This window comes from Mirounga angustirostris, unplaced genomic scaffold, assembly GCF_029215605.1.
Source record: "Mirounga angustirostris isolate CCGP_5_RB_7025 unplaced genomic scaffold, mMirAng1.0.hap1 SCAF_15, whole genome shotgun sequence".
NCBI lineage: Eukaryota > Metazoa > Chordata > Mammalia > Carnivora > Phocidae > Mirounga > Mirounga angustirostris.
The window spans coordinates 40,120,236-40,696,951 of record NW_026991723.1 but is presented as its reverse complement, the minus strand read 5'-3'; the positions used below and the strand labels follow the sequence as shown (position 1 = coordinate 40,696,951).

Below are 576,716 nucleotides of genomic sequence, written 5' to 3'. Positions count from 1 at the left end.
ACATACAATGGCTCCAAGTTTTCACAACTTTTTCTAAGTTCTCACAAGAAGATGAATGTTATTAGCCTCAAACTTACAACACAGTTACTCTTAAAGTTACCTTTCTCCTCCCTTTAAAAAGAAAAAATGGTGGGGGAGGTCATATACTTTGCCCAGCATTCTAGAACATCTACTACTCTCCATGACTTCCCAAAAAGACAGAGAAAAGAAAAAAAGGCTGATGGTGATTCTGAATTTCATATTCTCCACCTCTTTCAGTGCCCTTGAAATATTTGTTAGGGCTGGGATAATTCTTTGGGCTTTGCCTTCTTCATAATGTTTGTCCTACCTTCTTTGGGAATTGGTATTTGCATCTAGAAAAGAAAAAGAGGGTTAGATGAGATTATCACTAATTTACCTTGCAGGTCTAAACTATTACATTAGGAGCAACGATGCATTACACACAAATGTGAAAAGGTCTATCAGATGTAAATAGAGTATAAAATAATTGAAGTTGGAATGATATATACATATACATTTAACTAGGAGTGGTATAATACAGTGGTTATTTTTGTTGTGTATAACCAACATGACTTTGATTTGCTTTTATTTTTTTAAAGATTTTATTTATTTATTTGAGAGAGAGCGAGAGCAGAGGGTAGAGGGGTGGAGGGGTAGAGGGGTAGAGGGAGAGGGAGAAGCAGACTCTGCTGGGCAGGGAGCCTGATGTGGGACTTGATTCCAGGACTGACTGAGCCACCAGGCGCCCATGACTTTGATTTCTGAAACAATGAACAGTTGAAAATATGTTTTAAAAAGTAAGAAATAGCGAGTGTTAATTTTATCTGCATAATTTATTTCCAGTGTTCCTGTGTTCCACTAAGGGACTATGTATTAGCCAGTCACAAAAGAACAGATTAAACTTAAACACTTAAACACCCACACTTAAACACAAGGTACCGGGAATCCTTGCCTCATTGACAGAAAGTAGAAGGGGGAGGGGCAAGGGGAATGGGGAGTTACTGTTTAATGGGTACAGAGTTTTAGTTTTGCAACATGAAAGACTATTGTGGATGGATGGTGGCGATGGTTGCATAAAAACGAGAATATACTTAATGTCACTGAACTGTACACTTAAAAATGATTAAGACAGTGAATTTTGTGTTATGTGTTTTTTACCACAAATAAGAAACAATGTACGTATTATTCAAATGCAGAGAAGTCTGTTTCACTCTATATATTGATATCATTCTTAAAAATAAAATGCCTAGAAAGAAAATTAATAAGAACTTATGGAATCTAAGTGAAGGAAAGCTTAAAACTTTACACAAAATATAAACTTGAATAATTAGAGAGATGTGTGTAGTTCTAAGTAGGAAGATACAAGTGTAAAACTGCTGACTGTACCAAAAATCTATAAATCTGGGGCGCCTGGGTGGCTCAGTCGGTTAAGCGTCTGCCTTGGGCTCAAGTCATGATCTCAGGGTCCTGGGATCGAGTCCCGCATCAGGTTCCCTGCTCAGCGGGGAGTCTGCTTCTCCCTCTCCCTCTGATATTCCCCCTGCTTGTGTGCTCTCTCTCTCTCTCAAACAAGTTAGTAAGAATAAAGTACTGAAAGAAAATTTGGGAAATAATTTTTTGTAAGAGTGGAATGAAAGGACTTTAGAATAAGAATGGTAACTTCTGTACTGTGCTGATTTACTCATCTTTTTGTTGATTTAGTTATTTAGTTTTATTTGCCGCTTCATTCATTCCATTATTTAATTAACATTTGCTGTGCAACATGATACTGTGATACCAGGCGTTGAGCTCTTATCACTTCAAGTCTAGTTGATTAGAGACACCGCAATTGTGGCAGTAGGGATCTACAGCTTAAAATGTGCCCTTACTGAACGAGTTCCCTTCTACAAACTGATCCCACATCAGTAATCAGGTACATGTGCAGAGAAGTAGTTAAAAGGATATTTAGTGTAGCCCTTTTGGAGGATGGCAAAATGACAAAGATTCCTCCGTCCTTATACGTGCATCACCTGTAATGTGACCACTGTGGATTCTCCCACCAAGCCAGGGGGTTATTTCTACATCCCTTGAATCTGGGTTGGATGTGTGACTTGGACTAGCCAGCAAGATTTTAGTGAATGTGTTGAAAGCAGAGGCTTGAAAAGCACTTGCACTTCGGGGCTTGCCACCTGAGACCCTGAGGCCGCCACCGTGTGGAGAAGTCGAGGCTAGCCCATTGGAGGATGAGAGACTGTGGAGAGAGGCCCTGCCATTTCAGCTGTACCAGCTTTCCCAGTTTCCTCAAAGAATTGTGAGCTTAAGAAAAAGGGTTGTTGGGGCACCTGGGTGGCTCAGTTGGTTAATCATCTGACTCAGATCTCAGGGCTTATGAAATCGAGCCCCACATCGGGCTCCACACTGGGCACGGAGCCTGCTTAAGATTCTCTCTCTCCCTCTGCCTCCTCCAAACTGCAATCTCTCTCTCTCTGCCCCCGCCACACCCCCTCTTAGAAAAAAAAAAACAAAACCAAAAAGAAAAAGGGTTATTGTTTTAAGCTATTAAGTTTTGGGGTGGCTTGTTATACAGTGGAAACCAATTGATAAGGCATTCTTTGTAATCGCTAAAAAACAATCCACTTATACGTCCAACAGGAGACTGGTTAAATGAAATCTCATTCATTCATACAATGAAATATGAGACTGCCATTAAGAATGATGTGGTTGTATATTCACTGACATGGGAAGTTATTCTTGATGCGTTGTTAAGTGAAAAAAGAAAATTATAAAACAGCACATGGAATATGATCATTTTTTGTGTAAAAAAAAAAAAGCCTAAACAAACTATGAATGTGTCTGGCGGATTATCCTCTAATGTTAACAGTGGTTATTTCTGATTTTTAAAATTAATTCTTTGCATATGTGTATTGTTTCATTTGTCTACCTAGATGAAAAGAAATACTAATGAGGGTTTGGGGGGACAGTTATAGAAGAGATACTGAATGCAGTCTGATTTCTATAGGTAATGGTTGAATTAGCTAACTTTTCAAAAAGCCATTGTCTGTGGAAATGCCTTGGTTCCCACTCTGGGCTCTCACCTTTCTCCCCTCACCTCAGCTTCGAGAACCGCCCCGTGGGTCCCCACGCCTGGGCTCCCCTTCCTGTCTTACCCCTTTTCTGCTTTCCTGCCAGTGACCTCCATGAAACATTCATTATAATTTTATTCTTTGCTTCTGTTACAGTGCCTTTCTCTCTCTACTCGGGTTCCCATGCAGGATCTGTGTTTGTGGATGAAACCCGAGAGCACTTGGCTACAGACACACTTTTGTCTTCTCAGTAAGCCAAGTAACGTGAGAACCCGGGGGATGGAATGAACACTACCAAGTGCACAAGGAGGACGCTGATACGGAAGGTGGGAGATGCAGCGTCAGTGATGGGGGGATGGCTTTCAGGTTCAGTGTCAAAAAAGAATGCAGTGAGAACCCACTGCCCTGCCCACTCTTCCAGATACCTGCTTGGTATTTATATTAGGGCTTTTACTGTGGAGCTGAGTGTTCTTTCCAGAGTGCTTTTGAAATTCCGACTAATCTTGAGGTAGGTGACAACCTCTTCTCACTGATGGAAATATGGAGTACCCAAACGACTAGGTGATCTCTCTTAAGGCAGAGGAAAATCTAGTGTTAAACCCCGTCATCTGATTACGACCAGTGGTCCACGGACTTTAAGCCTCCACAAATAGAGGAAAGGAATAGTGTGGCAACACGGCTGACATTTCTACAAGTAAAATGATAATTTGCAATTAAACATTTACAACCCCAGATAATAAAAAAGTAACAATTAATGGACTTGGACCCGGGAAAATAACGATAGTATTTGTTTACATTTCTACCTACGTGCCTCTTTCTTCATCCATCCTTCCCTGGGTCTACACATCATGGAAACGCATTTTTAAAATTTTTAAAATATTTTTATTTTTTAAAAATATTTATTTACTTATTTGAGAGAGAGAGTGGGTGCAAGAGGGGGAGAGAATCTTTTTTTTTTTTTAAAGATTTTATTTATTTGAGAGAGAGAGAATGAGAGAGAGAGAACACATGAGAGGAGGGAGGGTCAGAGGACAAAGCAGACTCCCCACCGAGCAGGGAGCCCGATGCGGGACTCGATCCTGGGACTCCAGGATCATGACCCGAGCTGAAGGCAGTCGCTTAACCGACTGAGCCACCCAGGCGCCCCGAGGGGGAGAGAATCTTAAGCAGACTCCCCACCGGGCACGGAGCCCGACATGGGGCTCAATCCCAAGACCCTGAGATCATGACCTGAGGGGAAATCAAGAGTCGCATGCTTAATAGACTGAGCCACCCAGGCGCCCTGAAACGCATTTTTTTTTTTTTAAGTGAGTTTACATAAGTAAAGGCACCGTGTCTGTAAGGCCTTTTGGGGCAGTTTCTGAGCGTTTGTATCAGGTTTTCCAAAAACTCAATCAAAATGCTAAGTGATGCAGTGTAATTACGTGGTTTTGTGAGCTTCAAGATAGTTTTTATTTTTTTAATTGGTTCAGTCTCATGTTTTCCCTAATGATTACAAATGATTTGAGGCTTGGTGCTATGAAATCTGCTTAGTGGAAGGTAATCCTGCCCTGGTAGGCATTCACTGTGCCTGGGGCGGGGAGAAAGAGTGTTTTCGTACATTATCAGTGTGAGTGGTTGCACTGAAAATAAACTGCGGCAACTGTGAACGGTGGGCGTGTGCTAATCCATGATTACAGTCGAACCACTTTTTGGAGTAACCAAAGATTTATCTACTTTGGGTTCTTTAATACCATGCAGTAAGTAGGTAAGTATGGAAATAAATTCCTCAAGCTATATAAAATCAGACTAAAGCACATTTCTTTTAAACATGACCTCCAAAATCTGTGCACAACTCATTTATTAGAAATTCCTATCTTACTTTCTCTTTTTAACCACAGAGAAATTGTCTTGAAGCTCTGGTGAACTCCACTTATTATTGCTCACTCCCAGCACTCCCTCCACAGGAGAGAAGGTTGGAGGCGGAACTACCACTACGAGGGGATGGCGGCTGGTAGTACTTAAACTCAGAGAGAGAATGGTATGCCAGTTTACTAAATCAAATTCATGCTCTCATGTATGATATGCAGAAACTACTTGCTTATCCAACAGATCCTTATTACCTATTATGTACCAAGACCTGTTCTAGGGGCTCCTGGGTGACTCAGCAGGTTAAGCATCCAACTCTTGGTTTCTACTCAGGTCATGAGCGAGATCGAGCCCCGCATCAGGCTCTGTGTTCAGTGCAGAGTCTGCTTCGGATTCTCTCTCCCTCTCCCTCCAGCTCATGAATGCGTGCTCTCTCTTTCAAATAAATAAAGTCTTTTTTTTTTTTTTAAAGATTTTATTTATTTATTTGACAGAGAGAGACCCAGCAAGAGAGGGAACATAAGCAGGAGGAGTGGGAGGGGGAGAAGCAGGCTCCCCGCCGAGCAGGGAGCCCGATGCGGGGCTCGATCCCAGGACCCTGGGACCATGACCTGAGCTGAAGGCAGACGCTTAACGACCGAGCCACCCAGGCGCCCCTAAATAAAGTCTTAAAAAAAAAAAAAACAACTGTTCTAGGTTCTCTGGATGCATCTTCCCGAAACATGGGTCAACAAACATACCTGCATTGCAGAGTGACAATTATTTGGTCAACTTTGGCCGAAGAAGATGAAAGAAGTCTTCAGAGAAGAAATAACGATTGTAGACACAGAGGTTTCCAACACAGGCATTGGAGCAGACAGACCCGGATGTAAATGGCGCTTCTGCAGAGAAACTCACTCCCTGACCCTGGGCAGGTTTACTGTCGGCACGCAGCTTTAGTTTCCTTGGCAGGAGAAATATGATAAATGATATTAGTGAGGAAAACATGTAAGAAGCTTAGCGCGATCCCTGGTACATAGCACGTTCTCATTAAATGACAGTTCTCAGCATCATCATTATTACTCACCACCCTCACTGTGCAGATGAGCCTGTGGAGGAGTCAATTATCCCAGTTCACACAGCCATTAGGAGAAGTCATAGGAGCAGAAGCACGGTCTTCAGACTGTCAGTCCTTGTTCCTTCCATTACACAATGGTACCTGGGAGGCTGACACCACCGAGAAGCCAGCCTTCTTCTGGCATCTTTAAGGCTTTGTTCGGACTGTGCCCCTCTGTGTGACAACAAACCAACGGCCACGTTCCCTTCGTACTTGTAAAGATGACATTTCCCTGGTGGGGCAGGAGGTTGCTATTCTTTCTCTGTGAATTTGATCTGAGATGGACCCAGTAGAAGAATTAGAGGAGGAGGAAGAAGGATGACATGCAGAAAGGCAGCAGTACCAGAGAGAAAGCTCTTTATCTCGAGCCATGGACAAGAAAACCCAATGCAAATTTGGCCTATTGTCTCTGAAGCACCTCAAACAAAGCAGTATTGGGTCATCTTTCTCCTCCACCACCCTACTTTGGGATGAGAATGGGCAGAGCAAATGGGTCGCCTCTAAAACACAGACCTTAACAGTTCATGAAGGAGGGGTTCTGTCTAGGGTCCAGGGGCCCAGATGGGCCTTAAGGATGGATTTGGCCTTGGGGGGCGAGCAGCAAAGAAAGGGAGGGAAGGGGAATTTCCCCCCCCGAGTGCTTCTTCCTTTGCAGAAATTACAGTAAAATGCATAAATCAAAGACAAAATGGACCTCTCTTGGCCCATTTGTGTGGAGTTCTTTGATAAGAGTGTGGAGTTCTTTGGTAAGAGGCCCTTGCTCCTGTCCAGAGCTCCAGAGTCCCCTGGGAGGAAGCAGAAAGGAGTGTGGTTGGGTTGAGTTTCTTGGTGATGTAAGAGAGGGAGAAAGGAGGACTCTTGTCCCTCCTAAATCACACTGGAATACTGAGAGCTGAACCTCAGCTGGTAACATCCTGGCCTCCTGGCAGAGACAGGCCACACATCTGAACCTCATTCAGATGCCCTTCTCCCAGGAAGTTAATATTTGTGCAACACTCTGCAGCTTCCTTATCTGGACCTCCCAATACTCCATGCAACTAGCAGGCATGGAGTAGCATCACTCTCCTACAGATGAGGGCCTTGCCGTTCAGAAAGGTTGAATGATATACATGGTTGACAAAGCTGAGCCAGGGTTTGACTTGAGGTTCTATGCCCAGTTCCTTTTCCCATACGGTCTGCCCTGCTCTAATGTATGTTTCTGTACACGTGGGTTGATTCATGTTCAGTTGGTCAAAGGGAAAAGATATTGGGTAAGGAGAAGGCTGTTTGCTTCATATATATTTTATCCTGAGCAAAGAGACCTGGAACGATGAGAGTAGAAATTAGAATCTTTAGCGAGAGAGAGAAAAACACTTAGCTTATGCTGCACTGGCAGCAGGAGCCCCCGTCCGATGTATTTTTATATATTCAAAATAGAAACTGGCCTCTGGGGTCCACCCTTCGCCTGCATGGCCTGTAGCTCACATAGGTTGCACTCCTTCCGCGCCCACTTTCATGGCGGCCCTGCTGGCTCACAACTCCACTTCTGGTTGCACTGTTTTGTCATTTGTCAGCTTTGCTCCAATCTCCAGCATTTCCACTGTTACTTTTGGGCTTTTTTTTTTTTTTTTTCAATACGTAGGGTGACAGCCTCCAGCCACGCTGAGCTACACACTGGGCCGTCCAAATGACCTCCCCAGCTACTGATGATCACTGCCTTGGTACATGCTCTGCCCCAACCTTATGTTTCTCATTAGCCTTGTTACTTGATCTCTCAGCTTCGGATAAGGAATATGTATTCACTGTGCTAAACCCTTTATGCACGTTATCACATGAGTTCATCCCAAGAATAGCTAATGGGAGATGAGTTCTATTATTGAGTTCCATTATTATTCCCATTTTATGGAAGAGAAAACCAACACTCTGAGAGGCTAAGTAACATCTCCAAGTGGTGGAATTGGAGTGAAAGCCAAGGTCTGCCTGACTCCAGTCAGATGTGTGGTTATGGCTACCATATCAGCACAGCTCCAGACCATTCTGTTCTGCTCCCTTGTGTCAGTTCTCTGAGTTAATGGCATTATGGACTTATAATTTGTGAAATTTTAAAATAATGCCAATGACCTGCCTATTGGAAATGCAGAATGGATATTCAGAATCACAGAATGGTTGTTTTATAAGGGACCTCTTGTATTGTTCACATTTTTATGAAGTATGGTGTTAGGATTTAAAAGGATTTGAAAGGTGTTAGCACTCTACTTTCCCCATTTTTTTCTCTCAGGGCCATACAGATGTGGTTAGCCTGAAAACGAGAGAACTGGGAGATATTACAATAGCAAAGTACAAATATCTGAATAGCAGTTGTATGAGGAAAGACTACATTTCTATATGAGCAAAGGGGAAGAACAGGGAAGAGTGGAGGTGACCACGGGGACAACAATGGATAAAGCACCGTCAGCTCTATGGGAAGAGAGAGGAGGCTGGCTTGGAAGGCATTGGAGTTGTTCATGCAGAGTCTAGATAGCCACTTGGTGGGTTGTAAAGCCAGCCTATGCACTGGGACATAATTGGCCTACAGTCTTGCATCCCCAAGAGTTGGTAAATTTGAAATGACAAAGTGTGTTTTTAGTATATGTGCTGCCGAAGCGAGCACGACAAAGTGTGTTTTTAAACTTTGCACAATCACCTTCTAAATGTAAATTCAGATTTGGTGCATATAGATTTTAGCACTGAAGTGAAGATGTCTGTCTAGTCTAGATGTCCAACATTCAGGCAAGAAGCTCCCTGGTGTGATGCCTATCATTGAGTAGAACATGGATTTCCACAGAAGAAGATAACACGCTTTCTTGGTTTATTTTGGAAACAGCCACCAAGGATTCTTTAGCCTTTGAATCGATGTCGATGTTGTGATGTCAAGACCACAATACCAAAATGAAATCTGTGTTTCAGAAGATGTGTCCTTGGTCTGTTATCAATCCTTGGAAGAAAACTACGTGGCAATCTGAGGATTACTTCTTCTGGAAACAGCAACATGAGAAAGTGATAAAACACCCAAAGACGGGAGGGTCCTGTTATTTTAATGTTAAGTACAAATCAGACCACAGTAGTCATTTGATAGTCTCAGGATGACTTGCTATACATTTGGATAGATGAGGTCAGCATTCCTCAAATGTTAACATGTGTATGAATTGTTATGGACTAAATTTTGTCCCTCCCCTATTCATCCGTTGAAGTCCTAATCCCTAGTACTTCAGAGTGTGACTGTATTTGGAGATTGAGCCTTTAAAGAGGCAATCAAGTTAAAATGAGGCCCTTAGGGCAGGCCCTAATCCAATCTGACTAGCGTCCTTATAAGAAGAGGAGATTAGGATAAATGAGACACACGAGGGATGTTCGCACATAGGGAGCAGGCCTGTGAGGACCACTGAGAAGGCAAGCCTTGTACAAGCCAAGAACAGAAGCCTCAGGAGACATTAGTCATGGCCAATGTCTTGATCTTGGACTTCCAGCCTTCGGACTATGAGAAAATAGATTTCTGTGGCTTAAGCCACCTACTCTGTGCTATTTTATTATAGAAGCCCTAGCAAATGAATATATGAATTCCCCAGGGATCTTAAAATGCACATTCTGATCCAGTAGGTCTGGAGTAGAGCCTGAATCTGTATTTCTACAGCTTCCAGCTGCTGCTGCTGGTCCAGGGATGATGCTTTGAGTGGCAAGGAGCTAGGCTGTGTTGTGGCAATGATTTTACCCAGAAGTCACAATGACTTAACAAAATAAAGTTTACTTCTTGCTATATATTTAATGTGGGTGGGCTTGGGTGAGGGCACCCATATAGACATCCAGGAACTTTAAACTTAGACCACATGGACAATGGTTCTACTACCCAGAATGTCATTTGTTGCCAAGTGAGGGACTTCTGCTTAAATCTCATTGACCAGAACTATCACCTGGCCTTGCCTAACTTCAGGAAGGCTGGGAACTGTCATATTCCTTATGCCCAGAAATGAGAGGATACCTGGATATCAGTGAGAGCTAGTAATTTCTACGACCCTTTCATTCTGATTTTACCCTTTCAGACATTTCACTGCCATCCTACTCCCACCCCGAGTGGGAACAGGAACTTACTTGAGTTTCCATTTGAGAAACAGAAAATGGTAGTATTTTTCCCCCTTACAATCCACTAAACTATATTTTAAACAGATATTTAGGGAGGTGAACACAACCTATACTCTCAAGTTATTATTACAAGGCTCTCTTCCCCTTGTGATGATCTCTTTCAGAGACCATTCAAAATGTAAATCACTGAAAATGTTGAAGAGTTTATTATTATTCTTAGTCCACATATTCTTCCATGACATTTTAGAAACATAAACTTACCTCCAGATTCCCATTTCCTTAGAGGTTTGGAAAACATTCCTAGAAGCTGTCTTTTAGAGAGTCAGGCTCCTTGCATGTCTTTAAGGAACTCTAAAGTCTGGTTCACATAAAAGAAAAAGAAGTTTGTAAGCAAGACAAGGGTTTGAGTCTGGGCTCTGACAGGGGTCTCAGCAAGATGAGAAGCTTAGAAACCAGAGTAGGGAAGGGGTGGGCCATGAAAGGATGGACAAGAGGTTCAGAGTACCACTTTATTATTATTTTTTTAGGTAGGCTTCACGCCCAGCATGGAGCCCAATATAGGGCTTGAACTCATGACCCTGAGATTAAGACCTGAGCTGAGACCAAGAGTCAGATGCTTAACTGACTGAGCCACCCAGGCGCCCCCAGACTACCACTTTTTAAAGACTCCTCCCTAAAAGCAAGGAATGACAGTATCCTAGTCTAGGCCACAAAACAAGTCTCAATAAACTTAAAGGAACGAAATTATATACAGAGTGTTCTCTGACCACACTGTACTAAATTAAAAATCAACAAAAGTAAGCTATCTAGAAAATACCCAAGTATTTGTAAAGCTAAAAATAGACTAGTACATGGTGTATGAACTTAAAAATATTATAAGAGATTAGAAAATATTTTGAAATAAGTGATAATAAGAGACAATATAGGGGCACCTGGGTGGCTCAGTTGTTAGGTGTCTGCCTTCGGCTCAGGTCATGATCCCAGGGTCCTGGGATCGAGCCCTGCATCGGGCTTCCTGCTCAGCAGGGAGTCTGCTTCTCCCTCTGTCCCTTCCCACCCCTCATTCTCTCCCTCTCTCAAATAAATAAAATGTTTTTTTTTTTTTAAAAAAAGACAATATAACAAATTTTGCTGGATGCAGCTACAGCAGTGCTTTGAGGGAAATTTGTGGGTTTGAGTAACTCCATGAGAAATAATAAATATATAAAATAAATGGCCTGTGGTTAACCTTAAATGATGAAGAAAAGAAGAGAAAATTAAACCCAAAGTTAATTTTTAAAAAGGAAATTCTAAAATAAGAGTGGAAGTAAATGAAATAGAAAACATATAAAGTCAGAGTTCGTTCTTTGAAAAGATTAATAAAATTGATTAAAAAAAAAAAACCTTGGTTACACCAATCAAGGTAAAGAGAGAAAAGTAGTTGCTATTTTCAGAAATGAAAGAAGAGTTATCCTGACAGATCCTACTGACATTAAAACAATAATAAGAGGATAATATAAATAATTTATGCCAATTTGACAATTTAGATAAGATGGATACTTTATTTTTTTTTTTTTAAGATTTTATTTATTTGACAGAGAGAGACACAGTGAGAGAGGGAACACAAGTAGGGGGAGTGGGAGAGGGAGGAGCAGGCTTCCCGCTGAGCAGGGAGCCTGATGCGGGGCTGGATCCCAGGGCCCTGGGATCACTGACCTGAGCCAAAAGGCAGACGCTTAACGACTGAGCCACTCAGGGGCCCCAAGATGGATACTTTTCTTTAGAACATATTTTATCAAAACTGACGCAGTAAGGTAAAAAATCTGAATAGCCTGTAGCTACTAAAGATACTGACTTCATTATTTAAAACTTTTCCAGAAACAGAGCTCCAGGGTCAGAAGACTTCACTGGTGAATTCTACCAAACATTTAAGGAAGAAATAACACCATCATCACACAATGTCTTTCAAAAGATAGGGAGGAAGAGAACACATCTCAGCTCATTTAATGAGTCTAGCATTACATGGATATCCAAAACAGACAAGGTGATTCCAAGAAAAGAAAACTACAGAAAATATCCCTTAAGAATAGAGACACAAAAATCCTTAACAAAATATTAGCAAATCAAATCTAGCAATCTTGTGATCCAGGTTGATCACAAGAATGTAATTCTGGTTTAACATTCCCAAATTAATTATTAATTCACAACATTAGGAAATTAAAGGAGAAGAATTCTATGATCACCTCAATAGACACAGAAAAAGTTTGACAAAATACATCTCTCATGATTAAAAAAAACCTCTCAGTAAACTAAGAATAGAAAGGAATTTATTCGTTCTAGGTCACTATGAAAAACCTAGAACTAACATCCTGCTTAATAATGAAATATGAAGGGGCGCCTGGGTGGCTCAGTCGTTAAGCGTCTGCCTTCGGCTCAGGTCATGATCCCAGGGTCCTGGGATCGAGCCCCATATCAGGCTCCCTGCTCAGCCAGGAGCCTGCTTCTCCCTCTTCCACTCCCCCTGCTTGTGTTCCCTCTCTAGCTGTCTCTCTCTCTGTGTCAAATAAATAAATCTTAAAAAAAAAAAATAATGAAATATGGAGGCATTTCCATCTTAGAATGGGAACAAAGCAAGAACGTATTTTCTCACCACTATCATTGAACATTGAACATGGAGTCCACTGAAATAACAAAAGAAAAAGAAAATAATTTGGAAAGGAAGAGGTAGAACTCTTTCTTCACAGATGTCATGATTGTGTACAAAGAAAATACTAATAAATAGGGCGCCTGGGTGGCTCAGTTGGTTAAGCGACTGCCTTCGGCTCAGATCATGATCCTGGAGTCCCTGGATTGAGTCCCACATCGGGCTCCCTGCTCGGCGGGGAGTCTGCTTCTCCCTCTGACCCTCCCCTCTCTCATGTGCTCTCTCTCTCATTCTCTCTCTCAAATAAATAAATAAAATCTTTAAAAAAAAATACTAATAAATAAAGTAACCATCCCCCAGACCCCACAAACAAAAATCTCACCAACTATAAGAATGTTTGAGCAAATTTAGCAAGGTTGCTGGAAATTGGAAGTTAATAACAAAAATCAATAGTATTTCTACAGTCTGGCAATGAACTACTGGAAAATAAAATGCAAAATTTCATCTGCAACAGCACCCAAATATATAAGATACCTTGAGAAAAATTTAAAGAAAGATATGCAAAAGCCTCTACATGGAAAACTACAAAACATTGCTGAGAAAAATTAAAGAAAATCTAAATGAATGGAAATGTGTTACATATTAAGGAATAGGAAGACTAAAGTCAATTCTGCCCAAAGTAACCTGTAGAATGAATTGCAGTTTGGTTTCATTGCAATCCTAATGAAAATCTAAACAGAAACTGACAAGCCAATTATAAAGTTCATATGGAAATACAAAGGACCTACAATGGCTAAAATGTTCTTGAAAAAGAAAAACAAAATTGATAGACTTGTACTTCTTAAATTAAGTGAAAATAATCAGAACAATGTGGCATTTTGTAAAAGGAGAGACAAATCTAGCAATGGAACAGACCAAATAGACAAATAGAGGGTCCAGAGATTGGTCCACATGAATTAGGCCAAATGATTTTTGCCAAAGGTACAAAAGCAATGCAATGGAGAATGGAAAGTCATTTCAACAAATGGTTCTGGAACAATAGGCTATCAATATGAAAAACAAAACAAAAACACTGATCTTTACCTCACACCATACACAAAAATTAATTTGAGATGGATCATACATCTAAACATAAAAACTCACATTATAATGCTTCTAGAAGAAAGCAGAAGAACACCTAGGTGGCCCTTGGGTCAACAAAGTTTTCTTAGATAGGAAACAGAAAGTAATATCTGTGAGAAGAAAGACTGATATTTTTGACTTTATCAAAATTAAAAACATTATTATCAAAAAGAGTAAGGAAGCTACAGACTGAGAGAAATATTCACAGTACAGGTATCCAGCAAAGAGCTTGTATTCAGAATTTATGAAGGACTTCTACCTCTCAATAATGAAGAGAAATCAACTTAAAAATTGACATTAGACTTAGACACTTCACAAAGGAGGACATTCAAATGGCCACATGAAAAAGGACTCAAAATCATTAGTCATTAGTCATGCACATTATATACCAAATGAGATACCATTGCACATTTACCCAAAAGGCTAAAGTTAAAAAATCTGAGAACACCAAGGGTTGGCGAGAATATGGAACAACTGGAACTTTTGTATATTACTTGTAGGCGTGTAAAATGGTAAGACCACTCTGGAAAACTCTATGGAAGTTTATTATTAAGTTAATTATACATCTACCCATGACCAAACAATTCCATTGCTTATTTACCCAAGAGAAATAAAAACATGCCTACAGGAATATTTGTCCATGAATGCTCATAGCTTTTCTCATAACAGTCAATACCTGGGAGCACCCCAAATATCCACCAACAAGAGAATGGTTAAACAAATTGACGTGTATTCATACAATAGAATGTGATTCAACAATCAAAGGCAACAGTAACATGGATAAATCACAAAAACATTATGTTGAGTGAAAGAGCCAGGCACAAACGAGTAGATACATGTGATTCCACGCATATGAATTTCTAGAAAGGTAACATGTAAATGGTGATAGAAATCAGAACAGTGGTTGTGTGTGGCTTGGGGGAAAGGAGGTGTACCTTGGAGAGAGCAATGGGGAGGTTTTCAGGGCATTGAAAATATTCTATATCTTAATAGGAATGGGGATTATACTGGTGGATGCAGTTATAAAAACTCATTTGGATTTGGATTTGGATTTGTACCATATGTAGATTATACCTCAATGAGATTTCTATTAAGATAAATAAATGGTAGCAGGAGCCCTATCTTTACAGGTTATAGTCCTCTCGAGTGCATTGTAAAAGGAGGAGTTTGGGAGGGCCCCTCAGCAGAACTTTTTTGTCCTCATCTTCCTTTTCTTAAGCTAGAACTGTTTTGGGAAAATGAAGAGCATAGTAGATTGAGGGTCCTTTCATCCTTCCTTCTTCCAGTCCCAGAAAGGGATCACCTGTCAGCTGGTTCTAAAGGAGACCAGAACCTGAGACATAATACCAGCTTCTGAGACAAAAGCAGGGTGACCTACAGGAACTGTTATTGGTTTTAGAGTATGACGGACCTGATTTTGACTCCAGGCACCAACACTTACTCTGGGACAAATTTGTTCTGGTCCCTGACTTGCAATTTTGTAAAATGAAGAGAATTATCCTTGCCTTGAATGTTATGGTGAGAAATAGTGCCCAGCTCTCTTTGCTCACTTCTATAAAGCCATTCCCAATTTCCCTGACTCTTTTTTTTTTTTAAAGATTTTATTTATTTATTTGAGAGAGAGAGAATGAGAGACAGAGAGCATGAGAGGGAGGAGGGTCAGAGGAAGAAGCAGGCTCCCCGCCGAGCAGGGAGCCCGATGCGGGACTCGATCCCGGGATTCCAGGATCATGACCTGAGCCGAAGGCAGTTGCTTAACCAACTGAGCCACCCAGGCGCCCCCCAATTTCCCTGACTCTTGCAAACCAACTGCCTTCCCAGTTGCACATGGTCATAGGAATTCTCCTTTATTTTTTTTTAAAGATTTTATTTATTTATTTGTCAGAGAGAGAGAGAGCACAAGCAGAGGAAGCGGCAGGCCAAGGGAGAAGCAGGCTCCCCGCTGAGCATGGAGCTCGATTCGGGACTCGATCCCAGGACTCTGGGATCATGACCTGACAGACGCTTAACTGACTAAGCCACCCAGGCATCCCAGTAATTCTCCTTTAAAGCACCCATCATGGATGTAATTTTGTATTTACCTGTGTGAACATGATTAATGTTATCCTCCATTCCTACTACAAGCAACTCCGGCATAAGGAAAAGTGTGTATTTTTGCTCACCAGCACCTAGTACGGGGCCTGGCACATGACAGGTAAGCAATAAATATTTGCTGGACAAATGAGGCCTGGCAAAAGCAAGGGAAATCATGAAACTCTGGCCACCCTCCTACTCTTCCCTCTCTCCCTTAATCCAAATACACACCACTCACCCAGACTGCCTTTGGGGGCCTCCTTTTCCCCTTTGTCATCTCCCTGAGTTTGTTAGTATCACTTTTATTCATCTTCTTAAAAAGATTTTATTTTACTTATTTGAGACAGAGAGAGAGAGAACATGAGTGGGTGGGGGGAGGGGCAGAGGGAAAGGGAGAAGGAGAAGCAGGCTCCCCGCTGAGCAGGTAACCCAACTTGGGGCTTGATCCCAGGACCCTGGGATTATGACCTGAGCTGAAGGCAGACACTTAACCGACTGAGCCACCCAGGCGCCCCTCACTTCTATTCGTCTTAACAATGTATGTGCAGCAAAAAATAGGGCAGGGGAGCGGAAGGGGAAGGTGTTAGGGTTCAGGGAGATCTGTCTCTTAATGGCTGCCTCAGAGAGATAACCCTCTCCTGAAGGAGCCCCGAAGTAGGAGACTTTGACACAGCGCTTAAGAAACTTGCACGCAACTTTATTTCTTTCCAAGAACTTTTACACCGGAAGGCACTCCAGGCCGCCTATCACCGCTTCCCATCAAGGTTTGGGAGTTTCATGTTTATCTGTGTTATTCATGTGTTGAACTTGCACCAGCCTGAGCATTCTTAGGAGCCTTAGTTGTGAAACTGGCGTATCTTTTGGCAAGGCTTGCCTTGTTAGAAAGGGGCAACATGGCAATATATTGTTACTTGGCCTTCACTGCCACTTTTTTTTTTTTTAATCTTATTCTCTGCCTTTTCTGAAAGCACAAAGAGAGCGTATTATATGATCCCATGGACTAGGAATGCTTCTAGCATCAGAGAGTCCTCCCTAGAGGATCCATCTCTGGCATCAGTGTTCAAAAGCTCGAACATTTAGATGGGAATGTAATTACTTACTTTTTTTTTTTTTCTAATTTCTCATTTTGAAATAATTGTATATTCACAGGAAGTTGCAAAAAAAATAAATAAAAGGTTCAGGGAGGACCCATGCAAACTTCACCTTACTTTTTGCTTTTAAATGCAATGTCGGGGCATTATAAAATTTCTAAGAGTACGAAAGCATCAGAAGTACAAGTTCCTCCCCAATGATAATCAAGTCAATATCCTTCTAACATATTTTCTATGCATAAATGAATATACAGACACAGTTGAGTTGCTGATCAGAAATGGGATCATGCTATCCAGCAACCCCCTTTTCTTTACCCAGAATCTAAGTCAAAAATCTTCCCATTTCTGTGGCAGGAGCTGCACTCATTCTTGTAAACAGCTACATAAGAGAGAAAATATTTCAAACACTTAGGTTCAGAAAATGTGGCATTCTTTAGAAACTTGCTGGAGAAAAGTTAAAAAAAGTCATGTTGTAAGGGAAGCTCAGCCTCTGTTCCTGGTTTCAATCAAATGACTCTTCTCTGGAAACAAACACCTGTCTTTGGGAAAAGCTGCAGGTGGATCATTACTGGTATGACTCCAACTTTAATAACTGGTTGTTACCGTTCTTTAAAGCGCTCGGTCTCCTTGTTTGGAGGTCTGCTACTTGTCTCAAAACGGCCTTTTGTTGAGCATACTGAACAGAGCTGGGGCATTCCTTTGGGAGCCATTCAGGATGGGTGAGATCAGTTGAGGTCAGGGCATAAGGGCTGCGGTGGAAGGCGACCAGAAGCCATTGCTGCAGGGGGTGGGGAGCTGGGTCTTTCCAAGTGGGCGCACACCCCACCCCCTATGGCATGGGCTTCCTTCCAAAGGATATACCAAGTGGCCCCCGACCCCCTTCAGACAGCATCACCGAAGGGAGACAGTGAAGGTGGGGCACTGCGGAGGGTAGCTGGCTGTTGGATGGTCTCGGATACCGGAGAGGTGGCCCGAGGGTCAGGAAACCCTCATGGTGCACAAGCTGGATCTGTCTCTTCTCTGCTGAGCTCAGATCAGGGGGCTCTGACGTGTGGGGATTGCGGTGCATGCTGCCAGCAGCTGGGGCTGAGTGCACGCAGCTCCTAAAATGGCCATAGGTCTCTCCCTGAATAACTCAGAGACGGTGAAAACCTGGGACTGCTTCACTCAGAGGAGAATCAGATTGATTTAATACTTCTTTGCCCCATCCCACCTCGCATGCTGCACATTCTCCTCCCTGTTGCCCTCTTGCTTGCTGGGGGGCCCAGTGACTGGCTCCCTGAACTTCCCTGACCTGAACCTGGCCTTTTTCTGCCAGGTCTGGGTAAATTATCAGATAATGTTCCTGGCTATCCCAAACAGGTTCTTAAGGCTAATATTCCCTTCGGAATATTAGCTGGACTTGCCATTCTCCCATTCGCTTTCCATTTGGATCCACCAGGCGTCCCCGTGGGGCCCTCTGTCCATCAGCCTGCACCCCAAGGCCTGCTCTTCTGTTTCCCTGTCAACTCTCAGCCCCAGCACCATTGAGTTCAGTCGTCCTTTTGACAAAGATCTGTGTGTTTGTGTGCCAGTCTCTGGGCATGGGGGATGAGCAAACTCAGACCATGTCACCCCTGCCCTCCTAGAGGGCATGGTTTAGGAAACTAAAGTCTTCCTCAGTTTCTTCAAGGCCTTCTCCCTGGAGCCCAGTTCATACCCCAGGGAGTCACCAGAACATTAGCAAAACCAAACAAGACAACAAACAAAACCCCAACCCTAATGTAAATCCTCTCTCTCTTGCTGGTGGTAGGAAGGGAAGAAGCGCTAGATGAAGAGGGGAGAGAGCAAAGGTTGAATTCTAGTGCTTCCATTGAGCATCTGTGTGTGAGGGGAGTCTCAGTTTCCTAACGATGAAGATGGAGGGGGGGCAGGGAACACAAACCCTGAAATTTACACTGATTTAATTAATTAATTAATTGATTAGACAGAGAACGCGAGTGCACAAGCAGGGGGAGCAGCAGAGGGAGAGGGAGAAGCAGGATCCCAGCTGAGCAAGGAGCCCGACGTGGGGCTCGATCCCAGGACCCTGAGTTGAAGGCAGATGCTTAACCAACCAAGCCACCCAGGCTCCTTTACACTGATTTTAATAATAACTACAGCTTGGGATGGAGATTTATGCAGTCTTATTTCATCCTTGTGTCGAGGGAGGCTGTTTTCAATCCCCTTTTCGGGTAAAAAATCCTGAGGTTCACAAAGTTTAGTAATTAGTTCCAGACTGGACAGCTAACCAGTGGCAGACAAGGACCAGGGACTTACTCCCCACAGGGGGGCTCTTCTCTCCACCAAAATCTATTATGCATTCTTTTTTTTAATTTTAAAGATTTTATTTATTTATTTGACAGACAGCGAGAGAGGGAACACAAGCAGGGGGAGTGGGAGAGGGGGAAGCAGGCCTCCCGCTGAGCAAAGAGCCCGCTGCGGGGCTCGATCCCAGGACCCTAGGATCATGACCCGAGCCGAAGGCAGATGCTCAACTGACTGAGCCACCCAGGTGCTCCCTATTATGCGTTCTTGAGCACAGGGCTCAGGCACTCAGCACAGCATTCAGTAGAATTGAACATCAAGGCCAAAAAGTTAACATTGAATATATCGCAATAAAATAGTTTCACAAAGAGATCCTCCAAATCGCATCTAAACTTGTAGGCTTCCATGAGGAGGGATCATTCCCATCCATGGATCCCAATGGGAGGTGGGCCAACCCCACAGCCAGTGGGTGGGGGGATGGACGAGAAGCCCGGGAGAGCTCCTGTGAGGGTCACTGTGGGCAGAGTGGGCTTGGGGACCCTGCCAAGGGCTCTGGAGACCAGAAGCGCTTCATGTTTGCTTTCCCATTCTGTCCTTTCCTCTCTTTTCCCCTCTCCTTGTCTCTGTACCTATTTTTCACTGTTTTCTCTGGTTATCTTTATAGCTCTCTTTTTTATGTTTTTCTTTCTCTCTCTCTCTTTATTTCTTCCTTCCCTGCTCTCATTCCCCCTTAATTATTAGCTATATGATTTGGGTCAAATTATGGGCCTCAGTTTCCTTGTCTGTAAATAAAGCATAATGGCAATAACTACATTATGTAGCTCTTATCCATCAGGTACTGTGTTAAGCACTTACAGTAACTGCTGGAATCCTCGTGTCAGTTATAAGGTACTTTATTAGTGCTAATTCCATTTTCCAGGTGAGAACACTGAGGCGCAGAGGTTAACCCACCTGCCTCTGGCCACACGACCAGTAGGTAACAACTGGTCGTGTGGCCACAGGCTTCTGAGTCACAGCCGTTGAGCGCATCCATGCTGCTTGCCAAGGAGAGCAGGACTGTGAATCCTTGAAAGCAGTCTGGGGCGCACGGCAGCCTGTCTGCAAATAATCCGCGTCCTCTCGCTCAGCTCTAGGCTGATCCCTAGTTTATTTGCCAAAGAGGGAGAAATCAAAGCGCTTGGAGAACGTAACTGAGCAACGATTGGTGGTTACTTTGGGCTAAAGAACTGGCTTGTGACAAGTTCTGTTCCGCTGGGTGAGCTGTGGAACTTGGGGGGAGGGGCAGCGAGGGGGCTGAAGACACAGGAGGGGCGACGGGGAGTCCGGGAGAGAACACGGGGCAAGGGCAGGTGCTATGGAGAGAGGAATATGGGTGGCGGTGGGGGGGGGGGTAACCCCTGCGATTAGAGGTACATTAGGGCTGTAAGTCAGGCGGGATGTTAGCACCTACCGAACTCCCCCCAAAGCTTCCTCGTGAGTCATTGGTGCTTTTGGAGTTTAATTCATATTTTTTAACGTCGAGTTACCCTTAGCCCTGCATCAGGTGAGATGAGTTCCGCTAACGAATCCGGTCACACCGGCTCCCTCCCATTTACAGACTAGCTCTGCCCGCCCAGAAGACCCCCGGTGGGGCGCGGTCAGCCCCTGGGCCTGCGTCCTGAATCCTTCCGCAGGTCGGAAGGCGTTTCCTTTCCGGGCCGCCGGGGATTGCCGGTCCCCCGTCCCCCGGGTCCCTCAGCCAGCAAGGGGAGTGCACAGGTGTGTGGCTTCTAGCGCCGTCGCTCGGTCCCCGCGGCTCCCACGTTTGTGTGCAAAAGCTGCAGCCCCTCTCCCAGGGGCTTCTCGGTTTCTTTCATCAGTTCCCGCTCATCAGAGGCGGTGTCCCCGCAGTGACAATGACCACGGACACTCTGAGCAGAGACACCTGTGTCTCAGTCGCGCAACGGGCCAAGAGTTTTAGAGGGATTCCGAGGGGCAGGCGGCAAAGTGCTGGCGGGCTGAGCAGCGTTCTCAGACCAGCGCCAAGTCGGACTCCGCCCGGAAAGAGCCCCTGGGAGGCAGCGCAGCCGGGGAAGGTAGTTGGGGGGCCTCCTTCCGCCTAGAGCCACTGAGAGAGGTGGGCCCTGGCAGGTACTGATTGCACGGGAGCGGGACGAAACCTCCAGGCCCACACAATTCCCCAAAAGAGGGTTCTGGCAATGCAGACTCCACTGGCTGCGGGGCCCATCCCTTCCCCTCACCCCTGCCACGGAAGCTGGGCTTCCTTTTGCCTGTCACAGCTTTGGGTGAAGGCATTTGGCACGGGATCCAGACGAACGATCTCCTTGATCTCTGCAGCCCCGATGTCTGCAGTGGGCTGCCCCGCCTAAGTAGGCACAGTAGGCACTAAGCTGTGCGGCCGTTAACCTGAGCAAATCCACACAGGAAATCATCATTACCATGAATGGGCTTATCCGATCATTGCTCAAAAGAAACAAACAAAAAATACAAATAAGGATTGAAGAATGGGGTGGAGAAAAGGAGAGGGGAAGCATTGGGGTCATGGGGGTGCTTCGAAGGAAGAGGCCAGGGTGCGGCATCCAGTCCCCTCGAGCCCCCCACTCGCCTGAGAATAAACCAAACAAACATGAGGGGAACCCAGAGTCTCAGGCCATGAGAGGGTTCAGCCGCTTCTGTGAAGGGCAGGTTATTTTGCTGCCGGCCCAGAGTCAGGCCACCTAACCTCCCGTCCTGAGAGGGTGGCTCACATGCCTCCCCGGTGAATATAAAAATACCTGCAGCCGGAGCTCGTCCCAGCAGTGGCTTTTCATCTTTGGAGTTCACAGGCCGAAACGAGTTGCCTTGCCTTACTGCACGCAGAGAAAAGAAATTGCCCGTAATACAGCAGTTTTGTCCCCTTCACTTTGGCTGAACCAAATAGGAGTTTGTCCTTTTAAATTGTCTGCAGCAAATGTAAATTCTAAGCCTAAAAGTCATTCGGAGAGTACTAGCCGTGCGCACCGACGAAAAAGGACAAAGTGCCCTGAGAGGAGTGGCTGGGTGTTGAGGGGGGTGCTCTAGGGGTCTGCCATGGGCAGAGCCTGCCCTGGCCTTTTTGTATGTCAGCAAAAGAAAGGGCAAGAATCCGTCTGCTCGTCTTAGCCTGGATTTCTAACTGTAGTGGACTGACTCTAGGCTTTCCTTGCAGGACTCAGATCTTTACTCTCTAGAAAAGAAGAAAGGCCTGTCAGAGCACGTGTTGGACGAGTAAACGCAGTTCCTGCGTTTCTGCGTGTGCTGGTAGCAAGAACTAGTTGTGAGTTGAGGATGAAGCAAAAATGATCGGGGCTGAGGAGAACACGAATTCCCTTCCGAGTGCAGGGCGGAGAGGGGTGGGAGGAATTCAGTCCAGAGTCGGGACTGTGGGCCAACCCTGCCCTTCCCTCCTCGTTGTTATCAGGTCTTGCCTCGATGATTCAGGCCACCACACGGCTAGGCCATCTTCAGCGGGGAGCGAGCAGCAGGCCTGCCGTCTCCTGATGGAGAAGCTGTTCTCCAGGCTGATTTATCCTTGCAGACGGCAGACCTCTTCTTGAACAGTGATTTCAAAGAGTTAAACTGCTTCCATATGTCCAGCATGGGAGTGGAGTTTGTAGCCTTTGGCAACCTCGGCTGAATCCAGCTGCAGCTGCTACCTGTGTGTTCCACTGTGTGTGTGTGGGGGGGGGGGTGCGCACGCGCACACACATACACACGCGCACACACACACACACACCCGCACGCCCGTGTGCAGTGACATCTGAACCGTGTTCCGACCGTGTCAATGAAACTGTTATGTCTTTGTTGGGGGAGATACTAATTCTGAGCAATTACAGCTCCCTCTTTCCTCACTCCCTCCCACCCCTCTCCCCTCCCTTCATCTGCTCAGCAAGGAGGACCATGGACCATGTCAAACAATATACAACAGAGAAGAATGCAAATAAACTTTAGTCTGCATAGCCCAGCAAAGCAGTTAGCCGCCCACTTGCAAGATACTTAACTCTTGTACACATGATACACAAAGAACGCTAGCTACTTTCACCAATCCCTTTAGACCAAAAAAAAAAAAAAAAAAAAGGCAAAAGAACTGATCCTTGTCTTTCTATCTGTGAGGTTGCAGTTCCTCCTGCTAATAAAGAAGCTTTTCCCATGATGCAGTGTGATAAGGATTGGCCTACATGTAGTCCAGAAAGCCACCGCCGATGTGTCCTTGATTAGGTGTCTTATCTTCCATTGAGCTTCATCTGATGAAGACTGCTGACAGCATAATGGCTGGGAAAGCTTCGGACAGCTCCATAAAATGGCAGCTATGTTATGACATGTCAGCCAGGACCTGGTGGATGGTAAGTTTGGCGTGTTCACTTTTTTTTCCTCTCACCCTCCAAACCTCCCCCCTCCTTTCTCTTGAGCTCCTCCTTTATTGTTCCATGCACGTGTTATAAAGTTCCCTGCCTGCGGAAAGTTCAAGCTCAAGTTGTGGGAGCCTGGGGTCCCTTCGCACACCAGTGTGCTAGATAGGATTTCCCCGCTATTGTGGCCAGGGACGTGGGCCTTTCTTTTTTTTTTCTTTTTTAAAAAGGTAGTGTGAGTTTTTGTTCACTTTTTTTTTAAAGAAAAATGGAAGTGGTACAGTCGGCCCCAGGCTGGCTGGTATGAAATATATGGAGGTGGGGCAGTCAGTGGGGGACTGGAGCCTTCTTGGCTAATTGTTCTTGCATTAGTCTTAAAACAGAGTAATGTACTTCTTTCTTTGGCTTCTCTGAATAATGATTTAGATAGTGTATTGTATCATGTTGTGTGCAGTTCCCTCATCAGTATGCGACTGTCCCCCACGCTTTGCCTTAATTTGGAATCCACCTCCCTTTCAATGAATACTGTAACTGGAGCAACCACTGATTACTATGCCACTCAGCGTAATTAAATTTAGTTAATGAGGATATGCATATTCAGTTCATTATTTTTCTTTGCTTCGGCAAATGTGTGTGGGTTTGTTGTTGCTGGGGTTTTTTTAGCCCCATATTTGTCCAGCTGCAAATTTGGGGAAGAGGAAAAAAAGGCATAAAAATTCGGGATATTGATGAGTTCTATGATTCAACTTGAAAAATAATATCGAGAGGAGAGACGTGGTGACTTTCTTTCATCAGAATGCTGGGATTAGAGGCCATAGTTTTGGGAGAGAAAACCTTTCCCATCAAAAAAGTGCTATGTGAAAATTTTCAATCTACTGATTTCTGTTGTGGGGACAATGGTCTCTTGTAGGCAATAGTCGTGACATGAATGGGCAAACCTTTTGCAGGCAAGCCTTCCAGTATGAATATTAAATTCATCCTTGGGTTAATTCAGCTGAGCATTTATTTATTTTTCTTTCTTTGCTTTGCTTTGCTTTTCTTTCTTTCTGCCCTTTTCATTTAAGTCTTGACTGCTTTTGCTTGTTCGCTTTGATAATTATTATGCTTACGACAAGGGCAGTTTTCTCACAATTAGTACAGTGTGAGACAATGGGTACTTTATTCTAGGTGGGGAGGGGTATAGCCAGCCCCGATGGCCAGCCCATCCCCAGTGCCCAGACAGAAGGGAGCGCCTTCCCATTAGTCCTGGCTTCTGGCTCTGCTAGGCAAGAGGGTTTCTGATTAATGTGTGAATTTCCTAAAAGGTAGAAGTTATGCTGTTGCTTCTAGGCTCTTCCTGAGCGCCCGGTGTGCAGAGAGGCTTCACTGTCCCCTGCAGTTCTTCTCGTGCGCGTTCTCATTAATGTGAGGTGTGTGAGCCTGCAGGAAAACTTTTCTGCCACTACTTGTTGCTGCTTTGAGTGCTCTGTTTCAGGGAAAAAAAAAAAAAAAGGCCAGTTCCTCAAGGAGAGACAGAAAAGCCTGCCTCCCTTCCTTTCTCTCTGGCTCTCAACCACTTTCTTCCAGTTGGAGTATATTTTATAAGTGATAAAAACTCTACAGTGGCAGATTTTTGTTTATGATTACATCTCTTGTTAGACTTCAGCACTGTGTGGGTACATGGGTGCAATGAAGTCTTAAAATACTGGCAGGTACTTGGAGAAAGATATGGCAGAATGTTTATATAAAAGATTCACTTGATGCGACTGTACCAAGACTTGAAAGTGTGTTTTAATAGTTACTCTGACTCTTAATGATCATTTTGTGATGTTCCCAGAAGTAAGTTTTAAAATCAATATTTAGAATGAAACATGCTTTGTTGGGAAAAAGCAAAATATTTTACTCTGAATTTTTTTACTTAAAAACTGGGATCGAATGGGTATAAGGAGATAATCCCTGTAAATATTTCACCATTAAATTTCATCAGTCCTGTACAGAAATACCATAGCTTCCCAAGAGAAACATGTTGTAAATACAATTGTTAAAGGTTTGTGTAGGCTGATTATTCATTTTGAAAGATGATCTTCTTTTATTGCCCGAGAAGATGCAGAATTTATATACAAACACAGGGTCAGAGGTAAAATATTAAGTAAAAAAACTTTGCATAATTTATTTTCATATTTAATCTTCATTAGGCTTACATGAGTGGTATGTATGTTTCTTATTAAGGAAACCTCAATTTTAATACACTTTGTTAATTTGGGAAAAACGTCTAAGAGATTAATATTTAATGTGTCCTTGAAAACTTGGAATGACAGATGCTTTGTGGAAAGTTTAATCAAAGTAATTCTTGCATCTCATCAGTAATATACTGAAAGAGAGAAGAAAAGTGTGTTGTGGCCACTTTACCATGATTCCGTTGTTTTGGATTTCAGGAATATTTTTGAAAGGTGTTTTAAGGTTCTTACAAACTGGGTTGTGTGTGTGTGTGTGTGATTCTGCTCTCACTAGGACACTGCTCCTTTTATTTTTACAATTATTCTGGGGTTTCTGTGTCAGAAAGGATATTGCATCCTTATTTGGCTTAATCAAATGAAGTTTTAAGTAACCAAATCCTGAATGTGAAAGCTGCAGTGTTAAAGTCTCCGGCAATTGCTTCCTGACTTATTGTCTGTTTCACTTAGATTCTCTTATTGTGTGACCATGATCATAAATTCTACTTGACAGGGAAAAAACCCAAATAAGACGTAGTTGTCCTATTCTACATCTGTTTTCCTTCCTAGATAGGCATGTTTTAGTAAAACAGAGGGAAGGAAAAACATTTTATTGAGACAGCTAAAAATAAACAAGCCCAAAAAGAGTAAACTCATTTTGTGTGTATGTGTGTGTGTTAAATATCATCTACATACATGCAGTTTTTTAAATGGTGCATCTTAGAGGTTTTACTTCTTTAGATTATTTTGCATGTTACTCCTTCAAGGAGAAAAATCATGTGAGCCATTTAAGTCACAGTTGGTTGGCTATATTTAGAGTTTTGTTGATGACCTTTCACGATATTTAAAAATACCACTTGGAATGTATGAAAGCTGCATCTGGTAAATAGCACTATTTCATTAATGGCTATTGATGAGGCTATCTGTTTCCTTTGGAACCATTGAAAAATAAAACCAACAAAAGCAATTTTTGGACTTTCCATTCTATTTTGCACTATTTATTTGTAGCTCTCTGTAGGACTTACTAGAACTTCTTTGTTAGCTATTTGGAACTTCAGGGTAACGGGTATTTACCAGACATTATTTTTTCCCCCTAAATTTCCTAAGTCTAATCATTTGATCCCATCAGAACCAGGCCAGAACATTTGTAAATTTACCCTAATCGTGAAGGGCAATTATTTAAATATTAATCCACAAAATTTATCTGAAAAATGAATTGCCGGTCTCTGAGACTTGAGATCCTGAGTCTTACAAATATTAATCAAAATTAACAGGCAGATAAATGTAGAAATTCAACTAGATCTCATAGTGTCAAGGACACAAAGCTGCCTCTTGGTTGAACACTAGTCAATCTACTCAATTGTAACGTACTTTTTATTTTTCTTGAAAGGAAATTTATTTTTTGAGAAGTTGGTGTGTTAAAATATGGCACTTTTACAGATGTTATCGTTTGTTTTTAGACAATATTAATGTGACAAATGTAGCACTTGTTTGTTTTAAAAATAAAATTCTGTTCTCAATACAAAGTTGAATTAAATAAATTAACAAATGTCAGTACAGGTGTGACAAAATCGAAGGGACTGTTTTTACGGCAAATGTTTCTTTAAACGTCTTTGAGAAGTTGAGGTGGACTTAGGTTTACAAGGAACTATTTTTAACTGAAAATCTGAAAATTACTCTATCTTCTTACAAATGCTGGCACTAGTATATCTTATAGGTCTGTATTTTATTTTACTTTACTATAAACAAAAGAGTTCCTAAACAGCCTAATTAGTATGCTAAAAATATATTTGCGAAAACTCCTGTGTAGCCTAATGACCACATTTAGACTCCTGTGGTAATCTGAAAATCAAAATTCAATTCTTATTTAATTTCAAATTTTGTTTTATTTCCTTTCGAGGTATAATTGAATGTGGAAATGTAATTGAAACTAATAGACACCATATAGATAATAACCGCATCGACTAGTTGCCCGAAGATATTATGTCTATCCATTAAATATATTTCCAGAATTAGAAGCTATAAAATTTATGCCTCACTCAACAAATTTTTGTTAAGAACTTACCGTAGCCAGGCAGTGTTCTTGGTACAGGGATGACCAATGCTATCTTTGTTCTGGAATCAAACCCATGTCCCAGTGTTATAGGTGGGGGATATTCATTACATTAATGAAGGATTCTGAATGATTTCTGTTTTCTCTATAATGTTGGTGAATGCATAGCTATTACATTTGCAGATTTGTTGCTGAGTGTCAAAGGTAGTCAATACCTCTTTTCATTCATGGCTCGTTCTCAGAGGTGGTTAACACTCTTTCTTAATCTTGTGAGTGAATTTTAACATTGCCATTACCAAAGCCAGTTTCTGTACAATTAATGACATTGGTAAAAACTAATGATTTATTACATATCAGTTCCTGAGTGAAAAAACAATAACAACGATGATGATGATGATGATGATGATGATGATGTCTAAGTGAAAAAAAAAATGATTTCAACATCCCTGTAAGTGATGTTACCACTTTTTTAATATTTCAAGTTTTGTCATAGACAGATTACACTTTTTTCATTATGCGTCTTCCATACCTATATTCTTTCGTGATGCATTTTATTCGTAATATCATTCTAGCATATTTAAATAAAATGAACCATATGGCTGATGTGGTTCGATATATTAATATTCTTCCAAGATACTTTCTTATCTGGGAGTGCTTTTTATTTTATATTTCCATGATTTATTTTCACTTGTGTGCTTGCCTAACAAATGCAACATATAAACTTTGGGTAAGGAAAATATCCTTTGGATCCCATCTTAATACATAATTTTATCAGAGAGTAAGGAAACACAAGTGCCTGTCCATCCTCTTTTCCCAGTTCTTTTTTGGAAGCAAAGGGTCATGTTCTCAAGGAGTGTTATCTCTTCTATCTGTGGGAAAAGCTGGTGTTGATTTTCCAGTGTAGAGACTGGTCAACAAAGAGAGCTATCAGATGCTCAGTCATTGAAACTACAGCGTATTTCTGGAACAGAGCGGGATGATGTCAATCACTACCTTTGAACATTTTAGAATTCCCCAAGATTGTTACTTTGTGACATTTTCTATACTATCATTTGTAATATGTATAATATATATTCTGAGGGGCTGAAAAAGTGAACTTGGATATAGGAAAAGGTACTAGTGAAAATGTACCACCAGGCCAGCAAAAAAGAATTACATTCCTCTGTTGTATTGCAACATGCAAAATAGGGTAATGCGCCTTTAATGGAGAAATTGTTTTCACCAGAAGTTCTGGTAAGGGATTTATGTCGCTATACTCTGTATTTCACTAGCTTTAAGCATTTTAAATCTCACTGCATTTTAAGCGCTTAAGCAAAGAATCAGGAGAATAGAAAGTTATCAATCAGTGTTATGATAATTATTTTTTCAACTTACACTTAGCATGCTTTGTAACGGGGTAGACTTAGCATATCATGTCATGGGCAGCTTTAATAACAGTTTTCATTTCTCACTGTTCTAAAATAAATTTATCCCAGTACTTCTCTGAAAAATGACTTTATTCAGAAAGCAATTATTTTTTAACTTCCCACCACTATGTTCATTTTCTGAGGTTATAACATAATGGATATGTTTATGAGCACAGGGCTGAATCCTGGGAAATGTAGATTTGGTGACCTCTGGCAAATGAATCTGTTCCTCTCACAGCTGGTAGAACCAGCTGTAAAGTGCCGATAATCATACTCATTACTAGTCATTCCAACCTGTCGTGAGGATGAATGAGATGGAGTCAGAGAGGCACCTGGTGAGTGCAGTGTAAATACGACACATACCCGGGGGGGCCAGTATAAGCTGTGACTATTCTACAGTCTCAGGTCTGAGCACTTAGTACGTGCTCAAAAAACACAGAGGGCAGATTAAGTGAATGTAATTGTAGCATTTTCTATGGGGCTTTCATAATCATGTTGCATTTTTGAATTCACGTAAACTTTATTTGTGGAAACTGCATACATTAAATGAATCCTAAAAATTCAGTATTTTCTGATTCAAATTGTAGCAGATTCCTTGGGCACGTGGGTGGCTCAGTTGCTTAAGCATCTGCCTTTGGCTCGGGTCATGATCTCAGGGTCCTGGGATTGAGTCCTTCGTCCAGCTCCCTGCTCAGTAGGGAGAAGCTCTGAAGCTCTGCTTCTGCCCCTGCTCGGGGGTGTTCTCTCTCTCACAAATAAATAAAATCTTTTAAAAAAAACAAGTTGTAGCCGATTTCTTTCTTTTTTAAAAGATTTTATTTATTTATTTGGCAGAGAGAGAGTAGCAGAGGGAGAGGGAGAAGCAGAGTCCCCGCTGAATAGGGAGCCCAATGCACAACTTGATCCCAGGACCCCAGGATCATGACCTGAGCTGAAGGCAGATGCTTAACCAACTGAACCACCCAGACACCTTGTAGCAGATTTCTTAAAAGGAGAGCCTCCTCAGACTTAGTGAGAGTCAATAGCTAACATTAGCTTAATTTTAAACATTAAGTGCTATGATTTTAAGGGTTAAAAAAAAATCAAAGATTATGGAGGCCCTCCTATTCACCAGGTGTTTGCCAGGTTCTTTGGGAGGTAAGCTACATCCATCATTCTTTAGCACAGGACGATGCAATTGACATTATGGCCTCACGATATAGAGGGGGCCACTGGACTCTGAGGATAAGCCATGTGCTGAAGTGTGTTCTCTAATAAGAGGGGAAGGGGCAGAAGAACACGAAAAGCCACCACATCTGAGGTGTGCCTGCTTTTCCCCCAGAACCCAGCCATCAGCTGTGCCATCCAATGACCTGGGCTATGACTCATGGTTTGCGGCCACGGTCAAGTGTTTTGCCCCTGCCTACTCTGCACCTGCCTGCCCTCCCGCCCCCCAGCTTCAAGCCTGACCTCTTTCTGAGACTCCGCTCTGTGTTCAGTGAGCTGCTTTGCTCACTCCCAAGCTGTGTCCGAGATTGTACAGCTCTAGGATTGGAGGTGGCTGAATTCTTTGGAAATGTGATTCCATTCATCTTTCCTCGAGACAATTAGATTCGCTATAGGCACAAGCCATCTGGGGGAAATTTTTTGGAAAGAAATTGGCAAGCAAAGCATTTCCATTTTCAGGTTTTGATAATATCTGTTTACCTCATGGGGCTGTTGTGAGGCTCCAATGAGATAAAACATGATAAACGACTTGAAATCTATAAAATGCAAAGCCAATCGAAGGTACATGTATTCTGATCTAGTGGTGTTAAACATGGGTAGGTGAAGAAAAGCTTTCCAGAATTTTGCCAGTGTTCTGGAGCATGAGATAATGCGAAATTTCCACCAGGCAATACGGAAAATGTTGGCTGTCTAAGACTTTGTAGGATGCTCTTTGCAAATTCTACGGCTAACCTCAGAGGGATTAATCCTTCACATTAACAATGCACTGCTAGTTTTCCAACCTCCCAGATAATAGCAGTGCTAACAGTGACCACATTTTGTACATTTAATGGGAAGGCATGAAATAAGCAACATTTCCCAATGCCATCTGTACCATCTTGTAGTTCAATCCTTAATTTATTAATTTTTTTTATTTTTTTCAAGATTTTATTTATTTTTTTATTTGAGAGAGAAAGAGAGTGAGCAAGAGGGAGAGAGAGAGAGAGCACAAGCCAGGGGAGGGGCAGAGAAGCAGACTCCCCACTAAGCGGGGAGCCCCATGCAGGACTCGATCCCAGGATCCTGGGATCATGACCTGACCCAAAGGCAGACACTTCAACTGACTGAGCCACCCAGGCACCCCCCACTTCATTTTTTTTCTGATGTAAGTTTGCTTTTTCACTTGTACCACGAAAGACTTCTCTTGTAACAATTCTTTAATGAGGTTATTATTTTAACCCACACTTAGTATGTATTATAATAGGTAAGATTTAGTTTATCATATAATATAATGGGCAGCATATTATGCTATTAATGGGATTTTTTTTCTCTCTTATTTTCAGGATTGTTAGAGGTAATATCACCAGTAACTTTGAATTGCAACACCCTAGCACCTTTGAAACATTTTTATACTGTATATAGGCTGTATGAATGTTCTGATACAAATGAACCTACTTTATTATATGACATTCGCAATTATGAATATAAGATTTGTGTTATGTTATTTAGTTGTTCAGCCAAAATTATAAGCCCCAAGAAGATGGGTACTGGGTCTTATTTACCAGCGCTAGACAGTATTTTGCACATAAAAGGCCCTTAATAAATAATTGTCAAATTGCATCAAGACTATGGCTTTCCCATTTTACTGATGGAGACAGTGATCTCAGTGGGTACCCAGGCTGTGCATTGATCAATGATGATGGGCTCCCAATCTGTGGTCCACAGTATGAATCAACACCTGCCCTTCCCAAGATAAGACTTAAATGTGCTAGAAGCATCGAGGAATTATGATGAAATTAGCAGCAAAGTTTTAAGGCTGAGGGCTAGAGGGGGAAGAGAGCCCCATAGCAAAAGCAGCAAATTCAAATTTCCCTTCAAGCAGACAGGCTCATGGTCATTACCAAGTGCTAAGCAGCAGATGAATAACCCATCTTTGCCAGCAAGGATCATCTCCTGCTTTCTCAACTCTACCTTTATCACAGTGACTAAGACCTTTCAGGCACCTAGTAAGTTACAGAATTTGGAAAACACTAATGTGTTTGGGGGACAAGGGACCAAAGCAAGGTGACTTTGAAATAAGTGAGTTTTTTGTCCATTTTCTTATTTTTGATGAAATCAGTTTCATTTCAGGAGGATTGATTATTTTTCCACTCGAAGGTTTCAGTGATTTTTCCATGTGTCTTACCTAGATTGCAATGTTGGGAAAGGCCATGTGGTGGTTGGCATTTCAACAGTCAGGGTTTAGGTGAGGGGTCCAGAACACGCCAAGAATAACAGAAACCTAAAATGGAATGTGTACAATATGGAGGGACACACGTCCTTGGGAAAGAGAGAAAGAAGGTCCCCCAACAATGTTAGAAGTAACTGCTTCTAAATGATCTCTTTGGAGAGAGCGAGAAAGTGAAAAATGCCATCTATTTGGACCAGGCCTTGTTCCAACCATATGAATCGATGTCTGAATGAAAAGTAAGACCCTGCTTCCCAATGTCAGCGCTGAGTGTTCTGCAGCCCAATCTTCAGAGTCTGGAAGGTCACCCGTCCTTACTCTCATGACCCTTTTTCCTTGGTGCTGTTATAAAAGTGAATTTGGAAGAGTAAGAGGCCCTTGACAGATACTGAAGCCCTCTCAGCTAGATGCTGCCCTTCCATAAAACTGTACTCCCACATCTGGTAGACACTAGTGAGACAGCAACCGGCTTAGCTTATTTCACCCCTTCCATGCTTCTTTTCAGAGATTTTAATGTGAGATGATGATAGAGCGATGTGGGGGGAAAATTGATTGTGGACCGCGACTTTTGCTCCTGACCCCCATTCCCTGCTACAACCAGCATCCGCCGTCCTTTCTTGCTTCGGGAGCAGAGCCTCTGGTTGAAGAGCAGGGAAAGATCTGTGGCTACTCGATGAGCAGTCTTCCCTTTGTCTTCCAGGCATCTTCAGCTGCTCTTACAGAGTTTCGAGGTTAATGCTGCTGCTGACAGCTAATCTGGGGGACATTATGCAGGGGCGGGGGGATGAATTTACATTCTTCGAATTTGAACTTTGGCGAATATAGGTGGGAGATTAGGAGACTGAAAATAACATACATGTCATAGCATGCAATGCAGAGGACAATAATATGGTGATTTTCTAGAATCACAGATAGTTTGCTATTATTGAAAGGTATGAACAACCTCACACAAAATTCTTTCACCTTCTCTGCAAAGTTCCTCGGGCTTGCTCTAAGGCGGAATTGTAAGATACTATGCAATGCAATAATGCTCAAGACTTCAGAAGAAACAGCAATGCTTTTTTATCCATAAATCAAAGCAATAGCACGAACTTGCCATTTTATTTGTCCAATAAGATATTAATTATCTTATGTGAGGCTTTTCATTTTTTTGGCACCAAAGATGTTTATAAATGGTACCCCACATAACACAAACCGCATGTTTATGTAGCACGAATGTTCAATCAATTAGTTTACACACACACAAACGCTGGAATATTGATGACACGTGTTAGCTTTTAGTGGGAAAAAAGCCAACAGAGCTAATTTGATGCATTGATCCTTGGGACATGCACACAGATGTGAACCTTTAACTTCATCACAAGTGATTTGGCTGACAAACAGTAGCTTGTAATTATTGTTGCACCATCGTAAATTAATTAACAAATCAATCAGTTCAGAACCAGCAGTCCAACCACATTTGTCAGTTTCGGATGTTTCCCTTCATTTTACCTCCTTCACTTGTGCTGTTCTTATCAGATGCTTTGAGAACGTTTGCTTGTGCCAGATTAACTTTTTCTTAAGCCTGAAAAGAGAATTCTAAACAATAGCATGGGGGAAGGAAATGTTGCCAGTGTATTAATTAATATTCTCAAAACTCTTGGCCATAGGACTATTAATGGGTTGAACAAATAATTACTGAGCCTTCGAATGCTTTTGGCCATCTCCCCAGGTAAGGAATAAGAAAATAGCATCCCGGGGCACCTGGGTGGCTCAGTCATTAAGTGTCTGCCTTCGGCTCAGGTCATGATCCCAGGGTCCTGGGATCGAGCCCCGCATCGGGCTCCCTGCTCTGCAGGAGGCCTGCTTCTCCCTCTCCCACTCCCCCTGCTTGTATTCCCTCTCTCACTGTGTCTCTCTCTGTCAAATAAATAAACAAAATCTTTAGAAAAAAAATAGCATCCCAATCTCTCAGCAAATAGGCAGTATTTAGAGGCTAAGTGATTGCTAAGGTAGCAGTTCCCAACATTGGCCAAAAAAGTACTTCTTTGATTATGTTTCCATCTCTACCCTATACTTCGAAAAATTCCATTAACCAAACTATGAGATACTGCATTTTTCAGCCACAACTGTCTATGACGCACCCCGGTTTGCCAGGTGCTCTGCTAAGTGCTTCATATATATTATCTTACCTAATTCTTGCAACAACCCTGAAACGTAGATGTAACTCTCATTTTACAGCAGAAGAAATGGAGGCTCGAGGGTTTAAATAGTCTGTGCATATTTACAACAGGCAGAGCCACGATGAAAAGTCTGGTCATTGGCACTTTGCACTTCACCACAATTAACCAAAGACATCCAAGCACTTCTCAACAATATGTGAAGTTAATGCAATTCTAGCCCAAAGCAAAAAAACTTGACATTTCAGTTAGAGAACTTATTCTGGATAAACCTACCATTTCTGAGAGGCACTGCGAAATATTAAAAAAATAGTTCTTGGGTACTATTTGTTTATTATTTTCCAGTTGTACTGGGGTATATTTGGCACCCTTATGTAAGTTTCGGGAGTACAACATGATGATATGACATATGTGAAATGATTACAGTAGGTTAGTCAACACCCTCATCACCTCACATAGTTGCCTGTGTGTGTGTGTGTGTGTGTGTGTGGTGAGGACATTAAGATCCATTGTCTTAGCAAATTTCAACTGAGTAGCCACCATGCTGTACGTTAGATCCCTAGAAGTTATTTATCTTATAACTGGAAGTTCTTGGATGCCTTTCTGGAATCTACTTTCAAGAGTTTCAAAAAGCGGAGGGAGGGAGACCTCTGAACCCTTCTTTGTCCTGTTCACCATGGCCTTTGTTCCTGCTAACTTCAGCAGCAGCAGCCACTGCTGTGTTAACAGGCTGTTATTGCTTTCTTTTGTTTTGCTTCATTTTATTGTCCTGAATCAATGGGGACCGTGGAATGACAGTTACACTGAGAATCGAAAAAGCTAGACGGATGTCCCTAAGCTGGTCTGTAAGTATAAGCAAGCCATTTGACCTCTGAGCCCTGCCTACTTCTTTGAGCTATTGTTAGAAGCAGATGAATGCAGTGGTTTCCGACTTTTGGGGGCCTTCCATCACACATATATAAATACATAGAATGAAAATTAAATATTCATAAAACAGTCTTCACCCTTTGTGCCTGAAATGTACTATTAGAAGTTTTTATTTTATTCTATTTTGCCTTTTTAAATAAAAGTGTTGTCTAGCTAAATTGGGACCTTAACCCACTAGTGCATCATGATATGTGGTTTGAAAAATACTGAAATGTGTTAAGTTTTCGGTGAGCTCAAATTCAATATCTACACAGAAGTGCTTCAGATTCTTGTGTTTAAAGGTCTTTTATTATTTGAGCCCCACATTTGTAAAATTATTATTTTTTAAATTTAAATTCAATTAGTCCACTTACAGTACATCATTCGTTTCAGAGGTAGTGTTCAATAATTTATCAGTTGCGTGTAACACCCAGTGCTCATCACATCACATGCCCTCCTTATTGCCCATCACCCAGTTACCCCATCCCCTCCCACCACCCCTCCAGCAACCCTCAGTTTGTTTCCTAGAGTTAAGAATCTCTTATGGTTTGTCTCACTATCTGATGACTTCCCATTCAGTTTCCCTCCCTTCCCTTATGGTCCTCTGCCCCGTTTCTTATATTCCACATATGAGTGAAATCATTTGGTAATTGTCTTTCTCTTATTGACTTATTTCACTCAGCATAATACCCTCTGGTTCCATCCACATTGATATAAATGGTAAGTATTCATCCTTTTTGATGGCTGAGTAATATTCCATTGTGTATATATACCACATCTTCTTTATCCATTCATCTGTCGATGGACATCTGGGCTCTTTCCATAGCTTGGTTATTGTGGACATTGCTGCTATGAACATTGGGGTGCAGGTGCCTCTTTGGATCGCTACATTTGTATCCTTGGGGTAAATACCTAGTAGTGCAATTGCTGGGTTATAGGGTGGTTCTATTTTCAACTTTTTGAGGAGCCTCCATATTGTTTTTCAGAGTGGCTGCACCAGTTTGCATTCCCACCAGCGGTGTAAGAGGGTTCTGCTTTCTCCACATCCTCACCAACATCTGTCATTTCCTGACTTGTTAATTTTAGCCATTCTGACTGGCGTGAGGTGGTATCTCATTGTGGTTTTGATTTGTATTTCCCTGATGCTGAGCGATGTGGAGCGTTTTTTCGTGTGTCTGTTGGCCATTTGGATGTCTTCTTTGGAGAAATGTCTGTTCATGTCTTCTGCCCATTTCTTGACTGGATTCTTTGTTCTTTGGAGTCCCACCTTTTAAAGGACTTTCATACTCTTGGAAGAATGTGATAATTTGGGGGACTGTGGTCTTGGTCTGTGGCCTCATTATAGAACCTTCCACTGGGGTATTTCTCCTCGGAGCTACTCTAAGGAGGACAAAGTCAGTCTAGTCAGCAACATTACCTGTTCTAGTCAGAACAGGTAGCAAAGTAGGGATCGGCTACTGGGCTGGGTCTGTGTTCATAACATGTGCTGAATTCTGATCTTCATCAGAAAAATAGCAATTATTAGGAGAACTCTTTAATTTGCAAGTAAGGCAATGAAATGCAATTGAAGAGTTTGAGGGGAGAAATGTCGTGTACAGACTTTACTATTCAGCTGCCACTGAAAACATAAAGAAATGGGCTTTTGGTAAACATCAAAACATATGGGTAGAATAAGTGCTTTCCTAAAGAGGCCTTCCAGCCCTGAACTTTTTAGTAGAAAGAAATCTTAGGACTATGGTCATCTACTGCACTTTACATAAGTATCATGTGAATGGAAGGCAGTGATATAGTTTCCTTAGAATATGGAAACCTCACATTCTTATCAATGTGCATTTTATAATGTTGATAAGGTAGAGAACTGAGGTAGGTTAACTTAAAATGGAAGGGAATGTAGAATATAAAAATAGCTTTTGAAGGGTGTTTCAGATGATGTTGGGAGTCAGAATAGCATCGTGGTTGTGTCGGGCTTCTAAGACCAGACTACCCTGGTTCAAATCCCAAATATGCTATTGACCAGCTAGATAAACTTAGACAAAGGACTTAATCTTTCTGTGCCTCACTTTCATCACCTGTTATATATGGGGATGGTAGCAGTATCTGCTTTATAATGTTGTTGCAATGATTAAATGAGGTAGTGTGCCCAAAGCACTTTGCCGGATGTATAGTGGGACCCCATGTTAACATTGACTGTTAACTGCAACTAAAATGTAATCACAATGGTTTACAATAAAACATTTTACAATAAGTAAGATCTATAAATAGGAAAAACAGAAGATAAGGTTAAATAACACCCCCCTCAAACAAACAAAAACAGACATTGCCTGTTGGGGAAATGATTCTTAGCAGTCAAGTCAATGACTTTAGGATTAACTGAGCAATTAGCTCGATAGAGTTCCAAAAAGACTTCACTTATCATTTGTTCTAACAAAGTGATATTTCCTGGATTCTGAGGTCCTGTTCATTTTATTCTATGTACTACTAATGCCACTTATTCTATTTTTTTGCTGAACTCAATGGTGTTTTTCTGGGGAACAGATCAAATCTTACTTAGCCTTATATTTCCTCTCCCAGCTTCTTCTCCCAACTTCCAATACCCTTGGACAGGAAGGGGATCATTCTAGAAGACCAGTTGAATGAGACTGAGCTTGCCTTAAGTTCCAGTTTCTTAGCCCATCAGTGCTTTGGGCACACAGTTTATAAATTATAATAAAACAATTATATAAAATTATAGTAATATATTAAATAAGAATAAATATGTAAATTTATAAATTTATAAATAAAATCAGTCCTGCTTTTCATACAGGTACCCCCGACACACACACACACACACACACACAGCTTACAAATGAGTTGTGCTCTAAAAGCTCACTATAAGTTGGTCATTAGAAATTTTGTGACATGTGCAGTAGATCCTCAAAGGACCCATTCTAAGAGTGTACCAGATGCAGTAATGTCTCCAAGAGCCAGGAGCATAGCTCTTTCCAGTCCTGGGGAAGGACCCTTCCTCCTTCCAACAGCCCCTTTCTCAGAAGGAAAAAAGGAATTCCCCATCTCCAAGTGACTGAACATAGACTCCCATGCTCTAATCCAGAAAGAGGAATTGAGAACTGACAATATGGCCTAAGGCCCCTGGAGAGTGCAAAGAAGGTGCTGGAGGGGCTGTAGGTAAGCATTACTACCCCATCTTCCCTTTCTCTGTCATTTGCCTATTATTGGCCAGAAAGAGAGGGGGTGGTTCTGCAGCTTTCTTTCTTCTATGACTTGGTTTCTCCTTTCTTCGTCCTCCTCTCTTGGGTTTCTTCCCGTGGCTCTCTTCAGCCCCATAACTGTAGGATAGAAGTAGTAAGAGTCAAGGGTTAAGACTGAAGGTGGACCTAACTGACATCATCTTCCTATTCCCCTTTCTCATTTCTACTCCATTCCTCTGTCCCACCAGTCCATCCCCAATCCCACCACTGGACACTAGATCACAGTGAGAGTTGGGGAATCTAGACTCTCCAGCTGACTAATGGGTTGTGTTGATCAGTGAGAGTCTTGCCAGCGATGGGCCTCTCAGTTGGTGGGGAATGATTATGGAGGTGGGTACAGGAGGTAGAAATAGAAGTTCCGTTCTCAAGGCAGCTATGCTCAGCAGCTAGAGCAAGTCGGGAGCTGCCTGTGTCCATGAACATAAACACCCGTCCCTCGGTTCCTTATCTTTTCCCAAACATAGGGCCATGGGTAGGTGGGTCCTTAGCCTCTATGTAAAACATAAAGGTCATTGTGATAACCTTGTTAATAATGTCTTATCATTTAGAACATCCATCTTTACAATGGTATAGAGACCCAAACTTTTTCTTACCTATTAACACTGTATGTTCAACTGTATAAATTCCTTATTCTGTCAACAAACTTTCATAGAACACTTACAAAAAGTGGTGTATGAACAAGGCAGACTTAGTTCCCTTCCTCATAGAACTTACATGGAGTGAAGAATGTGGCGTGGCAAGTCCTGTGTTGGTCAGGTATTGACTGTCATGGAACTATCTAAGAGAGGAGGCTAACTCATCTTGGAGGTGCCAGAGTTTCTCCCAGTGATGCAAATAACAGATGTGAAAAGATTAATTTCTGCAGAGGGATCAACATGTGTCAAGGCCCAGGGGCAGACAGAGCATGGCTCTTGACCTGAAAACAGCACAGAGAAGAAGATGTCATGCTGTAAGTGAGGACACTTTTACTGAGCAGAAAACTCCACACCAACAGCCCTGGTATCTGCTGATTGATGTAAAGGGGGAAATGTCCAGGAACGGGGCCATGGGCTATTGAAACAACCCGACCTACACCACTGCTAGCATCCCCAAGCCACACACCCCATATCCACTGAAAGACAAGGATTTCATTATAGTGAAACTTCACAGACGTAGATCAAGTAACACAGGACAAGGGTCTAAGCTCAGATAGCTGCTGTTTCTGCAAGTTTCTGGTTTAGCCAGCCTATTAGAGTGTAGCTAGATGTACTGTGTTACCTACATAATCCTTATCAGCAGCATTCCATCTGTGTCACCCAAGTAGCAGGAATTAGGCAGGCACCCTTTTGGAAAGTGGCCCAAAGGGTACAGAAAGCAGGTACGCCTCAGAGGCATGTAACCCACATCCTTCTAAGCTGGGAGAGAAGAAAAACACATCGAGTTTCTGCCCCAGATACTCACTTGAATTGCTCCCACATTCCAGAGAGAGGTTGGTGGGGGGAAATTTGGAGGTTAGCTGTGGGCCTCAGGGTGATGATTACTCTGTAATGGAACAAATTAAATTATGTGAAATTTTAGATGCTTTCCCCCCTGCCCCGGCGGCTTCCAATCTCTTTAGGGGTAGTCAGGAAAAGGGGACCTTCACAACAGCTGCTTAGCTGCTTGAGCTCAGAGAGGAAAACCATAATTTGTCTGTAATCCCTAATGCCAACAGTTGTTCATTAAGAAACAAAACTAATGTAATCTTGATTATTTGCTCAGATTTCTACTCTATCATGTTTTGTACATCTGGCAGGCTAATGTAATTTTCCTCAGAAACCCAAAGCAATCTGGTGCTCAGACAACACCATGCAGATTTAGGTAAATTCCAGGCTCAGATTAGCATAATACTAACTAATCACGAATATCATTTGCATTCATTAGTGTGTTGGGGAAAAAATTGTTTCTAAATGGCAGAAAATTGAAAGAAAGATTAAGGGCAAGAGCTTCAGAATCCTGTTTGGCTTGATGCGACTATATTACAGAAGATTTTTTTTCTTACAAGGCCTAATATTTAATATGGAAGTATTAATTAGAGTATTGGAAAACGATTGCATCTAACTGGAAGAAAACTACGAGAGATTAAGGACCAGGCGTGTGGACTTGCTTTTGCTTGATTCAAGTGTGGAACAGATAATTTCCCGTGCAATGCCAAGGAGCTTAAATGTGTAAAATATGGGGTGATTAATTTTTCAGAAAGAACCATGGCTTTTTTTGAGATAACAGAAAGACACAAGTTCTTTCTCTCATGGAGTAACAACGTACGGGTCAATGCCTTTGTTTTTACGATCACGGAACGAAGATAACAGAATAAACTCCGAAGTCTGAAATACCCCAAATCAAGGTGAAATCCCATAAAGCCTACACACTGGTAAAACCTAAAAAGTCATGGTAATAGATCCCAAAAGCTGTACTGATTTTAAAAAATCATAATAAAATGATTCTCCACCACCGCCCCCCAACCCCGTCACCTCCTGGTGGTTAGCTATTTTCCTTGCAGTTTCCCAGGTCCAGCCATTTGGCATAAGTGGACTTGGTTGCAGGCCATGTGCTGGGGCCTATGCTGGACTGTGGCTGCAGGCAATTGTCTGTAAATCCTGTCTTTCCGCAGCTCGGCTGCTGTGGGGCTCTGCTGCTGTGGGGCTAAATTCAGTGCTGGCTTCCTGAGGGCTCAGAGCAGGTGCTCACCAATGACTTTGGCTTCTCCCTCTGGCAGATGAGCAAGTTAAACCTGCTCCCCTGGTGAGAAGCCAGCTGATCAGCCATTAGCAGACACGCCTTTGGATGTCCAGGCTAGCCTAGCTGCTTGCAGAATCCTGACTGTTTGGGATTCGGTCTTTGGCCTCAGGAGGGATGAGCTTCAGGGCAGGGTGGTACAGGAACTTGTTGCTCAGAGTGTGAGCTGGGGACGAGCAGCTCTGGCTATATGGGGAGGCTTATTGGGAATGCTGAATCTCAGTTCCTAGCGTAGATCCACCGAGTCAGAATCACTGAGCCCCAGGGGACTCATAGACTCATGAGAGTTTGAGAAGAGCTGGTGTATAAGATTTTAGGCCTGGAACGTTTAGGGGCATAACTCTCACCCCCAGAACTTGTTACAACTCACATTTCTGGGCCCAAGATTCGGTTTCAGAAGGTCATGGAAGGTAGGGTCCCTGGTGCCACACTAAAGAAACACCTGAAGAATGAGCATGGATTCAAATCCACCTTTGCCTACTAGGTTAGTGGGAAAGTTGGTTATTGACTTTAAGTCCAATTTCCTCATTTTTCACGTGGGAAAACTGATCCTGTTTTAGAGGGTTGTGAGAACTGCGTGAGCTCAGGTCTTTATCACAGCATTCTGTGCATTGTAGGCTCTCTATCTCCTCCTCTGGGCTTGGCAACCAGCTTCCTCCTTCTGACCCCTCTCTGTTTCCCTGCCCCAGATCCTTCCCCATGCCCCTGAAAGTTCCTGCCCTAGAGGCGACTGCCCTGTGTCTCCTACACCTTCACCTGTTCAGTGCTGTCCTTCTGGCTTTTTCTAAACCCACCTGAAATGTATCTGCCCATTGCCTATACTCAGTCTCTCTGTTGTCTGCTAAACTGGAAAATGACGCAAAGCTAATTGCAATGTCTTAATTATTCCATTTTATTGGGGACTTAGGAGATACTGTCTTAGCTTGGTGACTCTCAGTCCTGGCTACACACTGAAATCATCTGAAGATCGTTTAAAAAAAAAGTCCAAGCCCCCTCCTCCCCTGAGATTCTGATCCACGATTCATTTGGCTGTGGTGAGACCCAGCATCTGTATATTTTTTAGAGTTCCCCAGGTGGTTAAAAAGGAGCAGCCAAGCATAAAAACTAGTGCCTTAAAAGAGGAATCAAGGAGGCCAATAAAAAAGATGTTTTTATCTCAGAAAGATATTTTGCTCGCATCAGATTAGACCACTTTGACCACCTCGCAGATGAAATGGGTGCTGAATATGGCCCCAGGTCTCATTCAGTAATCCTCTGTACCATTTTTAGTTTTCTCATGAGAAATGTGTCCTGGAATCAGCTTTAGAGTCCAGGTCCCCTTTGTTAAATCACTTAAAACACCCTGTGGGAAAGCCATTTCCTCTTTTATAAATGAATCTAGGAACATTAGGAATATCTGTTTAGTACCTAAGTAATTGCAAAACGTCTTCCTCCTGTTTTCAGTAAACTACTTTTGGAAGAGAGCCAAGCAGGTGTGCACAGCCAGGAAGATAGTGGGTGGGTGTGTATGTGTGCGTGCGCACGCGTGCGCACTCCAAAGATAAAATACACACTAAGAAACTGAACTATAACATCTCAGTGGGGGAATTGCAAGGTTAGAGAACAGACCAACGTGTGGCAGACTCCTGCATTCCCACGTTAGAGCTCTGGAAACAAACACGTCAACACAACATCTAGTGATGTTCAGTTAATGTAATTCCCTTCCTCATCCATCCAACTACTATAAAAGCCACATTGCCATAAATTTTATAAGCCAGATTCCCTAGCTGAAGTGTAATAAAACTAGCAATTAATAAAAATCATTAAAGCTCTAATAACTGAGGTAAGTAAGGTTCGAAGTAAAAATACAGATTGTTTAGACAATAAAAAAGTAACATAATACGCATTTATTCAGTACTTACTCTATGTCAATTGCTATTGTAGTTACTTTGCACATAGTATCTCATTTAATCCTCTCAAATGTCTTGACATGGGCATTATAATTTGTGTTACACTTAAATGAACTGAAGCACAGAGAGGTCAAGTAAATTTTTCAAGGCCACACAGAGAATAAGTAATGGTACTGGATTTGCAGGAAAAAATCTGCGGAGTTTGCATTTTTGGATGCTATACTTAGTATCAAAACTTATGAGATTCGGTCAAAATCATGAAGAACTATTGCTTTTTGTTCTTTTTTATGTCTATTTTTATTTAAGATGAAAATAAGTGAATACAAAGTAGAAATAATTCTAGTACTTCATAAGCTAGTGTGAACTGATGAAATAACATTTATTTAAAAAAACAAATTGGTACATAAACACTGAATAAGTACTTGCTATTATTGTTATTATTATTATATGATTATTATGTGGCAAATGAGACTTTTAGATCAATGGAGAAAAATGACATAATAGAAGAAGATGGGGCAACTGGTAAAATGTTTGGAAAAACATCATTAGTTGCCTCCAAATATTTATACCATACACTAAAATCAAACATTAATGGTTAAAGATTAAAAACTGAGAATTAAAGAAAAAAAGAAGAAAACAAAGTATGAAACAACCAGGGAAAAAGTGAATCTCAGTGTACCATCAAGGCAGAATCCATAATGGAAAGAGCCAATAAACTGGATTATATAAAAATATTATAAAAATATTATAGATAATATTTACCTGGATCATAAATATATTACAAATAGATACATAAACTGTTGTAAATGGTGCATTTATATTATAAATAAATATATATTAATAATACAAATATATAATTTATAAATTACAAAGTAAATGCGAAATTTGTGTAATAAAGATTATCAAGACTACTACAAGATCATTAATTTTAAAATACTCAAAAATTATGAAAAAATATGAAGAAGCAATACCATGCACAAAAAAATGCAAAGGGACTTGAATATATAGGAAAATCTTTAATAGTATTCAAGGAAATTCAAATTGAACCAGTGAGCAACTTTTTTTCTACTATATAATTGGTAAAAAATGGATGATTCCCAGTACTGGAAGGAGAAAGAGGAGTCACTTTCAAACACTGCTGCTGGGATTTTAAATATGTAGGCTTCACACCACTCTTTGGAGGACAGATAGGCAATATTTATTAAAAAAAAAAAATCTTTAAAATTGGCACATCTTTTAACTTAGCAATTCATTGAGGAAACTATCCCAGATGTGGGATACAAATTTAGTTACAAGGAACTGAAGCAGCATTGTTAAAGCTAGAAGCATCTGAAATATTAATGCCGTAAGGGAGATCTTCACTATATCCTACCAATAAGGGAAAAGAAGAGGTTACAATTCAGTATTGCCAGATGATCACTAAGAAGGGAAAACACATGGAAATAAAGGCTGAAAAGATGCACACCAAATATCTAATAGTAGTTCTTTCCCAACAAAGCGATAAGGATCACTGGTTTCTTAAAATGTGATTTTTATTTTTTAGTGCTTTTCTGAGTTCTGCAATTTTATAGTAGGAAAACAATGAAAATGTATTTGTCTTTCAAGTGGTAAAAGCCTTACTTTGAAAAGGAGAGATTAATTGAATGTCCTCGAGGGGATGAAATCTATACACAGTGTCCTCGGCAGTTATGATACGTCTTATATGCAAAAAAGCTAAGAATACTACACATGGTGGTTCTGATATTAATATCTGATTTCTCCCCTAAGACTCTGGTTTAAAATAAACACGACTTTGGTTACAAACCCAAGCACATACTTTAGTCAGCGCCGTCAAAGAAAATTGTGTCTGTTCTAGAGGGGGTGGATCTGGTCTCTCACCCGACACCTTCTTCCTGCCCCTTTCCCTTGTTCCTCTGTGGTTTTTGTCTGTCGGCGCCAAGGTATTGCTTCTATCAGGGCTTTTATTGCTATTTGCAGATAATTCAAAGTCTTAAACTCTAACCAGTCACGTCTCAGATTTAAAACAAGTCCTAATACACTCCATGGTGAAGAAAAGCCGCTTCCACGAAACCGCTCAGAGAACCATCTGCACCTGCTAGTTTTTAACCTGGAAGAGCCATCTTCAGTGTGGGCTGGGTCCGGCGGCTTTCCGTCTTCTGACTCTGCCATCCCTCTCCATTTTGTCCCGGTGCTTCAGGGTGGCCAGGGGGTGGGGGGTTGTTCATCATCCCCTGGCCTTTTGACAAACAGAATGACTTCCAGATTGAACCCAAGGAAATAAACGGTGAAAGAAGCGAGGCAGGGCTGGGGATGGGGGGTACTGTTCATGCGTTTACTTCGTGCATCATGCAGGTTCTATTTGGAATTTGCCAAGCAGATTTTACTAGCATGACAGTGGTGTCGGTGACACTGATAAAAACACTTCAGGATGTACCAGAAAGAAAAGGGGGGGGGGACATTCGTTTTCTACCATTAAATTTTTGACGAAATGGAGCCCACTCTAGTAGAGGCAAAAAATGGTACGACACCGTGTTCTTCATTGATAGAACGTAAGGAACTAATTTTTGCCGTATCATCTTGAGTGGGAAACGTGGGTGGAGAAGGATCTTCATCATTCACCTTCTGCAGAACATGTGTGGTTGGCCACTGAGAAAGGTGCCAATGCTCCCAGAGTAATCAACACACAGCTAGCTGTCATTCTAAAGTATCCAGAAAGTTTCTGATTTACTTCTGTAGAAGAAAGAGCTAGGATACAAGGAGATGGGTGGGTTTGGGGTGGTTTTGCTGATCGGTAATCTCCCCAGCACGAGGAACAGGGCACAGCATAGCGTAAGCCCTTCAGAAACGCTTGCTGAATCAATCAATTCATTTCAAGAACACAACTCCTTTCAAACATGCATTGGAAGCAGTATGTTCTCTTTCCTGGCATCCTGTACGTCTGTGTGTCTTACACCTTCATTCTCACCGCTCCGAATAACTGATGTGCTAAGTATTGACCCCAAGGGAATATTAAATCAGCAAAGAGTCATCATATGTCAGCACCTTGCATTTTTTAAGGCAAGAAACCAAACTAAATTTTAATTTGTGAGCAGGGTTAAAGTAAAGAAGTTTCAATTCTCGACTAAATCACACATTTTAAGTGAGCTGTTGCTTAGGTGGGATCCTTTTGGTTCTAAGTGATCCATGGCAGCTTGAACTAGCACAGGCAGAAGGGTGGACTGACTGGTTCCTGAAATCCATGGAGATGTGGAAGAATTACAGTGGAGAACAGAGAGGCATAGGTCTTGGCCACGGTGGAACCAGAGGTCAACTACACCAGGCCCTTGCTCGGACTCACATCCCAGCTACTGGGTATTTGCTTCATTCCCCCTGGCTGCAGAGAGACTTTGTTTCTGAGACAGAACACAGGTCCCCGCATGTCCTGGACTCATCATGCAGCTCCCACCATCCAAGAGAAACCGCTCATTTCCCTTCTAGATTTTATTGAAGACATTGGGAAGGTTTCTGATTGGATTGGCTTGGATTAGATCCTCACCCTTAGCCCAGTCAATAATTGACAAAAGGATGAGGTTACATAAGACAACGGAGTTTCCCAAAGGAGATTTGTGGATGAGGGATGGGTAGTTTCTGGAGGAAGCAGGAGAGGGGGTTCTGGGCAGACAATCCCATTCATGTCCACTGTGCTCGCCCATTGCCCCCTACCATGTTATAGGTCACCACTTGACGACACAAACATCAGACATATAAGCCAAGCTGTCTGGATTCCTTGTCTAAGGAATCCTGTGTCACAAAGGAAAGAAAATTTTATCACCTGTCCATTTCTTTTTTTTTTTTAAGATTTTATTTATTTATTTGAGAGAGAGAGAAACCACAGGCAGGGGGAAGGGCAAGGGAGAAGCAGAGCAGAGAGCCCAACTCAGGACTCGATCCCAGGACCCTGAGATCATGACCTGAGCTGAAGGCAGACGCTTAACCAATTGAGCCACCCAGGTGCCCCTCACCTGTCCATTTCTTATGCAAGCATAAGAACTCACCTTCCCAGAAGACACTTCCACCTTTCCAGAAGTTATTTCTCTTCCCTTTCAGCCAGGCACCCTCACCTAATTTCCCAAGTTGCAGCAAAATTCAGTGAAAAATTTATTTCTCTTTGAAACCTTTATCATTTTAGGGGTAGAGTGAGGATGGGAATTGAGGAAAAGGTAAGGATGAGGCCACTTAGAGTAAACCTAATGTATACACTCAACATTTCATAAACATGTCCTTCCAGCGTCTCTTCATATATATTCTGCCCTCGTGATCCAGTAGTTGTTTATCTCTCTTTTTCTCAGCTTCTTTATTTTCCATCATTTCATCTTCTATATTACTGATTCTCTCTTCTGCCTCATTTATTCTAGCAGTTAGCGCCCCCATTTTTGATTGCACCTCATTAATAGCCTTTTTGATTTCTACTTGGTTGGATTTTAGTTCTTTTACTTCTCCAGAAAGGGTTTCTCTAATAACTTCCATATTTTTTCCAACCCAAGCCAGTGATGATTCTGAACTCTAGATCTGACATCGTAGTGTCTGTATTGAGTAGGTCCCTGGCAGTCGGTACTACCTCTTGTTCTTTTTGTTGAGGTGATTTTTTCCGTCTTGTCATTTTCTTCCAGAAAGTGGTCGCTTTTCTGTTCAGAGAGTTGTTGCTATTCCTTTCTTCGATCTCCTGTTGGGTTTGTAGGTGTTCAGAATGGTTTGATCCCTATCCAGCTGAATTCCTGAGAGGAGACGAAATCCAGGTCTCCTACTCCTCCGCCATCTTGCTCCGCCCCTGGTGCCTTCAGTTTGTAGGATCTGAAGCTTACACGGTTTGGAGACCCTTTGTAAAAAAAAAAATAATAGTGTTAATAGAATAAAATTTTACAAGTACAAAATTAGGTATGAACACGAATAGTTATTTTATATAAGAAAAGAAAGCATACCAAATTACAAACTTTTTGTTGACGTATATAATAAACCTTACAAAATCCAGGAAAGGAACATAATGTTTTGGTTTGGCCCCGCATGTTTCAATAATACCTTTTTCTCCATATCTGGTTGCATATTTTGTATTACGTCTCTGTATGATAGCAGTGCTGTAATACAATTTTTCTATGGAGATAATGGAAAGATAATTCGGACTTCTAGCAGAGTTGCTGAAAAAATGATTTCTATTTTATAGAGACACAGTTTTCAGTAATGATATGCCTACAGCTTCCTCTGCAGTTTCTTGATCAGGTAGCATTCCCGGTGGGCCCTTGAAAAAATCAAGCCCTTTGATCCCCCGGTGGGGCCCCCTTGGTGGCTGCTGGAGCTGGTCCATCTCCTCTTCATCCATCCTTGCAGCGCCCAGTGCTCCCTCTCCAACCCCACCAAGTCCTAGAGGTGATAGTTCTGTTTTTAATTTTTGAAGAACCTCCATACTGTTTTCCACAGTGGCTGCACCAATTTATATTCCCACCAGTGGTGCAAGAGGGTTCCCTTTCCAACAGTTGCTAGCTCATGTTGTTGTTGTTGTTGTTTGTGTGTGTGTGTGTGTGTGTGTTTCAATGATGATGGCCATTCTACATTATCTTTTTTTTTTTAAAGATTTTATTTATTTATTTGACAGAGAGAGACACAGTGAGAGAGGGAACACAAGCAGCGGGAGAGGGAGAGGGAGAAGCAGGCTTCCCACCGAGCAGGGAGCCCAATGCTGGGCTCCATCCCGGGACCCCGGGATCATGACCTGAGCCGAAGGCAGATGCTTAATGACTGAGCCACCCAGGCGCCCCTACATTATCTTATTTCTAATGCTCATAATTAACCTTTGAAGTGAGTAAGCCAATTTTTACTCTGGTGAGTAAGGTGATTTCAAAAGAAAGAAAACTAAAATGCTAAGATTAAGGGAGCAAAGAACACAGGAAATGAGGCTCTTAAGAAAATCTCTGTATCAAGAAAGCCAAAAAGGTGAGTTTGGAGGAACTCGTGCCTCTTCATTTTATGAGCAGCCAGAAATAAAACAGCTTCTTTGAAAGGCAAGGTAAATATTTGTCTCTAACAAGTACAATCATAGGAGCAGAAAGAGAGTGCAGTTTCTAAAGAACCACATCTAAACAAGAGGGGAAAAAGGCATGATGAGTAGAAACGACACCACTATGTTGTCTGGAACTTTCTGTTCCCACTCACCACTCATCAAAACCCAGAAAAAAATCTGTAATCTTTAAAAGTCAAAAGTGGGTTTGAGATCCACTGGGATGAGTTTAGAAGCTCCTATTGTGCTCAGAGTGGGTCTAAATTTGGAAATAAACTCAATCCCACAGATTCATTATACAATTGGCACGATGAGGAGAGGAACTGAAAACTTTCCTTGTCTGAATTTCTCGCTGCTTTTGAGAAGGAGACTTAAAGGGACAGGCTGACATTTCAGAGACATAGCTTAGCTGAGTTTAGAAGCTGGGGAGTGGGCGGTTTTCAGAAGGCACCTGTAAACACCATGTAGATTAGCTGTGGGAAACGCGTGAGAGTCCCAAGATGGCATGAAGAGAAACAAAGAAGAATATTCTCCTCCCACTGAGAGGAGAAAAATGTGGGACTCTAGGGCGGCAAGGAATGTTTCATTCACTCATCCATTCATTCAAGAAATGCTTATTAAGTTGGAGTTTTTGTTCATTTTGTTTGTTTGTTTGTTTTTGCCGGGGCTGGGCACTGAGATACAGACAAAAAAGAAACATGAAACAAACAAATCACAAATGGGTATATACTAACAAATGGAGTAAGTGCTCTAAAGGATAGTAGGACTTTTTATAAGAAGGTGTAAGAAGGGGAACTGGTCCAGATGGCAGGAACTCCCTAAGTTTCCCCGAGGAACTAGTTCTTGACATGAACTCTGATGAATAATAATGATGGCTACCGTTAACTAAGCCAGCCAAGTTCTAATTACTCTGTATATATATAAATTCGTGCAAGGCTCACTTGCACAACACTGTGAGGTAAACACATCTTCTTGCCTCTCACTGGAATGTTCTCTCCTATTTGCCCACTTAATTCCTTGGACAAGTCAGTGGGGGTGGAACATAGGTTATGAAGCCTGAATCCTCACTGTCCCCGCTGACTTGCTGCGTGACCTTAGGCAAGTTCCTGGCCTCTCTTTCATCATCCGTTATACCGCGATCATGGTAGGACCTACGTGTGCTGGAGGAATGTAAAGCAGACCAGCATGACTGCTGGTGGAGGGGTGTGGGATCTGGCAGAAAAGGCAGGCAGGCTGCAGAACGGAGTCCGAACTGAGTGTGCCCAGCTTTGTGGCTGGCTGGGCGCTGGAGTTTCACATCTTCTCCTCTGGTGAGTCACTGCTCCTCACAGAAATGCTCATTAACCAAATTATTGAGTGAGTCGAAAGCAATCGTGACTTCAGGCTAGGTTTCTTCTTCAAAAAGGAACTGTACCACCTGAATAATTCTCTGATTGTTAATTAGCCTCTTTTCTCAACCAGTGCCTGGAGCAGAGCCTCCCGGGTGGCTGCAGAAGTAACGGGTACAGTTAGTTGGAAGAGATGAGCTTTGCCCCAAAAAGATGGGGGCGCAGGTCCAACCCCAGCCATGTTTATAGCTGCGTGATACTAGGCAAGTCAATTCTCTTCCACAAACCTCATTTTTCCATATCTGAAAATTACACGAATCAGAGCTGCCTCTCTAAGTTGCTATGAAGATCAGGTGAGTTAATGTACATGAAAAACACTCCTAGACTCCATGAAGCAGCATCTAATGTTACTGACCAGTTGGTTACCCATTAAGAGCTGACTTCTTCCTGGCCTCTGGGATCCAGGCACTGTACTGGGCCCAAGGCAAACGCCACATTCAAGTCAGGGAATCAGGAGGGGAAGGGGCATGACTGTCTTTGACAATCTTCTCAGCTTCCATTTCAGAAGCTCTTTTTCTCCTTGGGCTGGGTCCTCCTCCTTCCACCCCTACCATCCTGGTCCACACCCCCAGGGCCTTCTGCCAGCCATCAGAATTTCTAACCCACCCAGGTGTGGTTAAATAAGGCTTTATTCCTTCTAGGAATATTTGTCATGGACTCTACTTTGTCTCTACTCATGGTTCTGAAATCCTCAGTATCAACATCCCAGATCCCTCTGTGTCTCTCTTTGCCTCTCCCTCTTTCTTACACGGACACACAGACACACACATATACACACTCACACAATTGCCGATGACTGACGTACATGGCTTGCAACTATTACAACCCTGAAGTCAGGAACTCCATCTTAATTGCAGAATTCCCAGTGATCCGCACAAAGCCCGATATATACAGTCGGTGCCTAATAAATGTTTGCTGTGGAAGTGAATGAATGAATCAGTGATTGAAGTGTTTCTTCAATCAGTGATTGAAGATGACTATGAGTATTTCCAGTACTGTCCAAGGTTGCAGACAAAATTCTTAGACTTGCTACTGTAGCTAGGAGTCCCCCCCCATCCCCCACCACTGGTAACTCTCCTCCCACCAAGAACCCCATCACACTTTCTCTGATTTGGAACAACCAGATTCCCTGATTTCCTCTGAAATCCATCTCCTACTCTTCTCTACATCCTTGATCTGCATCTTGGGATGGCCTGAGCTATTTCTCATCATTTGGGTTTGTCCTTGGGTGTATCCTTAAGGTATTTGGCCCATCTCATTCTTTTTTTTTTTTTTTAAGATTTTATTTATTTATTCAACAGAGAGAGAGAGACAGCGAGAGAGGGAACACAAGCAGGGGGAGTGGGAGAGGGAGAAGCAGGCTTCCCACCGAGCAGGGAGCCCGATGCCGGGCTCGATCCCAGGACCCTGGGATCACGACCAGAGCCGAAGGCAGACGCTTAACGACTGAGCCACCCAGGTGCCCCGGCCCATCTCATTCTAAAGAGAGCTTATCCACTTGTCTTCCAGCTGGAATTTAGTGTTCTGCTCGTCCTTATCCTCCCTGCTCACCCAAGCTATCGAGTGGGAAGTTGGAGTCACTCAGCACAGACAGGTTGCCTCCATTCCAGAGACTTTTGCTAGTAAGCTCTTCTGATCAGGATAATATTGGCTCAAACCTAATGTGAAACCCACAGTGGACCTTTTGTGTGTTTTGCAGTCATAATTCAACTCTTAGAGAATTCAGACATCTGGAAAGAGTTCCACAGCTTCTCCTGACCTTCTAGGGAGGCATCAGGATAGAAAGAGCACACACTTTGGAGACAAAAAGATCTGGATTTAATCTCAGCCCTGCCACTTTGGGGGCAAGAAAATTTTCTTCTCTGAGCCTTGGTTTGTTTGCTCATAAAATGAATATAATAGCTCTTTTATTTGTCTAGGACTCTTTCAGTTACAAATGACATAAACAAACTGGATCCAGGGGAAAAACAGTGGGAAATCTGTCTCACCACCTCTGGGTCCAAGGGCTTAAGGCTTGGTACTTGACAGCTTTCCAGGGCTAAAGGCACATGTGAGGGATAGTCGCTCCATGGGAAGGATGTGGAAGATGAATATAAGTTCATTACAGAAGTCCTCCATTGGGTTTCTTATGAGGCGCATGTAAGGGGCCTCAGGGGTTATGAGATGGCATTTTAAAGTCTCTAAAATTTTAAATTTTAAATTCAGACACACAGTGGAGTTCAATAGGCTTTTGTTCTTTCCCTCCTTTTCTCCAACCCCTTTTTAAGATCAGAGCATCTCAGTTATAGATCCTGGACTCTATGCCGTGAGTGAGTGAGTCTCTGGGACACAGCCTCCCAGAAGCTGATGCCCTGCTCGTGGGCAGAGCCACGAGGACTGCCTTGACCTAAACGACTTGAACCTATGACCCTGCTTGTAAGGACCTTTATTTACGCACATGTGCCCCTTGGCACTTGTCCCACGTTCAGCCCCTGAGGGGTTCTCAAAATTCAGTTGGGTGACACTGACAGAATATAGTATGAAATAATCGCGGACAAAGTAACATCTGGCAAGGTTGCTTCCCACTAACGAGACAAAGAACAGGAACCTTGGTACCTGGAGTGTAACTTAAGGCTCCGCTTCCCAAAGTAATTTTCTATAAAATTTGGCATTCCGTGCTAGCGATGCAGATGGGGCAAAGTCAACCCACGTGCAGATTCCCATGACTGTGGGCACCTTGTGACTTACAGACTTATTATATAGTACCTCTGAGTGTGTGAGCATCGTGTCGCTGGGTCGTGAAAGCCACAACAAACCCAGCTGTGTTGACTTGATGAGCGCCTCAATTCACAGAGAAGGAAAGATGCAGGGCGCATCATATAGGTGTGTTACAAGCTAAGTGGGGAGTGTGTGCCATTTTATGTTCGCAGGAAACAAAGTGAAATGCCATGGTTGATGTTTTCCTGCCCAATAAACTCCCTGCCAGTGATCATTGGCTGAGATAAGAGGAAAACCCTTGGGAAGGAATCCAGCTCGGGGAGGGGAAGTCTTAAGTGTTTCTAACTAGACTTTTTTTTTTTCCTGGGGAGCGGTGAATGCCAGAGGGATTGTGTGTGTACCTCACTTATTAGGAAATATGGAAATGGCTCGGATGGGTCATGAAAAGCAAGGTGCCAAGGTTCCTCAATGCAACTACAAGAAGAAACTGAGATGATATGAAGGAAAGAGGAAAGCTCACGGATTCTGAAGATGAGGAAGTTCACATGGGTTCACTTCTGCTGAAGTTAACAAAAATCATCCACATTACATAATAGCAGCCAGAGGGGATGCTCAGTATATGCTTTCTGCTTCCTAAGCCCAGAGCCGAGCACTTTAGATGCACTGTCTTTTGAAAAATCTCACAGCCGTTCTACCAGACACTTTTTATTATTCCAATCTTACAGGTGAAGAAACTGGAGGTTGAGAAAGTTTAAGTAACTTGCCCAATATTCCCCAATTAGTAAGTAGAAGATGTGAAGCATAAACTCTAGGTGGTATTAGAGCCTTAACCACTACACCGTAATAATTTCTGAATTAGAGTTGGAGAGATTTAAGATACTCTGTGAGAAAAGTTAAATACAGGGGGATAGACCCATAATGGGATTTTCTAAGCTCTTAGTCTGTCTTTAAACACTAGTTCTGGTCTAAGAACAGGCTTTTCTTGTACACTAGCTTATATTGCTTCCCCATCTGTGTTTTTAATAAAGATAATTAGGGTCACCTTGATTCAACCTGACCTTCTCGTTTATAATTGTACTGCACCTGGAAACCTGAAAGAAGGTACAGATTCATCTTTGCTCCCAGCCGATGCTTGGAATGGTTTGCTTTGCCCTCAAAAGACAAGCAATCTTTCTTGAAGAATTTAGGAAATTAGGCATTGGACTCGTCCAAAGGGTCCAGTGATTACAATTGGTGTCTTGCTCTCTCTCAGACACACAAGGTCCGATTCTCTTCTTCTCAATCTACTGCCGCTGTGATATTGGCAGAAACATCGCGTTGCTCTGCTGATCACGAAATCCCTTTGCCTTGACCTCAGTATGCCTCTCCTGGAATCTCCCAGAACTCATGAGCCTGACATCATTTGCCCTGTGACTCGTTTCCCACAAGCCGTGGGTACAGCCCACCTGCAAGAGCAGCCTTCCTTGGACCACAGCTGTCTCCCTAGGATTTTCTTTCATGGGGAGATGGAAGATGGTCGTCAACAGGACTCCTGTGGATAGAGAAAAGCCCACGGAGCAGGTCATTTTGTCTGTGTCACAAACCACACCAAATGGTACTACATCCATGCAATCTGAAGGATTTTAGCATTTTCCCCCATTGAAGGTTTAAGAAGAATGTGTTCCCAGTCTGTAGGGTAAATGGCTTTTCAAAAATGTAAGAGGCACGGTCAAGGTTTGAAAAAAGAAAAGGAATCACACAGTTCTGCTGTGGTCATACTTTAATGAGGATTCTGAGTGACCGAGTGCAGTGGGTGGGGAAGGCCCCCGGGGGATGGCTTCTCGGGACAGTAGAGCCTGGGCCCCTGGGGAGTGGCCAGTCTGAAGGGCCTCGGGCACAAACACTCGGGAGAGGCAAGCCAATAACCTGTCCTTCTACAGGTAGGATTTATGCCTAGAGGAAAGGACTCGGCTAGTCTCGGGGGCCCGCTTAGCTTTTGCTAAGGTACAATCCCTGGGTGAGAAAGAGTGGATGCAGAAATAAAGAAAGAAAGAAAAATGAGAAATAATACTTCAGAAAAAGAAGTGGCAGCAGAGATCTTGATAGCCACAACGGAAGGAGCCAGAAGCGTGGACCTATAATCTAGGAACCGTTGCTTTGCCAGGTTTGTAACATTCTATTTTTGTAACGTTCTTCATGTGAAAAGAGCCTGCTCCCTTGCCCTGCCTAGAAGCAAAGAGTCCCGAGGAAGCGAGTCCAGGCTCAGAAGGACATCTGCACACGGCAACCACACAAAGACCCTTTTGGGTTCCATGATGTTGGTGGAAAAGAAAACATGTGCTATTTGTCTTCGACGTGTCCTATGATAAAAGAGCCAAAAGTGACACTGAGAAATCTGACGATTAGCCCAGAACATACGTTTCCTAATATGAGCTTCGAACGTGTTGGGTCAAATATGAGAATGCTATTTATTATCCTGAACATAAACTCCTTCTGTGAGCAATGGGATTGCTGTTGTTCTTACTGTTTTTGTTTTTCACTGAATTTAAATGTGGAAAAATATCATTTGTCCCATGGGCAGAAGGCTGAAGGTGTAAATTCTGCTCCAACATCCCACCAGGAACTCTTAAAATAAAAGACACAACCAGAAAACCCCTTCCCTTAAGAAAAATCTCTCATGTATTAGCCAAAGCCTTCAAGGGTTTGAAAGAAGAGGTGTATTTCCGTAGGTACGCTCAGGGATGGGGCCTTTAATTGATGTGAAATCTGATCTAACTTAAAAGAACTGATCTACTTCAAAGGAAAAGCTAGTCCTCTCTGATTCTGCCACTTTAATTAATGAGAAATAAATAATAATCCTCTTGCCTCAAAAGACCTTCCCCATATTGTGAAACAACCTTTACCTACAAGGGGAAGAGTAAGGAGGGAAGAAGGAAAATAGCCTCACATGGAGATTAAAGAAAGTCTTTCATATTTTTTAATTTGTGCCAGACACGCTAAAGCACATCCTCATCCTGTGGAAGGCTCATTCAGCCGTATTTTCATTCCCGATTCAATATTCATCCAAGATTCCTTGGATGATTCCTTCACAGATACCTACTTTGAGCTGAGTAGGAGCACAGACAGTTCTGTTCTTGGTGTTGAACAGAGAAAGGGGTTATGACATCTTTGCCCCCAGGGTGTTTAGTTAATAATCTATTAGAGCCTTAAAATAAATGGTTTAAGCATTAAGGTTATGCCATTGTGGGAGAATTTAATACTGGAATACGTTCAGGGATTTTCCTCTTTTAAAAGAGCTAATGATAGAGTTATATAAAAGCATGGCTTTTCCTTTCTAAAAATCTGAAATCATATTTAGCAAGCAAAACTGCTTCTGCCTCAATCACCAGTACTTACTCCTGGTAATCCAGAAACTAAAACAAAATCTATAATTCTAGTCACTCGCGTGATGTGGGGTGATAATTTAGAGTGAAATAATGACAGTGTCTCCTGAAACAGGGCAGCAAACTTCGAGCCCTATCGGTAGGAGTCAGGCCAAATCTCTTAGAGGTGTAACAAGTGAAGGCCTCCCAAGCTGAGCCCAGGCCCTCGATCAGTAAGAATACTCATTGTTTTGATAACAGCTGTAATGAGCTGTTCCATCCCAGTGCCCGAGATTCTGAGACACGACTGCATGGGATGAACACTTCCTAGCACATGAATTCAGAAACCAGGTCATCATTAATTTATCCCTTCACCGTCACGATTTGGAAGCTTAGGGTCTCCTTCATGAAAAAAAAAAAATGGATGCAGGTTTTATAGTGAGAACAGAAGTCATAGCTCATTATTACCTTTGGGTTAAAAAAAAAAAAATGGACCGACAAATTAATAATTCAACTTCTGGCTGGTGTCTGGAGGACAGAAAAAAAAAAAAAAACCCTCGAGGTAAGGAGCCATTTCCACAAGATAAGGAGAAACTTCTAGATGATCCCACCAGCATTTTGTCCCTTTCAAATTCAGAAAGCTGTGAGTGTCTGGAGGATGGCACGATGCGAGGGGCCGGCTATAGATTCTTGGGAGGCCTCCTGCCCATCACTGGGACTTCATGCCAGGTCCCTCAGCATTCTCTCAGCAGCATCTTCTTTCATTCCTCGTCTTGCCCGCATTCCCTGCTTAATGGTCATCATTGACCTGGCACATCACGCCCTTCCGTGTTGCCTGATGCTTTACATTTTGGTCCCTCTTCTTGGTTGAGACACACTTTTATTCCCCTGTTGAGAACCTCTCCCTCCAGCTCTGTTCCCTAACACCTGGGTCTGCTCTCCGACCTGCGTCAGTTAGCTTGGAGAGATGGGTGACGACAGATAGCAGTTGCCTGGCTCAGGGATATTTTTCTCTTCTTAAAATATTTGATTTCTTCAAGGCACAGAAGGGTATGTGTTCATTAGGAATACTTTTGCAATTATAGAAAACTCCACAGAGGAAAGAATCTCCCAATAATTCCTCTACTCAGTACTGCTAACCTTTGGGTCTTGATCAGTCTGGTCATATTTCTTGGCATAGTTTCCCCCGCGCTCTTTTGTATGTAACAAGAATGAAGGGAAAGGTATTAAATTTGAAGTGTTTGCACTCTTTTCCACTCCTTCCCCCCTTCCTCCACAACCTGCTAAGGGAATTCCATCTTTTGGTGCTGGGTCTCTTTCTTTCCTTGTCCCTCCGTTCCCTCTTCTTCCCTAACCTCTAAGGAGATTCGGAGTTCTTTCCCTCGTTTCTTAACCTTGTGTTGCTTACGGGGTTCAGGAGAGATGGAGTTACATTTCGGTAGGCAGTTGAAATTCAGCTGTGGAAAGAGAGGTTTCACAGGTGCTAAATGCTAGAGATAGTGAGAGTAACAAGAAGTGGGAAAGGAATTTCTTTTAAGTATTGTTTGAGGTTATACTTTGATTCCTTTCATATCTCCCCGCTTAGACTGCTGTGCCGGAGGGTCATCTAATCCCCAAATCTCAGCGGCTGTAGCAACATTGACTTTCACTCACATTACGTGTCAGTTGTGGGCCACCTCTGACTCAGTTCTAGGGACTCTTGATTGCTGAACCCAGGCTGAAGGACAAGTCCTGTATGCTCCTATCATGACACATGGAAGGAAAATAAAGATGGTAGAACCACCTGATGGCTCTTAAAGCTTATGCTCAGAAGTGGCATTGGTCCCTTCAGCTCACATATCCGTGCTAAAGTGAGTCCCATGGTCCAGCCTGACGTCAACAGGTATGGAGATGCAGGACTCCGACGGAGAGGGAAAGCCACATATTTGCAAATAATAGTCATCTGTCATGCTGTATAGTAAGTTGAATCCTCCTTCTTTGACAGAGATTTGCTTACAGGAATTTTACTGGGGGTGCTATGAGAACAGCATTGGCGAGCGAGTGTGGGAAACAGGATCAGGCGGAGAAAAAAGATGAACTATGATAAAGTCTGAGCTAAGGGCTCTGGTGATCCCAAGGGGATCTCGGGGACTCACATGGCCCTTCATGGTTGTCCCGAATCGAGGCAAGGATCTTGGATGTGTGTTGGCAGCACGGGCCAGCCCTTGGAAGAGCGTCTCTCCCGGAATGGGCATTGGCCCACGGCTGGGTAGCTCCCTCTGGTCAAGGGCAATGTTTCTGCGAACTGGAGGACCTTCTCAGGAGTCTAGGTGGTATACACAGCATCTGAGCACATGCTCTCTAGGATTCTTTATGAAACACCTGTAAAACTGCAATTGTTTCTTGTTATTTTTGGCTTCTGCCTATCCTTCCACTGATACGGCCCCAGTCAGATGCTCCTGTGGGGCATCCACGAGTTTATATAAATGTTGTGATCACAAGGACATACATAAATATGTGATCTGCTTTTCTTTGCATTGCTTTAGAAATCTTCATAAGAATCCTTTATCCTGTGGTTGAAGGACATAGAAAATAAGCAAATCAAAAAGTTGCATGTATTTCTTAATCCAGTCTAAGAGTTCTTGCTTAGTAAAAGGTTTGCAGAAAGTATTGATTAGCTTGGAAAGCCATGGTACTGGCTGCTGAGTTAGCTGTGGGAGGTGTGGGCTGTGTAGGAGGAAGGAAGGAAGAAGTCTGTTTCCTTTTTAGTCACATGTCTGATGGGTTCCAGCAAGGGACTTACGTTCTTTGATTTTTCTGTTTCCCAGTTGGAATCACCCAGTTGTCACCCCCCTGAGAGTTTGCTAAGGAGCTGGGGGACCGGGAGAGAAAGGGTGGGGGCGGGGCATCAGGCATTGAGGCGACTTAATTCAATGGGGTCCTAACTGCCTGGCTTCTGCAATGTGAGTCAATTGCCAGTTTATTTCCCAAAAGATCTTAAATTTTGACAGGATATCTCTTTCCATTAGATCTGAAAAGTGCTTTTCTCTGCCAGGTATTTACTTTCTTTGAATATTCTAATTGAAAAGGGATAACTATAATGCAAACTGATCATTTTGAGTTTTCTGCCCTTTTTCCAATTTTGGCTGAAACTTAGCAAGACAAATGTTACCTAACGATTTCTTTTTAAAAATTCCTGCTCTGCATAAAGGGAAGAAAGGCAGTTTTTGTATGTGCTCAAAGCTCGTCTGAATGCAGGGCAAATTTTCAATATAATAATTATCCCAAATTGGAAGATGCCTTTCAGCCTCATAAAACCGATTTGTCTTATTCAGACAAAAAAAACCTTCCCTGGTATCTAAGCATGCGAAACATTACTGGTTAAGGAGGGGGGAAAAAAGAAAGACAGAAAAATGCATTTGGATAAATTGATATGAACATAAAGATGCACTTATGTTTTAGTTCATAGAGGATGTAACCCAGTTTTGCAGCTTTGATACCTGCCATAAATCTCCTGTGTGAACCAATTTTGAAATTAATTTCATTGCTTTTATGATTATAAAAATAATAGATGTTCAATGTAGAGAGCATATAAAATATAGAAAAGGATAAAGAAGTAAACAAAAATTGCAGATTACCCCACCACTCATGTATGCCCTCTCCACACAGAGAAAGTCATTGTTAATATTTTTTGGCCTACCCTACGCACACTCAAGTGTGTGTGTGTGTGTGTGTGTGTGTGTGTGTCTGTGCTTATATGCATACATGTAACATTCGTGCTACAGTTTTGATCAGAGGTCTCGCCTGGGGAAGGCCCGATAGCTAATCAGTTCCCCTTCTAACAGCCAACAAGGTCAATGTGAACAGGAATAATGCCATCTCTTCCCACCACTTCTTTAGACCTACACTCCTCATGTTCTCAGTCACTTTCATTTCCTTTTTCTTAATCCCTGGGCACTTTTCCCTTCTTACTCTCAGCTTTTTACCCAGGCGCCCCCCCTTCCCCTTTTGGAACCGTCTCTTGCCTTGACGTCCATGACAATGAACCTCTGGGCCGCTCATGGCTGATGGCACTGACTCTTCTCCCCTATTTGTTAAAAGTTGCTGCTCCTGAGCGCTTTGTCCTAGATCTACCCCTCCCCACTCTCCATCCCTGTTGTGATACTGCTGGTTTTCCTTAAGAAGCTCTGTCTGCCCTTGCCAGCCTCCACGTTTCCTTGCCATTAGTTCTTCCCTGCTCCTGGAAGGCATCGCCCTCTTTCCCCATGCTCATATACACACTGTATGTACCTGGATGATTCTTACTTGGCTTTAAGATTTCAGTTTAGAAATTCCTGCATCTGGAAAGTCCTGGCTGACACCCCAAGACAATGTGCTTCTTATGCGTGCCCATAATGCTCTGTCCTCTTCCAGCTCCAGCACTGCTCCGTCATGACCTATTTATGTGTCTGTCTGTCCTCTAAAGCTGTAAGCCTAGAGCCCATGTTCATGAGTCCTCACATCCCCAGCTCCTGGCATTGTCTGGAATTCAGTAGTCTCACGATATTTATTAAATAATGCGATGCCCACACAACCATTAACACCATTCTCTGTGGTGTACCATGTAGTTTAATCAGTGAAGACTGGTACCAGCTTCGATCAGCTGAATTCCTTCATCGGATGTGACCTAGCCTGTATGGGCTGCTGTAACAAAACCCTGCAGACTAGGTGGCTCAAACAACAGAAGTTTATTTCTCACAGTTCCCAGAACCTGGAAGTCTGATTTCAGAGCCATCGGCATGGTCTGTTCCTGGTGAGGGCCCTCTTCAAGGTAATGTCCTCGCCTGGCCTAAATGGGTTAATGAACCGAGAGAGAGAGTCAACAGATCAATCTTGCATCTCTTCCTCTTCTTATAAGGGCATTAATTCCCTCAGGAAGGACCTCACCATCATCACCTTCTATCCCGCATTACTTGCCAAAGGCCCCACCGCCATATACCATCCCATTAAGGATTCCAACATATGAATTTAGGAGGGGAAACACAAACACTCAGTCCATAGCAATATGATAGATGTGTGATTTAAAAAAAAATCGAATCTCTTCTGGGAACAAAATAAGGAAAATTGCCCTTTACTTGCAACCTGAGGGTTTATATCAAAGACACGTACTAAATAGCAAGACACTTACAACCCAGGAAGCAGCCAGGGAATATCCCTTCCCTGGAGGTGTCTGAATATTGGGCAGGTGTTTGTAAGGCCTCCATATAGACACAGGTTCCCAGAGAGCATTGGCGTGATCTGTCTTGTTAACTATTAAGCCCTCCACTTTGAATGGAGTCTGGCATATTGCCGATGGTCAATGATTACCTGTTAAATTAATGAACGACGTTCAGTGCATTCCTGCCCTGAGGCTGGAGGTGAGAAGTGATGGGAAGTAAAACTAGATGGCCATTGAAGATGTAGGTACATTTAATTTACAGTTATTTGAATCTACGCAGATCTGTGTTTGCGTTGTTATGTTTGTTTATTCATTTTTTGATGAACGTACAAATTCTTAACTTTGTTTCTCACAAAGGGTATTGAGGTTGCTTATGGAAACATGAATTTTGCAGCAGAATAATAAATGGATGAGAAATTAGAGGAAAGTTAACACTCAAGGTTGCATGCTATAAGGACCTCTGTCATTCGGCTTTGAACTTGCTAGAAGCCAAGACAAAGAATTGAACCAAGTCACTTATAAGATTTGCAGTATCCATAAGATAAAAATAAACCAGTTGCCAGGAGTTAGTAGGTAAACTCTGTTACGTAGGGCAGGGATTTTTGTCTTTTTTGTTCACCATTGTATTTTTAGTGCCCAACAAAAACTGAGTGAGCAAGATACAATTTTTGATTAAATTAATAAGTATTTTCCTAGTCTGAGGCACAAAAGCATCTTCAAAAAAGAAGAAATCCTGTAACAAAGTACGTAGCCCTCCAGACATCCCAATGATAATTAAATGTTTAATTCCCCAGAGCTGTTTACTTTTCACACTTCAATATAAACTAATGGCATAAAATGTAATTCACAAAAATGAATTCGGTAATACCAGTTCTTATAAGTCCTATCAGGTATAGCTTTTTGATGCTCTGTCTTGACCTAAGGATATAATGCAGACTACTTCCAGGCAATGTTCTGTGAAGGTTGTTCCTCATAACACTTGATAAGAAAGGAGCTGCACAGAGTCTGAAATCATCTTCAGCAAGAAACCGAAGAACAGGTGCTCATTGTTGCTGATGAAGGACGCCGTATGCTTTGCTAGACAGCTGCCTGTAAGGAAAGGCAGGGTGACCCTTGGACATTCTTATTGCTAACATCAGTTGGGTCACCTCCCTGTACCAGGTGCTGGGCTAGCAGTTTCCTTTAATCCTCCCCCAAATCTTGAGGCAGGTACTATCATCACCCCCCTGTTTTACAGGTAACAAACCAAGGCTTAGAGAGAGAGGCTAAGGAGAGAAACCACAGAACTAGTAGTGGTGTTGGAGGCAAGATTTGAGCCAAGCTCTCTGACATTTCGACCACTATCGATGCCCATATGAAGATGAAGGGAGCTTCCAAGATGTGCCAGGATGGACACCCCTCTATTCCTCCCCCACAACACAGACACACTTGACTAGTTCTCTATAAGCAGAGATAATATTTTCCTCGGAAGCCTGTTTAGGACCTTATTGTATTCTAGATACCCTGTAAGCAATGAAACAAGTGAAATGATAACAATCTAAAATAAAATAATTAATAATAATAATATCTTAATCTTCCAAATATATTTTGTTGTTGGACTTTTATGTATTTTTACAGTTACATGCAAAAAGAAACTGAATCGAATTTTAGAGACGTGTAATTCTGTTTATTTTCAAACATCCTAAGCAGGAGTTTATGATTCAGTCCGTAGCTCGGTTCCAAAAGGGCCATGTTCCTGTGTCTTTTCCTTGAGCAAATAGTACACAAGATGATCATTGTCTGAGTGCAGTATCGTAATGGGTTTTCTTTTTTATTCGAATTTTCATTTATTGATTTTGTTTCTCTTGCACATGAATAATGCATCCTTTCAGAAGGCATCCAAAGTCACATTATTTGGCACACTAAATAAAAAGTCCTTTCTTCTGAGCAATACCAAATACAAATTATGCAGTCAATGTGTTTTTAAATTGTTTAAATATGTATTTACATGCTAAACTGAGGCATTATTGAAATTGTTTGTATAGCAAGTGGAATTTTAAATTGTCCAAATATCTGTTCAGCATAATAAAATAACTTTAAATGAAGCTGTTGTGGTTCATTTGGGGAAAATAGCATGTTTAAATATTGACATAAACAGCATTCCCTATAATAACTAAGACGGGGCCCTCGCAGTTTGGGTAAACAAGGCAGCCCTTTAAAGGCCTTGCCCAGATTGCCATGCTTGAGTAATGCATTGTGTCGCTCTTCCCAACATTCTTCGCTTTGTGTTCTTATATAATCAAAGGAGAACCTAACTAACATCCAAATGGTCCACTCCCAATCCATCTTCCTAAGGATGGCGAATTCCCTGTAAGAGAGTTCCTGCAAAGGTGAGTTAGTAAATGAGCTTACAGTATCCCAGAGAGAGGACATGGGGTGGGTGTGAGCATTATGCCCCCTCCTGCCCCCATGCCATCAGAATGTGGTTGGGGCAGAAACATGGTGATTTCATGGCTACCTATGACCTTGGCTATGGCACTGTATTTGGCAGGGATTTGTTTGAAAGGAGAGAAACAGAGGAGCTGTTTCTGGTACAAGCAAAGAAATTTAACAGAAGTGAGATACATGAATTAAGAAGAATTTCTTCAGCTCCGTGATGAGAAAGAGTCTTGTTTGTGGGAGAAAGGAGTGATTTCCTAGAACATGGCATTTCAGGAACAGTCCAGTGGTCATTTCCTTTTGGGGTTGTCTCTGTATTCCAACTCTTAGTTAGAAGATGGGGGTAGGTCATGGGGGAATAGAAAACTGTGAAGGGGCTTGGGAGTAATCTAGTGGGACTGGTACTTGGAAGAGAACCAAAGGTGAAAATGTTTAACTTTTCAACTAAAGAGAGACCTAGTGGATACTACCATCTACCTGTAAGAGTAGCCACGGAGGAAGGGACCATTTCCATTACAGATGGCTGGGGAAAACCTTGGGACTTTAGGATATTAATTGAGGGAGGAAAGTTTCTAAAGTGGTGAAAGAAATCCAAAGTAACTGAACATATTAATAAAAAAAGAATAAAATAAAATAGCTTATGCACACACACACAAAAAAAAAGAAAGAAAGAAATCCAAAGTCAACAGGGGAAATAAAGACAAGGGTTGAAAGCTTATTTTCTTAATGACCATTCCATTTTTCATCCAGAGCATGTGAGTTACCCTTGTCTGGTTTGGGTTTTTTCTGAAGGAGACTCTGAGACAAAGATCCTAATGCAAGTAGACTTTGGGGAGATAATCCCAGGAACAAGCAAGAGGGGAATGGGGAAGGGAGAAAGAGAAGAACAGGATGCCAATAAAAGGTGCCTTAATCATGCCAATTGCCTAGAGCTTGAGAACTCAAGAACAATGTCGCACATGCCTCTGAGTTATCCCAGCCATGGCATCATGAGGCTGAGCTATTTATTGATATATATCCACCCACTCTTTGGCTATTTGTCCATCAAATAAGTTATCCATCAACTCACCCACTGGGTGAGAGCAACTTCTAGATAAGAGCAGTCATTGGATTAGCTCTCTAGCACTTTCTACTTACCTTGCACCCAGGCCTAACATACTCCCTAGTCTGACAACATCCGCAGGGATTTTGCTGACACAGGACTTGCAGTGAGCTTCCAAGGGGTCAGGGGTAAGGCACCAACAGTGTCCACTACTATGCTTTATTTTTAAATATTAATTTAAAAACCTGGATCTGAGATTTCTGAACTCTTCTTGTTACAAAATGATCTTCAGCAGGAGTGATGTGAAAGGCAGAAAGGCTTTGTACTTGAGGAAGAGAGTGTGGTTAAAGGCACCAAGACATCTATGGAACAGATGTACTTCCATCTCAGCAGGAGGCAGCCATATTTCTCTAAGTGTTGATTAAACTGTTTCCCCATGGTGGGTCCCTTGTTTGTCTCATTCATGTTGTTCTCATTTACCTCCTTTTGCTTTGGGAATTTGCCAGCATGGAACTTGTTTCAACGTCTACACTGATTAGGTACAAGCTTATGTTAAGCTGGAAGCCAATAAACGTTTGGCTGGGGAACTCGAGGGGCTCATTAACCCAAAACAGTGTTTTGGACTGAAAATGCAAATAGACCCAGGAAGGTCGTGATGAATGTGCAAACACTAGACACATAATGGACTGTCCTTCTCAGGCAGGGACACTTCATTGAACTTTTGAGGGTTGATATCTGGGAGAACTCTCAAGTTCCTTCACGTAGGGTCTCTTGAGGGGAGACTGAATGCATGGGTCTGGGGGGCACTGATGATTCTTGTACTTGCTTTGAACTTCAGAGTAGGTCTAGAAGCAGCCTGGTCTAGAAGCAGCAAGGGCTTAGGTTTAAGAGTCAAGGAGAGCTAAGTTCAAATCTGGGCAAGGTAATTAATTGCCTTGTGACTTTGGGCAGGGCATTCAAACTGTCATTTTCCTAAAAAAAAAATCTGGGTAATAATTTCTATATCTCAGGTTAGGAGGAAGACAAAATTAAGATACCATTTCTAAAGAACTGAAGAGGGCCTGATGTGTAAAATGTATTCAACGAAGTGATTTTCCTTTATCTTTTGTTGTCTCTCCAGCTTAGAAAGACGTCTCTCTTTTTCTTTTCTCTCTTCCTTTTTTATTCTTTAGAGTCAGTGGTTTCCAGTATATTCACAAGATTGTGCAACCACCACCATCTAACTCTAGATTTTCTTTTGACTTGTTGACAATGGGCTTTGTGTGTTTGTGTTATTGGTGTTCACAAAGAGCTGTAGGAGAACCTCCTTTACTAACAAAATCTTACATTTGAGAAGCAATTTGTGCTACAGACTGCATTCATAGTATGATCTCCTGTGGTCTTTGCCTGGAAGGTCTGGGAGGCATTACAGAGCCCTTTCCCAGATGAACAAAGTTGAGACACTAAAAGGTGACCTAAGGACAAAACGTCAGTGAGTGGCCGTGTCTGAGCTAGATACCAGATCTCCTGTTTCCCTTCCCAAAATAGTACTGAGTGGTAACTTTCTACCCCAGAAACTTTGCCAACATGTGCAAAGCACTGTCCCGCGGATGAAGCAGGTTGTAAATCCCAGGGTTAAGTCTCAGCAGTATGGACAGGTTGTCAGAAGGAATGTGGCCAAAGGCCCAGCCTACTCACGCCTGCACATTTACGGGTGGCCCCCTGTTACTCCCACAGCTCTTTCTCAGTAGGGGCTTCAGGTCTGAAATCTGCTAGTACAGGTTTCGGTCCCATGAGGGCATTGCCCACATAAAAGAAGAGAAGAGAGCCAGTCCACCGACACTTGCTGGAGCCCGACCCACAGTCTTGGGTCTCCTATAATCTTGGCACAGGTTGTTGGTTTTCACCTTTCCTCCAAGATTCAAGGTCAATGTCTCTAAAATTAGCCACCTACTCAAACTCTAACCAGACCTAGATCCTCTTTTCATTCATTAGTCCAAAGATTTTGGATCCCTATCCAGTTTTATTTCCTATCATTTTTTTCCTGTTAAGTAGGACTGCAGGGGGTTTCAGGTGGTCATATTTAGAAATCACTTTTTGGTCTAATCCTAACCATTTAGCATTTGCAAGGATGATGTAATATGCCAGTGGCTGTTTAAAATTGTTATAAGAGGCTTTAAAAATATCCCCTGTGAATGTGTACCCTGCTAATGGGAATGAATACACACTCTCTTTTATGAACAGTTTAAAAGAGTCTGTCAGAATTTTAAGTGTGCCTATCTCTTAACCTGGAATTCTTTTTAAATTTATTTTTATTTTTTTAAAAAGATTTTATTTATTTATTTATTTGAGAGAGAGAGAGAGCATGCACGCACAAGCTGGGGGGAGGGGCAGAGGGAGAGGGAGAAGCAGACTCTCCGCGAAGCAGGGAGCCTGATGTGGGGCTTGATCCCAGGACCCTGAGATCATGACCTGAGCCAAAGGTAGATGCTTAACTGACTGAGGGCGCCCCACTTAAACTGTAATTCTACTTCTAGGGTTTTTCCTATAGCAATTCACTCATACATATGTAAAAATATCATTATAATCGTGAAAAATTGGAGGGAAAAGCTAAATATATATTGATAAGAGGGGATTCCCAAATATAATGCATTATGGAATACCACCCATGAAGTTGCTGTAAATGACAGGGAATATTATCCATAGTGTTTTTGTGATGAGAGATAAAAAAGCAAATTGCCAAACAGTATGTATCATATGATCCCATCTTGCAAAACATAACAATACCAAAATGACCCATATATATTTGTGACTTTTTTCCCTTTTTATATTTATAAGGTCTTTTTGGATAGACCCTGTTAGATGATTCTACTCAGTGCTTTATTGGGTTTGGAGATGCAGATTTTTTTTTATTATGTTAAGTTAGACACCATACAGTAGTACATCGTTAGTTTTTATGCAGTGTTCAATGATTCTTTAGTTGCGTATAACACCCAGTGCTCATTACTACACGGGCCCTTCTCAAGACCCATTACCCAGCTACCCCAACCCCCTCCTCCCCTCCCCTCTGAAACCCTCAGTTTGTTTCCCAGAGTCCAGAGTCTTTCATGGTTTGTCTCCCTCTCTGATTCCCTCCCCCCTTCCGTTTCCCCTCCCTTCCCCTATGGTCCTCTGAGCTATTCCTTATATTCCACATATGAGTGAAACCATATGATAATTGTCTTTCTCTGCTTGACTTCTTTCTTTCTTTCTTTCTTTCTTTCTTTTTTTTTTAAGATTTTATTCATGCATTTGACAGAGAGAGAGAGACAGAGGGATAGGGAACACAAGCAGGGGGAGTGGGAGAGGGAGAAACAGGCTTCCTGCTGAGCAGAGAGCCGGATGCGGGGCTTGATCCCAGGACTCTGGGGTCATGACCTGAGCTGAAGGCAGACGCTTAACAACTGAGCCACCCAGGTGCCCCTCTGCTTGACTTATTTCACTTGGCATAATCCCCTCCAGTTCCATCCATGTCAAAGCAAATAGTGGGTATTCATCCTTTCTGATACAATATTCCTTTCTGAGTAATACTCCATTGTATATATGAACCACATCTTCTTTATCCATTCAACTGTTGAAAGGACATCTTGGCTCCTTCCACAGTTTGGCTATTGTGGACACTGCTGCTATGAACATTGGGGTGCAGGTGCCCCTTGGGATCACTACATCTGTATCTTTGGGGTAAATACCTAGTAGTGCAATTGCTGAGTCATAGGGTAGCTCTATTTTTAACTTTTTGAGGAATCTCCATACAGTTTTCCAGAGTGGCTGCACCAGCTTGCATTCCCACCAACAGTGTAAGAGGCTTCCCCTTTCTCCTCATCCTCGCTGCCAAAATACTCAACAAGATCCTAGCCAGTTGGAGATGCAGATTTTACACAAAGAGTAGGGATGTCTAACTCATTCTGTGTATTTGAAGAAGTGGGCAGTGGGGGGGTGGGGAGCAGAAAAGATTAGGAGAGGGGAGAAAAAGGAGAGAAGTGGTGGGAGGCTAGCAGCGCCTGAAGCAAAAGGGAGTGAGCAGCTACCTGGGCAAGATGGTGGAAAGTACTTTTAAGAACAGAAAGAGTGAGTAAAACAAAAACAAAAACAAACCAATCAAACAAAAAAGAAATAGTGAGTGATTCTAGATTGTTGCTGTGTACCTCATGGTAGGAGCTCTGCCTCATAACACTCAAATTATTAATATGGTCACTAGTTCTTTGTGTGGACATGTGTGTGCCTGAGTAGGAGTATGATGGTGTGTGTTGAGTGTGTAAGGAGGTGTGCACATGGGGGTATAAATCCAAGAAGGGGTCGAGTTGCCCATCTGCATCAGAGATGCAGAACCAAGACTGAGACAGCAAGTACTGAAGCAGCGGTCCCACTTGGCTTTGGTCACAACCCACACCCCACCCCATCATGAAAACCTGCAGAAATCTTGAAGAAGGCATTAGACTTCTTCACAGCATGAAATCAGGGGTTACAAGCCTTTGATCTGGACATCATGGGGCAGGAAGACATTGGACAACATCGGGGTTACAAATATAATAATGATTTCTTTTTTGCCAGAATATCTGCAATATGACCCAATTAAATAATCTAGATCTACTAATCTAAGTATAAAATAACACAATGTGTCTTCTTAGTTTCCCTTTCTATCATATGGATTATGGATTAAGAGTGGGTTTTGGAATATATTTGTACAATTCCAAGTCCATGTCTTAAATGTTATTATTGCTACAACAGATAGATAACCCTAAAGCAGCCCAACTCATGAATCACCAAATGACTACCAACCTCTCTGCACAATATTCAACCCAATGAATCTCCATGGCAACCAACCAATGCATCCCCCATTTATACCACACCACACACACACACACACACATCACTCTCTGTTTAGCACTTGACATGATAGTTTAAATAATAATTTCAAAAAATTCTTTTAGATCAATTCCATGATGTGGGTGGTGCTGATGTTTAGAAGTCTGAATAGGTAACATTCTGTTATTTAGGTATATATTCACATATATACATGCCTAGAAAAATATTTGAAATAATATCTACCACCACTTGAGAGGGGGATTTTTAACCTTACCTTACATACTACTATATTAGCATATATTATTTTATAATTAAAATAATTAAAGAAAAAGTACCTTTTGCTCTCCAGCTCAGCTAACATATACCATATTTGGTAGGTAGTCACTCCTCCTGACGTCACGTCCATATGGAATACTGTCCTGTCCACACAACCTCAAGAAGAATGGAATGTCATGTGGACAATCAGCTGCAGCTAGATGCTAGTTGGTTATTTGTGGGTTTTTTTTAAGATTTTATTTATTTATTTGAGAGAGAGAGTGAGAGAGCACCAGAGCAGGGAGGGTCAGAGGGAGAAGCAGACTCCCTGCTGAGCAGGGAGCCCTTTGCTGGACTTGATCCTGGAGCTCTGGGATCATGACCTGAGCCAAAGGCAGTCGCTTAACCAACTGAGCTACCCAGGCCCCCCCCCCCCCCTTTTTTTTAAGATCTTAGATGCTAGTTGTTTTAAGAAATTTTTAACAACCTCTAACTTTTCAGTGGACTGTTAGGATGAGCATTCCTCCTAACAATGGTGAATATTCCTAAAAGCAAAGAAAGAGAAATGTGCATATTCTCATGCTTTAAATAAAAGCACTGAGAATTCCAATTCCTGATGTAATCTTTATTACCTTAAACATTATGAGCCAGAATTTACAAAATGGATTGTTTTTATCATGATAATTTTTCCTATCATTTTGCACCTGCAACATTTTCATTTATTCCCAGAATTTTAACTTGAGAAATGGCTGCAGTATTTAACAACTGAAAAGATCATGGGCGCTATGTCACCTGCCATGTTCCGTTCTCGGGGACTGTTGGGTTTTTCTGTTGTCTTTTGGTTGGTTGTTGGGTTTTTATTCAAAAGCTTAAGTTTCCAATGTTTGTACTGGTACCTAAATCCATTTGTGATGTTAACATTAAGAAAATAATCTAGAGGGGCACCTGGGTGATTCAGCCAGTTAAGTGTCTGTCTTTGGCTCAGGTCATGACCCCATGAGTCCCAGGAATGAGCCCTGCAGTGGGGAGTCTGTTTCTCCCTCTGCCCTTTACCCAGCTCTCTCTCTCTCTCAAATAAATAAATAAAATCTTAAAAAAAAAAGAGAGAAAATAATCTAGAATTTTACATGATGCATTTAAAAGGACAAAGAATCCTGAAGCAAGGAAAAGCTTCCAGAAATTAGCCAGAAGACTATACATAATAGCATATGGGAATTTTGAATCCTGTCACATAACCCAGTAATCAGCTTATTCATGGAAATCATGAGAGGCCAGCAAGCTAGTATCTGACCATGAAAATGGGTCTGGCTTGCAGCTCTATGCACATTTGAGGGGGTGAGTCAGGATGCCTTGGGTGGGTGCCATCAATATTCCCTGTTAGTTCATGGATGCAAATAAATAAAATATTAAACTGTTAGTATTTTTTTCTTTTTTCCCACTTTCTATTATTTTTTTCATTTTTCTTTTTTCCTTTTTTCCAGATTTACTGAGATATAATTGGCATATAACATTGTGTAAGTGTAAGGCGTACAACATGATGATTTTATATACATATATACTGTGAAATAATTACAATAAGGTTAATTAACATATCCATCACTTCACATACTTCACACTTTTTTTGTGTGTGGTGAGAACTTTTAAGACCTATTCTTAGCAACTTCTAAGTACCCTGCTATACCTTAGGTCCCCAGAACTTCCTCATCTTATATACCTAGAAGTTTGTACCCTTTGATCACCTTCACACACTTTCTTTTTTTCTTTTCTTTTTCTATAATTTATTTAAACTAAAAGACTAAACTAAAAACATGGAACCAACCAGTTCACCCGTTTCTCCCACTCCCCACACCCCGCCTCTCACAACCACCAATCTGTTGTCTGTATCTGTTTTGGTTATTTTTTTTAGATTTCACATATGAGTGAGATTATATGGTATTTGTCTTTCTCTGTCTGAACATTTCACTTAGCATAATGCCCTCAAGGTCCATCCATCTTGTTGCAACTGACAAGATTTCATTCTTTTATATATATACACCACAGTTTCTTTATCCATTCATCCATCAATAGCCACTAAGATTACTTAGGTTGTTCCATACCTCCTTGGCTGTTGCAAATAATGCTGAAATGAACAAGGTGATGTATGTATCTTTTCGAGTTAGTGTTTTCGTTTTCTTTGGATAAAATCTAGAAGTGGAATTGCTGGATCATATGGTAGTTCTATTTTTGATTTTTTGAAGAACTTCTATACTTTTTTCCATAGTAGGTGCACCAATTTACATTCCCACCAACAGTGCACAGGCTTCCTTTTTCTCCCTATCCTCGCCGACACTTGTTATTTCTTGTCCTTTTGATAACAGCCATTCTAACAGGTGTGAGGTGATGGCTCACTGAGGTTTTGATTTGCATTTTCCTGATGATTAATGATACAGAGCATCTTTTCATGTGCTTGGTGGCCATCTGTATATCTTCTTTGGAAAAATGTCTATTCAGATCTTCTGCCCATTTTTAATCAAATTATTTGTTTTTGGTTGTTTTGTTTTGCTATTGAGTTATATGAGTTCTTTATGTATTTTGGATATTGGATGCTTATCAGATATCTGATTTGCAAATATATTCTCCCACTCAGGTTGTGTTTTTATTTTGTTGATGGTTTTCCTTGCTGTGCAGAAGTTTTTTTATTTGATGTAGTCTCACTTGTTGATTTTTGCTTTTGTTGCCTTTGCTTTTGGTGTCAGATTAAGAAAAATCATCACCAAGACTTATGTCTAGAGTTTACTGCCCATGTTGTCTTCTAGGAGTTTTGTGCTTTGAGGTCTTACATTCAAGTCTTCAATGAACATTTTGAGTTAATTTTTGTGTGTGGTGTAAAACGGTGATCCAGTTTCATTTTTCTGCATGTGGCTAATTTTCTAAACACCATTTATTGAAGAGACGGTCCTCTCCCCATTGTATATATTTGGCTTCTTTGTTGTAAATTAATTGACCATATATGTGTGGGTTTATTTCTGTGCTCTTTATTCTGTTCCATTGATCTAAGTGTCTGTTTTCTCCCCAATACTATACTGTTTTAATTACTATAGCTTTGTAACATAGTTTGAAATCAGGGAGTATGATATCTCCAGCTTTGTTCTTCTTTTTCAGGATTGCTTTGTCTATTTGTGGTCTTTTGTAATTCCATACAATTTTTAGTATAATTTATTCTATTTCTGTGAAAAATGCCATTGGAACTTTGATAGGAATTTCATTGAATCTGTATACTGCTTTGGGTAGTATGGACATTTTAACAACATTAATTCTTCTAATCCATGAACATGGAATATCTTTCCATTTATTTGTATCTTCTTCAGTTTCTTTCATTAATGTCTTGTAGTTTTCAAAATATGGGTCTTTTACCTTCTTGGTTCAACTTATTTATTATTTTTCTTTACAAACTAACATTAAGGGTTTTTTTCCCAATTGATCTTCCTTGGTGAAAAAGGAAAAACACTTAGAAAAACTCCAGGAAATTGACCGTACTCTTGTCATTTGCAATTTAACCAGAAAAAATACTATGACCTTCGTTTTGAATTCTTTATATTCTGTTTAGGGATGAAGGTCAGAATTGATTTTATTTTGTTTCAAATTTGCTTTCTATTGACACTTAGCTCTGACTCCTAATTATGCTGACAAGTCAAGAATGTGTTTTCTGAGTTTGGATTCACTAAGTCATTTTTCATTATTGATAATCCCAATAGCATTCCTGATTGATGACCCAGATCTTTTGGAACTCAAGGAGTTAATTTGAGTAATGTGGGACAAATCTACTGATTTGAATTCCTTTCTCCAGTGGCATTGTAGTTGAAGAAAAGAGGCATGCTAATTACATTATCTAGGCATGAAGATGGTGGGAACTGAGAATCAGGTAAAAATCACAAAATTTTATGAGAAATTTGATCATTTTGCCAAAACAGCATAAGAAGGGGTCTTTGGAAGTCTCAGATTCACACTCTTCTGTGGCAGTTTGGTAGGTGGGTTGGTAGACACTGAAACATATGCCCCTGTGAGGCGTTGGATGGGTCAGGGAGATGGGATGTGCCATTGAGTGGAAGGATGGAGAAAAGTGGAAAATTATGTGGAGTGGGGAATTGGGGCTTCCAGTAAGCAGCCTCAGAGCACTGAGGTGGAGAGCAATCAAGGAAAGGAAAAAGCGGGCAGTCAAGACTTGTTGGCCTTTTTTTCTGTTTTCTCATCTGCCTTTGGCACTTGACTGCTACAGGTTTTTAGTTTCTGGACTGAACCACTCAGGACAGAAGGTTTTTCTCTTCACTTCTTGATGCTAAGAATACAGGCTCCACAGCCTCTGTTTTGTCACCTTAATGGTCAAAAAGCTGTTGTCTCTGTTTTTAATTTGTGTCCTCTGGGAAACCTGAGAGGCTAGGCCCTGGAGCCAGATTGAGTTCAAGTCACTGCTCTACAATTTCCTGTTGGGTGACCTTGGGTAAATCACTCAACCATTCTATGCTTTGTTTCCTCACCTACAAAATCTGGATAATAATAATATTACCTCCTTCATGAGCTTTAATGAAGATTAAATTAGTTATTGAGCACATATTAAGTGCCCAGTAAATGTTAGCGGAAAAAATTCTCCCTGAAAGCAGAACACATGTACTTAGTGTCCATCTTATAATCCTGTAGTGTGGTTTACATCAGGGTTGTGTAGCCTCATTCCCTCTTCACGATGGGTCCAGCAGCCTCCTGAAGACTGCTCAGGGACCCCTGTGTAGAGTGGGGCCAGTACCAGGACCAGCGCTTATAAGGGGAGAGTCACTAAAGAAAAAGCTACGCGTTGCATGTTGGAACTCTTTCCTTTTCCTAACTAGAAACCACATCTACTATTTGTTCAGTAAAAATGGTGATGTGAAGAAAATCAGTATGGGCCTAGATGAAATGAAAAGCTGTGGATTCTTTTTTAAGGAATATTCTCTGAGAGCGGGTGTGGCAAGTGGCATGTGGTACATATGGCACCTGGTGCCTGATTCAGGGATTGGAGGGTGGGCTGCATGGCACGAGGGAAATGGGAGCCAGATATGGGGCCAGGATTGCAGGACTGTGATGCTGGGAGAGAAAGCTATGAAAACCCAGTATGGAAATGAGGCTTGAAAGGTCTATTCATGAGGCACCTGGGTGGCTCAGTCCTTAAGGGTCCAGCTCTTGATTTTGGCTCAGGTCACGATCACGGGGTCATGAGATTGGGCCCTACATCAGGCTCTGCACTGGGCCGTGTAGCCTGCTTAAAATTCTCTCTCTCTCTGCCTATCTCCCCCAACATGCTTGCACCCTCTCTCTCTGTTAAAAAAAAAAGAAAGAGAAAAAAGGAAAGGTCCATTCATGATAAACTCACTCCTTTTGGCCTGGTTAGCTTGTTAATGAACAGTACCAAGATTTGCAAATAACCCATTTTTAATATGATTGGATGACTTCTCTACTAAACTAGAAACCTCTTCAAAGCTTGCTTCTCTAAAAATTATGGAATGGCAGAATGCAAAAGATGACCTTTAATTCTAGTCTTAGGATCTGGGACATGTCAGATGGCCATTGATTTTCTACTACCACTAGGTCAAAAATTAAATCCCTTGGTGACAGATTATATGTATAATGCTTATTTTACAGCTGGACTTTCCCAGGGATCCTTACCTGCCCTTCAGTGTTTCCCCAGCAGTATTAAGGGGGATTCTGAAATACCCCAGGCCTCTGGGATCTAAGAGGTATTCATTCCATTACCTACAGAACTATGAAAATCCCCTATTCTTGGGTGGTGTGTAGGGTGCGGGGAAAATCTACACCATGAGGTGCTGAACACTGAGTTCTCTCTTTAAAGCCTGGATGTTAAGATATCTCACTTGATGTGATTCATAAAAGTTGGGGGAAACAAGCTGAAATAATTTTAGAGCAATGCTTCTCAAACTATCTGTGGAGAAGAACGAGTTTGGGTTTGGTTTGTTGTTCTCAATCTGTTGCAGAACACTTTTATAAATTGTGATCAAAATGAACAACTAGACAAATGAAGTCTTCAAAGTTATACAAATGCAAGCTCCAAATTTTAATTAATGGAGTCAGTGGACATAAAAGTTACTCTGTAAAATTGCCATAACATTTCTAACCCATACTTTCCCTTTCTGTATTTTAGACCTGGAACCGGTTTTGCAGTTGGGCACTAGTCCCTGGGTCACCCCTTTGAGTTGCACCGGGCTAGAGAATATTGAGAACAAGAGATTTGCATCTCTAACTTGGACCTAGTCTGGCATCATTTCAGAACACACAGCAACATGTGCATTGATAGTGCTCACCTAAATGAGCATCAGAAAGTACTGTGTTGGGGCACCTGGGTGGCTCAGTTGGTTCAGTGTCTGCCTTTGGCTCAGGTCATGATCCCAGGGTCCTGGGATCGAGTCCCACATCAGGCTCCTTGCTCGGCGGGGAGCCTGCTTCTTCCTCTGCCTGCTACTCCCCCTACTTGTGCGCTCTCTCTCTCTCTGACAAATAAATAAATAAAATCTCAAAAAAGGAAGAAAGAAAAAGAAAGAGAGAAAGAGAAAGAAAGAAAGAAAGAAAGAAAGAAAGAAAGAAAGAAAGAAAGAAAGAAAGAAAGAAAGAAAGAAAGAGAAAAGAAAGAAAGAAAGAGAAAAGAAAGAAAAGAAAGAAATGTTTGGAAAGTATTCTGTGAGGGATACAGAATCCACCTCAAAATTTCAGTTAACCCAATGATCCATAAGGAATCTACCCATCAAGGCAAATTGTTGTTCATGACCCTCCATCATTACTATTTTTAACATGTGAAAATGCCTATTACAGGAGCCGTGAGGGTAGTCTCAAGAGCAGGGGAACTCACTGAAGGCAAAAACATAACCTATGGGCCTGGGATGAAGCAGAGAATGAGGTTTGCCCAGTAGCTCAAGGCAGTAAGACCTGAGGACTCTAGGTCTGAGCAACGTGGGTGGACCAATCACTTCAGGGGCCTTGGGCAGTAAGTCTACTTTCCCGGCTGGGAGGCAGCTCAGACTGGCCATAACCATGGTGTCTGTCTGGCTACTCTGACATTGAACATCACTAATGGGTTTGGTTAAGTGGCAGGCTAAATTTCCTGGATAAGTTCCAGGGCCCACTGGCAGACAAAACAGGGAAAAGAGTAGGCATTTGCTACCTTTAAAGCAGCAAAAGTGAAACCAGACAAACTTTAAATTCTACTCCCAACTGGGAAAAAGAACTGTATGGATAAAGTCTGGCGAAGGTATCCAGTGTCCAAAGATGGGCAAATTTAGTGTCCTTCCTAAAGAGTGGCTATAATTTAGTAGCTTTGCAGTCTTCTTGGTTATTGGGGGGGAAAAGGTCTCCTTTTCCCCATGACACTTACTGCACATTTCTGTTCCTATAAAATCAATATGTGGCCCAAGCCTTGGCAACACTTCTGGGTTGCATTCCACATGTGGCTTACATTTTACTATCCGACTTATTTATAAATAAGCCGAGCCACAGGACAACATTGATTAAAGACTAGCTGACACCTGACCTCGGGGAGGAGGCAAATCTACTTAGAAGCATTCAACTTTCATCTAGACTTCTCATCCTGAATGTGCGATGTCAGTGCTGTGAGGAAGGAAGCTGGAGCTTTAGTCATCAAACCTGTTTAAGTGAAATACTGGATCAGTGATTTTGAATTTGTTGCTTCCTCTGATTATAGAAGTTTATATTTCATTTCCACAGTATTTTTTTAATAGCAACCTTATGCTAATTCAGCATATGCTTACTGTATAGATAATTGTCTCCAAGAATATCAATACATATGGAATTTTTTAGGTCATTAATGCTTTAAACTATGCATCAAGCTCAATTATCTAACCATTTCTGGTCCAAGGTCAGATTTTAGACACCAGGCCCCTCCATTTCCATTCTTTTTTCATCTTGGAGGTGAAAAGAAATTTAGAGTTCACCCTCTCCATTCTATTCTCTTCACAGAGGAAGAAGCTGAAGCCCATGGGGGGATGAAATGAGTTACCAAAGGTCTTACGACCAATTATGGGTAGAATCTAAGTTCCATTCCCCTGGCCCCTTGTCCACTCTTCTTTTAGGCATTACCTCCTGGTTTTCTCAGGAATCAGAGTTCATGAAAGAAACTCTGAATATAATTGCTGTGGACATATGGTCTTGAATTTATACTACAAGATGCTAATTATTCCCTGTCTGCCTGCCCATACTGTCTCTAAAGGAAATCACCCGACCCCAAACCCCCACTGCCCAAGCAGCCAGATTTTGAACCATGCAATTCCTCTAATCCTGCTATTGTTAATTAGTCTGGAGATGATCATCTGGCCCTAGGAAGTTCATCCATAGAAGGGGTAAAAAGGCAAGCTAGGACAATCAGATTCTCTCTTCCGGGAGGGTAAACCAAGGAAGAGAGAAAGTTACCTTCGGGAAGTGGGATCATGAAGTGGAAATAGGAGTAAGTTGAAAGATCACAACTATGGCAAACAAAACCATATGCAATTCAGAGTTTTGAGAGAGCGGGAACCAAGAGCAAGCAGGGAAAGCCAGTGAGGAAAGAGAGAAGAAAATGGGACAGGCATAGAGTTGCACATAAACTGTACCATGTGGCCTGCCTCAGTGGCAGAAGCAGCCACTGCTAACTGTGCGTGGCACTCTTCTCAACATCTTGCCTGCATGAACTCATTTTAACCTTCCCAGCAACCCGTGAGCTGGCTGTTGATATTATGTTTATTTTCAGGTAAACTGAGGCACGGAGAGGTAATGAACTTGCTGAAGGTCATACTGCTCATGCTCACTTCACGGCTATAGTGCCTGCTGCTTTGTCTGTATCCCATGTGGTAATCCCCAACATAGCTCCTTTTTTTTTTTTAACAATCAAAAATGTAGATATTTATTTGGCCACAACAAAAATGGAATGTTTGGGAAAATTTTGATTTGAAATATTCAAGCATACGATACAAACTCACCCAGAAAAAGCATCATCATTTATATATTTCAGTCCTAATAGTCTTTATCTCTCAATCCTTTATTTGAGTTAGAGTTTGAAATCTCCCCAGGCAGAACCAAGATGGCAACCAAGCTATGGGAAAGACCTTCCTAAGGAGTGTAGGCTGCAAATGAGGTTCTTGCAACCTGATGTCTGAAAGGGAATATAAGATAGGGGTAGAAACATGGGGTTAGGTAGAAACATAGCTCATTAAACACAAAAGAGCCCACATCTCAGCTTCTAACCAACAAGTCTCAGGCACCTACTGAATGATTTAGGAGCTAAGGCAAACCAGTGAAATGCACAAGACTAAGTCATACCCAACTTGGAATCAAAGAGTCATTTTAGGATGACTGTGGGCAAAGGCAAACTCACCAACTCAGTGCCTGAATCATACCAATGAGAGGAATATAGGAATCTCAAAAGGGCCAAAACCAAAGCAGTGATCCTGAGGAAGGAGTCCTTTAAAGAGTCATAAAATATAGCAAACTGAGGGAGTGACAGAATTTTAAATAACTGAGATTTGGACAGTTGGTGAAGAGGTCAACAGGAGAGAGAACAACAACCGCAATGTATTAATATTCATCAGTCACTGAAAACAATGTTTCCCACACCTGCATTATGCTAAATATTAGAATACACTTTGGAGCTTAATAAATAATAATAAATAAATATATAAAATAATAAATAAGTAGGGGTGCCTGGGTGGCTCAGTTGGTTGAGTGTCCGACTCCTGGTTTCAGCTCGGGTCATGATCTCAGGGTCCTGGGATCGAGCCTCATGGAGGGCTTGACACTCAGCACAGTCTGCTTGAGGATTCTCTCCCTCTCCCCCCACTCATGCTCTCTCTCTCTCTCTCAAATAAATAAATCTTGAAATATATTAATTAATTAATTAACAAAACTAAACCATAGGCCCCAACCTAATCCCACTGAATCCACACTTGCAGGGAAGAGCCCTGGAAATGTGTACATCAATAAGCATCTGGGTGATTCTCATCATTAAGGAAGTTTGCGAAGCACCAGACTGTTGATCAGTATCTCCTGTCATCCTCCAACCAACTCTTTCAGGTTGATATATGTTCTATCCCCTTGCCAAATGATGAAACTGGTTCCTAGAGATTAACCTCAAGCTACACAGGTTGGGAGGTGATAGAGTTCAGATGACGCTCCAGGCCTTGGTTTTAACTGACCCTCCACACCTCCCCCCGCAAACTCTGTGACCGAGACTGGGTTTTGCCAAACCTGTGTGTTGCCTGCTGAGTCGGAAGAGTCAAGTTGGGGCCCTCCAAGAGGAGGGCTCTGTTGTCAACCCAGTGCTACAGGAATTCTGGGCCCTACCAGGTTCATTTTACTCCTCCACATACTTACCAACTTTGAAAAATATGGACATCAAGAAAATAGTCCCATGGAAGGGGAAAGAGGCAGCCCAAGTAATGTAGACACAGGCCAGCAGACATTCAACCCTAAGTGTGCAGAACTAAGAACTGGGCATAACCATTTATGCCTACATGTCTGTCTGTCTGTCCCTGTCGCACTTACGCTACTGGGTGGCTGAGTGCAGAACAGGTAGGCATGGGGTGTGGTCAGGGTTATAGTGAGGGACGAAGGAGGGCAGAGGCCAGGGGGGCAAGAAGCTACCAGTGTCTCCGGAATTACTTTCATTCCAAATGGCCGCTCTTCCCTCACCTCTTGTTTCAGAGAGAGATTTTAGATGAGGCTGGACTTTGCAACTCTTCACACTTGTTGTAAGTGTTACTCCCTGACTATGCCATCACTGTGATTAGCAATACAATCCTTAAAATGAAAAGAGCCTATGATTTCTTTGGGGAAACAATAAAGTTGGAGGGTTTGGTTCGGTATCTTCGCAGCTGTGAGATCTTGGGCAATTTGCTTGTTAGAGTCTTGATTCTCTTGTCTGTCAACGAGTGTGATCATATCTACCTCTTGAAGTTGTCTTGAGATTTAATGAAATGTGTGTATAAAACACCTAGCATACAAAAGGCCCTTACAAATGTTAGCTCCTTCTTCATATATACCCTTTCCATCTCTACCTCATCTCCCAACTAGACCCTGCCACCTCTGACTAAGGTGGATTGTATCTCATGTTCCAAGTCCTTCCTGAGAGAAGTACAAAGAGAAGGAACAAGATTAAGAGTCACTATGGACAGGGGCGCCTGGGTGGCTCAGTTGGTTAAAGCGACTGCCTTCGGCTCAGGTCACGATCCTGGAGTCCCTGGATCGAGTCCCGCATCGGGCTCCCTGCTCGGCAGGGAGTCCGCTTCTCCCTCTGACCCTCCCCCCTCTCATGTGCTTGCTCTCTCTCATTCTCTCTCTCTCAAATAAATAAAATCTTTAAAAAAAAAAAAAGAGTCACTATGGACAGTGATTTTCACACACTTAGAAACAGTGCCACACATTTAAAGCTCCCCAAACCAAATGGAATACCCACTTCCACCCCTCTACTCCATCGGGGTCCTTTTTAACAAAGAATCTCTTTCATGTATAAGTATGTATTTCTTGTGTCTATATTATGTTACATGTTGAAAGCAGTTGTCCAGCCCCTGAAGCCCTAGACCCGTATCTTCCTATCTTATGTTACTGGCAAAGGGCTTTCTTTTAATTAACTTTTTTTTTCTCCCTTCCACAAGGAAGTCTAAGTACAAGCATTTTATCTGCATTGGTTACCTTTATTTTAAATTTGGCAAGTCCTTCTCAAGAGCTCCTTATTCATTCATAAAGTCTTGCTAAATACTGTGTCATGAAACTAAGATCTGATAATATCATGCTTCACAGTGAACATACATCCTTGGGCACTCAATTTGAGTGGGGTGGCTGAACTGGTTAGTTTTCTGCATTTGGCACTTTGTGTGTAAGTTGGTTTGTTCCTCTCCGAGAGTAAATCCCTACGTAGTTTCCTCGGGTAAGGTGACATCTCTACAGGATGACCATCATGTTGAAAAGAACACAGGCTAGGAGTCACACAAACCTCAGCTTGATTATTCTTTCTACCATTTATTATCTACGTTGTTACTTGATCTTACTAAACTTCAGTTTCTCCATTTGTAAAATGGGGATAAGAATGCATCCCATATATGTTTATTGTGAGGATTGACTCAAATGTGAGGTGTCTGATGAACCCCAATGTTTATAGCAGCAATGTCCACAGTAGCCAAACTATGGAAAGAGCCCACATGTCCAGCAACAGATGAATGAGTAAAGAAGATGTGGTATATATATATATAATGGAATATTACACAGCCATCAAAAGGAATGAAATCTTGCCATTTGCAACAACATGGATGGAACTAGAGGGTATTATGCTGAGCGAAATAAGTCAAGCAGAGAAATACATGTATCATATGATTTCACTCATATATGGAATTTAAGAAACAAAACAGAGGAGCATAGGGAAGAGAGGGAAAAATAAAACAAGACAAAAGCAGAGAGGGAGACAAACCATAAGAGACTCTTAATCATAGGAAGCAAACTGAGGGTTGCTGGAGGGGGGAGGTGGGGGGATGGAGAAATTGGGTGATGGGCATTAAGGAGGGCACGTGATGTGATGAGCACTGGGTGTTATGTAAAACTGATGAATCACTGAATTCTACCTCTGAAACTAATAATACAGTATATGTTATTTAATCGAATTTAAATTTACAAAGTGAGGTGCCTGGCACTGTGCAAAATCTCCACAGACATGGGTCTCCGTTTTTTTCACTGATAGATCCCCAGAGCCCAAAACAGTGACTGGCCCATAGTAGGTGCTCAGTAAGTATTTACTGAACGGATGTTGAATCAGTAAATACGTATTGAACGAACAAATAAATATTCTTGAATGAATAAATAAATATTATTGAATAAGTTTGTATTGATGAATGGTTATTGAATGAATAAATAAATGATAAAAATTGAACGAATAAACAGTTTATAAAACTCTACCACACCCCTGGACGCTCAGTTAAGTGCTGTTAATGGGAACCAGTTGTCGTTCGCTCAAAATTGGACAGCCCTAAGGCTATTTCCAGCCTCTCTCTGGCTTCTCTTATGTGGTGTTTCTCCCACTCAGGCATCACCGAATTTTATAGACTTCTTAATACCTTGACGATGTGCTTGGATCCCTCTGTGAACAGATCCGCTAGTGGGTGCTGGCTGTGCAGGAATGAGGACACCGTCCCAGGGGCCCAGGTGGGGTGCAAGGTCACAGAGAAGAGCGACGCTGCTCCCTTGGGTACAGAAACAGCCCTTGGCTCCCATCAGGACAGCCTGCGGGGTCCTTGCTGACCCGTGGGAACTTGTCAAGTGATGAACTCTGGATTCTAAACAACCCTGGTTGGGAAAACAGCCACTACTCCCCCATAACTCCGTGAGGGGGCTCCCTGAAGACCTAGGACGGACGTTTGCAGTTTCTCCTGCCCGTTGGGCCCAGCACCCCTGGGATCCCACATTCCCTTCCGGCGCCTCAGAGCAACAAGTCCTCAGTTCTGGCTCCTGGGGTGGGGCGTGGGTGGGACTCCTTGTGACTGCAGTTTAACTTCTTAACTTCACGGGAATTCACGGCACTGCAGGGCCTTCGCTCTTTTTCAGGCGAGGTGGAGTGAAGCCTTGCGGGTCTTCTTTCTGTGGGGCTGAGAGCAAGGCCATCCTCCCTCCCCCACGTGTTTTCGTGATCTGGGGCAAATTACACTGTGTCTCCTGTCACTTCAGCTGCAGCTCCCCAGCCGGAACCCACATAAAACCAGATAAAAATATCTGGTTAAAATGAACATCAAAGGCAGCCATCAAGGGGCATAAAGAGGGAGGATCTATCACAAAAGGGGCCTTGAGGGGCAGGGGAGGGGGGTGGGGAGAAGAGAAAGGGAAGGGAGGGCCCCTCACTGGTCTGACTGTGTCCACCCCTGCGGGGCGGCAGAGGGAAGGCTCTGACACTGGAGAGTCTCAGCACTGATGGTGCCTCGGATTTTGTTTTCATTCTGGAAGCCCCTGCCTCCGAGGCTTTTCCTCTGGCCTTATGATCTCCGCGTGAAGGGAGGGTGTCAAACGCAGGGCCCCAGAGATTGGTGCCCTTGAGACCTTGCTCCTCGACCTTCCATCTGCGTGCTCCCGTGTGGGTGCCCGGGGTCCTGTGTGTGTTTTCAAAGCAGCCCAGTCTCTCCATGTCTGATATTCACTGGAAAATAAGAGAAGACATGTCCCCTGCTTTAGCATTGGCCGCATGCTACCACTTGGCAGCCCTTCAGGATTTTATGACAAATAGTAATGAATAATTAACAAATCATTTGAGCGCCTACCAAAAGCCTGAGGAGAACAGCAGGGCCTCAGCTCCCGCCACCCTAGACAGGCCTTGACAGTGTTTTCTCTCTTAGCAAAGGCTGACCAAGACACCCGGTCTCTGATAACGAACCTTTGAGGCTGGTCGGGGACGCGATCACTCTTTCCCGCACCCCGCTTCTCACTGGTCTGCTCGCAGAACAGGGACACAGCTAGGGTGGGCAGCTCAACTCTCTCAGTTCGGAGACCAAAGTTTTGGGGACCCATGAGCTCCGTGATCTCCATTAGAGCAGTGTTTCAACTGGGGGTGGGAAGACAACCCCCCCCCACCACCGCAGCCCTCACCCCAAGGGACATTTGGTGTCGCCTGGAGCTATTTTCATTGTCCCAACTGGGAGTGGGGTGGTTGTTGCTCCTGGCATCCAGTGAGCGAGCGCAAGCCAGGAATGCTGCCATACATCCTGCAAGGTGCAGGACAGCCCCCCGCCCCCCACCAGAGCATCATCTCATCCAAAATGTCCACCCTGCAGTAGAGTCACAGAGCCTTGTGCCCCTCCTCGACTTGCAGTGGGTCCCGGTGCCCAGAGTGAGCCCAGCACTTGGGCTCCCTCGAGTGGTGACTTACACTATGACAGCCAAGAAAGGCCCAAAGCTGCAGGTTTGGGGAGCAGGAGTGTGTGTGTGTGTGTGTTAAACAAGACATTTTACCCATCACGAAACATGCCTCAGTTGATGGTGACAGCCATTTTCATGCATCATTAATGAGCCATCTTCTCTCCATGTTGTTAATATCTATGCAGAGGCCTTTGCATTGAGAGCAGATTTCCTTCCTTTTTTTTTTTTAAGACTTTATTTATTTATTTATTTATTTATTTATTTATTTATTTATTTAAGAGACAGAGAGAGACAGGGGAGGGGCAGAGGGAGAGGGAGAGAGAGAATCTCCAGCAGACTCCACGCTGAACGTGGAGCCCAATGAGGGGCTTGATCCCACCACCCTGAGATCAGGACCTGAGCTGAAATCAAGAGTTAGATGCTTACCCAACTGAGCTACCCAGGCGCCCCTAGAACAGATTTCCTTCTGATTAGTCAGACAAGGTGTTTATGTTTTGAAGTGTTCTCGTCATTTAGGGGAGCACTTGAGTGTGCATTCGTGTGCTTTCTTATGTTTCCTTCCTAAACGGAACCTCCAAAAGAGAGCAGCAGTGCCTCCAAAAACTCCAAACGTTTTCGCATGTTTCCTAGTCTTGCCTTTGGAAAGAGAATGTTAGAAGCACTCAGAATGGACAACTTGTAGATAATACTTCCACATGTATTTTGGAAGGGGTGAGGATAGAGGGTGGAAGGTAATTTTAAGATTCCAATTTTGATCATATGAACCCGAAGTAGCGCAAATCTTGCACCAGCCACTCAAATGCATTGATAGTGAAGAATCTGCAAAACATGTCTTGTGTATGACAGATTGATTTCCCAACCAAACAGTACTTTTTAATGGATTATTGAAGGTCTAACTGATCTTTGTCTTTTATCTAGCAGCCTGGCATCATGTTACTTTCATGTTCTTTATCATGATCATTATCATATTTATTGAGTAAATTCCACATGACATGTACTGTGTCCCATTCATTAATGCATCCAATCCTCAAAACAATCATACGACATACTATTACTGCATGTTACAGATGAAGAACTGGAGACAAATGAGGATAAGTAATTTCCCAAGATCACTGAGCCAGCACGTAAGCGACTGGGGCAAGAATCAGATCCCAATGCGTGCTGACCACCCCACTGAAATTTTCAGGGCTCTGTCCAATCAGGACAGCTCTCTAAGCCACCCTCGGGGTCTCCAACAGGCATTTGACCTCTTCTACCCAGGCTTCCTTCTTGCGATGCTTTCTTCACAAGCCTTCCACTTCTAAGACCATTTCCTGCGGGGCCCTCAACTCCAGACCCTGAGGGTCTTTCTCAACTCCAGGTCTGTACGTTCCTTGTCCTCGTCAGGAAGGTCCTTCCTTGTCTTCCCAACACTTCAAACCGGTTTTGCTTCAAAGCCCTGTTCCCACCACCACCACAAAGCTTTCCCTTTTCTTTTCCATTTTGAGAACGCTAACTATCTAGGTTTGGATGCAAGCCTGCCTGAAGTTCTGGCTCTTTCCACAGACCACATTGCTGAAGAGAGAAAATAACCCATCTCTGCCCTTCACTGGGTTTCCTTTTTTTTTTTTTTTTTTAAGATTTTATTTATTTGACAGAAAGAGAGAGTACAAGCAGGGGTAGCAGCAGGCGGAGGGAGAGGGAGAAGCAGGCTCCTCACTGAGCAGGGAGCCCAATGTGGGACTCGATCCCAGGACCCTGAGATCATGACCTGAGCCGAAGGCAGACGCTTAACTGACTGAGCCACCCAGGCACCCCTTTCACTGGGTCTCCAATGCAAGGTTTCTGTGCCTCCTTCCTTATCTATACACTAAACTGAATAGACTGAATTAAAATGCCCAACCCACTTCCCAGGATTGTTGCAATAAATAAATGAGATTGTGAAAGTGAAAACTCTTTGTAAATATAACACACTGTTAGATTATCAGCCTGGTCTTCCTTTGTCAATTTTTGTTACTTTTCTTTTTCTCTTTGCTTGTCCACATATTTCCACCAATTTGGTTCAATCATACAGGAAATAGGTCACTAGTGATGAGTTGGAGGGAAAGTGGGCTTTTTTCCTGCTTTCCAGGATTTTCAGCTATAGAAATGCAGCATGTGGACAGCAACTGAGACCCCACGGCAGGTTGTATTTTTAGAAAAGAAGGGAGAAAACCGAATGACGTCAGTCATGTAAACTATCTGAATGGCCTCTTATGTCCCCAAAACACGATTTTAATCAATGTAAATTAAATTAAATAAGAGGAAAGTACACTTAATTATACTACTTTCCATGTGGAGAGGAATAGCACCATCATCCTGACATTAATAGGTAAGGAAAGTGACTGCTTTTTCCAGGATATGTATTAAATACATAAGGAAAAATTCCTGTTGGGATTTCCTTTGGAATTGCATGGATTAATTCAGAAGAATTAATATCTGTACATATCGAATCTCTCCATCCAAGAACATGGGGTAGGTCTCTATTCAAGTCTTCTTTTATATCCTTCAGTGCTTATGTCCATGAAGACTCTTTTATATTTTGTTGGATTTATTCCTGGGTGGGGTGCCTGGGTGGCTCAGTTGTTAAGCGTCTGCCTTCGGCTCGGGTCATGATCCCAGGGTTCTGGGATCGAGTCCCACATTGGGCTCCCTGCTCAGTGGGAAGCCTGCTTCTCCCTCTCCTTCTACCCCTGCTTGTGTTCCCTCTCTTGCTGTCTCTCTTTCTCTCTGTCAAATTAATAAATAAATAAATCTTTAAAAAAAAAAGATTTATTCCTGGGTAGTAGCAGTTTTTCGTAGGCTGTATTTTATTTACAGTATCATCAGAGGTTTCATATTCTTGTGTCTGGTAAAAACTGTACCATTGTATGAATTTTATTATTCTAACATTTGTTGAACACATATACCCAGCACAGGAACTGCTGTGGTCAGCCTTGGCAACAAATGAATGCAACGTGCTCTCCGCCTTTGGGCAGACTTTTAATGATTAAAGCTAAATGAAAAATTAATACAATAAGCTGATGGGCTGTGACTCTATGCTTAAGTTGCCAGAACATTCTAATATCTGGAAACATTGTTCTATTATAAGAGCCTAATGGCCCCACAGTCCTTTTAGTCAGGAATGTCTCACTTTCAGGAAGGAAAAATTCTCCCAATTGAGAATCACTTTAAGAAATCTAAAGGCCAGGGGCCACCTGGGTGGCTCAGTCAGTTAAGTGTCTGATTCTTGGTTTTGGCTCAGGTTGTGATCTCAGGGTTGTGAGATCAAGCCGCATGTCAGGCTCCATGCTGAGTGTGGAACCTGCTTAAGATATTCTCTCTCCCTCTGCCCCTGCCCCCTCAAAAAAAAAAAAAAAAAAAAAAGATCTCTAAAAGCTAGGGATAAGAATCCAATAAGCATGTGCTTTGCTTTTCTTATTGGTAACCCCCACTCTGGAAAAATTCAGTGATGTGCCACTCAGAATACTGGGCTGGTAAGCAGAAACTGAAGGATATGTTTTGTGTATCATCCTAAAACTCTAAATGCACATAAAGTTTTTGGAGTAATTTAACTTGCCACTAAGTTAAAGCCTATTTATATTAAGATAACCAGAGATAAATTATGAGCTGTAATGCAAAATGTGCAGGTACACAGGCATGCACAATATTGTGGGTTTGGTTCCAGACCACCACGATAAAGTGAATATTGCAATAACACAAGTCAAATGAAGTTTTTGGTTTCCCGCTGTGTATCAAAGTTATGTTCACACTACATTGTGGTCTATTAAGTGTGCAATAGCATTATGTCTAAAAAACAATGCATATACCTTAATTAAAAATACTCGGTGGCTAGAAATGCTAACCATCCTCTGAGCTTTTGGCAAGTTGTAATCCTTTTGCTGGTGGAGGGTCTTGCCTCGATGTTGACGGCTGCCAACTAAGGCTGGGTTTACTGTGGCAATTTCTTCAAATAAGACAGTGGTGAAGTTGGTCACATCGATTGATTTTTCCTTTCATGAACTATTTCTCTGTAGCATGTGATGCTGTTTGATAGCATTTTACCCACAGTAGAACTTCTTTCAAAGTGGAGTCAGTCCTCTCAAACCCTGTTGCTGCTTTATGAACTAAGTTTATGCAATATCCTAAATCCTTTGCTGTCGTTTCAGCAATCTTCACAGCATCTCCACCAGGAGTAGATTCCAACTCAAGAAGCAGCTTTCTTTGCTCGTACCTAAGAAGCAACTCCTCAGCCATTAACATTTTATCCTGAGACAGCAGCCATTCAATCCCATCTTCAGGCTCCACTTCTAATTCTAGTTCTCTTGCTATTTCCGCCTCATCCACAGTGACTTCCTCCACTGAAGACTTGAGCCCCTCAAAGTCATCCATGAGGGCTAGAATCACCTTCTTCCAAGCTCCTGGTAATGTTGGTACTTTGACCCCTTTCTCTGAATCATGACATCTTCACGGCATCTAGAATGGTGACTCCTTTCCAGAAGCTTTTCAATTTACTTTGCCCAGATACATCTGAGGAGTCACTATGGCACCTATAGCTTTCCAAAATGTATTTCTTAAGTAAAATAAGACTTGAAAGTCAAAATGACTTCTTGACCCATGGGCTGTAAATGGATGTTGTGTTAGCAGGTATGAAAACAACATTAATTTTGTTGTCCATCTCCATCAGAGCTCTTAGGTGACCAGGTGCATTGTCAATAAGTAGTCATATTTGGAGAGGAATTTTTTTTTCCTGGGCAGTAGGTCTTAACAACGGGCTTAAAATATTCAGTAAATCATGTTGTAAACAGATGTGCTTTATCGTTCCATTTATAGAGCACAGATAGAGCAGATTTAGCATAATTCTTAAGGGATTTTCAGAATGGTGAGCATTGGCTTTAACTCAAAGTCATCAGCTGCATTAACTCTAATAAGAGAGTCAGTCTGTCCTTTGAAACTTTGAAGCTAGGCACTGAGTTCTCCTTGCCAGCTATGAAGTCCTACATGGCATCTTCTTCCAACAGAAGGCTGTTTCATCTACACTGAAAACCTACTTCATGAATGATCTTAGCCAGACCTTCTAGAGAACTTGCTGTAGCTTCTACACCAGCCCTTGCTGCTTCACTTTGCACTTTTATGTCATGGAGACAGCTTCTCTCCTTCAACCTCATGAACCAACCTCTCCTAGCTTCAAGCTTTTCTCCTGCAGCTTCCTCAGCTCTCTCTGCCTTCACAGAACTGAAGGGAGTGAGGGCCTTTCTCTAAATTGAGCGTTGGCATGAGGGAATGTTGTGATTCTCTCCATCTCAGCAATAAGGATGTTTCATTTTCTCATCATTTGTGTATTCACTGAAATAGTACTTTTAATTTCCTTCAAGAACGTTTCCTTTGCGTACACAATTTGGCCAGGTGTTTGGCACAAGAGACCTAGGTCTCATTCTGTCTCAGCTTTTAACATGCCTTCCTTGCTAAGCTTAATCATTTTGGCTTTTTTTTTTAAATTAAAGATTGTATTTATTTATTTGATGGAGAGAGAGAGCGCGCGCAAGAGCAGGAACACAAGCAGGAGGAGTGGGAGAGAGAGAAGCAGGGAGCCCGATGCGGGGCTCGATCCCAGGACCCTGGGATCATGACCTGAGCCGAAGGCAGACGCTTAATGGCTGAGCCACCCAGGCACCCCTCGGCTTTTGATTTAAAGTAAGAGACATGCGGTGCCTGGGTGGTGTAGTCGGTTAAGCGTCTGACTCTTGTTTTCAGCTCAGGTCATGATTTCAGGGTCGTGAGATTGAGCCCCACGTCAGGCTCTGCACTGCACATGGAACCTTCTTAAGATTCTCTCTCCCTCTTCCTTTGCCCCTCCCATTTGTGCTCTCTCTTTCTCTCTCTCTCTCTGAAATAAATAAACAAATACTTAAAAAAATAAAGTGAGAGACATGTGCCTCTTCCTTTTAGTTGAACACTTAAAGGCCATTGTAGGCTTATTAAATGGCCTAATTTTAATATTGTTGTGTTTCAAGTAGTAGGGAGGCCTGAGGAGAGGGAGAGAGACGGGGGACAGCTGGTCAGTAGAGTACTTAGAAGACACAGAATATTTATCAAGGTCTGTCTTATATGGGCATGGTTTGTGGTGCCCCAAAACAATTGTAATAGTAACATCAAAGATCATAGAGCACCATAACAAAGCTTGAAATACTGCAAGAAATACCAAAATGTGACACAGACACAAAGTGAGCAAATGCTTTTGGGAGAAAAATGGCACCAATGGACTTACTAGACACAGGGTTGCTACACACTTTCTAGAAAATGCAGTATCTGCAAAGCACCAATAAAGTGAAGCACAATAAAATGAGGTATGCCTGTATATATTTTTTTTTAAAGATTTTTATTTATTTATTCATGAGAGACAGAGAGAGAGAGGCAGAGGGAGAAGCAGGCTCCCAAGGAGCAGAGAGCCCGATGCGGGACTCTATCCCAGGACCCTGAGATCATGACCTGAGCCGAAGGCAAACGCTTAACCATCTGAGCCACCCAGGCGCCCTGTATATTTTTTTTTAAAGTACCAGGCACAGTGCCCAGGTTTCTCAGAGGTTCCCATTCAGTCCTCTCTGCCTTTGGCATTCTTCGGGGAAAGGACTGACATGCCCCTGGAGTTAAGTGTCAGGAAGGATGCATACATATGACACCTGAACCCAGTCTTCTCCTCGCTTTTGCTATGTGCTGGTTGTTCATTGTACTCTGGTTGGATGCTGTTAGTACACTTTTGTACCATTTGGTCCTGTGACCCTAGAGCACCCACTTAAGACTTGAAGAGCACCTGCCACAGTCCAGTTCCATGACTGATGGGGACTGAAGTGCAGAGGGTGGATTACAGAGCGTGGTGACTGGCCCTTCCGTGTGATGCATTAGTACCATATACAGACCAAGGCGAACTGGCTGATGAAAGGCGGAGGGGAAGAAACACATTTTTTGCAAGTACTTCTATGGTGGAAGAGAGACAGTTGAGCCAGAAAATCTCCTGCTGCTGCTGATCTGTAAGATTAGGCCTGGCAGAGAATACCAACTCTGGCAAATTTTAGACACTCGATCAGTTGGCCATGGCATATCCACCCCCAATCCTATTTGCTTCTCTTTCAATTATTTCTCCCTATCACCTGTGTCACTCCATCCCCATCGCCACCTCATAGTTGGATTTCTTCAACAGATGGTACGTCGTATTCTCACTCAATAAGCATTTACTGTGAGTCAACTCTGTGCCAACCGTTGGGCCATGCACGGGGCTCCCTCAAGGAACTCACAATCTACTGAAGGAGACAAATGTACTGATTACCAAATAGTGAGGGAAGGACAAGCAGAGAGAACAAGGCAGGGTGCGATGGTACCCTGGAAACGTTTGGGCTTCTCCAGTTTGGGGGGGTCAATGTCTAATTACTGAAAAACAAGGGGATGGGGGGAAGAAGAGAAGAAAGAGGTGGGGATATCCTAAGGCAAAAAAAAAAAAAAGGAAACGTGGCAGGTGAGCAGATGTATGTAAAGTCTACTGTGGAGCTTGGTTCCTAAAGACAAGAGCAAGTTCAAGGTTAATGGAACAGAGTAGGGATAGGAGTGAGAAGTGAAGCTGGAATAATGATATAGAGGCCAGATCAATAGAAAACCTGTATGTCATATTAAGGAATTTGGATTTTATTATCCCTATTTTTTTTTAAAGATTTTATTTATTTATTTGAGACAGAGAGCACATGAGAGGGGGAAGGGTCAGAGGGAGAAGCAGACTCCCCGCCGAGCAGGGAGCCCGATGCGGGACTCGATCCCGGGACCCCAGGATCATGACCTGAGCCGAAGGCAGTCACTTAACTGACTGAGCCACCCAGGCGCCCTATTATCCCTATTTTTTTAAGATTTTATTTATTTGGGGGTGCCTGGGTGGCTCAGTCGTTAAGCATCTGCCTTCGGCTCGGGTCGTGATCCCGGGGTCCCGGGATCGAGCCCCGCATCGGGCTCCCTGCTCGGCGGGAAGCCTGCTTCTCCCTCTCCTGCTCCCCCTGCTTGTGTTCCCTCTCTCGCTGTGTCTCTCTCTGTCAAATAAATAAATAAAATCTTAAAAAAAAAAATTTTATTTATTTGAGGGATAGAGAGAACGAGCAGGGTGGAGGGGCAGAGGGAGACAGAGAGAGAAGCAGACTCCCTGCTGAGCAGGGAGCCCAACATGGGGCTTGAACCCAGGATCCTGAGATCATGACCTGAGCCGAAGGCAGACACTTAACCCACTGAGCCACCCAGGCGCCCCCGGATTTTATTATCTTTAAATCAATGGGGAACCATAAGAGGACTTCAAGCACAGGAGTGATATTATCAAACTTATGTTTTAAAAAGTTCACTCTAACTGCAGTGTAGGAAATGGATTTTCTGTGTAATCATTTACTTAAAATTTAATTATTATAATCACATATAGGTCCACACATAGGATATTATGATCATTTTTATGTGGGGTTTGGGTTTTTCTTTTCTTTTCTTTTTTTTTTAAAGATTTTATTTATTTATTTGAGAGAGAGAGAATGAGAGAGAGAGCACATGAGAGGGGGGAGGGTCAGAGGGAGAAGCAGATTCCCTGCCAAGCAGGGAGCCCGATGCGGGACTCGATCCCAGGACCCCAGGATCATGACCTGAGCCGAAGGCAGTCACTTAACCAACTGAGCCACCCAGGCGCCCTGGGTTTTGCTTTAAATAAATCAGATATAACTTTATCTGCTGCAGAAGTAACTCTCTTTCAAAGGCTGTCGATGCCAATTAGTTTTAACTGAAATAGCATTTTTTATTTAATTTTGTGATTAGGTCATCTATGAAAATGGTTCAAAATTCAAAAAGCGCAAAGGATGTGGAAAGTATAACTTCATCCCATTCTGTAACTATCCAGTTCCTCTTCCTACAGCAACCAATGTTATTAGCCTCTCTTATATTCTTCCATAGAAACTTTATACTTATAAAAACTATATATGTTTATATATTCTTTATAAGATATATTTGCTTGTACATTCTCCACTTACCTTTTAAGACCAATGGTAGTGTAAACATACATTAGCCATTGTCTTCCTTTCTCACACAATCTGATTTGGACATCTTATGTCGGTATATAGTTTCTCAGTCATTGTTTTAGCTGCATAGTGGTGGCTGTGGACCTGTCCTGTAGTTTAGTTAGCCATCTTCCAGTAATGAACATTAATATTGTTTCCAGTCTTCTGATTTTGCAAGTAATGCTGCAATTAGTAACATTGTTATTTTCATTTCACACATGAAAGTGAAAGTGCATCTGTGGTATAAATTCCAAAAATGGGATGGCTGGACCCAAGTATGTACTTCAGTAATTTTGACTGATAGGACCAAATTTTCTTCCATTGAAGTAGTACCAATTTAGATTCCCACCAGACAGGCTTGAGTTTGCCAATAGAGTATGCTGTCAAATTCCTAGATCTCTGGAATCTGATAGGTGAAAAAAATACTACCTAACTTAAATTTTTTTTAAGTATGCTCCATGCCCAGCATGGAGCCCAATGTGGGGCTTGAACTCATGACTCTGAGATCAATGGACCCTGACACTTAACCAACTGAGCCACCCAGATGCCCCTACCTTACTTTAATTTTAATTTGCATTTGCATATAGTGAGTGAGACCGAGACTCCTTTCATATGAATAAGAGTCAATTGATTTTCTTGTCCTTTGAACTCTGTCCATATCCCAGTCTCATTTTCCTAGTGGGTTGTTGGTCTTTTGCATATGAATTTATAGAAGTTCTTTATAAACATAAAGAGACATTAGTCCTCTATCTATGATATGAGTTGGAAATGTTTTTCCATGTTTGTCATTTGTCTTTGACTGTGTTTATGGTGATTCTTGCCATGCAGAAAAAGTTTATTGTTAAGTAGTTGAATTTAGCCATCTATTATTTTATAGGCCTTTGAATTCTGTATAACAGCTTAAAAGTATTTCCCATCTCAAGGTTACAAAAAAATTGTGGTTTCTTTGAATACTTCCAATATTTCAGTTTTTATTAAGGGAACCATATGAAATTACCAATACTTAACAATTTTGACCTGCAGAAATGGTCATGTGGTTCAATCTAGTATATGTAATTCTCTGATCCACTTGGAATTTATTGTGGTGGAAGACATGAGGTCAAGTCCAACTTAATGTTTTTGCTGATACCACCTCAACTAATGCGATCTTTCTCTACTCACTTCTTTAAAGTTTTTATTTAAATTCCAGTTAGTTAACATACAGTGTGATATTGTTTCAGGTGTACAATTTAGTCATTCAACACTTTCATACAACACCCAGTGCTCATCATGACAAGTGCGCTCCTTAATCCCCATCACCTATTTCACCCATCCCTCCACCCACCTCTCTTCTGGTAACCATCGGTTTCTTCTCTATAGTTAAGAGTCTGTTCCTTGGTTTGCCTCTCGCTCTCTTTTTCCTCCTATGCTCATTTGTTTTGTTTCTTAAATTCCACATATGAGTGAGATCACATGGTATTTTTCTTTGACTGATTTCGCTTAGCATAATACTCTCTAGCTCTATCCAGTTTGTTGCAAATGGCAAGATTTCATTCTTTTGTATGGCTGAATAATATTCCTGTGTGTGTGTGTGTGTGTGTGTGTAATATATCTTCTTTATCCATTTATCAGTTGATGGATGCTTAAGCTGTTTCCACAGTTTGGCTTTTGTTGATAATGCTGCCGTATACATTGGGGTGCATGTATCCCTTCGAATCTGTGTTTTTGTGTTCTTTGGGTAAATACATAGCAGTGTAATTGCTGGGTTGTAGGGTAGTTCTATTTTTAACTTTTTGAGGAACCTCCATACTGTTTTCCAGAGTGGCCACACCAGTTTGCATTCCCACCAACAGTGTAGGAGGGTTCCCCTTTCTCCTTTCCCACTCATTTTTAATGCCAACTCTCATATACCAATTTGGCAAACGAGGTTGTATTTGTTTCTAATTTTCTAAACTTTCCCATTGATCTGCCTGCCCATTCAAATGACTGTTTTAATTATTTAGATTTTATATGTTTTAATATTTCCTTATTAATTTTGTCAGAATTTTCCTCTTATGTATTTCTCCATGTGAATTTAGAATTTTCTAGTCTGGTTCCTAAAAAAAAAAAAAAAGAAAAAACTAGCAATAATCTTGTTTGTGTTTTTATTAAGATCACTTTGAGTTTATACATTAGCTGAGAGTGAATCGCCATTTTTATGACATTACATTTTCTGAAGTAGCTTCTTAAATGTGTCCCCTTTCTCCCTTCTCTGAGCCATTGCCACCTGACTAATCTGCCTCAAGCACCAGCTTCCTTAAATCACGTCCCCGGTTTTCCCTAATCCACACCGTTTCTTGTTTTCATGCATTTTTCCTTAAGAAATCTGCCATATCCTTCTCCCACCCCTCCACTAACTAAAAGCCGTGATAAATGCCCTCATCCTTCCAGTTCACACCTTCAAGGGAAATCTTGCTTGGCTAGGGTGACCCTCCACTGTTCCCTCCCTCCCACGAAGTCTCTGCTCTGTGTTACCAGTTGACACTGAATTAGGCATGACGTATTTTGAGTGGCTTAGGTTTCAAAAGCATAATTAGACATTTAATTACATTTGTATTAAACCCAAATCACTATGGTTGCAAGAATGATGCATACGCAGATTTTTATGACTTTGGATCTGCATATGCCTGAACTTCTTGTGTGTATGGATCATATGTCTCCATCCATTCCTTCGGTCTGTCAACAAATGTGTATTGCATGCCTACCACAGGCCCCACACTTTGATAGTCATTGGATATTTGTATCAATCAAGTTAAGCAATAACAAATACCTAACCACCGTGGTTTACAGCCATAAAGGTTTATTTTTCACTCATTACATGTCCATCCCCATTCAGCTTTGACTCCACTCCAAATCTTCATTCCAAGACTCTGGTTGAAGGCACTGCCCTATCTGGGATATGCTGGTCTCGTGGCGAAGGGAAAGAGCAATGGTGAAACCATGTGGAAATTCTTAAGGCTTCTGCTTAGAAGTGGCACATGACAACTCCACTCATATTTTATTGGCCAAAGCAAGCCACATGTCTAAGTTTGAGATCAGTGGAACTGGAAACATAATGTTCTGGTAGGGAGGGGCCCTTTAGTGAAAGGTATTGAATACTGGGAAATTTTTATTTTTTAGTTTTTTAAGACATTGAATCTTTTTTAACAAATAGCACAATTTAGCACAGCAATGCGGTGGTGAAAAAGGCAGACTCACTGAGCTTACAAGCTAGTGGGAAATATGGATACTCACCAAGTAATAACACAATTGTGACAAATGCTCCAAAAGAGGAGGGGATGTTAAGGAAACATAAAATGGGTAAGCCAGCATGGTCTGGGTGGTTTAAAAGCTCCTCTTCCTATCACCACCGAGAGATATTTTAAAGTTAATAGAAATTAACTAAGCAGGAAAGAGAGATGCCTCTTGGTCAAATGCTTCAGATAACAAAGTCATTCAAAACTGTTGAACATACTAATTTGACCAAGATGAGCTAGATTAGCATCCTTCTAATTTGCAGATTTTCTACATCTGAGTTCAATGAAAATAATCTTTGCAAGGGCTCAGTATTCCATGATTCCTTACTAATATGTTTTTCCCATATAATAAGTCAGAGATGACTTTATAATTGCATTATTGTGTTGACATTTTCATTGGTTTTAGGGGATCCTAAATGACAACTTGTAATTAGGCTGAGATGTACTTTTCTAGAAACGACAATATGAGGTCTTGATATTTACACTACCTACATATTTGCACAAAGTATGTAATATATGTTGTATCTTCCTTGGTCTAAAAATGCAAAGCCATTCACAAAAACAGTTGGTAGTAATTACAGAGCAAAAGAATGGTTTAATCATTTCAAAGGGGAATGTACCCTATCCCTAACATGTAATTATTAGACCATTTCCACTTTCATAAGATGATGTTATGCTCAATTATTTACTGAGAAATAAATGAGTAAACTAATAATGATGCTGGGGTCTTAGTCTTGCTTTCCTAATGGATGCTTCAGAAGAGAGCCTTTGTAATTCTTTCTCCATACCATATGTCTCTGTTGACATTAAAGTGCTTAGTTCCAAATGAGTTGGCTTCACTCAAGCATCTTAATTCAAGAGTGGATGATTAGATCTTAAGCTAAAAACCTATTAGGATGTAAGCACTTGTGTTTTTGAAAGGTATTAAAGGAACATCATAGTGTGGTTGTAGATAAATCCTCCCTATCTAGTAGTGGGCTGGCAAAAATCTCATTTGATCTGCAAACATTACTGTCTAGCTTCATGTCAAAGTTAAGCACAGAATGAGAAATCTGCCAAGTGTTTGTTATATAATACACAGACTGGATGGTGTCTGTTTTTATTCTTTGCTCGTAGTAGTTTCAGAGATCCTGTCTCGGGCAGGGATAATCAGAGAGGACTAAGTATTTTTTCCATGCAAAAAAACACCCTGTACAAGATTCTGAGACCCAAGCAAGGAACACACCTTCATATAGGACCTCTAACGTGAATGCCACACTGTAGTGGGATTATGCGCCCCTGAGGTTTCTTAAACAGGCATCGTACTACAAAGCAAGCAGTGTGGGCAGAAGAGGACAAATCACATTGCAAATATTTTCAATCCCTTTGAGAAAGGGATGCACGGATCTAAATAAAACCCAATGCTGTGATTGTTCCTGCATTTATTTAACCACATGTGTGGTCCAAACTAATAGGATTCTCCCCCGCTTGCCATTAATTTGCTTTAGTCCCTCTGTAATCCTATCAACAGCAGGGCACAGTGATCTTCCTATAGGGAATGGGAAAATCAGTTGATAACCATCTGCCTAATGTTTTGGCAGAAATTTAGCTTACAGAGCTATTACCAAGTTGGGACCCCTCTTCAGGAATAGATATTTCTACTACAGGGCAGACTATAACATCCCAGGATTGAGATTGCCTAATTATGTTCTGAAAGGTGACCTGTAGGGCTCCTGACTAGACCACTCCTGCAGAAAGAAAGACCATATTCATTTATCACCATCTAACTTCAAAGGCATGGGCTAGTTTCTCCCTCCTTCCCTCCCTCCTTCCTCTCTACCTCCTTCCCTCCTGCCTTACCTCTTTCTTTCTTCTTTTACTTTCTTTTTTAATGGGAAAACTGCCTTGGATACAATGTACCAGTAAAGGTGCACTTTGATTAAAACTGCATGGGGAACTTTATAGCTCATACCTCTCTAACTATGTAATCCCCTGGTGTTTCCCTCTTGGTTCGAATCAGCTGTTGACAGCTTCTTCGTTGCTCATGAGAAACACAGATAACCATGAAGGAATAAGAAAGAAATGCTTTATAAGAACAGGAATGTAAATGGCTGCAAGAAAAATGTCAGACTTATTTGTCCAAGTACTTATTGACTTAAGCATGAAAAAATAAGAGCAGACTTCCCAGATTTTTTTTTAAGATTTTTTATTTATTTATTTGAGAGAGAGAGAATGAGAGAGCACATGAGAGGGGGGAGGGTCAGAGGGAGAAGCAGACTCCCTGCCAAGCAGGGAGCCCAATGCGGGACTCGATCCAGGACTCTAGGATCATGACCTGAGCCGAAGGCAGTCGCTTAACCAACTGAGCCACCCAGGCATCCAGACCACCCAGATTAAGTTGTGTTGATAATACCTCTTAACTGCATCCTCTCCTACCCCCCCCCCCAAGGAGCTTTGAGTATCATCAAGATGTTATCTGGTCCAGACATGCAAATTAAAATGGGACCATGGGTTCAGAATTTGAAAGAAAGAAGGCCGTGCTTAAAAAACTTAGGCTTCATGAAAATAAAAATTTTTGTGAAAATCCAAATTAAAAAATTGAGAACCGAGACCATGGTCAGCGTGGGAGTGGAAAATAGGAAGTCCTTTACAGAGAAATATCCCCACTAGGATGAGTTTTTACATTCTAACTTAACTGGAAGAAATGTTGAGTCACTGAAAGTTAAACAAATTTTACAAACTCTAACATATTATGATACTTATGTGGCAATTGGATGTTTGGACGTTGGCTCTCTCTATTTTTTTTTTTTTTATTATTCTTATGTTAACCCCCATACAGTACATCATTAGTTTTAGATGAAGTGTTCCATGATTCATTGTTTGTGCATAACACCCAGTGCTCCATGCAGAATGTGCCCTCTTTAATACCCATCACCAGTCTAACCCATCCTCCCACCCCCCCTCCCCTCTGGAACCCTCAGTTTGTTTTTCAGAGTCCATCGTCTCTCATGGTTCATCTACCCCTCTGATTTCCCCTGCTTCATTCTTCCCCTCCCGCTACCTTCTTCTTCTTCTTTTTTTTTTCTTAACATATATTGCATTATTTGTTTCAGAGGTACAGATCTGAGATTCAACAGTCTTGCACAATTCACAGCGCTTACCAGAGCACATACCCTCCCCAGTGTCTATCACCCAGTCACCCCATCCCTCCCACCCCACCCCCCACTCCAGCAACCCTCAGTTTGTTTCCTGCAATTAAGAATTCCTCATATCAGTGAGATCATATGATACATGTCTTTCTCTGTTTGACTTATTTCGCTCAACATAATACCCTCCAGTTCCATCCACGTCGTTGCAAATGGCAAGATCTCATTCCTTTTGATGGCTGCATAATATTCCATTGTATATATATACCACATCTTCTTTATCCATTCATCTGTCGATGGACATCTTGGCTCTTTCCACAGTTTGGCTATTGTGGACATTGCTGCTATAAACATCGGGGTGCACGTACCCTTTCGGATCCCTACTTTTGTATCTTTGTGGTAAATAACCAGTAGTGCAATTGCTGGATCATATGGTAGCTCTATTTTCAACTTTTTGAGGAACCTCCATACAGTTTTCCAGAGTGGCTGCACCAGCTTGCATTCCCACCAACAGTGTAGGAGGGTTCCCCTTTCTCCGCATCCCCGCCAACATCTGTCGTTTCCTGACTTGTTAATTTTAGCCATTCTGACTAGTGTGAGGTGGTATCTCATTGAGGTTTTGATTTGGATTTCCCTGATGCCGAGCGATATTGAGCACTTTTTCATGTGTCTGTTGGCCATTTGGATGTCTTCTTTGGAAAAATGTCTGTTCATGTCTTCTACCCATTTCTTGATTGGATTCTTTGTTCTTTGGGTGTTGAGTTTGATGAGTTCTTTATAGATTTTGGATACTAGCCCTTTATCCGATATGTCATTTGCAAATATCTTCTCCCATTCTGTCGGTTGTCTTTTGGTTTTGTTGACTGTTTCCTTTGCTTTGCAAAAGCTTTTAATCTTGATGAAGTCCCAATAGTTCATTTTTGCCCTTGCTTCCCTTGCCTTTGGCAATGTTTCTAGGAAGAAGTTGCTTTGGCTGCGGTCAAAGAGGTTGCTGCCTGTGTTCTCCTTTAGGATTTTGATGGACTCCTGTCTCACATTGAGGTCTTTCAACCATTTGGAGTCTATTTTTGTGTGTGGTGTAAGGAAATGGTCCAGTTTCATTCTTCTGCATGCGGCTATCCAATTTTCCCAACACCATTTGTTGAAGAGACTGTCTTTGTTCCATTGGACATTCTTTCCTGCTTTGTCAAAGATGAGTTGACCATAGAGTTGAGGGTCCATTTCTGGGCTCTCTATTCTGTTCCATTGATCTATGTGTCTGTTTTTGTGCCAGTACCATGCTGTCTTGATGATGACAGCTTTGTAATAGAGCTGGAAGTCCGGAATTGTGATGCCGCCGGCTTTGCTTTTCTTTTCAACGTTCCTCTGGCTATGCGGGGTCTTTTCTGGTTCCATACAAATTTTAGGATTATTTGTTCCATTTCTTTGAAAAAAGTGTATAGTATTTTGATGGGGATTGCATTGAATGTTAGATTGCTCTAGGTAGCATTGACATCTTCACAATATTTGTTCTTCCAATCCATGAGCATGGAACGTTTTTCCATTTCTTCGTGTCTTCCTCAATTTCTTTCATGAGTATTTTATAGTTTTCTGAGTACAGATCCTTTGTCTCTTTGGTTAGATTTATTCCTAGGTATCTTATGGTTTTGGGTGCAATTGTAAATGGGATCGACTCCTTAATTTCTCTTTCTTCTGTCTTGTTGTTGGTGTATAGGAATGTCACTGACTTCTGTGCATTGATTTTATATCCTGCCACTTTACTGAATTCCTGTATGAGTTCTAGCAGTTTTGGGGTGGAGTCTTTTGGGTTTTCCACATAAAGTATCATATCATCTGCAAAGAGTGAGAGTTTGACTTCTTTTTTGCCAATTTGGATGCCTTTTATTTCTTTTTGTTGTCTGATTGCTCTGGCTAGGACTTCCAATACTATGTTGAATAGCAGTGGTGATAGTGGACATCCCTGCCACGTTCCTGACCTTAGGGGGAAAGCTCTCAGTTTTTCCCCATTGAGAATGATATTCGCTGTAGGTTTTTCATAGATGGCTTTTATGATATTGAGTTAGGTACCCTCTATCCCTATACTCTGAAGAGTTTTGATCAAGAAAGGATGCTGTGCTTTGTCAAAAGCTTTTTCTGCATCTATTGAGAGGATCATATGATTCTTGTTCTTTCTTTTGTTAATGTATTGTATCACATTGATAGATTTGCGGATGTTAAACCAACCTTGCAGCCCAGGGATAAATCCCACTTGGTCGTGGTGAATAATCCTTTTAATGTACTTTTGGATCCTATTGGCTAGTATTTTGGTGAGAATTTTTGCATCCATGTTCATCAGGGATATTGGTCTGTAATTCTCCTTTTTGATGGGGTCTTTGTCTGGTTTTGGGATCAAGGTAATGCTGGCCTCATAAAATGAGTTTGGAAGTTTTCCTTCCATTTCTATTTTTTGGAACAGTTTCAGAAGAATAGGTATTAATTCTTCTTGAAATGTTTGGTAGAATTCCCCTGGGAAGCCATCTGGCCCTGGGCTTTTGTTTTTTGGGAGATTTTTGATGACTGCTTCAATTTCCTTAGTGGTTATAGGTCTGTTCAGGTTTTCTATTTCTTCCTGGTTCAGTTTTGGTAGTTTATACATCTCTAGGAATGTATCCATTTCTTCCAGGTTATCTAATTTGCTGGCATAGAGTTGCTCATAATATGTTCTTATAATTGTTTGTATTTCTTTGGTGTTGGTTGTGATCTCTTCTCTTTCACTCATGATTTTGTTGATTTGGGTCATTTCTCTTCTCTTTTTGATAAGTCTGGCCAGGGGTTTATCAATCTTGTTAATTCTTTCAAAGAACCAGCTCCTAGTTTCGTTGATCTGTTCTACTGTTCTTTTAGTTTCTATTTCATTGATTTCTGCTCTGATCTTTATTATTTCTCTTCTCCTGCTGGGTTTAGGCTTTATTTGCTGTTCTTTCTCCAGCTCCTTTAGGTGTAGGGTTAGGTTGTGTACTTGAGACCTTTCTTGTTTCTTGAGAAAGGCTTGTATTGCTATATACTTTCCTCTTAGGACTGCCTTTGCTGCATCCCAAAGATTTTGAATAGTTGTGTTTTCATTTTCATTGGTTTCCATGAATTTTTTAGATTCTTCTTTAATTTCCTGGTTGACCCATTCATTCTTCAGTAGGATGCTCTTTAGCCTCCATGTATTTGAGTTCTTTCCGACTTTCCTCTTGTGATTGAGTTCTAGTTTCAAAGCATTGTGGTCTGAAAATAGGCAGGGAATGATCCCAGTCTTTTGGTACTGGTCGAGACCTGATTTATGACCTAGGATGTGATCTATTCTGGAGAATGTTCCATGGGCACTAGAGAAGAATGTGTATTCCGTTGTTTTGGGGTGGAATATTCTGAATATGTCTGTGAAGTCCATTTGGTCCAGTGTGTCATTTAAAGTCTTTATTTCCTTGTTGATCTTTTGCTTAGACGATATGTCCATTTCAGTGAGGGGGGTGTTAAAGTCCCCCACTACTAATGTATTGTTGTCGATGTGTTTCTTTGCTTTTGTTATTAATTGCCTTATATAATTGGCTGCTCCCATGTAAGGGGCATAGATATTTACAATTGTTAGATCTTCTTGTTGGATAGACCCTTTAAGTAGGATATAATGTCCTTCCTCATCTCTTATTACAGTCTTTGGTTTAAAATCTAATTTGTCTGATATAAGGATTGCCACCCCAGCTTTCTTTTGGTGTCCATTAGCATGGTAAATGGTTTTCCACCCCCTCACTTTCAATCTGGGGGTGTCTTTGGTTCTAAAATGAGTCTCTTGCAGACAGCATATCGATGGGTCTTGATTTTTAATCCAGTCTGATAGCCTGTGTCTTTTGATTGGGGCATTTAGCCCATTTACATTCAGGGTAACTATTGAAAGATAGGAATTTAGTGCCATTGTATTGCCTGTAAGGTGACTGTTACTGTATATTGTCTGTGTTCCTTTCTGGTCTATGTTGCTTTTAGGCTCTCTCTTTGCTTAGAGGACCCCTTTCAAGATTTCTCTTAGGGCTGGTTTTGTGTTTGCAAATTCTTTTAGTTTTTGTTTGTCCTGGAAGCTTTTTATCTCTCCTTCAATTTTCAATGACAGCCTAGCTGGATATAGTATTCTTGGCTGCATATTTTTCTCATTTAGTGCTCTGAATATATCCTGCCAGTCCTTTCTGGCCTGCCAGGTCTCTGTGGATAGGTCTGTTGCCAATCTAATGTTTCTACCCTTGTAGGTTACATATCTCTTCTCCCGAGCTGCTTTCAGGATTTTCTCTTTGTCTATGAGACTCGTAAGTTTTACTATTAGATGTCGGGGTGTTGACCTATTTTTATTGATTTTGAGAGGGGTTCTCTGTGCTTCCTGGATTTTCAGGCCTGTTTCCTTCCCCAAATTAGGGAAGTTCTCTGCTATAATTTGCTCCAGTATACCTTCTGCCCCTCTCTCTCTTTCTTGTTCTTCTGGGATCCCAATTATTCTAATGTTGTTTCGTCTTATGGTATCGCTTATATCTCAAATTCTGCCCTCGTGATTCAGTAGTTGTTTATCTCTCTTTTTCTTAGCTTCTTTATTTTCCATCATTTCGTCTTCTATATTACTGATTCTCTCTTCTGCCTCATTTATTCTAGCAGTTAGCGCCCCCATTTTTTATTGCACCTCATTAATAGCCTCTTTGATTTCTACTTGGTTGGATTTTAGTTCTTTTACTTCTCCAGAAAGGGTTTCTCTAGTAACTTCCATATTTTTTTCAAGCCCAGCTAGTATCTTTAAAGTGATGATTCTGAACTCTAGATCTGACATCATACTAATGTCCGTATTGAGTCGGTCCCTGGCAGTCGGTACTATCTCTTGTTCTTTTTGTTGAGGTGATTTTTTCTGTCTTGTCATTTTGTGCAGAGGAGAATAGATTAATGAGAGAACAAAATGCTAGCAGAGTAACAACGTCCCCAGAAAATATACTCTAAACAAATCAGAAAAGACCTGAAGCAGTGGAAAAAGAAATGGAAAGAGAGGAAAAAAGAAAAAGAAAAAGATAAAGATAAAAACAAAAACAAACAAAACAAAACAACAACAACAAAACCAGAATGTGATCAAATATGATCAGGCTGGTATATAGATCAGTGCCACACACTGGATTTGGGGTGTATTTTGGTCTGTTAGAAGAAAGTGCCTCCCAAAATTTTAAAGAAAGAAAAACATATATGTACAAAAATAAGGGTTGATATAATGAAGGGATGGAATATGACTGTAAAGATGGAAAGTATAAAAAATTTTATAAAAGGAATTGATAAGAAGTTGTTTGAAAAAAGAAAGAAGAGGATTTTAAAAAAGAAAAAAGAAAAAAAAAGGGAGAGAATGTGATCAGGCAGGGGAATAGAAAACACCATATACTAGAGATTTAGGGTATATTTTAATCTGTTAGAAGAAACTATCTCAAAATTTTAAAGAGAGAACAACTTATATATATAAGCCAAAAATACGGGTAACTACTATGAAGGGATAGAATATGACTCTAAAAATGAAAAATAAAAATGTTTTTTAAAAAAGGGATTGAGGGCGCCTGGGTGGCTCAGTTGGTTAAGCGACTGCCTTCAGCTCAGGTCATGATCCTGGAGTCCCTGGATCGAGTCCCGCATCGGGCTCCCTGCTCGGCGGGGAGCCTGCTTCTGCCTCTGACCCTCCCCCCTCTCATGTGCTCTCTCTCTCTCATTCTCTCTGTCTCAAATAAATAAATAAAATCTTTAAAAAAAAAAAAGGGATTGATAAGATGTTGGTTGAAAAAGGGAAAAAGAAAAATTCAAAAAAAAGAAAAAAAGACAGTTAAAAAAATTAACTTTGAAAGACTAAAGAATCATGGTAAAAAAGGCATGAATTCTATGTGCAGTATTCCCCTAGCGCTGGAGTTCTGCCGTTCTCATTGATCGGTAACCTTGGTCTTGGCTGGCTGTTCTCGCTGATCTTCTGGGGAGGGGCCTGTTGCCGTGGTTTCCAAATGTCTCTGCCGGAGGCGGAATTGCTCCGCCCTTGCCCCTCCCGGCTAAGTAATCTGCTCAGGTTTGCTCTCCGGGGCTTTTGTTCCCTGCGAGCTTTCCGTACAGCTTTGGAGGTGGAGAGTGAAAATGGCGGCCTCCGAATCTCTGCCCCGGAGGAGCCGAGAACTCGGGGCCCCGCTCTTCAGTGAGCCCCCAGAGAAAGGCCGTCAGTCACTCCCGTCTCCCCGGTCTCCGGCCGCACTCCGTGCTCACCTGGCCTGTGACCGCGCGTTTCTATCTCTGGCACCCGACCCCGGGTGGAGTCTCCAAACCCAGCAGATCCCTGTGGTGCACTCCCCGCCGCTCCTCCCGGGGGAGGAAGGTGAGTCTCCCCGGATCTGCCGCTTGTTGGGTCCCTGCTGGAGGAGCAGGGGCCCGACTGGGCCGCGGATCACGGTTTATGGCCACCCCGAGCTGAGAGCCCGCGCCTGGGCTCCGCCTCTGCAGCCGGCTTCCCTGCTCCGTTACCTGGGAGCTCTGCCGCACTCAGGCACCCCCGGTCTTTCTGTGACCCCGAGGGTCCTGAGACCACACTGTCCCGGAGGGTTCCACCCCCCGCTTAGCCACCAGAGTGACGTCCCTCAGCGGAGCAGACTTTTAAAAGTTCCGATTTTGTGCTCCGCGGCTCTATCACTTGTCAGAAGGGGCTGATGGAGGCCCCTCCCCCGCCGCCTATCCTCCCGAATATCGCCTCGGATTCACTTCTCCGCATGTCCTACCTTCCAGAAAGTGGTCGCTTTTCTGATGAGAGAGTTGTTGCTCTTCTTTTCTTCGATCTCCTGTTGAGTTTGTAGGTGTTCGGAATGGTTTGATCCCTATCCAGCTGAATTCCTGAGAGGAGACGAAATCCAGGTCTCCTACTCCTCTGCCATCTTGCTCCGCCCCACCTGGCTCTATATTTAATGATATTTGCAAACTACTGTCAACTTACAAAACGATATTGTGGGTTGTTTCTGTTTTTGTTAAAGGTACTTCTCTTTTAGAGATATATACTGAAGAAGTCCTAATATTTTAGAGATACAGACCAAAATATTTATGAAAACAATTATATGTTATCTTCGATCTGCTTCACAGTAATATTGGAAGGAGGAATGCACAGGGATATAGATGAAACAAGATTGACCAGTAGTTGATCAGTGTTGAATCTGGGTGAGGGGCACATTAAAGGTTCAGTATATTATTCTGATTATTTTGTGTATGTAAAAAAATGCTTCATAATACAATTTTAAAAGAAAAAAATTATTACAAAATAGATCAGATACACAAAGATGTCATAAAGAGCAATCTGGTGGACGCTTACCTACCCACTCTCCACCTGAAGAATTAAAACACAGAAAGGTGGTTGAAAAAATTAGACAGCAATTCTTCACTTCAGTTATCTGGCTACATGTGTGGGGTGCCATTGGGAAGGGAGTGGCTAGCATTGACTCATTAAAACTGGTAACACCCCAAATGTTGCAGGTAATTTGCAGCTAGAGGAGATCTGGATTCGGGCTCCAGTGAGGCAACGTGGTGCCTGTTGGGGGTCTAACTGTTGAGCTAACTCAGCCTTGAGAGTCACACACACCTGGATCAAAATCCCTGCTCTATAGCTGTGTGACCTCCAGGAAAGTTCCAGACTTCTCTGAGTCCCATGGCCTCATATATAAAATGTATGTTTAGTAATTCCAACCTGGAAGGATTACAGATCATGTCTATAAATCACCTAGTTGGCACTGGGCAAATAGTAGCTATTTTATTTGATATATTAAAAAAAGACATTTGGACGTTTCCTAACTGAAATGTGTTACCATCTCTGAACAACTAGTGTATGGTTAGTTGATAAAGCAAAGCCCAGTCAGCTGCTTATCAGAGGAGAACGTATCATCGTAAGCGTGTTAGCAGCGTCCAGGAGTGGGGAAGACCAAGTTAGGGTATTTATGAGTTTGAGGGGGTCTGATTTAAGGTGAGTCTTTCAATGGAAGTATAAGGGGGCACTTAATTAAAACTGGGGGGAATTTATTATATTATAGTTCAAGATTGGTAGACAGAGTTGGGAGGATTTCAAAAGCAGTCTTGAAGAATGAATCATCTTTTGAAGTGATCTATTGTCCCGAGAAAGGGATGATGAATGGAGAAGGGATAAACGGATTTGGAGGAATTTCTAGAAACAAACAGTAAATCATCTGCAACTCCAGCTTTCTGAGCAAGAGTTTTCCGGAAAAGTAAAGTTAGATGAATACAGTCGAATACTAAAGTTATACTCATGTAAACAGTAAGCTGAATGGGGATAGATTATTTTTGTTCTCATTTATATAGGGGATTTAAGAAATATTTTTGTCTTCTGGACTTTTATTTTTAGGTCCCAACATGCACAGGGATTATATGACATAAAAATACATTTCCTCAAAATTAGCTTCCTTTATGATTACACTTACAACTCACACATTCTCTATTGCTTTTTGTGAACTCATTTGAATGTTACAGCCTGTCCTTAGAATATTACTGTAGCTTCAGACCCGTGGCCCTCAACCTTGCCTGGACATTAGAATGCTGTGCGGAGGTTTCAAAAGTCACAAAGCCCAGCTCCCACCTCAGGTCAATTAAATGAGAAGATCTGGAGTGGGCCCCGGACATCAGTAAGTTCAACCCTCCCGATGTGCATCTAAGGTGGAGAACAACGGCTTGATGCCTAGCTGGGGAAATAAACACTTGACTGGGGAATTGTAAGATCCTGGTTAGACCCTGACACTAACTGCTAGCCGCTAGAAATCGGAGCAGCTTTCAAGTGCCCTTAAACTTCAGTAGAAATACTAATCATGACACAGGTTTTATGTGCAAACCTTCAAATTCCTCTGAGACTTAAAGTTTCAGGGCAACCTTCATCTTTGATTACCCATTCCACTAACTTCCTTTTCTTCACTGTCTTCTAAGAGTGTTGTCCCTATGTTCTACTCTGGCCTTGACTCCTTTCCTTTGATTGGCACATGTACTCCATCATCCCAGCACCTCTCCTCTCCCCCACCCCACCAATGCTCATATAAGCAGGTGTAGCCGATTTTGCTGGAGGTTGGCAAGACAGATGAGGATTCATGTTGCAGAAGCACAAAAAACTTAATGTCAAATATTAGATGTCAGGTATCCATGACAGGGCAAGTCCTTTGGCCACTTTGTGGGCTGTACACTTACCACCCCTCACCCATCTTCCTTCTCCTGCTCTCTTTCTTCTTCGCCTCTCTTTCAAGAGAAAATAAAAATTCCTGCCATTGTTTCATGCAGCACATGCCACTTGTTTCTAGCCTCATCCTCTTACTCAGCTTCGGAATTCTCTTTGCATATCCAAAACTCAATCACGTTCTCTGATAAACAGTGAAACATCTCTTCCAAGTAGTACCTTCTCCATCCCTACTGGATCCTTTAAGGAAAAGAGAGCACTAGAGAAATGTTACTACTACTCTTATGAGAATTATGACAATCCTTTCCCAATCTCTGGAATAGATAAACAGTTAAATTCATTTAGATTTTAAATAAAAACTTTTTTGGGGGGGCTACAACAGTTTAGTTTCTTAACTCAGCAACTGAGCATGCCTATTATGGTAGGTGCTAAGAAATGTGCAAACTACACGGATGACAAATCTTCGAAGAAGAATCAGTTTTGTTGAGGGTTAAGAGAGACTCTTAATCAGAGAAAGACATGTATCATATGACCTCACTGATATGAGGAATTCTTAATCTCAGGAAACAAACTGAGGGTTGCTGGAGTGGTGGGGGGTGGGAGGGATGGGGTCGCTGGGTGATAGACATTGGGAGGGTATGTGCTATGGTGAGTGCTGTGAATTGTGCAAGACTGTTTAATCACAGATCTGTATCTCTGAAACAAATAATACATTATATGTTAAAAAAAAGAAGATAGCAGGAGGGGAAGAATGAAGGGGGGAAATTGGAGGGAGAGATGAACCATGAGAGACGATGGACTCTGAAAAACAAACTGAGGGTTCTAGAGGAGAGGGGGGTGGGGGATAGGTTAGCCTGGTGATGGGTATTAAAGAGGGCACATTCTGCATGGAGCACTGGATGTTAAATGCAAACAATGAATCATGGAACACTACATCAAAAACTAATGATGTATGGTGATTAACATAACATAATAATAATTTTTAAAAAAGAGAGAGAGACTCTTAAGACCTAGTTAAGATATAATACAAGAGACTTATTTGTATATTTAATGAACTAGGCTTCCAAGAATTTATTTCAGTTCATTGACCTTCACCTTTCTGAGATCCATATTCTCAAATATTAGATGTTTGCAAAGGACCAGCCTTTTTCACAATCCCATCTCTAGTAATACATATGGCCAAACCATGATTTGTATGCTTTTTTGACTTTTGGTCAAATTTTCTGACTTCAGTGGTCAGAAGGCCAGATCGGTATGGCTTAATGAATGAATGGAGAACTTTAATTTCCAGGTTAGGTACCTGAATCAATCCTGCTTCTAGAGACAATTAAAATTCTTATCATATATATATTAAATTCTTATCATTCTTATCAATATCATATATATTAAATTCTTATTATATATATTAAATTCTTATATCACAATTAAAATTCTTATATATATACATATATATGTATATATGATATATATTAAGGTATCTATCTATATCTAAATCTATCTATATCTAAATCTATCTATCTATCTATCTATCTATCTATCTATCTATCATCTATTTATCTATATCTCAACTTAAATCCATCAATGAACTCTCAAGAAAGGAAGGAACTTTCAGCCAGGAACTGAGACCATTTGTTGAACCAGATGAATTTGAATTCCTCTTTTCACAACTTCCAAGGTCCAGGGAATAACATATAATGTATTATTTGTTTCAGAGGTACAGGACCGGGCTTACCAAAATGGAGACTCCACAAACCTGTATTCCACAGATCTATACCCTCTGAGTAAAAATGAACTAGAAACAACACTACTACTTCTCCTTACCCTCATCCTCAGTCAAGAAAATATACTGTTTATAATCTCAACACTGACCAAAGGTGAAAAAAGAAAAAGAAATTCCTATTGAGAACTTGGAGCTACAGCTCATATTAGGTTTATAGTCTGAAATCACACTCCCTGAGTGGTCTGCAAAACCTCAAGTCAAGAATTTAATTGAGAGTGACCCCAGACTAGTCATGTCACAAAGTGCATGGTAGAAACAAATGTAGATCCCCTCTAAAGAACACATCTTCTTTCTAAGCCCCAAAGAATTCTCAAACACAATTCCAAGAATAATGAGCAGACCACCATAAAAATTAACTAAATGCACAAGGAAATAAAGCACCATGAGCAAGAATTAAAACAAACAACAAACAAACCCACATACACAAAACAGATACTGACTCATAAGGATTTCAGATCATGGGAGTTTCAGACACAAACAATAAAAACTGTTTAATATCTTTAAAGAAAAAAATGACAAACTCAGAGATATGTGCAAGAAACAAACTATAAAATACGATGAAGCAGATTTTTAAAGAACCAAACTGAACTTCTAGAAAGGAAATATAAAACTCTTAAAAAACTCAATGAAATAGGGAATTACTGTTGGTTTTCTTAGGTGTAGTAGTAGTGTAGTAGTTCTCCACCAAAAAAAATAATTATTCTTGTCAATTAGAGATCAGTGCCAAGATATTTTCAGATCAAATGTCATCTCAGATGAAATTACATGATGTCTGGGATTTGCTTTAAAATGCCCTAAGACAAATTTGTTTCAAGACTGTATGTGGAGAAATATTAAATAAGATTGTTAAAATGTTAATAATTATTGAAGCTGAGTACTAGGCATGAGGAGGGTTTTTTAATCCCATTCCCTCTACTCTTGTGTATGTCTGAAAAATTATATAATAATAAATTTGTTTATTTAAGAGACAGGGAGTGTATTTGCTTTGCTTTTGTGGGCCCAGATATTTTTGTTGTGTTCTCTAAATTAGTTCTTTCAAGTATGATTTTTTAAATGTGTGATTATCTTAAGTAATTTCAAGTCATGTTACTATAGGTATGATACATGTATACATTTCCACAGGCTGCTACAGACTATAAATGGATGCTATATTAGGAGAAAAAGTGAAATGGGGAGGTTTAACAGTAGAGTAACAAAAGCTGGGAGGAAAGTTTGCAAACTGTAGAAACTGAAATAGAGATCTGTAGATATTATCCAGAAAGTAGCACAAATAACAAAACCGTAGAATACAAGTGGAGACAAAGACACTTGGGGGGATGAAATGAGAAGGTGTGCCGTAGATCTCTCGGGAGTCCTGGAAGGACAGCAGGATGAGAATGAGGCAGCCACAGTATTGGAAGAGAGAATGGCTAAGGAATTTCCAGAACTGATGAAGCGTACCAACCCCCAGATTCAGAAGCCCAACTAATCCTAAGCAGTATAATGAAAAAGAAATTTATACCTAGACTCATGACAGTGAAACCAAAACAGAAAGAAAACACAACAAACAAACGCAGCCAGAACCAAAATGAAGAAAGACCTAAGAAGGAGCCAGGTAGCAAAGGCGTGTTCCTTAGAGAAGCGGGTTTGGGAGCGCCCTTCCCAGCAAGGGAAGCCGGGAAAGGAAGGGAATAGTATCCCCAATGTGCTGGCAGAAAAGAGCGACCTGGCATTCTCTGCCTAGTGAAACACGCTCCAGAAATGAAGATTAAATCAAGACATTTCAGACCCAGACTCTGAGGCAGTTTGTTGCCAGCAGGCTTTCTAACGGCAATGCTGGAGGACACTCTTCGGCCCTCAGGAAAATGTTCCCAAATCATACATGAATCTGAGATGCCAGAAGGAAAGAAGAGCACAGAATGTGGTAAATATGTAAGCAAATAGAACGAAGTATTGGCTAGGTAAAAAGAAATAAGTAATGTCAGGCCAATCACACTCAAGAACATAGCATAGATCCCAAGGAAAATCGTAGAAAACCATACCAGCCGTGCCCCAAAAGGAAACTAGATTCTGGATTTTTTTTTTTTTTTCAGGAATGCAAGGCTGTTTAATATTTGAAAATTAGTGTACACACTGACAGATTAAAAGGAAAGTTGTACAATCGCTTCAGTAGATACCAAAAAAAATATTTGCTAAAATTGAATATTCATTTTATGATCTAAATTCTACCAAAGATAAAAAATTTCTTATGCAAATGGGCAATAGAGGATTACTCCCTTGGCCTGATAAGAGGTATGTATAAAAACTTAAAGTAAATATTATATTTAATAATAGATTAAGATGTTAAAAGCATTTACTTTAAGATTAGAAAAAGACAAAATATCTGTTACCACCCTTTTATTCAAACTTGCACTGTAGATCCTGGCCAGCACAATAAAACTGGGAAATAGAAAAGGAGAGACATTACCAAAACTGTCATTATTTGCACATGATAGTATGAATATGAATATAGAAAATCCAAAAAAATATACAGGTTCATCATTCGAATTGATGAGAGCATTTGACAAGCTGCCAGATAAAAACCAATATAGAAAAATCAACTACAGGGGCACTTGGGTGGCTCAGGCTGTTGAATGTCTGACCCTTGATTTTGGCTCAGGTCATGCATGATCTCAGGGTCATGAGATGAAGCCCAGCATCAGGTTCCATGATGGGTGTGGAGTCTGCTTAAGAATCTCTCTCTCCCTCTCCCTCTGCCCCTTCCCCCACTCCTCTAAAAAATAATAAAAATAAATAGGAAAAACCAACTAATTCCTAAATACCAGCATCAAATAGTTAAGACAAAAGGGCACCACAAATGAACAATCTACAGCTACACACAGTGACATGGATGAAACTCACAAACATAAAGAGGAGTAGAAGAAGCAACTCACCAAGGAATGTTTACTGTAGTGTTCCACTTATATAGAGTTCAAAGACAAACACAATCAATTTATGGTTGCAGAATGCACACAGTGGTAGTAAAGCAATAACAAAGAACACGGGAATGATTATCGCAAAAATGAGGATGTTGGTGTCTCTGGGAGAAGACAGAGAGTGTACCATAAGGGCTTATACAATTCCAGCAATGTACTCTTTTGGACTTTGTTGAACTTATTTTCAGCTTTTAATCCTTAATAATGTACCTAAATGTTTTTATACTCTGCTGACATATTTCACAATTTTTTAAAAGTCAAAGAGTGAATGACAGTAAGAATGAAATTGAGTAAATGTCAAATGCCTGCATAAGGAAATCATAGCTCTAGCATCTACATTTTTTTTCTGAGTTTTCCAACATCTGATCACGATGAGGCATGAGGTTGATAATACCTTCAGGGATAATTCACACTTATTTGGTCAGAACTTCAATAATTACTAATGTGCTTATGACTTCCAAAAGGCAATTTCTATTGCTTCTGTTGCCCATATGTCAGTTTCTTCTAGACACTGCCTTCTAGATATTGCTACCTGAATGACCTACTGTCACCTGAAACTACGGGTCTGGTTTGACAATCTATGCTGGGTTTGTGAATGCTCTTTTTTTTTTTTTTTTAATTTATTTATTTGAGAGAGAGAGAGAGAACAAGTGGGGGAGGGTAAAGGGAGAGAGACAAGCAGACTCCCTGCTGAGCGGGGAGCCCAATGTGGGGCTCGATCCCAGGAGCCCAAGATCACAACCCAAGCCGAAGTCAGACTCTTAACCCACTGAGCCACCCAAGCGCTCCTGTGAATACTCTTCTTAATGTACACTCTCTCACTAGGTGAGTTCAGCCATTGCCTTGGTTTTAATACCATCTGTATGCCGCATCTCCCAAACATCTTATTCCAAACTTAAGCCTCTCTTGTGAGTTCCAGGTTCATATATCCAAGTGCCTACTTGATGTCTTGATTTGACTGTTTTATTGACATCTCAAACCCACACACTGAATACACAATATTGCCTGATTAGGGTCATGAAATTCATAAGCATGCTTAGAAAATGACAAATAGTTTTATCTTGCTGGTCTTAGTGTGGGGGACTGGACAGAGATGTAGAGAATGTAACTAGAAAAATCGTTTAGAGACATACTGAAGAACCTCTGATGTTTTGCCTAAGAGTTTGGACTTTGTGGACAATGGGGCGGTCACAAAGGAATTTTTATTTTCTGTCCATTTGTTCACACAATAAGTATTTTTTAAAGATTTTATTTATTTGAGCGAGAGAGAGCGAGCATGAGTGTGTGGGGGGGGATAAGTATGAAGTGCTGACTATGTGCTGGGCACTGTGCTCTGCCCATTTGTGTTTAAGCCAGAGTCAGGCGAAGAGGGATTCCTGAATGTTCAGAGGCAGAATGCACTGGAATTGGTGTCAGGTTAGAAGAAACAGGGTGGAGAAATGCAGCCAGAGAAAGGGACTGAGGATGGCACCAAAATTGGGGGGCGACTGGGGGGATGGCAATGCCTTTACCTGAAGCAGGTGATAGAGAAGGAGGGGCAAGGGGGATGTGGGAGGTACCTGATTTGCAGTAGCTAATTGGGGGCACAGATTGTGTTTTAAGAGAGAAGCTGAAGACAGAAGCATTGGTTTGGGACTTCATCTATAGGAAATGATAGTTGAACATGGTGGCTGGGAAGCGAGAAAGTGATAAATCATATTACATGCAAGAAAAAAAAAAGGTATCGGCAAACCAATTAGTCCCAGGATTGCCATAACTAGCTCTATAGCCTTCACCTCCCTTTGCCAAATTTCCGTGAGTGTGCCTCCTACCGTCCCGTTACTTATTCTGGGAAGGAGAAAGTCACCCCCACATGTCAGCAGGAGAGTTGCGGGATGGTAGGTTTTAAAACTGTCGGAAAAGTTTGGGGCACCTGGGTGGCTCAGTCTGTTAAGCGTCTGCCTTCGGCTCAGGTCATAATCCCAGGGTCCTGGGATCGAGCCCCAGGTCGGGCTCCCTGCTCAGCGGGGAGCCTGCTTCTCCCTCTCCTTCTGCCCCTCCCCCCTGCTCATGCTTGCTCTCTCCCTCTCTCTTTCTCTGTGTCAAATAAATAAATAAAATCTTAAAAAAAAAAAAAAAAAAAAGAAAGGGAAATTTGGACATAGAGACAGACAAGTAGTCAGGAGAATAACAGTGAAGATGAAGGTAGGAGTCTGGGTGAGGCATCTACCAGCTGAGAAATGTCGAAGATTGCCAGCGATCCAGACAGAGGTAGCTAGAAGAGAGGCACAGAGCAGGTGCTCCCTCCCAGCCCTCAGAAGGAACCAGCCCTCCTGACATCTTCTAGCTTCCAGAACTGGGAGACAATCCATTCCTGTCGCTGTTGCCACCTCGTGTGCAGGACTTTGTTATAGAAGCCCCCTGCAAACTAGCACATGGTTGTATATTGCGCGATATTTTACCAAATGGATTTTTTTTTTTTTTTTGCTCATTCTCAGTTAATCCTCACAACCTCCCATGGAAGGCATTATCAGTGACCCTTTTTTCAGAGTCGGAAATGAAAACTATCAGATATCCAGGTTTCTATGTGATAAAACAGGAATTTTAATGGGGAGAGAGGCAGGACATTTCATCTGTGGGGCACGGCAGCGCATGGATGGGATAGTGGCAGAGTCTGCTGGTTCAGCAGGGCGGTGGTTCTGGAGTCAGTCTCCTCGGTTCAAATCCCAGATCTGGTGGCTCCAGCTGTGCGGTCCTGAGCAAGTTCCTTAACCAACTCTGCGCCTTGGTACAATGGAGAAGATTAGTAGTCCCGAAGGTTTCTCCTGAGGATGAAGTGAGCTAACTCCTGTGAAATGTTTAGCATAGTGCGTGCTGCATTACTATGTGCTCAACAGATAGCTATTTAAAAAAATTATTCATGGAAAATTGCAAGGGAGTGGAGAAGCCCTTTGGTAATTATGAGGGTAATACAATCATCGTTGCCTATAGTTGCGTGGTAAAAGTACCGTGCAAAAGGTTAATGCCAAGTGCATCATGTATATTTAAAGGTCTCTAGCTGTCTAGGGGTGAGGGACGCCTGGCAGCTGCAGCTTATCCACAGGCAGACATTGCTACTTGGTGCTTCTGTTCCAGGGCCCATCCAGTCATCACTGGGGAAGGTCTTCTCCCTAGGTCAAGTCCATCTTAACCCCCTAAGAAGCTCTTTGTGGTAGTAGTAAGGATGCAGTCCATCTCTTTGGATGTCCTGCAAACAAAAAGAGAAAGAGTTGGGGGTTCTATGCAACTGGGAATGAATCAGTTAAAAGGTCAGAAAGTAAAGCATGTGTTTGCATATAGATGGGAGTCCACAGGCTTTGAACTTTAAAATCACTGCATAAGGTTTCACTATAAGCAAGTTCACCATAAAGGGATTTCACTACACAAGTAACAAGTAAAGGAATGCAATCACCATCCTGAATTTTAAAAATGCAATTAAAACTGGTGCAGACCCACTGAGCCTTGCCAAACCCTGCTTTAAATAACAGTTTGGAGAATCACAAACTTCAATTACTTTTGGCAACGTCTTGGTTTTCCATGAGGCACGATAGGTTATTAAATGTCGTAACTATTTAGCTGCTAATGAATAGTTTATCCTACACTCAATTAGGCTGGTTTTTCCTTCTCTCTCTCTCCCCCTCTCTCTGTGTCTCTCTCCTTCCCTCTCTCTCTCTCTACCTCCCTCTTTCCCTCTCTTTTTCAGCCTACTCGAAGAATTGATGATAATTAAGGGAAAGCTTTTCATCCAAGATATCTTTATGGTTCTAGGGTTACCTGGGGTAGAATCTGGCTCCATCCTGTAAACTTAATATCTATCTTCCACATCAATGGTGGCTATCATAATGAGGATAACAGTAAGAATATTTGTGGTCGTATATTCCATGCAACACCTTTCAAAAACCATTCTGAATATTTCACGATTTCCCTTAAGACTGGTATGTAGTAGATAAGGAGTAGATTTATTACTCTTTTTATTATTTATTTATTTATTTATTTATTTTTAAAGATTTTATTTATTTATTTGAGAGAGCGAGAATGAGAGAGAGAGAGAGCATGAGATGGGGGAGGGTCAGAGGGAGAAGCAGACTCCCCGCTGAGCAGGGAGCCCGATGCGGGACTCGATCCCGGGACTCCAGGATCATGACCTGAGCTGAAGGCAGTTGCTTAACCAACTGAGCCACCCAGGCGCCCAAATCTTTTTTTTTTTTTTAAGATTTTATTTATTTATTTGAGAGAGAGAATGAGATAGAGAGAGCATGAGAGGGGGGAGGGTCAGAGGGAGAAGCAGACTCCCTGCCGAGCAGGGAGCCCGATGCGGGATTCGATCCCGGGACTCCAGGATCATGACCTGAGCTGAAGGCAGTCGCTTAACCAACTGAGCCACCCAGGCGCCCTTTATTACTCTTTTTAAAGTCAATGAGGCAAATTGAAAAAATCCCAAAAAATAGTTGAACATCTATAGATTATAAACTTCCTCGTGGATAAAGCAGAGCAAAACATGAACAGGTAATGTAGTGTTCATCCCCTCAGGCTACCCAGTTCCCTGGTTTATCTCTCTCTCTCTCTCTCTCTCTCTCCAGTGACGGAAGAATTGATTTCAGGGGATGCTAATAGTATGTTCCCATATTTCTTATTTCCATATTGTGGCGGTCTGATCAGTTGGGTAGCCGTCCTTTCCTGATCTGTGATGCGCTTATTTATTTCACGGCCCCTCTTAAATCAGGAGAGATGGAGGCTCCAACGATTATCGATGTTCCCAGAGAAGGTCGGGACCAGACATCGACCCTGCGTAATTCAACAAAAGTGTACTTGTAGAATGTATCTCGGGAAAGGCAAAATTAAGCTCATCCACTAAAAAAACACCCAAGGACCAGAAGGAGAGCTCCTAAATATTTCCCAACTCATTCTGCAGCTCTAAAGTGAGGCTGGACTTTGGAGGTGAGATCCATATGTGGGCCAAATTAATTTTTTTATCTAGTTGGCCTGTGCTCTGTACTAGGCACGAAGGTTAAGTGTGTGGGAGATACAAAGAGGAATAAGCTAGAGTCCACTCCTTTGCAGAGATCTGTGGTCATGGATTTCCCCCAACCCCACCCCAACTCAGGCCAGACACCTCGTACGTGTAAGCGCTCAGTCCCTTTAAGAGCACATTTGTCATCGCCACCGCAAGAAAAATACCTAGACAGAGAGTCGGCCCAACTGGCGACCAAGTGCCTGGATCATTCTATACAGAAGGACGTGGAGGGGTGACTCCTGGCTCCCATCTGTCTCAACCACATCTTCTTCCCCCAACCCCCATCCCAAAGCCCTTCCCCGCCCCTGCCCACACTTGCCTCCTGACTAAATTGGTTCCAGTATTGGCTCCTTTAGGGCCGAAGGGACCACATGACCGCCTGAAACTGAGGCCAACAGTCTCCACTTGGGGGCCTTCTTGATTCTTATGCTGTGTTTCTGCCTCGCTACTTTCTCTTACCATGTGTCCCAGCCATGTCCCTATCTCTGGCCTTGGACCCACCTGTCCAGACTCTGAGCTGTTCCTCCCTCTGGCATCCCGTTAGCCTGCTTGGCCCCGATGCCACTTATTGTCATAAACAGAGCCCCATCAGTAAACCTCAGGCTGCCTCTGGGTCCTGGCATAAGCTTGTTCTTCTGCTACCTCTCTATCCTGGCCTGAAGCTCAGAGCAGCTTTCTCCTAGATCTGGTTTGATTAACTACTGCTAGTACTTATTAAGCATTTACTTTGTACTGCGCACTCTTTTAAAAGTGCTCACTCTTTAAATTCTCAGAATAATTCTATAAAGTAGAAATCATGATGATCATCATCCCCTTTCATGAAGAATACTTAAGCCCGGGGAGATTAAGTCATGTGTCCAAGGCTATCAGTCCCAGAACTTCTAGTAGCTCCACAGTGATTGGTTAGAATGCTCTCGGCCATAAATCCAGGAGGCTAAGCGGTCCCCGACCTGCCAACACTTCCTTTTTCTGAAAACCTCAGATCCCTGATGTCATGGGAAGAGAAAATGTGGTCATGGGGCGTTAGGTGATCCTGCTCCCCACCCCCCTCCCTTGGGGTGGGGGTGGGGGGTCCTGTTGCCACCACTTTTCCTATATGCGGCGCGCTAATGCTCTGCTGCCCCAGGCCTTCAGCTGTTCTGGGGCTCCAAGTGATTGCACATTATCATTAACGGATCACCCCCCTCGTCAGGTTTCCAAATAGAGGTCTGGCCCGCCAGATCGTAAAGGTTAGGCCTCCGTATTCCGGAGGGCTGTGTCAGAGGAGGAATTCTATTAGAAAGCTTTGCATCTGGAGTTTTCTAATGGTGCCTTCGGGCAAAAAAAATTAAAATGAAACCAACAACCCACAGCCCTTCCCCTCCCCCCCCACCCCGCCACCATTTCAGCTTCTCCCACAGCAAGAGTTCTGACTTGGTTAAATAGAATTCATTAATAAGCAAGGGGAAGAAAGCACTCCAGGCAGTTTACTCTTGAAAATGTAAACTGTTAAAACATTTTGTGGTTACAAGCATTCTGAAAATAATGTATTTTCTCTACTGTTTTGAGATTTCTTAGAGTCGAGGCTTTTCTGATACCCGCAGGAAACACCAAAGAGGTGAAGATGGAGAGCGTGTAGCTTTCAGCATTCTCTAGGGTAAAGGTCAAGTGCTTGAGAGTTTGAAATCTGAAATCTGGAGCTACCATTTACTTGGATTTCCTCTGCTTTCAACTATCTTACCTTTTCCCCTAAAAATATTCCCAAGGGCATGTATGAGCAGTCTTTGGTTCCCTTACATGTACCAAATTCCCTTAAATGTACTAGATTGGCCCAGCTTTTCCCTCCTTCCCTATTTCCTCTCCCTCCTCCCTGCCTCTCCTTCAATTTCTCTCTGTCACATTCACACACACACACACACACACACACACACACACACAGCTTACTGGGATAGGGATGAGGTTCTAGTAGGATCCCAAGAAAGAAATGGTTTTAAGGTCCCGATAAGGTCATAGCTGGCTGGGCCCCAACTGGAAACAGGACTCTGGGAGGAGGGGACAGAGGAGCCGTCTTGCAGGGGGGTTCCCAACCTGTCTTTGTCTGAAAACTGGGCACCGGGCCAGCCCCAACCCAGCGGATTGCCGCTCTTGGCCTCCAGCCCAGTGATGGATCTGACTGTCATTTTCCTACCCCCAGTGAGGCAGGAGGAGAGCCGAGAAGAGGGATGAGGAGAACACAGAGCTTGGTCTGGGAAAAGAGGTAGGAGTGGCGACACTGGGAGCAGGACTCCGCTGGGGCGGTAGGGGCCTCACCCACTCTCGGGGCCCTCTTGTCAGCCTCTGCCCCCCCGTTAGAATCCACCATGAAAAATCAAGGCAAGCAATGACTCCATGAGAAGGCCAGTCTTGCAGTCAGGCAGCCCGAGGAGAGACAGGAAGGCCGTTGGTCCTTCACGTCTAACAACGAGATGCTGGAAAGGAGCAATCTTATTTTTTTTTTTTTTTAAGATTTTATTTATTTATTTGACAGAGAGAAACACAGCGAGAGAGGGAACACAAGCAGGGGGAGTGGGAGAGGGCGAAGCAGGCTTCCCACAGAGCAGGGAGCCCGATGCGGGGCTCGATCCCAGGACCCTGGGATCATGACCTGAGCCGAAGGCAGATGCTTAACGACTGAGCCACCCAGGTGCCCCAGAGCAATCTTATTTTTAAAGACTTCCCGAAAAGAGAAGTCCAGTCTTCTTTGAAAATAAATTCTGTAGCTAAATGCCCCCTCACAAGCAAGAAATTCTTCTTTACACCCAACTTAAATCAAGAGACCAACCCCGACGTATTCAAAATATGTTGCCATCGGCAGGGAAATAAAACTTGTCACTTACAAGGTGACAGCTTCTGTGAACTAAAGAAGAAACACCAAGGACAGCTATAATAGCCATGGGACTCACTTGTGATTGGGTTTTTCTTCCTTGAAAATGTTCACACTTGGCTCTTGTTTGTGAATTTATTTCTCTAAATTGAATGTATGGTACATCAGCGATGTGAGGAATCTGAGAGCTTATCTAGTCCAGTTTCCCATATCTTAATGATGAGAAAATGGAGACCCAGAGAGGTCTAGTGACCAGCCCAAGGTCACACAGGTAGAAGGGCTGGAGAAAGAACTTGAATCCAGACCAAGCAGACTGCTTTTCTCTCTCTCTCTCTCATTCTCTCTCCCTGGCTTACCTCCCCACCCCCACACACATGCCTTCCCTGCCTTCTCGTACTTCAACCTAATTTGAATTCTTTAAGCAATATATGTATATATGTATTCCTTTCCATGATACCAACTCATATATCCTGTTTATTGATCTGTTATTCATCTGTCTCGCTCTCTCATTAGACTATAAATTACATGAAATCACGATACATGTCTCTCTTCTTCTGCGTTGAATCCTAAAGATCCAGAACAATGTCCTATCGGAGATCTCCAACAAGTATTTGTGAATGATATATTAGTGGGAGAGTGATAACATTGGTGTTGACATAGTAAAGTCAGAAGAAAAATAATAATCAGGTGGTAGATTTCAAAGAAGTTATAAATGCCATCAGAAACCATGTTTTGATTTCACCAGTTTTCCCCTTTGAAGTGGGTTGTAGGTATTGGTGGAAGAAATATATCCCCAAGAAGACAGTGAATGGGCAGGACAAAAGCCTGGTGGTTGCTCAAAAGCCCATTCCACGTTAATGGGCACAAATAGGGGCGCCTATTTTTTAAGCGGCTGCCTGCAGCTCAGGTCATGATCGAAGGGTCCTGGGTTCTAGCCTTCCTTCGGGCTCCCTGCTCCACATGGAGTCCGCTTCTCTCCCTGTCTCCCTCTGCCCCTCCTCCCTGCTCATTCTCTCTCTCAAATAAATAAATAAATAAATAAATAAATAAATAAATAAATAAATAAATAAATAAAATCTTTAAAAAAAAATAAGAGGCACAAATATTTCAGAGTCTATCCACAAGATGACTGACATCGTCAACTAAAGGAGAAGGCAATGCACTTTCTGGCTCTTTGCGAGCGTGGGGGTGGGGGGGTGGAGCCATGTGACCAGTTCTAGCCAATGAGCTGTGAGAAGAGCTTTTAGTTACTGGTGACAGTCCAGATCTTTTTCCATTTGCAAAGCAATAAGCAATGTTCATGGTAGGAGCTGTTGCCTTCGCCTGGGTTCCTGGCTGCGGAGACCCAGAGCAGGGCCCTTCAGTGAACAGAGTGCAAGTAAGCTTAATCGCAGGAAACAAACTGAGGGTTGCTGGAGTGGGGGGTGGGGTGGGAGGGATGGGGGGACTGGGCGATAGACACTGGGGAGGGTATGTGCTCTGGTAAGCGCTGTGAATTGTGCAAGACTGTTGCATCTCAGATCTGTACCTCTGAAACAAATAATGCAATATATGTTAAGAAAAAAAAAAAGAAGAAGAAGAAGAAGGTAGCGGGAGGGGAAGAATGAAGCGGGGGAAATAGGAGGGGTGGACGAACCATGAGAGACGATGGACTCTGAAAAACAAACAGGGTTCTAGAGGGGAGGGGGGTGGGAGGACGGGTTAGCCTGGTGGTGGGTATTGAGGAGGGCACGTTCTGCATGGAGCACTGGGTGTTGTGCACAAACAATGAATCATGGAACACTTCATTTAAAACTAATGTTGTAATGTATGGGGATTAACATAAGAATAAAAAAAAAAAAAAAAAGAGTGCAAGTAAGGGCAAACCCTTTCTAACTGAAGCCACTAAGACGTGGGCGTTGTCCCACAGCCTAACCCAGCCTGATGGGTACAGTGTGGGAGGTAATTTCGGGGGTAATGACTAGAACATTTCATAGCCTTGAATACTACGAAGAGAGAGTTATTCCCTTTTCCAGTCATTCACATGAGAAGTCTCATCTGTATCTTCACAGCTGTGCTCTGTGACTCCCTTTCCTTTTTAACACACAGCAGAACTTGGGCTCAGAGCTCAGAGTATCCGGCTAGAATTTCATTCGAATTGTTTCACTTCTACATTTTATTTTTCGGTGACTTCGATTTATGGAATGTGATACCGTGTGTTGTAAATATATGGAAGGTTAAATTTTTTCCTTTGAAAATGTACTTATTTAATTAATTATGTAACTAATATTTCTAGAGTGCATACAGCCTTATTTTAAGGTTTTTGGCATGTGATAACCGATTTAATCGTCATAATAATCCTCTGAATTAGGTACTATTATTCTCACCCCCTTTATAGATGAGACAATCAAGGCAGGGAGGTGAAATAAGCAGCCTAAGGTCCTCCAGTTAGCAAATGACGGAGCCTCAGTTAGAATCTAAACAGTCTGCTTTCGCAGTTTGTCCTCTGTGAGTTGATTTCTCGAAAAATATTTCCCTTATTGTTCACTTGATACTTGCCCAGAACACAAATTGTGACCGTGGTAGACACATGATGGTACTTTGGGAAACTGCTCTTTGCCAACCAGCAGATTTGCTCAGCCCCCCTTGCCATGAGCGACCACTTACCAGTTCACCCACCTGTGCTCCTGTCCCGGCCACACAATGTATAGGCCTCAAGAACTTGGGGCAATACTCTTCTATGTGACCGCAGAAAGAAAATGGGTTTGGGAGAATTTGAAGGAAGACAGAAGGGGCTATAGATGATCAGCGGGGAGAGCCTTTTGTGTCTCAGGCTTTCATCTTCAGAAATACCTTCCTTCCAGAAACACAGGAACTATAGTACCCCCTCAACAGATGGATTAGGTTCTGGTCACCCCATACACAGTGCCAGCTAGCCCCGGCTGCACCCGGGTCCTCTCCGTTTAGGGGTCTTCAAGGAGACACTGATAACAGTCCATCAATTGGAAATAGGTTTTTCTGGGGGTGCCTAAGTAGCTTAGGCAGTTGGGCGACGAACTCTTGATTTCAGCTCAGGTCATGATCTCAGGGTCGTGAGATTGAGCCCCCGGTCAGGGGCTCCATGCTCAACCAGGAATCTGCTGAAGATTCTCTTTCTCCCTCTCCCTCTCCCTCTGCCCCTCCCTGCACCCCCCCCCCCGTCTAAAATAAATAAATAAGTATTTTTTAAAAAAAGAAATAGGTTTTTCTGTGTGCTTTCTTTTAAGGTTTTCAGCCCCTGAAATATCTTGTGCAGACCCCTTTTTAATTTTTATAACAAGAAAATTTATTAAAAATTTCCCCCTTGAGAAACTTCTTCAGCATGAAACACTCCAGTTTCTTTGCGTGGTGGGCTGCTAATGTGATTGGGAGGACTTTTTCCCCTTCAGATTATTGTGGCTTTAAAACCTATATATTCGGGGGGGGGATATCAGCTTTGGGGGATCAACGAGTTTGACATTGATCAGTCTGGGTACAGTCATCCTGGCTTCATCTACTAGGAAAAACAAGTCTTTCTGACTGTCCCCCGTCCTCAGACCATTTTGTTGTTGCCCTATTTTCTTATGACCGTGATGCCCCGGGCACACAGCAATCCGACTGGTGGTAGAGCAACCACAAAAGAGGCTCAGATTCGTATGCCATCCAGTGTAACTTAAGTGGTGGTGGCGGTTGGGGGTGAGAAATTGATATTCATTGCTGGTTAAAAGTAGGAAGCATGAGTCAACAGACGAGCTTCCTCTTAGTCCTGTTATTTTGAGCAGGACAGTGCATCTTACGTCCTACAATTTGCCCTATGTCGGTTTCACGTCCTGGCACTTTGTTATTGTTCCTGTAACTTATTAGAGATTACTGAGACGCCGCTCGTCTTTCCCAGCGTTAAGAAAATGTACGTATTTAGGCAATAGAGGGCACTGTTTCCACAAATTCTAATATCACAATAGCTCCTAAAGGAAGCTGAGCGCTCAGCTCTCTGGTCTGAGCCCTGATCCTATAGTGGTTGGTACTCGGCTTTGTGGCCACAAAGCTGCAGCAACCTGGGCTCGAATCCGAGTCCCGGCAAGAGGGGAGAAGGCTTTTGAGAGAGAGCTGCACTGGCCCCAAGTCGCCCTGTAGCCAACCAACATTTTGCAACCAGAGGTAGAGCGGTGAAAATCAATAAAACAGAAACCACTACAAATATTTTAAACTTTAGAGGGATGACATAGGCAGAGTGGCTTTATTAATGCACTAATCCTGTTGCAAGCATGTTGTGTGTGGGTTTTTTTATTTGCATTGACGGATAATATGATACAACTGGAGTGTAGTGGGCATGTAATTATTATTAATTACAACTACTTAAGCCCTGCTTTGAGCAGACTCGTCAAGTCGGCTTGCTTTTGAGCCTCGCCAGGCTGTACAGTAATAACAAGCCTGAATTATTTGGAAAGATGTCAGCAGTAGATGTGGAAATCCTGTTTAACCAGGCATGAATTGTTGTTAGGAGGGTTTTTTTCAGGATGACAGAGAGAAAATGAACTGTCCCTTATCTGTAATTGCAGGAAACATTTTGTTTCTATGATATGAACTGGCTGTAATTTAACTTCCCCGCATCATTGGATAATGTAAGAAGCCAGTTGTTGCTCAAAACGAAATTCTCCGAAGTGGGCATTTGGGTCTGATAAAGGGCATATTGTAAGTAGACAATGGGGCTCGAGCAATAAATAATGTCCATATATGGTGAAACTTTTTAAATGACATTTTCCAAAAGACTGGGGTTTGTGTTATAAATGGCTAAATGTTGAATTAATGTAACACGGCTTTAATGGGCCTTTCTCCAGGACTTAAAAACATGAACAATACAGCCTGAAAATGTCAAATATAAGTATGTTATAATGAGGTTTACTGCTCTAAAATTATAGCCCACCATGTTTTAAATAAGGGATTACTCGAAGGTGCTTTTTAATGCCTACAGCCCTTGTTTCACGGATGGCCTAGCAAAAACTCACATTTCTTTATTTCTGTAATACTAAAAAAGAAAAAAATTCAAATAAAAATATGTGCTGAGGGGAGGCACAGAATATATTAAGCTCTTTCAGAGTCAGCACATCCTTACAAATGATGTTGTAAAAAGTTGCAGTAAATATCACCCCCCTCTTCCAATGAGCAACAATTTCGGTCTGATTGCATGTTCAAAAGATCAGCCTCAGAATATCATGTAGTGAAAAAGATGTGCTTTTTGTTTCCTCCAAGACTCATGTTCTACTCTGAGGGTTCTTCTTCCTATAACTTATTCCCTAATCTCCCATCCCCCTGCCCAGATTCCTCACAAATTAGGCCTCCCCTTCTCCAACCGGCCTCGTGTGGGCTCTGCCTCAAGCCTGCAAGACCTTCTCGGCTGGGTAGCACTAATACTGCTTCTAAGAAGACAGCCAAATGGCAATTGTTCTTTAGTTGAAAATAGAATAAGCCCATCCAAGGTTCTTTGTATTTTACTAGGAGACCGAGAATGCCATCCTTTGAGGAAGGAGATTGTGTCCATCAGAACTCCATGGTTGCAAGTGACAGAAACACAACATGCACTGATTTAAAGAGAGAGATGTACCCAGGGTACAAGGGGGCTTCCGATGTAGTTGGAACCGTGTTTTTAAAGATGACCAGGATACACTCCATCTCTTCCCACACTTCTTTCTGAATGTTGCCTATATTTTCCCGAACTCTTACCTGGCTGGAAATGTGGCAGCCAGCAGCAATTCCTTCTCTTTATGTTTTACAGCATTGTTGCCTACCAGACACCCTCTTAGTTACTGGTCAAAAAGTCTTAGAGAAGGATTTGATTGGCTTGGTTTGGGTCAGATGCCTAACCCTGGACCAATCAGCTCCGTCCATGAGGATGGAGTCATACCGCACAGGGAGCCCTTCCCTTGTCTTGAGGTCAGTCCCAAAGCAAGAGAATTGGAGGCCCTGAAGTGACTTCACTTATCTCCCTGAGAAGTTTTATCCATTGCATTACTGGAGTACACCATTTGGTGGCTGTCTACTTCCATAAACCCATGTATTTAGTTCCCAAACTAACTTGGCCAAGTGCAAGAGTGCAAAGTCATCTGACTCTGCCAACAGAAATCCACCTGAATTGGGCAAATTATCTAACCTCTCAGAATAAAAAAAAAAAAAAAAATCAGGGGGTGTTAATGCAAGAATTAAAAGAACAATGTACAAAAAAATAAACAAAAACCAGTACGGAGGCTCATAATAGAAAGGCAACATTAGCGTCTAGGAAGGATGCACCAAATAGTATTTATTCTTACTATTCCAAGGCTGCATGGTGCCCTCATCCTCCATCCAGCCTCCCCTGGTAGAAACTCTAAAATGAGACTTCCATTAGGGAAAGGGCTCCTCACCGTGGGTTTCAGAAGTGACAGAGCAGACTAAACCAGAAGTAGTACACATCAGGTCCATTGAGTGACCACATCCTATCCAAGTTTGCCATCCTGGTTCACTCCCTCTCCACATGGTTACCATGACCATGAGTCATAGACATCAATGGTTGTGTTCATCAACAAACGGTTTGTTGACGTTGGGTTTCCCATCTGTTTTTCTTGCTGATATTAAAATATTTGGGGCTTTTGGGGCACCTGGGTGGCTCAGTCGGTCAAGTGGCTGCCTTTGGCTCAGGTCATGATCCTGGGGTCCTGGGATCGAGCCCCGCATCGGGCTCCCTGCTCAGTGGAGAGCCTGCTTCTCCCTCCCCCTCTGCCTGCCGCTCTGCCTACCTGTGCTCTCTCTCCATCTCTCTGTCAAATAAATAAATAAAACCTTTAAAAAAAAATATTTGGGGCTTTTGTTCTATATCAAGTTGGTTTTCAGAAATGTGGAAGCCTGAGTTGTCAGAGGAAATTAATTCTAATGTTTAATTACATTAACTCTGAGACAGTATCTGCTTTTAACTTTTTAAAAAGCATCTTACAAATATCTCAACAGGGGCACCTGGGTGGCTCAGTTGGTTAAGCGACTGCCTTCGGCTCAGGTCATGATCCTGGAGTCCCTGGATCAAGTCCCGCATCGGGCTCCCTGCTCGGCAGGGAGCCTGCTTCTCCCTCTGACCCTCCCCCCTCTCATGCTCTCTCTATCTCATTGTCTCTCTCAAATAAATAAATAAATTCTTTAAAAAAAAAACAAAACAAATATCTCAACAGATTCCACTATTGTTTCCATGCTTACATTGTCTACATTTGATACCAAAGCCAGTAGTTGCTGATGAAAATCAGGTGTCTCTGATAGAATCTTTCAAAAGTTGTCTCTCTACCATGTCAGCTATAAAACATTTCAGGGCAAAGATAAGCCACTCACAACTGGTTTCCTTACCCATTTTTTTTTTTTTAACATTAATGATGAGACATTAGAATACTAACAGAATTCTTCTTTTGATCATGTGGCTTCGACCAATCAATGACATTGTTACCCCCTAGATTCGTGTCTACAAACTGTAAGATCATTTAACTCATTGAAAAGTCTGGAAACCTTTTTCTTCTCATCTTGGAAGTCAACTAAATAGCAAGAGGTAGAGAGGCCTGGGTGGCCCAGTCGGTTAAGCGTCTGCCTTTGGCTCAGGTCATGGTCCCAGGGTCCTGGGATCGAGTCCCACATCGGGCTCCCTGCTCAGCTGGGAGGCTGCTTCTCTCTTGCCCTTCCCCCTGCTTGTGCTTTCTCTCTCTCTCTCAGATAAACAAATAAAATCTTTAAAAAAATAAAATAGCTGTAGCTATAGCTGTAATTGAGTAACTAAATTAAAAATTCAGAACTAGATATGCTTGCTTTATCACCAGAAGCTTATGCCTTTAGCTAAAGGCCTCTTCTTTCCTCTCTACAGTATAGTAAGGAAGAGCCAGCTTTCTCATCTCCACCGTTAACCTACTGAATTGAAGAGACTTTATATTCCAATATTTTCTGTGTCTGTATTTCAGTGAGCTTTCATAAATAGGAAAAATTAACATTTATTTTCCTGATCAAGTCTTGAATAGCCTAAGGTGAATTAGTAATAAAATGAATATTATTTAAAAATCAACATCTGTCTCTTCCCTAATTATAAAGAACGCAGTTTGTTTTTGTGCAATAAAAGTACACTCATGCATAGGACATGATTTATTAGAACCAAATCCGAAAGGATGGAACTCCCTTGCAGGGAGCAGCGCCGGGCAGGAAGGATGGTAAGAGTTGTCACCTGCACCATTGTGGGAATGGGTGGGAGGTCTTGAGGCCCAGCCCATCGGATCAGTCGTGTCCCCAAGCGTGGCTGCTGGGTGGTGACTTAGCCGAAAGAGCCCTTATCCACCAGCAGCTGCAACTTCACCCAAGGATCTGAGTATCGAGAGATGATGTGTGGACTTTCTCTTCTCTTCCAGCTCAGCTCATAGGAAGCATGAGAGCTGATGGTCCTTCCAGTGGCCCTCTCTGCTGTCACATATTATCTCAGTCACGTCACCCTAAAAGGCTGAGGACTGTGGTAGGGCCTGGAAATGTGGGCCTTCCAGGAAGTAACTGGCCGAGGAAAATACCCACAAAAGCTGAATCAGAGAGAAGGCTTTTCTAAACAGACCTGGATTCAAGTTCCACCCCTCTGCTGCTTCTGACAGCTTGACTTTGGACTTGAACTCTTTGTGCCTTGGTTCATTAGCAAAACAGGGAGAATGTGAGGGTTAGATAAGGTCATGTGTCTGGAGTGTGAATCCCAATGACAATGACAGTATTCCTCTTCCTTTCTGTCCCTTCCTGGAAATACAATCTGTTCTCTGTTGTTTGTGTAGACTTCCTGGAATTCAAAAGTCAACAACAACAACAAAAACACCCCAAAAAACAGAAACAAAACAAAACACGCCATGGATTCAGCCTCGGATCGGCAGCAGCTCTGACACACTTGTGTCTTCACCCAAGCTCTGCCATTTGGTTTCAGGTCCTGTCGCCACCAGGAAGGTAAACACGTGTTTCCCAGCTTATCTGGTAATGAGCAAAGAGCTAAAGCAGGGTCACGGTCAAGCTCACTCCAAGATAAACATGAATCGCCACTAGATGGCACTGCTTGTTGTTGTTCATCAAAGAAAAGGGGCTCTTTTCTTTCTTTCATTCCTTTTTTTTTTTTTCCTCCCCGGGTTCCTGGCCCAGGGTGTCTGCAACTGGGATTCTAATCATACCAGAACTCTTCTGTTCTCTGAAGAGGGGTCCTATTTTCAGCATATTATCATCAAGATCTGAGGACCAAACAGACTCCACCTACAATCTGGGGGAATTACCTCAACAGTATTGTCTTTATCCAGAGGTGATTTTAAAAGAATATATTGTATTTGGATGTCAACGTTCAAAGGCTCCAAGGCAGAAAATTCCATTTCAAAAGCAAGTGTGATGAATGAAGCCGCATAAATCCCGTAGATTTATGTAGAGGCTGGAGCAATTTCAGAAGTCACACCATACAAATCAAAGGAGCGGGCTTTTCTACATCCTCTCTCACTTTCTCTTACTCTTATTTCCTCACCATCTCATCCTTTCCTTTCTTCTTTCTCTTTTGCAGTCTTTTTAATTTACCCCAAGCCCCAAAACAGGAGGGAACTTGATCAGAAATCCTGGGTACAGCTTGTGTCAAGCTCCAGCCACAGCCACGTCTCCTCATTTTTCCCGCTAAAGATCCAAAGCCAGGGTTAAGGTTGAGCTTGCACCACACCTCACCAACTACTTGTAAACCCTAAATCACTTCTGGAGCTCCGAGTCGCCCAGTCTTCATAAGGTGTCTCACAGGATGCCACATTTAAAAACCATGTAGATCTTAGTGACGGTTTTCTAGAACAGCTGGTGTAGGACTCTAGGGACTGCTTCACAAGGAAATGTATCCGAAAGTTTCCATTAGACATATTTCTGTCAAATTTCCCACTTATCCCAGCTTCGATGTGTGCCCCCTACTCCCCTCCCAGTTCTCCAAACATCAGCTCTTGATTGCTCTTCTCTACTCCTACATCCTGCTCACATTCCCTGTCCCATCTCTGAACTTGGGGTCCCTCCTCCATGTCATGCTAGGAGTCCTCTCAGCACCCCCTACCACCTCCCCAGAAGTTCTCCTCAACCCAGTCTGACCCTATCTGCTTCCAAGAATGAGCCCATTATCCAGAGGAGCAATGTTGAGAATGGTACCATGTTGTCTACGCAGAGTTGTGGAGTGTAGTCTAATGGTTAAGCACATGAGATTCCTGTATTTAAATTCTAGCTTCACCAATTACTTGTTAGGTGACCTTGGGCAAGTTACTGAACCTCTTTGCGCCTCAGTTTATTCATATATAAAATGTAGGTGATAGAGTACCTACCTCAGCGGGTTGTTGTGAGTACTAAATGAGCTAATATCGTAAAGCACTTAGAAGTGTCTGGTTCAGGGGCGCCTGGCTGGCTCAGTCAGTGGAGCATGCGACTCTTGATCTCAAGGTTGTGGGTTTGAGCCCCATGTTGGGTGTAGAGATTCCTTAAAAATAAAATCTTAAAAAAAAACAGGCGCGTGTCTGGCTCAGAGAAGGTACTGTATAAGTGTTCACTATGACTATTGTTATTGTGACAATTGGCATAATTATTACTATTTCATATACCAGGTACAGTGGTGGCTAAAGAGAGTACAAGAGTTTACAAAATAGACAATATCTGGGGCGCCTGGGTGGCTTAGTCGTTAAGTGCCTGCCTTCGGCTCGGGTCATGATCCCAGGGTCCTGGGATCGAGCCCCACATCGGGCTCTCTGCTCGGCGGGAAGCCTGCTTCTCCCTCTCCCACTCCTTCTGCTTGTGTTCCCTCTCTCGCTGTCTCTCTCTGTCAAATAAATAAATAAAATCTTTAAAAAAAACCCAAAAACAAAATAGATAATATCTTTGTCCTCATGGAGCTTTCAAGTCAGTGGAAGAAACAGATAAGTCAACCAGCACTTGCAATTCAGCCTGATGAGCTTATGAGCAAGATAGTCACAGGTATAATAAGAGCACACACAGACATAGAGCTCCTAGCTGGAAGTCTAGAGAATATTCCCCTTTGGCACTGAGACCTGAAAGGGCGCGAGGAGTAATCTTTGCAGGGTTAGCAGTCAACACACTCATCTCTTATGGCTTTTGCGGGAAAGGCAGAAAGAGGAAGGTGGGAGCCTTGTTCCCATTTCTGCTGGGTCTCAGCCTGGCTTCAGTGCAGGGAAGTCTGTAGAAAACCCAGCAATCTAAGGGTTTCCTACCTTCAGGAGGCTTACAGGCTCCCAAGACAGGGCATATATCAAAGTGGTCAGAGCAAAAGGATAAAAATGGATTTATTTCTGATTGTCCTCCTGGGCACTCCTTGAAATACCCAGGCATCCCTTTAGCTAGAAGGATGGTGAGGGGGAGGGCAGAAGTTCTATGACATCTGGTAGGCTTGATGAACCAGCTGGGACAGGAAAATAGACCTATAAACATTGGGAAAGTAAGTTTCTCTTTTTTCTGCTTTTAAGGAATCATAAAATATCCAGTTTAATCAGTTAGCAAACATATATTAAATGCCCACACCGTAGACTATGGAGATACAGTAAGAAAAACAAAACTCTTGATGGATTTGCAATCTAAAGGAGAAGACGTGCATAAATTCACTTATAATCCCACAAAACAGGCCATCATAAACCCTCATGAGAACACAGAGAAGGGTATAGAAACCATAAAGCCATACCAATCTATACCTGGTCTATAGAGATTACGATGGGGAAGGGGATAGGGTGCAGGATGAAGGCAGGGACATGAAAGTTATTTAGAGATTAGCTAGCTTCTCAAACTATGCATAGAAGGCTGTATTGTTTAAGCCCCAAACTGTCATAGACATGTAAAACTCTGAGTCATAGTTCAAGAGGATTTGGGAACACCTTGGGGGTGTCATCCATGCCATACAGAAACCTGGGGCAGAGCAGTAAAAGTCATTCCAGCTACCTATCCACACCACAGGCTGAACCCCAGGTCTCTTAGGTAAGAATCAGGGGCCCAAGCACGCCATGTTTACCCAACTCTTCTCTCTTCTCCAACAGAGCTGATCAGCTCACGCTCCATTATCCCCCTCACGCTGCTGGCACTGGGAGGAATGGGCTTCCCTTCGCCACTGCCTCTTCCTACCCACATGTCCCCTATGTAAATCCTACCCAGTCCCCCAAGCTTAAGTCCACCCCAGAGATGTCAACTTGGAGCTACAGGAATAAAATTCTTTCCCTCTTCAAAACCTATTATCTCACTCAGGATGTCAAGAACCCATTCTTGAAGCTCTGCCTCTGAGCCAATAAACTTCACGGCTCAGGTCTTTGAGAGATTCAGTGAAGCAATGATATAAGAAGGAAATGAAATGCATGTCTTCAATATCTACAAAGAGCATATCAGTTTTAAGATAATAGAATTGTATTTCTTTGTCTTCTAATTGGATAGTCCGAGGAATGTTGTTCTGCAGGTCGCCTCTGGGTAAACTGTGGCAAGTGTTTCAAGCTCAAATAAGTTCACGGAATGCTAAATTAAACAAAGTTAAATAGGCTTATTTATTGTGAAAACATCAGGGCCTTTACTACCCTAATGTGTTCCGTGAATTCTGATGGGCTGTTTCCCCAACTTATTTGACCATGGAACACTTTTTTTCCCATCTTGGAAATACTGTTCTGTAGGCTACAGAAATGGAAGATACTGAGAAATCCTTTGTCCCCAGAATCCGTGAATACCTCCACCCCTCCATCCCATTTTCATTACGAGAGCAGAGCAGAGTGTTAGGGCAAAAGTGTTCTATATTTGATTTGCTTCCTAACTGAGCCTTTTCTTCATGTCCTGGAGCTCTGTGCTTATTTTTAACTAAAGCCACTGTGACATCAGGGTCACGAGCATGAAGTACCTGGGGGTTAGATGGTTGGAGACGGTAAAAATTAAAAGTGTTTATCCCAAAGTTAAAAAACAAAACAAAAGGAAACAAGTACAAAACGCTCTGTGTCAAAGGGAGAGATGGGGGAAGCAAATTCCTGGGCTTCTCTGGGAAATCTCTAGTGGAGATGCATGCGTGCCCCAGTTGCCCTTGTGAAGGATGAGAATGGATGATGGCTCATGGTTAAGGAATGCAAAATAAAGATCTTATGACTTTCAATATAAAAATACATATGGTGTAAGATTACTGCACAGTTCCCCACAATCAGAAAGAATGCAAATATTCCCTGCACGGCCTGAACAATGAAAACAGAATCTGAGGAGACAGAAAATTGGGATCAACAGGAAAGTTCTGGCAAAACTGCTTTGCAGAGAACATAGCGATCTTAAAATAGGTTCCCTAAAAGGGGCATTACCTAGGAAAAATAATCGAATCTCAAGGGATACAGATGAGTTTCGAGGGAGGACAATGATGGATGAGAGGAAATGGCAGGAGAAAACCATAGATGGCCAGGATAATGGGCCCAGTGACCCTTTTACCTTCCTCAAACTTGTCTTCTGGCCTTGTGTAAACAGAGAAGAGGCCCAACTTGACATGCAAAGTGAAAAAGGGGAAAAAATTGATATTTCACGTGCAGCCCCATGTGGGCCGAAAGTATAGCTCATAAAGAAGAAAACACACCCCATCGTACACATCTTGACATCAGAAGGATTGATTTAAAGGAGCAGCTTTCACATGAGACTCGCAGAGCAAAACAGTGGGGCGTTCCAGAGTCCCAGAAGAATCAGATATTCCTGGTCCCCCGGTGCTTTCCCATAGAGGAGCAATAAAGCGTCCTTAAAAATAAAGTAGGGGAATTTTTTTGCCTCTAACCTTGTTGCCACTCCTGCCCACTCAGATTTCCTCAAAACAAAAACACGTTGTATGCATTATTTTCTAAGTCCATCAGTCAAAACTGGTTATATTGGTAGCACTCAGAATGAAATTGATTGGCCTGTGGGCACACTTGTTCCTCAGCAAAGAGTCAGTAGTGATAGGAATGGTAATTTGAGCGGTTGTGAATTCATTTGGCTCTTAAGCAAACAAAATACAATAAAAGCTGCCCATACCGAGACTCCTGTGGTTGAGAATCCAGAACTGCTGAGAAGAGCAGAGTCTGTGAGCATCATTGTTTTCTGTGCTCAACGGGCTCCCCACCCTTCTTCCTGCTTCCTAATACCCTGGGGCTGAGAAGCAGTGCTCTACAACCCCTCAGTCCCAGAGGTGGGAGGTGGACTCAGGTTGGGCCATTTGGGGATCCTATCGTTGGAGCCAAAGTGATCTGTCCAAGGTGCAGACGCACGACTATGCTGAGTCAATCCGAGTCTTTCCTTGGTGACTGAATATTGCCTTGAGGCCTGGTTTCCAAGGTTGGGTTTTATGAACCTATTGGCCTATAAGCCTTATTACATTTTTAAAACAGTTCAAGCTGAATGTTTATCACGTGCAATTGAAAAAGACCTCCAGCTAACACAGGGACTTTGGCAGAATGAGGAGGGAGCATTAGTTTCTTTTCTCTTACTCCCTAAGAATGTTCGTAAGAGGCATACTACGGGCCAGACTGGAAATGTGGGGATGAGAAAATACAGGCTCTGTTGACATTCAGGGAGATTAGGGCCTATTGGAAAGAACAGGCATTCAGGGATTACTAATAATCAATTTCTAGTTTCTCTAAGAAAAAGCAGTCAATCACCAGAGGCCTCATGTGTGGGGAAGGAGTAGCAAAGTTTCCCCAAGGACAGCTGACCTGAAGAGGTCTGGGGGCGAGCATCATCTTCACGGGCCAAGGTCTCTTCTGCCATTTTCATCCCTGGTAACTACCTAAGTTTTAAGTCACGGTGATTTCCTACATTTTATTTTATTTTATTTTATTTTATTTTATTTTAAAGATTTTATTTATTTTTTAGAGAGCGAGTGAGAGAGAAACAGCATGAGAGGGGCGAGGGTCAGAGGGAGAAGCAGGCTTCCCGCGGAGCTGGGAGCCCGATGTGGGACTCGATCCCAGGAACCTGGGATCATGACCTGAGCCGAAGGCAGACGCTTAACCATCTGAGCCAGCCAGGCGCCCGATTTCCTACATTTTAAAATGTCCTTTTTGGGGGCGCCTGAGTGGCTCAGTCATTAAGCGCCTGTCTTCCGCTCAGGTCATGATCCCAGAGTCCTGGGGTCGAGTCCCGCATCGGGCTCCCTGCTCCGCGGGAAGCCTGCTTCTCCCTCCCCCACTCCCCCTGCTTGTGTTCCCTCTCTCGCTATGTCTCTCTCTGTCAGATAAATAAATAAAATCTTAAAAAATAAAAATAAAAAAATAAAATATCCTTTTTGTTTTTCTGACTGAGCTGACACCCGCTTGTTTCATCTGATAATATTTGTGGGAATATGAATTTTTCTGTACTTTCTAGATTTTTTCTCACACTATTAAGTAGCAAATGCATGAGAGAAACTTTTGCTGTAAGTAAAATGAGGTAGTAGGTGGAAAAGTGGGACGAATGACCTTGGCGGGAAAAAAAATAATAATTCTAGTTCGTATGTGATGAATTATCTTTGGAGTCTTAAATATCTATAAAAATTCTGACATATCTCGATGTTTACTCAAGCAAAGATGGAAATGTAGAAAAACTGGGTGTGTTTTGGTGCAAAGAATATGTGCTTTTGTTGAGAGTGAACTCTAAAAGTATATCAAAATGAATTTGTGCTGCTGTGCAAATTAGCCCCTGGCCAATCCTAACGCAGCATCCTTTGCTTTGTTGGAATGTTTCTGAGTGTGATGGATCCATTGTCCACTGACTCCTAGCAGGTAATTTACATTTGTCAACTCTGATTTTTATGCAGATATGATAACTCATATTGAAAGCCCATTTTCTTATCTTCCTCAGTGGGAGAGCTAATCTGGTTTACCATTTTTATAAGGTAGGGTGTGTATTTCTCTTCAGTGTCTTAAATTTCGGGTGGTTTTCGAATGACTTGGTATGTTCATGGGTTTACATTTTGTCTCCTACACTTGATCTTAGCCAAAAGGCCAAGAAGTGATTACATTTTATCTCCTGAATGGATGTCTACACTCTTTGAAATCAGGGACCAGGGCTTTGATGCCTTTTTTGTGTCACGCCTAAAGCATCTCATCCGATAACTGATATTGATAATTATTTAACATATATTTATTGAGCTCTTGACGTGTAGCAGACACAGTTCTAGTTCTGAGAATTTGGAAAATAAATGTTCTTTCAATTGATGTGATTGTTATTTACCTCATTTAACATTTGATAAGAACTGTCATCTAGAAAGAGGAAGGCAGGCAGGCAGAAGGAAAGAAGGAAGGAAAGGAGAAACTTGCTTCTCTATATTTATGAATGCTACAATTATTTCACATGGCACTAAATGCCTTTTTCTTTGCATAAGACCCTGAGTTTTTAAAATTACGTGATAGCATTCTGCAACAAAACAGTTGAGAGCATGCTATGAAAAAGAAATCAGTGCAATGTACTTATAATTAATTTAAGATTAACTTAAAAATGAAAAAAAATTGGCCTACTCTCAGGGTACTGCTGTTGAACTGTCATCTAGAAGCTTATATAATTAGTGGGAGCATGTTAATTGAATTACGGCAATTAAGTCAGCCTTGAGACAAGAGGGTCCCTTCTGACCGAAGGAATCGTGGTAGTTCTATAACCATCCTCCCCTGTTAGAAAGTTTCAGGACTGTGTCTCATCCTGCCCCTTCGTGCTTTAGCTTCCATGATGTAGCCAAATCTTGATTTCTCTGGTGTGAATTATCCACATTGTGGGTTTTCTGAGGCCCTGGATCCTTTTGGCCCCTTCCCGCGGGTTCCCAGGTCATCAGCATGGATGGGGAGGCTGGAGCCATGAGGAGGCCATGGGACTTCCATCTGTTATTTTTACTACCAAATATCTTCATCAGTAAAAGAAAAGGTGTGTGTGGGAGGAAATGAAAATATTGGGGGGGGGGTGCTGGTGTGGAGAAAGTGATTATCTTTTCAGCCCTTTCTTTAATAATGTCATTTTCCAGTGAAGGGTTGAGAAAATACTGAAGGAGCTGGCACGTTTGAGTTTGGGAACCGGTGGGGGACTGCAGTTGTCCACATTAACCCCTTTTTATAGATGCTGTAGAGGGAGCTAACCATGGCCCTAACCTGGTATTAATAAACAAAGTAGCCTCGGGAAATTTCCTTCCTCTCTCCAGGACTACATTTAGTCTATAAAATGAGATCACCACAGTTCCTTTTCACTCCAAAATTCTACAGTTTTTTGGTCTATTCATAAAGTCAGCTCCATGTTTTCTAAGAATTTGAAGATGGATTGTTAGCCTCCTACATCCTGAGTGATAAAGCTGAATGTCAGTCAAACAAATTGATGGGAAGGATAGCTTATGCTACTTAGAATTGTTAAAATTGAGGGTCAGAGTTGGAGATTCCTCCAGAAAAACAACAACAACAAAAATAACAACAACAACAAAACAAAACAAAAGAGAAGGCAACAGAAAAGAAGGTATGGGAAACCATACTGAAACGTCTGGAAACAACAGTCTGGGGACGTTCCGTGGGCCCGGCCGGCCACATGTGCAAGACTCGGTGCAAAATGAAAATGTGGGGTCCCTCCTTCAAAAATTAAGAATTTCAAAATGGCAACAGTGCAGCTTTAAACTAAATGCAAAGCCTTCTACGTGTTGGCCCTGTCTGTGGGCCTGGCTGGGAGGGATTAATCCTGTTTTCCAGGGTTTGAAATCACAGTAACCTCCCCTCCCTGGGTCCCCCGAATCTGCAGGGCTCACTTCAAGTCAAGTCTGCTTTTCATTCAGTGCTATGTTTCTTTCTTTCTTGCTTTTTTTTTTTTTTTTTAACAGTGCTGCTGGCTGTATAAATATTTTACAGTTCCCCTATGAAAAGTTTCCAAGGGGCCCATGCTAAGGAAAAAAATCTTTGAAAGGATTTTTTCCATAGCAATTAAAACCTTTCAAAGCACCGAGAGCTCCCCAGTCTCACGTTAGTGCAACAAACCTCTATTTTTTTTTGCCCAGTTTGGATGGCTCTGGGTCTGAAAATAAGCCAGCTTCTTTGTTTGGTGACTTTGTGGGTTGCCGATAGACATTTGGAATTTAAATTCATTAGATCCATGGCAGCGCGGTGGATGGAACTGACGGAGGGGTTAGGAATGCTGTGATCAGAAACACTAAGCCCCATTTCCTGTATCTCATTTACAGGGGTAAAATGACTATAAATCAACCGAAAGCTCATTTTGGCTCCCCAGATGAAGTCAAATGTACACTCTGACTTATGCATATACCATTTTTAGTTAACGCACCAATAAAAATAATTGTGCAAGCCTAAATTTGGAAGTGTTCCCAGCGTTTATGACAAAACTTAATAAAGCCAGGCGCATTGACTGTAATATGGGAATTTTATTGAAATGAAATTAGTCCATCATGTAAGCTCCACGTTTTCCTCAGATTTCTTGGACTTCATAGGAGCGGTCTCCTGGGGACCCTAATAGGGTCCTGCAAAAATTCAAGTACAGTATGCAGAGGCATGGAATTCTGACTACAGCTCGGCAGTGGGCAGGATGGTGCACCGTGAGCTTCGGGGCAGCAAACCACACACACTTTCCCAAGCACGCCCCTCCGCCCTTCACCCCAGGGTCTAAGTGACAGACATATTGTTGTGGTTTTATTCAGAACATGGGACTCCCGGAGGGAGGGGGGCGGGGGTTCATTTGTAAATCTAGCAACCCTGGTATGTGCCAGAGACCTATTATGTAATTTCCCAGGGGACCCCACAGGGCAACAGCCCACTGCTTGCGTCCATACCACTTGGTCGCTTGAGCATCTTTAGGGGGGAAAGCACAGGGCTTGTGGGATACTTTGCGGCCGCTTGGAGGGGGAGGCAATAGTTGTGCCTTTGAAATTTAGGGTTGGGGGGTGGTGGGGGGGTGAGGAGATGGGAAGGAGAGAATTCAAGTTCCGATACGAATTATATTTCATTTACAGCGGTCCGCAAACTTTCCCGGGGTACTTGTTAAAAAAACGAACACGTAAGCCCCCGCCTCAAGAGATCTTAATTCATTACAATCCAGAGATGCGCCTAGGAATCTGCATTTTAAGTAATACCTCTGATGAAGTTGGCACAGGTGGTCCGAGGATCTCGGTTTGAAAGCTACTGCTCTCAGGGTGGTCGTCAATAACAACGAGCAGACTTGAATATGTTTACTTGTTACAGACGGAATGTTCATGGTCCTGCACCCCCAAATTCATGTGTGGAAACCTGACCCCCCAATGTGATGGTTTTAGGCAGCGGGCGTGAGGGTGGAGTTCCCGGAGAGCCCCCGGAGGGCCCCTGTAGCCCTTCCGCCCTGTGGGGACACAGTAAGAAGGTGGCCTTCGATGAGCTCAAGGTCAGGCTCCCAGCAGACCCTGAATCTGCCAGTGCCTTGCTCTTGGACTTCCCAGCCTCCAAAGCTATGAGAAATAAATGTGTTCTTTCGAAGCCACCTGCCTCGAGTTTCTAGCATCCCAAGCTGACTGAGACGTTACTAAGTGTTTATTTGTGAGGTGTTACTCTGTGCCTAGGGAAAGGTCTGGACCATCTCCTCCACGGCGTTTGGCCTGCCATCTAGTTAGGTGTCTAGCCGAGTTTTTTAAAAACTCAGGGGACAGATACTTCATAACTTCTTTTTATAGCCTGGTCAGTGCTTAATCATCATTACTATTAAGACTTCTTTTTCTTAGGTCTATAGACATGTCTGCTTGCTGAAATTCAAGCCCATTCCCTCCTGTTCCTTCCTCAGAAGGGATGGAGAATAATTGGACGGTTTCTTAACAGTAATCTTTTATGTTTTTAAAGGAGCTTAGAGTTATCTTCCCATTGATCCACAAGGCATGGAATTCTGACTACAGCTCGGCAGTGGGCAGGATGGTGCACCCTGAGCTTCGGGGCAGCAAACCACAGACAGATATGCTCATGGTCAGGGGCCAGTTTCCCTCCTTAAAACTCCAACCAGTAGGTCCAAAGATGGCTGAATTAGGCCTAGACCTCAAACACGTCCAGCGCCTTCTCAGATTGCCTTCATCTTGGAGGACTCTGGGGCTTTAAGGAACTGGTTGCAGACATTGACGTCACCACTTTCACAGTTCACATGGAGAAAGTGAGCCCTCTTCTTTGAGCTTCTCTTAAACTCAGTTCTTTCTACCTTCCCTCACATTCCCGAAGTTTCATCCCTCTAACGAACAGACTAAAATTTTGTCTGACTAGTGTGGCCAGTTTTTGCAGAAAATGAATTGGGAAACTGAAATGGAAATTGGGCAATGTCTTTTCCTCTCTGTGGCAGGGGTGGAAAGCTCCGAGGTGGCCTCTGGGGGTTCATTTGTTTTGTAATCACCCCCCTTTGAGCGTGGGCAAGGCCTGTAATGTGCGTCTAATCAGTAGACTATAGTGAAGGTGATAGGATGGCATTCATGTGGCTGTGTAATGTTATATAAGACTCTGCCTGGCAAGAAAACATGCCCCAGAGACTCTCCTTGATGGCTTTATGAAGTAAGCGGCCATGTTGGGAAAGCCCATGGGCAAGAAACCATGGGTGGCCTCTAGGAGCTGAGGGTAGTCTCCAGCCAACAGTCGGCAGGAAACTAGGGCCCTCAGTCCTACGGTTGCAAGAAAATGAATTCTGTCAACAACCTAAATGAGCTTGGAAGCAGATTCTTCCTGGTCCAGGCTCCCTATGGGAATGCAGCGTGGCCGATGACTTCACCGCGGCCTTGTGGGACCCTGAGCAGAGCTGCACAGTAAGCTGTGGTCAGACCCCTGGCCCACATAAACTGTGAGATAATAAGTATGCATTGTTTTAAGCTGTTAGACTTGTGGTAATTTATTACTCAGCAATAGCGAATGAATAGAATGACCCTTTGATTTGACTTACCTCGCTGTGTGTAGAGGGAAGTATACAACACTCATTTGAAAAGGCCTCCAAAGAAACATTTAACCTGGGTCCCAGGCCCAAAGGGGACGTCATATTTATATACTCGTAAATATTTCAAGTTTTGGTGGATCAGAACCGTGCTTGAAATCTCTTATGACTTTTACATAAAAGCTATTTTCCCTTAAAAAATAGTAATAATTATTATAACAACTAGCATTTATTTAGCTTGTACTATATGCTAGTCTCACTTTGAAGTGCTTTGTATATTCGAATTCATTGAATTCTCTTAACTGTCCTGGCAGATAGGCAGTATTTTTCATCCCATTTTACAGATGAGGAAGCTGAGGCACCAAGAAGGAAGACCAGCAGCTCATTATTAAGTGAATTTGCAAAAAAAAAAAAAAAAAAGGAAAGAAAGAAAGAAAGAAAGAAAGAAAAAGGAAAGGAAAGGAAAGATGAGGGGCAAAAGGCAAAACAGGCTTTTGGCCTTTTGATGTCTAATTATGTTTCCATGTATCTTCATTTTTAGAATTATGTCTAGCTGTTATGAAAATTGGACATGGCGTGTGCCTCAGTAGACTTCTGAGAGGGTCTGTGTGAATTCATCACAGGGATATTTTACCTCATGATAACGAAGTCCCGAGTAAAAGCAGTAAACACTCGAGTGAAACGTGAAAATGGTAGCAGCTCAAGCTCCTGGACCAAATGAGTCTCGCAGGTCTACTAAAGTTGGCAAGTCATTTGTAATGTTGTCTCTCTATTCGTGGCTTTTTCCAACCTATTCTCAGTTTTACTGATATTCTGTTGAAAATGTAGAAACAAAAGCCTGAGCTTGACGTGGTCAGTGGAAGTGCAGTTCTGTGGTGTTCTGGGTCGTGCTGATTTTATATATCCCGGAATGATATTAAATTACCTTTGGAAAAAGCAGCACAACATCCCTAGCTGGTAGGCCTCCTATGATTTACTTTTTTCTGCAGGCCTTAAATTTAATCAGGCATTCCCAAATTCTACTTGCAGCTTTTTTTATTTCTTTTGGCCTGCAGAACCCTATTCAGCTTCAGCGAACATGTTTTTAGTGAGTGCTAGGGGGTAATTACTAGTGTCTTCACTTTACAGATTAAAAAAACTGAGACTCAGAAAAGCCGAGCCGCCTGTGGTTAACAGTGAGAAATAACAACAGATGACTCTCTTGCTCCGTGCATGGGACTCTGTTCACGGTACCAAGCTGAGTGCTGGGTATCTCCCCTCCCCCCCAAAAAAATCCTCAATGGGAAATGATAATGTGATGGACCACACTTCCCCTCGTCCCCACGTTCTTGAGCCGGCAGGAAAATTAAGTAAAAGTTATTTAAATTTGACTGATCCTGTGCCCCCAAATGGTGGTTTCTCAGCACACCAGAATGCTCCACCTGCCCCGAAGTGTGATCTCCACTATCATGCACTCCGCCGGAGACTTAGTCCTTTGGATCCAAAGACCTTTTGGTCCTTAAAAGTTTCATGAAGACTTTATCAACAGATTATGAGAGCTAGAGCCTGATGGGAGCCGGGAGTTCAGAGCCATCCAGTGGTTCTTTGAAACCCTCCCACATAAACTCTTCCCAGGGCCAGATGGAAAGGCATGATTTGGGGTGGGGGTTGGGAGGGGGGGCTTGTAATGTGGCTTTCCTAGATGGGCAGGGCTGAGCCCTGCAGTGGAAGTGCCCGGCCTAGAACATTTGTAACCAGACACACCAGTTGGAGTAGTCACTGAACTTCTAGCCTCCTTTAACAAACATTTTTTTTTTTGTAATTGAGGTTTTTTAAATTTTTTTTTTACTTTATTATGTTATGTTAATCACCATACATTACATCACTAGTTTTTTTTTTTTAATATTTTATTTATTTATTCATGAGAGACAGAGAGAGAGGCAGAGGGAGAAGCAGGCTCCCAAGGAGCAGGGAGCCCGATGCGGGACTTGATCCCAGGACCCTGGGATCATGACCTGAGCCAAAGGCAGACGCTTAACCATCTGAGCCACCCAGGTGCCCCACATCATTAGTTTTTGATGTAGTGTTCCATGATTCCTTGTTGGCGTTTAACACCCAGTACTCCATTCAGTGCGTGTCCTCTTTAATACAGTGCATTCCTAAATACAGCGCACCTGGGTGGCTCAGTCAGTTCAGCATCTGCCTGCGGCTCAGGTCATGATCTTGGAGTCCTGGGATCGAGCCCTGTGTTGGGCTCCCCGCTCAGTGGGGAGCCTGCTTCTCCCTCTGTCTCTGCCTCTCCCCACCGCCTTTCCCTGCTCGTGCTCTCTCTCCCTCTCTCTCTCTCTCAAATAAATAAATAGAAAATCTTTAAAAAAATTAAAAGTTCCTAATTGCAGAAATGTAAAGGCCCTTATACCCACCCCTACTTTTGCTTTGCCTTTGGTCTAGTTTCATTATATATCCCATGCCCTGAGCAGTCCCCTGGCAGGAGAGTCCACACAAATTGAGTCTTCTGTGTCTGGGCTTTGAAGTGAAGAAACGTCTTTCCTAGACGGAACTGGGAGATCCCAGATGACCTCTCCAAGAGCCCCGTGGCTGGTGAGAGAAGAGTGGAAATGGGCTTGTAAGGTATTTGGGAGGATAGCAGGGAGGCCAGTAACAACAGAAGAAGAGAGGAAACGAATATTCACTATGAATTTCTCACACTTGGAGAGAATAAATAACCCAGCTTGACCTGTGCTGACTCATCCCTCAGCTCGCAGTTCTCATCATGCTGTCTGAAACCATGTTCACTCTCTCCTCTCACTTTATTCGTTTGTTCAACAACATTTACCATTGAGGCCCTCCTGTGTGCCAAGCATGATTCCAGGTGTGGGGATTCAACAGTCAACTGAATTCCTTTCCTCAGAGCAGAAATGACTCAATGGAGGAGTCGGACACATGAGTAAGTGATTGTAATCTAGAATAATAAATTATGTGGGACCATGTAGAAAGACAACCTAAGTGCATGCATTAGGTATTTATTGCCGCGTAAAAACTAACCCTGAATTTGGCTGCTTAAAACAAGCGTTTGCTATATTGTACAGATTCTGAGAGTCATGAGTCAGGGAGTAGCTTCACTGGGTAGGTCTAGCTCAAAGTCAATCATGAGGTTGCTGCAGCCATCTTCCTCAGAGCCAGAGATCTGAGAGAGAAACAGAAGCTGCAATGTCTTTATAACCTAGCCTCCAAAGTGACTCACAGTCTTCTGCTGTGTTGGTTTTTTTAAAGATTTTATTTTTATTTATTTGAGACAGAGAGAGAGAGAGAGAGAACACAGGCAGGGGGAATGGCAAAGGGAGAGAGAGAGAGAAGCAGGCTTCCCACGGAGCAGGGAGCCTGATGCAGGGCTCGATCCCAGGGCCCTGGGATCATGACCTGAGCCGAAGGCAGACGCTTAATGACTGAGCCATCCAGGTGCCTCTCTTCTGCTGTGTTCTATTGGTCACAGAACCACCCCTGACACAGGGTAGAAGGGAACTATGTGAGGGCATAAATACTAGCCGGGGGCGGGGGGGTGCCTGGGTGGCTCAGTCGTTAAGCGTCTGCCTTCGGCTCAGGCCATGAGGGATCGAGCCCCGCATCAGGCTCCCTGCACCGTGGGAAGCCTGCTTCTCCCTCTCCCACTCCCCCTGCTTGTGTTCCCTCTCTCACGGTCTCTGTCAAATAAATAAAATCTTTAAAATCAATCAATCAGGGGCGCCTGGGTGGCTCAGTCGTTAAGCGTCTGCCTTCGGCTCAGGCCATGAGGGATCGAGCCCCGCATCAGGCTCCCTGCACCGTGGGAAGCCTGCTTCTCCCTCTCCCGCTCCCCCTGCTTGTGTCCCCTCCCTCGCTATGTCTCTCTCTGTCAAATGAATTAAAAAAAATTTAAAAATCTTAAAAAAAAAATAAATACTAGCAGGGGGGTTGCTTGGAGCCATTGTGGGGGCTGCTACCACACCCAGTCTAGGACCATTGGGGAAGGCCCCCAACAGAAACCAAGACCACAGGAAGAATAGAATTGGAACCCCAGACTCCTTCCATAGTTCAAAGATTTATTACTGTAAGTCTTTCCAATTCGCTAACAAGGGATAGTTTCTCTCCTGCCATCACCTTTTCCTTCTCTGAATGCTTAAGAAGGCCACATGCCCCCATATTGGACTCATCCAATCTCACGACCCATCACTTTCTGAGTCAAAAAGAAAGTGTGACACAGAATACGCTAAACTCTGGCCACTCTGAACCCCATCCCCCAGCATCAGGAGCTTTATCTGAACTCTGCTAAGACCTTTGCAATAGATTAATTGATAAATTGTATGGGTCATAAATATGGGCGTATGTCATTATTACTGATGCAATGTTGAGACCAAGATGATGTCATTCTAACGATCAGTATCCAGAACTACCAACCAAAATTGCTAATATCCAGTAATGTGTGTTCACTAAGACTTATTTTTTTCTTCCTTTAATACCAACTTTATGAGAAGTAACTGATGGTCAGGGATGTTTAGTAGATTTCCCAGTGAATAGCATCTTAACATTTATGCTCATTGTTACAACATTGTCAGAATGGAAACAGACATCTACAACAATCACAGTTCATTACTTCTTACTTGTCACTAATCGAGCTTCAATTATAGGTCTGGTAAAATTTGCTGACATCTGCAAGGTGTCAAAGATAACAAGTGTAACAAAAGACTAATCCCAGAGACTGGTTATTTTTGAAATTGATATTCCCTATATCAATAGAAATGAGAAAAAAAAACTAATGAGTCTGAATTTTAAATTCATCTTCTTTTGTGTGCATCTGTGATCTGAGTCTGAATCAGTGTGAGCCTAGCACTGTAGTCCCCAGAACACAGGAATGATGTCACATTTATTTATTTATTTATTTATTTATTTATTTATTTATTTATTTATTTATAGAGAGGGAGAGACAGTGGAGTGGGGAGGGGCAGAGGGAATGGAAGAGAGAGAATCCCAAGCAGGCTCCATGCCCAGTGCAGAGCTTGCGGTGGGCTCGATCTCACCACCCCAAGATCATGACCTGAGCTAAAATCAAGAGTCGGGCATTTAACTGACTGAGCCACCCAGGCGCCCTGGAATGATGTCACACTTAAGAGAGTGGAAGCTGTTCTGTGTCAGATGGCATGTAGTGTGCAAGGAGTGTGGATGCTTCTAGGACAGTAAGGGCAGCATCTACCTGAGGACTCAGGAATACCCACCCTCTCTGCTCATAACCTTCAACTTCTTTGTTCTCCCTGACTCTTGACTTTCTGTCATCGCAATATCCAGTGCCACACTGTGCTGAAGGTGACTTGCGCCTGCTCACAAGAGCCGGTTGTTAAATTTTCAGGGAATTTTCAAGCCAATTATTAAGCATAGCCAGGATTAAAAATTAAATCATATATGCTTACAATTAAATAAGTTACATTATGCTAAGCTAAATAAGTCAATCAGAGAAAGACAGTTATTTGATCTCACTGGTATGAGGAATTCTTAATCTCAGGAAACAAACTGAGGGTTGCTGGAGTGGGGTGGGGGGGTGGAAGGGATGGGGTGGCTGGGTGATAGACATTGGGGAGGGTATGTGCTATGGTGAACGCTGTGAATTGTGCAAGACTGTTGAATCACAGACCTGTACCTCTGAAACAAATAATGCAATATATGTTAAGAAAAAAAAAAGAAGAAGGTAGCAGGAGGGGAAGAATGAAGGGGGGGAAATCGGAGGGGTAGACGAACCATGAGAGACGATGGACTCTGAAAAACAAACTGCGGGTTCTAGAGGGGAGGGGGTGGGGGGATGGGTTAGCCTGGTGGTGGGTATTGAGGAGGGCACATTCTGCATGGAGCACTGGGTGTTGTATGCAAACAATGAATCATGGAACACTACATCAAAAACTAATGATGTAATGTATGGTGATTAACATAACAATAAAATTAAATTAAAAATAAAAGAAAACGTAATACTCAAAACTCATCACTTCCTAATGACTTGGCTAAATTTTACTGTTATTGACGTTCTGGAGGCGATTTATCCACAGTGAGAGCATTTGCACTCCGGATATTGGCAAACACTACAGATGAGGGACTCCCCCTGCCGAGAGAACCAGTTGTTAACCATTTGCCAGCATCCTAGGAACATCTTCCTATTACTCCCAGGTTTTGTGGTAGTAGTTGAGCCAGACCGGTTGGGTTTACACCCGAGTTTTGCCATTTAACCGGCTATGTGATTTGGGCATGTTAATTTCTTTGGGCCTTAGTTTCATCGCCTGTAAAATGGAGATAATATGGCGTCTACTTCAGAGGGTTACGTGAGGACCAAAAGAGTTGATGTTTGTAAAGCATTTTGGAACATTGACTGAAACCTAATAAGTGCTATGTGTTCGTTAAATAAAATAAACACTATTTGAAGGGCTGCTATTCCCTTCTTTGATTCTATCTCGCTTGTTTCTCATCTCTCAAAATCTATTCCATCTTCTTCCACAATAATAAAACATTCGATTTTTGTTGTACACATGACCATGCAAAAATAAAGATTAGATTTCTCAGCCTCTCATGCATAAATTCTGATCAAGACACTATAAACAGACATATTAGTGGTAGTTTCCAGGAGTTTATCTTCAGTGACAGTTGGTACCTTCTTTTCACTGCTTTTCTCTTTTATTCCTTCTTCCATTCTGGTGGCTGAACTTGGAGGTGATGGCTGGAGGGCAAGCCACTATATTGGACCATGAGGAAGGAAGTCACACCCTAGGGATGACAGAAATTTGAACAAAGAAATATGAAATAAGTCAGAGTTGATGGCAAGAAAAATATAAAAAAATAGATGAATTATGTTCATGGTTTAAAATAAGAATGAAGATATACAGATTCAGGTTTCAGAGGTCTTTAGAGCTCAACTTTGACTGAATGATCTTCTAGTTCCAGATCCGTGAAACCCAGCTAACACGGCTCATGTTCTTGGATTTCTGGACAACTGCGTCACCTTTATTGCCCTGTGCTTCTTTATAATAAACCTTCAATACTTGTAATTGGCATTTCTATTCCTTGCAAGCAAGAGTGAAACTAACTAAACCTTATGGTTCGTAATACAACCATAAGGGTATAATTTTACCTACCTGCAGATATATTTTGCTCATTAACATTTTCCTGCACAGACAAACTTACACCACAGGAACAGAGGACTTCTCCTTGGGAAACGTTCTACATCCTCACGTGGTCCCTGGGCATAAGTTGCATCCTCAAGTATCACCTCTCCCTTTCCCATCTTGAGCTTTTATCCCACACTATCTGGATTGTTATATATTATTCATAATTGATGTTACCCTTGGGAAAAATTAAGTAGACAGAATTTGCTTCTCTCCTACCTCCTTTTATTGTTCATTCCCACCTGAGCTCAGCTCCTGAGTTGAGCAGGGGCAAGCACCTGGGTACCTGCTCCTCAGAGCTACTCCCCACTCAGTAATATCACAGACTTCCCCTCCCTGTCTCATCACAATTTACTGAAAACATACAATATTTTCCTCACAGCTTTGCTCAATAGCTGGTCCGTTAATCAGAGACAACAATTTGACTTGCATTGCGATACTATCTGACTCTATGATGAATCCTGTCAGTGACTCATAGAGATGTTTTAAACTCGTCCCTCCAGTTAAAACAAAGGGACATTTAATATTTGTAGAATAGTTCGGTGTCAAGCATTGTGCTGAGGACACTCTTTAACTTTTTACAACTAATATAGCAATCAAACTTTTTCGTTGCCAACAGGAAAAACCAATTCTGGGAGACAAACAGAAAAGAAATAAATTGAAAGGATATTTCAGAAGCTCACAGGATTGCCAAGAGGGGCACAGAACCAGGCTTGGAAAATGGGCAGGAACAACGATAAGACAGTACCAGTATATTCGTAGTAAAAGTGTGTTATATATGTCCGTGATATACTATTTGTGTTAACAGATAAACCATGAAATCTCAGTGGCTTAAAACGATATATGTTTCTCACTCAAAGTTCAAGCGGCGTTTGAAGAGAAGGGGGAGAGGCTTTGTTCCAGTCACTAGGGAAGTCAGGCTGACGAGAGTGTTAACATTTTCAGCACGTGAATCCCAAGAACACCCTGAGCATCAACATTCTGTCAGCAGATGGGAGAAGAGGGGGAAAGGGGAGACCCATGTGTGAAGCAACATACATCACTTCTATATTCATTCTATTGGTCAGAACTCAGTCACATGACCACACTTAACTGCTGGAGAGATTAAAGTTATAGTCCAGCTGAGGCTCAGTCAGAAAGAGGAATAGCTAACCAGTCTCTGTCCCAGCCCATCCCTTGTCAACAAATATCCATGCCATGCTTCCTCCCACACTGAGGACACCGTCACCCCCCCACACATGCACACACCCAGGAAGGATAAACCAAATTACCGTCCAATCACTGAGTTTGGCTCTAAGCCCAGATTCCTAGGGATGCTCAGTATTCTCCAGCAGGTCCGGATCCATGGCTCATCATGGTCCAGCGACCTAAAACTAGAAAGACAAGGTCCCTACTGCCTTCTCCCCAACACATCTGATATACAGTGGTGGAACAAGGACAAAATCATCACGGTAACTCCCCTGCTGTGGAAAAGAGAAGAGTTACAGCAGTCATTGGTCCCTAAAGCTTTTAAATCCTCACGGGCAGGCTTTGTGAAGACCTTGCCCTAAGAGTGAGAAAAGTTTATAGTAGAGATCCTAGATCTGCTTTCTGGGAGAATTCTCTTCTTCATTGTTCTTCATGGCTCCTGACTCTACCATCTGGAAGTTTCTTCTTTGTCCTTTTCCTCCTTGACCACTCTGCTAGGGATAGAGGAAAGTATGTCCTCCTTGGAGGCTGCAAAACTTTCAAAATCCATATATTTCTGATAAATTTGGGAGCCTAGAACTTATTTTGATCCTCAAAGGCTTCTTTTAGTCCAGACTTACGGTTTCTTTGGCAGTATGATTTCCTCAAAAACCTAGTAGACTTCTTACCCTCTTTGCTTCCTACCAGCCTCCCATGCTAGTAACCGTACCCAAAGTCCTTTCCTCGTCAGGATGCTCAAGCCTGATTTCTGTTTTGGCTTCCTGGTCCCCATGACGCCCTCTCTATCTACAGCCTGAGGCCATAGAGCCTAGATAGGAAGACCTCACCCTTGATTTGATCTGAGCAGCAGGGCTAAATCTTATACAATCTGATTTCTTACTGCTTGAGTTTTGGAAGCCATCAATTTTTCCAACTTTTCAACACCTCTAGTTTCTGACATTCCAGTCGCATTTTTGTCTGAAAACCAGCCAATTCTTTCTTGAGTTCATCTACCTTTTTGTAAATTGCCCACTAACATTTTGTTTTCCGACCTTTTCCTCTAGAGCTAGAGAGTCCACATACACTTGACCTGTCTTCTGAGTTCTAGCAGGGGGCAGTTTTGTCAAAGATTTTGACAGTGCATCACCTAGACCTTCATCCGTCCAGCTTCCAAGCCAGTTTCCTTGCCACCCACGTGTATTTTAGGCTTTTGTTATGGCAACGTTCCACTTCTGGTACAAATGAGTACATTAGGGAAATTTAGCTGCTATAAAGATTGAACCTTGAAATCTCAGTAGCATAATCCAATGAGAGTTTATTTCTCATTCACTAAAATCTAGTCGGTGCGGAAGCTCTGCTCCTTACAGCCCTTCAGGGACCCAGGCTGATGAAGGCTGTGCCATATTCAACGTGCGGCTCCAGGTTGTTGTGAGCATCACTAGCCAGCTAATAGATGGAAGTGGAGAGATTGTGGAGGATGTGGTAGGAGGTCTTTATGGGTTTAACTCGCAAGTGTCAAATGCATTTTTGACTGCAACTTATTAGCCAGAACTTAGAAATAAGGTCACACCTGATTTAAAAGGGAGACTATATGGACATGAAAGATACAGTCCAGCTGTATGCCCAAGAGTAAGGGGATAATGGGTGAAGGACTATAGAGTCTCTTCCATAAACTAAAACCACGGCCCAAATCATGGTAAACAACAGATGAGTGAGCTACTGCTGCATAAAGGCTGGACGTCGAAGCTCGGGCTACCGGTGTCCCCCGCATCGAAACACAGTGCTGTCATAACACTCCTCCCCCTGCGAGGACAGTCTTGCTGCCCCTGTCGCCCTGTCCGCAGCCCGAGTGGGTTCTCCGTGGCTCTAGCTTCTCTAAGCCACTAGCTCCACATCAAAGCCCAGAGCAAAAGTATCAGATTAGGGGCGCCCGGGTGGCTCAGTCGTTGGGCGTCTGCCTTCGGCTCGGGTCGTGGTCCCAGGGTCCTGGGATCGAGCCCCGCGTCGGGCTCCCTGCTCCGCGGGGAGCCTGCTTCTCCCTCTGCCTCTGTCTCTCTCTCTGTCTCTCATGAATAAATAAATAAAATCTTTAAAAAAAAAGAAAAGAATTCTTAAGTCTCGGGGCGCCTGCGTGGTTCAGTTGGTTAAGCGTCTGCCTTTGGCTCAGGTTGTAATCCCAGGGTCCTGGGATCGAGCCCTGCATCGGGCTACCTGCTCCGCGGGAAGCCTGCTTCTCCCTCTCCCGCTCCCCCTGCTTGTGTTCCTGCTCTCGCTATCGCTCTTTCTGTCAAATAAATAAATAAAATATTTTTTAAAAAGTATCAGATGAGTTGAGCTCAGATCACGTGGCTACTACCTCCATGTTGCAAATAAGACTGGGAGGACCGATTCTGCATTTTTAGCTCATAGAGTGAGCAACAGACTCTGTCCCCATTATAACTCCCAAGATGAGAAATTCTCCAAATAAAGATGGGGAATCAAACTAAATCAAAGGAATTGATTTCATGATGGAAATTTTGGCCAACATGGCAAGCTGGTAGCAGAGAGTATTTTGAGCAAGTGGGAAGTGACCTACTTTATTCTGTATATGTCTATGCATGTGGTCTTGGTTCCTATCCACCCAGAATTTTGAGGTTTTGCCCTCATCTCGACCTGTCTTGTTCACCACAGCAACTCCAGGGCCTAGAAGAGTGCCTGGCACTTAGTAGTCACTCAATCAATATTTATCAAATGAAAGAATCCTTGACCCAGTAAGTGTGTTTATTGATGCTTCTGTTCTTGGCTCCTCTGATGACTAGTAGGGGCTGGTAAAACCTAAAGCAACAAGAGGAGTAGAACTACTGTTCAGTATTAGCTAGACCAAGCACAGACCTGTCCCTTGCCGGAGAGCTGGCTGTGGAAGCCCTTGCTTAGTTATGTGATAGGGTCACATGACAGAAAAGAAAGTAAAAACCAGAGGTGGGAGGAAAGACCAGTAAACACTGCCAGATTATTTTTAAGAGTTTTTTTTAAATTTCACTTTTCATAAAGGACATACCGATATTTCAATCTGAAAACTCAAAAAAAAAAAATTTGAATGCAAAGAGGTTTATGGCCTTGGTCTATATATTCCAAAGGTTCTCTTTGAGGTGTTTCTTTTTTCTTAGGAGGCTAGTGGACTGGAGTATGTGTCATGGGAATCTGTGTTTGTCTCTTTCGAGCATAGAATTCCTTTCTGGGAATGTGAATTATGACATCCCTTTGGCAGAAAAAGATTCGCATTTATAGACATTTTAGGTGGCACTGAAATTATATGACAACACTTTAAAAGACAGCCGGCTAATACGGGGCAAAGACATTTAATTTTTCTCTCTGACAAGACATCTCCTTTCATCCCGTATTATTTTAGTCTGAAAAACTATGACATGCATTACTCTCTTGCACTTTTGTTAGCCCCGATGCAGACAAGGTTAAAAAGTTCTGTTCTGAATGAGATCTTTAGGAAGAAAGAAGGGAAAGATCCAATATAACTTATATGCAGAATTAAGATCCTAAAAACTATAAGAATGTCAGCCTCCATAAAAACAGGAAAAGTTTCAAGGAAAGGGGTACCCCACCTCTTCAATGACCCCCTTAAAACAGGGATATGGAGCATGGCCACCGGACCTGAGTGGCTTGCATTGCTGCTGAGTCTGCACGCACAAAGCTACCATCTCTTAAAGAGACAAGACTGTATTTTGAACAGGGTTCACCATGGCCTGGATCCCTTCTGCAATGTTTCATGGCTATGGATCCTTAGATTCTAGATGTTCATGTTTGAACAGGGGCTGGGACAAGATGCAAGAGCAAGACAAAAGAAATATTTTGCTCAAGCCATTCAGAAGTGGAGAGTCTGTCTGTGTTGGTCTAAAACAGGTTCCATATTTCAAATACTTCCTGGTATTTGCGAATGGCCTTTGAGTAGGTTCTGAAAGTTTCGTTGTTGTTGTTGTTGTTGTTGTTGTTTTACAAGTTCACTACTTTTTGTTGCAGGATGAAAGAAGAAAAAAATGCTGGAAAAAAGAATCCAAAAAAATTATTTTAATTTCTGAGCACGTTGGAGTTAATAGTTTTGGCATCTCGTGTTTTATTTCAAGGCTAATATGCCACGCCATCTGCCAAGTGATGGTGTCTTTATTAGGTTACCATGGTATATAAAAAGCAAAATGCTCTGCAAAGTTTTTGAACAAGATGATTTTTATTTCCCCCTTCAATTTTTTTCAAAATGTAAATTAACATGTTTTCAACAAAACTGTTGAAATTAGAGTTATAAATATTGAGATGATATTAACCAATAATTTAAGTCCTTTATTTCCTCTTAAGATTTCATTTTTTAAATCTGAGAATGATCCTGAGGTTTAGAGGATTTAAAAATTACCTCTAAAGGTATGTATAGAAATTATGAAATCCATAGCATTCCTAATCATGGAACACATACTCAGAATTATTTCCTCGGAGTTTTTTTGCTAAAAAAAAGGACCTTTGCTCCAACTATATTTAAGAAAAGTGAAACTATCTTGTTCTTCTTTTGCGTAAGGTAGGAACAAAGTATAGAAGCTGGAAGAAGGTTGAAAGGAGAGAATAGGGTTTGTATACTTTTTGACATAAGCCAACAATTTTCACCTTAAAGCTAATGATTTATATGCACTGTTTTGCCTCCACCTCTGAAAATGCAGTTTGAGGTGGCAATCTGATTCAGCTCTGTCCTGAGCTGGATAGTTTTTGTTAGAGTCTTCAAAGATAGTGTATGATCAGTGCGCCTCTTAAACGCTCAGCAGTCAAAGTTTCGGGCTTTCTCTTCCTTCTGTCTCTGGGGAAAGTTTTCCAGGCTTCATTTCTTCCATATGCTTTACAAAAAAAAAAATTAAGTAAGAAGTTGTTTATGTCCAGAAGACACTCACACATACACCAGAAGGCACACACACGTGTGCGAGAGCAGTCATGTACTCTTCTGACACACTTTGGAATTCACATAAGCAAAGAGTTGGGGGGTGGAGATTTCTAGCCCCTCAGTCTCATTTTATCATCGAGATGAAGCATGTGAAAGATTGTTCTGGAGAAGAATTTCTATAAGCCGTGGCCTAATTTGTGATTACACACACTAGGACTGTGCCTCCCTTAAGAGATGAGATTAAAATGATAGGGAAGTGGGCACGGGTGGGAGATACAAAGTACTCCGCATCACTGCTCATTCCCAATGAAAACTTGTGTTTCTAGTGAAACACTAGATTACTGAGCTCTGTTCCGATCCTTGCATTCCTAAAAGCAACCTGGGGAAAATATAGAATATTCCACTTTCCAAGTAAGCCAACAAATATTTGTTGAGTGACTATTATGTAGTAGGCAGTGCGCTAGGTGCCAGGAAGATGACTAAATAGCTAGAACCTGTCCCAGACATCTTGTAGCTTCAAGCCAGTGAGAGCTTGCCTTCCCCAATGACGGATAAACTGTGCTCAGAAAACCAAGACTCTAGAGATTAGAAGCAAGACCTCACGAGGACAGAATCTCACAAGCCTGCTGTCCGTATGGTGAGACAGATTCCATCTGAGAAATGGCGGGAGCGGAAGAGGGAACGACAGAAGTCAGATTTGGGTGGTTGACTTGATGAACACTCAAGCAGCGGCTACCCCCAGGTACTGCTGAAAGCTACTGAGGTTGTCAGGGGGTGGACACATAGTTTGCCTTTTAAAGTAATTGATTCCCCAATGAGCCGTTTGATAAAGATTTGACATGGTCTTGTCATATCTACTAGGCATCTAGTTGACCACCGCTCCTTGGAACTTGCACGATCCTAACCAGAAACCCGCTTATATAATACTCTGTCCCCTCTCGGAGTGATTAGAAAAACATTGCTGGTTATGAGGATGAAAGATCAAAGAGGTGAAAAACTGAGGCTACTGGGCAGGATGCGTGGTGGCTGATTGGCCACTTCGCAGGTGGCTCACCAGCAAGGCTTTTGCCAAACCATTGCCTCCTCCCTAGGCCATGATGCAATATCACCCCATCAGAATGTTTTGTTCTCCAAGACCCTTGTTTCAGTGGTTACATCCCATTAACAAGGCCAGCAGATGTCAGTCCTGATCCACTTTTTCTCAGTAATGAACCAGGGAGGAAGAGCAGCTCTGATTTCCCAATCACTGCCTTCTCTTTGCTGGCTTTTCTTCTTCCTGAGATGGAGGTCCCCTGCTTGGTTTGCTTTGTTAATATTTGCATTATTCAATAGTTATTATGTGATAAGCATGTTGTTTGCTTTAGGTTTTGGTTGGTTTGTTTTCTGGTGCTTTTATTCTTAGCTGGTGGCTTAACTTGAGTTACAGCTGTGGTCTGGATGTTACTCAGGGTGGGTAGCATGTATATTTTACGGCTTCTTACCTGACGCTTCAATAATCCAAAGTTGGGCCACAAAATAAATAAAAAACTGAAACAACAACAACAGAAAATCCAAGGGGAAAATCATATAGCTTTTATTCTGCAAAACCATCCGCCTGGTGTCGGCCTTTAGACTGATCTCTTTTAGAATGAAAACAACTCTGGTTGGCAAATAATACGGCAAACATTTCTGAATGCACATATTTTAAAGCTTTCCGATTAAGAAATAACAGTATCCCTGCACATTTATCAAGCAAGAATCTTGTCCTCGAGTGAAAATATTTTATGTCTAAAGATAAGTATTTATCACGAGTGCAAAATGGAATCATTTTAAGCAAACAGATTCTAAAGCTACTCTTTATAATGCATTCTGCTATTTGTATTATACTATTTATTGTGAAAGCAGGCTTTAAATTTGCTATGGAAGTTTAAAACTTCGGGACTTGCTAGTGAAGGAAAAATGTGTGTTTTTGCCTTTGATCTAGTACTTGTTTTTTATTGCTGATTAGCTGTTACTCGCATCAAGGTGAAATTGTCATATAAGATGATTTCGACATTCTGTGAAAGAATATGAACATTGTGAGTTGGCCCGGCACAGAGTACATTTGGACAATACTCTGTTGCTTAAATTAAATGTTAAGTATTTATTTACTGAGTTGCTTAATTCAAAAAAAAAATGAGACCTTTCTTGATTCATTAAAAAAACAATAAAACCTAAAATATATATGCAACTTTTAAATAATTCCCACTGAATAATAATGTAGTATTTTATTTCTTTTCAAAGTAATGACTATAACAACCAGAGCCGTAACATTGCCTTTTTTCACTTGAACATAACTTCTGAATTTAAGGAATTTAAAAATCTAATCCAAGTAAACTTATTTTAATAATCATCTGGGTCAGGGAGATCTACAAAATCATTATTTCTAATTCTTGGAATACGAAAAGTGAAAAACCAAAGACTAAGTACCTTGCAATTTTGTATTTCAAGCTATTTTAATTGTTTAAAAGATCTTTTCCTATTTTTTAATTAAAAACAAGACTTGATGTTAATAAAAAATACATACATAGAAAACAAAAGTATGCACGTCAAATATTTTCTCAGCCTGTACGTAGGGTTTTTGTATTAGTGTTAACCACAAGTCTAAGAACAAAGCAGAAGTAATTTCTAAAAATTTGTCACCTTAGCCTGTAAAATCACATGCTATTTCTCTGTTCAGCTGTCTAGATCAGCGATGTTCAACAGAAATATGTAATGTGAGCCGTAAACACAAGCCACCTATGTAATTTTAAATTTTCTAATAGCCACATTTTAAAAAGGAACAAGAAACAGGTGAAATTGATTTTCAAAATATTTTTTCAACATATAATCAGTATTGATATTGAAGTTGCATCTATTTAAATCAAACACGAGATATTTTACTATTTTTTTGTTTGTGTTCTAAATCTTCCAAATCCTGCACGTATTTTCAACTACAGCACATCTCAATCTGCACCAGCCACGTACAAGGGCTCGGGGGCCACATGTGGCGAGAGGCTATTGTTTTGGACAATACGGGTCCCGATGATCAAATCCCTACACTCCAACGCATGGGCTGAATGACTTTATAGAATATTACTATTGCTCTGACACCAATCTAAAAGATATCTAGGTCAGAGCTAGATTGTCAGTGGAACAGGGTCCTGGTATGTACGGGAACTCTTTGTTCTTGTTCTGTTTTGCTTTTAACAGCTTGCTTTGCTCCATAAAGACACCCCAGTCACCCTCAAGCTGTGGGAGCCTCTGCTTGCTCATACCTATGAAGTTGAGTTGCTGAGATAGTCACTCTGGAGAAAGTTACCCGAAGCAGACATTCTAAAGTGACCCCAACTGGGAGAGGCAGAGCTTATGGGAATCTTGTCAGAAATGCTCTCATGATGTGGAAAGAATCCTCGTGTCTGCCCACTTTGGGGTCGTCTGGTGCGCAATACTGAAACGTAACCCTGTGATTCCTAAAAGGATGCCAACTCTGTGCCTTGGATAGTCTGGGAGAGTCTGAGTTTCACATCGTTTGGGCAGTTTTTCTTTCAAATGCCCTTCTTAGGCCACGTGTCTCGATTGGAGGTTCAGGAAATGTGGCCACTTGGGCGAAATTCCCTCAGGTGGCCGGGCTGACTTTCCAGGCTTTCCGAGCTGGCCGAGGAGGATTTGGAAATGGTAAGGGAAAGAATAGAAGAGGCCTGGGGAAAAATTGCAGCTATTTCAGGGAGAAGAAATAGCACAGATATTCTGAGGTTTATCCCCTTCCTGCAGGCTGTGAGTTCAGTCAAGAAGCAATTAAGCTGAAAAATGGAAAAGAACCGACAAAATGCAGAGAAATACCTTTCTTTGTCCTTTTCGTCTTCTACTATTATACCCCACTCCAAAGTCCTTATCAAAAATAAATAAAAAGCCATTGATCTTTGCCAGTTCCAAGAATGTAACCCGTCATGGTGTGGGAAATATTTCTATCCGGTAAGCATATTGCGTGGAACCTGGAACACAGTGGACACTAAATAAATGGAGGTCATTACTATAAATACATTGGTGATGAACCATCCAGGCAACATGAGAAAACCAGAAGAAAGACAGAATGGCGCCATCTCTTTAATATCTGTCATTTTTCCGTTTTATCTGTGCGCTCTGAAAGGCAGTGCATGCCCATTATATCTTCTTTGTACCCTTCTGAATGGAATCTTATTTTCTTCCTTATTAACATACCTTAATTAATAGAGGTGCATTTGTATAGCTACTAGAAGCAGAACACCTCAGTAGGATAAAGGTTTCGCATCGTACTGCTGGCTGATTTGTTATTCCCCTATTAAGTTTAAAGAAAATATTTGTACCATAGTATAATCATGACTCCATATGGTCTTGAATGGGAATTTAATGGTTTTCTTAAATTGGTTCTGAGTCCCTTCTTAGTCTTGGGTCAGATGAAGACTTGAGAAAGGATTTCTTAAATCTTGGGGAAAAAAAATTTTTTTTATCCCCTACCCATTTTTCAATTCATAAAGAGATGTATCACATTGGATATTTTTAAATTTCTTGGAATTGGGAACTATGGGTTTTCTCCAAAATTAGCACTTACTTATTATCTTTACTCCTACCCAAATTTCCATAGCCATCACGGAGCAGTTGCAAGCAGTTTAAGGGGAATTTATCTAATGGCAGGAATACACAGTTATCTTCGTGTATTTACCAAAGCCGCTGCTGTTTGCCCTGATTTTTGTTTTTCTCAGGGATCGCATGAGAATTAACTGAATATAATCCTGCAGAAATGGCATAGAGTCGGACATAGTAACAGCAATCTTATTAAAGTTTAGTGTTGGTAGGAGTTGGATTTTTTGTTTGGTTTCTTTGTTTTTGCATTCCCACCCGTTGCCCACTTAATATCCATGGGTCTTTTATTTAAAGAGGAAGAAAGAGAGAGAGACAGAGAGAGAACTGGCCGTACAAAGTTTATTATGAAGAAATGGTGTCCACCCATCTTCCCAGAAACAAGAGGAAGAGCTTCGTTAGGATCCCCGGTTATACCTAGTTTTTGGAAACAAAATCATGTTTACTCCTTGTTAAAGTTATAGCATGCAGGCTGGAACAATGGCCTCCCCAAATCCATCTGCATCCCCACACTCTTGGGGACACTGCTCTTCTTTTTCAATGCCATTAACAGCTCACCAGCCCACAGGAACCTCACATTCAGCTACGGAGAATGATACTTGGTCACAGTCAGGCTCCCTTGACAATGACATTTTCTCTGAGAGTTCTGCACAGCTGTGTCACTGTTAACTTTTAATGAACATCCTTCCTTCCTTTGAAAAGTTTCAGTGAAATGAAACGGATGTGCAATTTCTGCTTTCGTCCCCACTTTGTGTGGGAGAACGTACAGTAATTCTGCAGGCTGAAGTCGTCTGTGACATGCCTAATACAGGGTGTTTCGAAGCTAATACAATAATTCTGCCCATAGGGACACACAGATGCAAAGCAAGATTTTTTTTTTCCCCCTGAAAGCCCAGGCCCTAAAATATCTCATCACCTATAATATTGCCGAAAAGTAAAGAGACTCACTCCCAGGCTGAATTTGGGCCCCGCGGTTCATTTCAGGGGATTGCTGACTCAATGCAGCGCTCTCGCAGGAGGCGTGCCAATGGCCCCTAGGAAAATCGGTGCACAGAGGCCCCGCAGTGTTATTTCGGAGCATTATTCTGCCTTGGCTTCCACAATGGCCGGGATCTGATAATTTAGCATTCAGCCTCTTTTCAACTATATGGAACTGTAATAAGGTGATTTAGCCAATGTGCCTGTCCATTGTCCCAAAGATTCTGTGATCTATTATGCGGTAATGCGTAAAAAAAAAAAGAAGAAGAAGAAGAAGAAGAAGAAGAGGAAAGAAAAAGAAAGAAAGAGAGAAGAAAGAAAGGAAGAAAGAAAGAAAGAGAAAGAAAGAAGAAAGAAAGAAAGAAAGAAAGAAAGAAAGAAAGAAAGAAAGAAAGAAAGAAAGAAAGAAAGAAAGAAAGAAAGAGAAAGAAAGAAGAAAGAAAGAAAGAAGAAAGAAAGAAAGGAAAAGAAAGTACATTGGGGGAAAACATAAACCAACTCATTATCAAAAAAAAAAAGATGAAAAGCGGCCGGGAGAGAGCTCTATTTACTGGCATTTTTTATGAATCAAGACAGGTATAGGAATCGACTGCAAAGCCTCTGGGTAGGTCCACATAATGGAAGCCCAATTAATACCCCAAAGCACAGCGCACCGCCGGCGACGGGGACTCCAAGGACAACCGCGAGCCTCCGCGGCCAACACTGACAGCTGTAGTCCCCGCTAGAAAACAGCTTCAAAGGCCCGATCCCCACCCCACCCCCACCCCAGCCTCGACTCCGCACTGCCTTCCTATCGCCCTCACTGAGGCAAGGCCTGCGGGAACAGATGGGAGAGCAGAAGCAACCCGTGGCTATCTGTGATGTCACCGAGTGAGGCATTTTGGGATGCTGTTTGGGTGGCAAAAATGTCAAAAGAATACGAGACGGGGTGGGGGAGGGAGGGGGCGAGTTTTCAGCGAAATGAGCGCGGGCCGAGGAAGCTCCCCGCTCCCCAGCCCCGGAGGTTGGAGAAGGGGGCCGTGGGGTGGTGGAAAGAGGTCCCCCTGGGTCCAGATCTGGGCCGGCTGACATTTCAGGTCTATTTTTGTGTGCGTTAAGGGAGCTTTACGTGCGTGGGGCTCACAAGGGAAGCATGTGGCTCCAGGTCCTGGAGGCCTGTTTGCTTTGGATTTATCCAGAACGCCAAGCCCGTGCCAGCCTGTCAGAGATGGTTTCGGACCCTTGCGACTGCTTCTGCCGCCGGCCCCCACCCATCCGCCCACCCCACCCCCGCACCCCACTTCTCAATCACTGCTCTCTTTTTTCAAACGGGATCCAAGTTTTCTTCCTTAAGATGCGTCATCTCTTGATTTTGTATTCGTTTTTGTTCCTTTGCTGCCACGAAATAGGAATCCGTGTCCGACTAGACGGAAGGAAACGCTGGGTTCTAAAATCGGACCATCCCCAACTGCTGTCCAGGAATCCCGTGCTGAGTAGCCCTGGGGGTAGCGCCTACGTTGGTGATGCCCAACTCAGGCTGTCAGGCTCGCGCTCACAGCACGCCTTGGTATCAGGGGCGCCCAGGGGCTGAGAAAGCCACCCAGCGCCTGTCTAGTAAAAACAGAAAAGTAAATAGATCATCTAAGAGAAAGAACAGATCCTCATAAAATTCTCAATTCTTGCAGAGGTTGAGTGGGGCAGAAGAGGTTATAAGGGGAAAACATTCTCCTTTGCTTTGTAATAAATAAGGTAATAATAATTCACTTCTACTCTCGCGGCCCTTTAGTGCGTGCAAAGATTGTCCATTTGATCTTCCCAGGAAATCCAAGATCCTTTTAGGCAATAATTGCAGGAATACTATTGTACAGAGGAGGAAGCTGAGACTCAGGGTGGTCAGTGATTGCTGATGGTCAGTGTCTGGAAATGTCCTAGGACAGGGGTCTTTCTGAGCCTTCTAGATCCTCTGCAAGACATGGAAGCTGTTTGAAGGAAACGATCAGTGATTTTATTGATTTGTTTTGGGGGCCCAAGCATCATTTCCTCTATGAATATGTCCCTCCAACTAGAGTGTCCTCATTACTCTTATGATGACACTTGTCATGTTGCATTTGTACTCATTTATTTGTCTGTCCCCGCCTGCTGCATTGGGAGATCTTTGAGGGCAAGGACTTCCTTATGCGCCCTTGAATCTCCAGTACCTGGTATAACCCCTGTGTGTCATCTCCATCAGTAAATACTATTGAAAGAGGTTGGATGGATGGACAAATGGATGATAAAAGTCTTATTTTAGCTATTTGCATAATTCAGCAATTCGCAGTTCGACCTCAAAAGTCCCTCCCATGCATGGCCTTGAAGAAATGGAACTTGTTGGGTTTACCCATTCCAGTATTTGCTGATTTGCCAAAAACACTGTCACTCACATTAACAAGAAACAAAAAGAAAAGATGACTGATTCTGAAAAACGAGGGGGGAGAATTATAATGATATTATGCACGACAAAACTGATAGGAGAAAGAAGGCAGTCATTGGAGGCTTTTATTTTAATTTTATTTTATTATAGGTTCTTGGGAATCATCCCTGCAGACAACTCAGTAGAGATCTCTGGAGCTCTCTGCTAAGGTAGATGAATCCTCATATTTGAGTGCTCCAGTTACCTTTTGGATGGCGTCCAAATTAGCATCACTTCAATAAATGTTGATTGGAGCAGTGGATGTGCCTGACTTGGTGCTAAATGTGGAGAAGGTTACCAGGTTGAGCTGGAGTTGGCCTCAGCCCAGAGGGAGCTGACAAACCAGGAGGGATTATGAGAATCCCTACAGACACCTTCCATACAGGACTGTGCCCCACAGCAAATCCAAATCAAGCCCTCCAAGGAGGTGGCTGTGACTTCCAATATGAGTTGGGAGCAGGGTCAAAGAGGCTTCATGGACAAAGTAGAAGGAATGGAAGTGTAAGTAGGAGCCAGAGATATTGGGGAAGCAAATACCAGATGGTGAAATGGACTCTTTAGACTGCGGCCAGTGCTGTACACTATAGAGATGCTCCAACATGCTGGAGGTGTATGCAGCACGTTTCTCATAAAATGACTAAAGTTGAATTTGTTGGATAAGGAGACAGGGTTGGAGGAAAGTTATTAAGGGAGCATTGCCCAGCGCTCTCCCTGTGCAGAGAAAGTTTTCATAATCCAGAAGCGTTGTCCAATTCATTACTCAGAGTTCTATCCTGACACGCAGAATAATGCTGGAAAAGTAAAAGTGGTGGGATAGACTTACCCAGCAAGGACAGCAATAATAGAATCCTCAAGATCATTGATCTTTACAAACACAAACAGTGAAGATGGTAGGAGTTAGGAGACCCCTCTCTAATGCTCCTCAAGTAATGTGCATATTCTGCTTCTGGACTAGATTGGTAAGCAGTTCATGAATTAACTGCAATATTGCTTGCCAATAATAATTACCAAGGATTAGTTTGTGTGTGTGCCAGGCACTGTGCTAAATGCTTTAAATATGTTATTTCATTTAACCCTCACCACCACCCTATGAGGTAATTATTTCTCTTAATGACTGTTTTATTTTAGAATAGTTTCAGACTTACAGAATAGTTGCAAAGACAGTATAGAGATTTCCAGTATACACCTCCACCCAGTTTCTCCTGTTATTAACATCATACATCAGTCTGGTACATTTTGCCCAAGTAATGAACCATACTGATACATTATCATTAACTATGGTCCATACTTTGTTCAGATCTCCTTCATCTTTATCTAATGTCCTTTTTCTTTTCCTGTCCCGGGACACCACATGTCTCCTTAGGCTTCTCTTGGCCATGGCAGTTTCTCGGATTTTTCTTGTTTTTGATGACCTAAACGTCTTTGTTGTTGTTGTTGTTGTTGTTGTTGTTTTTACCTGGACAGTTCCGAGGAGTACTGATCAGGTATTTTGTAAAATGTCTCTCAATTTGGATTTTTCCAATGATTATACTAGATAATGAGTCCTTGGGAGGAAGACCACAGAGGTCAAGTGCTGTTCTCATCACATCATGTCAAGAGTGTCCACTACTGGGGCCCCTCGGTGGCTCAGTCGGTTAAGCGTCCCACTCTTGATTTCGGCTCAGGTCATGATCTCAGGGTTGTGGAATCGAGTCCCCCCCCCCCCCCCCACATCAAGCTCTGTGCTCAGCGTGGAGTCTGCTTGTCCCTCTCCCTCTGCTCGCCGCCCTGCTCTCTCTCTCTGTCTAATAAATAAATAAATAAAACCTTGAAAAAAAAAAAGAGTGCCCACTACCAACATGATTTATCACTGATAACGTTAAGCTGCCTGAGTACATGACGTAGTGTGTGTTCAGGTTTCTGAACTACGCTGATGCAGTGTTTGTCAGGTTTCTCCACAGCAAAGTTACTCCCAACCAACCTCCTTTCCATACTGTCCTCTGGAAAAAATGCACAGCCCATGCTTAAGGGAAAGGGAGTTATGCTCCACCTCTTTGAGGGGGGCACTATCTCCGTGAATTATTGGGAATTTTTCTATATGAGCGATTTGTCCATTTTTCCCCACTCATGGATTCAATCATTTATTTGTACCAGTATGGACTCAAGGATACTTATTTTATACTATTGGTTATAATCGCATACCACTTTTATTTTGTCGATTAAATTGTCTCTGATTTAGCCATTGGGAGCACTCTGAGTTGGCTCTTATGTCCCTTTGACATACCCTCCTTGTTCTGTTTTTTGGAGTTAATCGCCTTACTTTCTGGCACTGCAAGATGCTCCAGGCTCATCTTAGAAATTCCTTGCCCCAGACGTGGAACTAGCCATTTCTCCAAAGAGTCCTGGTTCCCCTCTCAGGGACTGGTATTAAAAGCCACGATCTGGGTGTTGGGTATAGAAGTCGCTATTTTTATTTTCTGGATTTTATACTTGAGGAGACTGAAGTTTAGAAATACTAAGTAATCTGCTGAAGGCCATGCCTTAGAAAGCTATAGTACCTAGATTAAAACTCAGGTCTGTCCGATCTTATAACTGTGGCATGATTTCCTGCCTTTCTTTCCCCTCTTGGGATATCAGTCTGCCTTCCAATGAACCTTAGGTAGTGTTGGAAGCTTTCCTAGGCTCTTGACATATGTTGTGTTTCAGTATTCCCTTTCTTACTGTCTCTGAGATCAGATTTTGGTAGGGTTTTCGCAAGGCAATGGTACTTAGGTTAGTGGTTCTAATCTAAAATAAGTATCCCCAGAGGTAGTGCTGAGGGTCTGAAAGTGATTTTTCCATATTTTGGGAAATCTAATGGAAATCATACATTTATCCATGACACAACTGCCCAGGCTAAGGCAAATGTCACATTTCTTTGATTCTGTATCAACTCAGTGTGGCTGGCTACATGTGTTATTTCAAAGCATTTGAAGCTCGGATTGGTTGATGATGACTTCATAGGAATTTCTGAAGTTGGAGAGGATAATAAAGAGTCTTTAGGGGTAGAAATGCTGGAAAAGGCCACATTCGTTACTGTTCTACTTGTGATCCAACTCTGAAGTGGAGCCATTATGAGGGCTGTCTACGTGTATGTGGCAGGGAAAGAGTAACTTTTTTGGATATAAAGTAGACATCTATATATTTGGTTTATGTTTTACCAATTTGCTGTAATGTTTTAATGTTCAAAATTCTGGTCCAAGTTACTTTTAATTTCTGTTTCATTTTAGATGCCTGCTTAAAATTTTTAAAGTGTACACATTGGAATGATTTTTTTTTTTTGGTATTCTATTTTCTGAAGGAAAAACCTATATCTTACTATAGATAAGCATATGGATCTATTTAATATGTTCAAAAGCAATGCATATGAATGACTCAGAGCCTGTTTGTGGTGCTTGGATGAATCGCCTGTTCGGATGGACTCAGAAAGGTGGGAGGAGAAAGGGGGAGAGATGAACTTGAACGGGGGAGGAGTAACATGTGGTTCTAGAAAACAAAAGAAGCATGAGCACCAGAAGATAACTCGTTTTGATAGAAGGAAAGTTCTTAGCGAGTATGAACAGGGCCTGGCTTTGCACATGGTTTTGTTCACATGAAACTGTATGAGGAAACAGTACAATTAAGATGTTTAGAAACAGAGGATACCACTGGAAAGAAACTTTTGAGCTCATCTGATTCAGTGCTTCTCAACTCTGGCGACATGTTAGAATCACTGGAAAAGCTTTTCAACAATACTGATGTCCAGGCCCTCCCTCTTAAGTTTCTGAAATAATTGGTCTGTTCTGCAGGCCTGGCATGGAAAAATTTTTAAACACCTCAGTAATTTTAATGTGCATCTAAGCTTGAAACCATCGATCTAGATTTTTTTTGAATTGCCAAATATTTCAAATGCACAAAAAGTATAGTGAAAAAATGTATTAGGGACCAATGTATTTACTACATAGATTTAGCACATAACTTATAGCCACATTTGTTTCATTTACTTTTGCTTTTCAAGAAATAGGGACTCAGTTGAGTCCCTCGCCCATGATCAAATCGCGTTGCCTTCCCTCTATTTCCGAGGCAATTTGCTACCCTGAGGGTGGTGATGTTCTGCCCATCCATATTTTCATATCTTTACCTAATAGGTATGTAGGTACATATGGTTTTGTTTGTTTTAAAACTTTCCCTGCATATATTATGCAATAGTACACGTATTCTTTTGCACTTCGCTTTTCTTGCTCAACATTATCGTTTCGCAACTCATTCCTTTATCCAAGTTCATTAATTCTGATGCTCTATGGTGTTCCCTTGCAGAAGTGTATCAGAATTTATTTATTTATTTATTCCCCTACTGAGGGGCATGGAAGTTGTTGTTTCCATTTTGCTTTGTTTCTTTGTATCCTAAAAATTCTACATCGGGGCCCCTGGGTGGCTCAGTCGGTTAAGTGGCTGCCTTCGGCCCAGGTCATGATTCCAGGGTCCTGAGATCGAGTCCCACATCGGGCTCCCTGCTGAGCGGGGAGCCTGCTTCTCCCTCTCCCTCTACCTGCCGCTCCCCCTGCTTGTACTCTCTCTCTCTAATAAAAAATAAAAAATCTTAAAAAAAAAGATTCTATAGCGGGCATTTCTATACATATCTCCTTGCGCACACAGAGCATGCTTCTCCAGGGTGAAGCTTTCCTACCAGCAGTGTCTCACAGTTGGGTAGAGGATGTGGAGCCTCTCAGCCCTCAGGGAAGGTAGATGGGAACTGGGGTGAATACTGGCCGAAGCCTCCTCGGGCTCTGCCAATGAGTTGTGTGAATTATTATCATTCTCTATGTGTGTCATGATGGGAAAGAGATTGGGAAACACTGCCCCAAGAAACGTACCTACCAGTGGATGCCCTGTGTTGTGAAATAGGTACACGTTTCACTCTACAATTATTGCTACATTATTCTCCAAAATAATTGTACCAATCTACGTGCCCACCTTGCCGGACTTAACATTTTCTGCCAGTCTGAGAGATGTGAAATGCTACTTCCTTTTCACTTGCATTTTCCTGATAAATCAGGGAGTCTTTTAATATATTTATTGGCATATGTTTATGGCTTGTGAATTGCCTGTTTCTATCCTTTGCTCGTTTTTCCATGGAGTTGTTTGTCTCTCCTTCTTACTGATTTGCAATGATTACTCCTGTTCTGGATATTAATATTTTGTTGGCTCTACGCATTTGCAAATGTTTTGCTCCAATCTATGGCTTACCTTTTATTTTTAGTATCATTTTTCATAAAAATGTTTGCTCCCACGCGGTGAATTATGTAAGACTGATGAATCACAGACCTGTACCCCTGAAACAAATAATACATTATATGTTAATAAAAAAAAGTTTGCTCCCTAATTTATTGTTTCAAATGAAGAAACTGGAGGTTCCTGGTTGCACACCGTGTCTGCCATTCAAGCAGTGCCGCGGGGTCGAAAAGAGCATGGGTCCAAAACCAAGTTTACAGAGGTCATCTGCTTCTACTAGTTACTGGCAAAACCAGTCTAAAAAAATAATCTTTTCATACTAAGTAAATGATTATCTGATTAAACTGAGACACACAGTGATGAAAAATGAGTCACCTAATCTCAAGGCATATACATGGTTAGTGCCAAAGCTGCCAAAATCTCACCATTTCCCAAAGTGTGCTATATGGAACTCTATTCCTTAAGAAGTATTCTGCGGTCAATTTTCTTTTTCTTTTTTTTTTTTTCCTGCTCCTAAAAATTTCTAAACTTATTAGTCTGTGCGATCCCCCTTTTCTGTGCAATGTCTAACAACATCTCAAGAAACTTATATCCTATGGAAGAGATGTTGAGACTCTCTTCACTTGAAAACCTTCGTCTTAGTTCTTGAAGACTGCCTTCCCCTGTGTTGGTAGTTTGTCTAAACAACCTAGCAAATGTATGAAACTATGTTATGAAACTATGTTAGTATGTAACCAACATCCATGTTATTGAACTTCAGGCACTGGTATGTTATAAAGAGAAATAATAAGGCTAATTTCGTTTCCCTAATGGAATCTTGTGTGTTACTCCATAAGGATGCATAATAAAACTACCCTCTCCCCTTCCTTTATGTGTGCATGCCTAATAATGTGGGAATTGTTATGGCATATGGGATTGTGATTGCTTGTTGAGTCCTATAGAATAAGGTATGGCTCTTTGGAAGAGTCTCTGACTTAGTTGAAGATCTAGAATTTTAGGGCAGAAGGCAGAAACTCAGAAGTTGGATGTTTGCTAGGAGAAAATTTTCTCTCTGGACTCTATTCTCTTGGGTCCAGAATTTTGGTAACTGGCTTATGCTTATCCAGGCATATGCTTCCAAGAAGAAGGGCAGTTGGGAGCTTGGGCCTTCAAACTCTGGACAGCAAGGTATCTTTATGAGTCAAGACTAAGAGTACTTACTTTGTGAGTGAGAGATTTTTACTTTGTATTTTTCTCTATATTTGAAATTTTGAACAAGTGTATATATTGTCTATTCAATCATTTAATCAATGAGATTAATAATGATTGACTATATTTCATCTTATGATTCAGCATGTTTATCAAGATCACCCTGGGTTTCTGGCCCCATGTTAGGGATGCAAATTTATATATACAGAAGATTACAAATATATGAATTATGCATGGAAAAAATAGCAAGAAGTATCAAAACTTTAACTGTGGTAGTCTTTGAATTGCTAGGAATCCTGGTGGGGGTTTCTCCTTCCTTCTAATTAAGAACTTTCTATATTGGCATATGCTACTTTTTCAATGGTTTCAAAAGTTGATTTTATTTTTTAGATGTACAAGAAAAAAATGTATATGAGTATACCAGATGCTGATATAATTTTAGTGTTAATATATGTTTTGCAAAGACCTCCCAGCCCACTTTGGTATAATAACTGTACCATGTACAATGACAGGCCACTAACTGTAAGCATAATTACTAGAGGAAGGCAGTTAGAAAAAACTAATGATATCCTCAAGCTTTGGAAATAGAGAGACTGAGGGCTTAGATCCCGAGTTTGCCACTTATTCCTGGCTGAGCTTGGGTAAGTTGCCTAAACCTCTCTGAACCCCGTTTCTTCATTTGCTGAGTGGGTAAAATAATGACACCTCCCCCATAAGTTTGCTATGAACGTTAGTCAGAGAATCCATCAAAGCCCTTAGCGCTTAGTGTAGTGAACACATAGTGTAAATCCTGAGGATTGTTAATTCCCACCGGGGGTTTGAGCCCAAGACTTTCAGCTAAATTGAAAACAATGTCTCGTTCGTGACAGACACATTCGCAGGTCTATGTGTTTACCGAAGCTGTTTACCTGGAAACTAGGGTGGAGAACTGGCTCCAGGCAGAGAAATACCATGAAACACTTCTCAAGAGAAGGGCTAATATATTTTTTTTCTACAGTAAGATGTAGGAAAAGGAGAAGGTGACACAGTGAAAAATCAACCAAACGATCTTGGACGCCAGGTATGGTGTTACCTGTGGGAAGGTGATAAAAGCAAGGACTGCAAAGCTGCCGATCAGAGAAGACCAAAAAAGGTGTTAGAGAGAGGGTCTGATACCAAGCCCTGAATAGAATTTCAGGAAAATGAATGATGGTCTGGGATTACCAAGTTATAAATCAATGAGGTGACTCAGATGATATCAGAGACCAGACGAACAAAATTCAAATAGATATTAATAACACCTGACCTTGGATATTAACCTTCAGCAGAGTCATTTATAATGTAAAATTCCTGGTTGGACCATCCAGCCTATAACCATATGGTTCTTTTTTTTTTTTTTTTTTTTTTGAGAGGAGGAGGTGGTAAGGATTGGCTTTGGAAAGAAAAAAAAAATTCAATTTAAAACAAGACATTTGGGCTTTGAAGGCAAGAGGGTTTGGAAAGGTTCGGAACTGCTGAGGCTGAGCTATCAAGTGTCATAGTGGTGTCAGGTTTGTTTTCTGCGAAATATTTGAACTAATTTTACCAGCGGCGTTTCTCTCGGGCTATTCACCACCTGAATATTTGTCGAGGCCTTTAGAGGAGGCAGCCAAACATGTACATCTGAAATTCTTTCTATTTGGAGCGCAACTTGGGTGGGGAAGGCTCTCTGGTGACAGGGGTGGGGAGCTGACAGGAGATGTTGCTGTGAGAAAGACGGGATTTCAAGAGCTGTCATCAAGATTGCGAGGTCTGGTTGCAGCCGATATTTTTCCAAATGCCAACCACACGAGGATTTAAAAGAATGTGCAAAGAAGCATGTGGTGTGCTCCTCATGAAGCAAAAGTGGGCTAAGTGGCTCGCTTAGCATCACGGCCCCCCCAGCCAATCACGAGCTCGGGCACCCCGGCCTCTTCCCTGCAAGGCCTTGGCCACATGCCCTCCTATACAATTGTGAGGAGATTGGATGAACCACAATGGTATTTAAAGCACTCTTCCATGGCGCTCTTGCAGTTGTAAGATTTCCCAAGAGGCAGTTGCCAAGATTATGTTCTTTCCCACTGGCTTTTAATTTGTAAATTTTAATGGGCTTTAGATATGGCATTATAGGTGGCACTCTGCAAGGTGGCCAGAGATGAGATGGCGTGGTGTAAATCTTCAGGGTACACCCTCTGCCATCATGGAAGGTGCTTAAAAAAAAAAAAAAACGGCAGAAAGATCAAATTCTCTTATTGTCAGCACGCTGCTTGCAGAAACTCTGGTTTTTAAAAAAATCTCTAATCAGCTATGTTCTTATAGTAACTTGAACATCGCACAGTTTTGTTTAAAAGTAAACCACCCTTAAAAATGAAAAGGAAACAGACCAACCACTGGATCATATTTCTCTTTATGTTTTCATCCACCCTTATCATGCAAACCATGCTGGCAGCCTTCCCAGATTCTTAACACTGCTTCTGACACTTTTCTCTCCTCTCCTGGTGTAACAGCCCTATTTGAATTATTAATTCTGGAACACCTCCTTCCTCTCAACCTAGAAGGCAAACAGATCCACCCTATCTGGGCACCGAAAGAATAATCAATGGTATATTAGGATCTGCTTGTATTTCAGTATTGAGCCCTTTGTGAAAGGAGCTTTATTTGAGATTAAGTCAATATCCACCTGATGAATAAACTTGTAAACAGTTTTCCTAAGCCGTTAAACTTCCCGTATGTGATCAATTACAGGTATTTCTCAATGAATTTGCTACCAAGCGCTCTTTGTTGAACTGGGAGTAAGTGTTCCAAGGTTGCAGTGAGCCTGTTACCTTTTGTTTTCCGGTTTTGTCATCTTCCTCTTGCCAAATAATCCCCTTCTTAAGAGCTCCACATTGTCTTATTGAGCCTCAGGCTAAGCTAGTATCTCCTAGTTACTTATTTCCAAGTTGGGGCTCACGCTGTCGGGAAGCTTCCATGTACCCAGCCTGAGAAAGGCGATATTCAAAACATGGTAGTGGGTCCCTGGTTGGCTCAGTCGGTCAAGCGTCTGCCTTCAGCTCAGGTCATGATCTCAGGGTCCTGGGATCGAGCCCCGCATCGGGCTCCCCGCTCTGCGGGAAGCCTGCTTCTCCCTCTCCCTCTGCCTGCAGCTCCCCCTGCTTGTTCTCCCTCTCCCTCTGCCTGCCGCTCCGCCTGCTTGTTCTCCCTCTGTGTCAAATAAATTAATAAAATCTTAAAAAAAAGAAAAGAAAGAAAAAGAAGAAAGAAAAAGACATGGCAGTATCTCCAGGGCTGAGCTGTCTGCCAAACCTTCTCTGATCTCTTAGTTTTCTTGCTCGCTTTTCTTTTTCTGGACTCTCATTCTCTTTTTGATGCTTTTCTGCAGTGTTGCAGCTGCCGTGCATTTATTGTGATCATTTTTGTTGCTGGGCAATATTCCACTGGATGAATATGTCACGATTTTCCATTATCCCATTGAGAGACACTCAGGTGAGTTCCATTTGGGGGCTCCAACCAGCAGCTCTGCTATGAACTTTCTTGCACACATAACCTGATACACTTCTGATGCAAGAGCATCTTGAAGATTTATACCTCCAAGTAGAATTACTGTGCCATGGGCCCTGCCTGTCTTTTGTTTTTGTTTTTGTTTTTTTTTAAGATTTTATTTATTTGACAGAGAGAGACACAGCGAGAGAGGGAACACAAGCAGGGGGAGTGGGAGAGGGAGAAGCAGGCTTCCCGCGGAGCAGGGAGCCCGATGCGGGGCTCGATCCCAGGACCCCGGGACCATGACCTGAGCCGAAGGCAGACGCTTAACGACCGAGCCACCCAGGCCCCCCTACATGTGGCTCTTTAAATTCAAATTCAAGTTCAACCAAATTTAAAATTCGGTTTCTCAGTCACATTAGCCACATTTCCAGTGGTGACTGCATGAGACAGTGCAGATCATGTCACGCCATCGTCGTGGAATGTTCTGGTGTACAGGGCTAGTTTCAGCAATCTCCATACCCCTGGCAGCACTGGAGTGACAACCACCTGCTCATAAGGGGATTTTAGTCATGAAGACAGGTTGGAATTGAGGGGTATGGGCTAATGCCTTTGGGTTAAAAAAAAAAAAAAAACAGGGAGGAGAAGCTGCAGGAAAGAATAAAATAGATGGGGAAGGGGGGAAAGAGCAAAGACATGGCCTTGAAAAAAGGAACAGAAACGGGGGCACCTGGGTGGCTCAGATGGTTAAGCGTCTGCCTTCGGCTCAGGTCATGATCCCAGGGTCCTGGGATCGAGTCCCACATCAGGCTCCCTGATCCTTGGGAGCCTGCTTCTCCCTCTGCCTCTCTGTCTCTCATGAATAAATAAATAAAATCTTTAAAAAAAAAAAAAAAGGAACAGAAACAAAGTTTGTGGGCTTGTTGGAAGTGGCCAGGAAGGCAGTAACACCCTTTCCGTTCGGGGGCGTTAAACCAGCCAAAGTTGTCGAGACCCAGAGCTTCATTTGGCAGGTACTTTGATAATCTGCAGCAAGAGAAATCAGATGTCACAGTGAAGAAGACTGGGGTTAGGGGAACAGGAACCCCAGTGTGGCAGAGACCTGGGTGATGTGGGATGAGACAAGGTGGGCCAGTGGAAGAGCCCTGCTTCCCCGACCTGGGTTCAATTCCCCGCTCCTCCGCCCCCGGGTGTGTGGCTTTGTGCAAATGACTCAGATTCCTCTTCTGGGAAGCAGGGATAGAAGGGCCTCCTCTGGGTATGATTGTGTGGATTAGAGGTACCAAATGGGGCATACAGCACCCGCCCCCTCCAGAGAGTGTACCACGACGTGTATTGTAATGACTCCGCGTTCTAGCGCAAGGTTCAAGGCACAAGTGGTCCGGCCGAGATGCCTTTCTCAGGAAGAACTCAGTCCCCCATTTCCCGCGTATGGCACAGTGGTCTTGACTCTAGCAGGATTACGCGGCTTTCTTGTTTACCCTGCAGCTAACTTCAGAATTGGCTCAAAGTGAATGATGACATTGCCGCTTGGTTCTGACCCGCCTTGACTCATTTTTCTATTTACATCACCAACTTACAGGGGCAAAATCCGGTGTATTGGGCAACAACTCGTCCCTGATTTGTTTTTTTTGTACCTTGCTTTAGTCCTCAAGCTCTCAATTCACCTTCTATAACCCCCTGTGCCATCCTAATAAGGATGATTAAACTAACTGTCCCTTGCTTCTTCTGGGCCTTCCCAAGGCTACAGACCCAGAAGCATTCTAGAGCTAGGTGAAAGGGAGCTTTCTAGGGTGCTGTGTGCCATTCAAAATTTTCCATTGGCCTATAGCTCAGAGGTAAGTCTAGTTATTGGACTGAGTCCATTATTTCCAATTTACTTAGAAAATTGTACATTATTTGGGTAAGAAGTAATGGCAGAAGCCAGAAGTATTCCGATGTTCCGTTCTCAAAAGGTCAAATGATGCTTTTAAAATTTTAACTACCTATGAAGAATAAGAAGGGAATTTTGTAAGGTGACAATAAATCAAGCTCTCAGGCAACCGTCTCGCCCAGAGTCAAAGTGATGATATACCACAGTGAGAGGCGGACTTTAGGATCCCTCGTTAAATGGGTCAGGTTATTTACAAACATTATTCTTATTATCATGAAAATAGCCAGTAAGTAGGGCATTTTCTCTTGCATTCAGAACTTAGAGCACACCACAAATGGCCTTTTATATCTCAGCTGGTGAAACCATAAAGAGGTTGTTATTCCACAAAACAGCTTTTCACAGAAACCTAATTCAATTTTAAGAAAATGAATATGAAGGGGAAATACCTGCTTTTGCTCTTTCAATCGCTCTTTCCCCCCCCTCCCCTCCTACCCCGAGGCCAGGTTCCTTTATCCTTCCCTAAAAGACCTCGGGAGTCCCCAGGTGTGAGAACAAACAGTTGTCTTTCATTGTTTGAGATGCGGCTTCTGCCAGAGGGAGATCCATTAAGGTGCACTCTTGGGGGAAATAATAAATGTATGGGAAGTTACACACGATGGTAAGATACACTGAGATGTGATTGGTTCTAAGTTTTCCTGAACTCTCTCTTTGAAGTAGTTCTATTACCAGTAGATTAGTAAGCTCTGCTTATGCAGTGAAAATGGTTACAAGAGTGTCTCTCCAGGGGGCGCCTGGCTGGCTCAGTCGGGTGAGCCTCAGACTCTTGATTTCCACTCAGGAAATCGGTGGTGAGATCAGTGGTGAGGTCAGGTTCCACACTGGTTGTGAAGCCTGCTCAAGATGCTCTCTCTCCCTCTCCCTCTGCCCCTCCCCCCACCCCCACCTCCCTTCTTCTCTAAAAAAAAAAAGAATGTCTCTCCAGCATATCAAATGTGTTTCACCTTTGCTAGACGAGACACACTTGCATTCTTCTCTAATGTTATTGAGATTTTTAAAATGTTAATATCCAAGCCAGAATTGAATCAAATCAGGAGTGCAAAGTGCTGCTGTATTTTCAAACTACACTCTGATCCTCTCTTCTGTAAGGGCTGAGGGTGGATCCCTCCAGTTGACAATCACTATCCTATACTCTCCTAATTTTTCTTCTTAAATGGCTATACCGTGATCCATTTTTAGAATATGATGACTGTTGACCTAAATGAATCTCAATCAGTGGAATTTTATGCAGTATAAGGATGAAGTTGTGGCGGGGGAGGGGGGAGCTGCATGGTGAAAATAATAGGTAATATAAATAACTATGCGCCTGGAGTCCTACAAATGAACCAGCCATGGTGATGAGCTTCTCACTTACATTACTTAATCAAATGTTTATAATACCACGTGGAGGCAGCTATTCTTCCCTTTAGACAGCTGACGAAACTGAGACAAATAGTAGCTAAATAATTTACCCAGATCATATGGTTCATAAGTAACTGAACCAGGGTCCCAACCAGACAAACCCTCACTGTCTAGGGGTTTAGACTGCCTTTTTCATCTTTGCAGCTGATCCTAACTTGTTAATTTGTCAATTAGTTGTTACTGAGGTGATTACATGATTTGTCATCCAAACTGGGACCATTTCAAGAATAAAAGAGGGAGCTCTTAAAAACTCTGCCAGGACAACAGGCATAAGTGGGGGGCCGTTCCTACAGAAATCTGGATGCGTAGTCAACTTAGTTGTTAGGGCCTTGGAACATTATCTTCTGTAGGTCATATGCAATATCATGCATGGTCATTATCTTCTGTAGGTCATATGCAATATCATGCATGGTCATTAGAGCCCTGGGTCAACCCTCCTCCCTTTTCTTAAGGTTTTCCTTCACAGACCCCAGGCCACTGTTGCCCTTACAAGAAAATATTGAAGCGAAATATCTCTACTGCAAAAAATATAGAATTCCCCTCCCCCACTAAAAGTCCTGTTTAACAAGGAATCTTACTTTTTCTAATGTACCAGGTGTATGTGCTTATTTTTAAAATTCTTCAATGATACTTTCACTTTTTTTTAAAGGCACCAAATAATGCAGACGATATATGACTATTTGCGTAAAACAAAATGATTTTTATACATTGACACTATGTGTATGTGTGTGTTAATACCTACATATATCTCTGGATAACACCCGCAAGAAATGTCTCCTCACTGTTGCATCAGGAAGGGAAAGGATCTTGAAATCGGGGGTGAGGGAGTGGGAGGAGTGGGGAATGGAGACTTATTTACACAGTACCTCTTTTTGCTCGCATTGAATTGTTTGCCATGAGTATGTTTATTTCTCAAATGAAGTGAGGAGAAAAACTAGATACATACCTACTGTTCAGTGCAATTGAATCATAGTCAGTAGGAAAGCAATCTGATTAAAGTTATTGCGCTGATTTCTGCTCAACTAATAACTTTATGTCTTAAAAAAAAATTGACCTTTTTAGAAGGGGATGCCTGAGAACAGAAGTGAATCTTTAATTGGTGGAATTTTAAGCAGCAGAAAAAAGGAAAGTGAAGAAATTCAAGTGAAGTCAAGGTGGTAACTCCGGCAGGAGGGAGGGTCCCCTAAGTTGGCGCAACTCTATGCACTCTACATACTTAATACTCTGTGTAAGTTTCTTTCTTTTCTCTAATTATGAACCCACAGGTTTTCTAAAATGTCCACATTTTTTTTTTTAAAAAAACGGAGGAAGTTTAAGCTCCAACCGCAATGTGGAAAAGAAAAAGATTGCAGAATATATAACCATTTATAAATATAACTTCTAGACAAGAAACGGCGCTTGCCTAATTTGGAGTCTCAAGAGTATGTGGAATTTTCTGCTCGTTAGTTATGAACACAAACACTTCCAAGATTAAACTATGCAAATAGTGGAGGAAAGGATCAATGATGTGCAAAAGTATTTATTTTGGACATATGCTTGGAGACAATGCAATGCAAAACTGTGTCCTTAAACTAGCGTCTTAAATACTGCATGATTCAAACAGAAGCAATCCATCAGGTTCGGATAATGTATTGGCATTACAGACGTTTTGTATGAGTATGACAGAGACTTCTAATTTCCCACTCAATCCTTGACCTTCCCTTATTACTACTAGTCTTAGAACCCCGATTTCATCTGGAGTGGTGATTTTTTTTCTCCTAAGAGACCACATCTTCCAGGCTCCCTTGCAGCTGGGTGTGGCCCTGTGACAAAGGTCAGGCTAATGAATTATAAGTGAAATTATTTTGAGGCATTTCAGGGGAAGCTCCTTCATGGGAGTTAACTACGCTAGGAGGGGCGTCCCTTTTGTCCTCCCCTTTCCTCTTGGGGAGAACATTTAATGACTAGAGGGACATCATGGCCTAAGGATGGGAAAACAGAGATCTAGAAAGAGCCTGGGTCCCTGATGACTTTGAGAAGTTACCATATGAGCCCCAGATAGCCAGAGGTAGGATTTCTTTTCTGTTAAAAATAACCCATTGAAGTTAAGTGTCTGTCATTGACAGCTAAATGCAATTCCTAACCGATCCAACCAATTACTTCTCTTCTTTGGGAGAAAGGCTATCGTGGGATGAAATGAATTTGACATTCATTCATCATCATTCCTAATCGTGGCACTTCACCGTGCCTGCTTTTTGTTTTGTTTTGTTTTTAATTAATTCAATTTATAAAAGACATTTTACCTTTTAGAACAACCCAGGGGCTCCGTCTTCAGTTCCTTGCACGCTAGCAAAATTCCTACCCTTTGTGAATAACCGTCTTTCGTCTTTCGACTCACAGAAACCTCAATTAAAAATCATTTTGCTCACAAGATGACTCCCGGGGACACTTACTCAGACACTGTGACTGTCACCATAGTTGTTGGAACTGAAGTTATATACACAGATGAACTTTTCTCACTTGTTTATTTTCCATGTGGGGTGTCTCATTTAAAACAAACCCATTGTAAGTCCCCAGGCCCTAGATATAGGCTGTGTTATGTATATCCTTTGAAACTTCTTTCTTCTTTCCTCCAGGAAGGAGGGGAGGTAAAAGCTTGAGTAAAAGAAAAAAAAATTTAAAGAAAGAAAGAAAAAAAGAAACAAAATAAAAACCATATTTTTAACAAAAGGATTTTTGAAAGCCTTGGAAAATGTTGTGTTCATTCACATAAGGCCCCACTGTTTTAAACATATTTTACTATAATTTTTCCTTCAAAATTCTGACATGCAAAGTTGAACAGGGCTCTTTCAGTGTACAACCTCAGGACATGGAGAAATAAAAAGAACAGTATTCCAACTAATGCATACTCAGTGGGAATCATAATATCGCATAATTGCTTGAAATTCACAGGCCGATCCGATGTCATCTTCAGAAATATGCAAGTTTCCCTTTGTTTTCTGACTTAGAGATATTTCCTTGCTTTAGGGCTTAACCCTTCAGTTGCTACCCCTAATTATTGAAACATGATTGGAAATGAATGTAGAGCCGCGCTTCCTAAACCCGCACCAAATGTTAGGTAAGATCCCCCAAATCTGCCAACTTTTGTTCTAACAGAAACACAAAATATGTGTTTAACTTTATCAGTGAACCTCAAGTGTTCCTTTTTACCCGTTTCCTTTTCTACCTGTTTCTAAACACACACACACACACACACACACACACACACACACGGCCCTTTAAATTCCCACAAAAATCTTTGCAGGAACAAAGAGTTGCTATTTCGGAGCATGTAATGGCATGTTTAAAAGTTCATCAACTTCCCCCTGTAAAAAAAACCTGGCAATGAGTCTACAATAATAATTCACAAAGATTTAGAGAAAAAAATATCCTTAAGACTTCTTCCTTTGTAACATTATGTAAATCATAAATATACCACTGGTCTGGAAGTGATTACAACAAGCTACAAGACAAAAGATATTCCTAAGCAGACACTGCTGACAATGGGCTCTCTTTTCCCATTAGCATAAGAGGATTTGGGAAGGTAAGTTCTCATAATAGTTAATAAGAGATTCACGCCATTATGAAGAATTCCCAAGCATATGTGTTCCAAGAATAAACTCTAAGTCCTGGGCCATAACTGATTGCATGAACTCATTACAGCAATGAATGTGGCCTCGTATTCAAGGTGAGTGAGTCTTTCGGTGTTCCAAGCATTCCTCCACTCTTCTCCAGTTTTCTCTTTGCTTCTCAATTGTCATTGTCCCTGACCTTCCAAACAGGACCCCTGGAGTGAAGAGGAGCCCATACTATATAAACAGCTCATTCTAGAAGTGTGAGTCATCCCGGAATCAGCTCCCCCGTCCCCTATATAGGTGACACCCAGGCATATCTAAGCTTCTCTGTTACTTGTAGGAAGCGTGTCTTTGTTTTGTCTTTCCCCACACGTTTCCAGAGGGCAAAGGTTTAACTTTTTCACTCTCCTCCAGGCCTTTCAACACTGGTGTTGGATATTCAGTTAACAGAACATGGAGAATTTAATTGTGCTTGATAGCATAGCATTGGATGCTAAGGGCAGCCGACCCAAAGGGACACTGCAATGCCATTTTATAATTAAGCAGAGCACCCGCTGGACTGCATGTTATAACAGATGTTTCCTGGCCCCAGGTACTAAGCCAGCACATAGTAAAACTGCCCAGAGCCTCTCCCTGAGCCAAGATGGGTCAGTGTCTGGAACAACTCCTGTCTAGTGTCTCTTACTGTAATTAGAGAATGAGGCTAGCTTTCGGTCATTAATTCCATTTGAAAAATAGCCATGGCTAAATTAAAAAAGGAAGAAAAAAAAAGAACATCAGAGTGCTTTTAAAATTGAAAAGCCCAGTAATAAGATGGAGATAATTTATTGGTGATTTATTATTTCTAACAGTGTTTTAGACCTTATATAAATTCTGTACAATGATTTGCAAAATTCTCCAAGATGATTTGCAAAATTTTCACTCCATTTATGAAATGGATAAAATTAGAGGCTCCTTATGCTTAGGCTGGAAAAGAGTTTATAGATTGGTTAGTACCAGGAAATCAAACTCAGATGCCATAGCTTCTAGTAAGTCAATGAACAAAGCAACCGAGGGCAGGAACAATCGTTCTGCCTTTTCGCTCTAGTTTTCTTTCATTTTCTTGTTTGCAGTAAGAGACATGGGGACAGGAAAAGATCTCTCTACTGTGAGAAAACTATAGTCCCAGCAGGGCTCACGTTTAGGTGGTGTGCATCTGAGGCTAGCACCGTCCTTACCAGTTGAGGTCTACAGGCTGCTCTCAGCCCAGGGTGATGCCCATCAGTGGGCATCTGTCCTTTCCCCGGGAACTCTCGGATCTCCCCATGATCCAACAGCTGGGGAGAGCAAGGCACCCCCAGGATGTTGTTCTAGCACAAAGGTGTCCATTCTGATAGGTCAGTCCCCAGGCCTTAGTAGTGAAATATTTTCAATATCATCCTTGAGTACAAGCACAATGACAAATAGCAACTGGTATTTTACCTCTGTGTAGGGCAGACGAAAGGGCAATGGAACCTGATAAGATCATTGGGACCCTGGAGAGCCCACGCTCTGTTAAAGGGGGCAGCTACTACAAATTGAGTAGAAATAGGGGACCCACGTAGTCAGATCTTCTGATTTCTTAAGAGAAAATAAAACCCTGTGTCCTTATATAAAATCTCCCAATTAAATTGCCACCTCATTCAAATACTGTAAGAGGTAAACAACGTGCTTTTGTGGTCCAGATCTGGCCTGGGTGCCCCAAATTTGCAATCTTTCCCATTCCTGACACAGAGAAGAGAGGACTAGTGTTGGAGTGACTTACCACAGGTCACACAAGCGATCCAGTGGCAGGGTCAGAACTAGAACCTAGAGCCCCTGACTCCCTTCAGTGAGAGTTGACTTTCTTTAAAACAGGTGCTATACACCATAGAACACCCTTCAAGAGAGATCTGTAAACTGCATAACCTATTAAGTAGGAGCTTAGATGAGTTTAGTATTACAGTCGTTTGGGTTAGTGTTTGCTCCGGCAACAGCAAAGTGAAAGCTCATCTCCAAAGCTGACACATAAAGATGGAAACAAGGGCAGAAGTTCCAGAGATAACAGATTTGCACAACTGCGAGAAAAGGTTGGTCCTTTGGCGGCTTGGAAATTGCTTTTTAAACAAAGACATTGACAGAACTCCAAGCAGGGTTTTAAAACGCCTCCGTGGTGAGGGTGACCCCTGGCAGGGTAAGAAAGCATCTAAGTCTGAAGAAATTCCACTGTTGGGGTCATCTAAGTTTAATGGATCTCTAGTTTCATATGATCCTGAGACCAATCTGTTCTTTCATAGCTATGCCTTACCTTTGTTATTAAACAAGGTTGTGCCCAGGGTGAAGTCAAGTATTTGTAAAATACAGTTGTTCATACACTTATCACAATGAGCACTGAGTGATGTATAGAAGTGTTGAGTCACTATCTTGTGCCCCTGAAACTAATATAACACTCCATGTTAAACGATACTGGAGTTAAAACTTAATAAAAAGAATAGAGAACCTGAAAAAAATAAATTTGTTCATAGATTAACTCACATTTATTCAGGACCTGCTACAGGCTAGACCCAAATTCCCAAACATCTGATATTGTTGCACTTTCTACATGATTTACCTCTCTTCTACCGCTTTATACTGTTATTCACTTATTTTTCAAAAAAGCCATGTGTTCTTTTTCCTTAAATAGAAGAAAACTGGGGGCACCTGGGTGGCTCAGTTGGCTAAGCATCGGACTCTTGGTTTCTGCTCAGGTTATGATCTCAACGGTGGTGAGATCGAGCCCCATGACGGGCTCCACACTGAGCAGGGAGTCTGCTTAAAGATTCTCTGCCTCTGCCCCTCACCCCACACACACGCGCACTCTCTTTCTCTCAAATAAATACATTTTTTAAAGATTTTATTTATTTATTAGAGAAAGCACGCATGCACAAGAGTGAGAGAGAAAGAGAGAAATAGCAGGAGCAGGGGCAGGAGGAGAGGGAGAAGCAGACTTCCTGCCGAGCAGAGAGCTTGAAGCGGGGCTCGATCCCAGGACCATGGGATCATGACCTGAGCCGAAAGCAGACGCTTAACTGACTGAGCCTCCCAGGTGTCCCCAAATAAATAAATCTTAAAAAAAAAAAATAAAGAAAGGAAAGAAAATACGGAATTATCTTTGTGTTGGGATTGCCGTTATATCAATGAATAAGTAGCCTTTGACCTTGAGACTCCATGGACCATTAATACTAAAGAACTAAATAAACTTTTAAAATAAAAGTGATGGGAGTGCTATGATGAAAGCAGAGGGGGAGTCATTAATTTTCCTTGAGTCACACGGAGCAGTGGAGAAGGCCTCACTGGGATGTGACGTTGGGTTGAGCCTTGTGGAATAAGCAGGAATTTCCAAGAGCAAAAAGGAGGAGAAGGTCATTACAGGCAGAAGAAGCAGCTGGAAAAGAGGCACAAAGTCCTGAAGTGTGTTGGGTGTTTGGGGAATAAGGAGTGGTGCAGTCCAGCTAAAGCCAAGGACACATGAGGAGAGTGGCGGGAAAATCTGACTGGGCTTGGTTTTAAATATAGGATTACATAGTAGGGAGCAGAGGCTCTGATACTGAAGGTGAAGGAGCACGGCCAAGGTTCTTAGAGCAGGAGAACGTCTGATCTGCTCTGTGTTATAGGAAGATAATTTTGCCTTCGAAACGCTGGTGAGGGAAGGGACTGAAGGTAAGAAGGTCAAAATAGGAAGCTCGCCAAACTCCTCAGGCCAACCATGGTGAAGTACTGATTGAGAGTAGCAGCTGAGAGAAAAAGGAAAAGCCAGATTTGAAAACATTTTTTATTTGAGGTAGAAACAATAAAGCTTGGTGACCAGTTCCATAAGGAAAATGGAAAGAGTTAAGACTGAATCCAACATCTTTAACGTGTCTGGGTGGATAAAAATGCCATCTATCAGGATCTAGGGGGAAACAGGGCTTTCAGAGGGTGAGGTGGGAGAAGGGAGAGGTGAGGGGCTGGTTGATGAGGTGGAGCTTGGAGATATTAATGCTAAAGTGCCTTCAGAAGACTCGGATCTCATATGAGATTTTCAACACTGAATAAAGTTTTATGTGTTTTTAAAAAAATGAAGACTCTGGTAGGTGAACCTCACCAAGAAAGCATTAAAAACTGGAACTGGGGCTCAAGAAGGAAGATGATTAGCCAAGAGCTTGACCCATATAGAAATACTTGGAAAATGACCTTTAAATGATATGGACAGAAACTACTTATACTGAGAACCCCAACTTATGATACTTAAATAATTTAATAGCTAGTAGTAAAAGAAAACACAAAACAGCACTTCAGCTGGCTTCCACATCATTTGCTTTTGGGGAAAAAAGAAAAAACAATCATTAAAGGTGCACTGGGCTTGGAATCATGCAGGCACAGATCTGAATCCTGATCATGTTCTTTACTAGATGTTCGACTTTGGACGAGTAATTGTTGAATCCCTCTTAGCAAGACACTTCATGTGCTTTGAGGCAGACCCTATTCTGGGGACTGGGAATATAATGATGAATAAACCCTGCCCTCAAAAAAAAAAAAAGAGCTTAAACGATCTTTTTTGTAAAACTTGAAGATTGCCACGAGACACTATCATCTAACCATTAGCCCAGTGCATGGCAGAGAACACTATGAACCTGGCACTTTCTAAGTGCCAAGCACTTTCTAGTCATTAGCTCATTTAATTCTTTTTTTTTTAAAGATTTTATTTATTTATTTGAGACAGAGAGAATGAGAGAGAGAGCACATGAGAGGGAGGAGGGTCAGAGGGAGAAGCAGACTCCGTGCCGAGCAGGGAGCCCGATGCGGGACTCGATCCAGGGACTCCAGGATCATGACCTGAGCCGAAGGCAGTCGCTCAACCAACTGAGCCACCCAGGCGCCCTAGCTCATTTAATTCTTACACCAAAACTCTGAGGTAGATATTGATGTTGTTCCCTTATGCAATTGGAGAAACTAAGCTTAGGCACCTTGCCCAAGTTCATGGGGAACAAACCAAGAGTTATCTGACTCCCCAAATGCTGCACTTCATTTTTCCTTTGTCAGATGAGTGATGTAGGCAAGAGCGTCTTCTCTCTTAATGCCCAAAAATATGAGTAAATGAACTAGAAGTTATCACCCAAGGAAGTGCTAGTTAAGATATATGGCGTATTAACATGAGGATAATCCAAACTGAAACTAGTCAAGATAGCACTGGTATAAATTTCTTTTTTTTTTTTTTTAAGATTTATTTATTTATTTGAGAGAGCGAGAAAGTACATGAGAGGGGGGAGGGTTAGAGGGAGAAGCAGGCTCCTCGCCGAGCAGGGAGCCCGATGTGGGACTCGATCCAGGGACTCCAGGATCATGACCTGAGCCGAAGGCAGTCGCTCAACCAACTGAGCCACCCAGGCGCCCGGTATAAACTTCTTTTAATGGTATTCAGAATGACTGAGCCAGCAATAATGTCCTAAAATGCTCTTCAGTAGCTCATCGATTGGCCAAAGGCCCCACAGTCATATAGGATGGACCTGGCTCTAGGTACAAAATTGGTTCCTACCTCAAGTCATTTCTGGAAATAGGTAGGAGAAAAAAGAATTAGTGAGTCAGTAACTTACAATTAAAAGCATTTTGGAGGTAATTTGCACTCTTAAATAATGGAATACAACCGCTTAGAAGTCATTCTGGAGTGAGAGTCTTTACCACTCTACTTCCTTTTCATGTCTTCTTTGCTCTCGCTCTGAATCGCCCTCTTCATTTCGACCACACTGGCCCAGTTTAGGTTGTCTTCATGCCTCCCCAGGATAGCTCTCGGCCACTTGTCCCCCACCTCCTTGCTCATGCTACCACAATCGCTCCAAGCCTTTAACCCATCCAGTAGCTCCCCATCACCAAAAAATATACCCACATTCATGTAAGAACACAGGTTGCTTACAATCTTTTGGCCTTCATTCAATGCATACAACTTCTTAGGCCCCAAATATGCCCTGCTATTCCACACCTCTGATTCTCTGTGCTTGCTGGTCCCTCTGCTCGGGCTGCCTTTCCCCAAGTTCATCTGATAACCTCCTACTCATCTTTAAACACAGAGTCCAAGAGTCATCCTCTCTGAGAAAACTTTCAGTCCCTTCCCATGTTCTAGTTGTTGTATCCCACAACGTTGTTTATTACGGAATCAGTCACACTCAGACTTTTACTCATTAACGTGTTGATTTCACCCTTGAAAGAAGGCACAACATCCTCTATATCTTTGCATCTTCATACCCAGGAAAGACCCTTGCTATGTAGTAGGAGCTCAATAAATACTATTGTAGTAAATAGAACTGAATCCAGTCATCTTCTTCATGGTCATCACCCCCTGGTTAGTGGGCTATCACAGGAATATAATTTGTTGGTAGGTGCTACATTTCATGCTTAGCATGGTGGCAGGAGAGACGACCAGACTCTGCTACTTCTGGCCTGAAGAAAAGAGGGCCTCTCGAAAATGGGAAGTAAACAAGAAAAGCTAGAGGAGCCTGAAATGTGCTCATTTTATCACTCTTGGAGGCCAGAAATTGGAATTTTAGTGCAGGCCAAGCCACTTATCTTACAGGGTTCTGACCAGTTTTCTGAGAAAAATAAAAGAAACAGAGTAAAATGAAAATCTGTGGTCAGAAGGTTACAGAAAGGAAAGGCACACATTTCTGCTAGGGAATAGGAAGTGGTCTTGTCTTCCGCAGCAGGGCTGTCTAATAAATCTGGAGAGTTTTATTGACTTCATAGGCGCAAGAATAACCACCCGGAGAAGACATCGGGTTTCACTTATTTTTTTGGAAAGTAATTTTTCACAGACGCGAGGTTAAAAGAAAGTGGTTGCACGGGCCTCGGCTGTGGTGGTGTGTCTTCTGGTATGCGTAATGCAACTGGATCTCAATTCTGGGACAATGCCCAGTCTCAGAGGTCTAAAGCCTCTGTTGAAAGCAATGAGGACAGAGTGTTGCCAAAATTTTATGTATGCAACTGTAGATCAATTGTCTTAGTGCAAGGATAGACTTTGATCAAGAGCGTCTGGAGGGAGGGGTTTCATTAAACGCTGTTTTCAACTCTTAATTCTACAGCTTTTCTGTCTACTTGTTGCTCAGTCTACCACAGACCCTGAATGGCCCTGACACAGAGAAGCCCCTCCCCAAGCCCACGTCTGGCTCTCAGACAGCAGCAGCGACTGGCATGGAAGCAGTTCTTGGGTAGAAAAGATGCACAGTGTAGAAGGTTTTGCTTCTCACTCCCTGATTTTTGGTGTCACGTTAGACATACTCAAAAAGGAAGATGCTTGAAGCTCTCCCCATCCTGCCTCACGTCTGTGATTCACTAGGAAAACTTGAAAACTTCCCCTACACGAAGACAAACTTTCCTAAGAAAAGGATTGATAAGGGTGTATGTTTGTTGGATGAGTTCTTCCTTTTACAAGTGTCTGGCCAAGAACAGAAAATTCAGCCAGTTTTAGAAGGCTTAAGGGTCCATTTCGGAACTCCTTTCAGTTGTCCTCATAATCATGGAAGAGATGGCAACTAGCTAAGGTTTCTAACAGTTCGCAACTTTCATGTTCGATTCTCGGGGTGAACCTGAGGGCAACTTCGGCCACAGTGCAAGGAAAACTTTTCTTCACAAGGTCATATTTCTTTCATAAATCAAGAGCAAGGCAGATACAGGAGCCATGATCTTGGCCAGCTGGGTGGAAAGGGCCACCACCTGGTGTGGGGGAGACCAGTTATCCTCCGAGCCCCCAGCATCTCCAGCAACATGTCCTGGGATCTGAGAGTAAGATCACTGGACTGGGTAGCAGGAAATCAAGCAAATCTAAAACTCCACCTAAAATAATCACCTTATTGTACAGATGCAGAAGTAAACGGGTGGTTTTGAGATGTAAGCAATAGAATGCCTTTTCAAAGGAAAATCTTAAATAATAGATTAGTAAACCTTTCCTGGGTCCTTGACATGTGTGGGGCCCTGGGCTAAGCGCTGTACGTGTATAGTATTACTTAATTTAATCTTCACTACTCCTAAATAGGCACTGTTATCGTGTCTGTTTTACAGAAGAGGAAAATAAGAGATCAACTTGCTCCAGATGACATAATATATAACCCACCATATGAAGGAGATCAAAGCAGGACTCTTGTGGTGCAATTAGGATTGGGATACCACGAACCTTTAACCGCCGCCTGCCTTCTCTGCCACCAACCTCTTCTGTCTCCCTGAAGCAACCCCAGGGCTTTGTGGAGCAGAGTTTTGAAATCTTTTGCCTGGATAACCCCTAAAGTTTTTTCCCGTCTAAAGCCCAGCGATCCTAATTCCGGGGATGTAAACCATGGTAATCCTCAAAACAATTCCTGAAACCTGGGTATTGGCAAACCTTGTTCTTCTTTAATAGGGCCGACTCAAAGCCACTTTTCACATATCTTTAAAGAATAGCTTTTTCAAATTGCTTTGCACCAATAAACGTAAAGATGAAATCAAGGAGTTTTGCAGATGTAAACATACTGATGCTCTAAGATTAAATATGTTGTTTACATTAAAACAGCAGTGCTGACGTCAGGACCGATTTCTATTTCTTGAACAATTAAGTTATTAAGTATTCTATAACTAACACATTTGCTTATACACTCAACAACAAATTATCTCTGAAAAAACCAGCTAGATACAAGCATTAGGTGTTAGCATTTTTACCTCTCACATTAGCTAGATGTCTGTCTGGGTATCGGCCCACTCAGAGCAGGGGGTTCATCAAGGAAAGGGGGAGACTTTTGATGTCTTTGTTAGCTTTTCACAAAGGCAAAAAACTCCACAGGCTGAACCTCTTAACTCCTAACTCACATCAGACATCCCTAAATTGCATGGTTTTAGTGTTGCTAAGGGGGGGGTGGTGGTGGGGAAACAGGCTCCTTCTTACAGTGTGGTTGAAGGTGTAAATCGGTATAAAATTATTGGAGGGCAATTTGGCAATAGCTATTAAAAATGAAATGTTCATACCCTTTGACCCAATAATAATTCACCTCCGGGGAATTCATCATAGAGAAATATTCCTACAACGGCTCAAAGATGTAAGCGTAAAATGATGTTTGCAAGAATATTTGGTACAGGGAAAACTGGAAAGAACCCAAATGTGCATTAACAGGCAATTGGTTAAAGATAGTATGGTTTGGTCCTACAGGACAATACCGTGAAGCCATTAAAAAGAAGATTAAAAAGAAGCTCACTTTTTTCAGACTGGCATAGAAAGATGTCTAAGACATATTACTAGGTGGAGAATAGCATGCTTCAAAGTTGAACTATAATCCCATTTTTTTGTAAAATAATAAATGAAATTTTAATAAGTGCCTTGAAAAAAATGTTACCTGGTTTTCTCAGCTGTGTGGGATTATGGAAGATTTTCACTTTCAATGCTACATATTACTATAGTGTTTCAAGTTATTTATATATGTGTATATATATATTTATATAGATATGCCATTACTTTTGTAATCAGAAAAAATAAATATTGCTGTAGGTTGGTCCCTTGAGAGCCCTGTTACAAAAGTGTAGAAGGCTAGTCCAAACCCATTAACTTTACTGGAAAACAAAACTTAGCTGAAATTGGAAGAGGGATGCAGCTTAACCAAAGGGAGGCCACTCGTGGAAATTCTTCTGGCCTTTAGAGTCTACAAGCCATTGTAATAATTAGCCCACAACGAAATGTTCTTTTAAAGAGGAGCTAAGGAGAATAAATTTAAAATGCAATCAGTTTTTGAACCACTGCTGTGGTTGAGAGGACTTCTGAGAACCAGAGACTCTAAGAGGTCTCTTCTTTAACTGTGACTTGCCAGAGGTGGGGTGTGGGGGGGTGTCATAAAAGATGAAGAAGAGTTTGTATTTAATTTTTACACTTTCCTACCAAACTAAGATGTGGTGCAATTTACCCAGCTCAGGGGCAGATTCTTACTGTGGCGGCGGGGGGTGGGGGTGGGGGACGCTATAGCTTATACAATTAAGGGGACTCTTCGTTACAGAAAATGCAAAATTACAAATACAAAATTAGGTACAGTATTCCGAAGAGGCCCCTGAAAAGGACAGGGCCTCAAGCTAAGCTTAATTAGCTTCCCAGAGATCTGCCCTGGTCTGACTCAGAGTTCTTGAACCAAGATAACAGGGGAGAGTAACGGACACACTTACTTTCCTTTAAGAGTTACCCTGCCAAAGAGGAGTTTCGGGGTCACACGTGAAAGCTAGAGGCAGCACCCCAGAGCCCCGGGAGACTGTGCGATCTCCGTTCTTTTGGGCGATACTTGAGTTTCTGTGGATGTTCGAGCTCCGAAGAAGCTGTACTTGTTGACCATGGCAGACGCCCAGTTCTTGATGCTCATAAAACCATGGCAGTCAGAGTTGGAAAAGATGTATTAGGTCATCAATCTAGGTTCAGGTCCAAGGCAGGATGGTTCACTATTGTAGTCATTCCAAGCCTTTGTCCAGGCAGCTTGGAAATGTCTTGAGGGCCTCACTCTTAGAAGGCTTAAGAATTTTCCTCTCTTCTGGTTACCGGGCAAATGTTGAGGTGTTTGATGGAAAAAAAAAAAAAAAAAGGGCAGTTTAAAGCTGGAGCCACACAAGTACTTAATTATATCCATTCACCTAGATTTCAATCAGTGTTTTCCACATGAAGAAAACGATTTAGTGTAAAGAAACTCTTGTGTCTCCGGCATAAAGTTACCATCAGGGAACAAATCACTGATTTTTTCCGGTTCCTTGTATTTCAACTTTGGTGGCGAGTTTCTTTTTAGCCTTAGGAAAAAAGCTAACTTGGTTGGGTTCTCCTTAGCCAGCATTACCAAGAAAGAGTAATGTGAAAAGCTGCTTTTGCTAATAGAAAATGACTTCCTAAACACTTATTTTGGGTCTGTTTACCTGTCTTTGGTGAACTTAATGTGTTCCCAATTTTTTTTTTTAAAGATTTTATTTATTTATTTGAGAGAGAGAAAATGAGAGACAGAGAGCATGAGAAGGGGGAGGGTCAGAGGGAGAAGCAGACTCCCCGCCGAGCAGGGAGCCCGATGCGGGACTCGATCCCGGGACTCCAGGATCATGACCTGAGCCGAAGGCAGTCGCTTAACCAACTGAGCCACCCAGGCGCCCCCCAATTTTTATTTTAGACTTTTATGGGGCTATAAAAATGGGTAATCTGAAAGCTCAGTTTTTATTTTTTTCATGTTTTCCTTGCAGTCCATGTTGGTGATGATGCTAATCTCCCAAAAGATTTTGACGGCTACTTTTTTGTAGCAACGAGAGGATTGTTCTAGACTCAAAGTTGAGAGTAGACTTGAATTGTTATCGATTGACTAATGTCTGCTGTATGTCCTGGTGAAATTTCTGATCCCTGTGCCTTACGTGTGTGTGGTTTGCCTGCTTGTTCTTTATGTGTTCGGTGACTTATGGGTTTGCTTCTTGTTGTTGTTGTTTGCCTTGCAAATACTCAGAACAATTCTTTCTCTGATAAGTAATGCCATTAGCAAATATAAAGTGTTAAACATAATATAATATTTGACATTTGCACTTGAAAGTTCATTTCTGTTTTAAGTCAAGACAGTCGACACTAGTTTATTGATGTTAGTGACATTATTATTAGTAATGGGCTCTTTCAGCAGCAAGCAATCCTCAGGAACCTTTTTTTTTTTTTTTTAATTCCCAAAGATGAGCTTTCAGTTTATCAACTATTAAGAAAATAACCGCAAGGCTCCATGCTGGGCTGGGCATGGAGCCTGCTTGAGATTCTCTCTCTCCCTCTGCCTCTGCCCCTCCCTCCCCCAAATAAATAAATAGATAATAAATAAATATAAAATAATTTTTTTAAAGAAAGAAACTAACCACAAATACTATCTAATACTAATTAAACTTAGGTGAGTTTAATTAGATTTAAAAAGCTGACTGAGAATTCATCCAAAATGAAAATGTGTTCATCAAAAACAAAAAACAAAAAACAACTACTTGAAAAGGTATAGGAAAGAAATAGAATTATGGGGCAATATTAATTTTAAATCTCCTGAACTGAAAAAATAAAGGTAGAAAGGATATATGTTAAAAGATAGTCCTTTTATTTTAAAAATATTCAATACAGTATATCTATCTCTGGGACTTCCTGTGACACCATCCTTTCAGAAATGTGCCTATCCGTGCTAACAAATTACTAAGATAATGGAAAATAAAAATTCCTGAGAAGTACAAAATTACCAAAGGCACAGTGTCACTGGAAATCACTAGAAGAGGGACACCTGGATGGTTCAGTGGTTAAGCATCTGCCTTCAACTCAGATAATGATCACAGGGTCCTGGATTGAGCCCCAAGTCAGGCTCCCTGCTCAGTGGGGAGTCTGCTTCTCCCTCTGCTTCTCTCCCTGGCTTGTGCTGTCTCTCTCTCTTTCTCTCTCTGTCAAGTAAATAAATAAAATCTTAAAAAAAAAAGAAAGAAAGAAAATCACTAGAATATTCTCCCAACCCAAAACCATTCGATTTGCCAAAAGCTTTTTTATAATTTGTGAATGTACTTAAATGTAATCTCATAAAGAAGTTAAAATATTTTAATTCTGCATTAGACGAATTCTCTTCAGGAAAAATAATGAAATTATATTAAGTTAGTACTGTCCAGAAAAATATGGGCTATGTAATGAAAAGTTAATGCTGCTGGTGACCTTAGTAATGTGAGCTATCCTAAACTCCTTACTGGCAAATAAGTTGTAAGCTCTAAAATGTATGGATCTCTGTAGAACGCTTTAAACGTGGTTGGGTACAGTAAGGATTTCTGGAACAAATGAACATGATTGAATTCAGGTAGATCTCAGATTGATCACTGTTTGATATATGTTTCCCTGATTGTCTTTGTTATTAGGCCTGATTTCAATAGTAACTGATCAAATTATTGTATGTATTTACAACCCTGTCTGTGCAAATGAACCCTTTCCAATGTTCTCTGAAAGTCCACATATTGGTTAGGAACTTGGTTTAAAAAGAAAATAAATTAATTTGTGTAATAGAGAATTCCAGTAGTAGACTAGATCCAGGTTCTCAAACAACATTGTCTGGAATGTCTCTCTCTTTCTCTCTTTAGATCCCAACTTGATGACTTTCTGTGCTGTGTTCATTCTTTTTAGACAAATATGATGGCAAAGAGCACCATTCGGCAACCCCTCAGTAGAAAGAGATTGTTTCTTTGACAATAGAAGCTGACCTCCCATTGTCCTAACTGGGGTGACATGCCCATCCCCGACCCGACAATAGTAGCCCGGTGGTGTGTGCGTATCTTAAAGTTTTCCGTGGCTGCCATCACAAGTTACCACAGGCGGGATGGCTTACCAACAGAAAAGTATTCTTTCGTATTTCTGGAAGCCAGCGATCCCAAGTCAAGGTGTCAGCAGGGCTGTGCTCCCTCTAGAGCCTCCAGGGGGAGATTCTGTTTCTTGCCTCTTCAGGCATTCCTTGGCTTCTGGCTGTATCACTTCAGTCCATCTCTGTGGCCTCACTGCCTTCTTGTCCTATCTGTGCATCTCCTCCCTGTGTCTGTGTCGAACTCCCTCTGCCTCATCTTATAAGGACACACGTGATTGTATTTAGGGCTCAACGGGATAACCCAGGATGATCTTATCTCAAGAGCCTTAATTTAAATGCAGCTGCAGGGCGCCTGGGTGACTCAGTTGGTTAAGCGACTGCCTTCGGCTCAGGTCATGATCCTGGAGTCCCGGGATCGAGTCCCGCATCGGGCTCCCTGCTCGGCGGGGAGTCTGCTTCTCCCTCTGACCCTCCTCCCTCTCATGCTCTCTGTCTCTCATTCTCTCTCTCTCAAATAAATAAATAAAATCTTTAAAAAATAAATAAATAAATAAATGCAGCTGCAAAGATCCTTTTCCCAAACAAAGTCATATCGACAAATACCAGAGATTTGGACACAAACTTTTTTTTGGGGGGGGGGCACCATTTAACCCACTTCAGCTGGTAAATGATTAACAGTCTCCTTGACAAAAAAGGAGAAGCCCTGATACACAGCATTTACATGGTTGTGTGGTATTAATACTGCTAATGATCAATTTCAAGCTGCCAACAGGAAGTCATTGAACCATGGAGCTGGGAAGAGATGCCCAGTTGTGCACTTAAATCATGCAGATCCCATAGATGTAAGTAACCTCAAGAGCATGGATAATCATAAAATGTATTCAAATAATTAGGAAGTGAGGAGTTTTGAGTGCCTAATAACTCTGTTTTAAATATAATTTATTTAATTATAAATGTACATACTTTAAATTTTAATGGTGATCATATTTAACAACTGGCTCACAAAATTCCTAAAAATTTTTCAGTTGGTTCAAAAACGCTGGCATGAGGCAGCTCCCACACGCCACTGGATAAAATGTGCTGATCGATCAGGACTGACTCACAGAGTCTGAGGCGTAGGGTCAGCAATATTCAAACCACATGAACTGAAAATAAGGTGGATGGTTCTTTAAGAGAAAGTTGGGGTGCTATTACGTAAAGAAGGGGAAAGGAATATTAGGAAGACAAAAACAACAAAGTCACTTCAGCACTGTTTAAATATATTTTATTTTGTTTTTGTTTTGTTTTGTTTTGTTTTGTTTTTTATTCTTATAAATATATTTTAATGATTTCAGGGCAAGGAAAAATTTTTCAGCAAAGTTCAAAGTAGTTACAGGTATAAGTATTGTGGCTCTATTTGGATCTGCAAGTCAGCTCTCTACCTAAGGGAAAATCACTATTTTTCACATTGTCATTTTACTTAGCTCATAAAATCTGGTGGGTTTTTTTTCTTTTTGTTTTAACCACAATACATGTGTCCCGAGGTGATCAGCTTCAGAAAGAGACATAAACGAATGGTCTTTTTAAAAGTTATCATTTCTTGGGGTGCCTGGGTGGTTGAGTCGGTTAAGTGTCCAACTCTTGGCTTCGGCTCAGGTCCTGATCTCGTGGGGTGATGGGATCAAGCCCCCTTGGGGGGCTCCCACTGAGCTTGGCGTCTGCTTCAGATTCTCTCTCCCTCTCCCCCCCATGCTCGTCCCCCGACGCACTCTCTGTCTTTGTCTCTCTCTCTCTCTCTCTCTAAAATAAATGAATAAAATCTTTTTAAAAAAGGATTTCTTTAAAATAATTTAACAGCTTTATTGAGATATAATTTGCACACCATGCAACTCACCATTTAAAGTGCAAAATTCAGTGTTTTTTGATACATCCTCAGAGTTGTTCATTCTCCACCACAATTAATTTTAGGAGATTTTTGTCACCTTAAAAAGAAACTCTGTACCATGGTGCTGTCATCTTCCAATGCCTGGACTCTGACCTCCAGCCCTCAGCAACCACTTGTCTATTTTCTCTCTGTAGGATTGTTTATTCTAGGAATTTCATACAAATGAAATCATATGATACATGTTCCATTGTGACTGGCATAATGTTTTAAGGTTCATCAATGTAGCATGTAGCCATATTTTATACCATATTTTTATTGCCAAATAGTATTCCATTGTGTGGTTATACCACATTTTTGTTTATCCATTCATTAGCTGATGGACATTTGGATTGTTTCCCCTTTTGGGCTATAATTGATAATGTTCCTGTGAACATTTGTGGACAAGTTTTTATGTGGACATAGATTTCATTTCTTTGAAACTAATGGTCTTTTAAGTTAAAATGTTTAGCAAGGTTTCTTATTTTCCACATGTTTAAAGGAGCTATCATTTATGAATTAGATCAGAAATGCCACATATAGAATTTCAATCCTCTTACATATTGGGTCAGTATCCCCAAACCCTTAAGAATCTGGGGACTGGCCCAGCCCAAAGGAGGAGTGTTGCTCATACACTTCAGGAAAGAGGAGGGCAGTGTTTGTCAGGAGGAGGAGCTAGCTCAGGTCACACTGTGCAGGTGTGGCTGAAATCCCCCTGCTGTACTAAGTCCTGGCCTGCCCACGATAGGCCACAATAATTAGTCCATCACAGTGCTCCTTGAGGGACTCTCAATATGCAAAGCATAAAGAATAATAAAAATACAACCTTACTCTTTGATCTGGAAATCAGACTCACGAGGTTGGGGAAACTTGCAGGAAAGTGGGGGAATTTTAATTTCCCTGACAGAGGCCAGGAGAGAGTTTCATTTTCTCTCTTGCACGATGGGAGAGTTCTTCGGCAGGTCCTGCAAACCTGTCATGGGGCGGGGAGAAAAAAAGCTCTATACTAATTTATATAGCAACTTTCTTCCAAGAAATTCAGTGTCTCAAACAGTCTTTCACTCATTTCCCTCAGGGAGTGTGCATGAATGTGCATTAGAAATTAGTTCCTTTAAAATGTATACTCCCCAGTCAGCCAATACTGGGCAGAAAGAGAACCAGAAAAGCAGAACTCTTGACCAAACATTCTACTATAATATTTTCAGTGAGCTTCTATAAATCAACACATCTCCTTAAAAACAGGACCTCCCTGTAATATCCCCGTGACTCTACTCCCTGTTGGCTACATTCCTTTCATCGGGGGCAAAACTTCCCCTTCCAAGTCAGAATCAACTGGAATGGCATGCCCCACGAAATGGAATAGTATTACTGACTTACAAGGAAGTGCTCAGGTCTGCCTTACAACAGGCAGGGTTCCCCTCAAGCAGCTCAATGCTCTAAAACCAGCTCAACTGAGAACCGCTCAAGAATCCTGGGACCGACTCGCTCCAAAGCAAGAGTCCCGCTCATGAACCACAGGCAGAAAACGGGGGTCTAGCCAGTCCTCTCTCACTGTGGTTATTAGGTGTCTCTCCATGTTGCCTTGACATGAGGCTGCACGGCGCCGCAGGGTCCTACTGCTCAGACTGGGGAACAAGCATCCTCCCTTCCAATGTCCAAAGCCCGACTCCAGTGCCTGGATGGGTGATGACTCTGGGGAAGCCTCCAGCATCAGCCACATGCAGGGCCCAGCCCAGCCCTCCACCCCGAACCAACCCCTTAGTCCCTCGTGTTGGGCCTTTCCTCCACATATTCTTATTGTGAAGTTCTCACTGCTCAGGCCTGAGGGGGGAAAAACAAAAGAATATTGGTCAGGGCCCCCTAGCTCATGCAGAATCTCAGGGAATCACACCCGCAGAATATCTGTGCCTCTTTCCTCCCACCCCCAGAAAATCTCGGGGCGCCATCATTTCATTCTCGGGGATTCTCAGAGAATGGTAGGTCCTAATCCAGTTGGTGACAAAAAGTCCATGCTAGCGCCCCACGCGACATCCAGCCTCAAACATATTTTGTTTCGGCCCCCATACTCGGAAGCAGCACCTTATTTTAAATTTGTGTTAGTCGTCAATAAGGACTGACTACATAGTTTGTAGGGCCCAGTGCGACATGAAAACGCCGGCCCCTCGTTCACAATTTAAGAATTTCCAGATGGCCACAGCAGAACATTAAGTATGGAGGCCCTTCTTGGGCCAAGGATGGGGTGCTGTGTGCATGTCCATGAAGCTAGCCCTGCTCCCAACATTTAAAAAGCGAAAGATTCTGAACCTCTCTTAAAAACTAAAAAAATTGGTGGGCGCCTGGGTGGCTCAGTCGGTTAAGCGACTGCCTTCGGCTCAGGTCATGATCCTGGAGTCCCGGGATCGAGTCCCGCATCGGGCTCCCTGCTCGGCGGGGAGTCTGCTTCTCCCTCTAACCCTTCCCCCTCTTGCGCTCTCTCTCTCACTCTCTCTCTCTCTCTCTCTAATAAATAAATTAAAAAAAAAAAAACCTAAAAAAATTGGTGACTCTAGGTCCACATCCCTCAACGGGATCCCCAAAATTGGCTGGCGCCAGGTTGCGACCCTTTGCCAGGGTCACCATAACAAAGTGCCATAGATCGAGTGGCAGAAATTTATTTTCTCACAATAGCGGAGGCTAGAAGTCTGAGAACAAGGTGTCAGCAGGAGTGCTTTTCCCTAAGGCTTCGCTCCTCTGCCCGCCTGCTCACTGATGGCCGCCTTCTTGGTGTGTGGTCTTCCTGCTGTACCCGTCTGTGTCCTCACCTCCTCTTCTACAAGGACTTCTCCAGTCACACTCGAATAGCGCTACCCTAAAGACCTCCTTTTAACTTAGTAACACCTTTAAAGGCCCATCTCTAAATAGAGCCACATTCTGAAGTACTGGGGGTTAGGCCTCCACCATATGAGTTTTGGAGGTCAATTCAGCCCACGACACAGCTGTTCACTTCAGAGGGGCACAGAGCTCCAACTCTCTGCACTGGCCTGGGCCCCAACGGTTGCCATGGGTGCTCTGGTGGGTGCTGCTCTCCTTCCCCCGGTTCACCTCTCCCCTACCTGCCCCCCTCCTGCCGCATCTGGAAGAGTGACACCGTCTATTACATGACCACGCCTGCGCCCACCCTCCACGTCTGCAAGACGACTCAAGGGAGCCTTGGCAGGGCTCTAACCAGTTTCTTACCAACAAAACCCAAAATGTAGCCATTACGCAGAGATCGGAGTTCAAGTGCAGCGTTGAAAGAAGAAATCGCCGTGAGGTACGGCTGACTACTCATCCCAGTGATTAGACTGCAGGTCTTAGGAGAGGGATCGCTCAGCCACTACTGGGGCCAAGCCGACTAAAATCATGTGACCGGATAAGGGCTGGCCCTAAATTTCAGCGGAATCCCAACCATACAGCCCCGGAGAGAGAGCATACTCTCAAATTGGTCTTTGTACCCTATTTGTAGAAATGTTAGCCAGATTATAACTGAAAACTCTGCTAATTCTGGGGACGTTTTTTGGTCTTGTGCCTGGAACTGTTGAAGCATAGATTCACACCTACCGCATGTAACACTCAGTAGCATAATTTCCAGCACGACACTTTCCTACTTTATTTTTAAAAGAAACAGAGCAGAGACTGAAGACCTGCTCATTCTGTTGCTTTTTGCGGGAGGCTCCATAAAAGGTGGAAGGGACGGCTTCTGTGCTGAAAAGAGGCATATTTTGCCTTTTTATAAGGAAAGGGGACGCAAAAACCTTTGCTCAGCATCACGGAGCTCAGGCTGAAACATAGGACATGTGTACCTGCCTGCTAATAAAAATAAAAATAATGTCCAATTTGCAAGGCTCTTGGAGAATAGTGTAGTAATTCATAAATCCCAATATTGGAGCTGGGGAAAGCGGCTAAAAGCATGGTACTCTACCCCCTTTGATTCTAAGACAAGGAAAGGGAGGTTCTAAAATGTTGAATGGTTCGCCCCAGACCGACACTCCACCTCAAATGCAGGTTTTTTCTCTCAGGTACGTGGACTTCCCACCCCTCCAGGCTACTTCTAATCAGGCGTTGGCCTCTTGGCGTAAATTGCACGTAAAACAGCAACAAACTCCCCCTCTCTCTCCAGCAGAGTGTCTATTTAGACTCCAGAGTCGAGAAAGCAAAGGCTATTTCAACTTCAACTCCCTTAGCAAACAGAAGAAAAGGCAGCCGCCTGACCCGCGGACTTTTCCAGCTGGACCCCGGGGCTCGCTGTAGTCAGCGAGCGGGGCTGACTGCTAGGATGCTGACACCAGGGGGCGCAGCATCCTTTGTCCTGACACACGCATTGAAGGCAGGCTCTGAAGTCTGGCTGGGCCTCAAAAAAAATCTGACTTTCCCTCCTTCCACGGTTCTCTCTGGAACCGGCCCACTCCTCAACCCCCCTCATTCATCTTAAAACTGTTTTTGTTTTTTTGTTTTTTTTCCCCTTCCTCCTGGACGCTCAGACTCTCCCTCTGTACTAACTCAGATTTGTGCATGTTTCTAGAAGGGCTTTTCAGAGACACCAGCCCCTCCCCAGCGGCTCCTCTTCTGCAAAGCCTTGGAGCCCATAGCCACTGCCCCATCATTTGCTCTCACCTGGAGGCCCCCCTCCCCACCAATTCAGGATTTGCTAACAATTCTTCCAGAATGAAGAACTCTCAAGGACGGGACTAGCTTCTCCGGAAAGAATGATTGCATGCATCCTCCAAAACCCTTCTCCTTTCCACTCACAGAAATAGTAACAAACAAATGAAATTATTGGTTCTGGGCTCCTGCGGCCCAGCATTCACCCTCACTGCCCTCTGTCTGCTTCTGAACGTCTAACATCAGCCTTTCAGCCACACTTCTTACCGACCCACTGTGCACCCCGAGCAGGACCAGTGCCTCCTTCTGCCCTCACCAGCTTAGCTCTAAGTGTTCTCCAGCAGAAAGAAATCCACTTCCCATTCACCGCCGTCTCTGGTTCCAAAGGCTCAGTGTTCCCCTCTCTCACGGATAAATGTACATCCCTTACCACTTTAAGACACACTTCTATACCTGCTTCTATAGACACAGCACAGCCAAAATGCGAACCCCCATATCCGACAGACAAACACACCCTTTTGCAAAGAACCCTAAATATTCACTATTTTGAACTGAAGGGCCACAGGGGCCTAAAGCAGGCCTTTGAAAGAGCTGCTCTAGTTACATAATGAAATTTCAAGTTTATAGTCCTCTCCCTGGCTCTCATTTGAGCCTCCCAACAACCCAGGGGGACAGGCAGGGAAATCAGAAGCCTAAGGAGCTTGCCCCAGTCCCAGCGCAGGCTGGGGGGCAGGCTGGAGGCAGCACTGGGGTGACTGCAGGTAGGTGACAGGGGCCCAAGGAAAGCTGTCTGTCCAGTTGCACCGAGGCCTGGAAGGAACGCAGCCCTCACAAATGATCATCAGGTTACCTGCACCAAGCGAGTTTATGGTCTCAGCTCCTGAAAAACTGTAGCATTAGCGGGTGCGGGTAGAGAGGAAAGGAAGGGGTGATGCGCACTCTGACCTGATCCTTCTTTTAAATGTGGCCTCACTACTCACTTCTTGTTTCTCCCACTCGCCTTTGCTACCGTAGCGAGTGATGGCAGTGCTGGGTCGGAGACAGGTAGCCATGGCTGGTGATCTTGATTGGAAGCCTCCCTCTCCCCATTCAGAAAGTAATGGTAACATCTATTAGATATGGACAGAGCCACTAAAGGGATGAAAAATACCAACATCATTCTGGAAAAGGGGGCAGAGTAAGACACTTACTTTCAGTTTAGGCCCTTTCGCGTTATTTGAAGTATTTTGATTTATGTATTTATTACTCTTATAATTAAAAAAAAATTATTGGGGCTAATAATGCTCTTTAGAGTTACCGTAATGATAACCTATGTAAAGTGTCTGGCACGGCAAATGGCCTGGCACACAAGGGATGCTTCCTGAAAAGTAGTGTATTGTCAGCTACACCAGCCTCAAAACTGAGCAAACGGACTTCGAACCAAGAATCCTGGGGTCCGGTGCAGACTCTGCTCTCGGCTCACTGAATGCCCTTGGGTAAGTCAAGTCCATTCTTTGTGCCTCAGTTCCCTCCTCTATAAAATTACAAGACATGGTCCAACTGAATTGGAAAATAATGGGAAGGCCAGAGCCAAGCTCACCACCAGAAGTGCCTGAGGCACCCTCTAAAATGCAGCCCGTCTCTGCAGAGGAGGCCTCGCAAGCTGGAGCTCATCAGGCACAAATCCTTCCCTTCCTAGGAGAAGCTGGCCTCTAGGGTGGGCAGAGAGGGCTGGAGACAGCTGAGCAAGTTCTGGAGATAATACAGAAATTAAGTGAGAAAACAAAAATGGGTGAACACCATGCAAAGCCATCAACTTAGGTAGGAGCTGGGGAGGGAAGGTTTAGAAGGTTTAGGCTATTCCCTGGGAGCAGTGGGCACCATGATCATTTCCAGAGAGATGCCCTTTGTTGTCAGAGGCGGTGTAATTCAGGAGCGGGTCCCCTGGCCCAGCCAGAGCCAGCCCCAGGCGGTGGGTCGGATGAGAGTTCTGTGTGGGGCACAGGGGCTAGTTTTGGTGAGACCAGACCCTCCCTTTAGCACCACCAGAAGCAGAGCCGGCTGTTTGGATAAAGTCAAAAGGAGCATGCTGCCCAGGAGAACTGGACTAAAGCACCTCTGAAGTTTTATCCAGCGTTACCTTTATCTGCACAGCAACAATGGAAAAGTGGAGGGACAGGGCCATAGGAAGTGCACATGCTAAGGCACTAAAACAGGGGAGACCTGTTCTGGGACACCCCAGCCCCTGAGAATCAAATAGAGATTTGTTCCTGGAACACACAGCTGATTCATTTCCCATCCTGCTTCCAGATCGGAGGTTTTCCTTATAAGTCTCCTTTGCCAGCGCTTGGCCTTTGGGGACCGGAGGCAGGTAGTCTGGTGGGTAGGAAGGTTGTGACTTTCTTTTCGCCCCGCGGTCTCCTTCCTATTTAAAGCAGCACCGCCTGCCGTAGCAGCCTCCTGCCAATATTTGCAGGCAGGAAGATTTTCTGACATGGGGTGGGGGGGGGGGGTGGCGATCAGAGCAGATGGGAGGCCCTTTCCCAAGGCCATCAGGCAGGGCAGAAATCGGTTTCACCCGCACCTCAGGAGGAATCACCAGCCCCCACTCTCACTGTCAACTTCTGCGTTTATATTTAAAAAAAGAAGAAGAAGAAGAAAGGAAGAATTTTTTTTCCGTATCTCTGAATTATTTGACCACGCCCGTTACAATGACATCTCCCGCGCCCCCCCCCCCCAAGCCCGCGTTGTCACTGCCTAAAGGGGAGGTAGTGTTTTCAACTCTTGAGGGATCTGGAATAACGGTAGCAAAGTATGCAGACACCTGGAAGACCCCTCCCTTTTTGTGTGTGAGGCCTAGCGATCTAAGAGGGGGGTAAGGGAGGAGGAGGCGGCTTGTAGAAAGGCTTGGGCAGGTAGCAACAACTCCGCCTGCTCTCCAGAGGCAAGACCAAATAAATAAAAATAGTTCCAACCGTCGTACTTTGAGAAACCTATATTTCGCGGATTTCTGTAATTTTTAGGAGCTACCTTCCACTGTACATTACGAGTCACTTTCAAAGACAGCTCTGAATGTCTGGCCACTTGCTCAACTGTCTCTGGGCTTGCTTTTCCGCGTGGTTCTTTTCTGCGCCCGTTTGTATTCTAATAAGCAGCATTGTTTATTATCCTTGGGTCCGTGCCCCTGGGACGGAACTGAAATAAAACAGGAGCGCCGAGGCTGAGCGCTGGAAAATACGCCGGGTCTGCGCGGCCCGGGAGGGTCCCGGGGCAGCGGCGCGGCTGCGCGGGGAGAGCCCACCCGCGCGTACGCGCTGGGTGAAGGGCAAGTCTGCAAGAGTTTCTCCGGACGCCGAAAGGTCCTGGGCAGCGCGAAGCCCGGGTGAGTGGGCACAGGAAAGAGGCACACTGGGAAGGGAAAAGCCACTTAAGACTGGGAATAGGGGTGTGACTTCGGGGCCCGAACAGGCGAATACTGCCAGGACCATAAAAGACTGCGGCGCGGGAGGCGTCCTGCGCGGTCCTTTAGCTCGAAGTCTCAACTCTCGTCCCTGGGCAATAAATTCTCACTAGTAAATTCTCGTTCTTCCGCGTAGCCCGGCAGTCTTCGCTGTCAAAGCGAGTATCCTAAACAAGATGAGGCTCACCCCCCTCCTTCCCTGCAGTGGCCTAATATTTGTCCCCATTTCGTTTAAAGCCGAGTGCTTTGTGACCGTGGAGAATGTGAGCGCGCGCCCTGAGAAAGAAAGCCCCGCTGTGACCCCCGATCACAGAGAAAGGCTTCCTCGTACCCTCGGACCCCAAACGGGCCCGTTGGTAGGGCCTCTCCCAAGTTCCACCGCTCCCAAAACTGAGCGGGGTTCGCTATCAGTAAGCAGAAACCCGCATCGGAGACACAACGCGGAATGCGTTCCGCGTCTAGCGGGAAATTTCCCGGCTTAGCCCCGCCTGTGCCTCCACATCCCCCCGATGTCCTGTCGGCGCCGGCTCCGCTGGAGAGTTTGGCGGAAAGAATGTAATTAAACGCGCGCGCCAGAGCCGGGCTGCGCGCTTCCCAAATGAGACTTCCAGCCCCAGGGCCCGGCCCGAACTGTCCTTCCCACAGGTTCCAGTGAGAGAGCAGCCCCCTGTCCCCCAGCCTCCAAAAATTCCCCAACGGGCTACCCAGACCGCTCAAATTGTTACTGCTAGCTCTGCTTCCTCGTCCAGTGAGGAGATGCAGAGATTCTGTCTGCTCGCAAGAGCAGAGTGATTTCCCTCAAGCAACTCGTGCAGGAGCTTCAAGCTGCTTCGGGGTTGCCGCGCGTCCAAGCGGCGGCGGACTTTTCCGAATTTTAAGAAGTAGTAAAGTGATTTTCTGTGCAGGGGAAAGTGCTGGGGGTTGGAGTGCGGGGTGGGGGTGGGCGTCGAAAAAGCTGCCAGGAGGCTTCTTGGTTTTTGTTTTGTTTGCTTTTTTTTTTTTTTAAGTTACACTTGCACCAAGCCGCAAACACTAACGGCACCGCTTCGTGGTTTCCGAATTTCGAGAATCGTGCAGCGTTTGGGCGCATCCCTGCGGCCAGGGGCCCCGTACAGCGTACCGGGGTCGGCTTCCAGTTCCCAAAGAGCCACAGCCGTTCTCTGGGTAGTACCAGGCGCTGTTGACTTTGTCCGCCGCTCCCGGCTCCTCTGTCCTCTCCCCTTTCGTGCCAAACCCAGAACCATCCCGTCGCTGCCGGGATTGCGCGGGAGAAAAAAGGGCCGAAGGTCTAGACTGCGCATTCTCCCAACAGGTAGTTTCCCCCCGGGAGCTAGCCGGGTTTCAATATTCAAGGCTGGGTCGCCCGGGCCCGCGCTAAGCTGGAACCCAGACGCAGACACCTAGGGAGTGTTGGAAGGAAAAGTCGCGTTCTGGGAGTCACTTTAAATAACCTAGTATTCTCTCCATTCTCCAACTTCTCCCGAAATAGCGTGAGCTGCGCGGTTTGGAATGGAGCTCAGGGAGCCCAAAAATACGCCGCTTCAGACTGTAAACTCACATCTGATTTGGGTTTTTCTTTTTTCTTTCTTTCTTTCTTTTTTTGTCTTATTTCGCCCCAATGATTACTACAGAACCCAGCTGGGCTTTAGAGAGAGAGAGAGAGATTTATTTGAGAATTGGGAGATTCCCCTTCGAAATGCACTAGGCTGCAGAGCAAAAGAGGAAAAAGCTGCGTGGCACTTGAATGATATAATTGAATTATGCCTTTCCCTGGTGCGCAGTGAGGAAAAGCAGAATGCCAGGCCGGGTGTGGAACGGGCGGCGGCGGCCTCGCGCTCCAGCGGGCGCACCACGCTGCCTTCCCAGGGCGCAGGGAGAAGTTGGGTTGGGCCATTTTGTCCTGCCCACGCCCCCCCCCCCCCCCCCCAGCAAGGGTGCGCGGGCTGGGACGTCGCCGAAGCCTGGTCCCGGCCGCGTGGCCCCCTCCCCTGCGGGGCACTCGCCCAAACGTCCCCGCCTGAGGCCGTGGGCGCACGTGGTGCGCAGAGACCCGAAGCGCGACTCGAAACCGCGCGCGTCGCCCCAAAGATCCCTGGCGCGCGCGGCCCTCGCTGGGCGGGGGAGGATGGGGGCCCGGGCCCCCGGGCGGGCGGATCTACTCCCGCCTTGGCAGACGAGCCTTTGCCGCTGCTGCTCCGAGCCGTCTCCGGGTAGTGCTTTCGGGCACTGGCACAAACCGCCGAACTACCGGCTCTGTCTTGTCTGTCTCTTCAAGAAACGTCCCGCAGGCAGCCCCTCGAAGCCTCTGGGGCCGTGGGCGGACCTGACCCAGGATCCTCGGATCTTTAACCACCTCGGGACCTGGCTTCCTGATGGCATCCAGCCCGCGCCCCCACACCCACCCCAGCGCTCTGGTTTGCCCTGCGCCTCCACCACTAACCGCGCTACCTAAACTTTCCAAAGTTTTCTCGAGCTCTGCCACCGCAGTCAAGCTCGCCTCGGCTGACGCTGGCAGGAGGAGAGAGAGAACCACGACTTCCTCCACCACCACCCCCCTTCCCTCCACCTAGCCGCCTCTCCTCTCCTCTCCCTCCCGCCCTCCCCCTCCCCCGCGAGTCCAAACCTTGCGGGTGGGAGCGCGCGGCGGTGGAGTCCCCAAAGGCACCGACTCTGCAGGGGATGGAGTTCGTTTCGCATCCCCCACTCTCCGCGCCTCGGCCGTTCCCGCCCCCTCCTCCCCCACCTCGCTTGCGGCGGAGACCTTCGGGCTTGTAGTTTAGTTTTGTTCAAATTTATTTTTTTTCCTCTTCTCAGATTTTTCTCTTTACGGTTCCACCCTGCTGGAGCCTCGAGCGTCCCCCTGCCTTCCAGTTCCCCGGCGTGGGGATCGGGAGACGCACTCTTCGTGCTGGGCGGGTTGGCTCCCGAGTGGGGGCCAGGGGCTCCCAGGCCGCGATTTCTCCGCCTCGGTTTCGTCTCCCTGGGAGACCCTACGTCTTGGTGTGAGGCAAATTCGTGCCAAAGCTCGGGCTCTAGGCAAGCTTCCTGTGCCCCTTGCCCCCCATCTCCCCGGAGCTGTGGATGCGGGCCGGTTTGGGGTGTTGTTTTTATACTTCTTTAGAAGACACGAGTAAGCAATGGAGAGGAGACCCGGCTCTAACACCATCCTGAGGTCTTCCCACACACTGGGAATTAGAGATGGAAAGGTTCACTCCCTCCAGGTCCCGCAGCTCCATGTGCCCAGCCAGGGGACCACCACAGAATTTGTCCCAAGTTGGTTGGTTTGTGGCCTATTTTGTTTTTATTTTGTCTAGGATTAGCGGGGTTTGAAATTTTTGTGGCCAGCCTTACTACCCCGGGGCTTCGACTTTCAAACCAACCAGTCAACGGGAACGTTCCGGCGAAACTGGATCCCCGGGTGCGCTGCTGGGACGCGTGCGGGGACTAGAAACGAAATCCTCCTCGGATGGCGCCGGGCGGGCTCCTGGGCCTGGGGTTGCAGGGCGGTTTCTGAACCCCGCTGGACTGGGCTTGGAATCGGACTTGACCTCGCCAGGGTCAAGGCCAGCACTTTGCTTTGATCTTTCCACGTGCCGGTGGTGATCCTCTGATCATTGGCCACAGACGATGCCTGCCCCTAAGCGGTGTCCGCAGAAGCTAACGGGTTCAGCGGGGCTGCGCCTACGTGCCCAAATCAGAATCAAGTTTACGCTCAAGGTTAGGAGGACGTCGGTTACCTCGTGTGACCCGGGACGTGAGACGTCTGCCCAAATCAAAGCTGGCCACAAATGCCCCCTCCCCCAAGAGTCTCGGGAGACCCGCGCCCCACAACAGTCTCTCTTTCCAAACTCTGGGCAAACACGTGTCCCACGTGCTGCCTGGGTCCTTTGGGCCGCCCCTCCCAGAGGCCTCACTCGGACAGGGCCCACCAGGAACCAAGGTCGCATCGCCTTGCCCCCCAGAACCCCTCACTACGGGCTGGTCCCTGCAAGCCTTGGCCCACGTTGTCACCGAGATTGTTTCGGAGAGGGGGCCAGCCTGGAAAGGCGGGGGTTCCCTGGATCCTTCTATTGACACTTTCTGCTTCTAGCAGAAGCAAAACTTCGTGGGGATGATGGCAGGACACCTATGGCAGCTTTGAAGTGGGGAGGGGGGCGCGGAAGCCAAAAGGAGAAAAATACGGTAGGGGTAGATAAGTTGTGTGTGTAAGCAGCTTGCTTCTTAACTCGTCACCCCACCACCCCCAAACGCGAGCGCTGAGGGAATTGTCTATCTTTAATTAAGTATCAAACTCCCAGAGGCTGGGGCGGAGCTGAGGGTATGCTGTGCCCCCAGAGCCAGCCTCTATCCTACAACTGTGACAGCCGCACTTCTGAGGGCAGAGGCGTCCGTTTTGTGTTTGCTTGGAATATAAAGGATCCTGTACACAAAGGGGCCCCCACTTCCCTCTCCCACCTCCACCCCCCCAACCCTTCCTAGAACCCAAAGCGCTTGGATTGTATGCATTGATTTTTAATCTGCCCTCACCCTAGATTTCACTGAGAGATTTTAAGATGGGGAGGAGAGGATAAAGTTAGGGTTAAGAAAAAGGACTGGGCATTCTTTTTGGGGGAGGGCTAGAAGAGAAATTCAAAATTGAATGTGGATGAATTTGGAAGAGTTTTGAAGTTTCATTTCCTTCAGAAGCCCTCTGCTTTAGGCCAAAACTTATTTAAATTATTATGAAGGACAGGAAGCTGGGGGTCTCTGTGGAAGGAAAAAGTCAAAGGCTTGTGGGATACCCCTTTCCCGGACCTCTCCTCAAATAAAGAAAAAGCAGCTCTCTGCTCAGCTTAGTGACTCAGGACCCTCCAACACTGGCCCTGGGCCCCCTGAGTGTGTTAACAGTCCGTTCCTTCAGGAAGGCCAAGCACCAGGGGGTGACCCAAGCCGGGCTGGGCTCTCCAAGCCCCCAGCGCCGTGTCTGTCCTCTGGGATGGAGCCTGGGAAGGGCCTGCAGGAAACTGGCCCGGGGGTAAAGCCTGGGGCCAGCAGCGTCTTGCCAGTGTCAGAGGAGGGATGTCCTAGCCACCCCTGGTCCTTCCGAGCCCATCTACTGGAGCTTATTTAAGGCCTCAAGTTTATATTTCTCAACTTGATGTTAAAAAAAGGGGGGTGGTAAGAACATGTACCAAGGTTTGGAGTTATTTATGTATGGTCTCCATTTACTTTTGTTTGTAGGGTTTTCTTCTTTTTGTCTTTCCTTCCTTCTTCCCCCTCCCCAACCCCCCGCCCCCCCCCCCCCCCCGCAGTGTTGGCAACCTGGGAGGAGGAGGCTTGGTGGGGGGAGGGTGAACTTGACCCGTTTATTCTTGTTAACTAGTCACAAAAATAGCATAAATACTAACCCTCCACACTTACTATGATCTTTTAAAATATGGATCTATATCTACAGCTGTATGTCTAGATCTCTATCTCTATCTGGCCAGTTAGGTGGAAACTGGGTAGGACTAAGACATCTCTAAAACTGTACTGGTAAACTAGCTAATCCTGTCCCTTTAAGAAAAATCCATAAAGAGCTTCCATCAGCCCATGTCTGGGAAAGGAGCAAACTAACTGCTTGGAACAAAAGAGACAAAGAGGCCAAACAACAAAACAAACAAACAAGTCCCTCTCCCCCCTTATCCAGACAACAATGGACTAGACTCAGCAAGTGCAGTTTCTGCCCGGCCGCTGCTGTCCACCTGCCAAGTCTCCCGCATTTGGCTGGAGACTTTCCCTCTCTCCCCACTCCCACCCCCAGCCACCCCCCTCTCCCAGGCCTTTCTGTCTTTCTCTCTGTGCCACTCTCTGCGTCCCTCTCTTGGGGTCTGGCTGTGTGTGTGTGTGTGTGTGTGTGTGTTTTGTCCCTGTCTGTCTCTTCTGCCGCTGCTTTCTCTTGATGTCGCTCGGTGTCTCGAGACCTCCTTTCTCTCCCTCTCTTTAAAGGCCCGCAGCATATTAGCAGACTCTGACATTTATTTATTTATTTGCCAGGCCATGTCGGTGGCATCTCCAAACCGCCTGCCTCCTCAGGACTTGGGTCTCTCTGAGTTGTCACGGTGGCCTGTTTCGTATTTTGTTCACCGCATTCTTCACCAGGAGGATCCCAAAGTCCATTTTGCACTTCAGCTTTTCACCATTCCTCCTGTTCAGATCTTTGCTCTTTTTCTATAAGGCTTTTGGCACACACACCGCCCCCCCCCCCCCGCCCCGTTGCCACCAGCCCTTTCTCTGCTTCTTGGCCGCGGTTTGAGACTCTCATGCATGCCTGCCTCCCCTTTCTCTCCCTCTCTCTTCGGCAGCCATTATCACCCCCCCACCTCATGCCCCCCCCCCCAAGTCCAGCCTTTTTCCTTCCTCTTCCCTCCTCTCCACCAAACTTTAATAAAAATACTGCAAACACTTTTGCCTGGGGATTGATTGCTTTTTCTTTTTGGAGTGAATATAAACCCTTGGAAAGTCTGGAGTGGAGAAAGGAGAGAATCAATATATGGAGACTGCAGGCAGCAGAGGCTGAGCCCAGAGCAAGCGTCCCTGCCAACACCCCATCCCCTTCCACATGGTTCCCCCCCTCCCAATAAACCCTTTTGCGATAGCATCTCCTCCTGAAGCATCTGGGTCTGCTCTAGGGAGATGCAGGGAAAACCCGGCCAGGCTCCCCTCCACTGGGCAGCGGGTGACCAATGGGGAGGCAGGCTGCAGCCTCATCACGCACATTCCCACCTCCAGCTCCTCTCTCCACTTCCTCTCAGGAAAAAAACCCAAAAAGGTAGAGGCCCCTGGCAACTGGGGGGGGAGGGGGGAGGCGTGAGATCTGCAATTCCTCTTTCAGAGAAGTAGAGAGAAGCTTCTCCAAGGATGGTTGCCTCTCTCAGTAAGGGAGGAGATTTCAACACAACTTCTTGAGGGTAACACAGGGCTGAACTCTTTATCTAAAGCAGACCAGGGAATTCCCACAGGGGCGTGGTAGGGGGTTGGCAAAATGGTGGCATTCCCCCACCCCACCCCACCCTGCCCCCCCAATAGTCTTTGCCCAGTAAGCAACAGAACGGGGACCAGTGATCTCCCTCAGCCCCACCCTTCCTCTTTTCCTCCTTTCTTCAATAAGCCAGATGAAAACAACATTAGGGGCAACTCTGAAGAGAGGAAAACCATTTATAGTCTGAGAAGAGGACAAAAAAAACCCCAGAAATAGGAAATTGACCCTCATTGTTTGGTTGCTTGGTGATAGGGCAGTTTTCAGAAACGCTTAAGTAGCACAACACACCTATGCACATGCATATACTCAGGTGTTCATGTTTGTATGTTTAGTTGGTGGAGACTAGTTGTTAGGAGGAAAAGGGAAGAATTTTGAAATCAGATAAACCTGGATGGACTATAACCTGGCCACTTCCTAGCTAAGCAACTATACCTACCTCACAGTAGTGTTCTAGAGACTAAGTGGAATTCGTATATGAAAAAGCCAAAAGCAATGTCCGGCAAGCTGTGTGTGCTCAATAAATGAGCCCTCCCCCACCCCACCCCCATTTTCCTCCCTCCCTCCCTCCCTCCCTCCTTCCCTCCCTTCTCTGCCGGCTTCCTCCCTGGCTACCTTTCCAAGGTGCAAGCAAAGCGGAAATCATCCAAATTGCCCCAATCTCCAGATCCCAAGGGAAACCCTACTGCCCTCTGAGTCCCAATACTGGAGGAGTGAAGACCACACCACAGCCCAAATACCACCTGGGATCATTTGTCCTTGGATGGGATTATTTAGCTTCATTAGTCCACTCTCTCCTCTAGAGTCTGTCTTTTTATCAGTTACGGGGGAAAGAACCCTTACCCAAAAATCCAATCACTTCCATGTTTTCAGTTGAGACTATGTGCCCAGAGAGTCTCTGTTTGGGGGACTATATTAAAAAATCACGTCATAGCCAGAATGTCTAAGGGAGAAGCAGAAAAGAATATTTTCTAATGGAGTGTGGTCCTGACCTGTAACTTCTCAATAGGGAATGCTGTTTTCTTGGTATTTTGACCTTGTCAAAATGACTGATATTTTTTTCCTCCAGAGGAGTCACTCTCTACCTAAGCTGCGAGAAGTGTTTTGGGACAATTCAGTGCATCTGGAAGCATTCACTGGTGGAGGCGCCTGTCCTGGCCCTCTACCAGTGACTTGCTGCTGGGGTTCCTTCTCGTTCTTTCTCTCTCCCAGAAGCTGAACCAGGTTGTAACAGCAGCCGGCAAGCCTGTGAGCCATGGCTGGGGCTCCAACTTCAGTTGGTAAGAGAGTGAGTAGGTAAAAAATGTTCTCACCTTACACTTCCTTTTTCCTTGGGTCTTACTGTCTGTTCTACAGATATTCCATGTCCACATTTCACTGGCTTCCTGGACATTTTCCTGTGTAAGCCCAGCCTTAACAACCGTCCAGAGGCACTGATCCTGGAGCATATTTGGGGAGGGAGGGCAAGCCCCATGACCCCTCCCTAACGCTTCCAGTCATCTCTTTGCTCTTCTCTCTTTTCCCGTTTTCATCATGAGGCCTCTGCTACTTAAGACAAGGATGTGGAAGACTGTTGGGTCTTTATCCCTCTTCGGGTACCCTAATTTCCACGTAGCATCTTTCTGTGAACTGCAGAGAGAGTCATCTATCCTTCCTGGAAACACAGATTCCTGCTGCAGATTGCAGCCCCCATGTACCAGGCCCCCCCACCCGGGGGGGGCAGGGAATAACCCATTTAGAGATGCCCCCTAAAATGCAGGAGACCACAAAGTGTGACACCAGAAGACAAGCAGCTTCTGAAACCTTCCAAAGTCTTGTCTTTTCTTCTCCTTGGGCTCTTGTCCAGGCAGAAGCCTGAGATTATGTTTCCTTAGTTTGACCTACATTCTTCATCTACCTAGGGTTCATTGTCATGCCAGTGGCAGGAAGGCATTTGCTGCGGCAGTGGGGACAGTGGGGACTAATGTGGAAATAGCAAACCCCTCAAACCCTGGTAGGTCCTCTGTCCTTTGCTTGCATTTGCTTCCAGAGGGCCAGCTTTCCTCCCCAGCCAGTAACTCGCGTTAGGGCTGCCTGAGAGCGTTGAAGAGGGCCCTACTGCTGCCGGAGTTCAGGTCTGGAAAACCTGCCAGGTGTAAATACCCACCACCGGATGAATAGATCCCAAGTGACATCATTCTGAGGTGGCGATGTAATTTGCATTCCTCACGAGGGAACCATCTGAAGGGCAGTCAGTTGCCTGTTTAAGAGAGAGGTTTGCTCCCCGTTTGCTAAGTCACAGCAGCTCTGTACTGACCCGATTCTATAGAACAAGAAACCGCCCAATTTAGGAGCCTTTGGAAAAACACTTTATCCTCTGAGGTGGCTCTCAGCTCTGGCTGCACATTAGAATCACCTGGGGAGCTTTAAAAAATTACCAGGGCCTGAGCTTCTCCTCAATCCAATTAAATCTGACTTTCTAGGGGGTGTGGTGTGGGCATTGGTATTTTTTAAAAGTTCCCCTGGGTGATTCTAGTGTTTAGCCAGGGTTGAGAACCGCTAATACATAGGTTGAGAGAACAGGGCATCATGGTGAATAATGCTCTTTCCTTTAACGAGTATGTAAAGAAGCCCCGCTATAGACGGTTTGCTGAAGACAGAGGAAGTTGATGGGCACTGCGCCCCACGGGCTTAGGATTTGGCGGACAGATGCTGTCGTGCAGGAGTCTGAGCAGAACCTCTGTGAAGTAGGATCGACTTTGCTTCTACCCAGAGCGTGGCACAGGAGGTTCGAGCCCCAAGTTCCAATTCAGGTTCTATCACTAATGAGGGAGGTGACCTTGGACAAGTCTTTGGGCCTTAGTCTGCTCATCTGTAAATGGAAGTGGCTGGAAAGAAAACTCCCTAATCTCTGTTGGTGTACTCTAGCCTTACAGTGTATTGCCAAATTCCCAGAAACCCATAAGCTTAGCCAGGCAATTACCAAGTTCTTTTGGAGGCTGGCTCACTCCACTCATGCATACTATGGACAACCATCCTTCTGAGGTTCCACCAAATCCCTTTCCAAAAACCCTAAGTATCAGAGTGTTAATTTTTAAATAATACTGGGCTCCCTTAATTCTCTCCCCTGGTCTCCTACAAATTAGCAGATGAAGGGACTGGAGTAGTGGTAATGTCTATGAGCAGTGGGTAATGACTAACAGAAGTTTATCCAGTTGGATAAATGTCTAGTGGATTGCTGCTGGGGTCAGTGTTAGTTCTGGTCTTAATTAACATCTTCATTAATAGTGTGGGAGAGAGAGAGTAAACAATAGCTAATGATATTTGCAGATGGTGGTAAATTCAGAGGTGTTGCTACTACCAGTGAGAGCTGCGAGAGCCATGGGGATATCGGAGATGTGAACAAGAAGTGATTATAATGATGTTTGTTCTGGAAAAGGCAGAATGAAACGTTTCGGGGGGTGAAATGACAAGGGAGACTGAGAAATGCTGAGAGAAACAAAAAGCACTATCATTTGTAACTTGGGTGTGCGTTTGGCAAACGAGGCAGCCGATGGCCTCGCAACTTCTGTGGGGCACACTGAAATGTCCCGAGCAACAGTAATAATAATGACACCAACAATCCCAGTAATAATACCCAACATTGACTCCGTGCAGACAATATGCCAGACAGGGTTCTGAGTGATTTATATGGAGGCGATTTTTATTCCTGATATTTTAATCACCATAAAGTTCTCCTAGGCTCTCTAAAGATTCTCACAGCGGCCTTACCGGGGTTCTTGGATTTCTAGGGGTGTAAAGATCTGTGAGTTCATGGGAAAATGAGGAGTATGAAGAAGGACGGGCAAGTAAAGTAGAGGACGTGATGTGGGCTCTTTCCCCAGGCTCTTGAGCAGAATCTTTCTTTCCACCTTTGATTCTTCCTGTCCCCAACCCGCCTACCATCCTTTTCTCTCATTAAGCCATTGCTGGATTAACATGGTTGGTGAGGGTAGATGGAAAAATCTTGTAAAATGGAGAAAGGAGGGAAGGAAGGAAGGAAGGAAGGAAGGAAGGAAGGAAGGAAGGAAGGAAGGAAGGAGGAAAGAGGGAGGGAGGGAGGGAGGGAGGGACAGAGGAAAGAGGGAAGGGAAGGAGAAAGAAAACTAACATTTATTGCAGCCCTATCCCAAGTCATGAAATAGCTGTAGCATGAGGTGTTAAACATCGTACACTGCACAGATTTTCTTGTTTAACCTTTACATGTCTAATTCTCGCAATGACTCTCTCTCATAGTTGTTGGCCCTCACTTCTATTAATGAAAGAAAAGACTCAGAGAGGTTAGGTCACTGGCCATGAACACACAGCCTATCGACTGAGTGGAGGTTCAAACTGCAGTTGGTTTACTCCTGAACTCATGTCCTCTCCAACCATGAATACATATTTTCTCTTCTTTCATTTCAGCCTTGCCTGGTTAATGACAACATGCAGCCACGCAGAGAGAGCCAGAAGATAGAAATATTAAGAAGAGAATAAATACTGAGGAGCAGAGGCATAAAGGGAAAGTAGCCAGTATACACATCCACTGCCCAATTCAATGTGATTGAATTATTTATAATTATATTTTGAAATTAGGAAAAATGGAATTTGCAAACAAGAAAGGCTTCAAGACAATGGAACCCATAATAATGTGGATTTGACCTTGAGGGAATTTGGCAGAGAGCATTAGTATCTGAGACAAAAGTAAACTGAGAAGAAAAACATTTGAATGCTATAAAAGCCAAGACTCTTCTTGGCAAATGTGAAGCCCAGGGCCAGATGGATGCCAAAGGTCCTAAAAATTATATCAAAGGAGCTTTAGGAGGTTGGAAACATGTGGCCTGGGCATGCGGCTCCCCACTTCCCCAGCCTCACTACGAAATTGGGCTCTAAATGCCAACTCAGGGTTAGAATTAGGAACTGAGATTTTTAAACTGATGAGATATGCATTTCAGAGTAGATACATAAAAGGTACAGTTCAAAGAATAAATATAAAGCAAACACCATTGTAAACATGACCCAGGTCAAGAAATGCAACATTCCCTGGACCTCAGGAGTCCCCTCCCTGATTTTTCTTGTGATCATTTCTTTGCCTTTTTTTGGTTTTTGTTTTTGTTTTTTAGTTTTAGCACTCAGGCAGGTCTGTTTTTGAACTTTATATAAATAAAATCATACTGTATGTATTCTTTCAAGACTTGCTTCTTTCTTTCAACCATTTGTTATATATAAATAAACTACAATACATTTAACCGCTCTACCTTTGCAGGGACTTTTGGTTGTTTCTAGTTTGGAGCATTCAAGAACACTTTTTTTTTTTTTTTTTAAGATTTTATTTATTTATTTGGCAGAGACAGAGACAGCAAGAGCAGGAACACAAGCAGGGGGAGTGGGAGAGGGAGAAGCAGGCTTCCCGCCGAGCAGGGAGCCCAATGTGGGACTCGATCCCAGGACTCTGGGATCATGACCTGAGCTGAAGGCACACGCTTAACGACTGAGCCACCCAGGCGCCCTCAAGAACAATTTTGATGTGAACTTCCTACACACGTGTCCTGATGCGTGTGTGCGGGAGTTTCCCTAGGGAGGGGCGAGGAAGCTACCACCCCCAGGCCAAACAGAACCCATTGTTTTTTGTATGACTTGCCACCTAAGAACAATTTCAATGTTTTTAAATGACAGAGACCAAAAAAAAAAAAAGAGGAAAAATATCTTATGATGTGTAAAAATAATAAATCCAAATTTCAATGTCCATAAATAAAGGTTTACTGAAGCACAGCCAGGCTCACTGTTTAAATATCATCGATGGCTGTTTTTGTGTGACACGGAAAGAGTTGAGTAGAGGCATCCGAGACTAACTGTATGGCCCGCAAAGCCTAAAATCTGAATGATTTTCTGGGCTGTGTGAATGCACAGGTTAACGCCCATCAAGTTGGTCCCATCTAAAACATTTGGCCCTTTAAAGAAAAGGACCCTGCTCTAGAGCATAGTCCTAGTAGGGAAATTATAAGGATCTTAAATAAAAGAAGATGCTAAACGCAAAACAGTCAGCACAATGCCGGGTAACTTGTAGGAGACTCCCTTCCCTCTCACCTTCCACCTGGGCTTCCCCACCTCCAAGAGGTCAGTCGGAAGAATCTCTTTCCAAAAAAGTCAGGCTGGCTGTCATTTACCATGATAGCTGATGACTATTTGGCTTAATATCGCCACAACTCCACTCTCTTTGGGGTTCGTGCATTATAATAAAAGATCTTTGAATAAAAATGACTTTTAAGCCTAAAGGAACGATGGCATTAAAATCCACAGGTGTTATTTCCAGCTCCAAGTTGGAAGAGTGTCTGTCTGAGTAGATTCAAGATTTCTTAGAGAAAATTTGTTAAAAAACAAACCAAGCACCAGAAGAGTTTATCCAAAGAACAATACAACAGAAGAGTTCATCAGAAGACAATATTTAAAAGAACAAATTTTGGGACGCCTGGGTGGCTCAGTGGATTAAGCATCTGCCTTCGGCTCAGGTCGTGATCCCAGTCCTGGGATCAAGTCCTACATCCGGCTCCCTGCTCAGTGGGAAGCCTGCTTCTCCCTCTGCTTGCTGCTCCCCCTGCCTGTGTGCTCTCGCTCTCTCCCTCTCTCTCTCTCTCTGACAGATAAATAAAATCTTTAAAAAAAAAAAAAGAACAAATTTAGAGAACTAATTACTACTTGATTTCAAGTGTTCTTACGTTATAGTAACTAAGACAGTGTGTTATTGGCATCAATCAAAGAATTAGAAGAGACCCACACATATATGGACAACCGACTTTCAACAAAGGTATAAAGACAATTCAGTGGAGAAAAACAGTCTTTTCAATAAAGGGTATCAAAACAATTGATATCCATACAAAAAATGAATTTCAATCCATGCCTTGCACTATATATAAAAGGTATCTCAAAATGGATTATAGACCTCTATGTAAAACATAAAATGATAAAAAATTCCGAAAGAAATAGGGAGAAAAATCTTTGTGCTGTTGGATCAGGCAAAATGTCTTAGATATAAAACCAAAAACACAATCCATAACTTTGACTTCATCAAAATTTAAAAATTCTATTCTTCAAAAGATATGGTTAAGAGACTGAAAAGAAAAGACACAGTTTGGGAGAAAATATTGCAAATCAAATATCTGATAAAGGACTTATGTCCACAATATGTGAAAAATAAAACTACAATAATTCAACAATAAAAAAGCAAACACTTCAATTTTTAAAATGAACAAAATATTTGAACGGATGCTTTACCTAAGAAGATCTAAGAATGTTAAATACACATGTAAAAAGATGGCTTAACACCATTAGTCATGAGGGAAACAAATATTAGGGAAACAAATATTAAAATGATAGTGGAACACACTACATAGCTATTAGAATGGCTAAAAATTGAAGACTTGATCATACTAAGGTGGTGAGGATACGAAGGAACTAGAATTGTCCTGCTGATGGAATTGTGAAATGGTACGGCCACTTTGGGTAACAGTTTGACAGCTCCTTAAAAAGTTAAACCCTTAAAGAGATACCTACCATGTGCCCAGTAATTTCATTCCCAGGTATTTACCTGAGAGAATTGAAAGCTTATGTCCATGTAAAGTCCTAGACATGAAATGTTCATAGCAGCTTTATTTGTCAGAGCCCCAAACTGTAAACGATCTAATTGCCCATCAACAGGTGATGGCTAAATTGTGCAATACCATACAATGAAATACTACTCAGTAGTAAGAATAAATGTACTATTGATATACATAGCGACATGAATAAATGTCAAAATATCCTGAATGAAAGAAGCCAGACAAAAAAAGAGTACCTGTTGGGTGATTCCATTTACATAAAATTCTAAAACATGCAAACCAAGTTATAATGACAGACAGCAGATCAGTTGGGAGTGATTATCAAGAGGCACAGAAAACCTCTCAAGGGTGATTGAAACATTTCCTATCTTGATTGTGGTGATGGTTTCACTGGCGTATACATACATTCAAACTTATCAAATCATACACCTTAAATATGTACAGTTTAATTATATGGCACTAATAATTAATTAATAAATGTGCTTTTTAAAACTCACAAAACTGTTACCACATTAAATGAGTGAAGTTGCAAGCTACAGAGTAGGAGAGAAATCTGCACGAGATGGAACGGACAAAGGTCTCATGTCCTGAATGTATAAAGAACACCTACAAGTGAATAAGAAAAACACAGAAAAGCCCAACTAAAAATGGGCAAAATATTTGAACAGACATTTCACGAAAGAGGCTGTCCAAATGGCCAATAAGCAGATGAAAAGCAGCTAACCTCATCAGTCATCTGGAAATGCAAATTAAAACCACACTGAGATATTATACTCCAGAAAGAGAAAAAAAAGACCTATTAAACAGTGTTGACGAAGATGTAAAACAACTAGAACTCTCATGCACTGTTGGTGGGAGTGTAAATTAGTACAATCACTTTAGAAGGCTATCTGGCATCGTCTGCTAAAATCTGTCATGGGCTACTTCGTAACCTGGATATTCTACTCCTAGTTTTATGAGCAAGAGAATGCATACATATGAACTCTGGAACACAGGTAGAAGAGTGCTCATCCCTCTGTCATTGTAGTGGCTCTAAACTGGAAATAACCTAGTGATTGTCAAGTATAGAGTAGGTAAACTGTGTTGTTTTCATACATGAGAATCCATACTGCAAAGTGGTGGTGGGGGGACATTGTTACCTGCAATAGTACAATAGCAAGAAGGAAGATCACATGAGATGTTGGACAAAGTAGTTCAGACATAAAAAAGTGACTATCATATGCTTCCCTCGATATAAAGTTCCCAAACCAGACAATATAACTTTGTATGGTTAGAAATCAGGACAGTGGGTATCTTTGGGAGGGATGGTGGGGTAGTAATCAGCAGAGCAGAATGTGGTTTCGGGATTGCCAGTAATTTTCCATTTCTTCACGTGGGTGGTGGTGACATGGATCAGTCATCTGGCTATACATTTAGGATGTGCCCTTTTCGACATGCACGCTATAGAGAAGTTTGTTCTTTTTGTTGCTATATAATGATCCACTGAATGATTGGGCCACAATTAATTTATTTCTTTAAAGAGCAAGAAGAGAGACAGGGCAGTCACTGCATCTCACCCTGGAGGGATTCCAAGAATTAGGCCAAGGCTTCTGAGTACTTCCTTTCTCCTTAGTGATTAAGTCTTGGCCAGATTTCAGTGTCATGCTAAATAGTTGTGCAAAGGCTGCCCACACTTACGGCTCCCTGTTAGGGAGATGCGGGGTCTAGAATGAGCCCTACAAGAAGGAGGAGAGATCTCAAGTTTGGGCAAAGCCACTCCATTGAGGGTGGGGCATGTAGGGAAGAAGAAAAAGTCTGTATGAAGTTGGTTAAGAGCCAAGGGTCTGGAACCACACTACCTAGGTTCAAATCCTGCCTCTGACACTTGGGAGCTATTGGCCTTAGGTAAGTTATTTACTGCCCTGTACCCTAGTTTTCTCATCTGTAAAATGGAGATAATATTGTACCTCTACTATAGGGTGCTGCAAAGGATACACCAGGGTGGTTCTAGATCAGTTGCCAAAGAGCTACAGAGCCCCTCAGAGGCTGCTTTCATCCCCTATTTTCAATAGATAGATACCCCTGATTTATTGTATGTTGCAAAATGCTTCGACACTCCTCTTTTCCATCTTTTGATAAACACCGCTCTGCAAATTTTCTAGAATTCTCCAGTCACCCTTCTGACCACACAAAGAAGCCTGACAGGCTTATGAATTCAGAGCAACACTACACAAGGCTTCTACTTCTGTTAATTATTCTAGTACTTTCTTCTCCCTCTCCCATTTCCAGGTCTCTTTCCTCTATGCTAGAATATTGTTTGCGTTGTTCGCTCTGAATCTCCTGGACACAGCAGGCGCTTATTTGTTGCCTAAAGAGTTATGACCTCTTCGTCAATAGATGAATAATGACACTGTTTGTGTCAATGGGTTCTGAGGTGTTCTCAGTTCTTATCATATGGGTAGCATCATTCCCTGCCTGTCACTAAACCAGCCCTTTGGACACTGTTCTTGATGACAGGAGCAGTGTCCCATGTCCCACCCACCTTGAGCCACAACCTGCACAGGGCAGGCTACTCCATAAATGTGTAGGAAGGGGCCCACGCTCAAGCTATATTTCCTACTGTTTTAGAGAGTCTAGGAATAACGTTGAGGTAGAAACTACCTACCACAAACCACAGCCTCCTTTAAATCCATCTCCCTGAGCATCAGGGAACTCGGGACCTCCATCTTGGTTTTTAAACTGTAATTGCAAATAAATGCTATATGCCAAGCCCAGCGGCACTCGGAGGAGCCCTGAGGCCTGGTCATTGTCACAGACCATGTTAACTCTTGTTGACCATCTCTCACCGCATTCAAAGGACAAGGACAGAGATAAATAATAATCTGATAATCAGATTCAGGAAATACTTCTTGAGAAAAGACTACATCTCAGACACCTCCAGATGTATTCTGACATACGAGATTTTTTTTGATCTCCAAACCACACTGAGGCAGGTACTTTAGATTCTTTTGCTCTTTTTGAAGGTCAGGCAAGCTTGGCTATGAATTATTACATGCCTTTCCCGGAATTACATAGCTTTCGGGTGACTAAGTCAGGATTTGAACCCCAAACCATGGTGCCTCTAAGTCCAAGTCTATTCCCTTCTGTTCCTCTATGCCATTCAGAAATGCTGGAGAATGAAGATAATCTTGTTACATTCTGTCATGCCTTGTTTGCGCCCTAAACTGGTTTACCCAGCTTGAGAGGTTCTTTAATCACCACAGGGTATTGAATGAATCATAGCTATAACCAAAACTCAAATCCACATTCAAAGGAGGAAGATCTATCCCATTGATAATATTTAAAAGAATGTGCCTGAAGTTCTAAAGGCAATTTCAAAAGAAGAGTGATAAAAATGCTTTAAGGAATACTTGCAAAGCCTTCCAAACTCCTGTGAAGGGGCCACACTTGCCTGGGTGGTTACAGTCTTGCACCACGTCCTCGCTGCATGTACCAGTCGGCTTTGGCCATAGGCTTTGGAATTAGAAAGACCTGGTTTAGGAGCCCCATAACCTTTCACAGTTACTCAACCTCTCTGAGCCTCAGGCTCCTCATCTTTAAAAGAGCTGAGATAATAAATGTGACATACTGAGCACAGAGCAGAGCCATGGTTAGATCCGAGTACGCGGTAATTATTATCACTTGTTATGACACTCATTTTAACCTAAGGTTGGGGAAAACCATTGCCCTGGGGGAGACCTTGCTTAATTAAGGTGCTGCCGTTGGTCACAGCAAAGGAGAAGATCCAACTTGTAGGTTGTCATCAAAAATGCAGTGGAAGGAGCCTGCATCTCTGGGCCGCAGGGAAACCTGGTACACAGGGTCTGGTCTCTTGCATGCACAGTGGTGAACCCACGCTGCTCAACTAAGATGGCTCTTTGGCCAGAATAAGGGCCACTGAGATCACTTCTGTGAATGAGCCTAGAGCCTGATTGAATATGGACCTCTTCTGTGCCCACCAAGGGAGTAACGATAGACGCCCCGTGTACATAATGTCTGAACTTCTCAATTATTTACTGTTTTGACTCTGTGACGTCATATGCAGGAGATGGTCATTTGGGAGAAGAACCCAGAGAGTGGATGTCCGAAGCACTACAAGCAAACTGCACAGGACACAAACAACAATGACAACGTGGCGGTCACTGTAATCAAATCCCACTGTCTGGGCAAATTTCTAAGAATTGCCCACATGGATGTAGAGATCAGGCACTCCTAGATGGTACACATGTTTAATATTTTTCATAGAGCCCATTTATTAAACCATAGCTAACAATGATTCATTTTTACAAACTCGTGTAAAACTTTCCAAAATCTTAAATTCATTTCCAAAAAAGTTCTTAGTTGTACCATGTGTCCTGATTTAACATTCAGAAAATACAGTCGCTGCACAGATAGGGGAGTTTTAGATTTTCTAGAATAGTGGTTGTCTAGTAGGGTTGGGGCAGAACATCACACCTTTGTGAGATATGTCTGATAGGAATATTATAAAGTATTTTACTTTATCAATGAGAGCAGATTTGACGTTATCTCCATAAAGTGATCAGCTTCCCTCCCTTGCTTTCTGATATTTTCTTTTTAAAGAGAGAATGAACACTGTGAGTACAGTCAGGATTTATGGAGGTTCAGGTGTCTGGCTTGTGGACATCAAATGTTAATTACGACCTGGAGCATAAAAGGTGGTGAGGGGCTAACCTGGGACATTTCAGTCTATAAAGGAGCTTGCGGTCACGGTAGCTCTGGTGAGGTTGTCATGCTGACGCACAGAACCCCGCTTCTCCACATGCTCTGAAATAAACATTAATAAAAAGAGCACTTGTTTCGAGTCAGTGGCCTCTTCTCTAACGCCAGCATGGCTGCTAATTAGCTTCATAGCCTTAACCAAGTCACTTTATCTCTCTGAACCTTGTTCTGATTTCTCATCTATAAGAAGAGCAGTTGGTTTGGATCAAGGGTTGTAAACTCGTGGGTGTGAGAGGCAGTGGGTAGACCCACACGAGGGAAGCGGGCCAGTGGAATGCAACAGGGGGCCCAGGAGATCGAGCCCCATCTAAAGGGGCAGCGACTCTGCCCCAACCTTATAAATGGATTCCAATATTCGAAAGATGACAGGGCAAAACACAGGATGCTGCCAGTTTTGTTTCTTCATCTCTTGTCTAGAAGTCCCCAAAGTCTCTTCTAGTTTTAGCATCTTACAGTTTCGCACCCTTTCGTTAATATCAAGGATACGAATAGAAGGTTAAGTGGAAGAGTTCCGGAACAAAATTCTATCGACCTTAAAATCTTATAACTCTGCCAAATAATACATAAGCACAGAAGCAAATACTGGATTGGAATATATGCAAATGAAACAGGTTTTTTAGTTGATGGGACTGTGGGTGGATGTCATTTACTTTGCTAATTGTTCACTGAAATTGTCTCTACTCTTAAAAAAAAAGATAAAGGGTCTCACTCTTGTTTGCTTGTATAACAACAAGAAAATTAAAAAGATATTGGTAAAAGAAATACTGAGGGCAGCTCAGAATGGTGCCAGACATGAAGAGAAAAAGCGAAGGGCAGTGATATTAGGTATGTTCTTGAAACTTGTATTTCTACCCTGTTCTGTGTATTTGCTTGACAACCATCCTTAAACGATAAGCTGTTAGGACAGTGTTAATTGCACATAGGTAAACTCTGTGCGCCTGAATTTTTCCACCTAACGTTGCTCCTCTTTTTTTCCCCCCTGTTGTTTACAAAAATACTTCCCACATCATGAAGAATAGTGGTATCAAAAAGTTCCTGACGTTGTTAGTTTGGCTTTTGAATGCATTATTCGAGGGTTTGGTTTTGTTTTTAGTGGGTGGGTGGGGGTGGGAAGGGCGCCTGACTTATCGTCCCTAATTACATTTTTCTTTGGTTTCTATCCCACATCAACTACCCGTAAATTGAGCAAAAAAACCCAAAGGTTGTTATTTAATGTGTTTATTTGAAGGCTTTTAAGATATCCCACAGGAAGTTTACTCTTTTCTCAACAAATGTAGAAGAGAATATTAGCACAAAGCAGTGGAAGGCCTTTGTACCATAAATGCAGAAATCTTCAAAAATGTATTCATCCTTGTACGGGAGTGCCCAGCCCCAGGTCGAGACCCATAGTAAGCATGTGATACATGTTTGTAGAAGAATTGCATTCTTCCTCTATGCCCCAGGCTGTATCGAGGCTTTCTTAGTTATGGAATGAAGACACAAAATGGGGTTATTGATCTTCTTTAGTAGTGGGCAATTTGGAATGATGTCGCCATGTTCTAGATATGCCAAGAAGCATCTTTGACCCTGAGGATAAGTAGCCACAGGATGTGGATGCAGGGGGCTTGACTTTCGTTTTCTTGTTGAAAATGGCCCACTGAGCAAAAGGCAGGATGGTCCTTTGCCAGGACTATATTGAAGGATCAGTAGACTGTCTAGCGCTTTCTTGCATCCTGTTGCCTCACTGATTTCTGGATTACCAGATGCTTCTGTTTTTTGAAAATGGTTAAAAAAATACCTTAGTGATTCTGTTGTTTCAGAAACCTTACATATGGCACAAAATATCCCGAACATTTTTTGAGAAAACACTTGTGTTTCCTTTGCTCAATTTAATCATCATTACAGCCTAAATTCATTCAAGTTTATTGTTTTCTTTTTATGGGCATTTTGATGGTTGAAACTAAAGTTATACAGAGGTGTGAGTAAGCAAGATATGAAGATTTAATTGTTCATAGCTTTTCTTTCCTAAAGTAAGTCTTCAAAACATAAGTAGGCTAGGGAAGGTGGATACTTCAAATTGAGAATTTGTAACAATTGAGATAAAAATGGTTTTTTCAAAGCTGGGAGACATCCTTGATTGATCACCATTGAATCAGAGAGCAAATTTTTCACACACTGAGTCATAACTAGAGGCTCTTTTTTTTCCCTTTTGGTAAACCACCTCAACCTGCTCTTGAAAACCCCTGGTTCCTGTACAGAATGAGTCTAAGTCTGTCTCTGTTTTGCCTGTGAAATTTAACAACCATAGCCTGGGATTGGGGAGGCTGTGAGCCATACCACCATCTCAGGTTTTTGATGACACCACAAACCACTTGAGATTTATTATGTTAGCAGATGTCATCAGATATATGTGTGCACAGGTGCAGCGTGCAGTTAGTGAAAGAAGGAACACTGCGTGTATTTATTTTTGTACCTATATCTCAATGGTCAGAAAAGGACCTGGTGTGCCTGTCTTGGGCAGTGTGGGGTTTTGACTCCATTGCAAGGGCTTATCTGGTAATATTTTGAAGTCTTTTCCCCAGATATAATTCTATAGGATGAGCAACTATGTCTTGTGGGAAAGACGTTTTGTTTATTTTTTACAATCAGTGTCTGAAGAAGAGGCACAATGGATTATAGCTGAAGACTGCTAGAACCAATGGAAAATAAAAATAATTACCAGAGGTTGTTGTTTATACTTGGGTATTCTTCTTCTACAACAATATACAAGATATGCATTCTCCTTTCCTCAGTAAAAGTTGTACGAAGACTGCTTTCATCTACAGAACTAAAACAAAGTGCCAGAACTTGGCACTTTATACATGTCCTACTTTAAGACTCTCTAAATATTTATAAAATAATTAAGAAATTTTTGAAACTATTTCCTGGAGGCGATATGCAATATGAATGCTTACACAGGCTTATACCTTATGCAGTTTTTAAATTCCTAAAAAAATTATCCAATTGTTTTAAAAGATGGTGTGTTTTATTTAGTATCATGTCTTAAGTATTCCACTATCTTTTTATATAAATTAAGTTTGCCCACATGCTAGCATAATAATGACTAAATATAATAATCTAATAAATTAGTGTGTGCCCTTTAATAAAAAAATAGAAATAAAAACACACTTCCTATATTTTTGAGAAATAGCGAAGTCAGATAAAATAAACACCTTTGGGGTAATGACTGAAAATTACTGGTTTAGATGGGGTAGAAGAATTACTTCAATTATGACATAAAGCATTGTAATAATGCATGCTTTTAGAAATAATTATATAGTGATTATTCTCAAAGATAAACACATGCAGATGTTGTAGTACATTAAAAAAAATTTCTTAATTTGAAGAAAACATACAGAAACTGCATTACCAGTTAATTGGCTTTAAGAAAAAACAGAAAATCTAAAGTGTCAGTGTACTCGCGAATCCTCTAGTTAGTTCTAAGGAATCAATTGTGCCTGCAACTGAAGGCAGAAAAAAATTAGCTTTTCTACTGGAATCACTTCAGTTAGATGTGTCAGAGGGCCAAAATGCCTAAGTAACATTGGACAGTCCTTATTTTTAAAAAATGACTAGTTATAATTTCTAGAAAGACTAATATAAAAAGATATTTGACCTTAATTATATTCTAGGAAAGGTTTTTAACCAAAATAATTTTAATTTTAAAAAAGCACCCCCTAATTTCTATATATTGATTTATAATGCAAAATATGAAAACTGGAAAACCAACCAACAGTGTAGATTAGAAGACCATTATCAGTAGCCAAATAAGAGACTTAGGAGGAACGACCCATTGAGGGGACTACAAATTAGTGAGTCTGATTTCTCTAAGACATGACTGGAAATCAGTTTCCTTATTTTATGAGCACTGAATATCATTTACTTATGATATGTGTACATACTTGACAGACAGAAGAGTAATCGGTAGAAGAATAAGTATTATAAGCGTCACATGTCAAAAGAAACAAATTACATGCAAATAAAAAAGATAATCTATGAAAGACTGCACATGACATACAATGGTACATTCTATTACTAAATAATATGCTTAGGCAGAAATCTTCTGACAGGTGACACTAACCCCAGATTCATTCAAGTCATCACTAGAAAAGCACAGGAAATCCTTCCCTTTCCCCTTTCCTATTCCTTTCCCCATTTCATGCCTTTGGATATGTCTTAAACAAAACTGGATTCTTCCCGTAATGTAATTTCTCTTTCGCATGAAATTGATGTTGGGAAGGATTGGTATAAACTCCACTGTGGACTTCAAATAATTGCAAGAGAAAAGACTTTCTGAGGCATACTTCTGTACAAAAGTTTTAGAATTTGGTAACACTGCCCATTTAAACACTTCCTTTGCATCCTCAACAATTTTTTAAAGTGTAGCTGCATTGAATTTTCATATTTTATATTTGGTTCCTTAGTGCTAAACGTGATTTACTTCACCATGAAACTACTATTAGGAAAGGCTAGAATGGAAACAGATCTGTTTGTTACCCACTTGAATTGATTGCCTGAGTAGAATGAATTATAGCTACCCTAGCTGAGTGGTTAAAATTACCGAACTTGGATCAAGATAGACGTTAAAAATTAATTTTCCTTGGGAAGTTATAGCTGAGTGTGGAGATACATACATATATATGTATGTATATATGTACATGTGTGTAATCCCATCCTCAGCTCCCTTCCCAAAGCTATATAGATAATACTGTGCTAGTTTTTCCTAGAGGGGAAATTGGGAACTGTTAAACCTTCAGTTTAATAACCCATTTTTAAATTTGGCATTTTCTGAAGTCCAATTATGTCAATACAATTACTACTTTTCCGCTTATTATCATTGATATTACTCACATACAGCCAACGATCTATAGTGTGTGTATTAGAAAAAACCTTTTATTTTTTGGGTGATGAGGCCAAAATACCTTCCTTGTTTTATAAGGTGTATTGTAAAAACCAAGAACCTGAACAATGTTGTTTAAGTTCTCTTGGACTTTGAGGGTAAACATAACTGGGATTAAAATACTGCCATGCTCACATTTAGTGGAGAGATAAGAACAATTCATCGGGAGCTATTCCGGTCCCACTGGTAATCACATAATTGAACAGGGATTTTAGAGGATATTTGAAGCCATTGTCTGTTGTGCAGTTACATAATTAGTCAAAATCTCTGTAATAAAATCTTTTCTAAGCACACGTGGGTTAGTACCATGTAAATTCAGGGCTAATGTTATATTTTCACTTCTAATACTTGGATTCGAAAATTAGAATTATAGAACAACTTAACCGTTAAGCATTTCGCCACACCACAGACGCTTAAAATGAAAATAACTGGATTACTTAAAAACTAGACAAAACCCCTACATCCACTTAACTTTAAAAAAGTACTAATCAAACCCAGTTTGTTTATGAACACTAATTGTCTACCAAGCCTCACCTAGAGTGTTTACTTCTGGGGCCCCAAAGGCTGTATATTTCTTTGGTGCTAATTTTTTCTTGCACCTACCCCTAGATTATTGACATTCACATGGATGCATATAAATAGAAGTCAAGAGTGCTCTCTTTCTGGTGGCTTTGCTGTAATGATAAAGCTTGGCTGGGAGGCCCATTTCCGAAGTCCTTTTACACGGAAACAAACGCGACCTTGCGAGGTTGACCGAGCAACGTGGCGGGAAGCAGGGGAGTACCACCAATTCCGTCAGCATCGCTATTATCTGGTGAAGAGTCTCGCGCCGCAGCTCTGCCCGGCTCTCCGCTCCCGCAAGCCGGCAGGGAGGCCCCGTGACCCGGGGAGCACAAAGGCGCGCGGAGCGGAGCCGCGCGGCCCCGCAGACAGGCGGCGCCGCCCGCCTCGCCCGCCCTCGCCGCGCTCCTGCCCCTCCCGCGCCGCACAAAGAGCAGAGCCGCCACTCGCGAGGGGCGCCCGCGCCGCGCAGGCCGCCACACCCACTCGGGCCCGCTCCCGCCTCCGCCGCCTCGGGCGCCCTGATGAATATGCATCGCCGCGCGCCCGCCCCCCCGCCTCCCCCTCCTCCTTTCGGCTTCCTTCCCGCCGCCAGGCGGAAGCGAAGAGCCGCGCTTCCCGCGCACCGGGGCGGCCGGGGCGGGGCGGGGCGGCCGGCGAGCCCGAGAAAGAGAAAGGCTGGAAGGCGACGGCGGGACGAGGGCGGCCCGGGCGCGGAAAGGGTGCGTGGGCGGGTGGCGGTTCCGGGGCAGCCCCGCCGCCGGCCAGGCCAATCCGAGGGCGGGGAGGGGGCGAGCGCGCGCCCCCGCGGCCGCGCCCGCTGCCGCTGCGGGGCGCGCCCGGAGCCCGGGAGGGGAGGCAGCCCCCTCCCCTAGAGCAGCCGTGGTAAAACAACAATAAAGAGCCCACCGAACACACACGCATACACGCCACACACACACCACACGCCACACACACACACAGACACACACACACACTTATCACTCTGGACGGCGTTCAGGTCAACCACGAGAGACAGTCTTCTGCAAGTGAGAGGAAGGAACACTGGATAGCTAGACTGAGGGGGCTGCTTGCTTTTACACTTGACTTTTTCTTCTCGGGCAAAGAATTGGGGCTTTGCAGACATAATAATTTAAAAAATAAAAGACTACTCCCGGATTCCTTTTTTTTTTAAACTAAGCACAAAAAGCGACACCCAAACAACCCTTGAGAAAATCCACAAATCTGTACCTGAGACACGTGAAGTCCGCGGCCCAGGGTTCTGTTGCAGACTCAAGATCGCTTTTATTTAATGCAATACAGTGCAATGGTATGTGACTTTGAAATGATGGGTTTTATTTGCTCGTCTTGTTCTTCCCTTGCACCCCTTCACCCCAAACACAGTTTTTTTCCCCTGTTTGTGCATTGTGAAGTGACTGTTTTACCTAAATGTCATCTGCTTTACAGGTTGAGCTATAATGCTGGATTTCCAGGCCAATGCAAATACCTTTTTTTTTTTTTTTTTTACCTTTAGCAACTTTAGTATATGTGTCACACTTTTATGGCGGGAATCCGTGGATAACATTGTGAACCCAAACTGTGAAATGTAGCATTTTCCCTGCTTAATTCCCTATTTTCTCCTCCTCCCAATGCTGGAAAAAAATTACTGTACAAATGATATTTTAGTTGTACCCTGTAGTCCATTCTCTCTTTTTATAGCATTCTTCCCTCTACTTTAAGGTGAATATGCACAGCTTTGTTACATATTCTCATTTAAAAGTGCATTTTTTAAAATAAGTGAGGGTAGTTAGTTTACTTAGCTCTGGTTCGTGTGTTAAGAGTTTTTAAAAATTAGTATTTGTTCCCAAGTTTAGTTCCCCTCCACCTTGTCCCTGAAGTTGCAGGATCCAATTGTTAGTCCTCCCACACCTCCCTCCCCGTTTAAAAAAAGATTATGATGGATTTCTTCCGCTCCTACTACTTTTTTTAAGTCCCGTTGGTTTTGCTCTAGGATTTTTACCCCTTTAAGTGTGTGTGTGTGTGTGTGTGTGTGTGTGTGTGAGCGCGCGCGCCTCTCTTTTCCCTTGTGCTCTCTTCGCCAGTATGTCTGGGACACATTTTAATGCACAATATCCCATCCATTAAGTTGTGGTTGAATGCGGAGTGTGTGAGGACTTGGCAGCTTTCAGGTTGAAGGGGGCGGGGAAGCCAGTTTCGACTTTGACACAAGATGCCGAAATGGCGTGATTGGAATTACTATTAGGGCTGTGAACATGGCCATCTTCTCCTCCGGTTAGAAGAACTGCCATTGAACTTGAGACGGGACAGACAAGATCTCCAAGTCCCGCCCCCCCCCCCCCCCCAGTACAGTAGCTGGCAGGGAAAAGGCGCCAAAATACACAAGATTAACTCTAACGTTCTTTGAATGAATCTTATAGCACCATCCTTTGTAATTTTAATTTTCCAACAGGCGGGAAAAAGTTAACTTTTGAACCCATACTGAACAGACATTTAAATCAGCTCTAAAATGGAATAAATCCAGAAAGCCATACAGGCATGCTTATGTGGTTAGAAGAAGAATGCACGTGTAAATAAGCAGGGTGCATGTGTGTATCTGATTGGGTAGTTCAAGATTTAATCAAAATCAGAATTAGTGTGACTTTTGAGTACCTTTACTGTATGGGGGGGCGGTGGGGAGAATCGTGAGGCTAAGAAGCTGATCTTTAAGCAGCCAAGTAGAAACTGCAAAGAGTTGTGAAACACAAAACGTTGTGGTTTCCAGTTTTACATTTGAGGTTTGATGTTTTCATTTAATGGTATGAGAGATGGAGAAAGCTCCAGCGCTGAAAAGTCCCTATTAAATCATATGTGGGCAAAGGTCAAGCACTCCAACTCACTGATACAATATACTGCAGATTCTTGCCTAACTGATGGGGAGTACAGGAAAAAGTGCTTGGGCAATAAAAGTATTAGAAGGGTAATTATCGTCGTGGTTGGGACTGCATTCTTGTGCACTGGGAAAAGGTTTTTACTGGCCCCGATGAATTTTAAAGCTGAGTATTGTTGAAAGCTGTTTTAATAGGAAATTGATTAGCTGAGTGTTTCATACAATAAATGGTGACAGTTTCATTGTTTGATGTCCAAAATAAATTCCTTTTATTCTTTAGCAGACATAGACATCTATTTAATTTTAATATGATCAGACTGAGCAGCAGCATAATTATGAGTGAATATGATGTCACGAACATTTGTAACCTTGCTTTTAGAGCTTTTGACATCACACAATTTGACAATGTTATTGCTTTGAAATTTATTAACTTTCTGTGTTGTTAAAACATTTCAGAGATAAAGTTTACTGAACATATATTTTGTGTAGGCCCAATTGTTTGTCTTTTCTCTTTGTAATTACACATTGTTTGTTAAATTTTAATTTGACAGTTAAAACGCACAATTCTGTTGTTATGCGTTATTTTGATTTTGAAACAGAATGGCAGTTTTCAAAGGAAGAATTGGAGAAAGGGGTGCAGAAAGTTTGAGTTTCTTTGCAGTACACCTTCTGCACTTCTTAATATAGAATGTAAAGACTACTTGGCTATTTTGGATAAAGCTTTTTAAACGTCTCCTTAAAACCGATCTGTTTTCATGTCACAAAGGTGTATGCAGATGAGTAACAAAAAATCGATTTATACGTAGAAATAAGATGATAGTATAGTTTTACTTTAAAGGTCAGCTATTTTGAAAAAGCTATTTTGAAAAAATAACTACAACACTCTCAGTCTCAGCAGAGAAGAGACTGGGTATTGAGAGTGTATGTAACTTTTGAACTATTGTGAGTAAAGCAAGGCAATTATTACCATGATTTTCAAGGCTTAAAATAAATCATGCAAAAGTTTCAGGCAACTGCTGACTTTGTAATCCAGGAGCAAATGTCTTCAGAAGTTGGGAATCTCTGCTGATGAACTGGCTTCATCTCTGGAGAGAAGTGGAAACCGGCTAACCTTAATAGAGGAATCTGGCCCAATCGCTGTTCACATTCAGTCGTGGCTTGTAAATGTGCCCGAAATGTAAGCACACTTAGTGGGATAGTATTTTTTTTTTTTTTAACAGTCGAGTACAGGCATTTCAGCAGCGACATTATTAACAGCGTCATTTTTCTCATTTAGTTTTGTCCTCAGGGGACACCAAACAGCTCCCAGAGGAGGGAAGAAAAGTCCACGGTTATTTATTCGTTTCAGTGAAAGGGAAAGCACTGGCAGTGGGGGGTGGGAGGGTGGGGTGGGGAAGCTAACCAGTTGTGAACTTCCTAGGAGGGAAAAATTGCTACCCTAATTTGACAGTAGTAGTTTAAGGGCTGAGAGAGCTGGGCATGATTTTGCAATTCCCATCAAGTGCAGGCAATTTCAGTACTTGTTGGTTGTTTATGTATGTGCTTTTGAGTGGATTTTTGGTGTTCCTGCTTGTGGATATGAAATTGTGTTTTCCCGGCTACACATGTATGATTTTTGTGGTTCATCTGGAAGAAGGAAAGGTCCCTGGGCATGGTGTGGTGGATACTTGCAGTTTTGCAGGCCTGTTTCCTGGGGTCAGGAGGTCATCTGTCTCTTTTGTATTTAGTTTTAAAATATTGATATTGGCGATAGGGCCAGGGTGTGTGGTTGTTGAGCCTCCCCTCAAGTCACATTCAAGAGCTAAAAAAAAAAAAAAAAGTCATCGGGTGTATTGAAAATGACAGCTTTGTTAAGCTCCAAGAAACCTTTCCCTAAACTGCCCAGGATTTGCAACCTGTCACTGAGTTTCTTTAGAAGGGAGAAGGTTAAAAGAAAATCAATATTGATAGATACTTCAGATGTCAAGTCCTCTCTGGAGGTCGGTGAAAGGCTCCAACTGGGTAACTTGCTTAATTTTTCAAATATACAATTGAGTTTTGAAAAATCCAGTCTCCCGAAGCACTGGCATTCCTTCTTGAAGTCAACAAACTGTCAGCAAAGAAACTTTTTTCCTCTCTAAGGTGGCAGGGAGTAAGTGATATAGGGAGGAGATTTTAGCAATTCTGAAATATCAAATATTCCTGTTGCTGCAGGAGGCTTTCACTTCTTTCTAGTTCCTCAAACCAGATTTTGGGGTGAATGCAATTGGCTTGTCATTACCTTTTGGTGTGGGGGAGAGAGAAGAAAGAGAGTTTAGGGAGAGGTAAGTATCCAAAGCTAAGAAGTGTTTGGCCCATTTTAATAGTATCAGAAACTTCTCAGAGATATTTTAACAGCACTCTTAATACCATGGCACAGACATTCTGGAAAAAAGGGAAAGTGAATAAAATGCATGTACTTTCTCAATTCCTCTCTCTACTCTTCTACCTGGGTTTTAAAAGATTGGTACTTCTCAAATCAAAGGTAATGGATGAATGTTCTGAGAGAAGCCAGATGTCCCATACACCCAAATCTACCAGTCTCTCTTTACAAAAGTCTCCCTTAAAGTTCATCCTGGGAAGGCCTGCAGTGACCTTGAAATTGGCTGGACAAGAAGCAGTGTTTTTTGGGGGGGTGTGGGAGGGAATGTCAGCCATCCTGCCCATGGCTCCCAGGCCTGAATGGCCAGTCAAAGCCATATAAACTGAGCACCCAGGAAGCCCTTCCAGGATGTCTCTGTTGCTCATTCTTTCTTCCCTTTTCGTTCACCCCATCTCACCATTACTCCTTTCTCAATTTCCCTTTTCTTGGAAACACATCAAAACTCAAAACTACCAAGCATCCTCCATGCTCATCAGACTGTCCCCAACCACAAGCGCTCTACAAACACGGAGCACCTGAGAGAGATTTGAACCCCTCAGAGATAGGCCTGGGAGGCCCCAGACATCTTCACTTCTCTGGGATCTTACCTGGGTCTGTCGCTGCTTCTTCACCCCTGGTGCTGCTGCAGATTTGTGGGTTCTTCTGTGTAACAGTTGTCAATTTTTCGCTTTTCTTTTTTAAGCTTGTGAGAAACTTTTGGATGCAACCTAGTTTTGGTGGCAGAGGGAAATGGTTTCTGTTGGTAAGGGAAGCTAATAGGGGAGGAGGGGTACGACCTCTGCAGACACTTGCCCAGGGCTCAGCCCTGGGCCTCTTTTGCCAGGGGACAGCGGCTGGTTCTGGGATCTCTGGCTGAAAGGAGCGCTCTCTGGGTGCCAGGATTTCACTGGGGGTGGTGTGGTGTGGAGGGAGGGAAGAAGGGAGGGAGGGAGGGAGAGAAAGAGAGAGATGGGCTCCGGATTTTTAAAGAGACCCCGGAATAATGGCTTCTGTAAGAGCCCAGGCATTCAAAGAGGTGTGTTCAAGGACATGAGTGCATTCGTGCCAAGGGGAATGTCTTTTATGGTAAATTAACTCTGGTTAAATTGAATATTTGTTCAAAGGGAAACTCCAGTAGTTAAAGCTGGTATTATCAGTAACGCTTCCCCGCCCCCTCCCCTCAGACTTCGCTACGAGAGAAGAGAGAGGCAGCATAATGTGCGATACAAAGTGATGCTTTGGGGTTTTTATATTTAATCTGAGATCGCCTAAAATTTTCTGAGAGAGAAACGAGTATTTATTTGCATTAATCCCGACTGTCACCTCATCCTTTCATCTATAAAGACTGTCAACTTTATCCTGGCTTTTCAAAAAGAAGAAATGACCCACACAAAGGAAATTAACGTTGTCAGAACGCTGACTAGAGGATTTGCCTCCGGGGGGAGCAGGGAGGCTGCTCCCAGTGGTGTGTGCCCTGAAGGGTTAACTCGGGGCAGTTCTCGAAATTTCCCCGACTTTACCTGTCTTCCCTGATCCACCGCTCCCCCTCTCCGGCCTCCTCAGCTCCCCACCCCCCAGCGCCTTTCTTCTTTGGGCTCTGGGTTTACGGGGGCTGCAGCTGGTAGACTTGGCAAGCTCGCCTCATTAAGAGCGCTCTTTGAAAACGGACTGTGTTTGAGCATTTCCCTAATGAGGACAGGACGGGGTTAAAAAGTGACCATTTCATGGTTGACTTGAACCTGCCTACTTTTCTTGATGTGTCGTTGTGAAATGCTTGATGTGGATAACTCCCACTTGGTGAAGGAAAAAGTCACTGGTTCCCTCAGGTCCGCTGGGGGGACCGGGGGGGGGGGCGGTGGGCAGAAGCGGGAAAGAGCGAGAGAAAGGAGAAAGTTGAGGAAGAAAACCGAAAGAGAGGAAGAGGAGAAGAGGGAAGGAGAATCAGAGAGCCCCGCCAGACCCCAACAGCACAGTTGGGAGCAGGGGCAGTCGAGTCCTCTTCGTGGCCCCAACCGCCCCTGGCGGCCCCCAGCTAGGTAGACGCGGAGCCCCTGGCACTCACTTTTCCTCTCTCCATTGTCTGGACAGCCTTTGCTTCCACCTCTTCCCCACCCACCCCTTGCCGAAAACCGGAATTTGGGGGGCGGGGAGTGGTGTGTGTGTGTGTGTGTGTGTGTGAGTGTGTGTGTGTGTGTGTACGCGCGCGCGCCCGCGGGCGCGTACAGAAAGGGTGCAAGGCAAATCGCCTCCCTCCAAATACCCGAAATCAAGTTCATTCACTCGGGACCCCGCGGCTCGTCGCCGGGGTGGGGGCGGGGCCCTCCGCGCGGGAGCGAGGCCGGCGCGGCCGCCTCTGCAGGGCTGTAGCGGCACACGCACCCCGCTCGCGCGCGCGCCCGCCCTCCCCGCAGCTTCGGGCGCGCCGCCGCCCCGCCCTGCCTGCACCCCGGCGGGGAGGGAGCCGCTTTCCGCCGGCGCCCCGGGCCCCAGGGGGTGGGGATTGGGAGCGAGCCAGCGGGGCTGCAGGAGGAGGAGAGCGGAGCGGGCCGCGGGAGGAGGAGGAGGAGAAGGAGGAGGGAGCAGGAGGCGGCGGCGGCAGCTCGGCCCGATCCTCCCGCTCCGAGCGAGGCCACGTGCACGGGGCACCCCCGGGAGCGCGGCAAACGGCGGCGAAGCGCGGCGCGCCGCTTCTGCCGAGCTGCCCCGGGGCGCGGGCTCGCGCTGGGGAGACCCCGGAGGACCCCGCCCCCGCCCCCCGTCCGCGCCGGCGCTCCCCAACTACTTGAGCCGAAGTTCGCTCAGGCCCCCGCCTCCTCGGCCTGCCCCTCCTCCCTTCAGCCGGCGGGCTTGGCGGACCGCGCCCGCCCCGGGTGCGAGAGTCGGCGCCCCAGCCTGGGCCCCGGGGCGGCCTGGGTGTGAGGGAATTTTCCATTCGTTCCTTTCTCGGGCCCAGACCGGCTCAGTGCTTCTCCCACTCGGATGTTCCCGCGGCTTAAAGAGTCCGCAGCGAGCACAGAAATACCTCTTCCAGGGCGGGCTTTCGGGGGTGTGTATGTGTGTGTGGTGGTGTGGGGAGAGTGCGGGACTTGCCCAAAGGGCGGAAAGATCTAGTTTGGAAAGAAAAAAAAGTCATGGTTCTGTTGCACCGATATTAGACCTTTAACAAATGAGAGGGAGAGAGAGAGAGAGAAGAGAAAGAGAGAAGCAAGAGGAGGAGGAGGAAGGTGGGGGGCGGGGGGTGTGGAGAGGCTGGTGCAAAAGGAATGCGCGTTTGCAGGAGGAGGAGTAAAGCGATGATTGTGTAATTAAATAATAAAACAATCCTTAAGTCTGATTTGGAGAGAGCTCGAGCGGGGTCCAGAGGGTGGAACCGGTGAAAATTTCAACTTCCAAGTTTTGCAACGAAAGAAAGCGAGAGAGGGAGGGGAAAAAAGAGCCCAGAGCAGAAAAGAGACGAGTTTGGAGCCGAGCGGGAGAGCGGGATTTATCGTTTGGGATTTTTCAGGAGCTCGTTCCGATCCCCCTGGGCTCTGGGCAGCGGCGGCGGCAGCAGCAGCCTCCTCGCTCGGCCCGGTCAGACGCGGTGCGAGGCGGGCGGCCGGGCGGGCGGCCGGGCGCGGAAGAGCCGGCGCGGGCGGCGGCGGCGGCTGCAGCCGGGGGCCGCGCCGCGAGCCTCTTCCGCCCGGGAGACCTGCGCCCGAGCCCCCTCCCTCACCCCAGCCTCTCCCTTCTCCCCCACCCACCCCGCCCCCACCCGGCCCTCTCCCGCGCGCGCCCCGCCACCCGCGCGCACTCGCTCACGCTCCCCCTCGCGCACACACATGGTCGGCTCGCGGCAAAGTTTCGCTGGCGATCGCCACTCCGGAATCCTGCCGCAGTGCTCGGGGCTGTAACCTTGAACTTTCCCAGCGCGGTGACACATTCTCCTCGCTCTCCCTCCCGCGCTCTCTCCCGCGCCCCCCCTCCCCGCCTTTTTTAAAAAAGCATTTCACCACCAACTACCACCCCAATCCAACCCACGCCGAACCTTCGCGCACCCCCTAGCCCCCAACAACAACAACAACTGCAAAACAGAAAATAAATCCCAAACCCAGGCGAAAAGCAGCCAACACCGGCGGCGGCGGCGGCGGCCTCGGCGAGCAGGGCCAGCGCGCTCGGACTGCAAGAGGGTTAAAAGTGTAGATTGGATTTCACCCCGGGAAATCTAGCACGCCGAGTGAACTTGAATCTTTGGCTATTTAAGGAGGACTGGGTTTGTTGTGAAGTTGCGGTGATCCAGCGCAGAGCCCCGTCCTGATTGAACGCATCGCGGGGCTCAGATGACTGTAAAATGAATAGATGAAATTCTTGCTTCTCGAAGATTTTCTTGCGCATCTCCGGGAAAGTGCGTTTTAAGGCGAAGTCATGATGTATTCTCCCATCTGTCTCACTCAGGTACATGTCTCGGTCGCTCTCTCGAGCTTTCTCTCTAGTCCGAAATGCCTTTGTTTTGTTTTGTTGCTCTCGTCTGCGGACAGTTAACGGCTTTAGTTAACCTCCGTACATCCCTGTCCCTCGCAGAAGTGGCCCGGAGTTGCGGCGGGCTTTGCGGGGCGGCGTGGGAGCCGGCGCGCGGCCGCTCGCCCGAGGCCACTCCGCGCGCCCGACCCCGCGCCCTGGGCTCGGGGAGCGGGCGCCCGCGCGCTGCCAGGGCGGCTGGGCCGGGCGCGGCCGCCGGGGGTGGGCAGGGCCCCGGCCCGGGAGCGCCAGCCCCTGCGCGGCCCCCCGAGTGCCTGCTGCTGTGCGGCGCCCCTGCCCAGGGTGACCGCCGCCCCTGTCGGTCGCTGGAGCGCTGAGACCGACTCGGGCTTTAGAGGAGCTTTACGGAGGGACCGAGCCCTTATAAACAACCGGTGAACTTGGGCGAGGGGACTGTAGCACGAGTCCTTGTGGGCGCCTGTGGACTCCGCTGCAGGCAGTGGGCGGGCGACGAAGCGAGTCGGAGGCTGTGGTCCGGAGACCCATTCCTTTGCTTAATTTGGGGATCTGAAACTCTGGTCCATCGTGATCCGCACTTTGAGGTTTCCAGTGACCACACCACAAAGGCAGTCTTTACGTTGACACGAGTTAGTTGGTCTTGGGGAAAGTTAAGGACTTTAGAACATGTTCATTTTGTGGAGACCTGTTCATTTGATGATATTTGGGCGTAGCTCGGAAGGCAGAAAGTAATGCTGGAAAAGTAAGGTCATTTTAAAAAAAATTCACTTTGAAAATTGTCCTAAGACTTTAGGAACAACGTTATGAAATAAAGCACTGGCTTGATGCATTTTTAAGAACACAATTTATATAATTTTAAGCCAGACGGTCAAATGGAAAAGTGGTGAGACCGAACGGACTTACCTGGGGGCGGTTTTCATCGCTGCCCAGCTAACTAACCAACTGGCGAACTAACTAAATATCAGCCCAGAGTTGTTATTTGAAGCATTATTTTAAACCTCAAAAGGTGTGGGACTGTTGACTTCAGCTTTGAGGAGGAAGTGTCACCATTGGTAATTGATAACCATTTTCTTGGACATTGCCATAGAAAACTACACAGTTAAAGAAGTGTTGCCAGGTCTTAGTTGTGTTATAATTTTTTAAAAAATCCAATATCACGATGATACATTTTTATAATGGACAAATGATTAAGATTTCAATTGTATGACAATTAGAAGCCATTGTGATTGGAAAGGACCGAGGCATTCATAAATTGTGAATGAAGATGAAAACAATGATAAGGCTTATTCAGTGATTGGATACAGTCCTGTAGCTTTTTGGCTGACACATTTTTTATTGTTTATATTTTGTTTGGCATCTGAGTATGATTAAGTTAGATATGGCTATTTTCAGCAAGTAACGTGCACTTTAATTTAACAAAACTGGAAAAATGAGTTGCTGAGTTATTTGTATTTTAAAAGCTACAAATAATGGACAATAAATATGACGATGAAACTGTTTCAGGTATAACGAATTACCTTTAGTTGTAAAAGTTACCTTTCATATTACCTATCAGCAGGATATTTTTTTCTTTCTGGTAAACCATGTTCATTTGGTATTATCTCTACATTATTGAAGCCTAGTTCAAATAAAACAAATTGAGGTAAGCTTTTTCGCTTACAGAGTACTGCATCACTTATTCTCACCTGCAAAGGATTGCTTTTCTATATTAATTTATATTTCTAGCATCAGCTGCTCAGAAACCTTGCTAGTGATTACACTGCATTTTTTTATTTCCTCTAAATATGCACTGTAAAGTCACTAGCTTTATCGTAATTTCTATAAGTTGGAAATAACATTGCAGCATCGTGACATATGGAATATTAGGAGCATATACAGCATAATCATTCAGCTATCACATTAGTATTCAAGAACACATACTTAACAACACTAATTCATGATGACTAACATTCTCTCTTGTTTTAATAATGTAAATCTAGGTTGACGTATTAAAACTGTTATGGGGATTTCAGGCCTATGCTTAAGAAGGAATTGTAGCTTTCCAATTCTCAGTATCTCTGTGTCTTTATAGGTAATGTAAGGTGTTGCAAAAAGTAAGATTACATTAATAGCATTACTTTTATATCAGACCAGTAGTTTAGCTTTGTGTTATAAGAGTCTGTTAGCTATAGCAAAATGTTTTTTAGGATGTGTAAATACAGAATAGAGAAACATTCTTAATTGGTTGAAAACTTTACAAAGTGTCTCAGCTGTTGCAATAAAGTATCTAGGTTTTAGAAAGAATTTTAATTCAAAAGGAGCTACAGTTAAAGTTGTTGATATTTAGCAAAATGTTATGTAAAAGTGTCAGTATATCCTTATAAATCAGTATTTATACTTCAGTACAAATCAGATATAAAAGGAAAACTAAGAACCTTCATATATGATTTAATATTTTGCTTTTTCCAAAAATAATGTAAATCCTTAATAAAACTTTCACTTGGCATGACTGCAATGAATTATTAAAATTTCAAGTTCTTCATGGAACATATTTTAAATGGTTTATTGTTATATAGCAGTGCCTCAAGAATATCTAGTATTTACTCTTCCACCTCTCTGTTGATCTAATTTTCCATCCCTTTCATGGAAACCATTGTTTCTGTAAAGAAAAATAAATATTTCTGGTGGAATTAGAATTGTTTACTTTTACATTTGATATTTGTAACTTGGTTATTTATTTTATCAATTTAGGTCAACTAAAGGAAGTTTTAAAAGAGAAATGTCAATGAATTTTAATAAATACTCTAAAAGGGAGAGGTGGCATATTACCTTAGTGTAGAGCCATTAGATCTTAGGTCACTTATATGCTTAGCTTAAAAAAAACAAAAAACAAAAACTTTCATAATGGTTTAAAGTGTTATTGTGATAACCTATTAATTAGGACATTTGAATACCTTAATCACTTCTTTTTTTTGGATGAAGACAGTTACTATGCTTCATATGCGTGTCACTCAAAATTACTAAAAATGTATTGCAGCTCAGTGTTAGAAAACAGTCACACTTGGGAGATGACATTTTAGGCATGTTAATACAGAAGTGTATGTGACTTATAACAAACCTCTACTTACCATTTTTTTGGAGGTTATGTCTCCTTGTCAAGTGTTTCACTTGAAAGGAATCCACAGAATAGTAAAACCCTGAAACATTTTTATAAGGCAACTTTGTGGACTGAGCAAGTTTGCTGTTTCCATTTGTCAGTAAGAAAAAAACTATGTTTTAAAACATTATTTGGCAGCATTGGCAACAAACTCAAGGCAACCTTAAAAAAAAAAACCCACATTGTTTTGTGTGCATTTGCTAACAAATTCCAAATTCGGTTTTCAAATTTGCATTTTAATTGTTTAAAATAATTTATTAAAATTTTGGGATTTATTACATGACAGATGATTTGAAACTCAAACAAATTTAATCAAAAGTATGTTTGATGTCTTTATAAGAAAATGAAATGTCACTGAACATAGTACTTAAGGTTGTAAGCACTTAAGAGTTACCGCACCGCTTAATATCTGTTGCAATAATGCAACATTTTTAAAAGCGTGCCAAGGGTAAAATGAATGAGACAAAGCTCCCCCATCTATTCTTTACATTCTCAAGTCCTTAGCTGATGAGTATGTATGTATGTTTTTTAATCATATCAATAAATCGTAGTAAAAGTCAGATTATAGGAAGTGAGTTCCCAAAGCATGTTTAAGTCCACACTTCCTTAAATGGGGCTTCCTTTGCATTATTTCTAAGGGGGATAAACAAAGTTTTTGTAGTTATAGTGAAAGCTGAAAGCATGGCATCAGAAAGTATATGGAGATAGGGAGGTCTTATCATGGGCTGTGGTTGCTGTGAGCAGGGCTGCCTTCCCACACAAAGAACAGATTGTGGTTTAACTCTTTCCATGGCCTAGTTTAATGTGCTCGCATAGTAACCGAATTGTTCAAATCTCTGCTGGAAACTACTGATCGGTTTAATGATTTCCTCTATGGCATTTGGTTATGCCTCATGCTGTGATGTAATCATCTGCATTCTGTATTGTTATAAAATTTTGATTTATACTCATTCTGCCGGAGGAACGGTTTACAGCAATATGTTAAAACACTTGATAACTGTGTTAGTGATTGGATGGGACATACACCTTTTCCGTGTGTGAAACGCATACCGCGAACACGCTGTAGTCTTTAGCACTGAAAACTCGAATTTCATCTTAAAAATGGATTCAAACCCATAGGGCATTTTCTTTGGCCACCTTCTTTGTTAGAGTGTCATTAGTTGCACTTTCTTCATCTTTACCCTCCTGGCATTCATCAGACTGCTGGTTAGATAGAATTTATTCCACGCAATTCAGGGTGACCAGCCCTAGTGTGTCGATTCTAAGTTGGGATACGATAAGTTAGAGAAAGTTATTTTCCTGGTTGGGGTGATGGTGCATTCAGTGTGTCCAGAAAAGTGGCCGCGGTGGGAAGTTCTTATTTGCTTCGGATCTTGGTTTATTACACGCGTACAGTATGCCTGCACAGGATGTTAGCTCTTTCTCTGAGCAGTAATAGGCCTAAGCTTATGAGACAGGTTTTACCTATGGCAGGAAGTAATGAAACACGAACTGCTTTGGGAAGTAACTTGAAATATCTGTAGGTGAAGATGATCTGCCATTGCTCACTGCCTCCCTCCCTTAAAAAAAAGGCTTAGATGGAACAGGCAGGGAAAATGCAGGAGCCTAAGGTAAAACCACTTCATTCAAAAGACAGGATACTGGAGAGTCGATACACGTGCAGACTCACAAGCCATGCATACGTGCACCCACACTCCGGCCGGAGAATTCACATGCGTAGCAAATGAATTGTATTGATTCCACAAAAGCAGTAAGTGACCAGCGGTGCACTCCTGGTGTCACCCTGCCACCGCATGCAGAGACACAAAGCATGTAAAGTTGGTGCCAAGTTGCCATTTTTCATTGTTCACCTCAGATTGATTTTTGTTTAGAAGAATTGCCATACTCATGTGATCGGTTAACAAATTAACTGACTCTGTGGGGCTTCAGATTCTATAGGAAAGCTGCCGGAAGAACATTCATGTAATTTTTATTTTCAACTTTGGAAACTTTTATTGAAAAACGGGAAGAGCGTGTCTGTGAGAGAATAGAGTGTGAGAGTGAGTGAGTGTGTGTGTGTATGGCGTGCGTGCGTGTGTCTTGGAGGCGAGTGCTGGTGGTGGAGGGAGAGAATGCACTGCTCAAAGTATGGAAACCTTCTGTTCGGGACACTGATACGACAAGCTGTGTCCTTTGCCCACTTTCCCTCACTGTATACCGGTTTCTCTAGTTACCACTCTTGGAATGGTGCTGTTTCAGTGTTGGAATGTTGGACGTTTGATAAGAAAATGGATCAAGTTTAATGGCGCATGCTCTTTGTGCCACCAGCAGCCTCTTGCTGAGAGCATGCTCCAAAAGCGGGAACTGTGTGGCATTACACTGAGCATCTATATGCTTTGTGTTTCTGTGCCACAGAGAAGAGAAATGAACTGTGGCATCGCTCCTGCCTTCTGAACAGCTCTGCTCCGATTAAAAAAAAAAAATCTCACTGTGTTCTTTGTAAAATGGTACTGCTTAGTGTTAGTTGGTCAATCAAATATTTAAATATTAAATTAGGTGCCAAGCACCTTGGTTACTTACGTTTTAAGGAATGTAGGATGCATGGTGGGAATGAGGGGGATGGGGCCAGAGTGGAAATACAAATATAAATCTTATTTTCTTTTTAGGAGGCAGAATCAACCTGTATATTTTGGTGGAAAAGGGGCTGCTTGGCATACTTTATTTTCTTCTTCTCCTGCTATTTTGATAATTTTAAATAAGAAAAGAATGTGATTTTTATGCATAACTTTTTGTAATGAATTGGGAACGGACTGTAGTTTTCTTTCTTTCTTTCTTTCTTTCTTTCTTTCTTTCTTTCTTTCTTTCTTTCTTTATTTATTTTTTGAGCCTTTAAAACTAAGCTGACTGTGTCTGTCTTCTTTCTCCCCCCCCTTCATCTTCCACAGGATGAATTTCACCCATTCATCGAGGCACTCCTTCCACATGTCCGTGCAATCGCCTACACTTGGTTCAACCTGCAGGCTCGGAAACGCAAGTACTTTAAAAAGCACGAGAAGCGAATGTCAAAGGATGAAGAAAGAGCAGTCAAAGATGAGCTTCTCAGCGAAAAGCCTGAAATCAAACAGAAGTGGGCATCCAGGCTCCTGGCCAAACTGCGCAAAGACATCCGCCAGGAGTATCGAGAGGACTTTGTGCTCACCGTGACTGGCAAGAAGCACCCATGCTGTGTCTTATCCAATCCCGACCAGAAGGGTAAGATTAGGAGAATCGACTGCCTGCGACAGGCAGACAAAGTCTGGCGTCTGGATCTAGTCATGGTGATCCTGTTCAAAGGCATCCCCTTGGAAAGTACCGATGGAGAGCGGCTCATGAAATCCCCACATTGCACAAACCCAGCACTTTGTGTCCAGCCACATCATATCACAGTATCAGTTAAGGAGCTTGATTTGTTTTTGGCATACTACGTGCAGGAGCAAGGTAGGAGCAGATTGTTCTTTCTTCTAGTACGGCAAACACTGCCCACAAACCCCATATACGGAACAGCTGGCTTGGGTTGGATGTTCCTCGAGGCCCCTAGATCTCCTTCACCCCCTCTGGGTAGAGTGGCCTGCCCTCTTCCACTCCCATGTCCACTCCCATGGGCCAGCCATGGACACAGGCATGGAGCTTTCATACCCGGATAGGCGTGGGTGTTTTGGGAAAGACCACAAAGAGATGCGTTTTCAAATGTCTTTGAAATAATATACCTTTTCAAAGACACAGACTAGTCTGAAAAGTGTAGTTTATTACAATTCACTTTTTGTCCTCGACTGCATTCCTTGTGTCTAGTCATTTCTCAGTTTGAAAATGTAACTTTATTTATGAATAGTCAAACCGCTTTTTAATAATCTTTGTATTGGCCTCATAACTAACAAGGTAGATGAACTTTGCTCACGAATTTAGTCCTATTGCACCGAAAATAGAATTAACGTTTCCTATTACAAAATGCTTAAGATAGCCAATACCAGAAAGTGTATCTTACGTGGACCTAGATTTATTTAATTTGAATATATCTATCAACACGTCCTTTTGATTGTGTAATATTCGCCATAGATTAGATGGATTATAGTTCTTGTTTAAATAATTTATGGTATAATATTTTCCCAGCGTGACTTGGGAATACTTAATATCATTAGTTTACTTGAATGTGAATTCACAAAACTTACTGAGGAGAAAAGTTGCAGCTCTCCTTACAGAACAAAAACAGAAAGTGGACTGGTTACACTGGTTTAAAATAAATCTCAAAAAGAATGCAGAAACCACATACCATACCTATTAAAAAAAAAATTCCTGATAAAGACAGTGGTATAAATGTCAAAAATAGGGAATATTTTTGCTGAGTATTTTTTGAGTTCATGAAATATGTTTCTTTATTATTATTTTGTATTTTCCTTTAAATAAGTGAGGATTTCTTTTCTTCAAATAAATGTGTCAAGATACGGATTTCCATGTATTAGCAACATCATTTTAAAAAGCAGTGTACCAAAAGTGGACTGAAGTTTGATCTGCCACAGATGGTGGGTCATTTCCTAACTTGCCTGGTGGTAGGGAAATGGCCTGCAGATACTGAGGTGGCAGACGGGTTATCTGATATTCGTTATATAAATCTGGGATTCGGTAAATTGGTATGAACTTTCTTATTATCCAAAAAAATGAAATACCAGAATTACTCTTTTGACTCAGAAATCTAGGTACTTGTTACGTGCTTGTCTTTATAATTCCTTGATATAGTGTTAGAGCTATGCTTAAATGTCATTTAAAAATTTTTAGTTTGATTTTAAATAAGATGCTGGACATGATATATTTGAAACTTTACTTTTGTTGTTGTTGTCGAGACATTGCATTTGCCATTACCATGCATTTAACAATTGAAGTCCAAGTAATGATGGTTTAGAGAAAAATATATTTTTGCCCTGTGTGTCCTAAAATAAAAGCTCATAAACACATGACACTTAATTTGATTGACAGCTGTCTAGGAGGTGACATCCTAAGGTGGGCTGTATATCTGTGCTGGATTGACTGTGAATGTGTTGTAAGTGTGTTGTGAAAGTCAAGGCTGGAAGTAAAGTTTTAAAAAGTGGGCCATGCAACTTTTTAGTGCAGGGAGGGAAGATTCGCAACCACTTCACTGCTACTCACATTTTAACTTGCTTGAAGGCTAGTCCTTGAGGTGTGCATGCATGTACATTCACTCCTGGGGCAGGCAGCCAAGTCTCTTGGTGGATGAACTGACAATAAAGAACATATCCTTTGGATTTGTGGAGATAGATTGAAGAAAGAAAAATGCATAGATTAGATGCCTTCTGCATTGCACCATTGGTCATGATAGTCATGAAGTTTTAAGCAACTCTTGGAGACCATATTTTCAGATAAAACATTGATTTTGTTGTTTTTTTGAATCTCTATCATAAAAAGCTTTCATTATTTTACCCTGTACATCTAATTGGTATCCTCTCCTACCTGCCAGTGCGTCATCTCTTCTTAACATCTGTTGGCTCTTTCTTTGAAAAAGTCACATCAGGATGCTTTTGTGTTTTCCTTTCTTCAAAACTGATATCTTTTCTTTTTGGTCAAATGTAGGTTAATTATGTTATTTTGCAGTGCAATTGATTGAGGAAGGCATTTAGAAAGACAAGTCTGTAGTCAATCAAAGTGCTGCCTATCTCCCATCATGACTCTTTATTTCTCCTCTAAGTACAAGAAAACCCACTTAAGTCGGTTTTATACATCAGGCAAAGAAGTATGAAGAAAGACATGAGGGAAAAATAAGAAAAGGGAACTGTAATGTTTACAACAGAACAAGCAACAAAATTACCTTTCCCCCCCTCTTTCTCCATCTCCGCACTTCTAAATGACTGGGAGGAAAACATGAGAAAGAACAGAGAGAATGCCAAAGATGGTTGCCACTGGTACCAGGATTGGCATCAGACCCTCTTTGTTTAGCTCAGGATGCCTGTGATTTGTTAGTTGGCATCCGCATTGCAGTGTGGAGTGATGTTACAATATATTGACAATTTCCAGATCTAGAGATGTCAATAGTCCTCTTGGTTATTTATACGAGATCACGAACGGCATCTCTTCTGGAGGAGGAAATAAAGACCAGCATATAATAAAGTTCCATTGTTGGCCAACTTCCTCTGCTTTTCTTTTTCCCTCTTTCTCTTTTGGTTCAACCCACACTTTTTTTTTTTTTTTCCTTCATGCCCAGCAGCCTCATCTTTTTTTTGAAATGTGGAAAGAGTTACTAGAGCTTTGACACAAGCTCTAGTACTACATCTGCATCTGATATGGTTTTGGGAAAAATTTATGCATTTTGAAATCACTTTTGATATATAGTTCATTAGACCTTTGCATCACATGGCCACAAAGGCAGGAATTTCTTTAAAGCTCAATCTCTTTGTTATTCAGCTTCTTCGATGCATATAGCCCGACTGACCGCAATTTAGTCCATTTTTCTATTTCTCCACATTAGTAAAAGGTCATGTTCAATACAGTCATTTATAAAATTAGATAAGCCCCCCACTTTACCTCAAACATACACATCATGTGGGAGTAACTGCGTTTAAATCCATAAAATCATTTGACGTTATTGATTCAGAGGGCTGCGCTTCGGCTGTTCCGTTGCTACAAGAACCGCCATTTTGTTTGTGAAGTGCCAGGCGAGGGGGAAAAAAAAGGCAGACACTGTGCTTGATGCCAATAATGGTTGCCAGTGGCACCGAGGTTGGCATCAGACCCTCTTTGTCTAGTTGCTGAATGCCTTTGATTCGTTGGTTGGCATCCGCATTGCAGTGGGCACACTGGAAAGTTTTTGACAATCCCTGAATGAGAGCTGCTTGCTTGTTTGCTGCGGCAAACCTTAGCTAATATAAAACCCTTCCTTTTTATTTTTTAGGTTGTTGCTTTTTGGGTTTTTTTTTTTTTTAAAGCTGTGATAGATTAGAGGAAAAAACAGCTCTAAAGTGGCCTCCATTTTCCCAAGGATGTTAAAGATGTCCAATGATTCTTGGGCAGGTGGTACCTATTCCCCATATTGTCTTTGTTATTGCATTCATGAAAGCCAAGCAAAACAAAACAAAACAAAAACCAGGCAAACCCTGCACAGGACACCTTTCTGGGACGTAAGTGTGCTGTAGGATGCGGGGTGTGTGTTGAGGGTGTGGAAGGCTAGCTGAATGTAGTGGTGTGTAATGCATTCATTATGACTGACTCTTGCTTTCAGTCACATCACTGCTTATTTCTTATGTAATCTGTAGTTCCCTGAGTTTCCAGCTTTCCAAATTTTATAGTAACATGTTGAGAGGATTTAACTTTTCTTTCTAGTGACTAACGTGGAACAGTGTAAATGTTAAAAAAGAAAATAAGCAAAGCCTCATGAGGAAACCTATGTGTTAAGGTCTGATACAAATCCTCTGTTCCTGAATTTCTCAGTTCTGCATCAAAATGTTGCCAGATTCTCAGAACACAGTTCTGCACACCAGGAAAACCAACCAAAAGGCTAAAATAATTTTGGTTGACGTTTCCTAGATAGTGAGCATTAATATTGCTTTCCGGTTAACCACCATTATCTCATTAATTAATAAGAAGGATTAGCAGTTCTACCCCAAAGGGCTGCAGAGAAGGAAGTCTGGCCTATGGGAGGCCTTGAGTCCAGGCTGTGTCCTGTCTGAAGGGGAAACGGGGGTGGGGTGGGGTGTGTGTGTGGGGGAAGACTGGGCTTTCCCTGAGGCAGGGAAGGGTTTTGAAGAAGGAGGTCAAAACACACTAAGAAGTTTAAAGATCTCAAGAGATAGTAACTACTGTCCTGAATTTAACAGATCAGAGTTTAAACTAAGTCAGCCTAACTGATTTTTGGACCGTACTTTTGCACTCCTATTAAACACGTTTCGGATACTGAAGAGAGTCCAGGAACCTCTCATGGCTTATGGCTCTTATTAAGGAGGAGTTTCCTTTAGCCTTGGGGAACCCTTAAAGTCAGGATCCACTGCTGGATGGCAACTTTCGTTGTTTTATTGTTAAGCATTATGATAATTAAAGTATATTTTAAAGTTGTGAAAAATGTGACTTGTTTACAGGGGAGGTTGTAATCATTGTTACTGTTTTTGAAATAGAATCCTTCCCGGTTGTCACATATCATTAGCGAGGAAGCAAATGCTAAGAATTATTTTCCTCCCTCAGTTACTGACTTTTAGAATCCTTTTGGGTAACCATTATTTCTTTATGAAAAGCTTATGTAGGTAATTGTTTGCAAGTTGACAGCGTATTTTAACATTTTAATAAATTTCACTTCATTTGCAGGTATTTCCCATTATGGGGAAAACTAAGCTCTTGGAATTTGTTGAAATGAGGCCGCCCTCCAGAATGATCTGGTGTGCTTGCATTTGCGAAGGGCTCAGAGAGCATAAAGTTTGTGTGCACGTGGGATTTGGGGGGGGACACTGCTAAATTTTCCCATCTAGCATCCTGTCCTTGACTGAACTCCTGAGCTCCAGGGCACATTTGTTTGCATTCTAGCTCACACACAAGTCGCCAGATAAAGAGTGGCTCTTACTGGCATGACGTACTCCAAGGCTTAATGAGACTTTTGTGGGAACATATATTGTAAGATAAGATACTTAGCCATTTTCTCACGGATAAAGGGCTAGAAGCTCACCCTCTGTGCCATGATATCTCTGCCATAAGAGATAGCTCTGCCAGACAATTCAAGAGTTAAACTCGGAGGCCCCAGTTACCAGCTGGGGAAGCTTGGCATCTGTGTTCTGATATGGCAACTAAGCTCTTGCATTGCTGTTAATATGATTTCACTTTTCAAAGGGAAAGGAGTTTGGGCGGGGGGGGGGGAGCGGCTCGTTTGTTACATCAATTATGATTTCAAATATTAAAAAAAAAATACAGTGACCCACTTTCTGGAGGCAGCAAAGGTTGGAAAAATATCCTACCGACAGCATTAGGCATCCCTCCCACCTTAGGCCCTCTCCAACTGCCCCCCCCATACACAGAACTGCACATTTTATAATAAAAAATACTCACCTAGATATGGGTTGGATTTGCAAATTTGCTGCACTCTGCCTCTTGTGTGGTTAAAAGACTCTATATGTAAAAGAATGGAGATGCTGTTCATTATTCAGGAATAATGGTAATTTGGGGATCTGTGAATTGCAGTGACAGAGATGGTGGATGGGTTTCCCAAGGGTTGACTCCTTGACAGATTCAGCGTGGGCCTTGGAGCTGGGCAGGGCCACTTAGGGAGGCCACCCATAGCCACGGCCTAAGTTCTTTAAAGTTGCTGGTTTCCAAAGTGGAGCAGAGGGAGTGTTTCCACGCAGAGAGGTAATATGGAATGGGTAGGATCTCTTATTTACTTAGTTGTTTTTCCCTAACTGTGGAACTTAGGAGGGAATTGCCAAAAGGAAATTAAAGTTTTAATCCTCCGTTAATTTTTCCTTTCAAATTTGGCATTACGGTTTGAAACAGTCCAAGATACCTGACTTCGTAAAGACTTTCTCCCCATAAACGTTCATGATGCTTGATTGAACTGAAAAACTAGGCCAGTGGGCTTAAAAAAAAACTCTGCAAGGGCACTCTTTTGCCCTTCACATCTCTGCTGACCTGTTAGGATTTCAGCACCTGAAGAGGGAGGGACCGTCCCAGTGCGAGGCTGAATCAGAATTCTCTGGAATTCTTAAAAGTTGAGATAAGTAAGTTTTCATTTCTGGCATCCCAGTGGCTTGTATGATAACTGACTTTAAAATCACAGGAATAATTACCGCTTTGTTGGGAGCTTAGGGTGACAGAGAGTGGAAATAGCATAGGAAAAACTTTCTGAGATGGGAGGTTGCTAACGATCTGAAATTCCAGGGGCAAAGTGAAGGGTGATCCCTTGCTGTGAAGCTCGCTTTTTGGGTAGAAATTTCTCTTCAGCTTGGGAAAGAATAGCATTTTCTAGTTTGAAGTTGAAAGCAGAGTCCTGCGACACTCGAGGCGTTTTTGTTATGTGCTAAGGCTGAGCAAGTGATTAGCCAACGTCATGTTCAAAGCAAAGTTTTCCAACTTTTTTCCCCTCCATCCTTGTGGAGGAGGAATAATTTTAGAAATCTCAAGGACTAGTGGTTATGCGATGGGAAGCCGGAGTGATTACAGCAGCGAGCCTCAGCGCCAAGCATAGCAAGAGGGGGGCTTCCTCTGAATCATGAGCGCTTTTCTGTGGCAGCGTGGTATGTCGTCTCATTTTAAAGAACATTCTTGGGTCCTTGAACTCTAATTATGTGATGTGGTTAATTTAACTGAATTCAGTTGTTAGGATTTGGCATAGGGAATAAATCATCAGACTGCAGAGAACTTGTGAAAACGAAGTGCGTGGAGTGAGGAGTGAGTCTGTGGGGTTAGCTTGTATTAGACTGAACGGTACAGGATGTGAGGCTAATGGGACTTGAATGGCTGGGCTTTTGGTTGTTATATTATTCAGAAAATTGGAAGAAATGGCTAGCAATTAACCAATGAGGTGGAAAGACCTTGAGGCTGAATTGAAGGCCACACACTGAAAAAAAAAATCTTCAAAATTTACATCAAGCAATATTCCAAGATAGGAATGCAAACTCTTCTTGTGTATAAATATATTGTTTATAATAAAACACTTAGAAACACATATTCTCTCTTTTATGATGATAGTTTAAATAGGACAGCATTGATGAATCACAGACAAATTAAAGAACTCTGAATAAGGACTATATAATTGAAAATATGGGGTGATGGATGAAGTAATTTTACTAGCTGAGAGTTGCCCGGAGGTTGTATATTTTCAGAATCCCATTTTAAGGCAGTTCAGAGCATGTAGTAAGTTATGGATGAAGCACAAATCATTTGAAAATGGGATTTGTTTAAACAAGTGCAAAAAAGAAAGTAAGAATTGCCCTTGAAAAAAATTCTTTATTCTAAGTATGTGCAGTTTAAAATTTTTGGTTAGCTTTAACTCTGTTTCTCAAAATAGAACATTTAGTAAACAGTATTCAACTGAATTTTAAAATACACATATCTCCCCCAAAACTACACAGAAGCATTTAACAAGCATCGGTTAATATTCAGTGACACTCATATATATTCTGATACTGAGTGAAGCTGAAGATTTCTTTAAAAACTTGATTTTTCAAAACTCACATTGAAAAAAATTCCGTGGAAAAATGTATCGTTGTTAACAGGGAATGGCAGAGTTCAGGACAAAAATCTAATCATGAGCACAGATGTTAAGAAAGTTATTTGAAATGGGGTGTATTCTGTAATTCATGTGAGTAGGGAATTACATTTATGCCTATGTTAATAACACGAGTATGTCAATATGAAGTCTATACCCCTCTATTAGTGAAATCTAAAGTGTGAAAAATGTTCCTGCTTAGGACAACTTGTATTTTATTATTCTGACATCTGCAGTTTCTGGATGGATTACCTTAAATTTGCTATGCTATGTTAAAAGCCTTGTTTTATGAGGTCGGTCTCAGCTTCTGGCCTTGGTGTCAGGAACCCTGCTACGTGATGCAACTTGCCTTGTTAGGTTTAATTGACCAAAGCTGATGTGTTAAAACAATTCATTTGTGCTGTAACTTATGCCCTGGCTAAGTTGCTACCTGAATCCTTTGACCTTGACTTGTCTGGGTCACGAAATGGCTGCAAGCTGTTTGACCTTTCTATTGTGCTGTAATGTCACTGTTTCCTCTTATTCTTTAATGGTAATAGCTGACAAAAAGCCCCAGCCCTGACTTTACACCCCAGTGGATTTAAGGCGTCCCTCTGCAGTAGCTATGTCTTCTGTTTGACAAGGTCTGGCTGTAGAAGTGACTTTCTTTTGTTTGCTGACAGTGATGGGGACAAATTTGCAGCCCTCCTTACTACCAGAGGTGGGGGATAGTATTCTGGTATTTAGAGGGATTTGAATTCCTTCTGCTTAGATTTTCAGTTTCCGTGTTTTATGATGATGCATATCACAATTTCCTTTTCCCCACTCTTCTGAGGTCGACTTTGCAGCTTTTCATATTTATGATTTCCTTAATAATTGCTTTTCAACATTTTCAGCTGTTACAATAAAAATAATCTATTGTCATTACATAGGGTAAAAGTGATAAATTGAGCTATGCTTTTGGTTACCAATATATAAGTCCTAAAACAACGGACATTTAAACTTCACCCTATAAATCTTTGCCCAGTATTGGAAAAAGCCTTATACTAACCGTGTAGGACAAGACAGAATTTTTAAAAAATCAGAGTCATGTCGTAACTTTATGTATCCCACCTTACAACTCAGTTTATAGTTTTAGGGGAAGCCTATTTTTTGTGACTTAAATAGCTAAGTCCCAATACATAGTAGCGAACCATTAGTAGACTTGAAGTTTTTATTTTCTGTGGGGACTTTTGCCAGCATGTGAAATTAAATATTTATTTTAATGAATATAAAAATTGTTTTTCTATTCTTTATGAGGACCCATATGCAAAAATGGAGTTTTACCTCTGTTCTCTTCTGAAGCAGTGAAATAATTTTATTTTTAAAATAACTGGAAATGCCTTCTAAAATGTTAAAACAGATATTTTTATCCTACCAAATTTTTCTTTGCCAAATATGACATTGTAGTTCATGATTTTTCCTATATTTGCCAGATTAAATATTTAAAATCCAAGCTGTTACATTTTATTTTTAAATTATTAGAGGAAAAAAAGGAAGTTTAAGTTAGAATGTGCATTTCCTTACTTGTGTGCCGCATACTGTTTATACATGTGTGTGGATACACTGACAGATGAGAGACAATGTGGCTCAGGCACTAGAACCTTGGGGAAAAAAGCCCTAGATTTTTCTATTCTCATTTAAAAAAATAATCTGAAATGTCAGGTGAGAGGATTTTACTTTTTCTTTTCTTTTCTTTCATTTTTTTGGCGGGGGGGGGGGGAGCGCGGGGCGGCTGGCAGTTGTTTTAAACTATTTCCCCCCTGGGGGAATGTTCACAAGGTTAAGGAATTTAAATGCTTCTCAGCGTTAATTGTGTTGATAATCCAGCATCCCAGAGGTTCGAGGAAGAAGGGTGAATGAAATACACTGAATCTGATTTACTCAGGAGCCTTAGTTTCTCTCTGTTCCATAAAAACCAGTCTAGACTCAAAGACACATCTCTCTTGACTTTTTGTTCCCTCGTTGGCTTCCTCAGTGGTAGAGCCAACGTAGTTAGTTGGGTTTGGATGTGGTTAGGGGGGCTAATGGGTCAGATGCAGTGGGACCGTGGTTGGAAAAGAGTGAGCAAGCAGCCCCTGAGGATTTCAAAAATGTCTATGACTTCTTGAAGTCAGCCTCAGTTCCTCCATTGAAAGAATTCACAATGGAGCTCAGCTGTTGAGTTAAAGAGGTTAAGTTCCGGGGCCACGCATGCTGGTGTGCGTGCGTGCGTGCGTGCGTGCGTGCGTGCATGCGCGCATGCGCGCGCACTCGAGCTCTGAAGAGGAAAAGTGAAGCTGGAGAAGAAGAGAGAGGTAGGGCTTAGATCTTGCAGGAATTACTTAAGAAGAATAATTCCTAGATAGATTGGAGAGCAAATACAGTGCAGTTTAAAATATTCTGTCATCTTTTGAATTTGGGATTGCTTTTGGAGTTGAGCACATCTCCCTTCTTCCTGCCGTTTTAGATTTTTTGCGGCATCGAAAATTAAGTGCATGAATCTGACATTTAGGGTCTACTCTTGGTTCTACCTTCTCTCAGCTTTGTGACCTTGGTCAAGCCACTTAAGCTCCATGTGCTTTGGTTTTCTGTTTCGTAAAATGAGGATCAAAACGTCTACTTCACAGGATTGTTTTGGGATTAAATGAAATAATTCATGTAAGCAAAAGCAGTAGTATTAACAACAGCCGTTATTACTCTATGTAAAGGAACATAGCATAATAGATGCTTGCAGAGAAACTAGGCTGATGTTGGAGAGAAGAGGTGATTGGGTGTTGAAGCAGAAGGTCATAATTAGTTTTTACATTATCAGGTGATAAGACATTCCCAAGAGAAAATGAAAGTCTCTGATCACAGTAATGTTTATAGATATTTGTTAGTAAAACCTCTGAATGTAGGCGTATGAAGTTAGCTAGTTGTATATAGTTTTAAAATCTATTTAAGTTAGGAACACTGTACAGTTTTAGCAATCCTTTATATCAGATTTACCAGAGAAGTAACTTCTTGACCAAACTAGGAATATTTCAAAGAAAGGAGTAAAATAATTTTATTAGCAGCTCTCTGAATAAATAACTCAATTTTGGTATCAAATGAAGGGTGTCCTAGCAAGACTTGTAATTCACTGCATTCCAGTGAAAGCGTAAGACTTCTGTTTACCAAAAAATTAAATTGCCAACATTTGGGAGAACTACACTTAAGTTTTAAATTTAGTTGGACAGAAGTGATGATATGTGGCTAGACTGGATTGTTCTTGACGAAGAGCATGCTGCTGGTTTTTAGACTCTAAGTCTGAAAGTGCATTATTCAAAAATGACCCCTAGTTGGGTCAAAACTCAAAATGTTTAATTAGTTGCATGAATTGTTTTGACTTTATTACCATTTAGCTCCTTCTCCTTTAAGTCAGTCTTCCCCATTTATCCTTTTTATGGTGTTAAGCAAATTAATTAAATGATCTCTAGAGGGGAAAAAGTTCTTATTTCTTACTTAAAGTGATTTCACTTTTACTAAGAACAACTGGGAGCCAAATGGGAGGGAGTTAAAACATTCCCTTCTTTTCAAGCTAGATTTGGGATTAGTGTTTGACTTTAGTGGCTCTGGATGGCTGCATCCTTGTGGTCGTGAAGCCACTTTTGTGGGCCAAATATGTGGGGAGCTTGTCATGGCACTTGTCCATGGCCGATGGGTTGCTCCCCTCACTTTCTCTGCACAGCAGGTTTGGAAAGTGAATGGATTCACCCATATCCATGGTTTCTACTAGAGAAGTGCCTTAAATTACATGTCACATTGGTGTCGTACAAAAAAATAAAATCATATTCTTACAGGAAGCATTTTATAATAATACCTGGAGGTTCTAGCCAGGAGTTAATAGGAAAAGCTGTCTCACTGTTTGTTCATCAGTTAAAGGATAACTGGGATGGGCAGCAAACAGTATCAGAACATTGATTAGCTTGTTTAGATTCTGGCACATACTTTTAAATAATCTGTGTCATGGGTTTTCTTTTTGAGAACATACCTTGTATTTAGTTGCTCTTCTGTTCGTGGGATACACAAAAATAAAACAGCATGTATTTTAGTACATGAAGGAAATTATATTCAAAATTTTTTAACATATGTAAAATGGATTGTTGTTGATGGCAGAAGGATTGGCATTTTATCTTTCTAATACCTTGGAAAAGCTTTATTTGCACTTATGACTTAAAGTTGGTATTGACCTAAAATAGCAATGCATATATGGTTCATGGTTCTTAAATACTGGTTGCCTTTCATAGCCTCTTGGAGATGCTAACGTATTTCTTGAAATTTCCTGATGGTAAAGTATTAATATTTTTGGATAAGACTTAGAGTTATCATGTAACAATATCTGTTCTATTTACAGTCTCCAAATAAGGGAAAAGCTGCTTATAGTAATATGAGGATCACTGGTCTTACAATAATTAAATAGACTTGTTATACTACATTAATCCCTTTTGGAACATTTGGAATGACTTCTTAGTACTAACAAACATAGCATTAGGGCCTAAAATTAATCTGCTTTTGGTATCCAACATTTTATAATATAAAACATGTGTATAGAGAAACATATTTCGGGTTTAAGATGAGTTCATGGGAAGACAAAATGAAATTATATTGGAGTATGATTCCAAGTACTGATAAAATACGGAATTCATTTACAATCAGCGTAGGTAGACAAATTGTTTTTGCTAAGTTTTTGTGTTTTGGTGAATATGATGTTTGGGCTCTCAGAATTACTTTCCCCCTGAGATCCAAGTTTTGTACATGATCCACCAGATATACGTGGCATGAAATGGGAACATTTCCATCCCAGTATCCAGGAGGCTGGGGTAACAGCTTGTGAGCTGGTGTTTCTTGGTTACCTGCATTGATATGGTTATTTATCAATCCCAGAGAAAATGAAGTGGACTCAATTTTAAAGTCTGGCCCAGTCTTATTCTGTGTTTTGTAGAAATGGTTTAAGTTAGTGGCAGACTCTGCATTCCCACAGCATTATTCCAGATTTGCTGAAGGGACTTCTGAGATAGGGTTATGTGGACATCTGTTGTGGAAGCCCCATGAGGCATAATTCCCTCTGCAGTGTGGGCTATTGTTGAGTTTTTCACACCTGGGATGTGAAGTCAGCCTTCGGTGTTCCGGTTCCAGGGGAGATATTTGGGGAAGGATCAAGGGCTAGTTCACTTCTCGGACAGATTGTGTGCATCTGCACAGAGAAGTATGGAAGTGCTGAGAGTATCGAGTGGTTTGCAGCCATTTTAGACCATGTGCCTGGGACCAGCTAATACATTGTCAGGGAAAAACATGATGTAGCAACAATATTAGATCATGCAAATGAGACTACTGAATAGTAATAGTTATGGGCAATATTTTGGAAAACACTGATTAGTGACAGTTTTATTACAGCAAATGTATGTATCAAGTCCCCAGATTTCATTGTAATGCACTGAAAACAGATGTCAAAGTGTCCCAAACAGAATTTCATGGTTAATCTACATATTGCATGGAAAGTACAAACAAACCATTTAGAATTCTGTTATTTAATCCTTTTAGAAGGAATGAAAATATACAATTTAGATTTACTCCATTCTTTCTTTTAATTTCAGTTTTTGTTTTCTAGGGGCTGATGATAAGTTATTTTTTGTTGTTGTTGTTTGCTATTTTCTTAAGATGCATATGGGAGAAGACATTTCTGAATAAGGACATGGTTTTACTTAATGTACTTTGAACTGTAAGTTTCTGAACATAAAGTCTTTGCATTAAAAAAAAAAAAAGAAAAGAAAAATTAGGTTCTAAATTATTTAGTGACCTGGTATGGAATTACTTCCTTCTATTCCTTTGTTTACTGATGTAGAGTTCCATTCTATGCCACATAGTGATGGAAGCAGCATGCTGAAGAGGAAGAGAAGGCAAATGGTAGCCCTACTGCATGCAAGTCCCCTGGAGACTTTGAGCCTCTCAGGGCCTCTCTTTCTCTCTCTGTCAAGGGAAGGTATTGGCTAGAGGACTTCCACTGTCCCTCTTAGCTCGGGCATCTTAGGAATTTGGCTTCTGGTTACCTTGGCAAGAGGGACTATCCCCTCCATGTTAAGCAATATTTAATAAAGTTTAGCATACTCTTGTTAAATTTGGGAATTTTAATACATTTTATTTATTAAAAAGAAGTAGAAATTGTGTAACTTGCCAGTTGGGTAACACTTTCATGTTGCTCAATTCAAAGTCCAATAGTCAGATCATTTTGTTCGATCCAGATAAAAAGCTTGCTTTTTTAAAGAAAGAGGACTTTAACTCATAGAAGCTTAGAGCTGCGAGAATCTCTAGAGACTTTCTCACTTTCCAGCTGTGGGTACTGAGTCTAAGAGAGCCCCAAAGCCACTTCGGTGGTTTGTGTCAGTTTTACTGCTACAAAGACATAAATAAGCATAAATAATAAATAGAGTATTATTTTGTGGACATAGCAGCCTTTTTTTTTTTAAAGGAACATAGAAGGAAATCATGATTATAAATCTTAATATTATCATTTTGTAACTTATTGAAATCAGTTGATTCAAGAGTCCAGTTTTTTCTCTCATACCTTTTCATAAGATATATTCTAGTGAAGTCGTTCTGCAGCTATGGTCTTCATGAGAATGACGGGCCTTTCATTTTTTCAGTGCATGGAAAATACTTCTTGGGTTATGGCCAACTAATAAGGATTGGATACTAGCTGGAAAACAGAGGATCCGTTAAAAATGCATTGCCAGATTTCTAGTCATATTGTAGGTCATGTTTGAGATTGCTTGTAAGAAAAACTGGTTTTTGGAAGTTAGATATTGGAAGAAAAAGTGGGAGCTGGTAATAAGTTGGCTTAAGCTCTGCTTCCTGGATGTCTACAATTTTCAGATTAGCTTGATAATTGCTGTACCTCCATTTTCCTTTGTGTGGTATATGTCTCTCATCGTAGTTGAAAAAATTGCTTTTTTTTTCAAGTTTCAAATATCCGTGTACCTTCTTTTACTGAGGAGATGTTTCTGAGGATTTTTCCTTGGTTTAATTTTTAGAAACCAAAACATATTAAATTCACAAGGGCAATTCAATTTCAAAAGGAAACTTTCAGTGAATCTTTTTGCTAAGGTAAGAATTCTTTTTATAACATAAAAGATTTATCTCTAAATTAAATTGTTTTATGAGTGTCCTGTAATGTGCTTATGTATATCAGGCCACCCCTGAAGATAGCAGAGATTAGTAAATTAAAGCAGAGACACTAACAGTATTAGAAAAAGTTTAATATCAGCTACTTTCAGGAACCAGTTTCTAGTTTGATATTTTATGGAGAAAGCTTGAAAGCATGTTTTAAAGGCACAGTTATAGATGGAAAAATAGATGAATAAAAGATGGGTATTGTGCAAGAGCATCACACCGAAATCAATGGAAACATTATGGGAGCATACTATTAAATAGATCATATGTATTTATTAAATGAATTAATATAGATTATTTAAATTGAATACAGAACATAATGTGTTACTGAAGTGATTCAAAGGAAGTTCCTCAAACTGGGAAAATCGACTTTTTACTGAGACTCGTTTTGTTTTCTTTTGTATCTCCACTGGCGATTGGCCACTGTAGAAGTACTGTCGTCCCCACCTCATATGTACATAAATGTCGAGAATGAGTAGAATAACAACAGAAGCATAGTGTCCCTATTAGCAATAGAGCCTGTCCTGGAACCAAGTTGCAGGTTGAAATGTTTGTCTTACTACTATTCACTATGGGGCTGGGCAAATTAGTTATGTTTTCTAAGATTTGGCTTCCTGAGCTCCTGAGGGGGCACCTTCTTTACTTGGCACTTGTGAGGGTGCTCTGGGAAGGTGCTTGTGAGGTGCTAGGCACCATGCCTGTCATATTGTGGTAGATGCTTGCAGTCAGTTGCTGTGATTTACTCTGCAGCCAGTATGGGGCCTGCGCACAGTAGATCCTGAGTACTTATTTGTTCAGCGAGTGAATGCTCACCACCTCTGCTGAGGATTCGGGAAGACTTGGTCTCCCTTTTGTGGGGCAGAGCATTCAGTCAGGGACAATACTGTGCCAAAAGTGGGAAGAAAAAAATACTAAAATGTGGCAAAAATTAAAATATTGTACTTGCTCTGTAATGTCTCAAAATTGACCCCTAAAGGGGCGCCTGGGGGGGCTCAGTTGTTAAGCGTCTGCCTTCGGCTCAGGTCATGATCCCAGGGTCCTGGGATCGAGCCCCTCATCAGGCTCCTGCTTGGCGGGAAGCCTGCTTCTCCCTCTCCCAGTCCCCCTGCTTGTGTTCCCTCTCTCGCTGTGTCTCTCTCTGTCAAATAAATAAATAAAATCTTAAAAAAAAAAAAATTGACCTCTAAAGAAGTGAACGGTATAGGGCGCCTGGGTGGCTCAGTTGGTTAAGCGACTGCCTTCAGCTCAGGTCATGATCCTGGAGTCCCGGGATGGAGTCCCGCATCGGGCTCCCTGCTCGGCGGGAAGTCTGCTTCTCCCTCTGACGCTCCCCCATCTCATGCTCTCTCTGTCTCTATCTCATTCTCTCTCTCAAATAAATAAATAAATAAAATCTTTAAAAAAAAAAAAAAGAAGTGAACGGTATAGAACTCTGCCAGGTCATAATGCTCATTTCAGTATGTGCAGGTGACTTAAGGAAATAGCATCTCCTAAGAGCAGGCAGACATGCTAGATTCCTGTATAAATGTCTTCTTAGAACCCAGTATGGTTTACTACTGCCCATTTCTCATAAGGCCTTTCATTTGGGTTGTAAGGAAATCCCAGACATAAACATAATCGGAAACAAAAGGGAACATACCCATAACTGCTGCCTAGCAGGGAACACTCGAGGCAAAATGGTGCTTATGCAGGAAACCAACACTTTAAAATCCCAAACCTTTTCATGGGCTTGAATGGTGATATATAATTTTTCTCCTTTATGTCTCCAATAGCACTGAATTATTGTCCCACAAAAAGTTTGGAAGTGGTGTCTCTGTATTTTCTGTAAGATTTTCCTCTGAAGAATAATTTTGATTGTTTTGTCTTATTCATTAAAAATGTTACATAATTTAAAAAATCATTTCATTGACAATATATTTTAAGTGCTGGAAGAATTTTGGTGCTGGCGACCTTTCTTCAGTAGTCACTGGTTAATAATCTTTATCTTGTCGTTATTCATTTTATCAGTTATTAAGTTTTTCCGAAGTGTGTGTGCATAAACACAAATACATTGTGTATTATTTCTTTTTATTTTGGTGTGTGATTATTACGATTCTACACACATCATACAGTCAGGGAAGTAGACATATATGAATTCATTGAAATTTGTCTTTCAAAGAAAATACAAAACACCTGGTAGAACAAAAGGTGGAAAATGGTTGCAAAATGTGTTTATTGAGTAGGAGCTCTGTGCTGAGCACTTTCAATATTTTAAGGAGTTAGGAAAAAATAGTGCAACTAGAGATGACCTCTCCCAAATAATTTACAAGTAGAAAAGAAAGGATAATGGTCCCTTGCAGTGTTTATGAGAAAGAAAAATGCCAGATATTGGAATAAGCATGCAACTAACTAATGGTCTAACCAACTACTATATTTAGATAGATTTGCTGAGCTCTCTGGGAGGAGACCCTGTGGGACTGTAAAGGAAAGGTCACAGAGAGGAGGTGATTCTTCAGCAGGGTTTTCTCAGGGGTTATATCACAAAGATAAAACAATGAAACAGATAACCAAGGATCTACTTCTTTGAATTTTGCTTGGCGATGGTAGATGCTGTACTGAGGTTGATATATTTTGGGGGTTTTGGGGCAACAGATTTGGCATTTTGTTTAAAAAATTTGTTAGTAAAAGAAAAATCTGATAGCTTTAACCAAGATGCTGATATACTCAATACTAAATGGTTTTAATTGGTTCATCTCTCTTTTTTTATTTAGCAGGGTTAATAAATTGAATCCTAATATTTAAATTATTTTTATGTATAGCTTAGCTCCTAGATTTCAATGTAATCCTATATACAGTTTAAAAATGTTTTCTATAATATCTTTTTAAATTAATTGTCATGTTTTTATTGTTTGTAATTATAATCTTGGATGGAAAATGGGAATATATGTGGGATTGATACATATATCTAATGATTCATTTTAGATGTTTTAGAATTGAGAAGATAATTCTGTGGGCAGGTAAAAAAAAATCTAGAAAGCAGAATATTCTGCAAAAAATATTTTATTTAAAAATTATTCTGAAGTTCATTGAATTTAATTTTGTTTCCAGTTTACATCACTATTATTATTATTATTATTTTAAAAATCAAGTGTGGCTCCCCAACTCAGTAGAAAGAAAAAAGAATTGCTTCAGTGAGATAAGATGTGTTTTATTGTTGAGCTTAAGTATCTGTTCTGATGCAAATTTATACTTTTGTTGCTAAAAGCAATGGATTGATAAAGTGACAGACATACCCAACAATAAAGTAACCCCCAGCTTTATATGTTGAATTTTCCTAATATATTTTACTCTCTGTAAATGATATCTATTCTAGAGTATAGTGTTTCCTCATAGATAATTAGAGAAAAAATATACAAGGAAAACTGTGGTAATTCTTTGACTGTTGCTATATTTAGCTCTTTTAAAGTAGCTTTCAAACTTTAAAGGTTATCAGGTTTAACTCCTAAAGATAGAATTGAATCCAATGTGTGAGCTTCTGTTTCTCTCTTTCCCCTACACCCTCAGACAGATACAAAGTGAATGTAAGTTCTTAGAGGGCAGTGATCAGGTTTTCTCTTTTTTTAGATTTTTTTTTTTTTAATTTATTCATTTGAGACACAGAGATACAGAGAGAGAGAGCGCATGAACAGGGGGAGAGGCAGAGGGAGAGGGAGAAGCAGGCTCCTTGCTGAGCCAGGAACTGGATGTGGGGCTCGATCCCAGGACCCTGGGATCACGACCTGAGCCGAAGGCAGACGCTTAACCATCTGAGCCACCCAGGCTCCCCAGGTTTTCTCTTTTTTTATACTCCTCCTTATTCTGCATAAGGGGATATACGATGTTGATTGTTTAGCTGAATGTTGATTCTGATGCGCAGATGTGGCAAGATTATGACCAAAGAAATGTAAAGAGAAATCTGTCTCCGTGTGCCATTTCATGATGGCATTTCAAAGCCATTCTATCTACACATAGGTTGCTTAGTCATTTGACAAATATTCACTGAATACTTACAATGTATCAGGCACTCTGTGCCAGGTACTGGAATTACAATATAGAGAAGACAGTCATTTTACTAACTTTACAGTAGGGAAAGATATTTTAAGAAGTATCTGATGTTTATGGTTCTTTTTTTCTTCACTGAAAAGCATTGCCATTAGATGCTCAATAACTACTTTGTGCAAAGAGTAATGGCAGTGACTATACAAACACCATCTGAGGGAAATGACTTAATGAAAACTTGTGACAATTTCTAAGGAAATAGTGGGACCACAAGAACGGATTATTCTGATGAACGAATATAATGTTTTTCATCTGTGTGACAAAAAACATTTTTGTAGGGTACATATGTTAACACCAAGCATGCTCTGTGACATCTTGTATCTGGCGTGTAGCTTTTCTTGAAGGGAATTGGAAGTGTGTCAGGACGCCTTTCTGAACTCTGTCCTAGCTCCTAACTGGAACCATTGCCCTGGCTCTGAGTGGCATTAACACCATGCTGCTCAGAAGTGAGCAAGTAGAGAACTCTAGTGAAGCTTGAAGGAGTAATGAGTACACGTTGGTCTTTGTGATGCTGATTACAACGGGTGGAACAAGCAGAAGACTATTCTGTGGCATTGGGGGGTACACACCCAATAATTTCTCCAACTCCTCAGACGTCAGCAGATCCATTGCTGGTTTTGCAATTAACATGTCAGTCTGAGGGGTGACGATCACTGGAGGAAGTGAACTAGGAATGCAGGGAGTTGGAACTTGCTGGAAGGAGGCATGAAAACAGTGTCATCAAGTTGGAATCAGGAGTACTGAGTCTGAAACGCAGTTTTGATCACTTTTAGCTGTATGACTTTCAGCAAGTGTTTAGTCTCCATGGCTCTATTTCTTCTGCTGAAAAATGGAGATACTCTCAACCTCAAGAGGTTTTTGTCGGGCTGCATGAGTTAAAGACTTGGAAAAGGCCTGTGCAATGACAATTGATAATGCCTTGTAAGGTGCTCAATCCCTAATTTGAGTAAAGGTGGGTAGGATTTTCTAGGCTGTGGTGATTTTCCACCGTGTTTCTTAATATATAGCTATCCAGCTGACATTCAGTGAACACTTACTGTGTGTCGGGCATTGCTTTCAGAGTTTTATCTCTGTGCCTTGTTTAATCCTCAGTAACCATGTGAGGTAGATACCTTACTGTCCTTTGACAAATGAAAACTCCGCATTCAAGTGAGTTAGGTGTCAGAGCCCAAATGTGAACTCTTGTAGTGTGCCTCTGGAGCTCTTTCTTAACCCTACTTCTAGTTGGTGAAGTGACTGTCTCCACAGTAGGGTAGAAGAAAAAACAGAAAATACTGTATAGTGAGGGATAATCTCTGCATACTAAAAAGATAAGCTCATTTTAACTTATTCACCTATTTTAAAAGGATTGAAATGATCACTTGTTATCTTGGATTTGTAAGTTGTTTCTTTCAAAAATTTGATTTATTAATTCTGATACACAAAGTAAAGTTATAGTGATTTCCAAGCTAATCTTTTCTCCAAAACTAAGCAGTCTTTCTCATTTGTTGTTTCCCCTATTCTATTGTGCTTTTGTATGAGACCCTGAAATTGGATGTGTATATTGTGTAGATCACAAAGGATACATAGGGAAAATAAAACAGTCTTGAAGAGAGGATTAGCAAGTCAAGAGCCATACATAGTAATCCAAATCTTTAAGAATAGGCATCATGGTCCTTATGATTGATCTGTGATAAAACCTTCCCTTTTCCACTCATACCAAGCTAAATTAATGGTTTTTCTTAGAAGTTCTGGAATATTTTTCTTCTGTTCTTATTTTTTAGAAAAGTTGGGATATTTTTCTGAGATTTATTGACATCTGCTTACACCTGAGTAAATGTACTCTGAGATCTTTCTGTGATGACATGAACAAAGGACATGTATTTTGATTTCCATGATAATTTCCTTGTTGAATTTTTCAGAGTCAAGACTCTATTTGAATTTTGGGTACTTGTTTTGTGGATAATTTAGATCAGAGGTTCTGAGATTTGTAGCTCATTCTAGTACCCTTCCACCCCTGTCACGTTTCATTCACTTTTTTGGTTCAGCGGATTGATTTCCTTCTTCGATAAGACAGTAAATATCAGGGAGAAAGATATGATGGAAAGGTCCAGCAATGGCTCCCCTTTCTCTTCAGAAAGATAGAGATCCCTCTTATGATTACGGCTTTATTATTCTGCCAATAATCATTGGTAGTCATAGTCGTACTAATAAAAATAACTACAGCATGTTGAGAATGTCCTGTGTGCCTCCTGAATTATTTAATGTGATCACTATGGATACCCAAAGAAGTAGGAGTTATTATCAACATTTGATAGGTAAAGAAATTGAGGTTAAATGTGTTAGAGAAATCTCCAGTCAGTGGCTAGTAAGTGACAGAGCTAAGGTTTGAACCCATGACTGCCCCTTTCCCATCTCATATTCCCAACTTCACTACCATCTCTCTACTTAAAACTTGTTCTTCAGTCATCTTCAAGTAAGATGATGTCTTCTTTTTTAAGGGTATTTTCTTTATTTTCAAAGGATATAGGCCGCATTCTATAATAAATGTATACTGAAGCGGAGTTAGAGAACTGTCCCCGAATTTCAGCGTGGTCCTGCCTAAAAGAGGAAATAACTATATGGTTTCTTTTTTTCTGTCCACTGTACGTGTTTCTTCCTTCTGCCCGCCTGGATGTGCTTTGCTTTGTTCCATAGGCCCTGCTCTTCTGACCCTCAGTGAGTAACAGTGACAGAACTTTCTCTGGTGTTCCTAGGTACTGGCACAAAACAATCAAACATATGGACTTTAGATATTTGCCCTCCCAAACAACAATAGAGATACTTTTCTCTTCTTACTCCTTCCGTTTCCTTTCAGAGATGCCGTATAAAAAGAACAGTGAAGGCCCAGGCTGAATCGACTTGAGTTTGTGTAGCCCTGAACACTATTGGAATCACTCTTGCCCTGAATGAGGAGTTCATTGTCCTCAAAGACAGTATGTTAAAGCCCTTAACTGTGAACTTTCAGTCAAGATGCTAGACTTGCCAGTTAGTTACACAGACACTATTCTGTCCAGGCAGGAATGTGGCAGTTTAAACAGGGGGACTTTGATCCCCAAGATAAAGTGGGGACAGACACTAGGGCACTGTTGCCATCTTACCACAGTTTCAATTTGTAGAGTTTTTTTCTCAGTTTAATCTAAATGCCTTAAACCTGTGCCCAGTGAGTGGTGAGATGACGTAAATTAATGAGCATTTTGTTAGAAAATCTTTAAGAAGAGCCATCGTGGCTCGTTCTCCAAGACCCCCTAGTCAAGAATTACAGTGATGCTTAGTTATGTCAGTTAGGTTTCTTTGAGAACAAGTGCCAAACTTTAATCTCTGGATTTGATATTTATGTGGTTGTTTACTTAATCTTTTAACCATGTCAGAATTGTCTTAGCCAGCTCCTCGCGTTTATTAAGCACTTACTGTATGCCAGGCCCTGCAGTAAGTGCCTTGTACAGCACGTCATTTAATCCTCACAAGTACCTGACTCGGAAGCCTTCGCTATCCTCATCATCGTCGTCTTCGTGCTGGAAATCAAAATATGCCTCTCTCAGGCAGAGAGAGATTCATTCATGTCCTGGGTTTACACAGCAGTGGGTAAGAGCAGGAGCAGTGGATTGAACCTGAGTATTCAGGTTCTGGAGCTCTGCACAAGGACCTCCCCTGGCTGCCTGGCTCTGTTAGTCCCGTGGTTTTGGGCAAGTCAGCCCACCTTCGGGAACCTGTTGTCCGATCTATTAAAAGAGCAAATACTCTTGCCTACTTGATCAGATTATCAAGAAGACCAAATAAGAAAAGCACAGGAACAAAACTGTGCACACTTTTAAGAAATACGCAAATAAATGAGATTATTTTAACAGCGTGAACACGTTCTGAAGATCATGTTTCTATGAATAATCTCGTAAGAAACCACATCACTTATAGGTTGGACCTCTCCAAAGTGGGCCACCACGTCTAGTATAACATTGTTGTGATTTTCACATTTATATTGTTGCTGATGGTACAAATAATTTTGTACTTTAGACAGAAGTCATTGAACACAGTACTGCATTTTATTCCAGAGTAGCATACTTAAATAATATTTGTTGAAGATTTATTGGCCTCCTGATGCCCTTTGGAGTCACTTGGGTGGGGAAGGAGAAGACTGACAATTATAAAAAGAAAAAGAATGGATGTAATGGTTCTGCCTGCAGCCAGTGAAATGAGGTAAATAGTTGCATAATTATTGCAGAAATGTTATCAATGTAAGTAGATGATTTAAGCATTTAAGAATTACCCTCAAATAATGTAACCTAAACCCAACATGTACAGTAGCAGAAGTTTTAATACTGAATCCAATCTCCTCAATTCTTCTTTTCCCCTGAGTAGATCCAGCTGCAAAGTAGAATATTTTTAGAATGGACACTTACTACAAAATGTTTCTTCTAAAATTTACGTTTGGCTTTTTAAAATATAAGAAGATTTTTTTTTTTTAAAGCACAGATATCTGACCCCTACAGTATGTATTTTATATCCCCTTGAGTATTTAGGAATATGTCTCTTGGTATTTTTTATGTTTATTACATTCATTTCCCTAAAAAGACAGGTGTGGAGTGTTTGCATGCATGCGTGTACATCTGAATGTGTGAAACGCAGCTTAGGGATTACAACAGTTTAGTCAAGGTCATAAGTGACCTGATGTGCCCTTGAGCATGCTGTTTATAATTGCTGTGGTTAGTTTCCCTTCTCACTGTTTTTACCTATAATGTCAAAACACAATTATATGGAGTTGGTATGTTCACTAATAGCAGTTTATCTCTGCATGGTTTATAGACAGAGTCAAAAGCCAACAACTATAATTACATCCATGTTTCTAACTTCGCAGTGAGCTAGACAAGTGTGGTTGAAGTATGCCGTGGGTATGGTGCAGCCAGTAGGAATTATAGGGTAAAGTCATTGCTTTGCATTCTTTTGGTTTTACAATAATTGTTACTTTAATTTTGTTTTCTGGATTTTACCACTGTCTGTTGTGTTTATATGACCACATAAAGAGTGGTTGAGTTACGTGTCTCTCCACTCGATTTTTCTTCTGCTTGCCTTCCTCTATAAATGTACTGGTTCTCCTTTCACTTTTCTTCTGACTCAGCAGAGAGTACATTACACTTAATAGTTTTCTGAAGCGGCCTGATAATTCATGCTCTATGGAACCCATAAGACTTCTACTATTTGCATTATATGTTTAATTGGATAATTATGGGAACCATGTTGAACTGTTAGCAACTGTCAAGCCTTTGATTAATCTTTTGGATGTTCATTGGCATGGTGCAAGTTAGCAACCGCAGTACAGACTTTTTGTTGTTGTTATTGTTGTTGTTTTGTTTTTGTTGCCATTCTCGTGATTGAGAGGGTGAAAATGATTTCTCTAGAAAAATATACATCATCTCTCACTTGGGCTCACTTTATATGTTGTGGCAAAGAGAAACAGTGCAATTTGTGGATGACCGTAATTTGTTTTGCATAGGAAATGTTGAGTTTAATAAATCTCCAGAAAAATAAGAAAGCTTTCTTACATTTTTAATGATCTCAGTCATATAACATAGAGAAGAGAGTCTTTACTTTTGAAATAGTATTGATTTGAGCCCATTGTTTGGAAGAGGCACTGGGAAGAGAACTACCATACACATAAAGAATATTTGATATTGAACCCTGGAACTAGGTAGGACTGAATTATGTAGACAATCGTTCTTTCGCCTGTGTATGTTCAGTTCATATGGGTCTTATATGACATGAAATGAACATCAGGATTAGGATAGCAGACAATTCTATTCAAACATAATAACTCTCGGGCACCCTTAAAATTTCTTGTCTGTTTTGATTTAAATGCATGTCAGTATGCTTATGGGACAATAACATACTTGCTTGTCCTTTAGTAATTGGTTTATATTTTCGGTATTTGACCTGACAATTATAATTTTGGGTTTTTGTATGCTTGTATTTTGATATTGGATAGAGAAAACAGGTCAGGTGTAGAGTGTAAAGGAATAAATAAATAATATTTGCAAACAAATCTTAAAGAGTTTACATGAATATAATAAATACGGGGACTTTATACCATATTTGAGTGATCTTTTTATTTTCCGTGTATATGCTGCAACTCAATTTTATTAGAATGTTTACTGAGAAAAAAAAAAAAAGAATGTTTACTGAGAAATATCAGACTTCTTTCCAGGTCATGAATTTCAGAGTGTAACTTTGATGATACTATATCTTTGAGATCCAGGCTTTTAAAGATTTTATTTATTTATTTGAGAGAGAGAGGAGCGGAGGGAGAGGGAGAGAGAGAATCCCAAGCAAACTGCTAAGCCCAGTGCAGAGCCCGAGGCGGGGCTGCATCTCACAACCCTGAGATCATGACCTGAGCCAAAACCAAGAGTCCAGTGCTCAACCTACTGAGCCACCCAGGTGCCCCTGAGATCCAGGCTTTTACAATTAGTTAGGGTAGGTCTGACCGAGGAAGCGACATCTGAGAAGACTTGAAGGAGGTGGTTGAATATTGGCAGTCTGTTAGACATGTGTGCCTGCGCGTGCGTATGCCCACAGATACATACTGAGCTATTCTTTACATCAGCCCTGTGAGGCAAGGCCTGGTGTTTTCTCCTTTTTACATGTGGGGAAACTGAGGAACAGAAAGGTTAAATAATCTGTCCCAGGTCACATAATTATAAGCAATGGGATCAGGATTTGGCCATAGGCAATTTTGTTAAACTATTATTTCAGGTCAGCTCTTAAATGGGCTTAGTGAAGCTAATCCAGGATCGGAATAACCTCTTGAGCAGACTTTGTACTCAATTTAGGTATACAGGACTCAGATTAATTTCTCTTCCTGGGAAATAAAATACTGGATTCTACCTGTCATTTCCAAAGTGTGTTGTTTTGAAGTACCATCTTAGATCAAGTTAATAGGGTTGGAATGGACACTTCGGCTGCCAGCAAAGCAATCCTGATACTTATGGTGAAAGTGTATTTTGGTGCTTTAGTCAGATGCACAAAAGATGTGGGGGAGGAAGGATTGTTTTAGATGAGAAGTATGCAAAAGGAATCTGTACACCATTCCGACCTCTTGAGTTTGCATTATTTTTATAAGACCATTGTTTACTGTTGGGAGCTTTATGGTAATTGTTCCTTTCATTGAGGTTCAAGATGGCTCTTCAGCCAGCTCATAATAGGATAATGAAGTGGAGAGGAAGAGTGTGAAAGGAGCGTGTAGAAGGAGCAAATTCACACTGCAGTACATGTTGTAACCCATAAATATTCATCTAAGAAAATTTCTTAGGTGCATTGAGTTGTAGATGAGCAACTTACATCAAACTGCGTTTATATTTTGTTCACCAAAGTGAGTTACTTCATTCCCCGCTGCTTGAAAAACTTTTCTTTCCTTGAAGTGTCCTTGAAGCCTGTGGACCTGCTTTCTCTTTGGAGACAGTCTGATCACTGTTAGCCTTAACTTCCCCTTATTTGGGTTTTCAATAAGCTCACCATCTTAGCAGTTGAGTCTTAGGTAAAATGGTTGTGTGAAAGGTAATGCGGAAGGTGATACAACTTCGAGAATGTATTAACATTGAAAATAGGATTCATGGTTTTCAGGCATGCTACATTCTTTTCATCATGGCAATCAGGAGACATGATATTCTTCTATTATCATAGAAGAAGTGAGGGCCATGATGGGAAGACCTGGCTTCCATTTTTGGTTCCATTATCAGTCACTGAGACTTAAAGCTTTCAGTTTCACCATATGTAAAGTGGTGCTAGTTAGCACTTACTCCACAGGATTGATTTTGACAATGTGTGTGAAAGAGCTTTGTTAATTGCTCTCCCTCTCTCTCTCTCTATACACACACACACGTGTGTGTGTATATGTGTGAATATATAGAAATGTTTATAATTATTTTTCTCTATCCTCCTCACTCAAATGAAAAACTCCTGAGAAAATGAAATCTGACTTATTCTTAACACCTTGCTTAATACATAGTTGTGATAATATTTTTGTATTGAGCTTACTTTGGATTTTTAGCTTATCTTAAGAGGTTTTACTGGAAATCTCCTAAGGTTGGTTAATATATTTTTTTTTCCTCAGTGTGCCTACACTTCTAAGCAGACCAGACTTCCACCACTGGAAGATGCAAGGGACAGATGACATGGTTCGCTTCATGCCTTAACTAGAAATAGTTTTGCTCAGTCCTTATTTTTTACTTTTAGAGAAAGTCACCACTTATGAATCACGCTGGGGTTAAAGGTCTAAATTCCGTACTACACAGTCCAAACGTGATACTTTGCTGCTAGGAGGGTCCTGCCCCAGTTGATAGCCCATCTTGGTTTTTCCTGTTTTGCTCACGTTCTAGGTTGTGCTCAGTCAGAAGCTCACGTGTTTTCTTTCCTTGGCCATTGAGACAACCAGAGGGGATACATTGGTCCTCCTTCTCTATAGTGGTGTTTGTTGATTTCCACATATGTTTCAGACCATTGGACTGTCCAGTGTCAGAGATCCAAAATAAGACTTCGATCGAACATATGTATCTTGTTAGCAATGTTATGACAAATAGCAGCAGCTGTATAAACTAGTCTTTCTGTAGTTTCACACAGGGGACTCCATTAACAATGGACCACTCTGTCAGCATTTAATCCTTTTTACCTCTTGGTTCCTGTGAACTTTTCTACTGGACGTCAGGATCATTCTGACCCGCAAACAGAAGAAAATGTCAAAGACTACCAGTCACCTCACTTCCCCTTGGTGCTCTCTAAGGTGATCTGGAGACAGATCATGATTACTTTGTTGGTCCTAATTAGAAAGATATACAGGCCATCAGGATAGCTGTGACAGAATTTGGGATTAACTTGGCTTTGGAATTGTTTCTGAATTTAGCATCAGGGGTCATGGTCCTGAAAAGCTGACCTCTGACGTTTGGAGTGCCTGTGGTATGAAGCAGGGCAGCAAGGACGTAGCTTCTCCCAGAAAGAAGTCACAGCCGACAGACTCCTCTTTGTGAGCACTTCGTCACGTACAAGTCTACTTCTGGGTCTGTTAATTTCAAGACATGAGACACACAGAACTCTCAAGTGACCTTTTACCTCTTTAGGTAATTTCTATCTTTATTTTTCGTCGGAAAAAAAAGAGGGCACACTGGGTGTTCAAATACAATGGGGAGCTTGGAAAAAGCAGAGTTATAGCCTTAGAATAACAATGAACAAAAGTTCAGGTTCCAGTTTAAATATACTTGACATTTGAACCCCTCGTTTGAGGCCCTTGCTTTAGGTCTGTCTTCAGAGGACATCTGAAATTCCTTTGGCTTCCAATCTGTGGCAAGCGAACAGGAATGGATGACAAAGGGATATAAAGATAGAGCTCCAACAAGTTGTGTTAATTCTTTCTTTCACCTAAGAGGACTAATGAAAAGCTTAAATTACTAAATTCAGACTAGACCATTGTCGCTACTTGCCAAGTAGTACGTGCTTGTGCGTCTGTCTAATCTATATTTGAAAGCCACAAACAGAAGCACATAATTTGGCAAAACACCAAAAACATGCCTCGGCACACTTCTGGAGATTCTTCCAAATGACTTATTGATTCAAAAATTTTAGAGTGTGTATTTTAGAGTGTGTGTGTGCGCGCGCGCGTGTGCCTTTGTGCACACATTTGTACACACTCAGATTGCCTGGAGACACTTGAAATAAATTCTACCAGCAAACCATATGTATTATAGTTGCTTTGGGGGGGGCGGTTTGAGGACTTTCTTTTAAAATTCTAAATTGTAGAAAAAAAGATAAAGCTGTTTATTGGGCAGTTACTTTCTATTTTATTTTCAAGTACAGACTTGTTACTTAAAAATCCTCCTCCAAATACAACATATCTTTACAACAGTCTTTACTTTGGAAAGTTAAAGTATCCTGTTTGTTTTTAAAATGTGTTTTGAGGTTTCGATTTTTTTCTAACTGGTAGGTGGCAAAGAGTAACTCATTACAAGAAAAAATTCTTTGTAGCACCATGAAGAAATTTCCTAAGTTGATAAATTCTTCTTTTCTAAGGTTTTTTACAGAAGTATTTTCCCTTTGCCAGGTTTCTGCTTGGTATAGAAAATATGCACTTAAAAAAAAGCATACTATTTGAATTCAATCCAGGATATGTACGTGAAGATATTTAGACGGTAACTGCCTGAGGTTATATTAACAAGACAGAAGTGGAGGACAGAGTCCATAAGAAATATTTGGTGTGGTCTCCTTTCCCTTGCATGAGTATTATTTTTAAAAGTCAGGTGCTTTTACGTGTAGCATTTTGTTTAAACATTCCAGCTTCCTTTACAAGATGGGTACTATTATTCCTCATATAAAGATGAGGAGGGGCGCCTGGGTGGCTCAGTTGTTAAGCATCTGCCTTCGGCTCAGGTCATGATCCCAGGGTCCTGGGATCGAGTCCCACATCGGGCTCCCTGCTCCGCGGGAAGCCTGCTTCTCCCTCTCCTACTCCCCCTGCTTGTGTTCCTGCTCTCGCTGTGTCTCTTTCTGTCAAATAAATAAAATCTTAAAAAAAAAAAAAAAAAAAGATGAGGAAATCAGAGCTCAAAGAATTTAAATAAGCTGCTCAGGGTCATACAGCTAGGAAGTGGCAAAGGCAGGATTAATCCAAAGCCAGTCTGACTCTACAGATAATGCCCTGGACACTGTACCTTCCAGCTTTCTCTGAGGGAGGTAAGTATTACAAATCCACGCCTTTCTCGGTCATTCATCCCCCACCCATCCCTTGAATTGCAAGCCCTTACTGCTCTGAAGGTAATTGTATGTAGATTATGTTAATGTATTTCCTTATTAAGGGCTTTTTAAAGGGGTTTAAATTATACTTTATATTTGTAAATTACTTAGCACTTTGGTCTTTTGTTTACAGTATCTTAGTTCATTTGTATCCTGTTGGAGGGAGATATTCTTGTTCCCATTTTACAGCTGAGAACCATTAAGTAATTCACCCACTGGCTGGCGTGGGGGGTGTTTAAGTATAGGATTCTTCCCCAACTCTTTTTTCCATTGCGTTTCAAATGCCTCAGATCCAAGGGAAATCTATGCTTGGCTTCCACCTCATACTTAAAAATTGAATATGGGAAACCAAGAACTTTCTGTCTTAATTAAAAAAAAAAAAATGGACCAGGAGTATGTAACCATGTGTGTCTTTTGAGCATTTTCTCACATTACAGGTGCAAACTGATAATTGGTCGAGCTGTTGTATGTACATTTGAGAGATGCTTCATTTTTGATTGGGAGTGAGAAGTTCTTTTTTTTTTTTCTTCCTAGTTTCAAGGAAGTTTGTGGTATACTAATGGGGATTTCAACATCAGCAACTTTTAGTCCTTTGGTTTCTTTAGGCATAATAGGATTGCATAGATTAAGATTACTGAATTCACATAAATGTAAAAAACAGAAAAGGGGGGCTGGGAAAGGAGGGGAAGAAGGAGTTAGTTTTCACTGCTTTGTCTGTGTGTAGCGCTATTTGAAAACCGTCCCAGCAATGTAGTCTTTTCCCTCCTGCTGCTTGCTTCGTTTTGCATCAGGCCCTTGATAGGCAATGTAGGATAGTATCCCACTCAAGCCCTTTCAGCTAGATATGCACAACGAGAAAACTAAGATGCTAAGGACTTAAGCACCCCCAGCCCTCGGTGTGTAAGAGGGTTTTCACTTGTATATGCTTGTGTTATTCTTCACTGTGTCAGTGCTGGTGAATGGAGTGACTCAGGAGGTAGTCATGAGAGTCTCCCTGGCCTGGCAGTGTTTCTTCACCATGGCTCCGTGTACCTTTTTCTCCCTGTTTACTCGAACTGCACTCATATCCCTCTGTTACCTCTCTTACTCTGACTTGGAGATTGACAATTGCCTAAACCTCAAAACCATTATGAATTCAAGTGTGTTCAGTGATTAGAAGAGGTAAGTGTTGGCTGGTGAAGAAGTTGACGTGAGATAACCAGGAAAGTAATGAACTTTGGATTACTCATCTAAATATGTGACACAGATGAAGAATTCGCAGAGCTGGGTGTATGCAGAGAGACAGTCTTGGCGAAGTCAGTGTAGAACTGCCATCAGAAGGATCAACAGCAAGGTCCGCCTTGCACACTGAGGCCCATTGGGTAGATGGAGGCCTGGACAAATTAGGAGCTTCTTGTGATGGTTCATCCTCTGGATTTTATCATAGATTTTATCAGGTCAGTGGTCTGGGACAGTTAATGTGACTTTCTCATGGAATAAATCAACTAAAAAAACCAAACATCCCCTATCTATTTGTTGCCTAAACAATGTTTCTGAAAGTTAACCACCTTGGTACAATTGATTTGACTTTCTCAAGAAATCAGTTAATTTAGTTAAAAAGCAAGCATAACTCCACCACCTCTTGTCTGGTGTTTAGACAGGGTTTCCAAAAGATTACAATCCCTCAGCATGCTATCAGAGCAGAGGAGGCCCCATTTTTTTTTTTTAAAAGATAATGCTCCGTCTTTATTGGTGAATTTTAGCCTATGTAGACTTAATTCTCGGGCCTCATATTGAATACTTGTTCTGGGGAAATGTGATCCCAGGCATGCTGGTGATTTGCTGTTTTAAAATGGTGCTATGCTTTAGGTTTCTGTTCCAATCTAAGATTTCAGAAGAGTCAGTAACTGCAAATAATCTAAAAGGGGAAGAGTAAAGAATGCTTCTACCTTTCCTTTGAAATGAATAGCTTTGCCAGAATAGCAGTCATTAGAAAACAAAAACGACCAAGAAAAGCTGCTCAGCTCAGCACACAGAGGTAACTTTACTTACATCAGACTGAAAAATGAGGGCTGGGCTTTGAAAAGACATCCCTTCTGACTAGAGGAAAGCTTGTGATTTTGGCATGGCTGCAGCCCTCCTAAGCCCCTGAGAAATTCTGAAAAACATTACAGAAGACTGTCCTTAATATTAATATTAATGGATGTCTTCCTCTGTGTGTGCGTGTGCATGTGTGTGTGCGCGCGCGCGTGTAGGGAAGAAGACCGCCAAAGAGAGAAGGGGGAGACAATGAGAGCGAAAAGATTACTTAGATTGAAGAACTACCAGTGAAAATGTCCAATGGTCTAATTTCTGGACAGTAATTTGCATCTGTTGCTTTCTGCTCCCCAGTGTTTGTCAGGGTGAGGTTTAGAGGAACGCTAGCCATCAGGCACTTCAAATTAGCCTTGGAATATCGCAGCTCTCTTCACAAACTCTTCCTAAAATACTTTGTTTGTAGATAACATGGCTCACTGATAGGATCTCAGAGCATGGCCTTATCTATTATATGACATCAGAGGTGAAAAAAAGACTGTTTCCCTGGGGCTAATTGTGGTGAGTGTCACATTATGTTGTACTATAGTGAACAATTTCAGGGGCACCAAAAGCATGCAGCTCTGCCTCTTGGGAGGGGACTTTTCCTTTGCAGCTCAGCTTCAGGAAACGTGAACATTTGTGTTTTCAAGACCACATACCATTGGGAAGGAAGTAGGGGTGGAGATTCGTGCTGAGATTAAGTGGATACGAGAATCTCTGTACTGTGTATGATCTGGGAACTGCTGGATTTTATGTAGCTCTCTTTCTGGCATGCCTCTAGAATTTTCAAAGTTAGGCCGACAATAATACTGATACTTGCTAAAGATGTTTTCCACACAATAATGTATTGACTCTTCAGGCTTGGACAGATGGACTTCTGTACAGCATGTCTGACTAAGTGTGGCTCTAACTTGTGTGTGTGTGTGTGTGTGTGTGTGAGTGTGTGAGGAGACACAGACAGAAGTCCGCTGCTGGATCGTCCACGGTTGTACTTTGGGATACATAACTGTTACCTATCATGGTAAAGGAATTTAATAATTGTGGGAACCAGTTGTTAAAAAACAACTCGAAAGTTATTTTCAGAAGGCAGGCATTAACCCCTCAGAGCCAGGTCGATCACTCTACCTTGAGCACTGGTCCGTTTACCTTAAAAGACTCAAGGCCTATCCCGTTTCACATGTGGGGAGTTATGCAGATCATAAACAGAGAACCCGAGTTTCTTTTCAGGACTGACGAGGTGGAAAAAAACCAGAAAATTCACCCATTTAACAAGAGTGCCTTGATTTGCTGTGGAGTTGAAAACTGGGAACATGTTTTCCCAGACGTACAAAAGGGCTGTAGCATTGTTGGCTGGTTAATGAGTGATCTCCCTGGTCTGCTCTGCCTGTGCTTGTTTTCTTGATCAGGACTGACACTCTCAATATAACCTTAATTCATTCTTGGTCTAGGTTGGCTAAATCTTCTGATTTGGCGGAGTCGAGTATCAAGATTGCCATGCTTATGTTTGCTCTGGATTTATATCTTAAGTTGAGGTTAAGTAACACATTTACATAAATCAACTCAGCACTAGACTCTGAAACAAAGTTGTTCTACTGAGAGAAAAAGTAATTGTATTGCTTCCGAGATTTGCTTTATTTTATATGAAGGATTTATAAATATAACATGTCCTATGTTAAAATGAACTGTTCTGTGGGTTTTGCTTCTGTAAAACAGAAGGGAAAAATTTTTTACTTGCAAGAACTGGTTATAGCTGTTACTAAATTGGGATGGATTTTCTGGAGGTAGGATATAAAACATCGTAGGCTAATGTCATTTAGCAAATAGTAATGTGCTTTAAAAGAAAGATTTGTTTTCTGATTGGCAGCACAAGGGCTCCAAAAGAATAAAAAAGTTTCTTCGATAATAAAGACATTGCAGACGTCTGAAGAGACTTCACAGTTATAGCTGCCAATATTTAAGTAGGAGTGTTTTTAAAATAATAGTGATTGATTGTGATTCATGCAAATAATCTTTTCAGAGATTCATTTCTCTTAAAATAACAGCAGAGAAAAATGTCATGGCTCTATTGGATGGGTCATCGTCTATTAATTCATATACTATTTTTTAAAAAAAATTTACTTTAATTAAAATTTACCTGCACTTACTTCTAAAGCACAATAAAAAGAATATTTTCTCCTCCCAAACGTGGGGATAAGCTACTGTAAAATATGTGTTATAATTGCAAATGCCAGAAATGATGCGAAGAATAAGAGACTGGTAGTGATTTTAAGTTTCCTGAAAACATATAATGAAAACTTGCTACTTTCAATACTATGAAATATTAACAAAACCGTATTGACTATGAGATATAATATTAAATGTCTGACTTTTAAATGTTATAGTTCTTGGGGCTACTGAATGGAATTTGCCTTGTAATCTTGCAAGTTTTAAATGACAAGTTTTTATTTTCATCTTTAATGTATTTTTTCCCAAGACTGTTACTGGCATCGCTAAAATATCCTTCCGTATGTAGGGGAGAAAATCCTCTATCCCGAGTCTTTGTGAGTATATTTAAGATGGACCAAATGACATGGGGTCGCCTTCATCATAGCATATTTTCCTCTGCAGGATGGCATTGTATGGCATTTTGGTTCATTTAAAGAAATTATTATTGACTCCTTAAGTGTTCTCCGTGAGGTTCCATATTCCCTGACTTGATCTCATTTTGCTCCATTTAGCAATAGTGCGGCTGGCCAACCGCTCGTCCTTCTTCATTGGTTCACTTGGAAAGCTAGGATCCATATTTCCAGTCTCTGAAATGTGGAAGCATGTGTTTTGTCCAGCTGAGTCTCTTGGTCTGATTTTTTTTTTTCTGGTCCTAATACATGTTTATTCCTACATGTGACAAATCTGCAGTCGTGTTTTCTTTCTGAGTTATAATGACTCAGATGTCATAATTAATTTGATGAGCAGGTGGGGGTTATTAGCCTTGTGCTTCACTTGCTAATAGCCGCACAGTTTTTCTAAAGTACTCTTTCAACTAAGGAGGCATTTCTTCACATAGAATAAACAGTACAGCACAAAAGCCTCAGTTAGATAACTATCCGTGGGCTTGAAAAGCTGCCAAGCAGATGTTGTTATTGGAGCTGGCCCAGGCAAGATTGGGCAAGGCAGATGCTCGTGGGGAGGGGAGGGGGGAGGAGAAGGGGGAGGAGATGTAAGAGAGCAGAGGTTGTGGGGAGAGGGGGAGGTTCTACAGGACTCTGATGCTTTCTTTGCAGGGGCTGGGCCACATTTTGTTGCAGTGGGAGTTGTCTTCTCATGAGCCACCTCCATGTCATGGCCTCGGGTTGGTCCCTTGAAATGTACATAAATGAGGATGGGGTGGGGTGGAGGGGACCCTCTCTAAATATCCACATGGGAATGAATCTGAGTGTTCATCCAGCAGTCTGAGACTTCTGGTTTGCATTAGGGCGGCTGTGTGCAATTTTTGAAGGGCCTACGGAGACTCTGCTTCATACCTACCCACATATGTAATGGACATGACGGCCCTGACATTTACCAGAACTCATAGGTTCTGCTTTATTGCTATAAATTAGGTTGTGCAAATTTAAGACAAAATGTTGTTTTGTTTCCTGTCACCTCACTATATAATTTTTTTTTCTGAGCATTTCCCACTCTTTATTAAAATGTCGCAAAGTGACGGCATACCTTGAAAAATTAAAATCAATCTTGGAACATGTCAGATTTGTATGAGGTAAACATGTGGAGGGTTTAATCTAAACTGATCTTGTTTCTGTCCTCTGCCTTTGTGTGTGTGCGTGTGTGTGTGATCTAAGGCTTTTTAAAACTCATCTCTCACTCCCCTTCACTAGATTAAATTCTGTAATCTCATTTATTCTTTGAGCTGATCTCAAGCCAATGGTCTGGGGATTTTATAGCCAAGGGATAATTTTTGATAATGGGCTATTAAAACACTTGCAGCTCCTATCCTGTCTTTCAAATTAGTGTGTGCACAGATTGTCTTTCTGGGGAAAAAGTCTTTCCCTTGGCAATAAGCAACTGATTATGGGCCACAAGCAGCATAAAAGCTTCCTGTAGTGCTTATATGAAAAACATAGGTAAATAATAAATGATAAATAACAATGGTAACTAACTGTACAGTGGGAGCAGCAAGTTGCCCAGGATTTTTGTTTTATCCTTTGGAGAAAAAGTCTTGTTTTCCCTTATTCGGACAGATTTAGTGTGTTCTGACAACAGGGTCATCTAACAGTTTCCTTAACGATAGAAGTCCAGTGGCTTGAGACAGCTGTGCAAGGTCACGTAACTTTCATTGTTGTTTATAGTGTGGCTTATTAATAGGTTAAAATGAATAACTCGTGGGACAGAGGTCAGGTAACACCTGTATAAATAACGAATTTGCCCTTCTAAAATATGTAATGCAAAATTAACATACATAGTTTGCCACTTTGTGTGTGTTTTTTTTTAATTCCATTCAACTTCCTTTCTTTTCTTTAGTTTTGAGGCATGATTAAAGTAAAAATTACGAGTTCAGAGAAGGCAAACAAATTTGTTTCCTAATACTCCGTTTTCATGTGAGTGGGATTTTGGTAGCATAATGAAAGCCAGTATCCTCTGGCTAAAGGAGCTGTCTGATTTTATGTCTACATCGTTTTTCACAAGAAAAAATTTTGGACATATAGGCGTATGTAACATAAAGTAACATAAAGCCACCAACTGTGAATCCAACGTGACGTGAATTGTGCTGCGGGTTGGCGTGAATGCTTTTCTTCTTCATGTGTAAAATGAGGCTTCAGACGTATCTTATGTGTGAGATGCACTGCTGCAGCGTGTGCAGATGGTAAGAACACATATGTCTCAATCCCGTTCTCCTAGCCTGTATGCTTTATCACTCAATAGCCTGACAGATGCATATGGACGAATTCATTCATTGCCGTCTCTGCTGATTGGTAGTACTTTTGGAAATGATGTTGTAATTTGGAAAACTGAATCTTGGTGGGGGGCAGTATGGAAAGTAATGGAGAAATGGCACAATTACAGTTCTGAACCCTATACTTAGAGTTATAAGACTTCTTCAAGTACAAGGTTTTTGGTATTCTGTAATGTTAAAAAAACAGGGAAAAAACCCTAGCGTCACATCTGATGCAGAATTTGAAAAATGCCTGTCTTTTTATCAGTGAAGGCGGATGAGAAAGCCCCTGGATCATTTTAAATATGCACGGAAAGAGATACGGTGTTCCAGGTGACGTCAGGTTAAAAAAAATAAAAGGTCAGTCTATGGACGCAGTCTATAAAACTGTTTTTAATATAGTAGAGCACCTCATAACATGAGTCATTGTTAGGAAAAAATGAGCATTTGTATGCTGGAACTTAAATAATTTTCTTACAATAGGAGAACTGCATGCAACAATTACTAATATGACTCTGCTAGCTAGTCAAGTGGGCACTAATACAATCTCTGTTCCAGTGAACGGTTGTGCTGTACCTGGGTTTTCAACCATATAAAATTGAAGTCCAGAGCAACCACCACCAGTGCCTCTGTACTTCTTCAAATTATGCAGATGTTTAATTCAATGAACATTTGTTTAGTGGCTACTATCTGCCTTGCCGTGTGCTAAAGGTTGGGGAAATACAAAGACCAATAATTCCAGTGATCCCTCATCTCAAGTTTATAATCTAATCTAGCAATGGAAACAGAAAGCTAACCACCTATATCATATAAAACAGATGGTAGACGATGCCATACAGATAGCTGAAAAGTGCCATTGGCATCCCCAGGAGGGGATTCGGTAATTCACAAGAAGTCAGTGAAGGCTCTGTGACTCAATAAAAGTGTTTGAAAAAGGAGTACAGTTTCCTCAGATAGGAATGTGAGGAATTGGGGTCCTGGAGGCTGGGAATAGCACAAGAAAAGGTGTCGTTGGGAATGGATAGGGCAAGTGGGCAGTTGAGCTTCATGAGCAGTCTGGGGGAGGGGGTGGGGGGAGTTGTTAGAGAGTAGGCTGACACGTTAGGGTTGCTGAGGGCTCCAGCTGCCATGATGAAGAGTTTCCAGTGGGTAACTCCTCAAGTGTTTGAGCGGTTATGATCAGATTGTCTTTTTTTTTTTTTTTTTAAGATTTTATTTATTTATTTGACAGAGAGAGAGTGAGAGAAGGAACACAGGCAAGGGGGAGTGGGAGAGGGAGAAGCAGGCTTCCCTCAGAGCAGGGAGCCTGACGCGGGGCTCGATCCCAGGACCCTGGGATCATGACCTGAGCCGAAGGCAGATTTTAACAACTGAGCCACGCAGGTGCCCCCAGATTGTCTTTTAGAAGACAACCCCAACAGCAAAATGGAGGACAGATTAGAGAAGAGAGAAAATGGAGTCCGGGGAGGAAGGCATTTTAAGCCAAGCTTTTACATTTTCGTGTAAAATATCATCTTTGTCTTCTCCACACATATGGGGTACAGCATAAAGGATTTAGAGCAAAAACCATAGAAAACATGCCCAATCATTTCAATGATTTAAAAAAAAAAAAGAATTATTGAGTATCTGCTCCATGCCAGTGACAATTCTAAGGGCTGTGGACACAGTAGTCAGCAAGACAGACATGACCTCTGCCCTCAGGGAGCTTACCTTATCTTGGAGAATGATCGATCAAACCAACAAATTAATAAGTAAGTGACTTAGATTGGGGTACTGCTTTTGGGGTACTGGTATGAGGAAGCAAATAGAATGATACAATACAAGTGTGTAGGTTGTAAGTTAAGGTTCTCTGGGAAAGCCTTTCTTTCTTTTTTTTTTTTTTTTAAAGATTTTATTTATTTATTTGAGACAGAGAGAATGAGAGAGACAGAGAGCACATGAGAGGGGGGAGGGTCAGAGGGAGAAGCAGACTCCCTGCCGAGCAGGGAGCCCGATGCGGGACTCGATCCAGGGACTCCAGGATCATGACCTGAGCCGAAGGCAGTCGCTTAACCAACTGAGCCACCCAGGCACCCCTGGGAAAGCCTTTCTGTTGGAATGAAATATGAAAACAAGTAAGTAGCCTAATATCATAGTAGTTTTGGTACTAATTTGTGACCTCATTTATGAATAAGGCCTTGGTTAAAAGTCCCTTCGAGGCATTTGCACTTAGATAACCTCAGAGATGGTTAGATTTATCAGAAAGCTATCTGTAAGAAGCGGGTCACTGTATTTCAGTATAGACTGCATTTGCAGAATCCTGACTAATCTTAGGTGAGCTTCACTGTAAATGAAATATTTAGGAAACATTTTATATGTAAAAGATCCATATACGGAAGACCTTTGCTCATTTTACAGAAAGGCTCCTTTTTCCTGTGATGTTTTTCAGTGTCCCTTATTCAACTCCCAGTAATCTGTTTTTCTGCGAAATCCCTTCCAGGCAACAGATTTGTTGGCATGCCTCTTTTTATCCTATGATGAGAATTGTGTCATCAATCTAGTTTTCTCCTTTTTGTGGTGCGTCAGGAAGCTCAAAGCTCAAAATATGTGTTCATTTGTCTGTTTTTCTCTGTGTGGATTCTAGGATAGTATCTTCTACTTTGTGTCTACCTTCGTCACTTGGATTTGTGTTTTCATCAGTGGATTATTGCAGCTTTCAATTAATGAAGTGTCAAGTCCTTATTTGTAATAAGAAATTTTTAAAAAAAAATCAGTCCTCAAATTTGATGCTTAGGATCCAACTGAGAACAGGAACAATGGGAATGGACAGATTCTGGAAGTACTGAGGAACGAGACCTTGAGGATTGGATGGACATGAAGGGTGGGGGAGAGGGCAGAGGTCTGCTCCCCTGGGTAAATCCTGAGGCTATACAAGAGGAAGAACAGATCTGAGGCAGGATAAAGACTTGGATTTTAGATAAGCTGTTGGTCCCATGCCCTGCTGAATGGACGACCAGCCAATTAAAAAGAATGCTTAGAGCACAAGAGGAAGGGGTTATGATTGGGAATACAGATTGGAGCACAATTGAGGACTTGGAAGTCAGTGGGGCTGTCAGCGGAAGGATGTTTTCTGGAGAGGGGCTGCAGATGATCCTTGAGGGATGTTTACAGTGAGTGACTAGGGGAGAGGAACCCACACTTTCCAGCCCAGGATCTTTGTACGCTGTCATCCAACCAAGACCCCCATCCTCCATCCGTCAGCTGACTAGTGTTGATTCTCCTTCTGGGCCCTTCTGAGACATTTTCTATTGCAGGATGTGGGTTCCCTACCCTTGTCTGAGATGGTTGCTTCTCCTACAAAGGGCTCTTATAGCACTTTGTACTTTTCTGTCGTAGGGCTTACCACCTAGTATTGGGATTGCTTATTTAGTTCTCCTCCCCACGACACTGTAAACTCATTAACACATGTATCTCCAGCATGTAGCTCCATGCCTGCCACATAGCTGCTGCTCAGTACACATGTGCTAAGTGAGTAAGTAGACTAGAAGGAGTCATCCTAAAAGTGAGAGGGATGCTGTCTCAGAGATGTTAGGGGAGGACAGATGAGTGTCTACAGAGAGGGACACAGAGTCAACACAGCGGTGTTCATGATCTGCATCTAGTCTTAGTCTGCTCAGGCTGCCCTAACAAAACACCTGAGTAGCTTAACCAGCATCAATATTTGTCTCATAGTTCTGGAGGCTGAGAGGTCCAAGATCAAGGTATTGGCAAGGAGGTTCCATTCTGAGGCCTCTTCTTTTGGATTATCGGCTACCTTCTCCCTGTGTCCTCACTGTGGCAGGGAGAGAGCAAACAAGATCTCCAGTATTCCTTCTCTTCTTAGAAGCGCACTAATTCTATCAGATTAGGGCCCCACCCTTATCACCTCATTTAATCCTAATTACCTCCATAGACACCCTGTCTCCAAATAGGATCACACTGGAAGTTGGGGCTTCAACATATGAATTTAGTATGTGTTGGAGGAGGGGGGTTCACAAACATTAAGTCCCTAACATCTACCCAGTAGCCGGATACTGTTTATGGTTTGCAGACAGACAGATAAGTGATAGATAGTCCTAGTTGCAAGTATGATACATAATGTCCGATCCACACAATGGGAAGCCTCTACCTTTGCTCTGGATCGTGATCCATAGGGCATTGCCGGGACCCAGATATACGTAGCCAGAATCAATCACGGCTGATCTGGTAATTTCTTACGATTGATCGCACAGAGCTCCTTGTGTTCTCCACTAAATCTGCCTTTTTACTCACGTAACACAATTGGTAATGACTGGATGTGCTTAGGCTCAGCTTGAAGAGGAATTTCATGAGGAGAAGGGTGTCAGGCACAGGAATGCATTAGGGAGGGAATTTATGGAACCCGATTTATTTTAAAATTAGATTAGATGATTATCTGCCTAGGTTGCGGTGGGTGTGGCTTTGCCTTAGGTGGAAGGATAGCCCAGATTTCCTTTCAAGTTTCTTCTTGGCCCCAACATTCTCTGGCTGGAATTTTCAAATTTATATTCTCGGGATTGTTTGAAATTCTTCTCTTCTCTATCTCCTACAAATACAGTCTGTTGGAAATAAGACAGATCCGGGAAGGAGTATCTATATAACATTGTAGGAGAAGATGTAGCAGAACAGAGCCTTTGGATAATTAATGAAAATGTTTATCTTATTATATACTGGCTAATCCTCAGATACATAAAAAGTCGTCACTGATCGTTTTTGCTTTCCCGAAGAAACCATGGCAAGATGTCTTAGGAGCATGGAGAGTAGGGGTTCCTTTGGTCTCTCTATTTTGATAATATTATTTAAACCTCTTTCAGTCACTTTCTTTATTCTGACATTATTTATTGGGCATACACTTCGAATTGTAAAAAAATGGCCTAAGTATAGAAACACCTTTCCCTGGATGGAAAAGTGGTTATTGACAGGATGGGCAGAAAAGGCAGGGGTGTGTAATGGGTCGCCTCTCCTGGAAGCAGAGGGAGGAAAAAATACAACATATTTTTTGAATATGTTTTGAAGTGTATATCTAGTATTAGTGGGAATATCTACTTGCTTCTCTTTTTTTGGTCAGTTTTAAGGGGGCACTTCTGTTTTTCTCTAACGTTCTTTTGGAGAATTGTTCCCATAGGCCGGAAGTCTGTGCTAGAGGCAAGATTTTGGAGTTTGTCTCCTTTCCTCCTCTGTACATTAACATAAATCAAAACAAAACTCTAATCTCTTTATTATATTTGAGAAGCATGGAGTATTGTTCTACCCTATGTCAGCAAAATCACTCCTTCTCACTTGAACTAAGACGTTTTTTTTGGATTGCCTTTTATCCTCCAGCATGTTTTGGGGGGCAGAGACATAACACAGGAGCAATAATAGTTTTGGGGGGCGGGGAATGAGTAACTACCAATCCCTGAGCATAAACCCTGGTATTTGGGTTCATAGATCGTACCTCCCCCCACCCCTTTACTGAACAGGCTACTCCATATGTCTGAGGCTCCCTTTCCCTCTTGCTGTTCCTAAGCTCTTCAGTCATGAACGTGATAGTATAGGTCCATAATTGTCCTTCATAATGAATACGTAACACAAATTCTTTGGGCGATTTGAGCTGTGAGTATGAGAAATCTGGGTAGCGAACCTGTGTATGGTCACATAGATCCCTTTGTGGTCATCAGTGTTGAATTCCACATGTATTAGGGGTTGAACCAAGCCATTAGGGAGGCTGTGCCCCCTTTTCCCCATTGTTTTCATATGGGGAAGTTTTGTATGGGGAGTTTATGTTTTCGTATCTTAAACCCAATCTTTCTTGCATAGACAAATACCAAGTACAGAAAATAACTCAAAAATAAGGGTACCTGCTTAATTTTGTCAGAGCAATGAAGGAAAATGCGGAAACTGGGAATTCTGGAAGTTTTTCTTCACGGGGAAGGACTGATGGCAACCATTTCTTCACGAACATCCCTGAGTTTGCAGCTTCTGTGAAACCAAACCCCCTCGTGCCAGTCAAGATGCCATTGGACCGTGTAGCTTTGAATAATATAGTAAAGAAAAAAAACTGCCTTGTTTTAACGGTAGTTTATTTAGAGGCTGTACAAATAACAAAATCATGTTATAGGTTAAAACAAAAAGTCACAACAACCCGCCCTCTCAGCCCTTTTCTTTGGGGGGAAGCGGGCCAGATGTTTAAACAATATTGCGGGCTCTTGTGCATGCCGAGGTACTTGGGAGATTTTGGGAAAGAAATCATGTCTGCACCCCTGGTGTGTCACAGTTTTAGACCCCTGACCTAGAAACCGTTTAAACAGATGTTTAGTTCAAGGGATTTATGTCGACATTGAACCTTTTTTTCCTTTGCAAATGGCTGCCTCTAAAATTGGAATTTTTTTCTAGAAGGACCAGGGAAACAACTACCTCTCACAACTTTCTAGTTTCGCGTAGAAACCGTTCTGGTGCCACAGGAACCAAACAAAGAAACAAAACAGCTGCCTCGTCAGCCACTACTGTTCCTGGGGAGGAACATCTTTTTTTTCCCCCTCTCTGGCCTGTGCATGGTGAGCTCAGACCTTCAAGAGTAAGTGTTTACTAACCTCAGGAGACCCCCAGAGATCATGAACCAGCATTGGTTGTGGCTTCCCTTCCCTTTCTCATCCCCAGCCTGCAAATCTCATTCTGCTCCTTCTCCCAGAAGGGGTCCTCCTCAACTTTGATCCTGGCGTGCGGAGTTCACTCTATAGCTTGGGTCAGTCACAGATGAAGCCTTGCATCATAGCTGCTGCCTTTATGAAAGTGTTTGTTTCATATCTGAAATGTTTTCATGTGCATTCGCTCTGCTTTGACTTGCAGAAGGAGAAAGAAAGTAGTTTTACTGGAGGCAAAACAGCCACCTGTGAAAACTAATTGCGTAGGTAGAGGTTTGATGCTATCTCTGGGAGGGATCCAGCAGGAAGAAAGTAAATGTTCTGAATCTACAAGGAAATCACCTGTGTGCCAAGCTGACCCTCTGCATCAAAGCCAGGATTGAAATATCCCATCAAATCGGGGGACTGTGTTTAGGAGGCTGGGGTGGGGAAGGCAGCAAGAGGGAGGAGCCCCGTGAAAGAAGGTGCAGTTCTTCTGGGTGAACCATGTAGGTGCGTGAAAAATGACAAACGTGGTAAACTCAACCAAACCTCCTCATTAAAGGCTGACATGTGATGTGAATGGTCTGTAGTTACTTTCAAACAAGTTTGGGGTGTGGCTGCTCTTGAGTTCCTTTTTTCTCCCCCTCATCAAGCTTTCCTTTTCAGTCTTAAATTCTGTGGTCTTGACCTTTTTTTCTTTTTTTTCCCCTTTCCTTGATCCCACTAGTCTAGTATACCCAAGTGTTTCTTGCCATTAAAAGGTCAAGATATCCTGTGATGGAGAGGCAGGAATCAATGAGGCAAGCTACCTTTTGTCACCGTCTGTGTAGCTCCCAGAACTGGCTGTCCACGAGTTCAGAAAAAGCAGGTCCACTGGGCCTCCCACTAGTACGCGTGTCGCCTCTGTCTGAACCTGATGCAGAAGACAGATCTGTGAGTGGTCTTCCAGATGGCAGGATCTGAACTATCCTGCAAAACTCTGCATTTCGCTGGTCACTCCCGGTAGAAATCAGCTGTAGTCTCGGTACTAGATGTGCTTGGCTAACACACCAACAACGTTGCCTTAGTTGTGCAGCCAGAAAGATTTAACAGCATGCAACTGCATGCAAGCGACTTTTCTTATTGGCTGGCTTCCATGGCTGTCTTCAAAACTCTAGAGAGGAGGGGAAAGTTCCTAGTATTTGAAGCACCATGAGATTTTAGGGAGATTTGGGGAAAAGTTAGATTATCTTTCCTGGAGCCCAGGTAAAATAAATCTTTAGAAAATGACAAAGGGGTTTTAAAGAGCAAGAATAAAAAGGACACTTACATGATTTTGAATGGAAGACTTTGGACACCTTTTTTTTTTTTCCCCCCAGAGAAAGAGAGCATGAGTGGGGAGGGGCAGAGGGAGAGGGAGAGAGAGAATCCCAAGCAGACTCCCTAATGAGCACAGAGCCAGACGCAGGGCTCAGTCTCACAACCCTGAGATCATGACCTGAGCCAAAACCAAGAGTCAGACACTTAACCGACTGAGCCACCCAGGCACACCTGGACACATTTCTTAATGTCCAGGGTAGTCTGAAGCCAACGCTCAGATGGGCCTGTGGTGCATCATACAGTGCTGAACCACCCTAAGGAGCTATGAATTAGGAGACCAGGGGGTTCTCTTGGAGGTCCCATTGCCTTAAGTTTCACTGTCTGGAAGATAACTAGATCCCAATCTCTGAAGTCCACAGGGCCTCACTTATCTCAATGCACTTGGCTCCTCCCTACCTGTTCTCTTTACTGCAGTGTCTTATAGGTTCTCTCAGGATTCAAGAGCTCTTCTATACCTGTTAATGAGAATGCTCCCTCCAGAGCTTCCCGCTTTAAACTGCCATCAGAGATCATTCTACAGAAGCTAATCTCAAACCATTGTGAATCTATCTGGATGCTATATCGGAGACCTCCTTCTCACATTCAACCCTGGTCAAATAAAGCATCTGATTTTCATATCATTCAGACAGTAGACTTTTCCAACAGTAATATGTCACAGTGTCTCTGGGCCCCTCTTTCCAGAGCCTAAGCTGATGGGTCCCCACTTGTGTGAGAAATTTCTCGTCCATGGTACATAAGATAGGATCTTGCTCAAGTGTCACCCACAGTCAGTACCCATGTGTATTTCCAAGATGCATAAGCACTTAGGACATTTTGATTTCATATATATAGATTTGATTATATGTATATATATATATATACACATATATATATATATCCCCTTGACATGTATGAGAGATATATTCAGGGATGATCATGAGTTTCTAAACTTACAGGTAGCCCTTTGGAAAATAATTTCCTCCCCAGGTATCTGTATGTGGCCAAGCACTACCATGTACAATGACCTCTTAACAGTCTCTTTGCTTCTGTCACCAGCACAGGCAATTGTCTTTTCTTCCAGTGACCTTTTATTTTTTAAACAATGTTATCACTTTATAAGCTTTATAACAATGAATAAAGAGAGAAAAACCAATTCACTCTGAGATGCAGCTGTTGACCAGATGGCCATGTTTATGAAATGCCAAAGCGGTTCTCTCCAGCCTTGCATTCCTGTGACTCGGATTTGTTTTCAGCAAAACTACAAATCTGATTGTAGAACTCTCCCTCCACCTTGATAGAACATCATTAATATTTCGTGGACCCTAGAACATGGTTTAGGGCAATACTGGTGTTCCATATGAACCCAAATGAAGGCAGATCCTCGGAGGAAGGTGCAGGGGGAAGAGCCGTCCATGACTGTGTGTTAGTCCTGGGGCTCAGTGTCAAGTTGAGCAAGTGGGTGTGTGTTTTTGTGAAGGTGTACATGTACATGTGCGTTTACCTCTATTATTGTTACAACATTTCCACGTGACCTGCTTTAAAATGGACTGGTATCCATACTAACCTGACTTATGAGACCTTTAAAAAAGTATTTTGGAAATGACAGTGTAACGGAAAAGTTAAAAATAGAAAAAAAAAAGATACCCGATGGCCTTCTTTCTCAAAGTCGTTTCCTAGTTCATCCTGAACGTTCAGTAAAATCTCATTTGGAATTGTTTCCCTCGTAAGGTATCCAGGGGCAAATAAAACATATATTGCCAGTAGCATCCGCAGAAAGAGAGGTCACATGGCGTATGGCAGTGAGACCTCATCAGTCTTCATCCAGGAAGTATGGGCTAGTTTTATGCCACCTCCTTGTCCCGTGGCAGAAGAGAGACCTGGCTCGGAGAGCAGATCTGGGAAAGCAGCACAGGGACCACGTGCCCCAGATGTGTAGAAATGTTCTTAGATGCGTAGACAACATCGTGTTCTCACCCACTAGCAAAACTCTTTGACTGGAAGGGCTGAATTATTCAGCATAATCCTGAAAGCATTGTTCCCTTACTAATAAGCATCCAAGGTTAAACAGCCTGTTGGCTAAATTGCATGTTGGAATCAATTGCCCTGCTAGATCAGAGCATTTATAAAAGTAGTAGATCTGAATGGAAGTTCTCAGTAATGATAAGCAGTACGTTTGCTTCCATTGAATTTATATTCTAAAATGAGTCATCAAAGGGGTTCTTTTATAGCTTACTACATCCATAAAAGAACACTCAAGATGCTTGACAATAACAACGAGCTACCGACACTAAAAACATAAATGGGGGGAAGAAAGCCCACGCTGTTCAGACAGTTTAGTAAATCACATTACTTAAACAAAACCTAATTATGGGAGATACTGATAAAATGTTCTTAAAAAAAAAAAAGCCAAACTTGTCCCTTTTAAAAATCTTATCTTTCTTTAGCACTGCAACAAATAATCCTGCCAATGTGTATTAATAAATTCAAAGACAAAGACACCATAGAACGTGCGCTTGTAGACCTCATCTCTGGAGTTGTCTCTCTATTTCTCAAAGGTTTTGGAGCCTTTATTTGTTCATTCGGCACCAAACAAGGACCAGCGAGGCTGGTTTTTGCTGGCGCCGGAATTCACGGTCCCACATCCAGCTCGTCCGAGAGCCACCTCAGTCTCCCACTGACTTTTGTAGCTGCACAGTAGCTGGAACAAGGCACACCAGGCCCCCAGTGTTCCCCACTTTCTGGAACTGTGTTCAGTTATATATGTGTATTGCTTCGTTTCATGTTCACAATAACCTTGCTTTTGTCCCCATTTTAGGGGTGAGGAACCAGAGGCTGGGAGTTGAACTGACTTGCCCAAGGCCAGACAACTCCTACTAGATGTCCAGGTCAGGTTTAGAATCAGGGCCATTGGGCTTTGGAGCCCTGAGAGCTCACCCTCGAGTCACTGCTGCCTCATCTCTAGAAGCCTCTGAGAGTCCTCGTCACCAGCTGGGCCCTTCCTCCAGCTGATCCTGCTGTGAGGCCCCAGAAAGGCAGCTTGACTCGAAGCTCTGCTCAGTTCTGAGGGGAGAACTGAGGTTGTGGCAAAGCCAGGTCGCCCCAGGCAATGGGGGCTTAGAGCCTGGTGCTGTTTGGAGGGCAGGAGGGTGGGGAAGCCAACAACCTGAGCATGCGAGCTATCTTGTCAGGTTTTGCCATGGGCCTCTGATGCAGTGCTGGAGCGAATCACCCCCCCCGCCCCCCGCCCCCAGGTGCCTTTAACCTTCTCACCCAATCGGTCTTGTCACTTCGGGTCCAATTTCACGAGCTCATGGTGATTAAGTAACCATGATTCTCATGGTTTTGCAACTGGCCGCCAAACAGCTTGGGTTTCGAAACTATTTTAATGGTATGAATATTCTCTTTCTTTTTGGAAGTTAGAGGACTGAAGGCAGGAATAGGAATATTATGTTTCACGACCCTTCTTCTCTTTCTCTTTCTCTGCATCTTTCTATGAGTTTTTCCCTTTTTCCTGATCTTTCTTCGATCTCATTCTTTTTATTCACGCTAAATGGAATTTTTTTTTTTTTTTTTTTTTTTTTAAGGAGGGGAACTTGTTCAGTTAAAATTTTTAGGGACATGAATTTATTTCTAAAATGCAGAATGGCTATATAGCTAATAAATTTTTTTCTTGGCCACATTTTTCCCTCTGTAACGGTATTTGGATTTGAGATGAAAAAGGAAAGCTGAGTAATTAAGGCAAAAAAATCAGTAAGACTTTAATTCAACCGATGGATACTTTTGTCAGGTAGAGGTCTCTGGAAAAAGTAGGTCAAGATGAATGTTTTCGGTAAAACAGAAGCTGCATAGAATGTTTCGTTTTATCCGGACAACAGCCGTATGATGGCAGACACTGTTATTGGCCTCATTTTCCATCCGAGGGAAAAGCGAAGGGGCTTTCCAACATCACACAGCCAACTGGTGGTGGGTTTAGATGAGGTGCTTTGATTCCAGAATCTGTGGGCTTTTTCACTCCTTCTGTATTAGCATAACTAGGGGAGAGAGGATTAAAACGCCCCTGGAATCTGGAGCTAACTTGAATAGGGTACAGTCGAACTAGAAGTTTTGGAAAGGCATTCGGGCCGTCACTTGATCATTTTGCATATAGGGCATCCTTATTGTCAATTAAATGCGTGACAAAACACACCAAGACTCATCAATGAGCTGTGTTGTTTAAAGGTAACTTTTAATGACCTTGTGAAACTTCTCTACACTCCAGCTGTTTCATCAATAAAAATGAATCAAATTTTTTTATCTTTTTAAAGAATGTTAAGAGGGTTAATCTGTTACTACCTCTAAAATACCTTAGTTGAAGTACATGTCCGCATTAGTTATATTAGATCTGATTCTTAACTACACATAACACTATATCAGCACACCCTGTGCTTCCATATCATGCTTGGTGACTATGAAGGTTTTCATCCCCCTCAGTCATTGGCTGTATACCCATTTATTTGTGAATAATAAACAAAGCTAATTGCTCAAAGTCATTGATAAGTTTACAGTTGAGATTTAGTCCCCATGTGGTTTTACACTAAAGATAATGTCATTAAAGTGTTAGAAGTAGAATGTCCAACAAATTCAGCAAGATTCTCTAGCAGTTGCAGAAGAAAAAAATACCCAAGAGTTGACTCCTGATGGTTCAGCCAAGTTCATTTCATTTTGGAATTTAGAAGACGGGTTGATACTTTCATATGCTAATGTGTCAAGGCTTGTAGCTTAAATGTTTTTGTCTGAAGTTCAAGAGGGGTAAAGATCATTGTTATCCTAATTCGCCCCCAGCCCCTGACTGTTAACACACATACACACACATGTACCCGTGCACACACTTACATACTGACCCCCACCCCCGAGTCCCAGCTGAGCAACGTAAAGCAAAACAAATCTTATTCCAGTGAAGAGGTAAATGGTTCTGTTCTTGATGAGATTAATAAACCTATGGTAATTCAATTATTTATCTCTGATACCTGTGTGTTATTATAAACAACACTGACATTACAACAGACGAGCTTTTGGATCAGTGGAAGGCCTTTGAGCAGCTATTAGAGAACCAATGCACTGGAGTACTGTAAAATAAATTAGCCTCATCAGTTCACTTCAAATCAGCAAACAATTATTGAGCACAGGTCCCTGAAGACGTGCGTCTCCACGCTTATATGCTTATGTCTGGTGGAGGAGATAAGATCAGTAAAGTAATGCAAGGCCAAGTCAGGTCGGTCTCTAAGACAAGTATAAATGTGGGGCTATTGAGATGCAGTGGGTTGGCTCACATCTGGTTGTGGGGGAGGAAGGAGCAACTTCAGAGAAGTGGTATTTTTGATTGACCTCAAGCGATGGGTGTTGAGAAGTGTGTAGGAGACATTTCGACCAGGTGGACAGCATGGCCAAAAGTGAAAGGGCAGGAAAATGCGTGAGAAGTTATGCAGTGTGGCTGGAATACTCAACTCATGGGTGGGAGGTGGGCACTGGGCAGCAGGGGCCATGTGGGGAAAACGGATTGAGGATACCTCATGGAGGGCCTTGAATGTTGGATTGAGAGATTTGTACTTATTGTACCAATTCCTAGCAGATATCTAGAGGCAGCCCCCAGGATATTTCTAATTCTTCAAAGAGTTTCAGAAAACTTAACACATTTTATTTGTATAGTATATCTTTGCGGTCCAAAGGATCTAAATCTTCCTGGATTTTTTATTTCTGGGATTTTTTTGGGGGTGTGTGTATTGTGTTCGTCAGAGAAAACCATGCACCCACAGGCTGTGCTCTCTCTGTACATTTCCAGCCTTCCCCGAAACAATCATCTTGCGAACTGTCAAATTATCCAGCTATAATCTAATTGGTGGTGACTGCTGAGTCCCTTAGCACCAAAGAACTTGTATCCAGCAAGCTTCTTTCTTTCAAACATTTGTTAGTTCATTAAAGATGTTATGTTAGAGGTAAGATATGATGATGCATCTGAGAAGGAAATAAAAGACCAGGACAAAAGACAAGTTGAATAGTCAAAGATGAGCAGTAAGCATCAGGGAAAGCTAACTATAGCACCTGATTTTGATTGAATAACTGGTGATAGCGTTGGCTTTGAAGTTGTTGCCAATCTGCCTAAACTTTCTTCATGGATGGAATGAATGAAAATTATGAAGCATTGATGTAAAAATAATTTTTTTGTCTGCTTTCTTTCCTTCTTAAGAATCTTCCTCCCCTTCCTCCTTTCCTCCCTCCCTCCCTCCCACCCTCCCTCTCTTGCTTCCTTCCTTCCTTCCATCCCCCTCCTATCTCCTTTCTGTCCATCTGTCCATCTGTCCCTCCCTTCTACTCTCCCTTCCTCCTTCTCCAGTCTTTTCTTACTGCGCAATTTCCTGGACTGATTGACTTCTGCTTGTCACAGTTTATCTGCATTTAATACAGATGATTGTCACAGGTGCAAACTTTTGCTGCAAGAAGATGGAAAGGCCATTTCCCCGTTCAACAGAGCTGTGGCAGAGAGGGACATGGAAAGCTACATCGGTTAACCTTAAGACACCTTGTTCTCATAATCTTGTTCTCAGTCACTTTGCTTAGAGGTTTTCCCAGGGTTCTATTCAGTAAGACTGTACCCACTCTTACTAGTGATTAGTAAGAGAATATCTTGTGAATAACAGAGAATTCATTCACTCCTTCATTCATCAAGTATGTACTGTCTTATGCTAATAGCACAGTTAATGGAATTATTACATTTCTTTATGTTTCTTTTGCATATTATGACTGAGGTAATTTGTGTTTTCTTTTAAAACATGTGAATGCTTACAGACCATGATAATGCTTTTATTACTGCCTGTTCTGTCTCAGCAGTTAAAACTTTACTATTTTATTTACTGACAGAACCAGGAAAAGATAAAAAAAAACTATAAATATCATGATATAATACAACATCTGTGTATAATGCCTTTAAATCTAAAAATACTGTCAAGATTTAATCTCTTTAAAATTTTTTATAATGTTTTCATGAATTATAATGGATGAATTACAAAATGGATTTATCCTAAGTAGACTTCATAATGCCCAAAGAAAGTAAAAATAAAGAGGAAAATTAGAAATATTTCCAGGTACTTAGAACATTGGGAAATACATTACAGACTTTGAATGTGGCGTCCACTGGCCACCTCAACCCTTTTGCTGTTCCTGACAGTTATATTTCCTCCTCTGGGATGAATGTTAAAAAGTGGATCTTATTTTTAATTCTGTTTTGTGTTTTAGGGAGCAAAATAGCTTCTCCCACTGAGAGATAAGGGCAACCACAGTGTTAAAAACTGGCTGCCCCTTGAATGCATGTACCTTTGCAAATCCTGTAGCAACGGAAAAATCTCCAGATAGATGTAGAAATTAATTAATGTCTTGCTACTGTGCGAAGAATGTGGGCACAAGTGGATAAAGCTGACTAAATCCCACAGAATTTGTGCAACTTGCCTATTAACCCTGAAATAACATAATATAAGTGAAAGCCAAGGCCCACTTTCCATTGTTTTCCTACCCAGCTGGTTATTTATGAAAGTCCAGCCTGTTTGTTTTGTGCTCTGAGTGCACCTCATCCACCAAGCTGGAGTCATTCCTGGTCACAGAGTGGACCAGAGAATGTGGGACTCTGTGCAGGATTTGGGTTGCTGGGACCAACCAGCTGGGATTAGCTGTCCTCCTAGAGGAGCCTCCGGAGGCCCCTGGGTCTGGGTGAGAAGGAGCAGCACCTTAGTTGTGTATGTGTGTATGTGACCTCTAACAGCAAAGTGCCGGCCCCGCTCACTGATACCATTCGCAGTAACCTGAATGACTGGTTATTCTGGTCAGGAGAAAATAGCACTGACATCATGTGATTCTGGCAAAGTAAACCACATTGGAACTTGGCCTTTGAATACCCAAGGGGCTGGCAGCAATCTCAGGGGTTGGCTGGGAGCCCCATTGAGTTCACTAGTAATCAGTTGACTGCTGAGCTGGACAAGCTGCCCTAGTTTTTCTGACAAGCTCTGTCTAAAAGAATGATGGGCAGTCTGCCATTAGGATTTTTTAGCAGAGTTGCTAAAGATTAACTCTTCAGCTCCTGTACATATTATTGTGTCCTTTGTTATGTGTTGGTATGCAATTAGATAAAACTTTGGAGGGAAGAGTCCGATTCCTCATTCAGCGATTGCACACAGAATTCCTCTTTGGCACAACAAACACCCATAAGCAAGGATAAACACTGGAAAGCCCTTTATAGGTATGTTTCAAAGGAATGCCAGCGGGTGAGTTTTCCTTGAAATTTCCAGGTTGTTTTGGTTTTTTTTAATCAAAATGCTGTAATGTTTAATTAGGCAAAATGTCACCTGTTGCGTCCCAACCCTCCGTTGAGAAGAGATATCACCTTAGGGAACCCTTTGCAAAACCATGAGCATATAAGACTTATTATGATAGATATATCCATGCATATTCTTTCCAATAAAACTTGATAATTCAGAGCATTCTACAAGAAAGGAGGTATTTGCAGTCAGTGTGTCATAATCCAGAGAAACCGAATCTTCTGGATAACCCTGACCTCTCTATGTACTTATCTGCTTATCTTTTACTAGAAAAGGTGATGCCTTGGTAATTTTTGCTCCTCCTCTCACATAGTTAAATACAATTGATATTCTGATTCAGATTGATCAAAAACAGATTGCTCAAAACACTCTATATGCTGCCCTCCCAGTGATGAATTTGTCAAGTTTAGGCTTGCTTCATACTGGAATTCTTCCTAAGGCACACTGCCTTTTCTCTTGGTAGAACAGAATCTATTCTATTGGCCATCTCCATTGGATACCAAAGTTGTGTGACAGGGTCTCCATACTCCCGCACACAGCCAGCCTGAGGCAGTGAGCGCGCCACGGTGGTGCAGACCCAGGGATGTCTTGGGAATCTTCGTCCACATTTGGGAGTTCTAGTGGCAAAAGCTAAAGTTCTGGACTTCTTTCTGCCTACTGAGTCACGGCTTGAATTCTGACTCCTCTTTGCGCTTTTCTTCCTGAAAGCCATATTTGAGAGACGGTACAGTTTCTCTCTCAGTGTTTGAGCAGTTTGTGACATTAGCCACCTGGGGACATGATTGTCCCTCAGCGAATTTACGTGAAGGGAACAGAAAGACGACACAGGACACACATCATTTTTACCAGAGTCTTCCTGTTCTGCACCCCTCATCTCCCTTCCCCCAGCGCTCTAATGCTTGGCAGGCTGTGGCCTCAAAGGACCCCTCCTCTGTGGCAGACTGGGTGTCCAGAGCGACAGCCTTGCAGGTGCATTGTTAAAGGGAAATTTTAACGGTTTTTCATTTGGCTTGTCACCCTAAGACTTATCGGGAGAAGATGAAAGCGACTCCAGGGGTTTGAAGAAGGATTTATAAGTAGGTGGAACTTTTTAGCATGTTTATTCCTACTGGGTGTGGTTTGGGGGAGGAGCCAGGGCAAATATCACAAGACGTTGGCATTCCTGATGATATTCCTGCTTGGTTCAGGTATTCGTCTCTCTATCCCCTTTGTGCGAGGGCAGCGTCACCGTTGTCACTAGGCCCCCATTTATCCTAAGTAAGGGCTTGGGGGTGGTGAAAGAGTGGGGCAGGGGTTGGGGAGCCACCTTCCTCCTTCCTCCCTTCTCTCTTCCTGTGTGCCTCCAACCTGCTCCCTCCTCATGGCTCCCTTCACCCTCTTCCCTCCTGCCCTCTCTTTTCCTTCTCGTTGTTTTTCCTTTTTTATTTATTTTTTAAAAAGATTTTATTTATTTATTTGAGAGAGAGAAAGAGTTGGAAGGGGCAGAGGGAGAGGGAGAAGCAGGCTCCTCGCTGAGAGGGGAGCCCAGTGTGGGACTCGATCCCAGGACCCTGGGATCATGACCTGAGCCGAAGGCAGATGCTTCACCGACTGAGCCACTGAGGCGCCCCTTTCCCTTATTATTTTTAAAAAACTACTTACTGAGCTTCTCCTCTCACCCAGCAGTGCACAATGATGAACAAAAGCAGCACTCGTCCTGCACTCAGGGAGTTTATAATCTAGTGGGATCCAAAGGTGCCTCAAATCGAATGATTACAAAAATAAATGCAGAATGAATGATCATGGTAATTGATTGAAGAAAAAGCAGATGATGCTATCAGGACATAAAACAAGAGAATCTGAGTATATACCTGTGAAATATCTAGGTAATGGCGTTTCTTGGTATTAAGAAAAAGCAGGAAGTTAGACCTGAGGTTGATTCTCAGCTGTGCAACTTAGTATTTAAACTTGAGGGATGGACTTAGGCTCTTTGAGCCTTAATTTCCTTACCAGTTAAATGAGGATAATAATAGCTACTCCCCAGGGTTTATATGTGATTGGAAATACTAAATTTGAAACATTTAGTTGACACAGTAAGAATTTAACAAAGTTCCCTCTTACTGTTATTAATGCTATAATTCAGTGAGCTAAATTAGAGATATCTTATTGGTTTGTTTTTTTTTCCTGTTGTATTAAAATGCCACTGACAACCTAGTTTCGTGTTTAGCGATCATTTCCATAACCAGTCTACTAAAATGTCATAAGTGATACAATGTCTCAAGCAGTCTCAACACTACCATGGACACCCAGTAGTGTTTAATCCACTAATTTAACTCACATTTTTGAGGTGTGTAATAACCCCTTGACATTTCCTGAAAAATGCTGCCTAGAGCTTTGTCTGTCTTTCTTAACTTTTCTTTCTGTTTACTTTCAGGGGTCCTTTTGGTCACTGAAAGGTGTCAAATTCTTGCCGGCGTTCGGGTTGTATATTAATTGCAGGTGTCAGAAACTGAAGTCAAGCAGAAGGCAGTGAGAGGGGGAAGTTATTGGCTGATGTAATTGAAAAGTCTCGTTCATCCTTGGGCATAACTTGACTCAAGGGCTCTGATGATGTGCATAGGAATGATTCTCTGACTCCCCTCCCATGCCCTCGCCTTTGTTACTTACCTGCCTTCTCCGGCAGGCTCTCCCTTCCTGGAGGTGAGCTCCAGGCTTACTTTCCGTCAGCTGAGGTGGATGGGGAGGGAACAGAAGTTCCAGGACGGCCTCTCACGGGGCCAGTCCCCAAACTGCTGCAGGCTTCCTGGCGGCAGGGCCCGAGTCACCTGCTTGCTCTTGGAGTGAGGGGAGGACGGCGAGACCCCCAAACCGCATGATCCCAGAAAGTGGGGATGGGTGGCTTGCTGGAAGAAAAAAAAATGAACATGTGACTACTCTAAGGAAGTAGTAAATGTGGTGCAGATGGCATTCAAATCAAACACGCAAATAGGCAGAAATGCACTATAGATACGAAATTAAAAAACGACCCCTGTGCCTGCTTTTAGTTTAGGCAGGAGTACAGTCAGTGAGGTAACATCAAGGCCTCGCACCTGCTGCCTGCGGAGTCTTGACTCTATGCCAGGCCGTGGCCTCGCTACTTTGCTCTGTTATGTCTGATACACACGGTACGCATGAAAATTCTCCTATAGCAGAAGAGCACAGTGACATCCAGTGACATGTTATAACTCGTGCAGAGCTACCCAGCTAGTCAGCGTCGGAAGCAGCCTTTTGCCCGCAGGGTCCCTCCCTGGAAGCCCACGTGTGGGAGGCCTTAGCCCCGTGATCATCATGTTGCCCTGCAGGGCTGCCTCAGCTAGCTCTGCGAGCCCGAGGCGGTGCACACATGTGCCACTCAGGCTGGATGGCTGGTGCGTTTTCCTGTGGGAAGCAGAGGAGGCTTCTTTTCCACGACGGGGTTGGGAACGCCAGGACGTTGGAGTCCTATTCCAGGTATATGGTCACACGGACTCTCCCTGGGTGATTGGGTGACTCATGGAAAGCCTCACCCCGTCGCTTTATCTGTCTGTAAGCTGGTGATGATACTGTTCTACTGTTGGGAGATTCATTGGTCCGTTTGAAAAGTTGGATGCCCTGAGCATCACACCAGAGGTTTTAAGACTGAGTGTCACGGCTTCACTGTGGACTGCCCAGGCTCCATGGGCGAGAAGATGTGTCTGAGCTCCTGCCACCGCAGCCAAGTGCCAGACACCGAGGGCCTTAAATGACAAATATTTATTTTCTCACAGTTTTGGAGGCTGGATGTCCGAGATCAGGCTGCTGGTGTGGTCATGTTCTGGTGAGAGCTCTCTGCCTACCCTGCAGACAGCTGCCTTCTCGTGTGTTCTCCCGTGTCAGAGAAGAGAGTGAGAGCTAGCTCTTTGGAGTCTCTTCTTACAAGAACCCCAATACTATCATATCATGGCCCCACCCTTCCGACCTCGTTTAACCTCCCATACCTCCCTAAAGGCCCTGTCTCCAAATACAGCCACGCTGTGGAGGTAGGGCTCTAACGTGATCTGGGGGGAGCACAGTTCATTCCCCAGCAGTAGGCTATTCATGGTTTTGTGAGAACCACACATCTCCATTGCTGTTCAACACACTCTAGCCCTTCAGGTCTGGCAACGGCACCAAGTAAGGGGGCTTGGTGGAAGATATGTTCTTAAAACGTAACTTCTTTCTTTGGGGGAAAGTCATTTTAATCACTCACTGAAGTTCCCAATTAGAGCAACAAGTTTTGGAAGATGACGAACAACATGGGCATCCGCTCGACAAATCCAAATGTGAAATGTTTGGAAATAGAGGTATTGATCAAAGGGGCTGAAAACTCAGAAGAAGAACTAATCAAGAGTCCATCGGGGAGGACTTCAGAAAAGTGAAATTAGATGTTGATATCATAGGCTAACTGGGATTTCACAGGGAGTAGGGCAGAGAGGTATTCTGGTGGTGGGGACACAGCCTATATGAAGGTGTACCTGAGACAGAGGGGTGATGGAGAGCCGGGGGAAGCTGCCTCCCAGCTAATTACGTCAGATTTTGGAGTCCCTCGAGTCCCTTGCCCATCCAGGGTATTTGGATTTTATTCAAAAGACAGTGGAAAGCCCTTGAAGGTCTTTTGGAAAAGAAGTGTCGTCGTTAGGTCTGGATTTTGGACGGGCAAGTTTTAAAAATATACAGGTTGATTTGGTGGATAGAGAGCCTAGAGTTGGAGGCCTAGCACATGCTGTTCCTGTTACCCAGAATGCCTTTCCTTCTCTTTGTGCACCTCTCACTCTGTTCATCCTCAAAGCACTGTTCTAGAGCAGTGTCCACAGCCAACGGATTCCTGACCTGTCCAGATGGACTCATGACTCTCTCCTCTGTCCTACTTGTATAGTTTATGTGTGCTTGATGGACATGTCAGTATAATTGTGTTTACGTATCTCTCCCACTAGGAGACATGGAAGACCTTGAGAGAAGGGTTGGTATGCTTTTTTATTTTTATTTTTTTCTGTTTTGTTTGTTCTGTCCTGTTTTGCATTCACAGTCTACAATGTTTGGCACATTGTAGGTGCTCTGTTCTTATTTTTTTGAACACAGCCAAGTTGAACAAAGCCCACTGTGAAAGTCAAGAGAGAAGCGAGAACAAGGAAGAGGTAGGAATAGAAAGGGGAGGGCATGTGTTATGAGTGCAGAGAGAAGGAGTTAGGGATGATTCTGAGATTTCTAGCGTGGTCATCTGAATAAAGGTTAATTAAAAGAGACAAGGAACATGAAAGAACCATTGTGTTTGGAGGTGAGGAAATGCATTTGGATTTTCCTTTTGGTTGCTTAAGGACATTCCGAGGGGTGATGTCTGGCAAGCAAGTGACTGACTTTAGCTTTGCTGTTACCCCAAACCTTTGAAGGCAAAGGTATGATTGCTATTGTAGAGTGAGAAAGTGGGCCAGGGGTGTATCTTTTAAGGAAATGGTGGAAGAATTCCAGTTCATAAAGGAGAAGAGAAGTGAGAAATCAGAGAAGTAGGAGGAGAATCAGGACAGCTCAGTGTCATAGAATGGAAGAGATGAGAAATGAAGCCCAGGCTAGGCCAGAGTCTGGCCAGAGTTTTATCATAAAAGGACTTCAATAATAAACAAGAGCAGTAGGAGCAAGAATAAACATAATAGTATTTAGTGAATTCTCAGTACTTGCTACGTTCCAGGCATTTTGCTAAACGCTTTTCCTAAATATCTCATTTAATTTAAACATTAAGCCTATTATCCTTGAATGGCCCTGCAAATTCAAACTCAAAGAGGTCAAGTCACTGTCCAAGGCCAAACAGCTAATAAGCATTCAAACTGGGCATGGGTTGTGAACTTTCAGATCCTGCAAAGAGCACTAAGCAATTATTTTATTTTATTTTATTTTTTAGTGGGGAGAAGTCTGCGGAGATTATGGAAATTCAAGTTAACTATAAAAGTTGCTAAAGCCATCCCTGTTATCTCAGAAGAAATAGAATTCTTTCTCCCCTACATGGATGAGAAAATATGGGGATGTGTTACATTCCTTTCCAACCTCTCCCATTTAAATCAGTTAATTCAAAATATATTAGTGCCTGCAAGAAATCTGACTGCTCTAGTATGTGGTGTATATTTTAACCTTATTTTCTATCGTAAGGTCATTTAAAAAACCATTCTGATCTACCATTTCCTCTACATCCTAACTTTTTATATAATAAAGAGAATTATTTAAATTGGAAAGAGAAATCTGAATGTTCTTAGCAATTATTTTGTTTAGTGCTTTCCACGTCAAATTGTATGTTCAGGAGATAAACACACCATAGCGATTCCTGAAAATATTTGCTCATAATCGCTGAGCTCTTATGGATGTGTTTTCATATATAATTCAGGAAAGAAAAATTATTGCACATGATAGATTAGTATTACCACATAAAAGTACTGATTAGTGTATCCTATTTTAGTGCTTTGCTAATTCTCAAGAGATAACTGTACAGTAATTTCTAAGAAACCAGACAGTTTAATTCTGCTGCTAGCGTCATTTTATTTTTTTTTTATTTTTTTTTTAAATTAGGAAATCTTATTTATTTTAAAGATTTTATTTATTTATTTATTTATTTGAGAGAGAGAGAGAGAAACAGTATGAGAGGGGGGAGGGTCAGAGGGAGAAGCAGGCCCCCTGCCAAGCAGGGAGCCCGATGCGGGACTCGATCCAGGGACTCCAGGATCATGACCTGAGCCGAAGGCAGTCGCTTAACCAACTGAGCCACCCAGGCGCCCCTGCTAGCGTCATTTTAAAGCATTGGTGTATGTTTGCAATACATTGGTGGCTGTGGCTTCATCTGGTCTTTGTGCAGGAAACCACTGAGCAGCAAGGACTCTGGCCTGGGCTTCACCCAGACACTTTATTTCCACCCCAGCCCCCCACCTTGCCACATGGGGTTCCCTGGCGTTGAAGTGGGTGCCTGTCTCCACCTTTTACGCCATCTGAGATGAGGTCGAGACTTCTCAGAAAGAACTTTTGCAAAGAAAACGCTAAGGGTAACAGGCAATAAGATGCCTTATGAAGAAATAGGCCGACGCAGGTCTGGTTTGCTTTGAGCCCTCGTTAGGTGTATTTAAGCATGGATTAATTTTCTGGCCAGCCTCAAAGACTCATTTATCTCCAGTTTATCTTCCCTCAAAAACACAAACACAAACACAAAAACCTGCCCCTCTTTTAGATACCGGAAGGGCTTTGGAATTGGGGAAGAGAAGGAGAGCAGGCCTGCTGTGGTTGCTGCTTTCTTCCCACCTGGTGGTTTCTTTCACTGAATTAGATTTGCTTGGGAATCACATGCCAGATTCTTCACTTTCAAAAACGTGATAACGCAGATATGGTCTTTTCTGAAAAGGTAATAGAGGTTTTCATCGTTTCGGTATTGATGAAGAGGGCAAGAATGAGATTTAAGTATTTATTTATTTATTTGTTTGTTGAGATTGAAGTTCTTAAACTGTAGCCTTCATGACTAAATTATTTGCAAACTTGGTGAAGTCAGCGATCTCTTTACATAATTATTGGATTTCTTTCAAGGTGCTGTCTCCTTACCAACATACCATGCAAGTAAGTGCAGTTTAATATAGATCTATCTTGATGTGGTTAGATTTGGTAAACCCTCTTATCTTTCAAACATGCATCGTTTATTTAAAATGCATAGGCATATGCTCAGAACAAAGTTATTTTCAGTGCATATATATTCATTAGCCCATGTGTGAAAGTACATTTTAAATAACAGCCATTTCAATATTTGTTTTTCTTTCAAAACTTTCTCCTCTCTCCATCGTGGTTTAATTGAACTCCGGGCCCGAACTCTTTAAAGCATTCCCATGGAGCCCGGGTACATTTGAACATTTTTGACTGATATAAAATTGCTTTGTTGATCATATACCCATGCATGATAAGATATGCATAAGAAGAAATCTGGTACAGAAGTATAAATAATACTTATCTTTAAGCCAGCATCTGTCATCTGCTTTGGCAGACAGTGCTTGCTTTCTTCCTAGCACAAAAAGGGCTGAAAGATTAATGGAGCAGCTTTGTTTGTGCTCCGTGATGCTTAATCAATTTTTATTAAATTCTAAATTAAAACTTGGCTTTTACTACAGTGACATCTCTGATGTATAGAACAAGGGGAGAGATCATGATGCCCTGAAAAGGTTGAGCATCGCTGATCTTGAGTCCCAGTCTATTTCTTCCTATAGGACTTCTCTTAAGGATTGTTGTGAGTCGGACCAAATCCTTGTAGGCTTGTGTAGGAAAAGAGAAGTACAGCCCAAACTTCAGAGGCTTCAGACTTCTGGAGTGGGTATTTGTAGTTTGATTTCCATATTCTCGTGCATGTTTTCCTGTCCGGGGAGAGAATACTAAGTTGTTTCAGTGTACGGGTGGGGGGTTCATTCTGGATTCAGAGTGATCCGGTAAATGAAGACTCACTAGTTATGCCCAGTGAGAGACAGAGTTTTTGGTAGATTGAGACTTACCATATTAAAGATCTGATAGAGACCCGGGCTCTTTCCCACACGTCTACCTTATAAGTTCTGTGTTTGGAACTTTCTGGCTTTTTCATGTGGATTGTTTTTGTGGAATACTAAAGCCAGTTTATAAGTGACCATCTTGGGCGCCTGGGTGGCTCAGTTGGTTAAGCGACTGCCTTCGGCTCAGGTCATGATCCTGGAGTCCCGGGATTGAGTCCCACATCGGGCTCCTTGCTCAGCGAGGAGTCTGCTTCTCCCTCTGACCCTCCCCCCCCCATGCTCTCTCTCTCTCATTCTCTCTCTCTCAAATAAATAAATAAAATCTTAAAAAAAAAAATAAGTGACCATCTTATTATCTTTGTAACCTTCTGTGTATAGGGAACCTAGATTCAGAAGGCAAATGGAAACATTTCTTTTCAGGTAAAAGGTTTTAAAATGCTACCCATGATTGGTTTTCTTGGATTCTATGTCTATAAGGAAAGGAAGAATGGGATTTAATTTAAAATATATTTCTCTGTTGAATACTGGTATTTCTGTTTTTGAATTTGCTTTTTCTTACATCTGGTACACACAAGACTAACCTGTATACATTATTCCTTTGGAAACATATGTTGGTGGGCCCTGATCCAAAAGTAGCTTATGTATCTACATTTCAAAGTATCAGATTTCTTCAAGGAGGGGGGCAACTATGAGATTTGTTGTTAATTTTTGTTTATTTTCTAGGAAATATGGCAAGCTGTAAACTTGAGATCAGAATATCTGTGTTTTTGAATTAGGTTCTATGCTACTTAGGAGAAAAGGGAATTAAAGAAAAATTTGGAAGCCAATTCTTACGTGCCCAAAGAAAAGTAATAATTCTTACAGCTGGTTCTCTCCCATCACTCATCTTTTCATCGCCATGTGTATACTTTTATCTTACACATTGCCATTTCTTAGTTATAAATACCAAGTATATAGATGCCCCTATTGACATGTTCTGTTTACCTGCTTATTACCTAAGTCTTGACACTTCCCGTTTTGGTAATGCCTGCCACACTGTCTCTGAGTAGCTAGGGCAGGAGTCTTCTGTGTTCTGGAATGATTCAAGCGCCCAGCCCAGAATGGTTACATGGCAGGTTATTGCTGCATACATGTGCCCCTTGTTTGCCCAAGATGTATTTGGTGTATTCTTACCATGTACCTTCTTTCTCAGCCACTACTGCCTCAGAAAAAACCTTTGGAAATTCTCTGAGAGTAGAGAAAAGCCTTGGATTACTGACCTGAAGACAGCCCTGCTCAACATGATACCCAGATTGGCTTTGAGCACGCAGTGTCGTGGGCCCTGGCTTTCTAACCTCGCAGCGATGTGGTTCCCTGTCATTTGCCAGTGCGTCTTCATTGTGATACTTTTAGCCCATAAGCTAGAGAGTTTGTCTGCTTTCTGTGTTTCTGTGGAGTAATTTTGAGTAGATGAACTGAGGCGTGGGAGGGATTGCCAAATGAGGTAGTGATGAAGGCTAAGGAGACTTGGACTTAGGGAGTGCTTTCTGGCAGAAGGACAGCTCAGACAGTATCGCGTTTTTGACCATGGTACTCTAGCCACTCTGCCAAGTGTTTGTAACAAGATAGGGCTGTTACTATACTTCGCTTTTAACTTTACTTTTGCATACAGTACGTCGTCCTTGTTTTATAAACTGTGTCGCATACTTTTTGTACCTCTATAAACAAGTGAAGCTGTTGAGTTTTTGGATAAAGTTTGAAGCAGTCTTGTGTCGCTTCCTCTTTGCTTTATGCTCCAAGTTGAGAGCTGAATAGCGAGATCTTTTTTCACACCATTTATAATGCGATGCACATTTTGAAGGCAATTTAAATTCTTTTGGGTCCTCAGCCATATGCTTCAAAATGGAAGCATTATACATGTATGGATGGGGAAATAGGTAGGAAATTGGAGCGTAAAGATATATGACTGGGTATATAGTGGGGGCACTATTATCCTTATTGAGAGAGGGAGAGAAGGAGAGGAGGGGGGAGGTTTCGCTCTCTAGGAATTTTTCCAAACTTTAGGCCCAATTTTGCCGAAGAAAATAATATTGCAGAAGAAGTTTAAAATGTTTCCACAGGCTACACAAGAACCTTTACATATGCAATTTATATTTCTAATGAGATTTTGGAACTTTACCAGTGTATTATTTGAGAAATTGGCAATATAGTCAAGAGGAATGAACTTTAAGGTATGATTTTTAATGGAAGAACAAGAACTAATATAAGTTAAAATTATGTTCCCATTTTATTATTACATTTTTACTCATTCTTTTTTTATGATTTCATTTCTCTCCATTCTTGCCTTTGCGTCTCAATTTTTCTGTTTCTTTCTACATTGGAAAAGCAAGTGTAATATTCCCCTTAATACATAACTCTTTCACTCTGTCTCTCTGGAGGATATTTTTTACTGTTTTCATAATCCATTCTGCCTGAGTAGAAAACACCATATTTCTCCAATATTCTGAAAATAATTTATACTTTGCTTTGATGGAAATATCCTGTTTTTGAACTTTTCTCATTACAATCGCGTAGACTTCTGGTGGTTATGCTGCATTGATCACATGGATATCATCATACATTAATTTGGCTGATGTTTGGATTGATATGTTTATATATATTTAAGTTAGAACAGGGGCCCCATTCTCATTCTCATTTAAAGCTTACTTCCTTATCTTTTTTTTTCCTTTTTCCATCATAGATAATAAATGACTTCTAATATTAGATCAGATACAGTAAGTAGTTCCTTCTGTAACTTTCATCAGAAGTGGAAGTGCTGGGTCAAGCCAAGTGAGGCTGTACTTTTTCCTGAAGGAGATATAGTTGGTAGGTTCAAGTACACCTCTGATGCATCCACACTGAGAGGAGTATTCTTTGGACATACACACGTGCCCTTTTCTTCTCTGGCTCGCTGAACACCATGTATGCAGAAATGGTGGGAGCTTCTCACAAAAAGACAATCAAATGTACATACTGCTTTCTTTGTGACCATTCTGCAAAAAGCAGTTTTCAAAGGTAACTTACTATTCTAACATTTTGAAAATAAAATGCTACAGATCTTTTTGGCGCAAGTGTGGGGAATCGTTTTGTTCTTTACAATAAATTCCTTCATTTTAGCTTCTCTAATCCCCATGTAATGGGATACATTGTTATCAGCTTTTGTAGAATACAGATTTCTTATTATAAACTATATTGTGTAACATAACAGCTTTTGAGTAATTATCATATGTTGTATTTTCACCATGAATTGACTTTATGTTGTTTAGGAGACGCAAGGGAAAGCTGGGAATTATTAAGAAACAAAGAGTGAGGGAAAGAAAAAAACAAGCAGGCACTGAATTTCGTTCATTCATTCATTTATTTTTGAGAAGGGTGGAAAAGCCCACAGATCTGTATCTCAGTAGGGTGAAATTGTGTTACTGTTTATCTGTACCTTTTTCCCCCTGTGGCAAGAGACGTGAAGAATAGACACTCACTCCCAAAGATACCAAGTTCCAAAGCACTGACTCATGAGTCCACAATGAAATACTAGGATGCAGCCATTTCCTACCTTTGTTTAGCAATGAACTGATTGGACCAGGCGGATGTCAGCCCTCAGCTGCAGGGCTTTACAGAAGGAAATGCTTTTTGGTCTCTCTTAGGTACTGGGTGCTGTTTAGCAACTTCTTTGGATTTGACTGAATCAAACAATGTGAAAAATGTTTCTTAGAGTATATAAACTACAGCTCCTGGGCCCTTCCTTCTGTTTGTGTCCCTAGAGTCCTTACCTGACGGCAGAGAGAAGCGTGCAGTCCTTTCAGTGCAGTTCATTTGAAACGTGAGGTGATGGATTGAACTCATCACACCACTTCCCTCCCTATTGATTAGGCTCATTTCTGTTTGCAGCCTCCACGTCTAAGGGTCACTTCCAGGTGCTGTCAGATCTGGCCCTGCCTCCCCCTCCCACCCGGGTCACCCTCTATACCTGCAGTCTCGGTGCCCGGCCTGAGTCTTCTCACTCTTCCTTCAATACAGCCGGGTCTCAGGCACTTGGCTCTACCTGTTCTTGCTACTGGGACCCCTTTTCCCCCAGGTTGTCGCAGGCTTGTGCCCTCACTTCAGACACAGGTCTGCTCAGAGGACATGCGTTCAAGGGATCTACTACCATGCCATCTGTCATTTGCCCCCCCCCACTACCTCTCTTTCTCATTTACCCTGTTGCTGACTGACTCCTGACATATTTCATAGTCACTTGTTTCTTGCTTTACTGTTTCTTACCTGCACTGGACTGTAAGCCTCATGTGGGCTGGGACTTTGGTCATCTTGCACACTTTCGCCTGGGCTGAGAACATAATAGAATCTATCTACCTGTTTATCTGTCTGTCAACATCATCATCATCTATCTGTCTACCACTAAGCAGAACCTGTTAGATCAACAAAAAATGTCTGTTAAACAAACAAACAATGTAGAACAGAGATGGTGCTAACCTCTTCCATTGGGCCATTTGCTGTTACTTAATTTCTGGATGCCTTGGCTTTGCCATTTGGTAAGTGGCGACCAACTTTTGCACACCTCACAGGCTTCATGCCAGGCCCAATAATGGAAAGTGAACTTTAATCATGAGAAGTAAAAGATCAAATACTAGTTTCCTTTTATGAAAAGGAGCCCAGAAATAATGAAAAGAGTATGTGCTTGATGGGCAGTGGTATTTTCTAGGTGTTTGGGGTTTTCTGTGTGGGTGTGTTGTCTTTCAGAACTTTTTCGGCAATAATGCTTGTGATGAGCTTCTGAAGATGGATGAGTGGAGAGCCAAGTCTGGCTAATGCTTGAAGGATAATTTGGGGATTATAGTAAAGCAAGAGAATGAGATAAATGAAAGAAACTGGCTCTAAAGAGAGCACTTGAAATTCTAGGTCATTGTCCTCTTACCTCCGACCGTTCTTGGACATGTTAGTTTTCGGTCAAGTAGCCTTTCTAGGATTTTCAGAAGTGTGATTTTACCTTGAATGTATCAGGGCTGAAAACAATTGTTTATGTTTATGTAGTTCATAATTTTGCAGTTTAGTTTGTGTGGGTTAGTGGCCCTACTGTTCAACTGCATGGCAAATCTGTGCTAGGAGGATACCATATGCACAAGTATTTTCTTAAATAATGTTGGCGTTTGCCACTGGTGTTAGGGGAAGAAGGAAAAAAAAAATGAGAGTAATTCTGGAAGCCCTCCAGTAAGGGGTTAGGAAAGAACTTAGGGACAAATGCTCCTACTTGGAACACAACACCAAATAGTGGTTTTTTTGTGTTTTTTTTTTTTTTTTTTTAAAGAGAAGCCAAAATTAAACACAGTAGAGTTTACTGTTTGCTAATCAGCATGTGTTTACTTTCTCTTCCAAAACTGAAGTTGCCAACCAATACATATCCTACCCAGTGCTATGAATCTGTCCAAATAAACATGGGAAGTAGTAAAACAATGACACCACATGAAAAATATATCTTCATTCATTAAATAGAATCCAAAAAATTCTCTGGAATTTAATTCTAGCAATGAAGTGGGGACTGTTTGGTCAATTAAGAGAGGATGATGACTTGCTCCCTCAGTTGGTCTGGCATGGAAGAATGTGTTTTTAAGTGGCCATACCACCCTACGTGCATCGGCTTACACTGAGAGAGAGGGATTATTTCATATCAGCCCCTCACCCACATTCCCAGTGGACTAGGACATTTTGGGTATAACATAGTTTTATGATAATTACAAGCATAAGCAGCTTGTAGGATTCAAAGAATCAATTTTAATTTCTGTCTCAATCGCTAAAGATTACTGACAAAGAAGTTCTCAAGATGAAATTAGGGAGTGCTTCCTCTGGAGATTGCAAACAAGGGCAAAGAGAAGTTGTAAAGAGAAGCTTTTATTTTGTGGTCAGTCACTTTTGGAAAATAAATTCAAAAGCAGTAGCTATAATGAACATTATGGAGAGCCTTAAATTCATAAGGGATGCCAGTATACTTAAGCTAGTGAGTGGTTTCATGTAAAATTGGGATCTATCATGCATATGCATGTCTTTGTTAGGAAGCTTTGTTACAGGACTGCAAGATGGAGATGCTATGATTACTGGGTTATTATTGTTATGGTTTCAATTTGCCTTTAAAAAACATCCAGCGTACTCTCTATACTGGAGCCGACTCGTTCAGCGCCATCTCTTACCTTCTATCAAAACCTGCTTTTGGGAACGAATGTAATATTCATCATTTACTGTTTAATGTGAGTTTAAACAAATGCATTGAGTTTTCAGGGGTAATTACACTGAAACCCTATGAGTATTGTAGAGTTAAGTGGTTAAAGTTCAAGCCTTGGGGATGAGTGGTGTAGTCTAAAAGGAAAGGGCATTCTTTCTGGCAGAAGTCTTAACTGCTGAGGTGACTACTTCTTTCTCCTCGTGCAAAGAAAGTCAGCCCCTTGACCTTTCCTATCAGGCAGGTCCCAGTGATGCTTCTGGGTGAGCAGCAAAACAAAAGGTAGTTGGTTCCTTGAAGGCGATTTAGCACCTCATTGTAATTCGGCATTAAGATTAGAGTCGTTCTATCTCCAGCAGTATAACAGTGCTTTTTTTTTTAATAAGAAATTAATTATCTGAACAAATTTACTTCTTGGATTTAGTTAGGTAAATGGCATATAACCAAATAATAGTTTTCAATAAAACCAACATCATAGCCCATGAAAACCCAAAGGGATTTTTTAGGATGAGATTCCATATGTCAGAGTTGTCAACCGAAAGCTGTATAAATATGGGCTGTTGGCCTTGTTATCTAATCTCATCATTTACAGATAAGAAACCTGAGGCCTTCATCAGGAAAGGTCTGCCTTAGCCTCCCAGAGCTGGTGAGGAGCAAGGTTGAAGTTTAGAAGCACTGACTTCCTGAATACAGAACACATCCGACTCTATCTGGCCGCCTCCCAAGCTTTAAAGGGCGTTCCTTGAACACTAGATTTTTTTTTTTTTAAGTTTTCCAAGTCTGAATGTAAAGGAATAAAATGTAGACAATGAGTGATAATTTTCTGACAAACTACTGTCAGCAGCTGCTTTCAACATTCAACTCATACCTTCATAGACTAGTCAAGCCTTAAGTCTAAGAAAGTCACTAAGAGAGTGAACTGTGTCACGTGTTCATCTGACAGCCAGATGAATGGATACACACGTATATTTACATACCTACTCACTTCCTGGTGTTAGAGGGTGAAGATGGCGGGAGTGTTCTGTGTGTCCTTTAAACTGAGGAAGAAAGTAGAGAGATCTTAAGAGTCATGGAGTTCATTCAGCCAGTGCCTCAATGGATGTATGAGTAGCGGGAATGCAAAATGAAAAGACTGTCACAGTCCTTGACTTTATGGAAACTGATATTCCTCAAGTAGTTGTAGGGCATGGTTAGGGAGACAGTCAACCAAGTTCGATAAAAGTATGGGAAAAGTTATGTTGATAAACAGACTCTGTGGGAACAAAAGGAAGAGAGAGCCACACACCAGATCAGTGAAGGCTTCCAGAATGAAAGGTAACCAGGGGAAAGAATGAAAGTTAACGTGGGAAGGGGAAACAAAATGTATGAAAGCTCAGAGAGAGCCCAGGAATGGAGAGAAGGTCAGTAAAGGGGAAACTTCAGTAGGCAAATCTGCACACAAGTTGTTTCAGGAATTCCTCAAAAGAATCGGTCTGACACTCTTTTTTCTGAGTTCCCATTCGAAGCCCTTCAACCATATGTGAAGTTTTTGGGTTTTTTTTCTGACTGTAGTCTTTGTTCTTTATGTTGTTTTTCAATCATATAACATTCTCTGTAATGTCTTATTTGAGTACAATTATCAAGTACAATTATTACTATCAATAGACATGTCTTTATTAAGTACCTACCTGTTGAGAAGCACTGAGAATACCACATCTGAACCACGATTATAGTAAAAGATTATATTGTTCTAGGTCTGTTCTGAGTGTGAGTGAGTGTGCATCCTTGAAGCGATCTCTCTCTCACTCTTTTTTTTTTTGGTTCCTTACGATTTTTTGATCTAGTGATGTCACCTCATTATTTCTATTCTAATCCCCTTGATCAGTTTTTTAAAAAAGTATTTTGAAACATTTAAGACATGAAAAATATAAATATCTCAACAGATGCATGCATCAGCCAGTTTAAGAAATAATCTTTTGTTTAAATTTATTTGAATGAAATTAAAAATAATTAAGTAAAAATTCAAACGAATGAATATGTAACATTACTAAAAAGATGAAGAAAGGACCTGAAAGCCTCCTCTTCTCAGCCTCATTCCCTTTTATCCTACTACGCCAAGAAGTAGCTTCTCTCTTAAATTTTGAGGTTATGGGTCCCAGGACCTGTATGGCATGTATTTTCTCGCCCATGCATTTTATAAGGTTCTTGCTGCTGAGAACCTCATTTCTCTGCCATCCCATCTAGAGAGTGATCCTCTGACATTTTACTGAAGGATACTTTTTCCTGGTTTTGACAGTTCAAGGAGTCAAAGGACCCCAGACTCCAGTCCTGGGTTTTCCAAGAGTCACAGAAAGTTCTCCACGCATCCTTCCCTTGACATGTAACATCATAATAAAGCATTGCCCTTGACTCTTATTTTGGACATTATAATCGACACATGCTTTATATATGTAAGATGATATATAAGTTACAGAGAAGTTTTCTTTTTGAGTATTGAAATTGGTGCTAATGACGATAAAAATGGCCTCTGAGTCATTGTTTCAGATCAAAATTGATAGACTGGAGTTCAACTAAAATGTTTCAACTCACAGTCCTGGTTAATTTATTCTGACTTGTACATATGCTCACTTTGTAATATCTGCAGTTTGTAAACAGTATTATTTTTTTAAAAAAAAATTTTGAGAGAGAGAGAGCTAGAGAGAGAGAGCGAGCACGAGCAGGGAGAGGGGCAGAGGGAGAAGCAGACTCCCCACTGAGCAGGGAGCCTGATGCAGGGGCTCGATCCCAGGACCCTGGGATCATGACCGGAGCCAAAGGCAGACGCTTAACTGATTGAGCCACCCAGGCACCCTGTAAACAGATATTAAAGAATACCAGCCAAATAGCTGAATGCCGAACCTCAAACTTTACCAAACCTCCTTATGATAGTGTGTTAAATGTTTTCCACGAAAATTTTTGGGATCACTTTCTGAGAAATTCCTTCACATCTGGAAATTTCAGCTTCCAATTACCCACGAAGGAATATAAATCGTTTAATTGTTATTTGCATTGGGAAAGAGAATATTTTAAGCTATTTTTGTGTGGATTTCACATTTTCAGCATGATTCACTATCTCTAGGGCTAACCCCATGGCTATAAAGGATCTTTTGAAGAGCAGTCGTATTACAGTTCGTTTAGGAAATGCCGCAACTTAAGCTTCCTGTCCTTTGCCTTGATTTTCTTAAAAAGGGAAGATTTTCTGTTCTGTCCTGTCAAGAGCAAGTGCAACATGTGTTAGTAGAAGGAAGGAACCAGAGGCAGGCCTGCTCTCTTGAACTGTCCTGCTATGCATGTCTGTTTGCTAGAGGAGAACCGGCAGCCCTGGGCTCTGCTTCAGGGAATCCTGCAAGTAGGTGGTGGGGCACTCCTGATTCCTGTGATTACAGGCCCCTGTAGTTGCACAGAGGCAAGAAAAAAAAAGTGATACAAATATTTAAATAAAATAAGATGAGTAGTTCAGCTCATAATGGGAGCTTGTCAAAGTTTAGGATTCTGTGAGTCACTGAAGAGACATAGAAGAATATAAGGATTCAGCTCCTTACATTTCTAATTTAAACTTTTCCAAGGTAATGTCCATCCTAGAAAATTCAACACGGAGCCTGACCACTGGCCCTCTAGGATTTTAAATGGACCTCTAGACTTCATTCTTCACGCCTTCCACCTTGTCCCCCAGTCTTCCTTCCCTTTTCTTTTTTTTTCTTTTTTTAAAGATTTAATTTATTTATTTGGGGGAGAGAGAGCAAGCGAGCGAGAGAGTGCACAAGCAGTCCCACTGAGCAGGGAGCCTGATGTGTGGGACTCGATCCCAGGACCCTGGGATCATGACCTGAGCCGAAGGTAGACGCTTAACCGACTGAGTCACCCAGGCGCCCCTCCTTTTCTTTTTTTTTCTTTTTTAAAGATTTTATTTATTTATTTGAGAGAGCAAGAATGAGAGAGAGAGAGAGAGAGCACGTGAGGGGGGAAGGGTCAGAGGGAGAAGAAGACTCCCTGCTGAGCAGGGAGCCCGATGCGGGACTCGATCCCGGGACGCCAGGATTGTGACCGGAGCTGAAGGCAGTCGCTTAACCGACGGAGCCACCTAGGCACCCCTCCTTTTCTTTTTTAACTGAAGTAGAGTTGACATACAATGTTAGATCAGTTTCAGATGGACAACATTGTGAGTTGACAACTCTACACATCATGCTGTGCTCACCGTGATCAGTGTAGTTACGATTACCGGCTATTTACCTGAAGAAAATGAAAGCATTCATTCAAAAAGAGACATTATGCACCCCTGTGTTTATCATGGCCTTATTTACGATGTGAAGTTACGGAAGCATTCTTCCTTTTCTTAATGATTTCCACGATGGGGAGTCAGTCTGGGGGCTTTTATTTCTTCACTTCTCTCCTGGAGCAAGTAAGTGGTGCACCGGCAGCCGAGTGTCTTCTTCCCTGGTGGCAAATGACACAGCAAATGTGCAGGACCACTGTGCGTTGGCTGTGTTTTGCACGGGGGAGACCAGGCATGCACAGAGTTAAGCCCATGGCTGCCCTGTGTTAACCGACCTTTCCCAGTGTGGCGGAGTGGTAATCCCAAAGCAGATGCTGTACGGGGCCTTGTTATTGTCCAGAAATGGTTCTCATATGAGAAAATGCAGCCATGCAGAAATGGCACAAACACCATTCACTCGCCCACCATGGCTTCTGTTTTTTTGTGTTTCAACACCCACGAGCCCATTCCATCTTCACCTCGCCAGAGACTCTTGCCCTTTCCCTCTCTCCGCCTTTACCTCATTAAAAATACAAAAATAAAACAACAGCAACGAAGGAGACTCCAATTGTCATGTGCCTTACTGATAAGAGGGTCTGATTTACCTTGGGATCTTTTAAGTTTGTTGTTGTTGGCAAAGACCTTGTTTCTTTCTCAAGTCTCTCAGCCACATCGTGGCCTTTCAAAAGCTTTAAGTCCTGTAATACTATATTTTGTGAAGAAGGGGGGAAAAATGAGATTTTTTTCCTCCTTGCTTTTGTTAACCCATTCTTGTTTTAAACTCCAACAAAAAGGGTTTTTGTTAACTGGAGCTTAAAATCGGCCAGCTTGCAAAGTATTCTCCCTTTTTATGCAAGGAGGATTAGCTTGGCATGTTATGCAGTTCTCTTGTGTGAGCCATTCACGTGTCCTGTCATAAGGTGTATAATTACTGCACTTCACCATCAGCAATCATTCTTAAGTTAAAACCTGTTTTAAACCTCTCATTAATATAAATCATACCGGGAAGGTAGAAAATACACCTTCAAAAAGAACGAAGTGTTAGGGAGTTAATCTGTTCTTTTCATAATAGACCCAGAGTAAATAATTTTTACTTAGCGCTTTTCTCTCTATGCAATCAAAATAGTTTGTGATAAAAGATCTGGTCCCAGGGATTGCATAAATGTGCAGTGTTTTATTCACACAGGCTTGGGCTTCCTGCTTGGTACCAGCCTCGTTTTCTTTCTGTCACCCTTGAACAGTGAAGTGTGTAATCCTCCATTCTTTTAAAGTCAGCCCCCTGACAAAATTCCCTCTCTCTTCCTCTCTCTGTCTCTTTTTCTCTGCCTTGCTCTCTCTGCACCCCCCTCGCGCGCGTGCGCACACACACACACTTGTGCACATACACACATACACTCATACACACATATTCAAAAGCAAATTGTTTTCATTTTTAAGCCTTTCTTTCAATGAACTATCCCAACATGCTTAGCTAGCTAGCTAGCAATCTGAACTTAGAAACAGTGTCTCCAAGAATGGGTTTTCTTTCATGGAAGAGCCATACACAAAGGACTCAAATACCCGTGGTGTATTTATTCCTTAGTGGTTTGTTCTAGCTCTAAAAGCATAGCCTCAGTTACTCATCTTTCTGACATAAAGGTCACTTCTACTTTCCCTCTTTGCCTCCTACTGCCAGAACCCGCTTGCCACCACCTCACAGCTGTTGTGGTGGATGGTTGTGGGACGTTCAACCCAAGCTGGGACTTCTCAAATCCTTACACATCCTGAAAGGCCCAGAGTGATCTGGCCTTTGACCACCTCTCTAGACTCAGGTCTCACTTCTCTCCCTTGAGCTTCTGGCTCATCATCTTTATAATCTCCTTTCTCTTCTTTAAATTTGCCAACATTTACTTTTTTTCTACTAAAGGGCCTTCACTTGTATTAATTCTATTTTACCCAGGTAAATCTTACTCATCTTTTAGGTCTAAGCTTAAGCCAATCTTCCTTTTTCTTCCACATATTTTTAACTCAGTGTCTACGATGTGCCAGAAATCGTTCTAGGTCCTTGAGATTTGGGGTTGATTTACACAGATGACATTACTACTTTCATGGGGCTTCTATTCTAGGAGAAGAATATCCTATTCTAGGAGACCACAAAGAAGTCTTTCTTGACATTCCGTTTCATGTTGGCTTCCTTCATGTTGCATTTCCATAGCACTCTGTGATTCTTCCTAGCAGCTCTTCATACCGTTCAACAAGTATTTTTTAATGCTTATTAGGAAACAGTAATCCAACTTGGACATGTTCTGTCTTCCCTGATGAAGTCTCAGCTTTATGACATATAATCAGACTTCGTCTCTCTGTCACATGTCCATCCCAGAGGCCCTCAGTAGATGCTGAATGAATGAGTAAAGCAATGGCTTTCATCCTGTCCCCAAACATCTTCCATTGTAGTCTGCCTGAATTCTTTTATGTCACTCTGTTATACTCTCTTAAATATTAGACTAATTAGAAATTGATTGGGATCGATAGGCTTTCTCTTAAAAAAAAAAAAGTCAGTTACTGAAAGTGATTATTCTAAATTCATATCCTCTGCTTTTCTTTTGGTACCTGGCAGATAGGAGTGACTACAGGAAGGGGGATGAGGTTGGCCTGAGAGGTGATATTTTTAGGGTCCAGAACAGTGGGAAGCCTGAGGTGTGTGGCCCAGAGAGGGTTTTGCCCAGGGTGCTGGAGATGGGAAGATGGGTCCCAAAGAGATGGGAGAGGAATGGCACCAGGGAGAGAAGAGGTTTTGACATTAAGCCTGGCTGACTTGAGGAATTTATAGAGAGAAAGCTAAGAACCCCTTTTCTTTTTTGTCCTTTGGGAAAGAAGGAAGGGGACTAGAGTTAGTTAAGGTTCTTGTATGAGCCAGGGACTTTACATGTATTTTTTTTTTTTTTCAGACCTTGTTCTATCTCCAGTTTATATTTAAGAATCAGGTCTCTTTAATTCCAGGATTAGAGCATGTAAAGCTGACACTCCGTAGCCTCTTGGTGCTCAATTAATGTCGTTGAATGAATGAATTTGCTGTACAAATGCTTGATCTCCATTTTGGCCTAGTTCTTTAAGCCAGTTTCCCTAGACTCAGAATTACATTGGTACTACTGCTGGATAGTCAAGTTGCATTCAGAGTTGAATTGTACTTTGTGATGGGTATGAAAAGCTAATCATCTTGTATGATGTTATTTCAATAGGAGAATTCAGCGGGAGTTCCAGGCCGTTGACTCACCTATGATCTGCAGAGCTCATTAATCCTTAGTAAATTGGGATAACCTGGATGTGAATGCAGAATTTATATGAGATTTATCTTGTGTATTCTATTTTCTGGTGATATTTAGGGCACTTCTTTTATAATTCTGAGTTTAAGTGGCTCTTTCTCTATTGTTGTTTTTTGTTGTTGTTGTTGTTGTTGTTGTTTTTAACCATAAACCTCCCCAGAGCCTTTTTATAAGTAGGTAGTACATATAATAACAACAGTGACAAAAGTTAATACCAAAAAGATTTGAAGGAAGTGAGAGGGGGGCGCCTGGGTGGCTCAGTCATGAAGCATCTGCCTTCGGCTCAGGTCATGATCCTGGGATCCTGGGCTAGAGCTCTGTGTTGGGCTCCCTGCTTAGCAGGAATCCTGTTTCTCCCTCTCCCACTTCCCCTGCTTGTGTTCCCTCTCTTGCTGTCTCTCTCTGTCAAGTAAATAAAATCTTTAAAAAAAAAAGTGAGAGAGATGAGATAATTTCTAAGATTCCAAAAATATAAGGCCTTCTGATATGTTCCCATTTCATATTGAACCACCAGGAACATGATGATAAACTGATTTTGGTTGGACTGAATGGAAAGAGAATCCACACTAGTGATGAGCTATAATAAGATTAGCATATAGTCACAAAGATAGATCCCAGCTGGACTGGGAGAACCAAGCCATAAGACCCTTTCTTAATGGTAAAACCTGGGCAGAAAGGAAGTTTTTTCCACTGGAATGTTTGGCAAAACTAAGTATACAATTTATATGTAATTAATATATCTCAAAGATAGTAAATGAACAATGAAATGTTTACTATCTGACCACTGAGATCAGGTGGGTAGTGGCAGTGAGTGGGCTGCTTGTACGTGGGTTCAAGCAGAACCTTGTTTGGTTAAGATATGGAAATTACTATTAAGAAATGTAAGGTTCATTCAAGAGTCTAATGTCTTTGATGAATGTGCTTCTCTTCGTATATACTTATTTTTAAAGTCAGGCTCAACACGATATCTTTGGAGTTACTTCTACAGTTGCTACACTTATTAAATAAGATATATACAAAATAGAACGTTGGATGAGAAATCTGATTAAGGGAAGAGTAAAGGCATTATTTAAAGGAGTTAAAAATGAAAATTTAAACCTTTCAAAAGTATTGCGGTAAAGTATCTTTGTAGAAAGAAACGTAAAATTAAATTAATGGACATAGATTACTTGAAAGGACTCAGAGGCACTGCAGTTCAGTGGTTGGAGCATGGGCTCTGGAGACCGAGGAGGCTCCTCTCTTCAGCTCGCCAGCAGTATTAACTCGGGCCAGCCCTTCAATCTCCTGAGGCCTCTGTTTCCTCACCTGTAAGATGGGCTGATAATAGTAGTATTCACCTTGACAGGTTGTATTGGGAATTAAAGCCAACTTTTGTGATGCTTCTTATAAAATGCTTGCTTATCCTTGACATCTACAAAGAGTGGTTATTACCAACAATTATATGGCATTAGAGAAAATAGATAATTTTTAAATGATGACAAATAAGTCAGAATGTATTGATACTAGTTTTCATGATAGTATTCCTATTGCATAGGTCGAGGGAAAATATCCAATTCATGAAAGTCCAAAGCAGCCCTGCTTTTTTTTTTTTAATGTGTTATAAGTACACTTCTGAGTCTGAAGAGAGACACTCAAGAACTGTGTTTTCTCATTCTTCATTGAGTTTAAAAAATTTTGTCAATTATTTGTCTTTTCAACAAACAATTTTTAAGCACCTACTACTATTTCATGCCATATGCTAACCTCTAGGAATAAAAAGCACAGACACTGTAAGGATATCACAGTCTAAAAATAAAGTCTGACCAGTGAACTGGTGATCCATTTAGACAATGGTAAGTGGCAGAAACCTTTGAACTGATAACTAAGCTTTTAAAATTGTAGTAGTTTTCTGGGCACATTTAAGAAGGATTTCTCACACACACACACACACACACACATGCACATACACATACATATATCTTGAATTTCTGATAAGCTAGGAAACCACTTGAAATCTGAACAAAAAAGTCATTTTTAGTTCATGGCAAAGACAGAATTATCTGAATAACTCCAGTTGTTCATTTCTAAGCTTTCTTTGGCAGTATTAGTCTAGCGTTTATTTTAAAGTGCGGTAAGCAGTTATCTGGAATAATTTTTTAAATATGTTTACATTAATAAAGGTCATGTAAGTTTTTTTTCAAAGAATCATAGGCCTGTATATTGACTGCTTTTCTTGATGCTGGTTTTACTGAATAGATTTTGACCAAAAATATTCTTCAAATATTGCTTTTTAGCTTATTAAAAGGGAGATGATTCATTTTTCAGTGAATTAATATTTTCAGCTTTTGTTACAAAGCCAAATTGTCATCATTAAATGATTTCAGAAAAAAGTAATGGGCTCTTTAAAATGTATTGTACATACCTCCTCAATTAATTATCTTGTTAATGCTATATTGAACAATGAGGGGCAGTGCAAGATTATAATAATTCAATCTTCTGAACTAGTGTTAAAAAATTTACCTGATCAGTGCTCTAACTCATATTTTAATCAATTTTATTGAACTCAGACCCATTCAAAAGGAAATTACACATATTTTATTACAATGACCAAATATTATTTATAATCAGCATAAAAGAAAAAATTCCTTAGAAACAAATATATTGGCTTGGACCTTTAAATATTTGGTGCTGTCTTTCTGAATACATTTTGGCTCTGTTTTCATGGAGAATCCCACAAATTTGAGAGTAAATCTTGATACTTTGGTAAAGCTAGCTCTACCTCAAAGCACAGGTGGGAAAATTTAGTATTTTTATATCACTCTTTAATATCATAAACAGTGATGGTCTTTTTATATCATTTTTTTAAAGATTTTATTTATTTATTTATTTGAGAGAGAGAGAGAGAAACAGCATGAGAGGGGATAGGGTCAGAGGGAGAAGCAGGCTCCCCGCCGAGCCGGGAGCCCGATGCGGGACTCGATCCCAGGACTCCGGGATCATGACCTGAGCCGAAAGCAGTCGCTTAACCAACTGAGCCACCCAGGTGCCTATATCATTTTTTTATAAGACAAATTTTTAAAATATACTTAAAGCCATTAAATCAGGAACCTCAGACACAATCCATCACTTTGTTCCATCTGAATTTCAATCATTGCTTTCAAATGCATCATATAAAATGATCTGTTCTGGAGGAAGAATAAAGTGTAAAGATGAGCCCAGTACCAAATAATCACTGGTGTCCTAAGAACATTTATATTTATTTAATTTTGCATAGCATTTCTTAGAATTTGGATCCTTGAATATCCAAATCAAATGCATTCCAAAAAAGCTACAATCCATGCTTTAAAAAAAAAATGCTTTCAAAGGGGGGACCTGGGTGTCTCAGTCGGTTAAGCATCCAAGTCTTTTGATTTCTGCTTAGGTTATGATCTCAGGGTGGTGAGATCAGGCCCTGCATCAGGCTCTGCACTGGGCGTGGAGCCTGCTTAAGATTCTCTCACTCCCTCTCCCTGTGCCCCTTCCCTCGTCCTGCCCTCAGGCTTGCTCACACTCTCTCTAACAACAAAAAAAATGGTTTCAAAGGAAAATTTATAAAATTGAAAAAACAATATCCTCAAAGGGGGAGAAAAACTATATACCTACATTAGTGGTAAAGAAATATAATAAAGAAAATATAAATATAACATTATATTATAACTATAAATGTAACGGAAATGCATAATTCTGGAAGAGAACAAGAAGGACAGATCATTAAACTGGGATCATATCTATCTTGATTTTTGTTCAGGACACTTGTTAATTTTAATTATTCTCTTTGGTTCTCAGCTGTTTATTTTTAGTGGTTAGATCACAGCTTTCCATGATTAGGGAAGGTGGGTTTCCCCACAGAGCAATGATGTGGGAACTAGACCATAGCTGGTATTTGACTGTGAGATCAGTGAACAGAGATCTCAGCAAATGCTGGCATAGGATTTTTGCCACGTAGGACTTGTTTTCCCCTTTATGCTGGCTTGAATGTGGCTTTCTGGGCCAGAAATACCTTAAAAGCTGTTAATTGTTCAGGGAAATACAATAAGGGATGATATGGGAAGGAGTAATTTGAGGAGGGACTTTTCTTTTCTTTTATTATGAGCATATTTCTTTGAATATTGTTTTAGATTATTTATAGGGGCAGGCAGAAGCTTGTTTGTTCGAGGGGCAAAAATCCTAGAACAAACACAGAAAACCCATTGTGGCTCCTTAGCCAACTGGAGTGTAGTGGAGGGGTTGATAGGATGACGGATGGCTGGGAAGGAAGCCAAAGCCAGAACCTGTGAGCCCAGGTGGGCTCCTCCTAGTCACTTCTCTGTCAGTCACGGGCACTTGCATTTCCTTATTAGACGTACACGTAGAGGAATTGAACTGGAGCTCATAGGAAGATGTTTCTAGTTTGCATTTCTCTGCACTTAGATTGCCCTCTAACTCTTTTCATTAACACATCTTTCCCTTCTTCTTCCTCTTTTTTAAACATGGATGGAAAACATGATTTTTCAAAGTTTTCCCTTTGGATTTCTGTCTCCTGTTGAATTGCACAACAGGGAAAGCAATCAAAGTACTAAAGAAGCCAGTGTCATTATTAAATAATTAATGGCTACCACATTTTCTTCAATAAATAGCCTAAAATAAAAAATTCTGGGATGCAGATTTTTAAGCATTCCTATTTAACTGTGTTTCAGATGGGAAATGTGGGTGGGCATTGGACATCCTAAAATTGTTGCAGACAGGTTGCAATTCAGAAAAACAATGTAATGTCGAAGTTTGTTACCACAAGTTGGAACTAGAATTTTATATAGTCACTCATCAATAAGCGGGGGACGTGGTCAGAGTAGATCAGCTCAATAATCTGCTCTGCTGCTCGCTGTGCCCAGGAGTGCAGCCTGGCTTCTGTCATGATAAGACTTTTGTCATCAAGTCCCTGCTGTATGATCTGGGCAGAGGACCTCACCTCTCAATGCTTCTGTTAGGCTGTGTAACTCACTAGAATGAGGTGCAGGGAACATTCTGAGGGAGCAGCAGAAAGGTAGAGGTATTAATGCTGAGTTCAAGGACCGGGAAAGGTTCTAGGAAAGAAGTGGCATTTAGTCTGCTCTGCCTGGAATGAGGGTGTCTAAACTCAGTGGATAAAGAAGACAGATTTGGCTGGGGGAGTAGCATGGGCAAAGGCACAGTGGCCCAGCTCCCTGGGGGAGGCACATGAGTTAATAACGTCAAGGGAGCTGAGCCTGGAATTTGGGACATGACCCTTGAGGCTCCCGCGTGCCATATGGGGTGACTTATTCAATAGGTGTAAATGTTTCTTAAGTTTTGTAACAGATTACCAACCAATTCAGTGATTTAAAGCAACACCTGTGTATTAGCATGCAGCTCTGTTGGTCAGAAGTCCAGCACATTCTCTGGCTGCATTCTCTGGGCTATTATAAGACTGAAGTCAGGGTGTCGCCTGGGGTGAGTTCTCATTTGGAGGCTCTGCGGGAAAATCTCTTGGCAAGCTCATTCTTCTTGTTGGCAGAATTTAGCTCCTTGTGGGTGTAGGACTGAGGTCTCCATTCCTTTGCTGGCTGTCAGAGAGCTGCCCCCATTCCTTACCATGTAGCCTCTTCCATCTTCAAGCCAGTAATGGCACATCAGTTCCTTCTTGTGCTTTGAACCTCTCTGATTTATTTTCTGAAACCAGGCAGAGAAGATTCTCTGCTTTTAAAGAGCTCATGTGATTAGATCAGGCTTACCTGGATTACTTCCTAACTTAAGGTCAACTTTGCCATCTAATCTAATCCAATCTAATCTAATCTAATCTAATCTAATCTAATCTAATCATGGGATTAAAATCCATCACATTCACTGTCCTGGGGACTCTGCAGAACATGTAGATCGGGGGCAGGAAATTTTAGAGTCCGACTTAGAAATCTGCGTTGCACAGTAGGTAATGGGGAGCTACTGCAGGTGTCTGGGCGAGAGAGTTCCATGTTCCAAGCAGTGTTTAGAAAGTTAACATTAGTGGAATACAGGAAGTGTTTTGGAAAAATGAGAGCGTGGAAGCAGTTGATTAGGGAAGAAATCTGTGCAATGTCAAAAGGGCTTTAGTACTGATTACGTACTGTTTAGTATTGACTTAATATAGTTTATTTAAGAAGGGCTTCAGGACATTGGAAATAGAGGTGCAAGGATTAAAAGGAGGGCTTGACAACTTGCCACCTCCTAATCTAGGCCACGATTTTATCTGTGTGTTTTACAGAGGGAAAGGTAATGGTAGGGCCATGTAATCTCCTAGTGCCTTCCACTCTTCCTGAGGGTAGCCTTGATCTGTTTTATGTACTGGCATTTCATTTTTATTTTATTTTTTTTAAGATTTTATTTATTTATTTGACAGAGAGAGGCACAGCAAGAGAGGGAACACAAGCAGGGGGAGTGGGAGAGGGAGAAGCAGGCTTCCCATGGAGCAGGGAGCCCGATGCTGGGCTCCATCCCAGGACCCCGGCATCATGACCTGAACCAAATGCAGATGCTTAATGACTGAGCCACACTGCAGGCGCCCCTGGCATTTCATTTTTAAATTAAATTTATTACTTCACTTCTATTATTTAATCTAAAAGTATGTTTGAGGACTGCCGGATCTTGCTAACACCTTCATTCTATAAATGAGAAAACGGTGGCCCAGGGAGGGGAAATGACGTATCTGCAAGAGTTTCTTATCTTTGCCAAGTATGCAGTGTAATTTGAGAATAAACAACTCACTGGTAAAGAATGAGCAGACAGCACCGAGGGCATAAGAAAAGGCGGCTCACAAAATTATATCATGGATTTAAGGGAGGCTGGGATTAGCTTGGGATTTGTCAGGAAAACATCATGGCAGAAAGTGGCTCCTAGCCTGGCTGCTAAAGGAGGTAATGGAGAGAAAGTGAGAATTGCCTAGGTGAAGGTCTGAAGGCAGAGCCAGCTCTGTGCAAAGTTGGGGGTAAGAGAAACTCAAGAGGCAGTGTGGTATAATGACTCTGAACTTTGGGATCTTACGTATTTGAGCCGTGTGACGCTGGGTAAAGTATTTTGTCTCATCGAGCCTCAGTTTGTTCATCTGTAAAATAGGGCTAATAATTATGCCCATATAAATATATAATAACAGTTCTTTGGGTCAAAACCTATTGAATACCCGAAATCTCATGTTTCAGCTGAATCTATTCATACCTTACAGGGCTGTTGGGAGGCCCGGGCGAGATAATGCATGTTTAGCATAGTACCTAGCGCATAATCAGTACTGAATGTATAATAACTATTTATACTGTTATTTAATATGTAGTATTATTCAACCCTTTAAGTCAAGAGAAGTCTTTTGCTTTGAGATATAGGACAGTAGACAGGTTACTGGGGAGAGGGTTCTGGATTTCAAGTGAAAGATGAGAATATCTACTGGAAGCTAGGGTCAGGAGGGCAGAAAGAGTCCTGATGTGTCAACATTTGGCTTGACCTGAGGGCACCAAGTTTAATAACTGGCTGCTGATTGTGGTTCTAGAGGAGCTCACAGACTTGGGTGGGGGTAGAGGGGCTGGTAGACAGGTTAAAACCTAGTTTGGAGCAGAAAACTCTTCCTGGGAGGGAGATAGAGGGACAGGAAGGAGGCAGGGCTGGGATACATGTTGGGCAGGGGGCGGGGAAGAGGAGGCTAGATCTCACTGGATGAAGAATAGAAGCTCTGGGTGGTGGAAACTCATCCGGATGGGACTGCTATTTCGTGATGAAAGGGGCAAGAAGTGCACAAGTTATACTTCGATGAAGGGTTTTTTTCTGGAAGTTTCCTTAGTTCCCTAAGGTAGAGAGTAGACAGCTAGCTGGGAGAGGGGCAGGAGGAAGGGGAGGAAGTGTGGGGAAGGGTTGTTTGTTAGTGTTGAGGACATGGGGGTGATGGGTACACAGAGATGGGAGAGCTCTTGGCTGTGATCCGCAGACAAGGACACTGCTTCAGGGAGGAAACCAGGGCTACAGGCCAGGGCTCCTGATTTCCCCAGAACTCTAGGTCGGTTGTAAAGGAGGGCCCCTTGTGCAGAGCAGTCCTACCTTCTAATGCCTGCCTTGAGACACTTGGAGAATGCCATGTCTTCCCCCTAGTGCGGTACATGGAAACAGAATCAAAGCATCTCTCCCTGAGCCTGTGAACCACAACAAGGGCTTTAAGACAGCTTCAGAGAAGTGTGTTTACCTTGTTTATGATGCATGTACTAATTAGAAAGAGCTGTGTTCTCTCTGTGGTGTAAGACTTTGCAGTGGATCTACATCATCATTAATATCAATAATAATTAATGAGATGAAAATTTCGAACAGGTGTCTGATAATCCTTGATGTAGAGAATTCAGGGGATCTCGTTCCCTGACTTTGCCTTCTCTCTACCTGGAAAGGAAGCGAATGAGACCATCAGACCACAGTCTGTGAAGAGGAAATTCCTTGGCTCCGAGAGATGAAGCCATGGTTTGCTGAGATTACTGTTTACCAGGGACAAAGGCCGGCTGCTTTGATGCTCTCCCAAGACTCGAGATGGAGAAGAGGCTTTGGTGCAGATCCATCCAATCACATGGAGGTCATTCCAGTTTCCAGGCATGGAACCTTTTCCTTCAGAGTCACAGGGTAGATTCTCATGTAATGAATCAAGATATTGGCTTTCAGGAGAATGCTTGATATATTGCTCTATTTACCATAGCTTTAATTCACTCTATAAACAAGAATATGCCATTTTCTCATCATCTGAAGAACTCCAAATTTCTTAAATCTCATCAAGTGTAGTGTTATTTACTCAAGCTTTTATCTGAATTCTGCCCTGGAGTGCTTATAAGCAGTTACATTTATCTCTGTAACATTACTCACCATTTAGTAAAAGAAACAAAACAAAACAAACCCCAGCAAAAAATACCTCCTCCATAAAACACATATAAAACAGGAATAACATGTGAATGAACCAAATCCTGGCTTGAATCAGTTCTCTTGCAACAAATGCAGAGTTGTTTGTAATTTTGAGTAAATGAGTCCGCAAACCAAAACAGTTAGTAGGTTTAATTTTAGGTTTACAGTTTTGACACTGTAACCCTAAATTACATCTTATTCGGAAAAAAATCTCTTCAACACGGACTTTTTCTTTTTTTTAACCTAGCACCACAAGATGACTCTATATTAAAATTTTTCTGAAGATAATAGAGCTCTGTCTATCCACTCACCTAAATTAATATATAGATAATAAATAGTAGTATTATCAAGATAATAAATAATATCATTTATTGGATTTTAGTTTGCTCTTCTTATTGAAAATGTTGGCAGTCCTAAATACACCAAATTTTAAAAGAACAACAACAAAAATCTTTAAATATGGCAGAGAGGGGGAGTAAGTCAGAAGATGCACCGAACTCCATAGGATGCAACGTTTTAGGGGAGAAAAAGGGCTAAAGCAATCAAAATTTCGACCAAATTGGGTTATCTACGTGAGTTTCATCAGCCACCTTTTAATGAAGAACTAGCATTTCAGAAATGTTCTTGCAGTTGGAGAATGAGGCAGTTATTTCATGGTGTCCAGTTAAAGCTAACAGGAGGCCAAGAGAGGACTGGTTTCAGGTTCCCTAGAGGGCAGGGAGTGTTTCTTAAAAAATCCCTCTATGTGGTGCCTCCAAGAGCAACATAAACAAACAGGTACTTCATAAATGTCTTTTGATGATGGCTATGGTCAGATGGAGGGTTAGATCAATAACTGAAATTACCTGGATTTACAAGGCTAAAGGCTAACAGAGGTCTAGGCATCAGCTACGATCAAGGCCAGTGCCCTTAATAAATGTGTTTCCATGTTGAGCTCATGCGAAAAAAGGGACGACAGTGCCTTTCAGATGCCAAACCCCTGACCAAATCTGGGCAGTCGTAATAGCCTCTTTAGGCCTTTGGTAAAATCCCCAATAAACTAAACATCAAAATCAAATATAAAGAATGAAGGGAACTCTGGATTGGCTGGGCGACGTGGGTAGTCAGTGGTCTTTCAAGGAGGCCAAGCTTGGAGTTCTGTAACAGCCCATTCTTGCTTGCCCAGAACCTTCGAAGTTTCCCATTAACGAATGAAAAGTCTTTTTCAAGCTCCTTATTAAAGCTACGCTGTAGACAGAATGCTAGTGGGTGGATTCCGAGTTTTATCTGGTATCGCTTGGAAACACTTCAGGGCAGTTCAAGAAAGCACTGGAAACAGAAACTGGGTTTTGGGATGGTGGTTGGGAGTCAGACTGAAAGGATCATGGAAACAAAACCATTTTCAACTTTTTCAAAAAATTATCCTTTGGATTTGATGTTTGGCTTCAGTATGGTTATGGTGATAGAGTTTGTTCCTATTTCCTGGACAACTGGCCTTTTCCTTCAATATTTTTCCTTTGGGAAAATAGAAGCCTTTCAAATGCCGCCTTGTGGCTCACACCTCGTTATTCTTATTCCCCTGTTAGGCTCAGCAACCCTCGCCTTCTCCTTGAAAATGCCCTTAGCTCTGCACAGTAATGCGGGGACTCTCAGCAAACCCAGAAGATCGAGAAAGTACACCCTACTGGCAAACTCTTAGAACCCAAAGCATTACATTTTTGTGCCCTTTTGCTCTCCATATTTATTTTATTTTCTCACCTTAACTTGCTCTTCACTTAGATGGACCCTCCCATCTGTTTTGTCTCGGTGGTCTGTGTAGTTTTGTAAGTGTTCTCAAATGTTTGGGGGGATGAAGGGGAGTATAAACAAATAGATAAATACCACATATTGGTATCTTAAAGAAGATAATGAGTGATATCGCCATTCAGAGCAGGATCTGATGAGCTTTCCACAAGAATATAGAGTTTGTTTAGTTTGTATGTTTTTTCTATCTGCCAGCACTATTAAATAATTAAACAATTTATATCTTATCTTTTGGTTGCTCATGTCCACTCCAGAAATAATTTGTAAGACAATCTAAGTTAGATTCTATCTGCTTTAAATAGGAATTGGTGTGGGTTGAATATAATATATGTGGAAGATGGAACCTGGGAAAAAGTTATTGCCCGGAAGGTTTGGAAATTAATACTATTCTTCCTTTGAGCATCATAAGGCAATTGATCAAAATGGTCAACTTAATACAAAGAATATGACTTTTGGGCATAACATGCTTATGAATTTGAATATTAAATCATATCTTCCATTTTATTAAGTTCTGCCCAATAGCACTTTCCAAACATTATTCATAATTTACTTCTGCTGTTGTGGCAATATTTCAGAAGATGGATGAGGATAGCAGTTTTCAGTTTTCAATGTAAAGCACCATGTCCTGTAGATCGTCCAGGGTATTCCTCATGAAATAAATGAGTTTCAGTTGTTGGTCTGTTTGATGTAGATTTTACTGGAAGAGCATGCTTTTTTTCCTTTCTTGAGCATGACTCTGAAAGCAATTTTGGCAAATACAGCATAGTCCTTCGTGTCAGATGAGGATGATGGAATTGAAGTGACTCCCTAAGTAGTCCCTGACCTGGGCATTGAGATCAGAGTGACATGAGCCCTTTTGAAAATATATCATCTTTTTTTTCTGGGGCTCACCTTTTCTTATGGGGGCTCATCTTTTCTTATGGGGGCTCACCTCTCTCTCAGCTTTACACACACACACACACACACATCCACACACATCCACATCCACACACACACCCTTCATTCTTACCGGTGGATACAGATGAACTCTCGCAGGACTTGCTTGAATCCTGCTTCTGGCCTTTCTCATGCCCGAACTTCCTTAGTTTCTGCTCCAGCCTCACAGGGGACTTTTAGGGTCAGCAGAGTGACCCGATAAACTAATACATGCCACCATGTTAATGCAGACTTTCCTTGTGGGTTAAGCCCAGCTTGCTTGTCCATTTATTCAATAATTCTTACTTTAAAATGATATTAGGTGTTTTATTTTTCAGTTAAATATATTTTAGAAAAATTAAAAAAAATCTTGACCGGGGCAATTCATTTCTCAGCTAGCTGTTGCTACCCTTTCTTTTCTAAGTAAGACGGAGAGAGACAGCGAGAGAGGGAGCACAAGCAGGGGGAGTGGGAGAGGGAGAAGCCGGCTCTCCGCGGAGCAGGGAGCCGGATGCGGGGCTCAATCCCAGAGCCCTGGGACCATGACCTGAGCCGAAGGCAGACGCTTAAGGACTGAGCCACCCAGGCACCCCAAGTCTGTGTTATTTCTTAACATTAAACATTATTTTTGACTAAATTTGAGTTCTGCTGTATCCAGTAGAATCAAAATGTTACCAGTTTTATTTTAATTACTAAGAGTGATGACAATACCTACTACTTATTACATGCTCACTATGAACAAGGCACTGTGCTGGCAATTTACATGAAGCCTCTCAATTAATTCTCACTACAGTCCTGCTTCAAGAGATTACTATTTGCTTTTTATAAGATGATAAGAGGAGCTCTGAGATGATAGGCCATTTATCCAAGTTACATCAAATGAGTGGACAAGTAGGTTGAAAATTTATGAAATTCTGCTTTGAGAAGACTAATATTTGCTTTTTATAATAATTATTGGAGTATCGCAGAAATACTAACATAGCAAGTTAGACTATTCTCAATACAGCATTCAGAGAAAAACCACTGTAACAATGGTGCATCTTTATCTGACTTCTTGAGAATAATCCTTGTAGTTTACCTGATGATTTTTAATAGTTTCTAATATTTTTTCTTACGACTTTTTGTTGATGTACTTTTTACTTTCTTTACAATTGAATCAGAATACATTTTAGATTCAGAATAAGAGAGAGGTCTCAGGGCAGTGTAGTTTTAAATTTGCTTCCTGACATTTTTTTTTTACCTTCAAATACTCAAATCCCTTCTTATTTATTAACTTTTATCAATCATTTCTTCTTAAAATAGTCTTCAGATAGTTTGTGCAGGTGTTTAAAGTTGTCACTTCTCTTTTTGTAACACTATTAAATGTATAACCAGAGATTATATTTGTTTTCAAACTGCTCATTTTAAGTATGTGTGCTCTTTTTTTCTGTTATACATGTACTAGAAAGTCTGTGAGAAATCCATGTGAAAATTGGTGTCTTTGGAGATTAAGTAAAGACTGCTTTAGCCATTATTTTTCTATTTCTTGCTCTACCAAGCACCCAATTAATGAGCTTGACATAAGTTATTTTTTACCCAACCATTTACTTTGAAAAATTAAAAGTAATACATTTAGAGAAAATATTGAATACTACATACAGGTAAAAATGGGAAATAAATGTCCTCCTTCCTCCTGTTTCTCTCCTGGCCTTCTTGCTCTCCTTCCCAATCCTACATTTCTTCTGTTTCCAGATTTTCTTAATGGAACATGAGCGTCGGCATGTATATGTATGTGCGAATTCTAAGTAGTGGGTGTTTTTAAGTTTAGATTAGGTAAGATGACTGTCTTCACAGTGCATGTCTCCCTTCTGTGCTCACTGATTGGGGAATAAGCAGCTCTCAATAGGACATTCATATTCAGTAAAATAAGAATAGGTTTTGTATATATTTTAAAGCTTTTATTTATTTGAGAGGGGGGAAGGGGAGAGGAGCAGAGGCAGAGGGAGAAGCAGGCTCCCTGCTGAGCAGGGAGCCTGACATGAGACTTGATCCCAGGACCCTGAGATCATGACCTGAGCTGAAGGCAGACGCTTAACCGACTGAGCCACCCTGGTGCCCCAAGAATAAGTATTAAGTGGAAAAGAAATCAGGACCAAGGATGTAGAAGTAAAGAATCAAAATATGGAAAAGATTACAATTTTTGGATTATAAAGTTCAACAATGTTGCCTGCCAGGTTAGTGAGCATCATGTAAGCAAAATTTTTTTGTACTTAATATAAAAAAGTAAAAAAATCGGTAATATATTGTTTTTTCACCTGAAAGAAGGGAGTATGACTGGTGCTTAGAGGAAAGCTCTTAGTCTGGATTGCTCAAATTTTAGTGGGGGACTGTTATTTTAGGGTGCTGGGATGATGCCTATCAAAATGGCAGGTGGTAATGTGTGTCTGCCAAAGATCAGGTGTATCCAGCTCCATAACGCGTGCGGCTTCTTGTTCAAAAATTAAGAATTTCAGGACAGAGCATCAAACCAAGTGGTTGCACAGGTTGGCACCCCTGAAGGCAGCCCAGTGTGCCTGGATACCCTGGACATGGCCAGGGCTGTGAGGACTGGAGCTGGTGCAGGGCTGGGGTAGGGGTGTGTACAGCTAAGTGCAAATGCCCTCTTTGGGCTTTCCTGATCTTCGCCAGTTCTTAAGGAAAGGGCTTGGATGGTGGGCTAGGGTGTGGATGACTTGGGGGAGGGGGGGTGGGGAGTAATGTGGAAGGCATAGAGGGGGGCTCTGCTAGAAACATTTAGAATGTGACTGGAGAGCTGATGCCTAGACAGAAGGGGGGCATCCAGGAGTTAAAGGAAAGGGTGTGAGGCGAGGGGAGCTCTCTTCCCTTGGGTGCTGTGGGGTGGGAGTGAGGGTGCATTTATAGACCATGTCCAGTGTGTGGAGAATAGGCACGTGGTCCCAGTTCCTTAAGGTGTTAGGACAGAGGGAACCACATGTCCTTCCCAGACTCCACAGAGGGACATGAAAGTCAGCTTCGTGGCCTGGGATGTCAGGAGAGGCTCCCTGCACGAGATGGCCCTAGGAGGGATCCTGAGAGAGGAGTCCGGGTGGAGACTCAGAGGACCAGGTACTGCCATCCACGAGACACGCAGGACTTTATGCTCAGGGCTTTGAGGGGACAGTTGAAGTCTTCAGGAGGGTAGCACTTTGGAAGTGTTTTCCTTGTTAGCGCAAAGCAGTGGTTCTCAGAGGGCAACGTGGGCCCCATCCACTACCTTCTTAACAATGCAGAGTCATGGGCCCTATTCTGACCTATTGAATCGTGGATCTCCGAGGGTGGGCCAGACCCTGGGTCAGAACCAGCTCTGTGGCCATTCTTTGGCATATGAAAGCTTGAGACCCACTGCTGTTGGAGAATAGATGATAGAGGGGACTTAGAAAGTCTTTATTATAAATCCCTTATTTGACTAATGACGAACCAGAGGGCTGGGGTGAGTAAGTAACTTATCAAAGATTAAGTTTGTGGTGGGTGAGAATTAAGACACAAATCCTGACTCTGCCTAGTCTTTCTGCCATGCAAACTTCCCAGGCAGCGAGGGGATTATCAGAGCATTTTTAAAAGGAAGATGTAATGATATGTTATGTTACCTTTCAAAAAGAGCAAATGGAAATAGGCAAGTAATATAAAGCATAAAATGACTGATATATAACTTTTTGGTTGTATCATATTTCATACATGATGCATATTATGTTTGTGAGTCTCTGAGACTGGAATGGGGAAGAAGGAAGTGACTTATCTAAACTTAAGCTAATTATTCTCTAAGCAGTGAATTTACTAGCTCTGACCTTGGGCAAACATTTAATCTCTTTGAACCTCAACTTCCTTATCTATAAAATGGGGATAATAATACCTACCCTAACATGGTTGTTAGGATAAGATAGTTTATGTGAAAGTGTTTTGTAAGTTGTAAAACCTTGTAAATGTGAGTGATATTATTTTTATATGATTTAAACATAAGTCCATTCATCCAGCAAACATTTATCAAACACGTAGCACGGACACTATTGTAAGTACAGACTTTGCAGAGATGTGTTTTTGTTCAAAAGAATTATAAAACTTTTGAGATGGTTTCAGAAATTTTTCACATTATTACTCAGTAAGAAACCCATTCAGACTTAATATAGAAAATTTTTATTTGAAATTCCCAATCCTATATTTTGGATTGGATCTTACCTTAGGTAGGTAGTTCCCTTCTTACTTTTCCTTAAACCTTATTTCCGTAGAGATACTTAACCAACACATTGGGAGGTGCTTTCTACTTTAATATTTTTAATTTTGTCCTTTCAGAGACAATTCAATTTAAGAACTAAATGAGTGTATAATTATTTATATAACCTATCAGAAGAGCAACCGAAGTATAGGAGTAATTTCTAAATAAAATTCAATCAATGAGTAGTTTATGTGACTCCTCAAACCATAAAATGAATTGGAATGATTTTGCTTTCTTCAATTAAAAATAAGTATCTGGTTATTAAGTATGAGTCTTTTGGTTTGGTCACCTAAGCAGGTGAGGAATTTCCTCATAGAGAGGCTGGGTTCTCTCAGGGATTTTATTAACTCTTGTTCTCTGTGGTGTGAGAAGCAGTTCATTTTTTAGGAATACCCACTGACCTCTGGATGTGGCACTTAGTCTTTCATAAATGGAGGTTTATCTGCATCAACATTAAGGCGATATTCCATCTAATACGAACTAAATTGAAGTTACCAGTAAAGCCCAGTGGTGCATGCGTTTGATGTGGATCTTCTGCTTGAGAGATAATGATTTAAATGTTTTAATCTTCTAAATGTCAATTATTGATGCTGAAGAGCTTTCTAAAGAGTACACTTCCTTTCCTTTAAGTATAATATCATTGCCACAACGTAATCACTTTTTAATAACGTGGCACCATATGGCTCAACTCCAATTTCATCACAGGGTCCACGAGAGGGCTGACCCGAGGATGTTCCTCAGCTGGAGAGGCATGGGAGGTGGAAAGAACATCAGAGCAACTGTGCAGGGTGGTTCAGTATCTCTGTGATAAATAAACAAATCTCTGGCCCTCACCCTCATTACCTACTCACTTCACTTCGCTTTGCTCCTGCCTCTGGACTCTGTCTTTCCGACTCAAATTAGAGTCTGTTGGGTCATTGCCTTGATAACTGTTCTGGTATTTTTTAAAGGTAAAGCTTCTCTTTATTTGCACTACTTTTTATAGTAGTGTCATTTTAAGATCACTACGACTATTTTATTTTACTTTCGTTCCTAACCACCGTAGACCCAATTTATATATCACCTATGTCCTCTCTGTTTCTGTACATTTCCATGCGGTTTCATAATACTGCTCTAGTATTTTTTTTAAGAAACATCCCAAATCCATTTATATCTGAATTCAGGTTGTTTTTTGAATGCAGCTTTTGTAATTTAATTCCAATTCCAGGTTGAAAAAAAGAGTGCAGGTTATATTGCTATTAAAAACACACAATACATGTTTTTAAACTCAGTGTCATGAAGCATCAAGCTAAGGGCAGTCTTGTTTTTAAATGAAAAGCTGCAAAATGAACTGTTGGGACTTCATCAAGAGAAGAAGCGTTCTGCACAGTAAAGGAAACAATTAACAAAACTAAAAGGAAACCTTCAGAATGGGAGAAGATATTTGCACATGACAGATCTGATAAAGAGTTGGTATCCAAAATCTATAAAGGACTTACCGAACTCAACACCCAAAAGACAAAAATAATCCAGTTAAGAAATGGGCAGAAGACATGAACAGACATTTTTCCAGAGAAGACATACAGATGGCCAGCAGACACATGAAAAGATAAATGAGAGATTGCAGTTTTATCCCAGGTCTTTTCCAGGTTGTGATGACACTAAACATGGCAGAAATATATATATATATAATTAGTAGTCTAAACCTCTAGGGACTAATTGTTGAGTATCTGGCTTTTGGTCTAAACAGAGACAAAATAATCACGTACACACAGATCCATAATTTCAGTACAATTTAACTTGTTAACTGGGCTTTCTTTTAGTTTTACTTACCGAGTTACCTAATAACTTTCTGGAAAATCCACCGTGTGTAAGAGATACAGCTATTTTGACACATGTTAAAACCGACTCTAATACATGAAATTTGAAATGGGAAGTTTTCTTTTAGGACTCATTCAAGAACATTTACATTTGAGAGTTAAAAATATTCTTTCTGGTTTTTTCCCTAGTAAAAATTTAAACAAAACAAAATTAAAATAATGAATGATGTTTTCTGCTGTACTTATTGTAATTACCTCTTCTGCTTGAAATTTTATTTTTTGGCCTCATATGAAGTGACAGATCATTACAGCCAATTTGTGGTTTTAGCAATCAGAAGTAACTGACTAATGATGCTATTCATATTTGGTTGGGGATTAAAGGAGAGTCATTGTGTGAGTGTGTGTGTGCGCGCACATGCGCACGTGTGTTTATATTTTACTGTATTTTCTTCATAACTGAAATGTCAAAGACAATTTGTAAAGCTACTCTGAATGTTTGGTATTTTGAAGCCCAAGGGCTTTCATCTCTTTTGAAATTCTTTTTTCTTTTTTTCAATCTTTAAAAAATTTCAATTATTTTTTGAACAAAACATTAAAAAAAAACCCAAAAAAACAAAACCCAACCACCAGCGACTTTTTTCCTTAAAATAGAACAGATGGAAGGGTAGAGATCCTAACCATAAGACAAGTGTTTGAAATGCCTTCTACATTTACTACTTTACTTGTACAACTTGGATGCCTTTCTATATATTTAGTTTCATTCAAGTTTTCCGTTTTTTCATTCTGAAAAGGAAGCAAAATACTGAATCCTTTTTCCAAAGGAAAATGTTTGTAGTGTCATGAAAAATGAGAACAGATGGCCCTGCCAAGTGCTGGGGAGAAGTACCGCACTCCGGCTGAAATTGTTAGGCAGAGTCAGAGGCAGGCTATGAAGCTACCAATTGTTGCAGTTATTTATATGACTTAATTCAAGCGCATAAAACATGGAGTTACAAGGTAGGACTTTGCCTCTTACATTAAATAAAAGACATTGTACTAATTTACGGTCCAGACATCAGTAAGCGCGTGCCCGAGTCGCCAGGTTTTATTAGGAAAAAGACTAATCTGAGAAAAGCAGTCCTAGTCACTTAAAATGCATTCTATAATTTGGGGTTTCACAGTGGGCAAGTTTACCCAGATGCAGTGTGACAGCCTATTAGCAAAATAAACAGGTCTTCTGAACTTGGAGTCCTCTGCTCTTTTCCCTCCACTTTTAACTAGATTAGCTTTGCAGTGCGTCAGGGTCTGGGTTGTGGTAGCGTGCATTAACTCCTGCTCACACTGTTCTGATTGAGCAGCAAAGCATCCATTACCAATACCATATCCAAAGTGACGTTTCCATACAGGCTCCCTGCTGTTTCATTCATGACCACAAAACAGACTGAAATGACTTTACTTCTTTTTACAACTTGCAAAGAGTTAATGGACTGTGCTGGCCCCCTGCCAAAACCTTTAAGAAACTTTATTAATGTGTTATGAGGCTGGGACACCATAGTGTGGGATTTTATTGGTTATTCATCTTAATGAATAAAAATATGTATGCACAATTAAAGCCACGTTCTCTAGCAATTGCCTTCCAATAAATGTTGAGTCTTTGTCAGAGCTCGTTATTGCATTTGCTGATCAATTTTGATACTTTTCTTTCCAAAACCTAAAGTTATCAGCAATGCAATAACATGGACTCTCCTTAAAGAAACACCAGCTTAGTATTTGAAATGGATAACTATTTAACGATGAAAAGAAAATTCTTAAGCGGGTGGTAAAAGTGACTATATTTTAAGGAAAAAAATCTCTGTGTGAAAAAGCTATTCATAATATACAGCATTTTCTCATTACTTATATGAAAAAACCTGATCTATGATGTGTTGATTCTTCATAAGTCAGAGACAATGTAATTTTGCTGTAGATCATGTAAGAAATTGGTATTGGATAAGCAGCATTAAATTTTTTCCCCATGTGCTCTGTTCTGACATGTCAGTTACCAGACAGAATTTCATTTTTATTTTCATACAGTTTTATTGTCCTTTTACCCTGACTTTTTTTCCCCCACCTCCTTTGGGGTGGAATGTTGCGAGGAGGGAATAAGGGCAGTAATTGTATCATATTGAAAGGGAATTTCAAAAAAGACTGAGGAATGGGTGGGTCTAGGTAAATTTATTGTTCTACTACTTGAGAAACGATGAATATTTTTGCATCTTTTGAAATATGTATTTGCTCCCCCAAATAGAATATTATACGCCTCCAAAAGAATATCAAATGGTCTCTTTCAATTTGTGAAAATAACCTCAAGTACCTAAAGATGAAGAAAAACTTCCAGGGCATTTTTTGGCAAAATGATTTTCATATTGTGGTCATTGGCGTGGGGAAATGTTATACCAGAAGTATCTGGTATATCAGAAGTACTTGCTAAGAGTTATTAAAAAAAAAAACCCTCCCCCCCAAAAAAACCTTTGGTGAGTAAAAATATCAAGAGAAGGAGTACATTATTCTCTTCAAGCCCTAAATTTTTATGAATTTGAATAAGTGTATCTGAATTCATACTAATGTTCCTAAAGTCATCAGTCATGGCTTTGCCTTTAGTGGAAATGAGAATAATTCCATTTTCTTGAATTAACAGATTAAGAAATAAGTGTAATTTTGTTCTTTCTTTGACCATTTAACCTGTTGTTGAAATGGAAATTTACACAGCCAATGAATTTAACACCTAGAAGCGTATTCTGTTATCAGTGAACCAGACTTGAGTTTTAAAAATGGCCTACCTCGAAGTCATTAAAATGAGGTTACAGACGTAAGAATAAAATTTGGAAGATGATTCAAAGTGACTTTGTGGGGAGGGGGAGATAAAACTATTTGGGGAATGGGAAATCTCTCAAATTAGATTCTGAACATTGCAGGCAGCTGGGCATTTTTGCAAGTTGAGTCATCATGCTGAGGCACTCCGCCTTGTGAATTTGATAATTCTTTGTGCTGGGTTGCAACCAACCACCTCACTGGAAGCAAAGGCATATTTTGATCTTGTACCTTCCTTTGAGTCTCCTTGAGGAGGAAGTGGTGAAAGTGGTGTTGGTGGACCTGTCTTTCAGGTGATGGAAGCTGGCTCTTGGGGGCAGCCATGTTGTTTCAGTAGGAAAAGCCATCAGACCCTAAAGCCTCATTCAGTATGGCTAAGAGTGTAGTAACACTCATGGAAAAAATGGCACATGGGAAGAAATCAGACTGTCATTTGTGAGATGTGGCTTAGAGGGGGAATTACTTGATCCTGTGGTGAAGTCTCAGGACTTTGGTGGGAGATTAGGAGGTTTGTGGGGAGTGAAGAGGGTAGTGGCTTTGGAAAGGGTGTCTGGTATTCACATGTTATCACGGCACTGAGCTGCTCATACTGAGCTGGCCCTTTGCCTTTCAACTGAGCGCACTAACTTAGTCCTCAATTTGTGGCCTGCCATGGGCAAAAAGGGTTTTCTGGTTTCATCCTTCTCTCACTTTGTGCACATTACCAAACCACAACTTAAACTCACCACAATCAGCAGCCGCCACTCAAGGGAGGCTTCCACTGGGAAAATTGGGAAGTTATGTGTCAAAAATTAGGGAAGTTGTCCAAAGAACCCCATAACTGTGGAGGAGTAACGTCTACCTGGGTTGTATTTCTGTTTCTAATGGTGACACCTCTAATTTGAGAGAACAGCAAATATACATAGGACTCTGGAGTCAGATTTGCTTGAATTTAATTTCTAGGTGATTCAGTTATTAGCAAAATAGCCTTGGGCAAGTTTTCTCTTCTGAAAATGGAGATAATAATAATACCTAACTCACAGTGTTTATTTCGAGGATGAAATCTATGTATCATATGGAGAACACCTTTGGACATGTAAACAAATGCCCAATGACTGTTAACCTTACTATTATTTTTATTACTATTTCATCAACCAAATATTTGCTGATGAAGCGTATACAATGTATGGGGCACTAGAGCTTTATGTAACCAGTTGCATTTATTTTCACTAGGATTTTTTCAAGAGTAGGAATCAATTTGATAGGTATTGCAGTGTCTTGTGTACTTAGCCAGCGTATGACTTCCAGAAATTTGGATACTAGGTGGGGATACAGAATGTACTCTCTTGGCAATATGTGCCAAAAAGGACCAACATAAGAAAGAGGAAATGAACAAAATCTGAAACGATTTTTCAGGGTTTTTTTTTTTTTTTGGTAAAGCATTGTCTTAATCCCATAGTTCTGTCTCTGGTAGCACAAGAGTCTCTTTGCGTATAGTAGATGATCAATCAACATTTATTGAATTCCTCTGTTTGTTGAACAGATTGCCATTTTAGAATTTGAGAACGCTCAAGGAAGAGGAGTTGATAAGTTAGCAGTATGGAATCCTATAAAATCTCATGAAAGTAAAGGAAAAAACAGCTTAAGTTTTAAAAGCGTTAGTAAGTTAACAGAGAACTGGAGATATTTTCTGAACACACCAACTTTGGTTCACTAGTCTGTTGCGAGTGGCCTGCTGTTTTACAACCACGTGACTTTGACCCCCCTGATGACTAATTAAACAACGGCTAGAAGCACCTAAATGGCTTTCCTGCAGAATTACAGAATAATAGTGAGCAATTTTTCTGCCTTTATTACAAAGGTCCAAGGAGCGTCCATATGTGTATGCACATTGTGTGGACATATACTTAAAGCTAGGAAGCCTGGGCATTTAGTGAACAAGCTGTGTGAGTGTAACGAGTGCCACCGGCCTGTGTCAGCACCGTGGAATTCATTTTTCCCCTCTGAATGATCTCTCGGCAGAGGCAACGTTGGATTCAGTGGAAGCTTAGAATTACGGAACAGTCCTCACTGCCAATAATGATTACAGGACAGTAGAGCTGGCCTCCTGTGTTTCTCAACCTGAGCTTAAACTTGTGGACTACCTAAAAGAGAAAAATCCAGTGACCTCATTATGCAATATTTGGCACCTGCGGGACACCGCATTTTCGCTGGGGCTTTAATAAAGAAAAAGAAAGGACAGAGACAACACACGTCTTGTGAGATCTAGGTGTATTTCTGAAGCATTCTACCTTTATCCTTCAAATGTTTTGTATATTCCTGCTATGAGCAAATTCGTCTATCTGTAGTTTCACAGAGCACCTCCCTGCCTTGCCCTCCCTCTTTTTGGTCAGCCCTTGGAATTGCCGAGACCGTGGATTTGGTCTCAGTTTTCACAGTTAAGTCGGTTTTGTGCTATGGGTGTTTGCTGTAGAGGGGTATAAAATGGTTTTTTTTTTTTTTTTTTTTTTTTAAATATGTCATTTGTGTAGGAGATGCATAGCCTCTTAAAGAAAGAGAAGGAACCAAATTTAAATTGTTTTGTTTTCATTTTGTCTACACATATGCTTTGATAAAGACTATAAATCCGTGTCAAAATTATGCCATCGCAAATGGGAAAATGTTGGCTTTGCTCATGCTTTTCGGAAGTAGGTTTCCGTATGGTAGGGAGTTTTGTGGTGTGTGTGTGTTTACTTTTCTTCCACGAAATTCAGTTTCTTTCATTAGCAGAAAGCGGTGTGGGCCTGTGTGTCAGTGAGAGGTGGAGGTGAGTGAAATTTCATAAAAGACCCCCCACCACCATCACTTTGTCCCTTGTAGTATTAAAAATTGCTTTGTAGTTAGCTTTTCAAACAGCTTCAAAAAAAAAAAAAAAAAAGTTGTGGTACCGGCTCTTATTCATGCGGGAAGTAGGCTCCTTGGCTCCACGTGAGCCAGACCTGAGACCCCTCCCGGGCCGCAGGGCTGCCCTCTGCCCCAGAGAGGCGGCCGGGCCGGCGACATTTCAGGAGGCCGCTTGGCAGCCATTTTAGATCCTGCCCGCGCAGAGAGCTCCTGGCTGCCAAAAACTGCAGCCGCTCCGTGCCAAGACACTCTTGGCAGTGGAGATAAACTTTGTAGAGATACACAGTCCAGAAATATCTTATAATTACAAAGCACAGGGGGCAGAATGTTTTTACAATACAGCTGTGCTAATGTAAACATTTAATTTGGCAGCCTTCTCCACCCACTTTTCAATTAACCGGGTTTAAGCAGATACTTTAGGTCTGTAATAAACTTTATTGCTACTTCTCTTAGAGTACAGTTTATGAAACACAGATTTGAGGGGCTTTTTTGGGGGGCTTTCCACCCATTTAGGAAAGCACAATGTGTGTGCTATGTTGCCATGAAGGGGAAGTGTAGCTCTCTGTCTCAAAACTGCCACAGGCCTGGCTTAACGGAAACAATCGCTTTAGGGAAAAAAGAAAACGTGGGGGCCGTCTCCTTTGGCTTCTAAAGCATGCAAGAGGATATTAATAGAAAGAGGTAAAATCACTTATAGAGCTACAAAAAGACACTTGGGTTGGTGATCATTAAAAAAGATAAACGTCCTCTGCAATGCATGAGACTGTTTCAGGGATAAATTCCCGATAACAGTTCTTACAGATGTAATTATAATAATTGTGTGATCGCCGTGATAATTATTCTTATAGAGTGAAAGAAATAATTTTCTATCTAAAGTAGCATTCAACTGTTCAGCTCACAAAGCTAGTCAATAGATCCTTTTCAGCTAACTTAAAAAATGGTGGAGGTCATGGAGTTTTAAAGCTAAATTGGGGTTTAATTGACATTGTGAAAAGGAATTTTTTTTTCTGTGAGGAATATGACATCACATTTCATGGTATCTCTTTACATACACATTGCTTACACATCTTTCAGATAAATTAGGGAAGCCATACGTATGGATAGTTTGGGTTTTTGAAGAGACAGAAAAAGATTTTTAATGTCTGTTTTCCTATCTTTCCATTTAGAAATTTTGCCTTGGTTATGGTTTTTAAAAGTTAACCCCTGTTCCTCTTGATGGTGGATTTTTCATATTAGAAAACTGTTCTTGAGGCGCCTGGGTGGTTCAGTCGTTAAGCGTCTGCCTTCGGCTCAGGTCATGATCCCAGGGTCCTGGGATCGAGCCCCGCATCGGGCTCCCTGCTCAGTGGGGAGCCTGCTTCTCCCTCTCCCACTTCCCCTGCTTGTGTTCCCTCTGTGTCTCTCTTTGTCAAATAAATCAATAAAATCTTAAAAAAAAAAAAGAAAAGAAAACTATTCTTCTGTTTTTCCCTCAGGACTCCTTTCCAGTCCCTCACTTAGTCTGGCTCCGTCAACATTCAATCTATGGGATGTGACCACAAAGTAATTTCCAATCTGAAGTTGTATTTGACTGTTCAGCTCCCAAAGCTAGTCAATAGGTCCCTTTTAACTATCCTGAGAGATGGCAGAGATCAGAGAAATGAAAAGCTATGGTCTCATTATTTTATAGTCGTTAGTTATGCCGCAATAGCTATTTTGCCATCATATTGCCTTTATGCATTCTCCTTATCACAGCTAAACAATGCATTTGCTGTGGCTTTTATTCTCTCAGATGTTTTACTCACGGAAAACAAAAGTCAAGCAAAAAACATTTGACCGTCTCACTGCTAAGTCTGTGTTGTGTATGTGTGTATGCGTGTGTGCAATACGTCAGTTTTATTTTCAAAATGCAATAGTTGTGGATACTGCTTATTTACAAATTTTATTTTATTTTTTTATTTTTTATTTATTTTTTTTTTTAAAGATTTTATTTATTTATTTGACAGAGAGAGGGAGAGACAGAGAGAGCACAAGCAGGGGGGGAACAACAGAGGGAGAGGGAGAGGGAGAAGCAGGCTCCTCGCTGAGCAGAGGGAGCCCGACTCGGGACTCGATCCCAAGACCCCAGGATCATGACCTGAGCCGAAGACAGTCACTTAACTAACTGACCCAACCAGGTGCCCCTATTTACAAATTTTAAACAGCCCGTTTTGCTCGTTAGCAAGTGAATGAAAGTCAGGACGGTGCAGATTAAACTGTAAGCTACATGAGGACGGGAATAACTCATGTTTTGTTCGCCATTTAGACTGACTTCCAGGGATGATATGTGAACTCTTGTAGGTACTCAATCCTGTTTTGTTTTTTCAGGAAACAAACAAATGGATACATCTTGTAAGTACAAGCTAGAATCAGAGTATCGAGTGTTAAGTATATAAACTGGAAGCTCATTATGAAGCTTTCTTTCAGATTGTTTTGTCTTTCTTTGGGAAATTAATGCCCTTTGTCTCAGTTTCTTCATGGATAGAATATCCAAGATAACTTCCCGTTTGCAGCTTAAATGAACTCCCAAAATTATTGAGGGTAAATTGTGATACAAGGAGGTCATGGTCTTACGCAGGGAAGCAGCATATAAGCAACTGACCAGAATGCAGTGTTAAAGTTCTATATTGGAGGTATAATCAAGGTGCTGTGGACCTGAGAGGTGGCCTCCCTGAGTGTCAGGAAGTATGGTTCAGAGAAGATGGGTAACATTCAAGTGCCTTGAAGATGAATTGGGAGTTTGCCTAGCCTCAAGGAAGGGATCATTCCAGGGGAGTAGAAACCATGTGGGCAAAAGCATAGAGACCTGCAATTGCGCAGCATATTCTAGCAATTTCCAGAAGTGTGCTAGAACTTAGGTGTTGGGCAGTTGGGTATAGATGTAAAAAGGGGTCAAAGATGATGGTTTGCCTGAGGGATGTAGTGAGAGATGAGGCTAGACCAGGGCCAGATGACCAAGAGCCTTGAAGGCTGTACTAAGGAAGTTGTCGACTCTTCCAAGGAATAGGGAGCCATGGATGTTTTAAGAAGTGAAGTGATGTGATTCCTGGTGGCGGCGCCATTGTCAGATGAGACATGCGTGCTCACTAAGGGCTTGGGCAGCAGTGCAGGTGGACACGAGGAAGTGGACCTGAAAGGTAGTCTTGGCCAGCAGCTTACTGGGAGGCTTTCGGGAGATGAGATTCCCAGATGCTTGGGGGAACTGAGTGGATGTGGGTGTCATTAATTGGGGTGTGGACAGGAAGAGGCCGAGAGTATGTAGGGGTTGGGCACTAGCAACCGCAAGAGGGATTTTGCAGTTAAAAAGACAGGTTAGGGCTAGAAATAGAGATTTGGAGTCGTCCGCAAATGGGTAATTGTAAACATGGAGTGGGTTGAATTCACTCCGGGAAGGTAAGAAGCCAGGAAGGAGGGCCCCTTGGGGGGATTGTCTTAGGTAGGGTGTTGACAGATGAGAAGGAGATTGTCCTAGAGATTGGAAAGAAAGCCCAGAAAGGGAGGCTCAGGAACAGGAAGAGGTGGTGGCCTAAAGGATAAGGGAAGGAGAATTTTTTAAAGTTGGGGGTGGTTAGTGTCAAGAGTCAGTTGGGTAGCAGTCTGGGAGGATCAGGGCAAACTGTGGTGTATTAGAGATAGTAATTTTGGAGTTAGAACCTATCTAGACTTCTTAACTCTGAGAGCTGGTTTGGGGCATGAGGATTATTATTTATTCATTTTAAACAGTGATCAGAGAGTATTGAGTTTTGCACTTGCGTTTTCCTCCCCAGCATAACTTTACCAAAACAGGTCCAGTCGTACTGGGGTCCAGGCTGCTTAAAGGATGAATATTCTGTGCAGGCATTAAGAAACTTCTGGTGGAAGACCGTGGATTATATTTATTTGTAGTCTCTCCCTTCTCCTCATTATGAGGAGGAAATGTGCATTTTTTTCCTCCATCTGATTTCACCATTGGCTACTATATTTAAAGAAGCAGAAACCACTTAGAAATTTTAGTGTGAGTTTGAAGAAGGCATGAACAGTCTCACAGAAAATAAAAGGAAATGTGGCCAACCAGTGAGCCCACCCCTTTAATTGCTCTTACCAAGCCTTCAGACGTGCCCCTAGGGGGGGAATTACGCCCCCCCTTCCTGGATTCACCCTGTTAGCAGCAGCAGTAAAGAGCAGTTTCTTCGCACAATCCCCTCTGCTCCCCTTCTCCCTGTGACTCCCCGGTTTAGCAGTAAAAGACTCAGAAAGTGGTGATATTATGCTAGCACAAACAGATTATATTAGAAAGTCTGATTGAGCCAACTAGCTTGTAAGTAAACACAATAGCTCACTGCAGCGGGGTGCAGCTCTGTAGCCTCCCGCTGTCTCTTAAAGGTTTTAAAACACTTTTTAATGCCCGGAGCCTCCAAATGCGCTGAAGTTCAGACTCAACATGCCATGTGAACTTCACAGTTTCCCCTGAATGAAAGTAAGCGAGCAAGTGGAATCCTTGCTAGTTAAAATCAAAAAACACAAATGTACGTGGCCCTCTCGAAAAGTAAACTGTCTGTAGGCGTAATGGACTCTAGTTCCTCTTCACTTTCTCTCTCCAGCCTTTGCCATCCTAAGATGCTGCTTCCCCCCTCTCTCGAGGAAGCACAGACAGGAGCAAATGAAGTTTCTGAAAGTAAAGTTTGGATCTCGTGGAAGTCGGTCAGGGTCTGGCAAACGATTTCCCTTTATCAGGCAGTTAAAGTGGAAGGATGTACCCTGTAGCAGCAGTGACTTGCCAATTAGCTGGGCTTTCCCCACTGTTTCTGGTTTGGCAGGGACGAGGTGGTTCACCCGGCTGCATTGCTGCCTGCCAAGGACACATGGCCAGCTCCCGGCTTCCTGTCTTCCTCTTTGTGTCCTGGCCTAGCCTTCCAGGGAACTGCCAAGACGCCGTTGCCAAAAATCTTCCTTCAGAAAGGTCAAGTAACCTCAAGTCACCTGTGCCAATATTTGTGTTTTCTTTTGAATCCTTCTGTGTTCAGCTTGGAGAAAAGTGTACAAGTGAACGTGCAGTGAGTGGAACCTGGGGGTCACTCTGGATCACTTGGATGAAGCAGTAGAACCCAAAGAATCCTTTGGCCCGTCAGGGTATGATGTTTCTAGTAGAATTCTATTTAAAGCTCTGGGAAGTGTGATAGAGTTCAGAATGGTTCAATGCAGATTTGGATTGAGTTTGCTTTTTAGGATTCACTATACACATGTGATTTCTGGCTGAAGCTGACTCCTGGTGCATCACATGGCAGGGAGAGAAAGAAAAGTAGAGCCTGGTCTTGGCTTAAGAGCTGCATTTTTGTTTGTTTGTTATTTTAAGACTTGATAGTCACATACTGCTCTTGGCTTTCTAGTTTGGTGTCTGCGACCAAGCGTCCTGGTGAGCAACCTAAGGACAGTGCAGAAGAGGGTTACCTGGGGTGTCTGTTGAACGTGCCATTCTCTTGGCCCCAGTGCCGCTGTATGGCGCAGCCATTGAGTGTGGGTTGAAGACTGCGTTTTTAACGAGCATCTTGAGTGATTCTGATGCTCACTAAAATTTGGGGGCTGGATGTGTCCCTGAGTGTGAAATGAAAAGAAGTCAGGTAGCTTTTATTTTTACCATGCAGCACATTGTCCCACGTGTCTCCTTTAATTGACCTTTTTGGAGATGTAGAGCTTAATTGGACTCTTCAGACTGTACACAAACCAATGACGATGAACACTTTTCAAAAGATTGAAATGAAAAGATACTAATAATATAAGAAAACTTTATCTAAATAATTGTCCCCTCTCTGAACCTTACATTTTAAGACTTTTAATAAGGCTTTTTCTGTGACACAGAGAGCCACCAGAAGCTGCGTGCTAAACTGGTCTGGAGGGCTCCCTCCGTGTAGCCCGCACTGAGAATGTTGCTCCTTGGAGGGGTGCGGTGTGACGGGCCCAGGGACACCTCTCATTAAAGGAAAGTTCAGTGTCTCCGATATTTCGTAATGCAAAACAGTTTGCTTCTCACCTTGAAAAAACACCGTGTGAGGAGTATGGAGCTCTTAAAGTGCCTAATACTGAGCCATGTGCGAATGTTCGTGGCTGCTGGCATTCAGTAGAGAAGACGCTGCGTGTTCTGCCTGTAGACTCATAGTCCTGCTGGGGAGGAATAAGTACCTCTGCCTTGAAGGTCCTTCTAGCTGGACTAAGAATCAAATTGACATGAGGCAGAGTAACAGGAGAAAAATCAAATTTAATAGCGTACCTATAGGGAATCCACACAGACCCGGAAATTCCGAAGATGGTGGGCAACATGATGCTTGTATGAGCTAAGGAGAGGGGTAGGGATCTGAGGATACAGAGGGGAGAAGGAACAGTAGCAGGAAGGTGAAAGGAGATGTTTAGAAAGCAAAGGTTGCCCTATTGTGCAGGTAAATTTTTTAGATAAAGAGAATCTCTGTTAATAGCTCTTTTCCTGATACAAGCAGGCAGTTGAGGGAGAGGTAAAGAGCCTTTCCTGAATCCATTGGGCTTTGACTGCTTTTAACTCAAAATAATGTTCATGCCAACATGGCCCATCTTGGGTTGGCCTGCCCGGGATCCCAACAGCCCCAATATTCCCTTTTGGCTTTTCGTGTAAAATTGTCCATAGTATTTACTTCCTAATAAGTTCAGTTCAGTTTTTTTTTTTTTTTTTTAAAGATTTTATTTTTATTTATTTGAGAGAGAGAATGAGATAGAGAGAGAGAGAGCATGAGAGGGGGAGGGTCAGAGGGAGAAGCAGACTCCCTGCCGAGCAGGGAGCCCGATGCGGGACTCGATCCCGGGACTCCAGGATCATGACCTGAGCCGAAGGCAGCCGCTTAACCGACTGAGCCACCCAGGCGCCCCGCCTAATAAGTTCAGTTTAATTTTCCTTTGTGCCTTTTGTATCTTGTAACATGTTACTTTTAAATATTGATAAGAATGGGATAGCCTTGAACCTTCTTATGTCTTTGGTCTATAGCATTCCCAAAGATGGGCCCAGGTTACCTTTGTAATTTTACCATTTTTTCCTAAATTATTTCCAAAATTTGCTGGTAAGCTGCAGCCTTGGGACACCTCTGCCTTTCTGACAGGACTAACAAACACTACGCTAATTTGGAACACATGTTCTGTCAAAGTTTACCTATAGCCTTGGGTTCCAAATTTGCGACTTCAGCATCTTCCATTGAAAAGAAACAGCATATTTTTTTTCTTGAACTCCCCCCTGTTGCCTCCCCTTGAACCATAGTCTTTTATAACAGTAATAAGGAAATGTGGTTATGGGTATAATTGTCATGAGGCAATAGTACCCTTGAGGACTGGCAGAATTTTCTTTTCTATAGTCTGAGGACTGGGCTCCATCAAGAAGCTCCATTTGCAAATAGCTTAATTAGAATAATAACAATGTCTTTATTTTTATGGCAACTTTCCCTATAGAGATCAAAGCGCATTAGAAACATCCTATCAGATTCATTGTTCTAATACCCGGTGGACCGGAATGAAAAAAGTTTTATTATAGCTCGTTTGAGGTAGGTGATTGAGGCAGAGAGAGGTTAAGTGACATCCCAGAGGTCACAAAGAAACTCAGTAGGGGAACTGCAACGAAAAATCAAGGTTTCCTGTTACTCTGCAAGTTATCAAGCCACATTCTTTCCTGGCTATTGTAAAGGATGGGAATAAAGCACAACCTCTTTTAGGATTGCAAAATAATGTAGGTGAAAGTGCTTTGAAAATTGTAAAGGTATTGTTGCTATCTTTATCACTTGGTACAAATGGAAGGTAAGAAAGAGCCTTATTGTCAATGTCTAGATATTCCCATAGATATGACATGGATTTGCAAATTCGGGTTGATTGGGCCCAAACGATCAGTCTTCTTGATCATTAATGAAGGACTAACGAAAAATTACATTTATAACTCTAAATAAAATAACACACTTAAGCATCTTACGGCTCCTCACAATTCTTAAAGAATTCTATGAGGTGGAAAACAAACTTTGAACAGATTGAGAAGCCAAAGATCAGAGTTGCCCTGGTTAAATAAACTGCCAGACACAAAACTTAACCAAGTACTCTGATTTTCTTTCTTTCTTTTTTTATTTTTAAAGGTTTTCACGTTGGACTCCATAGTTCTCAGGGTGGGTGTGATGAATTGAGGATCTTTTTTTTTTTTTTAAACCGGGAATATGAGAAGTGGGAGTAAAATTGCTACTAATCTTCCAACTTGATTTCAGGGAGCCTTGGAGGACACATTCTCTGGGGAGGAGACACGATTAACTTGATGTTCTTAATTACTATTGTTTGCTTTGTGATTAAAGGCGAGGTATTTTGGTGGAGGGCTGTTTGACTGCCCAAGTGTCCAGTGTGCTGGTGTTGGGGAGCACCAGGGGTGGTGGCATTCCTTCCCTGAAAGAGGAGTCAGTCCCCTACCACTAACTAGGAGCTGAAAAATCAGAAATATCCCCAATTTTATCAGTCCTTGCTTTTAACAGGAAAAATGAGAAGTTGGGCAAAATACAAATACACAGGGTTTTAAAGCTGTCTCTCTGATTTTCAAGGTTCTAGAGGGAGTTCATTCATATTCCTTCCCTTTAACTCAAGTAAATGAAGCAAATAAGATCTCCCGCTTACCATCCATCCTCCCTGTCGGTCTCCTGGGAAGGGTAATGGCCTTGAGACTTTGTCTCATCATCAGTGCACCTCTTGTTGTGTCTTAATGCTTAATGAATGTTAAGCCAAGAACAAATCCAGGTAAACAGGTGAACAGAAAATAAAGTTCAACCCCTGTGAACCTGTGTGTGAAATAACATGGGAAGAAAACCTCCATCTTGTAGGAGCACTTTTAGCACCGTGAATGGACCGGGGAGATAAGTGCTGTTCTCTACCAGTCGACTGACTTAGATCAGCTAATTTATTCCAGTTCTGATCATTAGTGGATGATATTAACAGAGAACGCTCAGTTATTGCTTTATTATTCTGAATGTATTTTTTTGGGGGAAAGTTTTCTTAAGCACCCCCTCCTCTTTCTTTCAAATGGCCTCCCTGGATTCCAGGGTGCTCCCCCCCCACTTTTGTGGCATCTGTTGTATTTTGGTTTTTTTCACAGCATGACATCCACATCCATACTGGCACAAAAGAGTCCAGCCCAGTGAAAAGAGAGCTGAGCAGTGTTGTCACTTGAAAAACACACGGGTCACTTTGAATGGGAGCCTAATGTGAGGAGGAAGCTTTGGCTTGGGATCTATCTAGATGGGGGTACCCTAACCTTCGTGTTCCAGTCGTGTGTGGAACCCCAACTTCATTGCCATCACGAATATTGCCATCTATTAAACAAACCTGCATAAACAAAAATGATGCTGCAGCACGGCCCAGGTCTTCCCATTTATAGTTTATATTTTCAAGCAAAAAAAAAATAGAAATTCTCATTTTCGGGGGAAATTATTTCTCTGTTTTGTGTCCTTTCGAAAGTAACTGGGTTTTTGTTTGTTTGTTTGCTTGTTTTTAAAGATTTTATTTATTTATTCATGAGAGACAGAGAGAGAGAAGCAGAGGGAGAAGCGGGCTCCCAAGGAGCAGGGAGCCCGATGTGGGACTCGATCCCAGGACCCTGGGATCATGACCTCAGCCGAAGGCAGACACTTAACCATCTGAGCCACCCAGGTGCCCGTAACTGGGTTTTTATCCCATCTTTCCTTCATTGAAGTTTTCCTTAGATGTAGAATTTATATCCTCGAGTTTCTTAGATCTAGGTAGGTACTGATCTTTTTACTACAAAAATCTAATATTCTGTCAACAAGATGTAAAAAGACAAGCATAATTTTCTTATAAAAAGCTGTGGCTCTTTATTTCATTTCTCAAACCGTGTCACAGGCAGACAAAGGGCTGTGAGCCTTCGGCAGGTGACAGAGCTCTGCGGGTCGGGGATGGAACCTGTAACATCAAACCTTGCCCGGGTTTGCTTCTGCCTCGGTCAGTCGTGCCAAATGTCCTTCACCTCTTCCAGCAGCTGAATGGTCCTATGAAGTAAATTAGTGGTCTCAGTCCAATTCTTGGGGCAAAGAGATGCCACGATCCGCACGTTCTATACCTGCCTTGGCATCCTCAGCCGACACACCAAGGCGTAAGCAGGCCTAGGAGAATACAGTTTCCTTCCTGGCCAGGCGCAGTGCACTGTGATGTCCAGGGGATATCACACTTTGAGATTTAACCTCTCGGGGTGCAGAAGGGTGGAGAAAGCTGTGTCGAGGTGGTACAACCCATCTCCGGTATTAAAAAGAAATAATTTACTTATAAACTGTTTCCCTATTATTTTGTTGCATTTTTCTGCTGTGCCATTTGTAAGTGGATGGAGATTTCGTGTTAAATTGGCTTCCAATCAAATTTTCCAATACACTGAAGGTGGAGATTAGTCGTCTTTCCTAATCTCTATCAGCCTATTTCTAGGAGGGTGCCCCTTTAAACCCATTTCTGGGCCCAAGTATATCTGTCGTAATTTCAGTTATCTGTTTAGGATAATGTAAACAATTCAATTTCATTTGTTGTGTCTTGGCTTTAACTGAGTTATATATTCCTATGTGACGGTTCTTAAATCACGGAATCCACATAATAGAGTACATTGAAAGAACGGGTGATATTTTCTTATTGCCTTTTTTTGGACTGCAACTTATAATTAAAGTTTACGTTTAGAATAATATATGCACAGTAAAAAACTGGTTAAAGTTTAGAGTCCATTTCTACCTGGCATTGTGCTTCCTGCCTGTCACCCCCATTACCAGATACACCGAGTAACTGTTTCTGTCTTGTGGTGTCAGCATTATTCCTCTGGTTTTTAATGTCTGTGCAGCATGTCTTCCATCATATTCTGGAAGTTATCTTCTGGTATGTCCATTGCACTATAATTTTCTCGTTGGAAATCAAAGGGAAGGGAGGGAAAATGCAAAAAGTGGAAATTACGACTAGACTTCCTTCATGATCACTTTCTGCCTATTTAGACTGTAACCCATTTTCTTTTTTTCAATAAATATATATTGAGTTAAATTTGTAAATGTTGCCTGAAGTGATATAGGTTGACTAAAACAGATTCAAGGCTCATGTTTAAAAATTTCAGTGAACAGTGATTTTTAGTTGATACAATCTCCATATGATATTTGGTGCTAGCTATCAGAAACTGGGACAATAAGGTTGAAAAGACATGAAAATAAAGCTTGGGGCAGGAGAGCTCAGAATGGTTGAAAGGATGGTTGAAAGGAGACACAGGGATAGCGAAACACCATGCAATCCTGGTAGCTAAGTGTGCCCACCTATCACCAGTGTCATCTGTTGAAGTGTCATCAGAAAAAAATGCCATTGAATTGATGTTCAATGTTTTCTTTGGTGTCACGTCCCTCTACTGGGGCTGTTATCAAGCACACTGTAAAACGTCAGGTCGGTCCATATCATTTGCATTTGCGATTCTAAACTTTTGGCACCGTGAGTTCATATACTTCCTTATGCAGACATTCATCAGTAGTTGTATGTTGTCTCCTATTCGTGGAGCATTCTAGTAAAGTGTCGTAGATTAGAGTTCTGATAGAAGAAAATACTTTTGTCTATTCTTAATAAATTTGCCGATGTGAAAATGCTGAATGTCAAGTGAGGTCTTGTGAACGATTTCTTAGAGAAAACAGAGTAATGTTGAAATTATTTCTCTTTTCAAATATGTATTATCCTTATGTTGATGTATATTGGTGTATATTTAAGGCAGTTTGATTATCCCTGCATGATATTGTTAGCTATTCGGACAACTGATAGGCAATTCAAAGTTGTTTGTGTCATGAGATATAAATAAATGTATAGTATTCTATAAAAATAATCGTACTCAGTTGATCCAGTCAAGGAGCAGACAGTCATGTTTGTAGAAAGGTCATTTACACAGGAAAAAAACCCAGGTATCATGTAACTTGTTGGGTAGAGAGACTAACTATGAGATGGTAAAAAGGAGAAATAGTAAACCTGGACGGGTGGGTAGGATTATCTCATCTCTTGGAGATGTATTTAGAGCTTGTCATTGAAAATCTAAGTAATTAGTCTTTTTTTTTTTTTTTTAAGTCTTTTTACAAAAGACTTTGGGATATAGGACTTCATATTTAGTACTGAATGGTGACAGTGCCTTCTCACCTTTTTTGTGAGAATCATAACAATTACTTGAAATTTATTAAATTCTAAATGGCATTATATTTAATCTGTCTGATACTGGTAACTCTATTACCTGACATATATTTTAGAGTGATGAATATGTCAAACTTCAGCAAGCACATATATCTGTCAGGGTCCAGGGAAATAGTGTTTCTGCCAGAGGGTCCAATAGAAAGACTTCTATGAGGGCAGGGTGGGGGGTAGTTAGAATGATGTTAGAACAGGTGGGACACCAACTGGGCAGTGAGGCCACCTAGACATTAGCATCAGCAGGAACTCACTACTTCAACCAGGGCTGCAGGGGTTGGTGTTACCAGAATCCTTGAGCCACATCTGTCTGCGAGGTGTGGCTCGCAGAGAGAGGGACCCATCCAGTGAAAGTAGAACCACAAGGATTTCTGGCCACCACTTGGAAAGACCTGTCAAAGCAGAGAGAGGAAATATTTCCCCTCTCCTTTCTTCTTGCCCTCCGATTTTCCAAACTCCCACCTGTGCTTCCCATTGGTTGGGCCTAGCCCAAAGGCAGTTGTTAACAGAGCTGGGAAATGTAGTTTGCAGGAAAAGAGTGAGGGATGGCTCTAAGGACAAGTTACCACTATTTGGCAATTCTGATTTTTTGAGGGGGAGTGGAGAGATGGAATTGAGGTAAGGTTCAAAGCATTAATTTCATGGGAGGGATTGTGTTTGCATGATATTATTGAAAGGTTTCTCACACTAGTTTTGCTTACTGGCATCGAGTTACTAATTTTTTTTATCCTACTAGAAAATTTAGTTTATGATTTGTCATTATACATTATTGTTAGATGCTTTTGAAAATTCTCCCTGATTTTTTTTTTTTTTTGGTTAATTTTCAAATTTTAACATCCTTTAAATGTCAGGAAGAATTTGATCTTCTCTAATTAGAACAAATCTTGAAAGCCAAAAACAACAGGTTACAGTCTCAATCGTTTTGTTGTTGGTTAGCTCTGACAGAGAATCATAGATGACCTCACCTTCCCCTCTTCCATCTTCTGGATGCACTGAGAATGGACAAGGGAAGCTCGACTGCCCTTGTCATCAAACACTGCCTACAACTTGGAAATGATGATGTGGTTTCTTGGTTCTTTTGTGACTTCTTTGCAGGCTCGGTATGCAGCATACTTTGTTTTTTGATTAGAATGCAATGTCAGTCTTGAAATGTCAGCATAATAATCAACTTGCAGAATTGAGCATTAGCCATGTGTAATGTATGTGCAGTAAAAATAATCTTTATGAGAATGGGAGATGAGTCTGCAGTAAAAAACTTGAAGTTGGTCTGTGTTAAAGTTTTGTCACATCTGGAAGACATTTGATGTATAAAATTACATAGGTTTGATACCATTCAGGGTTAAGACATATGGATGGGACATTATGCAGAAACTGGTTCTTTTCCATACTCTTTAGACTTAGCTTAGAGATTTTTAATAATAAGGAGTCCATTTGAATCTCTGTTAAAGATAAACTGAGCAAAATGACAAAATGGAAAGAATTTTGAACACATGGTACACGGCTCTGCATGCTTAGAGTCTTGATTCCCTTCTTTAAAATGGATATATAGCAAGTGGACATACCTCTCATCATTTTTTTCTTGTTTCCCAAATAACCATAGTCATGAACAGTGGAATTCTGTGGTAGGCTTCTATAACAGGTTCTTTATTATTCTTGGTTAAAATTACCTGTATTTTTAACTTTCCTTTTACAATGACATTTGAAAGAATATTGCCACACCAGATTATAACAAATCTTCATATTTCTCTTGGGTTATAAACTTTTCAGAGTTTTTCAAACATATTATTCTACTTATTAGAATATCTTGACCTTCCCTTAGAAAAAAAAGTAAAATCAGGGGTGCCTCGGTGGCTCAGTCGGTTGAGCGTCCCGACTCTTGATTTCAGCTCAGGTCATGATTTCAAGGTCGTGAGATCAAGCCCAGCGTCAGGCATGGAGTCCGCTAGAGATTCCTCTCCTTCTCCCTCTGCTCCTCCACACGCCCACTTATCTCTCTCCCTCTCAAAAAAAAAAAAAAAAAAAAAAAAAAAAAATCGTATTAGCACAGTTTTTTGGCTTGTTTTTATTTTATCAATAAAATTGAGTGACATTCCTCTCATGCACAATTTTAATTGGCAGGGGGAAATTACTATCTCCTCATTTGTTTCCTTGTTTTATCCTTTTTTGAAAATGTTCACTCACATGATGTATTATTCCAGTAGTCTTATTCCTGGTAAATTAGCTTTTGCCCTGAAAACATGGGGACAGAACTTCTTTGAACCATTTATCAAGGAACTGTTAGGACACTGAATACCGCTCTCTGCCACATCAGCACACTTCCTGTTTCATCAAGTGACTTCTCTCATTTTTTCCTCCAATTTTTTGATAAAGTTATTTTATAAACAATAGCAGTACTGAATGTCTGACACGCAAATCTGCCTTCCTGTGGTGGGAGGTATATTAATTTTGTCTTACTCTATTTTCTGCTAATTACTATGCACCTCTGGATTAAATACATACATTTATTTTTGTATGACTATATCACCACAGACTTAAGAGCTATGATTTAATAATAAAGCAAAGGCTCGTTATTCATCATATATAACCAATAAGGTATACAAAAAACCCATTCAGTTTCTTTTCTGTAAGCTCATATGAGGATTTAAATGTAAATATTTTAATGATTTGGCAAAGTATCTTTTCACCTGGCATAATGGAGAAGTCTATTCAAGTAAAAATTTTCTTTTTAGGAACTTATGCCTATGATCAAATGAGCACTTTTGAAATAAGAATATGACTTTTCGGTCCATGACTGAATCAATTGCTAAATTTGTATTTGTAGAGAGGTTCTTAAAAAATAGAATATGTGTAGATAATCACCAGACAAGTAATAGTTATGATTGGCATTACTGCAATTAATTATAATTTGAGGAAGATGAAAAATGGCTGAAGTTAGAGCAGCCATCAAGGTCTTGTCCACGGAAAAATAGTGGTCATTTATTCAACAAGTGTTGATGGAGCTCCTACTAATATGCCAGGGATTATGCTAAGTAGTGAATAAGACTTCCATGTATCTTGGGGAGCCTGGGTGGCTCAGTCAGTTAAGCGTCTGCCTTCGGCTCAGGTCGTGATCCCAAGGTCCTGGGATTGAGTCCTGCATCGGGCTCCCTGCTCAGCGGGGAGTCTGCTTCTCCTTCTGCCTCTGCCTCTCCCCCCTGCTCATGCTCTGTCTGTCTCTCAAATAAATAAAAATCTTAAAAAAAAAAGATTTCCATGTATCTTGACCCCATGAGTTTTATAATGTAGCAAACAGGCTGGACACTAATCTGGCCCTTTAATTTCCAGCGCTGTTAGTGTTTTCAAAGGGAAATGTGGAGTGAAAACAGGAGGACCAATTAGGTGGGGTTTTGCAGGGGTGGGGGGAGGAGTGAAAGTGGGGAATTAGACCTCAAAGTATATTTTTAAAAATACGTTGGCCTTTCTCCACAAATACTTGTGCATATTTTTATTTTCACTGTTGTATGAAGTTATTTTTCCCCCTCTTATTTCTGTTGTAAATGACTAAGGCTAAAAACTTGTGCCTTTTTCTTGTCCAGTTTTCAATGATCGGGCAACGTGAAAACTGATTGAGGCTTGAGTGGTTTGCTCAGGGTCAGAGTGGTTGGCAGTTACTGAATGGGACCCAGGCGTTCTGACTCTCCAGACAGTTTGGAGAAAACACAGCCTGCTCTCTGAGAAGAAAAATTGCCAACAAAATATTAGAAAGTCTTGTATCTGGGTTATTTATTTATTTTTTTTGACAGAGTGAGAGAGGGAACACAAGCAGGGGGAGTGGGAGAGGGAGAAGCAGGCTTCCCGCTAAGCAGGGAGCCCAATGCTGGGCTCCATCCCAGGACCCTGGGATCATGACCTGAGCCGAAGGCAGATGCTTAACGACTGAGCCACCCAGATGCCCCTCTTGTATCTGGTTTTAATCTAGATATACAATATAATAGTACGTTATGGAGAAATACACGAACAGCATAGCACAAAGGGGCCATGTGTCCACAGGATTGTGGCACGTGTGGGATTTAGACTAACCCATGAAGACCCCAGGACAAAATAAAACAGATAAGTAAGTCACTATGTCAGTCAGTGTAACGTAGTGCTCTTCGGGGCTTTGGAGGTATGAGAGCATTTATTTTTCCATGCTTTCCTTTTAAGAGCAAAGCTAGACTAATATGATCATAAATATTGCATTTGGTTTATATTGAAATTTTGCATTGATTTTTTTCAATTTGCTTCCATAATTATGTTCCTGGGTCTGATGACATTCTGGTTTTCATTTTCAGATTCATATTTCACCAGCGTTCTCTTTGCACTACATACCTTACTATAAAATGCAGGTTTCTTGGTTTCCAAGAAAAAAAAAAAATTACATAGAATAGCTGAAATCCACAATGTCTCCCAGATGGGAATGACAGAACATTCATCTCATCTTTTCCTACTGGATCTGGCCGGGCTTTGGAAAGTACTTCATTGTTTTCATATGGCAAAACGTATTGGCCAATCGTTCCTTAAAGTACGCAGTGGCGTGTTCATCTAATATTATGAGATATGGGCAGCATTTATGAAAGATTATAAATCTTACAACTCTCTTCAGAAACTTAAAATACAGCTGGAGATGTTTTGCTTCCAACAAACATGCAATCTTCATAAAATTGGAAAAGAAATGTTTTGAATAAATAATGTCTTGGTTTATTTCTTTCTAGTGCAAGAACCTTTTTTTTTGTCAAAATCATGCCATAAAACTCCTCCCTCCACTACACTAACACCCTTGCCTCTGTATTTATATTTTCCTGGTGCATTAAAAATTTTTTTTTAAAGATGCCAGATTGCTTTGCCTTGTTTTTAAAGATAGAAAACTGGATTTGCTCCCAGGGACTCTTTCCCTAACTAGGCCAGTTTAAAAACTAAACAAGGATTGAGTCAGTTAATTAATTTAAATGAGATTACAAATCAAAAACATATTACGCAATCTTGATTTAATTACCACATTTTATTTACTTAATTGAAAACACACTGTAGAAACTTAGCAATCTTGACAATGGTGTCTTTGCATTCTATAGGGTACAGGCTTAGAAAGCAAGAAGTATAGATGATCCTGGTTGTGACCTTTGGTTCACTCAATCCCTGGATCAGTAAAGAGTCATTGAACTTAATCTTAGGCCAGAAAGGTCAGATACGATTATCCCTGCTTTCATTTGTGAGGTTTTGGTGCTAGTTAATGAAGCAGTGCAAACCTCTGGTCAGAGATATTGGCAGGTTTAACACTTTTTAGGCAGGGGTGTTTGTATCTGCACTGGTCAATAGTCCCCTCCTGTGAACAGGTTTAATTTGCTTACATAAGGACATGTGTTTTTTTTTTTTCCCCTTAAATTTCAGTGGCCTCTGTCTTTCGGCTAATTCCTTGTGGACAAATTTTGGTCTTGAGCCCAAATAAATCCTTATTTTAATCCTTGAGATATGATGCTTTGAACCTAATCACCCTGTTAAACCAAAAGAAGTAGCTCTTTAAAAGAAGGTTTAAAAATAGAACTAATGGAATCTGTAGGAATAAGAAATAGAGGATAGATTACATGTCTGGGCTCTTGTTTTATATTTTCTTTGGTTATGTTAATTTGTCTGTAAGGACCCTCAACATAGCAACCTCTCTTAAAACTATGAGCTTTGTTGTATTCAACAGATATTTAAAAATCTGTGTTAGCCAATAAAAAGGAAGATCTGAAGATACGGGCCTTTAGATGGGAAATAATGTAGATTACAAAGCATGATTAAGAATATGTAGGAAGCCATGTTTCCTGACTATTATTTTGCTTCTGCCAAACGTATTCAGGGAGGTTTGATTTCTCTGTGTACTCAGGCCTGGGTTTAGGGAAGGGGGCACTGATTCAGCAAAAACATACCAAGGACTCCATTAACAAAGTGACAGAGTTAATGCTTTCTATGGGCAGGTGGTTAACCAAGTTTCGCAACAAAGCGGATGCCATATAATGGAATGTCCTATTGAGAAGAGAGAGAGACAGAAGCTAGAGAGACAGGGGGAGGAGGAGAGAGAGAATGAGCAGGCATTTTCCTACATATTGACATTCTTACGAAAGACAAGGAAGCACTTGGTTTTCCTACGTTCTTTGTGTGTGTGTGTGTTATTCTAATAAACATTTAATAGAGGAAAAAGAAAATATTGTAAAACTATAGTTTTATGTCACCCCAATTGATGAAGCAGTCGTCCGTCAAAACTCAAGCCATATAGCATTTTAACTGTACTGGAGAAAAATATGGTGAATTATGTAATCAGAATTGCAGTTATATGAAGCTAAGTCACTGTAAATCCCAGGGAAGCAGTCCTTGTGGAAAGTAAACTGCCAAGAATGAGGCACAACACTTGAGCAGAGGGAGGTGGGAGAGGGTGAGAGAAGTTTGTCCTAGGAGAATAGTTTTCTCCCACTTCCCCTTTAAAAAGGTGCGTGGTTTGTCTTATTTTTGTGTGTCCCTGTTATAAAATGCATGCATTGTAATCCATTCCTCAGGGTTTTGCTTGGTCCTTACATCTTGACTTTTCTCTTTCTTAAGTGATTCTTTCTGTCATGCTCTATATTTAATTTGTAAAAATGCACTATTTTAGTATGTTGGTAATTAATGTTTAGGAGAGAAAGAAGGGGGCCATTCCAAGTCTTTAAAAAAAAAATCTTGTGGTATTCTTTAGTTGACAATGGGCTATTTCTTTACCTGCTTAAAGGAAAAGAATATGACAAAGGGGTCCTTTATCACATGATGACTAATTTTAGTTCTAGCGAGAGGCTATCTGTAGGTTAACAGGTTACAGGGTGGGTTTCATTTACTCTTCTGATATCCCTTGATATAAAAGCCATATTGTTATAGAATCATAGAATTTTAGAGGGACCTGACAAATTACCTTCTTTAGTCTCTTTTTTACACCGACAGGACTGTAAATTAAAATCATGCCTCTCAAATTTAGTTTTTCTTTTGATGCTCCAGTCATGGTGCCAGAAAATAAAATGAATTCCTGAAATAGGTTTCATCTAGGAGTAGAAAGACAGGTTATGTATAAAGGCCATTAAAGGCTTCTTGGCCTCCTGCTTGCGAACTGGGGCCTGCTTCTGGACCCTCACCAGACATTTCTTCCCCTTGGAGGAGAGACCCCAAAATTAATTTCTGACTCAAAATAGTCTTATCTCCCCCCCTTCCATTTCCAAATATTCCTTCTGGATATAAGGGAAGCAAAACTCAGCCTTAACATCAGGCCAGGACTAGTACACTTGACTCCTCCCCCTTTTTTTTGCCATAAAATGTGGGTCTATATGATTTTAATGTATGTTTCTGCACCTAGGGGCATACCTAGTCTTTCTTCTTTGTACACTTCTGTGCTTTTATTTTTTTTAAGAGTTTATTTATTTATTTGCCAGAGAGAGAGAGAAGGAGAGAGTGCAAGCAGGGGGAGCGGCAGGCAGAGGGAGAAGCAGGCTCCCCTCCCCGCTGAGCAAGGAGCCTGATGTGGGGCTCAATCCCAGGACCCTGAGATCATGACCTAAGCCGAAGGCAGATGCTTAACCATCTGAGTCACCCAGGCACCCCCACTTCTGTACTTTTGTAGACTACTTGTTTCCTACTCATTGGATTTACCCAACTGAATGTCAGGCGCTATATTGAAGATTAGGGCTGTAGGGCTAACTAGGTCAGCATCCCTGCTTTCATGTAGTTCAGAATCTAAAAGGGATGACCTCAACATGGAGGACTTGGGGGACGGAAAATAAAAGGGGGACGGAAAATAAAAGGGGGACAGAATGTGTGAAGACTTGGAGTCATCAAATGTAGGAGACATATGGGGAACCAGAAGGCTAAGATATGACCTGGGAGTTGGTAAAGACCAGAGGTGTCTGGAATGGCATTACTAAAAAATTTGGAGATTTTCTTATGACTATTTGGAATACATGTCAGGGTTTTAGCAGTGAAGTAGCTTCAGCAGTTTGGAGTTTTAAAAAGATTACCTTGGTAGCAGAGTGGAATTATGTACTACCATAATATACGATCTGTTCATTTTTCAGGACCCTATTCCTAAGGTCCCTTCCCTGTGATACCTTCTATAACACAGACTTGCTCATCCGTCCTAGGAAGAACCAACTGCTTGCTGATCTTGATACATACTCATTAATAGTACCTATCACAGTGTATTATAGTTTATTTGTACATTTATTTCTCTCTGGGCAGCCTCTGAGCTCTAGAAGGCATAGAATGTATATTCTTTGTCTTAAAACAGTGTTTTAAAGGTCATTATTATAAATTAATTGGAAATTTGATAAGAATTTATTGAGAACCTATTATGTCCCAAACATCAGCAACTGGAATATAGGAGGTGTTCCATGAATCTTACTGATTCACATCTAATTGATGCTTATTACAGTAGTGACCTTCAAAAGACTTTCAGTTTTGATGGTCTGCCTCCCTCAGACAATTGAGTTCACCTACCTCAGAAAGTTAGTACTCAATAACAAACATTTAAGCAGTTATTATTTATTATCTTACCTATTTAACAAATATTTTATTGGACTCCCACTAGATCATTAGTAAAACATTAGAATTCTCTTTGTTTCAAATGCAGAGAGAATCCAGACTAAATTTGATTTAGAGTTGTCCTCTTTTTAAAGCGTCAATTACTATATAGATTTTAATAATAATTGTTTTCAACTTAGAGTGAAAGAATAGCTATGGGCTTTTAAAATTTATGAAAAAGGTTTTGAATGTATTGGTAAATGGTAGGAAGGAGGAGGGAAGTTAGGGGAAGGTCAAGTTCCCAGAAACATTTAATCTACTGAAAGATCACTTGGCTGTACGTGATTTGAAGATTGCATCATAATCTCTCAAGAGGCAGTGTGTCTGAATGGGTGGCCCATGTAGAGAACATATGTTTTAATAGTTGCCATGTAACTTTGGACAAGCCATTTAGGTCACTTAAATATCCCAGGATCTTTCGTAAAACTGGGTCAGGAGGGAAACTGGCCATTCTTTAGGTAAAGTTTAGATATTAGAAGAGTCATAAAAGGCTGGCTGCTTTTTAAAAGGGAGTACACGAAAGGATTGAGGAAAAGTTGGTAAGGGTCATGTGGGGAACCTTTTCTTATTCCTGGGGAAGGAGGAATACATTGAGTTTAAAAAGTAGTAACTTAGAAATGGCTTCATTAACTATTTTCTTCCAAGAAGAAGACATATATGTTTAATTCACACCATTAAAACATAAGGAATGGGGGTAATATGAGATTTTTATAAGTATGTAATACAAACTGTTTCAGTTCTACTTTACGTCCAGTGAAGTCAGAAATGTAGAAGATGTAGATTGGGATCAAGGAAGAAAAAATAAAATGTGGAGGGAGTGATGGAGGACTGGTTTAGGTGTGCCGCCTTCAGGTTCCGCTCCCCTCACTTTCTCTCCACTGCATCCAGATTGTTCTAGACTCAAGACCCAGTGTGCTGGGCAACTCACAGCCCCATTCTTACCAGCCTTGTTCTTTGCAGACTTCAGTCTTCTGGAAGGTCATCTTCATCAAATGGCTGGTACCTACTGCCTTTTGAGCATGAGAACTCCTGAGAACCTTGTAATGACAGTGTTTTCTCCCTTCGGGGGAAAGCGGTAGACAGCTTTTACGTAGGAATTCTCAGTGGGCACACACTCCTTCATGTTCAGGCGATTTACCACAAATCATTTTATTTTTTAAAAGATTTTTTTAAAGATTTTATTTATTTATTTGACACAGAGAGAGGGAGCATAGGCAGGGGGGAGCTGCAGAGGAAGAGGGAGAAGCAGATTTCCCGATGAGCAGGAAGTCCGACGTGAGACTCGATCCCGGGACCCTGGGATCACGACCTGAGCCAAAGGAAGATGCTCAACCAACTGAGCCACCCAAGCGCCCTGGCCCCGTCCACAGATCATTTTAGATGCTTGCCCTGGGATGGGCAGAATTTAGTCATATCCCCTTTCTCCCTTTCTTCCTGAGAGTTAGTCCATTAAAAATATTAATCATTCTTTGAATGTGACCTCTGTGTTTGATATCTTTCATTTACTCATTGTATTTTGTCTGACCAGTGTATGATGGTTTACATAATAAAAGCTTTGCAACAACTCTACGGGGTAGACAGTATTACAGTTGTAAAAATCAAGACCACAAGGCTCTAAGAATTAAGTAATTGTGCACAAAATCACCCTACTAGTGAGGAAGAGAGCTCGAATTCATGATAACATATTAAGTACATGCAGACACACACACAGGACTTGAGCAAATGATGGAAGTGGTTGAAGAAGACCTTTGGGTTTAGAGTAATGTGACCTGGGTGGTGAATTGGAAAGGTTTTTGATGTGGTCTGAATAATTCCTTCTCTGAAGCTAACCACAGTAACAGTTCATTTTGATTTCTCTGCCAACTATAACTCGCTGGTTACTTCCTTTTCTAGCAGTTGGAATTAAGTGACCAGTATAAGGTTCCGTAAGAGTTAAGAGTAGATTGTAGTATTAGAATTTACAGTCTGAAAAGTAAATGCTAACTTGCTCCCTCCCTGAGGGGGCCCCTTCTATGTTTTGGGATCTAGTATATGCTATTTTACTTCATGAAAAGGCACAGACTTTGGAATATGAGGGAAAAGCTACCATTGTGTGCCAGTAAATGCCAGATCATTTTAGAAAGTGGAATTCTTATTAAAAGCAAGTGTGTGACTCAAATGTAGGGTCTACTTAAGTTTTCCCTCAAATGCTTGTGGGTTTGTTTTTTTTTTTTTTTGGTAATTATATTGTTTTCAAATGAAGAAGTTGGTGTGCAGTTGTTGGATATGGGGGAAGGGGTAATTTGCAGCAGAAAAGAATAGGGTTTCCCAGTGGGATGTTGTGGTAACAGGGGGTGCCATTGTTCTAGCTGAATACTTTCTTCGGAATAGAAGAGACATTCATTCTTTAATTGACCTAAGTTTTAGCAGCCAGATGTTGGGAAGGAGTTTTGTGGTGCCCTTTTGAAATTGATTTAAGTAAACATGCAAGGCTCATGGAGAGTCTACAACCCCTGCCCCGAGGACAACCTCAACCTGCCTCATGTTGTGTCATCAGGAAGGTGGCATTAGCCACCTTGAGGGATGCATGTCTAGACCTCCATAAATGTGAAGTAACTTTAGAAGGAAAAAGAGAATATGAAGAAGCTCTCTGTCCAGTGGGTATGTTAATAATAATAATAAGTAGGAACTCCTCAAAATATTAGAGTCACTTGAGAAATTAAACTGGAATGTAGTATCAGTATCGAAGGACATTTGTCAGAGGAACTCGAGGCAGAAATAGCTGAGGCTGTAGCAAAATAATGTCATTTATCATTTTTATGTAACTATCATACTCCATGCCTGGAAAGTGGCCAATGTTGTACCATCTTTTATAGGAATGTAGAAAGAGAAAGATTGACCTTCTAAGTTATAAGTCACAGACTCTTGCCTTAATTCCAGAAAAAGCAAGCAAATTCATGAGAGATGAGAGACAAGCATTTTAGAGAATATTCAACTCTGTGACTGTCTACAGGAGACGCTAGCTGGAAACTCAGGCTGCAAGAGTAGCCCCTAACAGTTTCTTTACTTCCATTTTGGAAAACCAGAAATCAGTTGAAGGATAATGTGGGAATCACTGAATATATTTGCGAAGATTTCATGAAAGCTATTCTGGAGAAAAAAAAAAAAAAGACAAAGGAAATAGGATGAAGAGGTAGAATTCTGATCTCAGCATTAAATCTGGTTAGCAGGCATGAGGCAAAGTGCAAAAATAAATAACCAAGTTCTATATAGAAAGAGAACAACAGGATCCCCTTGGATTTAACAGAAGAAGCAGCAATTGCAGTATGCTAATCACTTACATGGAAGAGCTTAATAACCCTGCTGAAAAAACCAGCATTAGATTTTTCTGCTTCAATGAGACTGGATTCCTGTCTTGGCTTAGGCACCATGGCAAGATTTCAGGGAAGAGACTGATCTGTGGCCACCTATCAAATTTTGTTGAAATTCACTATCGAGCTCAAAATTGCCTTTCCTAGGCAGGCAAAGGAGGCTGCTGAATTGGAGCCTTCCATTCCTCCGGCATTTACTGAAAGCCTAGTGCATTCACAGCCATGAACAGCACACTGCACACTGAGGAAGACACAAAAGAAGTAGACAGGATCTCTGCCTCTGCTTGGGAGCATGCAATTTAGTTGGGGAGACAAAACTTAAATACTAGAACCAATAAAAGAAGATAACAAAGCAACCTGCAAGTAAGTGTATAATAATATGGGGCAAATGACACAGATAACTGCAGAGGGGACGTGGAGGAAAGAGGAATGAGCAAAACACAACAGTGTTAGATTAGCTGGGAAAGGCGTGTTGCCTAACTGTAGTATAGCCTCTCCGTTGCTTTCCATAGAAAGCATCAATGAAAAATAACGTGGGGTAGGAAATTCAGATATTTCTACATTGATCTTTTTCTCCTTATCTGCAGTCTGTCTATCACAGATGGAAATTAAATTGATCCAACAGTTTGCTCTCCACAAAGCTATGTTAGTTTCTACCTAGTAATTTATGCTTTTCTTGGTGTTTGCAAATCGATTGCTATTATGGGATGCAGACAAATCTGGGCCTGGATTCAGTACGTTGGGAGATTATGGGAGTGGATATATGCGTATGCACACGAAATCCTGGAAAAATGGACTCTCGTTTCTGTGTATTTCACTCAGCGAATAAAAACATTTTCAGGTTCTTAAAAGCATGTTTAATTACACTCAGATTGCATGTTTAGGGGATGTATCTGCTTTATTTCATATTGCTTCTGGCAGGCCCAACCTCTAAACCACCTTCAGTGGCTTTGGAGCCAGACCCTTTGTTTTTAAAAAAGGCCTTGCTCCATTCTGAGACTATGATAGATCTCTACTTTTTTCTTTTCCTTTTGACATAGAAATATGTATGGACATTCACCTAGCTTGATAAATAAAGTGCTGCTGCTGAAAGGCTTGGGAAAGTATACTTTATTTAAACACACTCCGCTTCATTGTTGCATCTTAATTTTTTTTTTAAAGTCCTTCTGAGGATTGTGAAATTTGTTCAAGCCAAATTAAAAAGAAAACGTTTTCTGTGATTTCTTTATAGATTCTGGACAATCAGGAAGCCCAAGCCACAATGATCCTGCCAAGAATCCTCCAGGTAAATATGAGCTCCAAGGCGCTTGCAATCTAACATTGTTGGAGAACAAAGGTACCACTGTACAGATAAACACCCCATGATTGGTCAGCTGCCTATTTCGTTCTGGCAGGCAGGTACGATCAGGACAAGATGTGATTCTGTGTAGGCCCTTCCCAGTGGCAAATACTTCTATATGGGCGTCATCCATATTTACCTAAGCACCGCCATTTTAATTTTGGTTGGTGTCTGAAAAGTGAATGTGCATGTATTTCAATTGCGCATTGTTCAAGTGCTAAAAGTCATTGGTGCTTAAAAAGCCGAGAAACCACTTCATCATTCTTTTAAAATGCACAAGAAAAAATAAAAATTTCCATACCCCTCTTATAGTTTATCAACTCTCATTACTCTAAAAGAAGGGCTATGGTGGTGGTTGGTTATGTGTTCAGTGAAGGATTCTTTGAAAATGAGTTTTTATTCCATAAAGTTTTTATTGGATTCCAAGAATCAGGAAATAATGAAAGTAGGACTTTTCCTTCAGTATAATGTATGCCAAATACCCTCTTTATGTCCAGAAGTTGTTCCAGATCTGAAAATGGGCTTTCATAACTTGGCTGTCTTCATAGTTCTGTTGCTTCTAAACCTGAATATATAGAACTTGACATTGATTTAGGAGTAGTTTGTGGTTTTTCCTCATGACATAAAACTTGGGCAAAGAAGAATTTCTAATATTTCGTTATCAGAAGAACTTTATTTGTATCTGTAACTTGGGTAAAAGTGTGCTCTAAGAATGAACCAACAAAAACAAAACAAAATGAACAAAAAATCCAAACGTACCACACATGCCCTCTACCTCCGCAAATAATCTGATCTGGTTGTTTTCATTGAAAATAAAACTTTTTAAAAGGTGATAATAAAAGTTTTCTCAGGTAGACTTAGTTTTAGGTCCTTAATTTTTTGACCTGCCTTGTCATAGGGTTTTGCTACTGTGAGGTTGAACTATCTGAAGAACTCCAAACTGTAAGAAAGTATGTCAGACCAGTCTTGTTTTAAAATGATGTTAGAAAGATATAGTAAGTAAATATGCAAGTAAAAATGCAAGGTCAATATACTTTTTCTTTCTGAGTCTTGCCTATATTTTGTTCCTTATTTTTATCTTAGAAAAATTATACTTGTCCAGCTGTATATTAACTTACTGTGTATTGTACAAAACCTTACTGTTTGGCAAAACATTAAAAGTTTTAATTAAATATAGATTGAAAAGTGTATGCTAACTTCATTTGTCCCGACTTTTATCAAAATCATTCAAAATTAATACAGACTGATAACAAAACATGCAAAAAACAGAACAATTTTAAATGTAATTTCCAGTTAAATATATTACTTTATTTTTTGTGTTGGTGGGAGATTAGAATAAAAAAGATAGACTATTTCGAATGTAATAAATTTTGTCAGAAGTTTTCTCAAGTTGAGGGGCGCCTGGGTGGCTCAGTCGGTTAAGGGTCTGCCTTTGGCTCAGGTCATGATCCCAGAGTCCTGGGATCGAGCCCCACGTAGGGCTCTCTGCTCAGCGGGAGTCTGCTTCTCCTTCTCCCTTCCGCTCCCCCTGCTTGTACTCTCTCTCTCTCTGTCAAATAAATATTTATTTGACAGAGAGAGAGACAGCAAGAGAGGAACACAAGCAGGGGGAGTGGGAGAGGGAGAAGCAGGTTTCCCGATGAGCAGGGAACCCAACGCGGGGCTCTATCCCAGGACCCTGGGATCATGACCTGAGCCAAAAGCAGACCTTAATGACTGAGCCACCCAGGTGCCCCTAAATAAAATCTTTAAAGAAAAAAGGAAATTTTCTGAAGTTGAGAAAATTTCAGTATGCCTTTAACTTTACTAAAGTAAAGAAATCTTTTTATTTGAGTGATATTTTCTCTGCGGAGCATGATAACCCAAAGTGAATCGTGTCCAAACATTTTTTAAAAGCTTCCTTACTCATTTTAGAAAGAATGGGGTGGGGGAGGGTAGTTAGTAAAAAAAGAGTTGATAAGTAATGTCAGTCAGACTAAACAAAGGATATGGTCTTTGCATTTGAAATTAATAAAGCTGTTATTGTTTGAAATGCATTTCTGAACATGTACAGAAAGAATTACACTCACTTAAAAATGTTCTCTACTTAAGCTGAATGAATAATTGTTGAATAGTTTTATAATACTGGAATTTGATTTTTCAATATTTGTCAAGAAGCTTGGTTAAATTTTTCTTTTGCTACATTCAGTGTAGCATCTCTAAATTCATCTGTTGCATATAATATGACAAACAGAAATAATCAAGGTAGAACACTTCTGATTTTTTCCCTTTTTAAATTTTCCTTGGAAATCAAACCTTTTTGAGACCGATATCTTAAAACTGGGATGTTGTAGATCATGTTATGATTAGTTGAATATTATATATACACAAATGGTACATCAATTATCAGTTTTTCAGTTAGAATATAACATATGTAATATCAAAATTAAATGGAATAAAATTAGAATTTTCTTTGATGATGCAGAATCATGCCACCATTTTAACATACGTTGCATATCATTGTATTATGGACTTAATCATAAAGATTGTTAAGGAATCCTATTTGATGGAAGTTAGAGTTTGTTCTGTAGTACCTTGAAATAAATCAAGCCGCTAGGAATGTAGAATGGCTTCTAATTTGAAATGTGAAAAATCAGAACTTACTAAGGTTTTTGTTTTGCAGTCAATTGGGATAAATTACACATATTATTAAAAGCTCTTTTCATGGGGCACCTGGGTGGGTCAATCGGTTAAGCGTGTGAGTCTTGATTTCGGCTCAGGTTGTGATCTCAGGGTATTGAGATCAAGTGCCTCGTCAGGCTCTGGGCTGAGTGTGGAGCCTGCTTAGGATCCTCTCCCTCTGCTCCTCCCCTGCTTGTGTGTGTTCTCTTTCTCACTCTCTCTCTCTCAAGAAAAAGAAAAAAGAAGAAGAAAAGAGAAGAAAAGAGCTCTTTTCTTGAATATAAGCATGTTTGGGATTTTAGAGCATAATTTATCTTTTGGAGGCTTTTTTTCATCTCTGTGTTCTGGCTTTGGCTGAAATGTGAAATCTCTGAAGTTTCAGATTCAGTATCTCAAAAAGGCACAATGCATTCATGGGAAAATTCAGTCTACTACCATAAACAATGGAACAGTCAAATCACTTTGCTGCTTGTATTGTTATAACAAAGAGAAGCTAAACTTTGGGAAAAAGATCACTTTGAGGGCTAACACCAGTAGTTTTCTCCTCACCCGTACTTTTCCACTGGGAGATGGGCAACCCATGGCTGTGGCTACCATCTACTTCCCAACAGCTTGGGAAGAGATGGCAAAAAGTCCAGCCCTTTCGGAGGTAGAAGCTCTGTGCAATCTGTTCCCTGCTGTTGACCTGAAGGTGGAAACCCGTTCAGTCATTTGATAAGTACAGATGCATGTGTCTGCCCACAAATCGAACACCCCCTCTGGCTTGGCTTTTCTCCAGCATCAGACATGACTGGTCCGACGTGGAGGTCACATCCTTGCTGATTCCGAAGAACTTCTGCAGGGTGACCTTAAGGCTCTTCAAACTAGTACGGATGTCTCCATATAGGCCTTTAATTTTCAACTGGTGCTTCTTGATTGGGATTAGTACTTAGCAAACTGAGCATAAGCAAGCAAAAGCAACACATTATTGGGAGGAGCAGTATTTGGTATTTGTTATTTTTAAGAACATTTTTGCAGTGTTTTTGTTATTTTAAAGAGCAATGAAATAGTCTTTATTGCACCTCCTTATACTACTTGTGATTTAATATTTTGTTTTTATTCTTTGTTACATGGTGGGGATGGGCATCATCATCGTTTCAGAGCTAAGGGCTTTAAAATTCTGATGGTGCCCAAGGATAGGACATTGTTATTTTAGTCAATAGGCACTAGACCAGTTCATTTTTTTTTTAATGATACACATTTCCTTTGTTTATGATGGAGTCAGAAGTTATATGTTTATATTTAGTTACTTTTTGAGCATTAAATTAATCCCTTCTAAGCAATAGAACTATGAATCCTCTCTCAACTATCGAAGACAACTGTTTGGACCAAACGAGAGTAAACCACTAATTTAGGGACTTACATCCATCCTAGTTTTATTTGTGACAATTAAAAACTCGACTGTCACTTTTAGGAAATGTGTGATTGAATTGCAATTTTTTGAAATTAGCTTTGACTTGCTCTGTTGTTTTGTATCTCTACATTCCTTCAGCTATGATCCTTTAGATATCCCAATCTCAGTCACTTGTCTATTGCTGCAGTGGTTAATATCCAAGAAAAACAAGGCAATCCAGAAGTTGGATTTTGCCTTTGGGTCAGTTAGAAGCTGACACCTCATTTTGGTGTTTAGGAGGTCTATAGTTATGTGGGGAGCTCTCTCTTGGCTGGAAATACAACAAAGAAATGGTGAATTTTAGGGAAATTTTTGCAAATTCTATGATGAAAACTTATAAAGCATTCTAAGTATCATCAACCAGAGCTTTCTCAACTGGAATGACATGGACTTACCCTGCTTTTCTTTTTTGCACATTTTATAGCATGCTTGTGCTGTTTTGTGTGTTCATTTTTTGCGTATAGTCTGGCAAAACCTCTGGAGACCATTAGGATTATATATTGGGTGAATGTCAAATAAACTATCTTATATCCTCTCCGGAATAAAGATGGAACTAAATAAATAATTGAATAAATTAGACAAGGAGTATCTATTAACTATAACAATATTCTTATCTTACATTTAAAAAGTTCTTTATTACATATATAAATATAAAGAAGTATAATATATAATATATTATATATAAATATATATAAAAAATATATTCCACATATCAAAGAGATCATATGATATCTGTCTTTCTCTGTCTGACTTCTTTCACTTAGCATAATGCCCTCAAGATCCATCCATGTTTTTGCAAATGGCAAGATTTCCTCCCTTTTTATGGCTGAATAATATTCCATATACATATATATTCCATTTACATATACATACCCTATATATATTCCATTTATATTTATACACCACATTTTCCTTATCCTTTCATCCATTGATGGAGACTTAGGTTATTTTAATATCTTGGCTATTATAAATAATGCTGCAGTGAACATGGGGGTATATTTATCTTTTTGAATTAGTGTTTTCATTTTTTTAAACAAAAACCCAGAGGTTGAATTCCTGGATCATGTAGAGGTATAATTTTAGTTTTTTGAGGAAAGTCCATACTCTTTTCCATAGTGGCTGCACCGATTTACATTCCCACCAACAGTTGCAGGACGGTTCCCTTTTCTCCACAGTCTTGCCAACACTTGTTATTTCTAGTCTTTTTGATAATAACCATTCTAACAGGTGTGAGGTAATATCTCATTGTGGTTTTGATTTGCATTTCCCTGATGATGAATAATGTAGAGCATTTTTATTCATGCACATGTTGGCCATCTGTAGGTCTTTTTTGGAAAATGTCTATTTAGGTCCTCTGCCCATTTTTTTTTTTTTTTAATATTTTATTTATTTATTTTGACAGAGAGAGAGACAGTGAGAGAGACAGCGAGAGAGGGAACACGGAAGGGGGAGCAGGAGAGGGAGAAGCAGGCTCCCTGCTGATCAGGGAGCCCAATGCGGGGCTCGATCCCAGGACCCTGGAACCATGACCTGAGCCAAAGGCAGACGCTTAATGACTGAGCCACCCAGGGGCCCCCTTCTGCCCATTTTTTAATCAGATTTTTTTTTTTTTTTTTGCGAATGAGTTATATGAATTCTTTATATATTTTGGATATTAGCCCCTTATCACATATATGATTTGCAAATATTTCTCCCATTCAGTAGGTTGCCTTTTCCTTCTGTTAAAGGTTTTCTTTCCTATGCAGAAACTTTTAGATTCATGTAATCCCACTTGTCTATTTTTGCTTTTATTGCTTCTGCTTTTGGTGTCAGATTGAAAAAATCATTGCCAAGACTGATGTCAGAGAGCTTCCTGCCTGTGTTTTCTTTTAGAAGTTTTTATGGTTTCAAGCCTTACATTCAAGTTTTTAATCTATCTTGAGTTAATTTTTCTGTATAGAGTAAATAGTGGTCCAGTTTTATTCTTTTGCATGTGATGGTGTAATTTTCCCAACACCATTTATTGAAAAGACTGTCCTTTCCTCATTGTGTATTCTTGGCTCCTTTGTCATAAATTAATTGACTATAAATGTATGAGTTTATATCTAGGCTCCCTATTCTGTTCCATCGATCAGTGTGTGTGATTTTATACCAATACACACTTTTTATTACTATAGTTTTGTAATATAGTTTGAAATCAAGGAGTGTGATGCCTCCCGCTTTATTCTTTCTCAAAATTGCTTTGGTTATTTGGAATCTTTTATGGCTCTATATAAATCTTAGGACTGTTTATTCTAGTTCTGTGAAAACTGCCATTGGAATTTTGATAGTGATTGCATTGATTTTGTAGGTTGCTTTGGGTAATATGAACATGTTAACAATATTAATTCTTCCAATCCATGAGCATGGAGTATTTTTCCATTTATTTGTGCTTCATCTATATTTTTCATTAATGTCTTTTAGTTTTCAATTACAGGTCTTTCACCTCCTTGGTTAAATATCCTTAGGTATTTTAATTTTTTTTTTTTTTGATGCAATTGTAAACAGGATTTTTTTTCCCCCTTTTTTTTTTAGGGGAGGAGGGGCAGCGGGAGAGGGAGAGAGAGAGCATCTTAAGCAGGCTCCATGCCCAGCATGGAGCCCAACATGGGGCTCAATCTCACAACCCTGAGATCATGACCTGAGCTGAATTCAGGAGTTATGGGCTTAACTGACTGAGCCACCCAGGTGCCTAAACAGGATGTTTTCTTAATTTCTCTCTCTGATAGTTCATTATTAATGTATAGCAATACAACAGATTTTTGATGTTGTATCCTGCAACTTTACTGAATTTGTTTGTTCTGACAGTTTTCTGATGGAGTCTTTAGGGTTTTCTATATATATAATATCAGGTCACCTACATATAGTGACTGTTTTCTTTCTTTCTTTCTTTCTTTTTTTTTTTCAATTTGGATGCCTTTTATTTCTTTTTCTTGCCTAACTGCTGTGGCCAGGACTTCTAATACTATGTTAAATAAAAATGGTAAGAGTGGGCATCCTTATCTATTTCCTGATCTTAGAGGAAAAGCATTCAGGTTTTCACCATCAAGTATGATGCTAGCTGTGGACTTGTCATATATGGCCTTTATTATTTTGAGGTATGTTCCCTCTATGCCCATTTTGTTGAGAGTTTTTATCATAAACACATTTTGAATTTTGTCTCATGCTTTTTCTGCATCTATTAAAATGATTATATGATTTATATATAATCATCACATTGTATCACATTGGCTGATTTGCCGCTGTTGAACCATCCTTGAATCCCTGGGATAAATCCCACTTGATCATGGGGTATGATCCTTTTAATGTATTGTTGAATTTGGTTTGCTAATATTTTATTGAGGATTTTTGCATCTATGTTCACAGAGACATTGGTTTATAATTTTCTTTTCCTGTGGCATCCTATTCTGGTTTTGGTGTCAGAGTAAAGCTTGCCTCATAAAATGAGTTTGGAAGAGTTCTTTCCTTTTATTTTTTTGGAACAGTTTGAGAGGGATTATGTTAATTTTTTTTTTTTTGACTGGTAGAATTCACCAGTGAAGCTGTCTGTCCTGGACTTTTGTTTGTTGGGAAGTTCTTGATGACTTACTCTATCTCCTTACTAGTAATTGGTCTGTTTAGATTTTCTATTTCATTGTGGTTCATAGTAGGTTGTATGTTCTACAAATTTATCCATTTTCTAGGTTATTCACTGTGTTAGCATATACTTTTTTATAGTAGTCTTTTATTATTTCTGTGATATGAGTTCTATCATCTCCTTTTTCACTTCTGAATTTATCTATTTAAGCCCTTTCTTTTTCTTGGTGAGTCTAGCTAAAAGTTTGTCAATTTCATCTTTTCAAAAAAACAGCTCTTAATTTCATTTATTATTTCTGTTGTCTTTCTAGTCTCTGTTTCATTTATTTCTGCTCTCATCTTTGTTATTTCTTTCCTTCTGCTAACTTGGGGCTTTGTTCTTTTTCTCATTCCTTGAAGTGTAAAGATACACTTCAGCCAGTTCATTTGAGACATTTCTTGTTTCTTGAGGTAGACATTTATTGCTAAGAATTTCCCTTATAGAACTGCCTTTGCTGCATCCCATACATTTTGGTATATTTCATTTTCATTTTCATTTGCCTTAAGGTATTTTTTGATTTCTCTTTTCATTTATTCTTTGACCCATAACAGTATATGTTTATTATGGTAATATGCTGATCTTGCATTTAAGAAATTCTTTAAATCATAAAAATTTTGCCATCAATCTCTCCCCAACTCTATTTTATAGGTACTGAGAGTAAAGCCAACAGAGGGTGGTCATGATACTAATGAAAACCAACCAAATAATTATTGATAAAATTAGTTTAGCATCTGTAGCTGGAGTTATCATTGGTTGGAATCAGTAGGGCCCAGATTTGCTTGATTTCTCACTGTTTTTTTTTTTTTTTTTTTAACTTAGAATTTGGGACAAACTTTACTCTCTAATAGTTATAGAAGTTATACAACATTTTTCTTTATTTGCATGTGAAGGCACACACATTTTCATAGGCCCTGAAGGAGCTCATAGAGCATGCTTTATTTTAGAATATGATGTTCAAAGTCAAGGAAAAGAAAATTTACTCTGATTTTTAAAAATCATAGCTCATTTACTCCTCCGTTAATAAGTTCATACCCATTCATTCTCACATCCTCATTTATTGTAGCCACAAGAATAAAAAAAATTTTGTAGAGGAAAATGCACTATTTCATTATACTTAGAAATAATTTTAAACTTTGGCATTAGACAATATGTAACTGACTATAAACAGGGTTTCTATTCATGGGAGTATAAATAGAAAGACACTAAAAGGATTGGTTAACTGTGGTAAGGCTTGACATCGTAGGTAAACCTTTTATGTAATTTTAGAATGAGGTCTGTGCAAGTCAGTGCAAAAATAAAAGGATTTTTTTCTAACAGATTTTGTTTCAGAAACAGTTTTCTTTTTTTTATCCTTTAATTTTTTTTCAAGACATCACATTCAGTAAAGTTCTTAAATGTTCAAATTTAAGATAGAATTCAGAGTAAAGGAGTAGAAGATTAAGAATGTGTTTTCTTGGCAAATTACTCTTAAAAAGTGAGAAAGACTCATAGCCCTCAGCTCCTTATTTTTATAGGCTGCATATGGGTGCTTGTATACAACCCATTCCTCAAAAATTGATCTACATAGTAGTTAGCAACATGCCCAGCCTCTGTAATTTTTCTAGCCTGATCACTTGTAATATTAATTTTGGGGGGGAAAAAGACAATTTAGGAACATCTTATAAGGTCATGAAAGAGATTTTTCCATATCTCCCCAATCACCTACCCTGTTAGGCAATAACTAATATTGAGTGCCCACTAGTTGCTGAACTCAGAATTAAATATTACATTCCAGGAGACAGGGTGTAGGTTGAGTCAGCTCTAAATGAGTTGAGATAGCCATTTGCCTTGGGGGAGTTGGAAATATACATCATTCTACATCAAGAACAATAAACATCCCAGCAATAGCTGTCTGTAGGTGGATTATTTAGTTATGGACATTTAATGAGCATCTATTGTGTGCATGGCACTAGGCTAGATGTACAGAAGGTAAAATAGTGAATGGTTTTACAGTGGTTTTACATTACAAATGAAGCTTGCTTTCCGCAAACTTTTCTGTTCATGAATACATACGCTATTTTATATAGGTGGTGAAGACTAATGTTACTTAGGGCGACAACTCAAGTGTCATGGAAGTTCAAAGTTGTGAAATATTGTTTCCAGCCATTGTAGGGAGCATGGTGGAGTGGAAAGAACATGAACTTTGGAATTAAATTTTTCCCCTAAATCAAGGTTCCATGTTTTACAGTAATCATGAGGCCCTTGAAGAGCATGAGCAAATCAGCCAATTTCTCTGGAACTCAGCACAATTATATCCACACCAGTTGTAAGCATCAGACTGGGGACGGGGGGGGGGGGGGGGCGCACAATACTTGGCAAGAAGCAGGTACTTGATGAAAGTGAGGGCTTTTTTTCATCTTACTTTCTCTTTTAGCTGGGTTGATCAAGGCTTCCTACAGGAAGTGTCATTTGCTGTGGATCCAAATAGAAATTCGTTGATTTTTTTTTTTTTTTTTTTTTTTTACATTGCACTCCTCTAAAAGTTTAAGATGACAGAGAGAAAGTTACAGGTCAAGATAAGATCCGAGGTAAAGAAAGAGATATTTTCAAGTCTTATGGTGGGATAGCACGATAGTTTTTAGGTAGTCAGTTTTGTTCTAAGGCTTTTGACATCCAAGGAAATGCGGTATGAAATTTTGTTACATAGTTTATAAGAGTGACATGAGAAAAAGTACAAATGTATCACTGGAGATTGCTTTTCCCTTAGCAACATTTTGTATCTTAGTCCCTGGTATTGATATCCAATAAATATTTTCCCCATTTGTCTTTTTATAGTGGTCTACTTTCTGAAGCCACCAACTTCTCTGTCTCCATTGAAAATTTTCTGTGTGCTTTATTCTTCCTGGCTCTCTGCAGCTGTCTCCTTTATTCTATTAACTAATTCCTGGCAACTTATTTCTTACTTTAAAAGTGCATCTTTTTTGCCCCTATTCAGACACCTCATTCAACTAGTAGTCCCAGTTCTCTCTTCTTTCTCATGAAAAAGACTCTAAACTTCCTCCTTAACTTCTCCTACAACCTGGCTTCTGTCTCCACTTGAAATGATTTTCATTAAATTCATGACTTTTTATGATCTGAGTCCAGTGGTTCTTTTCCATTCTATTTCTGCTTCCATGTTCTTAAGCATTTATTTGATTCAATTGACCATGTTGTACTTAAAACATTCCCTTGCTTTTTTTTTAAGTTTTATTTTACTGTGATAAGAATACTTAACGTGAGATTTGCCCTCTTAAGAAATTTTTAAGTAAATATAATTACAGGGTTGAGCAACAGATCTCTCGAGCTTATTCATCTTGCTGGAACTTTACGCCTATTGATTAGCAACTCCCCATTTCCCCTTCACCCCAGCCCCTTTAGATACCTCACATAGGTGGAATCATGAGACAGTTGTCTCTCTGTGACTGGTTTGTTTCACATAGCATAATATCTTCAAGGTTCATTCATTTGTTGCATGTAGCAAAATTTCTTTTTAAAAGCTGAATAATACTCCATTGTATGCACATAACATGCTTTCTTTATGCATTCATTTATCAGTGGACATCTAGGCTGTTTCCACCCCTTGGCTATTGAAAATAGTGCTATGATGAATATGAGAGTGCAGATATGTCTTCAAGATCCTGGTTTCAGTTCTTTTGGATAGATACTTAAGAGTAGGATTGCTAGATCATATGGTAGTTTTATTTTTAATTTTTTGAGGAACCTCCATACTGTTTTCTGTAGTGGCTGCACCATTTTGCATTCCCACCACAGGTGTGCAAAGATTCAGATTTGTCCACATTTCCCACAACATTTGCTGTCTTTTGTTTACTTAATGGCCATCCCGATAGCTGTGAAGTGGTATCTCATTGTGATTTGTATTTGCATTTCCTGAGCTCTTTTTCTTTTCTTTCTTTTTTTTTTTTTTTAAGATTTATTTATTTATTTTAGAGAGAGAGTGCTCGAGTGAGTGCACAGGTGTGAGCGGGGGAAGGGCAGAGGGAGATAGAGAATCCTCAAGCAGACTCTCCGCTGAGCGTGGAGCCCTGCGCGGGGCTCGATCCTATGACCCTGAGATCCTGACCTGAGCCAAAATCAAGAGTCTGATGCTTAACCAAGCCACCTAGGTGCTCCCTGAGCCTTTTTACATATGCCAGTTGGCCATCTGTACATCTTCTTTGCAAAAAAAGTCTATTCAAATCCTTAGCCCATTGGTAAATCAGGTGAGTAGTTGGGTTTGTTTTGTTTTGCTGCCAAGCGGTAAGAGTTTCTTTTATATTTTGGAGATGAACCCCTTCTCTGATATATGGTTTGCAGCTGTTTTCTCCCATATTCCATAGGTCACAGTTTCACCCTCTTGCTTGTTTCCTTTGCTGGGCAGAAGCTTTTAATTTAATACCGTTTCACTTGTTTTTTTTTGCTTTTGTTGTCTGCTTTTGAAACAGGGACTTTTCCTCGTAATCCAGGAACCATTATGTTTTCTGTCAGTTGATTCTTCCCTTTACTTCACCAGATTTTTAGTTCTGTGTGTGTTTTCAGTCCCCCTGTGACTTTAAGTTCATTCACCTTTTGTTATTCTTAGATATGAGCCTTTGGAACAGATCTCTCTCCTCAGGTTTCATGTGCCCAACTACTTTCTGGACAGGGTTCCCTTTATGCCCCATGGGTAGCTCAAATTCAACATTTCCAAAATTTGATTCATTTTCTTTTCTCCCAGACTTGAGATTTTCTCCGTGTGAGATATCTTGGGGCCAGAGCCCTTGGTTAGAGTAGCCCCGGAGTCCTTCCTCAGGGACTCTGTTCCTCACCCTCCACATACTCCAAAGTCTCTTGAATCCACCATCCCCGCCCACTCCCTGTTACACTTATTTGAGCTCCAGACTTTATTTTTTGTCTGTAATTGTGCAAAAACCCTATACTTGCCTCCATTCTGTCCTTGTTCTTTCTCTAATCTTATGTATAAATACTTTTTATAAAACACAAATCTGACTTTTTGAAAAACTCCCCGTATCTTGCTGCTTATGACCCATCTTCTGTGTCATGGCTTTCAGTGCTATTCAGTATCAGATACCAAGTTCCATTCCTTTCCTTTTCTTTCTTGCAATATGCTCTTTCCTCTGCCAGGACTGCTGTATCCATCCAACAAAGTCTTATTTATCCTGTACGTCCAAACTCCAAACTCTTCCATGCATCTTATCAGATTCTCTCAGGTGGGGTTCGACACTTCTGTTTCTATTATGATTGCTGCTTTATGTTATGCTTATATTTGCTTACACATCTCCCCCTTCCCAAGTGGACAGTTAGATTTTTTTTTTAATTATTTTTATTTATTCATGAGAGACAGAGAGAGAGAGAGGCAGAGGGAGAAGTAGGCTCCCAAGGAGCAGGGAGCCCGATGCAGAACTCGATCCCAGGACCCTGGGATCATGACCTGAGCCGAAGGCAGACACTTAACCATCTGAGCCACGCAGGCACCCCTGACAGTTAGATTTTCTAAATGAATAATTGACTACTATAATCCAATGTCTTTTTTTTTTTTTTTGCTTAACACTCTCAAGAAACATAGGATATCAGTGCTTATAACACTGTTAATTCAACTTCTTCATTTGACTTATGAAAACAGGGCAAAGAGGGCAAGTGATTTGCTCACAGGTCCAATTAGTTATTGGCACATGGAGGCTAAAGCTCACTTTTTTTCATGGATCAAAACCTTAAGGGCACCTGGATGGCTCAGTTGGTTAAGCGACTGCCTTTGGCTCAGGTCATGATCCTGGAGTCCCGGGATCGAGTCCCGCATCGGGCTCCCTGCTCAGCAGGGGGTCTGCTTCTCCCTCTGACCCTCCTCCCTCTCATGCTCTCTGTCTCTCATTCTCTCTCTTGCAAATAAATAAAATCTTAAAAAAAAAAACAAAAAACCTTAAGACAGTAGTAATCCTACTATGTCATTAGTACTTTTTTCCTTGCCTCTCCTCCCCTGCACCTGATAAATAACACAATTGACTCTGGTAGAATGCCTAGTGAAAAAATGAAGTTTGGCCTTGTCTATGGTTGGCCTAAGTGTTTATGAGCGTGAACTGCATGGAGAGAAAGAAATGAGAAATCTTTGTGTTGAGGTCCCCTAGCAGACTGAGTCTGGGTCTCCTGGCACTCACAGTGACTGCCACGCTTGAGTCCCTGGGGGCAGTTGTAACAGCCGTAGCTGCTAGGACAAGGGGCAGTGGGCAGAGGGTGAGCAGATGATGGAGGTGAATCTTGAGTGACCCTTGCCTCAGTGGGAATGAGCCTGGGGAGAGATGTTAGCTGAGAGTTTCTGAGGCTGTGGGGTCAGGGCACTGATGCAGGAGGGGGGATGCTCTCTGCCAAGTTATTGCAGTTGCTAGAGCTCTGTAGCCCCCATCTTGTCTTCTGCTCCATCTTTTCTTGAGTTCCCATGCTTTACATTTGTACAGGTCAGGGGCCCACTTGGTACATAGTCACAAGTGTAATTTAAACACAGCAAATGCTCTTCTTTCACAAAGCTCCGAGAGAAAGGATAATAAGCTGTGAGAGACACCATAGCTAGCCAGACTTTTGTTTTTCCTAGCTTTCTGTCTTGCAGGATCTTATGGTATCTGAAGTGATATAAAGTAACTTAGAGTGCAAGCAAAATTTCAATATATTGATGTGGGCACTGACTTCATTGTGCACCTAGTTCCAGAGAAGTTTTCAGAGGCTTTGCACCTGAATGGGTTGCAAATTATTAAATTTTAAAAGATGTTGGTGTAACATATTTTTCTTTCCTCGTTAAATATCTGGATTCCCTACGGGGAGGGTGCGGATCCCCGTGTGAAAAAGGTGTCTGTCTTGACTACCCTGGGGTTAGGCTGTGAACGCAGCCACTGCCCAAGGCTCATGACTCAAGTATCTCAGGTTCTTTTTACAACGACTCCCTGCATCTAAAGTTTCCTCTCCATTTAAATTCTTGTCCCCCTCCATATTTACAAGGCCTGCTTTTGCAGCATAGGCTACAATTTAATAATGCAAAGCATTTTCCTCCTCACAGCTGGAAAGCTGGGATTGTTCTGTATCAGAGATAGAGTGGACTTGCTCCAGGCCAGTTAAAATCATTGAACTTGGCAGAAGCTAAGCTTGCTGGACATACTGTCCCATACAGAGGCACCCAGGGGATCTCCACTTGTCTATTAGAGCATTATGCTTGGAAAGAGGGATCAATTCTATAGTAATATATTGCAAGCAGAATAAAATACTAAGCAGAGAGGAAGATGTATAGCTACCCAAGTTGTAATCCGTTTCTACTTTATAGAAGAAGAATGTAATTTCAAGTTAGTAGGCAAAAATCCTACTGAAGTTTCATTTCTTTCTTCTTCTGTAACTATAGAAGAGTGTTGTTGGCTTTTGCATAATGCCATGGAAGATAGAAGAATTTAAGAAAAAAAATCAGGTTTTGGTTTTCAGTGTTGTTATATATCTTTTGGGGTCTTTTGACTTGTTTGCTGGTCTTCAGGGACCATGCATTCATTTATTTTATTTTACATAGTAGAACATACTCCTCTTTCCACTGAAGTATTTCTGACTCTTGAACCCAACAGAGATACTCCTTTTCCCCCATCCCCATTCCATACATTCAGCATATTCATGTCCCTAGGGCATTCAGGAGGAAGAACACAGAAAAGCCACTTGACTTGCAGATTTGATCTTATCCTCATTAAAATATCACATGCACTTGTTAATGAAACAAACAGGGACAGGACAGAGTTTCTTTTTTTCATAAATTGTATGGTTTTATTTATTTGAAATGTCTGGACTAGGCAAATCCATAAAGGCAAAGTACATTAGTGGTTGCAAGGAGCTTGGAGTTGTGGGAAATGGGTATGTGACCGCTAATGGGTATGGGATTTTTTGGTAAGGTAATGAAAATGTTCTGGAATTAGGTAGTGGTGATGGTTGTACAACCCTCTGAATATACCAAAAACCACTGAATTGTACACTTTAAAATTGTATGTGAATTATATCTCAATAAAGCTGTAGTTTTTTGTTCGCTTGTTTAAAAAGTTTATGAGCCATTGGCAGAAAAGGGTTTGGAACTCAAGGCTAGGAAAGATATTTGGGGGTTCTTAACCCAGGAAGCAGAAACCTCAGAGGATCAAGGAAGAGGCTCCAGGGAGCCTGGAGCCACAAGTCGGTCACATGGCAAGCGGTATAGGGATTATAGACGTGCATTTCTCTGGGCTGCATTATATCTCAATGAGCTCCCTTACTCTGGTAAAGTATGGATGACAAGTAACTTGTTGTATTATAAGATAATGGCTCCATTGTTTATTTTGTGGCACTTTTTTTAATGTAGTAGATTTTTAGTTTCAAAATTTGGTATTTTGGATTGCAGTCATTTTCTGCATTGAACTACTTTCTATGCAGAATGATACTTTCTAAGTAAGTAAGCAAGGAATAGAAGATGGTCATCTTCATCAGGACAAATAAAGCATTCTCCTGTTTTATACTTAATATGTCCTCGTTGATATCCAGAAAGAGCCCACATAAATTACATTACTTTGCATAGTGTTGGCAGGTGAAGAATGGATTATCTAAAAGTTTTTGAGAGAACATGTAGATGAGGAAGGGGGATGAGAAAAGACCACTGATGGGGTTACTCTTACAGCAGATGAGGAAGGCAAAATATTTTCAAAAGAATAGCTGGTGCTGAATTTTATGCATCATGATTTTCTTAAATATATTTACACTCTGTCCTTTTAATTAGAGTACCTAGATTATTATAGTAATTTTCCTAATCTCCATAGCTCATATTTTTGCCTCGGGTCTTAATCCTTGTGAATATCCATTGTGGGCCCATGGTGATTTCCATAATGTGCAAATCTGATTATTATACTCCCCTCCGTATATGTTTCAAAAACTTCCACTCTAGGCTAAGCCTCATCTTTAGCATGGCATCTAATCCAGCCCTTCCTGTTACGGTCCCGACTGTTCCTTTCACTGCACACATGGACCTTGCGTTTAGCTTTAGCCTTAGCCATGTTTGTGTCTCTGTCCGTGTCCTAGAATGGCTGTACTTCCTTGACACCTCATCAGTGAGACGTCTCCAGCCCTCCCTTTAGTACAGTGTAAGTAATAGCACTTAACTGCATTTTTACCACTTTTTACTTGTCTGTTTCCCTTAGCAGATTCTGGACACCTCCAGGTGAGGATTGTAGTCTTCCGTTTGTACATTTAACATCTAAGGCAAATACCTGGCCAGAGACAATATTCAGCAATGTTTAGAATCTATGAGATGGAGGCTTAGACCAGTAGTACGCTAAATAAATTGGAACCTGTGCAGTAATGAGACCATGTCCATCCCTACAGTTTGCCCTAAGCCAGGAAAAGCCTGGTGTTTCATAGAGACAGTCACAGTGGGCCTCTTCTGCCTTGTGGACACACCACACCTCAGACGTGATTATCTGGGGACATTACGAACTCCTAACTTTGTGTGGCATGGTCTGAAGAATTTTGTAGGGATGTATCAGACTGAGAATTGTAGTACTCCCAGTATAATTACTGATACAGAACACCAGTCTCAGATGAATCAAATGTTTCTCCTCACCATCTGATGAATTGTAAAGAAGGCCTTTTTGCTTTTTTTTTGCTTTTGCTTAGTGAGTATACTTTAATGGTGTTAGAGTGTACGTGATCATGAATGAGGGAACAGGTAAGATCTTTCTAGAAGTTGCAAAAAATACGTGACTGATTAAATGGAATGTTTCAGACTCATTTGTAATTTGTGTGTGTGTGATATGGAAATATTGTTACTTTGAAAATGTGGAGACTACTGTATATAGAGCACGGGCTCAAGGTCATTTTTTCTTTATTGATGTGTAATTGATATACAATATATTGTATAACTGTCTATAGTGTCTATATCTACACACACACACACACACACACAAAGGGAAGAAAAAGGAAAGAATATATATATCATATATATATAAACATATATATGTCACCATAATCAAGATGATGAGCATTTCCATCAATCTCAGAAGTTTCCTCTGACCACTTTATAATCCATTCCTTTCTCTACCCCCATCCTCAGATGACCTCTGATCTGCTTTATATCACTCTAGATGAGTTTACATTTCTATAATTTTATATAAATGTCTCTTGTATAAATGTGTCCTTTTTTGTCTGGCTTCTTTAATCTAGAATAAAAAATTTGATTTATCCATGTGATTACATTTGTCAATAATTTATTAGTTTTTATTGCTGAGTAGTATTCCATTATATGGATATACCACATGTAGTGTGAGGTAAGGGTTGATATCCTTTTTAAAGGTTGATATCCTTTTTAAAAAAAAATATGGATATCCAGTTAATCCAGTACCATTTAAGAGACATTTTTCCCCCCTCCATTGAGTTGCATAGCTACTTATCAGATAGCAACAATGATACATTTATGTGTCTATTTCTGGTCTATCCCACTGAGATACATGTCTTCTCTTTTGTCAGCATCAAAGTATTTTCTTGATCTGTGTAACTTTATGGTAAGTATTTATAAGTTCTTAAAAGCTATTTTTTAGGTCCTTTGTATTTTCATATAAATAGGACCAGCCTGACAAATTCTACAAAAATAAATAAATCAATAGATTGATAAATAAAACAAAAAACCCTGCTAGAACTTTGATTGAGAGTAGTGAGATTTAAAATTAGGTCTTTTTAGGCATACAGCAAAATAATTATCATTAGCTATCTAATATAAAGTACACATTGCTTGCTTAACTTCTGATCCAGTTTCTCCCAGTTCTTCACTAAAATTTCTGTAAGGATACGTAAAACTAACTTTTCCCACACTAAAACTGAGACTGAAGGATAACCTTTAGCTAGAGTCTTAGAGGCTTATCTCATAATTGTGTGCACTAAATTTAAAAATGGTCATTTTTCTATCTTAATACAAAAGATAGCAGTGTTAGTTCTTTGAGAAATTGTGGACATTTAAATTTGGTTCTCTCCCACTATCATTCCCCTAGGTTCAGAGATTTTTCTACATTAATTTAAAAGGCTGTAAACCCAGAGAACAACAGGGTTAGGAAATGTGGGATGAAGGGGAAGTAAAGAGAAAGAGTGTGGGAAGACATCTAGCAATCTGCTCTACTTCCTAATGTAAATCCTTAAAAAAATTTTCCACTCTGTGCCAGTCTAACTCCTTCACACCATAGAGAAGACCCTCTGAAACTTGGTCCCATCTGTCCTTCCAGAGCCACACCGTTATAGAAATTGAGGGTTTTCATGTACTTACCTGGTAGGATCTTCCATAGCTAGGTGGTAGGGTGAGAAGAGGCTTATGAGATGAAGGACCAGTAATCAATGGGAATTGGTGAGGAGCTGCACTTACCAACTTTGACTCTCACGATTATTGGTACTATGATATTGCCATTACCCACAAGCATTTATGGAACCCGAAGCACTTTATATGCGCTTTCTTATTTAATCTTCATCTCAAATCTTCGGGTTGAGTATTATTATTATTATTCCCATTTTACAAATGGGAGTGGTGGGGTTGAGTAGAGAGTTTAAGTATTTATTCAAAGTCGTTAATAAAAAAGGAGCAAATCTGGCAATGAACTGAGGTAGAATTTAAAGTGCTTAGCATAGGGTGCCTGGGTGGCTCAGTCAGTTAAGCATCTGCCTTCGGCTCAGGTCCTGATCCCAGGGTCCTGGGATCAAGCCCCACATTAGGCTGCCTGCTCGGCAGAGAGCCTGCTTCTCCCTCTCCCTCTGCCTGCCGCTCCCCCTGCTTGTGCTCTCTCTGTCAAATAAATAAAGTCTTTAAAAAATAAATAAATAAAAAGCTTAGCATAGAACCTTGTTTATAACATAATTAACACTCAATAAATGATAGCCACTATAATATTATTATCATAATCATTATTGTTATTATTTATTTATATTAAAGTTAGGTAATTTACTTAAAGTTTATAGCTAGTAAGTGATAAGACGGGAATTCAGATCCAATTATGTAAATTCTAGAGCCCTCAATCTCAGCCTATATTGAAACCTTTACTTACTGTAGCCAAGGGAAAGCCATATATTTTTCTGAGGACAAACCCCAAATCTCTGTAGACTACCCTCTAAATAAAAGAAAATCACAAGAGTATGCCCTTGGTAAGAAAATAGTGAAGAACATGGGGAAAGGTACATCGTCAAGAAGAACATATCTTTGAAAATGAAGCACCGAAGAAAACAATCTGTTTAGTTAGAAGAAAGGGATTACATGGAAAAATGAACAGATAAAAGAATAGCTTCGAGGAGAGTGCCATATGAGATAAGCAGAAATAACAAGAAAACTAAAGTTGCTCTCATGTAAAGTCTGAATTTGAAGGAATAAGAAACAGAACTGATATTGTGGAAATAATCCCTTATGTTATAGAGGACAAACTTGAGATATTTGCTCCAAAAGCAGAAGAGAAGAACAGAGAAGTTAAAATGATCAGAAAAAGGTTTATGATGGGAGAATAGAAAATTTAGTATTAATTTAGGTGTTTTTGGTGAGAAATCAGAGCAGTTAGGAGAGCAATAGAATCAAAGACAAATTAAGAAAACTTTAATGAGCTAAAAATGATCTAAATATTTAGATCAGAAGGGCTAACTATATCTAGCCAACAGTAGTAGTATCTAAATATATCCTTTGGAAGTTTTTGTATTTTGTGTATGAAAAAAAGAATCTTGTAATCATCCTGGAGGAAAAACAAAGTTACCTGTACTTTTTTTTTCTTTTGGTCAACATTAAATAACAGAAGACTGGGGGAATTAGAATTATGATGAATTACTTAGAATTATGATGAAACTTCTTTTATGTTTAAGGAGTTTTCTCTGTAGTCAAAGGCAATAGAAATATATTCTTTATTATTTGTAGTCTCAAAAAATAGAGTCTTTTATTTTCTTTGTAAAAGTTTTACTTGAAAACCTATACCAATTAACACAGTGATACACTAAAATAAAATATTTTAGGAAAAAGAAAGTTTTCAGGGCACCTGGGTGGCTCAGTCGTTAAGCGTCTGCCTTTGGCTCAGGTCATGGTCCCAGGGTCCTGGGATCGAGCCCCGCATCGGGCTCCCTGCTCCGCGGGAAGCCTGCTTCTCCCTCTCCCACTCCCCCCGCCTTTTGTTCCCTCTCTCGCTGTCTCTCTCTCTGTCAAATAAATAAATAAAATCTTGAAAAAAAAAAAGAGAAAGAAAGTTCTCAGATCTATACCTATAGATACTAATATAGCTATAGATACAGACTAATAATGAGAATATTAAACAGAATTACACCTGAGTAACTATTATGAATAAGATTACAGACATAAATGCATAAAGAAATGTAATTACATAAAGAAATGTAATTCTTGAATATATATAAACAAGAATTTAGTACTAATGTAAAAAAGTAATTCTTTGAATATATATAAACAAGAATTAATAACAATTATGAGTCCCAAATTATGATTTTTTTAATTGTCATAAAATACAATTTACCCTCTTAATCATTTATAAATGTACAGTTCAATAGTGTTAAGTTTATCTACATTGTTGCACAATTACCAGAACTTTCTCATCTTGCAAAACTGAAACTCTGTACCCAGTGAATAACAACTCACCATTCCCCCTTCTCCCATCCCTTGGCATCCACCATTCTACTTTGTTTCTAAGAGTTTGACTACTTTAGATACCTAATCTAAGTGAAATCATACAGTATTTGTCTTTGCGACTATTTACAGAGCAAATTTTTTTTAAAGGTTTTATTTATTTATTTGACAGAGAGAGTGAGAGAGCACAAGCAGGGGGAACAGTAGAGGGAGAGGGAGAAACAGGCTCCCTACCAAGCAGGGAGCCCGATGTGGGACTCGATCCCAGGACCCTGGAATCATGACCCGAGCTGAAGGCTGACGCTTAGCCATCTGAGCCACCCAGGAGGCCCTACAGATTACATTTTTTTTTTTTAAAGATTTTATTTATTTATTTGACAGAGAGAGACACAGCGAGAGAGGGAACACAAGCAGGGGGAGTGGGAGAGGGAGAAGCAGGCTTCCCGCAGAGTAGGGAGCCCGATGTGGAACTCGATCCCAGGACCCCGGGATCATGACCTGAGCTGAAGGCAGTCGCTTAACTGACTGAGCCACCCAGGCGCCCTACATTTTTAAGGACTGAAAAGAGGAGAAGCCTTGAAGAGGTTGAGTACCTAAGAATGGCAGACTAGTTTTCTTCTTTTTAGAATAACTTGCTGGGTTTTGCTAAACAGTCTGTTACTTGTTTTTATCACTGTTTTTGCTGAGATTTGTTATTAGGAAAGCCTGCTTTTCTTGTTGGTGTCAAGTGCATTTTCAGCATCCATTGATAAGGTTGGTGTCTTTCTGTTTTTTTTTTTTCTCTATCGTATTGATAGATTTTTAACAGTGAACTGCACTCAGTCATGGAATAAAACGCTAATAATGATGTATTGTTCTTTCAATAACATTGTTATATTCAATTCAAATATGTGAATCGAATATATTCAATTTTATTTAGGATCCTTGAAGTTGCATTTATGTGTATGCTTGGTCTTTGGTTGTTTTGTTTGCTTACTTTGGTTAAATGAGGGAGGTTGCAAATTTAGTTATTTAAGTTTTGCTGGTCTAATAAAGGCTCACCAGAGAGCTTTCTTCATAAGGAAATTTGTCATCATTTGCTAAAGCCTGGGAGAGTGTAAAAATCATTGGAATTTAAAGGCTAGGCAAAAGATAAAATCCAGCTGTGCACCCATCTATACTTGGTGCCATTCTAAAGGTGGTTTTTAAAGCACCTTTAAATTCTCTTCTAGGGTTTTCAAATTCTAAAGTGCATAGGAATAACTGGTGGTCTTGTTAAGCTGCAGATTCTGATTTTGAGGGTCTGGGCTTGACCCTGAACTTCTTTGTGCCTAACAAGCTCCCCAGTTATGCCAGTACTATTGGTTGTGGGACCACATTTTGAATAGCAAGATGCTAACCAGTGGTTCCCAGACTTTGCTGCACATTTGAATCACCAGGGGAAATTTTAGAACATCCTCATGTCTAGGACACATCCATACCAATTAAATCAGAATGGCTGAGGGTGGAAGCCAAGTATGGTTGTTTTTCAAGAACCCCAGGTGGTTCCAATGATCAGCAAATTTTGAGAACCACTGCACTAGGGGTAATTGGTCTATTCAGGTTTCCACTTTGCTCAATTTTGGTTACTTTTACTTTAGTAAGTAATTGCCCATTTAAGTTTTCGAAGTTGTGGTCAGTAAGTTGCATGTGTTATTCTCTTGTAATTTTTTTAATGTATTTGGTTTCTGTGGTTATGTTTTCCTTTCTATTCTTGTATATTTTCGCTTTTTCTTTTTTGCCTTAATGAGGTTTGCAAATGATTTTTCTGTTTTGCTAGTCTTCTCAGAAAATCATCTTCCCTTTTATTCTTTTGTTTTAAATACTTCTTTTCCTACTTTATTGATTTCCGCTTTTATCTTTAGTTCCCTTTTTAATTTTTCTTGGATTGTTTTACTGTTCTTTCTCTCTTAATGGTAAAGTAATTTGCCTTTTGTCTTTTTCTTTTCATTGCTTTCTAGATACTTCCATAATTTTTCTTTTGATTTTCTGTTTGATGCATAGCTTATTTTCTTAATTTTCAAGTGGTTCAGAAAATTTGGTCACTTTTATTTTTCACTTTTAGTCTTATTTACCAGAGATGACACAGTAGTAACAGTTTTCTCTTTGGTCAAGGACATGATCAGTTTTTATAAAATTTCTGTGGATGTGCTAACAAAGTATACTTTGTATTTGAATGATATTAAGTTAGTCATTGTCTAATAGTCATGTTCAATTCTAAAAGAGAATGTATTCAAAATTCTCACTACAATTGTATTTTTATAAAGTTTCTTGTATTTTAATAGTTTTTGTTTTATTGCATTTCTGCACAATATTGTTTGGTGCACAAATGGTTTATGATTTATCTTCTTTATTAAATATGCCTTTTATCCATTTGTAATGTTCTTTATCTCATTTACTGCAATTCATCTTAAATTCTCTTAACCACCACTAACTGAACTGCTTACTTTTTATTTGAATTTGCCTGATTTCTCTTTGCACACCATTTTATTTTCAACTTTTAATTCTTGTTATCATTTTGTCTTCAATGTGTTCCTTAAAAATAGCTGAATTTTATTTGCTTCAGTTGATCTAATGTTCTTTATGGGCTATTCAATCCACTTACCTGTATTGTAATGGGATATGCTTAATTTTATTTGTTCTATTTACCTTATATTATTTATTTTACATCTTATGTTCTTAGTTTTATTGTTTCATTAAGTTACTATTCACTGTGTTTTGCTTTCTCTTTGTTAATTTGGAAGTTCTACCTTCCCTTTCCCTGCTCTTAAAATGAACTATCTCTCTTTATTATTTTTTGAAAACAATTACAGTTTTCATATTGACTCATAGGTACTATGATTATCGTCTGTATTATAGTGAAGTGTGAGGTGTGGAAAAGTTGCTCAACCTACCTTAGGTGTACATAGTAAGTGGCAGAGCTGATCTTTCAGTGTACTTGAACAGAACTTAATGCCATTTTATTATAATATATTTTAATATAATATTAATTACAGTAAAATATAATTTAATTTTAATTTTACTATACTGTAAAAAAACTTAGTAAATCATAAAGTATCTCTGCTAATATATTTAAAAATATGAAAGAATTGATGATTTTCTTGGATAATATATAATAAAATTGCCTCAAGACCAGAAAACAAGAGTAGAGCAAATTCATGAAAGACTCAAAGTTTTCTAAGAATCTTCTCTGAAACAGATTATGAGAAGATAGTTTTACCAGTGAGTTTTTCCAGACTTTCACGAACTTTTCATATTTCTTTAAAATAAAAAATGGCTGTCATCCAAACCATTTTATGAAGCATGTATGTAACCCTAGTATGAAAACTTCACAAATGAAACAAAGATCCCCAGAAAAGTATACCAGCTACATAGAGAGAAGTCAGAAGAAACTGTTAACAAACCAATTTAGCAGTAAACTAAAAGAGCTACCTTGTGTGGATAAGCAAAGATAATTTAATCTAAGAATTCAGTAATATATAACAACAATAAATACTGTAAGGAAATTTAAAAAGGATTCCAAAAAAGCATTTAATGGTATTCAATAATCATTCTGATCAGAACACTTTTAAAAATCTGAGAGAACTAGGAATAAATGAACATATAAAATGATAAAAAAATCAATTATTAATTAATAGCCAACATTATCATTAACTGTGAAACTCTAGAAGAAATGTCATTAATATTAGGAAAAATATTCCTGAGAGCACAATTCCCATTTTACATATTTTTGCATGTTTGTTCAAAGAAATAATGCATAAATATCTGAAAAAAATCCAATTTTATTATAATTAAGTAAATGAAAATTATGACATTAATGTAATGATATCTTTTCTCTATCAACTTGCCACAATTAAAACAAGTCCCTGTTATGACTAATATGTAATTGTGGCAGCAGGGTGGTGACATGGACACGCTCATTCTGCCCGAGGGAGAAGAAATTGGCAAAAATCTTTATGGAAAGCAACTTGACAGTTTTTAACCAAGAGTTTTAAAAGCGTTTATGTCCTTTGACCCAGTAATTCCACTTCTGGGAACTCCAGCCTAAGGAAATTATGAGAATTGCTGACAAAGATTTGTGTACGAGGATGTTAATGGCAGTTCTGTTTATAATATTTTAAAAAATGGGAAATAACCTAAAATGCCAAAAAAAAGAGAATGGTCAAATAAAGTACAGCCATGCAGTGTAATATTATACAGACATTAAAATCATGCTGCTGAAAAACTGTTTAATCTAAAGGGAAAAATACAACGTGAATTAGAAAAAAAGCAGGATACAAACTCATTTAAATTTGATCTTCATTTTTAAAAATACATATTTTTATATATTACATATATGCAGGAAAAAGTTTAATGGACTGGAAGGAAACACTAAAAAAACAAATAACATTAATATAGTACTATCAGAGTGTGTTAAAGTCAGAAAATTGCTGTCCTTCTGCTGAATCATTTAAATCACCAAAGGGACATTTCATAGTGAAGGATAAACTAATTCTAAATTAATACTGGAATGTGAACCTTGGCTATAGGCTGAGGGTCAGTCTCTAACAGAGAATCATTATCTTTGTAATGATTACTCTGTCTATTTCATAATCACTGTTTTCATTCTTAACTGTGGACAGTGCAGATCAGTCAAGAAACTGCAGATAAAGCCATGCCTTACAACACCACTACCAGAAAATCCCCAGTAGGTTAGTGGTGGTATCTGAAGTTATGTGAGGTTTGGCAAAGAGCTAGTATAAAATAATCTTATCTTCTCTCCCTTTGCATCCATAAACAAAAGGATTTAGGCGTCTTTTACACTCTGCGGAAGGAAGTGAACAATTGGAATCCTAAGGCTGGAAAATGCCTGCGAGATACCTAGGGGTCCTGTTCTTTCTCCAAATGAGCAAGCAGTGCAAGAAAACTAACAGGAAAAGGGCCCTGTAAAAAAGTGGAACATTTTGGGCTCCTGGGTGGCTCGGTGGGTTAAGTGTCTGCCTTCAGCTCAGGTCAGGATCCCAGGGTCCTGGGATGGAGCCCAGCACTGGACTCCCTGCTCAGCGGGGAAACCTGCTTCTCCCTCTCCCTCTACCCCTCCTTCCCGCTTGTGCGTGTGTGCACGCACACTCTTCTCTCTCTCTCTCTCTCAAATAAGTAAATAAAATCTTAAAAAAAAAAAAAAAAGTGGAACCTGAGCATTGCAGTGGGCTTTGGAGGTGCTCTTAATTCAGTTTCCTACCCAAAGTGAGAATTCTTAAATCTAATGGGGGGGGTCTTTACTGCCTCTGGGAAACCCCCTATCTCTGTAGACACAAGTTTCGTCATCTGTAAAATGGGAATGCTTGCATGACAACCGGTAGGATAATTAGGAGCATTGTGAATTAATGCTTTTGAAGATCTTAGAGCAGTAGCTTGGCCTGTGTTGGCTGTTACCACCTTTGCAAGGTTTCCTATTCCCTTCTAGGACTTTTCTTAAATCTGGTTATTGAGTCAAAAAACAGTTCCTGGAACTATGCAGAAGAAGTCTTATCCAACATCTACATTAACAGTCCTTCTAATACTTGAAGACAGCTTTCATGAATTTAATAACTGCTTTCTGTGGTTTTTTCTTTTTTAATTTCAAGAATAGAACACAGTAGACTATAAAAATGAGCGTTATCAGTTTTCCTTTGGATTTTCTATGTAAATGTTGTTTAACATTCAAATGGAGCTGATTATAATTTGAGATATTAACAGTTAGATATGCCATTGTGTCCCTTTGTTATTGTTTGTAAAGGAGGTTAAACACTATATTAACTTCTGAGTAGTGATTTATTGTTGCTTTTGTTAGAGAAAAATAAAAAAAAGAAGTAAAATAATATAATTTGATAGTGCCTTTGAGAATTTTCAGTTTGCAGAGGTCTTTATTTCCTACTCAATTTTATTTTTTAAAAAGCATTACATGTAGTGTAAATACAGCATCACATAAATGCCGAGTTGTTCTTTGCTTCTTGGCTTAAGCTGTTGTGTAATATTGCTCTGTAACCATTAAGCAGCTGCTCTGCCTCAGAGATGCTCATATTTCCTTTGGTAGATGAAGGGAATTCACTATATGAATGTCTCCAAATCGATTTAAAGTCGTTGGCCTTTGTATCAGCTATTTAGATTCACAGTGGTCTAGGTAACACATGAAAACCATGCTTCTGGAAGGCCCCAGCAGGCTGGAGGTTACAGATGGGGTTGTGTTAATAGTAATAACCTGCATTTTGCTGAGTCTCATCCTCTGTACTTTGACAGGGCTCCTGACACTCTGCATGATTCTCCCCGGTTATTTTGCCAGAGTCCTTATGCATTCTTTCTTATATACTTTCTTGTGTGCTATTAGCTATCCAAGTCCTCTGTCCTCCACTATTTATTTCCTTTGCCCTCCTCATCTTGGGTAATGCCTGTCCATCGTAAGGCTGTGCTGTGTGCAAAGATGAATGGAGGAGGCAGCCGTCTGCTTCGGGGGCTTCTCCCAGGTTACCCAGTTGCCTGATTCCTCCCAGCCCCTACTGCCATAAGGTCATGGGGGGGGGTTGCGTTACCGCTCATCCTAGGGGGCCCTCCTTTCTGTGAAGTCTCACTATGCTCCATGCAGGACTGGAGCCCAGCGGGACCTGTGGGTGTTGCATTTTGTCAAGTGGGTGCCAAAGCAGTTCTGACATAATTGCAGTGCCTTTCATGGTTTCAGCAAAATAACTCTTTCAGGTTTCCTTGTCGATTCAGATTCCTTGGAACTTGAGGTGAGGGATGGAGAAGCACCCTGCTGCATTCCGAACTGCTTTCCCTTTTCTATGAGATAGTCATTGTATCTGCCTGTGTGTGACTGCCTGTCTTCCGCTAGTAGGATTAGCTTGAGGGGGCTCCTCCCACCCGTATGATTTGGCTCCTGACGTCCACACGCCATTCCGTCTTCATGAGTATGATGAAGAAGCGGGTGGAGCCTTGACTACTCACTGGAGTAATAAGGAAATGAACTTCAGATGGTATCTACATATTGAAATGTTATTACGTATGACACATGATTTAATTTATATAAATATATTGAAATGTTCCCTAGTCACTCACTCATCAATTTATTTTACAAATATATTTATTTGAACTCTGACTCTTTAAACACTTCTGGTTTCTTGGTAGTTACTTTGTACTAAATGCCTCAAGTTGTACACTAGTAGGTAACAAAGTCATCTAATCATCATTCTTTCCCCTTCTACCCAAAAGCCTGAATAAACTCCTCAGCAGATGAGTTCCAGGGAATAACAGGAGTCAGTATAGTTATGCTTCAACCTTAAGCCATCTATACCTACATTATTACATAATTACTAAGATGCTTATTTATGACCCTGTTCCAAAAGGTTAAAATTTAAAATTTTGTTCTTTGTAAGCATTGATTTAGTGGTTAGTATATATATAGGCACTGAGTTGGTTGTTAAGGGAGATTCAGGGATGAACAAAACCCAGTCACTCTCCCAAATAAAGGAGCTGATAATCCAATAAGGAACACAAGACTTGAAAACAGATATCCTGGACACTTGAATGTGTAAAGTGATGTAAAGAAGTACTGACCAGGTGCTCTGTGAATTCAGAAGAAAGAGATCATTTCTGGCTGGCGCAGGGATTGAGAGAGGAGGGTAGAGGGGAACGGGTTACAGAGTGGATGGTGGTTGAGCTGGACATTGCAGGATGAGGACAGAGTATGCAGAGAGAGAGAGGGGGGGCCATCTGATCAGATGGAGGGAACTGCATGAGAAAGGTAGGAGGGCAGGCATTTACAGAGTACAATTGGGTGAGGACAAATAATCTTGTCTGATTGGTTAAGTATATGAGCTGCCATCAAGATAAATGAGGTCTTGGGCCCCTGGGTGGCTCAGTCGTTAAGCGTCTGCCTTCAGCTCAGGTCATGATCCCAGGGTCCTGGGATCGAGTCCCACATCGGGCTCCCTGCTCGGTGGGAGGCCTGCTTCTCCTTCTCCCACTCCCCCTGCTTGTGTTCCTGCTCTCGCTATCTCTCTCTCTGTCAAATAAATAAATAAAATCTTTAAAAAAAAAAAAAAGATAAATGAGGTCTTCATATTTAATGTATTTGCCAAGTATAAAATTTTATATTTGCTGTATATAAAGTATAATTTATTATACTTTACAAAAATGTGTATTGCATTTGTTGTTGTTTTATACAATAATAACCTACCATGGTTCAGAAAATTGAAAATATCTTTTCCCCCAACCACACAAAGGGACTTAATGTCCCTTTTTTGTCTTCATGGCTTTAAGTACCTTGTACAGTGTAGGCTACCTAAAAGTTGCTCAATAATCACTGAAACGCATTCAACCTGGTGAAAAATTAAGTTGCTCAAGAAGTAGGAGTTTCTTAAAATACAGGTACATCAAATGGGGACATTTTGTCATTACCCTCTTAAAAATGTCTGTTTTTTTCAGAGTAGGACTTAATATGATACCTAAGTTTTATCACCAGCTGAGATCTCATAACTCCTTCACACTCTTTCTTTTGTTCTGTTTCTAAAGAAGGTAATCGATGGGTATACTAATGTTCAGACATGCATGGCTCCTCAGTTCACAACAGTGAAGCATAGGAGCTCATTGAATGATTTTCTATCTTTTCATGCTATGTACAGTTAAAAAGTAGTGTGGTAGCTTTTGTTCTGGTAAAATTTCTAAATAAAGATTTACACGTAATTTGAGACCGTCCGGAATCCAGTGTGTGTAATTCAATGTATAGGTGACTGGTGACCCCACTGGCCAATCCTAACTCATTGGGAACATTGAATCAGTGCCTACGATGGATTTAATGTTTTTATCTCACTTATCATTCATAATAATTTTATTCTCTCTAGTTTTTATTTCTTTTTTAGAAAAGATTTTATTTATCCATTTGACAGAGAGAGAGAGAGCACAAGTAGGCAGAGCCGTAGGCAGAGGGAGAAGCCCGACGCGGGGCTCGATCCCAGGACCCTGGGATCACGACCCGAGCCGAAGGCAGCCGCCCAACTGACTGAGCCACCCAGGCGCCCCAATTATCTCTAGTTTTTAAATGAGGAGTCTGAGACACCAGGAGTCTAATAACATGATCAGGATTCCACACTGATAAAGTGTGGTTGGGTGTCAAATTCCAGCTCCTGACTTGAGAGCTAAACCACCTATGACTCACAGTCCTGCCCTGAATCGAATCCCCTGGTTAGCCTCAAAACTTGATGTAACATCTGATCCAGTTGCCGGTTCTAGAGTTTGTTTTCCTGGAAACATTTGCATCCTGAGGGCTTTCGGGCTTTTCTTATTCTCTTCCTGGGAAGCAGAGAGTAACCATATCTCTCCTCCTGGTATTCTGTCCCTCTTTGCCCTCAGCACACCTCCTGCACATCAATGAGAAGCTGGGGACGTGATCGGGTATTTGTGGGAGTGCTCATTTCTAATCCTGGACACAGCTTGACCAGATCCCAGACAGCACAGAACTTACTCAGGCTCCTGAACAGTGGGCCACAGTCACTGTGGACCCTGCACTTGGGTGTCACAGAAGGGTCACGTGGCTTTCCTGGAGGCCTGGGGTTTATCACCGTTTGCTAGAAAAAGTATGCAGTTCTCGAAATGAAGGGAGTCCAAGGAAGTAGTAGCAAGAGTTGGGAGGGCAGTGGAATCATGTGAGGTATAGCAAAGGTGCGTGGAAATAGGTCTATGCAAAGTATTTGCCGTATGTGCAAGTTCTGCTTTTGTGTGATTCATGACCTTGGAACAAGGGTCGGGGAGTGCTGCTAACAGCAGCTCGCTTTTCTTTAATCAGGGAAGGATTTGTGAAAGAACAGTGGTTTCGAGAAATCTTTGAAGTAATTCCAACAAGGTTCTAATTGTGGTTGTGGTTTTCCTTTTTCTTTCTTTCTTTTTTATAAATGGGTGGACTTTAGTCTACCAGGTGCTACCGAGCTGAATGCATTCGGTAAGAACCCCTGAGTCTTCATTCTCTATGCGTGGGCTGTGGCAAATAAAACCATTCCAGTTGCCCTGTACATTTAGCAAGTGGGGGAAAAATTTCCCTAGGAAATTATTTGGCATCTCAACTTCTTACTTTTGTTTAAACAGACCCCGGATTGCGTTCAAAGAGTTTTGCTTTTACTTGTGTTTGTTACAAGCACGCTTGGTTTTTGTTCTAACCTTTGGTTTAAAAACACTTGAACAAATCCTAGCATTTAATCATTTATTTGCTTCCTGCTTGTGCTGATCTTTTTCCTCTTGATATTTATTTTCAGGTTACCTGGAGGATAGTTTTGTAAAATCTGGAGTCTTCAATGTGTCCGAACTTGTGAGGGTATCCAGAAGTAAGTAAATTGTTTTGTTACTATTTAATTTCACAGTATGATTTAAAATATTTTCTACTTTGAACGTTCAACACAGTATTAAGAATAACCACTTACTGGGAACATTTGAGTTTTAAAATTTCCATCTTTTTGATGAAATCATAAGTGGATATATTTTGTCAGATTTTCAAATATATTTGCATTTAGATCATCAAACTTTTGTAGTACAAAAATAATTGGGGGGTTGTTCTGATTGCTGTGTTATTGGTACTCATTTAATTCACTGTTCTTTCTGTGACCATAGATGGTCATTTATATCAAAGGAAGTGTGATTAATTAAATGTGCTCCATGTTGTTATGATAACCCACATAAGTTTCCTGTAGATAAGTGCTTTTTCATTTTACTAACGTTTTGGTGGGGGCTTGGAGATGTACAGGATATACACACTAACATGCAGAGTGTAGAGGGATGCAGAAATTAACTTTGCAGATTGTACTTTGGATATAGATAGAAAGCTATTGTGATCCAAAACAATGTCCAATTGTTTTAACTGGCCACCTCACCTGAGACACCATTCTTGACAGCCCGGATGAAATTTTTCTTGGGTTAAGTTCACCTGGCCAGCTACCTAAGCAAGGGAGTAGTGTATGGACTTAAGTCTTCTACGTATTACTAGTGTGTACAAATATACCTAAGATGTAGCTCTTAAGGCATTCATCATGTTAAAGGAGGTGACTCATTTCTTCTTGTTCTCTTTGATTTAGCTTATTTATGTAATTTTGAAGGCTATATTTTTACCTGACATTTTGTTAGAGAGCGTCGCCGTTTGGAATGATGTTACTCAGATGATGTAGTGGTGTTCGGTCCTTGTTTAAGTTGTGTTTTTCATCTGGGTCAAATTCAGAATACTTGAATGGGAATTATGGTGATCCCAAAAGAACAAAGCAAGTTACTGAGGGTAAGTTTAGGTAGTGAGTTAGAGTTGTGGTCAGTGAAGTAATCCCCCGGCTGGGTGGTGACTGTCTTTCAAACCAGACTTTCTTAAAGAGTTCCTCTTTCTAGAGTGGCCAGTGCAAATAGCTTGTATCTCAGGGAGTTGTATACATGAACATTTAAGACCTTCAGTAACTTATCCTTTCTGTTGTATTCCGCGGTAGATAAATACATGCCCCCAAAGACTTCTGTCACGGATCTGTTTACTTAGGGCAGTGCAGGAGACCAAAACCTAATATCCTATATCCCAGCAACTCTAGGGTTCATGTTTGCTGAATAGGAGGATTCTGATGGTCTTCTCCATTCTGCCATGAGCCTTGCATGTTTTTCCCAATCAATAACGTGGTATGGAAGGCCTCTGACATTTGAAAGTTTTGTGTTTATTTTTAATTTGGAAAGGAACGTGCCTGACTTACTCAGTGCCACTTTCTGGCATCATGTAAGGAAGGGGGAATTTGAAAGTGTGGGGCGGTGTTGTGTGTGGGGGGGGGATGTTTTCCCTACACTGTTCTGCTACAGTTACGAGACATTATAACATTATTTGTTTAAATTTGTCTTTTCTTAAATTTCATGCTATATTTCCTCCTTCTCATGAGAAGGACCAAAGAGGCATCTTTTAGACAATATTATCAGTTCCTCATTATAGGTGACATCATGCTAGATGCTATAGAAGGACAGCCACATAGAACTTTTAAAAGCCCAGAGTGATATTTTGAAAAATCTGAATTTACACATAAATAAAGATTTAAAAGACAGCTTTCCAGAACAGTTCAAAATTGAGGTAGGTTTAATATACTTCACTCATTCTTTTTAAACTGATACCATCCTCTCTTAGAGGTCTTTAAGTTATGTTACAACACACGTTACTGATCTGTAATTAGTATATTATCTATATTCATTCATTAATTTATTCAGCAAACATTTATTTTCTACTCTGTATGTAAATAGGTGTCTCTGAAATGCTTGAGAAGTTATTCTCCTAAGTGTTTTAATATATCCACATCATAATCTTATTTACACAATTGAACTTCGTTGTTTATGAAATACGGGTTTGCTAAGTAAGCAGAAACTTCAGCGCGACCCTTACACTGTATATCACAAGTTCTGACTTCTTGAGGGTTTACAGTATGTTAATGGTTTCTGGCCTCCAGGGTTTGACTATCGTATGACCTGCTAATGTGTCTGTTGACTTTAGCTAATGAAGCTCCTCAGTTTTAGGATAGTGATCTTTCTGTTGAATGATATTATCTCCATCTTGAAAGTTGATTTAGGATCAGCTTTTGGAGTGAGAAGAACAGTAAGAGAGATTAAGGGTTGGCTTCTAACCCTTAGAATCTGAGGTTCTTTGGAGCTTCATTTCTAAGAGGATATTGGCAGCCTCTTAAACATGATTTGCAGCTTTCAGACTTTGCAGCTCTCCAGGAGAGGTGCTAACGCTGATCTTTGCATCTGATGTAAGTTCTTCCAGAGGCTTTTAAACAGGAATATCAGCCTCAGACTTGCCATGCTCACAGACTCTCTTTATTATTAAATACATTTAGTGAGTGCTGCTTTAGAATTTGCCCAGGTTTATTATTAATCTACTCCTCTTCTTGTAAGCTCCCCTTTAATGTCCGAAGGCACATTACATTTTTGCAATGGTCATGTATAAATCTGTGGATAAATTATTTTGATTGCTGTCCTGATACTCTGTAATAATCCTTCTTCAAGAGGATTTAGAAAAACAAAATTTCCAAAGATTTTTTTTTTATTATTTTACTATAAATTTCTTCTAGTATGTTTATGGCCAAGCAATCTGTGTTGACTCCTAAGCCATATGTATGAAAGAGAAACTACAGATCCGTTGCTTAAATGTTGCATGAGCTTCATAAATTTTAAGTACTTTACATAAGTTATAACCTGTAAGTTTCCTGTTAGTAATTCAGTTCTTTGAATTGTATCCATTACTGTTGCAGAAGGTTGGACAGATTACTGGCTTTCCCTGAGTCCCTCAAATGCCTCCTTCTAGCACATACCCTGCTTTCCAATGTCACATAGAACATGGTTCTAATAATAAACTTGAAAGCATGTGGTTACTGTGGGATTTCTTACCTTGCCTTTTTTTTTAAACCTCCGGTGTACCTCAAGCCACAACAAACAGTTACATTTTAGCTGCCCAAAGAATTCAAGCCATTTGGCATAGTTACCCATTGAATACAAATATTTTCTGTGTTATTAAAATGAAGTTAAAATACATTATATAAAAAGAATAATTTAATAGAAGGCATAAACTCCAGAAGTTTGGAGCTGAGACTAATCTTGTATATAATGATTTAATTTTTAATAGGGGAAGAGAGAGATTCATCGTATATTCTTTGATTACTTCTCTGCAATAACACATGTGCTTCCTAGTCGTACTTTCTTAAAAATATTATAAGTAAATCTTGACCGACCTGCTATTGACATACAATTCAGCTGACAGCGAACACATGTAGTGAACACATCAAAATTCTGGGGAAGAAAAATTCCCTGAAAATCTGCAGTCCTTTTGGAATCGTGTATTCAGTTTGAAGCAGTTGGAAGAGAGGAAGGTTAAGCAGACTATATGTTCTTAGAGGGAATCACGAGGGCTCTAGAGTTTTGTTGCCATAGCCCCAGGACACACTTTCGCTCATTAGAGCTTTTGGAGACCTGATAAAAAAAGGTAAAGAAAGACACTATTCTTGAGCACTGTCCTTTGACACCAACCTGCCTGGTCTCTCCTTGCATATTATCTCTGCCCGAGATGTTGCTCTTGTAGAAACCCCTGTTGAGAATGACCTCCCCTTAAGACCTTACTCATTCTCCAAAGTCCAGTGCAAGCTCTGGGTTCTCCAGAGGGTTCCTGGATCATTCAAGCCTGTATTGGGTTCTTCTTCCCATGAAATCCCATAGCATTTATTGGTGCTGTCATTCACTTGGACTGTTTCATTATAACCAGCATTATGCCGGTATTTCTATTTTTTCAGGAGTGTTTTGTTTACCCAGCTTGTTACCCAATCTGTTTTGTTAAGGACAGGAACTATCTTAGACTATTTCGTATCCTTTGCAGCACCTGCCAGTAATGGACACAAACAACTTGTTGAAGGAACAGACTTTCAACAAATAGGTCCATTTATAACTCTTCATCTGCTTTTAGCAGTGGTTTCAGCTGTTCACCCTTTGTTAACCACTCCAGGCTGCCAGGGAAGAGGTGTGGGGAAGAAATCAAGGAGAGAGGGCTCTCACGTTTGGTGAATAACTATTATGCACTAGGCACGATGCTGGGCTTTTATCACTCCTTATCCCATTTCATCTTCAAAATAATCATATGGGGTAGGTGACTGGTATTCTCATTTTGTAGCTTGGGAAACTGAGGCACATAGCTCAGAAGTGGCAGAGAGAGTTCAAACTAAATGGCTACCTCCCAGGACTCTACCCCTTCTAATACAACATGCTGCCTCACGGGTCTATTCAAGATGTCTAGAAATAATTTTTTTTAATTTGAATAGATGTAAACCATCATACAAAAACCAATACTTACATACAAGAATCTCAGTTCATACTATATCAGCAGAGTCAAAAAGATTTCTTGATTCACAAAATAATACTTTAAAGTATAAAACTCCATGAGTACATTTTATTTATTTTTATTTGTTAATAAATAATTTATTTTTAATTTTTTTCATGAATACATTATGAATGTTATAAAGTTGGGCATACAAACTTTTTTTTTTTAAACCAACTATTGAGTAAAACCACACTTAACTATTCATATATGAACTTGAATATGTATTTTGGGGAAAAAAAGCTTGGCTCTTCACATTTGTCAACTTTACCTGTGTACCTGTCCTAATATAAGAATTCGTTATCCCGGGGTGCCTGGGTGGCTCAGTCGTTAAGCGTCTGCCTTCGGCTCAGGTCATAATTCCAGGTCCTGGGATCGAGCCCCGCATCAGGCTCCCTGCTCGGCGGGAAGCCTGCTTCTCCCTCTCCCACTCCCCCTGCTTGTGTTCCCTCTCTCGCTGTGTCTCTCTCTGTCAAATAAATAAATAAAATCTTTAAAAAAAAAAAAAAAAGAATTCGTTATACCAAGTAATTATTCATATGATTTCTAATGCATTTTACCATGTTAATATTTGAATTTCATTAACTCAACAGCGATTTGGTTTTTGAGAACCAACTTAGAGGGCACCTGGGTGGCTCAGTCGGTTAAGTATCTATCTTTGGCTCAGGTCATGATCCCAGGGTCCTGGGATTGAGCCCTTCTTTGGGTCCCTGCTCGGGGTGGGGGTGGGGGGGTCCTGCTTCTCCCTCTCCCCATCCCTGCTCATGCTCTCTCTCTCTCAAATAAATAAAACCTTAAAAAAAAAAAAAGAACCAACTTAATACAAAGCACCTTGTTTGGTGCTGAGCAATAGGAAACATGTCGTTTCCTCTGACGCATCTATAGACTAGTGTGGTGACAGATGTAGTGAAAACTAATACAAAGGAGTGAGTGAAGAAGGTTGGAGAGTGGGAATAGGGGAAGTGGTAACCAGTGATTATAGTCTGAGTGCCTCAAGTTTCCAGACTTGAACGCTGGCGTCCTGAGGAGGTCTCCAAGTCATACCCTGGTGGACGGTTGGTATTAGAGTCTCAGGGTAAAGAGAGTTTGCCCGGAGGTGTGGAACGTATTAGATTATTACATTGAAATAGAGATGACCAGTGTAAAAGTCATTCCTGATGTTTCTTTCTGTTTTATTCCTCAGCGCCCATAACCCAGGGAACTGGAGTCAACTTCCCAATTGGAGAAATCCCGAGCCAACCATACTATCATGACATGAACTCGGGGGTCAATCTTCAGAGGTCACTGTCTTCTCCACCAAGCAGGTAACTGAAAGAGGAGTTGCACTTGTTCTCAGTCTATATGCAGCTGGGTAGATAGGTAGATACGCAGATAGGTAGGTAGATAAAGAGATCGGGGAAACAAAGCCAAGAGTTCAAGACTTTTTGCTGATTCTACATGAATTTTTACTCTTACCTGGTTAAATTTATTTTGATATTTGAAAATTAAATGGAATTGTTCAAAACATTAGAAACATCTTTTGGGTGGGACAAGGGAATTATATTCCCTTCATATAAAAATATGAATATGATTTTATTCTTTTCTATGAAATATTAGAATTCTACAAGTTCACTAAATCTTTTAGTGACTTAAAAGCATTGTTGTCATGGCAGAGAGCCCTTGTCTGTAGATTGATCCATCCTGGTAACTTCTACCCTAATATCACATCCAAGCTGGGTATAGTAAAACGTGAAAAATAAAATGTGTCATCTACTTAACCTTAAAGGAAAGGTCTTATTCTAGGCCACACTTTGCTAATGTCTTCAGTGAGTCGGTATTTTTTTTAGTAATTTAGTTGATTCTTAGTCACCAATGAAAGTATTACTTGCTCTGAGATTTGGTTTGACCAGCCTTTGAGGGGCAAGAGCTACAGCGAGGCTACTGTACTTTTTAGTTCCCTGTTAACATTCTCACTTTTCTCTCTTGACTTTCTGATTGTAACTTTGAATCCCACAGAAGTTTAAAAAGAGGTTTCCTATTTAAATGAGGGATAAATAGCTTGGAAAGTTGTTTGCGCAGGATTTAGTGATGATATGTTCCACTGTTATTGGATGCCAGAAGAGGACTGAGTTACTGAGAACTAAGATGAATAAATATTATAGCTTTATTGGGTTTTTTTTAAGCTGGATCTTCAGTATATGAAGATCCATCTCATTTTCAGAGCATTACATATACCCATGGTCAAATGTAAGAGCATACATGAATTGCAGAGCAAAACATTTCATTTTATAATATTCATTTTTTTAAGAATAAAAGAATATTGGGTAATTATTTTCCTATGCTCTTCTCAATAATGAAAGTCAATTGCATTTGAATTAATTACGGGGCTGTGCACTTTTTATGTTTATTAACTAAGTTCAATTTTATATCATTTATGGTCAAACTGTGTCTTCATATTGTTAGGTTACATAGCAAAGTAATTTGGTTTATTGTCACTCAGATTGTCTATGACATGGTTGGGTCTTAAAAATGCTTTAGTTTTTCTAAATTTGAAATATGAATAGTACGTTTCTATTTGGTCTGATGGATCAGTATGTTGTCAACACAGATATTTCTTCAGAGTCATTTGGTTTCAGATGTTATGCCATTCAGAAGGTTTCAAAAACATTTCTCTATTATTTCCTTATTAAAAACTTTTCTCTCTCACTTTAAGTCTTCTGTACATATTTACTACTGATTCACAGCTGAGAGAATTAGATTAAAGGAGAGTTTAAAAAACCATGCATTCTAACTTTGGATACCATAGGAATAAATTAAAGGACTATTATTTACTCCCATTGTGGTGTCGCATGGATAAAAACTGCTATCTTCTACATCATGTTAATACTCTGGGAGTTGTGAGTCAAATATTAATCACAAGTACCTCTGTGAATACGTACCCATGCTTCTAGGATTCCAGATGTACACAGGCTTCTAGGATTTGGAAACAGTACAGCAAAAAAAAAACACGGTCTTGGAAGTCAGAAGTCCTTACTTTGTGGCAGACTACTTCCACTAACATGCCCTGGGAATTCACTGAATTTCTCCGAATTTGTGTCCCCATTTGTGAGAAAAGGGAGGACTGATTTACGGGTAGGACTTAGAAAGTCAGTTCCAACTCTGAAATCCTATGACATGTTTATTAACACTACACAAAATTAATTCAGAAGATATCTCTCTTTGGTTTTTACCTGTGGTTCTTTTTTTTTCAATTTAAAGAAAAAAATCCATTTTCATAGTCATAATTGACCATTTAATAGGGTATTGATGGGAATATATGTAGGAGTATATCATGCAAGATGTCCTATGCCATGACATAGCTTTTAATTTTTATTTATTTATTTATTTATTTATTTATTTTTGAGCACGGGGGCAGGAGGGTGGGCGGTTTGGGGAGGGAGAGAGAGAATCTTAAGCAGGCTATATGCCCAGCACAGAGCTCAACACAGGGCTTGATCCCACAACCTTGAGATCATGACCTGAGCCGAAATCAAGAGTCGGACACTTAACCAACTGAGCCATCCAGGTGCCCCCATGACATAACTTTTTAATCTCTGCCCTAAATATTCATTTTTCTTAATAACTGGGATGAGCCATGTTTTCTTTATTAAATTGTTTTATTTATTTGTTTGTTTATTTATTTATTTATTGAGAGAATCTTAAGCAGGCTTCACACCTAGCATGGAGCCAAATGCAGGGCTCAGTCTCACGACCCTAAGATCATGGCCTGAGTCAAAATCAAAAGTCTGACTCTTAACCAACTGAGGCATCCAGGCGTCCCTAAAATGTATCTTTCTAAAAGTATACTGTTTGGGGCACCTGGGTGGCTCAGTTGTTAAGCGTCTGCCTTCGGCTCAGGTCATGATCCCAGGGTCCTGGGATTGAGCCCCACATCGGGCTCCCTGCTCGGCAGGAAGCCTGTTTCTCCTTCTCCCACTCCCCCTGCTTGTGTTCCCTCGTTCACTGTGTCTCTCTCTGTCAAATAAATAAAATCTTTTTTAAAAAATAAAAATATACTGTTTGTTTGAATTTGGCAATGACCAATTTTCTTGAGAATAAAAGATCATAACCTAATTTTTTAGAAAAAATATAAAGAAGAATATATGAAATAATTTAAAATCAATAAAGTCTTACACAAATTTTTATATTATTAATTATATGGTTACTACTAATAATTACTACTTAATAAGTATCTTCTAAATGCCAGCCACTTAACTAAGAGCTTTACATTTAATCCTCTCAACCACTCCTCTTTGAACTAGGTTTTATTATTTCCATTTTACAAATGATTAAACTGAGTTTAGAAAGGTTAAGGAGCTTACTATTAAGAAGTAGTGAGTGGCCTAGTCAAGATTTGCTACTAGGCTGGTTCCACTCCAAAGCTCATGTTCTACTGACTCCTTCGCCTTATGTTTGAATTAGTATGAAAGAATTACATTGGTATGGCAAGCGCTATGCTAATAAATATTATTAGCATTGATAATAATGATAAGAGTCAGGTGTAATCTTAATAATTTTAAAGTTAGTACACATATCACATCAAAAATTCACTTTTTACTACAGAAGTTTCTTTGGAAACACATTTCAAAAGGTAAATATAATAAGCACCCTATCGTTAGGCAGGTATAGGTATAATATGGTGTAATAAATGACATATACAACTAGAAGCGTTTGCTACTCCTATTGAAGTCTGGAATACTCTCCATTATTTCAGAAATGATTCTGAGATGCTATTACTTGTGTTTATGGAAATTTTCATACTAAGAATCTTGTCAAATTACATACTTTCACCTGCTACACACCCCCTTAGACATCCCATTAATGCAACTGTTGTCATATTTTAACAGCAAAAGACCCAAAACTATATCCATAGATGAAAATATGGAACCAAGTCCTACAGGAGACTTCTATCCGTCTCCGAATTCACCAGCTGCTGGAAGCCGAACATGGCATGAAAGAGATCAAGGTAAGCGATGACGGATTCCTCTGGGGACATCAGAGTAAGATGTCAGCTTGTTTCAGAAGTTTCCTTTAGTCAAAATTTCATCATTGAGTCAATATGGATGATATTTTCTTCCTAAAATGATTGCAGTAAAATTATTTTGAAGATACTGCACTAGTCACCTGTCATCAAAGTTATAAAAATCCCTTATTTTCTGTGTTGGGCTTTTTCTCCCAGACAGAATGATGTTTTAGAACCACCAATTGTGCATGTGACCGATTATGGTTTGTCTGCATTCGTTGACCGGATTGAAGCCAAACCGCAAGGTCTGAGTCCATTAGATCAGTCTGCTACTCTGTATGGGGCGTTTCAGGGAGGAACCACACTTCAGCAGGTTGCAGGGGATAGTTACTGACCATTCCCATTTAAAGGAAGTCATAATTCCCTTTGGAAGTCGGTACAGCATAAACAATAAATTCAAGTGTAATATAACAAACTTCATGTCTGAGTCAATCTGGTTGTTCCTTCTAGATGAAACTATGACCCACTTGTAGGGCAGCTTCGGGTGAAAAATATAACTTTATAGGTATAATTTGGCTCGCTAAATTCAGACTTAGCTCTTTTTCATTCTTAAAGTCTGTCGGGTCAAATATATTTCATCAGACATCCTCATGCCTTTTTGCCGCAACTAGCGAGAGATTAGTAAGCATGGAAATAAAAAGAATTAACTAACTGCAATGTCTTGTTGGTATGTATGTGTGCAAATATGATTTATATCATCAGCACAAAAAATAATTGAAAATTGTCTTTTAAATCAAATTTTACAGTTTACTAAAAATGTAAAAAGAAAAATCTCTTTATCAATGGTTTTTAGCCCATGACTTGCGTGTATGTTTCTGAGGCTGGGCAGCTGTATACTAGGTTATTTCAGGAGGCAAATAACTGAAGCATAGGCAGTTCAAGCCAAAATCAGTTCCTTATTCAGGACTTATTTGCTGTTGCACATTTGAAACAGGGCGCCTGGGTGGAGGGGGCATCGGGTGACTCAGTTGGTTAAGCAGCTGACTCCAGATCTCAGCTCAGGTCTCGATCTCACGGTGGTGAGTTGAAGCCCCATGTTATGGGCTCCATGCTGGGTGTAGCACCTACTTAAAAATATATATATATATTCCACTAGGAAAAAAAAGTAGTGAAAAATCTTCATGGAGGCATTGGACTTTGAGTCAGGTGGGTCTCCTTTAGCCTGTTGAGATTTTTAACTGGTAAAGAAGGGAGCAGAGTTGTCAGAGAGAAAACCATAGCCAAACACTGTGTGAGAGTAAGATTCAGAATGATGTGTTGTACTGTGTGGCTGGACATTGTATAGAAGGAAGTAAGGAGAGGTGATGGGTCATTTTGCGGAAGGATCTGAAAATCAGCTGGAGAGTTTGGGCTCTGAGATGACCCCCCACCCCCGCACTCCCCCATGCCCCCACCCCCCAGCCCTTCCAAATCTATTCTTCAAACAGTAGACAAAATCTCTATAAAACATAATAACGTGGTATTACTCCTCTGCTTAAATCTTTCAGTAACTTGCCACTCCTCTTAGGTGAAAATCAGAATCCTCTCGTGAGGGGCAGTCCCCGTTCCTTGCTGTTGTTTCTTGCACTTTAGCTTGCTGCTTTGTTAATATTTGGGAAGGCAAAACCCAAGACCTTCCTCTCAGCCATGCCCTCTGGGATTCTCGTCTTCTAGCTCTTCATCTCGCAAATTTGGGGGCATCTTTCAAGCCCCAGCCTAAATTGATTAATTCCAATCTAAATTCGGTCTTCCTGTTTTCCTCTCCTGACACCCAGTAGTGTTCCTTCATTGTTCTCATAATAAATAGTTATGTACTTGTTTGTGGGATTCATTGTCTAAATCCATCTGCTCTGTGAGGGCAGGGACCTTATGGATTTGGGCTATTATGTAACCAGCACCCTGGTGCATAGTAGGGGCACACACGATATGTGTTGGATAAATGAAATATTGATAGGCACAGTATCAGTCTCATTAGTGAAGGCAAGAACTTTCACCAGACTTGCAGAAATAAGAATAAAAACCAAATTCTCGACCCTTTCTATTTTATTGCTTGTTTAACTGGTATTGTCAGTTTGTTTTAAACAAAGCCATATTTTCCTCTTGAGAAAATTATTCTGGAAAAGATTCTAATGGTAATAATAACATTGTGATTGTGTGGGAATGGGTGTGTTGTTCAGAAGTGTAGGTGTTCTTTATTATAGAGAGTGTCACTTTGTAAAAATTGATTCCTCTTTCAGCCTATTGAATAAAGGCAATCTCAAATCATATTATAAAACATTTTTGAAAAGTAGAAGGGAAACTGTCATTCTTCCTCTTTGTAAAATCATTGTATTGTCTTGGTGATTTTCTTTTGTCAAGATGACTAGAATTATTGGAGAAGTCTGTGAGGGCATATTTTATTAAGAGTAAGGAAGAATGATCCATTCTCAAGTGTGCTTAAAAAAAATACTCTGTCACTTTAATTCTGAAGACCCTGAAGACTTTGTAATGTGCACAATAAGCCATTGTGGGAAGAAGTCTTGAACTACAATAAAAAAAAAAATGAGGGCAGTACAGTACGATCTTTATAAATTTGCTAAGCCAGATGCAGTCCTTTTGTTCTTAGAAAATTGCTTTTTTTAAAATTTGCAAAATAAAATGCCCCATGGTTGTTCTTGTCCGTCTTCAAATGTTCTTCAGACACATTTGGCTGTCACGAAGGGGGTATTCTAGAGGGCATATTGAGTACCACTCGATATTTGTAATGGATTTAGTACATGTCTTATACTTGTTTCTCCCACAAAGCCCTGCACTAATTGGTAATCAATAACTACTTATTGGTTAATTAAAATATGCTTGTGTTTATAATTGGCAGAAGTGTTCAAAATTTACCATTAATTATTTCCTGGGAATGCCTTATTCTGGTAGTATTAACTTTGCATTAAAATCTACTCTTGGCCATAGCCCTTAGCAATACTGATTTTTGAAATAGAAGAATCAAAGATAGCAAAATTATGGACAATATATGGCATTCTACTTTCCCTCATAATCTGAAGCACCAACCTAAGCCACTGAAATTTTTTTCCAACTAGGCCAAAATAAAGGATATAAGATAGCTAAATTAATATACTCACTTTATTTTAAAAAGCAATTAGGCAAATTTTTAATGCAAAATCTAGGTTCATGTAATGACAAATATTTATGTACCTATTAGTAGTTTAATGGAAAAATATCTTTATTTTAGGGTATTATAAACATAATTAGTTATATTTGTATGTTCGTTTTTTTTCCTCCACAACACAGAAAAGTTATGATGTCCTATAAAAGAATTATAATTTTTAGTGTTCGGAATAGAGACATGAACATTTTAAGACTGAGCATTATGTAATAGCATTAAACATTTGGTAGGAATCTCTATAATTTACTTAACATTTCTCCTGATGTATAGTGAGGAAAATTAAATTTATCAGCATCTACATTATGTAATACTCATATTTTTATTTGTGTTGTTTTACACATAGAGAAGGAAAAAAGAAAACTGGCTACTAACAAAGGGCTATATAACCACTGTTACATTCTTTTCTTAGATTTTAGAATATTTTTTCCTCTTTAATCTCTTCTATGAATTTCCTAGTCTTAAACTTTCTGACTGCTTCTACCTCTGTTGAAAACTTTGGTTTTTTTGGATACGGTGTTCTACCATTTTCAACTTTAATGGTTAAATTAATAGAACCAGATGAGCTTATCAGTGTGCATGCTAACAACTTCCTTTATTCCAATACCACAGAAAAAATACCATCTGAGACCTTGCGTACCTTAATTTTTTTCCACCTGAGTCAATTCAGAGACTCAATTCCTAGTTGATGTATTTTTCTTGAAATCATTAGAGTGCTTCTTTGTAACTTCTGAAAAAAGAGGAAAAACAAGAGCTAGGTCTTGGTTTTTCCTCCAACTCCAGTTACTTTTATGGGACTAGATCTTGTATGTTAATGCCTAGGAATTTAACAGACTGACAAATAGTATGCTTGGACATTTGAAACAATGCTTTATCAATATCAGTATCTTCCACTGCTGATTCATCTAAGCCTCATCTAAGGCTCCTGAAACTCTATTTAGTAGACACTTATGATACAATAAATATATTTGTAATATACAGCGGGGCTTTCTAAGTGGAAAATTTAGCAGCTTCACAGTCTGATGAGTATTTAAACGACTTATAATCTTAGTTTTATAATATGTAAATTCAAAAAGACTTGTATGCAGTAAAATTTTATTAATTCCTACACATTTAGGATTTGGGATAATTGGACTCAATTAACATTTATCAAATGCCTGTTATTTGCCAGAAAGTTTTCTAGGCATTGGGCACATAAATATGAATAAATTAAATTTCCAGGCCTTGACCTGCTGAGCAGAAAAATGGTTTTTTACTATTTATGAAAAAAGGTTCTTCACGGAGAATAAATCATGTAAGCCAGACTAGGAGGGGACTGTCTCCATGCCTCAGAACTAGCTTACCTTTAAGCACTATGAGAAGTAAATCTTTATGCAAAAGTCAATGAATTGGTATGTTAGCACAAACTAGGACTACTTAGCGGTATATTGGTATGTAATTACAATTTTAAGGGTAGTTTAAAAATGCATACTGGACTCTCAAATAAGCAATATTTGAGGCATCATGTTCTGGTTGCTATGACTACTAGGAAATAACACTCACACTAATTTAAAAAATTTTTAGAGTTCTGTCACATAAATAAGTCTCTTCAGTTAGTCTTCTGAAATTTTAATAGATTTCTGAGCCCTAGAGATTTCTTTCTAATAATTTTTCAAACGTTCTCACTAGTAATACAGTTTTAGATGTTGTGCTGAATGTTAGTTTGCACTTTTTAAATAGAGTGCTAGGAGGATATAGTGTTAAATAGCCAATGAATTAAACCAAAAATCTCCAGGGAACACGGGCTAGAGAATAATAATGCCAGCCCAGCATCATGAGTTCAACCAGGCACAGGAAATAGAGTGATAGAACCAGAATCAGAGACCAGCATTTCTTAGTGTGAATTTAAGGAATGTTAATAAGCACGCTAGATACAAGAGCATTCAGCTGGGTTTAGAAAATTCTATCTGAACAAAAATGTAAACTTTTTTCATTCATGATTGAATTTGTGGAATGTTTAATGTACTGCCGGGCGCCATCAATGTGACTATCCATGAGTGGATATTGACTGATTTGTGTTTAAGTTTGTGACTTCAGGACCTTTTTTTTTTTTTTTAATTCAAGAATCTATAGGGAAGAAAGTTCTAGGTTCAAACTTTGGAAAACAGTGCTCTAGCCCAAACTACAGTCCAACAAATGATATAATCTCAAAATGTCTGTAGAAATATGGGAGCTGGGTGAATGAGCAGCTTTTACAAATAGTTGAATAACTACTATCTGGGAGTTATTAACATCAAATGAAGCCCTAGAAAATGGCAAGGCAAATGCTTAGTAATCTTCCTGGAAGAATTTTTAAGCCCCCTTTGGGAACCAGAGAGAACACCAACAATTCCTTACATTCTTAAGGTTTGTATCACAAGGATTAAATGTCAAATGTTCAAATATCAAATTTTGAGCCAGACAAAATCAGAGATACAAGTGATTTTGATGAATAAATGTGAAGAAATGGCTTGAATTTAATGTTGAAGTACAATTTTTAAGGCTTTTTTGTTGTTGTTGTTTAGCCTATTATTGAAAATATCAAAAGTGAACGATTTACAGTTCCTGCCAAACTTTCCATGAACCTCTCCATGTATGACGATGCCACTGGAGAGCAAACTCCAAGGATGCCTTTAACATGGTGTATTTCATTTTCTTTAGCTACACCGCTATAGTTGAAAAGTCACAACAGGAGCATCCTTCAAACAGAAAGGAAAACAATAAATTATTGGTGAAAGCTTTCGTCAGAATTCCTCACATTGCTTACTAATTAATAGAAGCTTTCGTTCCTTTCATGCCTTTTAACCAGGAAGAGCATTTTGGATGGGGCAAACCTGGGTCCATGTTAGAAGGACCAAGACTACTTAGGAGGGGAAAGTTATACTCCTATTTCTGTGCTCTGGAGACTTCATGACTTGAAAATGTAGCATTTTGCAGAAAAACCACAATGGATAATTAGTTTGAAAAAATAACAGCTTGCTATTTAATGCTGGGTCTCTAGATTGATAGAACACAGCCTAAAATAGGAAAGTAGAAGGCCCATGGGAGACAGTGTACTTCAGTATAAAAGCGTGCCACACAAAGTTTCTTGGAGTGGTAAAAGATTTATTTCAAACACTTTTACACATTGATGTCATGTTTAAGTTTATTTTGAAGTAGGTTAGAAAGCCAGTTTCTTTTGAGTGACTATATGACGAGTATCTCACACAGTAGGAGATTGATTTTTCGGAGATAGAACACAGATTATTAGAACATTTAGCAGGATGTGGTTCAGGCTCCTCATTTTATACAGCTAAGCAATCTGAGGATCAGTGAGGGGCTGTCTTGTCCAAAGTGTCCAGATAATGAATAGCAGAGCTGAGGTCGTCTTTTTTAAAGGCTGATTTTTTTCCCCCCATTATCCTGCAACCCATCTAGAGAAGAAATATATAAACTTACCTATTTAGGGAGAAACGGAGAAATAGGAAAGTTTGAATACTGCTTAACATGTTCTGGCAGATGGACAGTTTTTCCATGGAATTTCATGAGTCTGTTAGATCTTGTGGAACTTAAAATGGGAGTGTAGAGGTGATTTTGTGAGTTTTCAGGGTTCTGGAAGAATTGTCAAAACAAAATTTTGAGATGGTAAAATGTATATCTGCTTTTTTAAAAAAAATCTCTTAATTTTAGTGTCATGATTAGAAGTTTTGGAACCAAAAAAAAAATTGAAGCTATGAGTGCTTGTGATAGATAATTGTGGAGAAGAGCTTTGGATTGAATGTTTAAGCATAATGTTTTAAAAGCTTTTTTGTTATGGAAAATGTTCAAGCAGAGAGCAAGCATCATAAAGTGAACTTGCATGTGCCCAGCTTTAAACTGTCATCCACATTTTGCCAATCTTATTGCATTTACTGTCTCTCAGTTTTTTGAGATTTGCTTAAAAGTAAATCCCAGACATTATGTCATTTTACTTATAAATACTTCTGTTTCTTATAGACAATGACTTTTATTTTTAACACAACCCCAAGACTATTATCAATGTAACAAACGTGACAATAATTTCTTAATACTACCTAATATATATTCCATGTTCAGATTCCCCAGAATATCTTATAGGCTATTTTGTTTCAGTGAGGATCCCAAATGGTCCATTTACCATATTTGTATTTTCAGCCTTTTTTTTTTTAACCTATAATAGTTATAGTAACTGTTTTTCTTTATTAACCATTTTTATAGTAACTCCTTTTTGTATGTCATTTATTTGTTGAAGGAACCACAGAAATTTAAAATTTTTGTTCAATGAGTACATATAAATGAGGGAAACCAGATCCCCCTGCCATTTGTGGCTATCATTTATTGAGCACTTACTACCCTTGAGGGCTGGGCCAACACTTTGTATTTTGCTTTTCAACCCTATTAAAAAAAACATTTTATAGTTCATTAAACTAATCACAACAGTGATTAAGAAATTTGACATAAATTACACAGATGATAAGTAGCAGAGGTAGAATGGGAACACTTGTTCGTTTAGCTGTAGAACCCATACTATACACACTGCCTTCCAAACAAGTCATTGTGATGATACGATCTGCAAACTAGTTTCAAAACCTCTATCATGTTTTTCCTCCCCCTAATGTATGAAACTTAAATACAGATAAATGCACGATAATATCAGAAGGGTTCATGGACTCCAGGGATTCATGAGTGCAGTCCTTGGACTGGACTCACGTTAAGAATCTCATTTCCATTTAATACTGACCTGTTGTTAATAAATAATCTTAAAGTCTTGAGGTGTCTGGCTGGCTCAGTTGATAAAGCACGTGACTCTTGATCTCAGGATCATGAGTTCAAGCCCCACATTGGTCCTACAGCTTACCTTAAAAAAAAAAAAAATAGAAATAGGATAAAAATAAATAAATAACCCTAAAGTCTAGAATATCATATATAAATATATGTGATATATAAATATATAATGATATATGATATATATAAATATATGTGGTATATGATATATATAAATATGTGATATATGAAAAAATATAATATATAAATATATATAATGGTTCTGTTTCAATTTTTTGCCTTATGCTTGGAGCACTATAATGGTGACCAGGAAACTCCAAGTACTAGTGTGGCCTTAAACAAACACACTTAATTTCAGTAAATTTTGAATTTTCTCATCTGTAAAATAACAAGAGTTGAAGACTAAGGTCCCTTCATGTCCAAAATTCTAGATTTTAAATTAACTGAATCAAAGAATTTTTAGATCTTCAGCTACTTGAGTCTTTAAGCTTTCATTAACATGGCTCTCTTTGAAAATTCAGAAAGTTTTCCGATTCCTAATTTTTTTTTAAAATGTTTATTTTCAATACTCTCTTTGGATAATGCAATAATTGGGCTGTTTATGTGCTTGGAGGCACCATATGTTTTGCTAGCTGAGGAATGTGCAGCTCTTCAAAATACATGTCCTGTCCTGGTACAACAAATGATTGATAGAGATTGAGTTATTATAACAGAACCTTGTTATGGGATCAGTGTCTCCTACTTTGAAAATAAATGACTCAGCCAGACGGCAACATTTATTTTCTCTAAATGACTAGGGATGTAGCAATAGGAGACCATTATCCTGTGACAATATTCTGTTTCATTGACATTATCTCACAAATGTAATTGGTCCATTACTAAATAGAGGTTTTGTTACTGATCAATTTCACGTGATTTCTAAAACCATTAGGATAATAAATATGCCATCATAGTAATTTCATTGACAGAATGTTCTTTTTTTCTTCATTTACATTTGTTAGAGGAAAAATATAGATTTAGGTTGAACTTAAACACTACGATTTATACCGGTTTTGACTACTTTTCCATTAAGAGAAATAGAATATTGTGCCGAGTAATCATATTTGCATTGAGCTGCTGAACTAACGACCTTAACATTTTCATGATTTTTTTCTCTACCACACTAAACCACATCAAATCATAATTGTTCCTAAGCAATTAGTTTACTACCTCAATTTAATGATTTCATTTGAAATAAGTTCCAGATCATTTCTAGGACTTTCCTGTAAATCCACTAAAGTAACACATCAGTTAAGTCAACCCTAACCATTACCAGCATGGATAATAACAGCATTAGTAACAACAGAAACCTTGAGATGTCTTGTAGCATAAATGTTTCTAAATGCATGGCTTTTCCCCAAATGTTCTCCTCTAAAATCTCATCTGTAATCTTGTTAAATTAGAACTCTTCCAGTATCTTTCTGACTTTTACAGTTAAGGTTATGGTATTGATTTTATTTTATAGTCCATGGCTCTCAGATGCTTAACACTAATAAGCCTCTATAGCCAAGAGGTTTTCCCCAGAGGCATGGTGAATAGCAGCTATTGACCTATGCCAATACTTAATAAGGGACTAAAATATACTCGAAATACTGCATAATTGTGTGGTGTTTTTCCTCCTTTCAAATGAGGTTTTCTGACATTACTCAAGACACTTCGTCATTGTCTGTCTGTTAAAATGAAATTGCTTAATGGACAAAAGCATTTTGAAGTATTCTTAAAAAACAGTTTTCATTTAGTCAGTATTTATTCTTTTAGCACTGTTCTTCATTATTCAAAGGGTTTTTTTTTTTTCTTCTTTTTTTGATGTCTCAGGAAGGTGTTTGTGAGCTTCAAAGGGGTTTGAGCTTTAACTTTGTATTGGGTGTAGGTGTAGCCTGGAGACTTTTTTTTTTTTTTAATAGAGATGTGATATAGACTTGTAGTAACATGCAGCTTACTGTGCTTGGATTGAAATATACAATAGAGAGAGCCTTAAACTATCACAAATGTTTTAAATTGCTGAAGAATACAGTAATATGCACAAGTGTAGTTAAGATTAAATAACTCAATGATTAAAGTAAGAATTTTCACTTATTTAACATGAAGGCTACCATATTTTCTCCTTTAAAAAAAGAACTGATTTCATTTAAAAAAAAAGATTGAAAAATTTAATTGAAGATGCTATCTTATCTCCTCTTAACGTAGCTTGCCGTTTTTCAGAGTTATTTTAGAGTGTGATAAATGTAAATATCTATATATGGAGATACTTTCTTAACATGGCAGCTAATTATTTTTTTGAATCATCTGGCATCATGATGAAACTACTGTAGTGGGATTAAGTCCATATGTCTTGTCATAACATTCAGAGCTTTTTGTTAACTTGGAGTGTGTAGGAAGGATTTATTCACATTTGCCACACAATCATAAAATTTTACATCTAGAAGAGTCTTAGAAACAGATATTCAGATATTCTCTTTTCTTCACTTGTATTCTCAAAAATAACACTGTTTTGCCTTTAGCCAACTAAATAGCAAATGTTACATTTAAGCGTTTCATTGTATATTTTTGCAACATCCATTACCTAACACCAATAAGGCATTTCCTTACTTTAAGAAGGAAATAACTAAGAGGCACCTGGGTGTCTCAGTCGGTTAAGTGTCTGCCTTCAGCTCAGGTCATGATCCCAGGGTCCTGGGATCGAGCCCCACATCCGGCTCCCTGCTCAGCGGGAAGTCTGATTCTCCTCTCTCTCTGTCCCTCTCCCCGCTCGTGCTCTTTCTCTCTCTCTCAAATAAAAATCCTAAAAAAAAAAAAGAAGAAGAAGGAAATAACAAGTAATATAACAAGATCCAACACTCTCCCCCCATTTATAATACTCTGGAGCACAGGTAGTATTCCCCCCCAAATATATATTTTACCTTTTTTTTTTTTTAATTGTAACAGTAAAATTATTTATGGGAGTTTTGGAAAAACAAACTGTCAAATATATAAAGAAAATAAAAATCACCTATAATCCTACTACATAGATTTTTATAATATAATGGCATTTTACCATGTCATTGAATTTCTGCTTTATGATGGCTACATAATATGCCACCCTTTGCCTAAACTACACACTTTTAAATGTCTACTTTGCTTATGGATGTGTAAGTAGTTGGCAAGGTTTTATATACTAAAGACACAGTCATCATCACCTTATGGGGATCCTTGTGCTTAAGCCTGAGTATTGTGTCTAGTTCTACTCCCTGTCTCCAAACCTAGCAGACAGTCAATGAAATTATGTTAAAGGAATAAATACATCCCTACTGCAGAATTACTGAGTTAAACATTGTCCATTTCTAAGGCTGTTGACAAATTATTGGTACAGAATCTAGGAGGGTCTCATGAATTTGCATTCCCACTAGCGGTGCCTGGGGGGTTTAACTCCACTGTCGTATCCATAATATTTAAATGTAGCACATGGCTCTATAAGCAGTATCTATCTATCTATCTATCTATCTATCTATCTATCTATCTATCTATCTATCTATCTATCTATCTATTTATCTATCATCTATCTATATCTATCTATCTATCTATCTATCTATCTATCTGTTTTTAAGTAGGCTCCATGCCCAGCGTGGAGCCCAGTGCAGGGCTTGAACTCACAACCCTGAGATCAAGACCTGAGCTGAGATGAAGAGTCAAGACCTTTAACCGACTGAGCCACCCAGATTCCCCTCTATAAGCAATTTTTAAACATCTCCCCTGAAATAAAAACAGTGTCTCCATGGCTTTTTGACTCTACCCAAGCACCTCTTTTTTGTCATTTATATTTCATTGAAACCATTGTGCATCACATCACATTCTCCTCTCGTGAGCCAGGATAACTCTCTTTTATCGTGGAAAAAAAAATGGGGACATGGAGATGGTACCTCCCACAGGGAAGATATAAAGCTTTCAAGGTAAAGGTATAGCCCACAGGCTCTGTGTCCTTTCTTCTGCTCCAGGACACATTCCCTCAGGCCACGTCCCAGCTGGCTCTCCTTTATCTGTAGGTAGAACTTGTTAAGGCAAGGATCCCCTTGGTTCTCCACAGGGAAACAAGAGAAATAAGTACTTCAGGGCTTTGGGCTGGAATCTCCTAGGCTTGATAATTGCAGTATTTTACATAAAGTTTATAGGATTATAAATAACCTCTGAACTTCCCTCTCCTCTTCCTGATTTTACCCCCAGGCAAAAACAGAGGAAGAGAATCCTTGGTCTCTGGGAGCATTCAGTTGGCAGATCCCTGTTCCTTGCCTTCTCCTTGTCCTCTGGGCACAGGGCCCAAGCCGTTTCCTTCTCTCAGGACTGACTTGAGATTTATGGTCTGATGTGAAAGTATCAGATTTCCAGCTCCTGAACTGATCCCATACCCTAGATGTGGTAGCTTCTCATTTATTACAAACAGCGTTATTATTTTATGCAGCTAGCTTGTTCCTTTCTCATGTTGTCTTCTAGCTGCCACCCTAGCATTTTAATGGACAGCAGAGATTCCCATTTAGCTGAAGTTCGGTTTTCACCACCAGTGTTTTGTGTTTCTTGACAGAGTTTCAGCAGAGTGATGGGATGTGTTGACCACCTTTGCCTCATCCAGCAGTGGATTTGGTCTCCCTCTCTGAGGAGACTTCCTGTCTCCTCAGAAACTCTAGAAAAAAAGATCTATGAAAAAAATCTGTTAAAAAAAAAAAAAAAGGAAACCTAGAAAGCTGTGAGAGGTCTTACCTGGGTAAGACTCGTCAATATAACATAATCTTGTCAAATTTTAGTCATGGGACTATCGAAACTGTTACCACATATGCACTTCTTTGGTCTCTGTCCTGCTCATCACAAAAGGTCAAGGGTAACAGAAGCTTCCCTGTTGCTGTTTTCATTGCACCTTGAGTTTTCTTCTGCAAAAAAAAAAAAAGAATCCTGTAACATCTGCTCAGCAGCTTGATAATGTAAAAAATAAAGAAGGCATTTTTAACAATGATGATGGCTCTTTAAGCACTTCATAGTAAAACATACCTTTTTTTTTTTTAAATAATATTTTATTTATTTATTTGAGAGAGAGAGAATGAGAGACAGAGAGCATGAGAGGGAGGAGGGTCAGAGGGAGAAGCAGACTCCCCGCCGAGCAGGGAGCCCGATGCGGGACTCGATCCCGGGACTCCAGGATCATGACCTGAGCCGAAGGCAGTCGCTTAACCAACTGAGCCACCCAGGCGCCCCAATAGTAAAACATACCTTAACTTTAAATACTGGAAACCAAGAGAAGCCAGCAAATGATAACTTGTACCTCGAGGGTTCATTTGGACTTGTATACAAGCATGGTATATAAATAAGAAAGACAACTTAGGAATACGGAAAGGATTGGACTGTTAAAATATTTTGAGAGAATTTGCTTCTTTGTTAACTAGATAGAAATATGTTTTTCTAGGGCGTCTGAGTGGCTCAGTCGGTTAAGCGTCTGCCTTCGGCTCAGGTCATGATCCCAGAGTCCTGGGATCGAGTCCCACATCGGGCTCCCTGCTCAGCGGGAAGCCTGCTTCTCTCTCTCCCACTCCCCCTGCTTGTGTTCCCTCTCTCACTGTGTCTCTCTCTGTCAAAAAAAAAAAAAAAAAAAAAGACATATGTTTTTCTAAATTATAGGAATGGCACAGTTAATATATTTTAATTTAGTGTTATACCGTGCTGAAATTAATAGCTTCCAGAAATTCAAGAACTCTTGTGTGCTCTTACATAATTGATTCAAAATAAAATAGTTGTAAACCATAAGTGTCATTGTAGGGAAGAAGAATAGACATTTTTTTTTTTTTAAAGAAAATTATGTGTTTTCTATGTAGGTGATAGAAATTCGATTTGTAACCTCAATCTACTCAAGAATATTGGAAAAGCTAACATATTGCTCTACTCTATGTGAAAAAGGAGCAGGTGACCCAGACAGGCAGGTGTCAAGGTGGCTGTTTGAGCTTGCCCTAGATCACTAGTTGACTTCAGTGAAGTTCTACTAACAGGTGGCTAACTGATTGGAGTGCTATGTGACATTTATCCCGGGAGCGACTTGGATGACAGGCTGTTACAGACTGAGGAAGGGGTCTTTGCTTTGATGAAGAAATTGCCAAAACTCATGTCTCATTAGTGTTTCCTAAGGTTCTTTGGAAGTGAACAACAGTTTAATTAAGGGCTGACGTAAACACGTTTCTGCACACTTTCCCTGCAGCATTTTATCACATTAGAATTGATCAAAATTGTTGCCTTGGGCTGACTTGAACAGATATACATCTGGAGTGCCATTTGTGCAAGCTGCTGATGAGTCGAGTGCATACGCTGTGTTTCACAGCAACGTTCTTCCTTTGTAGATGAAATTACCTTGTTGGGAGATGAGTTGATCTAACTCTTTATTTGCTCAAGCCTTTATTCTTTGAAGTGATGCTATGAAATGAATGACACATCAGGGCTGAGGATATATGTATGTCCCAGTGCCAAAAAAATTATACTATGGCTAGTAAAAATTATGGGATGACTTGATTTTGCAAAATACTTATTTAAAGCTATGCTTGGATCTAATTGAACCAACTTACATAAGTTGAACTTTTTCCTACATAGTAATCTTTTATTATGTATTTAACTTCACGATTGGTGACTAAAGCCATAGCTAATTGTCCAATTATAAATCTAAACGTGGGTATAGACAATGAAGAATAGCACCATCAGTGTGAACCTTCCTTTGTTTTTTTAAATTAGCCTCGCTGACTTCTGTCATGAAGAAGAATCTTCTCTACAGTCTAATGTTACAATTGCAATAAAAGAAGTTTTGTATTTGTGTTTGTAATATCCGTCCTCTCTGCTGAGCTGTAAGCATCACCAAGTCAGGGAGCAGGTGGTCTTATTTAACATCTTGAACTTGAGGGCTTGCCGTAGCTTCTCACGCTTACTAGAAACGCAGTGACTGATTTTGTTTTCACTTTTTGCTCTACATTCAGTTACTTCTCATCTGGTGGTGTCTGCTCATGCAACCATGCATTTTACTATATACCGACTGGTTATTTTATTCATCTTATATACCAGTTATCGGTTCACCATCTAGCTGCTTTCACATGCAAGAGATTCTAAGATAAACTGCCTAGACAGCGTCTGTTCTACCTCTTCTACTGTCTTTCGGTGCAAGATTTTTAAAAATTCTCTTCCTGAGCATGTTTTTCCAGCCTCCATATGTCTTTGCATCTTTAATAAAATCATCTTCTGTAGGAGATAAGCCATCAGTCAGCTCAAACACACACACACACACACACACTCACTCACTCACTCACTCTATGGATAGAAAAAGTACAAAATAATAATTAAAAAATAATCCGTCAGATAATATCAGACACAAACACAAGATCATTAAGGAAATCTAGACCTCCACAGTCCCAGGAGGGAATGCTTAAAGAGAAAATAAATCAAGTTGGTTCAGTGGATAAAATACTGTTCTATAGCTGGAATAAGAGGTAGAAAGACATCATTTTCTAGCCCAAGGGAATGTCATCTGCAAAGGAAGAGTTAGAAGCACAGTCCTCCTGGTTCCCTCCTCCTCCAAGAGGCCATAAGTAAATGAGTTTAGCTAAAGCTTAAATAAAATGGAATGATAAGGAAAAGAAAAATATGATACCATCATAGATCTTAATGTGAGGAAGATATTGTTTGAAGGAGAGGATTTCCTTCCTCCTTCTCCTTCCTTCCTCCTGGAAGGAGACTAGACAGGAAATTTTTGATTTAACCAGGTACAAGCAAAAAGCACTGAGTGGAAGCTACAAGAAACAGAAAAACAATAGAGAGCTTTTGGAAAGCATTTCCCTCCTGAGATCAATTCATTTATAAATTATTACTTTCCAAATCAAATTTAAATGTCTTTGTCTGATGGCAAGCCCTCACTGACTTTGCTTCTTTCTCATGCACCACCAACTACTCCTGCCTCCTTCCCACCACTGGAAACACGGGCTAATCCTTTTCTTATCATCTTGCTTCTCTTGCCAACTTCTTTATTTCATGTATTATTCAACATATGCATTATTATGTTTGTATTATTATTCAACTTATTATATATTTATATATTATTCCGCTTTATTTTATTTAACTTATTTTCAACTTAATCTTTTTATGTATTATTCTCCCGGCTTGAGGGACAATACACTGTGAAAAGCATGACATTTGTTTTTTTCCACAGAAAGGTCACTTAAAACCATCTCTCCTATATATTCATTCCTCAAACATTTTTTTTTTTTATTTCTGTAGCATAGAAGTGCATTAAAAATAGAAACAGTATCATTTTTCAGTTTGGCATGAGGTCTACTAGACTGCAGACATGCAAAATAAAATTAAAATCAAAATAATACGAGTTTGATTCATGATTAAAATGTAATAGCTAGAAACTCTACCCTTCCGCCTCCTAGATAGTTGACATTTTATTTTTATTCTTTCTCCGTTGCAGTGAGGTTTTTTTCCTGTGACTGTGGTGGGGAGGGGGTCACTTTGTGTCCCCGGCACACTTGGCATATGCCTTGCACAGGCTGGGTACCAGTATATCTTCACTGGCTGTTGGGCTCAAAAATAATTTCATCGAGTGGGAAGACAATGGCGGTCAAGTCCACTTTCTGCACTATCATTCTTTATCTGTTCCTAAAGAAGTAGTTTCAGTATGGACGGTGGACCTTCTCATTCTTATTTTTACTGTTGTAAGTTCACTTGACTGTTTGAGAAGACAATTTGTGGTCCCTTTTACAACTTGAAGAGTGAATTTTAATTTGTTTCTGCTGTGTTGGCCTCTGTAATTCCTTTGTGTGTTCTGAACACGAAGGTACCATTATTATTTGGTCCATGCCTAACGAGAACCCAAACAATAAATGGACCTGTAATAATTACCCAGGAAAGCCAAGTGCATTATTTTGAGTAAGAAAATGCAAAGGCTTCATTTCTCAAAAATGACGTCATCACCCATCTTCTTGAACTGCTGGACAAACACCCTTGATTTATGTGCTCTTTGCAGAAAGTGACTCAGGTGAATCCTGCTACGTTTAATGAAAATTTGGAAACAGTTACAGTATTTGCAATAGCCTTGATGGAACGTCCCCAGAAATGACAGAACTAGAATAACATTCATTCTGCTTCCCAAGCTCTGGTCATATTTCATTGTTTTTCAGTCATGTACAGTAAATGCTCTATTACTCATTCAGGGAGTCTTTTTTTTTTTTTTTTAAGATTTATTTATTTATTTGACAGAGACAGAGAGAGAAAGAGAGCGTGCAAGTGGGGGGAGGGGCAGAGGGCGAAGATCCCCAGACTCCCCACTGAGCATGCAGCCCAACGAAGGGACTTGATCTCATGACCCTGAGATCATGACCTGACCTTGAAACCAAGGGTTGGACACTTAACTAACTTAGCCACCTAGGCGCCCCTCTATATGGAGTCTTTAGAAACTGATTACACTGGTTAATTTTATTTTGAGATCTGTATTTAAGCACAGGTAGAGCATAAGAGTGTCAATAGATTTCTTTTTCTAATAGTTAATTTTAAATTAAAAATTTGGAATAGAAACATTACTTTATCTGCAAAATGAGGGTTGGAATAAAGGTTCTTTCCACTCCTAAAGACCTAGATGTCTGTGATTAGCTTCTAGCAGGCCAAAACCTATATTTGTAGTGTTACCTTTTAAAATCACATAGCTCTAAGTGAAATTAATTATTATTTTTGACATTTTGAAGGTACCTTAGCTGAAATGAACTTTTTTGGTCTGTTTTTAAATGGTATCAACATTTTTTCTCTTCTTTTGTAGCAGCATTAATTGCTGTGGTTTCGTTAGCAATTTCCTTTCATTTTTTTCTTTTTGAGAAAGATACAAGGAAATCGTTCACCAATGCATCAAAGTTCTGATAGGTTAGTGACAGCCAGCTAGTCACAAATTATAGCTACAAGTACACCTGTCATTTTTTGTGGACTGTGATGTCTACTGTTTTAACAGTAGCATATCCATTCTTTAAGTGCCAATGTGCTGAAAACACATATTTAATTTTATTGGATGCTTTTACCAGAGCTTATGTAATTTTTCAAATGGTAAATCATAATGATAACTAGTTTCTTATATTAATAGCACCATAAAAAATTTTTTTAAAAACAGCACGTGAGGTCTTTTTCTCTTGTTAAAAAAATTAAAAATGAATATTATATATATGCATATGTATCTAATATGATGAAGTTTTAGGTTTTTAAAAAAATAACTTCTCTTTTTAGAGCTACAAATTGAAATATTTATAAGTGAAATACTGTGCTGTCTGCAATTTGCTTCAAAGTGAAAAGGGGGGTGGGGGAGCATAGATGGGGTAAAGGTGAAATAAGATTGGCTATGAGTTGATAATTGTGGTAGTGTTATCTACCATAGCAATTTCACACTGTTTTATAGTTCCTTTTTAGCACATGTGTATCCCCTCCCTAGTTTTTAATTTTTTTAGAGGCTGGGGATGCCTGGGTGGCTCAGTAGGTTAAGCCTCTGCCTTCACCTCAGGTCATGATCCCAGGGTCCTTGGATCGAGTCCCGCATCGGGCTCCCTTCTCGGTGGGGAGCCTGCTTCTCCCTCTGCCTGCCGCTCCTCCTCCTTGTGTTCTTTCTATCTCTCTCTGGCGAATAAATAAATAAAATCTTAAAAAAAAGAAAAAGTTTTGTAGAGGCTGAAACTTAATCTAGTTCACCATTGTGTCTCCAGCAACTAGTGTAGTGTCTGGCATAAATTAAGCCTTCAAGAAATATTTATGGAAGGATGTATTAATAAATCTGTCTTCTCAAGTGGTCTCCATGATTGCTGTCTCCATTTTGGCTAACTCATCCTCCATGTACTTTCGAGAGGGACGGCCTTAAACTATAAATGTGTGATCATATTTTGCTCATCAGTAGCACTCCCCGATCAGGGCAGACATTCAGATATTTATACACAAAGTCCATGGCCCCTCATTTTGTGGGTCCTGCCAGCTACTTGCTCCCTCATTCATCACTTCATCACTTCACCACTCCACAGACTACTTGTACCACTTGTTTTCTATGCTCCATTCTCCAGAACATTTCCTCTCTCTGGGAGTGTCATCCCCATCCACATTTTAAACATGGCACCACTGAGGCATCTTCCTTAACCTGGGGAGGCTGAGGTGGTCACTGCCCTTATGCAGGAAAACCAGCAAACACCACAACACAACACCCCTGCTTTCAACACACTTCCTCCCTCTCAACTGTTGACAGCCATTTTCTTCTTATCATTTTCATCTTCACTGACAGTGAGTATCCCTATAGCAGTTACTTTGTATTTTTCATAACATCCTCACTTTACCTGGCAAATAGAGGACACCAATAAATACTTGCATAATGAGCAAATTAAGGAATGTACTTTTTGTTAAACAAGTAATGAGTTTTCCACAGAAGATGTGAAATCAATGATAGACTTACCAGTGGTCCCAAAAGTTGTTTTTCACATTTGCACCAGGTTTTCTTCTGTTTTTTTCCACAGTGTAGTCAGCAGGTCGAAAGACAAACCCCTGGATTGTATAAATCTAAGAATGAAATGCTGAGGTAAAATGACCTTGATGTGAACCAAGGTGCCAAAGGAAACATGATACTTAGTTTTTCAAAAGTTCAAGATTTATTTAGTAGGAGAAATAATTCCAATGATAATTTTTTTTTTTTTAAGATTTTATTTATTTGACAGAGAGAGAGATAGCGAGAGCAGGAGCACAAGCAGGGGAGTGGGAGAGGGAGAAGCAGGCTTCCCGCGGAGCAGGGAGCCCGATGTGGGACTCGATCCCAGGACCTTGGGATCATGACCTGAGCTGAAGGCAGACGCTTAACGACTGAGCCACCCAGGCGCCCCCAATGATAATTTTAATAAAGCCTTGGGTTAACTTCAGTGGAGATTGTTTCTGACAGATATTTCAAATCTCCAACATAACTGGGTCTTTGACCCTCAGTACATATTTTGTAGAAGAGCCCAAGTATAGAAATAATGAAATGTTGGAAAATGAGATCTCTTGTTATATTAACGTGAACTTCATAGCTGAAGAAAGTCATAAAGTTTGGGTTCTCCCCTCTTTGCAGATATGTCTTCTCCGACTACTATGAAGAAGCCCGAAAAGCCACTGTTCAGCTCTACATCTCCACAAGATTCTTCCCCAAGATTGAGCACTTTCCCCCAGCACCATCATCCCGGAATACCTGGAGTTGCACACAGTGGTGAGGAGTTTCAAGCACAAAGGAGAAGTGTCCCCCTTGTTTGCAGAGCTCACTCTCAGGGATGGAGCAAGAGTTTTACTTAGAGCTGCGGGGGCCATATTCTCTCAGCCAAAAAAGGGAGGGTCGTGATCCAATCAAATATTTTTTTTCTAACCAATATATGAGAAAAGAGTTCCAAAGCATTCACTTAAATAACATTTGTGAATGTATTTTTAATTGCCTTTATTGGAAAGATCACAATCCCAAGAAATTAGAAGATATAGGATACATAGTTATCTTAACTGTAGCTTCAGGATTGGTCCCCATTCTATATATTTGACTAAAGAAAGATGGAATTTCAAGTGTATTGTTGAGTTTGGGGTATTTCCAGAGGCATTAAGATATACAGACACTATTTCCAGAGATGTTATTTTCTATACAAAAATCAATAATTACTTATTTAGGAGTGAAATTAATCAGAAAAATAAAAGAGGTTCTTTGACAATTTTTTCGGTGCACAAATAAGTGTGGGCTAGTACACTTGATATTATGTCTAATATCTTAATTTACATAAGAAAAATAATACAGTATTTCACATTTATACTTTAAAGAACAATTAAACTAAATCCCCTTTCAAAACTTAAAAGTGAGATATAATTAATAAACAATACTGTATACTTTCTACCTATTATTCTTGAGCCCTAGAAAGGAGTATACTGAATTTTTGGTGGAGAAAGTTTTGTATATAAATATGTTTGTAGCAATACTCTTATTGCTTTAAATTTATAGATAGGCAATTTTTTATTCTTCCGACAAAATGAATCTGGTTTTTAAACCTTTACTCGAAGGATATAACTTCAGTTATAAAAAAAAGTCCTTAGCTTTGATCTCTAAGTGTATGTTGATATGTATCATTACTATACTTTAAAAATGCATGGCCTTCACTAAGAAAAGTATAAAATTAAGAAAGGAGTATACAAATCAAATGTGCTATAAAATATTTATATTTATATTGTTTGTACTGCTAGAATAGGTCAAAAAAATCGGTAACTATTTCATGGATCTGTAATGTTGAATATATTTGAGCAAAATTAACTTAGCAGTCAAATCATCCATGTATTATGACACCTGATTAAAATATTCAGATTTCTGACATTGGGAAAAAATTAAATAGTACACTTTTATATAATGAACCATGGAAACCTAGATAAGCTTTCCACCTTGGTCCTTCACCAGATACTTACTAGTATGTAATGTATTAGGGCCTGTGGTAGGCACCTTGGTCATGAGACACAGTTTCCTTCCTTAAAGAGCTCATGGTCCAGCAGGGAGACAAGGGGACCACATCAGCTAGGCATGAAATCTGAATAGGACTAGACACTTTGAAAAGGATTAGATGCCCGGAAGCAATGTGTTCTTCCCTGAAGTTTAGAGAGTGAGTTCGCCACAAGAACGAAGAACAAGGCAGGAGGAAGGTTGTTTCAGACAGAGTGAACAGCCTGTTATCAGGAAAGGTCACTGCAGCAAGGAACTGCCATCTATCCAAGGATCCACAAATATCTCCATGTGGCCGGGGAAGAGAGAGTGGCCAGACCTGAGGTCCATGAAGTGAGGCGGGGCGGGTTCCCTATAGCCCTTGAAGACCATACAAACCCGTGAAGTTGCTGGGCTTTTATTCTGGAAGCAGTAGGGAGCCATTGAAAGATTTTAAGCAGAGAAGTGACTTGCTTGAGATGGCATTTTACAAAATTCATTCATATGAGACTATAAAGGCTTTATTGGAAAGAGCAAGACTGGAGGAAAGGAGACAGGAAGGCTTGGCATTAATGTAGGCAGGAAATACGTGTACATACATGTGTGCATGTATGAATTCTTTCATAATGAAGGGAAATGTCTTCTGCCTGTATTTTGCTTTTCCTATTTTCAAGGACTAGAATGACCTTTATTGATATGAAATAGCCATTTTTACTTTCAGTTTGAAATACTTCATTCTACTATCTTCTATCGGGCCAGCCACAGCTTCTGTGAGCACAGTACAAGGGATCCCAGAGCCTGAGCCCTGATTTGATATGTGCCGGTTCCATTGAACAAAGATCTCTTCCAAAACTACTGGGGCCACACTGATCTCAAGCCCAGGGGGACCAAGATGGAGCTGCGTATATATCCTTCAAGGGTTTGTGACAGATGTAGGCAAAGACCATGGTTACATGGTCTTCATTTAGCTGAGATTAAGAGCACTTCAACACCAAGTTAAAAAGATGCCAAACTTAACTTAGGTGTTTGCATCTCCTTAAATTATACTTTCAAATGTGTATATTTCTTCAACAAAGTAGTATGTCAAAAAGGAGTTTCGTTTGAAGAAATATGTAATTGTTCTCTGAAATGCATCCCTTTGACGGAGGATGCACACACTTCAGTGTGTGGAAAGATCACGTGAGGCACTTGTTTAAACTGTACTTTCTGGTGCCTTACCCCTGGGGGGAGTCAAGATCCAGTAGTCTGTGTTTAGGCCCAGGAATCTGCATTGTAACAATCCAGAGGATCCCGAGTGACCCGGACATTCAGGAAACAAAGTTGCGACCATAAAATTGAATTTATGATTCTTCGCTGAGATACATTCTTAATTTCTCATATTTTCTGAAAAAAGCTTTCTTTGGGGAAGATAAGTAATATCCCTTTAAAAGTATATTATATATTTTTGCACATAATTACAAAGTTGGAGATAAGTTAGTCCAGATGATTTTCATTAATAGGTCATGGAAAGAATTTATTTTTCATATTGTTTGCTAAGCTGTCTCATAAAACACTAAACATTTATCATATGTAATTTCCTATGATTTGGATCAAAATATTAAATAGAAACAGACATTTAATCTTCATTTCTGCTTATACTCATTGGTACTCTTAATTGTACTTACGTGGTTATGTTCCTCAACATTATAGAGATAATGATTGTGCAATTATATTCTTTCCCATTTTTGAACTTTAGGATTATATTTCAAAAACTAAACAATAAATTTTAGTCATATTGATGTTGAAAATTACAGCACAATTAAACATTGTCTATATCGCATATGTTTTATATATTATTTCCCTTTTATATATAAAATATGTGATTTATTGGTTAGTTAATATGCGTATATGAAAGTTTAAATTCACATTTCTGTGGGTTTTATTCTTGGTCTTATCTTAATAACATCTTTTAAGCTACATGTAATAAAAGAGTAGGAAGAAAAATAGTTACAGAATAGAGCTCTTTTGGTTTTGAAAGGAACATTTTCATTAGGAAAAAGAGTTCCCAGGCCCTACGTTCACATGTTCATAAGCATTTGTCCAATGATCAGGTAATTATTCAGCACATTATTGTTTCCTAATTATTGGCCTCTCTTTTAACCAACCACCCACTAGGACGTATAGGGAAAATGTTTATTTAAAATTGGAGTACACTTCTGTTTTGAATTTCAGTAGAGAGTCTGTGAGTGCCCCTGCCATTTAATGAATGCTGTGAGTTGGTCTGGACTCAAGACACAAAGACTTTCTGATCAAAGATTGTATTCTGATGGGAAATAACTCTGCTTAAAGGAACATTTTATGGAATATTGGCTTAACCTATAAAAGAGAAACTTCCTATGTCTAAGCATTCATAGAGCTGGAGAGCCAGATCGCTAGTTCCCCAGAGTGGGGTTGGGTCTGTGTGTTCTCCCTGTCGGCGTGGGCGAGGGAGTCCTGCAGGGGAGTGTGGGTCGGTCACAGGGAAGCGATGAGGAGCCGTCAGCGTGGCGGCCTCGCAGGGTCCTGGGGGGTGGGCCGGGGAAGAGGGCACCATGGCTGACATCAGTCTCCCCTTTTCTGTCCTGTGCAGTCATCTCGACTCGAACTCCGCCTCCACCCTCACCGCTGCCATTTCCAACACAAGCTATTCTTCCTCCAGCCCCATCGAGCTACTTTTCTCATCCAACAATCAGATATCCTCCCCACCTGAATCCTCAGGATACTCTGAAGAACTATGTACCTTCTTATGACCCATCCAGTCCGCAAACCAGCCAGGTAAAAATGAGAGAGCAAATGAGATTAGAGCCTAAGGGAGATGGCACAGGTCTGACTCTAAGACATGAAGCTTTTTCAGACGGTATGTCTGGCAGAACATCAAGCTTTTGAAATCCATCTTCAGGAAGTTTCTTGGTGACTCAATAAGTTTTTATTTAAAGGTGGCTGAATGACAGGTAGGAAGTGTCTTGCCCCAAAGGGGCACATTTGTGAAGACATTTCTGGTTTGATGTTTTTGAATTTTCATTGACTGAAAAGAAAGTTTATGCAGAAAGTACATTGACAAAAAGCTCAGAGCTGGAGTTCACACCTCTGAAAAACCTGGTTTAATGCAGGACAAAGTGCTTATTTCAGGCAGGAGCAAGGTATGCGCTAAAATAAACACACACAAAAGAACTTACAGTTGTATTTATAGACCAACTATTAGGTATTAAAATAAGCTTTGGTAATGTAAACATTGTCAGTGTTTGATGACTACTTGAATATTCTTTGCACAGACATGACTACATTTAATAATGAGTGACATTACCAGAAGTGTCTTTTCTTTTTTCTTTCTTTCTCTCTCTCTCTCTCTCTTTTTTTTAAACACTGTGCAGTGGTTTTAGGGACTTTTATTGTGTAAGTGTAGTGACTCATGTGCCTTTCTCACTCCTTAAACATGTGGCTTCTTCTGTAGAGAGGTCACTTCATAGTGATTTGATACAAGAGGATTTTTCATGATCAAATAGATAGGCTTTGTACCAAAGCTGGTACAAATTGTAATATCCCAAATCTGTAATGTAGTTTTGATCTTAAGTTCTGGTATTTGACATTGCTGCTTTACCTTCAAGACTCCTGCCCACTCATTATATCTTTTAATGCTCTGAGAGATTGTCATAAGCATTCTGTCATCAATGCTGTTCAGTTACTAAAATGCCAGTGAATAGTATGTGCTTATTAATTTAGAATTAACAAAGAAAAGATCTGAAAAAATCATTTTTGGTTGTAATTGTTAAAATGAAGCAAAATGGTCTTTTTTGAACGTTTTATTTTTAATAACAACATAGCCAGCACCATTTGGGTTACTTAAAAAGTTACCTGTACTTTTAGTTCTGTTGACTAATAATACTAAACTAAATACACCATTCTTGAGTTGTGACTTTGTAGTTAAACCATTTGTATTTTAGAAGAAAATGTTCAAATGGTATAGCACTTTTGACGACTATAATAAGAATTACTAAGTAAAACAGTGGGATCTTAATATATCAGTTTAGAAATAAAATTTGCTGTCAGATCGTGGATTCAAGAGTCTCAGTTCCATAGAGCATTTTGCTAGACTCAGCTGGGAACAGGGCGCACAAGGTCTGATTTTAATTTGTGTAGAATTTCCATGAATAACAAAGTCTAATTAAGACATCCATTAAAAGTCCTTAACGTTAATTCAGTGTGGAAAATCTTAGAGTTCCATTGGATTTTTTTTTTTAACTGATGTCTTAATTAGGCACTGTTAGGGGAAAAATTATGCAAATTAAAATCAGGCCCTTAGTGTTACGCATTTCTTTAATTATTCAGTGCTTGTTTTAGGTATATTTCCATTTCTTTATAAGTTAAGAGGGCATATTAGGTGATAATCTGCCTCTATTGTTCTGCTTTTCTTCCTATTTTTAAGGTAAAGACCCAGCTTCTGAGAGAAGCATCTTACTTTCATCTCAATTTAAAAAAAAAAAATCCCCTCTCAGGATTTTGTATAATAGGAGCAACATGCTAGCGGGGTAATCCTTTCCTAATCCCGTTCAACTTCATCTTCAGATGAGATGTCTCTCTTTTCATATCTATGGTGTGAAAGTTCATCTAACAGCTTTAAAAGAGAAGCTTTAGAGTATAGCTTCATCTGTTTGAACCAGTAAAAAACCCAAAAGGAATAACCCTCTCATTCTTCCAGACCCTGAATTCCAGAAAAGTTGTCTGTATCAGCTTGGGACCGACTTGCTTCTTTGTCAGTTTTATTCTTTTTAAAATGAGAGAAATGTCTGTTGGTTCATGTCGATTCCATTCCAGTAGACAAAGCTTGCAGAATGGGCGAGGTAATATCAGATTCTGTGGCAGCATTTTCTTGACATTATTGTCATTCTTCTGTCCCGTGTTCTCAGGTAGGTCCTATCCAACTGTTTTCGTGAACACACTATACAGAAATGCTTTTTACTACCGAATGTACCACCAATGATAAAACGAAATCGCTCTTCTTTCTTTAGGAAGATACATAAAACAGTCTTTTGCAGTGTTCAGATAACCAGAAGCTGATGGTCTGCTTTAGAAAAAACTACTTTTTCCACTTGAAAGAAAATGCATCTTTCTAGTACACTGCAGAATTGTTTTCTTTTTTTTTTTTTTTAAAGATTTTATTTATTTATTTGAGACAGAGAGAATGAGAGAGACAGAGAGCACATGAGAGGGGGGAGGGTCAGAGGGAGAAGCAGGCTCCCTGCCGAGCAGGGAGCCCGATGCGGGACTTGATCCCAGGACTCCAGGATCATGACCTGGGCCGAAGGCAGTCGCTTAACCAACTGAGCCACCCAGGCACCCCTGCAGAATTGTTTTTATGGGCACATCATAGCTCCTTTGATTTTTAGCTCCAACTCAAAACCAATTAATTTGCATTTCAAAAGAGGACTCTTGACACTTACCTGTTTAGCTCTAAAAATGGGGGGAAAAATGAGGGCTTGTTCACCTGTGGTCCACTATCCCTTCCCAGATTTCCTCCAGCCCTGCACTGATTTTGATTGCTAAGTCCAGCAACTGAGATGCCTCATCCTCCCCACAGCGATTTGGAGATTAATTGCTGGTGCACCGATTAGACTAAGACAGTCATGCTATTCAGTGGATTATTTTAAATAAAATTAGTCAAAAGATACAACTCTCTCATAGGTTTCCATAGGGGGAAACTCTGGTCAATTTTCCTGACATAAAGTTAAATACTTAAAATTACTCATGATGAATAGGCAGGATATTCAAGAAGTCCATTTTCTTTATAGAATAAATAATGTGGCCTCTGAGGAGCCCAACCAAAGACTTAGTTCATGTCTGTGAGTTACAGTATTTAAGTGTTATTAGCTGTTCATCTTTTTGTCTAAAGAAATGTCTCCTGGTAATTTATGTGCAGGTATTTAGATAAATATTCTGCTTCATTGCATTCTTTGCCTTTAACAGTGCTGATTATAAAGACTAAATATTTGTGGAGAATATTCTCATGGCAAATTGTTATGTACATCATACAGTGGAGAATTCCAACATGAGTATAATCAAGAATAACGTTCTCTGTCTAGAAAAATACATTCCAGTATTTTTTTTTTTTTTTTCAAGCAGTGTACCCTTAGGATTTTTTCTCCTACCACAGATACTATTTTCATACCCGGGGCTAAAACTCAGATATTAATATCTTTTCTGTCATTGCCCTGGGGATTTTCTCAGTTGATTCCCACAAATGTCAACAATAATGTTTGGTGTAACTCTCCATGCCCAGCCATGGAGGAGTAACTTAAGTAACAAAGTATATTTGATTGCCCTCTGCTTTACTTAAGCACATTTTCTTTTTAAAAGATTTTATTTATTTATTTGACAGAGAGAGACCCAGCAAGAGAGGGAACACAAGCAGGGGGAGTGGGAGAGGGAGAAGCAGGCTCCCCGCTGATCAGGGAGCCCGATGCGGGGCTCGATCCCAGGACCCCGGGATCATGACCTGAGCCAGGGGCAGACGCTTAACGACTGAGTCTCCCAGCCGCCTCTGCTTCAGCACATTTTAATTGACTTTAGAAATCTTTTATTTGTAGCTGTAAAGTCAGGCCTAGTCCATCATTGTATATCATGGTGTGGACCTGAAATTTTAAATGCTTTAAATATCATTCTATCTGCTCGTATGAGTAAATCACCAAAAGTGAAGCGGAGATCCTTGAATCTAAATGGCTTGATGTGTGTGTCCGAGCGTCCCTGTGTGCGACGGAGAGCTAAGAGGTTTTGAACGCAGAAGATGGGCCTTGACTATAAATGATGGAAACTATTGAGTTTGATGTGTTTGAGCTCCTAGATACCCTCGTCTTCTTTGTGTCAGTGATAGTATCATTAGGTGAGAATTGTGTTCTGAAAGCCCAAACAGACTCACTACAGAAAACGAAGAGCAGAGAAGGAAGAGGCATGGCTCAAATTCTCACTAGCTCAGGGAGGACTTACATTGTTGTCTTGGGCTCAGCATGTAAGTCTCCACTCGAGTCTTCGTGCTACTGAATGAAAGGATCAGTCTACCTGACTCTCAGGGGTGTTGTAAAGATGAACTTACCGATGTACAGTGTTTTGAAGGTGAAGACTTTCTTTGAAACGCTGCTGCTTCTTTTTACTACTAACCGCTGGTTGGTCCCTGTGACTCAGGCTTGAGAGGGCTTGTGGCATTCCCAGCAAGTCCGCAGGGTTCACGTGGCCACGTGCGCGGAGTGGAGCTGTTGGACGAGACGACTGCCTTTTGGATTGTTTCACCCGGCGTTCTGTTTTTGTTTTGTAGCCTAACAGCAGTGGTCAAGTGGTAGGGAAAGTGCCTGGCCATTTCACACCTGTCTTGGCACCCTCTCCCCATCCCAGTGCAATGCGACCTGTGACCCTGACCATGACAGATACTAAACCCATCACTACATCCACTGAAGGTGAGGCAGCTTCACCTACAGCAACCAGTAAGTATTTCTGTAGGAAATGAGAAATGTCCATCAAAGGCGCCATTGGATACCTGATCCAAGGTGGAGAACACGGCAACTTGTCAGACCCGATGGAGATTTCTCATTTATGTGGAACTAGCAGGCATGTATGTGGCCTGGCTATCACAAGCTCTCTCTTATCAAATTTCAGTCCGTACATCATATTTGAAAAGGGAGAAGCGTATTTGTTTGAATAAACAGCTCTAACAAAGATGATAAGTCATGCCTGCTTGTTCAAGGTATACATTGAAAAGACACCGAATAACGTAATGCAGTGTGCAAGGTTTCTCTGTCACCCAGAGAGAGATCAGATAATTGTTACTTATTGGAGCATTCCTAGAGAAATCAGTGCCCTTCACAAGGCAGACTGAATCAGTGCCTCTGAAAGATAATTGCACGTTTATATTACCGTAGGTTATGTCATTGCAAAAAAAACAGTTACAGGATGTTGGGTGCGGATGAGAACATTTCGAAGCTGAGTATGAGGCACATGTAAGCTGCTACCTACACTTTCATTGTCTATGACTTTTTTTCTTTTCTTTCTTTTCTTTTTTTTTTTGCTTATCATGATACATCAGGTACTACGCTTTTTAACATGGCTATCACATTTTAAATGTCAGAGATTTAGCCAGTGGACTTAACAAAGAACGTACCAATAAACCAATGATTCCTTTGCTTCTTCATACAGAATACTCATCAATACATAAAAAATTATTACACAATTTTTTAATTGGCTTCAACAAAACTACCGGCTTCCTAGAACTGGTATAGCGGAATGGATAAAGTTCCAGACAGGAGTAATTAGCAGGCTCCTCATCAATTATGCATTCTGTATCTGAAATTCAGAGGTTCCATTTTCTTTCCTAGAGCAAAAAAAAATTGACATGCTCTGGAAATTTCTAAGTGAAAGTACAGAGACACCACTGGCTCTTTCTTTCTCAGGCTTTGGAAAGATGTTTTCCTTTTTTTTTTTTTGCTTTTCTTTTTTTGGTGACTTCTGAAAACCTAGGAAGGAACACTACAAGAAAAAAGGACAATACTTTGAGGGTACAGTGAATTGAGCATTTCTTTCTCAAAATTCATGAGGCCCCATAGCCTAATCAGTCCATGTAGGCTTATAATTCCCATCAATCATCATTAATTTTTGTAATTGGTCAGTTGGTAGAGGGTCCAGTGAGCACTTCCCTGAATGCACAGATGGATGAAATCCAGTCAAGAAAGATTAAAAATTCTTTTGTTTTAAAGGTTAGCTATATACACTACGGCCACTAAAATACTTTTAAAAGTGGATGTGTTGGCTTCTTTTAGCAAAGTCAGCAATTTAAATAAAGGCAAATAGAAAACAAAGATTTTTTTTTTTAAATTTTTGAAAGACTATCACAGGATAAATGATTCAAACCAAGTTCTAGAAACTTCAGGTACCTACTCTTCTAGTGACATTAATAGATGACACTCAAGGGAAGATCAGACCCAAATGATCACAGCTCTCTATGGGAGTGTTGTCAGCCTGCTTGCTAATGCACTGTTCTTATACTCACCTATAGGTTGGTCAAAAAGGGATCTGATTTGACTAATAAAATTACAAAATACTCAGAGGGAATATCTTGGTTGTATAAAGATGGCTGTTATCAGCCCATTTTCCACTCCTGCATAAAAGAAATATAGTGAGTTGTTTTTCTTCCCTATACACAAACTTGGAGCTCTAGCTCCCGAGACAGCACTGATAATGAAAAATTGGTCTTTGAGCTGATAAGTCAATAAAATTAAAGAAAACACATAGACCAGGGAAACCTCTTTCTCATGGCTGGAAAGAGAAAATACCTCAGACTTGTTGCCACTCTATAAGGGTGAGGCTTTTCTCCAGTTGTCCGTGCTGTATATTGAATTCCAGGGGCCTGGAGATCGAGTAGGGGCCCCACTCTTATGGCTGTCCTTGGATGGGCCCCTTTATTCAGGAGTAATTAATGCTGAATTGTGAGCATCTTCACTGTTTTAAAAAGTTGACCTAAAAAAGCTTCAATGGATCTAATTCTACAACCCTTCAAATGAACATGGCAGAATTAATATATTTGGTTAAAAAAAAACCTTTTAAAGATTAATGTCTGGATTTCTTATTAATCTGATAGTGTTAAACCAAACATTTTAGCTTCCTTCAGACCCGTAGATGTAACGTGAATGGTGAAAATGTAGTTCTTTTTATTCCGGCAGGGAGCAATGGGATTGCTTTAGTGCTGGGAACTCCTTTCCTTGTGAAAACAAACAGAAATCTTTAGGAATAGGGAGACGTTTTCTTTGGAAACTTCACTGTGTACCAAAAAGCACCTCTACAAAAAGTACTTACAAGGTGAGAGTAAATAACTTAAGGAATATTCACCATAGGTACTTAGTGCCTGGTGGCCAAGTATTTCAAAGGTGCTACCACCCCTCCCTGGACCAGTCACAAGAAATTGACTTTTTGTGCTTATGGAAAAGAAAGAATTTTTTTCAAAAACATTTCTATCAAACTTAAGGTCATTTTCACACTAAATAGAATACTGACCTAATTCACTCTATATGATATCATAAATATAGGCTTCTCCTTCATGTTAGAAATATTAGATTTTCTCTTTAGTAAGACATGTTTCTTTCTGTATCATCAAGCTCATCTGCTTAAATCCCACTCATTACAAGCTTTTTCCCAATAGACTTTCAGTCTTACATTTAGAATCATAGACCATCATTGATTGTCCCATTATTAGACAACTAATATCTGGTGAAACAGGACAAGTAGGAAAACCCTTCTACTTAGCCAGTCCCTGGTTCCCCTGCAGTTCTATAACTGGAGCACATAAGTGTGAGATGTCCACACCAGAGGCCGGCATGTGGTTGATTGGACAGATTTCTGGGGAGGGGGTAAAGGAGTTGAGTTGAGGTCAACCGCCATTTCTTTTATATCACTTGGTGTTCACTCAAACAAAAGAATAGGGAAATAGAGACACTTTTTTTTTTTTTTCGGTTGCAAATCCCACGTCCTGGGTTTTCTTTTACATGGACAGGGTGTTCATTCTGATAGTTCACAATTTTTATCTTTGTTTTTGTTCTTCCTTAATCAGCCTACACAGCCTCAGGCACATCTCAAGCCAATCGATATGTGGGACTAAGCCCAAGAGACCCATCCTTCCTACATCAGCAACAGGTGGGCACGTTTCACCCAGGTGTGACGGTGTAGCAAGCTTTCGCATTGGTGCTCTCTCCATGCTGCCTCTCAGATCTGGACTCAGAATGGGGCTCCCGGGGCTTCTGGGAAAGAAACTGATCATTTCATTTTCCAGAATATTTTCTCATTTATCCTTTGTTTCTTGCCTTTCTAAACAGGGTTTCTCAAATTGGCTCAAGACCTTTTCCATCTCTGTGACCTCTATCCATAACATCCATGAGTAACAGGGTCTCGGCCAGGGTATTTTTCTCAGTCTTATTGGCTATTGAGAACTTACTAGCCTTTAGCTTTTGAAGACAAAAAAATTGAAAACTGATTGAAAAGCCCATTAGAGTAGAAGCAGTACACAGTTTGTGTTTTTGAGCCCTTTCATATTTTCCAGATGTTTTACTCCTCATTTTGGACTTTTAGTCCAAGAGGATGAGTTATGAAGCTAAAATCTCAGGCGATACATCATTCCTGTTTTAATAGGTTTAAATTGGTTTACTGATTTCAGATGTGATAAAACACTTTTTTTTGTTCTGCTTTCTTACATCATTTATGTTTCAAGTAGCATTTTAAATTTCACATCTCATTAATGCTGTAAATTTAATGCAAATGAAGTGTTTACCCAAACTGTGAAAATATACAGCCAGGATTAATGGTGGCTTATAAACAAATTAGCCACAGTCAAAAGCATGGAACATACCAATACAGAAATCCCACGATTCTAGTTATAGGATGACAGAAATAATTCCAAACACTTCAGAATTTAAATACATTTTATGATGCATATGTTTGCTGCTCTCGAGTTCTGATAGCAGAGTGGTTTGAAATTAACAGTGTGCAAAATATTAAATAGGGAAAAATAGGCTATCATGAATAAGAAAAAGCTGGTATAAACTAACTGGCTCTTCGTTCGAAAGCTGAATGCGCGTATCTCGCATCTGTCTGTGTTTTTACGTATGTGGTCAGCCCGCGCAGGTACTCATGCCTGCTTCTTTTGTTGTGAACTTGCCCACCTAGCTCGTGTTGTATCTCTCTTAGCTGTGCCTCCTGCAGAATTCCCAAGTCCTGCCCAGTTGCGGACCAAGGTAGCAGACGGCGTAGATCAAAGGTCACCACATGCAGAGTTCAGAGAAAAATCATAAAGATGATAGCTTATTCAAGATATTTGACATTGTGCCAGATTTTTAAAAAGCAAAACAAAACAAAAAGGGTGAGAACTAACTGAAAACATCTGTACACAGTTACGAAAATACCAAATAATAATTAGTGGTTTTGCCTGCCATTGGCTTTTCAACATAATTCTCTGGAATGTTGCTTTTTTTCACCTCTAAAATTGCTATAATGTGAAATGTGTTATAATTACTATAATATGGTTATATTTGACAAATGTATATGTTCACTGTGTTTTCTAAAAACATGTAGGATTTATAGGTTTAGAGACTTGTTCTTTTAAAAATCATTCCACATATTTTCAGAAATATTTTTACCATGGGATTTGCATTATTCTTTATGACACATCTCTACTTTCTAGTTAATTTTTTAATTCATAGACACATGCCTCCATTATTTAAACCTTTAGTCCCGCATTTAGATTATACCCAGTTCCATGTATTTAGAAGCAGTCTTCCCATCCCCCTATGCTAACCTGTGGCAGCTTTAATATTTTTTTTATATTTATCACTTATGACTAATGTTAGAGGCTCAGGGAATTATGATCACAAAAGTTCATCATGCAGAAGATACTTCTTCTTTCACATATCCCAAAGATAAATCAAGAAAACTTAGCATCAGGAAAGCGTGAGCCTTAAGGTAGATGGAGTTCTGAGCATACTTTAATTAAGACAAATATATATATATGTATATATATATACATATATACATATGTATATATATATGAGTTCTGGAACTATAAACTTTTCTCATCAAAGACCACCACTTCTTATTTAAGTGGGCAATGTCAAGTGAAGACCCCTTACAATATAAATAATATTTGTTTGGTCACATGAGGTTGATATTTATGGAATGCACGTGTCTTGATCCTTGGAAGAAAAAAGCTATAGAAGCTTCAGAGCTAAACATGTAATGTTCAATTCTATTGAGGATTGGTATTTACCAGGCAAATGGATAATTTGCCCTGTATATAATGGAAGACTTAGTGCTACTTTTTGAAATGAAGAAGCTCAATATGCCAGATTTATAATGAGCTACAATTTTGAGGCATGCAGAAAATGCATGTACATTCATCTCATACTATACATGAATATTACTGAAGTAAGGTTCCAGTTAAAACATGATTACTTTTATGCTTTTAAATTTTAAAAGAACCACTGAGCTGAAGTTTCAGGCTTACTATCCAGGAACAGAGGGACAGAAATAGTTTAAGTGACTTCAGTAGAGTAAAGGTTATGCTTTCCCACAGCAGAAATGAGATTGATTTACTGTGTCCTTTCATTACTTTACAAAGATTTAAAAGAGACCACTCTTGTAACAGCAGGTTCTAAATGCATTTGGTTTAAAGCACTCAGTGATGAATGAAAAGGAAAATCAAGGGGTACATGAAATAAAGGTAATCAATCATTTTATATTAGCTAGGAGAAATTCAAAATTAGAAAGGCAATGGATTTAGTCTGAGAGAGTTCTTTTAAACATTCCCCATAGCCTTTAATATACATGACCCCTTAAGAATAAATATTGTCACCAGGTACATTCTTCAGTTTATTGGTGGCTGCTTTATAAAGATTTATCCTTTTAGGTTATGAAAAGTATTGATGTGCATTGTGCTGTGCTATTTTTTCTCAGAAAAGAACTTTAATATAGCCTACATAAATTAGGGTTAACGATAAATTTAAAATTGTTGAGCAATTCTGACTATCTTATAAATAATCTTTCCACACGATGACAATAAAGCAGACCCTTCAATATAGTCATTTCTAACACACAAGGATACTGGCCTTCTTCGATTGAGATGACCAATGTTAAAATTAACCCTATATTCCACTTGTAAGAGTAATATGTCCATATTGGCAAATTTGACTCCTAAAAGTATATGCTTTTATGCCCATCAACTTGGTACACATACAGCTGTTATTAGTAATTATACATCTCTGTGCTCCTTGATAATGGTTATTGCTGATTATTATTGGTTGCCAACGGACTTGAAATACTAGTTTTTTCTGACACAGGAATTTCACCTGTCACTGCAAATATTGATATCTCATTTGAATCTAAAAAATAAAAAAATCCATAATCATGAAGAGTAGTTCAAAAAGATTCATGGAAACCAGTTGATAATTTGCCATTAAAAACAATCCTCTCCAATTGGTCATAATAATCAGCTCATGCCGGCTGATCAGGACTTGAAATTTTTCCTTTATCCCCTAACACAGTCTTGTGTGTTGTGTGGTTCAAGGTCCGGAACTAGACTGTCTGTGGGATGATTGACTTAGTTCATGCACTCATTATTGGCTTGGGGAGATCTTGAAAGCAGACACCAATTGGAGCTCCATATTCTTCTTTAACTTTTCTGTTGGAAGATGGTGTGGTGGCTTAAGGAACTCCTGGGTCCTGCTTTGGCAAACTGAACTCTGTAGTCTCTCCTGAGAAATGTCTTTTTTATGATTCGGAACTTTTTCACAAGTGTCAAGGACCTCCTCTCTGACTTCACTTCACAGAAGTTTAGCAGAATGCAGTGTTTACCTTTCCTCACACTGCACGGAGTGCACGGCGCACACTCACCATGATAGGCAAGGAGGGAAGTACATGTCCCAAGTTTTGTCTCTTTGACAAAATGGGAACTCTAGCAGAGTGTTGGACTTTGCTCATAAAATACAGAAATTATTCTATAATCCAGTCTACTGATTTTAGCATAAATGGCGAATATGAGACAACTTACTTGAATTAACACCAGTTCCTTATCTGGTCAACCTCATAATGAATTTGTTAAATCTCAGGCCTTCTTCTTTGCTCTCATTGAAAGTTGCGGGATCAAAGAGGGTCTCGTTAACTTGATTTTCACCCTTCTATTTGAGTGGAAGGTTATAATAAAAACATAAATCTTTACTATTATACATCAGTACAACATATAAAAAAAATCTTACTGCAAGTTGGAAATAAAAGTTTGTAACTAAGAAGCTTCTTGTTTGGAGATAAAAGATTACCATTTGAACCAGCTATTGAAAAGCATATTAACTTTTGATATAGATTTGAGATTTTGCTAAAATAAATGGGAGGTCCCTTTTGCCTTTCCAAAGGGAGACAACAAAGTCAAGTAAGCTCTAGTTCGTAAGATGTAAGGCTTGTTTTCATCATCTCTCAAAATTATAATCTGACTATATATAGCACTTATTAGATCTAATGAATACATGGCCTGATCAACTCAGGTCCTTATGTACACAATTGCATGGATTTTATTGGTGCTTGAGCTTCAGCATGTTACATCTCTTGCATGACTACTTAATGCTATTATTTCAATTTCAATTACTGGGCCACCTTATATCAAAATATTTTCAACACTTTCCTTGATATAGTTTTGAAACTCAAATTTGGAGGTACTTTTCATTACACTGGACATTTCTCTTACACCAGATGGCTTCCTAATAAGACATTGCCTCTGCAGGATTTTTTTTTTTTAATTAAGATATTAATTGAAATTTCTTTACAATGTTTGTCCTGGCAAATGGCAAAGCCAAAGCTAGGTATATTGAGACCACTGGAAAGGTAGTCTTTTATTAGAGGCAAGCAATTGAAAGGACACAAGTGGACTATCAACAAACTTTTCAATAAAGTCAGGAAGCAGGCTATCAACACTTGGGCTGTTCTTATTGTGTCTGTTATCATAATTGACAGCTTGACGTAAAACCCTATCACATGACTTCTGGGTAGGTATGTAAATGGATAAGAGGTCACTCTTCACATATGCTAGCTGGAGAGGAAACACATTTAAAGGAAGTTTCAGTCAAAAAAACGGCTATGCAAATGTTTAGCTTTTTGGTTAGTTCTTAAGTTTTAAAAAAACCTTCCATGGTCTGTTTTATTATTCATTTATTTATTAACTTTACTTTGAGTAGTTATCAAATGCTAATGTCCAGATAGACCATTCTAATTAATGTAAAAATAAAGTTATGTTTGCTGTAACCTTAAATTCAATCAACAAAATCACAAGGGAAAATTTTTCTTCTTCCCTGAAAATATTTACTTTAGAAGATCTAAGTTGAATCAGGTAAGTAGAGGAAATTCTGAAGGTTATAATTATAGCCATTTTAGTCTTAAATATTCTTGGGTTGCACATGAAGGACAGGGTAGGAAAAGAACAGTGATAGGCAAACTAGTGTCTTGGGTGAGAACCAGGGAATAGGAGTTTGCAAGTGTGGTTTTAATGTTGACACAAACAGGGCGTGTCTGACCTTGGACAAGTCCATAAACTTTGCTGTCCTGTATCCTTATCTTGGAAAGGAAAATGTAGAGGTTGAATTACACAATCTCCGAGTTCCTGTGAAACCTTAAATTTTACAAGTTAAAGTAGTCTCCATCTAAAAAAAACTTTCATTTTCTGATACTTATGATTCATGATCAGTTATGTTTACTTTGTTCATGGGCCATGCATACCCATTTAAAGTAATTCTACTGCACTAATTCAATTAAATATCAAGAAGCATGGGTTTCAGAAACTGACATTAGAATTCAAGGTACTAGGATGATCTTGAATATCTTTTTTTTTTAATGTGTTATATGTCTTACATATAACAGTTTCATTCTGAACATTTTGCTTGTTCAGTAAGGCTACACCCTATTCATTCAGAGGCCATTTTATTTGATCCATGGTGAGTAATTAATAATAGCAATAAAATAAAATTCTACTAATCTAAGAGTTAGAGGAGAGTTTGGATATTGGAGTGGTTAATCTTTTTAAGCATCCCCTCAAAAGCGCCTCTACCCCTCAAAAATCTGTTTCCTTGAGGCTATCTGGAGAAATGAAAAAAACCTAAGAGAACATAAAAACATACCTTTCAAGCTATTCCCTTGAGGGTCCCTGTAAACTTAAAAAAAAAGTGAGAAGGTAAATTTGCCTGTGTTGATTATTCTGTTTACAGTTTAATGGTTTATTGGTTCAACTGAGAGCTGTTGTCATCATGAGGGACTGTTAGTTCATCGGCCTGTTTGCTGAGTCTAGCAAAATAGAACATTTTGCTTACCTTCTTTCCTTTGTTCCCAAAGCTAATTGCTAAGCATTTAACAAAAGCCCCTGTTAACAACAATGGAGGGCCCTCATTTGAATAAACAAAATCTTAACTCTGAAATCACAAGCAATATTGATTCTTTATGGCTGTCAGCTACCTACATGACTATGTGAGTGTAGTGTAGGAAAAGCTAATGATCCAAATCTTAGGTGTTTTCCCTTATGTAGATTTTTTTTTTCCTATGTAGATTTTTGAGGAAAACTGGTTGGATCCATCCTTGTAGGCAAGGAACAATGTTCTCATCCCAGAGACTTTAAAGAACTCCATCCTAAGAACATATGCAGTGAAAACTTAACCTTCACTTCTTTCTTAGTTTGGACTATTTCCACCTTAACCCTTTACTCATAGCTTTTCTGGAGGAGAATCTTGCTTCTTTACCTCACCTTCCACTTGCTTTTGGAATTATATATAATTGTTTTAATATAAATTTTACCTTAATTTTCTAGATACTCTAATTTCATATTGATAGATGCATATAAATTAAAGAATTAAAATTATTTATGTGAGTGTGCATTTCTATAAGGATATACATATGCTCAGGTCTATCAAAGACTCTATATTGTCACAAAAATAAGAATTGCTATCCATCTCCAATCTAACAGACAACTTTAATAAACTAAATTTCTAAATTAATCAGTACCTAGAGTTTTAAGTTTGATTACATTGGAGAAAGCAAGTAATTTCCTAATTTTTGAGGGAAAATACTTGGAAAAGCCATTACAGTGTTACTGAAGCTTAGGTACCACTTAAAGTTTTAAAATTTAATTTAAAAAGAATTGATAGCTAAAGTATGTGACGCTGCCTGTCTCACAGGACGGAAACTGAGAAATCATCATGCCAACTTCAAATCACATTATCACCTATTATTTTAAATTTATTTAGAGCATAATGTAAAAAGTTTTCGTTGTTGGGGATACTGACTTATGTTAATACTAAGAACATTTAACATGCCCCAAAAGGAAGCTTTAATACACCTAGTATTAACCTTTTATCACCTAGAATCTATTCAAAATTTGCTGAGTCAGAACTATCTTTGTCAGTCTTCGTAATTGAACTTATTAGGAATAATGTCATGGAAATCTTTAGTGAAGAGGTGATTTCTATTTTAATTATTTGTTTCCCCTACCACACCATCACCTTTAAAATTTTACTTTACTAGGAGGTTTATTAATTCAAAGATGTTTTATGCAAAAGAAGGTTAATTAATAAAGTAAGACCAAAAAACCTGAAGAGACTCTTGCTTAAATGACTTGGCTTAAGTTACTTATAACAAATAAGCATGTATAAACCTGTCTCCTCAGAAATTTTTGGAAATGTTGATAAATGCTACCTCACAATCTAGGTAGCTAATAAGTAAGTATAATTTATATTTTTCATTTTCAGTAATGGAGAGGAAATTAACTCAATACAGATTAATATCCTGCCAATTTCTTTGGCATCTAGATTACTGCTAATTACTACATTCAGTGATCATTTTGTATGTATTTCATCATATTTTCTGTTTGAAAGAAAATATTCCTATTGAATTTATCTTAAGTATGGGTGAAATTGAATAGCTATAGTCAGGTTTAACCCCTTTGGGACTACTCTTAGGAAAGAAAAGCCCAAAAATACATTGATTTTAAATGTTACATATGTGGCCAAAGGTAGCCCACCTGACATATTTTAGGATGGTAAACAAACAAATAAATGTAACATGAGCAATGTGAACAACAAAAAACTAAGCAGTTTACAAATGCTTCCTTTCAAGGAGACATAGGGTTCCTGTAATTGCTTGTGAGACAAGTCAGTTCATCAGCGAGTAATATTTAGGTTCACATGGTTTTGTGAAAGCATCTTTTTCTGAACACTTGTCCAATCTAAGCTGAGAGCCCCACAGAAACTAACCTGAATTTAGCAGAATTATCAGGAGCTGTGCCTGAAGAGACACCTCCATTCTTGAGAATATTTAATTGACCGAAAACTAGGATTTTCATTGACTAGAGCAGAATCAGTAAGTTGCCCCTAAGGTCATCTTTACACAAGCTCGTTTTTGTTTGTTTTTTTTTAACTGTTTTTAGCTTATTTTCATAGTACTGCTTTTAAAAACCATATTTTGAAATAGACAATTGGCTTACTGTTGCTGTAAAAAAACAAGTTCAGGTTGCCCCATCACATTGCATTACTGATTAGATGATCCATTTGGAGAACTTGACAAAAATCTCGCCATAAAGTTTGTGATCTGTTTGATTTTAAAACTAAGCAAGTATACATTTTCTCCATCATGCAAGTATGATGGTCCATTTTAAGAATATTTTTCATTCCAATTTAATTTTTTTACTGGTTTATAGCTTCTTTATGAATACATTCTGAGAAGAATCTATGTATCTATCAATCTATTTATCTGGCCATCTATCAGTCTATCTATCAATCTGTCTATCTATCTGCCTACCTACCTACTTACCTATCTGCCGACCTACCTTAAGGGAATTTTTTCAGTTCTTTATAAAACTACTTTCAACTAAAATATCAATATAATGAAAACACATGTTTTGGAAATTTTGAGGTGGTATTTTTGGAGACTCATAGATCTGTAGAAAAGTGTGCAAAACGATTATTCTAAAACTCCAGAATCACTGTTACTTAGAATGTGTAGAAACTCATTGTTCTAACAGGAAAGGTAAAGGTTCTTAATAGCCAATTTTTTTTTAGCCATAACATTATCAGAAAGGATTACAATAATTTATCATCAGTTTAAAGGCACTTTGGCTGCAATCATCATCTTGTAGAAATCCTCACTGAAAAGCAGCAAACAGGGTTCAGTGGATTGCTGTAAGTCAACTTTACAATGCGAGATGCAGTTCATTTACAGCATGGCTATCTAACAATTAAAAACTATGATCTTCTAGTGGGGTGTCCCCCCCCCCAGAGCCAGATAAGTTTAGTTTCTTAAGCATAAAAATAAGCAATATATCTTTTCAATAAATCTGCTAGCACTGTAGGGCAGCTGTGAGCCAAACAGAGCTGGATAGGGTTACTCGAACCCTCTTCCAAAGGGCAGAGCTGATGACTCCGAGATCTGGGAAGAATTTGTTTCAGCTTGTACTCCGAGCATTCCTCGCTCTATTCAGATGGGTAAAGTATTTTAAATACCATTACTCGGAGTTTAAAAACGAAAATAGAAATTCTTATCAACTCTTCCTAAACGGTGCCTCTTTGGCTAAAACAAAATTAGGAAACATCTAAAACAGAGTGCCTTGATGCTTCTAAACGTAAGCTAGGGGGGACGTAGAGATGGGGTCTTTACTCCTCTAAACTGCATGTCTCCTGTGTTTTGCAAACTGCATGCTTAAAGTTATTGATTATTTTACTCCGTGCAGATGATTTGGTATGTTGCATAAAAAAAGCTTTTTTTATGTTCTTCCTAAAATATATCTCTCTATTGAATATTAACGTTTGCTTTTATTTCAGCTCGATTTGTACTCTAATAATGGCTAATTGTGATGTTCTAAGCACTCGTTTCTCTTGTATGCTTTACTTAATAGAGAAGCATATTGCAGTAGGTTTTTCTAAAAAAAAAAAAAGTCTAGGAAGTTTTGCTTTGCAGAGTAAGGTTTTTCTTTTGCTTTTTTTTTTTTTTTCTTTAAGTTGCCTCTTGGGAAAGTAAGGTTAATGCCATGTACAATACTAGTTTGCATGTGTTCATTTAAATACTAAAAACTGTAGTACTGCTCGATCCATATCTGACTGCTAGGTTTCAATTGACAGCTGAGGATTTGTGACTGGACCATGAATCAAAACGGCAGGCATTTATACCCCAGTACCAGTGAGGATACATTGGGAATTACTTGGCAAAGGTAACATTTTAATTATTTCCAACCCTACACTTACACCTAAAAATTACCTGAGCTATAGTGTTTTGTTTTTAACTAGCTTTACAGAAAGTATATGTTAAAAATTTAGTTGTTTTGGCTTTACCATCCCTCCTTCCCTCCCCTCCTCCTTGCTTTCTGATGTAAATGCAACTTCAAATTAATTTGGGACTGTAGCATATGCTAAGTGATCATTGGAATTTCTAAGTGCTGTCAAATGTTTTCAACAGTTTATAAGTTGGGGGGGGGGGAGCGGGGAGAAGATTTGACACTTAGATCTTAGGACCTGAAAAATGAAATCATAGTTCTAGGGAAGATTTTTCAGCCAATTGAGGTTGAATAAAGCATTGGTTTTTTCGCATTATAGACTCTTCTCACTTCAGCTCTTTCCTCTACTGCTAACTTTGAACCATTTTACTGTTCGCTTTTTCCCCTGTCAGAAGGGAAAAGCTAGAAGAAGATTTTCCAGTTAATCAATTAAACTGTTACTAGCAGCACTCATTAATTCTGGAGTCAGAAGATTGTTGAAATCAATAGCTAAAGAAGGAATTTGGTTGAAATAAAGTTTTAACCTCTGTTTGTTGATTGAATCGAGAACTGAATTTATTTGGTTGGCTGAGAAAATTATTCTAAAACTTCATTTTCAAAACTAGTTTGATATTGTCTCATGTATTGGTTTTGGAAAGTTAGTTGTGCTAAATCAGCTTATGTATTATTTTAATAAAGAACAAATTGTGTCAAATTGACAAGTTAAATAATTAAAATTCATGGCATAATCGTATGTAATAAGAGATAATAATTTATAGAAAAGAGTGAGGTAATCCCATAAGGAGTTCACCAAAAGTAGAGCCAACATAATTTTCCAGCCTTGCTATAATTGTAATGCCTGTGTTAAAAGTACATACTCTGATATCAGTTGTAAACATGTTGCCCATCTCCATTTTACTTGATAGAAACTGTTGAAAAGTAGAGTTTAAAAGAATTCGATTAACAAAATGTCCAATTTTACTCAGGTGAAAATTATTTGGAGTCCATTTAAAAATTTCATGAGTTTTTATTAATACTCTTCCTAAAACGAATACGATAGGACTTTTCCTCTTTTTAAAGATCGGTATAGCATCCACTTTAAAATGTATACATTTTTACATATTTTAATTTTTTCCCCAAGAATTTTATATAATTCCTCCATTTGGAAAAAAATACAACATAGGCTTATAAAAAAGAAAATAAGCACAAGGAAAGCATCTTATTTAAATAGTCTTAATAAGATTATGAATTAAATCCAATGAAAATGTCTTATTTGAGTGGTCTTAATTATTTTTAAGTTAATTTAATCGATTTGATAACACCATGTTTGGATTTATTTGATTAAATAACTTCCTGATAGTCCATGTTCTCTCTGTCAGTCAGCAAAAGGGACTCTGGCTGCGTATAAACCTTACCGTATTGATAAGAATTGCAAATCAGATGAAGTCTACTCATGTTTTTAAATGTGGCTACGGCTGTGTGAACTTCTAAATCTGTGGATTGTCGATTGACATTTACTTCTCTAAAGTAGGCTAGCACCTCTATAAAGAACATTAAAGCCAAATAAAGATATAAGTTATTGGTGATTTGAAATATGACTGCACCCAGTTCCTAGTCATTTTTTGAATCAAAAGTTGATATCCCCGAAAGCGAAAAGGTGAGTGGACAATGAATCACCACAGAACACATGGATCTGAGTGAATTAATATGATGACTAAACCTAGTTCTTTGGAGAGCATTGCTCATGTTACAAAATTCCCTCTTGTTGAAAAAATTGGTGTGGTAACAAGCTTCAGGTTAGAAGGAGTTGGAAAGAAACTCAGAACTCATTTTGTTAAGATTTTTTTTCTTCCCCTCTCAAAGATAGTAACACTTTTTTGATTAATAGATAATGGGATATAGAGAATGGCCTTAATACTTCAAAAGGTTTTATAAAGGTAGCTTCTGGGTTTATTCCCTTTTTATCATGATTCAGAAGGCACGTCATTGATCATGGTGGCCATCACATTCATGCATTCAGCAGGTGTTTATTGAATCTCTGTGGCAGGCTGTCCCAAATGCTGGGTGACTGATACAGGTGCTCACAGTTCTGAAAACCTAAGTATCCTGCAGTTTACAATAAATATGCTCAAACAAGACAGCAATTTTTTTTAATAGGACCCTAATAGTAGAGTCCATATCTGATAATACAGATAGGCCATGTCAGTGGCACAGCATATTCATAACATATTCGTGGTTTATAGTTTGTGCTCTGTGCTTATTTATGAAGCTTCGTGTGCTTTTTTTTTCTAGAAAAGATACTGAAAAAGGAAATCATAAACTTCTGCAATACTACTACTTTTAAGGCAGACAACAGACATCTAAAATCATCAGGGCACTGCTGCAGCTTTAAAATTATCTGATTAAATTGAAAATATCTGAGCAATGTAGAGCCCTTCAACCAGAGAATTAAATAATCTGCCTTTGTCATAATGGAATAATAAAGAAACTATCGGGCTATTTTTGTGGTGGTTGTTGCTTTTTGTTTTCAACAAAAGGCAATCCCTGGAGACTTCGTAGTAGAAAAGGGCAAAGCTAAGAAGGTGTTTGGGTTTTGCTCTGTGTTTTGGCTTTGCTTCGTTTTATTTTGTTTTGATTGTTGTTTGTTGCCATTTCTTTCTTAGTACAATCCCTTGTCCGTGGTAGCCTCCCTTTCTGCTTTAAGCCCATCCTCCTGTAGACGTGTTTCCATGTCACAAGCAGCACCTTGGGCAGGACTGGAAACGGCAGTGCCTGTGGAGCTGGGCTACTGTAATCAAAGCTGGAAGATTTCCTCCATCCCCCTCCCCCTCGGCCCCGCCCCCACTCCAGCGGAGAAACAGTCCCTTAGGAACCGCGGCTGACTCCATCGGAAAGTTTTCACAGACTTATTTAGGTTGCAACCCTGAAGGTGTTTTGTTGTTTTGACCTTAGAATTTTGTGAGCCCTGTGTGTGTGTGTGTGTGTGTGTTTTGCTTGCACCTTGAAAACGTGAGTTTTTCTGTCCAACCCAAAGGTTACTGCAGTTAACCCAGAGTGAAATGCGTTGGGGAAGGGCTCATTTCTTGAGTCAGGAGGGGCTCAGCTCCGGGGAGGGTAATAGGTGATGAGTTGCTGACGCTGTTCTGTTGCGTCTGCGCTTTGTCCTCCGATGTGGACAAATTACACTGCGGCATATGTGAGTTATGTAGGTATAAACAAACATAGCAGTTAACTCCCTGACTGGCTTTCTTTTTTTGAAACTATAGCCTGAACATGGCTTGTACTATCAAGTATGAAAGAGCAATATAATTGAATGAAAAAGAAAGCCGAAGGACAATCCAAGAATAATATAAACATTAGTTATTTTAAAACATTGGAGGAGGTGCTTTATGCAAAAGAGCAACTGGATTTATTGTTTCATTCCCTCTTCTCTGCCTTCACCCTTTCAAGAGAAGCAAAGCCACAAGTGAGTGGCTGTATGTGTCTGATGGCTTATATAAACATAGAAGAAGCCTTCAGATGGCTAAAATAAACATGCGCGTGTTACTGAAGGATATGTTTACACAAACCATTTGCTCAGCCTCTGAAATAATGAATAAATGAAGATTCCACTGAAATAATTGGAAGGATTTTTGTGTCTCTGCTGATGCCATAATTGAATGGCACCAAAGAGACTTTTATCAGGTACTTTCCATGTTACATGTGTTAGCAGTTCCTTTCTCTGAGTTGAATACTTCATTCTGTAGTTACTTTACACGTGTTTTTGTAAGAAATTGTCGTTTATTACTGCAATTCTAAAGAGTCGCTTGATTTCCTAGGAGAAATGTAGCAGCCAGTAAAGATTATTTGGATCTGGTTGGTCAGGAGAGAGAGGGCAAAAAGGAAGGAGTAAGAGCATTCATTCCATACATAGAACCCTATTTGCATAACGCTGTCCTCAACCATTTACCATCTCCGTTGCTTTGTCCATAAACCGTTCTTTGTAAAATATACGTCCTTTAAACAAAAATAATCTTCGATATTGGGTTGCAAACCATGTTTGTATGCAAATACATATATGATGTATACACACGCGTGTGCGGATGCGCGTGCATAAATGTGGGTATACACATGTATGTGCGTGTGTCTACACACATACCTAGACATAGGGCACATGTATGGTAAGGACAGTATGTTTCCTGTCCTTAGGAAGTATCAAGAGTTAACTCTTCTTTCAACATTACACTTAGAGCATCCCTACAAATTCACTAGGTTAGCATTTCCTGCTTTCAGTTTGTTATCTTGACAACAGCTGGGTTGTTCCTGGAGTTCCTGGGGGGAGCTTTATTCTCAGAGTGCTGAATTTCCTTTTCAGCTGTCAGCTCAAAAGTGTGTTCAAAATGTTCAACTTCTTACTCACCATTCTGGGCCCCTAGCACCACTCTGGGACTATGATAGAAATGCTGATAAGGTAGATGAATGGAAGCATCTTTGGTTTGAGGAGGAGGAGAATTGCAGAAGCCAAAAATTCACATGTCCGTTGTTTGGTAGTGGGGTTACTGACTAGTGTTGTTCTTTGCATCGGAGTATTCTTTCTAAAAGAACTGCTCCATTCCCATCAGAAAATCATTTGCACCTGTTCTGAAATAAAAAATGGCACGTTCTCAAAAACAGTCTTGATATAGTGTTCACACACAGTATCAGTGATCTGGCTGTTGAAAAATACACTGGGATTTGCTGTAGTTTTGCCTAACTTTCTCCATTTATAAAGAAAGATTTGCACAACAGAACATTTCCTTTTTATCTAGGAAACTCTTCAGAACACTTCCTAAGAAATTAATTGTATTCCAGCCAGACTTGCATGCTGCCATCCCACAGGAAATGGGTCAGCAATCCATTAAGATGCCATTAGATAATCTAATTTGGAACCTAATCTCTAAATTAACCATGCTCCATACTTGAAGCATACTTGAGAGAAAGAAAAAAGTTTACGTTTGAATCGATAGGGGAGCTGAAGCGTGAAGAAGGCTGTTTGTTTTTTCTGTAGCTGTGGTCACGTCTCAAGCCGTCTGGTAACCAGGAGAAACCAGACATGATGTAATTCCAGATTGAACTTGAACTTCAGGGACTTAGGATAGGGGAACAATGGACCATAGGAATCAATAATGTCCATTTTCCACATGATTATGTTTGGAGCTTTAAGTTAACCTTTATGGGAGAAGCAGCAGGATCTGCAGTGTGACCAAAATGAGATGATCCAGAGACAAGATGTTAGAGGAAAGAAAACTTTTTCCGTGATATTTTCTGAGCAGCACTGCAGATTCCAGCAGGATTAGAAAAGTTCCCGCTCTGCAGTAAACCGGTGGCCTGTTCAGAGCACTCTTTGTTCGCTTAGGTAGGACAAACTTAATCTTATGTTTCCTGTCAGATGATTTTTGGCTGCGCTACGGGAGAGGGAGGAGCATGGTTCAGAAAATTCCCAAACGTAAACCTTGCTGATTAACCCTTTGCAATGAAAGACGCACATTAAACACCTACTTTATTTGAAGATGTTTTACGTAAAGCGCCATATTTACATATGTATTACGTCCGCGAGAAATCCGCGCCCTCAGCAGCCAACGCCCCTTTTATTAAGTGACCTTTTTGATTTTCCTGTTTGCAGGGCTGTGAGTAGGTAGGCCGTGAATTTTTAGCCATATTTACTTAGATAACAGAGCACAGGAATGAGTAAATGTACTCATAAACATGAGAAAAAAGAAAAGGCAGGAAAGCCTGTTTGAGTTCAAGAAATTGCAGAACACGAATTTTGAATACTCGCCAACTGTTGAAAGTTACAATTATTCTCTCCTTTGTTAATTCTCGTTTTACGTGAAGGAGGGTCTTTTGTTTTTTTTGTGTGTGTTTTTTTTTTCCTTTTGCACATGTGATTCTTTCTGCACCTATATTAGCAGGCATGCTTTAAAACTGTGTTCAGTTCCCTAATCACTTGTGATTTTATGATTCGGAATTCGGATACAAATAAGTTCTGTTATTTAGAGGTGAAATCGTACAATTTTGTACATTACAAATGAACGCTGATTTTTGCTTTTAAATGAAAATCACTTGGGAAAGAATCGCTTTTTGCTTTTGTATAAAACTTACATTTCTTTTTAACTTAGTATGCCTTGGGTGATTTTCTCTAGTGAAAGGCACTATATGGGAGCACTATTTTTGTGGAGAATTTTGTCTGCTGTTGAAGACTCACATATGCTAATAAGGGGAGCAGTAGTACTTGTAACAATAGCATTGAAAGGAACCCAGGGATAGAGGGGAATACAGACTAGAGAAAGGATGGAAACCCACATGTAGGGTTCTCGGCTGTGGTACAGTCTGTGGGAGGAGATCAAATAATTACTGTGAGCCTGATGATGCTATATTTTTTAATTGGCTGAAACCTCCCACAGCTACATAAGTCGTTACATATGTATGCATGTGTGTACTGTAATTTATTTACAATTAGCCATCTTTGTAGTAATTCTCTGTCTTTCATTTTCAGTTCTAAAACATGAAAAATAGCAAACATAATTAAAAAAAAAATCTCCTTAACTTGGCCTGTTTAGGGGAATTGTATTTTTCTTATGTCTAAAGTAAACATTTTAAGGAAATACATTCTTACTACTTTGAAGTATATAGGTTGCCTTGTTGAAGCGTCTTCTAGGATTTTACTTAAAGAATATGGTAACTATAATGAGCACATTTTATCTTTAGCTGCAGTGGTCCAAACATAAGGGCTCTTCTTGCCCTGTGCTCTTCACTAGATAACATATTCGCTGGCAGAAGTCATTATTTTACTTAGGAAATGCTAATACTCATGCATGGTAAGGTTAATAGTCAATCCAGCATGCTCCAATAACGGAAACACATCTGAAACAATTGAATATAAATTAATGAGCTTTGATGGCCTACCGTTTTGATATGTTATTTCCAAAATCGTTGGTCCCCAAGGAGTAGCAATAAAGAAGGCTATTTACCTACTTAGTTAAGAAACAAATACGTTTCTTTTTCATTACTACGAAGTGCTATTGCTTGCAATTAGAATAATTCCACAAGCCACCTGCAGTTTATGATATTTGGTGTTTCCCAGAGAGCCCACAAGAATACTTTGCAGTTCAGGTAAGAGCTGGCCAGGGAGCTTTCTGATACAGATTATTACAAATAGTAATAATCACTAGAAATCATCTTGCATGCAAATAAGATCATTCAGATAGCAATAATGATCCTTAAAAGGGGGGGGGAAATAAGTCGAAGAAATCTAAGACTGGTGTAAAGCACTTTGTATATTTCACTTCTAGTGTGGCATCATCTGCAGTGGAACTCAATGAGCAAGTTACTGACATACAGCCACATCTGTACCTACATAATCAAAGGCAAATACTGTATTCAGCTGAAAAGAATCTGGAATTGGATAAATAAGATACAGTTATTTGTGTTGAGATTTGGGCTCAAGAGTTATACTTCTCTGGGAGTCTCAGTGTGTCTGCATGATTTGGACCTTAATTCATAGCATCTCTTCTATAATTTAAGGATAATAGAAATTCTTGTCCAGTGATAAAAGTTAAGTGTGTTTCACAAAAGAGGGAGATGAGGTAAAGCCTAGTGGGTAAAAATGTAGATCCTAGAACCATACTGCTAGAGTTCACATCCTGGCTTCTATGATGTAATAGCAACATGACTTGGGCAAAGCACTTAACTTCCTACTCCAGTTCCCTCATCTGTAAGATCAGAATGAAACTGGTACTTTTCTCATAGATTCACCATGAGGATGGAAAATTCATAAAACAGTACCTGGCAAATAATGCACACCATACTAGCAACGAGTATATTTATGACATCCCATTTTTTGTTCTAATACATTAATGAATTCTTAAATATATTCTTATTATATAATAACATATAATATAATAACATATAATAATTTTCACAACTTTTTTTTTTTTTAAGTAAGCTCTATGCTCCACATAGGGCTTGAACTCATGACCCCAAGATCAAGAGTCCCATACTCTACCCACCGAGCCAGCCAGGTGCCCCCAACATAAAATAATTCTTAAATGTATAGGTACTTAAATATCACCCATATATTCCTTCAACTGAGCCAGCATATTTTCCCAAGACACCGTCTATAGCATTTGCATTATGTCAAAGTAAGCAGCCAGTCCAAATGCATACATACACAATCCAGGACAGCATGGCTTAATTAATACTTAATTAACCTGCCCTTGATTGGTTTTTCCAGGTAGATTTTAGCTATTAATAGGGGAAATTGCTTATTGTGCATTTTGGGACAGATACTAATACCTGTGTGTTAATTATTGTAGCAATAAAATTAGGAGTATTTAGCTAAGGAAGTAAAAAACTTTTCTTGGGGATATTTAAAACAGGTGCAAAAGAATGAAAGGTAAATCCTTCTTCTCAGTTAAGGTCTTTATTTTATTTATTTTCCATGCTTTCTGGGGCCATTGCTTATTTTTATTGCTGTCTATAAGTAATGTAGCTCCTAGCAGAGTTGAGGTATTCCTGAATATATAAAATTCTTTGTGCTTTATTCCTATAATATTTTTGTTAAGCTTCTTGAAAGAGTACTTACTACCTTTGAGGTAAATATGGTACTTATGATTCAATCAGTATGTGAAATCTGAATGGGCAATATTATTACTCCCCTAAAAAGTATTAGTGAGCTGGATACTTTCACATTTTATAAAATGCTTGACAAATGGGTGACCCAACCCATTATCAGATAAACGCAGACCAGTAATAAATGAATTTTGCCATTCTTCAAATAGCTCTTATTTCAAGACATAGTTGGAGTGAAGTCTTTGACTTTGTTTCGTTTCTTACTCAACTTATTACTCCATATATGTTTATTTGGCACTCTGTGGTTCTTGGGTGGTTACTGAGGTAAAAGCCAAGGGTCCAATCCGTCTGGCCTAGAAGACACAGTCTTGCAAAAAGAAAGCACAACCATCAAATGTTGACTTGTCCGGAGCAATTTTCTCTTTCACTGAATGACACAGAGTCTATTTACTACTTGTAGGTGCAGACACCAACTACTTTATACAGTTTATCCAAGGATATGAAATATATCCTTCCTTTAAAAGGAAGAAGTGGGTATCTTTTTACCCCGTAATCCTCACCATAAGGTCACTCTAATACACCTTCAACTAGATTTGTTTTCAGAGGATATATATTGAATTTCAGAGTTGCTTGATCACCCAGATCAACCACGTATTCTGTGCACAAGTCTCCCGCACCATTATTTAGGTTATGATCCAGCTGTGTGGGGCATCGGAAATGCACTGTCTCCTGAAGAAAATATTGCCTTCAAGAACTCTGTTCAAAAGTTCTTTCTAATCTAGGTGGACGTCTGACCTCCCAGGGAAGCAGTATAATATAGTTTGATATAGTATAATATAGTTAAATGGCCGTGGGAATCAGAGCTGATTCATATCTGAGGTCTAGGTGGGTAACTTGGGGCAAGTTTAAACCTCAATTTTCTCATCTGTGCAATGGGGATAATGGCAATTTCAAGAGTTCATTGAGAAAATCAAGGGAAAGAGCAAATGTAAAACACCCAGAAAGGTATCTTTCTTGTAGTAGGGCCTCAGGTTTTCTTCTGGAATTTTCTCCTTTTATGCTAATTCTTTCCACCTGAACTATACAGAACAAGTCTATATTTCTTTCCAACTCCACTGTTGTATCTTCCCTGTCTCCCTTCAGCTATTCCTCAAATGACATGATTTGGTGGGTTTCTTCATCAAAGAAATGTCATAGAGTTTGTTTCTCTTGAAGAGTGATGCCTAGAAGCAACACAATGCTTCAGAAATAGTCTGATTAGGATAAAATGGGCCCTCTCCTCCCATTAATGCATCTTAAGGTCAGAATAATTTGTTTCTTTGCTTCTTCCCTTTTGAGGGCAGCCGCATCATGCATTTGGTGAGAATAATGTGAAAATAGTATCCATGGTATCAGATATTTTATTTTTTAGAATTTTGATGTAACTTGTATCTGTTCTGTGTATAAGGAAATATCTCATTATATACATAGAGTAGAAGTTGTTAGGGTGAATTCTTCTTTGTGTTAAGGTATATTCAAAATTTCTTTTTTGCTTTTTTCGTGCCTGGTTTTTTAAAGTACTTTATATTCTTTTCCCTTTTTAATGGTATAACCTATATATAGTTTCTAAAGATGTGCTTTCAACTTTTAGTCATGCTTATCTTCTGTTTGCCTAAAGAAAATGTGATTTGGCAATGGAGAATGGAATGAAAGCAAAGTCTGTGCATGTTTGAAGATCTATTGCTGAAGTAGCTTAACTTGACCTTGAATATTTTGAGATCTTTCAGTTATGTTCGCACATCTCTTAATACATAGAGGCACAGATTATTGGATTGGACAAAGGATAATTCTCACTCCATTATGAATTAAGACTATTAAACACTTCACATATAACTAGTTTTGTATGTGGAGATAAGTATGAATATGTGTGTTTATTTTACCCATACTGGTGATCAGCAGTATTGATTTTATATAGAGGGAGTTATATATGTAAAAAGCACAGTTACCTGAAAAACTATGCAGTTTGAGACATTCTCTTTTTGAGGTGAAATGATATAGGTTATTTTGTTTGATTAAACTCTTTTTTACATTGGTATCATAATCTTTGAATTTGTTTTACCAGATTCTTTTCAATGAGACTACCAAAAAGCTCTCTAAGAAATGTCTGTGCCTTATAGTTCTGAACCTAACCTATAAATTGGCAATAAGAGACTTGTAAAACTCATATATGAGGTCTGCCTAGTGTTAATGTTTGAGATTTATTTCCCCCCAAAGGTTCATAAACAGTATTGACAAATATATTGCACACTGCAATTTTGACATGGTCATAATGTAGGATGGGAGGTTTGAAAAGTTTAAGTAAACATCTAAATTGAATTTGTTAGATATTCTGCAGCAAGAGTCCTGTTAGTTGCTAGCGTCAATTTGGTTTTATTGAGCATTTTCCAAAGAAGAATACACGTCTCTTTTTAGAGCCACATAAGAAAGCTATTGCAAAATAAACCCCAAATTCTTGTCTTTTCTGCCATCAGTTAGAGAGACTTCTCCATTCAAAGACTCACATCTATTTTCAATCGTTAAAATATACTTTATTTTCCTAAAGAATGCAATCTCTAAATGACTTTCCAGAGCCCATTGAATTTGGGACTCGCTTTTGCAAAGTGATTTGCTGGTTGTTGACACTGTCTTTTACTGTCAGGGATCATCAGTTTGAGCTAGTCTTTCTGTTTTTCATACATGCTTCCCATTTTGGGTTAAAAATAATGGATACCTGTTTTTGTAATTTATTTTATTAGCTAAGAAGTAATTAGCATTAGCTATAGCCAGACTCTACAGGGAATTGACAAGACGGTCATTTTCTTTATGGAGCTTACCTTTCAGTCGCTAAGATAATCACAGCTACAGGTGACTATGCTATGAAGTAATAACTACTCTCATAGTCCTGCGTAACAGAGCGCCGTGAACGTGCGGGCGAGGGGAAAATAGCTTTCATGATGGATCGTGTAACATTTTCTCCCAGTCAATCATGCAAAGCACAGAAACAGAGATGTGTGTGGGAAGAGAGAAATATGTGAAAATAATTAAGTCTCCTGAAAAGGTTTCAGTAACAACTATTCTAATTCTTGAGAATTATGACTTTTAAACAGATAATGAGGACATACCTTTTTATTTTGAATTATTCCTCGTTCGAACTCTTATTCAATTATTCCTCCATCTTTAATTTTTGTTAATACCAAACGTCTATAATTTTAAGCTCAGAGATGCCAATTTTCTTTTTATAGGGGGCCAAATCACAAGGTATTTGTGGACATACGTGATGATTATGAACCCCATTTTTTAAAAATACAGAGTTGTATGGGATTGGGAACACTTAAGTGATTTGTTTGTGTATCCAAAAATTTATTGAACATCCATCCTGTGCTGGTATTATATTAGATGGAGAGCAAAAAGAGAGCTGGACTTTGCTATCGTGGAGCTCAGAGTCTAATCATAAAATCCCTCCAGCGTGAAATTTTTCCATTGAATTATCAACTCAGAAATATGCACTTAGACATGTACTAATAAGACACATTTTGTGTGGAGATATCACCAGAGTAAAAGAAGTTATATATAGGTATATATATATGTGTATATATATACATATATGTGTGTATATATATATATATCAGGTTCTTTTTTTAACCCAGGCTTTTTGTTTGTTTGTTTACAAAGTTGTTCTTCAAGTTAATCTCCCATAAAGGTTTTTTGTACCTTTGGTCTTCATGTATGAAAAAATGAGATTGTCTAGGTTGATATCTACAATAATAGTATCCATCTCACCTCATGGTTTCAAAAGTAAAGGATACTACATTAAATTTAAAACATTGAAATGATGTCTCCAAGTCAGGCCATGACAAAACAGGCTATGGAATTACCAGTTTGATGTTTTCTTGGTTCGTGATGATTTATGCAGCTATTAATTAGCTGACATTCGTTCTGAGTGGAGTGTTGAAACAGACAATGGTCTGATTAGGTATCCTGTCAAAATGTATGGTGTGCAGGGTTGTTTTGTGATCTGCAGATCTCAGGTTATTTTCCTCCAGATGATAACTTGTTTAATGAGAGATTACAATGAGTAATGGTAGCAATGAGAGAGCTGTTCCTCAAGTTTTTTTAAACAGCCCCAGATGCCACAGAGGTGAAAGGAGAGTTGGTTGGAGGGGGACAAAAATTTGGCCCTCTTGCTCCCTCCAGCGCCCCTCCCTCCCACCCACCCCTCCCAGCTCTCCAGACACAGAACAACTGATGGCGGGGACAGGGAGTGTCCAGGCCTCTGATGCCAGCATTGCAAATGACATATTATGTACTGGCCTTCTTTAAAAATGTATTTTTCTCTTATCGTGAGGAAAAAGGAAAATCTTTCATGACAGCTTTCAGTTGTATTCAGTCAATAAGCAGGTGAAACACTGAAACCCATCTTATCACTGAATTGCTTATGAATTGAAAGTAAAGCAGGATCAGAGTGTAACTGGCAAACCATTGTGGATTTGCTGCTTTCTTTTTCCTTTTTCTTTCTTTCTTTCTTTCTTTCTTTCTTTCTTTCTTTCTTTCTTTCTTTCTTTCTTTCTTTCTTTCTTTCTTTCTTTCTTTCTTTCTTTCTTTCTTTCTCTTTCTTTTCTTCCTTCCTTCCTTCCTTCATCAAAGTAGATCAGATATTTTAGGAATACGCCCAATCAGAGTTCAACAGTTGTGTGTAAGCCCAACTTGAATTTCTCCTGCCTCACCATTAGCCTTACCTTCCATGAAAGAAATAGACCATGCAGTGTATGTACCTATAATATTTATAATTAGCACAGTAATCTCATATGAAACTGTAATATGGAAAAAAGTTGTAGTAGTAATTTGATGCCTGTGGAATTTATATTTCTAATATCGTTGTAGATGTTAACATTGTGTTTCTTCTTTTTCTCTTCCCTCCCTCCTGCTCCTCTCCTGTCAACAGTCCTGGTACCTGGGCTAGCTTGGTTCCTTTCCAAGTATCAAATAGGACACCCATCCTACCGGCAAATGTCCAAAATTACGGTTTGAACATAATCGGAGAACCTTTCCTTCAAGCAGAAACGAGCAACTGAAGGAAAATGAAATACAACAGTAGTTTAAGAAATTTAAAAAAAAAAAAAAAAGGAAAAGAGGAAGACTGGACAAAACAAAACAAAACAAACAAAAGGGAGAAAGGAAAGCAACTGAAGAAAGAAGATATATAGACCAGCAATTGCAGCACTTACAATCACTAATTCCCTTAAGGTTGAAACTGTAATGACATAAAAAAGGGTCGATGATATTTTGCTGATGGTAGATCGCAGCCCCTGCAACGTACGTAGCCTTTGTTACATGAAGTCCGCTGGGAAATAGATGTTCTGTCTCTATGACAATATATTTTAACTGACTTTCTAGATGCCTTAATATTTGCATGATAAGCTAGTTTTATTGGTTTAGTATTCTTGTTGTTTACGCATGGAATCACTATTCCTGGTTATCTCACCAACGAAGGCTAGGAGGCGGCATCAGACGTGCTGGGTGACCGAGCCATGAGCCAGCCATTTTCTAAGCACTCTGATTTCTAAAAGTTAAAAAAATATATATATAAAATCTCTGTAGCCTTTAGTTATCAGTACAGATTTATTAAATTTTGGCCCTTAACCCAGCCTTTTCCAGTGTGTAACCCAGTTTGAAACCTTAAAAAAAAAAAAAAAGAAAAAAGAAAAGAAAAAAAAAGAAAAAAAAGAAAAAAGGAAAAAAAAAACAGTTTGAACACAAAGGCTCTATGGAAGAAATGCCTCTATGTAGGTGAAGTGTTATCTCTGCATGCAACAGTAAAAATTAATATAATATTTTCCCCACAAAAGAAACACTTAACAGAGGCAAGTGCAATTTATAAATTTATATCTAAAGGGGAATCATGATTATAAGTCCTTCAGCCCTTGGACTCTAAATTGAGGGGATTAAAAAGAATTTAAAATAATTTTGAACGAATTTATTTTCCCCTCAGTTTTTGAGGGCATTAAAAAGGCATTAAATCAAGACAAATCATGTGCTTGAGAAAAAAAAAATTAATGAAAACACAGCACTTATGTTGGTTTAGCTGCAGCCTCCTTGGAGGTAGGATTTATTTATTTAAAATTACTGGTTGCATCAAGAACCCATAGGGTGTACGTACAAAAGGTTCTATAAAATCTGCATTACAGAGACAAAGAGGCAGGCAAATCCATGTCACAAGGGTAAAGCGTACAGTTTACAAACTGGGAACGCCAGGGTGTAGGATATAAAAACGCACTCTTGAGAAAACAGATATAATGAGGGTGCTGAAAACTTGCATGGTGCTTTCAGACATTAGCCTTGTTCAACAAATTTCTTGTATTGACAGATCTGTAGTGTGCATGGGCAGACACATTTTGCCTCTATGTCTCTTAAAATTTTAATTAAAAATACTCTTTCCAGTAATCCTAATTTGCACGAAGATATAATGTCCACATTACGTGCCTTGCCTTGAAATCTAAAAACAAAAAAAAACAAAAAAAAAACAAAAAAGTGACATCACTACACTTGTTTTGCTGCATTTATTATCATTTTAAATCTTTACCATTTTTATGACAAAATATTTTGTACTCCAGACGAAGAAAAATGTGTGACATCATGGATTTTTTAGACAGTTATACCTTTATCTCACATTTATAAAGCATATCATGGCTGTGTATAGTTGCCGCTTAAAAATTGTAATCGACCAGCAATATTTTCAGTATTTTGGTGTTTTTTCTATTAACCTTTCATGTTTTTCATCTTCCAATTAATATTTGGGGGGGAGGGGTTTCAAATTTATACGAATTATGCAATACCAAGTTTTGCCTATATGTAGGTAGTGCTTTTAGCTGTATTGGTTATTATAGGTAAGTACACAGATTTAAACAAAAAATAATGTATGCTTTTTTTTGTTTGTTTGTTTTAATTGACCAAAGTGGGTACTGCTATTTTTGCAGTGTGATGAGGTCCTTTGTGTACTGAGAGATGGACAGGGGATTTTTTTTAATATACATATATATATATTCTGGGGTGGGTGGGAGGATTTTTAACACTTTACAGTGTAGCTGTGAAGCAGGGCACCCTGAGACGGGCCTGGGCTGCAAATCGACTGTTCTGTCTACTGTGACAAACTTCAACTTACACAGGTTCCCCCTTCTCTAACTTCCCACCTGGGGTGCAAGCTGAACTCCTTTCTGGTTTTTGTAACAACAGAAATCGTAAGAACAAGTGAACACAAAAAATTCTCCTGGAGGCAGACTTGGCTTAAAACAAACTGTCATATCTTTTTTTGTTTTGTTTTGTTTTGTTTTGTTTCTTGGTTTTTTTGGTGGTGGTGGTGGTGGTGGTGGTAGTTTTTCTGGAAAGTTCCGGATTCACAGTGGAGAGTGAGCCTGTCTCATATTTGGCAAAAATATTGGTGGAAGAATCCACATAGTGGAGGTTTCACGCTTTGGGGGTTTAACACATGAGTCTGTTTTCTCCTAAAAAACCCATCATCCAGCGGAGGGAGTGCTCCCACATTCTTTCTCCACCACTTCTCTTCCCCCATTTCTTCCTTTCGTTGATGGTAGTGGATGATTTACCTGTGACTCACTACTTCAAATGGATGGCAGTGCACTTGGGTTTTTTTTTTTTTTTTAATACATCCAGAGGATTGCTATATTAAATGTATTTGGACTTCTAGATTAAAATCAAAGTTCAGTTTTTAAGGAACAAAAAATTTAGTAAATCTTGTTACGTTTTCATTTTACCTGCCCTTTTAAACGGAGAACCAGAGCAGAAGGGAAATGTAGAATTTTCAGAAATTAATGTTCCTGTGGACGAATTAAGCCCATTAGATGCTGATGGGATTTTTTTAAGGGATGGTGCCTCAAATACATATTTGATTTAGTTTCCCCTGAGGGGTAGTGGGTGAAGGGAAGCTGGTTTTATTTTGCTCTTACACCCCTCCCCCAGCCCCCCAGTCCCATTGAGGCAATTCATTACTAGAAGGAAAATCTTTCAGAATTAGTGACACATGGAGGGCTGTCTTGAGGAGCCCCCTGACCCCCTTCCCCCAGGCCACGGCCTAATAAAATAAACTGTCCATTGTTCTCAACAGCATATGATTTAATAATGAATACTTTAGAACAATGCTTATGGGTCTAGAATTGTATTTGATTAGCCCATTCAGTCTGATAGCCCCCATGCCGAATAGCACAGCAGGATCCTAGCCACGCAAGTTGGAAAGTAAGTCCAATCATTTCTGTGATACTTACCCTGATACGAAACAGCTCATCTCAGCCAAGCTCTTCATGTATCTTTGACCTAGTAGGTGAACAAATCGAACCTCACAGGACTCGCAGTATTTTTTAAGGGCAGACTCGCTCTCTGTCTTTTTTTTTTTTTTTTTTGCCAGAGAATGAGCAGTTCTAGCTAAGTCAGTTACACACTGTGGGTATTCCTGCCTGCCTCTTGAATACAAAGGCCTAGTTCAAGTGTTGCTTTTTGGTTTTTTTTTTAATCCATTTTTTTTTCTCCTTTCCTTTTGTGAGAAAACTATTAAAGATACTACTATCTGTAGAAAATCTCAAATCCCATTTTTCGGCCTCCTCCTCTTTTACCAGGAAGTATATCTTCTGACTAAGGGCCCCACTCTTGCAGATCTTGCACGCCCCTCTCTTCCCCAGAACTGCAGAGCTTCAGGATGGCGAAGGTCACCCAAGGGCATCAGGAGGTCACCTGCCCCCCTGTGTGTTCGGCGGCGGCGCTGTTTAGCTGTCCCTTTGCGTGGCTTTGCGGCCACCACTCACAGTGCCTCTGAAGTTTCCTCTGGAGTGACATGAGCGTTGGAGGCTTGTCTAAGGGAAAAAAAATAAAATGAATAAGTAAATAAAAGGCAGTGAAGGAGACTGTACATAAAGACATGGCAAGAATCTTAATTATAGCAATATAGTTATGGGGTAATGTTCAGGTGGGCAGCTCCATTAAAAAAAAAATATGTGAATGAATCTGTGAAGCTGCAAAGTAGCAAGAAGAGCGAAAGATCTTCTTAATGAACCGCCTACCTTGTAGACAGTAATTTGTACACTGTATAGTTTTGTTAAGAATTTTTTTTTAAATTAAAATTCCCATGTTTGTAAAGCTAACTTTTTAACAATTATAATGGAACTATATGTTGTTTCCATTTTTAAAGTAAACAAGAATATTCCTTGTCTAGAGACTGGACTTGAGTTAAAACTCTCCAGCCTCTTAAGTTATGTATTAAAAAAAAAAAATCTGTCCATGTTAGGAGTTATTTCACAGATGCTTGTGCTTGAAAAGCATAGGCTACTAATCCTTTAAAAAAGTGTAAATGGAGAAAAGTTATATTTTATGAAGGTTATTTTGTTGTATTTAGTATTGGGAAAGTTGGTTTTCAGAGCATTTCAGAATGTCCGAAGCACCGCTGTCTTTTTATTAGTATATACGGCCTTTAGCAAAAGTTTTTGTGATTGTTACGTGATGGTATTTAAGGTTAAGTTTCACAGAGCATTCGGGATAGGCAGAAAACGAAATCAGTGCTATGTCTCACATAACGTGTCCTCAGGGAGCAGAGTATTGGATTTGGGACTGGTAGCTTCATAAGGACTCAACAAAAGAGATTGCACAGGGACATCTTCAGTGGTGGGACACTAGGACATGTGCTGTCCCTAGATTCAAAATCTAGGTACCGTGTGAAACGATGAAGGCTGCAGAAAGTTATCCCATATTCAGTGTACAGTATTCATTTTTAATGAAACAACTCTACAATATTGCTGGCAGATAGGCCCCGAGCATGACATTCAATATAGTTTACATGTTCCTGTCAAGGTCTTTTGTTAACATTAACCAGCTGCATGCTTCCTGGACTTTAAAAAATTGGGTTTCGATAGAAAACTTTTTTTTTCTTTTTCTTTCTTTTTTCTTTCTTTCGTTCTTTTTTTTAATGTGCAGGCTATTCAAGTTCAATAGTAAAAGCTCGAACTCGAAATTGAATGTTTTACTCCATGCTGAAGGAGCTGAAAGCTGCCTTCTTCATATTTTGCACTTTCTGGTAGTTCCCCTGTTTTTTCGAATTCCTTAAAAATTGTGTGGGTGGGGTGGAGCACTGCAGTTGGGGGATAGCATGGACCACTGATCTTTGCCCTTTGACCCTGCACAATGACCTTTGCATCAGCCAAACTTATTGCCATGACAACTCTTTGTACTGTGTCCGTGCCACAGATCTGTTGGTTACATTGTTAATAGTAAAGGGGACAAGTTGGAGACGGTCAATTTTTACATTTTTTTTGTTGCAATTTTTTCTTCAATGGTTGTAAGTAGTTGTTTTTTTTTTTTTAATAATAAAAGGGTTCACTAGTTAATACTCTTTAGAAATATCTGTGTGTTGCAATTCAAATGTATGTTGAGATTGTGAAAAGAGCTTCAGTGCCACCAGCCTACCCAGATGCTAGACTCAGCCTCTGAGAACAACTCTAGCATGATGGCAGTTACCAGTGACACAAGGCGACCTCCACACGCCAAGAGCAGAGTAAGCTAGTGACACTAAAGCCGTCTTGTATTACTGTATTTTTGACAGAATGGTCTTGAAAACTGTGCTACAGGGACTGATGTGGCAAATATATCTCTTTATGCAGAAGGAAGTCTTTTTTTTTTTTTTAAAGAAGTATGGCTTATTATGCATTCTTCATCGAGGGCATTGAAGTTGCATGGACTGATTAAAAGTTGATGCAAAACGAGAAAGAAACAAACAAAAAAAAAAACCAGCAAAATGTTTACCAAAAAACTCAAACAAATGAGCAGTGCCTGTTCAATTTCACAGTCTCTGTTGAGTTCAGTTGTAAATATGTTTCAAATGACATTTTCTTGGAAAAAAAAAAAAAAATCTCTACACCATTGTAGAATGTGAGGGGTCACTATATCCCAGGCATAGGCTTCTCCAAGCTGCATTAGATTATGTCTTCATCAAGCTGTTAATTTGTGCTTATATCATATAGAACTTTTAGCATCCTGGGAAGAGGTGCCCCCACCTCAATGATATTTCTCTGAGAACAACTTTTGTAGGACTGTGTGTTTCTTTAGATACATTTAGTACAACTGTAGGTGACGAGTAGTCAGTTATTGCTTGCTAGCTACACACCAGGGTTGATCCATTTTAAAACTTTTGGCATTACGTCCTCACGGGCCGTAAATACAGAACCTTGTATCTTAATTAAATTTTTTAAAAAGGAGGCACAGGCACAATGTCCGTGTTACAGACCTTTAGCAGTAGGATGTATCATATGACAGTTACTTCATTTCTGGCGTTCAGACCTCTGGGATCAGCCCCAGACTGGGCCAGAACGTTAGCGAAGGTTTTATTATGCCCGGTTGGAGGATGACGTTCTTTGGGTACTTTCTGTGGGTTGCAAATGAACTCAGTTGCCGCAAGTTTTAAACTGGTGTAAATCAAGCTTGACTTAATGTGATTGTTACTGTTATATCCAGCCTATACTGCTAGCAGCTGCTCATACTGCAGTCAATTACTGGAAGCGGATATATTTCCTATGCAAAAACTGTTTAAACAATAAAATGAGCTATGCTACAGACTCTGGCCTCATGTTTTGTTTTCCTCCTCGACCTCTTCCGGCCGCTGTCCCTTCGTCAGTGCTGGGGGGTCAGTAGGGTCTCGGAAGCCGACTTGGGTCCTTCGACTTGGGAGGGTCGTAGCACTGGTTTCATTTCGTGGCGTCGGGGTGGGGACTCTTTCCGTTCCAGACTTCGATTCGACGCTGGGCGCGGGGCGAGACGTGTACGCCCTCCGTGCGCCTCCGACTGGTACGGCCATCCCCGGGCTCTGAAATGCAGGTGCGGTTCTAGAATGTCGGGCGCCACCCGCCGGGAAGGGCGGAGGGAACGTGCGCCCGGATAAGCGGACTGTGGTCCCCCCGGGCGAAAAGCACCGGGCCGCCAGCACGTACCGGGCGGGAGCGGTAAGCCCCGGGCCACCCCGCGGCTGAGGGTTTAGTGCTTACGCGAGGCCCGGAGGAGCAGAGTCTCTGCCCCCGATGCCTGGAGAGGAACAGCACCTGAGGCTTGCACGAAGCAGTGCGACTGCTCTGGGCAAGCAGGCGGGTGTCCCTTACTCACAGGGAAGTGTGACACACATTTGGGAGGATGGGGTCTTGAATCCCCAGGCCCCGTGGAACGAACGCAGCGTTTCTGAATGGAGTCAGCTGGAGTTCAAGACTAGCTAATTGAAAAGGAACGAGCCCGTATGGTTTTGTGATCTATCTGAGTGATGTGCACAAATGAAGCAAAAAACAATGCAAGCTTCGTTGAAAAGAGGGAGATAAAAATGCCTGGAATTTGACCATTCCAATCAAAGGCTTGTGAGACAGAGCCGACCGTCTGATTGGCGGCTCAGGCCCCTGAGCGGCTCCCCGCTGCAGCATGTAGGGGTGTGTGGAAATGGTTGACTACGATCTACGCGAAGAAAGGAGTGTTCTGGAAGGTTCCACGGGAGACGGAAATTGGGTGTCTTAGAAGATGAAGATATCTCGGGAAATAGTTTGAGGAGATTAGAAGTGAAATGAAATTTTTTACCTTTAGAGAGACTTTCTGACTTTGTTAAAATGTTGGGCTTCGTTGGCGTCGATCAGGATTTAGGGACAGAAGACATCGCGATGGCTGTTGGGGAGGGAGACCGTGCTGTGGCAATTTGAAGTCCAGGCTCTGGAGGGAAACTGCAGGACTTCAAATGCTGGGAACGGCAGGACTAGCTGTGTAACAAGGTACATAAACTTTCTTGGCCTCAGTTCCCTCCTCTGTAAAATTCGACACTGTTGAGAGTTCCTGTCTCATTAGGCTGTCGAGAGGGTAAGATTGTTTATGTAAAGCTCTTATAGAGCCTGGTACACATTACTGATTATTACTATTACTATTATTAATTATTGTTATTATTATTAGACCGTGTGACACATATGTCAGGAACGAATGGATTAATTAGATCACTGCTTTCACAGCGAGCACATAAGGACACGAACTATTGTTATTGGCAATGGTGGGGTTGGTGGTTTTGTTTTTTTTTGTCTGTTCTGTTGTGATTGTGTAAAATAATTGAGATGCTGCTGGTCGGAGATCACGAGGCTTCCTTTCCCGTTTAGTTTCAATGCTGTGGCCGCCAACCTCTAGTGATAGATATTCCAGCAGATTCCTTCCAAGAGACCATTCCTTGAGTGGAAACTGCAAGCCTATACATGATCTGATCCTAGCTTCCAGAAGTTCCCTCCAGGTGATGTCAATATTTCCCTTTCTTTGTAGGGAAAGAAAAGCATTGATTTCTTAATTGTGTTCACTCTCTCAGGAGCTTTATTTTATAGGAGACACTGGAATTTGCAAGGAATAGAAGTTTTCTTGAGTAGAAAAAAAAAGTCATGAGAACCGAACTGAAGACATTGAGGGAAGAGGACGCCCACGGCGAGAGTGGGGCGTCTGATCTCTTTTCTCTCCTCTGACAAGCTGACAGGAGCCATCTGTACCTCTCACACGACACTCCATTCTTTGCTCTTGAGGTGGGGCCTGGATAAGGATGTGAAATCTGGGATGGACTGGGAGAGACTGGGTAAGCCTGAGATAAGTGGCTTTCCAGACTTCATACAAAGGAGCTCCCCACCCCGAGTCCTTATAGGACCTTATAGGACCACACCAGAAAGGCAGCAAAAAAACGCTCTTTCCCTCCGCCCCCCACCCTTTTCTGGAATCCCCTTCCCTGCATTCTCCCTTCAACCCCCTGTCCACCGGGTTGCCCGAAATGATTCTTTCCACTCAGGGTTGGCGCCTCCGAGGCTGCTCGCACTATCTCCTGCCCCACAAAGGTCCCGTCCTCCACGTCAACGAACTATCCCCTCATGGTAGTCTGGACCTCTGGATTTGATGTGGCCAGAGTAGTTCACATTAGGGCCTGAGTGATAGATTGAGGGCACAGGGGAGGTGGGGAACTCGTATTTGGCAAGAAGTGATTACACTATTAGTTTTAAGACAGATGATTCTTCGGGGGGTAGATTCTGTGGAGGAAGCCTTTGTGGTGCGCGGTTTTTTACTGCCAGGGTCAAAAACACAAATGGCTGCAACCCAGGGCAGGGCAGGGAGCTGAAGTGGGTGAAGCCGGCAGAGGGAACAAATGGGGTGGGTGCGGATTGATGATCCGGGCAGGGCCATCTGCATTCAGCGACCCCTGGGGCCTGGGCAGGTCCCACAGAGGCACCCTCCCCGCCTCCTCCACCCCCTTGTAGGACCCCTGAGGAAACTGCTCGAAACCTGCGCTGTTTATGGCCGAGGGCTGCCCGGGATCCAGGCCCACCACCAGCACTCCAGTGCCCCACAGGGTCCAGAGGGACAAGAGAATCTTCTCAGAGAGACTTGGAATGCTGAGTCACATCCACCCGGTACTGATCACACGTGTCTCCCTATTACTCTTTCTCACATTTTTACTGACTGTTCCAGAACCAACATTCTTTGTTGGTACAAAAAAAAAAAAAAAAGTGACTTGACATCTATCCAGAGACCCATGAAAGAGGAGTGACAGTGTGGAGCTTTATCATGATAAGAAATCCAAATTCAAATGCCTTCAACCAAAATTTCAGCCCAATATCTGTTTATACTGCAGTTCTTTGTCTAATTTGCAAAAACACAAACATGTCAACAACCTGGTGTTTGAGACACTACGCCAAATTACCCAGAATACTTGAACATCCCCATTGCTTTAACAGTTTGATAATTCTTGCTTAAGTAGATGGCACTGGCTGAGTCAAGAATAATTGATTTTTCTGGTCCAGAAAGAGTTGATTCCTAGTAAAGAAGATTCCATGCAAAACTAAAGGTAAACTGGAATTTTAAGAACATGCAGTAAAGGGGGGTACATACTTTCGGCTTTCCCATTAGCCGTGAACTTGTATTTGTGAATTACTGTGGAGGCTATTTCATGATCGAGCTGTCAGTTCCAAATGAGGGCTCAGATGAGGTAATTATAACCCAGATAAAAAAATATCCTGCCCTACTTGTAAATATAAACACTTTTCCATTGCAGATAGGTTTTCAAAACACACACACACACACACATTGAGAAGTCAAGGGCTAAGCCTGACGAATGCTGCTGTGTATCTTTTTTGCGAACACAGGCAGGGGAAGAAAAGGAAATAATCATCTCCTTTGCTTCCTTCATTCGGGAGAAAGTACAGGTACAAACCAGAAGGTAATCAGCACCTTTAATGATCTTAAACATCTTAATGTATGAGGCATGGCCTGGGAAAAGCAAGAATCATATTAAATTAGGAAAAAGTAAAGAATATAAAAATGTAAATATTGCTCATAGGTCATAAGAAAGGATGAAGACCACAAACATTTTAATATAAACCTATCAGTTACATTGTAGATCCAGCTCCTCCATAGTCACCGAGTTATAAATGAAGTAGGTAGAGACCAACAGAGATGAAAGAAAGGACTCCTAAATGTCCAGACCTTTTTCTGATGCATTTATGGGTCCCTCCTAAATAAAACATAAATGGATCTTCAGTTTTTCCAGATTGGATTTATGTTTGGATTTTCTCCTTGACCTCTTGCCTGGGTAGCCTGAAATCCAAACTGGGCTGTGCTCTCCTGACGTGAGCGCCTTACCTGGTGCTAATGAAATCCACATGGGCTGCCCCAGGCTCTGCGCTTTCGGCTTCTTGTTTTCTGTCTCTGCAGCACCGTTCCTGCAGGCTGCCCCTCTGGTGAGAAGTCTCAGGGCCCATTCTCCATCCAGGTCGAAGGAGGTTTGCGTGGAGAAATGTCAAATTAATAGCACGTGTTAAAGATCCCCACCAAGCCACCAATATCAAGATTTTTTCCCATCACAGTGACAAAGCTACCAAACGGGATAGCGAGTGCAGGAAACGTTTCAAATAAGAGGGAGACCACTTCGTCGGCGGTAATACCAGAGTGGACAGAGTTGACATGTGTTGAATGATGACTGAGTCAGGCCCTGGGCTAAGTATTTCACTTCTATTCTACTTGTTTAGTCCTCATAAGACTCACAAGAGGGAGAAAACAATAACATTCCTATGTTACTGGTGAGAAAATGCACGCACCGAGGGATGGGGTGACTTGTTCCAACAAATAGTGGGAAATTGTAGGGTTTAAACAGCATCTGACCAAACTGCTTCTCATATCTCTTAAACTGTGATCCGATGAAATCACTTGGTTATCTTTTTATTTTATTTTTTTTGAATGGTACAGAACTTGAAGACTTTAGAATTCTCTGAACCCCAGATCTGAATTAGAGGTTAAAGCAACCGTTGACCTTCACTGTTTTGTAGGGTTTGTGTGAGCTCTAATAGTTTGGTCATCCATTTCAATTTCACATTTATAAACCTTATTAAGTTTGGGGGAAAGTGGACATTCAAAACTCAATATGTCATCAGTCATTTACCGTAAGATTCTTTATTAATTGGCCCTGAGCTTATAATAAAACCAGAGAACGGGAGCCACCTTCTATCAAGAACGTATTACTGAGTGGGGGTCAGGGTCTGTGCTAAACCGTTTATGTATGTTATTTAATTTAATTCCCAATAATAGTTTGGCTATAATTATCCCCGTTTTGCAGATGAAAAAGAGAGATTCAAAGATTGAGCCATTTACTCCCAATTCACGCAGTTTTGATGTGCTGGACCCAAGCTGAAACCCCAGGTACGCCTGGCTACAAACGCCATGATCATTAATGACCGCTTTGTTACGTCATTTAAATTCAAATAAACCAACAGCTAAATAAAAGGTATGAAGAAGAGGGAAGCATTTTTAAATGGAATCATTTTTATGGTCATAAGTGAGCATTTTTTTTTTTTTAAGATTTTATTTATTTATTTGACAGAGAGAGACACAGCAAGAGAGGGAACACAAGCCGGGGGAGGGGGAGAGGGAGAAGCAGGCTTCCCGCGGAGCAGGGAGCCCGATGCGGGGCTCGATCCCAGGACCCTGGGATCATGACCTGAGCCGAAGGCAGACGCTTAACGACAGAGCCACCCAGGCGCCCCATAAGTGAGCATTTTTAAACCGAATCCTATGGACAGTCCTAACAGTACTAACACCTCAGAGAAGGCCCCTCTGTGAGTGTGGGATTCGGTGTTTTGGGGCTCGGGCTGAACCCCGGGTCGGGTAGGCTATCGGGTCTCGCTCCTAATGATCTTAGGAAGCTGAGGACGGCCTGAGGGTGCTTGTGCTCTTGTGAAAACCAAAGCACCCAGAACTGTAGCACCTGGCAGCGCTCTTCGCCCTTGACACCTAACATTCATTCGGAGGCGAGCGTCCGCACGTCTGACGTGCACGCTGCTGCCCTTGCCCTTGGCCTTGCTTCTGGCTACCTGAGCTTTGACGGTATCTTCATGTGTTCACCTGGAGACGTTGGTGGTGAACTGTTGGCCAAGTAGTCTCATTATGATGCAAGTGGGCTTCCAGGCCTCAACAAGTTTTCTTTCACAGTGGGTGCCCTGAGGAGAAAGGAGGGGTTCTTGGTATGGCCTCATTGTTTGAGCCTGCCGTGCAGGTGCCTGGCTTTGAAACAATGGACTCCATTGATGGCGGAGCCTGGCCCTGCACATGCCAAAGCGACGCGCCAACGCATATTGCTGGGGGCAGGTATGGAAGTCAACGGTGAGGCGTAACCAGGTGGGGGTTCAGGATCAAAAATGGCCACCTCCTTCCGACTGACTCAGTTCATCGTGGCCAGGCTAGAGAGCCGACTCCCTGCAGTCTCGCAAAAGGCCGGTCTGTGAGTTCGGACAGAAGCCTCGGTTCTAAAGCTCTGAGATTATGGACCATGCATCTATTTTCGGCATCTCCGGCAAGTAGAGAACTCTATGTCTTGAATGTGGAAAATTACACGCCCTTTATGTTTAAAGAAGGTATGTCTGGAGAACGGCCTTTCCTATAAAAGAGGAAAAAGAATCACAGAAACGTTCTTGGATTAGTTTGAACTTTTTTGTTTACTGGAAGAAATAAATAGAGATGAGAGAGTAAAATATGTCCTGGAATTTTCTTAAAAATCATTTTTTAAAAAAATCATTACTGTGACTTAAATGAGGAATTCCTAGGTGCCTAATCTCGCAGGGCTAAGCTTTATCTTCGGGCCTGATCCTCCTAAAGGCAAAAGCTTCTCAGCAGAGGCCCAGAGACAGGGCAATACATACGGGGATCGGGCAGGAGGGAGCATCAGAATGTAGCTCAGCCTCGCTCTGAAGCACTTTCGAGAGAGAAATCATTCATTTGTTCATACATCCACTTACGAAACATTTATTAATCTCATAGAATTCGTTATGCTTCATTAATGACATTACAGAAGCTTTCCATCCTTGGACATGAGTCTCTCAGGCTTCCTGGTTTCCAAGTTGTGGAAGAGAATTCACCTTGGAGTCGCGGCCAAGACGACCACTTTCGTTTTCTCAAAAAACTTTATTGGCCACACCCATGTGTCAGCCCCATGATTTGCACGGGGGACAGAAGAGGAAGCAAAAGTGGCTTCCTCCTTCCATGGGTCTTCCTCCTTCCTTGGCACAGGGCTCCTGATGCCCTTGCAGCATTTCCTGGACGACTAACATCTGAGAGCAATTCCAGTTCATTGAAATAGATGAGGCAAGGTACGACAAGTGCCCAGCAGAGAGCCAAACCTTCTGAGTGAATTACTAAACCCCTTGGGGCCTCACTGTCCTCATCTGTAAAATGGGAACAATGGGACCAACCTTAAATGGTTGTGGTGGGGGGTTAAATGAGATCCTGCTTGAACATCACCCATCACAGTGTGTAGTAAGTATATGGTCGACCGAAAGGGTGCCAGGCATTAGCTGGTATCAGTTTTGATGATCTTGCTTCTGTCTTTCTATAGCCGAATTACTGGGCAGCCCTATGGGCTGAGGCCAAACTCAGTGCCCCCTAAGAGCTTGTCACGTGGAATTTCAAAGTCCACGAGAAGGGAACTTTGGTTTCCTAAAACTCTCAGAGTCTTGTCTCCTTAGCACCCATTCTAGCTTCTTTTCCTCCAGTGAGCCTTCCTTAGGCATTGTTCATGTCCCAGGATGTTGTTTTTCTCCCTCTTTGCCTAACAGGAGTCGGAGACGGGCAGGTGTCGTGGAGGGCGTTTCTCCTGCTCCGATTCCCAAGATCACCCTCATTCTAAGTCCCTGTTGAGGAACAGGCTTGTCATTACCTTGAAAAAGATTTGAAAACCAATGCCAGGGTTTGGCTTACAAGCATGGATGTGTGGGCACCAGCCAGGCTGAGAAACGGAGCTGGATGTCAGGTCTCCCGGGAAAATGTGCCTGGCTCTGTTTGTATTGGCTTCCAGAGAACCTTTCTGACCTGACGTTGTGCTAACTGGGTATTGTGGGAAAGTCCGTCTGACCGCTGGCTTCCTGCGGCTGGCTTCTGATGATGCTGAAGGAGGAGCCTGAGAACCCGTGGCAGATCTGGTCTCCAGGGAGGGTCTCTGTCAGCACGAGCACCAGCCTCCCCTTGCCTGAAGAAGAGGAGGAGAACAGGGAAGGACCTGACCCCATCTCAGGAACAAACCCTCTGCATGCTCAAACCAAAAGTTAGGCTTTTCGCTTTGGGGCTTAACTTGGCCCACAGGGGCTGGCCCTCCCCCTAGCTGCCTTTTCTCCGGCCAGCCAAGCTCTCGAAGAGTGGCACCTAGGGCAGCCCAGAGCAAAACTTAACTTCTATATATATATTTTTTTCCTTACTTAAAACACCTCTGGCTCCCAAACACACTCCCCTACTCCTCCCTACCGACTCTTCCTCACCAACATTCTGACCGGGTTTCTGATGTCGTTACTATGAAATCAGAAATCAGTTCAGTGCCTTTTAGTTCCTGGCCTTCCCTCTGATTTTGGTGAAATCTGAGAAGAGTTAAATGAGTTTTGCTTGGCAGGAGCAAAAGAAGGAGCAGGTCCTAAGGGGGAGAAAACAAAGTAAAGTTTCTACATGTTAACTCATCTTGGCCTTATCTGACCGCTTGGGACACCCCCGCCCCTCTTCCTGCTCTACTTCCCTCTTCGATGGCTGGTGCCATGCAGTTTCTGGGTCTCACAAGTGTCCCAGCTGATCCCTCCCTCTGTCCGGCTCCTCTTCCTTCCTCCTTGTCACCAGCAGTAACACGGGGCTTACTGAACTCACACACACTAAAGTAGGAATGATTGGCTGGTCACTGTTCTCTCTGCCTTTCCTCCCCACTTCCCCAGAGCTGTTTTCTCTTGGATTGGACTTCATTTAATTTCATGATCCGGGGAAAGAAACTCTGTAAGGGGCAAGATTTAGAGACCAACAGTATGGTCTAGAAAGACATGGCTTCCAGAACCAGAGAGAGTTGGGTCCCAGCCACGTGTGCAGAGTCAAGTTGCATAATCCTTTTGAGCTTCGATATCCCCATCTCCAGAGTGGAGATGATGACTATTTTAGAAATGATGTAAAGCTTCTAGCTTGGTGCTGCAGGAAAGATGCTTTATATATCATCATTGTGAACACTATTATTGGGCTGTTTATCTCGACCTAAGACGAGTCCTAGAGAGGGATGAGTGTTAAGGAGGCCTGCAATGGTGGGAGCCACAGCTGGCCTCATCTGCTTAGTGCTGTGGCCAAAGGCCACCCCAGGGGAAATAGAGAAGCCAAAGAAGGATGAAGAAGATACAAGGAGAGGCGAGGATGCTGTCCTGCTTGGGGTCAATAGCAGCATGTGTCACCTGTGGTCACCTGTGGCCACAAGGGTTTCATTCTGGTGAGGAGACAAGAGGCTCCGTAGACCACGCCTCTTTGGTAATGGGCAGAATTAGCTGCTCTCTGCTGAGGCTGGGGACTCCATCTCTGAGGGGTTCCCAAGTCCCCTAATGACCTCAGCTTCCACAGTCACCAAGTTCTTTCTATGCCAGTGATTCTCTACACATTCGAATCTCATGGGGGGATGCCCCTAGCCAGTTTCAAAAGCCCCTCAGGTGAATCTACTGTGCAACCAGTTGAGAATCACTGTTGGAGACTCAGCCCGTTACCATTCCCCCCAGATGGATCCCAAATGGTCATGGAAGCTCGATGATAATTAAAGATGATGTTCAATCTGAGTCATGCGTCAAATCGTGCATTTTTGCTTACTTTAAATTTTATATATTCTTTATTCCAACAAGCATAATCTAGTGTGGTCTGGTCATCTTGCTCAAGCAGTATATTCCAAGCCTTCTAATTTAATTGAAGGAGAAGGGGGCATCTGGGTGGCTCAGTTAGTTAAGCATACAATCCTTGGTTTCGGCTCAGGTCATGATCTTAGGGTCCTAGGATCGAGCCCCATGTCGGGCTTCCTGTTCATGAGAAGCCTGCTTCTCCCCCCGCCCCTCCCCCCACTCATGCACTCTTTCTCTCTCAAATAAATAAATAAAATCTTTAAAAAAAATAGAAGAAGGAGAAGGATGAGGAGGAAGAGGGGAGGAGGAGGAGAAGAGGAAGAAGAAGAAGAAGAGGAGGAAGGAGAAGGAGGGAAGAAGGAATCATTACTTAGGTTCCTTTCTGGAGCAATATCAGAGAATGATTTAGGGGATATTAAAAATAATCTTTTCAGGAAGTGGAAGAAACCTTCCAGGGTGATTTCTCCATTTCTTTGAACTGGTCAATTAGCTCCAACAGAAAGCCTCACACGAAATGATAGACATTTTGTCTCCCGTGAGGCCTTTGTCCTCTAAGGTGCTCTTCGTGAAATTCCACACGCATGTGAAGGCTGCACGCTAATGGCTGACCAAGTCTCCATTCTCGTTGCAAAGATGTAGCTGTGACATCCTTATATTTTTAGAAAACTGTATTCTACTCTAAAGAGCTACTGTGAAACTCAGCATAGGCACAGTAAGTATCAAGGAAAACTGATGACACTTGATATTTGACCTGGAAGTATTATCGGGAAGGTTGGGTCACCCACAACCCACCACCCACCACCATCAAATATTGAAATTCTATCGCATGGGACAGTGGCATGACTAGTTTTGTTAGGTTCAAATGAGCACAACTAGGACTAAGGATTAGAAATTACAAGGAGATGATGCATTTCTAGCAAGTCTGAGGGAGACGCTTCGTCCGTGGAAGATGGGACAAATGAGCAGCACATGAGAGCATCTCTTGGCCAGTCCGTTCTCCCCTGAAGGTCAGAGGGTGAGTGTTCAAAGGGGGGCAGCTGGATTGCTGGTTACACCGAAGACCCAGAGACAGTGCCCTGTGTGCTAAAACCAGCCCGGACAGAGGCACGGCTGAAAGTATCTTCCACGGTCACGAGAATTTTAGAAGGAGCTTTCACTGGAAGATGGTTAAGCTACTTTATCTGTAGCAGGAGGGCTCAGGAGACGGAGGCTCCATGAGGTTAAGTCACTTTCTCCTCGTGTTCATCAATCGGCAGAAGCAAGAGTTTAAAGTGAAGTCTCCCTGACCTCACTTTGTTATCCATTCTGGTCTCAGGGGTTCTGTTCTGCTTGGTTTTGTTTGTTTGTTTGTTTGTTTGTTTTAAATATTGGTATTTGTCAGGATGTCTGGGTAGCTCAGCTGGTTAAGCATCTGCCTTTGGCTCAGGTCCTGGGATCAAGTCCTGCATTATCAGACTCCTTGCTCATCGGGGAGCCTGCTTCTCCCTCTGCCTGCCGCTCACCCTGCTTGTGCTCTCTCTCTCTCTCTCTGGCAAATAAATAAAGTATTTTTTAAAAAATAAAAATATTGGTATTTGTTTCTTTGCAAAGCAATTCTACTGTAGCTTCAAAAACTCTTCAGAATGAAGTCACTTCTGTGTTCAGTGTGTATTGTGGGCAGTGCTGCAGCTAATATTTGGTCTGCGTATCAGGCGGATTTTTCAGATGCTAGCGAGCAGACCTGGTTTACCAGGGAGGGCCGCCCAGGAGATGTATTTTCCATGTGAGTTCCTTAAATAATAGACTCAGTAATAGATAGACCAACCTATGTCTTATCTGAATACACCAGCTCTGCTTTCACATTGGCATTTTGTTGGGTTGTGAGCAAAAATAGTCCTCGCACCAACCAGGCATGCCGGCGTGCTGGTGGGCAGTAGATGCCTGCCTTCTTAGTCATGCTGCGTAGATGCAGGTCATTTTCAAATCCTGGCCCTGCTACTTCTCAGCCAGTGACCTAGAGTGACACATTAAGTAAATGATTTGGACCATCTTACTAGGACCGGTGAAACGTTAGGGGTCTTGAGCTGAAATTCCTTTATAATCTCTCTCCTTTCTCTTCACGCTCTGTAATGCCCTGAGTTAGAGTTGGACCTTGCCTCAGCCTCCAGATGTGTAGGCGAGTCAATACACGGAAAGTGCTTAGAAAAGAATCAGCACACACGAGCACTCAATAAATATTGGTTATTAGAGATGTTAGTGTGACAGGAATCTGAAAATGTGTCCAAAATTCTTGCTCAGGTATGTTCCCATATTAGATGCAATGAATCAGTGATTTAGACATTCAAAAGCCTACCATGGTGGCTTGTGAAGGTTTCTCATAAACCAAGACCCTAAACTTTACAGGAGTTGCAGACTTTTAGAGGAAACTCCTGGAAAAAGAGCGAGCAAGAAAATGAATGTGACATCTTTTGGGTATGTAGAATTAATTCCCTTTTGATTTATAATAGAATTCTACCATTAGACTTTTGTAAAATATTTTATAGTCGGTCTAACAAACCCAAGAAAACATCTGAATCACAATATGCTACAATCTGATTTTTTTTTTTTTTGTGATTTCTATTGAAGTCATCACTACAATTTATTCCTGCATTCAGCCTTGACTGTTCAATGGGTATCAGGTACTTGTCAGATTCTGGAGACTGATATACGAATAAGTTCCTCACAGACACACTTAAGCAAAATGAATGAACAACATTACAGTGTTATCAAACAGAGACCTAAACCAAGTGCAGAGGGCGATAAATTCTCTTGGGCCAATTCCGTTTGGGCAATAAAGGGGTAAAGTAAAGACATCTGGCTTGAGGGAAGCTTTCAGAAGGAGTTGGCATTTGAGTGGGGCTTTAACAGATAATGTTTTGGGGCACCTGGGTGGCTCAGTCGGTTGGGCGTCTGACTCTTGATTTTCGCTTGGGTCATGGTCTTGGGGTCATGGAATGGAGCCCCACGTGGGGTTCCGCACTCAGGGCGGGGAGTCTGCTTGAGATTCTTCCTCTCCCTCTGCCCCTACCCCTCCTCCTTCTCTCTCTCCGATAAATAAATTTTTTTTTTTTTAAGAACAGATAATGTTCTTAAAAACATTAAGAGCATTTGCTTTGCTGCTTATAAGCCATGTTGGCCAACTGATTTAATCTCCTTAAGCATCACTTTCTTTGGACATCTTGTCTGTCTATATGTATGTACAGAGTGTGTCCTGCCTAGGGAAATTAGGAATGCGGCCAGGTAAATCACCATCTTTGACGCGTCCATCAGCATCATTGGTCCCTACTGGTGCGGAAGGCGCAGGACAAGATTGCTGCTCTCCGGGGTGTCTGCTGAGGGTCTCTGAGGTCGGCTGCTTCTAGCACTTAATGGCCACGTTCTGGGCACTCCAGCTTGCCACTGTGTCTGCTGATGGCTTTGTCTGAGTGCCTCTAAGATCCTAACTGATCTCCCTTTTTTGCCCAGTGCCTTGCTGAGTGGATTTCCTGAGCCTGGCTGCTTGCCTCAGAGCCATTCCCCACCCAGCTCATTAGTCAACTTCAGCACTTCAAAGGCCATGCTCTGTTTAAGTTTGCTGCTTTCTATACCTGACACATATATAAATGTGTTCAATGCATACTTTCTATGCTTTGGCATGGTTTTGGGGGGGGTGAGCTAATGGGGACTCACTGCTTTCATGCTTTTTAGTCCATATTGCTTAAGAGAACTGATACAAAAGCTAAGCAAAGAGGTGGTAGGTAGGGGTGACATTTCATGTTCCAATCATACGGCAAATCTGAAAATGATTTCAAAGTTAATGACCCTAAATGGCCTTTTCATATACAATACACTCCTCTTGAAGATGGTTTAAAACGTAACTTTCTAGAATCGTTGACAACTCGTATCTAACACTGTTCGTTGTGCAGTGCTGGGCAAACACAACATGATGCTCTCTGGATAACAGCCTGTGTACTTTACTGTTCATATATACTTTCCAAAACTTTCGGATCTGGAAACACATAAAAAAGTCAGGAAATCTCACCTGAACATGCTTTCGTGGGCAGACTTCTGGCAGATAATGCTTCCTGTTATATAGGAAATACTCTTAAGCTTAGCTTCATTTATAGTACTTTGGCTTTCCTACTGTCTTAGTTATGAATTCTGTTTGGTAACAGAAATGAAATGAAAAAGTGAAACACAGAAGTGACTTGAAGACATTAGGAGTTTTTCTCTCCTGTTAAAATACATTTGGAGATGGGTACTCAGCCCGGTATCAAAGTCTTAGGGTCCCTCTGGCTTTGTGCTCTGCCATCTGTAGGGTATAATGGTTGACCTCATGCTCTCAAGATGACTGGTGGAATGCCAGCCATCATGTCCATGTTCAAACTGAGAAAACTAGGTGTGTAAGGGCAACATATGTGTGGGAAGCCTGGTTTTAAGAGATTTTCTGAAGTTCCTCTCTGCCATTTGTACTCACTTCCCATCAATCATAATGCTTTCACACGATATCCTTTAGTTGTAAGGGAGGTTGGATACATATTTGAATGGGCCCATTTCCTTCCTTAATAAAAGTAGTGTTTGTTCATAAGGAGAGAATGGCTATTTTGTAGGCAAGTAGCAGTCTCCGACACATCAACCATGTTAGCTAGAATTTTCACTAATTCTTTGGTTAAAAAGTCATAAGGGGAAAACAGAAAAGTTAGTTAATCTTCTAATTGTAAACAGATTTGAAATATTTTGTAATAACAAAGAGCTAATTAACCGTACTTCAATCTACAACAATACGTTGGAGAAGACATGTATTGGCCTTTCTTTGGATTCCGCCCTCCCCTGAGCACTTGTAATCCTGAGCCCGTGAGGTCTCATTGGATTCATTTGTTCTCTTACAGTTTTTCAGTGGAAGTCTGATCATGTTTTTATCTTCTTATGAGGAAGAAAGACATTTGGATGGGAAGATATTATGCAAGCGCTAGGCTCCGAGCACTATGTCTACATTCGTTCTATTGTTTGCCGATACTGATCACAGTAAGTTCAGCGGTGGAAAAGAAACAGATACGACGACCTGGGAGGAAAAGTCCAGAACATAGTAGAGCAGTGCTTTTCAATGATCTTTAATAATAGAATTGTTTCCTCAAATGAAATCATCCTGAGGACGTTTCGCTGTGTAACAGCATTTATCACGATGGGTTCTGCAGAGAGTAGCCACGGCTAGTGAAAACTCATCATCTCAGAGCATCTATTACCTGCAAAGCATGATCCTTGCTCTTCCTTAGTTTATTTCAATTACACAACACTCATCGGGGTAGACATGCCTTCCTCCCTTATCCAGGAGCCTAAATCAAGTGTGTCCTCGATTTGAACTTGTATCTTCTCTCATTAATGTTTGCATTGATAGAGTTGCACTAGGAACAAGGTACTGTATTAAAAACCCAGAATGGCAAACCCGACAGGGCCTGGGACCTGCCCTAAAGAGCTCTAGTGACTGACGCCAAGTCTCAGGTTCTTTTCTCAACACCAGTAGTTCTCAATCTTTGTGATGCATTAGAATTAATCTCAGGGAAGGAGGCAGTTGATTGAAACGCAAATGCTGTAGCTCCCTTCTTGCTCCAGAGATCTTCATTTGGCAGATGTGGGCTGGATTCCAGGCATCTGCATTTTAAACTCCCCGCCCAGATGACTCTGTGGCCCCCCATGCTAACGGACCACAGCTTTACATCTATTGGAGTTACCGATGTGCACGTCTGCCTCCCTAACCAGACGACGGGCTCTGGTGGAATGGACACCGGCCCTCTTTCGTTTTTGTATATTTGGTACAGGATGGGTGTTCAAAACTGTTTGCAGATTAAAATATAAAAAGCAAGTAGAACTCGTGCTGAGTTGAAGCAGGGAATTCACTCACACCATTGAAAAACCGAGTTTGTATCAACACACCCCAGAGGGGAAGGTTCTGTTCCGAGGGAGAAATTCTTGTGAGCGTTTCAGGATTCAGATGAGATGGCCCACGGGCAGCCTCTATCTTGTCCCACTGCCCTGCACTCCTCTTACGCTCATTTATTTTCATCCAAGCACTTAACACCTGCCTGACCTGTCCTACTCACCCCCTGCTACTCACCCTAGCATAAGTTACTCGGGAGTGAGGATCGGGTCTACTGTTGGCTTCTGTGCTCCCAGCGCATACAACAGTCCTTGGCACACAATGAAGGGAGCGAGAAAAGAATTATGTGACGGCCTGAGTCACAGCAGGAAGGAGTGAGATTGGAGGGGATACAGGCTAGTCTTGAGTACTGCAGGGCTCAGGAGGCAAAATGCTAGGTTGCTCCAACACTTAATTAGCTATTTTTATTAAGTGTCCAAGCCTCCTTCAGTTCATGGGTGTTTTGCTCCTTTTATCTCAAGAAAGATGGCAGAAGTTTGTGTCTTTTGGCTTTGATCACATTATTTCTGGGTTTTGTTACTTAATAAGGCAGAAGTTTAAATTAACATCATTCTCCGTTGCCTGTTTTGGGGTTAGCTGTACAGTATGGAGTGGTTTTGGCAATTTTTCAGTGGAGGAAAGAAAAGGAAACCTCTGTTTGGGAACTGTGGGGAGGAAGGAGGGAAAGCCATTTACCTGAGCCCCTGGGGCTCCATCTGCTTCCCAGAAAAGCTTTGCCATGAAATCGAGTCACCTGACCCTTGTGGGGGCTACAGTTTGGGGGCAGATACAAGGAGGATGGGGCCAAATGCAGCTTGCAGTCATCACGGGGACAAGGAAGAAGGGCTAGAAGGTGAATTTGCAGTCCCTGCTGTGTGCAGGGCCGTCTCGTACTTTCCAGTGTGGTCAGACGGGCTGGCAGACTGAGCAAAAGCCAGCTCTGCGAGCCGTCCTGCAAATGCGACTTTGCCTGGGCTCTGATTCGAGGTCCACGCAGACAGGATGGGCAGTTACTTATTTCTTCCCCCTCCGTTCAGGCACTCGAAGGATGGCTCGACGGTTTTCCGAGCGCGGCCACCCTTGCTTGCTGCGCGTTTGGAGCATGTCAGCCAAAGGTTTGTTGCTGTATTCATTGGCCTCAAAGGAAACCTTGCCTTCGCTCAGACTGTTTGAATACCTCTTGTGGAATCATAGGCTTGACTCAAGTGTCACTAATTCAAGAATCAAAATGCTTTTTGTCCCTATCAGATAAACGTTGCCATAGCAAGTGGAGGGTACACAGATCCACTGGAGCCACAGCCTATGGAAGCCCACAGACAAAGGAGGACCCGCTCGCCTCCCCAGAAACCCCGGTGTTGCGTTAAAAGTTACCTGTTAGCCTGGGGTACTGTCACGTGACCCACGTGCTGATGAATGGGCCCCGGGACCCACCGATCCAGGGAGAAGCCTTTATCCTCGGTGGGTTTTATCAAATTTGAACAGCCCGTGGAACATCTGGCTTTAATACTGATAGAAACGAGGATTTTGGCTGTTCTCTGGCCTTGCATATTTTCCATCCTCTGTATCAGCGTCTGTTGTCAGTGATTTGATGAAGTTAAATTGACTGCATTTGATTCTTTGAGCGCAAGAAAAATCGCAGAATGCCTGCTCCCCTCCCTCACCCTTTTGGAACATTCAGAATAAGTGTGCTGTGAGTTGGTTTGGGTCAGGAGCTGGAGAGTTTAAGGAGGAAAGGGAACACCCGCGAGCCTTCCCAAGCCTCCTCTCAGAGGGGCACCCCTTGGGCTCGCCCATCAAAGAGGGTGTATATAGTTAAGCCGCGCGGGTGATGTCACTGAACGGGTACCAACCTGATGTGATCGCAGCCAGGAAAAACAACAACAACAACATAATGGCAAGAGAGAGGCCCATGCCTGAAATGAGTTTGCAGGGTCTTTTGATGTCAGCCTTCCCCAGAGGACACTGTCAATTTCCCGACCCTCTGCCCGCCCCGTTGATGTTGTCTGGGACAACTGGCAATCACGGCGCAGAAAATGACAAGACCCAAGTGAGGATGGAGATTGAATTCACACCTCATCACATCCCATAAAGGGCAATTTTTCAAGGTCAGCGTTTAGGTGAATTAAAGGCACGGCGTTTGGCAGAGGGCCCTCGGCTCACCGTCGGCAGGCCGTCCATCCAGCTGCTCTTTGCGCGCGGAGGGCGCGCAGACCCGCACAGCCCCCATGCTCTAATGAGCACAGCCGAGCGCTTCCAAGCCGGCTGCTGGGTTTGGGCGCATATCGTTCTCCTTGAAAGATGCCTCCATGACGTCTAAGCGGGGAAAACTGAAACAGTGATGGCGGATATGTGGGTGACGGGAAAATAGGTTCGGGGAAGACCAAATCATTTTCATCTGTGTCTTACTTAAATGTCAGCGTGGGACCTGCGCACCGAGTGTTCTCTCTGGGCTACTGGCTGTTCTCGGATGGGGCCATCTGGGAAGGAGACGTGCGTTTCAGTCACAGAAAGCTCGGCCATGTCTGGGTACAGCTGGAGGTGGAGATCACCCAACCCAACTGCTGCGTCTCTCCAGGACGAGCCCGCGAGGGCCAGAGAGGTGGAGGGAGCTTCCCAGTGTCAAGCCGCGAGTTGGAGGCTGCGGCAGGGCTCGGATCCCGCTTTGCTAATTGCCAGCTCGGTGCTCTGCTGGTCTCCGCGAACAATCGTTCATTAGATACCTAGCACTTTCCTGGTACCGTTCTGTGTCGTAAGGAGCAGGCAAGTGCCGATGTAGCATGGGAGATTGTAACGTACAAGATTTACCGCGATGCACGGCAATATTATTATTCCCATTTTGTGGATGATTAAAGTGAGGCACAGAGTGGAAGGTAGAGGGGCTATGTGAACACCAGAGAGGGAGAGGTGGGTTCTCCTGGGGACGGAGAGGTGTTTTAAGTTGCCTCTTAGAGAATGGGTGGGATTTGATGGGAAGAGCTGAAAGGGAAGAGAATTTCATGTTAAGAAATAGCATGGGGAATATCATAGATTCTGGAAGTTCATATTAATAAAGATTAGGTTTTTTTTTTTTTTAAAGTGAAAAGCCTGAGTCTATTTTCTTTCCAAGTATTTCTATAAGATCTAACCCAAAGAAATTAAAATTTATTATCCTGGAAGTTTCTTCTTGTTCTATATATTGAACTTGATTTCTCCGCTTTGGAGAAGTGAAGCAAACAAAACAAAACAAAACAAAAAAACTCACTATAGTAAAATAGGTTTTGTGTCTATATTTATGAATAAACTAGGCAATTCAAATACAATAACACAAGAAAACAATAAAAAACAAGTGAGAAAATTAGGATGAGGAAAAGAAAGAATAAAAAAATTAGGTGAAAGAAGAGTAGAACAATGTTTTTTAGGAATTTTAATTCAAAAATCCTAATAATTTTTGTTCAAATGAAGCCTCATTTAGAAGAGCAACAGAGAAGGGGCACCTGGGGGATTCAGTCAGTTAAGCATCTGACTCTTGATTTCGGCTCAGGTCATGATCTCAGCGTTATGAAATCGAGCCCTGACTCCAGCTCCGTGCTGGGGGTGGAGTCTGCTTGAGATTCTCTCTCTCCCTCTCCTTCTGCCCCTCCCTCACCTCCCCACACCATGCACTCTCTCTCTCTTTCTCCCCGCCTCCAAAAAAAGAGCAATAGAGGAGAGAGGACTGGAGCCTCCTCCCTCAGCCTAATTCGCACCCCAACACACACAGGTACCTGGGGAAGCTTCATGCAACACCTTGGTTCCTAGATTAGAATATGCACTCCGTGATGAGCTTTAGGTGTTGTTTTTCCAGTGTTGCAGCCCTAAGTGTGTGCCTTGCCTTCCCCCTAACTACATTGGACACCCTCATGGTCACTTCTATGCCTCCATGAGCACAACACCTGTGCTCTGTGGTTTCTTGACCGTGGTTAATACTGCTGCCGTGATTCATTTTCTACAGTCTGGCATGAAAGTGAATATCATGAAGGGACGCCTGGGTGGCTCAGTCGGTTAAGCATCTGCCTTCGGCTCAGGTCACGATCCTGGGGTCCTGGGATTGAATCCCGCGTTAGGCTCCTTGCTCAGCAGGGAGCCTTCTTCTCCCTCTCCCACTCCCCCTGCTTGTGCTCTCTCTCTCTCTGACAAATAAATAAACTTTAAAAAATAAATAAATAAATATCATGAAGAGTGAATGAGTTCATTCCAAAAATAACTGAGTACTTTCTATGTGCCCATTGCATGATACAATGAGGATATTCATTTTGTATCATCAAATGAGAGGGAGTCTAGTTTAGCATTTCTTAAACCTCATTATTCTGCAGTCAAAAAGTTTGGGCAACACCCCGTTGTGGGATGAATGTGTCCCCCCAGAAATTCATGCTGAAGACCTAACCCCCAATGGGATGGTATAAGGAGGTGAGGCCTTTGGGAGGTAATGGGGTTTTATGAAAGCATGAGGCTGGGGAGCCCATAGGGTATTAGTGCCCTGAGAAGAGAAAGAGACACCAGAGCCTCTCTTCCTGATGTGAGGACACAGTAAGAAGGTAGCCAGTTGCAAGCTAGGAAGAGAGCACTCACCAAAATCCAAACGTGCTGGAACCCTGATCTTGGACTTCTAGGCTCCAGGACTATGAGAAATGAATTTCTGTTGTTTAAGCCCCCGCCTACCTATGGTATCCTGCTATGGCAACCTGAGCTAAGATACCTTCCGTCATCTTTTCCTGTCTTTGAGCTCCAAAATACACAAAAAATGAAAGACTCCCAGCCTTAAAGAAACTGTTTAAGGTTTTTTAAAAAAATTTTATTTTCTGAATATTTTTTATTTATGTATTTTAGAGAGAGAGAGCAAGCGGGGGAGGAACAGCGGAAGAGAGGACAAGCAGACTCCCTGCTGAGCATGGAGCTGAACGCGGGGCTCAATCTCACGACCCTAAGATCACGACCCGAGCTGAAATTGAGTCGGATGCTCAACCGACAGAGTTACCCAGGCGCTCCTTAAGATTTTATTTTTAAGTCATCACTACACCCAATGTGGGGCTCAAACTCACAACCCTGAGATCAAGAGTCGCATGCTCCACTGACTGAGCCCGCCAGGCGCCCCTGTTTAAGCTTTTTAAACTCAGTATTTCCAAACTCATTCTAAAGAAGAACTTTTTTTTTTCTCCCCACAGACTACCAGTTACCTCATGGGAAACCAGGATTCTGTAGAATCCACTGGATGGTTATTTATCATTGGACACTTTGATAATCAAAAGAATGGAGTCTAGAACTGAGATCCAGAGCCTGAGCTCCATGCCCAGCATAGCACAAGAACATTATTCTTAGTGACCTTTAGTTCCTTCCCTCTCTGTCTCAGTGTTTCCTTCTGAAAACTGGGAACTTGTTCCTGTTCAGTACTTCATAAAGAAATTTAGGAAATAGCATGCCTTTTACCCATTCATGGAAGAGAGGTGCTATTCTATCCAAAGCCATCTTACTTTCTTAAATTTGGTTTGGGGACTGGGTATTTATATGTAATCACTGTAATGATATTTTTGAGCCTCTTCAGGAAAAAAGAAAGTGGTTGAGTGTTGTCTTGCGTCTATATGAAATATCTTGGTTATGATTCCTTTTATTTTTTTAATCAATAAACTAGAGGAAAGGGAAATGGAACTTTATATAGTGATTAAAATTCTTAATTAAGTTCTTAATGGCAGAAACACCCCACAATGTTCCAAAGTTTCACTTGGCACAGAGGCAAGTAACTCAGACTCTTTTTTAAACATTAGGTCAAGATATTGGGTTGGACACCTCGGGAAAACAAACTTCCTTATGAGAGCTCAAAGGTGGAAAAACCGGGAGAAAAGGCACTCCCTGTGGAATTCTGATATAGGCATTTCCTATGGGAGCCGAGATTTGTGGAAAAAAATAGAAGTTAGCAAAGTTTTGGCCGTTTGTCCACCAAAAAGAGCAGATGGCCATAAAGTTGTGCTTTAAACAAATTAAAAGAGAGGTTTTAGGTATCGGTAAAGTTCCTGGGTTATTTTGTCTTATCAAATACTGGAAGTTAGAGGACTCTTCCTGATTTCGGTGCCTCGGGAGGGTACCATCATTTAATCTAGCTGGTGGCACCAGACGCTGGTAACCACCGCCAGCCATTATGGGCAGGGGTTCCAAACATATGGCCTGTGCATTGCATCCCCATCTTCTTCCCTCCATGAATTATTTTTATATTGGATGCCAACCTAGAAAATGCATGAATCTTGATGCACGCTGCCAGCCTGCTACCAGCCAGCCCTCCTCCTTCCCCTCCCCCGCCGTGTCAATGATCCCCTTACTCTTGGAGCCCAGAATCTCATGCTGAGCACCAAGCCCGGCGGCACACGAAGTGCGGGCTGGTGGCACCAGGGGACTGTCCTTTCTGTCTCTAACTGAAACCCACCACCCTGAGCGCCCTGGATCTCGCCAGCCATTGTGCTCGGTTTCCCCAGTGCGGCTCTCGCTGAGCGCCTGTTAGAGTCACACGGTGACCTGCAGATCTAAGGGAAAAAACAGATGTCCCAATAAATTTTTGTCAAAACGTAATTACCTCGGGATTAGAAAACCACATGGGGGTGGGGAGGGAAAGGAACAGATGTATTACTTTCAAATATGCAATCATTATTCTGCAGAAGTTTAAATAATCAAGAGGTTTAAGTGATGCCAGTTGAGAGTGTCCCCCTCCCCTTTATTTTAGTCCCCTCCTTTACCTTCAGTCCCTACAGTCTGGGAGCCTCTCCTGTTCTCTTTGCACTTAACCGTGCTTTGAGCAGGAAGGGAGCGTGTTGCACAAAAGTATCATCCTGAGTGCTTTTTCATAAATAAATCTCGGCAGATATGACAGGCTATCTTTCCCCCAGGAACCTGGCCAATTCTTTTCTTCCTCTCCAGCTGACAAAAATATGATAAACGATGAATTTTCCCAGTAACCATAAAGGATTCTAAGTTTCATGATTTGAACTGTTAAGGTGCAGGTCAAGGTAGTATATCTAACAGGAATCCTTGTGGGGAAAATCCTTTTTCTGTTTTCTGTTTTCACGTTTTGTCAAGTGGGAGGGTGTGCTGGGTACTGATTGAAGATTCATTGGGTTATTTGTTAGCTGGTTGTCATAGGCCCCTTAAGGTGAGATGTTAATCTCTTTAAAGTATGCATCCGGAGGTTTAAATGAGGGAATCCATTGGATGGGAAGCCTGAGGTCCCGAGAGGTCTAAGCTCAAGGAACTGCTGTTGCTTCAGGTCGGTCCGTGGCTTGCATCCCCATTGGAAAGAAGGCGGGTGAGGTATTACAAAGTAAGTGCTCTCCAGCGTGTCCTCAAAACAACTGGACCCAGGGCAGGGGCTGAGCAACTCTTTTGAGTTCTTGGATTATGAAAATCCTGGTTACAATTTTAAAGTTTTTATCTTTATAGAAAAAATGGTTTTTACCTGTAACATACAAGTTGGAATTCAGAACAGTTACCAATTATCAAGAGTCTGCTAAAGGCCGAGGTGGTGCTAAGTAAGTCCTTTGCATATAAACTCCTGATCCTCCCAGAGGTCTTGTGAAGGAGGCACTATTCCTCCACTTTATTTATTTATTTTTTTAAAGATTTTATTTATTTGTTCGAGAGAGAGAGAATGAGAGAACACAAGAGGGGGGAGGGTCAGAGGGAGAAGCAGACTCCCCGCCGAGCAGGGAGCCCGATGTGGGACTCGATCCTGGGACTCCAGGATCATGACCTGAGCCGAAGGCAGCTGCTTAACAGGCTGAGCCACCCAGGCGTCCCCTGTTCCTCCACTTTAGAGATAGGGTCATTGAGGTGCACATCGGCTAAATAACTTGTCATATTCCCAAAGCTGGTAAGTGACAGAACCTAAATTTGAATCTATGTATAAATGTCTACAAAGACTTCATCAATCCATTGTCTTGTTATGCCTTGGGAATCTTGACTTTGCATACAGCATAACTAAATATGCTCTGAAAATGGAAATAATAAACCAAAGAAGAGGTCATGTTACGCCATCCAGGCCATGATTTATACATTTTCCGCATGAAGAAGTCATTTGTAATCGAGCTATTGCACTTCCCTTTGCTGACAGTAGACTGATTATAAGTTAGGCTCGTGGTATCTCGCAATTTTAGCCCATTACAACTGGCCCAAAGCTAACCACACATCCTTAGACATGAAAGAGTTAAAAAGGAAATCCTCAGCAAGCCAGTAGGTAGAGCAGTGTTGATTCCAGATGCTTCAGGGGGATATCTGATAGAGGGAGTCAGTCAGGAAAGAGCCACAGGAAAAGGAATTTTGAAAAACGAGGGTGTCTTCCTGTTAGCCATCAGCCTGAAAGTAGTCTTTTCCTACCTACATCCAGAGAGGTTTATAAAACTCCACACTCCACGGCAGCACGGAGAAAGGGACATTTGTGGAGATAAGCAAACGAACACTTTTACCCTGGATGAAGTGACCCCTTTGGAGGATCTAGCCTGATGTGGATTCATAAACTAGCAAATAGAGGAAACCGCCGTAATTGTAGTTGGGCGGGGGGGAGGGGGAATTCAGAACTCTGAAATTGGCTAATAGCCCTTATTTCAAGAAAGGATGTGTCCAATATGAGACTTTGCTACAGACAAAGTTGGTCAAAGGGCAATGTACAACTATCAACATGAAAAAGAAGGAGAAAGCCTTGGCCAGTACTGGGACAAAGACCTTCTGCCCACTGACAGAGACTCTCTTTCATCAACCTGAGACCTCTTTTTTTGACTAGGCCTTGACAATGGACTCTGTCCTTATCCTGTTTAGTCCAGTTTTAGGAAGAATCCTGCTGAATCTGTTAAGGAAAATCTCCTACCCTTGATATGTGGTCACCCTCAATATCTGATGAAATTCCTCATCTCCCATCCTGGGTATCTTATCACCCTGCCTGCCTTTAGCAAGAGTCCTGTTGAATTGGTCTTGCAAGAATCCCCCCTAGCTTCAGTGTTTCCTCTTGATAATTTTCTATCTACTGCTCCCACCCTGCCTCTTGGCTATCAATCTCCACTTGTCCTTCTTGTATGTTGCGGGTCATCTCTCTCCCCTCCTGCCAAACCCCCACCAAAGTAGTTTCTCTTGATATCTTTCTTTTGAAAATCTTTCTTAAAAGTCTTCCTTACGGTCTTTAATAAGTGTCTGAATTATGAATTTATTAATTAGTTCCTTGGAATTGTAAGTTGCATAGGGAAATGGAAAGTAAAAGGCATTCACAAAACCCAACTTGTGTAAAATTTTCTTGCACCCACACATTAACACTAGTATATTTCACATCAATGTGAGGATTGGTCTGCCCCTTACAGCATCCAGCAGGAACATGCAAAATTCAATAGGAATTGATTGCAGAGTTAAATAAAAAACTCTGCAAATGGTGTGGGATTTCATGAACATAATTTTGAAGAATCACTCTAATCACAACATATGAGCATCACACAGCTTTAGATCAGTTAACATTTGAAGAAAATGGAAAATCAGCAAAGAGGTGACATAGTAGGTATGTTGGAAACAATGAGTTAAATGTCAAAGGGATAAGAGAGGCTCCTAGAAGAATTGGTCAGGCTCCTTCATGTTGTTCTATAAATGACTCTTCTTATGATCATTTCACTAAAGTCAAATGTGAAGGAAAGGATGTTATAACAAGCAACCACACAATTTTGTCAAGAAGTGATGCTCTTAAACTCCAAGAGTCAATCCTTTAAGAATGAACAGATCAGGGGTGCCTGGTAGTTCAGTTGGTTAGGCATCCGACTCTTGATTTCGGCTCAGGTAGTGGTGATCTCAGGGTCATGGGATCAAGACCCCCGTGGGGTTCCGTGCTCAGCGGGGAGTCTGCTTGACATTTCTCTCTCCCTCTCTCTCTCTGGCCCTCCCTCCCATGCTCTCTTTCTCTAAAATAAATAAATAAATCTTTAAAAAAAAGAATTAACAGATCATAAACTAAACTGAGACAAACTTATCATCATAATTTTAAATTTCAGTCATGTCCTAGTTTACTTCATTGTATTTACTTTAAGTGAATTTTCCACTACAAATTATCCTCACATAATGAGACATTCATATATACTTTAGCTGGATATGTTTCCTTCTTTAGTGTGGCATCTGTTCTTATCAACTGGTCCTTTCTACTGCTTTTATGAAGTCATAAATCAAAATAATTCTTTCATGTGTTCTTAAGAAGGACCTTGAGTCATTTCCAGGGCATTCAGAGAAAGAGATTAAAATAATTAAAGTAGAGGTGAAAAATATAGAAGACAGAGAAGATGATTCAGCAAAAGACCCTCTAGGTTTCTAAGGTGGAGAGCCCAGCAAATGGAAAAGTACTTATAAGTGTAATAAAAGAAAATTTCTTCTATGTTCTCCTCTAGGATTTTGATGGACTCCTGTCTCACATTTAGATCTTTCATTGATTTTGAATTTATTTTTCTGTGTGGCGTAAGGAAATGGTTTCATTCTTCTGCATGTGGCTGTCCAATTTTCCCAACACCATTTGTTGAAGAGACTGTCTTTTTCCCATTGGATATTCTTTCCGGCTTTGTCAAAGATTAGTTGACTACAGAGTTGAGGGTCCATTTCTGGGTTCTCTATTCTGTTCCACTGATCTATGTGTCTGTTTTTGTGCCAGTACCATACTGTCTTAATGATTACAGCTTTGTAATAGAGCTTGAAGTCTGGAATTGTGATGCCGCCAGCTTTGCTTTTCTTTTTCAACATTCCTCTGGCTATGCGGGGTCTTTTCTGGTTCCATACAAATTTTAGGATTATTTGTTCCATTTCTTTGAAAAAAGTGGATGGTATTTTGATAGGGATTGCATTAAATGTGTAGATTGCTCTAGGTAGCATTGACATCTTCACAATATTTGTTCTTCCAATCCATGAGCATGGAATGTTTTTCCATTGCAAATGACATATCAGATAAAGGGCTAGTATCCAAAATCTATAAAGAACTTATCAAATTCAACACCCAAAGAACAAATAATCCAATCAAGAAATGGGCAGAAGACATGAACAGACATTTTTCCAAAGAACACATCCAAATGGCCAACAGACACATGAAAAAGTGCTCAACATCGCTCAGCATCAGGGAAATCCAACTCAAAACCTCAATGAGATACCACCTCACACCAGTTAGAATGGCTAAAATTAACAAGTCAGGAAATGACAGATGTTGGCGGGGATGTGGAGAAAGGGGAACCGTCCTACACTGTTGGTGGGAATACAAGCTGGTGCAGCCACTCTGGAAAACAGTATGGAGGTTCCTCAAAAAGTTGAAAATAGAGCTACCCTACGACCCAGCAATTGCACTACTGGGTATTTACCCCAAAGATACAAATGTAGTGATCTGAAGGGGTACGTGCACCTCGATGTTTATAGCAGTAATGTCCACAATGGCCAAACTATGGAAAGAGCCAAGATGTCCATCGACAGATGAATGGATAAAGAAGATGTGGTATATATATATAATGGAATATTATGCAGCCATCAAAAAATTGAAACCTTGCCTTTTGCAATAACGTGGATGGAACTAGAGGGTATTATGCTAAGCAAAATAAGTCAGTCAGAGAAAGACATGTATCATATGACCTCACTGATATGAGGAATTCTTAATCTCAGGAAACAAACTGAGGGTTGCTGGAGTGGTGGGGGTTTGGAGGGATGGGGTAGCTGGGTGATGGACATTGGGGAGGGTATGTGCTATGGTGAGCGCTGTGAATTGTGTAAGACTGATGAATCACAGACCTGTAAATCTGAAACAAATAATACATTATATGTTTAAAAAAAAAAAAAGGAGGTAGTAGGAAGGGAAAAATGAAAGAGGGGAAACCAGAGGGTAGACGAACCATGAGAGATGATGGACTCTGAAAAACAAACTGAGGGTTCTAGAGGGGAGGGGGGGTGGGAGGATGGGTTAGACTGGTGATGGGTATTAAAGAGGGCCCATACTGAATGGAGCACTGGGTGTTTACGCAAACAATGAATCATGGAACACTACATCCAAAACTAATGATGTAATGTATGGGGATTAACATAAGAATAAAAAAATTAAAAAAAAACTAATGATGTATGGTGATTAACATAACATAATAAAATAAAATAAAATAAAATAAAATAAAAAGAAAGTTTCTTCTAAAGGGCATCCTGTTTGTCAAGAGAAATTTGGTGTGATGTGTAGTAGTCAATATGAAAACAATGGATAAGTATCTATCAACCTCTGAGGCGGGGTGAGGTGTGGGGAGAATCTTATTAAGCCAGATGCTGTCGTTCAGATACAAAAATTACTCCAGACATCCTCAAATATGAACAAAGGTCACAGACGTAGTGCCCATAAGTCCTTGAGAAAAAGCACTTGCTAGAAAATGACTCCAAACAAGATGAGTCAAAATCAAGAATTTGGGGTGAAACAAGTTGTGGTGAAAAATGGCAAGAAACACTGCATTCATTTAAATGTGAAATTAAGATGAGACAGACCAGAGAACAACAATTGCAGAAAGGAGTATGGAAGTTATACACGCTGACCTCGTACAAGAACAGATGCAGCAAACATCGAACGATAGAAGTAGAGGAGGGGAGAGGAAGTATAAAGTAAGAAAAGCCACGTTAGGTTTCAAAGCAGAGTTGATGGACATTTTCTAAAATGGAAACAGTTGTAAAAAGGGTCCCAACTTCTTAATCGTTTCAAACATCTCCTCTGTTTACCTTAGAGGATTCTATTAGCAATTACATCTCTCGTGGTAAAGATGTATTTCACTGAGGGTCTGCAGTTGATTTTATTTCACTATCAATACACGGAATCACGTTAACGGATGCTCCAATCCCCCTCCTATGGGAAACTACGAGAACGTTACACCATACTCCAGACCCCTGTCCGCTGAGAAGAACATTTAGGTCAGAGATGAATCCATCTCCGGTTCACATCAACTAACTACCTCAAACACACATTTAGTTACAAGAAGAAGCATGAAGCCTCAACTATATCCCGTCTGCTGCCTTTCTTTCTCTACAATTCCTTAACTGATGTCTGATGAAGTCCAGTTTAGTCATAGGATATAAACGAGGGGAATTTAATCTATACATTTTGGGGCTGATCCTTTGACACTTAAGTCTTTGAGCAAAATCCACTGGCTATTTGTGAGACTGCTCTAACAAACTCTTAGAACTTTTTAAAAAATGATGTTTATGTTACATTTTTCTAAGTGGTAACAAAGCTGAGTATGAAAGGACACATGTTTGGATCAATATTTTGTTCTACACTGCTTGAGAAAATTTCAGCTTTGGGCAATGAAGGCAATCTAAAAAAAATATGCTGGGTCTGCTTTTTCCTTCTAAAATCTTTTCCAAAAAGCACACTTTCCTGCCCCTCAAAACATACATTCCCTCTTGATTTAATTTGCCAGAGTCTGATTTTGGGTGTTCTCATCAGTTTGCACTATGAAAAAAAAAATTAAAAGAAAGATATGTTTTCCCAGTGAGCTCTTGGAGGCCTTTTATTCAATGGAGCTTGGGGAATCTTTTTTCCTAGATTAAAGATCTTGATGGCATGTTTCCAAAACTACACTCTTTGGGTCCTGATGAACTTAGTTTGGGTAAAAGCTTCTTGGATTATCAGGAAGAGCAGTAAGAGTCAGTGACTGTGGCATTGCTAAGTCTTAAAATGACTGCAAATGGAAATGAGATCGAGGTGACCATGGGGTTTGGGTGCCTTCTATCACCATGCTTCCTGACAGGTAAGAATTCCTTAGTCTTTTGTTCATTCACTCAAGGGCAGGCAGATCATAGGCTTGAACCTGCCTTGAGCCTTTGCTGGAGAGTGGCCCCCTGGACAGAAACATTAAGAGAAAGTTTCTAAGAGGATTCAGAATGCAAATGTCATTGCCACCTATTTCTGAGTAAGTCCTGAAGGAAGGAACACTTATGAGATGAAGCTTTTTTTGGCCAGTGCTTAAAATGTCTACTGACACATTTCCTACTAGAGTATGATTCATGTTGAAATTTTAAGAACTGGGTTTGATTGGCACGAAATAGGGACCATTCTGTGTATTTTGTGTTGCTGTTTCTTGGTAATAACATTTTGGTTGTAATACCAGCCTGACTATCTAGTTTCTTATCACCATCTAGATAGACTTTTAAATTTGGATTGTATGAAGCCAATGAAAGGATGTTTAGAGAAGACAGAACTTATACTCTGCATTGTCCCTTAGGTAGAATTTATTGAACAATAGGCAAGTACCACAAAATGAATCCACTATACACCAGATTCTAATAATATCCAGTGTCTTCTGTAGTCCAAATGATTACCTTTTCTGCGCATCCCTTGATGTCCTCTCTCCATATTGTCTGTGTTGGAATGTGTACTCATACTGTGGCCTTTACTAAAAAGTTGTATTAAACCCCTCATGCTTGATTGTCATAAAAGCTACGAAAATATGGTCTCTTTGGAGTGTAGTAGGATCATTCTAGATTAATACTAATTTATGAATTGTCAGTCTCCTGCACCTTTTTATTTTTATTTTTTAAAGATTTTATTTATTTATTTGAGAGAGAGAGAGAGAGAGAGAGCACGCACAAGCAGGGGGAAGGGGCAGAAGGAGAGGGAGAAGCAGACTCCCCATGGAGCAGGGAGCCCGACCCGAGGCTTGATCCCAGGACCCCGGGATCACCACCTGACCCGAAGGCAGACCCTCAACCAACTGAGCCAACCAGGCACCCCTCCTGCACCTTTTTAAAGCCTAATACCCAGATATTCCTTTCTCCTTGGGCATTCTGAATGCTTTAAGTTTTATATACATGCACATCATTGGTTGTGCGAAATGGTTGTGGCTATTGCCTTATGTTGTTCTCTCTCTGTGCTCTGTTATTGTTCAGAACTAAAGATTCTATCTATTAACATGAATGAGAAAATGTTAATAAGCACCATGGTTTCAAAACAGGTACTTTGTGGTTACAAGATGAAGGACTACTGTTAACAACAAGAATACAACAAACTCACAACAGTCCACTCATTTTCCAGTAGCTCTTTTTCATGCATTATTTTGACTGAACTTAAACTAAAAATACCTGGGTTATTACCATGACCATTTAACAGATGAGAAAATTGAAGCTTGGAGTTCAGAAGCCATTTGCTTTTAGCAAAGTAGAATTACAAAATGTGCCTTTAGATGGAGTCGTTCCTATATTTGCTTTTCGTATTAATACTTTAATAAGTAACTTCTTCAGATACAAGCAATAAGATGATAACAGAGATTTCCAGATCTAATCCACAGGTTAGAACTTGGGTTAAGATCAGTTGGCAATTTGTAACCCAATTGGAATGAACCAAAATCCTGCGTATTGAAATTTCACTTCCTCATCTTTCTCCTCCGTGATCCAAGCCCTCATACTTGCCCACTCTGCTACAATGCCGAACTTCAGCATTGTTTTTCATGACATGCAAATTGTGCCTTCCAAGCTGTGTGAGGGCTTCTGGTTGGACTCTAGTTCTGGGAGAGAAGAATGGCGGTTGACCATTTGTAAAGTGGTCATTATAAAAGAGTCTGATTGAAGAGCCATTCCAAATGTCTCCAAATAAACAAACATTGAATCAATATATCACGATATTAATATTCTAGGAGCCATGAGGCAAAATAATTTAACTAGACATACGAAGAACGACACAATGGTTCAAGTGATAGTTTGTTTCTTGAAACCATTTAAGTGAGTAACAGATCTAGGTGGGCATACTTGATACCTTTTCTTCTATTAGAGAAAGTTATGAAGAATAAAATTTTAGAGGCTCTCCCATCTAAAAAGAGAGAAAGTACAATATAATTAATTAGAATATTTCTGGTTGTATTCTCACAAAAGACCCTAGATCTTCTTCAGTTATTCCACTAATGTGCCTCCCAAACTCTCATTTCATCATTTTCTCTTATTCAGGCATCTGTATAACACAGGCTTTGAAATGTCATAAAGTAGAATTCATATTATGTGCTGGTTGTGAAGGGATAAAAAGAACTTTTGTCTCAAAGCTGTCTGTGTTCCACTTCCTGATTGCTCTGGTCTAATAATTGGAATATTATTGGGTTAGACAGAGAAATCTGGGTTCTAGACCCATTCCCACCTGACTGTAGGACCTGCACATACAATTAGTCTTTCCAGACCTCAGTTTCCTCCTCTGTAAAAGGAGAAGCTTCAACTAGATTAACTCTATGGTGTCTGTGGCACCAATATATATATTTTTTCCCTTCAACACTCAAAGAATCTAATGGCAACATCTGGAATTGATTCATGAAGGAAGGCGTAATCATACCATTTGCCCCCACTCCCTTTAGCCTCAAACTACTATAACTTTTCATAGTCACAGAATATCCCTTCTCAGATGATACCATAAATTCAGAAGATTACACCGGGCTTCTCTATAACTTTTCTCTAATGGGTTAAAGGAAATTACTCCAGTTGAATTGGCATGCTTGCAAATGACTGATCTGTGAAAGCAGTGGACTTCACACAGTCTATTTTCCTTAAGAAATATATCTTAAAGGGCCCATAGCCTCCTTAGCACAATTTCACTTGTTTATGTGGCAAAGGAAAATTGCTTCTTCCTTCAGTCTAGATGGAGAACACCTTAAATGTCATAAAGTGAATGTCTTCTGGGCAAATTGTTTAAAACTTCATCCTATAATGTGAAGAAGGGTGCTTTTTGACCAAGATTGGGGCAATTCTCAAAGATGAAGTTTCTTTTGATAATTTTTGGAAAATGTATTTTTTAATTTTTAATTTTGAAATAATTATATATCCACAGAAAGTTGCCAAGAAATGTCCAGGGAGACACAAATTTTTCACATGGGTTTCCCATAGACGACATGTCTAGCATATTTATAATAGATACAACAAAAAGGTGGGTATAAATACATATAAGAGCAAGGAGCCTAAAAATGTAACATATAATATACACTTCATTGTGTTAGATAAAAATAGAAGTCATAACATTAAATCTCTGTACATAGTAGTTGAAGACCATTTTAAGAATAAATGATTGATGAAAGTTAACTAATAAATAAGGAAGGACTTGAGTATTGAAGGATTAAAAAGATGTTGGAAGGGAAATAATATAAAACAGTTATGTGCCCTGAGAATTCTAAATTTAAAATACATCTTGAGTCTATTATAAAGAAACTAAAAAGAGAAACAAATGAAAACATTATTAAAAAGTCATAAGAAAAAGAATTAAGAGCTGTTACTTTAGAAATTATCCAGCAAACCACAATGACTAGTCACATAAAGTCAGATAAATATGCAGCAAATTGTTAACAGTGGTTTCCTTTGGATGATGGTACTTAAGTGAGTCTAACTTCCTATGTTATGTGTTTCTACAATATTCTAATTTTATTAAAGAGAGGAAATAATATTCTTGTTATCAAAGCAAAAGAGCATTTAATGAAGAATTTTTCCACTTTATTAGCTTTAGAACTTGGGTAAATGGCTCTTCAGCATGCCTCCACCTGAAGTTGACATTGTATTCTAGTACAATGTCAAAACCAGGAGATTGATATTGGTCCAAGGCACAGACCTTACTCAGATTTCACTATTCATGTGTTTATTTGTGTGTGTGTTCAAGGTAATTATATCATATGTATAATTGTATGAAAATGTATTCCAAAAATAAAAAGATTAACCAAATTTGTATTTAGGAATTACACAAAACTTAATATAGTATTTCTCTCAAATCAATTTCTCCTATAGGAGTTCTGCTTCTAATAATAATATCTCATAGCAGATCAAACTTTCAAGTGAGAACAACTAGAGAAGCTCTGTGAAATTAAAAACAAATCTGTTTTAAGGCATCAAAGAACTACCAAGGCAGCCAGGATTTGAGAGTCCAAGATCCTGTAAAGAAGGGAAACATATTGCGGTAAGGTTGGTATTTTAGGCAACTTTTTCCCCTTGATTTATAAGGGGTGTGGGTTGATAGGCAAGGAAGCCAAACATAGAGCATCTGTTAAGGGTGAGAGATGTTGATAAGAGCTTCATTCCTCTGAGAGCTTGGAAGACAAAAATTGAAATCCAAGGCTATGGAGATATAGCCAGGAATTGAAGTGCCAAGCCCCTCAGAACACAGAAGTGCCAAGGAACCAAACAGAGCTCTCGGTTGTCTTAAGGTGAGGCAGAAATAAAAATTCAAGTTCAGGTTCTGCCAAGGAAGAGGGGTCACCAGTGAATACCCAAGGCTTTCAGGTGGGACATCTGAAGGTCTACGCCCTCGCAGTAAGGTCAAACTTGAAACAAGCCAAGCCTCAAAAATAAGGAAATTTAGTCATGAAATAACTCATGTTTGATTGGACAATGGTGATATGCGCTGTTCTATCTGCTTGACAAAATTTAAAGATGCATCTAGGTCCTGTACAATTTTTAATATGCGATGTTTGATGTTCAAACAACACCAGATATGTCATAAAACAAGACCAAATGAAGCCAGGAATAAAAACAGCCAGTTAAGGGGCACCTGGGTGGCTCAGTTGGTTGAGTATCTGACTCTTGATTTCAGCTCAGGTCTTGATCTCAGGGTCGTGAGATCAAGCCCTGAGTCAGGGCTGAGCATGGAGCCTGCTCAAGAATCTCTCTCTCCCTCTCCCTCTGCCTCTCCCACCCTTGCTCACCCCTGCTCACTCTTGCTCTTACTCTCTCTCTGTCTCAAAAAAAAACCAAAACCAAAACAAACCCAAACAAACAATAAAACCAACACAAAACAAAAACAAACACACACACACACACACAAAAACGGCCAGTAAAAATGGACCCACTGTTGCAGGCTTTAAAGTAACTTCAGTTAACATATTAAAAAAATGAGATGAAATTATGAATAATTTCAACAGTGAAATCTATAAAAGATCAAATAGAAGTTCTGGAAGTGAAAGCACAGTAACTGAAATGAACTTGAAAGACAGATTTAACAGCAGATTGGTTATAGTCCATTTTTATTAAAAGGTATCCAGACTTAAGAAAAATAATGACTAGTATAGAAAAAAACCCAGAGACATGAAGACATTTGAAGTGATAATGTCTGAGAATTTTCCAAAACTGATGAAAGATACTAAACTCAAAATTTAAAAAGCATTTTATACCCCAAGCAGATAAATGCCAAGAAAAATCCATCTAGGCACATCCTAGTGAAACTAATGAGACACAAAGACAAAGGGAAAAGTCTTGAACGCAGCCAATAAAAAGGCACATTATCTGCAAAGGAGCAACAAGTCTGACATCTTAACAGTAAAAATGGAAGCCAAAAGACAATACATCTTTAAAGTGCTGGAAGAAAATAACTTTCTACCTAGAAAGCTATACACCTAGCAAGGAATTTTTTCAAGAGTGAAGGCAAAATAAAGAAATTTCCTGGCAAACAAAAACTTTCAAAAACTTGTTAGTAGTCCCATACTGTAAGAAATACTAGAAGAAGTTTTCAGTGAGACGACATATATTCCCACATGGAAAAGTGGAAATATAAGAAGTAAAGAAGAGCAACATAAAGGGTAAATACTTGAGTAAACTTTTTCAAAAAATGTAAATTTTATAAAATACCTAGGAATGTCTTTTGGACTTAAAATTTGTGAAGGATGAAAACACATGAGCACAAGAACAAAAAAGCTGTGAAGAGGGTAAATTTGATTAAAGTGTTTAAAGACCCATTGCTTGGAAAAGCACAAAAATATGAATTTAGTCTAGATGCTATAAATGCAGGGCACATAGCATAATCTGTAAGATAACTACTTTAAAAAGAGTAGAAGAATACAGAACCAAAAAGCTAATAAAGGAAAAAATGGCCAAGAAACTGTTTAGTCCAAAAGAAGGCAAGAAGGGGTGGAAAAGAAATACAGAATAGGCAGAAAAAAAGAAAAGGAGTTAGATGATGGATTCAAACCCTAAATAAGTGGACCGAACTCCAGTGATAAAAGAAAAGATGTGAGATTGCATTTAAAACAGCAATTTCATCTCTTTAGTTCCGCTTCTTCATCCTTTTATTATAGCTTTCTAAACCTGGATTCTCCTTTCTTCCTAATTTTCAAGAGAACATCCTCTCATCTCTCAGCTCTTTCTGGAATTTCCTATGCTTGGCGCCATCTTCTAATCTGTGAGACAGGATGGGGAAATGGGAGGAGAACAGCACTCTGCAGCTGTCTATGACACTTCCAGATTGAGCATGGAAAAAAATCACTTCACCTCTGTAGGTTTCCATTCATTCCTTCATCTGAAAACTAAATCTAAGGGAGCCTGGGTGGCTCAGTGGGTTAAGCGTCTGCTTTTGGCTCAGGTCATGATCTCAGGTGCTGGGATTGAACCCTGTTACAGGCTCCCTACTCAGTGGGGGGTCTGCTTCATCCTTACCCTCTGCCCCTCCCCCCACTCATGCTCACTCGCTCATGTTCTTTCTCTAATAAATCAATAAAATCTTAAAAACAAAATTAAACCTATTGGAATCCATTTTCTCCTGCCTTTTTCTGCCCCAGGTTTCTTTTAACTAGCTCTGTCCCTACACCATGGGACTGAGGTTCTTGGGAAGAAAAGGCAACTGAAATTTTGTCTAGCATCCATCCCTGATCATATATTCTACACCTGCAATGACTCAGGTACAAAGCATAAAGATGAACTGTGCAGCAGGAATGCAGTAGAAAGGTGAAAGCCAAGTGGTAGAAGGATCTGAATGAGGCTCAGGGGTCTAGTCCTGATTCTGCTATTAATTAGCCACGGGGTACTGAGCAAGTCACTTAAATTCTTGGGCTCTTTGGTAAACACACTATTGCTATCTTCATAATTTGGGACCATGTTACACGTGGTGCCCAGTGGGAACTTTGTGTTCTTCAATAACTGTATTCCTTCAGTTGGGTCTAAGATGGACTCATAGTATATAAAGTTTATTAACCACAGTATTTCTGTTCATTGAGCTTCACTCTGCTGTATGATAGGCAATGAAGATAGGGTCAGCACTCTTCCAGTTGTGAGATTTTAGATAATCCATTTAATCCTGCCTCACCTGGAAAATGAGGGTATTAGCATTTGCTCAGTTTTCCTGACCAAAGGCAATCATGAGGAAGAAAGTACGTTGTAAAAACTGTATAGTATTTCACAGTCATGAAGTGTTATTATTGATGTCTTTTGTAAGTAAACTCTAAAGAAGTCTACCAATGTGATCTGAGCCAATAACAGGGAACTGGAGGCAAGAATGATGATTTCTGTTAATCAAGCACTGTCTCCACATCTTGACTCTGCCAATGAGATATGTGACAGGGTCAAGTTGGCTGGCTGAAGTGACCTTCACCCTTCCACCCCCATCTTCCCCCTCACTGGTTAAGAGGTTGGAGCATATTTTTCATTTTTCTCCATACGTTTACACAAATATTTGGGGCTTTAAAACAAAATAATTATTCTATACTTTGTGCTCTGAAATTTGCTTTTTTTTTTTTTAAACATAACAACATGCCTGGCAGATCATTAAAAAGCAGTAAATGAAAACCTATTTTATTCTTTTTATTGTTGCATAATATTCCATGGAATAGAAATGCCATTAATGTTATTAAAGATAAACTTATTGACAGTTAAGTTTGTTTTAGATTTTGTGTAATTATGTGGGAATATTTTTATAAAAGAGATTTCTAAGAATGTAACTGATCAAGCAAATAGTTATTACATGTAATTAGGTACATATTGCCAAATTACCTTCTAAAGGTAGAGTTCAGGTTCTCCAAATTGCACTCCCATCAACAAATCATGAAATGACGTTCCCCCCACACCCTCTTCAATGCTGCACATTATCAATATGTACATTTTGGCTTATCTATTGGGTGAGAAAATAATTCATTGGTTAACAGGGAAGTGGGACATATTTTTATATATGCTTTATATATATGCTTTCATTTCTTTTTCTGTGAATGGCTTCTTTATATACTTCATCCATTTTTTGGTTAATTTGTCTCTTACTGATTTGTAACATTCCTATATTTTATAGATCGCTATCCCTTGTCCTTTAAATATGTTGTAAATATTTTTCCAGGCTATTACACACATTTTAATTTATTAATATCGTTTCATTACAAGTTTTAATTTTTCATTATTTTTTTCTATAATGTGATGTCTATAAAATGTTTCCAATGCACTTTTCTAATACTTTTATTGTTTTGTTAGAGTTTTCATTTTTTAGTTTTTGTGTGTGCCTTTTTTTTAAGTCATCTGGAATTTATTTTTGTGTATAATAGGAATTAAGAGTATAACTCGATTTTTTCCCTAAATAGGTGGCCAGTAAATAGCAAATTATTTCAACATGATTTTCTTTAATAATTTAGCTCTTTCTATTGTTGTGGAATATAGCATTTTGTATATTAAATTTCCATTGACATGAATCTATCTCTAGAACTCTCTATTCTATTTCATTAATCTAATTGTGCAATCTTGCATTATAATGCATTTTTTCCAGTTTTATTGAGAAATAATTGACATACATCACTGTATAAGTTTAAGGCATACAGCATGATGGTTTGATTCACATACATTGTGAAATGATTACCAGAGTAGGTTCAGTTAACATCTATCTTTTCCTACAGATACAATAAAAAGAAAAGAGAGAAGAATAGAATAAAGGAAAACATTTTTTCTCCCTGCGATGAGAACTCTTAGGATTTACTCTATTTACAACTTTCTTATACCCCGTACATCAATGCTAGTATGGTCATCCTGGTGTACATTACATGCCTCGTACATATTTCTCTTATAACTGAAAGTTTGTATCTTTTGATCACTTTCCTCCAATTACCCCACTCCCCACACTCCCCACCCCCTTCCCTGGCCTCTCGTAACTACAAGCTTGGTGTCTTTTTCTATGAGTTTGTGTTTTTTGTTTTGTTTTGTTTTGTTTGTTTGTTTTTTAGATTCCACATGTAAGCGAGATCATACAGTATGCTTTTCTCTGTCTGACTTATTTCACTTAACATATGCCTTCAAGGTCTATCCATGTTGTTGCAAATGATAGGATGTCCTTGTGTTTTTTTATAGCTGAATAATATTCATATATATATATGTATATATATCACAACTTTTTTTTTTATCCATTCATCTGTTGATGGACGACTAGGTTGTTTCCATGTCTTGGCAATTGTAAACGATGCTGGTAGTCCTATATTTAGTTTTTTGAGGATCCTCCATACTGTTTTCCATAGTAGCTACACCAATTTACAACCCCACCGATAGTGCACAAGTGTTCTCTTTTCTCCACATCCATGCCAGGTTTTGTTATCTCTTGCGTTTTTGATGATGGCAATTCTAACAGGTGTGAGATGATATCTTATTGTAGTTATAATGTGCATTTCCCTAATGACTAGTAATGTTGAACCTCTTTTCATGTAGCTGCTGCCCTTTTATATATATATATTTTTTTTTGGAGAAATGTCTATTCAGGTTCTTTGCTCATTTTTAAATTGGGTTATTATTATTACTAATTCTTTTTTCTTTTGCTAATGAGTTGTATAATTCTTTATATGTTTGGATATTAACCCCTTATCAGGCATATGGTTTGCAAATATTTTTTCCCATTCCATATGTCTTTTCACTTTGTTGGTGGTTTCTTTTGCTATGTCGAAGCATTTTAGCTTGATGTAGTCCCACTTGTTTATTTTTTATTTTGTTGCTTGTGCTTTAGGTGTCATATCCAAAATTCATTACCAAGACCCCATTCAAAGAGCCTTTTCCCATGTTTTCTTCTAGGAGTCATGGTTTCAGGTCTTACATTTAAGTCTTTAACCCATTTTCGATTCATTTTTATGAGTGGTATAAGAGATGGGTCCAGTTTCACTCTCTCACTTGTGAATATCCAATTATTACAGCACCATTTATTGAAGATACTGTTTTTTCTCCATTGAGTATTCTTGGCTCCCTCATCAAAGATTAGTTGACTATGCTTGGGTTTATTTCTGAGCTTTTGATTCTGTTCCATTTGTCTATTTGTCTGTTTTTATGCAGTACCATATTGTTTTGATGACAGAACTGTACAGTATAGCTTGAAATCAGGAAGTGTGATATATCCTGCTTTATTCTTCTTTCTCAGGGATTTCTTTAGCTATTCAGGGTCTTTGTGTTTCCATATAAATTATAGAAGTGTTTTTCCTACTTCTGTAAAAAAGTCATTGGAATCTCGATAGGGAATGCATTGAATCTACAGATGGCTTTTGGTAGCATTGACATTTTATCAATATTAATTCTTCCAATCCATGAATATGAGATACCTTTCCATTTCTGTCTTCTTTGATTTCTTTCCTCAATGTCTTCTAGTTTTCAGTGTAGAGATCTTTCACCTTTTTAGTTAAATTTATTCCTGTTTTTATTGTTTTTAATGCTATTGTAAATGAGATAGATTTATTTCTTTTTCAGAAATTTTATTGGTAGTGTATAGAAATGCTGCTGATTTTTATATGTTAATTTTGTACCCTGCAACTTTACTGAATTCATCCATTGATATAACAGTTTTTGCTTCAGTCTAGGATTTTCAGTGTATAAAATCATGCTGTCTGCAAATAGACACAATTTTACTTCTTCCTTTCCAATTTTGATATCTCTTTTATCTTGCCTGATAGCTCTAGCTAAGACTTCCAGTAGTATGTTGCATAGGAATGGTGAGAATGGGCACCCTTGTCTTTTTCCTGATCTTAGAAGAAAAGCTTTCAGCTTTTCATTTGATATGATGTCAGATGTGTGCTTGTCACATATGGCCTTTGTTACGTTGAGGTATGTTCCCACTGTACCTACTCTGTTGAGAGCTTTTATCATGAATGAATGTTCAATTTTGTCAAATGCTTTTTCTGCATCTATTGAGATGATTGTTTCTTTTCTTTCATTCTATCAATGTCATGTTTCACATTAATTAATTTGTGTATGTTGAAACATCATTGTATCCCAGGGATAAATCCTACTTGATTATGGTGAATGATGCTTTTAATATGCTGCTGATTCAGTTTGCTAGTGTTTGCTCGTGTTTTATTGAGAACTTCCACATCCATATTCATCAGGGATATTGGCCTGTAGTTTTCTTTTCTAGTGTCATTTTCTGGTTTTGGTATCTGGATAATGCTGGCCTCGTAAAATGAGTTTGGAGTGGTCCCTCCTCTTCAATTTTTTGGGATAATTTGAGAAGGATTGGTGTTAATTCTTTAAACGTTTAGTAAAATTCACCAGTGAAGCCATCTGGTCCTGGGCTTTTCTACATTGGGAGATATTTCATTCTGTTGCAATTTCTTTACTGGTAATTGGTCTATTCAGATTTTCCATTTCTCCTTCTCAGTCTTAGTATGTTGTATGTTTCTAGAATTTTTCCATTACTCCTGGGTCATCCAGTTTGTTAGTGTATACTTGTTCATAGTAGCCTCTTATGATCCTTTGAATTTCTGTGGTATTAGTTGTAATATGTCCTTTTTCATTTATAATTTTGTTGATTTGGGTCCTTTCTCTGTTTTTCTTGATTAGTCTAACAAAGGGTTTGTCAATTTTGTTTATCTTTTCAAAGAACCAGCTCAGCTTTGTTATTCTTTTTTATTTTTCTGGTCTCTATTTCATCTATTTTTGCTCTAATCTATTATTTCCTCCCTTATGCTAACTTTGGGCTCAGTTTGTTCTTCTTTTTCTAGCACCTTAAGATGTCAAATTAAGTTGTTTATTTGGGATCTTTCTTGCTTCCTAAAGTGGGTGTTTCTTTTTACAAATTTCCCTCTTAGTACGCCTTAGCTGCATTTTCATTAAGTTCTGGTATGTTGTGTTTTCATCTTCATTTGTCTTAAGACATTTTTATTTTCCCTTCAATTTCTTCTTTGATCCATTGATAGTTCAAGTCAGTGTTGTTTAATTTCCATGTGTTTGTGAATTTTCGTTTTCCTCTTGTTTTTGTTTTCTAGTTTCATGCCATTGTGGTCAGAGAAGATACTTGGTATGATTTCAATCTTTCTGAATTTGCTAAAATTTGTTTTGTGATCCAACATATGATCTATCCTGGGAGATGTTCCATGTGTGCTTGAGAAGTATGTGTATTCTGTTATTATTGGACAGAATGTTCTATACATGTTTGTTAGCTTCATTTGTTCTGTAGTGTTGCTCAAATTGATGTTTCCATATTGATTCTCTGTCTGAATGATCTATCCATTGTTGAGAGTGGGTATAAAAGTCCCCATTTATTATTGTATAAGTGTTTATTTCCTCTTTTAGCTCTTTTAGTTTTTGCTTTATATAATTAGATGCTCTGATGTTGGACACATAGATACTTATAATTGTTATATCTTTTCGAAATATTGACCTCTTTATCATTACATAAAGACCTCTTTGTCTCTTTTTCCCACTTTTATTATTTTTAAGATTTATTTATTTATTTTAGAGAGCGGGAGACAGAGTGGGGGGGAGGGGCAGAGGGAAAGGGAGAGAATCTCAAGCAGACTCCCTGTTGAGTATGGAGCCCCACGTAGGGCTTGATCTCACTACCCTGAAGTCATGACCTGAACCAAAACCAAGAGTCAGACACTCAACCAACTGATCCACCCAGGTGTTCCTCTTTTTACCACCTTTAACTTAAAGTCCATTTTGTCTGATATAAGTATACTAACCCCTGATTTTTTTTTTTTTTTTTTTTTTGGTTAGCATTTGTTTGAAATGTCTTTTCCCATACTTTCACTCTTGGTCTATGTATCTTTCAGGCTAAAGTCTCTTGTAGGCAGAATATTGTTGGATCTTTTATTCTATCCATTCAGCCATTCTATGTTTCTTGCTTAGAGTATTTGGTCAATTTATGTTTAAAGTAATTATTGATAGGTATGTGCTTATTGCCATTTTGTTAATTGTTTTCTGGTGGTATTGTTGATCCATTGTTTCTTATTTCTTATCCTGAGATCTTTTGTTTGTTTGTTTGTTTGTTTTTGATGTCTTTTGGTACTAGTATTCTTTGAGATCTTTGTTGTGTCTTTAGTGTAATTGCTATAAGAGTTTCCTTTGTGGTTACCATGGTGCTTATATAAGAAATCTGAAACTTATAACACTCTGTTTTAATCTGATAACCGGTTAACTTGAATAGAATTTGTATACTTTACACTTTACTTCTTCTCCTCTCACATTTTAGATTATTGCTGTTACAATTTACAAGTTTTTTTTTTTAATATTGTGTAACTAATAACAGATTACTGCATTTATAGTTATTTTTGCTGTGTAGGTTTTTGTTTTGTTTTAAGCTAGAGTTGTGAGTTGCACCACTATTACCATATTGCAGATCTATGAACATATATTTACTTTATCTGTAATATTTATATTTCTTTTGTATGTTTTTGTGATGTTAATTGGTGTTCTTTTACTTCCATTCATTTCTTATAAGGCAGGTCTCCTTCAGCTTTTGTTTATTTGGGAAAGTTTTTATCCCTTCTTTGTTTCTGAAGGACAGCTTAGTCAGGTATAGAATTCTTGGTTGAGAGTTATTTTCTTTTAGTATTTTGAGTTTTATGTGCGCAGCAATCCCATTCTCTCCTGGCCTGAAAATTTCTGTTGAGAAATCCTCTTGGTTTTATGAGAGTTCCCTTATATGTAATGTCTCTCTTTTGTCTTGCTGCTCTTAAAATTCTTTGTCTTTGACTTTTGACAATTTAATTATAATGTGTCTTGATGTAACCTTATTCACGTTAAACTTCTTTGGAATCCTTTGGGTCTCATGGATCTGGATGTTCATTTCTATTTCCAGGTGTGGAAGTTTTCAGCTATTATTGCTTCAAAAATATTTTCTGTCCCTTTCTTGTTCTCTTCTTCTTTTGGAATTCTTACAATGCGAATATTCTTTCTTTTCATTGTGTTCTATAATTCTCTTAGGCTTTCTTCACTCTTTTTCCTTCCTTTTTTTTCTTTTTGTTCCTCTGTGTAATTTCTAATGCCTCATTCTCCAAGTTGCTAATTTTTTTCTTGGGCATGGTTGAGTCTACTTTTGAAACTCTCTATTGGATTCTTTAGTTCAGTAATTGTAGTTTTCAACCCTATGATTGATTGATTTACTTATTTTTTGATGATTGCTATTTCCTTGTCAAACTTGTCTGTCTTTCTTTTCTTCTAGTTCCCTAGTTCTTTAGAAGGATTATTCTGAATTCTTTATCTGACAGTTTATACAATTCATTTTCTTTAGGATTAGTTGTTGGAGTTCTATTAGTTTCTGTTGGTGGTGTCATGCTTATCTGATTTTTTATGATCCATGATTCCTTATATTGGTATCTGCACATTTGAGTAATGGGGCTCTTCTTCCAAACTTTGCAGTTTTACTTTGGCAGAGACAGTTTTTCACCAGTCCATTCACTTTGGGTTTCTGGGTGTGTGTGCTGATAATGTCTTTGGGCATATGGCATCTGCTATTATGGTCTATTTTGGGGTGGGGCACCTGTTTGAACTCTGAGAATGGGAATGGGGGTATGTACTGTTGGCTGAGAAGAGTTGAATAGGACTACTGGCTTTGTTCCTTACCCAAGTGAGGTTGTAGGAAAGGCTCTACAGTTGTCTGAATTCTCTGGTTAGTCTTACTGGATGGTCAGGATGGGGTAGTGTTTTAGTAGTAGATGGGTATAATAATTAGCTTCTCTGACTTTGCAGGGCATCAAGTCAAGGCCCAGAGCCTATACAGTTCATTGTTTGAGAGCCTGAATTAGGCTTGAGTGTGCTCTGAGTTCCCTGGTCAGGTGAGGCCCCTGGGTTTTGCTCTGCAGATGGGGGAAGCCATGGCTGTGTTCTCTGTTCCAGTACCACTGTATGTAGGGCAGTTGGATGGGCTATTCAGCTTCCCCCGTGCCCTGGTTAGGTTCCCTGGATTTGATTCTGCAGATGAGTAAAGCCACAGGTTGATATTACTACTTGGGCACTGCAAGTATGAACTCGGTCTGCCAAAATCCACGTGGTGATTGTTGCAAACTCCTCCCTTCTCTGTCACAGTCAATTCCCAGTGGCTATGCCTTACAGATTCCCCTGTAATCCCTTTATTGTGAGATCAGAGTAGGGGCTCCCACAAAAGCAACCCACAATTCTGGGAGATGCTGATTGTCCTCTTGGATTTTTTTCCCCTCCTGGAAGAATTGGCATTTTGGGAGAGACCTCTCTGTGTGGTGTTGTGTTGTCCTAGGGGAGGGCAATGTGGTCAATGTGTACCCTTACCCTTCTAATGCAGTTTGCCTTGGTCTCTGGGGTGCAGGGGGTTGCTTCAGCCTCACCCCAGGTGCTAGGATTCTTTCAACAGTGTCTTATTCTTGAATAGATGTGAGTAGTTCTTCTTGTGAGGAGTAGCAAAGTCAGGAATGACCCATGTAGCCGTCTTGGTGATGTCAGTTTCTATAATGCAGTTTTAATTATGTATCTTTTCTTCTTGAGATTTAAAAAAAAAAACCCTTTTCCTAAATTAAATAATTTTTATCTATTTCTTTAGGTAATTTAAAAATTTCTCCTTCAGTCTCTCCATTTCATGGAATTATAGATTTCCTGATGTTGAACTATCCTTGTATTTCGGAGAAAAATCTTATTTCATTGTGATCACTATCATACAAAGCTGGATTGGATTTTCTTATACTTTAAGGTTTTTTCCTCTATGCACATAAATGAGATTGACCTAGTTGAAGTATACCCTTCCAAGTCTTCCTCTATACATTTCCATAAATGTCCTTACACATTTTGATATAAGGATTATGCTAGATTTTTGTAGTGAGCTGAGAAGCTTCCTAACTTTTTATATACTCTGGAGGCATTTATACAATATAGGAATTATCTGTCCTTTGAAAGCTAGGTAGACCTTACCCATTACTTTGCTTGGGCTAACTCGAATTTTACAGATAGATTTTATTTCTATTGTGATTATGATTACATTTTTAGCTACTTTATTTATTTATTTATTTAAGGCTTTATTCATTTATTTGACGGAGAGAGACAGTGAGAGAGGGAACACAAGCAGGGGGGCGCTGGAGAGGGAAAAGCAGGCTCCCTGCCGAGCATCCCAGAATGCTGGGATCATGACCTGAACCCAAGGCAGACGTTCAATGACTGAGCCACCAGGCGCCCCTAGCCACTATATTTAAACGTATTTGCTTGGTTGTGAATTTTTTTTTTAATGTTTTATATGTAAATGTTGTTAAGGCTTGCCGATTCACTAGCTACTGGATCTCTGTGAAGAGCACACTATGACCTTAGCACTTCCGTATCAATTACATCACAAAAAGCAGATTCACTGCAAATAACAACTAAAAACTCAAAATCTTGATCATGTTTCATGTTTGGCAGGAATCATTTATTTTTTTTTCTCTTACAAATCTAATATAAAATTTCAAATGTATATTTAGGAGAAGGATGAAATGCTGGTGACCAAAATAGAGTCCTTCAGATGATTCAGGCTGCCTTATCTCAAAGCATGACCATCAGGAATGAGAAGCTGTAGACAAATATTTAATTAGTTAAAGATAATTGTGTGCCTCATCCCTCTTTTTTAAATCACAGAAGCAATGAATATTATTAATAAAGTAGAGCATACTAAGAAATAACAAACAAAAAAATAGGTTAATTCACCCTAAATCCATCACTCAGAGGAAAATCATTTACTGTACAATCTGCCAGAACTTTTGTGCAAGTTAAACCCATAAATACATTTAACAAGTGTTCATTTTAGGTGTATGAGTGTGTTTGTAACCTGCACTTTTCATTTACCATTATGAACATTTTTCCAGGTCAGTAAATACAGACCTGCCTCATAACGGCCACCCACTATTCCATTGTATGAGTCATTACAATTTATATAGTCTTACTCTTATGTTTGGACATTTACGTTGTTTCTAATTTTTCACTCCTTTAAACATGCTGTGACAAAAATAATTTGAAACATTCTGTCTTAAATATTTGGTGCTAATTATATAGTGGGTCTGTGTGAAAGGAGATACTCAGGGTATGAAGAACTCTGAGTCCTGAAGTCAGCTGATGTCATCCGTTTTACTTTACGCTTTATAACTGCCATTTTATAAGACAACAACAACAACAAAAAAATCCTAGATGATAACAATCCACTCCCTGTATCTAGAACCTTAAGATGAGATTAAAGTTGGGCAAACGTGTCCAGAGCTGCTCTCTGCCCCCAATTCCACATCCTACATTCTTTTATTGTATTTAATACCATCTGGCCTTATTTTTATATCATTTTTTCTTTTTTTTAATTTTTGCTTTTTTATTGATTTTTATTATTTATTTATTTGAGAGAGAGGGAGAGACAGAGAGAACATGAGACGGGGTGAAGGGCAGACTCCATGCTGAGCAGGGAGCCCCAAGCGGGGATTGAACCAGGGATTCCTGGATCATGACCTGAGCTGAAGGCAGACGCTTAACCGATTGAGCCACCCAGGTGCCCCTCATTTTTTCTTTTTATAAATTAAGAGGTAAACAAAATTCAAAGCAGGGGTTTGACATACCCAGAGCATTAGCAAACAAGTAATTGAGTGTTTGCCTTGTGGGGTTGCTAAGAATAAAAATGGGTCAGGGAGCTAATATTTATTGAGTGCTTCCTCTGTGCCCAATTTTGTATATTCATTGTTTTACACAGTCTTCAGGACACCTCTGCAAAGTTGCTGCTCCAGATGAGGAAACTGAGTTCCAGAGAGGTTCTGTGACTTAACCAAGATCAAACCTAGTGAGTGAGTAGAGTTGGGCTGGAACTCAGGACTGCTTGGCTTCATCACACAGCCTTGATGTGGAGAAACACGGTCCCTGCCCCTAGGTTATTCACTCAATGGTGGGATACTAAGGAAGTTGTGTCCTCACCATGATTCACTGGCATGCACACTTCTGTGTCTTGTCTATTTACTCCTTTCTAGTTTTGAGGAGGAAACCCAGGTAGTTCTCTACAACAAAGAAATGCTATTTTAAGCAGAACTTACACTGAAACTATTACAACGAAAAGACATTATGCATCAACAAAATGCATGCTGACAAAACCCACCTGCTGTAGCAGATGATACATTCCTGGGGGATAGGCTTTTTCAAGAATTACAAACACAGTTTTAAAAATTAGCCAATCACATGCGGTCACCAAATACTCAATGATGAGAATAAAAACAACAAAAAATAAACAGTAAAAAAAAAAAAGAAAAAGAACAATTTACTTCCCTCCCTCCAAGGCTGAAAAGGAACGGGGGCTGATCAGTAGCCTTTGGATTGTTTTAAAAGGATCAGTACATTTTAAGAAGTTAGTATGTTAGGGTTCCTGGGATGGGGATGTCTTAGGGTCTTTCCTCAATATCTGTTTGTTCACCTCTTCAGATCTTTCCGCTTGAAGGAAATAGTGTTATTTAGCTGGAAGAAGACATGCCTTGTAAGCAAGACAATAGCCTCTTCAAGTTCTATTTGAGAAGCAAAACAAAAACACACATGAAACTGTTTCTTTTTTTTTCCTATTAAACTCTAGGAATCGGAAATAATCCCACCCAGGGGGAATTACAGTGAGAATTTTTTTTTAAAGATTTTTAAATTTATTTGACAGAGATGTATCAAAATCTGTACTACGATGGAAAGAGCAGGAAACTGAAGTCTAGATGTCTCAATTTCATGCCCTCCCCTGAATAAACATGTGAACTTGGGCAAATGCTTTAACCTGTCTGGACCTCAGGTTGTTTATCTAGGCATGGGGAAAAATATTTGCCCCACCTACCACTTAAGATTGCTAATGACAATGAAATTAAATAACACTTGTGAAAGCCATCTGTGAAATGTTGAGTGCCATATAAAATTTGTTATTATTGTTACAGTTGATATTATTAGCCTCACAATGCCTGATACAACTGGGTACTTGGTTCCAACTTGTTTTCGTTGTTTTAGTAACATTCCCTTAGCAAAGAGCCATAGTTTGGGAGCTCTGTGCTGTCAGGCTGGCACATTATGGGGACCCGTTGAAAAGTGATGGCTGATAACTGAAAAGAGGAATGTGAGAAATTTGTGGGCTGCTCACCTCCAGCCTGAATTTATCCTTCCCGCCCAGCCGGCCAGATTCTCTCTTAAAGCTATGACCCTTCTGAGTCAACATGTCAGAAAAGAAGACAAGAGAGAGGGTTCTTCAGACTCAGATCAGTATTCAAAACCCACAAATATACACCCAAAGAGCCAAAGCCATGATGATGGCAAAGCATAGGTCACCGGATCTTCGATGCGGTTTGTGTTTGGGGTGTGGGCGTGGCTTAGAAAGACCTCCTGTCTCAGGTAGCCGGGCCTGGAGACGGAGGCCTGGCCTCCCCTTCTCGAGAGGAGGTCGGGGGCCTGGGGCAGAAATTAAGAGAATGGGTTCTGCCCTCTTATACTCTCGGCAGTCTCCCGGAGGGTTAGCCAGAAACACCTGATGCAGAATTCAACACCTGATGCAGAATTCAACACCTGATGCAAAATTCAACACCTGATGCAGAATTCGACCCCCGAAGCTGGTTCTGAAATCCCATACAGTAAGAATACAACCTGGCCAGGTAGCAGATGCGCTCCTGGGCTTGGGCCCAAGAAAGGTCCACACGCTCAGGGAAGGGCCAGGCTTGTGTGGTCCCAGGGCCGCGCGGGGTTTATGCGGAACGGCCCCGTTGCCCTCTTTCTCTTCAATGACATTCTTGGCCTGCCTTCCCTCCTCTTCCCTCCTCCGGTACATTCCTTTCTCCCCTCATCCTTACACTTCACTCTTCGGGATCGCCTTTTCTTTCCTCTTTTTATTCCCGTTACTTAGTGGAGGCACACATTGATCCAACTGTGCCAACTGCTTTCGGTTGCATTTTCCTCATCCGCAAAACCAGAATAAGATACTCACTAGAGGCTGGGCGCAGATTTCATATGTCCTGGCTCCCTCCCCTCCCTGACCCTGTCCTCTCCGCCTCTTATCTTTAAATGCTCTCCTTTTTGGTCAGCAGGCTTGGCTGGGATAGAGCCCGGAGGGCACCAGGCGGCTCCTGGAGAGAAGGTAGGTGAGTCTTTTCATTTTTCCCTCTTGTTTGCCTTTCCTTTTTTTCTTCCTCCTTTCTGTCTCTCCCTGTCTTCCTGATGTGCAGGGCTCTCTCCCACCCACTTAGCTTTATGCTTTCAGATGTCACCTTGGAGCATCCTGTTTTAGGAGCTGTCCACCCCTCCTCCACTCCTGAGGCAAGCAGCGTGGCTTTCGAGAGCGCAGGGCTTTCGGCATTCACGACAGGCCCTCATTTATCTGGATGCTCATAACACTGATGCTGAACTCCAGGCCGTCACAAAGGCAGAGAAGGATTTGATGGTCTAAATCTCTCCCCATGCTCCATTACATCTTGTCTTGACTGATGCAGCAGAGGTCTTTACCTTCTTAGGAGGGGACCTGCCAGACCCTTTGACTCCTGACACCAAAGCTAACTGCTGACCCCTCGAGGCTGCCTTAGTATGAGTTCAGTGGAACTGCAGAACGTTGGCCATTTGTATGCATCACAGGGAAAGTAGGTTGGATTTTACTGAAACTATTCAAGTGTTCCGGGAGATATGCTCAGCTGGGAGTGGTATAACACTGAATTGGAAAGTGAAGGGGCCGAGATGGCTGGGACCACTCAGCCCTTGTTCATTCTGTGCTTTCAGCACGGGCAAGGTGCCGAACTGGGTGCCAAGGACACGATGATGGGCAAGGCATCGACTTTGCTCCCGATGGTGTACAAGCCAATGGAAGAGCAAGCACGTAAATGGGCCGTCTTTCTACCTGGACTAGAGTTAAACACAGGATTTGGAGAGAACACGAGTGGCGATAGGCATGTTCTTTACCTATATTCCAGATAAATCTAGGGTTTGGGGGACATACCTAGTGGTGGTGAACAGCTATCCCAGTGTGGGCCTTCCTAAGGAGAAAGGCCAGACTTGAATCCAAAGGCGAATGAGAAGTTAGATTTGAGAAGGTCCTGGGCCGGGGGCAAGAGAATCTTCCAGCCTAACAGAGCAGCACATTGCAAGGCTAGGATGCGTGCACATGAGCCTTCAGGTGGTTCTGTTTGGTGGGGTTGGTGAATGTGGAGGCAGGGATTGGCCAGAAGTGCAGCTAGAGAAGGAAACGGAGGCCAGGAAGACTTACTGGTCCTGCTAAGGTATTTGGATATTTTCCTGTAGGCATTAAGGAACCCTTAAGCCCTCTTAAACAGGGAGAAAACCTGACCGGATGTGTAACTTTAGAAACCTAGCTCCTAACTTCAATGGGATCGTTGCTCAGAGGAGAGCAAGACTGGACACAACAGTCAGAATGGTGGTTTTCACTCTGGCTGCACCTGGAATCTCCTGGGGAGCTTTAAAAAATACTGTTGCCTCTGTTCCACCCACAGAGACTCTGATATAATTGGTCTGGGAGGTAGCCTGGGCTTTGGAAATTTTTAAATGCTTCCCAGGGGATTCTAATTTGCAGCCCAGGCAGAGAACCACTAATTTAAGAGGTGGGGAAATGGAGGTGGCTGAGGGACGTTAGATGTGTCAGGCTTGGGCAGGACCATTCCCCAGGGCTTCCTTACAAAGTGGTTTTTTTTTTTTTTTCTTCTAGAAGTGGTTAGGAGGTCAAGTCTTGAACCTGATGGCTGGTTCTCAAGTGACTGTGGAGGAGCAGGGAGCCTCCGAGTTCATCAGCACCAGGCTTGAGACATTGCTGCTGGGAAGCAGCAGAATCTCAAGAATGAACTGACTGGTGACAGCAGGGGGCGGGGGGGGGGGGGATGGAAATGAACAACTTAAGCAAAGTATAAGCTGTTTTTGAATTAGCACACACGTACCTCTCCCCCCACCCCCCATTTCGTCTACATTTTGCTTTAATTTTCTTCCTCAGATGGATTGGGATTGGACAGAAAAAGTCTAAATAAACTGCATTGGAAGTTTTATATTTAGCCTGTCTGAACTCTGGCTAATTTGTGAACACCACCACCAACAAAAGCAGCGTTTATTTTTAAACTCGAGAAAGGGTTTATTCAGTTTCTTTCTTTTGTTTTTCCATGCATTGTTTTCCTGCCTCTGAGAGAGCTCCAGGCCACACTGTGCAGTCCGCATCCCCCCCCCCCCCCCCCCCCCCCGATTCTGTTTAGCCCTTCTAAGAATTGCTCAACCCGAGAACACTGAGAACATTGGGGCAGGTCCCAGCCCCAGCACCGTGGCGTTAACCCCTCCATGCACAGAGGGGGCTCTCCGGGCTTGGCAGCAGAGGCTGGACCCGGGGATGCTATGCTCCCACGGGGCCCCTGGTATCTGCCTTGATGGTGTGGCTTAGGGGTTAAACGCAGTTTGCAATTTCCAAAAAAAAAAAAAAAAAAAAAAGCCTCATTTGTCAAAAGAGGCTCCCGAGGAAGAACATGCCAGTCTGAAATGGTGTGCAACATCTGAGAAGGTGGGAGTGCACGCCCAGGGCCCTCGAAAGCTCGGATTTGGGCCCGGAATCAGGAGAAAGACTCTATTGGGGTTTCTCCGATCCCCATCAACTTCTAAGCCTTTCTGTTGAAATCCCTGACAGTGCCCTTGACAGCCTGTTATTATCTTACAATAAAATCTGTCCCCAACCCCCTGGTCCTGCTGCTCCCCCAGTTTCCAAAAAGGTGTCGAATGGTGAACCGTTGGGGGGCATGGAGAGTTACAAAGCAGATTCTAGAAGTTCCCGGGGACTTGACTCTTTCAGGGGGCTACATTAGGCTCAAACTCTCTCATTTTATTTTATTTTTTTCATTTTCACCGGAGTGGAATTAACCACGGCAAGAGAGCGAACGCCTCCAGGTTTACGGTTGTGTGGCTTATTGTGTGTATATCCTATAAAACCAAAAACCATATGGAGAATTCTGCTTTCTTGGCTTTTTGTGCGTGTGTACCAGGAAGTAGTAAAATGTTTTGAGGTGCTATTAAGTCTTTAAGTTACAAAATCAAGATTCCACCTTAAAAATTTTCCATACTGTATGTTGTTGCCTAGCCTGGGGGGGCTGAGTGCCTGCCAAATATCTATCAGAGAGTGATTTATGATATATGATACGCTCCCCAGCCCAAGTGGAGACTGTGTCGTTGAAACATGAGAAAGGGGAGGCCTTGCTCTCTCTCTCTCTCAACCATCATGACTGGTTTCTGTTAGGCTTTTCTGAGAGCGCACGCAGTCTAAAACGTGCCGCATTTTATGGCACCAAAACTGAGGCAAGAAACAAAACACAGTCCGGCTAAAGAAAACCTTCATTTTTCTTTGCCCTGTGTTAGGGGGTCATTTTTACTTCGAATGACGGCTGTTTTGTCCTCCAATCACCACCCCCCCAGCTTCGTGGCTGCTCATCTCAGGAGCTCTTAAAGAAAATAGAACAGTGCTGTGCTGGCAATTAAAATATTTAAAAATGAAACCTCAACTCCATGTTTTAAATGTTTCATGCGCTTTCCAGTCTACTATGACTAAGACTATATTGTGATTTTGGGTGTTTTCTGTTCTGCAAATGTTTCCTTTGCAGCTGTGAAGAAGTACATCTCCCATATGGCTCTCGGGGCACTTTTCAGTTTGCTTAGATAAAGCAATACAGACCTAAAAAAAAATAAAAAAGGCAGTCATTTTTTTCCTTCCTACCAAGATCCTTTTGGCCTCTGACTTGATATTTTAATGAACTGCAATTTAAAGCACAGTGTAGTTTGCTCTCAAAATTACTGTGAGTGGGGACATTGCTACAGGTTATTGAGAAGGCCTCTTAGTGAAGGCTGAGATTTTTGTTGATGTTGATGTGCACTGCTTGTTTTTTAAATGCGTACTTGGGTTTCCAGGTTCTCTTCCATCATTATTATTTTTCGAGGTCCACATGTTCTTTGAAAACATGATTTCTAACAGCTCCATAATTTATGACAACATCATGATATATGTAACTGTTTCCTTATTATAGAACATTCGGGGCATTTCCATTTTTAATGGCACTGTCATTATAAATAACAATGTGATAAATAACTGGCTATGGAGTTTTGGCCGTATTTCTGTTTGCTTTGTTAGGACAGATATGCCATTAATTGGCATGATTAGGTCAAAAATTGTGAACCTATTTTAACCATCTTGCTATGTATTTGCACCTGGGTTTAGAAAGTCTACATGGCATTTTACTACCACCGCTCTCGGTCGAGTTTGCGACAAGCTCATCCTTATATTCTTCAGTACTCTGGTGGTTGGTGGTTATTTTTTAAATCTTTGGCAGTTCAATATATGTAAAATGATAAAATTAATTTGAATCAGCATTATTTTAATCATTAAACCAACGTATCTTTTTCTCTTGTGCGCAGTGCATGAATTTTGAGCTTTTAGTGACTTGGTTTAGGAAGCTTTCCCCAAACCCACATTTGGTATATTAGACATTTCTTTTGAAACCTCTCAGACTACACATGTCCCTCTGACAACCTGGGAATTAACTTTCTTTTAGAGCCGCTGAGTACTGTATGGAAATCTAGCCAGAACTTGAACAAGTGGTACCAACACATAGGGTATCTTAAGCCTCCCAAGTCGGTCTAACTCAGGACCTACCCCGTCTACCCAGTGCAAGCCAGTCTCTCGTAAGGACTGTGAAAGTCTTTCTTTTGTGGTAGCATTCCTCCACAGGTGTGTGTTAATGGTCCGGAGAGACTGGGGCAGACTGCTTTTTGTTTTTGATTCTGCTTATGAACTTGTAACCCATTTGACAAACAATTCTTGAACTTAGGATGCTTTAGATAATGCATCTTTGGATCATCTTTACCTGCCTTTTTTTTTTTCTTAAAGATTTTATTTATTTGAGAGTGAGAGAGAGAGAGGAGGGGGAGGGACAGAGGGAGAGGGAGAAACAGAATCCCCACTGAGCAGGGAGCCTGATGAGATGTGGGACTTGATTCCAGGACCCTGGGATCATGACCTGAGCCCAAGGCAGACACTTAACCAACTGAACTACCCAGGCGCCCCTCAACTTTACCTGTCTTATGTCAAAACTGAAGACCTCTGGGATTTTCTTTAATGTACAAGATTATTGCCAGGTCATCCTTACTACTTGGTTGAGAGGCTGAAAGTGGTAGTTGGAGCCATTTTAAAGCCATTCCTGGGAATGCTTCTCAAATTCCCCCTGCTTTTCTATCTTCTAGGTTACCATTTATTGAGCACCTATTGCATACCTTTCACACTTGGTCTTGCTTCAGCTTCACTACCATCCAATGGAGTTTTGTATAATGATCCATTTTTACAGGCAAAAATAACCTCAGATAGATTAGGTCACCTCCCCACAGATAAAAAAAGATTATAAGTGGTAGCTGGTAAATGCACAGAGGTTCAAATCCCTGTTTAGTAATTATATAGAAGCTGTAGGAATAGACATGCCAAGGTTCTTGAGTAAACTACTGAGTGACTCAGGAAGACAATTGGGTGATCTTTTCATTATTAACATGCAGGGAAACTCTTCCCTGCTCCCTGAAGAACATATATCACAGTGTTTTGAAGTCATTTTTCAAACGTAATTGCTTCATATGTAATCATTAAAGTCTCAAACATAACATTTCTTAGAAAGTCTACAAACTCTGGAAGGATTGCCGAAATTTACACAGTGACCTCAGGCTATTGAATTTATCCCACAGCTTTGATTGAACACCTTGAATTTCTGTGCACATGTGTCTTGCAAATTCTTTTGCTTTGTGGCTTAGTAAGTAGCAAGGCATTTACCCTCTAAGCAGTGCCCATAAAAACAGGGGTTGATCATTTATGGAAGCTGACCATGGAATATACCAAAGGTGTTTCAAGGACGTGCTTTTAGTGTGTCCACACTCGGAAACCTATAGTTCAACTTCCCAGGGGCTCAGGATTTTAAGGATCAGGCTTCCTAGCCTCTTCAGTTTCTGCAAGCTGAGATAACCTGTTGCTATTTTTGAATATAAATAGACTGTATTAGGTATTAAAAGAACTACCCAAGGGTTTTCCCCCCTTTTCCATTTTGGTGTTTGCATTGGCAGTGGAAGTCTTGAGCTTTGAGACTTGGAAGGCAGTTCCTGCAAACAAACATCCTGTGGACAAAATTGTCGAGCCGGCACTCCGTGTTCCAGGATGATTGACAGGAAGCAGGGTGTGCAGTGAGGACGGAGGATGGACACTCTGAGCACGGTGGCTTCCAGTTCCCCCGAACAATAGCCAGGCTCCCAGGGAACATCACACATTCCCTTTTCCATCTACCGGCGTGGAAGTTTGAATGTCGATTGTGGTGGTAGTTAGGGAGGATATGGGCTGGGCAGGAGGTGAAGAGAACCTAGTACTCAACCCAGCAATTACAAAGAATCGAAACCTTTTGATAATGCTCCCATTTGAGCAACAGGAACAAGGAGATACGCAGAGATCGGGGAGGATGGCTTGAATCAGACAGTGGCAAAAAAGAGTCATCCACAGCCATTATGACCAAAGCTAACAGTGGTCCCTCCCGGGGACCGGGCGTGAGGCAGGCGGTGCTGACAGAGAGACCAGGGGGAAGTTCAAGGAAGTGAAATGAAATTCACAAGGAAGAGAAAATGGATGTGTTTTAAAGCCCAGCTACGGGCTGGGATTTTGCATATTGTTTTGCTTTTGGTCTTATTGCGGGCTTTTATATGGAGGCTGGTATTAGATGAATTGTTTCCCATGATGAAACTGAGGCTCTGAGAGGTTAAATAACTTTGTTTGACATGACAAAGTTAGACCGTGGAACAACTGGTATTAAAGCATCTGCCCTTTGGACTCCCCCCCTCTCCCCCAACTCTTTCTGTGTCCTCCCTCATGCTTCCTCCCTAAACCAGCCTGGGTCCTGCCCTCTTCTTTCTCTGCTTCTTCCCTGTGGGGAATACAAAAAGAATTTCTCTCTTTAGCTCAGTCTCCTACAATTTCCAGTTTATACCTCCCTTCCCAGTCTTCCCAAACCTTTCGTGGCTGTCTGGCTCATCAGCCCTTTCGTATCTCTGGGTCTTTCCCTGTTGTTGCTTCTGCCACCCTGACTTTCTCTCCCTTCACATGAACACAACCCACTGCCCACTCTTCGAAGCCCAGTCCAAATGCCGGTGTCTTCAAAGAGCTCACGTATCCCAGCCTCCCTCACTCCCCAGGTGGGATCCCACCTTCCCAACACCCTAGTCTCACAGCAACTTGTGTCTACCTCTGTTACAATCAGCACATGTCATTTCAAAGCTGAAGAACCCTTGTTCTCACTAATCCATGTGTAACACACACAATAAATTTAAATTTCGTCCTGTCTTTTGATAGTTTGATGATGCCCCATTTAGGTAAATATTAGACTTTAATCCTCCTTTTTAGATCTATTTTTGAGAATCACTAAGAATAGTTGTCTGTTTTTCCTCAGTAGTTGCTCTTATGGGATTACTTGAATTGATGTAAGAAAAAATAATAGGCAGAAGCATTGAAGGAGCCAGTTCTTTCTTTCCTCCCTTCCTTCCTTCCTTCCTTCCTTCCTTCCTTCCTTCCTTCCTTCCTTCCTTCCTTCCTTCCTCCCTCCCTTCTTCCCTCCCTCCCTCTCTCTTTTCCCTCAGTAAGGATTTATTGAGTATCACTTAAGTGTTTGGTTGCTGGGATAGACACTGAGGATACAGTGCCCCTATGGAGCTGCGGTCCATTGGGGAAGATAAACATTACAAATACAACATACAGAACATACAATCTTGAATGGTGATAAACACTGCGGAAAGAAGTCTAGGGGGCTATGTAAACATAATTCTGGTGGACCTGAGCTGGTCAGGGGAGCTGATGGGTAGTGGTTGGCAGTCAAAAGTGCACTTTTAGAGAAAGGAGTTAAATCAATCTGAAAGAGTTCCTGAGGTCAGTTGGCCACGGGGCCCCTTAAGGGAAGATCTATGGCTGTTGTTCATGGGAGGTGAGGGGTGACGGGAATTCCTCTTCCAACCAGGGAGTAGAGGAATGGAAGTCTCATAACTGTGCTTGATTTTGTTGACTTTGCTCATGTGGTAGAATCTCACAAAAACCAAGTGATCAAACATAGAAAGGTGCACAGCTCAAATTCTTGTATACTCAGTCAGAAAAACAGTAGAGCATTGAAGGCTGGTGATGAAATGTATAGAGTTTTTTCAAGTTGCATTTACCTGGAAATTCCCCATGTCTATACACACGCACATACACACACACACACCACACCATTTTCTTTGCACTGAACTTTGTAGAAGACTAGTTACTCTTTTTTAAAAAATTTTTATTGTTATGTTAATCACCATACATTACATCATTTGTTCTTGATGTAGTGTTCCATGATTCATTGTTTGTGCATAACACCCATTGCTCCATGCAGAACATGCCCTCTTTAATACCCATCACCAGGCTAACCCATCCTCCCACCCCCCTCCCCTCTAGAACCCTCAGTTTGTTTTTCAGAGTCCACCGTCTCTCATGGTTTGTCTCCCCCTCCAATTTCCCCCCTTCATTCTTCCCCTCCTGCTATCTTCCTCTTCTTTTTTTTTTTTTCCTTAACATATATTGCATTATTTGTTTCAGAGGTACAGATCTGTGATTCAACAGAAAGACTAGTTACTCTTTGTTTTAGGTGTTTCTGGGATTGCTGAGAAACAAGGGTAGATGGGCAGTGGTGGGCATGGTAGAGGAGGCAGTGAAATAGGCAGAATAGGTCACCCAGACTCATCCCATGAATCAGAATGCTTAGGGGTAATTCACAAAAGATTTCATGGACTGTTGTCCTACACATGAACATCCCATCTGGGGCCCTGTGTCCCTTCGCTGTGTGTGTGGGCCTTACAAGTCACTTGTGATTTGGAGAGAGCCAGTGAATAGAGTGCCAGAGGCAGACACTAGAGCACAGATGACGTCCCCCAAGACACTAAAAGCCAACATGCTCTTTATCTGCATACTTTAGGGAGTCACGGAGATACGATTCAACCACACATTTATACGCAACGTGAAACCTTTATGAGGCATAGGCTGTTTGCCAGATGTCTATTGTCTTTCCTTCTCCTCCCTCCCTCCCTCCCTCTTCCTCTCTCTCTCTCTCTCCCTACCTTCTTTCCTTCTTTCCTCCCTTCCTCCCTTCCTTCCACCCCTCCCTTTCTTCCTTTGAAGTGCAATTTTGGAGAAACTTAGGGATGAAATTGAAGCTATATTGTATTTAAATTCAAAATGGTTGTGATACATCTAGATTTGTAAAAGTTTATATTTCCCTATTTCTGTTCAGAGAAGAAAGTCAAAATTCTCTACCTTGGCATTGGAAACTCTATACACCTGGTTCTTAACTACACTCCCAACCTTATCTACTCTGACTCCCCTGCCCCAGGCAATATGGTCTCCCTATTGTTCTTGGAACAATCTTGCTGCCTTTGTTCTTGGTTCCTGCATCTTACCAGAGCTGACCAACGCCCCCTACTTATACACACTTCCAGTTGTTCACCCACTTCTAGTCTACCTCCTAGAGCACCCCACCCAAGTCCTACCCACCTCCACCTTGAATGATCTCCCTCTTCCCTGAACTCATAGCACTTTTAGCTTATTTGGCAATTGATCGTGCGTGGGTTTGTGAAAAAGCTTGTTTTGTTGGATGATATTGTTGTGTAACTCACATTATCATTTCATTTTTCTACTTTGTATTTTCTACTGCCTCATAACCTCCAAAAGAGCCTGAAAAAACTTGTCTTCTATATTTTAGTTACCCCAGCTGTTTGAAACACTGCATTATCTAAGCAAATCATATGTCTTTAATAAATTACTTATTTATTTATTGAAAAGATCATTTTCATTATTCAATCTACCAGATGAGAGGTTATAGAGAAGCAAGCTGATATCTATTAAGATACTATTTATTAGGCACAGGGCTAAAAGTTTCATGACACACCCTGATTTAACCCTTCCTCAAATCTGTTAAATCCATTATGTTTGATATTAGTTTTACAGATAAAGATATTTCACTTAGAAGTTTTGAACTTTTTGCTTGGGATCACACAGAGTGTATGTCAGAGCTTGCTTATCTTTCTTCCTCCACAACCCTGCGTTCACTGAAACATTCATGAAAACAAATGTTCATGGAGTGCCTCCATGAGTCAGGCAGTAGAGATGTAATGAAGAGCAAAAATCTACCCAGCTCCCGTTTTCATGATACTTCAGTGAGTGGAAAAATACACACAAACCACACAATGACTTAAATAAATGTAAAAGTGCAATTTTGTGAAATGCTAGGATAGAGAGATCCCTGCTATAGGGAAAATGAATGATAGACTGTTGAACCAGCTCAGAGAAGGAAGGAAAGATTTTCTTGTTGAAATAATACTTGGGCTGAATGTGTAGGGTGAGTAAGAGTCAACCAAATGGAGAGGGAAGGAAGAACATATCCAGAGAGACACCCACAGGTGTAAAGGCCTTGTGGCGGAGAGAGGCATGTCAAGTAAGAAAGACTGGAAGATTCTAGTGTGACTGGAGTGTGTGTGTGTGTGGGGGGGGGTAGGGTAGAGGAAGTGGGGGGAGAGAGAGAGAGAGAGAGAAGAGAGAGATGAGGTGTGAAGCTAGAAATACAAGTCTTTCTGCTTGTCTTTGTCTTGCTCCTGTAAACAGTGAAGGCATTCAGGACTTTCGGGCATGGGCATGACATGATTACTCTGGTTGCAACGCAGAGAGCAGGCAGAAGGACAAGAGTGGTTGAACGTAAACCAGACAGGAAACTACTGTAATAGGTGTGGTGGTGGAGAAAACAGTTGGTCAAATGCAGGGTTGGTGCCAGGAGGTCAATGGAAAACAGAGACGGGTTAGAGAGCTAGTTAGGTGCTCTAACAGAGAGGACTTGCTGATGGATGAGACATGGGGATGAGGAAGAGGAAGGTGACACAGACAGTTCTAAAATTTCTGCCTACAAAGCTTGCTGGATGATAGGGCCATTCTTTCTTCAGGGAACTATGAAGATGATCAGGTTTGAGGTGGACATTTATAGCAATGGATTTGTATATATTGTAAGATATCATTTAGATATCTAAGATGAGATGTTAATTTGCATAAAAAAGCCTGGGGTTTGTTTATTTATTTATTCAAAGATTTTATTTATTTATTAGAGAGAGAGAGAGAGAGCTGGGGGGGGGGGCAGAGGGAGAGGGACAAGCAGACTCCATGCTGAGCACAGAGTTGGAGTCGGGGCTCGATCTCAGGACCCTGAGATCATGACCTGAGCCGAAACCAAGAGTCAGACACTCAACAGACTGAGCCACCCAGGAGCCCCTATCTGGGGTTTAAATAAATGAGAGGTCTGAGATAGAAAACCATGAGAATCTACATAGGGGTAGTTATGAAAGCCATGAGAATGGAGAAGGTGGTCCAGGGAGCCTTCTGAGTGATCCCAGATTTCAGCTTCTGTTGGGGGCCCTGAAGGCCCCACAACAATGATACCCAGCCCCTGGTTTAAAGGGACTCTCAGTTGAGGGGTCTATACTTTGATTTGCTAGATTCCAAGTCCACAGTTTTTCAGTGACATCATCCTTTGAGAAAGCAAAGGCTAGAGTGAGTGGGAGTCAATGCTGTAATCCTTGACCTTTAAGGGTTTTTTTTTCAGCTTTGTTTTCTAAGACGTGGTTTCCTGCCACTGTTTTGGCACATTTGTTGTTGTATTGAGAAACAGTAGTGTGTATTATATTTGGCAATTATGCTCATTACCTTACAGTGTTTGTGTGAACTTAAGAGGTATAAACTTTTTACTTTGCAAACAGGAAAACAGAGGCCCAGGCAGGGTTAGGAGAGTTTTGAGTGAGATCACCAGAGGTCCAGAAATAAAGATTAGAATCCACCACATCTCAACTCCCAAAGCAATTTCCATGCCTCTGAAGTATGCTGTCTTGACATGCTGTGTTTATATATATATACACACACATATATATATGTATACATATATATATATGTATACTTCACAAGACCAGGAAGAGTGACTAGAAAAGGGGCTGGTGTTGCTGTCCCAAAAGGACTCTTGACCTGTCCTGTGTGCTCAAGACGAGAACCCGATTGTCAAGGTTATTATTAGTCCCTGAATCATTAGTGTCAATCATCACATTTGTGCACTAAAAAGAGTGAAGGAGAAAATAATAAACTTCTTCCGTTCCAATAACATGTGGTTCATGGTAATAGCAATAAACCACAATAGGACTAGTTTTAGAGAAATTGAAAAGATAAATTTAAAAAAGTGAATATGACTTAAAGAAACTTTGAGGAATAGTGATCCTCCAAAATCATTGTATGCAAGGGAGAAGTTTTAAAAGTGATTAACTTTATTTTTTTTTTTAAAGATTTTATTTATTTATTTGAGAGAGAGAATGAGATAGAGAGAGCATGAGATGGGGGAGGGTCAGAGGGAGAAGCAGACTCCCTGCTGAGCAGGGAGCCTGATGTGGGACTCAATCCCGGGACTCCAGGATCATGACCTGAGCCGAAGGCAGTCGCTTAACCAACTGAGCCACCCAGTTGCCCGAAAGTGATTAACTTTAAATGGCATTCCCATTTGGCAAAAGATTCCAAACAGTGCAGAGGGTACGCAAAGCCTCCATTACAGCACTGCTCCCCAGAGCCCAATTCCCCTCCTCCAATGCAACAGTCATTACCAGGATTTTTATTTACTTCTCCAGAGATATTCTATGTGTATCTACCTTTTTTATATAAATCGAAGCTTGTGACACCTAGTGCTTTGTGATTTGTTTTTTTCACTAGGATATCACTCCATATCTGTAGGTATAGATCTGCCTAGTTTTCTGTTTTGTTTATTATTATTATGTTATGTTAATCACCATACATTACATCATTAGTTTTTTTTAAATTTTTTATTGTTATATTAATCACCATACATTACATCATTAGTTTTTGATGTAGTGTTCCATGATTCATTGTTTGTGCATAACACCCAGTGCTCCATGCAGAATGTGCCCTCTTTAATACTCCTCACCAGGCTAACCCATCCCCCCACCCCCCTCCCCTCTAGAACCCTCAGTTTGTTTCTCAGAGTCCATAGTCTCTCATGGTTCGTCTCCCCCTCCGATTTCCCCCCCCTTCATTCTTCCCCTCCTGCTATCTTCTTCTTCTTCTTTTTTTTTTTTTTTTTTAACATATAATGTATTATTTGTTTCAGAGGTACAGGTCTGTGATTCAACAGTCTTGCACAATTCACAGCGCTCACCATAGCACATACCCTCACCCGTGTCTGTCACCCAGCCACCCCATCCCTCCCACCCCCCACCACTCCAGCAACCCTCAGTTTGTTTCCTGAGATTAAGAATTCCTCGTATCAGTGAGGTCATATGATACATATCTTTTTCTGATTGACTTATTTCGCTCAGCATAATACCCTCCAGTTCCATCCATGTTGTTGCAAATGGCACGATCTCATTCCTTTTGATGGCTGCATAATATTCCATTGTATATATATACCACTTCTTCTTTATCCATTCATCTGTCGATGGACATCATGGCTTTTTCCACAGTTTGGCTAGTGTGGACATTGCTGCTATAAACATCGGGGTGCATGTACACCTTCGGATCCCTACCTTTGTATCTTTGGGGTAAATACCCAGTAGTGCAATTGGTGGGTTATGGGGTAGCTCTATTTTCAACTTTTTGAGGAACCTCCATACTGTTTTCCAGAGTGGTTGCACCAGCTTGCATTCCCACCAACAGTGTAGGACGGTTCCCCTTTCTCCACATCCCCGCCAACATCTGTCGTTTCCTGACTTGTTAATTTTAGCCATTCTGACTGGTGTGAGGTGGTATCTCATTGAGGTTTTGAGTTGGATTTCCCTGATGCCGAGCGATGTTGAGCACTTTTTCATGTGTCTGTTGGCCATCTGGATGTCTTCTTTGGAAAAATGTCTGTTCATGTCTTCTGCCCATTTCTTGATTGGATCATTTGTTCTTTGGGTGTTGAGTTTGATAAGTTCTTTATAGATTTTGGACACTAGCCCTTTATCTGATATGTCATTTGCAAGTATCTTCTCCCATTCTGTCGGTTGTCTTTTGGTTTTGTTGACTGTTTCTTTTGCTGTGCAAAAGCTTTTTATCTTGATGAAGTCCCAATAGTTCATTTTTGCCCTTGCTTCCCTTGCCTTTGGCGATGTTTCTAGGAAGAAGTTGCTGCGGCTGAGGTCAAAGAGGTTGCTGCCTGTGTTCTCCTTTAGGATTTTTTTTTTTTTTAAAGATTTTATTTATTTATTTGATAGAGAAAGACACAGCGAGAGAGGGAACACAAACGGGGAGTGGGAGAGGGAGAAGCAGACTCCCTGCCGAGCAGGGAGCCCGATGCGGGACTCGATCCAGGGACTCCAGGATCATGACCTGAGCCGAAGGCAGTCGCTTAACCAACTGAGCCACCCAGGCGCCCTCCTTTAGGATTTTGATGGACTCCTGTCTCACATTGAGGTCTTCCAACCATTTGGGGTCTATTTTTGTGTGTGGTGTAAGGAAATGGTCCAGTTTCATTCTTCTGCATGTGCCTGTCCAATTTTGCCAACACCATTTGTTGGAGACACTGTCCTTTTTCCATTGGACGTTCTTTCCTGCTTTGTCGAAGATTAGTTGACCATAGAGTTGAGGGTCCATTTCTGGGCTCTCTATTCTGTTCCATTGATCTATGTGTCTGTTTTTGTGCCAGTACCATACTGTCTTGATGATGACAGCTTTGTAATAGATCTTGAAGTCCAGAATTGTGATGCCGCCAGCTTTGTTTTTCCTTTTCAACATTCTTCTGGCTATTCGGGGTCTTTTCTGGTTCCATACAAATTTTAGGATTATTTGTTCCATTTCTTTGAAAAAAGTGGATGGTATTTTGATAGGGATTGCATTGAATGTGTAGATTGCTCTAGGTAGCATTGACATCTTCACAATATTTGTTCTTCCAATCCATGAGCATGGAACTTTCTCCCATTTCTTTATGTCTTCCTCAATTTCTTTCATGAGTATTTTATAGTTTTCTGGGTACAGATTCATTGCCTCCTTGGTTAGATTTATTCCAAGGTATCTTATGGTTTTGGGTGCAATTGTAAATGGGATCGACTCCTTAATTTCTCTTTCTTCTGTCTTATTGTTGGTGTATAGGAATGCCACTGATTTGTTTTTTATTAAATTTTTTATTGTTATGTTAATCACCATACATTACATCATTAGCTTTTGATGTAGTGTTCCATGATTCATTGTTTGTGCATAACACCCAGTGCTCCATGCAGAATGTGCCCTCTTTAATACCCATCACCAGGCTAACCCATCCTCCCACCCCCCTCCTCTCTAGAACCCTCAATTTGTTTTTCAGAGTCCATTGCCTCTCATGGTTTGTCTCCCCCTCTGATTTCCCCCCCCTTCATTCTTCCCCTCCTGCTATCTTCTTCTTCTTCTTCTTCTTTTTTTCAACATATATTGCATTATTTGTTTCAGAGGTACAGGTCTGTGATTCAACAGTCTTGCACAATTCACAGCGCTCACCATAGCACATACCCTCCCAGTGTCTATCACCCAGCCATCACATCCCTCCCACCCCACCCCCTACTCCAGCAACCCTCAGTTTGTTTCCTGAGATTAAGAATTCCTTGTATCAGTGAGGTCATATGATACATGTCTTTCTCTGATTGACTTATTTTGCTCAGCATAACACCCTCCAGTTCCAACCACGTCGTTGCAAATGGCAAGATCTCATTCCTTCTGATGGCTGCATAATATTCCATTGTATATGTATACCACATCTTCTTTATCCATTCATCTGTTGATGGACATCTTATGCCACTGATTTCTGTGCATTGATTTTATATCCTGCCACTTTACTGAATTTCTGTATGAGTTCTAGCAGTTTTGGGGTGGAGTCTTTTGGGTTTTCCACATAATGTATCATATCATCTGCAAAGAGTGAGAGTTTGACTTCTTTGCTGATCTGGATGCCTTTTATTTCTTTTTGTTGTCTGATGTTGTGTTCCTGACCTTAGGGGGAAAGCTCTCAGTTTTTCCCCATTGAGAATGATATTCTCTGTGGGTTTTTCACAGATGGCTTTTATGATATTGAGGTATGTACCCTCTATGCCTATACTCTGAAGAGTTTTGATCAAAAAAGGATGCTGTACTTTGTCAAATGCTTTTTCTGCATCTATTGAGAGGATCATATGATTCTTGGTCTTTCTTTTGTTAATGTATTGTATCACATTGATTGATTTGCGGATGTTGAACCAACCTTGCAGCCCAGGGATAAATCCCACTTGGTCGTGGTGAATAATCCTTTTAATGTACTGTTGGATCCTATTGGCTAGTATTTTGGTGGGAATTTTTGCATCCATGTTCATCAAGGATATTGGTCTGTAATTCTCCTTTTTGATGGGGTCTTTGTCTGGTTTGGGGATCAAGGTAATGGTGGCCTCATAAAACGAGTTTGGAAGTTTTCCTTCCATTTCTATTTTTTTGGAAGAGTTTCAGAAGAATAGGTATTAATTCTTCTTGAAATGTTTGGTAGAATTCCCCTGGGAAGCCATCTGGCCCTGGGCTTTTGTTTTTTGGGAGATTTTTGATGACTGCTTCAATTTCCTTAGTGGTTATAGGTCTGTTCAGGTTTTCTATTTCTTCCTGGTTCAGTTTTGGTAGTTGATACATCTCTAGAAATGCATCCATTTCTTCCAGATTCTCTAATTTGCCGACATATAGTTCTCATAATAAGTTCTTAAAATTGTTTCTATTTCTTTGGTGATGGTTGTGATCTCTCCTCTTTCATTCATGATTTTGTTGATTTGGGTCATTTCTCTTTTCTTTTTGATAAGTCTGGCCAGGGGTTTATCAGTCTTGTTAATTCTTTCAAAGAACCAGCTCCTAGTTTTGTTGATCTGTTCTACTGTTCTTTTGGTTTCTATTTCATTGATTTCTGCTCTGATCTTTATTATTTCTCTTCTCCTGCTGGGTTTAGGCCTTATTTGCTGTTCTTTCACACAGTTGTGTTTTCATTTTCATCGGTTTCCATGAATTTTTTTAATTCTTCTTTAATTTCCTGGTTGACCCATTCATTCTTTAGTAGGATGCTCTTTAGCCTCCATGTATTTGAGTTCTTTCCAACTTTCCTCTTGTGATTGAGTTCTAGTTTCAAAGCATTGTGGTCTGAAAATAGGCAGGGAATGATCTCAATCTTTTGGTACTGGTTGAGACCTGATTTGTGACCTAGGATGTGATCTATTCTGGAGAATGTTCCATGGGCACTAGAGAAGAATGTGTATTCTGTTGCTTTGGGATGGAATGTTTTCAATATATCTGTGAGGTCCACTTGGTCCAGTGTGTCATTTAAAGTCTTCATTTCCTTGTTGATCTTTTGCTTAGATGATCTGTCCATTTCAGTGAGGGGGGTGTTAAAGTCCCCCACTATTAATGTATTGTTGTCGATGTGTTTCTTTGCTTTTGTTATTAATTGCCTTATATAGTTGGCTGCTCCCATGTTAGGGGCATAGATATTTACAATTGTTAGATCTTCTTGTTGGATAGACCCTTTAAGTAGGATATAGTGTCCTTCCTCATCTCTTATTACAGTCTTTGGTTTAAAATCTAATTTGTCTGATATAAGGATTGCCACCCTAGCTTTCTTTTGGTGTCCATTAGCATGGTAAATGGTTTTCCACCCCCTCACTTTCAATTTGGGGGTGTCTTTGGGTCTAAAATGAGTCTCTTGCAGACAGCATATTGATGGGTCTTGTTTTTTTTTATCCAATCTGATAGCCTGTGTCTTTTAATTTGGGCATTTAGCGCATTTACATTCAGGGTAATTATTGAAAGATATGAATTTAGTGCCATTGTATTTCCTGTAAGGTGACTGTTACTGTATATTGTCTGTGTTCCTTTCTGGTCTATGTTGCTTTTAGGCTCTCTCTTTGCTTAGAGGACCCCTTTCAATATTTCTTGTAGGCCTGGTTTTGTGTTTGCAAATTCCTTTAGTTTTGGTTTGTCCTGGAAGCTTTTTATCTCTCCTTCTATTTTCAATGACAGCCTAGCTGGATATAGTATTCTTGGCTGCATATTTTTCTCATTTAGTGCTCCGAATATATCATGCCAGTACTTTCTGGCCTGCCAGGTCTCTGTGGATAAGTCTGTTGCCAATCTAATGTTTCTACCATTGTAGGTTACAGATCTCTTCTCCCGAGCTGCTGTCAGGATTTTCTCTTTGTCTCTGAGACTCGTAGGTTTTACCATAGATGTCGGAGTGTTGACCTATATTTATTGATTTTGAGAGGGGGTCTCTGTGCCTCCTGGATTTTGATACCTGTTTCCTTCCCCAAATTAGGGAAGTTCTCTGCTATAATTTGTTCCAATATACCTTCTGCCCCTCTCTCTCTTTCTTCTTCTGGGATCCCAATTATTCTAATGTTGTTTCATCTTATGGTATCACTTATCTCTTGAATTCTGCCCTCGTGATCCAGTAGTTGTTTATCTCTCTTTTTCTCAGCTTCTTTATTTTCCATCATTTGGTCTTCTATATCACTAATTCCCTCTTCTGCCTCATTTATCCTAGCAGTTAGAGCCTCCATTTTGTGATAGCACTTCATTAATAGCCTTTTTGATTTCAACTTGGTTAGATTTTAGTTATTTCTCCAGAAAGGGTTTCCCTAATAACGTCCATGCTTTTTTCAAACTCAGCTAGTATCTTTAAAATCATCATTCTGAACTCTAGTTCTGACATCTTACTAATGTCCATATTTATTAGGTCCCTGGCAGTCGATACTACCTCTTGTTCATTTTGTTGAGGTGATTTTTTCCATCTTGTCATTTTGTCCAGAGGAGAAGAGATGAATGAGAGAACAAAATGCCAACAGGGTAACAACGTCCCCAGATAATATGCACTAAACAAATCAGAAAAGACCTGAAACCGGGGGAAAAGAAAGGGAAAGAAAGAAAAAAAAAAAAAGAAAAAGAAAAAGATAAAAACAAACAAAAACAGAACAAAACAAAACAAAAAACAGCATATGGTCAAATATGATCAGGCTGGTGCATAGATCAGTGCCATACACTAGATTTTGGGCATATTTTGGTCTGTTAGAAGAAAGTGACTCCCAAAATTTTAAAGAAAGAAAAACATATATGTACAAAAATAAGGGTTAATAGGATGAAGGGATGGAATATGACTGTAAAGATGAAAATTATAGAAGATTTTATAAGGGCGCCTGGGTGGCTCAGTCATTAAGCGTCTGCCTTCTGCTCAGGTCATGATCCCAGGGTCCTGGGATCAAGTCCCACATCAGGCTCCCTGCTCAGCGGGAAGCCTGATTCTCCCTCTCCCACTCCCCCTGCTTGTGTTCCTGTTCTTGCTGTCTCTCTCTGTCATATAAATAAATAAAATCTTTAAAAAAAAAAAAAGAAAATTATAGAAGATTTTATAAAAGGAATTGATAAGAAGTTGGTTGAAAAAAGAAAGAAGAGGATTAAAAAAAAGGGGAGGGGGGAGAATGTGACCAGGCAGCAGACTAGAACAAAGCCATACACTAGAGATTTAGGGTATATTTTGATCTATTAGAAGAAACTGTATCCCAAAATTTTAAAGAGAAAACAACTTGTATATATATATATATATATATATATATATATACCAAAAATAAGGGTAACTACTATGAAGGGATAGAATATGACTCTAAAAATGAAAAATAAAAAAGATTTTTTAAAAAAGGGATTGAGGGCGCCTGGGTGGCTCAGTTGGTTAAGCGACTGCCTTCGGCTCAGGTCATGATCCTGGAGTCCCTGGATCGAGTCCCGCATCGGGCTCCCTGCTCGGCAGGGAGTCTGCTTCTCCCTCTGACCCTCCCCCCTCTCATGTGTTCTCTCTCATTCTCTCTCTCTCAAATAAATAAATAAATAAATCTTTTATAAAAAAGGGATTGATAAGATGTTGATTGAAAAAGGGAAAAAAAAAAAAAGACAGTTAAAAAAAATTAACTTTGAAAGACTAAAGAATCATGGGAAAAAAGCCATGAATTCTATGTGCATTATTCCCCTAGCGCTGGAGTTCTGCCGTTCTCATTGATCGGTAAACTTGGTCTTGGCTGGCTCTTCTCGCTGATCTTCTGGGGGAGGGGCCTGTTGCCGTGGTTCCCAAATGTCTTTGCCGGAGGCGGATTTGCCCCGCCCTTGCCCCCTCCCGGCTAAGTAATCTGCTTGTGTTTGCTCTCTGGAGCTTTTGTTCCCTGCGAGCTTTCTGTACAGCTTTGGAGGCGGAGAGTGAAAATGGCGGCCTCCCAATCTCTGCCCCAGAGGAGCCGAGAACTCGGGGCCCCGCTCCTCAGTGAGCCCCCAGAGAAAAGCCGTCAGTCACTCCCGTCTCCCCGGTCTCCAGCCGCACTCCGTGCTCACCTGACCTGTGACCGAGCGTTTCTATCTCTGGCACCCGACCCCGTGTGGAGTCTCCAAACCCAGCAGATCCTTGCGGTGCACTTCCGTGCCGCTCCTCCCAGGGGAGGAGGGAGAGTCTCCCCGGATCTGCCGCTTGTTGGGTCCCTGCTGGAGGATCAGTGGCCCGACTGTGCCGTGGAACACAGAGCCCGTGCCCCGGCTCCGTCTCTGCAGCCGGCTTCCCCACTCCAATCCCTGGGAGCTCTGCCGCACTCAGGCATCCCCAGTCTTTCTGTGACCCCAAGGGTCCTGTCACACTGTCCCTCGAGGTTTCCACCCCCCGCTTAGCCACTGGAGCGACGTCCCTCAGTGGAGCTGACTTCTAAAAGTTCCGATTTTGTGCTCCGCGGCTCTATCACTTGCCAAAAGCGGCCGATGGAGGCCCCTCCCCCACCGTCTATCCTCCCGAATATGGCCTCGGATTCACTTCTCCGCACATCCTACCTTCCAGAAAGTGGTTGTTTTTCTATTCAGAGAGTTGTTGCTATTCTTTTCTTCAATCTCCTGTTGAGTTCGTAGGTGTTCAGAATGGTTTGCTCCCTATCCAGCTGAATTCCTGAGACCAGATGAATTCCAGGTCTCCTACACCTCTGCCATCTTGCTCCTCCCTGCCTTGTTCTGTTTAACGGCTGCAGAATATTCCACTATAAGTGTCCCCAAACTTACTGAACCAGTCTCCTACCAATGGATATTTAGATTGTTGCCAGTCTTTGGCTGTTAAAACAGTGTCAAAAGGAACATATATTCTCGTATATTCTGCTTGATACATAGGTGAGTATATGCGTATGAGAAATTCCTAGATGTGTAATTGGTGAGTCAAAGAGTATTTATGTATTTATAATTTTGAGGGGTATTAGAAGTAGCCTTATAAAAATGAACTAATTATTACTCTCTCAAGAAATGCATGAGAGGGGCCCCTGGGTGGCTCAGTCGTTAAGCGTCTGCCTTTGGCTCAGGTCATGATCCCAGGGTCCTGGGATTGAGCCCTGCATTGGGCTCCCTGCTCTGTGGGATGCTTGCTTCTCTCTCTCCCACTTCCCCTGCTTCTGTTCCCTCTCTCGCTGTGTCTCTCTCTGTCAAATAAATAAAATCTTCAAAAAAAAAAAAAGAAAGAAAAAAGAAATGCATAAGGATGCTTGTTTCCCCCAACCATATTATCAAACTTTTTATTTTACTAAAATGTGAGATGTTTTTTAAATACATGGAAGTTATCTGATTTGTCCCAGGGTCTTCCTCAGGAATTAGGAGGCTTCTAGATTCTGTTCTTTTAGCTACTCAGAGAGATTCAAGAATTTCTCAGTGCTGTCTATGGCAAATGGCCCAACGTTCATGAGACAATAAAAGGAGAGGAAGTTAACATTTATCATGTGTTAAACTGTGTCATCCAATTTGTTTTATTCATTCAGCTAATATTTATTGAATACCTACTCTGTGCTCTGTTCTTGGTGCTTGAGATTCATTAGAAACAATGCAGACCTAGACTCTTGAGCTCTGAGAGCTTACTTTTTGGCAGGGGAATAGGAGCATAAGAAAAATTTGATAAATGCCTAAGTGAAAAGGGGATAGAACAAGGTAATGCAGATTAAAAGTGCCGGGGGCAGAGAAGTTTGATAGAATAGATAGGGCCATCAGGGAGGGCCTAATAGAGAAGGTGATGCTTGACGAAGACTTACAAGTGTTAGGAAGTTAGCCCAGTATTATTGAGGGAAGACCTTTCTGACCACAGTGTATGAGTAGAGCTAGGGCCTAACGTGCGAGTGTGACTGGGGACTTCCAGTGTGGCTGGATCTTGGCACGTGATGCGGGAGGGCCATGCAGGTGATACGGAGCCTTGTCAGTCATTCCCTCTGAGTGAAATGGGGATAACATGGCAAGGTGTTGAGCATGTGATGTGGTCTCTGTTTTCAAAAGCGTGACTCTAAATCCTGTGTTGAAAGAGACTGAGGAAGAGGAGGCTGTTGTGGTGGGCTCATAAAGCAGACAGGGGCTTTATGAGAGGTTGGGGCACTAGCTGTCAGAGTAAAAGAAGTAAGAACTAAAATCTTGGAATTTCTACATGAAATATTCTTGTAGATTTTCTACAGGAGTTTCCATCCATCGATAGGGTGACAGACAATGTGCTATTCAGTTTACAGATGGGGAGAAAAAACTCCCAGGAACTTACCCTGATTATCTGAACTTGCTTGGTTCTACCTTGGTATACCTTGGTTCTACTTTGAGGCACATAGCTGCTGGTGAGAACACTGACAGAGCGTGCGCTGTGGAGACCAGGCCCCAAGGTTTATGGGTCCCACTGAGATGGTCCCACGTGTAGAAGGCAAATTTTGAGGCAGGACCAGTTTCCCTGGAGCTAGCCTATTTTGGGTAATATCTAGTTTTTCTCCTCCAACGTTGAGCCTCACTCATGTCAGAATGGGGCAATTCTCAGTTTATTTTGGTATCCGAAAATCATTTCTCAAGTCAGTGGTTACATTATTGGTTATTCCATTGAGAAACTAAGATCCCCCTGACCTCCAGGTGTGGGAGATTTTGTTTTAGAACCACTTCTGTCAGACCATTGCAACCCAGGAGACCTGCGTGAGAGAGGAACCGTGGCCTAAAAAATGACACATGGTTATGGATAAAGTTCCATTGTTTTCTAAAGTGACTCAAGATCATACCTTGTTGACTTAATTTGGTGTTTATTTATTTATTTTTAAGATTTTATTTATTAATCAGATAGAGAGAGAGAGAGCAAGCACAAGCAGGGGGAGCGGCAGGCAGAGGGAGAGGGAGATGCAGGCTCCCTGCTGGGCAAGGAGCCCAATGCGGGGCTCGATCCCAAGACCCTGGGACCATGACCTGAGCCGAAGGCAGATGTTGAATGACTGAGCCACCCAGGCATCCCTTAATTTGGTGTTTAGAGCTCTCTTACTGGCTTTTTCATTTATCTTTCTTAAATTAGGCTTTAACAGATTTTGGAGAAACAAAACCTCTGTAGTGGGTAAAGGTTCAGGCTTTGAAGTCAGATAGCTCCCATATTCTCACCTCTCTGACTTGGGACAAGTTAGTTAAGTCTGTTTTCTCAAATGTTAAAATGGAGGTCACAGGAGGATCGGCCTCAAAGAGTTGAGAGGAAGATTCAGAGAGAATAGAAGCAAATTCTTAGCACTTCTCCTTGCACGGAACACCAACCAAGAAACAGTTATTCACTGTGGAAACCCCTCAAAAAATTAAAAATAGAAATACCCTATGAGCCAGCAGTGCCGCTTCTGGGTATTTCTTCAAAGAATTAAAATCAGGATCTCGAAGAGATACTGGCACACCCATGTTCCTTGCAGCACCCTTGACAATAGCTAAGATGTGGAAACAAACCAAATGTCTGTGATGAATAAATGGATAAGGTTGGTGTGGTATATATGTACAATGAAATACAATTCAGCTTTAAAAAAAGAAGGAAATTCCTTAATGTGTGGCAACATGAATGGACCTTGAGGACATGATGCTAAGTGAAATTAGCAAGACATAGAAGACAAGGACGACATAATTCCACGTATATGAGGTACCAAAATAGTCAAATTCATAGAAGTAAAGAGTGGAATGGTGGTCACCAAGGGCTAAGGAGAAGGAGAATTAGGGAGTTAGGAATCAATAGGCACAAAGTTTCAGTTAAGGAAGATAAGTAAAGTCTAGAGTTCTGCTGTACAGTGTGAGAGTCAACAACACTGTCCTGTACACTTAATTTTTGTTAAGAGGGTAGATCTCATGTTTAGTGTTCTTACCACAAGACAAAAAGAAAATAATTACTGTCCGTAGTATTAAGCTAGTATGCACAATGACATATATAAACAGTTTATATAATAAAGGTGATGTTTGCCAAAACCCTGTATTTATAAAATAAATAGATAATATTCAAAATGCCTTTAAAGTTAGAAGCATTTGATAGTTTAAATACACATCAATTATTAAAAAGTCAATTGACGAACAGCATGCACTTGTTTTGATGGACATAAATTAACCAGAAGTTAAATAACAGTGTCTGTCCCATACCTGTTTTGATATCCTGCTTACACCTACATTTTATTTTGGTTGTAATGTATGAAGGAAATCTTGATTCACACCTGTAAGTGGTTGCAGATTATAACTTAAAAAACAAAACAAAACACCTTACCTTGCAATTCTCAAGATATGTTTCAAATATTCTGAGTTACAAGCCTGAAAGAAGAGCAATAGGAAAGTTTTGTTTTGAAGGTGAATAGTGAATTATTGGAGCAGGGGACCCGCTCACATTCCTTGTCAATCCAAACAGACCCCTGACTTTTTGGGAAACACTAACACCATTTATACAGAACATATATGAGGTTTCCATATAATCAGGGGTGCAAAATATGTAATTTTGTTTTTCTCTAATGGGGCTTATTTTTGTATTTCAAACCTCCTATTACTCCAGGTGGCTCGATGCAAATTTCAGGTAACGCAAGGTCTTCTCTCCATCCATGGGATTGTGTCTGTATCTCTTGAAGGCTTAAACAGTGCCCAGGCAGGGTGGGGAGAAGAACATCTGGTTCCCTATCATCAACGATTCCCGCTGGTTTCCCCAACCGGTGGTTGCTTGCTCACCCAGGTCATTCACTTCCAGTCCAGTTCCAGCCATATGGCCACTCGAGGCTCAGCTCCTGAGCCTTCTCTGCCTCCTCCCTTTCCCTTCCCCCCTCCCTCTTCTGTCCTGTGGTTGTGTCTTTCTCTGACACATGGGAAGCATTTTGTTGAACTAACTACTTCACCATAATGATGGATGTGTGGGGATGTTCCAAGGCTCTTCTGCTAGATTATTTGTAGCTTACCTTCCTGGTTCCACCTGCCCTTGGTGCTGTGGACACCTGGGGGTTTCGGCAATCTGGGTCTCAAACAGGAGGACAAATGTCTCTGCTCTCAGGCCCTTAAACCTCTCTGGGGACTTCTATGTACCTATCCTCTTCCAAGATTTAGTTTGGGGTTTGCCACAGGGATTGTAGGTACTCACACCAGCATGGAAATTGCAACCTCACCTCTGACATTCCTCTTCCTTCCCTAGACTGAGTTTCTTTCTTACTGTGAGCAAGCCACCTTGGACAGTTAAGCAATCTCTAATAGAGTGTCCTTCTTTGTATGTGTAGATATGCAGAAGAATCTAGAGCAATTCAAGTATACGCACAAAGATAGAAGGAGAAATGTTTTCTCAGTCTAGACCATAAATAAAGTAAAATTGGCCATCACATGTTTATGACCTGCGTTCTTGCCCCAGCCCCAAAATACTTGCCTCTCCTCCATTGGCCCCAACAGAATTGTGTACAACATTCTATGAACATTCCGCCAGTTGTTCAGGTAAAAAAATCTAGGTGTTATCTTTAGTTTTTCTTTGTCTCTCATTTCTGAAAATAAACTTTATGTTTTAGAACAGTTTTAGGTTCACAGAAAAATTTAGAAGGTACAGACATTTCCCATATACCCCCTGTCTCCCGGTTATTAACATCCTTCCCCAAGAGTGGTACATTTGTTACAACTGATGAATCTACAATGATACATCATTATCAACCAGAATTCATAGTTTCCATTAGAGTCTGTAGAATGTTGTACACTCTGTGGGTTTCGATAAATTTCTCATGACATGTAGCCACCAGTATAGAATCATTCAGAGTAGTTTTATTGCCCTAAAAATCCTCTGTGCTCTGCCAATTCATCCCTGGGAATCACTGATCTTTTTACTGTATCCATAGTTCTGCCTTTTATAGAATGTCATATTGTTGGAATTGTATGTATAGTATGTAGTCTTTTCAGACTGGCTTCTTTCACTTAGTAACATGCATTTAAGGTTACTCCATGTTTTTTTCAGGACTTGGTAGATCATGTCTTTTTAGTGCTGAATAATATTCCATTATCTGCATGTATCACAGTTTATATCCACTCACCCACCGAGTGACATCTTGGTTGCTTCCAAGTCTTGGCAATTGTGAATAAAGCTGCTACAAGTATTTGTGTGCTGGTTTTTGTGTGGATATAAGTTTCAACCCCTTTGGGTAAATACCAAGGAACATAATTGCATATACTTAGTTTTGTAAGAAACCGCCAAACTGTCTTCCAAAGTGACTGAGCTATTTTGCATTTTCACCAGCCATGAGTTAGAGTTCTTGTAGCTCCTTGTCTTCATCAGCAGTTGGAATTGTCAGTGTTCTGGATTTTGGCCATTCTATAGGTATATAATGATATCTCATCATTGTTTTAATTTGCATTTTCCTGATGAATATGATGTGGAGCATCTTTTTTTTTTTTAAGATTTTATTTATTTATTTGATAGAGAGAGGGAGCATGCACAAGCAGGGGGAGCAGGAGAGGGAAATGCAAATCAAAACCACAATATCACCTCACACCTGACAGAATGGTAAAATCAAAAACATAAGAAATAACAGGTATTAGCAAGTATGTGGAGAAAACCCTTATGCACAGGGAATGCAAGCTGGTGCAGCCACAGTAGAAAACAGTACAGAGGTTCCACAAAAGCTTAAAAATAGAATTGCCATATGATCCAGTTGGGTAAGATCAGGCTTCCAACTTTGTTCTTTTTTAATATTGTGTTGGTTATTTTGGGTCTTTTGTCTCTTCATATTACCTTTGGACTCAGCCTGTTAATATACACAAAATACTTGTTGGGATTTTTAAATGGACTTCATTGAATCTATAGATCAAGTTGGGAAGAACTGACATGTTGACAATATTGAGTCTTCCTATCTATAAACATGGAATATCTATTTATTTAGTTCTTTGATTTAGTTAAGAATTTTGATCAGAGTTTTGATTAATGTTTTACAGTTTTCTTCCTATAGCTATCATAGATATTTTATTAGATTTTTATCTAAGTATATATTTATTTTTGGTGTGAATGTAAATAACATTGTGTTTTCAAAGTTCAAATTCTACTTGCTCATTATTGGTATGTAGGAAAGCTGAATTTTCCACCTTGTATCTTATAACATTGCTATAATTATTTATCAGTTCCAGGAATTTTTTTGTTGTTGATTCTTTCAGATTTTCTACAAAGATGATCATGACATCTGTGAATAAAGATAGTTTTATTTCTTCCTTCCCAATCTACATATGTTTTATTATATTTTCTTGTCTTATTGCATTATCTAGGACTTCCAGTACAATGTTGAAAAATATTCATGAAAGGAAACATCCTTGCCTTGCTCCTGATCTTACTGGGAAAGCTTTGAGTTTCCCATCATTAATTGTAATGTTAGCTGTAGGGTTTTTTTGTAGTGGCTATTCATTATCAAATCCAGGGAATTTCCCTGTATTTCTAGTTTACTGAGAAGTCGCCTCACAAATAGTTGGCAGATTTTGTCAAATTATTTTTCTGAATCTACTGATATGATTATGTGATACTCTTCTTTAGCCTGTTGATAAGATGGACTATACCTTCAAATGCTGGACCAGCTTTGCATATCTGGGATAAAGGTCCTTGACACTTTGCAACCATCAACAAGTTCAGGTCCATCTCCAATACATTCCTTGAATCTGAACACTACTGCTCCCTTGCTTTTCAGACTCTAATCCACCATCATATCTCTCCTAGATGGTGACAACTTCCTAGTCACTTTCCCAGTCTACTCTTACTATGCCCCCATATCCATTATTTAGAGAGTAAAAGCAATCCTTTAGACATGTAAATCAAAACATATCACTCCTCTTTGTAAATGCTCCAAAAGCTCACCATGAGCAGAAGGATGAAATTCAATCTTTTCCTTACTGCTCATATGATATAGCTCCTGTCAACCTCCTTGATCTTTTCACCACTTTGATGCTCAAATTTTAGATTTTTTTTTAATTTTTGGAGTAAGACAGGTTTTTGTTTGTTTGTTTTTACTGTTTATTAGGTTATTCATGAGTTGCAAAAATTTTCTATCTTTTTTTAAATCTATATTACCATATTTTTCTCCTCTAGTCCTCTATTGAATCTTGGCTGCTACAACCAGACAGACAGAAAATGTGGGGACACTTTTTTCTTGATTCTATAGTGAAAATTCTGCAGTAGAGAGTAACTGCTCCAGGTCTGTCAAAACAGTTGTGTCTACTTTTTCGCCATGCTCTACCTGTGTGGTCCTTTTTGTTCTTTGAAATTTTCAAACATATCCTGAATTAAATTCTCCACACATGGAATATTTAATTACCTGATCTTTGCACAATTGGCCTCTTCTCAACATTCGGATTCAAGTGCTATGTCCTCAAAGAGCCTTTTCTGAACACCCCTTTGAAATAGTTATATGCTCATGTCCCCACTGCTGTTGCACTCTTTACCCTACTTTCCTTTTTTTTTTTTTTTTAAGATTTTATTTATTTATTTGAGAGAGAGAGACAGAAAGAGAGGGAACACAAGCAGGGGGAGGGAACACAAGCAGGGGGAGTGGGAGAGGGAGAAGCAGGCCTCCCGCTGAGCAGAGAGCCCGACGTAGGGCTCGATCCCAGGACCCCGGGACCATGACCTGAGCCGAAGGCAGACGCCCAACGACTGAGCCACCCAGGCGCCCCCCTACTTTCTTTCATACCTCCCATCTACAAATATCTGTGCCACAGAATGTCCTGGGTAAGAGAACAGCAGAACAAGAGAAATCTACAACCTGGTCTCATGGGACTTACATTCTGGTTAAGGAGACAGACAATGAACAGATACATACTAAATACATAGTCTATCAGGTAGTGGTAAGTGTTGTGGAGAAAAATAATGCAGGGAACAGAAATGCAAAGCGCTGGGATTGACACGAAAGGTTTCAGCTTTAAATTGTGTGATTAGAAAAAAAGTAAAATAAAAATAAATTGTGTGGTTAGAGAAGGCCTCACCAAAAAAAAAAAAAAAAAAAAAAAAAGGAAAGAAAGAAAAAAAAAAGACCTAAAGCAGGTGAGAAAGAGACTTACTTTCGGGGGAGGAGCAAGAAGAGGAAACCTCAAGTGCAAAGGCCCTGAGGCAGCAGCATACCTTAGGTGTTTGAGTAACAGCAAGGGGACCTGCCTGGCTGGAGTGGAGTGAGCAAGTGGGGGATAGGCATAGAAAATGAGTTCGGCAAGGCAAAAGGGTTGGGAATGGGCAAGCCCCTGTAGGTCATCAAAGGGGTTTTGGGTTTTCTCAAAATAAGACGAGACCCTTTTGGCAGATTTTGAGAGATATAATCTGAGAGACACGATCTGACTTACTTTTAAAGGGATCAATTTGAGTGCTGGGTTGAGAATAGATCATCACAGGGAAAGGTCAGATGAAAGAAGACCAATTAGGAAGCTACCGCAGTGCTCCAGGTGAGAGATGCTGGTGACTTGCCCAGGATCCGGGCAGTGGTGGTGTGATGTGAACTGGTCATGTGATGGTACATTTGCATGTGAAATGAAAGGGAAGAGATGAGTTAGGAAAGATGCTAAGCCACTGGAAGGACAGCTTGCCCCTAATGAATTGTGGAACACTGCAGGTGGGACAAGTTCGGGGACAGGGTGGGAAAGAGTATGATTTTGCGCACATTATGGTTAAGATCAATGTCATGTAGGCAGCTGGATACATAAGTCTGGAGTTCAGGATGGATGTGTGTGTGTGCTGTGTGAATTTGAATATGCATATGGTTTTAAAATGGCCTTAGAATAATTTAAGAAATATATTTAAACATGAATTTGAATCATATTTTTGCAGAATTTCTGAGCTATAATTGCAGAACTTGCATGGAGCTCAGTTTTAAAACTCGGCATACTGTTGATGTAAAAAGTACGACTTGATACAACTATCACGACCAATTTTTTTTTTTTTTGATGTGTGGTATGGCAAGAAGAAACTATGGAATTTAGCAATTCATACCCAAAAGGGGCTTGTCTTAATGATATTTTTATTCCCTCCTGTTGGATTCTTTTCTCAGAAAAATGTCTGGATTTTTCTTATATTGTTGAATATGCGATGCAAACCATCGATTGCTGACAGGTGCTCTTGATAGAACATGTGCAATGGGACAGATCACACACTCCTTTTTAGGGTTTTATTGGCATGACCCAATGAAGGGATTTTGTGTGATGTTGCAAGTCGTCATGAGGTACTTTTTAAAAATAGTGTCACTGACACATATCCACCAAAATAAATTAACCTTCCTATCTAGGCTGATTCACATTTTGGAAACAGCAACTTCACATACCAGTGATGAGATGAGCAGAAGAGCTGGGTAGGGGCGACAAAGCAAGAGCCCAGCAAGAAGACAGAAGTGTGATAGACCTTTTAATAGAGCAGTTCAGAGGCAATGAGCATAAACCTAAATTTATATCAGCCTAGGTTATAATTCAAGCTCTGTGGCTTTATAGATGGGCAGAGCCTAGCCCTCTCCAAACTCAAGTTTTGAGAACTAAGATATACTAGGGAATAATTACAACGCTCTAGTGAGAGGAACTAATGAGCAGCAAATGAGCAAATTGCAAAATACTTGGAATAGCACCTAGCACATAGCCCGATTTCAATGAGTGGTGGCTATTATTACCAATGACTATTTTATTTCAATCTAAAGAGTTTGGTCTTTTGTGATATCTGAAGAGTGTAATGGAAAGACTCACTGGTCTCTCTCTCTTATCTTCTTACAATCAATTCTTAAAAAAACAAAACAAAACAAAACATTTAAACCACACCTTAATTTCCTCCAGAGCTTACTTTCAGAATGTGATTTGATAAGTTGTGGGCTGGTCTCCTCAGATTCAGGGAAGGCTTCTTGTGGAAGTGAGCCCAAGCGAGATGCAGGAACATGCCTTTGAACAGAGATGATTTCAGATTGTCATCTCTTAATTGGTGAGCAAGGCTGTCACCCCAGCCTCAGATTTAGCTGGGACAGATAGTCCTAGTGAAAATGGGTCTCCAGATCATTAAATCTTACAGTTGAAACCCTTCCACTGCATACTTGAGCATTTGACACACACATAGTTCATCTTTCTTGGCTGTAATTTGGACTTATTAAGCATTTTTGTAACACTTTTTTTCTTTTTTCTAAGTTAGCTGCTTTTCATTAGCGGTTCCTCACATCACTCTCTGTGAAAGGTGAATACAACAGTCCATATTTTATAGACAAGGAAATTGAGGTCCAAGTAAGGCTAGTATGGTTTGGCTGAGGACACCAGAAAATTATAAACCCTGGAACTAGTAACTAAAGCCAGAGTGCCTTACTGTTGAGTCATGGTTGTCTTTATCAAGGAGACCATTCTTCATAGATGACTCAACAGCTTCAAATAAAACACGAAATTGATGTCCCCTGCCCTCCCTGAGAACACAAAATACTTCATAATTTTATGCAGTTATGATGTAGTAACCAGAGTGATCATTTGAAAATCGAATCTGATCAAATCACTTTTCCACAAAGGGCCGGGTTCTGGTTCTCCATTGTCCCGGGATCAAGTCTGATCTCCCTAATGACACAGGCAGCCTGCTCTGTGTCCCTCTGCATCCCCACTGTCAGCCCCACCACTCATCCCAGCATCTGCACCGTAGACATGCTGAAGACTGCCAGTTCTCTTGATGTGCCTTTGTACACAGAATGGAGGAAAGAACTTTCCTCTATCTCATTTCCTCCCCCTTTAGTTATAGGTTACATGTTCCAGGAAGTCTCCCTACACTTCTCAAGGCCAGGTTAGTTGGCCCTTCTGTACACCCAGTCACACTTCAAGCACCAAAATTGTATCTTAAATTAGCCGTTCCCAGGAGACTAAAATCTCCTTAAGGACAGAGTCTCGTCCTCGACCTGCTTCATTGTAGATCCCCGGTTCCTAGAACAGTGCCTGCAAACAGTGGGGATACAATAAGTATGTATGCATCGTATGAATGAGCAACATGCCTTATGATTTGCCATTTTCCATGTCACAAAATTATAAGGTTGCTAGCCTGTGTGACAAATGCTAGCCCTACGGTAAGTTACGGTTTGACGCTTGAACAGTGGAATTGTTGGCAACTGCCAAGAGGGAGGGCAGGTGAGCTATGAAGTTCACCAGTGTAGATGTTCGACCAACGAAATTTCTCATCCCGGTCCCTTGATCTTTTAGAGGTCTAATCAGGGTGACCCTACAGTTCTCCAAACTGGTACAAGTTTGCGAGGAGACGTGGGCACCATCGCTAATTATACCCGGACAGTCGGTGTCTCCTGGGCCTGTTTCAGGCAAAGTGAGTGTGTGGTCGCTCCTGGTATATGGATTAGCCGGATGTGTTCTTAGTCCTGAGCTGAATTCCTGGTTTAACGGATCCATCTCAGGGGCACCGTGCTGCTGCTGGGTGCAAAACCACACAGCTGCACTCGCTGACACAGTCACTTCACGACATACGGCTTGACAATCCTTCTCCTGCAGGAGCTCTAAACATAGTAGGAGTTAGAGCTCTGTGACAGTAGCAGGTGAGAGAGGCAGTGAAGCAGTAGTTCTATCACTGAGTAAAAGTTTTGGCACCTGGATTTGGACATGAAGAATGTTAACTAGGGAGCTGAAAGATTTCCAGATCTACCAAATTGCTCGAAGCTGCCAAGTTGGCCTGAGAACTTTCCTTTGTAAGTGGGAATAGGGATGATAGCTGAGACCACTCCTTAGCTGGAAATGCAATTTAAACATATGTTTTAAAAAGCACTGATTAAAATATTACGTTTGCAAAGCCCTTCCGTGCTCCCGAATCCAAGGCTGTGCCAAACGCCTAACTGTGCAGAGGGTGATTTCGAGGGCAGGATAATAGCTTCCCAGTTGCTGCAGTGTAGGTCTCAGCCCTGGCAAGAGTTTAGGAGGTGAAAGAGGAGGACTTGCACATTAGTAATAAAGGTGAAAATCCTTGACACCTAGAAGGTGTCGAAATTCTGGTGAGCTTACTTATCTTGTTTTGCAAATCTCCCGTGTATCGAATGGAAGATGGCATGTTCCCATTACTAAATTTCTCTTTTCTTGCCTGATAGGATTTCTCCAAATTTATGTCCATCATCTATGTCTGGAAGACTTAATACTTTGTACCTAACAAATTCAGTGGCAGAATACAGTATTAATGGTCACTGTAATGACCGTGGGTCGGAATTAGGAACTCTCTTGTATTAACAGAAGATTAGGAAATGGATTACCATTTCAGCTGGGCCCTACAAACAAACATACATGGAGAGAGCAAAACAAACAAACAAACAAAAAGTAGAAAACAAAACCCCCACAATGGCATGAAGCTGGTTGAAATCCATCGAACCCTAGACTTTCAGCTTCATAGCTCATCTGGTCCTTTCGCAAGCTTTGTATTAGAGTCTTTTCAGAAAGTCTTGATTTGACAGTAGATACCTTTGTACATGGTACTCTTAATTCCCTAGCTCAAACTTCTAGGTCAGCACAGTATGGTTGCATTAGGACTGGGGTCCTCCAAGAGGAATAAAACCATCAACAAAATAAACTACAGGAAATGTTAGTTGCTACACAAGTCAATTGAACCACTCTATGCCATGTACTTTTTATGAGAAAGACTACACTGTATACAAAAAGAAAGCAACTCACTGCCTGGTGTAAAGAACTGTAACTGACAGGATGTATATGAATATAATGTAATCAGGAAGCAAATTGTGGCTTATACCCTTTGACTTTCCATTGTAAAACAATACAGGAATTTCGTATGCTCAGAAGGACGGAGGGGTTTAGAACAGGAACTGGAAAAAAAAAGTCATCCTTCCAATGACACAGAAGAAAACAGGACTGGTTATGAATGTGTTTTTAGTATTAAACAGCCTGGGTTCATATCACAGCTCCATTCGTTAGTCGCGTGACCTTGGGGAAGGCACTTAACCTCTTAGCTTCAATTTCCCCATCTTCAGGAAATAGGAATAGTAAAAGTAACTACCATACATAGTTTTGGTGAGTAGTTCATAAGTTTATACATAAAAGCACTTAGTAAAGTATTTGACACATAGTTCAATAAATAAATATCAATTATAATTGTTCAAAATCGAGTTATTTGACACTATGGCTACAATTTTTATTTTAGGTTGTGCTTGAGTATATGGGTAACACTTGTGTACGTTTGTGTCTCAGTTTTGTAGTTCACTAAGAACAGTCAGTCCTCCAACAGTGCATTATTTTCAGGTCAGGAAGCCCCTAAAAACAAAGGACATCCAGAGATTCCCCCTTTCCCAAAGTGCTTTGGTGGGCCTGGGTCCTCCTTCCCCACTTGGTTCTGTCACACCTGGCTCAGAAGAGCAAATGGCCAGGGATGGTTATATTTCTTAAGAATGCCTTTAAATCTTGTATATGCACTGTGCTCTATGTTACTATGTTTTTAATTTTTTTCTTCTTTTTGTGTTTTTATTCTAACGCAAAAATCAATAAAGAGGCCGGGTTAAATGTCACAAGATGTGCATATTGAGTTTCCCTAAAAACCATATATTTGGATGGTGAATTGGCACCAAGACCTCTCACCAGACTCTAAGAACATCTCGTTCTTTTTCGCTTCATTCTTCTTTTCTCCTTCCAACAACTTTAACCACAAGAATACTCACCACTTTCTGCTTGTGTTGCTTCCCTCCTATTTTGTTTCTTCAGCCTTTCCAACTAGTTTGTAGGCGATTCCTTGTATTATATTCCTTCTGTCTGAAATACAGCAAGGGATAGGCTGAAGTAAGAAGTGGGGAGATTTGGAAGGGGATTCTGAATCCTCTGGTAATTTACTATTATCTTAGTCTTCTTATTCGTCTCCCTGAGTCCCTGTTGTATAAGGATGGGGGAATAAAAGCTCACTTTACCTTTTTTCACAGGATTGTTAGGAAGACAAACTAAAATATTAGGTATGCTAACCTTTTCAAATGTTCTTATTATTCCCGACGGAACTCTTTATCATTAGTTGCATTTACATAATATCTCAAAACAAAGAATAAAACAATTTGTAAAATACAAATATGCTGCCCAAATTTAAAAAAATTAAGGCAAATTTGAAGTTATATTTCCTTATGAAATATGCCTAGACTGACCTAGTTTTCCTTCTATTTTTTAAAAGACTTAATTTTTTGGAATAGTCTTAGGTTCACAGAAAAATCTAACAGAGGTACAGAGCTTCTTCTAAGCATTAAGCTGAAATGTGAAAAAACTTTTTCTGATTTATCAATCCTTAAAAAAACGCGTTCTTCCTTTGCTAGCCCAAACTTCTCTTGGATTTTTTTGTTTTTTTGGTTTGTTTGTTTTGTGTAAGTGGAAAAGTAAATAGCTGGCCTAGAGGCCTGTTACACTTCCCTTTCAGCAATCTCGATCCACTGTGTAAAGTGTGCTTAAATGTTATTTGCCGAGCGGCTACCCTGGTCTATTCCTAACCTCTGCAACATTTTTGATGACCATGAGAAAATTTCATTTATCGTATGTTGGTAAGGAGCTGGAATAGACATAGTTCAAGAAATGTGAATCTGTTCATTAGAAAATCGGGTCAAAATGAAGGCTATTTATTATTGGAACAAATAATTAGCAAATTAGGTCAAATGAGTCAAATAATTGACTGGAGTATTCTTTTTTTCTTTCTTTTTTTTCCTAAACAGGGACCTCTTCAGTAGTATCCTGCTATAAAGACCACTGAGATCACTAGAGAATGATTTAAAAAGCCAGAGTAGTCACAATAAAGCTCTTTATCATGATCCAGGTCCTGCACTAGTTGCTTCATATTTGCTAACTCATTTGAACAGCACAGAATCCCTATGCGCTATATCTTATGAGCCCCATTTTACTGATAAGGAAACTAAGGCTCAGAGAGATTAAGGAATTTCTCCATAGCGTGAAGCATCCCAGTTGAACAACTAGGATTTCTTGTCACATCTGCTTTTAGCTAGTCCTGAGAAAACCAAGTAGCCTTTTCTACTCACAGTATAGTGGATAATTTTCTATTATATGCACACAAATGAAATGTACATTCTGTGAAAAAAAAATGCGTGAACAGGGACACCTGGCTGGCTCAGTCGGTTAAGCGTCTGCCTTCGGCTCAGGTCATGATCCCAGGGTCCTGGGATCGAGTCCCGCATCGGGCTCCCTGCTCCGCGGGGAGCCTGCTTCTCCCTCTGCCTCTGCCTCTCTCTCTCTATCTCTCATGAATAAATAAACAAAATCTTAAAAAAAAAATTAAAAAAAAAATGCGTGAACAGAGACTACCTGGACAAATGCTCCTCCTCTTAAAGAATAATAACAAACATCATCATCTTATACCTTATGCTAAATATATCCTGTATCTTACCTCTTTTAAGCTTTGCAGTAACTCACTGAGGTGGGATCATTAGCCCTACTTACAGATGTGAACCTTGAGACTCACTGTGGTGAAATGTTTGCCCAGTTCAGATGCATGTGTTTTTTAGACTCCCTAGACTGTGGCCTTCTGTCTGTGTCCTACTGGTGTTTACCCACCTCTTCCTTGAAGGAATGGTCTCCTCAGAAATTTAAATTATCGCTGTGCCACGCTGTAGCTCCCACTGCAGCATCCTTTTATCTCTGACTTTTTGGTGGTGGTGACGGGGTGGGGGCGGGTGGTTACTGTGGGAAGCTGGCAGGACTCTTGTTTTTTGGCTATGTTGGGGACCTTTGTCAAAGACTCTGTCAGGACAGTATCTAAGGGATCCTTTCCTTCTCAAATATTGTCCTTCACTTCTGATTCATTCCACAGAAACAGAGAATTTCTAAATAAACAAGCAGAAAGTACGCTGGAATGACTTCATGCTCAAGTTTCTGATTGCTTGCACAGATGACATCCCGGCTCTGTCTCACCACACATTATTTTTTGAATCATTTTCCCTAACCCAAGTAAGTATCTCTGGTAACCAAATTTTGGTTACTTCCCCAAGGCAACCCGAGGTTTGGAAACCAAGTGGGCAGTTCCAAGTTCTCAGTGGACCGTTCCAAGGCATGCAACCACAGAGCTAGGGTCAGACCCCATTAGAATGGGGGTGGGGAGAGAGAACATGTGGAGAGAGGTTCGGGTCTTTCCAATGTACTGGAATTTAACTGGAATGAGTGAAGGCAATTTCATTTTAAAATCTTTCCCCCCCTGTCACCTCATTAACACCTCCAGTGAAAGGCAGCTGTGAGACTGTTAACTCTTTGCTTGCACATTCTTGAAAGTGCTATTGGCTGGGAACTCTTGTCCTTGTGAGAAGCCACCCTGCTGTCACCAATCTGGGGATCTGTAGCACTGAAATGAGGGTTTTTCCAAGACTCGGATTTATACCCCAATAGCGTACCATTCCATAGAGTGAGACATGCATTTCTGCCAGATTTTGCATATTTCGAGCTACTCCTCCATCAGCTGCAGTATGTTGGGTTTTTGGAACTTGGCTGCCTCAAATTCTTTTTGGAAATAAAGTGAGAACGTATGTGAACATTCATTAAATTATTAACTCATTCATTTACTCATTCACACTTTTAATAAATCGCATTGGATGAGTGCCTGTTACATGTCAGGCAGCATGTCAGCATCAGGGGCATGAGGGAAAATAAGACGTTGTCCCTTCCCTCAAGGAGTTTGCAATTGAATGTGGGTTTAAGGCATTATTCCAACATACTGTGATGAAATTATGATAAAAGTGACTACAGGAGCACAAAGGGAGAGGCCGTAAAGCAGAGGAGCCCAAGGGAGATCAGAGAAGACAGAAGATACTTGAGTGGTTTTGAAGAAAAAGTAGGAGTTAGCTGTATCGGAAGAGCTGAGATGGGAGAGCAACATGGGCGAAGTCAGGAGCGAATCGTTTTGGCATGATGTTAGGGACAAGCTCTGAGTGCAGTGTAGTGAATATTCGTGCAGTCGGGGCTGCTATATACAGCTCAGACCCCCCACTTCAGGATTTAAACATACGTTCTGCCAGGTGCTGGAAAGGGTGGGATGGCTATAAGTTCTCAGCTGGACCTTTTTGGGAATTGCCTTCAACCAGAGGGACCTGCCTTGTCCAAGTTCATACTCCCTCCCCTGGGACAGTATGTATTCAAGATACCATGGTATAAAGACCAGTTCTCCTTACTTCAAGGTAGACAATTCTGAATATCTATCCCATTTCAAAAGCTCCCAGTAAGATCTTCTGAGGTCTTTGCTACAACTGTACCATAGTTCAACTTCTCTATCTAATCTTGCTTACCACACTTCTTTTTTTATTTGTATTTGTATTTTTTTATTTTTAATTTTTATTTATTTATTTATTTGCCTACCACATTTCTCCCAGCTGGTGTCCTCTGGAAAATGGTGCAAGAAGGGATCAAAAAGTTCAGAGAAGGGGCTATGTTTGAGTGGAAATATCATTAGGCTGGAAAACCGGTCAGCTGACTATAATTACCAGGAGGGCTTGGTGGATACCCTATTTAATTAAGCAATCAGGAATATGCTGGGGAGACAGGCTCCAGCATTGCTGAGAAACTCAGTGGTGGCTCATGGTAGCGGATGTTGTTAGAAAACTGGGTTTACTGATAGCACTGAGCATGGTAGAATTCCAAGCAATAGAGACCGGGGGGACATTTGATATTGGAAACACTGATATTTCTATAATGAGTCACAAGACCAGGATGTCAGCTTGGTACGGAAGTTATGGAGGTAGTCAATGGAATATAGTGGCCCTGGGGGCAAAACAGATGGAAAGCCCAACAAAAGTATTGCTTACTCTACACAGTCAAAAGAAATCAAGGATGGATGATCAGAGGGTTGAGTGCAGCCAACTCCCTTGCCTCGTCTCCAGACTTAAGACAGATTTTGGACCTGGAGCCTTGAAAGAAATGCCAGGTATACAGCAGTTGCTGAAAAAGGAGGAAAAATTCAATCTTGGTTTATGTATGGGTCAGCTCAACATGTGCATGCCAATTAAAAATAGACTGTGGCTGCATTATAGTCCCATTCAGGGAGGGCCTTAATGGGGCCATAGTGAGAAGAAACCCTTCCAAAGAGCAGAGCTTCTAATGGTGTACCTGGTTATCTATTTTCTGTGGGAATAGAAGTAGCCCAAGATAAAAATATATACAAACTCATGGGTAGTGGTGAATGGGTTGGTTGGTTGGTCAAGGGCCTGGAAAGAGAAATGTTAGAAGATATGGTACAGAATGATCTGGTGGAGAGACATGTGTACAGACCTATGGGGTGGAGTACAAAGAGTAAATACTTGGTGTTGTGTGTTAAAGTCTCCAGAAAGCATCCACCAAGGAAGAAGCAATAAAGAAGTAGACAGAAGGACTTCACCAGCTGATGTTATCCAGCTCCCTCATCCACATAGTAGATGCATGAACGAATAATTTTGAATGAATAATTATATTGGAATGGAAGAGGCTCTTCATGGACTCAACTGCATGGACCCCAACTCACCAAGGCTGACCTAGCTACTGCCAGTTAATATCCCATGTGTCAGCAGCATAGATTACAGCTCAGCTGCTGATATAACACAGTCCTTTGAGGAGAGCAGGTACTGTGTGGTGGCAAGTTTGTTCCATTGGAATCCTACCACCCTGGAAGGGACACCATTTATCTTGAGTAGAATTGTCACATATTCACCTATGAGTTTGACTTAGTCATCATTACAGTATATAGACACCAACAAAGAATCTCATATAATATCATGTAAGACCAAGGCACACTTTTCAGCAAAAGAAGTGATATGGTAGGATATGACCATGGAATACACTGGTTCTATCACTCACTATACCCAGAAGCTGCCAACTTGACAGGCCTATGCATTGGCCTAGCACAAGTGAAGCACTAGTCTAGAGATAATACCCAGTAAGAATAGAGCACCATCCTCTAGGATGTACTATCCACTCTATATCAGTGATGATTAAATGTTTTGTTTACAAAAGGAAGAACACATGAATCCAGGAACATATGAGTGGAAACAGAAGTGGATTCTTTTATCATTACTTCCAGCAAACCACTTGGGAAATTTGCACTTTTTCTCTGTACAACACTGGGATCCATGTATTTAGGATTCCTGGTTTTCAAGGGGGAAACACTTCCACCAGGAGGCACGGCAAAAGTCCCATTAAAATATAGGCTATAGTTATCATCTGATCACTAGGGCTCCTTGTGCCAAGTGACAGGCAAAAGAATGGAATCACCATCCTACCAGAGTAGTTGACCCTGATTATCAGGTGGAAGCAGAGATGTTGCTATATTAAGAATGCAGGGAAGTGTATGTTTTGTACCAGGTGATCCATGGAGTGTCTCATAGTACTCCCTTGCCCAAGGGACAAAGGTTATGGCAAAAGCCTGAGAAGAACCTGGAAACCAGAGACTCAGAAGTTCTTTTAGGGATGCAGTTCTGAATCGTTAAGCTATCTGGACCAGTGGAGATGTTAGCTGAGAGTGAGGGGATTTCCTAAAGATGACAGAAGAGGGGATAGTAAGAATTAGACCCGGTGGTTGGATCTGAAGTTTGTGTACTTTTCTGGGTAAGTTTCCCCAAGGGAAGAGACCAACCAGAATCTAGGATTGCTGTTCTAAGAACTTATGATATGAAACAAGAGAGTCTGAGAGATGCCTGGCGTAGACTGTAGTGGTTACTGCTGTGGGGTGTTACCCAGATCTGCCTCTGAAGGCTGAGGTGCTCATCCTCAACTGTTGGACATATTGGTGGCTCTAGACTGTTGACTGAGCCCATACCCAGGTATTTTCCTTAGCCAAAGATAGGATGCTCACTCATATTCCCCTCTTTTCCCCAAGAGCAACCTGCATGTAATGACTGGTCAATATGGAGGTCTCAATATCTAGTCTTGCCTCAACAAGAAAAATCATTTCAAATTCAGGGTTTCCTCTAGAATTACCTGTGGCTTCTGTTACTACTGCATGTAGTTCAAATCTTCCTCTGCCAAACGCTCTGCCCCTTCTCCCTCTTAATATTGAGAACCCTTCCCAATAAACCTCCTGCATATATGTATTTTTTGTGGCTTGGAATCTGATTCGTAGGAAACCCAACCTATGACAAATGGGTATGTATTAGGGTAAAGGCTATGCTATTCTATCAAAGAGAGCTAAACATGAAATAGCTTCAGTAAGAAAGAATGTTATTTCTCTGCAGTGTTAGAGTCTGGGTGGTCTCGGCTGGCAAGCAACTCTGCTTTATGTGATTATTCAAGGACTCAGTTTCCTTCTATTCATTGTTTCATCCCTCCCTTGACTGTTGCCCCATTTAATTGGTTGAAGTGGTTTTCTCACTATGTTCCAGGCCATGGGAAGGGGAAAAGGAGTTTGGGAGAACACATGTGTGTTGCTTTAAAGCTCAGACCTGGGTTTCACGTACCCTTTCTTCTTGCATTAGGAGGACTTAATCATGGGTCATACCTAGCTACCAAAGACGCTGGAAAATGTAAGGTTTCTAACTTACATGCCTTGCCTCAGCTCTATGAAGAACGAAAGAACAGGTTTTGGGGGCAATGCTTCCAGCATAGGTAAGGAGGAGAGGGTGGGAAGCAGAAATCATTTCATGTATAAATAGAGTGCTAAGGTATGGTGTTAGAACTTTCTTCTGAAAACTGTGGAGGGCCATCGAGTATGGTAGGAATCAGATAGCAAATAATTTGTGAGGGAGAATTGTATTGTGAGGTGAGCCAAACACCTGTATTAATCTTCATGTGGAAATGCTGTTTGTCATGGTATCTTTAGTAAAAGATGTGATCTCTTGTTTGAACATAGTTGATGTTTCTGTTCCCTACTTACTCTTCACCTGAGGTAAAAATGGATGTTGCTCTGTCAGAACAACTGTGAATGAGTTGTTCTCAACTTTTCTTTGAAAGAGGAATGAACAGAGCAGTTTCCTCCTTCCTATTCCTCCAAAGCACAAGGTCAGGGGGAGGGTAAGTCTCACTAGGGGTGAGACTTAGTGCATTAAAAAAAAAAAAAAAGTAGAATGTAGATGGAGATAAAGGAATGTGGAAGAGAGAGCGCTAGTCTCTTTTGGGTCCAGTCAAGAGGTCTGAGCTTGGCTTTGCCCTGGCTCTGCCTCTAGATTTACGATTTTTCCCAAATTGCTTGGCTTCTCTAGCATTCACCTCTAAATTAGGTTGTTCGACAAGGTAAACTGGAAATTTCCTTTCAGTTTAGAAATGTACTTCAATTTGAGTAGGCATTAAAACTGAAGGTAGGAACCAGTTAGGGTTGGAGCTCAGGAAATGTTGGTTGAATTTAATTAAATTTTTGGTTTTAATTTTAGCTAAGTAAATCATTGCTTGACCCTCAGCCCACATGGGAAGCCTACCCCCCTAACGTCAAAAAAGAAGCAACCACAAGCAACAGCCTACTGGGTGGTCTATGATCTCTACTCAGCTGTCTGAGGAGACGAGTTTTCTTCTTATCTGCCTATTCCAGATGCCCACTTCTCTGAATGATGAACCAAGGAGAAGTTCCAAGAGAAGGCCCGTGGACAGCCAACGGCCACCTGGAGCCTATCTCATCCATCACAAAGGTTTCGAGATAAGGAGTACACAACGCACCATCTACTGTGCTCTTTTCCTTGTGGTATTTTGGTGTCTATGGCAGGAGTTATGAGAGATTGGCATTTTGGCCAGGAGCAAACCAGATCTCTGGGTTGGCATGTAGTTTGGGCAGCGGAGCACCTTCTCAGTTTCATGGAGCTGCCGTGGGAGCGGCAGACACACTTCTGCTCTTCTGGGCCTGGTTCACAAAGGAAGAATAGTGGTTATCGTCTACCATGGCAGTGGCTTCAGGAGCCAATGAAAGGGGTGAGGGACTGAGGCAGAGTTGGAAATTCACCAGAATGCCAGGACTCACGTCGGCAAAAAGAACCACGTGACCTCCTCCTTCGGCTTGCGACCCTGACACTTCAGTGTCTCCACCTGCTAGACGTTCAGTCTTAACTGACTTTAATAAACCCTCGCTGTCGTCTGAAGGGCAAGAATTATACATTTGTGCTTAGCATCAGCAGGCAGCAAGGTCTGCGTGGCCCAACCGGCAAATGCTTTGAGGGCAGGTCGTTTCTTCTCAGATACTTTTTTTTTTTTTAAAGATTTTATTTATTTATTTATTTGAGAGAGAGAGAGAGAGAAACAGCATGAGAGGGGATAGGGTCAGAGGGAGAAGCAGGCTCCCCGCCGAGCCGGGAGCCCGATGCGGGACTCGATCCCGGGACTCCAGGATCATGACCTGAGCCGAAGGCAGTCGCTTAACCAACTGAGCCACCCAGGCGCCCATCTTCTCAGATACTTTTGAAAGGCCACTTTACTTATAAAGTTCAGTGTCCCCCAGATTAGTGGTCATGCCAGCACTTAACATGCTGGCTGGGGGGAAAAGAATCAGTATCATGCTTGTCATGAACATGGGAGGCGTAGGACACCTGGCCCTCTGTTATTCCTGGGACACTGTACCAGAATCAACGGGGGCACAATGCACTTCTTATTCTGAACCAGAATCCATCTGTACCCTACAGTAGGGAGACAAAAGAGGATTGTTAGCACTTAAAGGCACCTTGACAGAGTCATACTGCTTGACTCTTTTATTAATTGCCCCATCTGCTAAGTGAGAACTCTCTGACACAGGTTGGTGCAGGACTCTTAAAGCCCTTAGTCCGCTTCCTATTGGTTCCACCTGTGTTTGTGTTTTTGCTCAGTGGGCAGAGATTCCAGGGAGAAAATGAACCGCTGCAGATCGATTGCAGTACCAGTCATGCAGAAGACGTGGTGAAGCGTGCCATTTGATTTTGATCTGGCTTTAACCCTTGCCGGGCGCTTGCCCCGCTTCCCGGCTTTTGTTTGCCTCGGTTTGTGTTCGAAGCCTCGGAGGCTCGAGGTAAAGGGAGGAGAAGAGGCAGCAGGATGCCCTCATCTTAGGAAACACACCATTTCCCCTTTAAGTCAGTCAGACCCCCCCCAACCTTTCAGTCACAGTCTGGAACAGAGCAGTAGAATGGCCAGAAAGCAGTAGTGTGTGTGTGTGTGTGTGTGTGTGTGTGTGTGTGGCGGGGGGGGGTATGTTATTGCTGCCATGGAAAGATATGCCTTGTTTATGCAGCCAACGATAATTCTCAACAAAAGTACATCGGCAGAGCAGGCAGAGTCTGGGCCCGCACTGACAAAAGACAGACCGACCAAGCTCGACGGTTTACTTAGGCGACCATTCTCCCCAGGATGATTTGTCTTTGTCCTTTCCTTTCTTATTTTGTTTTAAAGAGATTGAGTTAAGGATGTGGTGTCGATTTCAGCCACAGCTTTGCAATTTCTGCATTTAGCCTGGATTATGTTACAGCCGTCACGATGCTGGGATATTTTTCTCTGTACAGTTTGGAGATAGAGGAGAGAAACAGGAAAAGGCGTGGTGTCTCCTCTCAAAGATCCTTTATGGTGGGGTCTGGAGGTTGCATGGATGTGTGTGTGTGCGTGTGAGAGAGACAGAGAGAGAGAGAGGGAGGGAGGGAGGGAGGGAGAAGAGGGAAAAGAGAGAAAGTTTTGCACAGCCAAACAAAACTTTTGCCCCTTGATTATGCTCCTTATCTTCTCAGTAGGAATATTTGAGCTCCCTGCTGTTTCCTGAAACTCCAGGAACCTAAAGATGGAGACCGAGAGGAATGAGTCCTCATCTTATTGTACAGTGGGGAGAGGGGCGCTGAAGTGCAGGAATGACTTATTGCAGCTTTTTTGGCCCCTGAACCCACATTTTCTGTTCTATACCCCTCTTTAAGATTCTGAGCCCTGCTCTGCTTGCTTACGTGGGCCTGTCCCTCTCCTATCCTGCCTTTCCTGGGAGGGAGAATGGTATCCCTTGGGACTTACGCTGTTGGAAGCAACAGAAAACAGTCTAAATTGGCTTACATAAAATGGTGTTTTATAAGTTCATGTCAAAGTGTGGGGGCAGGGCTGGCTTTGGTCATGACTGAATTGAGGGACTCCAAAGTCCTCAGGAGCTGGTCCATTTCCATCTCTGACCCATATCTGCTTTTTCTAAGTCTGGCTTCTTTCTCAAACTCCATCTGTTGGCATGATGACTGAATTAGTCCCTTCCAATGTCATGTTGGCAAGGAAGGAGAACCCGGCTTTCTCCCTGTAGCCCCAGAAAATGTCTCCCCAGGCCTGGCTTCGATTAGTTCACATGCACAACCACGAACTAGCCCTGTGGCCACGGGAATGCGGGGCTCTGGCCAAGACTGAAGTGATCATGTTCTTGAAGCTGGAGTAGAAGGCAGCCTGGACTTCATCTGGGAGAAGGCTGTTTCTAAGAGAAAGATTTGGGTACTGTTGTTAAAGGAAGAGGGAACAGAGGCTGCTTGTCCAAACAACAGTCCAAAACTTATCCACTGCAGGAGTCTTAGATATTTAAAGGGGACAAATGGTAATTTGGTCAATCAGCTCCATAATGTATGTATGTATTGTGTGAGTGTATGTGTGTGCGTGTGCATGTGTGTGTGTGTGTGTGAGCCTCTGTGTGTGTATGTGTTGATAAGGATGCTGGCTCAACACACTAACTTTAGAATCCTGGGCCCAAATCCTAATTCTAGCAGTAACTTAATTCATTGACTTTTTGATGAGCTACTTAAAATTTCTGGTTTGGCTTTATTCTACAGAGATTTGGGGTGGAGTTAACTCAGCATCATTTCTGAAGAGATAAGTAACTACTTTGTCAATGACCTCATTTGTCTATTTTTGCTTACTCCTGCCATGAATAAAAATAATATCTCAGGATCACTAAACAATTGCTTAAAAACACTTGAGGTACTTTCAGCTAATATCTTGAAGGTTGTCCAAAATTCTACCTTTCTAAATTACCTCTGTTTCAGAAGGAGAAACTGCTTTTCCTTCCTAGATAGATCTTCTCCACTGTCCAACACCCTTCTTGGGAGAATAAGTTTTGCTTAAGCAGACCCAGAATGACTGTGTGTCTATGAAGAATGAGATGATTTGTCTTTTTAGTGAAAACATCTTTGCTGCATGAAGCGTATGCCCTGCCACAGGAATCTATTAGTCCACAAAACTTTCACCTTCCCACAAATGTTTCAACAGCTGGGACGCAAGGTCCCATTCAGAGACAAATGTGCACACCACATTTACAGTCTGAAATTCAATCTTCGAGCATCACTTGATTAGAATGAACATTATGGTGCATTGTAATTCTTTTCATTTAAATAGCAGCCAATAAATTTATACCACAACCCATCCCCTGTCTCACAGCATATTCAAAAAGGTTCCAGTTAATGCTATTTTAACCAGCTGGCATCTGAATATTTACCAAACTCTTCAGGTGCCCAAGGCAAGCATACCCCAATATTTACAGGGTTGGTGCACACACACACATACACACGCGTGCACGCGCACGTGCGAAAAGTCACACACATATTTTTGTGGAAATTAAGAACACATTTCTGATTCTGTTCTTAAAAAGTGCTTCAGTAGGGTGTCCTGCTACCCAAGGACCCTCTCCTCTGAGAGTTCATCTCTGCTAAGCAATTAGCACAGTAGGAGCTCAAAAACCATGAGCTATATTAAAATGATTGTAGTTATTATATGATTTTAATTATTAAACAGTATCTTCGGTAATTTAATTCTACTGGGCTTTTTATTTTTCTAAAGTAGGAAGTTCTTATGCATGTTTAGATCAACCACTCAGGTAATCTCATTGACCCAAAGAGAGTAAATGCCTTTATCATTATTCTTGCAAATTAATCTAGAGTAAAGACATAACTTTTTTGGATGTTTGCAAACTTCTTTTCAAGAAAGTTCCATATACTCTAGCAAAGTATGGATCTTGCTGAATGAATATTGCTCCCCCCCGCCTAGTCCCACGAGGACACTGCTGGTCCCACGTGCTCTTTTTTCCTCCCTCTTTTACAGAGAATGTATCACTAACATACCAGACTTTACTGATCATGTGTATTGTTCTTTGCTGGCCTTTCTTTTCCAGAATGTAAGCTCTGTGAAGGAAGGTGTCTTTGTTTCTTTTGTTGACTGATGTGTCCCAGTCACCTTCAGCCCCATTTCTTTCTACCCCAATAACTTTTTTTTTTCTTTTAATGAAATGGTATAGGTTGATAGTGTATCTGAGATAAGAGCAACTCTATTTCTGGTAAGAGAGGAACTGAAATGTTGACCTTGGCCAGCCTTCTCTTATGACCATCTTATGCGTACCATGAACTTTTTCTACCTTGCTGCATTTGGGAATGGGCAACCGTTCTGCACTTGTCCTTGTGGGGTTCAGAGCACAGAATGCGAAGGCCGACTGCCCACATGCCCATGATGGAATAACTCCCTGGTGTGTTGGTTGTGGAGTAGGAACTGAGTAGATAAAAGAGAGAAAATGCTATAGTGACTCTCATCACCCCAGTTCAAAACTTTTTAAATTTGCGGACATCATCTTGGTCCCCTCTACCTCAGAGGTTCTCTGGTGCCTCCTTCCCTACATCTTCCCTGCCCTCATTTCTCTGGGTAGCTGCTGACTTGCATGTGACAAAACTCCAAAGTAATGGTAGTTTAATTGAGATGATAGTTCACCTTCTTCTTTTTTCTTTCTTTCTTTCTTTCTTTCTTTCTTTCTTTCTTTCTTTCTTTCTTTCTTTCTTTCTTTCTTTCTTTCTTTCTTCTTTCTTTTTTTAAAGATTTTATTTGTCAGAGAGAGAGCACAATCAGGGGGAGCGGCAGGCAGAGGGAGAGGGAGAAGCAGGCTCCCCGCTGAGCAGTGAGCCCCATGTGGGACTCGATCCCAGGATCCTGGGATCATGACCTGAGCCAAAGGCAGCCGCTTAACTGACTGAGCACTCAGGCACCCCAATAGTTCACCTTTTTCTGACATAAGAATAAAGCTGTGGTGGGAGGGTTGGGATGGTGGCATCACGGGGACATCAGCAATGCAGCTATCTGTCAGCTCTACTATATCAAATGTGTGGCCCTTGTCTTCATGATCAGTGGATGAGTGTGAGTCTGCATATCTGTGCTTTCGGCTGACAGTACTATGAAAAAAGCAAGAAGAGGGGCAAAAGAAGCTCCCATATTGTTGTAATTGAAGAGCCAGAACATAGTCTAATGGCCATAACTATAAACAAGGGAGGTTTAGAAATGTAGCTTTTATTCTGGATGGCCATATGATCAGAAAATTTGGGGGTCTCTATTAAGAAAGAAGGAGAGCGGAAAATGAGGCAGGCAATTAGCATTCTCAGTCTAAACTACCTCTTTAATACTCATGAATGAGACCTTGGATTATTACAATCACTTATGAAGTGCCTCTACTTTCTTCTCCAGAAATTTAGAATGCCAACCTAATTGTTTTAGAGAGTCCTCTCTTCATTTCATTCCATAGCTCAAATACTTCAATAATTCTCAATTAATAACTGGATAAAGTCCAATCTCACTACCCTGACATTTCAGGAAGTGGCATTGTATGATAGAAAGAATTTGGCTTAGAAAACATCCCCACAACAAAAACCCCCCAAACCCATGGATTATTACTTCTCATGGTTCTGCATGGTGGGTGAGTGGTTCCTCTGCTGGTTTCACCTGGGCTGTCCTGTACAGTTGCATTCAGCTGGAGGGATGGCTGGACTGGAAGGTCCCAGATGTCCCCACTCATATCTGGGAAGAGAGGCTGTCTATTGGCTGTGGTGCCTCAGCTCTGCTCCATATGGCTTCTCATCCTTCAGGAGGCTAGGCCAGCTGCCTTATGTTGTGGTCTTAGGATAATGTTTCTTTTTTTTTTTTTTTTTAAGATTTTATTTATTTATTTGACGGAGAGAGACACAGCGAGAGAGGGAACACAAGCAGGGGGAGTGGGAGAGGGAGAAGCAGGCTTCCCGTGGAGCAGGGAGCCCGATGCGGGGCTCGATCCCAGGACCCCGGGATCATGACCTGAGCCAAAGGCAGACGCTTAATGACTGAGCCACCCAGGCACCCCAAGGGTAATATTTCAATGGACAAAAACTAAAGTGGCAAGGTCTCTTAAGACCTAGCCTTGGGAGTCATATAATGTCACTTTTGCCACATTTCCATCACAAATCCAGTTCTGATTCAAGGGATGAAGAAATAGACCGCATTTCTTTTTGGAAGGAGAGGCAAAGACATAATGAAATAGGGAATGCTTTCCAGGACAGCAGGAATTTGTGGTCTTTTTTTTTTTTTTTTTTTTTTTTTTGCAGTTGAACATAACATCTCTGTGATCTTTGACAAACCGTTTAACCTGGCTGAAACCTCAGTTTCCCCATTTGGAAAATAGGCAATATAACCACCTCTAGAGTGCTTTGAGATGTAAGTGATATCAGGCTTTTAAAGTGCCTCGGGGGCCCCTAGGTCCTCAGTAGGTTAAGGTGTCTAACTATTGATCTCAGCTCAGGTCTTGATCTTAGGGGTTTGATCTCAGGGTCGTGAGTTCAGGCCCTGGCTTAGGCTTGGCACCAGGAGTGGAGCCTACTTAAAAAAATAAAAAAATAAAGTGCCTCAAGTAAGACCCTCAGTCAATATTAATTCTGCCTCCATTCAAAATTCTTCCAGATCCCACTGACCATGTGAACACTGCACTCCTGCTAATCTCTTCATGGTCCTCTGAAACCCCAGTGATATTCCCACTGAGTGTTTCTGCCATTTTCTTTACCTGAAACATTTTCCCTTCATTTCTTAGGCTACAAAACTTTATCCATATTTCAGGATATCAAGTCCCATTTCCTTCATCAAGCCTTCACCCTTCAGGCCACCGTGATTTCTTGGCTTTCTAAATTCTAGCAGCCTTTGTGATTTATGCCACTCTTTAGCCATTTGATTGTATGGATTCCTGTGACATTGCATTGCCTTATGGAGTTATTTAATCTTAATACTCTTTACCTTTTGGACTGCATGTCACCAAGTATTCTGTAAAACCCTAAAAGATGGAGAATGTAGGACGGAATGGTGAAATACAAAAAGATGTGAAAGATTAGTCTTGTGGCCTCGATTTTAGTCTTAAATGCTTATGAGCAAGATAGACATGAGTAAGTCATTTAACTTTTCCTAAACTTAGTTTCATAGAATCTTTAAAAAGATAATAGTCTGGGCCTGTTTAGCAATATTGTTGTAAGGATCAGATAAGATTATACATATGGACGTTCTTTGTTGTAAAATACCACATAAATGTTTGGCCTGTTGTAATATGTCTAATGAACATTCGTTGACTAAATACTAAATAAGTATGAAATATGGGAAACTAGATCTATTGAGTTTATTTGTGCAGGAACATGGATATTCTTTTAATTTACCCCTAAAAAGGAAACCAGAATACCACGGTTTTGGCAACATCAATTTAATGGGTTCCAGTTAAATGACTCCACCATGTCCAATTATAATTCCAGTTTTTAATACAGTTCAGCAAGAGAGAAATCATGAGCAGAGATCCAATATTATTCTAGAATAGTTTCTGTTACAAAGTTTCTTTCAGAGGGAAGGTTTTGGAGGAGATTGTTTTGTTGAACTGTTTCATAAGTGAGATGTTAATGTGGTTACAATTGAGTTCACTCTTAAGCACATCAGGGAGAAATTTTGTTTTGCTTACAACACCACATGAAGCTCTCCCACCCTAGCTCCAATGCAAATACAGTAGATTAAGTCCACCAGAGCTAGGTTAGAATTGCAAGATTGTAACGTGTCAGACTCCATGCAAAACTATCACATGCAGACCAAAAGAGTTGCCTGTTTATATTAGTTTTAAGTATTTCCAGGGACAGAGAGCCATGAACTTTCAGGGTCTGTCACATTTATCCTCAGGAAGGTCATCTTGTTGAACAGCAACTCTCACTGCAATGTGAGACATACTTCCTTGTGTTGTCCCAAATGGGGATGGTGAACAGCTGGTCAATGTCATTTTTATGACAATTTTCATACACTTGAATTCAGTTAGGTTGTCTCTCTTATTTTGCTTCATCCCAGCTTTCTTAACCTTCCTAGAGAGGTCCTGTTTTTCTTCCCCAAAATCATTTTTATTACCATTTTCAAGGCTCGGAGAAGTCAGGCCTCAAACTGGACAGAAAAATCAAGTAAGTCCTGGCCAGCATTTGTGATGACATTACTTCCTGTCCTGTCCACAGTCACCACAGACACTGATTGTAATGTGTCCTGGCATCCTATAGTTGACTGTTGAATCAAATTCGTGTCATGGGCTATAGCCTCTTTCTTTCTTTAAAAAACGGTTCTTCGGTGTTTTTCTTGATTTCTTTTAAAAGTAATACACGTTCATTGTTTGATAGTTAGACTATCACACACAAAAGACAAAGATAGAAATGACTCGCAATCCCTCCGTTGATAGCCCCCATTAAGATTTTGGCTTTACGGTTTTCAGGGCAGAGAAGGTTGGCCTTCTAATCCCTTCTGGCAGTTTCCCTCTTGCTGCCGGGGTCCTTTCTCTCTCCCATGGGAGACTCGTTATGAGCTCAGTTAGACAGCCATGGCCCTTGGTAGTGGAAGAATGGACTGGTGAGGAATTGGGTATTCTCAGGAACAAAACAGATATTAAATTCTGCAAATGTCAGAAAACTAGTATTATCTCTACTGAGGGAGTCTGTAAGTATTAAATGCAAGTGTGTGTGACTGTGTGTGTGTGTGTGTGTTTGTAGAAGCGTATATATTACATGTAATTCTTAGAAATGTGTCTGGAACATAGTAAGAGCTGAATAAATATTAAATACTGTTATTTCAGTTGCAATAACTATTATTCTTCTTATTTCTCTCATCACAGTCTTTGGCATCATCATTATTAAAGGCTTCCTGTAAGCTGGGCCTGGCTCCGGACCCTGGGACCCTAATAGTAGATCCTAGCCCACTAGGTCATCTTGGTTTGGTAAGCGTGACAGACACAATTTTATAATTGTGGTCTCCAGCAGATCTAAAGCAGAACAAAACAAAGCACCCGAACAAACCAACCCTTTTACCTCTATTAGCTTCTTAGCTTCCCTAAAATACCTAGCTCCAGGCTCAGCTAAGTAGAATGCATGAGGTTTCCTAACTACCCTTTGGTCATTCTCTATCTTTCTACAGTTATTTATCTATTTCAGATTTCATTATGTCACTCATTATTTCACCACCATTGACCATTTCCATAAAGTAAAGAAGCTATTCAGGATCCTATGTTTTTAGTGTTCATCTGTCGTCAACTTCTTCACTCACTCATTCAAAAAGGAGGCACATCCCTTATGTACCCACTTTTGATGGCTGCCAAAAAATGGTCTGATGACTCTCATGACTTTTGCAATATAGCATTTGTTTTTTTTTATGACATCAAAACAAATGATCAATCTTGTCGAAGCAGTGAAATCAATTGATCAGGTGGCTTTTCAACTTTAGGACATAATTTGCAGTGTTGTCTGATTTGGCATTCCTTAAATTTGCCCCATGTGACTTGGTAGATCTCTGTTTTGAGAATTGTCTTCGTTTTAAGCCATTTCTGTTCTTATAGACGTTTGACGATTTACCCAGATTGATTGAAATGGGGCATGGTCTCCTCTGGATCCTTCCTCTACTCAATAATGTCAGCTATGACATCGTGCAAATTAGGACATTCCGTTAACAGAGGGAGGGTCCTGACCTTCTGGGAAGCGGTTGAAGAACTGAAATAAAATCCATATTTACTTGATGGGAAGTTCCTCTTGCTCCCTCTC

At 41.0% G+C, this 576,716-nt stretch overlaps 1 protein-coding gene and 1 long non-coding RNA gene across 12 annotated transcripts; one reads left to right on the top strand and one right to left on the bottom strand.

Annotated features, from left to right (window-relative positions):
- Nucleotides 1-186,938: 186,938 nt before the first annotated feature.
- On the bottom strand, nucleotides 186,939-207,922 carry LOC135362760 (uncharacterized). Of its 4 annotated transcripts, none has more exons than XR_010407893.1 (3): nucleotides 207,841-207,922; nucleotides 197,985-198,131; nucleotides 186,939-192,474 (listed from the first exon to the last, which is right to left on the bottom strand). It is a non-coding gene; the product is annotated as an uncharacterized LOC135362760 (long non-coding RNA). The 4 variants fall into 4 exon arrangements; XR_010407894.1 differs by having other exon boundaries at nucleotides 197,990-198,131; XR_010407892.1 differs by lacking the exon at nucleotides 186,939-192,474 and adding an exon at nucleotides 195,734-197,037 and having other exon boundaries at nucleotides 197,132-198,131.
- A 31,136-nt stretch (nucleotides 207,923-239,058) lies between these two features.
- NFIB (nuclear factor I B) lies at nucleotides 239,059-474,319 on the top strand. Of its 8 annotated transcripts, none has more exons than XM_045882418.3 (12): nucleotides 239,059-239,723; nucleotides 245,826-246,357; nucleotides 370,471-370,524; nucleotides 402,213-402,281; nucleotides 408,003-408,123; nucleotides 411,685-411,803; nucleotides 431,933-432,067; nucleotides 435,909-436,093; nucleotides 440,622-440,760; nucleotides 443,901-443,983; nucleotides 453,976-454,064; nucleotides 467,656-474,319. In XM_045882418.3, the coding sequence occupies exons 1-12, from the start codon at nucleotides 239,694-239,696 to the stop codon at nucleotides 467,783-467,785; spliced, it is 1,686 nt and encodes a 561-aa protein (XP_045738374.1). In that variant the 5' UTR covers nucleotides 239,059-239,693; the 3' UTR covers nucleotides 467,786-474,319. The 8 variants fall into 8 exon arrangements, with proteins under 8 accessions (XP_045738374.1, XP_045738373.1, XP_054365197.1 ...); XM_045882417.3 differs by having other exon boundaries at nucleotides 440,622-440,787; XM_054509222.2 differs by lacking the exon at nucleotides 453,976-454,064.
- Nucleotides 474,320-576,716: the final 102,397 nt, after the last annotated feature.

Bases quoted from the DNA above. Each gene is read 5' to 3' on its own strand.
- NFIB (XM_045882417.3), top strand. From the start codon at position 239,694: ATGATGTATTCTCCCATCTGTCTCACTCAG. The intron at 411,804-431,932 runs GTAAGCGATGAC...CCCTCTTTGCAG, and splicing joins ATGGCATGAAAGAGATCAAG to ATATGTCTTCTCCGACTACT. The intron at 440,788-443,900 runs GTAAGTATTTCT...TTCCTTAATCAG, and splicing joins AGCTTCACCTACAGCAACCA to CCTACACAGCCTCAGGCACA.